Source organism: Penicillium verrucosum, assembly GCF_028828655.1.
Source record: "Penicillium verrucosum strain IBT 35672 chromosome Unknown utg000004l_segment0_segment0, whole genome shotgun sequence".
NCBI classification, from domain to species: domain Eukaryota; kingdom Fungi; phylum Ascomycota; class Eurotiomycetes; order Eurotiales; family Aspergillaceae; genus Penicillium; species Penicillium verrucosum.
Genome location: NW_026643213.1, coordinates 1 through 432,920, shown reverse-complemented (window position 1 = coordinate 432,920; position 432,920 = coordinate 1). Strand labels below are relative to the sequence as shown.

The following is a 432,920-nucleotide window of genomic DNA, read 5'->3' as shown; positions in this document are numbered from 1 at the left end:
CTAAGCTAGTTATATTAGGTCTAGTAGGCATTAATATAGTCCTTAGTAGAACTAAAGTATAATCTCTTTATCTCGTCGAATTTAATTACCTTACGTCTTACGTTATTAATAATACTAGTACTACGAATAATAGACTCGACTTTACGTAGTATATAATTAGTATAAATCGGGAAACTATTTATATATCCTTTAAGAGTTATAATAATCTTCTAATCTAGAAGACCTTCGATCTATCTACTAGAAATCTTCGACTAGTATCTCTATAGATTGTAATCGGGATCGAATTCGGTAGGACGAGGAAGATTATAGTCGGCGACCTAATCGATTCGCGCTATACTCAATCTATTAACAATCTATCGTTTCTATCTTGCTAGATTGCTACTATTAAGAGCTAATTTAACACCCTTATTAAGCTTAATCTCCTTCACTTCCGGAAGATTAGTCCCCTATATACGTATCCGTCTAATAGGACCACGTTGATACTATTGCTGTCCCTAGCTATTAGAAATAGGATTGTGTTGCTAGCGAGAAGCGGGGAGAGAACGTGAGGAACCTTCTCCTCCGTTATCGTTATTATCGTAGGAACCAGTCATTTTGACTATGCGTCGAGTGTCCGTATTCGGTCTCGATCGAAAGAAATGCGCGAAGCGGTACCGTCCGTCGCGTCGATAAGGTGACTACGGAAAACGAAGCTTCCTAGATGATCAGAATGATGAAAATGTTGACTCACGATGAGATCGTCGATGAAAATCAATGTCAACGATAGGATCGACAGTCGAAAAGTGGAGATGCGGAACGGGCCGAAAAAACGCGTCCCACAAATGAAAAAAAAAAATGAAAACTCTGATTGGTTGAAAATTTCAACGAAAAGATGCTCGGAGTCGTACGAGCAAGGGCTCATAACCTGTCAGATGAAATACAGGCTATGCAGGAATGAATGTTAACCTCAAGGGATTAATATTGTAGACTCTGGAGAGAAAGAAAAGAAGAGAAGAAAAACTAGCTACTGTCTACCATTATCCTGAGTTCTGTGGGTCAGGATCACCTGCGGCCCCACATGGCCGTCACGTGACTCCAACACTTTCTTATCTTACTAGTAGATCTTATAAGATTATCGAGAAGATCGAAAACGCCTATAAGCTCGATCTTCCGGAATCTATTAAAGTTTATTTAGTATTTAATTCTAGTAAGCTTCGTAAAGTATTATTATTAGAACTATTATATAGATAATATATAGATCTACCGCTACCGATTAGGATTTCTAAGGAAGATAAATAGGAGGTAGATAAGATTATCGATTTATATCTCTATTATCGGAAGCTATAGTATTAAGTTTAATAGCTTAGTTATAACCTTAATCTATAATAGTATCCCGTAGGAAACTTTAAGCACGTATCTTAGAAGATTTAGGATTTCTATAATAATTACCCTCTAAAACCCGGGCCTCTAATATATTTATAAGCCTAGATAGACGTAGCTAAAGATAAAGTCTTTCTTAAAGATTATAGAGATAATAACAAACCGGCATTTAGGGACTAAATATATTTTTTGATCGGGGGTTATATAACGATCTAGAAGGGTTTCTACCGATTGACTCCGCCTTTAGACTACTCAGTTGGTTTTGCCGTGTTAGTCCGCTTGCAGAGATTTCTACTGATTGTTTCCGCCCTTGACCCAGGACTCCCTACCCCACAATATCTTTAGTCCTGTTTGTAGATTTCTTTTTTCTTTTCTTTTCTCTCTCTGTACTTAATATTCTTGTTGAATGCACTCTTTTTACTAAAGAACTGGCCGGTAACAATATAGACCAAAATCTAGTTTAGGACTTAAAACTGTATAGGATACCAAAACCAGAAACGCTCCTTATAGTTCTTATATAATATTTCCCGGAAGCTGTAGCTATCCCCTTTATCTTCAATACTATTATAGTTAAATTCGACGAGGTCGATAAGGATATATAGAGAGAGAGAGAGTCGGATCCCTACCGTATTCCTTCGCGAATCTCGCGTTAGAACTAACCTACTCGAATAGATTGCTCGCTAATACCGAGTAGAAACGGCTTATAGCCCCTAAGCTAGTAGATCTAAAAACCTTTATTTCAGACGACTCCGATTATATTGCTACTATAGGGTCCTTTAATCCTAGAGTAATGATTTGTTCTAATTAAGAGGATATTATCTCGGCTAGGGTCTTAGTAGAGAAGGGTTCTAAGTAGAGGCTTACCGTTACGTATTACTGTTAGGATCGGGAGTTCGACGAAAGGTTGGATTACCTAGGAGATCCGAATTATTTCCGAGTACTATAAGCAAACTCGAGGATCGGTTATATAATAGAATATATCGACGAAACCGATATCGGACTTACTAAGCTAGACAATACTATTATATTTAGTAATAGATTCCTAGATATCGAAATAGTAGCTAAATGTCAGATGGAATACAGGCTATGCAGGAATGAATGTTAACCTCAAGGGATTAATATTGTAGACTCTAGAGAGAAAGAAAAGAAGAGAAGAAAAAACTAGCTACTGTCTAACAATATCCTGAGTTCTATGGGTTAGGATCACCTACGGCCCCACATAGCCGTCACGTAACTCCAACACCCCCTTTAGGACGAAGACTGTCACTATATCTCTTTATCTCTACTAATAAAAACTCTCCATTTTATTTTCTCATTTTCCACTATTTCCTATACATTATAAACCTACATCCACCCGTAAACTTTAGTATATAGATCAATTAAGACCTAGTATCTAGATGAACTTTATATATACTTCTTTGTTAAGCGCTTTTATAAACCCGTCGGCGACGTTACTCTTCGTCTCGACGCGCTATAGATCGATCTTCTTCTAGAAAATAGCGTCCTTAACGAAAAACTACTTTATATCAAGCTAACGTATACTATTCTTATACGATTTCTTGCTTATTAGTAACTAAGTATTAATATTGTCTATTAAAACAATAATTGGATTGCCTACCTTAGGAAGATTAAGTACTTTAGTAATCTTTGAAATCTACTAAGCATCCCTAGTAGGTCGATCTAGAGTATACTATTCCGTAGCTATCGACGATAGAGTTATAATACTCTATTTCTTTGAGTACTAAATAATAGGTACGCTACCGAAAAACTAAATAGTACCCTCTATCGATTTTAAATTATACTAATCACTATACGAAGTATCGGTATACGTAAAGAACGAGGTATCGTCTACCCCCCCCTAGTATTATACTAAGGTATATTATATTACTAAGATACCTATAGATAGTACGGACTACCTATAAATTATTAGTAGTCGGAGAAGCAGAACGATATTATAACTTTATAATACTAAATTTGATATTAGGCCTAGTTTTAACTACTAACTAGTTAAGTCTACCGACTAAAGACCTAAATAAAGTATACCCCTCTTAATCTAGAAGAGCGTCGGGATCCTTATTACTATTATCCTATTTATAGTTTAGAGAAAGCGGAATCGAAATTAGAGAATATACCTATATCTTTACTAAGCGAAGTGCCTCTAGATAGTATGCCTACTATATTATCCGAATTGTTCTCTTATCGTAATTCCGGATAACGGTACTACTAAGAAAACGGGATAGTTCTCCTATATCCTTAATCTCGAACTAACCCTTTACCTACTAAAAAATTATCTCGACCTCTCTATTAGTCGGAGTTATACTAATAAAATCATTAATATAAATAAGAAGAAACCACGTTGAACCATTATATATCTTAACGTAGATATACGGATTATTATTAAGAGTATAAAACCTAATCTTAACTAGTCTTCTATTAAGTTCCTTATTCTATAAAGCTACCGAATTACAAAGGCTAAACAATACCTACCGTAATTGATAAACCTAACCTTTACTTCTAATATTAGGTTCGGAGTATTTAAAACCTATTAGTTAAACGATATAAACTATCTCCTAATCTTTACGAGAAGTATTAAGATACGTAGCTACTACGTTAAACTAACGCTATTTATAACCTCTCTACGTAATAAGTATAAAGATAATCTTTATAAGAACGTTCTAAATAACTAGAGTATAGAAGATTGAATCCTCCTTTTTCTACTAGTAGTTACTATAAACTACCTAGCGCGCTTTAAAACTATAAATAAGGTTGTCCTTCGTCACTTTAAGATTAAAAACCTATTAACTCGGTAGAGGCACTATCCCCGGCGGTTTACGAACGATATTAAAAGTCCTTTTCGTATAAACGTTGTTAAACTAATCTTCTATCGCTACTTACCAGCGGTCTAAAAATCGAGAATTTATCGCCTTACTATAAGACTAGGGAATAATAACGTCCTTAACGTATAAAGGCTTGCCGTTATAAATAAAAGGAGTACTCTGTTTCGCAATAACTCTCGATTTTGTAAGTCTCCCCTATCTTAATCACTATTATTACCTAATCCTTTATTAGTACTATTATTACCCTATAGAACGTCCGGCTTTATAACAATTCGCTTCGGTTGATTCGTCTATTTCGGTTTCGGTTTTATTCTCGGAATCGATATGGTCTTAGCGAGTTCCGTAGGAAAACCGTATCGTTTAGGCGATCGTCTCGTCCGGCTCGATCGTCGGGGAATAAAGTGTTCTGGTAGAATAGAAGCTATCTTAGTAATAGAACTGTCGGTAATTGTTTTAACTAAGACCTCCTAAGGTAATTCGACCTCGGAAACCGTCTCTATATATAGTTTAAAAATAGGTTTAGAAACCTAATGAGAACTAGGCTGAACCACTGCCTACTCTTCCTCTAAAATAATAAGATTATAAACCTCCTATATAGAAACCTCCTATAGAGAAACCTCCTACGGAAAAATCTCCTATAGAGTATCCTCCCGGAATGCTCTAGGTAAATGCTAAGGAGAAGTAGGAATAGCCTATTATATAGGAACTTCTATATCACGAGTAGCTCGCTATATATACTACCCTTAATAAACAAAACCATTATATTTACTATCTTTACTATCTTTACCGTTGTCCTCCTTGATCGACTAGTAAATAACTAGAGACTCTAGAATAGCCTCTAAAACCGGAGATACTACTACCTATTTTCTAGGCTACGGTAGGACTAACGGAAGCAATAGTCTACTATCTATATAATCAACTATATAACGTCGAATTGTCTTATAAACCTACGGTTAAAGAACTAGACGACGACGTATTAACTAAGGAACTAACTAATAAATTAGCTGCTAAACAACCTACCTCTTTAGTAGTAGAAGGTAAGCCGGTTTAACTTACTTCCGGAAATTCGGTTATTAAAATAGAGATTAATCTTCGATCTCCTATATTCTAGTTAACGGCTTTAGTATAGGTAGTATAGTCTATACTCTTCCTAGTATATCCGGACCTACGGAAGCTTACTTCTATTAAATCATAGGTCTTAAAACCTAAATTGCTACCTCTAGCTATCTACTAGTAATAAAAACCTACGGAACTAGCTTTAGTCTAATTATAACCTTCGGACCTTCGTAAGGTTGTTTGCCTTTCTTAATTATAAAATCTAGAATATATAGACTACCTACTTTATAAAGTACCCCGGCGTTATTATCTAAATTAGGATCCTTAGGTACCGGCTTTCTAGCTAAAAACCCCCCCTTTAGATCGTTATCCGATCGAGAAGAGTTAAGATTAAGTTTATTAGGAAAAGTAACGTCCCGTAAACAAACAATCTCCTTCGAAGTAGGATTCTATATCTTAAAGATATAACTATTCTTACCTTTATAACTAACTAGGTATCCTCTAAATATACGAGTAGCTGATTTCTCTAATTAAATATATATCTCCCTCGGAATATAGATAAATACGATAGCACCCTATATACGAAGATATTTTAAATTAACCTTCGTCTTACTAAGACTAAGGCCCTCCTACTAGGAGATAATCGGTATCTTCGTAGTCTTCGGATTAACTAAGCGATTATAAATATAAATTACGGTATCTACTCGGTAAGGCTAAAGCTATTTAGGAAGCTTAGCGTCTATATTTATTATACGTTAAATCTAGTTAATATAACTACCTATACGCTCCGTAACGCTATTCGGTTTAGGTATATAGGTAGGCGTGATTTTAAAAACTATACCTTCTTCCTCTACCTATAACTAGAACTTATAGAATTTAGTTCCTCTATTAATCCGCTAGAAAGCTAGGTAACGTCTATAAAGAATCTTCTATCTCTTATAGAAAGTAATTATATAAGATATAATCTCCTCCTTAGTTCGAAAGTACGGTCCTTCGGTATATCGAGTATAATTATCGATAATTAGTACCTAATAACATTTATTACGAGGTCTAGGTAGGTTTATAGTTTATATATCCGTATAAAACTTTATACCTAGCTTCTCTATACGTCGTTATATATCCTAAGAAATCTATTTCTTAGCTTTACTAAATTAATAAGCTTCGTAGTTAAAGTTATAAAATTTAACCTAGTCTCCTTCCTCTAGAAGAATAGTATTAGAAAGAGAAGCTTTAATATACGGTCTTCCTATATAACTAAGTCGACGATAAATTTCGTAAGTCGAAATAGACTTATTGATTCGATTAAACTCTTTATCTAAATCTAAGTCTAAATTAGAAGAATTCGGTTTATAGAAGTAAGTCGTTTAAATAGAAGATTGTTATATCTTCTCTAGAATCACTCCTTAATAGAGTAGGCTATCAATCTAAGATAAACTATTAAATTATTTTATTAAACCAACTTCCTCCCTATTCTTATAAACTAGTTTCGAAACAATTAGATTATAATAGATACTGTAATCCGCTTTAAGAGTATTAGATAAAAGTAGACGATCGGTAGTTACCGTATTATAGTAGGCATTAATAAGAATTATCTTAATCTTACCTTCCGAATTCTTAATTTAAATCGGCGCCTTACTATAACTAATTGCTAATTGGACCTTACTATTAGCATTCGTATAGTTATATAGCTCCTTACTAGGCTTATAAGTTAAGTATTCGTAGAAGTCCTTACGATATCTAGTAATCGTTTTAGAAGTACTACTATTAATCATCTAGTTGTCCTCCGAAGAACGAGCTATATTAGTATAAGTAATACTAGCCTTATCTTTTCCTTTACGTATAGTTATATAGTACTAAGTATTACTACGCGGCTTCTATCCCTCTATAGGTAGATCCTCTATTAGGTAGAAATATATCTTAGTAGGATATCTAGTATATCTATAGTAGGTATATTTAGAACTATTTATATACTATAACTATTAATTACGCTACTATTCCGCCTATTTGTTAATCGACTTACCCTTAGGTAGCGTATTCTTTATACTTTAATACTATTCCTTCTAATCATTTTAATTATCCTTATTATTATTATCCGATCTAGAGTTATATAAACTACCTCTACGACCTCTACTACTACGGCCTCGACCTCTTATTCTACCTCTGCGTTAATTATTATTATTATTATTTCGTATAACGTTAGTAGAAGCTTCTAGGTCGAACGATAACAAAGTAGGAATATCGCGTACTTTAATCGTTAATACCTTATATATATCGCTAAAAACCTCCTTTATAACGGAATCTAGTATCTTATCTTTTAAAGTCTCGTAGGTAAATATTACCGATTTAAGTTTACCTTCTAGTTATTAAAGTATTATAAATAATACTCCGAATAGGTAAGGTTCGACTTTATATATACTAAGCTAGTTATATTAGGTCTAGTAGGCATTAATATAGTCTTTAGTAGAACTAAAGTATAATCTCTTTATCTTATCGAATTTAATTACCTTACGTCTTACGTTATTAATAATACTAGTACTACGAATAATAGACTCGACTTTATATAGTATATAATCGGCGTAAATCGGGAAACTATTTATATATCCTTTAAGAGTTATAATAATCTTCTAATCTAGAAGACCTTCGATCTATCTACTAGAAATCTTCGACTAGTATCTCTATAGATTGTAATCGGGATCGAATTCGGTAGGACGAGGTAGATTATAGTCGGCGACCTAATCGATTCGCGCTATACTTAATCTATTAATAATCTATCGTTTCTATCTTACTAGATTGCTACTATTAAGAGCTAATTTAATACCCTTATTAAGCTTAATCTCCTTTACTTCCAGAAGATTAGTCCCCTATATACGTATCCGTCTAATAGGACCACGTTGTTGCTATTATAGACTATTAGAAATAGGATTATATTATTAGCGAGAAGCGGGGAGAGAATGTAAGGAACCTTCTCCTCTGTTATTATTATTATCGTAGGAACTAGTTATTTTAACTATACGTCGAGTATCCGTCTTTAGTCTCGATCGAAAGAAATGCGCGAAGCGGTACCGTCCGTCGCGTCGATAAGATAACCACGGAAAACGAAGCTTCCTAGATAATCAGAATAATGAAAATATTGACTTACGATGAGATCGTCGATGAAAATCAATAATAGGATCGATAGTCGAAAAGTGGAGATACGGAACGGGCCGAAAAACGCGTCCCATAAAAGAAAAATGAAAACTCTGATTAGTTGAAAATTTCAACGAAAAGATACTCGGAGTCGTACGAGCAAGGGCTTATAACCTATCAGATGGAATATAGGCTATGCAGGAATGAATGTTAACCTCAAGGGATTAATATTGTAGACTCTGGAGAGAAAGAAAAGAAGAGAAGAAAAAACTAGCTACTGTCTAACAATATCCTGAGTTCTGTGGGTCAGGATCACCTGCGGCCCCACATGGCCGTCACGTGACTCTAACACTAAAGCCCTTATCCTATTTATAGGGGTTAAGATAGAAGCTAAATTCTTTATTAATAGCTTTATTACCGGCCGGCAGTGCCTTTTATATACCGGAGTACGGGTACTAGGATATAAGAGAGGATAGGATTTCCTCCGTGATAGACGAGAGAACCCGCCCGAGGGGAAATATATTATTATATACTAAGGCATTTATACCACTAATAATACCGTGATTATAACTACTCTATAACTACGTTTAGGTATCAGTGGCTTAGTTCTTATACGGCTACAGCGTATAGGGGAGGAATCGATTTGCCTAGAGGATAGAGAAGTATATAGGATTATATATTAGGCCGATTTAGCTATGAAGTACTCTACGAGCTCTAAATTCTTTTGTTTCACGGACCCTATAGACCCTTTGATTTCGAACGGATGGGCATGCGTTCCTGTCCCAGAGAAGCGCCCCCATTCCTCTTCCTAGTTCTATTAACCACGACTTATTATCTAGCGACTACAAAATTATAGGCAACTACAACCCGCTCGCTGTATCATCTAGATAATATGTATTGTTTGAATACCGTTTATTTATGATTACATTATTATTTTCTATTATTACACATAATAAGTTAGTAATAAGTAGAGGAAAATAAGAAACGTGCACTGTCTGTCAGCTTTATAGTGGGACTCACACCCTCGGTGCATAGGATGCTCACCTAGGGTGTGAAGTTACCGCCACTATCACCTCAATTTTTCACACCCAGGCTAATAAGGTTTCATCGCTGCTTCAAGGGGAAAGGCATATTGAATGATTGATTGACTAGATGTGTGTGGCTTGAGTACGGTTGAGCAGACGGAAAGGCCTATTTTACACACCCTATGGTCCTATGTACTAGGTTATGAGTGGAAGAGAAATATAATATAGCCTTACCACTCGATCTCGGACTCTGGAATCTACGTTTACATCACCTGGAACAGGTCCTGTGGCGATGGTCAATGGTATTTATTGATAGGGAATATATGCTAGGTGGGTGTTCTTTATGAATACCCCACTTTACCACCTTCTAAATCTGTAGGAATTGGTGTATGTTCAAAAGCTCCTATGGCTGCAATCTCAATTTTCACTTGCCTCCTTGATTTCCTTCATCATCTCCTTTTTTTGCTTTTGGATCATTTTCATAGTCTTCTGGGTGCGAGCGAGCCTTTGTTCATAGGCTGCTAGGGTTGTGCGTAATGGGTGTAGATCCTCATGGTGAGTCGAGTTGATATTTGGCTGCTCCTTCAATGTGGTTTTCAATTTCTTCTTTTGCTTTCGCATCATCTTGATAGTCCCTATAGTGCGGGAAACTTTGCCCTCGAGGGCTGCTAGAGCTGCATCTAGCGAACGAACGTCCTCTTGCATCTTTCCGTCTGTTGGGACAATGTTGAGGTTCTCGTTGAGGTTCTCGTTGAGGTTCTCGTTGGGGTTCTCGTTGGATGTTTTTAATAAGCTGCACCGGATATATTCGCCCCCCCAATGGTAGTTTGCATAGTGTTGCATGCCAGGCATGCGAACATAAGAGGTAAATTTGCCATCTAGTATCAGGCAATTGTCGCAGGCAAGGCCATGCGAGACCTTTTTTCCAACTACCTGGCTTACTAGGGCCTCAACATTCTCTCTCCGGTGCGACACTTGCTTATCGAATAACAATCCGTCCCCTACCTTACGCTTTAGGTTTTTGATATTCCTTTGCAGTGTTGGCTCCCGTTGAAGGTCTATCTAGCGGAGGTTGTAAAGCAATGTTTGGGGCCGTTTGGAATGGTTCAAACTTCTCGGCTAGTGGCATCTGATCGCTCTTCTGGCCTAGTATCCAGGTTTTCGGTCAGCCTCGCCGTAAGCGGTATATACCGGGTTTTATGGGGTTTTGGAGGGCTGGTCTTCGGTTGAGGAATTGAGCCTAATGTGATCTATGGCTGTCAAAATCTTAGCAATACACCACAGCGTGCCGAATCCCTTAGACTCACCGTCTTTAGATTGAAATATATGTCAAGTCAAGTGCTTTGGTGATAGATGAATAGTGCTTTGATCCCTGTACGATGAGAATACTTCAGTATAAACGATGCACTACAGCGTGCCGAATCCCTTGGACTCACCGTCTTCGGATTGCACTATATGTCAAGTCAAGTGCTTTACTAATAGGTGAATAGTGCTTTAGTCCCTGTACGATGAGAATACTTCAGTATAAACGATGCGAAGAGTGGTTTGGTATATACGGGTTTATCTATAGAACAAGTGAGAATAACCTCAATTTTGAAACTACCTTAGTTGGCAGGCCGCAAGCACGGCTTCTCTCACTTTTCAAGAAAGAAAAGCGCAGGAAACAGATATGCTACCTACCTTTTGCCGTTCCCTCCTTGTTCCTTGATTTTTGAAACCGTGAGCCAAATCAGAGAGCCTAATATTCCTTGATTTCACCTTTCGTCACTTCGTCAGATTTAGGACTTAAGGCTTCTTTTTCATTCATGACTAGTAACAGATTTGCATTTCTGATGACCAAAGCGTAGAAGAATCTTGTCAATATGGGTCAAACTGAGGGAGATAAATTGATCAGTGTCGCACAAGTCATTGATCGCAAGATAGCGTTTAAGGATACCTTCGTTATCGATATCAAAATTCTTTGAAATACCCCATTTGAATTCTAGGATAGCTTGTTCCTACTGCTGGAACGTAGCTGGGATCGTTGTTGTCATCTGGAAGTGGATCATATATGCGAAAAATCCTGATTAGCAACCTGTCGGGAGGTAGATTGTGGCCCTGGAGAGCCCATAATCTATCTGCTTTAGAGTGGGTGCCTTGACCTTGCTCTCCTTTACCTCTATGCCGTTATCTAAACGGCCCGCCATTCCAACATCATCAATAGACCTAGTAGGGTCCTCGTCCAAATATAGTGAGATTTGCCGGATTGAGAGGCTTCGAGGAACATCATAAATCATCTTCATCAGCGTTATCTTCGACCGAAGGAGGGGACGCTGACTACGTACGTATGTTGAAAGCATTGTCTTGGATGAAATCAATGAGAATGCGACAATCTGAGACTGACTGAGGCTGTCCCCGACGTTTTTCCTAAGTATTCATGGTAGCGATATTGATGTCAAGCAGGGCCAGGGAGCATATTTGGTGTAGGAAACTCATTGAAAATCACGTTGCGAGAACGCCCAATATTCTTCGTACGTACGTTGTATACAACATAATTGCCGCCCTCGTTTCAATCTCGCTTCCTCCATGAGACGATCAAGCTTTTAGACAGATCGGGTCTGATTTAGGGGGAGACCTGGGGAGACCTGGAGGAGACCTGGCGAGACCTGGCGAGACCTAAACGAGACTTGGGGAGACCTTGAGGAGACTTGGGGGAGATCTTGAGGAGACTTGGGGGAGACCTGGGGAGATCTGGGAGTGACCTGGGACAGCCAAGGCATAGAGGTAATCTGGGTTAGACTGGAGACAGACGTACTACTGAGCAAAGTGTAGATAGTAAAGTTAATACTACTGTTAGTTTGGTAGGTTCAAACAGCTTATGGGGTAGGTCAAACCAAGCCGTTAAATGCGGCGGGGAAAAATGATAGTACTTTACCCTGGTTTCCTTTCTTCCTGTCTCTCACATCTCTATTTAATCCAATCCCTTCATCTCCGCTTTGCTTTCTTCCTCCTATCCATCTCCCTCTGCTCGATTCCGTCTCATTCGGCAGGTTTATCACGCGAATACTCAATACGAGGTACCAACCATGGCAAAGTAAGATAGTATCCCTAAGATACTCTCTTAGAAACTCCATTAACATTTCTAGTGACGCACCGACTACCATCCCCGTTGTCCGGCATGGGGAATCCGCAGATTCCCCCGGCGATTGGGTTGAGCTCGTCCTTCGCCTTCCTTGGCCCGTTGCCCGCCGGAGTCAAATGATTTTGAGCCCAACTCTGCAAACCCTCTACCAGGAGGAGATGGTCCGCGAGCCGACCCTCCGCGAAACAATCCACTGGGGTGGAGAGGAGTTCTTTCAAGCAATCGGGGAATCTATCCGGAGAGTGGAAGCGTTGTTTATTTTCATGACTGGCGTTCGACCTAACGTCCAGTGCGACTATTGCCTCCAAGGATATGGAGTCTTTCCCGTTTGTATCGTGAACCACCAGCCCGGCGTACCAAACGACTGCGCAAACTGCTGGTGGGCCGGTTCGAACGGACACCAGCAGTGTTCGTTCAACTACCCTGTGGTCAACCCGTTCGCAGTACGAGTCATCCCCAACCGAGGGCTGTCGAACATGACACCCGCTATGCGTGGCGACTTCGATCGTCTTTTACGACCCGTTCGAACTGCTACTGCCGCCCTCGCTGAGCAAGCCGAGGATGGTACCCTGCCGCAGGCCCACCGGGACAACATCCGAGCGTTGAAGGCTGCTGTTGACTCCCTTGTGGCCCGCTTCGGCGGCCACTAGAGGAGGTGGATATGACCCTGGTTTGGCAATCTCGATGTTCTTACAAGTTGAATTCGTTTCGCGAATGAGGCCCATGATGGCTGACTTTTTGATATTTTTAATCCTCAATAAGCTTCACTTTGTCTACTAGAGCCCAAGGAGCAAATAGACAACTAGTTTTCCTTCTGGAATCTTTTGCACTTGTACTAGTAGCTTCTTCTTTTGGTGAAACCCCCTACAACAATCGAAGGGTCCAAGATTTCAAGGTTCGAGACCTATTTCCTAAATAGGCTTAGTAGCAACTTCTATTGTTCTTACGGGTAACCCTGGGACCGGGGAAGGTTATATTCTCAATAATTTCTCTCCTTTCTCTCTTTTCTCTTTCCTCCTTAACACACCTTCTGTGTACTTTGATCTCACTCCCGAGGTCTGCTCCTTCATTTGTCACTCTGCCCTTGAAAGTGTGTTCTGCGCACTTTCCTTTCACTCTATCAATGGATCCAAGGCTGCTGCACTTACTCCATATCGCACTTTCCGATTCAAAACATCTTCTACGCACTTTCCTTCTGACTCTCGGCCCAAGATGTCTCAATACGACTTCTCGCTCTGTGAGCACAACTGGTCTCTTGCAAGATACTTTGGTTTCCCCGTACCATCGCCCACTTCCCTGTCGCCTCAATTTGATGAAGAAATGTCGGATTCTATCCCAACGTCGACACCCCCAGCCAAAAGACCTGTCCGAACCCCAACGTCCAGTCCAACGTCCCGGCGGAAACGTCAAAAGGCTTCGTCGCTAGAAAATACTCCAACCTCCACGACAGTCAATTACAAGTCACCCGATTATGTCCGTGAGTTGCTAGCAAGAGGTGTGCAGCAAGCAACCGGGAAGCCAGCGGAGTACGAAATGATGGTGGCACGCCTCGAGAAGCGTCCACCCAATTGGCAAGATCTTCCAAACACAACCCTGGACTCCTTTGACGTTATCATTCGCAGTGCCGGGAATGAAGGAAGCATCCAGGGGGGCATTGTCCCTCTTTTGATGGACTACATTGGTCTACTGTTAGACCCAGAAACGCTGGCTGTAATGGATATACCATTCAGCAAACAGTGCCAGCTCCCTGTCCAATTTCCACTGGACGAAAACTCAAAGAATATCCCAGCACCGTACCCAGACGTCTCTGTTGGTCTCCGTCGCAGCCAGTTCGTTGACTACGAACCAGCCCTACATCACCTAAACCACATTTCCTCGCCTATTGCAAGAACTCCGGACCTCGTTTTCCCATGCTTTGCTCTCGAGGCCAAAGGTGGCAGCGGAGGGATGGATGCGGAAACGCAGAACCGGCACAACACAGCAAACATGCTGTACAATTTAAGACAGCTTTCAGTTCGCTCAAACGGGGAAGAAGCCACCCACCTATCATTCGACCGGATTGTCAAAGCCTGTTCGGCCACAGTAACACAGCAAGCAATGACCATCTTTTGTCACTGGGTTGAACAGAGCCAGAATACCCAAAACCTTATCTTCTACTCGTATCCTGTGAAGTCTGTCGCTTTCGGTGCGATGTCGTATCAGGATTGGAATCGCGCCGCTATGTACCTGCAGAATGCCATTTCCTTCACAGTGCAAAAGACACTCAGTCAAGTCAAGGAGGACTTGCCAAGATGGAATGAGCAGATATTCCGCCAGAGTCGGCTCAAAGAAGACAATCAGGCACAGCCTACTACGACCCCGGCAAGCCCCAAATTCAGCCAGCGGGAATAAAGTGAATGAAAAGTCATGCTGCTTATTGTTTTTTTCCCTCCCAACTCGTGTCGTTTCTTGTTGTGTCTTGTTGTGTCTTTTCATCGATATCCATCTTCCTCCTCGGCAGCATCCTCTGTGCGACCACACAAACCATTACATGGCTGATCGGTGTAGGAGCTATGAGCCACCTGGTGCAGGTCATCCTGTCTGATATATCGACAATGAGCGAGCAAGGTCTGTATATGGCTATTGCAGTATTCGAGTGGTTGCTAGGAACAAATATGGGGATCCCGATTGGGGGTGCTATTGGGGAGAGGACGATCTGGTGATGGATCTTTTATATCAATATCGTTTGTGTGCTCTGTATCGTGGGGTTGCTGTACGTGTTGCAGTTGCAGTATGATACCTCGTCGTTTGTCAAGAAGCTGGGGGTTGGTGTATCCTTCGGGGTGTCATTCTGCGTTTCTGCCTTCCCCTTATCGTTTGCTTTTTCATTGAATAGCACTCTCCTTCTTTCATTGAAGACCTGGCTCGTAACATGAATTTCAGCCCGGCGGCCGATATAGCAATACTCCCCTAGATTGAGTGAATAAGTAAGTCATTCTACCAGGTAAAGAAAGAATTATAATAAATCATGTATTATGATGTCAGATTTCTTACTTAGTCTTCGTAGCTTAGCTTGCTCAACAATTCAATCAAGATCTCACATCTCCACCATGCACTTCGACATGCACCACGTAGTCTTCTGACATGAAAGTCAAGGATTTAGAATGGAATCTGGCATCAGGATGCTAAAATCAGTATAATTCCTGCCTACTATGATAATATAACAATACTGAATATATAGGTTGGTATATACGAAAAATACAACCATTAATCAGCTACTTTATGCGTGCCAAGACTGTATTTGTGCACAGAAATGGGCTGTGGGCTAGGGGCTTGGGCCCATTTGTGGGCTATCTTGAGCCGGTTACTGGGGCTTAGTCAATTTTATATGAACCTCATTTGAAACTCTTGCTTTTTAATTATATGCCCCCCACTTTACCCCCACTTCGAGGATTCTCTGAAATTACAATATGTGGTCTCTGTAAAGACTAATACTAAGTAAATCAATTGAAGTGATTGATTAAATGTCAAGGAGCTGTTCAAAGCTGTCTTAGTCTTGGCCTGTTACAAAGGCATTACAAATTGACCCAGACCCCATGGGAAAGGCGGATCTCACGGGGCGGGTATCCATGAATCAGCTGCGCTGGAGAGATCCACCAAATATTACCCCTCAATCCTTCGGCGCATCGGATCGTGAGAAATTACAACGGAAGTCAAATACTTCATTCTACTGCTTTCTCAGGCTTTCTATACTTAAGAACCCCCATCTTTGTAGCTTGCTGTGAATTTGCAAGTTTTCAACCACCTTTTCATTGAGAATATTCGACGCACGTTTCGAAATCTCTCCTTCTATTACCACAGAATCGGACTTGATCTCTCTCCCCCTCTGGTCTGGGCAATACTCTCTCAAATAAGCTCTTCGTACCATTCTCGTTTTAATCAGCTAACTTAAGCAAAATGGTCCGTATCCTGATAATAGGTTCTACGGATAGCTTTGGCCTTAAGGCTGCCCGTTAGCTGGTTCAGCGTAACCACACTGTCTACCTTTATACGCGTAGCTAAGAGCGCGTAGATAAGGTTAAGCCGACCTAGACCTTGCCAACTCCCACGGGACCAAAATTTTTTTGGTCCTATTTCCTGGTCCCATCACTCCCGCCGGGACTAAAAATATTTTGGTCCTATTACCCTATTACTCCTATAGGAGTCCTACGGGGGTGATAGGACTCCTATATGGTCCCACGTGTAAAGGATAAAGGTCCTTTCAAAGGTGAAACAGGAATATGGAACAACATTTGTATTCATAGAAGGTTCTGATGCGCATAGGGATCGTACGGGGTTCGTTACCTAATCGGTACCGAGTCTTAGTATACACAATTCCTCTTAACCTTGGGTCCCCCGGGACCCCTGAATTCTGACAAGAATTAGTCTTAGCACACACAGAACAATACACCTTGATTCCCCTCCCTAAGCCAACGTATCTTACCCGGTTGACAGGCCATATACCTGAAACAGTATATTCTTACAATACGTAACCTTTGGGTGAAACTAAGCAAGCTAAATAAAAGTTCGTAGAAATGGATCTATGGCGTGACTATACTATGTAATTTTCTAGTATCGTATGGTTCCATTAGTGCCGATTACTAAGTTTCTGCATGGCAGAAACCCTATTGTCAAATTTGGTCCAAATCGGCTGCCGTAGGGTGGGGTTACTTGGCAAGGACCGGGTACTCGAGATCACATGATGGATTCGGTATAATATCTGGTTTTTACCATGTATTCGGACTTGGTATTCGACAAAACATATGTTCCTAGAACCGCTAAACAGAGGAGACTTTACCCACACAAACCTAGGGCCTAGTTCTTACACTTGGCACATATCGAGGATAAAATAATCGCCCGGCAACATATTAACTCGTTTCACGCTAAAGACTCTAGATCCAAAGGATAGAAATACATAGTAAAACCAAACATATACACACCTACCATATGCTATCTAAGGGGAATATACTATCTAGAGATTAAGCTAATGTACTAGCTATCGTTCCGTTATAGGTATACGGGAATTTGTACGTTACTAAAAGGTTGACAAATTCTAAGGCATTATTCTACGACTGCTCTAACCTATAAAATAATGCCCTCGGTCCTCCTTTACTATCCTAGAGTCGTAGGAAGGTAAAACTATCTATATAGTAAAAGCGTACTTCCTAATAAGATTTATATCTATCGGTTAAGATAGATTTAAAGCTACCTATTAGAAGTATTAGCCGGTAGAGAAGAAGCGAGGACGATATATAGTTCAAAAAGCTATATTCTCGTAACGAGTTTTCGAGATACTCTATTAAATAACGTCTATCGGAAATTTGAGTATCCGGAAATTTAAAAGATTACGTAGACGGATTCTATTAAAGTTCGTCGTCCGACTATTTTACAAATTCCTTATTATATTATCTTAGACTATATTTTACCGAGCTTAATTTCTTTACTAAGCTCTATTTCTTTTTTATATTATCCTAGAGGCTCTCGGTAGCTTCTAATTTATCGTGATTTAACCGGTCGCCCTCGTAGTAACGCAGAAGTACTATAAGATCGATTCGAGGAAACGATCTTAAGGTCTTAGATAGATCCGAAAGACATTCTAAGTTCTTAAAAAGGTTGTAGGTTAAGCTTAAAGACTCGGTTCGGTTATATAAACGCTTTACTCTAGGCTCGGTTAAGGTCTCCGTTAATATCTTATACTTAGGCGTCGAAAAGTCTATATTCTTTGAATAAATTTAATAAAGAATTAATATTTAGAGTTATTAATATATAGGTAAAGGCTAGCGAACTAACCGTTTAATCGAACTAGTACTAAGTGCTAATTAAAGGACCGAAGAGAGAGAGAGGAGGGAAGAAAACTTAAGCTTAAATAGTAGTAGTAAAGGTAAGAAGAAATAAGGGAAGAGTAGCCCTTATATATACTTATTGTAGCCTAGTTAACAGCCTATAAATTACTAAAAGTATAAATATTAGAATAGAATAGAATAGAATAATAGCCTAGCCTAGCCGATAAGGTAGTATAGTATAAATAACCCCCGGGTTTGATTAGGGATAGATACTAAGGTAGCTAAAGTAATAATATAGGCTTAGCCCTATAAAGGAGATAGATAGGATATAATACTTTAGTACGGTTGCGTATAGGCTATAATTAGTTGTCGTACCTACGCCGGCGCGTTTACCTTCTACTATAATAATTAGGGCGCCTTACGTAAAACGCTATTGGCGATATACTACTTATAAATAAATAATACCTAGATAGACTACTAGGACTAATTATTTTATCTATTAGTAAATCGCGATATTACCTATATAGGTAGAACTAGGTTCTAGCTAATAGGGACTTAGGCCGCTACGCCTAAGTATATTTAGATAATCGGGACCTTTGATTATTATTATAGCGGTATATATACTTCGGTATAGATTTATTCGGCGCTTTACCTAATATCGTTCCTTCGATACCTTTAAAAAGACTTAGCCCGTATAAGGCCGCTAAGAGATAGATCGCTCGATATAGTATAAGGTATATATATACAGATCTTTTATAGTATAACTATATATATATAATATATATAGATAGGTATACTTATTATAGCCTAGAAAGAGCCGGTATTAAAGAAACTATCTATCTATCTAGTTATATATCTACTCTTTACTAATATATATTAACTCCTTATAGCCGCTAGATAGAAATATACTCGATACTCTTCGATACTCTTCGATATCTAGTTATAAATAAGCTATATCGGGTAGTATCTTTATTTAATACCTATTATAGGCCGGAACTACTTCGAGTAAAATACCTAGTTACCGCCTATCTTACTAGTTCCTAATCATATTTAAAATATAAGATAAGCGTAACGCCGGTTATCTTATTATTAAGGCCACGATTTTCCTACCTACCCGGAACCCTATAGCTAGCGGCTATAATTAATACTTTCCCGGCAAAATTTACCCTTTTATATAATCTTATTTAAAAACAATTTAATACTAACTTCTTATCTTTATAGTATCTAACGATTTGATAATCGCTTAGTAGCTATCGGTAGCTAAAATCGGCTCTATTAAGATCTATTAGCTAAATTAGCTTCTCTTCGACGATATCGATATATTCGGTTCTCGGGCCTTTAGATAATCTAATATCGATCGCCTTCTATATCGCTTTAACTATAAGGGCTATCGTAGGTTAGATCTACTTACTTAGATTCCTTATAAGATAAAACTCTTAGAACTCTAGCCGCTAGTTTCTAGCTTAAGTAGCAGCGACCCTAAAGAGATTATCTTACTAGACGATTAGAACTTATATTATTTCTAAGAAAAATATCGAATTACTACTACTCGTAAATAGTTAGCGCCTAGTAATACGTAGTAGATTTTTAATCTATACGACGCTGAAAAGCTAAGTAATAATTACCGAAGGAGACTATAAGAATACAACTCTAGGTCGTATACTTTTAGTAATAATAAAATATTTCGAAATATCTACTATTACTAGTAAAGGGAGGAGATAGATACTACTAAAGAGTAGCTTATAAGATAGTCGCCGACTAAATATAGCGAATTTAATCGGATTTATAAGCCGAAGGGAAAAAGCTAAGATAAATTCCGCTACCTAGGAAGAAGACTAGATACGCTTCTCTACTTTCCCGCTTTATAGATCCTATAGTATATAGGAACCTATCTCCTAAGTCTTAAATATCTAGAGGTAGAGAATCTAATACTTAATAACGAATATTTTATCTAACTAACCTTATTATTCTATAGGAGCTCTTAGATTTCTTAGTAGAGATTTACTCCGCTTAGTAGTTTTTTATCTACTAAAATTTATAGTTTCTTAACCCTTTAACTCTTATAATACTAGAAGAACGCTACCTTTATTTATTAATAGTAGATTACCGATATATAAAAAATACTTTCTAAGATAGCTTAGTATTTTCGATAGTTAAAGACTTAAATCTATAGTCGAAAATATAGTATACTATCTTAGATTATCGAAAGATAATTCTGTCCTTTAGGACTTTTTTAGAGAATATAAAATATCTTAAAGTAATAACTAATATTATTAAAAAGATTCTCCCGGTAAATTTTAAAGGTACTATTCGTTAGGCTATATTTTGTTATTATATAGTACCTAGGAATTAGTAATTTTATATATAGTCTCTAGAAAATAACTTTATATAGAGAGTAGGCCTAAAAGAGTTTAGCTTTTAGTTTATATATCGTTAGCTATTTCTTTTTACTATATATTACTTCTATAGAATAATTAACTTATAGCCCCTTAGATTTAATTAAAGTTTAAGGGCCCGATACCTCGATCGATCCGAACTATAGTAGCGCCTTAGGCTTCTTATAAGTAAGGTTAGATTTATTATACTAAGGTCTAAATTTAATCCCGGTATAAATTACTTAGAGTTTACTACTATTCTTAGTCTTCTTATCCGTCTTCGCCCCTCTAAGTTCTTTAAATATAAGGAAAATCAAATATCTAAATAGAGTACTAAAGTCGCTTTATTTCTTAGCTTAATAACTCCTTAGATCGTTATAATATAGGTCCTTATTTAGACTTACGATTAGTCTAAGGACTAGAATCTTTAGAGCCGCTATAGAATAATAGATATAGAAAGTTTTTTTCTAGATCAAAAGTACTTATTCTTAGAGTATATCTACTCGCCTAATTATACAATTTAAGAGAATATAATATCTTTTATAGTTAAACGGGATATTTTTCGATCTTTCTTCTCTAATCTTAATTTAACCGATATAGAGCGAATATAGGAATAGAATATAGGTAATCAAATTTCTAATAGGGAGAGAGCCCTACCTATAGTCTTATAAGATACCGAAGATACTAGAATAGTAGGTAGTAATTAACTTATTATATATAATTAACCGGGCCCTATTTAGTCAACTAACCTTAGTACGGAGGTCTTAAGTTACCCGCTCCCTATTATATAAGGTACTGTTCTAACTTAACTAAACTAAGTTACTTAAATTTCGGAAATAACGCCTATTGTTTATAAATATATAGTTAATATAACTCCCGACAATTTCTACGTAGTATTGTTGGGATCATGGCACATGACCTTGTTTGTCAGAACTGTCACATGTCAATAACCAGATAGTCTCCTCTCCTCTCTCTTCTTCTTTTCCCCTTTCTCATCATCATCCAGAGAGATCGTCAACCATCAGCAGTTAGCCTCAATACCATTACATTACTGATCTCTTCTCTTCTCCTGACTCGCTGTCAGGTTATAAGCCTTCGCTTATTCCGAGCGCCGTTTTTTATCGATTTTCGAAGCTGGGGTAGCTAGCCCTTTTGTAGGTTCGGCTACCCCCGGTACCCCCGGCACCCCGGCGTCCCGGAACCCCGTACCTCCGATTTTCCCACGGGCTTAGGGGAAGAGTACTAATCACGCGCACAATCGCGTATTTCAAATTTTTCGACGGTTTTTACCTCTTTCGGTACCGTCTATAATACCTACTTCTCGACGCGACCGGTATTCGGAACGCGAAATCATTCGACGCGACCGGCAGAAGTTCGGAACGCGTAGTTATTCTTTTCTCGAGATCTATAGCAACGGATTCTCGATATATAACAACGGTTTTTTAGAACAACAACAACTACAAAGCTAAGGCTAGGGCTAGATATAAACTATATAAGTTATAAGAGCTAGTACTAGTGCTAGGTAGGTACCTGAAGCGAGAGCTAGAGTAAGTTGCTAGAGCTAGAGCTAGGTTAGAGCTATATTTAAGCGAGAACCTATTATACTAGAGCTAGTTACCGCCTAGTATCAGTACTTTTTGCTAGAGCGAGCGCCGCCTAGTATCATTACTAGTGCCTATACTATTACTAGTACTTGTTTGTTAGTTCGATATTACCATTCGACAAATTCAACAAAAGAGGTTTTTCTAAAGGATTAAGGGGGTGTATTAGAAGTACATTCGGAGTTCTACATTTAGAGTTAGTTCTAAGGGGGTGTGTTAGGATCATAGCACATGACCTTGTTTGTCAGAACTATCACATGTCAATAACCAGATAGTCTCCTCTCCTCTCTCTTCTTCTTTTCCCCTTTCTCATCATCATCCAGAGAGATCGTCAACCATCAGCAGTTAGCCTTAATACCATTGCATTGCTGATCTCTTCTCTTCTCCTGACTCGCTGTCAAGTATTTACAAAACTTCCTCCTTATAATAGGGTTATATTCTTTAATATAGCTACGAGTAAGGTGCTATTTTTTTGGGCGGAAACTACGAATTAAGTATATAAGTAGATCGAAGATCTTAACGACCGATAGTATGCTTAAGTTATCGATAATATATTTTCTCTTAAAACATTCTTACTAAATAAGGTCTTTACTATATACTAAAATAGTCCTTATTTCTTTTTCTATAGGAGGAGGGATAAGAGTAACTTTAAATCCTAGCTGACTCTAGCTATAATATATACCGAAATTATATTACCTTATTTTAGCCCTACGACGAATATATAGTCTTTATAATCTAGAATAGCTTAATAGAATTCTCGTATTGCTTTTATAGTCTAGAGCTATATAATATAAATATATTCTCTTTATATCTTAAGAAGGTTATATAAGTAACGCTCTCTGCTTACTAAAAGTATATAGTAGTAAGTTGCCTACCTAAATAATATCCTATTGATAATATTAATATTAAATAGCTAATATATAATTCAAAGTTTAGCTCTAGAACTACTCTAAAGGATTGTTTTATAATATTTAGCTTAGTATAATATATATTACGTTAACTCTAGCTGTAATAAATACTAATATTTTCTTATTTTAATCTTAAGATAAATTTATATACCTTATAATCTAGATAGGCTTAAATTAATAGTGAAATTACTTCCTTATCTTAAGCTTCTAAGGTATAATAATATTAGTAAGTCCTAGTATTAGTATCCTTATATAGATAACCTACTTATTACTTATAAAGATTTAGGTCTAGTGTCTAGAAAATAAGTTTGTATAAAGAAACGGTATATTAGTTAATCTATCTTAAATACTTATAGGCTAATATTATAATCGTCTTTAAGATAAATCTTATATCGCGCTAGTATAAATAGAATCTCTAGACAACCGGGATAATTATACTACCGACTATCTCTCTTAAATATAAATAGTAATTTATAAGTCTCGAAATAACGTTTTAGTATATCCTTATATATATACGGGTAGGCTCTAGCGGATAGATATAGATCCTTACGTCCTAGATATACTAGATATTTAAGGCTAGTAGAACTTTTTAATAGAAGTAATCCCCTACTAGTCCTAGCTTTTTTTAAGTGTTTCTATTAGAAATCTTTAGCTTTTTATAACTATATATTAACTAAATTTAATCCGCCTTTTTAGTGTCCTAGGTATATAAAGACTATAGAGCTTAAGTCGTAGTTCTAGGGACTAAATACGATCTTTAAGTAACTCGATATTACTAACGGTATTAGTATCTCTATTTTTAAATTTAAGGTATAAAAGCGCTCTTCTCTCCGGCTATATATAAGAGATATCTAGTATAAAAGTAATAGGATTCCTCTAATAATTACGCTCTATAATCTAATTCCTAATATTTCGGAAGAATTTATCGCGAGCGGTCTTCTTAGCTTTTCTATATAATTTTCTCTACCGTACCTAGATCTTATTTTATAGTCGTTTAAATTTATACTAACGCTTATTATTAGCTTTATATATCTTCTATAGGCGGATAAACTCTATAATAAGAGTAATCTAGAGCGACTTATACGTCTTTCTTAAATCCCGGAGTTCGCTATCTATTTTAAGAGACTCTTTCTACTTAATAGTTAGGTCTTAAGGCGCGGAGGTATCCTATTTTAAGTTTATATAGATCGCGAGGTTAAGTAATAAATCCCTAGTAGGAGTCCTTATATAAATAGATTAAGTATCGTTTAGTACTAAGATATAACTTATAAATATACTACCTTTTCGGTAACCTATAATTATATTTCGTAAATACTCGTTAAGATATCCTATAAAGGATTAATTTCTTATCTATTAATTTAGTATCTTTTTAAATATATATTAAGGTTTACTACTACGCCTTTATAGTATTTATAAAGCGACCCTTTATCCGGAAAACTAGCCTTTTTATAGGCAATTTACTCCTAACTCTACGCTTAGCTATATAGAAGAGTATTTTCTAGGTCTATAATCTAATAGCTATTATCTGTTTATATAGCGCGTCTTAAGATAGGAATATCCCCTAAGCTTTTTTAAAATAGATAGGCGTACTTTAGCGATACTCCGGTATCTTTATTAGACGCTAGATATCTCGAGGGTATTTAATATAAGGGCTTATAAACGCGTTATTAAGAAATATATATATAAGTATATTATAAATAATATAAAGTCCTAAATTATTATTTCTTTTAGTATATATAAATTTAGGCCTACTAGAGTTAGTTATAGCTATAGCTAAATTATATACTTATACCTCTTCTAGTAATACTTATAGAGCTCTTTTATTTCTCCTTCCTTTATTAAGCCTATACTATACTTTTATAAGAAGGATTTAAGAGCCGGGATCCTCTAGGTTTTTTACTATAAATAGCTTAATATCCTTCTATTTAAGGGTATCGTTACCCCTTATATACCTAGTTAATAGAGTTAGAGTTCTAGGCCGAGCCGACATTAAAGCTATTATTTTTCGTAACGTATTTAATTATAAAAGGTATCGGAAAGTAGGAAAAGCTATATTATAGATATCTAATAAATAATAGATAATAAGTAAGAGTTCGTTAATACTAAATAGCGGTTGTTACTTAGCGCCTAAGTTAAGTCTATACTCTTTACTAAGATTATTAGAAAGCTTCTAGGGTTAGTAAAGAATCCGTAAATTAGCTTTTTAAAATATACTATAGTTATATCCTACCCTAACTTACGAGGAATATTATAGCTTATTTCTTCGCTCTAATATATCCTAAAAAACCTTACTACTATTATAAGACTAGAATAGTATTCTTCGTTATATTTATCTAAATACTAGCGAATAAAGCCTTTAATAAATCTTAATATAATATTTTTAAGCTAATACTTATAATTTAGCGGTATAAGTTACGATATAAATCTATATTATAAGTAAAAGTATAGGGACTTAAGGGAAAGGAAGTTAGTACTTCTAGAAGTTAAAATAAATTCCCTATAGACGTTCTTTCGTCGCTTCGGCTCTCTTACGTTTAATAGATAGGTCTAGTAACCGGATAAAGGCATTATAGTCCGTAATCGGCTTCGAGGACCTTTTAGGTAGTATTTTGATTCTAATAGGCTTATAAGGGAATGATAATTAAATAATGATTTATAAGAAAATCTTAAGGGTAACAATCTTCGCTTTTATACTAGGGCTACTTAGAACTTATAAACAAGCCGCCGGGATTTATACGCGCTAGGCTTACTAGGCTATACTGAATCGGACACAAGCCGGTCATATCACTATTTTGGGCTATAGTAATAGACTCATGATGGAGCCGCTGGAATATATAAGTGTTATATTTCGGCTAGCTGGGCTATACCTAATTGGGCTTAGGTCAAACATCTGCTAGGAACTATATATTGTTTATTCTTGCCTACGCGGAAAGACCACGGTTTCCCCCACACAATGCCACGTAGAACCGTGGTCTTTTCACCGGGACACCCTATTACACCATATCGGATAGGTATGACGAATGACTTTGTTAGGTTCAGCCTATCAATTTTGGTTTAGCGCTCCTTGTACGTCTCTCTGCGCAGTTCTATAAAACCTTCCTTATTGCCCTATATATTCGTGGTTTCTTACCCTTAAGCGGTATGTCATACTAGCGGCAGAAAATTAAAATACTTGAATTACTATAACAGGCTCCATAGTAAGCAAGGTATCTACAGTCACTACGCAAAAGTGTTAACACCCCAGATTTCTACCGGTTAAATATTCACCAATGAGATCCAAGTAGTAATGGGCGGTATGTCAAATTACAAAGGCGGAATAATTTATTAGGAAGGCGGTATCGGAAGGGGGTGTTAACACTTTTGTGGTCACTGCAAGTTCGCCAACATCAAACCTTGGAAGTCATTCAGACTATATAATGCTCCGTGTCTGATATAACTACAGTAGGCTAACGGAGTTTGTATTAAAAGAATGCATAAATGAATAAATGAATAAATCAGTAATTGATTGATTCTAAGATGTATTCATCGATTAGCATTCAATCCGATAGAAAAGGTTAATGAGCAATCTATGTAAGATTACTACTGAGAGGGAAAAAGTAGAAGAAAGATTCTTAATTGCTAAAACTAATTATGTAGGGGTTTATATACCCTACAAACCATCTGAATATAAACAACAAATAGCAAACAAAAGAAGGCTTAGTCTATATTAAACAATCAAGTATGTATGCCTAAGGGTTCAACATACCCCCCTAGACTAAGTATCAAAAATAAATCATAAAAATCAATCTGGTTTATATAGTAAAATCATATATAAAATCAACAATTTCTAAGTATCAAATTCTATCAATTTATCGTTATTTCCTTCTCAATTTTCTTCGTAACTAGTTACTCTCTTAATCTTTTAAAATTAACCTTCGGTAAGGCCTTTATTAATATATTAGCTAGATTTAACTTTAAATTAATAACTCTAATATTAATCTATTTAGCTTTCTAGGTATACTTTATAAAGTAGTATTTTATATCTAACTACTTAGTACTCTTTTTAAAAGTATTATTCTTTAAGATTATAATTATATTATTATTATTAGTATAGATCGGGACTTAAACTTTATCTTTAATTTTAAGATTTAGTTATTAAAGGATTTTAACTAGATATAATACTTCTTATATTATACTATCTAAAATAATATACTTTATAATAGTACTTCCGGTAGTAATAATATCTTACTTCCGAGAGCTCTATAAAACTAGTACTTTAGTATAATAGAAAATATAGGCCTTAATTAATTTATTATTTTTATAATTATTATATAAAGAATTAATATAGCTAATTAAACTATCTTCTTTAACTATTAATTTAACTCTATAATCCGGAGCGTTTTTTAGATAGTATAAAAGCTAAGATAAAGCTTCTAAATCTTACTTCTTTAGATTAATAGTTCTTTTTTATAATTAATTTATAGTAAAGGCTATATCTAGTCTAGTTCTTATAGTTAACTAGCTAATCTTATTAATATCCTTTTTATATATAGATTTTTTTTATATTATAATTTATTAATTATTATTAATATTTATTTTAATAATTAATCTTATTATCGAATTATTTATTATTAATCTTAAACTATTTATTATTAATTCTTTTATTAAAAAAGATAGTTAATAGGACGTCTTTATTAGTAAGTATATCGAGCTAATCCTACCTATACTTACTATTTATAAGAGGTCTTTAAGATAAGTAGCTTAATCTATCTAGATACTATAATCCGATTTAGTAAGATTATAATCTAGAAATCTAATAGGCTCTCTAATTATCTTAATCTTAAAAATAATCGATTACTTTAATTATTTAATATCTTCTTTCGATACTATAGTATAAAGGATATTATTAATATATAATAAAAGCTATATACTCTTTCCCTTATACTAAAAAATATATCTTTTATTAAATAATTATTTAAATCTAAGACTCTTTAATTACTATTTAATTATTTTATACTATAGATAAGCTAATTAATATAAATTATATATTACTTAGTTAATTATATAAACTTTATTTAATATTTTATATCCTATAGATAATCTTATAAAGACGTACCTCTTATTAATTAGGGTATTAAGATAGGTAATTATATAATTAATTTATTCCTAAAATAAATTCCGAATTATTACTATAAAGAGAAATAGTCTTATACTCTCTAGTTATATAATAAGTATATAGGTATCGTTAAAGTCGAAACCTAGTCTCTATCTATTACTATAGATAACCTATCGAGCTCTAAACTTAGTAATATAATCTTCTTTATTATATTTAATATTAAAAATCTATTTATTAAGTAGTATAGTACTTCCCTTTAGTAGATTATTAATAGTTTAATAGATCTTAATATAATTAAGCTTTTTAACTTATAGGTCTATCGCTTACTACTATAGCTCGTTCTATAGTAAATTTAATACTTCTATCTAGTTATATAGAATCTTAATTTACTAGGTTTTTAAATCTTAAGGAATATTAATTACTACTATACCTATTATTATCTTAATTAAATTAATTACTAATAAAGTCTTATTATATTTATCCTATTTTTTATCTTCGAAACGTTTTAGTAGGTTTAATTAATATCTAAATCTAGTTCTTATTAGTTATAGCGGAGTTAGTATAGGCGTAGATAATAGATCTAGTAATAATAATACCGGAGATAGTATCGATAGTAATAATATAAGTATTAAATTTTTAGAAATTAACTTTATATCTATTTTTAGTATAGTAAAATATATACTTTAATTATTATTATCCTCTTCTTTATCTATCTTAATTATTTATTATTAATTATTAAGCTTTAGTAGTTAATTAATCTATTAAATTTATCGAGAATATTATACTATAATAATAGGTAATCTAGTTCTTTATTTAGAATCTAAAGGACTATCGATTACCTCTTTTTTAATAATAATATCCTAATTATTAAAATAAGGAATTCCTTATTTCTATTTCTAGAAAATAATATCTTTATATCTTATTATTTTTTTAGTTTTAGGATTATAAATTCGGTAGATATAATTATTATTTCCTTTATATCTAATAAGGTAGCTTATCTAGGCTCTTAGCTCTATTTTTTAGCTCTAGATTCTCCTCTTCTTTAGAATATAAATATATATCTTAGTATATTAGATCTATAAAAAAGAAAGAATTATATTATTAGAAGTTTATATATTTAATTACTTCCTCTAAATAATTACTAATATATTATTTCTCTTTTTTTAAAGATAATTTATAATATAATAAGCGGTATTTAAAGTCTTAGTCTATAATTCTTTTAGCGAACTAGTATTAATTCTTATTATTCTTATAATTTAGAGAAGATAATAGCCTATAAATTCAGAGACGCTATTTTATTTATAGGCGTAAGGAGTAGAAATAGATATAATTATTATCTTATTTCTTACCTAATTAATAAAAATAAAAAACTCTCTCTTTTTATTAATTCTCTATTTAAAAATCTAAGTTATTATCTTTTAATAAATATCTTTTATAAAGCGTTATAGAACTAGTAATATCTTATTCTTTATTATAAGATATAATATAAACTAATAATATATTATATTATTAGTAATTATTATTATATATTATCTATTATTCTTACTATTCTTTAGATTATATCTAGGCGGATTAACCGGCTATAAATTAATATAAAATATATAAGTAGCTTTTATAACTCTTACTTAATTAGCTCTTAATATAATCTACTTAGACTTATTAAGATTATATACCTTATAATTAAAAGATTTATTTTCTTAAATATTATAATCTAGATCTATCTAATTAAGCTTAGTTTTATAAGAACTAATATAGCCTAAATATCTATAGGCTAGTTCCGCGGAAATTACTATAGTACTAAAAGAGGGAGAGGCTAATTAAATAAATAGTATCTTATAAAAGTCTTTAGTAAAATCGATTACCCTATTTTTATTATTATAAAGGGTTTTTAACTTACTATTCTACTAAATTCCTAATTCTTTCTCTATAATATTAAGAGAGAAGAGGTTATATTAACCTACTCGGTAAATATAATAGATATTAATCTAATAATATATTATTATAATATAATTAATATAAAAACTTAATTAAACTAAGCTATAGTATTTAGCTTTAATCTTTTTATTATTAGAGGTTAACTATTTATATTCTTATTTCTTTAGATATCTCTTAATTATTAAAAAGATAGATTAATTACTGTTGGAGCCTCTGGTCATGTGACCTGTACGGCTGCCTGTTTTGTCAGGCTAGTGGTTGATGTTTGCATGTTTGCATATCTGCCCCACTCCATGTCTCCATAGCTGCATCTCTCTCTGTAGTTCTCTCTCTCTTCTCTTTTCTCCCCAGTTCTCTAGTTTCTAGTTTCAATTAATATTACTTCTCCACAACTGCCTATTCTCGATCCGCCAATAGGTTCTGAGCCCTTTGTTCTTCTTACTGAGACTCCATCAGTTCTCGAAGTGGTAAGACTAGTGTCTTTGTTTTGGTGACGTTATTTGTGTGACAATATCACGTGATTGATCTGTAGAGTTTTCACGGACCTACTTTTACCCCACACTTTGCTCGCGATTGTTCGCTAGTAGTAACCCTATTTATCTTGTTTGTCTCGCTCGCGATTTATCCGCTTAAAGCGATCTATTTTATTCTTTGTTTTGCTCGCGATTGTTCGCTTGGAGCAACCTACTTTGTTCTTAATCTTACTCGCGATTTGTCTGCTAGAAGCAACCCTTAGTTCTTCGAAAACCTCACTTTTCTCGCTCGCGATTGTTCGCTGGTAGCGACCGTTGACGTCTTCGAAACTTCTCTTTATTCTACTCGCGACTGTTCGCTTAAAGCAACCTGATTTGTTAAAATAACTAATAAGTCAAACTCTAGTTTGCGGGGTGAGAGCTCCTAATAGCTACCCGTACCGGACCGATCTATCTAACCGATTCTAGGACTTCCCGTTACCTAAGGAACTCGCTTAAAAGCGGTTACTAACGTACAATACCCGAAGATATATGTTTTAAAGGTTGATAGATCAAACTTTGTGCGCTAGAAGCGCGAAATTACGAATGGTTTACGGATAATTCGAATCGAGAACGTAGTAAATTTCAATATTCCGAAGCTAGCGGAAGACGACTTAACGTACGATACCTAGTTCTACTAGTCGGTATCTGTTCTTAGCTAGATTTCCTCGAGGATTGATAATAAGATTACTACGACTCTCGAAGGCTCGATTTAACAATTCCCGGAATACGCCGACGACTTAATAAAGGAAATTACCCGGATTGTGAGCGGTAATAACAAAGTTATAAACGTTAGTTTGGAAGCTTTGAAATTCGCTAAGTTGAAACGTGATAACTTCTCTACGGTAAAGGATTATGTTATGGCATATTAGAGTTAGTTTAACGTCCTCGGACGTTACGGAGTAGCGCCGTACCCTTTTACGGCACTCTACGTTATTCTCGACGCGCTTCGTGGCGAACTCCCGAGTGTGAACTTTACTCTCGATACTTTAAAACGTTAAGTTCCTACGGAAATCACGATAGATGACTTTAGTGAATATTATAAAGAACTCGCGATTGAAGCGAACTCGATTACGGAAGCGGACGAAACGATTTCGACGGCTAAGGTATCTCAATCTCGTGGTTCTTCTTCTTACGGCGGACGTAGACAGCGCGGTCGTAGAGGCCGTATTAGACGTAGAAACGACTACCGGAAGCCGTTTAATAAAGAAGATAATAAAGAAGATGATGATAAAGAAGTCGAAGAGGAACCCGAGGAGCAGCTACGTAGAGCACCTTCGAAAGGTTAGGACATTGATGATTGGGCTAAGCGTCAACGTGATCAGTAGCCGCAATATATCAATAGTGCTGAATGTGCTCACTGTGGTGCCGAGGGCCACCCTACTAAGACTTGTTTCTATCTACTTGAAGATTTTGTTTCTAAAGGATAGGAGCCGTTCTCTAATATCTGGTGCTACGCGAAGGCGCGTGCGGAGCGTGCGGAGAAGGATTCCAAATCTTCAAAGAAGAAGTGATTGTTTTGTTGTTCTCTACGGGGGGGTAGGGAAGAGCACCTGTTTTGTCTGAGGAGGATTACTACCCTGAGGGGGGGTGTTGGAGCCTCTGGTCATGTGACCTGTACGGCTGCCTGTTTTGTCAGGCTAGTGGTTGATGTTTGCATGTTTGCATATCTGCCCCACTCCATGTCTCCATAGCTGCATCTCTCTCTGTAGTTCTCTCTCTCTTCTCTTTTCTCCCCAGTTCTCCAGTTTCCAGTTTCAATCAATATTACTTCTCCACAACTGCCTGTTCTCGATCCGCCAACAATTACTATAAATATATTCTAAAATATTTATATCTAAAATCTATAGATATTTAGATATTATAATTATAAATTAAATAATTATTATTAATTAATCTAGTTATTAAATTAGAAACCTCTTAATATTATTAATATTATCTAGATCTTATTCTACTATAAGTTAATTAGTAAATATATAAGAAAGATTAAAACTAATTAATAAACTAGCTATCGATATTATAATAAAGCTAGTACTCTTAGATATAGAAAGATTTACCTACTTAGTCCTATCTATTAGTAGCCCTTAGATCTATTAAGTTTTATCTTATTTAAATTCTATAGGATTTATCGAATTATCTCTATAGTTATTATTATTCTTAAAAAACTAGATCCTAAGTCTTAGAATCTATCCTTCTAGACGTTTCTTAGGATATAAATTTTAGTATAATAATATATTATAGTTTATTATTCTATAGTAAAAATAATTACTATTATTACTTCTCTTAGATCTATATACTCTCTATTTATTAATATATTTTTAGAAAGATATATCTTTTAGAGATAAATTTATTAAATAAGTATTCTAAGGATTCTAAGATTTTAAAAGATTTAAAGGATTCGGAGGATTATTAGATTAATATTATTATTAATCGTTATTAACCGCTAATATAATACTAAAAGAATTAGCGGAAGTAGACTTAATATAATCCTAAATTATTATATTATATCGATAAAAATCGATTATAGTAATTATAGTAACTAGGTTCTTAATAGTATTTAGTTTATTATCTTTTATAATAATAAAGTTATTTAACTTTAGTATCTTTATTAGCTCTATTAGTATTATCTATAGAGTAAAGTAGGGCGAGATTCTAGATTTTAAATCTATTAATATTTTATATATTACTTTTAATATAATAATTGTTGGAGTCACGTGACGGCCATGTGGGGCCGTAGGTGATCCTGACCCACAGAACTTAGGGTATTGTTAGATAGTAGCTAGTTTTTCTTCTCTTCTTTTCTTTCTCTCTAGAGTCTATAATATTAATCCCTTGAGGTTAACATTCATTCCTACATAGCCTATATTCTATCTAATAGGTTATAAGCCCTTGCTCGTACGACTCCGAGTATCTTTTCGTTGAAATTTTTAACTAATTAGAGTTTTTATTTTTCTTTTATAGGACGCGTTTTTCGGCCCGTTCTATATCTCTACTTTTCGACTATCGATCCTATTATTGATTTTTATCGACGATCTTATTATAAGTCAATATTTTTATTATTCTAATTATCTAGGAAGCTTCGTTTTCCGTAGTTATCTTATCGACGCGATAGACAGTACCGCTTCGCGTATTTCTTTTAATCGAGACTAAAGACGGGTACTCGACGTATAGTTAAAATAATTAGTTCCTACGATAATAACGATAATAGAGGAGAAGGTTCTTTATATTCTCTCCCTACTTCTCGCTAATAATATAATCCTATTTCTAATAGTTAGGGATAGTAATATTAATAATATAGTCCTATTAGATAAATATATATATAAGGGACTAATCTTCCGGAAGTAAAGGAGATTAAGCTTAATAAGGATATTAAATTAGCTCTTAATAGTAGTAATCTAGTAAGATAGAAATAATAGATTATTAATAGATTAAATATAGCGCGAATCAATTAGATCGCCGACTATAATCTTTCTTATCCTACCGAATTCGATCTTAATTATAATCTATAGAGATACTAATCGAAGATTTCTAGTAGATAGATCGAAGGTCTTTTAAATTAGAAGATTATTATAACTTTTAAAGGATATATAAATAGTTTCCCGATTTACGCCGATTATATACTACGTAAAGTTAAGTCTATTATTTATAGTACTAGTATTATTAATAATATAAGATAAGAGGTAATTAAATTCGACGAGATAAAGAGATTATATTTTAGTTCTACTAAGGACTATATTAATACCTACTAGATCTAATATAACTAGCTTAGTATATATAAAGTCGAACCTTACCTATTCGGAGCGTTATTTATAATACTTTAATAATTAAAAGGTAAACTTAAACTAGTAACGTTTACCTACGAGACTTTAAAAGATAAGATACTAGATTCTATTATAAAAAAGGTTTTTAGCGATATATATAAGGTATTAACGATTAAAATACGCGATATTCCTATTTTATTATCGTTCGACCCGGAAGCTTTTACTAATATCGCTCGGAATAATAATAATTAACGCGGAGGTAGAATAAGAGGTTAAAGCCGTAGTAGTAGAGGTTATAGAGGTAGTTTATATAACTCTAGATCGGATAATAATAATAAGGATAATTAAAATAATTAGAAGAAATAGTATTAAGATACGAAGAATACGCCGCCTAAGGGTAAGTCGATTAATAAATAGACGGAATAGTAGCGTAATTAATAGCTATAATATATAAATAATTCTAAATATATCTATTATAGATATACTAGATATCCTACTAAGATATATTTCTATCTAATAGAGGATCTACTTATAAAGGGATAGAAGCCGTATAGTAATACTTAGTACTATATAATTATACGTAAAGAAAAAGATAAGGCTAGTATTACTTATACTAATATAGCTTATTCTTTAGAGGATAATTAGATAATTAATAGTAGTACTTCTAAAATAATTACTAGATATTATAAGGACTTCTATAAATACTTAATTTATAAGCCTAGTAAGGAGCTATATAGCTATATAAATACTAATAGTAAGATCTAATTAGCAATTAGTTATAATAAGGCGCCGATTTAAATTAAGAATTCGGAAGGTAAGATTAAGATAATTCTTATTAATACCTACTATAATACGGTAACTACCGATCGTCTACTTTTATCTAATACTCTTAAAGCGGATTACGGTATCTATTATAATTTAATTGTTTCGAAACTAGTTTATAAGAATAAGGAGGAAGTTAGATTAGTAAAACGGTTTAATAGTTTACCCTAGATTAATAGCCTACTTTATTAAGGAGTAATTCTAAAGAAGATATAATAATAGTCTTCTATTTAAACGACTATTTAAACGACTTACTTCTATAAACCGAATTCTTCTAATTTAGACTCGGATTTAGATAAAGAGTTTAATCGAATTAATAAGTCTATTTCGACTTATAAAATTTATCGTCGACTTAGTTATATAGGAAGACTATATATTAAAGCTTCTCTTTTTAATATTATTCTTCTAGAGGAAGAAGACTAGGTTAAATTTTATAATTTTAACTATAAAGCTTATTAACTTAGTAAAGCTAAGAAGTAGATTTCTCGGGATATATAATATTATATAGAGAAGCTAGGTATAAAGTTTTATATAAATATATAAACTATAAACCTACCTAGATCTTATAGTAAATATTATTAAATACTAATTATCGATAATTATACTCGATATACCGAAGGATTATACTTTCGAACTAAGGAGGAGATTATACTTTATATAATTGCTTTCTATAAGAGATAGAAGATTCTTTATAAATATTATTTAGCTTTCTAGCGGATTAATAGAGGAACTAAATTCTATAAGTTTTAGATATAGGTAAAGAAGGAAGATATAGTTTTTAAAATTACGCCTACCTATATATCTAAATCGAATAGCGTTATAGAGTATATAGGTAGTTATATTAACTAGATTTAATATATAATAAATATAGATACTAAGCTTCCTAAATAGCTTTAGCCTTACCGAGTAGATACTATAATTTATATTTATAATTATTTAGTTAATCCGAAGACTACGAAGATACCGATTATTTCCTAGTAAGAGGGTCTTAGTCTTAGTAAGACGAAGGTTAATTTAAAATATCTTTATATATAGGGTACTATCGTATTTATCTATATTCTAAGAGAGATATATATTTAATTAAAGAAATTAGCTACTCGTATATTTAGAGGATACCTAATTAGTTATAAAGATAAGAATAGTTATATCTTTAAGGTATAGAATCCTACTTTAAAGGAGATTATTTATTTATAGGACGTTACTTTTCCCGATAAACTTAATCTTAACTCTTCTCGATCGGATAACGATCTAAAAGAGAGTATTTTAGCTAGAAAGCCGGTATCTAAGGATCCTAATTTAGATAATAACGCTAGAGTACTTTATAAAGAAGGTAGTCTATATATTCTAGATTTTATAATTAAGAAAGGTAAATAACCTTACGAAGATCCGAAGGTTATAATTAGGCTAAAGCTAGTTCTATAGGTTTCTATTACTAGTAGATAGCTAGAGGTAGTAATTTAGATTTTAAGACCTATAATTTAATAGAAGTAAGCTTCCGTAAGTCTAGATATACCGGGAAGAGTATAGACTATACTACCTATACTAAAGCCGTTAACTAGAATATAAGAGATCGGAGATTAATCTCTATTTTAATAACCGAATTTCTAGAAATAAGTTAAACTAGCTTACCTTCTACCGCTAAAGAGATAGATTATTTAGCAGCTAATTTATTAGTTAGTTCCTTAATTAATATATCGACGTCTAGTTTTTTAACTATAGGTTTATAAAACAATTCGACGTTATATAGTTAATTATATAAATAGTAGACTATTACTTCCGCTAGTCCTACTATAGCCTAGAAAATAGGTAGTAGTATCTCCGGTTTTAGAGGCTATTCTAGAGTCTCTAGTTATTTACTAGTCGATTAAAGAGGATAATAATAACTATAAAGATAGTAAGTATAATAATTTTATTTATTAAAGATAGTATATATAGCGAGCTATTTATAATATAGAAGTTCCTATATAATAGACTATTCCTACTTCTCCTTAGTATTTATCTAGAGTATTCCGAGAAGATACTCTATAGGAGGTTTCTCTATAGGAGATTTCTTTATAGAAGATTTTTCTATAGGAGGTTTCTCTATAGGAGATTTCTATATAGGAGGTTTATAATCTTATTATTTTAGAGGAAGAGTAAGTAGTAGTTTAGCCTAATTCTTATTAGGTTTCTAAGCTTATTTTTAAACTATATATAGAGACGGTTTCTAAGGTCGAATTACCTTAGGAGGTCTTAATTAAAATAATTATTGATAATTTTATTACTAAGATAGCTTCTATTCTACTAAAATATTTTATTCCCTAATAATCGAGCCGGACGAGACGATCGCCTAAATAATACGGTTTTCCTACGGAACTTACTAAGACTATATCGATTCCGAAAATAAAACTAAAATAGATAAAATAACTAAAGCAAATTATTATAAAGCCGGACGTTCTATAAGATAATAATAGTACTAATAAAGAATTAGGTAATAATAATAATTAAGATAGGGGGAGACTTATAAAATTAAGAGTTATTATAAAATAGAGTACTCCTTTTATTTATAATAGTAAGTCTTTATACGTTAAGGATATTATTATTCTCTAGTCTTATAATAAAGCGATAAATTCTCGATTTTTAGACTACTAGTAAGTAGCGATAGAAGATTAGTTTAACGATATTTATATAAAAAGAACTTTTAATATTGTTTATAAACCGCTAGGAATAGTGCCTCTACCGAGTTAATAGGTTTTTAATCTTAAAGTAACGAAGGATAACCTTATTTATAGTTTTAAAGCGCGTTAAGTAGTTTATAATAACTACTAGTAGAAGAAGGAGGATTTAATCTTTTATACTCTAGTTATTTAGAATGTTCTTATAAAGATTATCTTTATATTTATTACGTAGAGAGGTTATAAATAGCGTTAGTTTAATATAGTAGCTATATATTTTAATACTTCTCGTAAAGATTAGGAGATAATTTATATTATTTAACTAGTAGGTTTTAAATACTCCGAACTTAATATCGGAAGTAAAGATTAGATTTATTAGTTATAATAGGTATTATTTAGTCTTTATAATTCGGTAGCTCTATAGAATAAGGAACTTAATAGAAGACTAGTTAAGATTAGGTTTTATACTCTTAATAATAATCCGTATATCTATATTAAGATATATAATAGTTTAACGTAGTTTCTTCTTATTTATATTAATAACTTTATTAGTATAACTCCGACCGACGGAAAGATCGAGATAATTTTTTAATAAATAAAGGGTTAATTCGAGATTAAGAATATAAGAAAACTATCCCGTTTTCTTAGTAGTACCGTTATCCGGAATTATAATAAAAGAATAATTCGGATAATATAGTAGGTATACTATCTAGAGGTACTTCGCTTAGTAGAGATATAAGTATATTCTCTAATTTCGATTCCGCTTTTTCTAAATTATAAATAGGATAACGGTAATAAGGATCCCGACGCTCTTCTAGATTAGGAGGGGTATACTTTATTCCGGTCTTTAGTTAGTAGATTTAACTAGTTAGTAGTTAAAACTAGGCCTAATATTAAATTTAGTATTATAAAGTTATAATATCGTTCTACTTCTCCGACTACTAACGATTTATAGGTAGTCCGTACTATCTATAGGTATCTTAGTAATATAATATATCTTAGTATAATACTAGAAGGGGTAGACGATATCTTATTCTTTATATATACCGATACTTCGTATAGTAATTAGTATAATTTAAAATTAATAGAGGGTATTATTTAGTTTTTCGGTAGCGTACCTATTATTTAGTACTCGAAGAAATAGAGTATTATAACTCTATTATCGATAGCTACGAAATAGTATACTCTAGATTAACCTATTAAGGATACTTAGTAGATTTTAAAGATTACTAAGATACTTAATCTTCCTAAGGTAGGTAATCTAATTATTATTTTAATAGATAATATTAATACTTAGTTACTAATAAGTAAGAAATCGTATAAGAATAGTATATATTAGCTTAATATAAAGTAGTTTTTCGTTAAGGACGCTATTTTTTAGAAAAAGATCGATTTATAGCGCGTTAAGACGAAGAGTAACGTCGCCGACGGGTTTATAAAAGCGCTTAATAAAGAAGTATATATAAAGTTTATCTAGATATTAGGTCTTAATTAATCTATATACTAAATTTTACGGGTAGATATAGATTTATATTATATAGGAAATAGTAGAAAATAAGAAAACAAAATAGAGAGTTTTTATTAGTAGAGACAAAGAGATATAGTGATAGTCTTCGTCCTAAAGGGGGGTATTAGAGTCACGTGACGGCTATATAGGGCCGTAGGTGATCCTGACCTATAGAACTCAGGGTATTGTTAGACAGTAGCTAGTTTTTCTTCTCTTCTTTTCTTTCTCTCTAGAGTCTACAATATTAATCCCTTGAGGTTAACATTCATTCCTGCATAGCCTGTATTCCATCTGACAATAATAAACTTATTATTTAATAAAAACTTCTTTTATAAGATAAACTAGAAGGCTATTATTACTATCTTTAAAATACTATAACTTTTATCTTTTAAATACTTCCGAATCTCCTCTAAAAACTTATCTACGAATATAATCGGGTTTTCCTAACTATTAATTTCCTTTATTAAGTCGCTATCTAAACTACTAGATATCTAAGTATAAACTTATTTAGAAAGAGTCTTCTACTTCTAGCTATTTAGATCTCTTCGACTTAGTTAGGAGATCGATTATTTAATTAAATTATATAAATTATAGCTCTCTAAGATCTTCTTAACCTTATTAATCTATTTATTAAGATCCTCTTTTTCTTTAAAAGGAGGAATAATCTTATAAAGATTAAATATTCTAATATCTAGTAGACCGATAGCTTAGTTAATAACTAAAATATCTTCTTTATTATACTAGTTATTATTATTAGGTAGGTAGGTTACTATTTTAATAAAATAACTATAAATTAAGGTATAGTATCTTCTACTACCCTTTAAAAACAAAGTTCTAAAGTAAGACCTAGTACTATTATAGTACTATCCTTAATAGATATTAATAAAATAATAATTTAGAGGTAGAAAAAGGGCTTTATAACCTAATAAGCAATCTATATAAGATTACTACTAAGAGGGAAAAAGTAGAAGAAAGATTCTTAATTGCCAAAACTAATTATATAGGGGTTTATATACCCTACAAACCATCTGAACATAAACAACAAATAGCAAACAAAAGAAGGCTCAGTCTGTATTAAACAATCAAGCATGTATGCCTGAGGGTTCAACAAAGGTCGAATCTAATAGCTCTCCAATTGAAAGAAACTATGGATGTATTCATTAATTGATATTCAATCTGATAGAAAAGGTCGAATCTAATAGCTGTTGGAGTCACGTGACGGCCATGTGGGGCCGCAGGTGATCCTGACCCACAGAACTCAGGGTATTGTTAGACAGTAGCTAGTTTTTCTTCTCTTCTTTTCTTTCTCTCCAGAGTCTATAATATTAATCCCTTAAGGTTAACATTCATTCCTATATAGCCTATATTTTATCTATTAGGTTATAAGCCCTTACTCGTACGACTCCGAGTATCTTTTCGTTGAAATTTTTAACTAATTAGAGTTTTTATTTTTCTTTTATAGGACGCGTTTTTTCGGCCCGTTCTATATCTCTATATTTTGACTATCGATCCTATCGTTAATATTAATTTTTATCGACGATCTTATTATAAGTTAATATTTTTATTATTCTAATTATCTAGGAAGCTTTATTTTCCGTAGTTACCTTATCGACGCGACGGACGATACCGCTTCGCGTATTTCTTTCGATCGAGACCGAAGATAGGTACTCGACGTATAATTAAAATAACTAGTTCCTATAATAATAACGATAATAGAGGAGAAGGTTCCTTACGTTCTCTCCCTACTTCTCGCTAGTAATATAATCCTATTTTTAATAATTAGGGATAGTAATATTAATAATATAGTCCTATTAGATAGATATATATATAAAGGACTAATCTTCCGGAAGTAAAGGAAATTAAGCTTAATAAGGGTATTAAATTAGCTCTTAATAATAGTAATCTAGTAAGATAGAAACGATAGATTATTAATAGATTAAGTATAACGCGAATCGATTAGGTCGCCGACTATAATCTTCCTCGTCTTACTAAATTTAATCCTAATTATAATTTATAAAGATATTAGTCGAAGATTTCTAATAGATAGATCGAAGATCTTCTAGATTAAAAGATTATTATAACTCTTAAAAAATATATAAATAATTTTCTAATTTACGCTAATTATATATTATATAAAATCGAGTCTATTATTTATAATACTAGTATTATTAATAACGTAAGATATAAGATAATTAAATTCGACGAGATAAAAAGATTATATTTTAGTTCTACTAAGGACTATATTAATACTTACTAGACCTAATATAACTAGCTTAGTATATATAAAATCGAACCTTACCTATTCGGAGTATTATTTATAATACTTCGATAATTAGAAGGTAAACTTAAATCGGTAATATTTACCTATAAGACTTTAAAAGATAAGATACTAGATTCTATTATAAAAGAGGTTTTTAGCGATATATATAAGATATTAATAATTAAAGTACGCGATATTCCTATTTTATTATCGTTCGACCTAGAAGCTTCTACTAATATCGCTCGGAATAATAATAATTAATATAAAGGTAGAATAAGAGATTAAGACTATAATAATAGAGATCGTAAAGATAATTTATATAACTCTAGATCGGATAATAATAATAAAGATAATTAAAATAATTAGAAGGAATAGTATTAAGATATAAAGAATATACCGCCTAAGGGTAAGTCGATTAACGAATAGGCGGAATAGTAGCGTAATTAATAGCTATAGTATATAAATAATTTAGAATATACCTACTATAGATATACTAGATATCCTACTAAGATATATTTCTATCTAATAGAGGATCTACTTATAAAGGAATAGAAGCTATATAGTAATATTTAGTACTATATAACTATATATAAAAGAAAAGGTAAGGCTAGTATTACTTATTCTAATATAGCTTATTCTTTAGAGAATAACTAGATAATTAATAGTAGTACTTCTAAAATAATTATTAGATATTATAAAGACTTCTACGAATACTTAATTTATAAGCCTAGTAAGGAGCTATATAGCTATATAAATACTAATAGTAAGGTCTAATTAGTAATTAGTTATAGTAAAGCGCCGATTTAAATTAAGAATTTAGAAGGTAAGATTAAGATAATTCTTATTAATACCTACTATAATATAGTAACTACTAATCGTCTACTTTTATCTAATACTCTTAAAGCGGATTATAATATCTATTATAATTTAATTATTTCGAAACTAGTTTATAAGAATAGGAAGGAAGTTAGATTAGTAAAATAGTTTAATAGTTTATCTTAGATTAATAGCCTACTCTATTAAAGAGTAATTCTAAAGAAGATATAACAATCTTCTATTTAAATAACTTACTTCTATAAACTAAATTCTTCTAATTTAGACTCGGATTTAAATAAAGAGTTTAATTAAATTAATAAGTCTATTTCGACTTACGAAATTTATTATCGACTTAGTTATATAGGAAGACTATATATTAAAGCTTCTCTTTCTAATACTATTCTTCTAGAGGAAGGAGACTAGGTTAAACTTTATAACTTTAACTATAAAGCTTATTAACTTAGTAAAGCTAAGAAATAGATTTCTTAGGATATATAACGACGTATAAAGAAGCTAAGTATAAAGTTTTATACGGATATATAAACTATAAATCTATTTAAATCTTATAATAAATATTATTAGGTACTAATTATCGATAACTATACTCGATATACCGAAGGACTATACTTTTAAACTAAGAAGGAGATTATATTTTATATAATTACTTTCTATAAGAGATAGAAGATTCTTTATAGATATTACTTAGCTTTCTAGCGGATTAATAGAGGAACTAAATTCTATAAGTTCTAGATATAGATAAAGAAAGAAGGTATAGTTTTTAAAATCACGCCTATTTATATATCTAAACTAAATAATATTATAGAGCGTATAAGTAATTATATTAACTAGATTTAACGTATAATAAATATAAACGCTAAGCTTCCTAAATAGCTTTAGCCTTACCGAGTAAATATTATAATTTATATTTATAATTATTTAATTAATCCGAAGACTACGAAAATACTAATTATCTCCTAGTAGAAGGATCTTAGTCTTAATAAGACGAAGGTTAATTTAAAATATCTTTATATATAAGATACTATTATATTTATTTATATTCTAAGGAAGATATATATTTAATTAGAGAAATTAGCTACTTATATATTTAGAGGATATCTAGTTAGTTATAAAAGTAAGAATAATTATATCTTTAAGATATAGAATCCTACTTCGAAGGAGATTATTTATTTATAGGATATTATTTTTCCCGATAAACTTAATCTTAACTCTTCTTAATTAGATAACGATCTAAAGAGGGATATTTTAGCTAGAAAGCCGGTATCTAAAGATCCTAATTTAGATAATAACGCCGGGGTACTTTATAAAAAAAGTAATCTATATATTCTAGATTTTATAATTAAGAAAGATAAATAACCTTATAAAGATCCGAAGGTTATAATTAGGCTAAAGCTAATTCTATAGGTTTCTATTACTAGTAGATAGCTAGAGGTAGTAATTTAGGTTTTAAGATCTATAATTTAATAGAAGTAAGCTTCTATAGGTCTAGATATATTAAGAAGAGTATAGACTATACTACTTATACTAAAGCCGTTAACTAGAATATAGGAGATTAAAGATAAATCTCTATTTTAATAACCGAATTTCCGGAAGTAAGTTAAACCGGCTTATTTTTTATTATTAAAAAGGTAGGTTATTTAATAGCTAATTTATTAGTTAGTTCCTTAGTTAATATATCGACGTCTAGTTCTTTAACTATAGGTTTATAAGATAATTCGACGTTATATAGTTAATTATATAGATAGTAGACTATTACTTCCGCTAGTCCCATTATAGCCTAGAAAATAAATAGTAGTATCTCCGGTTTTAGAGGCTATTCTAGAGTCTCTAATTATTTACTAGTCGATTAAGGAAGATAACGGTAAAGATAGTAAAGATAGTAAATATAATAGTTTTATTTATTAAGGATAATATATATAATAAGCTATTTATAATATAGAAGTTCTTATATAATAAGCTATTCCTACTTCTCCTTAGTATTTACTTAGAGTATTCCGAGAAGATACTCTATAAGAGGTTTCTCTGTAGGAGATTTCTTTATAGGAGATTTTTTTATAGGAGGTTTCTCTATAGGAGATTTCTATATAGGAGGTTTATAATCTTATTATTTTAGAGGAAGAGTAGGTAGTAGTTTAGCCTAGTTTTTATTAGATTTCTAAGCCTATTTTTAAACTATACGTAGAGACGGTTTTTAAGATCGAATTATCTCGGAAGGTCTTAATTAAAATAATTACCGATAGTTTTATTACCGAGATAGCTTTTATTTTACTAAAATATTTTATTTCCCGATAATCGAGCCGGACGAGACGATCGCTAGAACGATATAGCTTTTCTATAGAACTTACCGAGACTATATCGATTCCGAAAACGAAACCGAAATAGACGAAATAACTAAAGCGAATTATTATAAAACCGGACGTTCTATAGGGTAATAATAGTACTAATAAAGAATTAGATAATAATAGTAATTAAGATAGGGGGAGATTTATAAAGTCGAGAGTTATTATAAAATAGAGTACTCCTTTTATTTATAACGGTAAGCCTTTATACGTTAAGAATATTATTATTCCCTAGTCTTATAATAAGGCGATAAATTCTCGATTTTTAGACCGTTAGTAAGTAATAATAGAAGATTAGTTTAATAATATTTATACGAAAAGGACTTTTAATATCGTTTATAAGCCGTTAGGGGTAGTACCTCTACCGAGTTAATAGATTTTTAATCTTAAAGTAACTAAAGATAATCTTATTTATAGTTTTAAAGCGCGTTAGATAATTTATAATAATTACTAATAAAAGAAGAAGGATTTAATTTTCTATACTCTAATTATTTAGAATATTCTTATAAAGATTATCTTTATACTTATTATATAAAGAGGTTATAAATAGCGTTAGTTTAACGTAGTAGCTATATATCTTAATACTTCTTATAAAGATTAAGAGATAGTTTATATTATTTAACTAGTAGGTTTTAAATACTCCGAACCTAATATCAGAAGTAAAGGTTAGATTTATTAGTTATAGTAGGTATTATTTAGCCTTTATAATTCGGTAGCTCTATAGAATAAAGAATTTAATAGAAGACTAGTTAAGATTAGATTTTATACTCTTAATAATAATCCGTATATCTATATTAAGATATATAATAGTTTAACGTAGTTTCTTCTTATTTATATTAATAATTTTATTAGTATAACTCCGACCGATAGAGAGATTAAGATAATTTTTTAGTAGGTAAAGGGTTAGTTCGAGATTAAGGATATAAGAGAACTATCCTATTTTTTTAGTAGTACCGTTATCCGGAATTATAATAAGAGAATAATTCGGATAATATAATAGGTATACTATCTAGAAGTACTTCGCTTAGTAGAGATATAGATATATTCTCTAATTTCGATTCCGCTTTCTCTAAATTATAAATAGGATAATAGTAATAAGGATCCCGACGCTCTTCTAGATTAGGAGGGGTATACTTTATTCTAGTCTTTAATTAGTAGACTTAACTAGTTAGTAGTTAAAACTAGGCCTAATATTAAATTTAGTATTATAAAGTTATAATATCGTTCTACTTCTCCGACTACTAACGATTTATAAGTAGTTTATATTATCTATAGATATCTTAGTAATATAATATACTTTAGTATAACGCTAAAGGGGGTAGATAATACCTCGTTCTTTATATATACTAATACTTCGTATAATAATTAGTATAATTTAAAATTAATAAAAGGTACTATTTAGTTTTTCGGTAACGTATCTATTATTTAGTACTCGAAGAAATAGAGTATTATAACTCTATCGTCGATAGCTATAGAATAATATACTCTAGATCGATCTACTAAAGATATTTAGTAGATTTTAAAGATTACTAAAGTATTTAATCTTTTTAAGATAGGTAATCTAATTGTTATTTTAATAGATAATATTAATACTTAGTTACTAATAGGTAAGAAATCGTATAAGAATAGTATACGTTAGCTTAATATAAAGTAGTTTTTCGTTAAGGACGCTATTTTCTAGAAGAAGATCGATTTATAGCGCGTCGAGACGAAGAGCAACGTCGCCGACGGGTTTATAAAAACGCTTAATAAAGAAGTATATATAAAGTTTATCTAGATACTAGGTCTTAATTAATCTATATACTAAAGTTTACGGGTAGATATAGATTTATATTATATAGGAAATAGTAGAAAATAAGAAAATAAAATAGAGAGTTTTTATTAGTAGAGATAAAGAGATATAGTGATAGTCTTCGTCCTAAAGGGGGGTATTGGAGTCACGTAACGGCTATATAGGGCCGTAGGTGATCCTGACCTATAGAACTCAGGATAATGGTAGACAGTAGCTAGTTTTTCTTCTCTTCTTTTCTTTCTCTCTAGAGTCTACAATATTAATCCCTTAAGGTTAACATTCATTCCTACATAGCCTATATTCCATCTGACAGAATCTAATAGCTCTCCAATTAAATTGCATTTAGCTACTTTTTTTCGGATATAAGATAGTGTTGTATCCTTTCGAAACGAAGTTAGTTTCTGCTAAGTAACTGCGGAATACAAAAGCAAGGTAAGTAGCTTTTATATTGGTTTTCTCGGTTAAGATAACGACTCATACTAATAAGAATAGATAGCTAATACTCGAGTCCATCGCTCGGGGTCCACTTTCCAGCTACTCACGACTAGACCGTCAGTAGTAACACAATCCTAATCTTACGAGCACGACAAAATACCCTTGCTATTATTGAGAAAACAAGTTTCGGCTTGTACGCTTGAGTTTTTGAATGAAGGCGAGACTGTCAATGGGGCCGACGACAAGAAGAAGAACCATGTCGTCCTCAGACTCGCGTTCAAGCATACTGTTATGAAAGCTACACTATATGCGCCTCCTTCGACAACCGGTATCTTGATCAGTATTGATATTCACGGCAATATCCCCGATTCCTATAATATGGGCAGTAAATTGGTTGTTAAAATACTCAGCTACTAAGGACCTCACTAGCGTGCCCTGAAATCGATCGATATACCAATTGCCCCGGGCAAGACTGTCAAAGACTTTCTGAAACCTATCAATTTGTCTAAAATCCTACTATTCACATTTATATTTGATGGGAACGGATATATAGGCTGTAGGGACTTTATATGAGTCGCAATTCCTTCGACCCGACTCTTTACCGTGGCATACTAACTTAAACATTAGGTCGCAATTCCTCCGTCGTTTGGAAGATACTAAGGTTATCACCTTTTTAAGAGAAGAAGATAGTGCGGCTTTTTATCGGCATTTCAATATGCGTTATGGCAAAGAGGGTATGATATGGTTTAATCCTGTTTTGCGCGGTGATTTTCCGGATACTTACTCCTATATCGTTCTGACTGATGTGATCTACCACTAAGGACTTAGTGTAAGTGCGTAGGTATCGAAATACTACAGTCTGACTGCGTCGAGCTCTAAAAGCTGAATCTACGATTTGATTTTCGTTCTATTTACTACTTTCACTAGATCTATATATGTACGAAGCGACCCTTGAACATCAAGATCCTGTGGATGCTATCGCCGTTAATCTGAATGGGCTATATCGTCGGGTCTATATAGATAGGTAATGTATTTAGATATAGAAATAAGGACTGAAAGTCCGAGCAAGGGTCCTTTCACTGAACTGGGCGCTTTGGAAGTAGACAATTGTATAAGAGAGTAAGAATAATAGATACTCCGACTGATTATCTGGCATTGGTCTGACGAAACTGGGGGAAAGAAGAGATAAAGGAGAAAGAGACGAAGAGAAGCTATCTAAGGGAAGAAGTCTGTCACCTTAGATCATCTGATATCCAACAGATGCTCATTTCCCGTAAGTGATTATGCCTAGCCAACATTTGAAATATCTATTAGGAAAAACTTGTTAGTAAGATAATCCTCTAAATAAAAAAAAGGGGGGTGGCGGGGGGGGAGGGATCTACTTATAATACCGACTGCTACCATGTAGAAACCATCGTCTTACTACGGAAAGTCCTTTTAGGTTTTGAGTAGGTATGATTGGAATCATACTGTAGTACTTAGGGGGAGTGGGTCTCCCCTAATTGCTTGCCTAGAGCAAAGTACATAAAAGTCTCAGGAAGAAAATTGACTTGACGAAACGCGGAAACCCAGAGCTGGCCGTCTATATCAACTAGAAAATGTGCTTTTTCAAGATCTGTATAACAGCAGATCATTCTCTCGTGGCTGAAATCAATATAGTCTACCTCTTGGTTAGGTAGTTTAAAGACCTTCAAAACCTAAAATAAATCATATTAGTTCTTATTAAACCCTCAGGCATGCATGCTTGATTGTTTAATATAGACTGAGCCTTCTTTTGTTTGCTATTTGTTGTTTATGTTCAGATGGTTTGTAGGGTATATAAACCCCTACATAATTAGTTTTAGCAATTAAGAATCTTTCTTCTACTTTTTCCCTCTTAGTAGTAATCTTATATAGATTGCTTATTAGGTTATAAAGCCTTTTTTCTACCTCTAAATCATTATTTTATTAATATCTATTAAGGATAGTACTATAATAGTACTAGGTCTTACTTTAGAACTTTGTTTTTAAAGGGTAGTAGAAGATACTATATCTTAATTTATAGTTATTTTGTTAAAATAGTAACCTACCTACCTAATAATAATAACTAGTATAATAAAGAAGACGTCTTAGTTATTAACTAAGCTATCGGTCTACTAGATATTAGAATATTTAATCTTTATAAGATTACTCCTTTTTTTAAAGAAAGAGAGGATCTTAATAAATAGATCGATAAGGTTAAGAAGATCTTAGAGAGCTATAATTTATATAATTTAATTAAATAATCGATCCCCTAGCCGAGTCGAAGAGATCTAAATAGCTAGAAGTAGAAGATTCTTTTTAAGTAAGTTTATATTTAGATATCTAGTAGTTTAGATAGTAATTTAATAAAAGAAATTAATAGTTAAGGAAACCTGATTATATTTATAGATAAGTTTTTAAAGGAGATTCGGAAGTATTTAAAAGATAAAGATTATAGTACTTTAAAGATAGTAATAATAGTCTTCTAGTCTATCTTATAGAAGAAGCTTTTATTAAATAATAAGTTTATTATTATATTAAAAATAATATATAAAATATTAATACATTTAAAATCTAGAATCTCGCTTTATTTTATTTTATAGATAATATTAATAGAGCTAATAAAGATACTAGAGTTAAATAGCTTTATTATTATAAAGAATAATAAACTAAATATTATTAAGAATCTAGTTACTATAATTATTATAATCGATTTTTATTAATATAGTATAGTAATTTAGGATTATATTAAGTCTACTTCCGCCGATTCTTTTAGTATTATATTAGCGGTTAATAATAATTAATAATAATATTAATCTAATAATCCTCTAAATCCTTTAAATTCTCCGAAATTTTAGAATCCTTAGAATATTTATTTAACAAATTTACCTTCGAAAGGTACGTCTTTTTAAGAATATATTAATAAATAGAGAGTATATAGATCTAAGAGAAGTAATAATAGTAATTATTTTTATTATAAGATAATAGGCTATAGTATATTATTATACTAGAATTTATATCTTAAGAAATATTTAAAAGAATAAGTTCTAAGACCTAAGATCTAGTTTTTTAAGAATAATAATAATTATAGAGATAATTTGATAAATCTTATAGAATTTAAATAGGATAAAGCTTAATAGGTCTAGAGGCTATTAATAGATAGGACTAAGTAGGTAAACTTTTTTATATCTAAAAATACTAGCTTTATTATAATATTAATAGCTAGTTTACTAACTAGTTTTAATCTTTCTTATATATTTATTAATTAACTTATAGTAGAATAAAATCTAGATAATATTAATAATATTAAGAGGTTTCTAATTTAATAATTAGATTAATTAATAATAGCTATTTAATTTATAGCTATAATATTTAGATATCTATAGATTTTAGATATAGGTATTTTAAAGTATATTTATAGTAATTAATCTACCTTTCTAATAACTAAAAGATATCCGAAGGAATAAGAATATAAATAGTTAACCTCCGGTAATAAAAAGATTAAAGCTAAATATTATAGCTTAGTTTAATTAAGTTTTTATATTAATTATATTATAATAATATACTATTAGATTAGTATCTATTATATTTATTAAGTAGGTTAATATAATCTCTTCTCTCTTAGTATTATAGAGAAGGAATTAAGAATTTAGTAGAATAGTAAGTCGAAAATCCTTTATAATAATAAAAATAAGATAATCGGTTTTATTAAAGACTTTTATAGGGTATTATTTATTTAATTAGCCTCTCTTTTTTTAATATTATAATAATTTCCGTAGAATTAGCTTATAAATATTTAGGCTATACCGGTTCTTATAAAACTAAGCTTAATTAGGTAGATCTAGATTATAATATTTAAGAAAATAAATCTTTTAATTATAAGATATATAGCTTTAGTAAGTTTAAGTAGATTATATTAAGAGCTAATTAAGTAAGAGTTATAAAGGCTACCTATATATTTTATATCGATTTATAACTAGTTAATCTATCTAGATATAATCTAGAGAACGGTAAGAATAATAGGTAATATATAATAATAATTACTAATAATATAATATATTATTAGTTTATATTATATCTTATAATAAAAGATAAGATATTACTAGTTCTATAACGCTTTATAGAAGATATTTATTAAAAGATAATAACTTAGACTTTTAAATAGAGAATTAATAAAAAAAGAGAGTTTTTTATCTTTATTAATTAGGTAAGAAATAAGATAATAATTATATCTATTTTTACTCTTTATACCTATAAATAAAATAGTATCTCTAAATTTATAGGCTATTATCTTCTTTAAATTATAAAGATAATAGGAATTAATATTAGTTCGCTAAAAAAATTATAGATTAAGACTTTAAATACTACTTATTATATTATAAATTATCTTTAAAAGAAGGGAAATAATATATTAGTAATCGCTTAAAAGAAGTAATTAAATATATAAACTCTTAATAATATAACTCTTTCTTTTTTATAGATCTAATATATTAAGATATATATTTATATTCCGAAGAAGAGGAGAATCTAGAATTAAAAGATAGAGCTAAGGGTCTAGATAGACTATTTTATTAAATATAAAGAAGATAATAATTATATCTACCGAATTTATAATCCTAAAACTAGAAAGATAATAAGATATAGAGATATTATTTTCTAGGAATAGAAATAAAGAATTCCTTATTTTAATAATCAGGATATTATTATTAAAAAAAAGATAATCGATAGTCTTTTAGATTCTAAGTAAAGAACTAGATTACCTATTATTATAATATAATATTCTTAATAAATTTAATAAGTTAATTAACTACTAAAGTTTAATAATTAATAATAGGTAATTAAGATAGATAAAAAAGAGGATAATAATAATTAAAGTATATATTTTATTACGCTAAAAGCGGGTATAAAGTTAATTTCTAGAAATTTAATACTTATATTATTACTATCGGTACTATCTCTAGTATTATTATTACTAGATCTATTATCTATACCTATACTAACTCCGCTATAACTAATAAGAACTTGGTTTAGACGTTAATTAAACCTATTAAGATATTTTAAAGATAAAGAATAGGATAAATATAGTAAGGCTTTATTAGTAATTAATTTAATTAAGATAATAATAGGTACGGTAGTAATTAATATTTCCTAAGATTTAAAGACCTAGTAAATTAAGATTCTATATAACTAGATAAAAGTATTAAATTTACTATAGAACGAGCTATAATAGTAAGCGATAGATCTATAGATTAAAAAGCTTAGTTGTATTAAGGCCTATTAAACTATTAATAATCTACTAAAAAGAAGTATTATACTATCTAGTAAATAGGTTTTTAATATTAAATATAATAAAGAAGACTATATTACCGAGTTTAGAGCTTAATAGATTATTTATAATAATAGATAGAGACTAGGTTTCGACTTTAATAATACTTATATATCTATTATATAGCTAGAGAGTATAAGACTATTATTGGCGGATCGAGAACAGGCAGTTAGGTGGACAATTGTATTGATACTAGAAACTAGAGAACTAGGTAGAAAAGAGAAGAGAGAGAGAACTATAGAGAGAGATGCAGATATAGAGACATAGAGTAGGGCGAACATACAAACATGCAAACATCAACCACTAGCCTAACAAAACAGGCAGCTATATAGGTTATATGACCAGAGGCTCTAACACCCCCCTTAGGTTAGTAATCCTCCTTAGATAAGATAGGCGCTCTTCCCTACCCCCCGTAGAGAATAACAAAATAATCACTTCTTCTTTAAAGATTTAGAATCCTTCTTTACCGAGTCCCTTTCCTTACGTTCTATACGCTCCGTACGCGCCTTCGCGTAGTACTAGATATTAGAGAAAGGCTCCTATCCTTTAGAAATAAAATCTTTAAGTAGGTAGAAATAAGTCTTAGTAGGGTAGCCCCCGGTACTATAATAAGTATATTTAGTACTATTAATATATTACGGCTACTAATTACGCTAACGCTTAGCCTAATTATTAATATCCTAACCTTTCGAAGGTACTCTATATAGTTACTCCTTAGGTTCCTCTTCGACTTTTTTATTATTATCTTCTTTATTATCTTCTTTATTAAACGGCTTCTAGTAGTCGTTTCTACGTCTAATATAGCCTCTATAACCGCGCTATCTATATCCGCCGCGAGAAGAAGAACTATAAGATCGAGATATCTTAGCCGTCGAAATCGTTTCGTCCGCTTTTATAATCGAGTTCGCTTTAATCGCGAGTTCTTTATAATATTTACTAAAGTTATCTATTATAATTTCCGTAGGAACTTAACGTTTTAAAGTATCGAGAGTAAAGTTTACGCTCGGGAGCTCGCTACGAAGCGCGTTAAGAATAACGTAGAGTGCTATAAAAGGGTATAGCGCTACTCCGTAACGTCCGAGAATATTAAACTAACTCTAATATATTATAACGTAATCCTTTACTATAGAGAAGTTATTATATTTTAACTTAGCGAATTTTAAAGCTTCTAAACTAATATTTATAACTTTATTATTACCGCTTATAATCTAGGTAATTTTCTTTATTAAATCGTCGGCGTATTCTAGGAATTATTAAATCGAGCCTTTAAGAGTTATAGTAATCTTATTATTAATCCTCGAGGAAATCTAGCTAAGAATAGATACCGACTAATAGAACTAGATATTATATATCGGGTCGTCTTCCGCCGGCTTCGGAATATTAAAATTCACTACGTTCTCGATTCGAATTATCCGTAAACTATTCGTAATTTTACGCTTCTAGCGTATAAAGTTTAATCTATTAACCTTTAAAATATATATCTTCGGGTATTATATATTAGTAACTACTTTTAAGCGAGTTCTTTAGGTAATAGGAAGTCCTAGAGTCGGTTAGATAGATCGGGTAGGGTCCGGTTCGGGTAGCTATCGGGAGCTTCTATCCCGTAAACTAGAGTTTAACTCGCTAGTTATTTCGATAAATTAGGTTGCTTTAAGCGAATAGTCGCGAGTAGAATAAATAGGATTACTTCTAGCGAATAATCGCGAGTAAGATAAAGAATATAGAGGGTCGCTACTAGCGAATAATCGTAAGCGAAATAAAGAGGTTTCGAAGACGTCGGTAGTCGCTTCTAGCGGATAATCGCGAGCGAGAAAAATAAGGTTTTCGAAGAATAAAATAGGTTACTCCGAGCGAATAATTATAAGCAAAATAAAGAATAAAGTAGGTCGCTTTAAGCGGATAAATCGCGAGCGAGACAAATAAGATAAATAAGGTTACTACTAGCGAATAATCGCGAGTAAAATATATAGGGTAAAAGTAGGTCCGTAAAAACTCTACAAATCACGTAATATTATCGTATAAATAACGTCACTAAAGATACTAGTCTCACTACTTCGAGAACTAATAGAGTCTTAGTAAGAAGAACAAAGGGCTCAGAACCTATTAGCGGATCGAGAATAGGCAGTTAGGTAGACAATTGTATTGATACTAGAAACTAGAGAACTAGGTAGAAAAGAGAAGAGAGAGAGAACTACAGAGAGAGATATAGATATGGAGACATAGAGTGGGGCGAACATGCAAACATACAAACATCAACCACTAGCCTGACAAAACAGGCAGCCATACAGGTCACATGACCAGAGGCTCTAACAACTATTCCTTTCTATAGTAATAATTCGGAATTTATTTTAAGAATAGATTAACTATATAACTACCTATCTTAATATCTTAATTAATAAGAGATACGTCTTTATAAGATTACCTATAGGGTATAAGATACTAGGTAAAATTTATATAATTAACTAGATAATATATAATTTATATTAATTAGCTTATCTATAGTATAAAATAATTAAATAGTAATTAGAGAGTCTTAGATTTAAATAACTATCTAATAAAAGATATATTTTTTAGTATAAAAGGAAGAGTATATAGCTTCTATTATATATTAATAATACCCTCTATATTATAGTATTAAAGAAAGATATTAAATAATTAAAATAATCGATTACTTTTAAGATTAAGATAATCGGAGAGCCTACTAGATTTTTAGGTTATAGTCTTACTAGATCGGATTATAGTATCTAGATAGACTAAGCTATTTATTTTAAAGACCTCTTATAAATAGTAAGTATAGATAGGGTTAGCTTAACGTACTTATTAATAAAAGCGTCCTATTAACTACCTTTTTTAATAAAAAAATTAACGATAAGTAGTTTAAGATTAATAATAAATAGTTCGATAATAAGATTAATTATTAAGATAGATATTAATAATAATTAATAAATTATAATATAAGAGAAATCTATATAGAGAGAGGACGTTAGTAAGGTTAGCTAGTTAACTATAAGAACTAGGCTAAATATAGCCTTTACTATAAATCGATTATAAAAAAGAATTACTAATCTAAGGAAGTAAGATTTAGAAGCTTTATTTTAGCTTTTACGCTATCTAAAAGGCGCTTTAGATTATAAAGTTAAATTAATAATTAAAGAAGATAGTTTAATTAGCTATATTAATTCTTTATATAATAATTATAAAGATAGTAAATTAATTAAGGCCTATATTTTCTATTATATTAGAGTACCGGTTTTATAGAGCTCTTAGAAGTAAGATATTATTACTACCGGAAGTACTATTATAGAGTATATTATATTAGATAGTACGGTATAGGAAGTATTATATCTAGTTAAAATCCTTTAATAGCTAAATCTTAAAGTTAAAGATAAAGTTTAAATCCTAATCTATATTAATAGCGATAATATAATTATAATCTTAAAGAATAATACTTTTAAAAAGAGTACTAAGTAGTTAGATATAAAATACTACTTCGTAAAGTATACCTAGAAGGCTAAATAGATTAATATTAGAGTTATTAATTTAAAGTTAAATCTAGCTAATATATTAATAAAGGCCTTACCGAAGGTTAATTTTAAAAGATTAAGAGAGCAACTAGTTACGAAGAAAATTAAGAAGGAAATAACAATAAATTAATAGAATTTAATACTTAGAAATTATTGATTTTATATATGATTTTACTATATAAACTAGATTGATTTTTATGATTTATTTTTAATACTTAGTCTAGGGGGTGTATTGAACCCTTAGGCATATATACTTGATTGTTTAATATAGACTGAGCCTTCTTTTGTTTGCTATTTGTTGTTTATATTCAGATGGTTTGTAGGGTATATAAACCCCTGCATAATTAGTTTTAGCAATTAAGAATCTTTCTTCTACTTTTTCCCTCTTAGTAGTAATCTTACATAGATTGCTCATTAGTTCTAAAACTATTTAGTCTTAAAGCTTGGGATACAAACACGATTAAGATGACCCTCTAGGTCCTGGATAGAAGGGTAGGTAATATCCGATATCTGATTATCCCAAAAGATTCTCATATGGATATACCCCCCGCCGACGGGACCTGGTGTTATATTAAGGGGGACCTCTGACAGCGAGTCAGGAGAAGAGATGAGATCAGCAATGCAATGGTATTGAGGCTAACTGCTGATGGTTGACGATCTCTAGATGATGAGAAGGGGAAAAGAAGAAGAGAGAGGAGAGGAGACTATCTAGTTATTGATATATGATAGTTCTGACAAACAAGGTCATGTGATATGATCCCAACACACCCCCTTAGAACTGACTCTAAATGTAGAACTCCAAATGCACTTCCAATGCACCCCCTTAATCCTTCAGAAAAAAAACCCCTTTTATTGAATATCGAATCGAACTAACAAACAAGCACTAGCAATAGCATAAGCACTAGTAATAACACTAGGCGGCACTCGCTCTAGTAAAAAGCACTAATACTAGGCGGCAACTAGCTCTAGTATAATAGGTTCTCGCTCAAATATAGCTCTGACCTAGCTCTAGCTCTAGCAACTTGCTCTAGCTCTCGCTTTAGGTACCTACCTAGCACTAGCACTAGCTCTTATAACTTACATAGTTTATATTTAGCCCTAGCCTTAGCTTTGTAGTTATTGTTGTCCTAAAAAACCGTTGTTGTATATCGAGAATAATGATTACGTTGAACGTAACGTGACGACTTATTAGTATTGCGTCGAATATCCGTTGCCGTAGGTCTCGAGAAAAGAATGATTACGCGTTCCGAACTTCTTCCGGTCGCGTCGAAAAAAAAATTATTATAGACGGTGCCGAAAGAGGTAAAACCGTCGAAAAAGTTTGAAATACGCGATCGTACGCGTAGTTAGTACTCTTCCCCTAAGCTCGTGGGAAAATCGGAGGTATAGGATTCTAGAACGCCGGGGTACCGGGTGCCGGGGGTAGCCGAGCCCATAAAGGGCCAGCTACCCCAGCTTCGAAAATCGATGAAAAAGCGGCGCTCGGAACGAGCGAAGGCTCATAACCTAACAGCGAGTCAGGAGAAGAGATGAGATCAGCAATGCAATAGTATTGAGGCTAACTGCTGATGGTTGACGATCTCTGGATGATGAGAAGGGGAAAAGAAGAAGAGAGAGGAGAGGAGACTATCTGGTTATTGACATGTGACAGTTCTGACAAACAAGGTCATGTGATATGATCCCAACAACCTCGATAGAAATAAGATCAGAAATAGCTCTTGCTCTCTGTATATCGGACGCAATATAGTCGGTTTGAATGAATTCTATAATTAGATATAGTCTATCTGATATACCGAATACGGTATAAATTTCAGGAATACGAATAGCGGCGCTTGCCCTAATCCGATTAAATAAAAATTGTTGATTTTTCTATTCGCAATAAGGGACCTTATATTTGATAAAAAGCTTTTCGCCATTGTGGACGTGGATGAAATGGTTGTCCCTCCGACCTTGTTTAGTGCAAAGCAATCTAACTTGCTCTTTACTAGGTAGGTCTGGGGCATTTGGAGAAATAAAATCGACAATGTCACTCATATCGGCGATCGAGAATGAGATGGAGACGTGAGGGGAGGGAAAGGGAAATTTGCGGTGTCACCGTAGGTATGACTAACTAGTTACATACATATAACTAGTTAATGTAATCGGTAAGCGAGCTGACCACTCCCAAAACACTTAGTAAGTCACTACGCCAAAGTGTTAACACCCCAAATCCTGCTATATAGTAAATGACTATGAAAGACATAGTTCCTGGAACCCGGGGAAGATAAAGTTGCTGGAGCTAACAAGGTCTTAGGAGTATGTTGAGAATAGCTAAATAGGCAAGGTGGTTGTGAATGTATATGTACTATATACTAGTCCTTCCATCGTAATAAAACTACCTATCTGGATGGAGAACTCGAGCCCTGAGGTTTCTAACTCTTACTTAGTAAGTCTGGGACTACCCGTGGACGGACCTGTCCTGAGGTGAGCTTCCGAGAGGTTTGTAGGGATTGTATATGTGCGGTGCCTGAGACGTATACTGCGTGCGGCCAATTGGCTAGCTAGAACTTAGGTGTACTATAAGTATATATAAAGAAGGGATAATATTGGAGCAAGCGAATCTTAGAATGCTCGGCGGTGGTGTCTGTATACCTAGGTAGGTCACTATAACTAACTGTCAAAGTCTAAGATCGAATATATGAATTTTATATGGTATTATACTATGTATAGTAGATCATATGATTTCGAGTACTCGGTATACTATTAATATGGTTAGTCATTAGTACCGCTCAAATTGTTGAAATAGCGGGTTTTTGTTATTTATGTTAGATAGAGTTGTTAATATCTGCTAGTTGTATAATATATTGTAATATAGATAGATTTCTATCACTAACTAGTATCTGGAACCTTAGAGGCTAGGCGGCGGGATCACGTGGGTAGATGATTTTCCCCCGGATCTACTTCCCCGTCGATCTCGGATCTCCGCTACCTATTGAAGCTTAGGTATTTAGATTAACGAACTTATCTTAATAATACTTTTTTATACGTTGTAATAGCTATTCTGCCACGATTATCACGCCTTAGCTTAGTAGCGTTACTCGATCACCTGTGAGTTTTCTATATGTCACTAATCTAAGTCACGCCGCTTATGTTTCCTTAGCCTCCGTTACCTCCTATATCTACCTTGCCCGCTCGTTCGCCTACTAAGTCTACTAGCGAAGGCCCTCTCGTGCTACTAGTAAGAAGAAATTCTACTAGCTCAAGTTGAGTCACTTATAAGCATAGTTTATCGTTCCCCCGGGCTGGACGGTACGTCCCGGGAGCCCTAGTTTTGAATACGAGTGGGATGGTGTTAATTCCGCGGGTTAAAAGATTGCTCGAGGCTATGGTCTTACTCTAGGACGACCGATGTTAGAGGATGACGATGCCTCTATAATGATCTTCCAATCTGGCGATAAACTCTATATCTGGGATGTGCTTTATTATGATGTGTATGAAATAGTATCTTAGGATATTAATGAAGTCGCCGTGTTCTGTCTTAGGAAGGAGGTTATAAGAAGCTATAGAAATGCCTTCTTGATCTAGTTGAGGATATTGCTGTCTAAGCATGATAGTTGTGCCGGCTTAAGAGGTTTTGAGGAGGATTAGAAGAGGTTACGTTACCGTACGAGCGACACGTATTGCTTTATTTTGAGCGGAGTTTTGTTTATCTTTGCTTTTGTTCTCGTCCTTTCTTTAGATTCTGGAACGAAATCACCTTGTGTCTTTTTTGCGCAACCCTGGACCGTTTATTGTACCCGCTCCAAAGTTGATGAGCTCTGTGCCGCTGGGGGCTACGGCCCCCTGTTCGTTGGCCCAAACATACTGTCTCTCCACGCTGAGTAATGTCGCGCCATAATTTAGTCTAAGCCTACACTCACTCTGCCTAAGTGACGTGAAGCCCCAGGCTGATTATTATACTATACGGAAACGCCACGATTCTACCCCGCAAATTCACGCATAATCGTAGACTTTCCGTTGTGACCTTGGCTTACACCATATCGGATATTAGATATTCGGAACTTACGCTATTGACTACATTAGGGTTAGCGCTCTTTGTCCGTGTGCGTTCCCGTGCGCGGGCTTTGTATGAAGTCCCTCGTTTAGCTCCTTCCTTCAACCAGCATCCTTTCCTTTTTATTTCATCGCCCTACTGAAATTTTGCAGAAGAGACATTTTTGCTATTGATCCGGACCAGTGGGCTCCATATTCCTTGTCATCACGCGCTCGGCCCCACCAACATCACTACTCGTACCAGCTTATGATACAGGGCTGTGTGTATTATTCATGAGATGGGGTTATCGATTGGTAAATGCAGGGATTTTCTTCTACAATAACGCCCTATTTGGTCTCGTTTTTGTGTTGGATGGGCGCTAGTTGTTGGTGGCAGTCCTGCGCAACACACATGGTCCAATCAATAACCGCCCGAAGATGTGGATTCTGAACTGAGCAGAATTCGATCAAGATACACAAGGCTGACATGTCGGACCAACATTCTCATAGTTTGACCATATATAGAAGAAACGATATTCCCATTGCATCAATCCAGAAGAAGGGAAAGAACCCAATCTACCACCAAGATGAAGCCATCAAAGCAGAACCATCACTTTATCCCACGGTTTATCTTAAGAAAATTTGTACCGGAGAATCAACCACCAGCATTGCCAGCTGCGGAAGCTGGTACGACGAAAAGAAATAAATATCGTGGCCGTGATTTTCTTGTGAACAAGATTGATCTTGAAAGATGCGTCCTCAGTCAGCGACCTGTCTCAACCGAATTTTCCCTCGTGGACTTGTATCGTGATACTGGTTTCGAAGAAAATCCTTATCATCTCGAGAAGAAGCTTTCACTTCTTGAGTCTCAAACGAGCGAGATCATCCGTCGTGCATGCAACCTGTTCTCTCAAGGCCTGGACCTTGAAATGGACCGGATTGAGCTTGATAGGCTCCGGAAGTTTCTTTTTCTAATGAAATATCGAAACTCGGGAATGTTTGACCGATACAACCATAACCAGATTGACCAATACGAGGCGGATGACCGGAAAAGATTGTTAAGTTATATGCAGTCAAAGGGGTTTACGAGACCGCGTGACGTGTGGTTTGATAACCTGCGTCGGTTCTTGGATCTTGATATGGACCCCGCGAGGGACTGGATTGACACCCTCAAAGCGCAAATCTACCCTGACGATGCTCTGATGATGCAAATACATCTAACTTGGAGCTTCATAGCGTTCTGTGAACCGACCAATCCAGGGGATGAATTTCTGCTGACTCAAAATGCGTACTCCATTTTTGAAGGCCCGTCAACAACGAGATATAACGTGATTACCCAAAAGGCCGATGCCAACTTTTATACCGAGTACCACAATTTTGCCCCGATATCTCCACGGCTCATCATTATCTTACGAAGTCATCTTCTTCAGTCAGAAGGTCAATCGCAAGATTGGCTCAGGGGGGCGCGAAATCGACTTGCAATGGCAGTTCAATCTCAACATCTCAATCCAAAGCAGGATCAATACTACACGATCTTCCCGTTCGACCATGTCGCCCTATGTATACGGCATCGGAGATTACTTCACCAACCTGCTTTCGTGAGACTGATAAAAACTTCTGTTTCAATGTTTCAATCTCTCGCGCCACCATACGACAAGCATAAACAACATCTTTCTAGAAGAAGCCCATACCACCTCATCAATCATCTATCACTCTCAAGGATCACTGAAATCAAGCTTAGAACAATATTTCAAATCGGAGACGACTGGCATGAAAGCTGTTCTTGATCCACGTCACATCCGTCATCTACACTTGATAGCGCTTGAGAAAATCGCCCGTGATCTCGGAAGCTCTGTCAGTTGCAGAATGAATGCGCCTTGCGGTGTTTCTTCACCTCCACGCATGTTCATGTCCTCATTTGTGACGTACACAGTTGCATATAAACTTCTACATGAGAAGCGTACGGAAATGCTACCCCAAGCTTATTCGCTGATGAATCCAGGTGAGTCAGAAATATTCTGTTACAAATATATATGTATTGACATCTTGAGCTACAGAAGCGAGCGAAAGAGCTTTTTGGAGCGATACCCACCAAGCCGGTCTCATGATGATATTGAGGACTAAACTTGACCGGGCGCTGAAAACTTCAAGCCTCTCTAGTGAAGCAAAACTTGAGGTTCGCAGTAATTTACGTGGTTTCTTCATGGAATTTCCTCCTGAAAGGTTATGGCTGTATCTGAAAATCTCACGAAACATGAACAAGTTTGATGACCAAGACTTCACCAAGCAGATTATCGATCTTGAACTCGAAGGCCCAGAGGATGATTTCCCCAGATGTGAGTGTTGGTTTGCCCGACCAACTTTCATTTCAATATAGTGTACGAGGCCCGAACTAATCATGAATCAGACATAGCGTTATTCCCTAGCCAGCGAACGAATCTCGTGAAAGCCATGTACTACAAAGCTATAGTGTAACTTGATCGGTAAATGAAATGGATTGTTTCATGAAACTGTTTGACTCCCCTGAGATTCAATTTGGTTGAGCAAAATATTTTAACGGGGTATCCATGGGTTTCGCACCACCTACCTGACTTAGGAGATAAATGCAACGTAGTTTTGTCCTACAAATCTCACGATGGCTTTCCAAAGGTTGGATCATTGTTTAAGATTATGCCGTATCAATGATTTGGGAACTAACAACACCAGGCACGCGATACTAACCTTGGAAGGTAGAGCTCTCATCAGATTCCCGGCGGCGTGACCTCGATAATGGGGACTGAGCACAGAATATAAGTTCGGAAGGCCTGCAGGAGCTTTTTGTTGAGGTTTCAAAGTGCTACATAGGACTCTAAAAAGGTTAGCAATTATCGAAGAAGTCGTTTCTGGAGACTTTTCCTAGGTCTCATGCGTGGTCTCCTTACTCTATGTTTCACAACCCATTTTACGTAGATGGTTAAATATCTGTTGTATTATGTTGCTTCGAGAGCTGTCTTTTTGCTACTCGGTAAGATCATTCAGTTGCGAGCTAGTCCATCCGATACACATAGTACATAGTATGTACATACGATAGATTACGAGGGGTAATAGCTGTCGCAGATCTTGTATTTACCACAGCATTTCGGTTGCGCAGCACGTTATGATGCGTTGTCATTTGAAAGAATTCCCTCATTTTCCTTTGCTCGATTTTCATTTGCTCAGACAAATTTTGGGCGCTTAGAATACTGCGCCGCGCCACGGATACACCACTGTGGGGACAAGGCAGAAACGCAGCTGCGCCTAGTCGCAGTATTCTTCTGAACAGGACGAAGCCCCATGGAGGTTCAAGTTCAATGCACGGAGTAGAATCTCGATCTAGACCACCTCATGGAGTTTTAACAGGTTTAACATGATCTGTATCCTCCGTAAAGCCTTCGAAATTATGCCCCGACTTTTTCACCCTTCATACTAATATACCATTTATAGATATAGGAAGACTTTTTTGAGAGTTCATGAAGGTCTCATGAATCCTGTTGCTGCCTAAAAACCCATACCCCAGAGCTTATGCGCCCTGCTTACCGACTTGGATAGAACCGAATAACTTCAAGTTTGGAATTGGGGGCGGGTGAACCCCCATTCAAAGCAGATATGGGTGCACTTGTATAAAAGAATCGACATCGATTATCTCGTCTTGCTTGAACGTAGCCACCATGTTTACCAAGGTCATGGTAACAGTGATACATGAATCTAGAACTTCTGCCGGTTCCAAGTGAGGTAGTCAGGCAGCAAAGTGTGTTGTAAAAAAAGCCTTGAACATTGATTCCTATGGAGATTCGCAAAGTGGCAAGGTTGTTCTTTTTGCCCTGTCACAAAGCCCAAAGCCTCGCTCAATAGATCAAGTCCTAGCATTGAACTGAAGCTCATACACATCGAGAGCCGCTGGTTGCATGTTCTTTCTCGATGATCGCATTTGCCAGTCTCATAGACTGATCAGCCTATGATAATTTCAGTACTCACTGTAATCATCGATACCGTCGATACTTGTGGCTGTCTTAGCTCGCTGTAGACCCTTGTTAGGTTGGCCCACAGGCACGAGCTATGAATAGCGAGGCGTAACCCGGGGGCAAGGTCTGCCTGTTTCCCAGAATATGATAAACACAGATGATTCTTGCTTGATGACTTGGAGCTGTGAACTGTGATTTTACTATTCTCATTCTATTTTGTTGAGCTGGTATTGCATACTCTTTTCTTCCCCTATTGTGCCTACACACTTTAAAGTAGGCAACCTCCACATGGAGACCCCAAATCACATTTCTCGTCACTCTGACTTCGGAGTGCAAACCAAAACACCTGCAATAGATGAGTTCAACCATCTATCACGTGAAATGAATTGGAAGAGAGGTTCAAGGAAATATCGAAGTGAACTTTCGAAATTCCTGGAATCCGAATTTGCTATTCACTTTGGCACCGATGCGACAAAATTGGAGAATTGGCAGGCCCTATGTCTTGAATTGAAGATTCAAAATTCAATTCAAAGTATCAAACAATGTCGAAAAGTACGATTTATACCCCGAAGGCTCTCTAGCTCTAGTCTCTTCTCATGCTGAATTTGCCAGGCTCTTGCAAAGGTACACGTGAATCTGGTCGACTTGGTCGACTCCCGTCGCACAGGAAAGGAAGTCAAACACTTTGCTAGTCAAAACGCACTCAGGAAGTACACGATTGAGACTGGAAAGATATTCCCAAAATCGGCTGCTAAGAAGGATGGATTTCTCAAGGCCTTGCTTCGGGAGATCTTTTAGCTGGCGAGACTGCGTCACCTATGACCTTAGGGTAATAAATGAAAACAAGGCTTGCATAGTTCTAGTTTGTGATACTTAGAGTCAAGGAAGCTCAATATAATCAAGATCAATACACGGATTCGTCCGGGGGTCCCTGTTGATTATAGTTGTTCTGAATAACCTGACTAATCCACATATCATCCAAGAGGGAAGGAATATCATTAGGTCTGTTTCATTCCTTTGCTTGTCAGTCTCTTTGGCTTTCTTCTCTTCGATAAAGCGAACTACGATATACAGCTCCTTGTACCTTGTGGTCTTCTCCACAAATGCAAAAGGTACAATGGTCTCTTCTGATTAAGAGGAAAGGAAAATCTGTGAAGGTTTTCATCGCGGTACTCTTAGAGATAGTCAACTATTTATCATATCTTTGAGCTCCAACAGGGGCCTAGAAACCCCAAAATTGATCACCCATGAGTTATAGGGTAGCTAGTGATTATGGCCCAGCTTATAATATCGATTGTACCATGGATATTTTTCGGAAATTGGGCTATTTTTCTTCTTATAGCTTGCGGCACCATTTTTGCCCTGCTCACGGGTAGTCTACGGCAATGGGACCTCGAGAAATGGGCGGGGCCGCGGCTGAAGTCGACAGATCGGTTCAAAGAAAAACCAAAACCAAGACTGTATGCCTACTGCGTGGTAACGGTCATCGACATGCTATGGTGCTCACTGGTAAAGATGGCGCAGTTGATTTGGAGAAAATGGCGACAGCGACGTCAGAATCACTAAGCGAGACACCCTGGCTGCTAGGAGGCCTTGTTCTGCTGTGGACGTTTCTTCTCATCATGTTGTCAGGGCTGAAAGAGAATACATGGTTCCTTGTGCTTATCGGTGGCTTGGGGATGGTGCAAAATATCTGCGCCAGTGCAGCTCGAAGACATCCCGAGGCACTGAACCTACATATCAAGCCGTATCCCGCACGACCTACCATCATCGCGCTTGGGTTCGACTGGCAACATGATGAGGAGAATTCCGATGAAGACATGGATGACGCGGCTGCAAACTAGCGTGAAAAGCTGGATTATCGTATGACGCCCGGCGTTCGCGGCGCTATTCGAGAGTTGGAGAAGATTTTCCCTAAGGGGGGTTTGAGTACAAACCGAGGAGTCCAGTCGCGTTATGGTGCCCCATATAGACGATGAAACTATTGGTATCATATAGTGTACATTTGGCAAGGTAGAGATGGAAGGATGATATATGTAGTTGTATGGAGAGGTGGGAGGTAGCAAATGCAACGGGCGACTTGTGCCATACATAGCCGCTGCCTGACAGCAGCACGCTGATGTCCGAGGCCGCTCGAGTTGGCAAGGGAGGCGCTCGATTTCAAATTTGTCCTAATGCCTCAGTAAACAACTAGGTGCGCTGCTTTGGCTATGGTGTCTAAGGGGTCTGACTCCCAAACGAACAGCAACCGAAGCCATAGCAGATGTAATGTAGTATTCAGCTTTGTCTATGCGCGAATTGGCTAGATGCCTCGTGTGATGATGATACCCCAGATACAGCCTGAGGTGCCGGAGATGACTGTGAAGAACGATTTTGGTAATATTGAGATGCTCTCCGCTGCTGTCTTGCCCATCATTGGAGGCTTGTGAGTAAAGTAGGCATATAGTGAAAGTCTAAGTTTGGGAATCAATTGATTATCGCCTATAGTAAAGCCGCCGTGCTTATAATAGACATATAGCAAGATCAGGATAATCATGCGCTAAACCTAGTGAGACATAGCACTAGTCCTACTTAGATCTATAAAACTGCCTATACGGAATGACCACGATTATCTCCCACAACACCACGTACAACCATGGGCTTTCCGCTGTTCCCCTAGATTACACCATATCGGATTATTCATGTAAGTTTGTTACGGATGCGGCTCTATGAGACAAAATGGTAATATATGAGACATCCCATATTTCTTTTCCACGCTTCTATGCTTGTATGCCTAATGAGGCAATTTTACCATTGGCCCGGGTTACCGACCTGGCGCGACTGATTTGTCAAGTTTCTGCAATGCCTCGACCGTAATATGCGCTGCCTTGACTCGCCTAGCCTCGTTTCCCTTTAGCTCCCACTACTACGCACGAGATAAGGCTATTTTGCCCTTGGCCTGCTACTGCGCCGACCTGCAGATCCGTCGCCATGGGGCTCCAAATCTGCCTTGGGGCCCACACCCTGCAACCTATTTGTGCTCGCAAAATCAACCTGCATCAAATTGCTTTCCTGTTTGAGAAACATCACGTAGGTGCGGTTCGTTAAAGTTCGCGCTGAGGTGTAGTTGTTAAGAAAAGCTTTTGTGAAAATTTTCAGACGGTACCGTGCATCATACGGCCACTGCATGAGAAAACAACCGAGACACCCTTGTCCCTCATGTGATTGGTAGATATGTTGGGCATTGACAAGTGCAGAAAGATGAGCTGGCGATGTACCCCAATCCGAATCCAGCAATTCTTGGGCAGCCAACCGAGTAAAGTCCAGAGGATAGAGTGAGGCTTTTGAGCTAGGAGGGAAGCCTAGGGAGATTGTGAGGGGCTTTAAAATGTGACACTCCCCTATTGCAATAGAAATCACCCCCTCTCCTTCTTCTTTCCTCTATAATTTTCTCTACTTTGATTTTTACTAGCTCGTTTTATTCCAATATACCGCCTTCGATTTCAAAATGACTCGAGAGGACAAGATCTTCCTTCATGCATGGCGCGTTGAGAGTAGAGAGTCTATGGCTTGTTTCAACAGGCGCATGGATGCCATATTGGCGAGTTCGAGCAGAAGCGTCCCTATGAATGAAGGATGTCGAGAGATAGTGCTGAACCATCTCGATTGGTATAGCGAAAGCCTATCGCCCTTAATTTCAGTTACAGTGGACAGATATTGGGCTTTCCAAGAAGCAAGGCGCCGTAAAATGCAAGGAATGACCAATGTTGTTGTGCACGAGATTTGCATCTCGAAGAGTCGTCTGCACAAGTACGAGAGGCGCGGAAGTCGCGTTGTTTACAAGCGTATTTCCAGTTGGTTGGATTTGGCTAAAACTAAACTTCCTGGATATGCCTCTTACGCGTCCACTAATCAGGAATTCCTTTTTCTGCATCGAATTCCCGGGATCTTTATTATGAAGACGTTCGAGATCTGAAGGAAGAGAAGGGCAAATTCGATTCGCAGCATTGGGCGATTCAAGTACCAAGGCTACGGCATGTTGCGTTTGTCTTTTCGCAGCTGAGAAATGAGTGGAAGAGATAGTTGGGCTTAACGGCGGTTTCTTGTACCAAGGAAGAAGTCTCTATCCTTCAGGGTATTCAATTCGAGGGAGACCGCTATGCGCACTCGCAGCCTATCTCTTGGGTTTGGGGTAAGTCGGGGAAATAAAGCAATGGGTACCCTAAAGATCGATGTTGGAGTAATTGAACAAGTATCCATTATTATTGAATAACCTTGTCTATATCTATAAGTGTGGGTATAAGTTGAGAAACCCGATAGATAGGTTTTCAGCCCAAGGAGCCGAAGGCGCCAATCTCTATATCATCTCGCCCGAAGACACCAATAAGCAGCTATGGGCCCTCTGCGTGTTTTCAGTTTTCATTTTCCATTTTTTTTTCTTATTTTTAAAGGAGCGTGGGTGAGCAGGAAGCCAGCGGCCAAGAAACTGACTGACTTGACTCTGTCCGTGATGTTTCTCTAGCATAGGGGAAACGGTCTCTGTGGAATGCGCCATAATGTATGTGCTGTGTTGTATGCCTCGTGCCTCGCATCGAGAGTGGAGGTACGGAGTAGTAATCAAGTACTTCTGGGTAGCTATAATCCCGTGTAGTGAGATGTTTGGGGGAAAGGGGGCGGTAAATACGCCTCGCCGCAGTTCTTTATCCCCGTGCATACGGCGCTTCGCCATGACTCCTGTAGCTACCACTCGTCGGATGAGGCGATGACATGGCAAATCGTACCCCGCCAATAGTATGCAACAACCAACATTTCCTGCCTGGACGACTCGTCCGGGAACAAGGTATTATACGCCTGCGCTCACCTAAAATGATGTTGCAAGTGACTTTCAGGGTCATTTGTGTGCGCCGCTCGTATATGAAATACTTTATATGATTAATATATTTATCTTACCCTTTTTAAATAGTATACTATATAAAATTTTTGGATTACTATAAACAAAAAGTAAGAATATTGGTATACCTATGAAAAATAGTATTTTATCTAAAACAATGGAGTAAGGCTCCTTTACCGATTGCCATATAAATGACACTAATATCGTTTCAGTTTTGCTTTCTCTCAACTACATTCGTGAATCGGTGCCGTCAAATGAGAGTAATGAGCAATCTATGTAAGATTACTACCGAGTGTAGGAAAAAGAAGGAGAAAGATTCTTAATTGCTAAAACTAATTATGCAGGGGTTTATATACCCTGCAAGCCATCTGAACATTACTCATTGTGGCAAACAACAAATAGCAAATAGCAAATAAAAGGCTCAGTCTGCAGCAAACAAACATGCATGCATGCCTGGGAGTTCAACAGAGAGTATTTCAAATCTAGTTATTGGACAAGACGAGCTGAAGACTATCCAGGCTCTCTCAAACCGCCAAAATAGCAAGGTCGGGCATTGGTCTGCCGACTTCATAGAGGGAAAGGGTTCTGGGCAGATTATATTACTCCACGGTAACTCCTCGTTAGCTGTTCCTGTCATTAATACCCATCTGACAAGATCCTCCCAGGTCCTCCGGGTGTTGGCAAAACTTACACAGTTGGTACGCCATTCATGAATATCCCAATAGGGAGAACCAGCTAACGGAGGGTAGAGGCTATCTCTGAGTGGTTGCACCGGCCGCTCCTCGCGCTCACAGTGGCTGATATCGGCACAATCGAGACACTAGTCGAAAGCCACCTCATGAAATGGTTTAATCTCGCGGAAGCCTGGAATGCAGTGCTCCTCGTTGATGAAGCAGATATTTTTCGTCAACGACGTCAGAATCGAGACCTCGCCCGAAACGGATTGGTATCAGGTAACTTGCAGTCCGAAATATCACGTCACAGGAATTTAGTAACGATATATTCACAGCCTTTCTCCGACGAATGGAATATTTTAAAGGCCTCCTCTTCCTAACCACTAACCGTGTTGGACAGATTGATGATGCCTTCATTTCACGTGTCCATGTCGCAATCGGGTACCAGTCTCTCAATGAAGAAACGGGGCGGAAGGTCTGGAACGGCTTTTTCCGGAAGCTGGTGTGCGACCGCGCGGGTAAGATCCAGATCACACCCGATGCGAAGAAGTGGGTTCTCGATACCACCAACGAGACACAACTGAACGGGCGCGATATCCGCAATGCACTACAGACGGCTATCACGCTGGCGGAGTTCGGGAGGGATCCGGAATACAATGAGTCACTGGGGACGATTGTCACTAAAGCGCACTTCCAGGCTAGAGATGTCTAATCGGTTCCGTAATTATGTTACGAGTATTCGCAGGGAAGACGAGCAGAAGCGCGCTCAGGGGCGCGGGGATCGGAACGATTATGGGCGGGATTGCTAATAAGATGGGGGAGGTTTAGCCCTCACCAAGGCAATTGGTAGGCCTCAATATGGCCGCACAGGTTCTAAAGCGGCGCAGTAGTCGTCAGGTTGTCAGGTTGTCAGGTTGTCAGGTCGTAATTTACTAGTTGCTCCTAGTAGGTCATAGTAGGGGGGTAGTAGTAGGGTGTAATTACTAATAGAAGGTAATAAAGATAAATTACGACCGAGCGAGCTGTTAGGTTGTTAGGTGTGGTTAACTAGTAACGCACTTAGAGTTACTAGTAAACTTGGAGCTACTAGTAAAACGTCCCTAACAAACTATCGCTCGTATTTTATCGGACACCTAACAGCCCGCCGGTTTGATACATAAATTACCTTACAGCTCCCTTTAGATTATAGGTATTACTAGCTATTACTAGTAGAGTACCCGTATTAGGATTATACCCTCTAGGTTGTAATACTAGTTATTACTAGTAATAACTAATTAACTAAAGCTATTAGGTGTGTTTTATATATTATAGGTGAAATATAATAATGTTTATTATAGATTCATACCTACTACTAGTTATTACTAGGTAGGTCGAGGTATTATAGAATACGGCGTAATTAAAATTCTACTAGTAGCTATTAGTAAGAAGAAAAATCATAAAAAATAAAGTTAGTACTAGACTATTAGTATAGTTATTACTACCTATAATTAGTAGTATCTATAATACTAATATCTTTTTAATATATCTTATAATTACTAGTTATACTAGAAGTTACTAGTATTACTAGTATTACTAGTAATTATTCTCTTTTTATTAATATAAAATAGTATATATACTCGGAATATATATATATATATATATATATATATATATACCTTCTTTATATTATAGAACTATAATTTATCTATAAATATCTAGTAATTACTAGTAATTATATAGAATTTATTATTATTACCTCTTTATTTTAAATTATTTTCGACTTCTAACTAACTAACTAGCTAGATTATTTAGATTAATATTTTATTTAACTAGTAATTACTAGTTATATTAAGGAGCTAGTAGTAATATAGATATTATAAGTTAGCTAGTTATTATACTACTATTATTACTAGTAGCTACTATAACTACTACTACCTAGGTAGATATATACTTATATATTACTAATTTTAATTTTATATAACTAACTAGTTAACTAGTAATAGTTAGTAGTTACTAGTTATATTAAAGGGCTCGTAGTATTAGATACTACTAGTTATAGGTAGTAATAACTATACTAATAGTCTAGTACTAACTTTATTTTTTATGATTTTTCTTCTTACTAATAGCTACTAGTAGAATTTTAATTACGCCGTATTCTATAATACCTCGACCTACCTAGTAATAACTAGTAGTAGGTATGAATCTATAATAAACATTATTATATTTCACCTATAATACACGAAACACACCTAATAGCTTTAGTTAATTAGTTATTACTAGTAATAACTAGTATTATAACCTAGAGGGTGTAATCCTAATACGGGTACTCTACTAGTAATAGCTAGTAATACCTATAATCTAAAGGGAGCTGTAAGGTAATTTATGTATTAAACCGGCGGGCTGTCAGGTGTCCGATAAAATACGAGCGATAGTTTGTTAGGGACGTTTTACTAGTAGCTCCAAGTTTACTAGTAACTCCAAGTGCGTTACTAGTTAGCCACACCTGACAACCTGACAGCTCGCTCGGTCGTAATTTATCTTTATTACCTTTGTTAGAGTCACGTGACGGCCATGTGGGGCCGCAGGTGATCCTGACCCACAGAACTCAGGATATTGTTAGACAGTAGCTAGTTTTTCTTCTCTTCTTTTCTTTCTCTCCAGAGTCTACAATATTAATCCCTTGAGGTTAACATTCATTCCTGCATAGCCTGTATTCCATCTGATAGGTTATAAGCCCTTGCTCGTACGACTCCGAGTATCTTTTCGTTGAAATTTTCAACTAATCAGAGTTTTCATTTTTTTTTTATAGGACGCGTTTTTCGGCCCGTTCCGTATCTCTACTTTTCGACTATCGATCCTATTATTGATTTTTATTAACGATCTTATCGTAAGTTAATATTTTTATTATTCTAATTATCTAGGAAGCTTCGTTTTCCGTAGTTACCTTATCGACGCGACGGACGGTACCGATTCGCGTATTTCTTTCGATCGAGACCGAAGACGGACACTCGACGTATAATTAAAATAACTAGTTCCTACGATAATAACGATAATAGAGGAGAAGGTTCCTTACGTTCTCTCCCCGCTTCTCGCTAGTAATATAATCCTATTTCTAATAGTCTATAATAGTAATAACGTAGTCCTATTAGACGGATATATATATACGGGACTAATCTTCCGGAAGTAAAGGAGATTAAGCTTAATAAGAGTATTAAATTAGCTCTTAATAGTAGCAATCTAGTAAGATAGAAACGATAGATTATTAATAGATTAAGTATAGCGCGAATCGATTAGGTCGCCGACTATAATCTACCTCGTCCTACCGAATTTAATCCTAATTATAATCTATAGAGATATTAGTCGAAGATTTCTAGTAGATAGATCGAAGGTCTTCTAGATTAGAAGATTATTATAACTCTTAAAGAATATATAAATAATTTCCCGATTTACGCCGATTATATATTACGTAAAGTCGAGTCTATTATTTATAGTACTAGTATTATTAATAATATAAGATATAAGATAATTAAATTCGACGAGATAAAGAGATTATACTTTAGTTCTACTAAGGACTATATTAATACCTACTAGACCTAATATAACTAGCTTAATATATATAAAGTCGAACCTTATCTATTCGGAGCGTTATTTATAATACTTTAATAACTAGAAGATAAACTTAAATCGGTAACGTTTACCTATAAGACTTTAAAAAATAAGATACTAGATTCTATTATAAAGAAGGTTTTTAGCGATATATATAAGGTATTAACGATTAAAGTACGCGATATTCCTACTTTATTATTATTCGACCCGGAAGCTTCTACTAACGTTATACGAAATAATAATAATAATAATTAATATAGAGGTAGAATAAGAGGTCGAGGCCGTAGTAGTAGAGGTTATAGAGGTAGTTTATATAACTCTAGATCGGATAATAATAATAAGGATAATTAAAATAATTAAAAGGAATAGTATTAAGGTACGAAGAATACGCCGCCTAAGGGTAAGTCGATTAACGAATAGACGGAATAGTAGCGTAATTAATAGCTATAATATATAAATAGTTCTAAATATACCTACTATAGATATATTAAATATCTTATTAAGATATATTTCTACTTAATAGAGGATCTACCTATAGAAGGATAGAAGCCGCGTAGTAATACTTAGTACTATATAATTATACGTAAAGAAAAAGGTAAGGCTAGTATTACTTATACTAATATAGCTCGTTCTTCGGAGGATAACTAGATAATTAATAGTAGTACTTCTAAAACAATCACTAAATATCGTAAGGACTTCTACGAATACTTAACTTATAAGCCTAGTAAGGAGCTATATAGCTATATAAATACTAATAGTAAGGTCTAATTAGTAATTAGTTATAGTAAGGCGCCGATTTAAATTAAGAATTCGGAAGGTAAAATTAAGATAATTCTTATTAATACCTACTATAATATAGCAACTACCGATCGTCTACTTTTATCTAATACTTTTAAAGCGGATTACGGTATCTACTATAATCTAATTGTTTTAAAACTAGTTTATAAGAATAGGGAGGAAGTTAGTTTAGTAAAACGGTTTAATAGTTTACCCTAGATTAATAGCCTACTCTATTAAGGAGTGATTCTAAAGAAGATATAATAATCTTCTATTTAAACGACTTACTTCTATAAACCGAATTCTTCTAATTTAGATTCGGATTTAGATAAAGAGTTTAATCGAATTAATAAGTCTATTTCGACTTACGAAATTTATCGTCGACTTAGTTATATAGGAAGACTATATATTAAAGCTTCTCTTTCTAATACTATTCTTTTAGAGGAAGGAGACTAGGTTAAACTTTATAATTTTAACTATAAAGCTTATTAACTTAGTAAAGCTAAGAAGTAGATTTCTCGGGATATATAATAACGTATAAAGAAGCTAGGTATAAAGTTTTATATAGATATATAAACTATAAACCTACCTAGACCTCGTAGTAAACGTTATTAGGTACTAATTATCGATAACTATACTCGATATACCGAAGGACCGTACTTTTAAACTAAAGAAGAGATTATATCTTATATAATTACTTTTTATAAGAGATAGAAGATTCTTTATAGACGTTATCTAGCTTTCTAGCGGATTAACGAAGGAACTAAATTCTATAAGTTCTAGTTATAGGTAGAGGAAGAAGGTATAGTTTTTAAAATTACGCCTACCTATATATCTAAACCGAATAGCGTTATAAAGCGTATAAGTAATTATATTAACTAGATTTAACGTATAATAAATATAGACGCTAAGCTTCCTAAGTAGCTTTAGCTTTATCGAGTAGATACTATAATTTATATTTATAATTGCTTAGTTAATCCGAAGACTACGAAGATACCGATTATCTCTTAGTAGGAGGGCCTTAGTCTTAGTAAGATAAGGGTTAATTTAAAATATCTTCGTATATAGGGTACTATCGTATTTATCTATATTCCGAGGGAGATACGTATTTAATTAGAGAAATTAGCTACTTATATATTTAGAGGATATCTAGTTAGTTATAAAGGTAAGAATAATTATATCTTTAAGGTATAGAATCCTACTTTAAAAGAGATTATTTATTTACGGGACGTTACTTTTCCTAATAAACTTAATCTTAACTCTTCTCGATCGGATAACGATCTAAAAGGGGGTATTTTAGCTAGAAAGCCGGTATCTAAGGATCCTAATTTAGATAATAACGCCGGGGTACTTTATAAAGAAGGTAGTCTATATATTCTAGATTTTATAATTAAGAAAGGCAAATAACCTTACGAAGGTCCGAAGGTTATAATTAGGCTAAAGCTAGTTCCGTAGGTTTCTATTACTAGTAGATAGCTAGAGGTAGTAATTTAGGTTTTAAGACCTATAATTTAATAGAAGTAAGCTTCTATAGGTCTAGATATACTAGGAAAAGTATAGACTATACTACCTATACTAAAGCCGTTAACTAGAATATAGGAGATTAAGGATTAATCTCTACTTTAATAACTGAATTTCCGGAAGTAAGTTAAACCGGCTTACCTTCTACCGCTAAAAAGATAGGTTATTTAATAGCTAATTTATTAATTAGTTCCTTAGTTAATACGTTATTATCTAATTCTTTAACTATAGGTTTATAAGATAATTCGATATTATATAGTTAATTATATAGACGGTAGACTATTACTTCCGCTAGTCCTACTATAGCCTAGAAAATAAATAGTAGTATCTCCGGTTTTAGAGGCTATTCTAGAGTCTCTAGTTATTTATTAGTCGATTAAGAAGGATAACGGTAAAGATAGTAAAAATAGTAAGTATAATAATTTTATTTATTAAGGATAGTATATATAGCGAGCTACTTATAATATAGAAGTTCCTATATAATAGGCTATTCCTATTTCTCCTTAGTATTTACCTAGAGTATTCCGAGAAGATACTTTATAAGAGGTTTCTCTATAGGAGATTTCTTTATAAAAGATTTTTCCGTAAAAGGTTTCTTTATAGGAGATTTCTATATAGGAGGTTTATAATCTTATTATTTTAGAGGAAGAGTAGGTAGTAGTTTAGCCTAGTTCTTATTAGGTTTCTAAGCCTATTTTTAAACTATATATAGAGACAGTTTCCGAGGTCGAATTACCTCGGGAGGTCTTAGTTAAAATAATTACTAATAGTTCTCTTACCGAGATAGCTTCTATTCTACTAGAATACTTTATTCCCTAATAGTCGAGCTAGACGAGACGATCGCTAGAACGATACGGTTTTCCTATAGAACTTACCGAGACTATATCGATTCCGAAAACAAAACCGAAATAAGCGAAATAACCGAAGCGAATCGTTATAAAGCCGGACGTTCTATAAGGTAATAATAGTACTAATAAAGGATTAGGTAATAATAATAATTAAGGTAGGGGAGATTTATAAAATCGAGAGTTATTACGAAATAGAGCACTTCTTTTATTTATAATAGTAAGCCTTTATACGTTAAAGACGTTATTATTCCCTAGTCTTATAATAAGGCGATAGATTCTCGATTTTTAGACCGCTAGTAAGTAGTAATAGAAGATTAGTTTAACGACGTTTATATAAAAAGGACTTTTAATATCGTTCGTAAACCGCTAGGGGTAGTACCTCTACCGAGTTAATAGGTTTTTAATCTTAAAGTAACGAAAGATAACCTTATTTATAGTTTTAAAGCGCGCTAGGTAGTTTATAGTAACTACTAGTAGAAGAAGGAGGATTTAATCTTCTATACTCTAGTTATTTAGAACGTTCTTATAAAGATTATCTTTATACTTATTATATAGAGAGGTTATAAATAGCGTTAGTTTAATATAGTAGCTATATATCTTAATACTTCTTATAAAGATTAGGAGATAGTTTATATCGTTTAACTAGTAGGTTTTAAATACTCCGAACCTAATATTAGAAGTAAAGATTAGGTTTATTAGTTATAGTAGGCATTATTTAGCCTTCGTAATTCGGTAGCTCTATAGAATAAAGAACTTAATAGAAGACTAGTTAAGATTAGGTTTTATACTCTTAATAATAATCTATATATTTACGTTAAGATATATAATAGTTTAATATGGTTTCTTCTTATTTATATTAATGATTTTATTAGTATAACTCTAACCGACAGAGAGGTCGAGATAATTTTTTAGTAGGTAAAGGGTTAGTTCGAGATTAAGGATATAGGAGAACTATCCTATTTTCTTAGTAATACCGTTATCCGGGATTATAATAAAAGAATAATTCGGATAACGTAGTAGGTATACTATTTAGAAGCACTTCGCTTAATAGAGATATAAGTATATTTTCTAATTTCGATTCCGCTTTCTCTAAACTATAAATAGGATAACGGTAATAAGGATCCCGACGCTCTTCTAGATTAAGAGGGATATACTTTATTCCGGTCTTTAGTTAATAGACTTAACTAATTAGTAGTTAAAACTAGGCCTAATATCAAATTTAGTATTATAAAGTTATAATATTATTCTACTTCTCCGACTACTAACGATTTATAGGTAGTCCGTACTATTTATAGGTATCTTAGTAATATAATATACCTTAATATAACGCTAGGGGGGTAGACGATACCTCGTTCTTTATATATACCGATACTTCGTATAGTGATTAGTATAATTTAAAATCGATAGAGGGTACTATTTAGTTTTTCGGTAGCGTACCTATTATTTAGTACTCGAAGAAATAGAGTATTATAACTCTATCGTCGACGGCTACGGAATAGTATACTCTAGATCGACCTACTAGGGATGCTTAGTAGATTTTAAAGATTGCTAAGGCACTTAATCTTCCTAAGGCGGGTAATCTAATTGTTATTTTAATAAATAATATTAATACTTAGTTACTAATAAGTAAGAAATCGTATAAGAATAGTATACGTTAGCTTAATATAAAGTGGTTTTTCGTTAAGGACGCTATTTTCTAGAAGAAGATCGATCTACGGCGCGTCGAGACGAAGAGCAATATCGCCGACGGGTGTGACGATCTGCAGAGTTTTCTGCTGACTGACTCCGCCTATGGACGAGTCAGTTGGTTCTGCCGTGTGTTTCCGCCTTACAGAGATTTCTGCTGATTGTTTCCGCCTTCGACCTAGGACCCACCCCACAATGTCTTTTGGTCCTATTGATAGATTCTTTTCTTCTCTTTTCTTTTTCCTCCTTATACTTAATGTTCTAGTTAAATGCACTCTTTTTGTTAAAGAACTAGCTAGTAATATAACATTAAGTACTATTTCAATTTTCAATAAGTAGAAGACCGTATAGATCCCTATTATAGTGGATCTCAGTCGAAGCTTACCTACTCTCCGTTTCTTAGTATCGTATAGCTAAGACCGATTCTCCGAACCGAACCGAATCCTATCTAACTAGTTACAATGGTCGAGACCCGCCGGAACCCGACGAACTGTGGTAAGCAGCCGCTCGCTACTATACCGGAAGAAGAAGAGATCGACCGGGTAGTCGATATATCCGAATCCCGAATCCTATATACCGAAATGCCGAGACTAGTTAATACTAGTAAGACGAATAATAATAATAACGCTAGAGAGGGATCGTCCTCTATACGCGAACAACTTCGGAAGACTCTTTTAAAGGAGAGATTCTAGGAACTTACTCGCTAGTACCGACGACTAGAGTAAGAGAATTAGGATTTAAGAGAGGAGGTCGTAATACTCCTTAGTAAGATTAACGATCTAACAACTAAGCGTAATAAGGTAATTGCTTATCGTAATATTACGACCCGTAAGCGGGGAGACTTAGCGTTCCGTCTCCTTACTACTTAGAATCCTAATATAGCTAATACTAGCGTACCGATTATAGAGGCTAACGTTACCCGAAAGACGACTAAGATACCTAATATACTAATGCTTAATAATAGGAAAGAAGTAAGATTCGAAATATAGGAGATAGTAATCCGATAGAAACTTAAAGCTAACGTAGACTATTACCCTCTCCTTATCTATCGGAGACTCTATATATAGAGCCGATATAAAGGCAAAGCCTAGCTATATATTACTCCCCGAATAAGCGCTAACGCTAGTATTCCTTATAAAGATATAGAGGATATTATTACTTACTTAAAGACTATCTTTATAAACCCGAATCGACGTACCGAAGCGTATACTATATACTACCGACTAAAGATAAAGCCTAGGGACAACTTTATCGATTTCCTTACGGAGTTTATATAGCTTATAGAAGAAGCTACCGTCGTAATTAAGAATCGGAAACGAGATCTATATTCTAAACTCCTATACCTACTTTAAACCTAGGTTATATAGGCTATTAACTAAGAAATGATCTCGTTCGATACGTTCGTATAGAGTTGCTAGAGTATATTATACGAAATTAGTTTATAGTAGGAAGCTAAGTTGACTAATCCCCGTTCCTATACGAACCTATCCTTAGGAAGCGGTATAGGTACCGCTATAACTAGTTCGAATTCTACTCCCTATATAAAGCGAGAAGATAATACTAACTTTATTAGTCTCTCCGCGTCTAAGCGGGAGACCTTAATAAAAGAAGGTCGTTATTTTAATTATAAGGAACGAGGATATATAACCTATAATTATCCGAAGAAGAAGTCAAACTAGCCTACTATTATAGCTACTACGATCGTTACTAACCCTCGGATTTAGGAGATTATAGAGCTCGAAGTAAGCGATAAAGAGAATCCGGGAAAAGCTTTTACCTAGGATAAGTCTCCCTCCTAAGTAGAAAGAAAGTTTTACTATTTACGCTAGACTTATAGAAGTTAGTTAGTAGTCTAAGAGATAACTTAGTTTTTAATATATAACTAATATATAATAGCTATTCTTTTTCTATTTTAGTACTAGGTAATACTAGAGTAGACGGATATATCTTTATTAATATAATAATAATTATACTACTTAGTAAGCGATTTAGGATTAAGGTAGAGAGGCTTAGTTATAAATATCTAGTACGCGGATTTAATAGTAAGCTAGCTAAACTAATACGATATACCGCTATTCTTATAGTTTACGTAGATAGCCGAGTATAGCGATAGGTCCTAATATTAATTACGGATCTTAGACGATATAATATAATCCTCGGACGGATATAGTTTACCGAGTATAATATTCTCCTAGATTACCGACGGTACCGAATGATTTAGCCGGATTAAAGAAGTCTCTCTAACAAGGTTATAAGTAAGATTGCTATTCCCTTTCTAACCGAAATCTTAAAGAAGCTATTAAAGATAGACCCTACCTATTAAGCTAATATAGAACGACGCGATCGCCTTTTCGGATAATAAGATTAGTAAGATTAGTAACTCCGATATACCCGAGAGCGTTAATACGGATACTAATAGGTTAAAGAGAAACGGAAGATAATTCGAAATTTAGAGGATAAAACGAAAGTTCTAAAGCCCTAGATATTAACGAAGAAAGAGTAGTCCCCGATTAGTATCGATATCTACGCGATCGGAGGCGCTAGATTCAATCGACTTTACGTAAGAAGTAAGGTTAATAAAAAAACCGAAACCTTTATTACTTCCCTCTATAAAATCGACTATATTATCGATATTAAAAGTGCCTAAATATAGGATCCTAAAATTAATAAGATACTCCGGACTCTACTAAAGAAGTATTACGACCTCGTAGAAGTTTTCTTAAAGAAGAGATCGGATAAATTACTATCTTATAGACCTAGAGTTAATTATAATATTATACTTAAAGCCGAAGTACAACCTAGGTATTATTCTCTCTATAAGTTATCCCTTTATAAACTAAAGGAAGTAAGAGAGTATATTATAAAGAATCTTAAGAAAGGGTTTATCGTTCCGAGCTTAGTACTATATACTTCTCTAATCTTAATAGCGAAGAAACCTAGAGGTAGTCTTCGTTTCTATATCGACTTCCGAAGATTAAATACTATTATAAAAAAGGATTGTTACCTATTACTATTAATCGACGAAGTCTTATAATAAACTAGTAAAGCGAAGTTCTTTATAAAGCTTAATATCTAATAAGGTTTCTACCGAATTCGTTTAATACCGAGAGTAGAAGAGCTTACGACTTTCCGTACGCGGTATAGATTATTTAAATATAAAGTTATACTATTCGGATTAATAAATAGACCTACTATATTCTAATAGTATATAAACAATATATTATAGGAGTACCTAGATAAGTATACTATAGTCTTTATAGATAATATCTTAATCTATAGTAAGACCCTTAAAGAGCACTAGTAATAAGTAAGGGAGGTACTTTAACGTCTATAGAAAGTAGGTCTCTAGATAGTATTACCGAAGTGCGAATTCTCCGTATAGAAGACAAAGTTCCTTAGTTTTATTATAAGTACGGACGGTATTATAGTTAACCTAGGAAAGATTAGTATTATTTAGTTATAGTAAGCCCTAACGACCGTAAAAGGGGTTTAGTCATTTTTAGGATTTTGTAATTTCTACCGACGTTTTATCTAAGGATATAGTACTATTTTAAAATCTTTATATCGACTTACTCGATAAGACGTTTCTTACGAATAGACTAAATAATATAAGGCCGCCTTCTCGTTATTAAAGAAGAAGTTAATAACTACGCCGGTTCTCCGTTATTACGACCTAGTTCGACGGATAAGAGTCGAGACCGATACTTCCGATAGAGTACTCGGAGTAGTTCTCTCCTAGTATTATAAGAACGATAACTTCTAGTATCTAGTAGCTTTCTTCTTAAAAAGCATATAATCCGCGGAGTTAAATTACGAGATACGGGATAAAGAACTCTTAGTAATTATTCGTATACTATAGGAATAGCGATCTAAACTTAAAGGTTTAGTATAAAAGGATCGCTTCGAGATCTTAATAGACTATTAGTCTCTTAAATACTTTATAATAACGAGATAGATAAACTAACGATAAGCGAGATAGAGCGAGTTCCTATCTTAGTTCTATTTTATAATTAAATATCGCCCGGGAAAGAAGAATATTATAGCTAACGTCTTATCGCGAAAAGACTTATCCTATACCGATAATAGTAGATAGATAACACTTCTACTAAGGAGTTATTTAGAAGAAGATATCTATCTAGTCGGTTTAAACCTAATCGACGTAGAGTATATAATAGATATTATCGGGCGAGTAAAGTAAGCTAACCGAGAAAGTACTAAGCTAGCGGATTTCCGACGGATAGCTAGGGAAGGTAGTAACTAGAAGTAGACTATCGAAGAAGGTTTACTCTTATTCGAAGGACGACTTAAGATTTTAGACAAAGGAGATTTATATATAAGACTTCTTAATAATATATATCGATAACCGTTAACCGTATACCCTAGAATCGAAAAACTAAAGAAGCTTATCTCGTTAAGATATTATTAGCCGGGATAGGCTAACGACGTAAAGCGATATATAGAAAACTACTTAGTTTATAAACGAATAAAAGCTTAGCGAGATTATATACCTAGATTGCTATATCCTTTGCCTATTCCCGAGAGACCCTAGTAGTATATTTCGATAGATTTCCGCTTATTCCTAAAGGATCGTTATAGTTACGACGCTATCTTTATAGTTATTAACCGACTAAGTAAGAGACTAATTTCTATTTCTTATTATAAGGATACTAATACTAAGTAGATAGCTAGATTATTTATTAATAACGTGATTTAGACTACGGGTATTCCGGAGACTATTATATCTAACTAAGGCGGATAGTTTATTTTAGAATTCTAGACTAAGTTCTACCGGATACTTAGAATTAAGAGGAAGTTATTAACTACCTACTACCCTTAGACCGACGGATAGAGCGAGATCGTAAATTAGTATATAGCCTAGAGGTTACGACTATATATTAAATAGAATTAAGATAACTAGTTAGAGATTCTACTAATAGTAGATTTCGTAGTATTAATCCTTCTATAGGATACTACGAAGTAGTTACTATTCTTTATCGAAAGGGGTTACGAACCGGCTATATCCTTTAACTAGAAGGACCGAAGTAATCTAACGGATAACGAATAAGATGTAATTAATATATTATCATAACTTTAAGATATCTAGACGAAGACGAGAGATTAGATTATAAAGTCCTAGTAGTAGATAATTTAATAGGCGAATAAGTACCGGAGAGAAGAGGATTTCGACGTCGGTAATTAGGTTTTCGTTATAACGAAGGATTAGTAGCTAAACTACCTGAATCGGAAGCTTTCTTACCTAGCTAGTAGACCCTATAGGATTATCGAGAAGATCGGAAACGCCTATAAGCTCGATCTTCCGGAATCTATTAAAGTTTATCCGGTATTCAATCCTAGTAAGCTTCGAAGAGCGTTATTATTAGAACTATTACGCGGATAGCATCTAGACCTACTACCGCTAATTAGGATCTCTAAGGAAGATAAATAGGAAGTAGATAAGGTCATCGATTTACGCCTTTATTACCGGAAGTTGTAGTATCGAGTTTAATAGCTCGGCTATAATCTCGACCTATAGTGGTATCCTATAGGAAATTTCAAGTATATACCTTAGAAGATTTAGCACTTCTATAACGATTACCCTCTGAAGCCCGGACCCCCGATACGCCTATAAGCCTAGTTGGATACGGCTAAGGACGAAGTCTTCCTTAAAGATCATAGGGATGACGATAAGCCGGCATTTAGGGGCTAAATGCATTCTTAGTCGGGGGTTATATGACGATCTGTAGAGTTTTCTGCTGACTGACTCCGCCTATAGACGAGTCAGTTGGTTCTACCGTGTGTTTCCGCCTTGCAGAGATTTCTGCTGATTGTTTCCGCCTTCGACCCAGGACCCACCCCATAATGTCTTTTGGTCCTATTGATAGATTCTTTTCTTCTCTTTTCTTTTTCCTCCCTATACTTAATGTTCTAGTTAAATGCACTCTTTTTGTTAAAGAACTGGCTGGTAATAACGGGTTTATAAAAGCGCTTGACAAAGAAGTATATATAAAGTTTATCTAGATATTAGGTCTTAATTGATCTATATACTAAATTTTACGGGTAGATATAGATTTATATTATATAGGAAATAGTAGAAAATGAGAAAACAAAATAGAGAGTTTTTATTAGTAGAGACAAAGAGATATGGTGATAGTCTTCGTCCTGAAGGGGGTGTTAGAGTCACGTGACGGCCATGTGGGGCCGCAGGTGATCCTGACCCATAGAACTCAGGATATTGTTAGACAGTAGCTAGTTTTTCTTCTCTTCTTTTCTTTCTCTCTAGAGTCTACAATATTAATCCCTTGAGGTTAACATTCATTCCTGCATAGCCTGTATTCCATCTGACAACCTTCTATTAGTCATTATAACCTACTACTACCCCCCTACTATGACCTACTAGGAGCAACTAGTAAATTACGACCTGACAACCTGACAACCTGACAACCTGACGACCCCCCTATTCGTTCTAAAGGTCAGAACTCGAGATTGAACCTGATGCTTTTAGGTTTGAATTTTAATTTTGATGTTTGACTTTGAATTTCCACATGGCCCTGTCAGGAGTAGGTCCGATTTGCCGGCGGAGGACTATAGACAGGTCATCTGTAATACTACCTGTACTAGTCCATCCCTCCATGTATTATATTCTCAGATGAGATAGTGAGCGCTCCATGGGACGAGTTTAATGTTCGCACAACTGACCCTACAGCCCGCCTTCCATTATAGACGAGTGATACCAACGGACTGAAGTAGGAAGACTTCGAAAGGGCCCTTATCGCAATTCCAGTGTACAGTGACGGTACATATGTTTGACCACCCTCTTCTGCTACCACCTTTCTGAATAGCCTTACCGTTGGGTATTCTGGATCTTTGATTAGTGGAGGCCTGGCCGGCAGGATGCTGGGTGTCCATACTTATGCGCCGTCACTGTACTTTTCCACTGATGCTCAGGTGCTAACGATGCAAGAGAGAATGGTGTAAAAGCCACTTGCGGCATATATTATAGAGTTACGAAATGCAACTCATTTCTTACGCCACAATGGCCGTTCCACCAGCTGCCAGTCTTAAAGTCAGTTGTCGTCCAGTCTTCCCGAAGGGGATTACAGAAAGATAAGAGGGAAAGATTCAATAGTTAATCATCTCTCGGACCTATTTGATCTTCGCTAAGTTTCTTGTTCACTAGTAAGAGAGATAATACAGAATTAGCTCCCAAAGGCTAAAGCCATTTAAATTCTCTAGATATATATCCTGAATTGTTCCACTACCTGTTCCTATAACTGCTATTCGCTTAATTTCACTTATGGCTACTCAAGCTCGATGAGACGATAAAGCTTTTATCTGAACGTCAAAGAGGGTGGTGAGAATGATGTGGTTGTTGGGGATGAAGATAGAAGCAAAGATATATCTGTACCAGAGGTGCCTGCAAAACCGGTTACGGATACAATATACTATGTTTAGAATAGACGGAATGTATTATGTTATACGGTACAAAAGGCGGAAACTCCAGTGGTGAATCTTATATATGTATTAATAAGCGTTGTCAAAATTGGCCCAAATCGGCTGCCGTATACGGAACCTACTCTACCTTCTATGCCCTTGGTTCGGCGGCAGGTGACATGTTCTGGCTGTGGAATAAAAGGTCATACATATTCTAAATGCCCTACACGTGTTCAATAGCCAAACTTATGTTTTTTGATGGTTTTAATAGTGGTTAAAAATTGAAGGTTTTTCAAGGTTTGGTGGGGTCGCCCGCGCAATCGGACTTCATGTTAAGAGGAAGCCGTGCCAGGCGCCCAACACCAGGGGACCTGGTGTTGGGCGCCTGGCACGGCTATAGGAAGGGTTAGTCAGCAGGTCAAGTGATTACAGGATTCCCTTTGAAGCGAGAGAGCACACACAACCTTCCTCTCCCCATGTTGATAATTCTCGTGATAGGCACACCATAGCTAGCTACAATTAGCAATCCGCTATAGGTTCGAGCAACTGTCACCGTCTCGAGGGAATGCGGACAGGTCACTCTGAGGAGGTACTCCGCCAGACTACCGGAAGTTCTAGGTTCCGGCTTGGCAGCCTTGCATCTCAGTGACCAGGTCGTCACATTATTCGGGGCTTCTGCCTTGTGTAAAGGGGAACTAATCCGATATATGGATTAGTAATCCTTAGACTGGAATGACGAGGTAGAATCACAATAAGAAGTTATGGCGTGAGGAGAGAGAGGTAGTATTCCAGCCTAACCAGAGACTGATCGCTAAGTTGCGGAAGGCAACCTCAGGATCACCACATATGCCTGCGTCAGACGCGGCGCTACCGTGCTGACATAATCAGGGATCAGGCCGGTGGCCCTAATACCTCGTTACCTGCCAACGGTAGATCAAAAGGCCAGGCCTGGAAATCCCAAAAGATATTTTCATGTGGAGGAGGATTAGCGCTTGTTGTTTCAAATAGAAGCGGTTCCAATGCACTTTCTGGGTTAGCGACAAGAAGGCGAAAAGTACGGTAGAGGAGTATTTACTCATGCCATGGATATTCAGCCGTGAGTCCCTGGTCCTCGACAATCAGAGACTGCCCAGCTCGCGAAGATATAACGTTCTGGGCCATGCCCATAATGTCAAGGCTTAGCCTCTTTCCCGTAGTCGGGCCCAGATGCTTCATATCCCCGAGACACTGAATCGCCTGATCAAGGACCAAGAATGTATCCTTTGCAGCCTCGGCCGTGGTGGCCGGGTGGAGGACGTGGAACAGGAGCGTGAGGCACGCACTGACGAGATAGATTGCGGGTGATCCGTCGGACCTTGCGTCCGGCACTCGTGAGGACAAGCTATGGTGGGTGAAGCGGATAACAGCCTTGGCCGAACCGACGCAGAGCTCAATACACTGGCCGAGCGGCAGGGACGTATTTCTTTGAGCTTCGGTAACTGAGGCGAAGAAAGTAACAAAGACCAACGCCGGTCTATGCGTTAGCATGCGCATCGTTTCAAACATAATACCAAGGTGTAGCCTTTGTATCTCCTGCTAGTCTTCGCCGATTGGGGCTTCTGCCTCTAGGCGGTTGAGATGCGCTGGTAGACAGTTCAGGATGTCTTGCAACCGAGCCTCGCACACCAGTATCCCACTCGTCGGGAGGAAATTCTGCACCTCGAGCGAAGCAGCCTTGGAACCGTAAATGCTTGTAAATATCTCGTCGGCCAACTCTCCCAGCATTGCCATGGCCCGTATGTAGGACCAGTCAGTAATGACGCCGCATGGCAGTACATGTCGAGGGCCGGCCGGCACAAAATCATCCAAAGGATACGTGGCATCAATATGCTCATCTCTAAGGTTGGAGGGGCGGCCAATCATCAAAGCTGTCATCCGTTCCATTATGTACGTGGACCAGAAGGTGAGGCTTATCTCGAGTGCGTCTGTTCCGTGATCCCCTAGGCCAAACGAGCGGTCCATTCCTAGTGCCGTGGCAGTACGAGCAGCATGCCCTAGGTACATGTAGGCATCGTTTGTGCGTATGACATGCTGCGCATAAATGGCCTACCAGAAGCGGAGGTATTAGCTAGATATTCATGATAGATCGTATTGGACCCTCGAAGGTTACAACACATAAATAAGGGAACATCACAATAGCTGGCTGGGCATACCTTGAGGAGAAACACACGCACTACGTGCAATGAAGGTTCTTCGAGTGCGGAAAATGGTATTTCTACTCTTTGCGAGAAGTGCTCAGCCCAGGCCTCAGCCAACCTGAAGCCATCCTGATTAATGATAGGACAGACACGGGCGCCGACGGCTATAGCCATAAACATAATCTCCTTCCCCTGATGTCGTAATGCTGAGTTTTCATCCATAACATCGTGGGCTTCCCACGATGCTACCCACTGAGATACGACCTTTTGATAGTCGAGAATAGGTAGCTGAGGGTGGACGAGTTTGAAATAGCTGCGGATAAACAGGTCGCCTAAGTGCCGGGGTAGGACGGCCCCAGAGCTTGGCTCAGATAATGACGCCCGAGGCATAGAGAAGAGGAAGCGCTCGAGCCTCCAGTTGCGGATGGCTGTAGGTATCTCCTGCTCGGAATCTTCTGATCCCGGGAATTGGCACATCACCAGTCTCTCATAGACACGCTGCAGAAAGGCGATCTGTGAGGATGGACCTGCAAGGTAGTTGTCCGTTAGCACGAGATCAATACCATTGCGATCCGGCACCCATAGTATTGGAAACCAGGCAGGGTTACTGTAGGAATAGGTCTTTGCCTGTGAAGCTTACCGTAGACCTGAAACGTAGACGTCAAGTGGTTACTGATTCTGATGCCGACGCAGCACCGATTATACCACGACCGACCCGGGACCTTCGGCTTCGGCGCTGGCTGCTCTGATGTACTGATAGGAGCAGGGTGGTCAGGAGAAGGATCCCTGGGTCCATTCCGTGCCGACGCCGACGGCTGCTGATTACGCCGAGTCCTCACGCGCGAATGGCCGGTGCGGTAGTCACATGCGGTCGGTTGACGGGAACAACCTGTACATGGCTGGGCGCCGTTACAACGGATTTTGCGGCGCCGACAGCGTTCGCAAGCCCGACTTATGCGCGTGATGGATGCGTCGTCGCTCTTCGGGGCAGCCGAGCCTACTCTATGCGGACTGGGGCTTGCAGTATTGTTGTTATGTGCGGCTTCGGCAGAGGGCCGATTGGACAACATGTTTTTTGATAACTTGGGTCGCATTGTCCGCTCAGAAGCAGATGCGTAGTATTCGGATAAATCGGTTAGTTAAGAAACGTGGTTTTTCTGGCAGAGGTGTTGAACAGTACGAAAAGACTATGACTGCCTAATCTAGCAAGTTGGTTGACTGTGCGTATTGTACAGGCGGTGACCTTAGTCAGAGCCTTATCCCCATACATGCTCACCGCCGGACACCGGAGGAAACTTCTTCCTTTCAGGTATCCAGGCTACCGACTCTACTCAACAAGAGGTGTTAGACAGTACTGGGGTTTGACGCCAAGCATACGGTCTGGTAAGATTGGTACTTTACAAGGAATATTGTTGCTCCCGTATTCGGGTGTATCAGGGATACCGATCCAGGTACCTTCTTTACACCTGATTTTCTCTCCTATTAGATAGATTCGATGCCGACTGTACCGTAGGAATGTGACTGAAGAAAGTGAACCCGAGCATAACGTGCGTGGAAGTTGTGGTTGATACTACAGTAAACCCTGGATATAACGATAATTTTTCCGTGTCTGTATTATATCGTGATAAATAGGTTTTACTGTATATAATTTTCTAGTATTGTATGGTCCCATCAGTGGCAATTACTAATTTTCTGCGTGGCAGAAACCCCGTTGTCAAAATTGGCCCAAATCGGCTGCCGTACAATGCCCATGGGCCATATGCGGGCTGCAGCAAATATCGGCCAATTAAACCACTAGAAAAAAAGGAAAAGAATTAAAACTATATATCTAGTACTCTAATATCTATGTCTAAGAGCCTAGCCCAAAGCAAGCCTGTAACACTAAGTTCGTCATATGTCGAGCCAATGTGACCACTGCGAGATTTTCCGGCTTATATTCCGCTCCAGAGTTCATCGTCTGTTAGTCCCCGTCTGTCGGAATGTCTGCGCGCAATTTGGCCAATGTGATGAAGGTTGGAAAGCCTCAAGGTCGAAATTTCTATCGCTTATTGAAATTGAGGAAGCAGTTCTGTCGCTTATTAGCATCGGTCTCCACCATATTGTGCTCCCTTTGTTGGAAACCTACCGCAAAGAAAGTAATAATTATATTGCTCCCAACAAAGGCGATAAGGATACCCAGGTCTCTCCAACGCGTATCGAATGAGATCGAGAGTGTGTTGTAAAACTCATCGCCGACCTTATACGCACAGTATTTGCAAATGTTTGTGTTGTTGTCGACGATATAACCAGGTCCGCCGTTGTCGAAGAATGCCTGCATATATTCCCCACAGTTTGTACCATCAGGGGCTTCAAATGAACTCAACTCCGAAGGCTTGCATCTTACGAGAGAATCGTGCAGCTCAGTCGACACCATGCCACTGATGACACGTGTAAAGGGGTCGAGTTCATAGAGCCAGACACGCCATCCTTCAGCCATCTGGGGATATGGGATAGTGACGCCGCAGAAAAGAATGAAAATGGTCATCATGAAAGCATCATACTGCGATGATACCGAAGAGGACGGTGACAGTGAGGCAAGCCCTTGCGCCAGAGTGAAAGAAAAGAATTCTAAAGTAAGGATCATGAAAAACTGGTAACCTGCCCGGGATGATGCAGTTTGAAGACCGGGCATGAAGTAGACTGGCAAATAGAAGCAGACGGCACAGAGAATCGAATACGGCACCTCGGCGGCAATGGCTGATGCAGTAAAGACGGTCGACGAATACATCTTCGCCAGCGACTCGCGGAAAAAGAGGGTGCGTTTCTGGTCGAACATAACCTCGATCTGGGTAATAAGCAGCGCAGGCAGGACAGTGCATTGGAAGACAACGAAAACCTTCTGCTGCAGTGCAGAGCGCGAATCATCGAGGTTCAGAAAGGCCAGGCCGACGATAATACCAAACGCTACATGGTTGGCGAGTCTCGTGAAGAGATAGTTGGGTGAGCGCCAGTATGATCTCATCATACGTGCTGTGACGATCCAGAGTTGATGATGAAACGGAGACGCATATTCCTTCTGATCCTTGGAATCCGAGGCTTGATTCTCATTCGCCCTTTCCTGGCGTAGTTGAGCAATCGTCTGCTTGACAAGCGTGAACTCCGAGCTTTCTCTCCAGACACTAGCCCAGTCGTGGCCGCCCATTGGAGGGGCGCTACCGGCACCGACAGCCTCCAGCATGAACTCGGCGATATTTGCCGTAGGCGGGGCCACGGCGCCGTTCCTTGCTAGATACTCGCGTAAGATGCACGCATCTTTCCCGATATCCCCAAAATAAACCGTGTTACCACCTCGGGTCAAGAGCAGCAAGCGATCGAAGTTCTCGAACAATACCGCGTTCGGCTGATGGATCGTACAGATGATAGCTTGCCCGGCTGCGCTGAGCTTCCGAAGAAAGCGGACAATGTTGAAGGCGCTCTGGCTATCCAGGCCAGACGTTGGTTCATCGAGGAACAGGAGGAGCTCTGGCTTTGCTGCCAGCTCGACGCCAATGGTAACACGCTTCCGCTGTTCCACTGTAAGGCCGGTATCCGGAGACCCGATGATGCAATCAGCGATATCCTCCATTTCCAATAGCTGGATGATCTCTTCCACATATTCGTTTCTCTCCTTCATGGGAACATGGTAAGGTTGTCGCAAGTAGGCAGAAAACCGGAAGGCCTCTCTCACGCTTTGTGTTGGCTCGTGGACATCCTGTTGTTCCGCGTAGGACGTGGACCTCTGAAACTCCTTTCCGGGTTTTCTGTTATCAACCAGAATATCACCGGTGACGATTCCAATGTTTTTGCGAGACGCCAAGACATCGAGAAGAGTGGTCTTCCCAGCGCCAGATGAACCCATTAGCGCAGTAAGCTCACCTGGACGGACAAAACCAAAGATGTCGTTCAACAGCCGACGCTCACCTCCGTCGACCGGGACAGTATAAATCAAGTTCTCCCAGGTAAGGACACTCGTCGAGCTTAGTCGCAACCCCGACCCCGATTCATTTGACTTATCCTTACGCCTGGCGTCTCTCTTGGAGGCCAGAGTCCTGTTCAGCTCGTCGCGTTCTTTGCTGGGCGGGACGTACACCTTGGACGACCCACTCTTGCTCGAAAATTGGAAGTATTCGCCGAGAAACACGTTCAAGAAGAGGAGAAAAGCGATGAGGACAACCACTATTCCCCAATTGCGCCACAGATCACCTGGGTGAAATGAGTATCCCTGGATGAGGAAGTCCCAACCATTGACCAAGAGAGTCCCAGTATTAGACCCGGCCAAGGTGCACACCTGATGTTCGATATCTTCATAACCGGGCCCGGACGGGATGAGGGAGTCGTCGGTGCAGGTCATGTTAATCCGGCTAAATTCGTTTTGCATAAAAGCACTGAACGAGAGACCGATAGAGTTGATCCATGAGATCCACCGTAGCCAGTGGTGTGCGTCTTGGTATTGGATGGGGTAACCGGACGTCACGACAAAAAGCGTGATGATGACAACGGCGAACTTCAGGGCGTAATCGAAATCCGGACTGATACAACCAAGGACTTGGAATAATAACGTCATCGCGATATTTCCGCAGATCATGACGAGAAAGAAGGTGAAAAAGGCGCCTGCGGTCCGTACTAAACCAGACATGAAGTAGATCATGATGGCAAAGACCAAAATCTCTGAGATTTCGAACGCCTGATCCACAATCACCTGTGCAATCCAAAGAGCTGAAGGTCGATGAAATGCGTAGGCTTTGTGCTTGGCGACTATAGATCGCCCTGTCATGATCGATGCCATCTCTGTAAAAGACTTGAAGGCGATATAGAGCAGAGATATGAAAAGGAGACCGCTCTTGCTAAACGCGCTACCAGACGTCTGTTCCAAGTCATAGTATAAGGTCCCAAGGATAACACCAAGAAGGATGGTTCGCAGCCACGACATGCCCAAATTAAAATAGTCTTGGGACTTGAGGGCAAACTGGCGTTTCATGAGAGCCCAGACCTGCAGATGGAAGCCGACCTGGTAGACCGATCGCTTGACACCCCTCTTGCTCTCAGAAACCGCAGCTTCGAATTCTTGATGCTTCGGTTTCTCGTGCTCCAGGGACGCCTTGTAATCAGCAAGTTCGGAGGTTAGAGCCTGCTGGAGCTCAGAGCGCTGGAACGCCTCCTGGAGTGTCTCGGCGTCATGTGGCGCGTTGTGATCGGAGCGTCCAGGCCTATACTCGCGTTCGAACTCGTCAGTGCATCCCGTGATATAATCTGGTGTCGTCTGGCGTGGTCGCGAGGCGAATCCCAGCCCCTCGAAGTAGGACCGAGCCTGTGAAGTTGGACCAAAGTAGACCTGTCGTCCATTGTCGATGACCATGACCTTGTCAAACAAGTTGTAAATGTTTTCCGAGGCCTGATAGAGCGATACGAACGTAGCCGTCTTGTACATGTCCGTTTGGATCCGCAGAGATTTGACGAAATCCAGGGCAGTGCTGGCGTCGAGCCCTCGCGAGCTGTTATCCCATGACAGGACGCAGGCGTTTGTGATCAACATCTCCGCAATACTGACCCTTTTTCTCTCCCCACCAGAAACACCTCGCACGAACTGGTTCCCAACCACCGTCTTCCGGGTATGTTCAATATTGAACATTTTGAGGAGCATTGATAGAACCTGCTCCTTGAACTCAGCCTTGGAGATATTGCCAGGGAGTTTTGCCGGTATCTTGGTATCTAAGGCGAAGGCGAGCGTCTGCTCCACGGTCAAGGTCGGATGGTGGATATCCTCTTCGCCATTGTAGACCGTTTCACTGCGATATTGATTGAACTCATGAGCTCGCCAAGGCCCATATCGCACGTCTCCCGTCACACTCGTGTACTCCTGTCGCTGATTTGTGATGGTCTTCAGAAAGGTCGTGCAACCGGAGCCAGGCTTTCCGAGAACGAGGATCATCTCTCCCGGCTTGCAGACGCCGTTGGACCCGTGCAGCAGGGTCGCCTCGATCGGCTTCTTGTCCAAACCGGCCAGGCGAAGCAGGGGCTTGTGTACACTGATGAAGCTCACCAGAGAGTCGAGAAAGGTAGACACGTAGTTATTAGTGGTGCTCGTGCCTCGGACAGTAAAATCCTCCCATATAACGCCGATGTGCTTGTCATGGATCCCGACTTGCTGTCTGGCGTCAAGCTGGCCGCGCAAGATGCCCTCCAGGTCGAAAACCTCAATGTCAGAATCTGTTTTGGTCTTGGAATCTTCGTCACCTTTCGGCCTAGACTCTCTTCTTGAGGCATTGGTGAGCTCCCGTTGCAGTCGAGAAAATTCGGCCTCGGCTCGCTCAATCGAGATACCGCCGCTGGCACGCCTCGAGGGTGGACGCTCCTCATCTTCGGTCGAGGAGGGATCAGGATATACCCGGTGGTCATTTATTCCGTCAGTACTTTGTCTGGGAACAGTAACCGGTTCCGGATCGGCAAGCGTGTGCTCGGACATGGTTGGCGCGTGCGATGGACGGGGAGGGCACGTCTAAAAGAAAAGTAAAGGTGAACAAAGAGGCGTGTAGTGAATGTAATAAAAAAGGATCGATAAGAACTCAAAGACTGGGAAGTGTTGTCGTTTTAAAAATATAGGAAATCTGAGCGAGAGTTATGACAATAAGGAGAGAAATCCTATTGAAGTCGAAGACTCAAGCTTATTTATATCTCTTTTCCAATGATCACCGGAGTTGTCGGATGTTCATCTATCGGTATTAGAACACCACACTTAAGACACAGTAATAGCGACGGCTTATCTAGTAAGTCCGTGGAAGAAAAGGCTTAAGCCATTCTAGTAGCAAGCGGTACGCTCGTGAAGACCAACTATCCACGGAATTAAACCACTGCCTATAAAGTGGGCCTTTCCGTGTTCCCACTCTGTCGGTAGTGTACAAGCCTCCACCCTTCTTTCTCACACTTCGGTGCAGGCGAAAAGGTATGTACGCAAGTCGGAACTGCGTGGGAGGTAATTACGAAGCTCATCGGCGCATCACAGCCGGCCCAGTCGGGAACTATAGTTTGGGAAGGCAAGGAAAGGCGGCGGCCGACCTTCTGCGACCTGTCGGCGCATCCAGTAATTCGGAGACTTGGTACAGCCACAACTTGTCGATTCTAATGTTTACTCTACGGTAGATCAGGTTAATGACATACGAATAGATAACGAAGGCAATTATATTTTTCTTTTCTTTTCTGTTCTCGTTTTGATTCGTAGCTTAGTTTACGGTAGACGTGCTCCGGATCCAACGGCTATTTAGTCACTTATGCCTTGATTGACAAGAGATGCCGTTAGTGCTGCAGACACTATGCTCGAATCCTAATGCGATTGCTTACCGTCGTAGCTCTGGGTCTCCTGTCTTGTCTAAGATAGCTAGTACAAGAGACCGACCGAGTGGGTTGGCAAGCGGGACATGCGGCAAGAATTCTGACTCCACACGGAATTATAGAAAAAGACTTAACGGGAGTACGGAGTACGGAGTATAGTGGCGCTTGGCGGACGGAGTAGGGAAATGCTGCAGTCACTATGCTCAAATCCTAATGCGATTGCTTACCGTCATAGCTCTGGGTCTCCTGTCTTGTCCAAGATAGCTAGTACAAGAGACCGACCGAGTAGGCTAGAAAGCGGGATATGCAATGCCGCTGGGAATATTGCGAACGTACCTTACCCAATGATTCCCCGGGGCTAACTCCGCCAACGTTAGCTCATATATATATCAAGGGCCGCCTTCTCCCGGCTAGTAATATTTTCTTAGATTACCCTTTCCTCTTATCCGACCAGCTTGCATCGGCTTTTCTCTCCTGTCTTAAATATTCTAAATTGGCACGCCCTCCCGATACGATTGTTATTGTCGACAACAAGGAATTTTAGAGCCTCGAACCAGGTGGTTCACGCTATCGAAGGGCCTACGCCGTGATTATAGATACTAGGACTTTAAGAGCGTGATCGTTGAATCAAATGCCGATAAAGCGGATACGATACCCTTATGCAAACGTAGAAAAACCGAAACAAAGGAGCTCTCAATAGTACCCGCTAACATGGCATCCTCTTCTTCTAAGACTAACAATAGCTAGGATAACCCCTTTAAAGGGCCCTAAAAGGCAGTTGACCATTAAATTCAACTATTACAAGAGAAGAAATGAATGCTTCGAGATAAATGCCACCCCGAAGGGGAGACGTATAAAACAGACATGAGGGATGCTTTCCCTGGAAAAGGGAAGGCTTGGCTTGAACTATAAGATCTACTATATGCAGCCAGACTACTAGGTTACTATCCATAGTAGGCATATGATTTACAAGTCATGCGTAGGAAACTTTAGGACGCCGAAGAGGTTCTCTATTTATGGAGTATAATTCACAGAAATATTAGTTACTACCCTTTTACACCTAAAATCTGAGGACCTGTGAAATTGACGCCGAAAATCACCGGCTACCGATCCCATTATAATCTTAGCTCCTAACAGCTTTGCCGCTGCAGCCCAAATACCTACTTCGAAGGTCCTTTACTTGAGTGCAGTGATATTATTCCATGCTAACGGCTCACCCCATATATGTCACTGATTCTACAAAGAACGGCTTTGTGAGAGAAAGATTCAGAGACTTGAGGATAATTACAGATGTGTTTCAGGAGCAACGATGTGGTTTCATGGATTATGTTTACTGGGGGGATTTGTTGATGCTTATGAGACGCGTAAAATTCTTCTTTCTGGGGATAAGAATCAGTGTCCGACAAAACTGGCTAGAATACTGGGATGGGAACCTTGAACTGTCGTGAGATGTATATACCAGCCACATATGCATTGTGCATGTATTAAATCGTGCTTCTATATCTAACATGGAGTGGAGCTCCTTCCTTCTCTATCCCGAGTCAATGATTGCTGTGTAATAGAACAAGGCTGTAGTTCCGAATCTGGAAGGTTCCCTACTTTCCCGAAAAGGTAATCTCCGAGGGACTTTAGATCTTCGCTCGGATGCATTTACGAATTGTATGCCAGCACAGGCAAGGCGGGGGTATGTCTGATATGGCCCGCAACCACGCTGAACGATCCTATGTTGCCTGCGAGCCTTGGATGCCCCGGTCATTCGTGGGGGGGCACTGATTCTCCGATTGCACCTAGCCATGTCCGACAAAGATTAGTTTTAAGTTATTCGTTTAACTGCTTAGAATAGGCTAATTTAAAGAGAGAAATGGAGTTTTGTATAGTACGGATCAAAATAGGTTCTTGATTAATGTCATTACAGGATAAATGAGATCTATAAGGGGGATTTTAGCTGCATAGGTGCCTAAGGCACATAGCCCCATATAGGATAGATCTATCTATCTGCTCGTTTCTCTATCTGAATCATATCGTAGATTCTACGTGACAATTGTGTGTTTGTAATGGAGTGGTTTATATAAGATCGAAGGTGGGGGGGGATAAAATCAAGAGTGGACTTCGTGACGAGCTAGCAGAAGCGAGGAACTCCCACGAGGCAGTTGCAGGAGGGAAGAAGCTTCTCAGTAGGGTCGGTGTGGTCATCACATGACCCAATCCCAATAGAGCTCCCTTTCTATTTTTCCTTTTCCTGACAGAAACACAAAAACCATGAGATAACAAGCCTCAAGTCTGATGCATGTGCCACTCAATTGTTTTCTGAAGACCAACATCCAATGGCACCACAGGCGCCCAACCAAGCTTCGCCTTCGCTAACGTGATCTGCGGTTTCCGGACGGAGGGATCATCCACAGGCCGCGGCTGATGGGTGATATTCACTTTTTTCTTGCCTGTTGAACTGGCGACAAGATCCACGACTCTCTCGGCTAATGCCTGAATTGATGTCTCGACATCATTGCCGATATTGACCGGTCCTTCGCGGTAATCACTATTCATAAGTGTATATAACCCTTCGATACAGTCGGTTACATATTGAAATGACCGAGTTGCACTCCCATCCCCTGTAATGCAAGCATCTCTTCCAGCGAGGGCGGCAGCAATAAAGCTTGACACCACACGGCCATCGCCCGCACCCATGCGTGGCCCATAGGTGTTGAATATTCGAGCTATCCTGATGTCCACTCCGAACTGCTCACGATATGCGTAGCATAACGATTCGGCGACGCGTTTTCCCTCGTCATAGCATGCACGAGGACCGAATGAATTCACATTGCCCCAATAGGTTTCGGGCTGCGGGTGGACTTGGGGTTCACCGTAAACCTCTGTATTGATATATCATTCAAGTCAGCGAACTAGAATAATCTCATTTTATTGCAAAGTTGCAAAGTTACTACAGACCTGATGTGCTGGTGTGTAGAATCCGAATGCCCCTGGATTTTGCGATTTCCAATACATTCTCTGTTCCAAGAAAGCAGGTTCTGAGCGTCCTAACTGGACTTTTTTGATAATGGGGTGGACTAGCCGGGCATGCAAGATTGTAGATCTGATCAATTTCCTCTAGTTCTTGGAAAGGGTACTGAATGTTATGACTTGAAATAACCGATCAGCAGCAACTTGAAAACATGGGTTCGTAGTGCTCTCTCACTTGACCAGGGTAAACTGGGGATGATTATCAAGGTGTTGTAAATTCTTGGGCGAACCGGTCTCCAAGCTATCCACGCCTATCACACGGTTACCCTTTTGCAGAAGAAAGTCGATCAAGTTGGAGCCTAAAAAGCCTGCACCCTATTCCTTGATGAGCGTTGAATAGAATTTTCAGTGAAACAACTGAGACTTACTCCTGTGACAAGGATGGTTTTAGGCTTGTTTGTGACATCCATTATCTGGAAGGGGTTTGTCGTGCAGCTCTACCACATACATATGTAGAAGACCAAAACTTCTTTCCGACAGATTCGTAAGAAAAGAAGGGAATACCAAGTCGAAGTCGGGGGGTACCTAGGTAAATTGCCGTCTCAAATTTTCATCGCAGATGATCGATCGGTAATCTATACCGAAGTACTCCGTACATAGTATGTCCTCCAATAATCACGCCAAGGCTATTGGTCTTGCAGATCACTATAGTGGGATAGTGGGCCTTGGTGTTCTTCACTTCTTCACCGCCAGTCACGACCCGCAAGGGATTCGGATAGACCTGCTTTTGTTCTTGTTAACGTGGGGACTATCTTTGTGAGATGGGGTAATGAACTACTTCTCTGCTGTTCAATTGGTTGCTCTCACCATAAGCGATTTCTTGGCCGGGATCTGTCGATCGGCTTGATATGCACACAAGGTAGAACTAGTTGGCTGAACATTCTTTTTCCAATTCCACGAATTTCTTGCTCGTGGAGGGTACCATCCTTTGATCCCAACAATTCCCTAACTAGGTCAACACCATGGTTCGAAGGGTTGCCTGTATTGGAGCAGGATTTGTTGGTAAGTCAAGTCCGATAATCTGCTATCCGATCCTAACAACTTCAAGGGGGACCATTGGGCACAGTAATTGCTTCCCGATGCCCGGATATACAGACTGCAGTGGTGGATATCAACCCAGAGATTGTTGACGCATGGAATTCGGACACTCTGCCACTTTACGAACCGGGACTCTCGGAGACACTGCTGGCTGTTCGCGAACGAGGTCACAATTCGGTCCGTGGGGTCTCTTCCAACGAAGGGCATTGTGCAAACGGGGTGACCAATTGCAACTTGACCTTCTCGACAAGCGTTGAAGTCGCGATCGAAGAGGCGGAAATAATCTTTCTTTGTATTGACACGCCCACAAAGTCTACAGGGCCTGGGGAGGGATTAGCGCTGGATATGACCAACCTCGAGGCTGCTGTTAGAACGATTGCACGAGTAGCCAAGACCGATAAGATCATCGTTGAAAAATCTACTGTTCCGTGTGGAACAGCCGGTACCCTTCGGGACTTGGTATGTACATCTCATTTTCCAGTCGTCCTCAGAACCTTTGCACTAGCCGATGTCTCGATGTCTGACTTTGGTTTTGTGTGTAGCTGAAGACAGAAGCTAATGGCACATGTCATTTCGAAGTCCTCTCCAACCCCGAGTTTCTATCTGAGGGAACAATTATATCCGATCTACTTTATCCGTCGAGAATCCTGATTGGAAGTGAAATGACGCCTTCTGGCCGCAAAGCCTCCGATAAACTAGCAGAAATCTACAGAAAATGGGTACCGGATGACTTGATTATTCGCATGGATTTATGGTCATCGGAATTGTCTAAGCTTGCGGCCAATGCACTTTTAGCACAGCGAGTGAGCAGTATCAACTCGCTGGCCTCGATCTGCGAAGAGACTGGTGCAGACATCGACTTTGTTTCGACTGCATGTGGCTTAGATCGCCGCATTACCAAAGCAATGCTTCAACCGTCACTTGGATGGGGCGGTGGATGCTTCAAAAAAGACATCTTTTGTCTTGTTTACCTAGCTCGGGGCCTAGGGTTGGAAGAGGTGGCCAATTACTGGGCATCGGTGGTGGAGATGAATGAGTACCAAAAAGCGCGCTTTCTTCAGCGCATCATTTCTCACATGCATGGATGCGTCGCCAAGAAATCCATTGCAGTTCTGGGATATGCGTTCAAAAAGAATACATCCGATACCAAGAATTCGGCCGCCATCACTTTGGTCCGTGGTCTTTTGACAGAAGGTGCTTTCGTGTCTGTATATGATCCTCTAGTACCGGAAAGCCAAATACTGGCTGACTCGACCATGAGATTATCAAAACCCGAGCCGGGACAACTCCAGATTTGCAAAACGGCATACCAAGCGTGTACTGGTGCAGAGGCGGTTGTGGTTGCGACAGACTGTGATGATTTCCAGACACCATCACGGGCAATACCCCGGGACTCATTAAATCTGAACTTACCACCGACGCTCAATTACCCCCACATGGATGAAAGGAACCCTGACGTAAATGTTCATAGTCGCATTCACGAGTCCCTGGATTGGAGATCTGTCGTTGATAGCATGCAAGGGCCAAGGCTAATTTTTGATGGGCGAAACATGTTGGATGGAGAATACCTACGAGGCTTAGGTTGTAAGTATGTTGGCATTGGGAAACGAGTCGCATAAACCACCGTGTCGGATTATATCCAGTGGCCTTATAGAGCTATAATTCAAGGTCATAAACTGATCCTCTTTGTGCAGTAGATAGTCTCTCTCTTCTTCTCTCCTTCTCCTCTCCGTCCAACTGCAAGCAGACGAATCCTACAGTGTTATTTCTCCAATCTCAACCACGTAGGTTCTCTGTTATCTCATGATGCAAACCTTTGTTGATTTAGCTTATTCGTGTCATTTGTTTTCTATTACATTATCCAGTTGAGACCGGATTGTGACCGCCACGCTTGCCCGACAGCCACATTGATAACTGAATAGATAAACTTATATATCGATTGACCCATGTATACCTTGTAGACAAATCTAGAAGTTTATTATATTAAGTTGTGAATTTCAAGTATCTATAGAGAATCCTAGCCCGATTATCCGATAAAACATTAGGATTTCCCATTTACTAATAACTATTCTCTAGGGTTCTAATGGTAGGTTAGGCAACCCGTCGATTCCCAATATGGCTGTAGGGAAAACAAGCTTAACATCACATATCCTTCAGCTGGTCGAGTACGGTTGCTAGGTTCCGTCCAGTAGCGCTTGCGTGCTCCGCGAAAATTGCTAGGTAGGCAGTATAGATCAGTATACGTAATATGGGAAAGATTTATGGCGATATTATACCATCAGGTGTTCCATCCAGAACTATCTCGTGCATTTTTCCGTCTAAGAACAAAGTTGCCGGGCTTGTATTTAACTCTGTCTGGCGAGGGATTTGGCTTGGGATATAGAGGCGGGGATAACTCGATGATCCTAGCAATGAAAACAAACTGTTAGCCTCGGCTGAATAAATATCTCGCACACTGACAACGTACCAAAACCAAAGTGTTGCGAATCGTGGAAAAACGTAAGTTTACATCTATCTTCAGTACTAGCTGCAGAAGTTGATATAAAGGGACTAGCAGCACGGAGTGCACTGCCAACCCCTATCTCAATCAAAACGTAAGTTTCTCCCGGATTGCCAATAATGATAGGCACCTTCCTAGTAACTAGATTTCCTCTCGCATTATAGGTAATGAAATCTGTTGTGACACGATGAAAATATCGTGCGGTACGAGCACCTCTGGTGTAGCGTAAGGAAGAGAAGGGCCGAAAAGCACTGCGAAACATGTTGGGTCGGACTAATTAAGACTCAAGTCAGTGAAGTGGTAGGCAATTCCTTCAGCATTTAAGAGATACAATGGGTGGCACGGGTTGCAGAATACGTGAGGTTAGCAAATGTCTGTGACGTATTCAACTGGGAGCAGTGCTCTTAAATACCTCCGAAGCAACTTGGTCTCGGAGTGGAAAAATATATCAGCGGGTCAGTTGCGTTCAGAGAATCCCAGCTAATGCAGAATATTGATCTTACTGATGAAGGCTTTATGGAAAAAACCAAGCAGTGGGATTCGTAATGATAAAAGTGGACAGGAGAGAGGAGAGAAGGAGAGAAAGTGAGAAACTATCTACAGGTATGAATCTGTCTCATAATAACTAGGGGTATCTGGAGCCGACCACCCAAAAAGCGGTAAAGTAGGTGTTCACCGCCTACTGCTTTCCCCCACAACTTATGGATTGGTAAATGGGTCGGTCGATCATCAACGATCCTTTCCCGCCCCAGTCCGATTCAATAGGAGGTATCCGCCCGAGCGGGTCGACCCCGCCCTTCCGGATGTTTATTTTTATACTAAGAGATAAGACATCTACTAATTTGGCTACGCTGTAGTCTATGCTAGCCCCTAAAATTGTAAGACGCAATGCATTGAGAGGGTATGGGTTACCCCGGAGTTGAAACCTATTCAATATCCACAGTGCAAAAACGAATATACGGCGGGCTGGCTTATCAACGACCCCAGAAGAAAATATCACGGCTTGCAAAACCGTGGTTAACCACGGTTTTATGTTTCTCGTATAACAGTTATTTAAAGCTGACTGCTATTCTGTCAAAAATAGGGCGTGTCAATATACTAAAAATGTCCAAAAGCCTCCCTATAAACTTCGGCCAAATGTTAGCCGGTCTCTATCAGAGTCAGGTTCGGAACTTCGATGAAAAAGCTAAAGTTTACGAAGGTAAGACGTCACTACACTATGGCGATGCAACCCCTTTTAAGATATACAGCCGAGGAACGCGTCTGACATAAGCGCTAATGCTGGCTTTAACTATATAATAGGTCACCCACAGAGACTTGATAAACCAAAACTATCTCAATATTATCTAGAGGCACACTATAAAGCGACTCCATATCTATGTACTCTGTACCTCAATCTGGTTGATAATCCATTTGTTGGCTTTTACAACCCGATCATAGAAAACCAAATCCCACCTAAAGCAGCAAGAGACGCTATCAGGGAGCTCGATAGAATGAATAGCCGCCTAATGGGCAGAAACATTTCCAACGGTTTACAAATTGGTCTCGGTTAAATTAGTGGTAGTCCTTTCTTAAAAAGTGGAAAACGATCATTTTTATGTTAAATAACGCTCGCTAACCCGGAGAACCGGAAATAAAACCACTTATACTCGCCCTTTTAGATATACGACTATCCAAGCGCATAGACTGGTCTGCCTCCTAGGGGGCCAGCAGAGAATTATGGAGTTAATAAGTTTAAAACCGAGTAAGGATTGGTCAGCTTCTACCTGACTCACTTGCAAGCTCGTGTAGTCTCACGGCCTTAGTGTAGATAAGATATCGAAATATTTGGATTTATTATCTCGTGATGGATATGCTATACCGCTTAAAGTAATATATGTAGTCTTTATACGATAGAAAATATAGTGCTTCGCAATACTCGAGACAACGCCTAAAAAATTAGAGAAGAGAATATTAGCTTGAAACGAACCAAGCACATACATACGTAGTGTCGGCAACTTCTATCTGACCTCGCATACATGTTTTATCCTGTAAACCGAGGACTTGTGAATGGCCTTTTACGGTTAGTTTTACCCTTTTGGGCTTAGAGCTCCAATACACTCGTGTAATTAACGGATCGATGTGGCGCATACATATGTACTTACAGACACGTGGTTCCCCACCCGAGCTATTCCTTCTTGATAGAGATCCTACAGGATTGCAATATGGAGAAACAACACTGTGGGATTCCTAATGATTGAGATGGACGGAGAGGAGAAGGAGAGAAGGAGAGAGATAGAGACTGGATCTGTCCCATGTGGGGCCATGGTCCTCAGGCACCCAGGCACCCAACACTTCTTCTCTATCTCCTTTCAGATATCTTCAAAATGCCTACTCTTACATCTCTTCCAACCGAGTGTCTCCTCCTCGTTCTCCAAAGCTGCAATGGTGTATCTCAGGCAGTCGCCTTAGCTTCAACATGCAAACGAGTTCAGTCCGTCTATTCATCCCACATGTACGCAGTCTTAGGACGGTGCGGACGGCGTGATATCCCCGCCTTCAACGAGGCCATGATGGCAGTAAGTGACATATTTATGCACCTTGCTATATGTCGCAGCAACATGGGTTCACTAACGCAGACCACGCTCAGGTACGCGCGACAAACATCGTGGTAGAACACTTCCATAGAGGACAGTTTCCGCCGAACCCTTTCCCGCTCTCATTAGGTGTAGAAGCACAGGAACCATCTTCTGAAGAAGTGCGACAAATCCTTGATTGGGAGCACTTGATCAGGTGCATTGAAGACATCTGTTTGCACAATACCGAATGGGGTCGAGATTGTTATTACAACATCAAAAAGGCTAATTCCGAAACGCCGCCTTCAGAATGATTCATTTGGAAGCACAATTTCCGTCGCTCAATGTATCAATCATTAATGATGGGTGCGGTCTTGTGTTCGGCCTACCAGGAGGCTTTAGCTCCACCGAATAAAGATGAACTTCCTGAGGCCTTTCTGGAAAACTGCGATATGCGGCTTGATGATCCAGACGAACCACTGATGAAAAGTGAAGAAATGGCCTATCTACTCAAATACCCGGTTTTTAACTTTGAGGCCTACCATGACCACAGCCCTATATACGGGTGGCTGGCCGACTTCTTGAGGCAACAAACCGAACACCACCCACAGTTTGAACCAGGTGAAACAAAGATTCTAGATATGTATCCAGAAGACGCAACTCCAGACCAAATCGACCGGGATCATGCCAAAGTACTTCACGCTGTGATGGTGCAATGCCTTTTGTCCTCCATGACTCTTTTAAATCACCAGGGAGGTTCCCGAATCTTCGAAAAAGAGCATAGTAACGCGGGAGAATTCTCTCGAGGAGTGACGATTGTACCATTAGGGTCATTCTACCCTGAACGTATCACTATGCCGGCCAATCCCCGGAATGCATATCCTGATCAATTTTCCATTCTGGAAAAGGGTGCCTTCAATATCTCCCTTCGGATGAAGTATGAAAATGGCAGCTCCGCCGTCAAACGATTTCCACAACCTGGTGCCACAATGTTTCCTGAAGAAAAAGTCCGCAACGAGATCGCTATAATGCGATTCATCCATGATAAGACGTCAATTCCAGTTCCTTTTATTCTTCATTGGGGCACTAGAAAAGAAAGCCCTTTGGAATTGAGTCCATTCATTATCATGCAATATATAGACCATGATACAAATATGTATGATGCTCTAAACTCGCCCGAATGCCCAAAAACAGACCGTGGAGCTCTCGACTCGAATATCAATGAGGATAAGCTATAATTTCTCTATGGAGAGCTAGTAAGTATCCTCCTCCAGCTTTCTGTGCTCTGACTACCCCAGATAGGGTCTTTAGACCAGGTCGATGATTTTACTTGGGAGGTGGCATATAGGCCTTTGTCAATGCCCATGAATGAACTGATTCGATTGGGATCGTTACCCCAAACGAAATTACCGTGCACTACTTTCGACACAGCGTCATCTTATTTTGAGTACCTGGCAAAATTACATATTTCCCATTTGGCGAATCAAAGAAATGATGCTATTGACTCTGCCAATGATTGCCGGCGCAAATTCGTTGCTCGAAAACTCTTCCTTAAATTGGCTCAGGGCCAGAGGCTCACTGGGAAGTCATCACGATTTGAAAATGGTCCATTCAAACTATGGTGTGATGATTTCCGACCTGGCAATGTACTTTTGGATGAATCTTTGAAGATTGTCGGTGTCGTGGACTGGGAGTTCACGTATGCAGCCCCGGTTGAATTCTCCTACGCACCACCTTGGTGGCTTCTAATCAAAAAGCCTGAATACTGACAAAAGAGCTTGAGGACTGGTGTTGGGAGTATGAGCGACGACTTCAGACCTTTCTTAGGGCGATTATGCATCGTAAGGACAAGGAGATTGAGCAAGGACAACTGAAGGAATATCAGCGGCTTTCCAGGCCAATGCGCGATAGTTGGGAGAGTGGTGATTTTTGGATTGCTTACGCAGCAAGGAATAAATTTGCGTTTGATGCGATATACTGGGAAAAGATCGACCGTCGGTTCTTCGGTGCTGTTGACTGTTCCGTCGACGACGTATGGAAACATAGGCTTGGCCTGTTCAATGGCGAGGAAAAGGATGAGATGGAGAACCTTGTGGCTCTAAAACTCAGAGAGATGAAAACCAGGATACTAGCGTGGGATCCGGACGATTATACTCTGGCCAGGCTGAAAGTGCAAGAAGAAATGGTTATTTCGAAGGAAGATCCCGGATTGACAGATCATCTGCATCGGACAACTTCCAGTGAGAGTCCCATCGTGTAGGCTGTGGCTGGTGAGACTGGTTTGTAATTTTAAGCCCAAACTGACGATCTCATACTTGCCTCTGGGGCGTTGATGTGAAGATATATGTAAGAACTCCACATACAAATCAGTTCTGGCTCGTGATTGGTTACGTCGCGGTTCATACACACAGCCCAATCAGAAATGGAATAATAAAAGAGACCGGACCCACTCACGCGATGTATAGAACCACGTGACTACACGGCGACTTTACTTTAATAATTTCTTTTTCCATTCAATCTCTTCACAGACCTAAGAATTGAAAGAATGCACCGATATAACAGACAGATGGGTCACAGCTCAAATGAGAGCAGGGCTGAGCTTGAGGCTGCTCTTGAGAACCCTGCGGATGGCGACGTCAACTTGGCCTTTCCGGAAGGCGGCAGGGACGCATGGGTCTGTTTGCTAGGATCATGTCTCATGATGTTCCCCTCATTCGGCTTTCAGACTGCAGGTAAGGATGGACCATACTCCTTTTGACCATTGTTGCCGAGGACACGATGACTGACACTATTCATAGTTGGATCCGTCCAGGATTATATCAGCACCCACCAGTTAGCCGAATATGGAGAGAGAGATGTCGGCTGGGTCACTGCAGTGCTTGTATTCCTAACCTTGTTCCTCGGGGTTCAAGTTGGGCCACTCTTTGATCGTTATGGACCCAGAGTCTTGTTGATCAGTGGATCACTTGGGAGTTTCGCTTCCTACATACTGCTCGCAGAATGCAAGAAGTATTGGCACTTTATGCTCTGCCTGGGTGTCCTTGGTGGAATATCTGCAGCAATTGTTACGACAGTCTCCATCGCAGTTCTCAGTCACTGGTTTAGCCGAAGACGCGCCCTTGCCTCCGGAATTTGTATGGGAGGATCATCTGCGGGTGGTGCGATCATCCCCTTGATGTTACGAACTCTGTTTGAAAAATATGGGTGGACATGGGCTATACGGATCGTAGCCTTTATGGCTTTGGGGTGCTACATGGTGGGAGTGCTACTCGTTAGAGGACGCCTACCCCCTGGCAGCAAGAACAGAGTGACGATCGACCTTGCAGCTTTCAAGTCACCGCGTCTATGTTTTCTTGCCATGGCAGTCTTTTGTTTTGAGTTCATCATTTTTGGATGTGCTGCGCTTCTTCCATCCTATGTCCGTTACAGCGGGTTCCCCGTGGATGTGCAATTTTATTCCCTCACTGTCTTGAATAGCATGAGCCTTCTCGGGAGGGTCCTTCCTGGCTTTGCTGCTGATTTATTTGGGCGATTCAACATTTTATTATCCTTGGTTGTGATAACTATCATAATCATGGCGGGTGTTTGGCTACCATATGGGTCTCACGATGAAGCCACCCTTTACGCGGTTGTGGCGATCTTTGGATTTGGCTCTGGTGGGTGGCTTTCGCTTGCTCCAGTTTGTGCAGGTCAGCTATGTGACACGAAAGACTATGGTCGATTCTATGGCACTGTTTACTGTGTGGCTTCTTTTGGAGTTTTGCTCACTGTGCCGATCGGAGGCCAGTTGCTGCAATCGACTACACCACAGGTTCTCATTGGGTTCTACTCTGCCATTGTGCTCGTTGGACTTCTCAGCGTCATCTTGTCTCGATGGGCTCTGTTGGACTGGAGCTGGAAATGGAAAGCCAAAGTCTAGACCAGAAAGCTAGAGCTAGCAGGAAGTTTACACTAGTTTAGAAGATTCACACAAAAGCAAGCACTGAGTTGTGCCTTCCCCAAATGAATGAGATATTGATTGATACTTTAGTTGGGAATTTGGTAACCGTTCTTTGTTATAGGGACGTGTAACGAACATTTCGCGGCTCACGTTGAAATAAATAACCAAATAATTGAGTGACTTTTGTTCTTCTTCATTTGATTGTAGAGTAGCTGTTGCTCGACCTTCGGCATCAACGACAGATGGCATCCATGCACCGGCGGCAAGAATAACCAAGTTCGCAATGACATGGGAACCGTCATCCAACTCGACTCCAGTGCAGGGTAGGAATCCAATCGTGGACTCAGCAGAGTGACCATAAAGAAATTCCGCACTCTGTGGTTTGGCTTTCTTAATGCGGTGTTCTCCATTCTCCATGACGCCTAAACATCCTGACGGCGTATCTGACACATTTCCCGGCGTTTACCCAGCCGCATCTTTCGCTCATATACCCAAAACTCTCCACTCACCCAGCGGAGACGATTGAATTCCGATCGCCAAACGAATACTTATCCGAATTTGCTAGCTCCTTAACATTGTCTAAGCATTCTTCCACATAGCCATCCACGTGGCCATCTGTGCCTGTCTGCGCTACCAGCACGAGTTTTGATTCGTGGTATCTCCTTCACCACCTCATCCATCAGCGAATATATCAATCCAAAGTCGCACCATCAAATATTCTCGGTCCCCAGCGGAATGAGAGTGGACATTATCTCCGATTCCGGCATATAAGGCCATCGGACAAAATGCATAATGATTTGACCTTTCTCCTCCTGGATATCGGCAGATACTTTCCTAATACGTCGGTGCTCTGGGATGTATACAGACTCTCCAATTCTCTCAAGTCCATGTTCTTCAAGCTCCACGGATGCGCTGAGCACAAAGCCCGGAGTATTGATCACGCCAAACACCGTGGTATAAAGTCGAATGGAACATCAAGTTGACGGCTTTCCATCTAATCCGAGTATCACGGCAGCGTGACGCAACAAGGAACATTGGCGGTGTGATCCCTAGATCAAAGCTGAACAATAGACTGAATTGTTGCGAAGCCACTTTCCAGATCTCGAGGATCTCTTCGGTGAGGTTGACAATAAATCGAAATGTCTCAAGATAGTCGTCAAAAATTATCTCTTCTTCTGTATCATACGTCCCAGTAATGATGACCGAGGTATGGTAGTAAAGCTCCAGCAGCTTGCGTATGCAGCCCTGAAGCTCAGGAGGTTCTGTTGTAAAATCGGAAGCATCCAGTGCATATTTCCAACGCCGTAAAATGGCCATTGGGCTCATGTTGGGCTGCTGGCAATTCGTGATCTGCCGTTTTTCGAGCGTGGAGAAAGCATAGTTCATGCTACGATCGAAGTCCCTTCGAGCAACATCCAATGACGCATATGACGATGGGATAGTCGGAGCAGGCAGACATAGTTTGATGTCAATATTGCTGAGAGCGTGACGGGAGTCCATACACAGGGAGAATTGGACGCGCAAACGTTGCAAGATAGGCGTTATCTTCTCATTCATCAGCTCCAATGTTGGCCGAGAATATTCTTTCAGTTTGTTGTAGTTGTTGGTATATGATCTCCACCAATAGAGTAACTTAAATCCTGCAGTCAAATGGACCAGACACGCAGCATCGCCACTTCGAAATTGCTCAAAGCAGATAAAAATAATGCACAAGACCATCGTGAGATCGGGTTTCGAAGACATATTGAGAGATTCGGACCGCAAAGACTTAATGGCTTCAGTGTAATGTCTTAGGGCCAAGATTTCCGCAGTCTTGCTGGCATGCTTCGGAGATTTTCGTATCCATGTTGACGTATCATTAGGCTCAAAACTTTCGTGCAAGGACGCCAGCGCTGTAATGGCATGTTTCACTGATACTTCATTATGCCCAAGATAAAGAAAGACAGAGATCCAATCGCCCGCATCCTGCTGTCCAAAGACTCTGTGTGCTGTGCGCGATCGAAAGAATGCAAATGCTCGGCGTTCTGTATCGCTAAGTCCATTCTCGGATGATATGGACTGCGGTACAACGAGATAGCCCTCGCATATTCGTTTCGTGCTGATACAGTGCAAGCAAGCAGGCTTCTGCTCGTCGCATTTGACATGTCTGATACTAATGTTAGCCATCGGAAAGAAATGCATCCCTTTTTTCCCATCATACCGAGACCTGGAGAGTTTTTAGCGTGCTAGTGATGTAATAACTCCTGAAAACTTACTTGCAGGTGAGACAGCCAGTCCGAGCTTTGCGCTGGGTTATTGTTTTGCCTGTCTTCATTGTCAAATAACGTTAAGACTCAGTGTGTGAGGGACGGCTTGTAGGTGAAAAATACGTTTTTCGCGCCGTGCTTGGGAATAGAGTACATCGGCTAGTCATAGGGCGCGCGGGTTGACCCACCCTACGAAGGGGCATAGCGCTCACGGGTCCCATGTCGTAATTGATGCCTGAATTTCTGGGTTTGGCCTTAAAGTCATACCGCTTTTGACACCGCTCTAGTTATACAGTGTACTGTAAATGATGGCGGCACGGATTAACTACTGGGCCCGATACCGAAACTTTTCATGCAATGTAAACCACCCCATAAAGTGAGGATGCATGATTTTGTATGATATGAAAAGCTTCATTTTTTTGGACTGCCTAGGCCAATAGTTAGAACGAACTGTCCAGGTGTGGTCAATTCAGGTATTTTTATTTTTCTCCGATGCCAAATCCAGGCATCAAGGCATCAATGACGACATGCGTCCCCTACCCCCACCCATCATTAATTGGTTGAGACTTAGAGAGGCTTATCCCGCCAGCGCTTTCTATGGTCAAACATTGATACTGATTCAGCCAGTCAGAAAAAAATCCGATATCTTGTATCAGTCGGATAGCCCAAAGAAATTATTCTAAAGACTTTAACCTCGTACAATAAGGAGTCAAGTAGGTAGTGAAGTCTTTATGCTGTAGGCTTTCCTTCAGCTAAAATATCCACCTGGTCCTGTAGAAATTGCGAAGTCGCACTGGTTTCCTTCCCTTTCTCTAGAACGTACTTTGAACAACCGGCGCTGAATTCAATTCTTCCAACCTGAGGCGCTAATGTGATACGCCAAGCCAACAAAAACCCCGCCATGTTCCAAGCCACCTCCTCGGAGGCGGTTAGAAAAACATCAGCGTAGTAGTTTTCGGTTTTTTCGCGTCTTTCGCTGAAGTTATCGGTGTACGTGTCTACCCACGTATTGTATAATTTCAAGACCGATGAAGGGAATGTAGAAAGCACTTCTTCAGCCTCTAACATACAGTCTCCTTCCTCAGGCCTAAAGTCATCGGGATCTCGCCAGATAAAATCCGTGCCATAATCGGCAAAGATACGATAGTGCCGCGGAGTGTCTGTTGGCGTAGATGGCCCGGTTGACGGAGAGGTTGCAGATGGCTTAGTCGGTAGAGATAATTCAGGAGAAACGTTCAACAGAGATATGGATGGCTCGTGAGCTGACATTTCGACAATGGTTGATTGTGACTGGCGTTGCCCTTCCAGTATATTGGTGATTTTCAAAACAAAGTCAAAGTTGGTTTCCACCAGAGTAGAGTCTTCTTCAGACTTAGACAGAGGCTTTTCAGCAAGGCTACGCCATGCATCGCCGAGGTTCCTGACAGCTTTTATGTATCGTTGAGACTGCGATTGACTGCAAAATACTGCTAGAGGTTTGAGAAGACCAGAAGCCATGGTTGTAGCAGAGCTGTGGCAAGATAGAACAAGATATGAAGCGGAAAAAAATAATGATGCAGAAGAGGGAGTCGAGTGATAGAACGTGGTATAGAAACGGGAGATGGTCGAGTTGTAAGACGCTTCGCAGAAGTTGATACATATATAGTATGTTTTGTAGAGCGGGCGGCAAAATGATTTGCGTAGATTCTTCGTTAAGCATCTACCAGCGTCAATTGTTTCAATCTTACATTTTACAACGCTTGTCATTAGTCCCCATTTTTGGTCCACGTATATGGTGCATTTCACTTGTAGATGGTCTACCACATACAAATACGATAAGATTGTCTAATATACCTTGCGGAAACAGGCAGATTTCAAAAAAAAAAGACGTTTCTCACACAGCAAAAAGCTTAAAATAGGCCGGTAGTTTAGGGGTGGGTGAATCTTTATATGGTAGACTGTTGTATGGAGGTAAGAACTTCTCAAATACAAATACGGTTTAAGACTTCACTCCAACTAATGACAAAAAGAGGGGCGGTTACGCAGGTGTATGGCCAGGGGTCGGATGAGGTTTGTAATGGTATTGGTGCCTGAATATGCGAAGTACTTTGCTTACTAAGGGCTGTGTTATGGTAATTTAGGTACTTTTATTTTCTGCCAGTTTTAATTTAAATGTCTGCCGAAACTTTCAAGCACCAATACCATACATAACCGCATCCGACCCCTGGCCGCCATACACCTGCGTAGGCGGCCAGAAATGGCATAATCTAAGATCGCCATGTCTAGATCGGATGTGATCCAGATAATGCATGGATAGTACTTTTTCCTTTTCCTTTTCCTCTATAGGATTTACCACCAAATCTTTCTCTAATACTTTTTATCCGTCTTTCGCTGCCCGGATCGCATGGATGGCCTACACATTTCAAGACATCTCGGAATTACTGACAGGCCATACTCCGAGCAATATGGCTCAGAACCGACTACTCTCTGGTCTTCTCCGGTATCTTCCTACCTCGTTGATATCCTATATTAGGAACAAATCAGGTCATCAGCCCATCGCTCTCAAGCCAAACTCATTGAACGGTCTTCCTATTGAACCCATCGCTCTCAAGCCAAACTCATTGAACGGTCTTCCTATTGAACTCATACTGTCAATATCGGATCTGCTACCACCTACCGATATTATTTGTCTTTCAATGTGCGATCACCGACTCTTTATGGCCCTCCACCGTCAGAGAAAATCTCTTCCACGGCCAATAGAAAGCAACAAGGTAGCATTGCTGAACCGGATCGAACGTGACCTTCCACATCATTTTCTGTGTCACTGTTGCCTTATTCTCCACAAATTTGACGGACCAGAGCAGTTTGGGCTGACAGGTATGTGGTTAATGAACAAATGTCGGCTTCCATGTGTCGTCAACTGTTGGTGGGAGGCAAGTGGACTACAGATGCAGATACATGATCTCAATCTTCATACGCACTACTCCCTTTACTTCCTTCATCTTCAACTTGCAATGAGACGATTTTATCATGGCCCTCAGTGTGGCATTACCACTGAATCGCTATCCCATATTCAAATCGAAGAGCACGCCAAGTCAACCACTCTGTTTTCCATTGAAGCACAGATATGCACTGAGCCAGTGGGTCTATATCTGCGGATCCAAGATATCATGCTGGCCAAGGACGGAAGGGTAGATCTGTTCAAACTCCCCCAAAACTGGGAACCTCCACGAGCCTTTAGGATATGCTCGCACCTGCGATCCTCTCATATTATAAGTCTGGTCGAGCCTTTGCTTCCAGCTCATATCCAGGGCGCATACTTTTCCCAATTGGACGGCAACTGCGATAAATGCAACACAGACTTTCTTCTTGAAATTCGGGAGTATTGTGGTCATTTGGCGCTCATCATCACGCGCTGGATCAACTTGGGCTCTGGGTTGAGTCCTGATGATTGGTTTTGGAAGATTCGATCACGCGAATCATACTACGGGGACGGGCTTGCTCTGGAACAGGACATGACCTGGAGCCCCCGAGTCTCATACGAAAACATCTCTGGCGATTGGCCACGAGAAGCCCTGCTTTCACGCAACCTCTCGTATTTCAAAAACAAATCATACAAACGTGTGATGGAAACAACTTCCTGGCGCCCAAGTAGCTGGTTCCTACAATCTCCAGAAAGTCGACCTAAGAACCGACGGTTTACCTAATTCAATTGCACAGGCGGGTCTTCTAGGTTGTCACAATCTGTGCTCGAATGTAGTTTTTGTTGAACAATCTCCCATGTATGCATACATGTTGTTTGCTGCAGACTGAGCCTTTTACCTTTGTTTGCTATGTTCAGATGGTTTTGTAGGGTATATAAACCCCTGTATTATTAGTTTTACCAATTAACAATTCTTCTCCTGCTTTCTCCCACACACTGTAGTATTCACTACAACAGGTTATGAAGCCCTCTTTTTACCTCTTGAGTTATCTATTCTATCATTACTTCATCAATATCCATCGATGATAGTGCTCCATAGTACTAGGCCTTGCTTTGAAACCCTTTTTGAAAGAGTAGTGGTAGACACTATATCTTACTGATTTGAAATCATTCTTTTGAAATTTCTTTTGGAGGATAGTGTTAAGCACTATATCTCATTTCTTTGCTAAGATGGCAACACCTGACAACAACAACAGGCATGATGAAGAAGACGTTCTGCTTATTGACCAGGCCGTCGGCCGATGTTGGAATATTCAATCTCAATCAAGCTTCTCACATTCACCATGCACTTCGACGTAGTCCTCTCCTAACAAGTAATCCTTTTAATGGTGCGATATTGGTGTATTCTGATATAGAGAATTATCATGTTTTAAGCTATATGCACTGCCGCACGTTCCAGGGGGTCTAGTATTGGGCGCTTGGCACGGTTATCAAGCAAAAGCTGGCTCCCAGAAGAGAAGACGGCCCGTGAACTGACGGAGCACCCGTTCCTCCAAAGCACAATCTCAACCCTCTGTTTCACATAAAAGCTATTTATCATGAGAGGAAGTTGTTTACTTTTTCGATGAGAGTCTTGACTAAAACATTTATAGGTACCCCCGGCCAGCCTCGAGTTTCTCTTCTAGGGCCGCCATCTGCTCCTTCAGAGCCCTCAGCTCCTCCACCCTGTCAACCTCTAGTTCTTCCACTCTCTGGGAGAGTGTATCGACCTCCTCCTGGAGTCTATCGACCTCCTCCTAGAGTCTACAATTGGACTCACCCTTTAAAGAGGGGACAACGTCCGAGAATTTGGGATTCGAGGGTCCACGTGAGTCAGCCATTGTATCATCGAGAGAACGAACCGGAGGAGAGTGGACGATCGAAGGGACGATTTGTCGAAGAAGCCGTCGAACGATGGGGGTAGTCAACGATGACTAACCAGGTTCGGAACCAAGCTGGGTTCCAGGCACCGAAGGCCTAAGAAGATGAGACCAAGTTAATGGTCCAAAGGTGGAAGCTGTCGAAAAGCTTCAAGTGCAGTGTCGAAAACTGCAGATGATGGACCTCCCAAAGTTGGTTGCTCCAGCCAGCAGGTGTTGATTACCTAAACTGGACTTAATGAGGCTATTCCCAGGTGATCGGGAGATAGCGGGATCGATAGAAATCGATGGTTGGATGATCAAAGGTGATGCAAATCCAGAGAGGTGCAGAGGTGTAGAGAAGACAGCAGCTCTGCGTGGGGTAGCTAAGAAAAGTAGCAAACAATGACAAAACCGTCTGATTGTTGTTTACCCCAAGGTGGTGTAGAACGGCAAAAAAATTTCTGCACACACACAGACAGATCGAAGACGCGATCTGATGTTATTCGCAAGTCCCAAAAGGGAAATTCTTGACGCGTTGCAAGATGCGAATTTGCCGAGGATATTGATTGATTGTGAGATCAGATCAATAGCGAGTCCCCGGGCTCATAACCTGTTAGAAGCTACAGGCAGGTGGACGTGATCATGTAAGCACAATAGATGATATTGTGGTATGTATTGATGATGATGGAGGAGAGGGAGAGAGAGAGAAGCTAATCTATCTACTACTGTGGGGACACATGGTCACGTGATTGGTTTCAACAGGAATATAGATGGAGAGGATGAAAGAGGGTGAGGGTGGAAAGATTGTAGAGATGGAATGAGTCTACTTGGGAAAGTTGCATTAACAACTTCATCAGTCTGACTATGACCTGACTATGACCTGATTCTGATATGAATTTCACTTGATATTGACCTCACTTGATATTGACCTCACTTGATATTGACCTCACTTGATATTGACCTCACTTGCTATTGACCTCACTTGATATTGATCTCACTTGATATTGACCTCACTTGATATTGACCTCACTTGATATTGACCTTACTTGATATTGACCTCACTTGATATTGTTCTTTGCATGATGCCTCTGCTAGCCCTTTCACTATTTTTCCAGAATATGTGTTGTAACCCGGTCATTTTTTAATTATGAACGTCTTTCTTAACAAGACATCAACTTTACTACTCCGTAGTATGACCAAACTTCACATCAAGTTCATACGGGCCTAAGAAACCACAGTGTCTGGCAGCAAAAAAGGCCTATCCACAAACATTCCTCTTGTTTCGTCTTAAGCGCAAGAAAAATGGCGGAGGCGTTTGCAAGTCCGCGTAAGCGGCGACGCCTCCTCCGAGAGTCAGAGGATAATGAAGGGGATAACTATGTAAATCGAACATTACATCCATTGCACTGACCCATTCCGAAGCATTAGCTTCTATCAAATCCCGATCCGACAGCCCTTAATGTCACCATCATGACCGCTGAGGAAGATCCTACACAGCATTTGCACCGTGAGATCTTCAACACCCTCCACCAGTATGGTATGCCAGAGGATTCACTTTTTCATATGTTGAATGCAACCATCCTTGGTGCTAGCTTTCCTCTGCGCTGTTGCGGGTAATCATTCGGCTCTAGTGCCCCTAGGATCCATCAAAGACGATATCACTACCCTTCTCGGCAACTATAGCCTTTCACAGATACAGGTGGAGGTGATCAATGGGGACCACTTTTATGTCCCTACTTTGTTCCCGATTCGCTCAACAACTGAGCTTGCCATTGCGTTTCATCATCTTAAGGATGAGATCGGCTTCTCGACAAGACTCTTGGAACAAAATGGCAACGGGTTTGTCTGTTCAATATTGGCAGGGATTCCCGTTCCGCGCACCCAGCCCTTGTTGTTGGTGTTCTACCCTCAACAACTGCCAACTGGTTTCAGCTACAAGCCCACCTGACCTATTGTTGGGTGCCTGGGTGCCTGAGGCTTAGGACCCACATGGGACAGATCAACTTCAGATTCAATTTACTTTAGAAGTCCCTATGCCTATTTTAGAAGACATTAATTTTATGTGTAGGTATTCAGACATCTTTAAGCATCGACAGGCTTCAATTAATAACTACAACATACAACCTTGGAACACTAGTTTTTGTAGAGTGAATCGTACTACTGGCAATATGAACCAATGAGAGAGTTATGTGTCGGTCGTCGCCCGTACACATCCATACAATCGGCAAGTCATCCCCTATCAGCCAAGCTCTAACCTCCCCCTACGTGGGACCACCGATACATAACCCTCTTATTGGCTTATAAAAACTAAGTATAGCAAATTAAAGCATGTCAAATTGAAGCCTTATATACAAAATATTATAATATATACCGCGAGAACATATTATTGTGTATCTAACTACAAGGTGTATGCTAGAAAGTGGGGAGGGAGAGAGTTAATTGCTAGGATCTGCCACCTAATCGTGGCACGGCCCACCACCACCTACCCGGTGTTGGTGGGCCTCACCAGATAGCAAATTTTCAGCGGATAGCAAATTTCCAAATTAAGTATCTTTTGTATGACAACTTCATACAAAGGGTACATAAACACGATATAGTCATAACCCCAATTTTCTTAACCCTCAAAATAGTTAGGAAAAATATAGGAGGATATACATAGTGTAAATAAGGCCTCAGTCACCTAGTAATAATTCTAGTAAATTTTATAATATATGTGTGGAGTAAGAGAATGGTTCATCTTTTATATACAAATTCTTATATATGGTGATTTCTGAAAAGTTTCCTATACTTCCATACTATATATTTAGAATTAATTATAGTAGTAGATCCGTTAAGCCCGATTTATTTTAATAACCTGTCTATTTAATTTTTCTTAAACTAGTCTGCTCGTTTAGAGAGTTGAGGTTATGACTATATCGCGTTTATGTACCCTTTGTATGAAGTTGTCATACAAAAGATACTTAATTTGGAAATTTGTTATCCGCTGAAAATTTGCTATCTGGCCGCCAACACCGGGTAGGTGGTGGTGGGCCGTGCCACGATTACTAAGGGTTCTATGCCTCTAAGGCACCAAGTAAGGCTTAAGGCCACCATAATAACAGCAATATATCGACGAAGATGCTGGTGAAGAACACCCGCCTATAGTCTTTAATATCACCAATCTCAATACCTTCTTGTAGGATCCGGTTGATTAATGGAGCTAAGCCTCTTGCTTTTCCTTTAAATTGACACGACGACGAATACCAAGCTTGAGCTGGAGTCTTTTCATAGTACGGGTACTAATATTAAAGCCTTCGGTCTAAATAGTAGTTATAATTTGCCGATTAGAAAGGCCAACTTAGAAGATAGGCGTCCTTATTCGTTCATATAGAAATAAAAGAAATTAGTATGTTGCATACAAATTGAAATCAGTGTATATGCTTTAAGAAGGCGGTGATGAAATAGGCGGTAAGGCAGAGAAAGAAGAAAGGTTGATTGCGATCTGTGGAGAGAGTTACTTATGTGTGGTGACTAATAATTATGCCTGAAGTATCAGGTGTCTACAACAGTATCCAATGAGAGGGTTTTGTATCGGTGGTCCCAGTAGCCGCCCGTACTCCTCCCCCTTTCCCCTCTCCATTTCCCCTCTCGCATATCCGAGTAATGTTGGAATTTTATGAGCGTTCAATTACTCTTCAACTCCGATACATCCCGTGCTGGCATTAATTACCTTCAAAGCACACCACTTGAAAATGATAAAGACGGCACAGTCAATTTGTCTATAACTAATTAATCATTCTTTCGTATATCCATGCATCCACCCAAAAGAACAAGCATCCAACCTTTTTGAAAATGCGTCTGCAAACTCTTTTAGGCGTTTTGCTATATTGGCCTGCTCTTACGGCTACCGGGCCCTCTATTTAAGCAAGGATCCTCCCAAAAATTGCCTCTCTCAGCTGGGCGTTGAGACTTGGCAAACGTAAGGACGCAGCGGGGAAGTCGAGAGATGAGGGGATGCGGAAGGAAACAAGTAGAGTTTGATAGGATTTATTACAAATTCCGGAAACAGAACAGCAATCTAACCGACGGCCGCGGTTGGCGTGGGGGGATATATAGGAGATGAAGGATCTGCTCTGAAGCGTTCAAATCTGTCCCTCCCTCTTTTGTCAGGTCATACTTGTATCGCGCGAAAACCTCTGCAGAAAGGGTCAAACGTTAAGATGAGAACAACTACCTCTACAGGCCTCTTGCTCGGCCTCGCCTCTGTGGCGAGCGCCGTTAAGTATGGATATAATCATGTTCCTGTCATCAAAGAGACTGAAATAGTTGCCGGTGCTTTTGAGGACGTCGACGATATTGAGCTCTTATCCCCAGCTTTCCTGACACCCAATGTCCGGCTTCCTGGGTTCACTAATGGCACCCAAGGGTCGTCTTCTCAAGATGACATGGGTGAGTCTACCATTGAAGATGCGCATTAGGAAATTGAGACTGACATATGATCAGAGGCCTTCCTCGAGAAAGTTGCTGACCGAAACCATTACATGACATATCGCACCGCTAACTTCACCTCGGAGGAGTACCGCTCTCTCCCCTACGTCCACCTTTCTACCGGCCGCGGTAGCTCCCTCCGTCGCGATGACTCCACCTCCAAGGTGCGCGTGTGGATCCAGGGCGCTGTTCATGGCAACGAGCCCGCAGGCGATGAGACCACACAGGCCCTCCTAGGCAAGTTCAACGACGACCGGGAGTGGGCTGACTCAATTCTCGACAAGCTCGAGCTCGTCATCCTGCCGAGGTATAATCCCGATGGCGTTTTCTACTTCCAGCGCACTCTAGCGACCAACTATGACCCCAACCGCGACCATATCAAGCTTGATCGCCAGCAGACGCGTGATATAAAACAGCTCATGAACGACTTCAACCCCCATGTCATAGTCGACATGCACGAGTATACTGCTGGGACGCCTTTTGGCGAGGGGCAGTACGTCCACGGCTCCGACGGTCTGTACTCGGCCGCAAAGAACCTCAATATCAACGAGAGCATCCGCAAACTCTCTGAGGAACTCTTCGCCAAAAATATTGCCGACGATATGGAAGCTGCTGGTCTCCGCGCTGAGCCATACGTTACGGGCTCCTCTGCTTCTGATTCCAAATTCGTCGCCGACTTCGCCGAGGCGGGCACTGACGGCAAGATTGGTCGTAATGCTATGGGCCTAACCCAAGCTGTCGTCTTCCTTCTTGAGATGCGCGGCATTGGCATCGCCGACCAGGAGTTCCAGCGCCGAACTGCTGCCGGTCTGACCATGCTGAGCAGTATTGTCCAAACCGCTGCCGATAATGCCGATAAGGTTTTTAAGACCGTCGAGAACGGCGTTGAAGAGTTTATAGAGTCAGACAGCGATATTATCATCACTGACTACAGCAATACTGTAATTCGTCCCTTCACTATGGTCGACGTTCAGAACGGAAGCGTGGTCCACCCCCCTGTACGCTTCGCATCAACGACCCCCTCCTTTGCCAACCTCACTCGATCCCGCCCCGAAGCCTACCTTATCCCCGTCGCATGGGCCGGCCTCGCCGAGCGTCTGAAAGTCTCCGGTTTGGAAGTACAGACGCTGGACAAGCCGTTTGAAGGTACCGTTCAGGTGCTAACCATCTCATCGACCGAGGTGGACAAATCCTACTACGAGGGTGCATTTCGTGTGACCGCCACAACAAAGACCAGCGAGCGCGAACTAAGGCTACCGGAAGGTAGCTTTCTCGTGAGCACTAGACAGAAGAATGCGGCGCTGGCGATGGTGGCACTGGAGCCGGAGAACATTGACTCGTATGTTTCGTTCAATATTGTGCCAGCGAAGAAGTTAGATGAGTACCCAATCTTTAGGGTAATGTCCTAAATATTTTCTTTTTTTGGTAAATGGTGATACATGGTGAAAACGGCATTTCAACATCGACCCTCGTCTCGGAACTCAGTTGAGAAGGTGTATCAAAACTGTTGTTGTGGTGGCCTTAGGTCGCTATATTGGAGCCTCAGGCATAACCCCCTTGTTAGGTAGTTAGGTTAGTCGGCAGATCCTGCCATTGTTAGGTTGTAATCAACTCTCTCAGGGGCCTCCACACTTTCTGGTCCCTACATTTCCGTAGCTGGCCATAACAAACCATTGAAAAGGTTCATTCGTATTTACTACGGGCGACTAATGGGACGTCGTGCGGAGTAAAATTATATTTGAGCGCCAGAATCCAGTACTCACCTAAGCCTGTAGAGATCATTGACCGCACCATCACCTAAAAACTGCAGAGCATGAATAGAAAGAACGCTACCTTAGATAAAGGTAAATGAGTTTATGTAGCAAATCCAAATAAAATATGCGGTTACTGTAACAGCCAAACGAAGTGGGAGCAACCGTAGGGATTCAATTGTCTATCCAGCGAGTGATTCTTAGAACCAGCTGCCTTTGTTCTTGCTCCATTGTATGAGAAGATCAGCTCCATTTTCAGATTGATGGATAGTGTCAAGGGGAACCTGGAAAATCTTTGTGGGGGATTTGACCTCGTCTCGGGAAGATTCCCTTTCAACTTCATAGATCATACGTCCATTAGAGACCTTCTGATCAATGATTCTGTGTTGTAAACTAAAAGTCTCGTCCCGAAGATGTTGCTTCCCGTGCCATCTTTGAAGTAGCTGTATACCAGCGTCATCACAGACAAGTTTGTCTAGAGGCAGCTTCAGTTGAAAAAGCTCGGTCGAGCTCTTCCCGTTCGTAAGAAAACTGACTGTCTGTCGTTCAATTATGTAAATCAATGCGTCTCCTTCCGATTTTGCTGTCCCAACAATCTTGTGTTTAAGTTGGACCTTTTTGTTGATGAGGTCCTCTGGGTGCACATCATCTATAGAGTCAGCCTGTAACTTAGGGCTGGAGCCGGAATATACTGACCCACCGAGAGGGTCGGGGAAATCTGGATTGAGGGGATAGATCTAGAAGACCTTGATGATATGCAGAAAAAGGGCCACATCGTGAGCTGGCTTAAGACTGTCAAATAGTTGTTTTGCTTTAGGTAGTGGCTTCCTGTGAGGTCCGTTGGGGGGTTGTTATGGAGTTCTTATACTGGCACAATCAACAATGGTGTGGGAAGATGGTGCAATCAACGGAAAGCTATATTTCAACTAGCAGGGTCGACGTCTAGCTAACTAAGCACTTAGGTATTTTTCTAGATCGATGTGATGATCTATTAACTTATTGGGCGACAAAGTGGATATACTATTCTGCCATAATATAATTTCGAGAAGAATTGTGCATAAAAAGGACTTATGCGTAGGTACTTGGGTCTATGGTTTTTGGGGGCTATACTGAGTCAAGTTTCCTTATTAAACATCCATTTAAGTTGGTTCAGCTAACAACTGAATGCGGGAACATAAAGAGAAGTGATGAGATATACGTACATCGGAGAAATATGGATTACATTGATAATAGAAGAGATGGGCAGAGAAGGAACAAAAAGAGAAAGAGGTGCACTATAGGGCCATGGCCATCTGTGGGATCACCTAGCTCTCCCCACACTCATCCTCCGAGGCCATATCATATGTGTGTATATTCTTCGCTATAGGATCTCAATCAAAGCATGACATAACAGTTTCAATGAGATACTAGGATTGTATGGTTTTCATTGGATGCTTACTGCATCTTGCCTACCTACATATGTACCTACCTACCTAGGTAGGTAGGTACATATCTGTCCTTACATCATCACTTGCCAACCTTGGAACTTTTGGAAGGAGACTCAGGTCGTAGTGCGTAACTGCCTGAGGCATCAAACGAGGTCTCTGTAGCTGACTAACTATCCTGCTGACTACAGGGGATCACTCAATTACCCCTTGCTTCTAGGTTTGCCAGTGTATTTATTCCGCCCAAGGCTCCTGGTCGTACCTTCATTTTCCACCCAGGCTTTCCTTTGTATTCATTTTTATTCTCCTTTCCCATGGAGAACCAGCCAACTTTGCTTCTACCTCCTGGGGCAAGATTCATCGCCTTAGGTGCAGCAGGGGCTGTATTTGAAAATGGCAATGGAATCGTCACCAAGATCCCCATTGCCAACGATTTAAAAGGATGTGATGAAGCAACCATCAAACATATACGACATATCGAATACATATCAGATCAATGTATCGCCCGGGAGAAGCTGATATATCAAACGCTACCCAAGAATCCAAATATCCTTGACTGCCTTGAAATCACCGACAAAGGACTCTCTTTTCCATATCATCAGTTTGGAGACCTTCGCACCTATTTGTCTGATCATCAAGCCTCGCAACATATTCGAGAACGTTGGATCAACAATGCTATCGATGCTATCGCTTTTATCCATAGCCATGGCGTTGTCCATGCTGATATCGGCCCACGAAACTTTCTTGTGGCTGATGACTTATCCCTTAAACTATGCGATTTTGCTGGTTCAATAATCATCGGAGATAATATGGAGCACTATGTGGAGGAAGAGGACAGATATCGGTTAACACCAGGATCGCCTCGGTCTTTTAAGACTGATTTGTTTGCTTTAGGGTGTCTGATTTATGAGATATCAGGTGGTGTCCGCCCATACGACGATATTGACGCTAAAGAGGTTGCTAGGTTATATGCTGGCAGAAGTTTCCCAAACCTGAATGGCTTCAGATACCACGAGCTGATTTATAAGTCCTGGAATTCTGCATACACAACAACGAGTCAGCTTCGAGAGGATTTTCTTCGTCAGAAAGAGTCTAATGCTAAATGGATCCCTGTCTCACGCCCCTTTGGGCGTCCTTTCATGATGTCAATTCTTTATACGATCTGTTTTGGCTCTGTTGTCTTTTTGGCTTTTCAGAAGCGGAATTTCAAATGATCGACTTCCACAGCACTACTGAGAGCCGGATTGTTGTGGCTGTTGGTGCTGTCGGTCCAGTGGAACTCATCTTGGCTGGAAAATCCTTTTCTCCAAGCTCTGGAGCCTGCGGTCATCTTTTCAGCTGGCTTTCTGTGTGTTGTTGCATGGATCGATGCCTCTTTTCTCTCTTTTTCTTACCTCCTTGTGTTTCCCCTAGGTTGTTTCTTGATCCAACACGATGTATTTTTGTTGGGTGCCTGAGGCACATGGCCCCACATGGGACAGATCCAGTCTCTCTCTCCTTCTTTCCTTCTCCTCTCCATCCAACCGCACATAGTCGAATCCTCCCAGTGTTGTTTCTCCATATTGCAACTCCGTAGGAACTCTGTCAATTTTTCCCCTATAATTTCCTCGGTTTGCAAAAGCATTTGCCAATTGATTTGTAGGCAATCCAAGGGACTCTACAGGAATACAGTTGGAACTGGAAAATGTCTATTGCACTTGAGAGGAAAGGGAGAGAGAGAGAGAACTATCTACAAGTGGGGACTAATGACTAGGAGCAAGCAGGGAGATCACGTGATCTCGCAACAATCCACGTGACAAGTCACGTGATGGTAACAATATCAGTCATTTTGCCCATACATTTCAATACGTCAGATTTCTGTCATAATCAACTCTCTCCCTCCACACTTTTTGGTCCCTACATTTCCGTAGCTGACCATAACAAACCATTGAAAAAGTTCATTCGTACTTACTAAGAAATTAAATGTCAGAGACCGACTATTGCTATTACTTAACGATGTTTACACACTGCCGTTTTCCACTGGTAAAAAGGAAGCATCATTGAACTATGTGTAACACATATGGTGATCTTTATATGGAATTCTGGGTATTTGGTCTCCTCGTGGAGCTATCTAAGATTCGTCGGGTGCGACGCATTTAATGAAGTCCTCAATTGTTGCCGTCTCATTGTGACTCTGTTCATCTACTCTTAATAAACACAATATAACTATGTATTAAAAAAGTCGATAATAACCACCCGGATGCTCTTATTCAGTATTATTTTCTTGATTTTAGTCACACTACAAAGCCACTCTTAAGATTAAAATATTCTGCGAAGTATAGCCTAATTTTCACCGACCCACCTTTACCCCTGAGATTTGGATCGCGATTGGTCGCTAGAAGCACCCTGATTGGCCTATTCGCTTGCGATTGTCTGCCGGAAGCGATAACTATATATCTAGGTTACACCAGAATATTTTCATGGTATACTGTAGGGTATACTATTCAACATCCAACTCACAGGCTCCATGTCAGCGAAGTCGAAGTTCACATCAGTCATCTTGAGACGTATTAAATCAGCACGACATACAGAAGAAGAGGGAAATCAAAGCTTACCATGGAGTCCCAATCATCACTAATATCAGGAAGTGCTGTTGTAGAATCAGGCTCAGTGACATCTCCGATGTTTTTATTCTGACCCTTGGCCGCCATGGGCTCGAGAATTGACAGACACTTCTCTTCAGCATCTTCGGCAGCCTTGATTAACAACTTTGGAAGTTCATCTTCCGACACGCCTTGCATCAAAGCATCCAGCTGAGTGGAAACAAGTGACATGAACAAATAGCCCTTGATATTGGTTCCACCGATCTTGATACATTGCAAGCTTAAAGCTTTGGCGTCTTGTATCACAGACAAAAGATCGGGTCTTATAGAGACAGGTCCCAATCCCTCTTCCTCGAGAATTTGGCTTTTTAATTCAATGGCTATTATGAAGCTAGAATGCAAGAATGGCGTGTGAAGGAATCCCGACCCACACATTGTCAGTCGCCCAAAATCGATTTGATCTGGTGACGTGCTTTGGTTCGATGATGGCCCTGCTGTTGAAGGTAATGATATACGAGAGCAGTCGAACAATTTCACTGCAGTATCGATGACAACATTTCTGGAGAAGGCATAGGTCGTCCCGAGAAACGACGGTCCAAAAAATGGGATGTGGATTGAAAGGAGGTAGCGACGGATGACAAAATCGAGCATGAGGACCTCGAATTGAGAAGGGTGTGTGGAATATCCCTGAATGATCCGACGCATTTCTTTATAAGAAGCTCTCAGTCTTGCATCTAGGTGGACAGCTTCTTCATACGAGCCTTGACAGCCGAGGTCATTTAAAAATTTGGCAATGGCAAGTCGGATTGGAAACGTCTTCCGGAAAGCAATCGCTATTGACGATGAAGTCAACTGATTTTCTGGATGGGGTATAGGGTGCTCGGCATCGATATCATGGTCATCGAAATTCCTTGGGGGCTCTGTGTCAAATTCTTCGACCGAGATGAGTGCAGGTCCTCCGGACTCCATACTAGATTGCAGGCAAACCTCCAAAATCGTATTCCACAACCTGCGACGCATCTCCGATGCAAATCCGGATAGATTTGGTATCTGAACTGGATCTCGGTGTAGTCCCATGTATACAGCTGTTCGGATTAATGTGCCTGCTGCGATCCAATTCATTCCTCCGTCCACACCCAGCAATTCCCTGGCCAGAAATAACAGGATGTGCGCTTGCAAGAATGGTATCCCAAGACGTGCCTTATATTCAGGCTCAGCAAACCATATTTGAGCTTCGTAGATCAATCGCACTGCCACGGAACGTAGTGACAACTCATCATCATAAATTGTGCACCCAATGGCGAGCACCAATTTCAACTGCACCAGAAATATGGGATCATATCGGGTTCCAGGTTCCCAGAATGTGGCATAATCTCTTTTGAATGATGGAATGTGCAATACCCTATAGACCCTTTCCGATGTTCGAAGATAACAATCAACGAGCGCGTCACAGATATCCTTAGAGGGCAAGTCGGTGGTCATCGGTACCGGCCATTGAGGTGTCCGTTGTGCTTTGATCTTCTTCCCGAGGAGTTTGCACTTTTGAAGACCCAGAATAGCCTTGGACCCTTCGGCCATGATATATGGCTCTATTATTTCGACAATATCACGAAACTGATGGTTACTCAGTATTTTAAGTCTGAGCACGATATATGTGGTGGGAATTCTTACCAATGACATGCTACTAATCCAATGACTTTGGCCAAAAAATCGTCTCTTGTGAATGAAGCTTCGTCTAACCATTTGGCCTTGATTTGAAGGAAGGCTTGCGTTGTGGATATGAAATGTCCCAGCCAAGTGAGAATGTGTGGTCTCAATGTCAGAAACCGGAGTTGGGGCGCAAGTGTCAGGAATACTTTTCGTTGATTTAGCCAGTTGATGCTCGAGTTGTCTTATCTTGCTCTTCAGCATCTCAATTTCGTGCGTGGATGAGTGACTATTCGGTGTTGAAGGGGAAGTGGAACTGGTAGCTGCCGTTTGTGGCCCACTTGAGATCGCTGGTCTGTAATTAATAGGTGAAGGATCCGCAGAATTATCCAAGCTTCGATTGACCTGTTGAGGTGCATGAATCCATCCAAGCTCACGTGTTTGTCCTTCTTCGTGTCCATTGCCATGCTGCGGAGGCGTCTGTGAGGACCGATAAACGCAATTCCGATTCTTGGTCCGAATACAGTTATTGCAAGGGGTCTGTCTATTGCATCGAATTTTGCGCTGACGGCAAAGAGAACAAGAACTATCCTCTCACTTAGAACGCGTGAATCAAATCGGATTTTGTTACTTACAGGGGCGGTCTTCTGCGGCGAGGGTTCAACCCGGATACTGATAAGGCGCCCGACGAAGTATTTGTTTCCGTGATATCCATCGCTATCGTTAGTCACAAATCTCCGAGCTCGATGGAATGGCGAATCTACTTTCGGGGCGGGAAATTGGAAGATGATGTTGAATCCTTGATATCGTGAGTTAACTCCGTCGGACCTGCGCTTTTGGTCCGTCTCGTCTGCAATTCTCCGTCTCCGTCTCCGATTCCGCTCCGATTGTATAGACCGTAAAACAAAATAGCTTCTCTTTTGAAAATATATAAGAACAGGCAGATTCTAGTAGGCTCGGTCTTGATACGGTATATATCCTCCTTTCCAATTCCTCAATTGGTGCGCTAAACTACCTTTCTCCTAATTTTTAAACGTTCTTATCCTCTATATATTTCTACCATGGACAATCCACAACTCACATCTTTGGGATCAGAAAAGCTGACAGATGATGCTTCCCAAACCAGTGAAAACAACGAGGAAAATGTCTATCATCCCGACAAAGCACCGGATGGAGGTCTTCAAGCATGGCTTACAACAGCCGGAACTGCTTGTACTTTCTTTGCAGCTCTAGGTTTTGCAAACTCATTCGGTGTCTTCGAGGAATACTATCTTTCACACCAACTGAAAAATGAACCCGCGGATAAAATTGCATGGATTGGATCGCTATCAGCATTCCTTCAATTCGCAACAGGCGCCGTTGGGGGACCATTATTTGATCGTTATGGGGCCTGGGTATGCTCTCCGACAATCCATCTTACCTCAAACACTAGCTAACAAGAACTCAAGGTTATCCGACCCGCGGCGATACTATATGTATTTTCCTTGATGATGACAAGTTTATGCGAGAAATATTGGCAGTTCATGCTTGCACAAGGCATTCTACTAGGCATCTCTATGGGTCTCTTGCAATTCCCATCAATGGCGGCAGTGATGCAGTATTTTGACAAAAATATTGCGGCAGCTTTGGGCTTAGCGGTCGCTGGATCATCTATTGGCGGTGTGGTGATTCCCATCGCTCTATCGAAAATGTTGAACAGCACATCGCTAGGATTTGGCTGGTCCGTCCGAATCATTGCATTCGTTGTGATCCCACTTCTGGCCTTTTCATGCCTCACAGTCAAAGCCCGATTACCACCCCGAAAAACGACATTTTACATTCCTTCTGCTTTTACAAAAGTTGATTTTTGCCTCCTTGTGTCAGCAATGTTCTTCATGTTCTTTGGACTTTTCACGCCTTTGTTCTATATTCCGACGTATGCCGTTTCTCGGGGCATGGATGCCACTCTTGCCTCATATCTACTTGCGATTCTCAACGCTGCTTCGACTTTTGGCCGTGTGATTCCAGGTGTTTTGGCCGACAGATTCGGTCGATTGAATGTTTTGGCATTAGGTGGAACCATCACTGGTATCATCATATTTTGTATGAACAAAGCAGAGTCCAATCCAGCTTTGATAGTGTATTCGATTGCCTTCGGGTTCTGGTCTGGGACAATCATTTCTGGTGCATCTGCTGCACTTTCCATCTTGATTCCAGATCCCAGAGTAGGTGGGACCTATTTGGGAATGGCATTGGGTGTTTCTTCAATGGCTGCTCTGATTGGACCCCCGGTTAATGGTGCACTTGTTAACAAGTACCACGGATTTTCTGAGGTTTCAATATTGAGCGGCACGACATGTGTGTTCGGTGCGCTTCTTGCCCTTGTTATAAAGACTCAAACCCCTCAAGGTCTTTTGGGACGGGTGTGAAAGTGGATAAAATATAGAGGCGTTGATGGCCGTTTTTGCATGCGCGTGAAAATCTGTGTGTTGGTGTGCGGCAGACATATGTATATTATCAAAATAAACTAACCACTCCATTCCACCAGGTAAGAGTTGTGAAATCACGTAGTACGTTCATTAGTCAGTGAGCACAGAACAGTGCGAGATAAGGTGAGTCTCATGACTAAAATAAAGAATGAAATAATCCATACCACAATGCGGACTGTTCTTGAAGCATACATTGTGGTTATGTATAACTATATTGGCGGCATGTGAGCGGCCATGGCTAATCGATCTTTGAGTACTAACATAATCGTATCGAAGTCATCATCCGCCACCCAAAGACCACCATTCATCGTATACAAAAGCAAGACACCATCGATGTAACATGGATGTCCTATCGCTTCCAATATAGTCTAGATCAAAATCTTCACGATGTCCTACATTGTGCATAGCCGAAGCTTAGCAGCCCGACGACAATCCAGTCAATGCTCAGACAGACAAGGAGGTATGTATCACACAATCTGGTGGCAAACTTTGCCATTCCAAAGCATCCCCACGAACGAGCCTTCCAGTTTAAGACTCAGTTATTGGTCACGATGCCAGTTGTCTGCTTACCCTCTTCGCCCAAGGAGATCTCGGGTAGTAACGGCTGGGATTCAACATCTCCAGTATACAAACCCCGAAAGCTATCTGTCGAGACAGAGGATCTTCCCTGTTCCCCTGCAGTCATGGTAATCTCCTGACTCTGTTCCACAGGAGCATCCACGGATTGGTCACAGGCTGGGCAAAGGGTGTAGTTAACACAGCCGGCCTTGAGCATAGGCTTGATGCATCGGTGTAAGTACCCTTGAGCAAAGCAGCGCAAATATAACGGACTAGCGGGATCAGCATACTGAAAGAGTAGGTGAGATTCAATTTCAGGACCGACTTACCAAAGGAGGATACATGAGAGGTTGGAGTAGATCTGCGGAATACCGAGAGCAAGCCGATAGTCCCAGGGAGAATCCCATTTGCTAATCTCCTGGGTAGCAAGGAGGGCTATTCCAGCAATGTATACCGCGAGTAAGAATAAAGCCATCAATGCATCAACGGCGATTTCGATAAGCGAATAGGATTGACTTCCGGATACGCGATACCTAAAGAGTATGAATATAGGCATGGTGCTAGAAATCGTGATCTTCGAATTGTTAGACGGTCTTCTATTATAGTAGGAGAGGAAGACTCACTGTAATTAACTGGATCCATGCGTGAGGGCTATAACGAGTCGTAAAGATAGTGGCGAGAGCGAACGGCCACGAAATCAGCGAGATAAGAGCCTGTACCTTGCGAGCTCTAGAGAACGGGTGTCTGTTGGTGGAACCCATTCTTTGGCACATTTTCACTTTGATGTTTCTTTTCTTGGCTTTCCAGTAGACTAAGAAAATATGAAATATGAGGTTTGTGGAGATGTAGAAACTGACTTCTTTTATTTATTACAACATACAACATAAGCAATCGGCCCCCGACCGTGCCAAGCACGAAATTGGGGGGGGAACAACACTGCTGCCTTGTTTAATTAGTCTGCCTGGAGAGATTTAGTACATATGTTGTACGGAGTACCTATCGATATTTAATAGGCTGGTTTCAATCAACCAGGCCCGTTTCGGTAACCCAGGGAGACAATCTTTAGACCAAAGAGAAAAACATGATAGATCAGCAACGAACATAAACGAAGCCTCTCAACACTCGTCATCCATCAACTCCCTTCAGCGAATGGATCTAGATGTTTTTTTTTTTTCTCGCAGAGAATCCACCAAGTTCTCAGGACCAAACTCATCATGTTTCTTCAAAACCCTCAACGTTGTTTTTGGTGCCAAGTAGGCGTGTAGTGAGAACCTTTATCTCCTGATCATAATGAGCTACTGAGGACCAGATAGAGGGAGAGAGAGAGAGAGAGAGAGAGAGAGAGAGAGGAAGAAAGGTTGATTCCTACAAACATGCAGAGAGAGCTACTGATGTGGGGTGACGCCTAATAATCATGCCTGATCAATCAGGTGTCCATCACAACAGGAACTAATATTCAGTAACGTTATGAAAGCCTGATATTGCAGGCTGAGGTTAGCTGAGTGATCTATCTGCAAAAACGCCCCGCTCTACCGAGGCATTCAGGTCGGGAAATGTTCGCTCCATACAACATGACACCAGTGACATGATACTAGTACTTGTTGTTGGGTGCCTGATTCTGCCTGAGGCAGCGGCCCCAGATGGCTCTCTCTTCTCTCTCTTCTGACCGTCCCTTTGCTTCATGAGAATCTACATGTCTTGTTTCTCCACATCTGAATCTCTACTTCCTAGTATCTCCATCAGGTTATGAGCGCCTTTTTCTGCTACCTGGACCACAAGCACCCTCTTCCTTTGACGCTTCCTGGACCCACTTCCCGGTGATCAATCACGGCCCACATTCCTTCGAAGCCTCACGAAAATCAGCCCGATTGATCCCGAAAAGATGACCGATTCGGACAGGATGGCAACCCCACACAACAGCCTCAGTTCTTGCCCGCAGTGGCAACAACCCCGGTACGTCCAACCCGACGGACAATAACCACAACGATTAGTCAAACCTCCCTGACGAATACGATGAGAACGATGACTAAATCATACAAGGTGACGACTTGCCTGAAGCAACTCCCACCAAGATGATGAAGATAAAGGAGCTTGAACATGACACAAAGAACCCCCGCGGATGGGATATTCTGGTGGGATACGCTCTCGCCCCTCTATGTCTAGGTATTTTAATTTTTCTGCCGTTCTAAATCAAGGCATTCACGTATCAAGCTCCCCCTAAACCCTAGGCCCCTAACAATACGTCTTCGTACAATGTGGTTGGGGGACCTATGGGAATACGCCGCACCCGGACGGCATCACGATCCGAAATATCGACATTCTCAACCACCACGAGCCTTAAATTAGGTACCAAGGCTGTATTGCTATTAATGCAGGTGATGAGAATTTAATTCAAGATGTCCACATCTAAAATTTTCGTGTGGAAAATTTTCAGCTCGGCCAATTGGTAAATCCCCGTATCATGTATAGCAATCAATAAATGTTTGGTGAAGCATTGTAGAAATTGTAGAAACCTAGCAGCAAGCTGGGAGAATTCCGTATGAACGAGATGTGTGGAAGCCACCTCTTTCACACTTTACATTTATAACTCCAGTAATGTATCATACTGGCCCTGGGTCACTGGCAGAACTGACAGATGCCGCATGAAAGTTAAGTCGTGGATGTTATCCACGGTAAATGCACCGGAAGCCTCATCGGTCGACTGCCACGCGTGATTCCCAGCATCATCACCGACCTTGTCACAGAGGAGGTATACCAATCCATCTTCCACGTTATCCCAGAATGCATACGGCGCCTCATACCCAGTGCTATCCTTGATCATGCCCTTAGCCGTAGTCCAATCACCAAAAAGTCCATTGGTACTGGTCTGTTCCACTGGACCCCCTCCCGTGACATAGAATCGTGTGAGCGTGTTCTCATCTTCGAGGAGGGCCATATCAATTACACTGGTGTCGCCGAGTGACACATATGTCTCTGGTGTGGTGAATGTCTTGAAGTCGCTGGTGTAGGCATACCGCAAACTGGTGTTTAGAGTAGGATCACCGGCGTGATCGATGTCATCCGCAGAATACTGATTCCTTTAATCACATAATACCAGTAGAAGGATTTAGGCCAGCTTACCAGTTGTGCAGCCCAGTGAACAAAGTATTGTCCTTTCGAGGAGTCCCAATATGCATCGGGAGCCCAAGCCATTCCAGCTGTTTTACCCTCAACTGTCACCAGCCGTTCATTTGTCCAAGTGATCAAATCTGTGCTCTCCCAGACAAAGATTCCGCGAGATCCGTTGCGGGTGCTAGCGTCCCAGGTTGTCTAAACCCTATCAATAATGCTGCATGCAAACTTTTAGAGTGGGGCATACCGTATCAATATTCAAATCAGTACCGAGAATGTAGTATTTTCCGGCATCGTCACCTTGTCCGGTAATGATAGAGACGTCCCGAACGGCTTGTGTCCCAAGCGTAGGTGACACAATCGGATTGTTTCCATTGATAGCCTTAAACCCTAGGGCGTCATCGTTGCTGCTAAGGGCGAAATACACACGGTTGGCTGCGGTAGTCCAGTAGACAGCCAGGTAGCCCACTTTGCTTGAGTCTGCCTTTTTTTGGAGGGTTGGTCCCGTTGGGATAGCATCGGCGGACAGAACGGCCAGAAAGGCGGCGGTAAGGTAGCTGATGCCTTTCATTTCAATTTACCTTGGATGAATTGATGTTTTGAGAGTTTCTTGGATAAAAATGGAGGTGTAAAGCTTGCTGTATGGTCCCTTTTATAACTCCTGCGAACAATTCTGTATATTGCTGTTTCACGCTTTATTCATCCTGGGCCGGTACTATGTTCCTATACATAGTGGAAGGTGGGGTCTACAGTCGCGCTCCCCTAAACAGGCCAATTGTTGATGAAAATAACACCCGGCTAACTGTAGTAAGCCCCAGTATAATTCGACTGAATCCAAATCCGCCGGTAAATATCCAAAATAGTCGAACGATACAGAGATGTGCATCAATTCCACCCCATATGGAGAAAATTGTGGGGTAGATCCCCCGCATTCTACGAGACGTACATGTTGCGATTAGCTGAAAGCAGCCCCAGCAGTCCTTTCGTGCCGCAGCAAGGGTAAAGGGAAAGAGCTGTTGGTTTGATTCTTTACATATATGGTATATTGGTTTAAGCATACTACTACCAGGAATGTACCTTCTATCTGGAAAATGTAAAAACTGGGGTTTAGGGGAGGAGCGGAGGATACAGTTGCGTAAAGCCTGGCAATGATTTCCCCTCTTCTCTCCCACTTTCCTCATCGCTTTTCCATACACCTCTGAACAGGATTTCGCTCCTCTACAAGGCCTGAGAGGGCCACCAAAGCCCATGATATCCAAAGCCGACATCCCGACCACTACTCACAGTGGAGCGAACCTGCACAAACCCAGGGGTTTAAGCAAGCACTCCACATGACACATGATCTCGCCATTCGGTCTCGAAAAATCGCCAAAATGGAAAGCACATGGAGACACTACAGCATGGATGATGTGGGATGATACACACCACCGCCCCTACGTCTACTTCCGAAGTGACTGTTGTCTGGTAACCTTCTTTGCGTTTGAGGCAGAAAAAGCTATTTTTATGTGTTGATTCAATTGATTGCCAGAAAGAGAAGTTGTCCCTTTTGAGGTCGGGGGACCTCCACGGGGGTTTCGGGATTGAGTCTTAAGGCTAGGATTCACTTCGCATCGATTGTTATACCTTCAAATATCGTCGCGTTTTCCCGATAAGCGAAAATCTAGAATATAGTAAGTGTAGAATCGGAGCATAAGGAGAGGAGAGTGTAAAATCACCTCAACTGTAAGGTTGACGGTGCTTAAAATGAAACCATGTAAGAGGGCAAGACTTTTCTCATTCTGGGTATTTATCAGTGTATGATCCAATGACCAACGCGAATTGTGGTTTGGAAGTTGTCAATGAAGGAGAAGGCTACGCAGGAAAGGTATTAATACGAGAGAATGTATTATCGACTCTGCAGAGGAAAGAGAGGAGGAAAGAGAGGAGGGAGCAAGCTATACAAACACCGTTATCTCGAAGACCTGGGATTTTTGGATGTTACGTGGAACGTCACGTGATGGCACGTGACGCTCCAAAGAAGCGTCATCGTCATGGAAATCCTGCATTGAGAACTTGGATCGGGCAGGACAGGTGCAATTGTGCTACACGCGGAGAGGGCGGAGCATGTGCCAAGCCGGCAGCGGGGCGGCAGGGGTTATTATTTTTCTAAGAAAAGGAAATTGGGCTGCGAACGGAGTGCTCCCACGTGAGGTGGAAGATGGAGTTGTTTACAAGACAAAGGTACGTTACTTTTGCTGGGCATCATGTCATGCCTTGGTGGGAAAGGAAGGTATCACGAGCTCATAAGAATGTAAGATTATTGTTCTAGTGATACTCTGCTCCATCCACTCTTTCCTTTCACTGGTACACTCAACGGACACAAAAGACTTTGACAAAAGTGATACATTGGAGCCTCGAACTTGTACGATTTGCGAGTAGGAAATTATTGTCTTAATGTTAGCCTTGAGGCTGATGTTGTGGACTTGTCCACAACGGCGACTCGAAGTCTTGTCAACAACATACGTATATAATTGAAAGTCCTATATACAACACTTAGTTATAGCTGCCATGTACGGAGTAGGGCGAGAACGCTTAGATTTAAAGTGGAGATCACGACACGACGAGATATTCAATATGTACGGAGTATATATCTCTATAAAGATGTGGGGCCCAACGTTCACATGGATCTCATGAGGTCTGCATGAGCACCAGGGAATTCTCCAAGCAGCTAAATAGCACACCAAAGGGTCAAAGATATGAAGTCCTTGGAAGAAACTGTGGAGAGAGATCCAAACTTGTAATTTCCCGCTCTCGGAGAGATATTATTGCGCTTGCTCCTATCCCGGACCTGAATATACATCGGCTAATTTGATTAAAGCAAGTTGGGCGACTGCATCTAGTCCTATGTTGTACGTATACGGAGTATCCTATGAACTCTTATCATTGCTTCAGCTAATTAAGGTCATAGTGTACAACCTATCGAGGAAGTCTGGCGATATTTGGGATTCAAATCGAAATACAGTCACCGCGATGGCATTAATTTTATCAAACTCCTATCGTTGTAGATGGTTTACTTCAGGAGTATTGTGGCTGTCCTGGTGTGTTCCTGTCTATAGCTTTATAATTCATTGTCTCTGTATGTTGTATGTTGTATATGTTCGATAACTATTTCTTACCCTTTGTCCTTGATTTGGCCCGTGAGGCATTTTACTCTTCACCCGCATCCCGCATCACTGAGCGCCACTTTCGTCATTCTTGGCGCGGCTAGTCCGACCCAAAGACGCACCCGTTGACTAAGGAAAGTCTACCGAGTTCCAATGTGATTGGTACCTAGTTAGGTAATTAATGGATATATTATGTAAGCTCGGCTTGTTCCTGAAAGCGGAATATTCCACATTCCAAGGTTGCTTGTTCTAGTTTAACCGTTTTCATCCACCAAGGCTTTCCTTATGGCAAACAAGTCAGTCCATGGCACCAAGAAGTTTGTGGACCCTCGGGTGGAATTCGGCTGTTTACATATTGAAACCACACTAAACCACATTAAACCACGTCATAACCCTACCAATATCCATGGGTAGCAACTACGCGAGATTAAAAGGGGGCCGGATTGAGATTTTCTATCCTTGGCGTGGTGAGAAGACAAAGCCGAGGCTGAAAATTTATAGGCACTACCAGGAAGTCACGGTAGTATATATCATGGATATATGCAGCCCCCCCCTGGGAAAGCACTGGCCCTGGGATGGCCCCCCTGGTACCCCGGGAACCATGATCGAACGACAGTTCCCCAGAAACACGTTTGTTGAATATAAAATTCATACAAATCATGATACTAACACATTCTACCTTCCCATGTGATAGGACAGGGCGATACCGAGTCGACCCCGATCACACGTGTTACTTACTCCCACAGCGTGGTCGGAAAGCCGGCTTGAAACAAAGGAAAGTGAACCAGATTGCACCGGTCCGTGTACCTTGTCCCGCGCCGCAATGGATGCGAGTGTCGTTGGCCCGGAGCTTGATCTAACCTGGACAAACCTTGTCTAGCGTCGAAAAGTTTTCGAAATCATGTGGGGCCAAGAGTTTTCCGACGTCATGTGGGGGCGAAATGGCCTTGGCGGTTGAAGGTATACCATAACAGTAGAAGGCAATTATGCATAATATGTATATCATATGGAAGAGAGGAGTCTAAAATGAACCATTTAAATTAAAGTATGGTAGGATTAATAACGGAGACACACCCCTAGGCTGTATCTCTACTGGATACTGAAAATCGGTTGTTTAGGGTTTCCGAATTAGTCATTTGCAACCGGACGTGTCCACTGGACCCGCCAAGCCCCACCGCCAAGGTCCACCCGTAGGTGCTCCAGCCATGTGCCCCATGTAACCCTGCCAAGTCCCCCCCGCCAAGTGCCAAGTGAAAGGATTCCCGCGTCTCTCCGCTTCGGGAACCACATTGCCTTCGGTGGACTTGCCAGTTTCGGGTCTGACCCATGGTTGAGTACAAGTCCGAAAATTCTAGTTGCTCTTAATTTGCCATGGAGGTGCTTACTATAAGACGGCCAATTCCTCTACCCCGAGCCCAACCTTGTTATCTCTCCATACTTGTTCTTCCCCAACTTTTTTTTACCCCCGCCTCCCCACACTGACGGTTCGTACTTTGCTTGTACCGCCAACATGTGGACGACCACCAGCGGCTTGAATGGTCGGTCGCTCCGCCTGAGCATCACCATCGCCGCTGTCATGGGTTTCTCGCTCTTTGGCTACAACCAGGGCATGATGGCCGGCCTGCTCAACGGCGAGGAGTTCGTAAACTCTTTCCCGATCATTAGAATGCCCGACCCTGCGACTCCGGCACAAACACACTACATCAACGTCATCCGCGGTGCGATCACAGCTTGCTATGAGCTGGGCTGTTTCTTCGGCGCCTTGTTCTCCATGTTCTTCGGCGACAGACTCGGCCGCACTACCCTGATCTTTATGGGTGCTAATATCCTGATCGTTGGTGCTTTGATTACAACGGTGTGCTTTACTGGCCATTGGGAGGTCGGTCAGTTCGTCATCGGCCGTGTTGTATCAGGCATTGGAAATGGAATGAACACGGCCACGATCCCTGTGTGGCAATCGGAATGCTCAGGTGCCCACAACCGTGGCTTCCTGGTTTGTTTCGAAGGTGCCATGATCGCCGGTGGTACTTTTATTGCCTACTGGGTGGTCTTTGGCCTCTCGCACGCTGCTGATACTGTTCAGTGGCGATTCCCTATCGCGCTTCAGATCTTGTTTGCTATGACGGTGGCAACCGGTGCCTTGTTGCTCCCAGATTCCCCCTCATGGTTTGTGAGCAGAGGACATGACAAGGAAGCTTGTGAAGTCCTCGCTAAGCTCAATGGCACCACGCCCGATTCCGAGAAGGTCCTTCACGACTTCAACTTCTTGAAGACGGACGTGGAATCCTCGAAGAGCTCACAGTCAAGCTGGAAGGCGGTATTCACATTCGGCAAGACCCAGGAATTCCAGCGTCTTCTTATTGGTTGCTCCGGCCAGTTCTTCCAGCAGTTCACCGGCTGTAACGCCGCTATCTACTACTCAACCCTACTTTTCGAGGAAAACCTGCAAATGGAGAAATACCTATCTCTCATCATGGGTGGTATTTTCGCTACCGTTTACGCCATTGCGACTATCCCATCCTTCTTCATGATTGAGAGAGTTGGCCGCCGTAACCTATACTTGATTGGTTTCTTGGGTCAGGGTCTCAGTTTTGTTATCACATTCGCTTGCTTGATCAAGGAGAGCGAGAACAACGCTAAGGGTGCTGCCGTTGGTATCTTCCTTTTCATCGTTTTCTTCGCATTCACTCTCCTGCCGCTGCCCTGGATCTACCCCCCCCGAGATCAACCCCCTCCGTACCCGTACTGTGGGTGCGGCGGCGTCGACTTGCACCAACTGGATCTGCAACTTCGCCGTCGTCATGTTCACGCCGCTCTTCGCTGGCCAGAGCCCATGGGGTGTTTACCTCTTCTTCGCACTTTTCAACTTCCTCGGCTTGATCTTCGGCTTCTTCTTCTACGTTGAAACTGCCGGTCGTGAGCTTGAAGAGATCGACATCATCTACGCCAAGGCCCACGTCGAAGGCAAGATGCCGTTCAGGGTTGCCGGCTCCATGCCCAAGCTCAATTTCGAGGAGATTGTGCAGCAGTCCCGCGACCTTGGCTTGGATACCAACGACCATGGTGCACCTGAGAAGACCGAGCTCGGTCTCAGCAGTGACAGTGGCCAGGAGATCGAGGAGGTCCGCGAGAAATAGTCGCGCTCTTTTGGTCGATGTGCCATGGCTATAGCTGTGGCTGAAGGTGGTGATGATATTTGAAACTTGATGTTGTCTAATTTTTGTTTTTTAATGTTCTGTTCATGTTAATGTCTTTTGATGTCAATATGTCAATATTCCCGTGATAGAACTGATCGCACTGCTTCTGGCGTGTATATATATCCAAGACAAGGAATGCTCTTTTATATTTAAATCTGTTATTCAATTTTCTTGGCTTGAACTTGTTCAAAGATAAATTATAACAGCCTTTACTAGTAAAAGCTCCAACAGTGACCTTCAGTAATGAACATCGATGGAAACCTCAAGAATATCATCGCTAAGAACACATGAGGCTTAAACAAGGACGCTAGGGAAATTCAGCTGATAGAGGAACGGCTGAGCACCCAAAAATATCTCGAAATATATACAGTTATCAATCCATATTGGTCAGGTTTTTACTTCGAGCAACGTACGCGAAGAGTCACTACTTAGTTGATGACGGTTTGTAGGAGTATAAAATAGCCTTATTAAAACAGCTATAAAGCCATAGAGTCATCTTAAGATACTACTAGACCGAATTATAACTAAGTTAAAGATAAGTATATTATAGAACTTATTACATTATAAGAATAGTAGGAGACAACTCGATATTATATATATATATATGTATTCGAAGGCCAGAATTCATGTAGCCGAGGCAAGCTAGGGGCCATCTAAGTATATCGCTTTGACTATTGTCAAGAGATGTAACCAATGTCAATTTTGCCAATACCGGTCATAGGGGCTCGCCTTTGGTAGGGCATTCTATGCAAGACGGAGGCTCGCAATATCAACCTTCGTCGGAATTCAAAGATAGTTATCGCCGAGTGCGAAGGGGCAGAGCGGCCAAAGACCAAATGCTTGATTTTTCAGGGTTGATGCCTGAATATGCCTGAATTCTGCCTTATTTTAGACTGGTGGAAATCCAAAACCTGAGCTTAATAAGCAAAGTATCCAACCTTGGAAGGTTCAAAAGAATGAAGCTATTCCCGACATACAAATCTCCGTATGCACCCATTTCTCGGCGTTGAAGCTGTTGCGACCGACCAAATCTCTTGTGCTGAAAAGATGAAGGTATAAAAATCTCCATATATATTCGTGCCAAGGGCCCAATATGCCTACTGGATATTGGTGTGCCCCACCAAACGCAAAATCTTCGTATCCCTTAGCCATGACTGATCTTGCGACCTCTGTATGCCCTTTTTTAGAGCCAACAAATTGGAAAAATACTCTCTTCTGTAACCACGTCCTCAAAGACATTGCGGCGTTCATTTTCCCGCCTTATCGTAGGACTGAGCTGTTCCTCTGCGGACGAATATTGGTCTCCGTTGCTCATGGTTCGTGGAATATTTGAGGGAAGATTCGGCCCAAGGAAAAGAAAGGTGGCGAATCAACTCAGACGGTTAGCATCATTATGCCGATCTTTACTTCCTTATTTGCCAACTCGGACATCAATTGAGCAGCACTTGCTCGTCTTGTCCTATCTTGCCTTGTACCTTGTAAAGGCAGTTGACATTGTAAAGTTCCAAGGTTAGTCTTTGCGATGTGACACAACAGGCAACCGTTCCCAGTACCTTAGCGTGGCATCCGGAAGCGCCGCAACTCTTGGGCCAGCTTATGAAGTTCAAGGTGCACTCTCTTGCCCTCAGTGAATATAGCTCCAGCAGGAATTGTAGCCGTTAGTATATAAATTAGGAGAAACAGAACAGCCCCAAACGATGCCACAGGAAACTGCCCAGGTGTGTGCTGTGAACGATTAAGACATGTCTGTCCTCTTGAACAAGGTTCCTACCGCACGGAACGGTCCGGCTCGAGCAGGAACCTTGGAAATTTAAAACATCTCGCACTTTAAACTGACTGCGCCGTAATTCGCCGTAATACGTATCATGATCTTACTCGTGGACAGATGCCGTGATTCATCTCAGAAAAATTGTATCTTCGGTGTGGAGAACACTGTAGCAGCAGGATGCTCAATTCCACATCCGTAGGGTCTACAAGAAAAGCAACTTGAATGTACAGTGTAAATCGTTCCTGGCGATCATTCCCCCGCGGTATGCACAGTTCAAAGGGCTTTAAACATATACATATATGTCGTATTTCAGTTTGGTTGCTTCAATGCTACATAGTAGAATCCACACTAGAAACATAAGAAACATTCCATCTATTCTCAATCTAACCCGGTATATCCATATCCCCGCGTCTATATGCAAAACTCAAAGACCTAAGCCTTGAGCGTATACACAACACGACCACGAGAGTCTGTACCCTTAAGCACGATATCATCACCAGTACTCGAGACAACACGGCGCTGATCTCCATTGTGCAAAATGATGTCCAAATCCTTCCAAGCAGGCACAAAGCCAGCCTCGTCACGCTCAAACTTAACAAGCACCTTCTCCTCAGTAGAGCTGTAGCTAATCGTGTACGCAGCAGTTCCAGGCTGAACTGAGATACCATCATCTTCATACCAAGTCGTAGCAAAGACCTTACCGTGCGACGTTCCCTTGGGCGGGAAAACTTCCACACCACGGTAATCATCGATATCCTGGACGGCCACTGACGCAGCGGTCTCATCGCCAGGAACACGGGTGTGCACGCTCTTGCCGATGGCAATGGCACCACCAACACGCGCAATGAGGGCAATGCTCTTCTGCCATTCTGATGAGATCTCGGCCCACTGCCCAGAGGCAAGGTACTGGTAGGGAGCGTTCATGTTGACGTAGCCATAGTCGAAGGCACCGGATTTGCGGGGAAGGTAGACGTTCGCGACGTCGATGCCTGTTTTGTAGACTCCACCAACGAGCACGGTCTCTCCGAACCAGAACTGGTCCTCCCCTGCCTTGAGGGTTTTGGTCCACACCTCGGGATCGGACTCGTAGCCCCAGCCGGTCCAGCGCTGCGGCGGCGTTGCGAACTTGTGGCTCTCCAGACCAAGGGAGTAGATGTAGGGCAGCATTTCGTAGCGACGCTTAATGGTGTCCCGGACCTGAGGCGTGATTTCGGGGTACATGAAAGGTTCGATGACGTCACCGACAGTAGAGTCCTTAGGAGAGGTCTTGAAGCAGTTGATTGCGAAGCGAGGAGCGTGGCAGCCGAGTTGGATCCAGCGGAGGAGGAGCTCTGGGGAGGGCTGGGGGCCTTCGAATCCCCCAATGTCGTGGCCTTCGCATTGTAGAAGGGACATGCCGGCGTTGAGAGATAGGGCGTTGGCGCCCTTCATGTTTTCCCAGCTGGTCACATTGTCGCCACTCCAGGAGGATGCAGCGTAGCGCAGAGTTCCAGCGGTAGCGCTGCGGGTCAGGACGAAGGGACGCAGCTTGGGTTCCATGTCTTGCAGGGCATCGTGGGAAGATTTGCCCATCAACTCGGTGTGGAGCGCACGACCCCAGAGACCGACAGAGTTCTTGACCTTCTTCGCAGCGGCGTCGGATACGGTGGGCTCATTGAGAGACATGGTCCAGTCATCGTCGGGTAGGGTGTATTCATTGTTGTCATTCCACATACCATCAATGCCAACCTTTTTCAGACTCTGGACACCGTCGTACCACCACTTGAAGGCCTCCGCTGAGGTGAAGTCAATGTGCGCACCGTCGCCGCCAGTAGCACCACCGGAACTCCACAAACGCATGTAACCAGGCTCCGTTTCGGCATCCTTGAAGAAGCCACCGGCATCAACGAGCTTCTGAAAGTCCGGGTGAGAAGCCAATAGGAAAGGCTTGATGTTGGTGAGAAGTCGGATACCGTATTGGTGCATCTTGGTAATCCAGTCCTGGGGATCTGGGAAGCGCTCCCGGTTCCATGTGAAGACATTCCGAACCTTGGGCTCGGTCGCAGCAATGGAATACCCCGAGCTCATTTGGTGTGCTGAGCAGGGAATCCCGTGCTCCTTTAGCTTCTCCGCAAATTCCAGCAGGGCCAAATGGGCCTTTTGCGGCTCATCTAGCATGGTGTACTTGTACCCACCGGAGATATAACCGTAAGCCCAGCGGGGCACCAGAATGGGGAAGCCCACCAACTCGGCATACGAGCGGACAACGTCCTTGATGGTCTTGCCAACAATGTAGTATTGCTCAATACCACCATAGTCCTGGCGGTAGACCTTGTAATGTCCCCACAAGCCATCAATCTCGGCTCCTACAGACCACAGACCGCGGCCATGGGTCGTCGAGAAGATAGCCACGCATCCTTCTGCAGAAGCCTTGATCAGGAGTGGGATGTGTTTGTAAAGGGGATCAGTGTTGTATACATCATATCCAAAAGAGTCGGTGGCGGAGAGTTGGAATTGACGGCCAGTCAAATCCATGGGAGCCGCCTTCTCACCCAGCCCAACATGGAGACATTCGCGGTCATGGACGGAGTAGCTGGCGACACCCTCGCCGTCTGCGACATAAGACCGCAGCGGCAAATCCTCGTGTAGAGGCTTCTCAGAGCCGGCCCATGACAATTTCACCACCGGGGTGTGTTCCCAGTCCACGGAAGCAGTGACACCGGCGACATCGATTGTTTTGGAGGAGGCATCTTCCTTGGTGAAGACATTGGCGCCTTGGAGGTTGGTCTCGGGCTTGGTAACACTAGGATAGGGAGGGATAGGGTGCTCGGTGGAGGAGAAAGTGGTTCGGAATAGGTTGGGGCGAACAGCCTCGAAGGTGAAATCAAAGGCACTCTTGCTCTTTGTGCTGCTTCGAACGTGGACAGAAGCTTCTTGACTGGTGGGCTGGGGCACTTGCGAGTAGCCCTTGGGGCAGCTTTCCTTCTGAGGCATGATGAATGTGAAAGACAATGCAATTGATTCAGGGGAACTGGAGAGAATACCTGGATATTCCCTGATGTGGTGGCATATTTGAATGCTTGTCGAGCTCCCCTCTGTCCCATCTCATCGTGTACCCCGCGCTGTTCCGATGATGCATTGTTCCTGTATAGAATCGGAGATCGGGGATAATCACCGAGAAGCGGAGACACGAAGGTTGTGCAAGGCCCAGTCCCGACTTGGTTCTGCCGCAACTCTCCGAATTGCCGTGTTTTTCCCCACAAAAAGACATTCCGGGGCCCCAGATGTCGATCCGACGATAATCTTTCTCTCGGTTTTGCTCACCGAAACCCGATACTAACGATTCTCGGCATTTCTCATAACTCATATTCTTCTCATCGCCCCTCTCATGGTAGTTGTATTAGTGAAGTGATTGGATAAAAACATCCGACCACGGCCACGGGTGGCAACGTGTCTTGCCATTTGTTTCCATATCAACTGACCGCATGGATTGTACAAAGTTTCATCGGAAACTATGTTAATGGCTAAAAAAGGATAAATCCGTACCGCTTGTTTTGTGACACTTCGGGTTTGATTGTCTTGTCCGGGGAATTTATTATAGTTCCTTCCCCACGGGGTTTCCGCATATGTACAACCTACACTATATATATCTTAGCTATATTTGTCCTTTGCCTTTCAGCTCGACTGATTCTCCTCCTATAGACACTCGGTCTGTTATTCTTTCTTATTGTGCCTGTGTGAGTGATTAGCAATGTCACAGCCAAAGGGCCAGCAGGAGGAGTTCGTGGAGACGATTGAGCCCGAGCTGTCAGGGGCAGCACCTCCTCGCCATAATACCACAGGAAGTCCGCCCAAAGGGGATCAGGCTCTGCAGCTCATTGAAGAGGCAGGGCATTCGAATATTCTGACCCCTGAGAACAACGCCAAAGTTCTTCGAAAGATCGATCTGCGTCTTCTTCCTCTTCTCCTCGGAATCTACTTCCTCCAGCAACTCGACAAGTCGACCATCTCATACGCCTCAGTTTTTGGAATCGTCGAGAAAGCTCATCTCCATGGCCAACAGTACTCCTGGTTGGGAGGTTCGATATACCTCGCTCAATTGGTTTTCCAGCCCCTGGTCGCCTATCTTTTGGTCAAAGTACCCCTAGCAAAATTTCTGGCTGTGTCTTGCCTCTTATGGGGTATTGCTTTAACGTGCATGACAGCAGCTACAAACTTTGGAGAGCTGCTTGCTTGCCGGATCTTTCTAGGTGTCTTTGAGGCTGGAATTGGTTCGTTGTCTCCTGATTATACTTCACTGTCCCTACTAACGATGCGCTTTATTAGCACCGGCCTTCATTGCAGTCACTCAAATGTGGTACCGCCGTCGGGAGCAGCCTGTGAGGTTGAGTTCTTGGTATGCGATGAACGGAGTCGTGAATATGGTGGGTTGTTTCCCATGTTGCTTTCTTGCCATCTAAGTTGACACTGAAGGAAAGTTTGGAAGCTTGATTGCCTTTGGACTGGGTCACATCAGTTCGTCTATATTTGCACCCTATCAGGTGAGTTACAACATGAGATTGCCTGTCGAGGTAAGCAACACCTAACACCGACCAGATAATCTTCCTATTTTTCGGTCTAGTTACTGTTGGGTTCTCTGCTGTTATTGTGTAAGATTCACCCTGTCCCTTTTGTCTGTATATACTAACACAGTATTACGCAGTGTTTTCATGCCTGATTCCCCCGTGTCCGCCAAGTTTCTTGGAGAGGAGGACAAACTGTTATCTATTGAAAGACAGCGAATGAACCAACAGGGTGTCGAGAGCCAAGAGTGGAAATGGGACCACGCAAAAGAAGCCTTGCTCGACCCCAAATCATGGTTCTGGTTTGCGTTAATGTTCTCAATTTCGTGAGTTGGCCCAGGTAAAAGGAGTATAGTAGATTGAAATTACTAACTGAACTTCAGTGTTCCAAGTGGCGGCATCACTACTTTCGGACCTTTGATTATTAAGTCCTTTGGCCTCAGTGAGTACGATACCATGCTTTTCAACATTCCCTTCGGTGCAGTCCAACTTGTCGCCACAATGGGAGGAGCTTGGCTAGCGACCGTCTGGAAAATGAAGGCTCCAGTCTTAGGATTGCTCTGTCTCCCACCCATCGCAGGTTGTGTGATGCTGTTGCAGATTACGCATGACAATGCCCACAAGGGGGCTCTACTTGCAGGATACTACATTGTAAGTGTTGAATCTAAACGGAAATGCGACCTTGGAAACAATACTAATTAGTCCTACCCAGATCTCTGTGTACCCAGCTATCAGTAAGCGTTTACTTCGTTTCAGAAGTTGGACCCAACTGACCATATCTAGCCCCACTGATCTACTCCTGGTCTGCAGGAAACACAGCTGGAGAGACAAAAAAGAAGGTTACTACCGCTATCCTGTATGTCGGACAGTGCGCTGGTAATGTATGTAGCATATCGAGTCTCTACATTGGGTTTCCTACTGACATTCCTCTTATCCAGGTGCTTGGACCGAACCTTTATACCACAAATGAAGCGCCGCTTTATCGTCGTGGCCTTCTTTCAAAGTAAGTTTATGAGCACACAAGTTTTGAGCATCAATAACTAATGCTGGACTAGCCTTGCGATGTTTTGCGTCTTGATAGGTCTAACAGGGTGGGTTTCACCAACTTTGAAGTAGTCAAATATTTTGCTAATTGTGACTCCTTAGGGCAAACGCTGCATATCTGCACTTCCTGAACAAGAAGCATGAGAAGAGACGGGTGGCTCTCGGAAAGGACGCTAAAATTGTAGACCAGTCGATGCAGGCCATTCAAGCTGTCTCCGATGACGCCAAAGAAGATTTACCTCAACACTCAGCAGATGACAATGCGTGGAAAGATCTGACTGACCTGCAAAATGAGGACTTTGTCTATGTCTTCTAAGAATTGGCTAATTTAGTGAGTCCGTGTTATAGTGGTTAGGACTTGTGATTTTGCTTTGTTTGAATTGCCTTAACTTGGGACTTATTGTATTTACAGTGTAATATCAATTAATTTTATCAAAGCAACACCAGCAAACTACCTAAGACCTAGCTTTTCCTTTACTGCACTAGTTCATCGTCGGGCCAAGTTGATTGTATAGCCGCCTCGGAGAAAATGCCGAACCCCGCGTTTCTCCAGGTTTCTCCTTTCCCGTCAACCCCGACAATCATCGGTGCAAACAGAAAGCGTCTGATTCTCCATGGCCGACCAACCTGGAAATAGTCCGTATAACCCTGCGATAGAGGATAGGACCCTCCACTCTATCCCACCAACAACTGGGAAAAAGCGGATTCCGGTACGTCGATATTGAACCGATTGAGACACTACAACAGCGGACAAGCGCTAACGATATATGACGTTTTTGATTTATAGAAAGCCTGTGGTGCTTGTCGACAATCGAAGGTCTGTGCTCAGGTCATCGGACCCTCAACGTGGCGGGGGCTTTGGCTGATCGTTTGAAGGTAAAATGCGATGGTGAGAGGCCATGCACAAGGTGGGTTACATTCCTAGACAGCAGATATAAACGAAGCCTAAACATTGAGAGTGATAAACCAGGTGTCAAAAATTGGAAAAACAATGTGTCTTCTTCGAAATACCGAAAGACCCCGTCTCAGAGTACGAACGTGTCTTACGCAATTCTCAGCCAATACTGACATCCTCTAGGCGGATAGAGGGCGTCGAATCCGAGGTTCAATATCTCCAAAAACAGCTGGATGAAATTCGCGAGTTGCTTCAACATAGCCGCTCGCAACCCACTCCGAAATCACAGCTAACACAATCTCCCACCCACGTCGGTGATCAGCAGCACATACGCCACGAGGGCGATGGTGGTTCCTCGGGCTTTCATCATCCTCATCAGCAGGATCTCCCTCAAGGCGAATTTACGAATATACCTGTGACAAACTCCGCTGGCTATGCAAATAGTCACCGATACCAAAGGTCCATGCCGCCGTCCATACCAACCCTTTCTCCAAATGACACTTCGGCTCAACCTCTCTACGCATCTAATCAGATAATTAATAGACCGCCCAAGAGAAAGCGATCTGGGTTTGAGATTCGAGAGGAGCCCATTGCGGACTTTATTGATAAAGGACTCATCTCGCTTGAATGTGCTGTATCATACTTCAATACGTATGTATGGGCAGAGATTTAAATTATTTAGCGATTAAGAATTATGGCTGACTGGAACGACTTCAGCTTCTTCGCGGGATGTGTATGTATCATCTCCCCTTACTAGACGCGTTCTTGAAGTACTGATGTTTGGCGAATCGTAAAGGACAGATATATCCCAATCTTCGACCCTCAATACGATTCTTTCGATTCCGTTCGATCTCGAAGTAGCATCCTTCTAAACGCAATATGTACCATTGGATGCATGGTCGAGACCAGTGAATCCCCTCTCCTGGTACATTATTTTATACACAGTGGCCTTGTGCTAACTGATCTTCTCCAGGATCCGGAGGTTCAATGTCCGACCTTCTCCACGCCGAACTCAAGAAATGGATCAATGTCATAATCCAGAACAAGGACCTAAACTGTCTAGAATCAGTCCAAGCAATGCTCGTAGTTGCTTGTTATTCCACAGAACGCTCGCTGATCTTATCATTTGCCACTCGCATGGCCCTGGACCTGGAATTGCAAGAGGCCTTTGATGAATTGATCCAGCGGCTTGCCCTTCAGAATGAAGATATGGCTTATGCCTTGCCACATCAGATGCTTGAAGAGGAGAGGACTCTTATGTGGAACGCTCGGACTTGGTTCGGGCTTTTGGTTCTCGAGCATATGTAAGATGACCTTTACATTTTGTATTGGGATTACTAGACTAATCTGATGCAATGTAGATTTCGCGTTGATGGTGGGAAGCCGCCTGGTATTCGGCTCAAAGGGAATGCTCGCCGCTGTCGGGTTTTACTTAGCCATCCATCATCGACAGTTTTGGATTTACGGTTGTTCTCTCAGGTTGAGGTATGTCAATTACCTGAAATGTATTTGAAGGTGTACTACTGATCGTTACCGTTAGTTAAATATTCTCCGAGGTACGATCTACCCCATGAATTGAGATACAATGCTAATTTACGTTCTCTAGCCAATGTCGGCGATGCCCTAGGAGGAAACACATCGCTTGATGGGCAAAGCATCGCGGATTACGTGCATGATATGAAAATTGAGCTAGATTTGTGGTTCGAGTAAAATTTCCACCTCTATCGTATCTTACCGAACTTGCTAACAGTGGGTAGTGACTGGCTGCGCATCATTGGTATGATACTAATTGGTATCATTCTCTAAAACTTGCTAACAATTTGCAGAAAGTTGTGTTGCCGCCGCCGGAGAGAAGCCATCTCTACTAGTCGCCCTACGGGTGCAGAAATGCTGGGCAGAAATGATGCTCAACTGTAAAGCATTACGATCCATGGGCGTTGAGAACGTAGCGTGAGTACTCCTCCGCCTAATTTCTTCCATATAAGTTAACACAATTATCAAGCGCCATGTCCACCACTGAAAGAACAATACTCCTCACAGCCAAAGCAAGTGCCCGCCGCCATCTCCGGCTCATAATCGTCGATCCAGACTTCTATCTCGCCAAACTGAAATACGCAATGGATTTCGTGTGGGCAAAGTGCGCATTCTCCTTCCTATTGCTTCTCAAATTATCCCGCCTCACCCCTGAGCGCGACGAGGAGCATCAAGAACTTCTGGAACAAGGTAATCGACTGGTCAATGAGTTGAGTAAAGCCGGAGCTAGTGGGACTCAGTCCGGAGGTGGGAATATTTATCTCCAGATCTTGAAGGTCAGTATTGAGAAGTATGGGCGTGCACTGATGGAAACACAGCAACCCAGCTCGGATGGCCCTACGGCTACGTCACCGTTTTGGGAGTTGTTTGATGCTCAGGCGGATCTTCAGTGGTTTGTCCCTGAGCAGTTTGTCTCCGAGTGGGACTTTCCGGGGCTTAATCTGTTTTATTTTCCTACTGCCTGGCAGGATTTCTTTGGAGATTTTTCGTTGGCTATGTAATTTCATAGACTAGTACTCAAATTTTTATGGAAAACTGGGTGATATAGGCGACAAGCTATAACCATCGACACCGCTAGTCTCGATTCCGAAGGAGTCCTAAATTCTTAGTACTACATATATAGCGGACAACAGGGTATTAGGACGGTGTATTTGATCCGAAGCAAAAAGATCTATGAATGCCCAACAGAGACAGAATATTCCACATCCTTCCGAATAATCATTTTCGTACTCCCATCACTGCCACTGCGCATACTGCCTCTATCCCCTTCGGACCTTCCCTCCCCCGAACGCGACGGCCCCGCAACCTCACAAACAACCGTCCCATTCTCCACCCCATCGCCCAAATGCGGCCTCTGTTTGAACAAGCCACTCTGTCGGCGCCCGGACCGTCCTTTCACAGTCCCCATCTCATAATCCTGCGACCGCCCCGACGTGTAGGGGTCTGTATTGCCCCGTCTCCTCGACCCATACCCGTACCCGTACCCGCCACTACTACTACCCAGATTGGAGTCACCGGCTGTGCCGTAATGGGTTGTGAGGGCGTTCATGAAGGGGCGCAGACAGAAGACTGTGCATGCTATCAGGGCATAGTTGAGGTGGAGCTGGGTGAAGACCGTGTGGCGGATTGCGGTGAAAGTGGGGTTTTTGATGGTTGTGTATTCTTTGAGGTTGGAGAGGCGGAGGCCGGAAAATATTATCAATCTATGGGTTAGAAATGTATTAGTTCCATGCAATAGGGGTTGGGATGGGCATTTGGGAAGTGGAAGAGGGAAGAGGGACGTACGGTAATCTCGCGGCGAACGATATCATGATCACCATTTTATGTGTAATGTGCATCTGTAGACCCCATATGAGGGCAATGCAGAAAATGAATAGTAAGAGCTCGGTCGAGATGTCGAGCGCGGCGATTGCTTGCCAACGGGGGAACTTTTTGCAGTTAGTATATCCCATTTCATACCCGTATATTTTGTCTCTGGTGGCTCTTCTGCAATTGTAGACATACCAGGTGATGACATTGCTCGCCGGGTACAATCCACGGTTTGTTCGCTTCGCAGTTTACTGCAATAGCTAGCACCGACGCGATAATCCACGCTGTGCTGAGCCCGAACGTCGCCCAGAGGATGCTCTTGTGGCGCTTGCGGGGCGTCAAGCGCAAGTAGATGGCAATGATGCAGCATTTCGAGAGGTAGAGAGTCAAAAGGTAGAGAATGTCGACACCAAGGAGGGACTATGTTTGTTAGTTATTTATATGCAACTGGGCGTGGTGTTGGGTAATGAATACATTTTGTATGCGATCAACGGCCGTCTCAGTGAGTAGCGATATGTCTGTCCCGAAGCCGATGCTCGCGGCATGAAAAATGATGATTGACTCAACAATAGCAGATATCTAACTATGCCATTAGCACCATTTATATGAGAGGTCAATTTCTCTTGATTGCGTACCGTCGCGCCTAATAGGATGATATCGTCTGGTCCCCATGGTGGATTGAGGAATATCCGCACGTACACCCGGATCAGGAGACAGACCAGCGAGATCACCAGACAGATAGCGGCGGTGATGATAATAATACCGCCATGATGCTTGTCGTCTACCGTCTCGAAAGGCGGCGACTGGCCGGGGGGGCACTTTGATGGCCATTGCCGCACCGAAACTCGATGATGGTCTGTGTGTTGGAAATCTAAAGCAAGAAATGTTCTAATATGAAATGGAAAAGAACAATAATCGACAATCATGATGTCAATTCCATGGATCGTGACCAGGCAGCTCCGGCAACTGAAATTCAGGGACCTAAGAGCTAGCAAGGATCATATATTTAGGGTTAGCAATTCGGGTACTCCGTAGACTCGACACACTTGATCTCTGGGAGACCCCCAATTTCAATCTCATTAAATAGAATTAGAATCTATATATTCCCTCAATCTCTAATTCTTTTATTCTAATAAACCTCCGATAGAGAATATATGGCTGTAGAGCTGATATAAAACAGGTCCACGTGTGCTACTTCCCGATTGAGCATGTTGTATGTCGATTTTTTTCGAGTCTTCCAGAGCTGGACCACAATCCAACGCCGCAGGATAAATTAAGTTAAATTGAGCTATTTATTAGCTGAGTGTGATCGTTCTGGTAGCCAGCCAATGTCAACGTGTGTGGGTATATAGGGCCGAACGGGGGCCGAAAGTTTTCCGCTTACGGTAGCTCCACCGAGAAGCCCCTCTACCACATGAAGATAACCGGCCCTAACTAGCACTAGCATCCAATCAGAGAGAGTGGCCAGGTCGACTGGACCACCTTGCGAGACCACCTTGCGAGTTTTATTAACACATGATCGGCGGCAGAGAGTTCAGTCTATGGGGCTCTTATATGGGGCTACTACCTAACTATACCTAATTAGGTATATGGGGCTATAGGGGACCTGAAACCTTGGGACACTTCCACTTAAAGTATAACCGTCGAGCTTACGCTTCACCACCTTAATACCTACCTGGGTACCTACCTAGGTACCTAGGTACCTATAATAAATTAAAATATTACCAGCTTATGCCCACGACCTTATAATTCTGATTTAATAGATCCAGTGCCTAACTCAGCCATGCCAAGTCGGAAAGATCCGGTGCACGAGGCTAAATGTATGTAATGCATACTACCATGTTTCAGTTATGAATCTCTTTGGCTTATGCTCGTTATGTAATATCTAGACTTTACAACCTTGGAACATATTAACTCCTGAATTAACTTTGTCGAAGATATCTAAAGAGAATTTTAAAGAATTTTCGAAGCTACGAATGTTCACCGACCGGTCGGGACACTTGTGATATTCATGCCAATCGCTCCACCATGTCTTGAACTTAACGATAGTTGTACCAAACACTGTGACCCTGCATTATTATCGTCCGAATATGTCATTCTTCTTTCTAACTATAGGTATATCGAATTACTTTTTATCTATCTATAACGTAACAATTATACAAGTGGATAGAGGTTACATCTCTCGCTTCACCAGCGCCACAGGTGGGATGTAATGGTGCCGTCCTCGCAACACATAATACACCACCGCAATGATCAGAATTCCACCGTACATCACTGCGCACCAATTCATAGTGTCTGGCTCCACTGTCGATGTGAGCGGGAAGAAGGCGAACACAAACACCGGGCACAGGAAGCACAGCGCCCCAATATTGATCGCCATGCCAAAACGGCCAAGCGTCCATTTGTGTGGGGGAAGGGGTTGGCCTCTGATACGCTTGAGTAGCACGCAGGCAATCGTGATGATATACGAGGACATCATTGCGCCGATGGTCAGGGTCACGATGGCGAGAAGCGCGGTTGTGGAGCCGATGTTGATGAGCGACAAGAGAATTGTCACTACCAGGGAGACCATCACGGCATTCAAGGGGATGTTCCAGCTGGGGTTTACCTAGTCCTGTTAGTGTGGTCAAACTAGGGGGAAGAAGGGAGGACGTACATATCCAAAGAATTCGGAGAAAGGAAGGCCACGATCACGCGCGAAGGACCACAACTGGCGTGATGCTGTTGCGACTTCTGTGATTGTGCTGGCCGTTAGGGTCAGCACTATAATGGCGGTCATGGTATTCGTCCCCGGCAGACTTTCCGTCGCGTTGTAGAACACCTGCATGAACGGGTACCCTGTTGGAGTGGCCAGGATGTCCTCAATGTCGCCTAGCGTGAAGCAAACCGTCACCAGCATCACGAAACCGGAGGCGGCATTCACACAGACAGATGTGATCATGGCCTTTGGCAGAGTCTCAGACGCATCTTTGATTTCCTCGGCTACATACTATTAGCCAAGTTCATCAATTTTAGAGAGGGTCACGTACACATGTGCACTGCACAATCATATCCAATCAGCGCCGTGATGGTGGTCGAGAATCCAACGAGTGTGGCAGTCCCGGAGCTGTTCCAGTCTCCGCCGTTGTTGAATTCGGTAAACACTTGCTTCGCGCTGCGGCGAGGACCAAGGACCCACAGCGGAATTATGATGGCGAACAGGCCGCACACATGCAGAATCAGAATCAGCACCTCCACGAAGGGAAGTCGCTTTGCCAGGAAGGTGTTGAATATGATCGAAAACAAGGTGATGGCGATCACCAGTAGGGTGCCGTGCCAGCGCTGGAAGTCGTAGTCCGGGTTGTTCAACACCAGCAGGCCTTGAATAATAGTTCCAGCCAGATAGGCAATGGACACGATGGCGCATTGCCAGCCCATGGCACACAGCCAGCCTACATAATTAGCTTAGTTATGGGGCGGGAGGGGTAGGGGAATTTACCGGTGATATAGCTGAGGAATTTCTGGCAGCTAGGAGGAGCAAACTCGGATACCCAATGGTATTGTCCGCCAGATGTGGGAGCCCTGCCCAGTCAGCATGGATACGAGTATTAAATGGGAAATGGGTAGACTCACATAGATGCCATCTCGGCGAGACTCAGGAACACCAGAAGGAATCCAAAAGCGACGACCACGAACCCCCAAATAAGACCGGCAGTTCCTCCATCGGTCAGGCCTTGCGCAAGCAAACTAGACAGTCAGCCATTGAACCAAGAACTAAGAATGGATGGCATACGTCAAAACAACCTCCCACGTGGCGATCAGCGTGCAGCCAAATCCTACGATCGAGATGTATCGGAAGTTACGCTGCAGGGTCAGCACAGATCCATTAGCCACAATAATGCTTAGGGGACATACCCGCAAGACCTGCTCTCTTCCTAGAGCGCTCATATCGGCCTGGTCGGCATGAGTGCCTCGCCATTTCGCCGCGACGCGGCCTTTAGATGGGGCTTCGTCTGCTAGAGTCATGGTGACCGTTGAAGGGTCCTTATCCCAGGGCATACTGACATGCAGATAGCAAGAACAGGGAATAATCAGTACAAAAGACAGGGGTAATAGTAGGTCGGGTCGGTACTTTGTATAAAAGAAGGGTGTCAATGGTTAGAATATTCTCCGGCGCTGGTGGAATCCACCCGGCGCATCTAGTCGACAGTGGAGCAGGTCCGGGTTCCAGCTGGCCTCGAACAGAATCTGCGGTCTTGCCGAAGGAAGGTGTGGAACTCTGGAGCAGGACACGAGTATGGTTTCAGCATCGTGTAGGTTAGTGTGAACTAGGGATGTCTCGTGTTGATAGTGGCTCCACTGTTTGTTGGTATTGCCACGCCAGAGGCCTACAACATATATATGGTGTGGTACAATAAATCCAGTTGATTTGGACATTTGATCTCCTTAATACTATTGGACTATCTTGACTCGATAGTCCAATTTTGCTCGCCAAAATTAATTAACTTATGCCCATTGCATAAGTTTATAACTAGCACGTTGTATATAATTTTGGGTGCCAAGCCCCTTTATTACCACTTAGCCCCCCTGGGCCTAACACAATCTAATTATACACAGCCAATATTTATTTTTCTTAACAAAAATCCGACAACAAATTACCTTTTCTTCCAAGGTTCATTCGGCAATTCAAATTAGCGGCGTTTGACTGTACGTTACCACCTGTGGAACGCTAATCTGTTGATTCAGCGACAAACGGACAGTCCGGTACATCGGGAGCACCTACCTATCGACCTGCTCGGAATATCACGTTGGTCTCTGTATGTTGTATGGAGTACTCCCTTTTTTTTGCTTAATCAATTCAGAAATCAATGATTGGCTTCCTCAATACTAGCCCATATGTTGTACGGTACTACGGATATTCTGCTATCCAAATTGCTTTGGTGGGGACGAGACTCCTTGCATGAGAACACAGGCTGGGACTATCAATTGAAATAATCGTCGCCTGATTGGCATTTTGTCTTCTTTCTCTTTACCCTCACTCATCACCATGATCCCCCTCATTCCCCTCGCCCTCCTCATCCTCACCTCCTACCTCATATACCACTATGTTATAAACCCTTACTTCCTCTCTCCCCTATCTTCTATCCCCAATGCCCATTTCACCTCCCCACTATCCGGCCGCTGGATCGACCGCAAGCGCAGCACAGGGACGGAAGTGCTCACCATCTACGCCCTGCATCAAAAGCACGGCCCTATCGTTCGTCTCGGACCGAAAGAGCTGAGCGTCAATTCTCTCCATGGCTTGAGGGTAATATATACGGGCGCATTTGAAAAACACGCCTTCTACAACGATGTCTTTGTCAATTTCAACACCGAAAACTTGGTCGGCATGACGCACAATGCGCCGCACGCGCACCAGAAGCGCATGCTGAGTAAGATCTACTCCAAGTCATTCCTCCAGGAATCTGGTGATCTGCGCACGATCTCGAAAGTTATTCTGCGGGACAGGCTTATGCCTATCCTCAAGACCGCTGGAGAGGGTGGAGAGGTGTTGAATGTGCTGCCGCTCTTTCAGGCAGTTGGGATGGACTTTACCTCCTCTTTCCTCTTTGGATTGAGGGAAGGAACGAGGTATTTGTTTAATATCCCCGAGTGGAAGATATGGTTAGAGGAGTATGAGCAGTTCAAGTATTTGAGTCGGGATGACCGGTATATGGGTTTTATTGAGGCGTGGTGCCTAGAATTTTGTACCCGGATAGAGGCGTCGAAAACACAGAAGATCTTCAGTGATGAGGGGAAACTACCATCCACGAACCCGGTCGTCTATTACCAGCTGCGCCAGAGCCTCCTCGCTCAGAAAGAACACGATCAGCGTCCGCTTAACCTAGCAATCGCCTCTGAACTGCTTGACCACCTGGTCGCAGGTCACGAAACCTCAGGTATCACCTTCACCTACATGATGTGGGAGCTGTCGCAACATCCGGCGCTTCAGGCCAAGCTGCGAAAGGAACTACTCACCTTGTCTCCGTCTCTCCGAGACCTAGAGATGGACGGAGAGAATCCTCTCCCCTCACCTTCCGCTATCGACGCTCTCCCCCTGTTGGACGCTATGGTCCGGGAGACCCTCCGTCTTCACTCCCCAGCCCCAGCTCAACTCCCCCGCGTCACCCCCACTACAGAAAAAGGGACTTCCCTACACGGGTATGACAATATCCCAGGCGGCGTGAGGGTTAGTTCAACGTCCTACTCCCTCCATCGCATCAGCGATGTGTACCCTCGCCCGTTAGAATGGCTACCACAACGGTGGATCGACCCAGGCGACAAGATTCACGATATGAGGCGGTTGTTCTGGCCGTTCGGGAGCGGTGGACGCATGTGTCTGGGGAGTAATTTCGCATTGCAAGGTATGTCTCCCATGTATGGGTTTTGGAGAAGAGACTAATGGTGCAGAAATCAAATTGGTAATGGCGGCTGTGTACTCAAATTACACGACATCCATCGTGGATGACGAGGGCATCGAGCAGGACTACGCGTTTATTTCGCTGCCGCGCGGGCGGAAGCTGATGCTGAAGTTTACCCCGGTCGAGGAATGATGCGATGCCGTCATGATAGTATCAAAAGTAATGAAAAGCATTTCCTGTGACTATTTGGTTATCTCATATCTTACCAAGGGTCTTGGCCACAATATCGACTTCTCCCTCTGCAACTTCCGATTGTCAGAGCAGTAAAGATAGATGCTGGCATAGGGTGCCGGGTCGAACCGATGTTACAGCAGTCTCCCAGAAACGAATAACCAACATACTGCGCAATGCAATTAGTTAACTAGTTGCTCACCATCAACCCTGTAGATTATGTAAGGGAAGTCACCAATTGCTGTGCATCGGCCCAATAATTCACCCGACTCTCTGCTCTTCGGAGACATCCTTGTTGCATTTGTCACGAACCGAAAAGGTGATTATATATAAACTCAAGTATAGGGGTTCTCACGTTTTTAAAATTGAACTCAATTTAGTCACATCAAGAAGTACTCCCTTGATCCTCTAACTGTAGATATTCGGCATGCAGCCGGAAGAGCAGCCTCGAACGATTGTCGTCCTAGGATCTACAGGTCATCAAGGCAGAGGCGTAGTCGAATGTCTTCTTCGCGAGCCGGGTTTGGAAACATGTCTCGTCCGTGCTGTTACACGAGACACCAAATCTCCTGCTGCTAGACAATTGCTGCAAGACTACCAAACCCCGGATGAGCGTCTCAGTCTCATCACGGGCGACGTTTATGACCTCGATAGCCTCAACAATGCTTTTTCGGAGGCATATGGCGTGTTTGCAGTTACTAGCGAACACAGTCCCCAGAGAATTGAGACGGAAGAGGATATGAAGCATGAACTTCAAGCTGGTTTGAACATCATATCTGCTGCGAAACTCTGCGAAATACAACACTTCGTTTTTAGCAGCTTGCCTAATATGAAGCAAGTTACAGGCGGCCGCTTCGAGAAACTCTTTCACATGGATAATAAATATATAATTGAACAATGGGCCAAGCTTGACTTAGCTGCTGTTACTTGTCTCCTTCCAGGTTTGTCTATTCCAAGACAAAGCAGCTTCGAACATACAACTAATGTTTATGTGAATTACCTGACAGGATTCTTTCTTACAAACCTAAACTGGCCCCAGTACTGTCGTCGCGGAAATGGGGTCGTCCGTTTTTGTCCGCCGATTCCCGGTGACAAGTTTGTGCAGTGGCTAGATCCGGTACATGACATGGGTATATTTGCAGCCAGTAAGTTGTTATTTTCTCTAACCCAACCGCCTTTCTATCACCTCGCCATCGACTTTGTAGCTCAAAGTATCGGAATATATATAGCTTGGCAAACTAGTGACCGAAAGCTGACAGCGCTCTAGGGGTCTTTGCACTCGGAGTTTCGAAAACAAAGAATAAAAACTACGTTGTAGCAGCGCCCAAGATGCGCATGCAAGATTTTGCAACTATTTTTACGCGCGTCACGGGTCATCAGGCGATTTATTCGCCGAGTACCTTGGATGAGTGGGCTGATATGGCGTCGGAAGTAGTCGGGCCTGGATTCAAAGAAGACATTCGGCAAATGATGGAATGGGCCTCAATCATGCCTGATGACAAGATTTGCTATGGGGCCCTTGATCCGACCGAGGATCCTTCTTGGGAGGATCTTGGTCTTACTGCCAGTAGCTTTGAAGACTGGCTAAAGCGTACTGGATGGACTGGGCCTTAAGAGTATTTGTCAAGCTTGATCAGTAGGTCTCTTCGAATTATATCACTTTGTCCGTGAGTAGTCTTCCTTGTCATTTTCCATCCGGGAGAGGAGACTTGTGTATACGAGGGACTTGCATGAAACTTTCCTCCACGTAGGACATGTAGTATGTGTTATATATATATATATAGTAGAGTATAATGGCCTCGGGTTGAATTGGCTAGCATTCAATTGAATCCATCACCCACTAGGGATATGAAAAGTACCAAAGTATTACAATACATTGACAGTAATAGGTGCGGGTGTGTATGGTAACCCGATATAACATGAAAATTCCCAACAGCAGGGGGATTTCGAACATGGACCAAACTTAAGCTGAATCTTAGCCAGCTAGCGCATATGTCACCCTGCGGAAAAGTGCCTTTACCACAGAGCCCGTAGGACAGGCTGGATCGCCAATTGACAGTCTCATGATCTTCTGGGTAATATACCCCGTATCTGATATAGAACTGGGTTGTACCCAATGGATCTCTCAAGATACCAAGGCAAGTTTTGATTCCAAAGACCTTAACAAACTCCGAGCTACCAAAAAGGCCATGTCGGACTTTCTTCCAAGATACTGAAGCGCACGGATCAAGAACTCGCAATTCTGCCGTACGCACTCAGTATACACATTTTGATCTCCCGAAATATCCAAACTCTCCAGTAAGATATACCCCGCCTTGGCAAAGCAATGGATCAACACGGCCGTCCACGGTTCAACTAGGAAGGCCACTTCACTGAGAGAATCATGGAAATGACGGTTCATGAAGGAATCTTGCCCTTGTATTGAAGCCCGGGCAAGTCCGCCGACTGCCAAGGCATTATTTGTTCGAAGCGTGGCAACCAAGTCTGTAGCTTGTCGAGCCTCACGTGCAACATCGGAGCCGAGCATGCATTTGTCAATGCTCTCTAGCACGTCTGCCAAAAGCATCACAGCGAGATGCCAGTGGCCGTCGAGGATGACGTACCACGACTGAATGCGAGAAGGAAGCAATTCGTGATTATTGACGCAATCGACCATGAAGTTCTGGTATATGGAATCCCAGTGTTGGCATACTGACAGCGTTTTCTGCACGACCTTTTCAATATGATCGGGACTTGCGCCTCGGTAAACCAGAGTTTGGAGCTGTGTTACTCGACGATACAGCAGCACTTTCACGGGAGTCGCTTCTGAAAGTATGGATGCGGCTTCTTCGTAGGAGCATGGCCACCTCGGCTGGTCTTCGTTCGATCCCTGACGTTCTATCGCAGAACGAAGGAATAAATCACCCCACACATCATTTTTCCCACGTACCTTGCTTGCTGTAATATCCCAGTGATCAAGGTCAATTTGATCTCCGCGATCAGCTATTGACGGTGAGGCCGATGTAACTTGACTATCTTCATCTGATACCACTAATGGACGCTGATACATCGCAGAACTTAGGGTATCAAACATAACGCCTAGCCAAAACATGAGATCTAGCGTTGTGCGGTGTTCTTGGCTAGTCAGGAGTGGATCGAATTGTGGAGGTTCTGAAATCTGTGGAACGCTTCCCGTTGTCGAGTCTATCGAACCTCTCCCAAGCTCTCTCACTTTGGGAGCAGCCTCTCGCTGCAGTCTTGTGAACTTGCGCCGAAAAGTGAAAATTTGGCGGTTGGCCGTTTCTAGGAATATTGGCGCACGATCATTCTCCAGAAGCTCGCCCAAGGTTGCGTCCTGTCCTTTGTCCAGAGGACTTTGCGTTAAAGAGAAAATAATGTTTGCGAAGGCGATACGAAAAGAGGGAATGTGGCTCGAATGCTCCAAAGCCTGGCGTGCTTCGTTCCACACTTTTTCTCGGATTGATCTCTCATCATGGTCGATTGCCGATGGAATCGTCGCACCAGTGCCCTTCTGCGCATGTTGAGTCCACTGCGATGCAAACGACATAATGGCCAGATGAAGTGCTCGAGCCGCCTTCGTATCTTCCTCCGCGCTTAAAGCTCTGCCCCGTATTGATGATGACACACGATCCAACTGACAAACCCGAATACACATCCTGTTTGACCAACTCGGTCCCCAGGCTTTCATCTCCCGGTGAGGAACCACCTGGCTGATTGAGTCGCTGTAAGGGCAGTTGTGCTCTGTCAACCAACATGACAAAGCATTCTCCATGCTGTCGTGGTATATGCGGACCAGGTTGCGTGACATTGTTGCACGAGCGCTTTGCTTGGCTGTATTTTCGGAAGCGATACAGAAGCTCCATTGAAACTCTGGGTTTGAATTACGATCAGACGCAGACTCTGGTGTTTGTTTGTCTTGACCCTGTTTCCACGCTGGAACCGTTGGTATGAGATGAGAGCTGGGTGCATATTCATGTTGCGGTGACAAGTCGTAGGTGCTCTCGGCAAAGCTTGGTGCCAGATTCAGAACCTCACACTGTGCGTCCGATTCCACGGAAGAGTCTGGAGATGCAAGTGGATTTGAACTACTTAGTTGCAAATCATATGGGATATCCATCGTCCAAGGAGATAACTGAGGCTGATCGCTACTTGGATTATTGGGTTGGAATGACTCGAGAAAGTGATGTTCCGGGTGCGAAGAGGATGACGAGGGATAATCTGAGATTTCGGGAGGGCTTAGCAATCCTCCGAGATTGGCCGGATGCGTTTGCACAGAGCGCAGTATCTCATCAAGAGCGTCGTTGTCAGAGCGTATGATCGTTGGGCTTGTGGTGTTGGTCTTGATTCGTTTCCGACTCCCTCTCGAGTCCACGTGTTTTGAAGAGATCCAATTGAATGTGCACTCCTTTTTCCATCGCGTGCAGTTGGAGCAAGCACTGAATTCGCTTTCTTGTCTTTCTTTCTGATTAGCGAAGTCAGCATTCACTGTTGATGATGCGGGAACATATTAACGAACAGGTGCGTCGCAGCCTCTTTTGCCCTTGCGACAAGGATCACAGCTATGAAGCTGACGTCGACGAGAGTCTTCCATACTAAGATATTGATTGTATTACTGGTGGTCAGCTGTATCTGTCAAAAATAATAAATGTGTGTCACCCCAATATGTAGAAAAGTACGAAAAGAGTGTTCAGGAATATGATATTTCAAATTTCCCCAGGGGAACACGTGAACTGCGGAGTGCGGAGTGAGTTTTTTGGGGTGGGGGAAAAAGTGGGGGAGCTAGCATCATCCGTCCATAGGGCGACACTTGATACATATCATTCATTTTCGGTCCAGTGGAACTATAATTCGAGTCTACTTCAGCCATTGTGTTTGATGAGATACTACCCTCAGACAGATACTACAAGGTGTGTGGTATTTTAAAATAATTTTATTGAAGGATAAACAATCCCAGAGTATGTATACGGCTAATGTTACACGACAGCTCAGGATTATGCGGAGTCATGGAAGCAGACCGGAGAATTGTCTTACCGAGACCGAGCCAATCGTATGAAACCCCCAATGCATGTCTCGGGTCCATCCGCCGCAGTGTTACCCTACAAGCTCACGGCAGGCAGATCCGTCTTCAATATGATCGCCCAGCTGAATACGTCAGGCAGCCAAGGGATTCTGATCGACATTAAGGGGTAGTCTGTACAATTGCCCCTCACAAGACTGCCGATTCAATTTCTCTTTATCCCGATCTAATGAACAAGCCCTCCAACTAATTGATGGGTATATGTTTTGCCGATTGGTCGAGTCACTGTCGACGATGACTTCTTCTTCTACCACGGACAAAATCGCCTACAGATTGAAACCTACACATTTTGTGCACTGGGTATGTTTGTAGAGTTGAGTTTCCATGATATGTACAAATGGGAAACGTAAAACAGCAGTTGAAAATCCTTTCCGAGATCTGATGCTCATGACTTGGAAAGCTGGATGCGGACGGTCTTTATCTCGGTGTAGTTCTCTAGGGCGTACGATCCAAGCTCTCGGCCTATTCCCGATTCTTTGAAACCACCGAACGGCATCTGGTAGTGAAGGGTGTTGTAGTTGTTAACCCACACGGTTCTGTTGGAAGAGAGATGTCAGTAAATTCATGCAGCCTGGAGAACCACTCTTCAATTTAATTGACTCACCCGGCCTTGACGGCGTTGGACACTCTGATGGCAGTGTTGATGTTCGTGGTGTGGACAGCTGCGGCCAAGCCTATTTTTTTTTATTAATCGTTAGACCGTGGGAACCAGATTGAATGTGGGAAATCGGGTAGTACTTACCGTAGTTTGTGTCATTGGCGACTTGAATAGCCTCCTCCTCGCTCTGGACCTTCTGCACTGTGCATACGGGTCCGAAGATCTCTTCTTTCACAATGGTCATGTTCTCAGTGACATCGGCAAAGACAGTGGGTTGAATGTAGTATCCTTCCTTGCCATGGCGACCGCCACCCGTGACCACCGTGGCACCAGCACTCTTTCCATCATTAATATAACCCATAATCCGGTCATATTGGATCTGAGAAACCTGTGGTCCCTGGAATGTCTCAGAATTGAATGGGTCTCCGACCTTGTTTTGCTCTGTGCGCTTCTTGAAAAGCTGGAGGAACTCGTCATAGATAGCTTCGTGAACAAGAATGCGAGAGCCTGCACAGCAACACTGTCCATGGTTGAAGAAAATTCCCAGATTGACCCATTCAACTGCTTCCTCTAGGTTTGCGTCAGGAAGAACGATATTCGGCGACTTGCCACCCAGTTCGAGGGTCACTTTCTTCAAGTTGCTGTCGGCCGCAGATTTCATGATCTGACGTCCAACCAGAGTCGATCCAGTGAAAGCGACCTTGTCGATATCCATGTGAGAGGCAATCGCCGCACCGGCAGTTCTTCCATATCCTGAGATAACGTTCACCACTCCGGGAGGGAATCCCGCTTCTTTGATGAGCTTAGCCACGTAGAGCCCAGACAGGGGTGTTTGCTCGGCGGTTTTCATGACAATTGTATTTCCAGTGGCCAGAGCAGGGCCGATCTTCCAAGCAAACATCAAGAGCGGGAAGTTCCATGGAATAATTTGGCCACACACGCCCACTGGTTCGTGGCGCGTATATGTCAAGCTATTGGGATCGGTGTCAATCGTTTGACCGTAAATCTTGTCGGCCCAGCCACCGTAGTAGCGCAGACACCCGGCAGCGCCGGTAACGTCGCCTTTGGCCATTGTCACTGCCTTGCCATTGTCGAGGGCTTCAATAGCAGCCAACGTTTCGATGTCGCGTTCCATGAAGTCTGCGAGACGAGTAAGAAGACGACCACGTTCGGACGGAGTGACTAGTTTCCATTCTCCGTTCAGTGCAGTGCGAGCAGCTTTCACAGCAATGTTGACATCATCTTCTGTGGCTTCATGGACGGCCACAATAGGTTTCTCATTGTGAGGGTTGATTGTCTGGAAGGTTTTGCCATCCACACCCTTGACAAATTCGTTGTTGATGAATCTGATAAGTTATGTTAGATCGTCGAAAGACGAAGTGAGCTTTCTTGTGGTCTGGGCTAACTTACAGTCCCAAAGGCTGCTCATATGCGAGCGCCGGAGTTTTGACAGTTTGAGAAAGTGACATGATTGAAGAATAAGAGTCAGATAAGAGGTGTTTAATAGAATGTAAGATATCTGAGATATAGGAGAATGCTAGAAAGTGAGATACCAGGTACTCTTATATGGCTAATGAGAAGGACCCTGGTGGCGAGAATTCTCGGGGCCGCACAGCGCGGGGAAGTAGCATTGAGTTCGATAAACGCCGGCCCGACATTTCTCGCTGTGTGGGGGGGTGCGGCTCCGCTCCAGTACCCCAGCTTTCCCTTTAATTTACATCGGTGCACTCCCCTTCGTCCGGACCAATAACATAGTCAGGACCTAAAAGCGGGGAATCCATCAACCCCGTGTTTTGGAAGTGTCCTGTGACGAAAGTGAATGTGGGGTACTGGCTGCAGAGAAAGTGAGACGTCCTATTCAATCCTCTTGATTTCATATCACCAGTTGACTATAACAATTTGCTCTCAACTATTCCCTCATACCCAAATACATAGAAATTTAACCTTTATTTTAGTAGACTGCAGATATTTATTTCGTATCAGTATTATGCTTCTTTATCCAGTATTACCCGCAATCTAGCGAGCTCATCCACCGCAATTTGGTTATATCCCCTAATCTAACACATGGTAGGTACGACGTATTCTCTCCTTGGACCCGGACCCCAAATACTGGGCCCACGGCTGGGTCGGCAGGGTGCAATGACTAACTCGATGACAACCTTGCTTGCAGTTCCCGAGTGTGTGTGGAGACCAAGGAAATGCAGAAAATAGCTCTAAAAACTTAAAGTCAACGTCTGCCAGATCTGGAATGGCAGAGCAAGATGATACGGTGTCTTAAATGGTTTCTTGTGTATCAATCGTTCAAAGTGAGTTAATTTCAGTATCTCAATTTATATTCACATAAACTCGCACGCAAGTTTCCACACCTATATACAACACACCTATATACAACATACTCGTGCAAAATCCGTGCTCGTATCACGTGTAATCAATCATGAATCCCCATTTACTCTGGCAACTCAAGCACATAGCGGCCAGCAATCTTTCCTTGTTCTATTTGAAGTTAGTTTGAGTCCCATATATAAGTGGGAGAACTTGACATACCCATAAGCTCAAAGATCTTAGGAAGGTCCTTCAAAGGTGCCAGCTTGAATGGAGCTTTGATCAAGCCCCGGGCGAAGAAGTCGAGAGCTTCAACGCCATCCTGTTGATTTCCAACGTAGCTTCCCTTAATAGTGATCATACGAACGACGGTATTAACCACAGGGGCCTTGAGGAATGCATCGGGGGGTAATCCAATGGCAACAATTGTTCCTCGGGAGCGAACGTATTCCGAGGCTTGCTGGAAAGGCTTCTCTGAAACAGCCAACAAGATAACGGCATGAGCACCAAGACCACCAGGGGTTGCCGCCTTCACGTCGGCAATTAGGTCTTTGGACTTGGTAAAGTCGACATAAGTCTGTTATTGTTTTCATTAGCTTCGACGTTCGCTGTGGAGGAATATCGGGGTATAGTGGTTTTGGAATCATACCTCAGTTCCAAGCTGCTTGCACATCTCCCTTTTCTCGTCACCTCCATCAATAGCAATCACTCTAAGACCCATGGCCTTTGCATACTGCTGGGCAAGTGATCCAAGACCACCGCCTGCTCCAACAATAGCAACTGTCTGGCCAGGGCGAACACCAGATTCCTTCAATCCTTTGTACACAGTGATACCGGCGCAGAGCACTGGAGCCGCTGCATCAAGAGGAACACCCTTAGGGATCTTAGAAGCGTGGGTAGCCTTTCCGACAGCATATTGCTGGAAGGTACCATCGACAGTGTATCCAGAAAGTTGCGCATGAGCGCACAGAGGGGTATCGGATTGTCTGCAGAATTCACACTCAGAGCAGGAGCCGTTGAGCCACTTAATTCCAGCGTGGTCACCGATCTCAAAGGTGTTCACGAGATCACCCTTGCCGACAACAATTCCAGCTCCTTCGTGGCCACCGACCAGAGGCATCTTGACTGGGATGGGCCAGTGACCCATCATCGCATGGTAGTCGGTGTGGCAAACTCCGGTGTAGCGAATCTTGACCAGAATCTGATCAGGGCCTGGCTTAGGAACGGGGATTTGCTTCAGGACAAGTGGTCCTCCGATCTTCTCGGCCACCTGCGCCCATTGAGTCTCGGGGACGGACATGTTGATGAGATGAAAATGAAGTTTGGGATGAGTTGTAAGTGGGTAGAATAAAGAAATGTTCTTTGGTCTGTTGAAGATTGTTTTCTGGGATTCAATTGCAGCTTTATAGCTGAATGTCCCGGGTGGGGATGTCTGGGGTAACAGAAGGCGAGGTGGACCCTGTCGCTTCTATTCCCAGATTTCCTACCATCTTGTGAACTTCGGTCGGCCCACCGGAATGCATCAATGGTTAGGAAGACTCAGGATACGTAGTGGGTACCGAGTAAATTGATTGGGAAGGAGTGATGTTTGACCTTCGCCTCAAACATCATACACGTCAATTTGGAACGCAGTGAGGTTCGAAGGTTAATGCGGGGAAGCTTTGCGGGGATCGCGCACGGCCCTCCATGCGGAGCCGCACGAGTAGCGAATGTGATTGGATGCAATGTTTTGAACCGAAATGATCTTTTGTCCGCATTCAGGACGATCTCCGGGATCACAGATGCGCTTAAGGGTATTCAGGAGCCTGAACAAATGAATGCTGGGGATGGTTTGTGGAGAAATGAACCATCCGAAAGGGGTTCAAATTACTAGAGCAGGGGAAGTTGGCGCTAATACAACAGATAAATTTAAAAATAGTACTTTTGACAAGGCTCAATACTAGCCTCAGCGACCGTGGGTTTTTATACGAATATTGGTATAATTACATTTCTGGGCTTCAAATCGCTAGTTATACAAGTAAAAAAGAAAATGACCAGCGAGGAAATTCTGGCAAAGACAAACGCCCGCAAATCGATCACCAAAGAGCTAACTCTCCTCGCCATAATCAGCAACTATTGGGTTCTTCAACTTCGTGTGGAAAGAATGTGCTCGACCACCCACTGCTGATAGCAAATCCGGAATATGGTTCGTCTCTTGCACGTCTTTGTAACTCCCCCAAGCTGTCTCCCAAGCTGTCGTCTGGAGCTTGGTGTGACCTCCCTTCCTCACTATCTTCAGATACGCTGGAAGATCTCTCTGACCACGTCGCAAATTCAGCATCTGAGAAAAAAGTCAGGAAATTGTCATTCCCTTTAGCGATAGTAAGCTCAGTAGGTTGATTCCGGAATTTGAAACTCGATCTTTCGGTGTAGAAAAAATTTGGATCAATGACTTCATCGAAGACTTCCTCAACTGAGTCGCTTCCGTAGTATTTGATATGTCCCTTATCGCTGGTTTCTTGTTCAATGATCTTGTTGCTACACTCGGTATTAATAGAGTGATGCGATAGACCTTGAGGAGAATTAAACTGACCCATAACTTGTGGTATTGGAAATATCTCGTTGAGACCGGGTTTTCTGCGGAGAGGTCACACCGCGACACCCATCCTTCCGTGATTTCTTCGTTTTTTCATTGAGATACTTGGGCGGTTTCCGGATTCCATCGACACATTGCGATCCCATGTTGCGTTTCACGCATTGCCCACAAGGGCGTTCATTTCCTACCGTATCTTGTAAGTTTATTATTCTCAAAATATGCTTGCTCGAGGCAATACGGCACAATCCTTGAGCTTACCGCATGTTTTATGGGCCTTTTGGCAATACAAGCAAGATCTCCTAGCCTTTTTGCGGGGTTGCGGGATCTGGAATTCGTTGCGGGATGCCATGCTCAAACTCGTAATCTTGAATTTTCGTGGTGTGGGGTCTTCAAGGGAAGCGAGATATAGTGTCAGGGTTATCGTTACCAGGTTGTATATATACTGAGGTGAATGGTTCGTTATGAAAGTCGCTAACACCAAGGGTCCCCAAAAGATACGGTCACCAAGGTGTTCATCAATGTAATATGTATATCTAAGGCCATGTGGAATTTGAGACGTCAATTTGAGCGGCTCCGCATTACGAGCAGCCTAGTTGGGATTCACAATGGTTGGGTCCGTTTCCCAGATCAGGACATCTGAGCTGTCTTCCACTTCAAGGTAATACGGGCATATCACCAACATTGGAAAATGCCAATATTGGAAAATGCTTCAACCAGCTTCCAAGGGTTGATTTTAGCCGTGCGGCTCCGCATGAAATTTCGGATCCGCATGGACCGAACCATACGCGTCGACTCTTGGCAAATAATCCTTCAACTCCATCTAAGATCCCTGATCTACATTCCCCACACAAAAAGAAAGTCAAATATAAAACTCTTTCGCATCTCTGGGGATCCGAAGCCCCGGCGCGAGAGTTTCAATGGCAGCCTTGCCTTGCGAGCGGGAAGAAAATCAATTCAGCCAAGGTAACGATCACCATGGTTAGAAGCCGGTGCATACGGGACACAGCATATCGTTATGCCCCATTGGTCAACCCCGGATTAGTTTCGCCAGTGGATCCACTGTCTACGTTGACCCTTTATTGGGTTCACTTCGTGTTCTGGGCTTATTCGACCTTGCTGCAAATCAATATATCTCACACCGACGGTTTGATTGGATGCGGTGGAAAGGAGTATGATTATGCTTTCCCCCTTTTAACAGTAAAATAAGCGAATATCAAATACCCCACAGTTCATACCAGCCAGAAAGTCTGGGGAAGGGTTAAAAAGTCCCACCATCCCCAGATGTTGAAGAACTACAAGGCCCGTTTCTCAGAGCTTCCATTCTCATTACCTACTTTAACATATTCTTCTGCATTTTGGTAGTAGAGATACATCTCAGCGAAAACAAAATGGACAGCGACATGAGTCAAACTGACGAGTCGAAGGGGGCTTTTCAAAACAGGGAGCACAATGGTCTCGCCACAGTACCAACATCGGTGACACTGTCAGCTGAACAATTTGAAAGGCTTTATTTGACTCCCATGAGGGTTCGCCAATCACCAATAGCCAGGAAAGTTGGAAATCCGACACCTTTGTGAGTTTCCCAACATTATCATCTTAAGCATGGCATTTTAATCTAACTTCATTGTTCAATATCCAGAGCGCTTGGAGGTTTCGTCATCACGACCACCCCCCTTTCATGTTGTCTGATGGCCTGGAGAGGAGCCAGTGGAAACGGAGTTGCTTTTATGTGAGACATCCAAGAAATCGGCCTGGGAGCTTCATCTAATGAACTGAATAGCGGTCCTATCATCTTCCTTGGTGGTCTTTTGTTGCTCATTACGAGTGTTCTTGAATTCATCATCGGAAACACCTTCCCCTGTGTTGTATTTGGAACTATTGGTATGTTTTTCTATCTTATTGAGAGAAGCCCCGATCGCCCGTTCATATTGCTGATACTTTATCAAGGCGGTTTTTGGTTTGCGTTCGCAGCCACAATGGTTCCCGCTTTCAATGCAGCCGGTCAGTTTGAATACACCATTCCATCCAAGTGGAGCTATCAGTTTGCTTATATTCTGTAGCCCCGTATTCCACGTCAACCACCGATACAGCTGCCGGACTAGCCAGTGAAGGCTTCATGAATACATATGGTAAGTGGAAAAAAAGCCCCTCGAATTCGATGAATGTCTCTAACAACACCAGCATTTCTATTCATAACTATGGCTGTTCTCATGTTAATTTTCATGATATGTGCAACGCGCATTAATGTGGTATTCACACTCATTTTCCTCTCCCTGCTCATGGTTTTCCTTCTTCTGTCGGGGGCCTATTGGGAACTAGGCCAGGGGAATGCAGCAGTTGGTGATCGATGTGTAAAAGTGAGTATCAATCCGAATCTTTATGATTTACTTTCTATTTTGACTGGATTCTGACTTGGCCTTTTTCCTCAGGGTGCTGGAGCTTCGCTCTTTGTTGCTAGTTTACTCGGCTTCTACCTGTTAATTGTTCAACTGTTTGAGTCCATAGGATTCCCATGCTCTTTGCCAGTTGGAGACTTGGCGGCATTCTGGACTCGCAATCAGAACAAGTGAGTCTCCTAACAGCTATCGAGTGCTTCCCGATTCTAACATAGTACAAGAGGAGAGGGAGATGATGTTGAACAGCCAGCCTCCCTTCACTAGGGTCCAATCTCATACGATGAATCCAGTGTTACTTGTTGATATATCTGGCCGTCTGGGATGTGCGGAATAGCTTCTGGCTCGCTTCCGTGGGCCAGATCTGCTTCCTACCGGCCGCCCCGCTTTCTGTTGATTCCATGTTATTTTACTAGTTTTTTTTTTACTGTGGAGCGTGATCTAGGCAATGATACAAGCCTAAGGGATATCCATCTTTACTGTGGGGTCCCAGGTCAGCTTCCCAAACCTGCGCACATTACTTGTGCAAACATGCGACCACTAAAATTAATATATTCTTTCTTGAATGTTTGACCTATGAATTGACCTAAGAATGTAGAAAATCTAGGTACTTAGATACACTGCCCGAGCTATAAAACTGAAGAATAGAATGACAGCTATAGGCAGAGCAACAGTTCTTCCTGTGTGTGGAAATACTGCAGTCTAACACCTCCCGCCAAGTCCGGGAATTGCCTATTCGGGCCGTATGAATAACATCAGCCTCGCGACTTATTCTCGCAATTGGACCTGAGATCTAGGTATCTCTCCGCGTAGATGATTTCGCCAGGGACCAAAACGATAATGAGGTGGCCTATAAACTTGCATTTTCTGACTATCTGCTACGATTTGAGACCACACCGGAGCCATGCATCCTTCAACCCGTCTACATATCCTAAGTCTTTTACATACCTCATTCGCTTGTCTATTTTATCGCTGTGTTCATCATCATCGCCATCATCTCACGATAGCCTCGCCATCGCCATCCGACCTTTTACCAGTATTTTCGTGGTTGCAAGTCGACCGACAGCTATTGCCACGGCTTCACTCTTCTGAGAACAACAACTGTACCTCATCTGCAGGGACACGTGTGACCTGTGCATCGTTCTCTCGTTCCAAGCACCCTGTTGAACAATCTCCCATGCTTGCATGCATGTTTGCTACAGACTGAGCCTTTTGCTATTGTTTGCTACAGATTCAGCAATGTTTAGATGGTTTTAGCAGGTATATAACCCCCTGCATTTCTAGTTTAATCAATTCCCACAAACAGTAGTATTCACTACAACACACCCGACCCCTCCAACTATCAGCATCCAACTTAGGCAGCTACATCGGGACTCTTTCCTTTCTTCCTCAACATGCACATATTGGGTTTCCCAACGGAGATTCTAATATTGATATCCGAATTTCTCGATGATGAGTATTGCATCAACGCACTCATTCAAACATGCAGACGATTTTACCTACTACTAAATCATTCCCTATACCGATTTAACGTGTGCTATTGGGGCGGTTGTGCTCTCGAGTGGGCCGCGACAAAAGGCTCGGAAGCAACTGCGCGATATGCACTGGAAGCTGGAGCTTCTCCACATGCCACTCGCGACCAAGAGTGGGTTCCGATGGCGCTCGCCTGTATGTTTGGACATGTACCTATTGTGCGGCTGTTAGTGGAATACGGGGTCGATCCAAATTCAACTGGAAGCTGGCTTCGATTCCGTGCTAGTGTCTATAGGGATTCTGTAGACTGTCTGTTGATACTAGCGGCTTCTGGTGGCCATGAAGATGTCGTTCGGCTCTTACTTTCTTATGGGGTCCCCCTGGCATCAAATTTGTACACCCTATGGATGGTCGTGATGTCTCATCACTTTTAGTAGCTGCAAAATATGGCCATTTGTCGCTTGTTAAACTCTTCGTCTCCCTTGGCTGTGATGTCCATATTGGGGCGTGGTGGGGCGCGGGTATTCTCGTTAACGCAGCCGCTGAAGGCCATTACGAAGTTGTTCGGTTCTTACTGGAGACGAATCCCAATCTAGAGAAGTCTCCTCTACAAGCTAGTAGTGCGCTACGTATGGCAGCTATGGGAGGTCATATAGAGACAGTTCAGCTTCTCCTAGAGCATGGGACGACTCCGACGCCAACTATGATAGGTTGGCGTCTACGTCCATTGATCGAGGCTGCACAACGCGAATACTATGCAGTAGTTGATACACTTCGGAACGCTATGGATCTTCCGGCCTTCATCGCACACGGTGAGCCTGATGACGATATCCATAGGGAGCTACTGTTAGTTAGCGCGGCGTGTGGCTGGGAAGATATAATTAAGGAGTTGCTTGACCGGGGCTGCTCGTCCAATTGTCCTAACCCTAAGAATCGGGAATGGGCCATGGAAAGAAAGCTCCAGGGATCAAGTTATCTTTCCACTAGGGGATACCCATTGCCTCTGACGTTGGCAGCCCATCGAGGTCATTACGGCGCTTTCAAGCTACTACTCAACCATACAATCGACTCAGACAAATCATTGCTTTATAGAAGAGAACCATACCCGCTCCTAGCAGCAATTGACGGCTCCCAGAGGCGGATTGTCAGTATACTCCTGGACCACGGGGTAGATCCGAATCACCGAATCCCCCCACAAAATACGCCGGTCTTTTTTGAAGCTGTCCAAGTGCCGGAAATACTTGAACTATTGCTCGATCGTGGGGCGGACCCTAGACTAAATTCAGAGTATGGTGTCGAGGAGGTTCACTGCGAATCAGTGTTTATGAGAGCGTTAAGCACTGGAAGTCTGGCCGCAGCGAATATCTTACAACAGAGGGCTTTATTCATAGAGCCCCGCTTAGGTACGGACTTTTACCCATTCTTTGAGGCGGCCACCTATGGTGGAGCAGCGATGATACAATATCTACTTGACAGCGGCTATAAAGTCGTGCCTGGGAGTCCCCAAGTTGGGAGGGCCTTGCACACTATACTGTCTCGGTCAGACACGTCATCCTTGACTATTCTGTTCGAGACAGGACTAGTAGGCAGCTTAACTACAATCGACAACAAAAGCCTGATGGGAGTGGTAGATTCACCAAGTGAAGACTGGGATGCTGTGGCTGCTACTCTGGATACCCTCATTGTACATGGGATTGATGTCGAAGGGGGGTCCTACTCCCCTCTGCACGATGTTCACACGGGAATGTCCAATCTATCCCAGCTATTATTAGATCGAGGAGCTGACCCCCTCAGAACTCATACAAACCTTGGCATCACCCCTTTAGGACAGGTGGCGAGGAGGGGGTGCATAAGCTTAGTGCGAATGATGCTAAAGGCTTTAGAGCGGCGGAGAGTTCCATTTGGGGAATTGAAAGAGAAGCTTATCGAGGCAGAGAAGCAGGCAGAGTTGGCCCAACAAGAACATTTGGGAGACGATGTGCTACCACTTCTACGCCGTTTCTACTGGCGAAAGAAGTACCAAGACTAGGCTGAGAAGACTGAAAAATATCTATTTCGAGATGCAAAGACGCCAATATCATTATTAAATGGATAAACCTCGAACTCAAGCAAAAGTATTATACCAGAATGGATAGTAAATTACAGTATATTACGGAAATTCATTGGACGACAAGCTTTAATACACTGTAATTTACATAATTTACCACTTTCATGCAATATATATAATCGAGAGCCTTCAACTTCTACATATGTATAGTTAGTTTATACTAACTACTATATGTTCGCTAGAAATTTATTTTTATAGATAACGTTAGTGTTGAACCCTCAGGCATGCATGCATGATTGTTTGCTACAGACTGAGCCTTCTTTTGTTTGCTATTTGTTGTTTATGTTCAGATGGTTTGCAGGGTATATAAACCCCTGCATAATTAGTTTTAGCAATTAAGAATCTTTCTTCTACTTTTTCCCTCTCAGTAGTAATCTATCATAGATTGCTCATCAGTTAGTTATCAGAGATGATAGATGGAATAACGGCATCTTCACTAAGAGTTATTTATCCCTCCACTCTGTAATTGCTTCAGGATTCGGGATAAGCGCCTGTGGCGCGTCCTAATGTATCTCTTTTGGCATTAGCTTGTTCAGCCGCAAACCCCACCAAGGGATATTTGATTCGATCATGATCATTCCGCCTTTCCCCCTGTGAAATTTATACGCCTGGGATAGATCTTGATCTTAGTGGATCCTATTGTGGACTCACTATGCGGTGGCTACCAGGTAATTATGCTTGGGCAACACATACTAGTTATGTAGTGAACTCCAGGAGTATTTCAATAACAGTCTTCCTAGTTCTCTCGAGTGTCATAACTCTCTTCGTTCATGGAACTAACGCCAAGCAATTCGAGCACTGGTATCTGTTCTACCGATGGACCGTAACAGGAGAAGGAAAGGCCCCCACCTGCCTCAAAGATTATGTGGACGCTGTCGAGATATTGGGCGCAAAAAGCTCAATGACATGCAAAAATTTGGCTAGCTGCATTTACAACAATACCCAAGAAATCGACAAGGCGGATATGTCATCTGCGCTGGTTCTACTCGGCCTTGCACCAACAGTCCTAGGACAGATGGGCCCAACCCTGAACCACAAAGCTCAAGTATGTTTTCAGCGCCCTCTCCTGGGGCTTTTGTGTGTCCTAGGCGCGCCTTCGATCGCTTTCGGGATGCCGTGGGCAAAGACGAATCCTATGAAGCCTATCGACGCAAACGCCTTTGCTTCTGGGGAGATGTGGTGTTTTAGTTAGATTAGCTGGGCTTTTAATTGCATTTTTTGTCACCGTATGCAGAAGCCTACGCAACAAAGGAAACCGCCGACACAGTCAATATGGATTATTTTACTAAAATATTCGATCGCGGCTGGTGCGGCAGTCAACGTTTTTCTTAACGCTTGGACTCTTAGTCGTCAAACGATTGTCAGCTGGAAATGCACGTCTTCATATCTTGAGTTTTTATGGGTTATCACCACATTGGTTCCAATTTTCTTGGCAGTAGTGGCTACGTCGGTCGAGCGATCTGAGGATATTCGGAGCGGGTTGAAGGGCTGGCCTTTATGGCCCAGAATCTTCTATTCTTTATCAAATATCGCTGGTGCTGTCCATGTTCTTTCGGGACGGTGATGTTTTCTTCGGTCCTTTTCATTGGAACATTAGATGCATTGGGAGTAGTCGGACGGTTAACAGCTTCAACCCTTGTCTGTCAATTTATCACAGCACTGGAGTTGGAGCGTGCAGCGGATACGGAGCAGGAGGTAAAGGACGTGGGGAATTTGGGCGCGGGATCAGGATTGAGCAAGTGAACAGGAGAGAGAGCCAGAGAGAAAAGACGCCATTATTTCAGAGGGAATGCCATGCTAGAGCTACTGAGGGCCCAAGGACTCGATCCTGAGAGGACTGCGAGCGCGAGTGAAATGAGAGATGGTGCGGTAGCGAATGAAACAAAGTGTTTCTTGGTAACTTCAAACTGAAGAGCTCTTCTCGCTCTCCGCAGCCTCGACTTTCCCCTTGCATGACTCTCTGGGCCATCGCGGGTTTCTGTAAAAGCTGTGCGATAGAAAAAATATAAACAATACCAGCATATTTGCAGTGCTCCACGCCGTCGGGTATTGATCCTTGATTTTCATGTAATCATCTATCTCATTGGCGCCGAATAAGATCACAAATGTGCCGATAGCGCTTTCGGCGGCCTTTCTATAAACACTGGCACTGCTGGGCGGCTCCATGATAGCGGAGGATAGTTGGCTTGTTCGATTGAGATAGATCTGTAAATTTTCAACGGAAAGACGGAGAGGAAAATCAGAAACGAAGAGAAGATTCCAAGGTCACAGGACGGAAATTGTAAAATCGACCCGAACACAGCCCTGTAGGGGCTTTTATAGCTTCCGCACTGATCCAACCAAGAATCGAACATCATTCGGGCTATTGCCCTAACCGAATGACGATCCAGTTCCGTCCATCATAACAGGGGTCCGATGCTAGCACGGGGCTGATAATATGAGTGTACTATCCACCAACCCGCCAGTGTCACTGATCATTGGCTGTCAAAAAAAGCGACAATCCTTGCCCCTGAAAACGGGGCCCCAGGGCGCCCGGGGTGGGTTTAGGGGCCGATTTGGCTGTTCAACCCGCAAATCACATGTATTTTGTACATTGTACTTCGATGATGCAGAATCTCAAAACCGAATCTCGTGGTTGTGTGATTTTGGGATACGAGACTCGTACCCCATGGTTCTGTTGGTCCGAATCTTGTACCAAACTGGATAGGGAAGGCGGTGTATTTGTTTCGAGATCCCACTGCTCACCAGCCACCAACTGATGAATATCCTTCCTCCTGGCTTTGATTCAACCCTCGTCCATTTCTTCATAGTAGAACGGCATTCGCCTGAATTGGCCAAATATTTGTACCATTTTCTTAATATATCAGACAAAAGATTTGAGTCACTATGTATGCATGGTGAACATCGTGTTACGTATCCACATACGAGCCACTATTCCCCACATTCCGCATGAGTCTTCATGACTCAACCAGCCCCGCCCCCAGGCCTCCACACCAATTGGTACATATATATATATATCTAACTGATCTTGCAGAGATCAATTAACAACCCAGAACAGTTCGAGCCATTCCACACAGTATATCAAACTCAATCACCCCCTCCAACTCCAATTCCTCTAAAATTCTGGGCACGGTGACACCCACAACCTCAACCACAACAATGTCACCCTCTACGACCCCGATGACCTTCTACGACATCGCCCTTGCACCTCCAGTCACAAAACACGCCTGCTCCCCAAATCCCTGGAAAAGCCGCTTCTCCCTGAACTTTAAAAACATCCCCTACAAAACAACCTGGGTACCCCTGCTCGATATCACCTCCGTCCGCGCTCCTCTCGAAATCCCCGCCTCGCGCAAATTCGCCGACGGATCCCCCTACCACACCCTACCCGTTCTCTCGGACCCTGCAACCGGACGCATAGTCGGTGACTCCTTTGAAATCGCGACATACCTGCAGGAACAATATCCGTCATCGGGGGCGGGGGATTTGTTCCCAGCGCAGGAGCTGGACTTCGTGTTTGCACACGACTTGGGGAATCACCCGCCAATTGCGGAGGCACAGGGAGTGGAGGGACCTGCTGCCGCGTACGTGAAGTTTAATACGAATGTCGATGCTGTGTTCAGTGCGAATGCGCGTGTGATTGCGCAAGGTTTCCCTTTTGATCCTGCTGTTGCGGAGGAGTGCAAGGCGATGTTCTCGAAGAGAGTGGGAGTGCCGTGGGAGGCTTTGGCGGTTGATGGGGAGGAGAAAGTGGAGTTATTGAGGGCGTTTGAGGAGGCCCTAGGTGGGCTTGCGAAGTTGTATAGGACCGATCCGAGTGGGCCGTTTTTGTTGGGGAGTAGGGTGACTTATGCGGATTTTATTGTTGGAGGGTGGTTGCGTATGTGTCGAGGCATGTTGCCGGGGGAGGAGTGGGAAGCGCTGAAGGGGTGGCATAGCGGTATATTCGGAAGGTTAGATGAGGCGCTGGAGGTGTTTTCACAGATGGACTAGTATCATTATATCAAAATAGCACAAAAGGGTTATTCCTCGGGACCGATACACGTATTTGGCCTGATCTAGGGTCATACATTGTGGTATCAAATGCTGCATATACCATCGAGTATACATGGAATATCATGGTAAAATAATGTGGTAGTGGTCGGTCGCATCACGCGCAATTATTAAGATTTTGAAGATATACCTAGGTACATATTCCAAGGTTAGGCAATTTGCTAAAGTAAGCTTGCTGAAGTAGACGCTCCGGAGCCGCTCTAATCTATAAATAGAGTCCCGCGGATAACAAGTAAATCCGAGGCCGAATCTTTCTTGAACCAACAGGCGGTTGGATGTGCCACACCACCACAGTATAGAGTCATTGGAATGGACTTTGTCTTCATCAATGTTAGAAAGCCAAAGGACGCCCTTCAGCTGGCCAAAGAACCCGAGGTCCGGTCTCATGTGACGCGATATCAATGGAAGCGATCTGCGCGTCGAGATAAACGACTCCGGAAGAAGACCTCGTTAAGTCCTCAAGGTGTGAATGGTCTGGAATGTGAAACCAGCCTGGAGTTGTACCCTTTTTCTCTGAAACAAGTCCCGATATCCCCTCAAATAGGAGGACTCAGGGTTGATCCTTTCCAATCATATCCTATCTCGGTTCAATCTTGGACTCCGTTGCTTGTCGATCACTGTAAGTCAATTTCTGAGTTGATCTGACAAGTGTGAGCTTGAATCTGTTAACATGGTAAGACTTGACACACATGGCAGTCGATATCCCCGAGCTTGACTTGCCTGGGAACCACGGCCTCTTGAGGACAGCTTGGTTTCCATTGGTGATGACCGATCCCGCTTTGTTCTCTGTCATTATGCTTCTTGCTGCATCGCATTATGCCTCCCTTCAGGGTTCTCCGGGCAATATGAAAATCGACCTTCTCGGTCTTCGCTACGAAGCTGTACTATCCATCAATCGCAGCCTTGAGCTTCAACGGCCAGAGACTGTACATGATGCTTTGATAGGGGCTATAGCAAAGATGGCAAGCTATGAAGCCATGTTTGGCAGTCTCGAGAATTACTATATTCACATGCAAGGTCTTGCGCGACTCATTGGTTTACGGGGGGGTCTCACATCACTAGGGCTAAATGGCTTGCTCCATCGGATTGTAGTTTGGATTGACCGCAACTCCGCTTTCTTGTATGCATCGCCGATGTATTTCCTAGTGGATACCACTTCGTCGATTCAACCTCCGCCAGATCCTAATCCTGGTCAATTTCTTGCAAGCTCCTGATCGGCAGAACAGTCGATCACTTTCCATTGAGCCAACGAAAATGAATTCCATGTTCCATATCGCTTATATATATGACGTCGGGACATAACGTATTACATAGTCCATGGGGACTTTTTGGTGGGGACTTCCTAAAAAGGTTATCACATCCAATGCGCGACCCACATATCACGACCAATAAAGCGATAGGGTTTGCGATCGCACTCCACATATTTCCTTTTGCGGATAACGCATACTAATGCGGAATGTGGGGACATAATGGGATACTGCAACTATATCACAGCCGATTCAGCTGCTCCTAAATATATAAGTAGGGGGTATATCCCTACCTGAGATTGCAGCTCTGCTACTCAATTGTCACAAACTTTGATTGTCAAACTTCTACGGCTACAGCCTACCTTCAATACCGAAATGGCTTCTTCTACTAAAGTCGCTCTTATCACCGGCGGTGTTAAGAATCTTGGAGCTCAAAGTGCCCTCGAGCTAGCTAGCGTGGGCGTCAATTTGGCCCTTCACTATCATTCACCCGGCAGTGAAAAGGCCGCATTGGCACTAGAAACCACTCTCAAGGAAACCCACCCTTCAATCAAAGTTCGCTTCTACCAAGGCGATTTGACCTCTGCAGCTGCAGTGACGAAACTGTTCCAAGACGTTGTTCGTGACTTCGGCCATGTTGATATTGTGATCAACACCGTCGGCAAAGTTCTGAAGAAGCCTATCACTGAGATTAGCGAAGAGGAGTATGATGCGATGTTCGCGTAAGTGATGGGGAAGTGAATTACGAATTCTTGCTATGGTTGGCTAATTATACATCTAGGGTGAACTCCAAGACTGCGTTCTTCGTTCTTAAGGAGGCCGCTGCTCATGTGACCGATGGCGGAAAGATTATCAGCATTGTGACTGCGCTCCTAGGAGCGTTTACCGGGTACTATACTTCTTATGCTGGTAGTAAGGCACCCGTCGAGCACTTTACTCGGTATGTTGTCATCCTTGGGTGGACCAAAGCCCCAAGCTAATAATACCATAGGGGTGTTTCCAAAGAGCTTCAGGCGCGCAGAATTAGTGTGAACAACATCGCACCGGGACCAATGGATACACGTAAGTCTATCATAAAAAACGATGAAATATTTTGCTCATTCAAATAATCTAACACTATATCCCAACAGCCTTTTTCTACGGAGAGGAATCTCCAGAAGCCGTGGAATTCCACAAAGCAAATGGCATGGGCAACCGGCTTACTATGGTTGAGGACATTGCTCCTATCATTCGCTTCCTTTGCACCGATGGTGCTTGGATTACCGGCCAGACTATTTTTGCCAACGGTGGATACACTACTCGTTAACTGAATTTTTGGTTATTTGTCGAATAGCAGTGGTCGAATACATGAATTTGATGGACGGCTACGGAGTTGTAGGGGTCCAGAAAGAGAGGAGGGAGAGGGTACCGGTGTGGGGCCTAAGACCACCACCACAACATAGGCATAAACCCGAATCCTCCAAATAAGCTCTCAATCTGAAACCCTTTCAATTTATCAATTTAGAACCTTCAATTGATCCCATTCAATCTATTCCTATTGCTATTATTACAGAGCGAATTCTCTCGAATAGCTCCCTACCGAGCGGCTTTATCAGTGTATCAGCGATATTGTCTAGGTACGTGTTGAACTATCTCACGACCCATTATCACATACTTCCACATGCCTCTATGTAGTAGATTAGTTCTCTTCCTTTTCTCCATAACTTATCCATAACATTTCATCACCACAATACAACATATTGTGCATTCATTATCTCATGTACTAGACTGTAGATTCTAACAGGTTATGAGCCAGGGTGTTTCGCTATTGATATATCCTCGGACCTATGGTTGTCTTACACAACCAGATTCGCATCTTGCTAAGCGCCAAGAATTTCCTTTTTCGGAACTGCGAATAGTTTCGGATCACTTCTCAACGATCTGTCAAGGTGTAGAGATTTTTCTGCCAGACGATACAACCTTTGGACATAATCACATGGTATCTAGGGAAACCACAATCAGACGATTTTGTGTTTGTTTGCTATTTTTAGCTACCCCGCTGAGTTTGCTTCCACTCTGTCTCTTTGGTAGCCGATTTAAGAGATCCTTTCCTGAAAATTGGGGCGGAAAGTGTAGCGGGCGGCGACCTTTCTCTACCACTGAGTACCGCCAGTTGCTGTCTCCGCTCCATTTCTTGCCGCAGCTGGCCATTTAGGCCCACGAGCGTTTTGAAGGCCATTTCAATCGAATCCAACAACCAGAACTTGCAACTTGCCGTTGCTCTCTAACAGAGATCCTACGGAGTTGAGATTGGAGAAACAACAAGGTAGGATTTTTCTGTGTACGGATGGACAGATAGGAGAAGGAGAGAAGGAGAGAGAGAGAGAGACTGGATCTGTCCCATATGGGGCCATATGCCTCAGACACCCAGGCACCCAGGCACCCAACACTGAGTCTCACATCATCAAAGTCTGGATAAAGGATCGATAGTTGTAGACATTCACTGATTCCGAGGATAGTCATCGTTGGCGTCCAATCGTCAGTAATAGAGAGCACATCGGGTACCATATGATTTCTCACATGGGACGTAGCGTAATCCATAAAGTCGAAGGGGTCTAAGGGATTATCAATCGGGCGGCTTAGATACTGGTCCCACAATTTACTGGCGGTTTCCTCGTTGAAACCAATGAACTTGTACGTTTCACGACTTTCCCGCTCTTGGGGAACCTCGATCTCGTCCTGTGAAACGTTGACAAAGGTGGCCGAAAAGATAGTGCGATCTATCGAATTCGAGGAAGATGATGATTGGGACGTTACTGGGCTAGATAACGCCGTTACTGATATTGTGCGCTTGCTGCTGGTCCTAGAAGCCCCTCGTCCTGGAAAAGCAACGCCACTTCTGTAGAGATAACAGACATGGTGGCGGTAGGGCAAAGACCCGAGGAAGGACGAAGTGGACAGGTAATGATCAGAATAAACAATCAGGGCAAATAGGAAGGAAGATGGGATACATAAAGGACTTAAAGTAGAGTTGGTGTCAAAGTGCAGGGTTGCATACATGGATTTACATGGTATTATACCATGGAAGGTTATGTAATCAAGCTTAGTCATTACCGCACAGAAACAGCAGTTTCTATTATGTAGAAAATGCAGAGTTCTCCATATCAGCCCTGAGGTGCATACATTTCAATACGTCAGATTTCTGTCAGTTGGTACTAATCTGAGGCATGTGACTTCCAAATATGGTTTAGTAATTCGACGCATGGACCGCACTGACCGCACCGGATTGGGTCTGGTTTCGGGACTAAATATCCCAAACATAACTCTCTCATTGGTTACTACCTCACCGCCTAGTCCGTTACCGCCTTCTTGAAGCATTTACTTTCTCTTTTATTTCTAGCCCACCCCTAAACTAGCGGCCAAGTGATCTGCCAATCTTCTTCAGATTCACTTCAGATTCACTTCAGATTCAATTCAGGCTCAATTCGGATTTAATATGGATCTAAATTATTGCGTGGCAATATGAACCAATGAGAGAGTTATGTGTAGGTGGGCTATGTCAACCACCTACAAGCCTACCGCCAGCAAGGGGAAGCAGGCTGACCAGTGTTTCACCCCGCCGGGCCGCTATGCCTCCCCTGGACTACCTGTTGGCTGGCCGACATTCGTGATTGAAACGGGTGTTTCAGAGTCTCTCCCGCCGCGAAAAAGCCCAGTGGTGGTTTAATAACTCCAATGGAGAAGTTCGGATGGTGTTACTTATTAGCATCAAGAAAACCAAAGTCGAGTTTGAGCTTTGGCAGTTAGCCCCACCAAATTCACCCCGCCCTCTTACAAGACTCTATATCGACTCTCTACGCCAGCGACCTCTACCGCCCCTTGTTCAGCAGGGTGCAGGTACCCAACAGATGTATTCTCACCATGAGGTCGAAGTCACCTCTAGTGGCGTTGCAGGTGCCCCTCGAGTTCACAATGCCCCTATGGTGCTTCCATTCCCGGCTCTTTATAACCGGCCAGGACTCGCGGAGGGTGACTTGGTGCTTAGCGACCAAGACTTCAAAGACATTGTGGGCACCATTTTGTAACCCTTGCTGTGTATTATTGCTACCAAACACTCTCTTGCTAGTATGTCACGACAGCCCAACTTTATGATATCAATATTACCTGGCTTCTAAACTTCCCCAACATTTTTCCCAGGAGACCTTTCTAATTGTAAAGCATCAACTTGGATGCATCCTAGTCACTAGCAAATCTATCGAATGATCTTGCTAGTACCTTGCTGCAGCTATACTGGTATTGATGTCAGTGGAAAACGCGTGCCGCTGCGGCTACAGCCCGTGACGGCCTCTCGGCGTGCTCAGATCAACTCCAGCTACGACGACATTGTGCTGACAAGGGGTGCCGGCACGGGAAATACAGTGGAGCAGTTATCCTTACTAAAGAGGTGTGCACCCTTTTAGCCAAGTGGTAAAGTGTAAGGTGTAAACCATCATAACATTTTCCCATTCAGCAGTTAGAACCTTCAATACAGTCATATTGCCTGCTTTCTTTTTCCTAATTCCTCATCTCAAAGGGAACGAACTGGAGGAGCAATTATGAGTCCTACTTCGAATCATCACCCAAGTAATTCAACCTCATTTGGACTCTTTACAATTGAAGGGATTACCGTATTCATAGTTCGATTGACTGTCTTTGACTGTTTAGAATACTCTTCTTCACTTCGCTATAGAGGTGTACAACACAGCAAAATAGTGCGGCTAGGAGAATATATCAAACAGCTGTCTAGCAAATCCACTTTCCATCAAAGGAGTGCAGACACAACTGTTGAACAATCATCCCATGCATGCATGTTTGCCATTTGCATGTTTGCTACAGACTGAGCATAGTTTAGATGGTTTTACAGGGTATATAAACCCTTACATTTCTAGTTTAATCAATGCTTTTGCCCCCCTTTAGTACTATCGGTTCCTTCGGATGAGGGACCACAATCATCGACTCATGGCTCTCCCCAGGTAAAGGAAAGCCGGGTTTTATGTTCCTAATAAAGCCCATAGAGCCCCCTCTGACACCCACATCCTGAGACCTGTTTAATAATTTTTAACGGCAGCTTCGCTATGCTACTCTATCCGACCACCGGTAACCTCGCGCGCTATCCACATCATCCCTCGACCACCATAGTATCGTAACAGCCTAATCACTCACTCCGCGATTCGAAATATACACACTTCCTAACGGGACCGGGTTTGCCACTACAGGCGTTGCCTTTATCCCTCCACCGCCCTCCAGTTTTGTGTTTGGACATTGAGAGCCATAGCATACATCTGGTACATCTGGTACGTTCATCTTTAAGCGCATGGAAGGTGGAGCAAAGCATCGTTGACGATTTGCTCGTCTTTGGTTTGCATATTGAGAGGCATAGTCGTTTCACTCCCAGAGTGCTGCTGGAGCTACTATGACTAGAGGACGACATTCCCGAGGAATAAGCAGCAGTATTGGAGGTAAGGTTAAAAGGCAAAATGATTGACCTTTCACGTTTTCACCCCGTTGTCGACAATCGGGGGGTATAGCACCCGCGTGGGCCTCATTCCGGTTGTTCCGGTCTCTCGTCGTGGTTATTTGTAGACTCATCTGGATGGCGCATGTTTTATTAGACGTCACTGCGGGGACTGGGAAGCGGAACATATCTGGCGAGTGACCATGATGGGTATAGATGAAGTGATGGTAAATGAGTTCGCGTTATTGGGAAGAGACCAGCTCTCCAGAGAGAGGGTGAGGTGAGAGAGAGTGAGTTGATGAGAGAAAAAGGAAGATGAGAACAGGAAGGAGAGGAAGGAGAGGAAGGAGAGGAAGGAGAAAACCACCATCTGCCTAAGAGCTTGCCACCTCCAGGGCTTAGATATCAGGTTACGCAGTCTCACTGTTTTCTATCTTCATAACACCGGAAATTCATCACTTCCTGGTAAACATGGTATGGTGCAAGCTCCAATTTTGAAGAAAAATTATGCTGATGTTCTTTTTAAGGCCAACCCGACATTAGAAGGACTTCCAACGGAGCTGCTCTTTCTCATCTTGCTTGAGATACCCGATCTGGCTTCTCTGAAGTCAATCGTGCTTTCATCGCCAGTATTTCACCAAGCCTATCTTGCAGTGCGACGGGAAGCTCTCTGTCGCATTATCAAAAATCGATGGGGAATGCTTATAGGAGATGCGGTGGCTGCTACATGGTCTCGTGGTCTCTTTTTCGATAGTCGAAAACATGAAGCAATTGCGTTGCTAGACACCTGGCGTCGCAAAGAGGAGATAAGTGAGCTTGGTATGATTTCGTCGAACAGGATAGATGAGCCTGGCAGCGTGGAGGAGATTCTCCATCTATTCTATCTCCATAAGGTGTTTAATTTCTTTCTCGAGGATTATGCGAAAGGTTTACCACCACTTTACCCGAAACATACACATTCACCGTCGGGATGGAAAATGCCAATAGTCGAGGGGAAATTCTATCGGAAACCTCAGTCCTCCCTATTGAGTTATCTCACACTGAACAGCACCGGTTGCTCAGAGCTTTGTGTCGACTGCAAATTTACGCTAATATCCTTGGGCAACCCGAATTCCATTGGGGAGAGGAATGGTTCCCCAACGATTGGGCGTCGAAGGATGAAACCGACTTCTCTAAACCTGCCACTGAAGAGGCATGGCGCGTGTTCTTTGGGACGATACCACCTTGGGAATACCACAAAATGGCCTGTGTATGGGCACACTTCACAATAATTTCCAATATTGTTTGCAAGCAACTGACGGCCGGCCATGTGGAGTTATTGTGTCAATTTCCCGACTCGCCCCCTGATGATGTAGGGCCTCCTACGGGTGCTACGGACAGCGTCCAAGGTCTTGAAAATCCTCCGGATCAGTCCAGGTCACTTGCTTCAATGGGACCAGAGTTTCTGTATCGCCTTCTTGGGGGAACGTTCTTTATTCGACGCGATATGGCGCAACTTAATGCAGTCGACGACATTATGAGCACCTTCCCTCCCCCCTCGCTGTGGGATGAGCAAAAGCTTCCTTTCCTTTATCCCGCAGATCGACATGCAGTTCAAAATTATGAACAGCTTTGGTCAACATTGCCATCTTTCGAGAAGCCTAACCTTGGATGAAGATGGATACACTTACTGCCTGAAACACCAGAACAAGCATTTGAAGATGTGATCGATCTGGAAGGTAGGGAGGAAGATTTATGGAGATGGGGCTTTGCTATCTTTGATGATGAACGATTGAGAGCCTGGAATGCACTTTTATTGGAATATCGTTCAGCTCATTTTCCCGACATTCTAGTCTAATGCATTCAGAAATGCTGCTCTGTCACAATCAATTGTTTTTCAACTATCTGTATCTTATGCTTCCCATAGGTCTCAGATATCCACAGTCTTTTTCTCTTCATTTTTTTCAAACTCTTTGTTGCTTTTTTTCTAGTATCTACTTGTTGAGAAGGATGATGCAATTAACTAGAGGCGCTTGGTGTGTACGGGCGACTAAGTATGTCACCTGGGGCACAACTTGCTTAAATATGTCTGAATACCTAGATCTGAATACCTAGATGATAAGGTTAATAAAATTAATGCCTTCTAAAATAGGTATTGGGACTTCCAAAGTAAATTGAATCTAAATTGAATCTGATTTGAATCTGATTTGAATCTGACTTGAATTTGTATTAAATTGTATTATAGAGAGGGTAGTTGAAGAAGGAAGAATTAAAAATTAGTGCGTGAATCTTTATAGGGTAGGCTGTTTAGAGTCTATGTATAGAGTAGATGAGATCACGAATGTATATAAAGTAACAAGTCGAACTTCGGACCTCATGTTTGACGACACTTCGGCATCATTGCTCAGGCAATTTGCCGTGCTCTCTTCTTTTCTCTTCCAAGATGTCGGTAATGTTGCTTCAGAAAATCCAGATCCATTGCTGTTTGGATATAGCTAATATTAAATATAAGCCCCCCCGCGAACGCCGACCCCCGTGCCGAGCATGACCCCCCACCTTCCCCCCTGCCTACCAACTGGCTCATCATCGATGAGGGTCTGATTGAGTGGTGGGATTGGGGCCATACATTGCCCTTCTCGCTATCGTCCTTATCTTCTCTTGGGTCTAGCGGCTGTCGTATGGCCAGATTGATATCTTACAGTATCGCTAAGAGCGGTATAATAAACTACATTTCTAGACCACTATATATAACTACAATATAACAATTACCCACCGCGTCCAAGCCACTAATAGAACGGTAAGAGAGTGATTGATAAGGTATAGAGCACACCTACTACCACTACTCGATCTATAGGAGGCTCGTTAAGGATCTAGAATACTGCTAGGAAATATAAACCAATGAGAGAGTTATGCCCCAGGTGGCATACTTAGTCGCCCGTAGCAAGAAAGACGCAAAATGTAGCCCAGTAGGGAGCTCCGGTCGACCAGGAAGAAATAGGCGGTCCCTGTGATGCCCAAGACGGCGAGACCGGTGAGCATACCGAAGAGCCCAAGGTAGTAGTCATTGCTGGCTTGGTCGGATTCTTCTACGGTTTCCGTCCAGAAGCTGAGTACGAGTGCGGTCATTCGGAAACCTCCTGAGTATAGAATGGTGAAGGCAATGAATAGTATTGGTGTGCCATGCAGGGACTAAGCCAAAGTAATATGCATATGTGAGTTGCCTCTGGGGAGAGATGCTGGTATTGGGACAGAAGTATAGGTTTCTTTTCGTCTTATAGAGACGGATTCAGCAGCCTACTAGGATTTAGTGCTCTCGATGCTCTCGAGAGGGGTATTTACCTTAAGACGAAGGCTTTCGTATTATATATATAAAGCGGGATAGGTCTCCTTTAGCTTAGACGTATTACTCCGGTCATCTATAAGAAGACTAAGGATAATACTACGTCCACTCTCTAGTAATCGTAGAGCTTCAAAAAGGGGCTTTTAAGTCTAAATAGCGAGGGAATAGGCCTATATTACTAACCTAGCAAAATGCGAGACTATATATTGTCGATCCTATAGGGCCAAAGACCTCTTGTAGACGAGCTATAGGATATTAATAGCTTTTATAGATAATTTATAGCTACCGATATAGTCTTATCGCTTTAGTAGAAGCTCGAGGGCTAATATATAGCCTTAACGCGTTCTAAAGGAGGTGCTAATGGGAGGCTTCCTTCGCCTCATTAAGGGTTTCCATTCTCCCTGTGTGTTCGTATCGATGTACGAGCCTATGTACGAGGTTGTTTAGGTGATTTGCAAAGTCTTGATGGCCACGAGGGGTGTTATTAAGCGCTTGGTGAGACAGATCGATCGCTTTGTCGAGGTTTGCCATCTGTCCTGTGCGCTCATATCGATATGTTAGCGCACATGCAAGGTTGTCTAACCAACTTGGGAAAAAAGGATCGTTATAGGGAATCGTTTCAATCGCCTCTTCGAGGTCTTCTGTTTTGTTTATGTAATTGTATCGATATAGAAGCACGCGTACAAGATTGTTTAACTGTATTGTGTGGGTAGAATGGCCATGAGAGGTCGCTTGAACCGCCCAACGAGACACGCTGATAGACTCTTCGGGGTGTTCTTCACGTTTTGTTCTTTCGTATTGCCATGTGAGCATATTGCCGAGATTATTTAGCAACATTGCAATTTTGGGATGGCCATTAGGAGTGGATTGAATTTCCAGGTAAATTACCCGGATCTCCCGCCCGAGGACGTCCATTTGTCGTGTTTGTTAGTATCGACTTTCGAGCCTTGTTCTTATGTTGGAATATTGCCGAAGCGTAAATACTTTCGAGATTTGGGCTGCAGGGAAAGGCCTTCGGACCTAAATACATGTCCACAGCATGCACTTGCCAGCACAGACTTGGTTGGGCAAAAAACCTGGCCTGAACGCAGACAACATAAGCAGCAGCATCAATTATCCCGCATTTACCGCCCAGCCTAAGCCGCAACTGGATCCATACTGGTACGCCTACGGAGTAGAAATAGAATAGCCCACTCGGCTTGGCACAATGCTAAGCCACTGTAACAAGGCTAGTTGCCTCGAAGGTCAGTAGCTTGCTGCACGAACAATTCAGTCATCTCGCTAGCCCCTGAGATTTCTAATGAAATAATGCCACGTCATCCTCCTATCTCCTTCCCTCACAATTTAATACTTTACCTGGGAATGGCGGCAGTCAGTCTATCTTGCCTCTAGTAATGCTCTCGTCTACTTTAGGACACATTTCTCGACACCCCCAGTGCCCAGATGATCGACGCGGAGCAAGTTCAGCCGCAGGGGTCTTAGCGCCGCCGATCCCGTAATTTGACAACTTAACCCGCTCTGCCACCTCGCCAGCTACCTCATATTCCATATTGTGCCACGCAAAAACTTTTTTAAATTTATATCTCTCTAATTTCCTTGGCAGGCGATGCTGTGATTGAGAGCGGATGTTTATAAATGGTTATGATTGGTTTAACTTAGCGTAATCACAAATTATCAGCAAATAAACTAGTTTCTTTTGGCGCCAGTGAGAGCTAGCACAGACTGTCATTGTGTTCTAGACATCGTAAAAAGTTAGTAACATGACGAGTCACTTCTCATTCTCAGAATACAAAATAGAATTATCACATCATTCGCCCTCTCACCAAATCAATCCCGCTCCCAGGCACCACCCGTCCACCAGAACTACCTCGTGTAGCTCCAGGTCTAGTCCTTGGTCATGTCACACTCGTCACTAGCTCTGAACATTTCCAAGCATGTATCCCTCGCCCAGACTGGAAGCCCCAGATCACAACAGCTTTGCTCAGTAAGCTCCTTTATAGCCCGAATGATATCTCTATCACCAGCAAATCCCACAACCATATTAGTGTCAAAGAATTGTTTACCATCCTTTTCAAGACACCGGAAGTTATTAATGCTACCAGAACTGGTTTTAATAGCGTTTTTGTAATCGTCACAATTGCCAGCGTATTGCCAACGCCAGCGGTTCATTCCATCTTCTTTCCAGAGTTTGATAAAGTTGGCATGGGTATCATCGATGTGGTCCACCTTGGCTAAATGCAGTCTTATTAGTATAGTTGGACTTGAGAACAGCGAAGATTCTATCTTGACTTACCCCGGGTGGTAAGAGTCATTGCCTCATTAGCAGGAGCAGCAGTCACGGTGACGGCCAGCGTAGTGGCAAGAATAGTAGCCAGGTTGAACTTCATGTTGACGGTTATCTTTGAAAGACTTTGATTTGTTTGCAAAATCGTGGTGGTGGAGTTCTTGAGGAGATATGATGATTGAAGACTTTGAGGAAACTGTGAATGAGTTGGTAAAGTCTCGATTTTAGAAGATTTCGTCTTTCTTTTATAATCTTCGAGTCCTCATAGAACCGGTCTGTTGAATTCTGAGTTATGATTGCAGCCTCGTACCACTCGACTAAAGATAAATTGTGGAGATCTCGATACTGCCTTGCGAGGCTTTTCGCCTCTATAGCCCCATATTCTCTTCTCTATCCGTGACTACTCACTCTGACTAGCATTTTGAAGTGCCAATCCTCAAGGATTGTAGGAACATGCCCAAAGCACCGCAGTTCCGTTTTTAGAATACACCCCAATATTAGCGCCGTGATAGTCACTAGCCAAGAGAGATCTTCATTCAGTATCTCACGGGACGGTGTGGAGTAATCTCGCATTTGATATCCAACCTTGAGGATTACTTTGTCAAGTCTCTGCTCCTAAAATGCCTCACGGCCCGGAACTGCCATGGGAACTATGATCGAATTGTAAGGCTTTGTTCTGGTATGCCTGGGTACGCCTTGGCTTCTATGTTGATAGAAAATAGATAATGGTGCAATTTGTCAAGTATCAACAGATACCAGTTGGGAAACAACTGGAAGAAGCCTGTCTCATCCTGCCTCCACATTCTCTCCCTTGCTAGGCTATGCCACTTAAACTTCAGACTGCGGTTGCTGTTTCAATGTCTAATAGCAAAATTGCCTCATCAAATCAACAAACAGCATTCTGTGAAAGTACGAACTGGAAGGTCAAACATGGTTGGAACTAGCGTTCCCCGACGTCAAAGATCCAGACACTGCGGCGCTATATCAGTAATTCCAGAATCTCAGAAGCTCTGTGTTTAATTCAACGGAAGAAATAGAAGAAGATAGACTAGTTAGTCATGGGAGATGAGTTGCTATTGAGTAATCTAATCACAACATGTCTACATACAAGAGACTTTTGTATGAAGCTATCCAAGCTCGAGACATGTATGAGCAGTGTGCCCAATTCTCCACACACACCGAGCATTGTTTAGGTACTTGTTTCCAGAACATTATGACCCCTGGGCTTCACCTCTGTCTGCCTTGCCCGATCACTGCCTCCTTCCCGAGATGCCGTGTTATCCCCCTTGCCCTTTTCTCACTTGGCGTTATCCATTTCCTTCCCTTTCCTCCTGTTAGCTACGGTGTCGTCGACAGATCGGCTGAACGATTGTGACCTTGAGACCTTGGTTATGGATCCAGCCCATTTGGCGCATCCTGCGCCAACTGATCAGCGGTTTCCGAGATTTTACTTGGCACTTCGGTCCCCATCTATCCTCCTTGGCCTTTTTGGCTCCAGAAACCAGAGAAATGGCTTCTCTTGTTCTGGTCTCTTGTGCCAACTATTGTGATTATTGTATCAGCTTGGGGTTTGCGATCCTTGTGCTGTCTTCCTGGCTTCTTATTAAGTCCTGAAAATACTAGTAGGGATTATCAGTCGCAGATGGGGCTGAGTTTAGCGATCATCACTTAATCTGATATAGATCATGTTAGTACTTAATTGTCAATGATGGGGCCGCAACTACTCCGTATCCCAAAAAAGGAAAGTGATCCTTGTGGAGACCTTCATGAAGCCAAGAGCCAAGAGGTTGGGGGCTGTTTGTATTTCCCAAGAGAAAAAGAAAACAACATATAGAATACTAATTAATTAATCAATTGGAAGGTCTCAACCAAGCTGTGTAAAGATCTTGCCAAGGTGTTGGAGGTTTGTGATCAGAAATTTGGGTGAATACTAAATGGGCTGATTCTCATGAGACTCGAGACATATAAAAGATAGGTAAACCCCTCTGAATTCAAAGATTCATCAGCTTATCAACAGCACCTTTCTAGACATTCAAGCACTATCATCTCTTCAAAAAGTCTACAACTACTATCCTATCATCAATTCAAGTCTTCCCCTTTTCGCAGAAAGCAGAACCGTGCAAACAACACCCAAAGACCACCAATATGAAGTTCAACCTGGCTACTATTCTGGTTGCTACCATGACTACCACCGTGGCTGCTGCTCCTACTAAGGATGGAATGGAGATCACCGCCCGTGGTAAGTATTCAACATCCCTGCATCTAGCGGTACTAATAATACTATCTTCAGGCAACCACGATGCGGTTGATGGCTCCCATGCCAACTTCATCAAACTCTGGAAAGAAGACGGGATGAACCGCTGGCGTTGGGCATATGCAGGTGCCTCATGCGATGACTTTAAGAATTCGGTTAAGACTCGTGCTGGTAGTCTGAATAACTTCCGATGTCTTGAAAAGGATGGTAAATTACTTTTTGATACTAATATGGTTGTGGGACCAGCTGGTGATAGCTCCATAATTACTTCGGTCAAGGCAATTACTAGACAACCGTGCTGTGATCTTGGGCTTCCAGACTGGGGGATGGATAGGTGCCTGAAGGGATCTTCTGATGACGATGCTGAGAAAAATTGCTAGACCTCAGACTGGACCGGGGGCTGTATGGGGCCTGCTGCTCGGCACCAGATGCAGAGTCTTCCAGGTTGTCAGAGCATATGGGTTGCTGGTGCATGAGTGGAACACGGCTTCCACGAGGATGGTTTGAGCAAGAGGATTGATGCTGCCTTGATTATTTGCAAGAATCCAGAGGCCAACTTGGGAATCATATCATGTTTTTATCTAAAGGACTTCCTAGGTTTATACTATGCTTGGTGTTCACCCTTTTCTCATAGACTGGTCTACTAGTAAGGGGCGTTTAGAGTCGATATTGAAGCCTTCCATACTATAGTTTAGCTAGATTCCAATCTCTCAAAGGTTCTCTACATTACCCCTTCCACATAATCCCCTCGAGCAACCCAAACTAACGAGCGTGGGTTGTATCTCCAACACATTATCTAGACTTGGTTAACCCGAAGAACTCGCCAACTTTCGTCTCCGAGAAAGTCCTCTGACACGAGCTCGGCCAGCAAAGTAAATATAAGTAGGCTCGCCGAGATGGTGTTCAAGATGCTTACCAACAGCAACCCCATCTAGGCCATACAACTTTTGAGTGGCAAGACCAATCGCGTGGCCGACGGGGGTCCTGGATACATTGTCTTACCAGAACCAAGGTAGAGACCTGATCAATACGTACGTGCACCCGCACGTGAGACTTGTCAGCCACGGCTGGAGAGCATTCTCAAGCCTATCGAGGGCGGCAATCCGGCCTCTCAGCACGAGTCCTTTGAAGGTTTCTACTGCGAAACGTATTAGTCCATGACCCGAATTACAGGGGGAAAAAGCATACAGTAGAAGATAAGCTCTGGTACTTGGCTCTGGGACCTTGACACTAGCTATTGGGATGTCAGTCAGGTTATGCTCTATACCAATCGTTGGTCAACATTCTGGCGTAGTGGTCTTGAGACTAGCTCTTGGTACCTAGTATCTGACTGACACTGACTTCTTTGGATACTGACATTCAAAGTATATTTCTCTAGCTAGGGTGAATGGCTTTTTACAGGATCTCAGTTTGCTCGGGGTGAGAATCAACCTTCTGATCTCTGAAAGAAGAGCTGATCATCTCGAAGCTGCTATGCCAAAACACTGACCAGCGTTTGGTGTAGGGCTTAATCTGATTGGCATTTCCAAAAACCGCTGAAGTGGTCAAGCAGGGTGGCGTAGGCAGGAATTTGATTTGTCACTTGACCGCCTTCCTAGTATCAACCTTCAGTCCTAAGCTTCCGAACTCAAGACCAAAAGTTTGATCGCAACAGTTGAGGACTGAAGAGGCGCGAGATAAGTAGGTACGTTGTCCGGCCTCGGCTTCAACCAAGAGCGGGCCAACATCTGGCCCCTGAGCCATATTCTCCCGATGTCGAGCTCTTCTTCCTTTCTTTTCTGTCTTTATATTCGATATCTTGGAGAATAATACTAGCTGTGTCTCACATCTTTCCTAGACCTTACTCAAGTATTTAAATACTTAAGAGAACATCGTTCCTTGTTTTATACCGTGGCTCTCACCGTCAGAATCGTCACCACTATCATCCTCATCTGCTCCTCCCTGCATCGCAGCAACGCGGGAGAGGTGCCATCTCAGCTCTACAGATGTGAGGCTGGAAGCTAAGGGGAAGATAAAGATGATGTATTCATCTAGCTAGCACGGTCCTACTATAGTCTAGCTAGGCCAGGTGACATCTTCCATCGAAGGCAATGGTTGTTTCTCCTTGTTGTTAGTTCTCACCGTGAAGACATGCCATGCCCTAAGCTAGTTACTTCCCAAGTTCCTATATCGAAAAAGTAATTAAATCTCCCGGGGCTCTTGGACGGCGGAGTTCCTAGATCCATGTCTCGGACTGCGGCAGGTGACATTCGGTCATTTCTAGCGATAGTGGCGCTTCGGAAAGGAAGCCAATGAAATATGATGCGCATTTCAGAATCGCATTTCAGTTTCTTCTTCGTTGACCGAAATTGGCCGGAATGCAATAAGTCCGCGGTCCTATTGATCGTGAGCTATGAGATCCAGCGTGATCAGGTTTCATACCCGCTTAGTACTCACTAGCATACCACCTAGCATCAGGGCTTGCTCCTATATATCGACATTTTCTTCGGACTAGAAGGTACGAAGAAATATCCAGACGTTGTTTTCCGCATGCTCGTCCCGCATAGTCCCATTGATCTTATTCGGTATAATATGGGATACCTCAACTTGTCAAACGATGGTCCTCTACGGCGGGTCAGAACGCATCTAGCCTCCTCACGATCTGTTACTGTCGCCCTAATTCTTTCCTCGGTCTAGAAATCAAAGAGGTCAGCAGTGTTCTATAATGAATACTCCTGACAACCTAGGGTACCTACCGGGATTCTGGACACTGACCACAAACAAACGGTGGTACTAGCTTGTGTCGGAGAGCCAGATCTACCACGATCACCACGTTCCTAGGCATCCGCTCGAGATGTCAACAACGGCACTCCTCTCGCTAGGGCGAGGTGGTTGTCCATCACTGCCCCCTAGATGAATAAAAGATATTAGTTCAATGATATAAGGGCGGGGCAGACCTCATGAATACGCACAAATTCTCGGAAGATTATATTGGGAGAAATCAACCAGGAAGGATCGAGGGACGTGTGGGTTTCCCTCGTGGCCTACAAGGGCCTCTAGGGCCTTGATATCAGCGAACCATAGACCCAGTGCCTTTACGCGTGGGATCCTACGGTTGCCGAGAGCAACATAGATACGATCAATCAACGATCGTCGGTAGGAATCCCAAAAATTCGGATAAAAATAGTTTGAGTATCGTTGTTCGTATTAGGTGATGACGAAAAACGATGATTGAGTACTTTAAGCGTGGAGAAATGAAAAAGGAAAAAAGGGAGAGAGAGAGAGAGAGAGTTGAGGGGAACCTATCAGTCGTTCTTTCCACTTCCAATGTTACTGTAAATGAGGCGAAGACTGATTTTCCAGTCGCAGCGCCTCCATTTACTCAAAGTATACAAGAAGAGGAGCCCGTCTCATCAAGCCACTGAATTGAATTTAAACTGAGGTTGAACTGAATTTGAACTGAATTTGAACTGAAGCTGAGGGTAGTACCTAGGTATGTTGTACCTAACAGGGGATATGTGTATGTGCTACCCAGGGCTAGAGCAGGGCTAGAGCAGGGCTAGAGCAGGGCTAGAGCAGGGCTAGAGTGGTAACCCTACAACTGGGGCTACACGCGGTTCCATGGTTGAGTTCCGTTGAGGGTATACCTAGTTAGGTAGGCGTACTTGGAATCTCCTTTGTACGCGCACCACACACATCCCTCCACTTACGTTCATCATCAAGAAATATCAAAATGAGCTATCCTATGAGCCGCCCTGGCTCACCTGATGTTGATCTTTCTGTACTGGAGAATCGCAAACGCCATATCAATGACAGCCTAAAGCGGGCTCGCAAGCGACTCAAGCCACGAGGGTCCTTTGACGAGGAATACTGGACCCGGGCTAGTGAAATTGGCGCAATCGAACTCAAGAAAGTTCAGGTGCAACGCAAAATATCATTACAAAGATATGATGGCACAGAGGCCGAATGGAGAGACTCGGACGAGGCTAAGGCCTTGGCACAACAGGCTAAGGCTCATGAAACATCGCAGAAAATCTGCGAAAAGCGGAAAGATGATCTTCACACAAGAAGCCGCCCAAGAGGGTTAAGGGTCTCTTTTATGAAACTCTTTACCACCAGCAAGCTCGGACTAGGTATACTCCACACTGGAGCGGGAAGACGCAACCCAGATGAACAGACTCTGTTCCGAACTAGTATGATCCGTGAGTACGGCGCACAACGACCCGGCTATGATCATCTATGGTGCCCGGTCTTAGGAGACTGGCGTGACAACAGGAGCGTCGTTGCCGCGCACCTATTCGGGTATATGCACGGGCAAGCAACTATGGACGCAATTTTCGGCAAAAGGAAGCACCCTGAGCTTTTTTCACCACGGAATGGAATCCTTGTGTCAGTCTTTATCGAGGATTACCTTGACTCGGGAAAACTTGTTATTGTACCAGACTTAGAAGACCGCCCAAAGCTTACGGATCTCATCAGCTGGCTTAAGAGCCCTATTCGAAATTTAAAGATGCGAGTCTTAGATCCCAACTGGAACAAGTTGGAGACGCAGATTACACGAGACCTTCCGCTGAAATATAAGGATCTTGACAACAGACGTCTAACCTTCAAGACGGACTTTCGCCCGGCGGCAAGATACCTTTATTTCCACTATGTTATCCAACTCCTCCGTTACGCATGGCAGTCGGACGCACAGGGAGGAGAACAGGCCATCCGAATTATGAAAGGGGAGCACGGCAAACCATATTGGGGCACCCCGGGTCGATATCTACCAAAGAACATGTTACTGGCACTCGTTGAGGAGCTCGGCCATGAGTACAAGCCCCTTCTAGATGGCGCATCTCTTGGCCGCTCAAAGGACTCTCAACTACTCCTAGAGGCGGGGATGAGGCAGATTAATCACCCAAGACGCTCGCTTGAGGATGCCGGTCTTGCGCGTAGATCCTCAGAGCGTGACGAGGAAGAGGAAGAGGAAAGCAATGATGACGAGTATGATAGTGATGACGCGGACTGGGGATCTTAGTATCCAAACTTCATGTGGCTAGGTAGGGGCAGTCCAAGGCTACTTGTATGTTATTATTAGCGTGGATGTGTATGTTATTGCCAGGGGTACTCCAAGGCTGCTTGTATGTTATTATTAGCGAAGGCGTGTATGTTATGGCTAGAGTGGCTCCACACAAGTATACCAACTTTCAAGAATTTACTGTCGCCATTGTAGACTACTGCCGAATACTAGGTCTTGTTCTGTTCCCAGTTAAGATAGCTGGATCTTCAATCCCAGAGGCTTCTGCCGTTTGTGTTGCGCCCGGATAGATCGAGATCGAGAATATACCCGGACGTTGGTAGTTTCCTAATTCAGCTAGGCTGCCACCATATCATGGTACAGCGCCGTCAATCGAACTAGATCTCTTTTATATCGAGTTTCCAATCACCCCCAAGTTCCCTGTACCTTCTACCCGTTATAATCACAGCAAAAAAATGACGGCTTCTTTACGGCGCCTTGCCCAGCGATCCAGCGAGGACTCGCCGATATCCATGACCTCGTCACTCCATGAGGCCCTCGACTTCACCAACCAACTTTCCGCCCTGCTCGATAAACAACATAATGACGCCGTGATGCGAAGTTTAGAGCTAGAACAAGGATCCCCCCACTCACGATACTTGCACGCGTCCTGACACCGCAATCGGTGACATTCACATCGTCATCTTTCGCAGAATTCCAACAGTCACAGCAATCGGTACAGCGTGTGGAGTTTCGTGTAATTGGGTTCGGCCAATGTGAGCTGGTTTTTGAAAGACCAGGACGTGGCTTCGTTTTAAAGGTCGCAAAGAGATCATATCAAGACGCCCTTTGGAACGATTTCCTGGCGCACCTACGGGTGCAAGAAGCTTTTGATAGGATCGAAAGCAAGAACTGTGAAGTCAGGGTGCCACGAATCTTCTCATATATTTCTCAAGAAAACACTCTGTGGTGGGAGCAAAACTCCACCCTGTTCCGAAATGTGCATGAGTCAATTACGTTACCTGCGATGGCCTTAGTTTCGGAGAGGATTCTCCCTATACCAAAGATTGCGCGTGAGGTATTGATTCAAAACTACTGCGCTGCTTCATCCCGAGCTACAGTCTCCTCCAACCCCGCAAATCGCGACTGCTTGGTCCGCCTGTATCTGGGTCAACGACGCTCTACCAAAGTTCCGCCACCGAACTTCACCTTACGGAATTACAACCTCTACTTGGACCAGATGATTGAGCTGAACTTTCCTGTCAAACGAATGGCAACTTCAATCGGGGAGGCGCTGTCGGTCCTCCATTGGTCCGCATATGTGGATGGTTATGATGTTGAATTCGTCCTTGGTAGCGAAGCAAACGCCGAGTACTCCCCTGACATCCTGGCTGCCCTACATATGACCTCTGACCAAGTAGCGGCGTTGCCGCCCCATACCGATATCGAGTCCATTGTCAAAGTCAATTTTACTCGTCGTACAACACGGGTTTGGCTACTTGATTTCAACCTTTGTCATATCTGGCAAGAAGATACCGCGATAAATCACCCAGAGGCACTCATTGACCAACTAGTGGAAGCATTCTTTGAGAACGATCCTTATTATCCCTTACCCCTTGTTGATACGGATCCCGAAAAAGAGCTATGGGAACTGTTCAGTAGGGTGTATCTCGATAAGGCTAAGCAGTTACTCCGGGGGAAGGACCGACGACTTGTGAATCTGCCGCAGCTTTTTATCGATGGCTGCATCAATCGGGAGAAATTGAGCTTGGAGAAAGGCATGCCCCATGGACATCGAAACAGCCGGCAATGATATGATCTTGTTTTTTTTTTTTTTTTTTTTTTTTTTTGCTGCGACTCGAATTTCTTTGTCCACGCCTCCTTATCCATGCGGACCTATTAATCACATATCCGCCCAGGATTTGAGTACAAAGAATCATTGAAGAGTAAACCTGAGTTAAAGAAAGGCCCTCGTTAATCAAAATGACTCTATTTGTAAATTGCGGGCTTTGGCAACTGCTATTCTTCGAGTCCACGGAGTAATCCACAATCTATTCTTGGAACACATTCATTGAAGATACAACAACGCCCAATTTCTTTCACCGGACCCCATAGCATTCAACCCATTGCTTCTACGTGAGTGACATGTGGCATGGGAAAAGAAGAAGATTCAGGGAAACAAATCCCCCATATAATGCTTGATCTCACCCGGCATTTTCCACGTCGCTCAACTTCGACTTAGAAAGCCCTCTCTTTGTAACACGCCTTACCAATTCCCATACAATTTCACTCTGATTTCTTCAGACCACAAATCACATCTACACGGACTTCCCCTAGCAACGTCCAACAACGGTGGTTATGGGGTATCTTTCGTCTCTTTCCGAACACGTTCGGGGAATCGCTCGGGCAATCGCTTCAACCTCATCCTCAATCGTGGATTTTGTCACGTTAAAACGAAAACGTGGAAATGAGGATTCTGATGAGGAGGAGGATGATGATGATGATTTGGATTCCCTCGACATAGATCCATTCGACGCAGTATTGGAAAGGGTGAAAGTGAAGTATATCGGCAAACACGTGGCCGCGATTCGCGCCAAGATTCAGCCAAGTGACAAGAAGATTCCTGTCGTTGAGGTTGGGCCTCACACTCAATGTTGGGAAAGCATTATATATAAGGTGAAGTTTGCTGATGGGGTTAAATGGATGCTCAAAGTCCCAGCTATTGGAACGCCTGATCAATTCGGCGAAAATGATGCCGAGGCCCTTCGCTCAGAAGCATTGACAATGATCATGTTGCGACGTGAAACAACTATCCCAATCCCTGAGGTCTTTTCATACGACAATACATGCAAAAACAAGCTCAAAGTTCCCTTTATTCTCATGGAGCTCATCGAGGGTCGGCCTTTGGCCGATGTATGGCATGACAAAGAATCTCCAAAAGAGGTTGTACAGGCCCGGCGCACACGCTGTCTGCAGGATATTGCTGCTGCGTATCTCCAACTTGGAAAATACACGTTCAACGAACCGAAGCCCTTGAGATTCGACGACCAAGATTGCCTTATTGGTGTTGTGCCAGTGGAGGACGACCCATTCTCGGGCCTCAAAGTAGCTTACACTTCTCGTTTGGACGGGTGGGGAAAAGACGGGTTTGAGGTTCAAAGGGAGTTGCTGAAGCTCCTTCGGATGTTTGCCGACTGGACTCCAGAGCCAATTGCTGGAAAATCATTCGTTATGACCCATCCAAACGCCAACATCTTCAACGTCCTTGTTTCAGATGATGGTTCTGTGCGGGCTATCCTCGACTGGCGCAACGCAGAAGCCCAGCCACCGAGTGTAGGGAATGAGTCATATCCACTATGGCTGATGCGCGACTGGGATCCCACCGTATACGGTTGGATCGAAGGTATGGAAGATATGGAAAAGGACGAGGATTTCTTTTCCGAAGACTCACCGGACACGCTGTTGTTCTATCGAAATGTCTACGCGCAATGTATCGCAAATCTGCGGCCAGAAAGCCAGAACGCCAAATTGACCCGAAATTCCCCTCTTTTCGAGCATTTGATGATGGCAATGACAGGGTCGGTGTTTAGCGTTGGCAGGGCCAATAAAATCTTGAATGAAGTTATGAAGCAAGTGGAGAAGAACGAAGATGGTAACAGCTGGCCATTCAACTTATCCAACATCGATAAAAAAGACGACAATGACAGCAAGCATCGTACTTGTTCCCAAGAAAAGGATGCGACAGGCCATGGCAATTCACCCAAGGAGACCGAGGACAAAGCGGGACATGATGCTATCGAAGCAGACATTGAGGAACACGTGCAAGTTGATATTCTGGAATTTATCAAGGCTTTGGACAAAAATGGTCTTTCTGAGCATCAAGAAAAGCTTCTGAAAGCGGGATTTCATGCTTTATTTTCCTAGTTAGCTTACAGGTTGTGCCCGGGTGGTGTTCGATATAGTTATATAGTGATGCACAATGACTTCAAACACTGAAGTTGTCAAGTATCATGATTGATGTTGGAGGAGAAAGGAGGGCGGTTGTTTGAAAATTATAGAAAAACGGAGATTGGGTTCTTTCCTTTCTTCACAGATCACCTCTTCTATTCCCCAGTAGCACCTCGAAATGATGTACGGTTTGTCGTAAATATAATAGACACCTCAGGCAGAGAATATCTGGAAATGATGTCAGCAATATTATGTAATTAAATACATCAGCCAATGACACCATCTAGACTAACCGATCAAGGGCTTAGGGCTCACCTCAGTCACGCCCCACTGCCTTTTCGCACTTGAGCGGCTTCTGGACGTCGCCCTCTTCCTTTGAACATCCACCTCATCCGACAAAATGGTGAGTTCCCCAGCATCCCAATATACAACCCAAAGACACCAAGACTAATCGAAATGTGACGAACAGGCGCCCGCAGCAACCGGAGGCAAGAAGCAAAAGAAGAAGTGGTCCAAGGGCAAGGGTACGCAATCACCACCAACCATGCGATCGTGACGATTTCCGCCGAGTTCCCACAAGACACGAAAGAAATCGTTGGACGAGCTGGGAATATGAAATCAACACACCGAGAAGCAACATCTTACTGACATGTCTTTCGCCCTACAGTCAAGGACAAGGCCCAGCACGCTGTCGTTCTCGACAAGGCCACCAACGACAAGCTTCAGAAGGATGTCCAGTCCTACCGTCTGATCACTGTCGCCACCCTTGTCGATCGTCTCAAGATCAACGGCAGCCTCGCCCGCCAGGCTCTCAACGACCTTGAGGCTAACGGCCAGATCAAGAAGGTCGTCGGTCACTCCAGCCTGAGCATCTACAGTGCGTTCCTCTTCAGCATCTCCATCTCGAATTTGCAATACTGATTACCTCTCTCAATAGCCCGTGCCGTCACCGCCGAGTAAACATCTCGTCTCTCGTCTTTTATCTCGCGGTTTTCTTTTCCTTGCTACGAATGATATCATTTACCATGGGAAGCCCGGCTGGGCATGATGCATAGTGGATTAACGTCTTGACTCTTGAAGAGTGTGGAACATTCGCACTCTTGGCCTACGTCAGGTAGTGCGAACTGAATCAAAAAATCTACAAAACTTCATGAAAAAGGACATGCGTCATATTCCGTAGACTTCCTCTCGCCATCTACCTGCTACACTATCCACACCAACACAGCAACAAAAAAAAAATTTCACTCAAAAAGTAGTCCTACGACTTTTCCACCATCGCACTCCTCTTCGGTCGCTGTTTCTGCGCACTCTCACAAAGCGGCCACGGCTCCCCTTCAACACCTCCATCCTCAACCACAACCCTTCCAGCCTCAAAATACTTGGCGTGATTCGCAAAGAATCCACTCCATCTCTTCACAGTCGCCTCAACCCGCGCTCTGGCAGCCCGTAACTCCTTCTCGTGACGGATTTTCTTCTCCGCAGACGTCACAGCCTCTTCCTTAATATCCTCAACAGGAAGGAACATAACCTCGACACCGCGCATGTCGTTCGTAAGATCCTCCTTAAAACAACCTGTGACAAAAGCCCGTGTTGCGTCCCGCCCCGCGAAGAAGTTGTAACTCCCGCCCGGTCCGTAGATCATGCGGTTTGCCGAGACGTCGAAGACGGTCCCGTTCACGGCGACGTAGAGGGGGAGATTGGTGTCTGTACCGTTGTAGAGGGATAATTGGCTTGGTGTCAGGGTAACAGGGCCTTGCTTTATTTTTTGAAATATATGTGTTAGCTTGTATTGTGACATGTCTTTTTTTAAAATAACCTCCAAAGGACCGGGACTTGCATACCACCCACTGCTTCACCACCGGCCATCGTGTATACCACGGTCTGTAACCCCACAGGACGGACTCGGAGGAAGTCATGTAATAGGAGAGACCACCGCAAGCAATCAGTAGGGTCACAATCACGCGGATTATGTCCAACACGCTTATGCCACGCTCTTGGTCGGTTTCATCGTTGCTGGAGTGCGGTTTGGAATTTGGTTCTTTGTCTGGCCCATTGCTGGATTTTGACGTGGCCGTTGGTCGCTGGCGGAGTTCTGACATTTCTCCTGGATGTGTGTCGATTGAGGAGTTGTAAGATCATACGATGACCATTTGGATTGTTGTTATTGGAGTTGCACAGGTGCTCAGGTGGAGGACTTGGCTGACAAAACCCAAAGTCCAGCCCCGGAGTGGACTATCCACAACTTCACATTTACAATGAAATTTGATGTGCAATATCAATCCAATTTCTACTATTTCTCCAAGCTGCATTCGTCGCTAAAGATACAAGAGGCTTGGATTCATAACGTAGCCAAGAAAATACACCCAGCTTTTTAGTTCTAACGTCAAATTTGCCTCCATTTAATTTCCATCATTTGCTCGCAGTTGCAGATTCCCCTTCTTGGGCCGTGGACCCTTCTTCCCAGCTACGCGAGAAAACTTCGTTCAGGGCGTCTTGGAAGGTACGACAGTTCATGTCAATCAGGCCTCGCTTGTCCTTGGCTTCGGGGTTGCGAATTACCGACACTAGACAGAGGTACCTGTAGAATAAGGTCAGTATAGTTACATAATGAAACCACTCGTTGAGACATACTTGTTCATCTCCATCAAATGGATCATGGTCTGATCATGCAACACCACATGGCTTTCAGCTTCTTGAATCTGGTCACCCAACCGCTTGCGAACTGGGTGATCCCAAGAATACAACTCGGAGATGTCGACAATCACATCGATATAATCAGAGCACATCTCATAGCAAGCCATGTCCACAGGTCGGGTGTCGGAAGCGATATAAATTTTACTCAGAACGTCGAAGAGGTATGTCTTTTCAAACCCACAGTTGTTGGCGAGCGTGTTGATGAGGTTCTCGAGTGTAGATAAGTTGGGGATCAACTTCTGAATCACTTTGCTGAAGGCTTCAAAGACAGAGTAATCGTAGATGGACGTCAGATAGTAGTGCACGGGCGCATTCTCATATCCAGCGTCACTGAGCTCGTCGGAGATGCGCTGCACAATGTCCTGGAATGTGTCGGTGCGGTACTCGTCTGACAGTCCATCGACCTTGTGGATGAAGACTTCAATGTTGATTCCGGGATAGAACTGCTGGACAGTCAATATGGTGCGGTTGAGCCGCGCTACTGAGTCCAGGTAGTCATCCTGTGCGTCGATCACCCAAACCAGGGCGCCCAGACTGCCGAATATATCCTCGAGGTCGAAGGCGGACTCAAAGTATTCGAGTTGACCCGGGAAATCCCAGACTTGGAAATCCATAAAAGAGCTGCAGACTCCAGGTCAGCGAAAAGTGCATGGGGCATGTCCTTTCTTTGGAACTTACTGGATCGAGTCCTTCTGGATCCGGGTCGTGGACTCCAAGAAGAGTGTCTCGTTTGGCGGCATCTTATGGAATACCACGCTAGCAATGGATGACTTACCGCTCCTAGTACATAGTTAATACCTCCGTTGTGTGAGAGAGGGTAGAGAAAGCTTGCCGGCGAAGTCCCATTAGAAGAAGACGAGGTTTAACGTCAGGGCCTTTGGTGTTAGGCACTGAGGCCGATTTGGCCTGAGTTGGCGCAGTCACTTGGCTGTTTCCCTGTAAATTATCCAGAAGGCTTAGCTCGGCTTCAGTCTTATGGAATGGAATTTCAGGCCGTCGCTTCCAAAAATTAAACTCACGTCCTATAAAAGGACCATGAGGCCGGCTCACGCAGACTACCGGTAAGTCGGACATTTAATCAAACAAAGGGGCATGCATTTTGGGATTGTTATCACGATGGAAGGACGATGGAAGGAACATTCATGAGCGAGGGGGCAGGGTGAAATAAATCAACGCATCACATCACATGTTTGGGATAAATAAGGCATTGGGCAGTCAGCGAGCCCAACAAGGCTACCATCCCTTAACAAGGAAAGGCCCGAGGCTGAAGACGGAGACCCGTAGATGGCATTATCTTGCGACGGCCCACTGTGAGAGCAGCCGTGACAGAACCAAATTGGAATTCCATGTTCCTTGCCTATTCCGGGCCCCATTTGGATGCCTAGAAAGGTCTGTGGTGCTTCTTCATCCCCTAGGAGATAGCAAAAGGGGTCCGGAACCAAGCAGCTGTCTCACAATGGCCCGTGCATGGATGCGGCGAAACGCAGTAACTAACCGAGCTTCGCCAAATGACCCAGCCGTGGTTCGAGGCAATATACAATATAGGGAGGAAGGTTCGAGGATATGTGTTTGGGTGGGGGAAGAGTTTCTTACCTCCATTGAACGGGCAGACATCTAGATATAGGATGTTAGACTCTGGGATATGCATTAAGAATGAATAGAGTGTACTTACTACGCAATTTATTTTGTATTAGACAGGGATAATCAGGCCAATGCAAGGTCAGAATTCCTCGGTTATCACGAAGAAGAATGGTAAAGAACTGGTCGAGCTCAATTTAACGGCAAAGAGCGACTGTTGACATCTGCATGTGCTAATCTCGCCTAGGACGGAAGCCGCAAGGTTCCCAGATTTTGCCTGGGATGGTGGTACAGATTCGGATGTCTGCAGTCAGACCTGTATCATTGTCTCAGGATTGGGAAATTCAATTCACGGCGGAGGAGGGTGGGTTGGGGCGACCGTTGAGTAACCGTTGTGCTGTCCGAGTGCGGGGGTTGGAGTAGCTTGGAGCTTGGGAAGCGAGACGAAGCGTGATCGGGCCGGATATGTAACGCGCACGATAGCGCGGCAAGTAATCTAAAAGGGTTCGTTCAAAATATGTAAAGATTTCTTTGATTTGAAGGAGTTTTTCTTATAGAATTTGTGGTCAAGGAGGAGAGGATGGGGGAGAAGAGCAGGACCAAGGCGGAGCCGTTATCTTTGAGCTTCTATCTTATCGGCTCTAATCTGTCACAGACCGCCTAATATATTCTGCCACCGTATTACCGCCTCTTTCAGGGCTATCAACCTCTTAACCTCTTAACTCCATTTATGATGCTTGGCCAGGGTCACAAAAGATGGCTCAATGGATTACTCCAGAATTAAGGGTTGATCTTTAAAACACATTGTTGGAATTGAATCAAAAAATAACTTTTTTTTATCATTAACCTCGACAAGTTCATGCAGCAACCATCCGGCGGCTATGTCCATGAGCATGTTTAGACCCATGCTGATGGCCCAGATAATCGCTGATTCGATGCTTCCCCTGCTCCTGTTTCTCTTCCTCCTCTTCTTCTTCCTCTTCATCAGCCTCAAGTGCAGGCCACTCTTCCCAACCATCTTCCCACATCTTCGCTAACTTATCGGACTTCTCGTCTCTGCTCATTTTCTTGTTCTTCATCACTTTCTCCCACTTCTTCATATCCTTATCATCTAGAAGGCACTCATCCAACAAAGCACTGATCTTAACAGTGTCAATGCCTTCTCCAATAAACACTAGTTCCTGGCGACGATCACCCCAGGGACCTTGGAAATCATCCTGGATGGATTTCCGCACATCGTCATCTTCTGGCCATTCCGCTTCGGGGACTTCAGCAAACCAAGGTCCACCGCATCCAAGAGTCAGCATACCGCCTGCTTGACTCCATTCGCCGAATTGCCAAGGCCTGGTTGTGAGCCAGAAGAAGCCCTTGGAGCGGAGAACTGGACCAAAGGCCGGGTTGGTACGTTTGTTGTTCAGAATGACCGCCGGGTCAGGCTGTTCAAAGTCTTCTACTGACTCGGAGTCAGACTCTGTGTCCATTGCATCTTCGTTCTCCTCGTCTTCGTCATCTTCCTCATCGCCTTCTTCTTCTTCCATTTCATTGTTCTGGAGGATAATGAACTTGTCGTGGAGAAGAGCGAAGAGGCGGCGCGAATGGAAGGGTCGACGGGCAGTGTAGACGAAGTTGTTGATACCGTACCTATATCGGTTAGTAAATTATTCATAAATAAAGAACCGACAAGCTTACTCCAAGGTCTCTGGCTTCGGGGCCATCCGGTCACCGTTGCCGGTCGTCTGTACCGTCATTTCGTGTAGACTCTGCAACCATCCAGGCCCAGAAGCAGCACGGATAAAATCAAATTTGTTTGTGTTGATGATTTCCCGGACATCTATTTGAGAGTAACTTGACTCGAGGATCTTTGCGACTGGGTTCAATAGCTTCAGTAGATGCATGAGCTTATCGCGTGTTGCTTGATCAACTGTCTCGACCTTGTTGAGAACCAACACATCGGCGAACTCAATCTGATCCACCATGAGATCAGATATTGTGCGCTCATCCTCAGGGATGATCTCTTCTTTCCCATAGCGGTCAGAGAGGAACTCTGCTGTGTCGAAGCTGGAAAGCAAGTTGAAGGCATCGATGACGGTGACAGTAGTGTCTAACCGAGCCATTGTGTGCAAGCCACCTAGTTCCACACTATGTCAAGATACGTCAGCAAGTCCAGCATAAGAGAAGATGTGTATGGTGGAGAGACAATACATTTCGTCCAGGATCTTCCTTGCATCGACATCATCGTTGGCAATCTGATCGTCAGCCTCCAACATGGCCGAACTAAACTCAGCCGTGAAAGTCTCGGCCACTTGCATAGGCTCGCTGATACCAGTGGATTCAATGATGACATAGTCAACTTCATTTCGTTTAGTCAAAGCCGCCAGTTCAGCCAGCAAGTCTCCACGAAGAGTGCAGCAGATGCATCCGTTCTGAAGCCGAATGAGCTTCTCAGTTGTCTGGGAGACTTTGTGGTTTTGGATGAGGGTAGCGTCGATGTTCAGCCTAATGGAACGAAGCAATTAGCTTACATCCTATGTTCTCCATTCAATGTGGAACTCACTGGCTCATATCGTTGACGATGACAGCAATCCGTAACCCATGGTCAGGGGACTTGAGGATGTGTTTGAGGAGTGTTGTCTTGCCGCTTCCCTATACATGGGTGTCAGGATCCCTGGACATGATTCAAAGTTAATACAATGGCTGTTGTTCATACCAGAAAGCCTGAAAGCAGGGTGACAGGCATCTGCCGTGTCTTCGGTGTTTCCTCCATGGGAGCCGGGACATTGTAAGAGACCGAGTCTCTTCCGGAATCGATGACCATAATGAAGGTGGGTAACTTTTTGGGGTTGGTTATACAAAGCAAGAAAGAAGAAAGAGGAAGAAGAAAGAGAAAGAAGAAAGAGAAAGAATATAGGCTAAGCCTCTAGGAGTTCTACAGCATCACATTATATAACATCTTCTTTCCCAGGCCACCGTCTCCAAGTTCCTCACTCCTATAACGCTCTAACGCTGTCGGTTGCATTTCTGATGTAGTACAAATGTCAATACAGGTCCTCCAAGGTTGATAGTATACCAGTGGAGCCATAGCTTGTCCAATGAAGTGTATGATTTGTATTGGCGATGATAATTGCTGTGTTGTAAGTGGCCGGCGTGAATCGTCCGCAAGGTACCTGGCTGGCGCTGTTGACTTTCACGGTCCTCAATTGACGACATTGGTTTTGAAAATCGGTATTAGAGGAACTGTGATTGGGCTTTGGTTAGTTTCTTGATTTCCTGGCTGTTCATTTGTAGACTAGAAGTGCATGTATGGGTTAGACCTGGGATATAGAACTGGGATTGGATGAGTGGCATACTTCGATCTCGAGATCCTCCACTTGAAATAACATAAACAAGTTGAATCTTCAATTACAATTCTTCTACCCAACAAGACTTTGATATTAATTCATTCACACAGATATATAACCTCCGACATGACCTCCAACCGACTCCAATTTCAATCGGCGTTCGGCTCAAAGGGCGGGCCGATAACCTGCCCAAATCACCGATCGAAGAATGATACAGCATTAACCTCGAACCTATAAAGAGCACCAAAGACTACAGAAAACAGAAATAAGAATTCTCACATTAAACATCCAAATACAACAAAAACCAACTACCCAAAATGACCGACCTCCTAGGAACATACACCAAACCCCTAGCCTACCTCGGCCTCTTCACCCTGGGAAAAACAGTCTTCTCCCTAACTCGTCAAGCAACAACCTACCTCCTCCCAAGTACCCTCCAACGCTACAACTCCACAAAAACAAACTGGGCCCTCGTCACCGGCGCAACAGACGGAATAGGTTTCGGCTTCGGTCAGGAGCTCTGCGCCCGCGGGTTCAATGTTATCCTACACGGCCGAAACGCAGAGAAACTCGACCGTCGTCGTCACGAATTACAGACGCTGTTCCCTGATGTCTGTGTCGCTGTCCTTGTGCGCGATGCCCAGGATTTGACGGCCGATATTGATGACGTCGATGTCGAGGTCCGCGATATTATTCGTCGCTGTAAGAACACTGCTGGGTCGGATTCCCAGGCCGATACTGGCAGGTTGACGGTTCTTGTTAATAATGTTGGTGGTGAGACCAGACCTTCCACGCTCCTCAAAGAGTATACCTTCGAGGATGTGCAGGCGACGGTCTCGCGGAATGCGACCTTTGCCATTCAGATTACGCGTGTCCTCGCCGCACAGCTGGAAGAGAATGCGCCTGGTCTCGTGATGAATGTTTCTTCTCTTGCGGCGTTTGGATTGCCGTATATCAGTATTTATAGCTCGACCAAGGGATTTGTTGATTCTTTTACGAAGTCGCTACGTGCGGAGTTTGCTGCTGAAGGGAAGAAGGTTGAGGTTATAGGGCTGCGGGTTGCGGAAGTCAGAACCCCTGGGTACGATGTCAAAAGTAACTTGTTTATTCCTGAGGCGAGAGCGCTGGCTGCTGCTGGTTTGGATCGCGTTGGCTGTGGGCAGGAGATTGTATGGGCCTATTTCTGGCATTGGTTGCAGGGCTTGTCGTTTGAGTATTTACCGCGCTGGATGTTGATGAAGATTTCTTCGATGAAGCTGAAGGCAATCAGAGCAGATCTAGACGCCAAGGCGAAGAGCAGCTGAAATGGCTACTGATTTATCTGTTTCTAGCTCTCTACTCACTCATAATAAACACAATTCACATGATATGATGATACAGGGGAAAAAAAGATATTTGCAATTAGAAATGACAGAATTACAGTCTATAGAATGTCTAGAACCCAGCCGGGGCCTTCTCACGATCGTCTGGGCCGTGGGGCCCTGCGCCAAGGTTCGCTGTGCACTCGAGTTGCCAATCCTTGGGCGTAAACTTATCGACAATCTCCTTGAAGGCATCCAAGGTGCAGAATGTCTCATCGCCAGGCAGGTGGTTCTCAGGCTTAGCAGCACAACCGGGGATAAGGACCGGTTGGTCATTGTAGCGAATACGGACATAGTGCTTCTGGAGAGACTCGCGAGCGCCTTCGGGGAGGGATTCGAGAGGTGCGCGTGCAGTATCGGAGGTGGTGGGTTGCTTCGGTGTGGACTTACCGAACAGCTGGGAGAGGACGCTAGGCTTCTTGGATGCGACGGGTGGGTTGGAGAACTCCTCGAGCATGACGCCAGCGTCGGAACCGGAGCGGGGCGCTTGGGAGAAGAGCTCAACTGCAATAGAGGAAGTAAATGGAGGCCAGGACTGGTTCTGGAATCCACCAACACTGGACAGGATCGCTGCCAAAGTGGTGTCGTGGCAGCCGCTCATAGCAAACTTGATAGCTTTGCCGGTCTCTGGGTTTCCTGACCCCGACGCAGCAGTCTCACTGCGCCAACCACCCTCCACCGCGGTGCTGACCATGCGGTCAACCACGTCACCCATGAGAGCACCAATGCCCAGCTTACGATACTCGCTGCTCTCACCGTAGCCAGCAAACCACTCCTCGACCGCAATACGGTCCAAGACAGCACGACCCTTCTTGTCATAGAACTCGGATGGGAGCTTAGTGCCTGGGCCATGGGCATCGGTTGCGTTGATGGTGTCCATGATTCCAGAAAGACGAGGATGGGCATCGACGGCAACCTTGGGGGATTCTTCGGGCATATGCTTTGACCAGAGGCTGTTCAAATATGCCATTTGTTCAGAGTCGTTCCCTGCATTGAAATCATTAGCCGTAACCCTTATCTGCATGTCCCACTGATAAGCCCATACATCGTGCAGCGGCGCGGTCGGCAAAAAGCCGCGACAGCTGTCGGAATCGTCTACAATTCCCCTCGTTGGGGAATAGTGTCTCTTCATTAACCTGGCGGGCCACAATCACCGGCGGTGGGAAGTCAAGCGTGCGCGCGCTAGCCGGGTACATGCCCCAAAAAGGCTTCCTGGAGCGACTCCAGAGCGCGGGGGATCGATGTAGCGCGGAGATACATATCCTCAGAATCGCTCTTGATTTGGGGCATGAACCCGAGCTGGTCAACGTATAGATGGCGCAGTCGTTGTCCGAGCGCATACGTCGTCTCACGACCCTTATCTGTGAGCTCGCCATGCAAGCTTCAAATGACATGATTTAGCTCCTGTTCCACGTGCCTATCAGAGCTCCACGGCAACTTACCACATCGCCTCGACTGGTCCTCCCGGTGCTGTTGCGATCACCGACTGGTCATTACTCCCGAATGACTCCATTTTCCGGCGCCATTGGAACCCGTTCCATTCCGAGAGGTCTTTGCTGCTCGATGCCATCTGCACCATACGTCTTGCGACGCCACAATACGGCCAGTCTTGCCAAGGGAAAATGTTAGCATATTATCGGCCGATATCGATATCAGAAGATTAGCCTACATGGACTTAGGCCTGTCTTTGGGAGGTGTTAGCGGAAACCGTCGGAGAGCGGGTTTTAAAACGAATGGGGGGTTGTCAATTGCAGCATACATTTGTGAATCGCGATGATACGGGTGTACGTTCACCTAGGAACAATTAGAAATGCTCTCAGGGGTAGGATTGTAAATCAATCTCTCACCATGACGAAGGAACTGTAGTGGTTAGCTATATTGCATCTTGGTGTGGGGACTAGAACGCATACCACTTGCACGAGTTGCAGCTTCAGAGCTGCCGGGTACAGTCGAGCGAGCTCATCCTGTGTATAGGGATCACGGGGAATAAGAGTGGTCATCTCGAATCAATTGAGAGATATCCAGAGATATCTAGGAATCTATAAAAATGGAATTGAGTCAAGGGGAACAAACGGTCCCCAACGGGGGCGGTGAGGGGAGTGGATTTGTTGGGGTAAAGCCGATAAGCCGGTTGTGTCGACATTGAATTACTTACTTTCTATACTACTAGTTATACTATTTACTATTTAAATAGACTAGGTGCAGTAGGTGCAGTAGGAGCGGGGATTTGTTCTCTTTATACTCATCAACATCTAAAATAACACGGGGAAAAGCTAGGAAAAACTAGCAACCTCCAAGTAGAATGGGAGATATATGGTCTCCCGCACCTCGGCATGTTCGCCAAAGGGTACCGACCTCAGACTAGTATGCTCTGAGAAGGGAAAAGCTCTTCCAAGCTATGCATATTTGACATGGTATAATATATACAATTAGGAACACTCCTCGTAGTCACTCGTCTCCCATCCCTCCTCGCTTTCACTGGCACTCCAGATAGATCGACTGGGCGCCGTCTGGACATCGCTAGTCTCAACTGCTGCTGCCGCAACTGCCGCAGCCGTAGCAGTAGCCATTTGCTTAGCCCACTTCTTATTATTCTTTGCCTTGCGAGCATTCTCCTCTTGCTGACGCGTCTGTTTCAGGCGCTCGGTTTCCTCGTTCGCCGCTCGCTCCAAGAGCTCGATGAGCTTCTCCAATGCTGGTGCATATGCTTGCGCAAGGGCGAAGTCCCCGACCTTGATACGCATGTAGTCCATCGCTCCCGCGACGGGGCCAGTATAAACGCCGAGCCTTTGTCGAGATGTCGTCGTGATGTCGTCGGACAGTAGGACATCAGCGGGGCCCGCTGATTCATCTTGAGGGTCATCGAATGGAATATCCGCATCTGCGGGCTCCTTTGCAGCTGCGTCCCCGTTGAATTCCAATTTGCGTGGGTTCCGATTGTCTACAAAGGCTACCTTCTGGTAGCGCTGGCTGAAATGTGTGAGCAGGACAGCGCGCGCTTGCATGCGGCGGCCGACTTCAATTGCCTCGGAGGAGGTCGAGTGCCGCTTGGCCCTAGCCGATCCGACCATGTCGGGTTGGAAGGTGGCCTCGTGGATGAGCACGGTCGAATTCTGTCCAATGATGGCAAATTTGTCCGATGGCCTGCAGTCGCCAGAGTAGGAAACCTTGAATCCATTTGAGAAGACAAGGGACACAGCGAGCGAACCCTTGCAGTGTTTGACGCGGCAAGTGAGTAGGTCTGCAAGACCAGTGGCAGACTTGAGAAGAGGAGTGAGGGGGGAAGATTCGTCCGTGAAGGTAACAGTATGACGACGATGGCTAGATGGCTGGTGTGTGAACGAGGTGGTGATTTTAGGCCCATTTACTTCGGGATGGGCGGAAAGGGTAAGCAGTTTGTCAAATCCGAAGTCCTCGACCTGTGAATATTCTTCCAACCAGGAAATCATCGCATATTCAGACACAACAGCCAGGCGCTTCTCCTGGAGGATCTTGGCCATATTGGCTTCAGGTCTAGCAGAAGAGCCAGATCCATTCTGGAAGTTCTCCGTGTGCCAGGCCTTGATCACAGAGACCGTTCCTAGGTGATGATCAGCGTGCAAATGACTGATCCAGATCATTCGCAGGTTTCGAAGCACTTCACGAAGTTCTTCAGGCTCAAAAACTCGCTTCAGTTGACCAAGGGTATTCTCGCCACAATCAAGCAAGTAGTAGCCATACCCAGGCACCTTCAGCAGTGTGGCAGAGACATTTCGGTATTTCGATGGAACAGAGGAACCAGTACCCAGCGCGATGATCTCTGCATCTGCTCCAGGCCATTGTGTTCGATGCTCGTGCAACTTTTTCTGAAATATAGGCTTAGCGACGCGGCTGCGAATGACTTCCATCCGTTTCTGGACAGAACGCGGGATGTTATCCAATGCATTCGACGGGTTGAAGCGGGTCATCACTTCGTCGCTGTTGAACCCGAAATTGGGCTCCATGTTGATGATGAATCCAGGTTCAAGAGGCTGCAGTGGACAATTCTGGCGAGCAGCTATCGCAGATTCCGAATTGGCGTTAGGGGTGCCGGGTTGGGGGAGGGACACATTGTCGTGAACAGGAACCGCATAGCTATCGGCTTTCAGACGGGCAAGTCGAACAGTTGAGCTAGCGGAACTGGTGAACGCCAGGTAGTTCGGGCAGTGGTCTGGGCTCGACACAGTGTGCTTGCAGTGGGACATGCTGACAACGAATTCCTGGAATTTAGGATGCTCGGCCACACCTGGTCCAAGAATCCAGATAAACGCTTGCAACTCGGTCGTTACAGCTGGTGACTTCCATTCGGCCCGACTAACCAAGTCCTCAACATACTCGGAGGATGGCACTTCCATGATAGCAGTGCCTTTTCCGGCTCGGGTCGGTCCCAGAACCATTTCTGGGGTAATAGTCTTCCCATCCAGAGACTCAACGCTCTGGCCCTTCGTCAAATTTGAGTACTTAGCGCCCTTCTCGACTTTCAATTCTTGCGCCTTCTTCGGGTCAAACTTTCCGCGGATATCATGGTTCCGCACGATATAGCAGACTGCCTCCCTTGAGGGAGAAGTGGCCGGGAGACTCTCGACGGTCGCACCGGGCCAGGGCTTTCGAACAAGCACCTTGATATCTGGAAGCGCCTCTGGGCCGCCTGGCACCGGACCCTTGTATTGCTCAAGGTCTTTGGTTTCCGGGTTGCGAATGAATATAGCGGCCGGCATCTTGACTTGGGCCAATGGGGTTTCATGGAGGGCGTCCATCTTCCATGTTGAGTTGAACATGTCCTGCACAATGGACTGCGTCACGAGCAGGTTCTTGGTACGCTGGTCCATATGATCTTCGGGCTGTTCAGATTCCTGGAACTCATCCAAGCTCCGCTTTCGTGGACTCTGTGACCGCGGCTGCGTAAATTGAGAATGAGCCGATGAGTGAGGTCTGAGAGGTAAGGCCCAGACTTTGATGTTAGAGTCTGACCATGAGGGCTTCTCAAAGGGATCCTTGGCACCGATAGACATTTGCTTGGCCAGTGTCTCCGAGCCATATTCATTCAAATACACCGGCATGCCCTTCCGGAAAACAAACCGCCGAGCCGTAGCTAGTGTATGTGTAAGGTTCGCAGGACCGTGAATCGTCAAGTTACCTCTCTGCGATATCCCCTCGCCTTCCTGCTCCTTGGGTTCACGGGGCTTGGGCTGTTTGCCTTCTTCGGTCTCCCTTTGCGCCCTGCGGGCAGCCTTCTTCTGATTTTCCTCCTCGACGGCTGCCATAGAGGTTGACACCGTATCAGCAAGGGTCAAAACAATCCCAATCAACCCGCCCGTGTTGGCCCATTCCGTCCGTCCAGTGACAAAGACATCGGTGAGAAGAGAAAGCTTAACCCCGCGCTCTGTGCATGCGCGCTGTGTGCCTTCCGATAGCTGACCAAAAAGGTATCGCTTGTCTGGGAAGTTGAGGCAAACGGACGTGCCGGGGGTATCGGCCGTTGGGGTCGAGATGACCTGGTAGAAGAATTTCATTGGGGCAGCTCCTACTACAGGTACAGGCCGTGAAGGGAGTTTGAGTATGGATGGTTCACAAATCAAGTAGTCGTCGCTATTGGGCCGTCGTTTGCTCGAGAGCGGAAGAAAGTATGCGTTTGGTTTGATTGTAGGTTGTCTGATTCGAAGTGGCAAGGGTTGTTTCTCTTGGGATTTCTTTTGGTCTGCTAGTTTCGACAATGATTTAGGATACTTGAATCTCCTACTCAGTTTTGAGTCAACGGGGTTTTGTGAGTCACGGTTTATAGCGCTGCGATACGATCGTAGGGTGAATGGCGAAATCAAGATTCGAGGGAACGCGCTCCAGGCGACTGCGCGAGTGGTTGCGGTTGACAAGGCACCGCGCACGCAAGAGGAAGCCAACTTGTCTAGAAGGAGGGGTTATTAAAGGGTAAACAGATCATAAAAGGCCCCCAAGTGTAGTAATGTCAAGGAGTAGGAAATTGGTGGATCTCCCACGTTAATAGAAGAAAAAAATATCACAGTTGATTTTTGCGGCAGAAAATCCATTTTGGACCGCCATGGAGTGATTCTTTTTCGAATAAATACCACAATAGATAGCTATGGTGTCTTTAAAATGCAAATGTTCATTTCATATATGTCTGGACTATTCAAATAAATTCCCCAAAGTCACTGAAGTTCAACAAATTTATATGTTTTGCTCATACTCAACGCATGATGGATGTACACGAGGAAATGCAGTGCATTACTATAGCATCCTTTTGATAAATTAGCAAGCATTCTATTTGGCTAAACTACATCCAGGGTACAGGCTATGCAGTAAAATAAGACAATCATTTGGCCATAAATATCAAGGGTTGGGCTTTTACTCCACGGATCCTTCAGATACGCCACTAAAGCTCCAAAATTCCAGAAGGTCCTTCGTGGGAGATACACGATATAGTAAGAGACAGGCGCCTTGAAACTCCCCGGGACATTTGGAAAAAACAAAAGAAAAAAGAAACACCCCCCCATGATTCGCAAAATACGGCAGGTTTGTGTATAGTCACAAGGCGGTGACAATGGCAATAGCGAAGAAAAAAGAGGAATCACATATACAAAGAAAAGGAAGCCGAAAGGGCAAGACGCTAATGGGGAATCACTGAAGGTGGGATGTCACAGCTGAGACACGTTCAAATGCAGCGTCAATGCTGTTGCAGAGGGCGATGAAAGTTCTCTTGGCCGAATCGCTAACTTCAGAGTTGTCAACAACGAGAGTGAACTGAGCAGTCTTCTCGGTCGAGACACCTTCAAAGGTGATGTCGGTGGCGGGGGCAGGGGAATCGACAAAGAGAGCAAAGGCAGGATCAGACTCATCAATCTCGACATCGGGGTTGGCAACACCAATGTCAAACTGACTGGATGAGTCGCTAACAGGACGGTCGACAACAGGGGCCTCATTCTTGGAGCTCTCGGGAATGCTGAAGGAAGAGGATTTTCCGGACAGAACTTCAGCATCAAGGGCAGGGCCCTCAGGAACCTCCATGACAGCAAAGACGGGGGTGTTGCCGTAGTTCATGTCGATTCCTGAGTTCCAGCCGGCATTGTTCATACCCATGCTGGAGGGGTCCATACCCTGATTGGGTACCATAACCATATTGGCCTGGGGGTTTTGCTGCATCTGGAACTCTTGGCCACGGTTGGCGTTCGTGTCCTTGGGCATAGCCTGCATGTTGGGTTGGGGTGCAGCCTGCTGGGTTTGTTGCTGCTGAGGTTGCTGTTGAGATTGCTGCTGAGGTTGCTGCTGGGGTTGAGCGGGCATAGTGTCACCCATATCGTTGAGGAAGTTGGAGAAGTGAGGAGATCCCAGAAGCATGCGGGCCAAGTCGTTCAGGCGGGCATTTTCTTCGTAAAGAGCGCGGTTCTGGAGGCGAGCTTCATGGGCCTCGTTGGTTCTAGCAGCCACCTCGCTTTCGAGCTGACCAATATATTCTAGTGAGAAGCGTTAGCAAAATGGACTTTACATATGTATTCAGGTGTTCAGAGAGTCATACCCTTGCGGCGAGATCGGAAAGCGCGAGCGGAAACCTTGTTTCGTAACTGGCGACGCTCTTTGCTGCTGAGCTTCTTGCCCTCCTCACTAGCGAGAAGGCGCTCATCCTCATCCATATCGGCCTCGTCCTTCCGGGCCTTGGCCATCTGCGGCATACCGTTGGAGGGACTAGGGGAGCCCTCGCCATTGGCCATGGCGTTCTGTCGCATCTGCTGAAGTAGACGAGAGATACGCTCCTCAACCACGGGGTCAGGGTTGCGGGGACCGCGGGCCTGGGGCATAGCATCGGGTACTTGATCCGGACGCTGCTGTATCTGAGGGCGGACCATCTCACTTTGCTTTTGTTGCTGGGCCTTGGCCATCGCAGCCTGCTGCTGATGCATGCCGGGGTACATGCGACCGACCTGTGTAGACGGACCAGCCTGAGCCAGCTCATGGCCGCCGAGGGCGTTGGGATCGACATATTGACTCTTGTTCCCAGGGTTTGTCGGGTAGAAGTAGGGCGAGGGGTTCATGTTTTCGGGATCAATCTCCATCTCCGACGGGTTCCGGCCCGGTGCGGTGTTGAAATCGAATTGGGCATCCTCGCGCTTCAAGTGATGACCAGCATACATCTCGGCGTTCACGGGAAATCCTTGACCATTGTTGAAGCCCATCGGGACCTGGCTGTAGGACATGGACAAGGCACCGGGTGGGAGACCTGTTTGCTGTCTGTGTTCATCATACTGGTGGCTTGGGGCCTGGAATGCCAGGGGAGACTGGCCACTTGAGGCAAAGCTGGCACTGCGGGCGTCACTGGCACTGAACTCGGTGCTTGCGACCGACGGTTGGCTGACCATAACCTTTGAGCGGGAGGGATCGGATGTGTAGGTGAGTTGATCGAAGTTGATGAACGAGTCGAGATCCTGGTCATAGTTGGCAACCGGTTGCATCGGATGTTCTGCGAGAGTCGCCATAGTGATCTGGATAAGGCTGTCCCTCGACTGTGTACGGAGTAGGGATAGGGTAAATGGGGTAAGTTTCGTGAGATATAGCGTGAGATAGGGATGCGGTGGGGGTATAAATGTGATAGATTTGAAGAGATAAAAAAAAAGAGGGAAAATATGAGGATAAAAAGGATTCGAAAAACGAAGGTCTAATAGAATATGGATTTGGGATCTAGATGGATAATGAAATTGGATGGTGGAAATGGGGAAAGGGACAAAGTGTTCCGGAATAGCAACAGGGGCTTGCGCGTCCTTTCTGAGTCAGCGGGGGCCTGAGGAATGTAGTCCCGTGATTGGTTGGACTTTACTCGACGAGAATTTGTTTACCATACCGTATCCAGGGAATGTTTTCATCATTTTCAGATCTATATGTTGTACTCCAGATGTCCATACCAAATTGATACATACCTCATTTACTCTCTAGTAGTGATAAATCAATTACTTGAAAACTATACTATTTATTTGAAAGTCTACGACCGATAGTCTATTAGATATTCAATAGTTACGGTACTCCCCTATTAATACTCTTTTCCCAGTCAAAACATTAGACGTGGGCCAATCTTAGGGCATGAACCATCTGATCCCATTGGCCCTTGGGGAAAACTTTCCAGGGCGACTTGGGGGGTTCCACGGGTACTGCAACCGTATGGTATTGTAATTGTACCTTTTTTGTCTCTTTCATGACCTAAGTGGCTGTGCCATGGATGTCTCTCTCTGTTTATCGAAGATTGCCCGCTTTGGTAAATTTTGCATTCCTGTTGGTTTCAAGGTTGGACTGACTACAAACCACCTGAAGGTACGCGAGAAGATCATCGATGGATTTAAGACCTGAAGGTTCAACCTTCAAGAAAATAACCTACCAACCTTGTTCGGAATAGAAGTGACTATCACCGCGGCTAGCGGCTTTCGGGGCTGAGCCAATTATTTCGAGTGGCTTCGGCCCTACAACATACAACATAGGCAGTGGGTTCTCGTAAACAGTTTTCTTTCTGCACTCCGTACTTTCTGCAAACAATATAAGTTGACTCCCTGATCCATAATAATACTTATAATATACATAAACATATGCCAAACAGATTGTGATCCGGGGTGCATTTCCCTTGTTTCATACAAACTAGGATGTACGTACGCCAGCGTCTCGCCAGACCCCCTGTACCGGGCAAACCACGGCAAACCAGTCAGAGAAGTAGATTCGGGAGTAGCTCCGGTGTGAGAATTGCAATAAGATTTTCTAAGGTTGCAAGCGATCCTAAAGGAAAACGACTGAGAGCCATTCAGGCTCGGTAGACTTCCGTACACGTGATTAGGACTTATATTCCTAATCAAGTTAGTTAGTCCGTTCCAAGGTTTCTATCAAAGGCTAAATCTCGATCTCCGAGGTCCTTCATCCGAGGCCGCATTATCGAGTGCAATACTTCGTATGTTGTAGATATAGATGGATTCCAATCTTGGCACTTTAGAACCTTCCTTTCTATAGACTTGCCTATTTTGATTGCCCCTGATCCTTAACAAGGCGAAGCACCATGGTAGACAGGGCAGACACGGTGGAGTAACTTATTGCCCCTTTTCGTTCCCCCACCGAAGAACCAACTTTCCCCTGAGTCTCGACTCTTCTACAGCCCGCTTTTCTTTTTGGAGGCCAGTGATCAGCTCGATGGTAGGGCTGAACCATTGATCCCTGTCCTGGCCGTGTCCAGTGACCGCGTGCAAAAAGGCTGAGTTAAGTTCTGCGCCTCAGTGCCACAACAACCGCACTAACAGTGGCTTTTTGCTTCTTCAAAATAGACACTAAAAGAAAACTTCAGGTGCGGCAGTTCACTAATGTTGATACCTAAACGATAATAACTGACTTTGAGTTGAACTAGTCTTCCCCGGTCTTCTATCTTGAATCTGGAAGCACATCCACGTGTCGCTAGAGAATTTTACTCTTCATGTCGCTGGCATTTGGGCGAGAGAACGTTGATAACATAGTCTTCATCTTCTAGAACCAGGCCTCGAGAGTCTAGATGCCGACATCATCCAAGGTGCATGAGGGATCAACCAGAATATACGGAGTAGACGATATCATATTATTTGTCGAGACTCTAAATGCCTAAGCTGTTTGCCAAATGCATGATTGTATTGCGTCCTTTCTCGAATTTAACCTGGAAAATAAGCACTACATATTGTCGTATACTAGCTATAAACCACCCTTTTAATTTGTTTTGCATGGAATTCCACTTTTTTCTTATTGATTTCCTGTGGTGCAGAGAGATACTGTTCTCTCGATATATATTTAGTTTGGGTGAATTAACCACAACGCACAGAATCCAAGAACTCTATGGATATTTTTTACACACGTAGAGGTAAGACCTCTCTCATAATTTACTGAATAATCTAGGTAGCCGATTTCTTCTACCGCTTCTTGGCTTTCCATTTCCGTCTTAGTGCTCAGTCCTTGCCACTTTTTGCTCACTGAGTAGCCTGATCTTAGGACCGGGCGGTGTGACAAATGGCACTATATTGCTTCCGATCTCCACTCCGCCTGTTACTGACCCAGTCTTCTCATTCACCCAGTCTGCCATTTGACACACATTCAGCTGAAATGGCGAGCACGGAAGCATCCCCTGAAGGGTCTTCTGGAAACACGACAGATTTTGGTGACTTCGTGAAGGATGAAGACGAGGAAGCCGATCTCGAAGAGATTGCTGAGCCATGGCATAGATACCGCATAGAGGATAATCAATATGCCCTCTATCCTATTCGCCTTGGGGAAGTGCTCAACGAAAGGTACCTAGTTGAACATAAACTTGGCTTTGGTGGTGGCTCAACTGTCTGGATGGCATTTGACCTACAAGACAAGAGAGACGTGGCCCTTAAAGTCATGGCCCTAGGGAAATGGAGCGACAACGAAATTCGAATCCAGGATGAGATTATCAAGAGGGTACGGGATACTTCTCGCCTGATTATCTATACCGCGACTTTCTTTCTACCCCGAGATGATAAAAGCCACCATAGGGTCTTGGTATTCCCTATGAAAGGGCCGGCTATCTGCACTCTTGGCTTACAGAGGATTCCTATGGCCTCTCGTATGTCCGCCGCTCGGCAATTACTAGCGACTGTGGCAAGTTTACATGAAGCTGGGATCATATATCGCGGTAAGTCGACGTTCACTTCTTTCTGTTGTGGATACCTGATTCCTTAGGCCGTGATGTTAGGCTGGCCACCTACATAAGTAGCTCTCTGGAGATCTGAAGGAATTAACCTTTCTTCTCTCTTTCTCTCTCTCTCTCTCTCTCTCTCTCTCTCTGGCACCTAATAGCTTCCTCACTTTTCATCTCTTCTATACTAAGAAAATGCTAACGTTATATATTTAAATGCAAGGAACTGTATGTGGGGAATGACTCCTATCGATGGTCTAAGCAGAAGCGCCAAATATGAGTTACTCGGCCGGCCAATAAAGGAGACAATACCTTTTGTCGATCTTTGGAAAAAGGGCGAGCTCGTGGCCCCTATAAATGTTCCTGACGACCTTCGTACAGACGAATTCTATCTCTGCGATTTTGGTTTAGCAAAGAAAATTGACGACCTCGAAACTTAACGCGGCTACCCACCTATGCATTATTGCTCTCCGGATCGACTACATAAGCAAGAGCCAAGTTTTGCCTGTGATATGTGGAGCTATATGGCTATTTTCTCTATGCTCTACCTTAAATTTCCTCCGTTTCCCACATTTGTTGAAGGTGGGGTTGTGGGTGGTATGGCTGAATGCCTAGGCCCACTACCTGAGAAGTGGAAAGGTCTTTACACACACCCCGGCGGACTCGATTCATGGTATGATCAGTCTCAATCTCCTGATCCAGAACATATCATTGCCGAGAAAATCGCGTATTTCCGTCCCGATGCTGATCTGACCGAGCGGCAACTTGTGGAATCCGTCATGTTGAAAGTCTTTATCTATGAGCCGGAAAAACGGCTGACGGCAAAGGAACTCTTACTAGACCCTTCATTCAGGGCCATCATGGAGCGGTACGGGTGCTGAGACTCGCAATGAAATGAGATATGGCGCCCTCATAAAAGCAGCGGCAGCCAAGATAAGAAAGCCCCCGCAGAGGAACAAACACTACGTAGAGTTACCTAACTAGTTAGTTAACTATGTGACTAACTTAGTTATGTATCCATGGATGTTGTAGCAAAATACGAGCACAATGATGCAAATGATGCAAATGATGCAAATAGTGATTCCGCCAAGGAATGTGAGTGAACGCCTCAGGCACCAACCTATTCCTCTTTCGGACCCCGACCCCAGAATGTCCGTCAAACAGCATCCAATTTGTTCGCATTTGTGCACATTTGTCCACCTTTGATTTAATGACTCGAGAAATAAGAAGTCTAATGCGATCATAGTGGCGCATTTGATTCTGCAAAGGGGCTTGAGTGCCGTGGCTGCCCTTACTAGTTATTCTATATGAACCCGCTCGAACCAACTTCGGTTACTATTGTACTTCAAATACATAACTATCTACAACATAACACTTGGATCTTGGTGAAAAGCACACAAACACCAAGAACTCTAGCTCATCTGCTGAAGCCATGACATCCGCCCCGACAATTCTGGCAACGTGTAAGCAGACACGGTTTCATCTGCTTGATGATAACCCGTCGCAGGAGGTATGGGTAGCCACAACAATAACCCAGATAACCACTGACGCTCAAATTGTTCTTTTGTCAGATTGATGTGGATGGACTCAACATTATAGTCACATCATCTGCACCTGAATCTACCGAAGATGTACCAAAACCAAAGACCAAAGGGAAATCAAAGGCCAAGGCCGCAGGGAGGGAGCTCATCTCAGACGCGCACCTACGACTCAAGGCAGGTGTTCATTATGGGTTGCTAGGTCGCAACGGGACTGGGAAGTCGAGTGAGACAGACCCCCCCCCCGCAAGTACCATTTACAAAGCTCGGTATATTAATGTTACCAGCGCTCCTCCGGGCAATGGCAGAGAAACTCATCCCTGGCATCCCGCATGCGACTCGCATGGCGATTTTGCAGCAGACGGACGAACAGGATGACAAACCTTTTGGCAAAGATCCTAATCAGGACAAAACTGTTTTGGAAGCTGTTCTGAGCAGCGACGAAACTAGGAATGAGGCTGTTCGGATGGCGGAGTGTTCGCATACCTATTCAATTGGAGTTGTACTTGACTGACCTTCCAAGTTCTATCCAAGAGTTTTGAAACTGAAGATCCGATGCAACCTGTGCGGGCGATTCGCAAAATCCGACACCAGAAAGCAGAAAAGCATCTCTTCCTGGCGCACAAAAATGCAAGCCTGAAAAGTGGTGCTCGAGGTCTACAAGCACGGAAAGACTTGAAGGCTGCTGAGGGGAAGCTCGAAACTACTTCGGAGATGTCAGTTGAATTCATTCGAGCTAGCGACTATATCTAACTTCTATTAGGTTGGCCCAGGATGTAGACGCCATCGATGTGGAGACAGTCCAGTCGGATACCCAAGCTGCTGTCGAGACACTACAAAATTTACAGTCTCAACTCGAAGATGTAAGTCTTTGTACGATGGCAGTTCATCTAATCCATTAACGTGAAACAAGATGAAACTTGCCGATATGGAGCAACAAGCTCGTCGTATTCTCCTCGGTCTTGGCTTTAAAGAAGACGGATTCGAGAAGAAAGTCTCTACGCTCTCAGGTGGTTGGCGTATGCGATGTATGCTAGCCAGCGTTCTGGTTCAAGATCCCGATATCATGATCCTCGACGAGCCGACCAATTTCCTGGATCTTCTTGGAGTAGTGTGGCTGGAGAACTACCTGAAACAACTCCGCGACACATCCGAGACAACCATTGTCTTAGTTTCACACGACAGGGATTTCATCAATGCTGTCTGCGAGGAGATTGTCATCCTCCGAGACCAGAAACTGACATATTTCAGAGGGAACCTGTCTGCATACGAGCAAGATTTCGAGGAACAGAAGCTCTACCTAGGGCGCATGAAGGAGGCTCAGGAGCGGCAAGTTGCGCATATGGAAGCTAGTATCCGGGAGAACATGAAAATTGGGAAGAAAACCAATGATGAAAATAAGCTGCGGCAAGCTAAGTCGCGGCAGAAGAAGGTCGATGATCGCATGGGTCTTCAAGTTAGCGCGAACGGGGGGCGTTTCAAGTTGAACCGTGATCTAGTCGGATGGCATCTCCACAATCGAGCTGAGATTGACGTCCCGACAGACGAAAAGGGCGCGACTATGAGTTTGCCCGATGCGACGGAGTTGCGGTTCCCCGGACCGTTGGTATCGCTTGAGGGTATTGTTTTCCAGTACAAGAAGACCGATCGCGTCATCCTAGACGACGTGAACTTGGTCGTTCACTTGGGTGATCGTGTCGGGATCATGGGTCTCAATGGTTCGGGGAAGACGACTCTTCTCCGTGTTCTGACTGGACAGGTATCTCCTTCTAAGGGCAAGGTTTCGACTCACTCCCGGTTGAAGGTGGGCTACTACAGTCAACACTCCGTGGAGGAGCTGCAAGAGCGCGGCCGAGGCGACCCTAGTTTAACTGCACTGGGATTATTGTCAATTGAAACCGAAGGATCCCTGAATGAGGGTGCTATCAGAGGTCTACTTTCTTCGATGGGGTTAGCAGGTCGTATTGCATCTGATGTCCCTGTTGCCAAACTATCAGGTGGACAACTGGTACGTGAAATGTGAAAGACCAACAGAACATCCAAGACAAACTAATAATATTGTCGGATCCAGGTCCGCCTTGCATTGGCTCGAATTGTCTGGAGTGCACCACAGCTTCTCATTCTTGACGAAATCACCACTCATTTGGACTTCCACACTGTCACGGCATTAGCTACGGCGCTCTCCTCCTTCAATGGCGCTGTGCTTCTAATTTCACACGATCGTTTCCTTGTTCGTTCTGTAATCGAGGGCAAGCGAGACACCGAACACAAACTTGATGAAGATTTTGAAGGAGTGGAGGAGGAAGAGACCGAAGAAACGCCAAGACGTCGGTCGGTCTACGTGATTAAACAAGGCAAGATGAACGAACAGAAAAATGGAGTGGAGCAGTTCGAAAAGAGCCTGGTGAAACGGGTGCAGAAGTTGTTACCCTCGGTAGTATAGATTAGTTAGTTATGTTGTAGTTAGTTGATGTAGTTGACTCCATGACCAATTGAAACCTTGGAATGATGAAGATATCATGACTCAGCACGGAGCCCGCCGAGAGACAAGTGCGATAAGAAACATTTCCCCTCATTCCTCCGCGGAGTACCTCTGGCAACCTCTGGCAATATATATTTTGCCTCCAACATGCAACATTTTACTCCTTGAAACTACTTTCTCATGGCTGGCTTGTGCAAACGGTTCTGGTCTTGTCCTAGGGCTGCCCGTCACTGGACCGTACACATTCGACCCCAGAGCACGCGCGCCGCATCAAGACCCAACGCCACCGTCGCCGTTCCTGATCTACCTCCTCCACATCCCTCGGCTAAACCCTCTAAACTCTCAACACTCAAGTCCGCAAAGCCCTTCTCCGAATTCCTTACCGATACTTTTAATCGCCAACATGACTACCTCCGAATTAGCGTCACGGAACGCTGCAATCTTCGGTGTCTGTACTGCATGCCCGAGGAAGGCATAGACCTCTCGCCCTCGGCGAAACTGCTTACGTCCCCGGAAATTCTATACCTGTCCTCATTATTCGTCTCCCAAGGAGTGACCAAAATCCGATTGACGGGTGGCGAACCGACCGTCCGCAAAGACATCGTGCCGTTGATGCAGGATATTGGCAAGCTGCGAACAAATGGGCTTCGGGAACTGTGTCTGACAACCAATGGAATATCATTACATCGAAAATTGGACTCGATGGTGGAGGCTGGGCTGACGGGAGTCAATCTCAGTCTCGACACGCTAGATCCGTTCCAGTTCCAGATCATGACAAGACGCAAGGGATTCGACGCTGTGATGAAGAGCATCGACCGCATTCTGGAAATGAATAAGGTCGGTGCAGGGATCAAGCTGAAGATCAATTGTGTTATCATGAGGGGAATGAACGACCGAGAGATCCTCCCGTTCGTGGAACTGGGCCGCGAGAAACCGGTTGAAGTGCGCTTTATCGAGTATATGCCTTTCGGCGGGAACAAATGGAACCAGGGAAAGATGTTCTCATATCAGGAGATGCTGGATGTCATCCGAGAGAAGTATCCCACATTTGAAAAAGTGGCCGACCACAAGAATGACACGAGTAAGACATACCGTGTTCCTGGCTTCGAAGGCCGCGTGGGATTTATCACGAGCATGACGCACAACTTCTGTGGCACCTGTAACCGGTTACGCATTACTAGTGACGGAAATCTCAAGGTCTGCCTGTTCGGTAACTCCGAGGTCTCCTTGCGGGATATCATCCGCAAGGAGAATGGTGGGAGCCCAATTGACGTGGATGCAATGAACAACCTGCAGCTGTTGGAAACAGTAAAAAGCGCAGCGCGCCTTAGTGACGAAGGCGGCTTGGTGAATGAGCGAGAACGTGAGATTCTTGATATCATCGGCATGGCAGTGAAACGAAAGAAGGCGAAACACGCGGGCATGGCGCAACTAAAGGACATGAAGAACCGCCCTATGATCTTGATTGGTGGGTAGCGATGTTCTTTTTCTTGATCCTTTTTTTCTTTTTCATGATTGGAAACGCTTTACGACCTGTAGATCATCTCAGATGAACATATCTTTTGGATTTCAAGAAATTGATATATTTGGACATTGTTTATTGAATCATTGTGCTGATAGATGAACTAGATAATAAACCGAAACCATGGGGATTAGGGTCTCACCCTTGGTCAACCATACCAGTACATATGCTTTCGCATCTCTCTACAATTTCCCAAGCTCGTCTCTACCACTCCGGACGATCTAAACCAGAGACCAAATCCCCCTCTCTACCCACAACCTCAGACGCCGACCTCCCTCACCTCACACCATCCAAGACCGTCCATATGACCCAGATCACCGAAAAGCCCGAAACAAAACGCGTCGCCACAGCCGCCTGCACCGTCTCCTTCTCGAACTCCCGACCCTGGGAAATCCTCCGCGAAGGCCAAACTACACACAAAGGCGACGTCTTCAGCGTTGCCCGGATCGCGGGTATCATGGCCGCTAAAAGAACGCCTGATATTGTGCCTCTTTGTCATCCCGGCATTGGTATTACCGGGGTCGAGGTTAGCGTGGAACTAGTTGAACCTGGATCGAACAGGGATCATGGTGCTATGCATGTCGTGGCGTCGGTCAGCTGTTTTGGTCGTACAGGGGTGGAAATGGAGGCTATGACAGCTACTATGGGTGCGGCTTTGACGGTTTATGACATGCTTAAGGCTGTGGATAAGGGGATGATTATTGATTCTGTTCGATTGTTGGAGAAACAGGGTGGGAAAAGTGGGCATTGGGTGCGGGAATGAGTATACTACGTAGTTGACATAGAGTAGACATTCGACTGCTATATTTATATCTGGTTATATTATTGTAAGAAGGGAAAAAGGATGGAAAGCAATATCTGACTGGATGATCTCATCATTTACCTATGGGGATCAGCTGATATAAGACCTCAATTAGAAACAAACCCCTAGACTATCACCATCTCCATGGGCCTTCAGTTGAATTGATATTTCACCTTTTTCAAGATTATCGGCAGAGGGTTCCGACTATTCTCGTCAATCTATTGGCTCGTGTGCTTCTATTAGTAAAATAAAACACTGTGGTTCGTGACATAAAAGATGCCTGTCAGTTCGCTGCCACTTACTTACTACCACTACCACTATAATTCAAACCGTTGAAAATACTTCTATTCCTTACTTATTTCAATCTATTTGGTCGCTTTGCATCATCCATTCCGGTGGGCTCAATTAGTACAAGCAATCAGCATGGTAACCGGCGATTTCGACACGACTCGTGTCTTCCAAGGCACTCCGTATGTCAACGGCAAGGCTTCAGGGAAGCTTATCACAAGCGACTTGGAGCTGAGCTTTTGGGGTGGCGTTAACCCTCAGACGAGCGAGGTTATCGATCAACACCACCCATTGAGCGGACAGCATCTTCAAGAAGCCATCCTCGCTATCCCCGGCGGACGTGGCTCATGTACCGGTAGTACAATCATCCTGGAACTTCTACTGAATGGCAGAGCACCTGCCGCGCTGATATTCGAGCGGAGGGAAGACATTCTCACCCTGGGTGTGATTGTTGCAGAAGAGATCTTTGGAATGGCCATTCCAGTCGTGACGCTTGATCCGATTGACTTTCGACACCTTATCAAGTTCAACGGGCGTGATTTTCATGTTCTCAATGGCCAGGTATCCACAAACAACCTTCTGGATACAATGGTCAAGGGCTCATCAGTGGTTGGTGTAACTGAACCCGGAATTTCGACCGATGGAATCAAGCTCACGGATCTGGACACCGCGTTTCTCAACAACGTGTACGGAGATGCCGCCCGTGCAGCAATGCGGATCACTTTGAGACATGCGGAAGTCTTGGGTGTCACCGAGTTGATGGATGTCACGCAAGTTCACATCGATGGCTGCGGCTACACGGGTCCAGGTTCTCTCGCCTTCGCGGAGAATCTTCGGGATCGTGGTGGAAAGGTTCGAGTCCCAACATCGATGAACTCCATTTCGGTTGACAAAACCCTTCGACGCGTTCAAGGTATCAGTGAAGACTTCAACAATGCGGCTGTACGACTGGCTGACGCATACACCGACATGGGGGCTCAACCAACATTTACATGTGCACCTTATCAACTTGACAGTGCGCCAAAGTATGGAGATCAAATAGCCTGGGCCGAGTCAAATGCAGTTGTCTACGCCAATAGTGTGCTCGGTGCAAGAACCATGAAATATCCTGACTTCCTGGACGTCGCGATTGCTTTAACTGGTCGCGCTCCGAAGGGGGGCCCGCACGTTCAAATCAACAGACTGGCCTCGGTGATTGTGGAGATTCCTAAAATTTCACCGGAGGAAGTTGATGATTCCTTTTACCCTCTGCTGGGATACCAAGTCGGAACATTGTCCACGAGCGAAATTCCCGTCGTGATCGGAGTCGAGTCATTCGCCCCGACTGAAGATGACCTGAAGGCCTTCGGGGCAGCATTTGCGACTGTTTCTAGTGCTCCAATGTTTCATATGGTCGGGGTGACCCCCGAGGCACCCAGCCTCGAGGCTGCGATAGTGAAGGGGTCAACTGTGCGTTCCATACGTGTACAACATGGTGATTTGATCCGATGCTGGGGCTCTCTAAACAGTGCACCAAGAGGCCAACCAGTTGACTTGGTATCCCTGGGTAATCCGCACTTCTCATTGTCTGAAATCGAGACCCTCGCGGAGCTCTGTAGGGGCCGCACCAAAGACAGCCGGGTTACGGTGATGATAACATGTGGGCGAGCGACATATGCCTCGGCCTGTCGAGCTGGTCTGGTAACTGAATTGGAGATATTTGGAGTTCAATTTATTACGGACACCTGTTGGTGTATGATCACTGAACCGACCATTCCCCAAACTACGAATGCTATTATGACAAATTCGGGGAAATATGCACACTACGGCCCTGGTCTCACTGGGAAAAGCTTCTATTTTGGAGGTCTTGTCAGATGTGTTGAGGCAGCGTGTGGAGGTAACTATGCTGAAAGTAGACCACATTGGATGAAATCTGGACCTTGCGAGGGTGCTGGGCATGAAATGATGTCCACCGATTCCAACCTATCGCCATGATTTTCGTTGTGTTTCTTGAGTGTCTTGGAGGGCAATGCTTTAATTGTATAATCGTTGCATTTGCAATTGTTGATAGTGGCTATTATATCTCCGGATCAGGTATATAAGGGGTATTCTCCCTCTCAGCCCTATAACTATAGACTACTTCACCTACTTCACCTACTTCACCTACTTCACCTACTTCACCTACTTTCATTTCTTTTTTCCCCTTTGACCAATAGTCCTTTATATATTGGTTATATTTATTTATATATTAATGTATTGATGTATGATTTATTATATACCTAACCATCATTCTTTTCTACTTACATTTCTGTATGGCCTAAGCTAAGAAATTTCTGAGCCCACATAACTCGAATTGGCCTAACTTTTCGACCGTTCAGGTTTTCCTTTTTTTCTCTTTTCTTCCATTTGATATTGAAATTCTTATTAATTCTCCATTTTGAGGTTAATAAGATTCGAAATATCTCGAGTTTTGTGCGTTTTGGTTGAAAAATCCTACGAAAAAAATTGTTACATCGACACCTCAACGCCTCCAACGGCAAATAATTCAACACACAGCAAGGACTGGGGGTTTAACAAACCCCTGGCGAGTTTGGTCGCCCAATCAAGTAATGCATGCATTGCCAACCTGTAGGTGCCCCCGATCTACTTGCTCATTGAATTTTCCTAACCACTTCATCATACAGTCCGCAAGTGGTGGAGGCATATCTCGAACGCCATAATGGCAGTCCTCCCACCCTTGAATTTTTTGACTCTACACTATTTCTATTTTACTGCTACATGCATGATCGCCAGTGTCATTTTCTACTTGACATCGACCTCATGGCAGAGCGTTGCCTATGTGGACTCCATTTTCATGTGTGTCAGTGCCATGACTGGTGCTGGATTGAATACGGTACGAAAACTGAATCTCATGGCGATATGTATCGTACTGAACCTAACAACCCAATCACCAGATGGACCTGTCATCTCTGAACACCTTCCAGCAAGCAATTTTGTTCACCTTGCTTATCCTGGGCCATGCCATTCTCATTTCTCTTACCGTACTTGTAGTACGTAAGAGGGCCTTCGAGGCAAAGTTCAAAGGTGTCTCCGAGGAGCGAGAAAGGACCCGATCTATTCGTGGCCCCTCGCAAGTTGAACTGCAGGTCCAGGAACCCACTCAGGGAAGCACCGGGATTGTTCTCTCCGGCGAGAACGCCGAAGGACATGGCTGTCACCCACGCCCAAAGACATCCGTGCTGGTCCAAGAGAGCCCGGGAGAGCCATCATCCCGTGAAGAACAGCTGTGGGTGGATGATGATTCGAGGAATGGCTTCAAGGGATTGCTCCGCGGAACACATAAGTACATGGCCTCCAAGGGTCTCGTGTCCCGCAACTCTCAGTTCCACGATCTCACCCCCGCTGAGCGTGACGAACTAGGTGGTGTGGAGTACAAGGCTGTCTCGTTTCTGTCTGTGGTTGTGTTCCTTTACTTCATCCTATTCATTATCTTCGGCATGATCGGTGTTGGTGGTTGGTTGGAAGTCAATGATCCCGCCGTGACACGCACGAACGGTCTCTCGCCTTTCTGGACGGGTGCTTTCTTTGCTGTTTCTGCTTTCGTGAACAGTGGCATGTCGCTCTTGGACACTAATATGACTGCTTTGCAGTTGAAGTAGGTGGCCTTCACCCCTCATTGTCAACCGTTACTGACCATCTCTAGGGCTTACCCACTTCTCGCAATGGGTTTGCTGATTCTCGCAGGAAACACCCTCTTCCCTTGTTTCTTGCGGTTCATTATCTGGGCTATGAGGATCATGCTTCCGGATCGACCGGCATGGCAATCGTGGCGTATTACACTTGATTTCATCTTGGAGCATCCTCGAAGGGTACGTCAAGTTGCATTACCCTGATAGCTTGCAGAGAGATAGACACTTATCACGAACCCAGGTCTATACGAATCTCTTCCCCGCTCGCCATACGTGGTATCTACTCGGCACGATCATCATTCTGAACGGCATCGACTGGGCGGCATTTGAGCTGCTGTCTATTGGAAACAAGGACATCGAGAGTCTTCCTACCGAGTACCGTGTATTGGACGGACTCTTCCAAGCCCTAGGTTTGTCAATCGATATCACCGCCACCGTCATATCTGAATCAAGCTAACAAATTACCTCGAATAAAGCGGTGCGCGCTGGTGGATTCTACGTTGTAACCATTGCCAATCTTCACCAGGGTCTCTTGGTTCTCTATGGTAAGTGCTTTCAAATCCTCGTCGGATTGTCATGCTAACACACCCTCTAGTACTCATGATGGTAAGACATATTAGTCTCCTATCCTATACGCTAAACCCCGAACCTGAACTAACAAACTCACCCAGTACGTCTCCGCGTACCCAGTAACGCTGACAATGCGGTAAGTAACCTAACCCATGAACACCCACGCCAAATGAACCCCCAATCTAACACCCACACAGCAACACAAACGTCTACGAAGAACGCTCGCTAGGAATCTACGCGCACGACGAATCCCCCGACTCTCCAGCAAACACAAGCCGCAGCAACGTAGTAATGGATCTAATCCGCCACCACCTCAGCGGCCAAGGCCTATCCGAGACTTCACGCGGCTACTTCGTGCACCAACAGCTCCGCTCCCAGCTCAGCCATGACCTGTGGTGGATCGCGCTGGCCGTGTTCTTCATCGCCATCCGCGAGTCGGACCACTATCAATCCCAGCCGGTGGCTTTCTCCACATTCAATATCATTTTCGAGGTCGTCTCTGCTTACGGATGTGTGGGTGTTAGTCTTGGCTTCCCGGGGAAGAATTACTCGTTCTGTGGTGCCTGGCATTCTACTAGCAAGTTGATTCTTGCTGCTGTGGCGTTGCGTGGTAGACATCGAGGTTTGCCCGTGGCAATTGATAAGGCTATTATGTTGCCCAGTGAGTCTTTGGCATGGGCTGAAGAGGAGGATGCTGCTATGCGGAGGGATCGGTCTAACGCTAGGGCTCAGGAGCATGGGCCTGTTGGGTCTGTTTAGGCGGTGCATTCTTTTTTGAGATACCCTCCCCCTGTTTTCGCTAGTTGATTTATTGGTCCGCTTTACAAAGCGTGGATTTATGAGACATATGATGATATGAAGCTTGTTAAGATAAATGATTTCTTTTGTAGGACTGAGTTAGCTACCCATGGTGTATCCTGGTAAACAAAGTAGACATATGCAATAACCGTGGGAAGTAGATGGACATGGACGTGAACAAGGAGATATACAAATTAAAAAACAAAACTGGACGATCTACTCGTCCTCCATCTCCAGCTCATCTTCATCTTCACTCTCGATCTCGGCTTCCTCCTCGCTCTCCAATTCCTCCTCATCCTCATCCTCATCCTCGCTGCCATCATCACTGCCAGCAACACCGCCCATATCCTCATCCTCTCCACCGTTCTTCTTCGCCTCCTCTCTCCGCTTCTCTTCCTCAACACGACCTTCTTCGAGGACAGCAGCACGTTCCGCACGCAGCTTGCGCTGCGTCTTAACGAACGCACCAACAGGAGTAGACTCCCAGTCAACATCCTTAAGGAAAGAGTCGACACCAGAGCGGTTACGGGGAGCGTACGAAACGTTCAGACGACGCTCCTCGATCCAACGGGCATTGGTCTCAACTTTCTGCACGAGCAACAGGATCATCTGGTTGATCTTGGCGTTCTTGTTTCCACCGCTGCGGGCAGAGACCTGCTTCAGCCAGCGCTTGAGGGAGACAATGACGGGCACGGACAGTTCCGGGAACGCAATGTGCTTGGACCACAGGACAAAGAACTCGGAAAGGAGCTCGGCGACCTGCTCACCGATGCCGTCCTGGTAAGTGCGCGAGCGCAGGTAGGATTTGGGCGCGCGGATCGCTGTGTTGAAGTCCAGGGGCTTAAGCGTGCTGGACTTGGGGTGCTTGCGCATCTCCGCTGAGGTCAGGACCTCGAGAAGTGAAGCGGAGAGCGGGATATAGGTGCCTGTGGCGCGAGAGATGCGGAGCAGGGAGCGCGTCAATTGGAAGCGCAGGGGGAAGTACGTGGCGGTTGGAATGAGGCGCATGGCGCCCAGGGTGATTTGCACGACGGGGTAGATGAGGGGACGCAGAGCGGATTGCTTGCCGATTTGAGCTTCGACAAGGCCATCGCAGTGCTGTGAAAGCACTCGGGACCAGAAGTCCAGCGAGTGCACGTATTGCCAGTTGTAGATGGTCTTGTAGGACTCCTTGGAGGTGTTGGTAATGCTCTTGCGCAGATGCATGGCCAGCTGACGGATGAAGGAGAATCCTGCTGTGTATGAGACGTTCTGGTCAATACCCCAGATTTCGGCCGCGGAGTTCTTCATCAAGTTCACACCGGCTAGCGTGTGCACCGTTGTGTTGCGGCTACCCTTAACAACACCCTCGTAGGTGGCCTTGAGCACACTCTCCCTGATACCTGCATCTCCCAGAACCATAAGGCGGCGCAGAATCAAGAAACCTGTGATACGGGTGGCATCGGCCGTGGACACATCAGCCCAAATTCCGACGACAATCTTCACGAGTGTCTTCAGCACCTTGCGGAACTGAAGAAGATAAGGCAGCATAGGCTCAATTGACGCGAGGGTCAACTTGAGTGTCGATGCATCAGACAAGTTGATCAGAAGCTGGTGAACTGAAGCAGTGTGCGATTTGATCAGGGGTGTGAGAGTCTTGAACTTCTTGGAATCCAATGACACCCTGATCTTGCCAGAAGCGCTCTCCTTGACGGGGAGATGGTGGGCCAAGACCTTGGGGATGGTGTTGAGGGCCGTGACGAGAACCTGGTGGTACACGTTCTTGTCGGAGATGGTGTATTTTTGCTCGGGGGCATCGGGGTCATTGACATAGGCGGCCGCACGGAAAGCGAGCACAGCCTGGCGCATGGCTCGGATCGAGTTCTGCTCCTCCATCAACTTCTGCCACTTCTTGACCATCTCAATGGTCAAGGTCTCATCCTCAGGCTCCTCCTCTTCCTTCTTGGACTTCTTCTTCTTCTTCTTGGCGGGTTCCTCGTCTTCGGGTTCTTCACTTTCGCTCAGAGCGTCGACATCCGAAAGATCGCCTTGATCACCGAAATCGAGCAGTTCAGAGTCGTTCTCCTTCAGATATTTATAGAACTCAGGGTCCTTGTCCTTCAATGACTCCAGCTGGTCCTTGTGCTCGTCATAAGCATCGACACTGTCCTCATCACTCTCGCCCTCAGAAGCCTCAGCGTCCGCCTGTGCCTTATCTTCTGAGCGCTTGCGCTTGCCGATCTTGGGGGTGGTATCCTTCTTGCTGGCCTTCTTTCCCTTCTCTTCGGGAATATCAAAGCCGCCAGCGAAGAAGTCGTCAACGTTCATTTCGGAAAAGGCATTTTCTTTCTTCGCTTGCTCTGGGTTCTCCGCTGCGGCGGCTTCGGCTTCGGCGCGGCGAGAAGCACTTTTTTCCTTGCGCTTGTCGTTCAGTTGGTGTCTCTGCTTGATTTTGGCATTGGCCTTGCGTCGCTCAAGGACATCGGGCAGACGGTTCTGCACGAACTTCTTGGTCGATTTTTTGCCTCCAACCATTTTGAGATATTAATGCAGAAAAGAGTCTGCAAATGTAGCTTGGTCGGGAAATGGCTGGTCAAAAAAAAATTTGGGGAGAAAATCGGCGGGTCCGCCTTTCAGACCGCCTTTGGCATTGGGCGATAACGTCCAGACAATCTACAAGACAACAGACAACCTTCGATTACAATTGACGACTAACGACTTAACGATTATTGTACATATCGAGAATTTGACAAAAGAAATGTACTCTCAACGCCCACTTTCTTATGCGCCGACCCCCTACAGCTACACACCTAATCCCGCCCGGTCGGCCACAATCAACCTCGATGAAGTATGGACCCTTGTCTCCGCATTCATAATCATATTGACTAATGCAATGCCACTTGTCTTAGGAAGTCAAACTAGCATCCAGCTCAGCCGAACGTGACTTATACGAATCACTAGCCGAAATCTACAGCATCATCGTCACCCTCGATGGACTCGAGAAAGCATACATCAAAGATGTGGTCACCGAGGCAGAATATACCGAGACATGCACACGACTCTTGAAGCAATACAAGTCCAGTCTTGGAGACGAAACAGTATCACGGGAGTTCGTGGATCTAGAAACTTTCAAACGGACCTGGGGTGTGAGTGTTCATCTCCATTTTACCCCGCAAAACTCCAAGACATCTCTAACACCAGATGGACAATATAGTTAGAATGCCCACGAGCCACAGAGCGATTGCGCATTGGTCTCCCGGCCACAGTCGAGCAAGCTCCTCACGGCGCACCAACATCTAGTATGGGCACAGCGGCGACGGGACCGGCTGGTGGTGCCTCGGGTAGTCTTATTCTGGCTGCAACTGAGAACTTCATCACCTTCCTCGATGCATTGAAACTCAACATGGTATCCAAGGATGCACTACATCCACTTTTATCGGAGGTGATTCAGTCTGTGAACAAGGTAACAGATACGGATTTTGAAGACCGCGGCAAGATCATTCAGTGGTTGATCGCATTGAATCAAATGCGAGCTACTGAGGAATTGAGCGAAGACCAAGCGCGTGAACTTGCATTTGATATCGAACAAGCTTATCAGGGCTTCAAAGCGACGTTGAACTGATTGGGGGATCATTTACTTGGCGCACCGGCGTTCATATGGATAACAGAGATACCATTGGATTTTTTTCATGTATTAACATGATCATTAGTGATTGCTAGCTTAATATACCCACTCTGGCTTGTTTTTGGTTGAGTCTTCTTGTATAGGTACAGCGATTAGGCTCGTTCTTCAATATCATGAGTAGTTACTCCTCTGTTGATATATTGATGCCTGATAATCGAGGCGACGGTCAATCCGCGGAACGGCAGCGCTAGCCTTTCCTCTTTGGGAATATTTTCTTCTTTTTTTCTCCGCCACATTTCGCGATTCTCCGGGCTCTGAGGCCAATACGTTGCTTTACGTTCCTCTCCAGCAATACCTAGAGAATATACAGTTATCATCATGATCAGCGCTACAGATGAGCCTCTACATGGTTAGTTCACAGTCTACCCCTCTAGTCCATTCGGTCCACAAAAGATAATGGAACTGATAAGCGCAGTGCTTGACCTCCCGCAACTCTACCAGAAGCCCTCGGGAACTGATCTCGTGAAAGCTTTAGCTCTGTTGAGCTTACAGCCTCGCACCTTTGGCACGACCGCTGATGTCGTCAAAGGCCCCGCAGTCCAGCCTGCCGGAGTGACTCGGTATCTCACATCCATCATCGCGAGTCCGCTAGCATGGCTCGATACCGAGGAACTCCGGGAGGCAATCTGGGATGCGGCCGCTGCACGGCTAAGTGAGCGGTCTGGTCGATCCGGTAAGTAGACCACCATCTATCCATCTGTGTGCGGTGATCCCGCTGACCGTGACTCATCTCCCACCAGCTATGTCGGCGATGTCTCGAATCTTCAACGTGCCTAGCGGCTCCGGCGAACAATACACACTGACCCTCCATGAACCGTCAATCACGGCGGACAATCTCGGTATGAAGACCTGGGTATCTTCCTATCTTCTCTCGCGCCGGCTTCACAACCTTGGATCGCCACCAGCACTTGTTCCCTCAGCGTCCGCTACTCCCTCCACATCGAACCCCCAGAAACCTCTGCGGGCACTCGAACTCGGTGCTGGAACAGGCTTGGTCGGACTTTCTTTTGCAGCTCTGCAGGGTGAATCTGCCACCGTCCACCTCACCGACTTGCCCGATATTGTCCCCAACCTCGCCCATAACGCCGCCTTGAACATAGAACTCCTCGACAGAACTGGGGCAAATGTCACCACCGGTTTGCTTGACTGGTCGGTCGCGCCGTCGCCCCTTCCAACTGCGGAAGAGCAGTTTGATGTGATTCTCGCCGCGGATCCATTGTACTCGCCCAACCATCCCAAATGGTTGGTGGATACCATTGATCCCTGGCTTAGCCGTGGGCTTGGTGCGCGAGTCGTGGTGGAGATGCCGCTACGAGATGCATATCTGCCGCAGGTGAAAGAGTTCCGACAGCGGATGGGCGAGTTGGGGCTGGCTGTGGTTGAGGAGGGCGAGGAGATTGGCTATGATGACTGGGAGAGTGCGGATGGAGGCGCATTAGCCGTCAACTGTTGGTGGTCGATTTGGGGATGGAGTGAAAGGGTATAATGGCAGTACTGCCAGGTCATATTGGGAATGGTGACCAAACGACATGACGAATCATAACGATACACGATAGATTAGAATAGGGATTCCTAGACGTTGGTTATTGAGCAATGCAAGCAACCCTTCAATATCGACCCATGAGAATGAAATTCTATCCATTTTTTTTCCGGTAAAAATCAAGTTGGACGAAGGAGGAAACATTGTTGGTCGACAGAAAAGAGGAGCAGGTCCATCACGTGGAAATGACGTCGGTGCTACCATTCCGATCCATCGATGGATTTCTCGTTGTATTTCTTAAGGATTCATGAATCCTGACAGAATGACTTGTGTCTATATTGATTTTCAGAAAATAGATAAATATATGTTCTCTACCTCCATGTGGTAAGTCAACAGCTCAATATCATCCAAGTATCAAGCAAACCATCCCAATACGACAAGTCGACAACAGACCTGAGTCTAGACCAAAACGTCAGAATACCAACTGATAAATCCAAGGACATAAACCGACTGCAGTTCATTCTTTCGCCCTCGAACCTTTAGACCGTGCAGTATGGAAACATCGCATACCTAATATTGCATACCACCAAACACCTACACAATGATCGGACTTCTAGCCCTAACCTCCATCCCAACGGTGACAGGCGTATCCCTCGCGTCTAGCGAGCAGCGCAAAGCAAACCAGCGCAAAGAAGAGGCCCGTCGCATGGTGAAGTTCAACATAGTAGCAGAATGCGACGGGGACACAGACGATGACCGCGAATTAAACGGGATGACTGTTGTTGTAAGAGACGAAAAGGTACGAATCCCCAATGCAAACCCAGATGAAGACTCCACAGACATCACAGACATCATAGTCCCTCTGGACGTCATAATCAGAGCCTAAATCCCAGACTAGACTAACACTATCACCCCCCCGCAGGTCTACCTCGCCAACCCAGATCCCTCCAAACGATCCCCACCGGCTTTCACAGCCCTGGCCTTCTATATCGAGTATCCAGAGCCGGAAGAATTAAAATACCTCAAGCGTGAGCGTGGCCTCGGCCTCCCGACTTACGTCCAGGATAACCCGCCCCTTCTCAACTGGATCTATGCAGATATCAAAACTCATGAATTGCGGTACGGAAACCGGTCGCAGAGTGTAGAGCAGCTAGTCGAGCCGTGGGACTGGTGTAAGAATGAGAAGTTCATTTCGCTGAAAGGGAAGCTGAATTCTTTTATTGCGGTTGAAGAGGAGATGGGTGAATGGGCGTTATATTATGATCGTGATGGCGATGAGCTTGCGCGCGTTCTTGAGGAGCAGGGATTGTTGGATTGTCCTTTTGTGCCTGTCAAGTTGGCGAGGAAGGTTGTTGAATAGAAGCCGCCGCCACCGCCGCCTGCTCAGGCTAGTCAAGGGAATAGTCAGAGTCAGAGCCAGAAGTAGATATCATGACTAAGACGGGGGAGGTACTTTAATATGTTTGTACTTCATGGGATGACTTGATGACTTGATGCGTTTATGATATGATCGTGATTATGGGAATACCGAGGAATAGTGTATTGTACAGTAAAAATTTGAGCATTTAATCATCCAATCCACCCCAGCTACCAGCATCGCTGACATTGCCGCTAGCCGCTGTTGCAGCTTTCCTGTTGCGACTGGCCTCGATAGCACCCCTTTTGTTATTCTCCATGCGACGTTCAAAGCCACTCTTGGTACTGATTCTCATGCCGCGAGCGCCCTTTCCATCCTCCTCCTTATCAGTCAATCTCGGGGCCTGGCGCGCCTTGACACCGTGCCTCTTCATATCCTTCTTGCTGTTCTTGCTCAGATTCGGCAGAGCGTCGAGCAGCCATTTCTGGATGGATTTGTCGCCTTCTTCCCCGCCGCGTAGCTTCTCGCTGACGTCGATGATGTTGGCAATGCTCTTCACGTAGGGAATGTCTTCCTTCGTGTAGTAGGTGACGGCGATACCGCCTTCGCGACCAGCACGACCGGTTCGCCCCACGCGGTGGACGTAGACGGCGGCCGAGTTGGGGATATCGTAGTTGACTACGCCGTTGATACCGCGGAAGTCAACGCCACGGGCGAGCAGATCTGTCGTGACCAAAATCCAGATCTCGCCTTTGCGGAAGTCGCGCATAATGTCGGAGCGTTGACCGTCGGAGAGATCGGAGTGGAGAACTGCAATACGGGAGGATCCACCTGCTTCGGCGGGGATATCATATTTGAGTTCGGAGTGCAGGGCCACTGCACGGGGGATGGTTTGTGTGAAGATGAGGAAGGGGGGGCGAAGGCGGATATCTGATGCTGAGGCTGCAGCGGGACGAAGAAGTTGGCGAAGTCCCATCAGTTTACCCTGCTCTGTTGCTGCGTACACGAGTTTGTGGTCGATGTTGGGGATTGCAGAGTCTTTCAATCCAACAACCAAACGAAGTAGTGCATGTGGATCGCGTGGCTTTTGTCCAAGATCTCCCAGTCGCTCTCTAATAGTTGACTTGGTGAGATCCTCGATATTCGATCCCATGGTGGCTGACCAAAGGCCGACACGCAAGTCGGGGTGTGAGCATGATTTCCAGATATCGAGGGTTTGTTCCCGGAACAACGGGTCCAGGAGGACATCGGCTTCGTCCATAACTAAACTCCGCACTAGAGGTAATGTTGCCATGGCGGTCGTCCGATTCGCGGAAAGAGCATTGACCAGCATCAGAGGTGTAGTGACAAGAATATCACTCTTAGTGACCGGGATGTTGGCGCGCTCCTTTGCTGACTTGTTTTCGGCCTCTTCATCTTCCGACCCGGATGATTCCTCGTTGTTCTCTTCAAGAACATTGGCACCAGCATCTCCATCATCTCCAACACGCATACCCTTTCTCATCAGTGTGATCTTCACGCCAGTTCCAGCCACTAGCTTGCGGCCCTCGTTGACAATCTGGCTTGCAAGTTCCCTGGTGGGTGCCACAACCAGAGACAAAATACCATGCTCGTCGGGGTTTGAGTGGTGGTGTCGAACGATTTTGTTGATTACAGGGATCAAGAATGACAATGTCTTTCCGCTGCCAGTGGGCGCAACAACCAAAAGATCTGGCTCGGAAGGCTCTCCAAGAAGCAATGGTAGGGTTCCAAGCTGAACCTCTGTGGGTACGGTAAATCCTTGCTCTGCAACGTTCTCTGCGAGTCGCGAGGAGATCTTGTATTTAGAGCGGAGTTCCTTGAAGTTAAGCAGGGGCTCCGGGAATAAGCGTCTGGCACGCTTCTGCTCCTTCTTACTGAGAGTCGGCGCCTCTTCTTTCTTTGACTTCTTCTTTTTCTTCTTGGAATCTGTGGTAGATGTAGGCTGGATTTGGATCTCTTCCAAGTCGCGCATATCTGTAACCTTGATCTTGTGTGAATTCAAGATAGTGCGACGCTCCACTTCATCCATGGAATCATCGTCATCGGATACGGCATCCTGAGCAGACACTTTCTGATCGTCCTCGGTCGCAACAGCGGTTTCCGTCACACTGGCTGCAGGGCGCTTGTTTGAACTGAAAAAGTCGAGATCGGGGACATCTTCCTCATCTTGTTGGACAGCAGCGCTTCTTTTTCTTTTTTTGCCATTCTTGGCAGACTCGAGCTTGTCGGTCTCCGCGGTCCGGAAGAGCTGCGGGTTGGCTGCTTTCCCAGTGGAGGGCAGACGAGAATCCGAAGCCGATGAGGCGGGCTTTAATTTTGTTGACCTAGTCAACAATCTGAAGGCATCCATATCTTTTGTTGGGTTGAGTCGAAAATGGTCGTTGATCTTTCGAAAAGAAAAAAAAGTGGTTCGCCGACTTTCCTCCCGGGCCAATCATCGTTGTGCATCCGATATCACCGCCGAGGTGGACAAAACAACGAGAAGAATAATTTCGATCGGTGGAATACATGTTGGGATATAATAGACATACCTAGGTACCATATCAGGACTACTGTTCGTACCCAGGGGATCTGCATGATTACAGAGAGGTTTAAAGGGGAGGGGGAAAGGGAAGAATAAGAAGAATACAGAATAAACCAGTCGAGAACAATGGTCCTTTTAAAGATTACAATTGACTGGACAACCCAATAGATGTTACACTTTCGGAGAGCACAAACAGCACAGGGAATGAAATTGCAGTAACAAGGTCTATCTCAGAGACAACAGTTTAAATTCCATCGTCTATCATACACAGCGCAGGAAGATTAACATAGGGAAAAAAAGGAAAGGACGATTCTCTTCTATCCACATCCACTTAGTGCGCGTGCGCAGGCTCGCCACGGTAACCAACAATGTTCATGCGACCGATCATCTCGCCAACAGTGAAGAAGCCAATGACCTCAGCGGCAGTGACACCGGCGAGGGCCAACTGCTTGGGGCTGGCGTTGCGGACAGAGGCGAGGACAGTCGAGGGGGAGGGGAGGGTCTTGAGGGCGGCAGGGTTGCTGATGAAGGGCTGGAAGTAGGACTGGAAGGTGGCCAGGTTGCTAGGAGGAATTGTTAGATTGGGAGTAAAGGGTCGAGTACCCGAGTCCGACTTACGGAGGAGCCATGTTCTGGCCACGGAACACCAGTCTGCCGAGCTCAATTCCGACCTTGGAGTAGTAGAGGGTAGGGGGGATCATAGCTAAATTGATTGATGGTTAACTATGCACCTTATGCAAATGTAATCCGCGGATTGAAGGTCAACAAGGAGGTTGGGATTGGGTGGCACAATTCCAACCGGATCGACCGGTCAATCATTGGCTTTCTCATAAATGAGTGCCCAATATTCCAACCCTCCATTGTAGCCATCCAAACAGGAGGAAAATCAAGAGTGTCCCTTACAATCGACGAAAGAGATGACCTTGCCGGCGGGTCCACCGACCTTGCGCAGGGCACCAGCGGCGTTGGAGATGGCAGGACCAGCGGAGGCAGAGACCTTGGAGAGACCCTCAGAAGCCTTGGAAGCAGTTGAGGAAGCAGTCTCGCCAGCCTTGGAGGCAGCCTCCGAGGTGGACGAGGCGTGTCTGACGACGGTTCTCCGGGTCAGGAACTGCGATTGCCGCAGGACGGCACGGGTGGCGGCGGGCATTTTGTATACTGCGGAGGAAATGAGTGGAAAAGAAGGAGTAAGCAAAAGACACCCGAAGCAATCGCTAATAGGAGGGCAGTATGATCTAATGATCTGGAGTTTCGCGCAACGACAGAACCAGATGAAGATTTGACGCTCGGGAACTTCAGGAATTGCTAGTCACGTGAGCCACCTTTGCAAACAAACAATATATTCTCTACAGATTTTGGGGCGAATTTAGAGAATTGAAGGAATTGAAGGAATTTATCGACTTAGTATTTGCAAATTAAAACTCATCTTGCTTGGGGGTGTGAATCTGAAAGTGAATAGGGACCTTAACACCCTACTTACTATAGCATGGTACATCCGGCCCCATTAGTTGAATCACAACCTGGAACTATAATCCGGTTCGTAGATTTAAGGTGATAGTTATAGTTATATATTTTTCCCTTCTCAGAAGACTCATAAGTATAAAGGCTTCTTTGTTTAGAGAAATACACTGTGAAATTGGCCTGCAGGAAATTTCCATTTTGAAGCTGTTATAAGCCAAAATATATATATAATGCAATATCCCGTAAAGCTGCACTATTTGTTTTCTGTTATCAAAAAATTTGAGTTAAGAAAAAAAAAAAAAAATATGACCCAGAACATGTGCCAAGAATAATAGATAAATGATATATTGAGAAAGAAAGAATGAGTACGGTCGAACTTATTATAAAAAAGGCAGCTGGCGATTCTATGTTGTGTTGTTGTATAGTTATAGGCTAGAGAGAACGGCTTGACTAACGTAGAAGTTGCCTAGGGAGGGACCTATATAAGAAGCAATCCCTTTCCGGTAGTTATGAATGATGCTACAGTAAATAATAACCATCCAATTAGATAGATATACACACACATTTACTTTAGGCATTTATCATCAGTTCACAACTGTGACACTACCCAACAACCGTAGCAGTCAGCCTAATGGACAATCGTACAGGATGAAACTGGGCGTATACTTTGTCTCACACAATCCTACCTATATCCTTGGATGTAAGTAGTCAGATGATAATAATTGTTACATGGCTTCTCGTTCTGCCTTGAAATATCCGAGAGTATGGTTACTGGATCCCGGTAGGCTTGGAACAGGGAACAGAGTAGCCATGCATGGTAGGACATATCAAATCTATATTGTACTTGTTGGTATCATATACAACATATTTATATAGTTGAGAGTACCTATGTACAACATACTTGATTTCCTCTGCCACTTCTTGGCGTTCTCTTTCCGTATTAGTGCTCAGACCTTGCCGCTTTTTGCTCACTAAGTAAATCTGAGCATACCCCTAAGCGCTCTGATCCGCTCACTGAACATTACATAAGCGCTATCTTTATTATACCTAGGTAGTATTTTTTGAGAATGGTGGGTGGTAATAAAGAGATTCTAACAAAGAGACATGGCACTGGGTAGGTCAATAAAACTGCAATAGATAAAATAATAATAATAAACATTATATAAGCAAAGTGGTCACGGTAAGCTGTCCCAACTACAAAAGCTGACGGGGGGTTATCGTGACCTATTTCAAGTGGGGTACCCTGTCTTGGCCGCTCCACCTCGACCTCTAAATCCCCACCACCCAAAAAGCCCGTCTCCGAAGCAGTCCCAATGTCATCCCCATTCTCGACTTGGTTCCTCAAGGGCATCAACCCCGGGACTGTTATCACTCTAAATCAACCTGTCTCTTCCCAGTGGAAGATCATCAAGAAACTGAACGAGCATGAGTTTCAGGTCAACAAGGAGGAAAACGATGACTATGGCTTCTGTTCTTTCGCCTCGGCCAAGTTCCAATGCTGTGACCCCAAACAACCTTCAATGAAAGCCTTCATGCGAATGTATATTCAAGTTCCCCATCGAAAAACTGAAATGGATGATGCGAATACCAGGGGCCAACAAGCCACAACATTCACCCCGCCAGAATTAATCGCCTATCGGGACCTCACCCAAAAGCACTCGAGTAACACACCCAAGCTCATTGGATACAAGACTGGTACCCAGGATCGGTCAGGGCTAGTTCCTGGTGGGTTTATTACCTGGCTTGTTTGGGAAATCGTTCCAGGGCAACGCCTCGGACATAGCAATGGCGCTGGTCCATTCTGGGCTCTTGAAGGCGATGAAAGAGAGCGAGTCCGCACAGAGTTTGTCAAGGCTCTTCCGTTAGCCGATATTTCTTCTCTATCTTTATCTGCACTGAATCTGACTATTATCCACGGTCTAGGAAGCTAGTAGAGAACGGATGGTTCCCTACTGTGTCTAGGGCAAGAAGTCTAGTTTGGCACCGGGACACTGAAACACTGTATGTTACTTCCGCGTCATCTTGCCCAGTTTTGCTTACTTACTGATGTACTGTAGCTACTTTGTTGGACGCTTTAGCAAGGCCGGCAAGCGCAAACGTCCTGTCGAGGTTGCCGAGTGGATAGCGACTTTCGAGCTCGCTAAACCTGTCCCTCCAGTCAGATGGGGGGATGACGACTGGGATAAAGATACTTCGCACTGGGAATGGTAGCTGGGGAAGCAGAATTGTTCGTTCCACCTCCTATTGACATTTGCTATGTTATGCTAGGAAATAATAGCATATTTAAGTGAGCAGACATGGCGAACGCTCCATTTATCATAAGAATATTACGTACAATGATTAACAAGACAGTAGCCTCTTAGACGAAAACCGTCCACTTTTGGTTCCGCATGCCTGTGCTAGTGTTGTAGTCGGAGTCTATCTATTCTCAGGTGTGTGAATAAATAGGATGGAGTACCTGAGGCTATCAAATAAGTTTGCACTGTTTGTCTCGGAAAAAAAGCATTTGCTCCACTGGAAATTCACCCTCCGCCGGAGAATTCCCTCTCTTGACCCAATTCTCACTATACATACTACTAGTATATACACATATGGAACTTGAATCAGAAACACTTCTCAGGGTCTTCAGTATGAACTGAAAGATAACCAGGGGAAATAACCTGAAGGAAAATTGAGAGAACATTAACATATTAACATAGATTAACATATTAACCGATAGCCGATCAAAGAATTCGGCCCGAGAACTTGAGAGCGGACAAGGGTTGCCCAATTCAGACGGTAAAAAGCAGTTGAATTCCCCCGGTTAAAATCGAAACCCCCCTCCACTCCACTTTTTTTCGTTACTCCATCTATCATGGGGTTGAACAGTATGAGATCACAGGACACGGATTTTTTTTGGAGGGGGTTAGGTATTAAAGTGCCTGTTCCCTCTCGTATTAATGCATTTATCATCCATTTTCCTTCTCTTTCCCCCTCCTACACTATACAATGTCTTCCGCAACCGTTACCAAGACCAACATCGGTGTCTATACCAACCCCAAACATGATCTTTGGATTGCCGAGTCCAACCCGACAGTAGAGGATATCAATGCTGGCAAGGGTCTGAAGGCTGGTGAGGTCACAATTGAGGTGCGTAGCACCGGTATTTGCGGATCCGATGTGCACTTCTGGCACGCCGGCTGCATTGGCCCTATGATCGTCACGGGAGACCATGTCCTCGGTCACGAATCTGCCGGTCAAATTCTCGCTGTCGGCCCGGATGTCACCCACCTCAAGGTCGGCGATCGTGTTGCCGTTGAGCCCAACGTTATTTGCAACGCCTGCGAGCCCTGTCTGACCGGTCGCTACAACGGTTGCGTCAATGTCGCTTTCCTCTCCACACCGCCTGTCGATGGCCTGCTCCGGCGATACGTTAACCACCCCGCCGTTTGGTGCCACAAGATCGGTGATATGAGCTATGAGGACGGTGCTATGTTGGAGCCTCTCAGTGTGAGCTTGGCGGCTATCGAACGCAGTGGGCTGCGTCTGGGTGACCCTGTGCTTATCACCGGGGCTGGCCCTATCGGTCTGATCACTTTGCTCAGTGCACGCGCTGCTGGTGCCTGTCCCATTGTCATCACTGACATTGACGAGGGCCGTTTGGCTTTTGCCAAGTCCCTGGTTCCTGAAGCGCGCACCTACAAAGTGGAGATTGGCAAGTCGGCCGAAGAGTGTGCCAATGGTATCCTTAATGCCCTGAATGACGGTCAAGGTTCTGGCCCTGACGCCCTGCGCCCCAAGCTGGCCCTGGAGTGCACCGGTGTCGAGAGCAGTGTCAACTCCGCCATCTGGAGTGTCCAGTTCGGTGGTAAGGTGTTTGTCATCGGTGTCGGCAAGAACGAGATGACCATTCCCTTCATGCGTCTCAGCACCCAGGAGATCGACTTGCAGTACCAGTACCGCTACTGCAACACCTGGCCTCGGGCCATTCGCCTGGTTCAGAACGGTGTGATCGATTTGCACAAGCTAGTTACTCACCGCTACTCTATCGAGAACGCTCTCAAGGCCTTTGAGACCGCCGCTAATCCCAAGACTGGCGCCATCAAGGTGCAGATTATGAGCTCAGAGGAGGATGTCAAGGCTGCCACCGCTGGACAGAAGTTTTGAGTGAAGAGGGTGGAAAAAGATGAGCGGTATTTGAGAACATCAGCGGGTTTCTGTTGGGATCAAGAGCTGTTGGCGTTGACGATTTTCTTTTTTTTTATATTCATGAATGATGCCTAGAGGATGCCCTTGGGCAGAATAGAAAGCCCATGAAATGGCAATTTTATTTCAAATTATTGGATTATTGGGTTGAATGTAGGTCAAGGAACTGGAGACGATCCTTAAGGTAACAGATGACAAGCCTTGGGGACCCTGCAAGTCAAAAAGCATCCCACATCATTTTCGGACTTGAGAAAAGCAACTGAACTAAAAATAGGACCCTGCAGGATGAATCTGCAGAATAAACCTGGAGCTATTGAAGCTACTGTACAGAGTACCTACAACCTACAGACCCAAAATCAGGAATCACAGCCGACAGGGAACATGCGATAATTGTCCATTTTCCTGCACAACCACCTTGGAAGAACCTTTGGTCGATGTGACAGAGCAATTGTCAATGCAGTCATCATGTGGCCAAGAAGTGAATCTCACTCTACTCCGTAGCATCCCCTTGATCAATGTCGTATCACCCCACAGTTACCCTCAATTTTGATCTGGGCCAGTGCATCCCTTAAAAGGGTGCACTGTCCCTCTTGTCAATCTACGATATTCAGTGTATTCTGCTGTGTTCATGCTGTGTTTGCTTTGTGCTTCAATGCCCGCCCGATTTTAAACATGAAAGGCACATTGTTTCTCCTGGCTCCCCTCGTGGGTGCCGCTGTCCTGGGATCGACATCACAGTCTGACAGTTGTCCTGGCTATAGAGCTTCTAATGTGAAGCAGTTAGGTCAAAAATTGACGGCTGACCTTGATCTTGCTGGGGATGCCTGTAATACCTATGGAACAGATCTTCCAAACTTGAAGCTTCTTGTAGAAGCACAAACTGGTATACTATATCCCCATACTTACAGATGAAGTAGGAATGTATGCTCACCATTCTACTAGAAACACGCCTCCATGTCATGATCTATGATGCCGATGAGGAGGTCTACCAAGTACCAGACTCTGTTCTTCCCAAACCCAAGAGCGCAACAGATCCTCAAAAGGAGTCCGCTCTTCGCTTCGACTACAAAGAGAATCCCTTTTCATTCCGAGTTCTGCGCGGGGATGAAGTGCTTTTCGACACTTCTGACACCAATATCATCTTCCAATCTCAATACTTGAATTTGCGCACTTGGCTTCCCAATAATCCTAACCTGTATGGTCTAGGCGAACATAGTGATTCACTGCGTCTGCCTACCACTAACTATACTCGCACTATCTGGAACCGTGATTCATATGGCGTCCCTTCCAACTCGAACCTCTACGGCACTCATCCTATCTACGTTGATCATCGCGGAGAGAAGGGCACCCATGGGGTCTTCTTTTTGAACTCGAACGGCATGGACATCAAGATTGATAAGACTGCCGATGGCAAACAATACCTCGAGTATAACACCCTTGGCGGTGTCCTAGACTTCTACTTCATGGCTGGTCCGACCCCCAAGGAAGTTAGCGAGCAGTACTCTGAGGTCGTTGGTCTTCCTGCTATGCAAAGCTACTGGACTTTTGGAGTATGTTATTCCCACATCGGATTCCTGAAATTGTATTCTAATTAGCATTCCTCTAGTATCACAACTGCCGATATGGCTACCAGGATGTCTTCGATGTCGCCGAGGTAGTTTACAACTATAGCAGTGCTGGAATCCCACTCGAGACTATGTGGACCGATATTGATTATATGAGTGCTCGACGGGTATTTACTCTAGACGACGAGCGGTTCCCTGTCGATAAGATGCGCGAGTTGGTTTCGTACCTTCACAAGAATGACCAGCACTACATTGTCATGGTCGATCCGGCCGTCAGTAACTCTGGTAAGTGTTATACTTACTTGCTTCCCCTTAGATTCTGCTCTAATAGTGAGTGTGGTACTAGACAACGGCGCCTTTAAACGAGGCCACGACCAGGGCGTCTTCCTGTACCGTGACAATGAACGGAATGAACTCTACGAGGGTAAGTCCACCAACAGAAGCACAAGACTCACATTACTGATAGAATATCTCCAGGCGCCGTCTGGCCCGGCCTAACCGTCTACCCAGATTGGTTCAACAAAGACACACAGAGCTATTGGAACTCAGAATTCAAGCGATTCTTCGACGCAAGAGACGGCCTCGATATCGACGGTCTATGGATCGACATGAATGAAGCTTCAAACTTCTGCCCATACCCCTGCAAAGACCCAGCAGGGTACGCCAAGGAGAACGACCTACCCCCAGCGCCTCCACCAGTCCGAGTACCTCCCCGCCATATCCCCGGTTTCCCAGCTAATTTCCAGCCTGGGTCTTCTTCATCTGGGACTTCTTTGTCGCGCCATGCGAAGAGAGGTGATACTGTTCCCGAGACGCGTAGTGTCAGCGAGAAACGAAGCCTCGGTGAAAAGGGAAAGAAGGTCGGCTTGTCTGGTCGAGATCTTATTAACCCGCCTTATCAGATCGCAAACGAGGCTGGTTCAATTAGCAATAAGACTATTAATACGGATATCATTCATGCCGGTGAGGGTTACGCTGAGTATGACACGCACAATCTCTACGGAACTAGTAAGTCCCCCGTCTTCATTATCGGAACCTTTCTAACACCAAGGGCTAGTGATGAGCTCGGCTTCCCGCCAAGCAATGTTGGAGCGTCGACCCGATGTGCGACCTTTGATTATCACACGTAGTACCTTCGCCGGAGCAGGCTCTCATGTTGGTCACTGGTAAGATCAGAAAGAATAACCCCCCAAACCAGCAATACCAGATAGAATCCACATATACTAACCCAATTCCCCCTCCCCCAACAGGCTCGGCGACAATTTCAGCCAATGGGATAAATACCGTGTGTCAATCCCGCAGATGCTAGCCTTCGCCTCGATTTTCCAGATCCCAATGGTCGGCAGCGACGTCTGCGGCTTCGCCGGAAATACAACGGAAGAGCTCTGCGCGCGCTGGGCAATGCTCGGCGGCTTCTATCCGTTCTATCGGAATCACAACGAGTTCGGTACCGTACCACAGGAATTCTACCGCTGGCCGACGGTGACAAAAGCCGCGAAGAAGATCATCGATATCAGATACCGTCTTCTCGATTACCTGTATACTTCCTTCCATCGTCAGACCTTGACGGGTAGTCCGTTCCTCCAGCCGCTTTTCTATGTCTACCCACAGGATAGCAAGACCTTTGACAACGAGCTGCAGTTCTTCTACGGTGATTCCATTCTCGTCTCGCCTGTCTCGGAAGAAGGCGCTACCTCTGTCGACGCCTATTTCCCTGATGACCTTTTTTATGATTGGTTCACTGGTGTTGCGGTGCACGGCGATGGGTCTGTCAAGACCATTACTGATCTCGCTGTTACCGATATCCCGATTCATATCCGGGGTGGGAGGATCATTCCCCTCCGTACGGAAAGTGCTAAGACGACGACGGATCTGCGTAAGCGCGGCTTTGAGATTCTCATTGCGCCTGGTGTTGATGGGTCTGCGGAGGGTGAGCTTTACATTGATGATGGCGAGTCGATTCGGCCGGATGGTGCGACGGAGATTCAGTTCAAGTACCAGGATGGTAAGCTTCAGATCCAGGGTCGGTTTGGGTATCGTCCCAATGTGGTTGTTGAGGCTGTTACGCTGCTTGGGCAGAGACAGAGTGTTACGAAGAAGGTCCAGATTGAATTGACTGGGCCTGTTGAGGTGACTCTGTGAGTTTCCAAGGTTGCGTGTTAGGGCTATGGGGGTTGGATTATGAGTTCCAAGGTTCGGTAGTTTTGAAGGCTGTTTTTAGATTGCGGGATTCACTGTTTGGGTTAATCCCAAAGGTTTTTCCGGGGTACCTTGGAACATCACATTCTTTAGGTAAAGTCTAAATGCCACACGTTCTTCTTTTTTTTATTTTTACTCAAATTCTGATTCATCGATGCGAGCGAGTATTTTTACTCGGCGTACGGAGTAAAATGAAGTTAAACGGTGATTGGATGCACCAACTAACGTTCCTGCATCTGAGCCCCATAGCCAAGCAGGTGAGTTAGCAATCACATGTATAAGTACGTGTATTCTGTATTCTGTACAACATATGTGTATTTTATATAACTAAATAATGATACCTAGTTAGGTAAATCATTCATTGAACAGAAACCTGAACACAATAACTAACCCCTTGCATAGCCTTGCATAAGGTCAGGAGGGGGACAAGACAATGTCCTTGATAACAACGAAAATTTCAACTCTTTCAACTCTTGGAGGGATAAGAATAACTCCATCAGACTGAGAATAATAGGGCACTACTACTCCGTATTCTACATCGGCTATTCTAAGGAAAAAGTCTCAGCTCCGAGTGAGGTAGTATTGGCACTAGTTTAGGCACAGGCCGCTAGTTCCTGAGTCATCTGCCAGTAAGAAACCCGTGGAGCTGTGAACTTTGTATTCAAAATTGGTTATTATTAGTATCGGATTTGCCGTATTGGGACTGTGTATACAATATATTGTATGAGAAAGGGTCTTGGATAAAACCCTCATATTATAGACTGTGGTTGGCCCGTGTTTTATGATTGCATGGATGTTATATTGATGATAGACATTTAATTTAATTAACTACAATAATGCTATCCAATAATGAAGCCATATCCATGGGGGATTGATGTGAGGGTGTACGGAGTACAATGTAATAAATGTCATGGTTGGAATTGTAATATAAAAAGTCGAATAGGGAGTTGACCAGGTCACCAGGTCGCCAGTTGGTGGTAATTACTGGTAAGGATTTACCGATATTTAAAGTCGACCTCGGGATGAAAAAAAAAAAAAAAAAAGTAAAAACAAAATAATACACCAACCCCATAATAAGGCAATAGACTTGGCGGTCGCTTAGCTCAGGTGGTTCTATTTTCAAAAGGTGTCAGAATTTACAATACAATAGTATTTTGTACAGTAGTAGTATGACGTAATAGTATGGAGGATGGAGTACAGAGTACTTTGTATTTGATCATAAATCCGCGCTCTGTAACACATGATCAACTACTCCGTAGTCATTATATATTGTACGAGTACTCTATACAGGAGTATAGAACACATAACTGATAGGGATGAATATATTGTATGCACGGAGTACTGTACAACCCATATGAATATTTCCAGCCTCATCCTTGTCTTACAACCCATCCAAGCATAATCTCTAAACTCCACTTTTCTCCCCTCACCATCTAAGGGGTCCACTTGACTGGATAGTCTGACCTTTTCTTTTGTCTCAGTGTATCCGGCCTTGTCATCCGAGATCCAATCACATCCCATCTCCAATCACTCCCGCCTCCCTTTTTTTAGGTAGTGTGGTCAGTGTGGTCAGTGTGGTTAGTGTACGGAGTACGACTCCGTAATATATTATTCTCTGCCCAGATTATGCTATTGTGGAGAAGGTACGATAGATAAAGTGGTGCCTCCCAGTCGTTCTTGCCCAATGTTTCTCAACCAACTTTCGTTCCCACCTTCCTCATTAACTTGATATATATATATATATAATTATATTTTTGTTTATAACAGGCTCGTTCCCTGAACTTTTCTTCTTTTGTTTACATCTCTCACTCCTCTTTGATCGCGTGTTTTTTATGCCCAAAATGTCGTCTTTCATGAAGTTTGCTGCTGTGGCTCTCGCCGTGGCTACCCCTCTCGTTTCGGCTCAGACTTACTCTGACTGTAACCCCATGAAGGCAACATGCCCTGCCAACAAGGGTTCTACAGAGTCCAGCCTGCACTTTGACTTCACCAAGGCTAGTGCCCTCGACCAGTTCAAGGTCACTGGTGGCAGTGTCCCCACCGGCTCCAATGGTGCCGAGTTCACTATCAACAAGGAAGGAGATGCTCCTACCATTGTCAGTGACTTCTACTTCTTCTATGGCGAATTGTCCATTGAGATGAAGGCTGCCCCTGGCCAAGGCATTGTCAGCTCCGCCTTTTTGCAATCCGATGACTTGGATGAGATTGATTGGGTACGTGATATATTACTCTCCAACTACACACAGTGAATAATTACTAACTGAACTACAGGAAGCACTGGGTGGAAAGGATAACACCATTGAGACCAACTACTTCGGAAAGGGCGATACCACGACCTATGACCGTGAGACTTGGGTTGACGTCAGCTCTCCCCAGAACTCTTTCCACACCTACACCGTCCAGTGGTCCAAGGAAACCGTCAACTGGCTGATTGATGGTGCCATTGTCCGCACTCTCAACTACAAGGATGCCCAGGGTGGCGCTCGCTTCCCCCAGACCCCTATGAACATCCACATTGGTATCTGGGCCGGTGGTGCTCCCACCAACGGACAGGGTACCATTGACTGGGCTGGTGGTCCGACCGACTACTCAAAGGGTCCCTTCTCCATGTACATCAAGAGCATCAGCGTCAAGAATGCCAACCCTGCCGAGTCCTACACTTGGTCCGATAAGTCTGGCTCCGCTGAGAGCATCAAGTTCACCGGCTCCAACGCTGTGAGCTCGCGCAGCACCACTACCTCTGACGCTGCCACCAGCTCCTCTTCCGAGGCCGCCAGCTCCTCCACCGAGTCTGCTTCCTCCACCGAGTCTGCTTCCACCACCGAGGCCACTTCCGCCGCTGCCACTACCCTGGCTACCAAGACTTCCAGCTCCTCGACCGCCGAGTCCACCGCCGCGACCACTGCTGCCTCCAGCTCCGGTGCCGTCAGTGCTTCCAGCTCCGGTGCCTCCCCCAGCGGCTCTAGCAGCCCTAGCTCTGGCTCCAGCCCCAGCTCTGGATCTAGCTCTGGATCTGGATCCGGCTCCGGCTCCGGCTCCAGCACTGAGACTGGCTCCAGCTCCCCCTCGGGTTCTGGCTCGTCCACCAGTGCCAGCGCTAGCGCCAGCCCTGCCTTCAACGCAGCTGCCTCTGTCGGTGCCAGCTACTTGGCACCCATGTCCCTTCTGGGTCTGTTGACCGCCATGCTCCAGCTGTAAATGTCCCTTTCGGCGCAATGATTTTTGACGTATCATTTATGAAACGCGCCTCGAAAGAGGATACTTGGCTGGACCGGGTATGGTAATGGTTGATGGATTTTGATTTTCCTCTTTTTTTTTTCTGGCTGTAACATTTTCCCCTTTTGCGTTGTCCTTGGTGCCCAAGTGTCTGCAATCTATTCTTTAGGTTGCCCGGATGTGTTTATTTGGCATAACCCGGTGGGCAATTTTATTTGGGCGGACATCACATCATGTATCTATCAGCGTCCCACATACCTTTGCCAATGAGCAAATATGCAATAATATCGAGTCAATCGACTCCACGGAATACTTCAAATCATTTTCATTTCCATTTCCATTGTAGTCTACGATCTAGATCTCTTCACCGCTATTTCCTGTTGCTGTACAACATATGTCTCCGCTTCCCATTGTGTTCGTATACCAGAACCAGAACCCTATCTATCCCACACCCGCATCGCATCCGCCTCGATCATCTGCATGTTGGTTTCTGTTCTATTTAGATTCGGGTTACATGCACATCCACTAGGGATAATCCACCTGTGGACCATCGGCTTCCCGGCCAAGAATACCGGCCAAGAATGCCGACAATATCTATATTAAACCGGATTTGCTGTGAACCATGGATCAGGCAGTTAATTGAACTTGATTGCAATGGGCCTGTACTTGGATTCGTCGATGATGAGTTGTACCTAATAATATAAATATATCTGTAGTCGGATTGGTTGATCCGGCGACAATTGTGTAGCTGAACCGTGGATGATCGCAAATGGGTCGGATTCACCCATACAACGTTGTACATACATGTATGTATAATTTACATTACGGAGTACACCGTACATGAATTGTGGGTATGAATTGTGTATGTTTATGCTGTATATTGTACAACATAGTAAAATGCTGTCATGGCTCATTATTGCATCGAACTCATCTCACCTTCTCAGATAGAAACGCCCAAAGTCAAAGTCCAAAGAAAAGAAAAACTTCGACTCCAAAGCCCAGCCTGCAAGTCGGTAACTACAGTAACAGCCTAAGAAAACGCCTTCAAATTCAAAATCAAAACCTTCGGACGCTGACCAAAATCCGAACTTCCCCTCATCGCCCCCAGCCCCCCCTGTGGAGACCTCAGTTCACCAAGTGGACCCAGACCCAGAACCAGTCGCACGTCGCACATCCCTCAATTGGCGTGATAACCGCAACACCGAGTCAGCAACGGGACGATGGTGCGTGGCCGCGACCCGGAGTAGAGCAAGGGTTGCCGCAGGCCGGGGTGCGTGAGTGGGTTGGGTGGATGCAGTGGAGGCCACGACAGAAGATGACGACTCCGTCAATGCATCTTCTGACGATCGTCCCCGGAACAAATATGCCCCGAACGGTCCTAGCGGGAGCGAGTCGAGAACGGAATATAGTCGGTCGCTGCTGCTGTCGTCGGACGAAGAGCGGTACTTGTGGAATGTTGGACTTCGTCGTTCTTCGCGTGCTACGATCCCGTCTACCGCTTCCAGGTGGTCGTCTAGTGTTGTGAATCGCGTGTTGAGCGAGTCGGCTTTGCTGCGCATTTGTGAGCGCAGTCGGTCAAGGTACTCTTCGCGTCGTCGCATTTGGATCGCGAGTCGTGTGTCTAGTGCTGCTGTGCCGCTTATTTCGGTTGTTGGTCGTGTGGCGAGGAGGCTGTCAATTGCGGAACGTAGGTCTGCACGTAGAGAGTCGAATTCCCATACTGCTGTTTGCACCGCTTGGTTGCTGCCGGTGAATTCGAGGTCCAGTGCGTTGCGAGCGTCTGGGAAGGTTGATTTCAGTTGTGATTCTAGGTCGGCCAGCATGCTCTCGCTTTGTTTGAGGATTGCGGATAGAGGTGTGAGGGTTTCGAGGGCGGTATCGAATATGGATTCCAGTTGGCGCTGGGAGGTTGCGAAGGTTTCTTCTGGGGGTGTTGCAGATGGGTGGAAGGTGCTGCGTGGTGGGTATGTCGCAGGGAAGGTAATGCAGCTGTTGGGGTATAGAGTCTTGATGCTTGGGATTTGACAGAGGTCTTTGGCTTGGTAGACTACCTCGGGGAGAACAAGGAGGTGCAGGATGATGGCGATCAAGACCGCGTTGATTGCTTTGCGGACAAGGGCAGCATGGCCAAGAAAGATGGACTTGGATTTCACAACAAGGCCTGCTTGTTTGGTGGTTGTCTCTGCTGACGCTGGTTCGTCTGTATCTCCGGCTTTAGCGCCGGCTCGGTCCTTCTCTCGCTGCTTTGCATTGTTCGACATGGAAACTTTGCGTCGTTTTCTCGTGCTTTCTGAGTCTTGCTGCTTCGGACTCCGTACATATTCTACCCATGACCCTTCTAGATTGGGTGTTTCGCAGATAGAAGGCATAATGAGCTCCGGGCCCGATATAGTCCATGATGATGAGGATGAGGATGCCAGCGACTCTGATGCCGGGCCAGCTGTCTTTGTCGTTGCTTTGTTGCTTTCATGCCGGGCATTTGGAGTTTTGGCGGGGTCTTCTTTTTCCTTCAAAGAAGCAGTTGATGCCACCACCCAGGATTCGCCAAGAGCCGGGCGATCTGGGGTACGCTGTTCTGTAGACATGGCGTAAACATTTCAAGACATGCACTTCGTGTATAGGTTAATATGTTCTGTAGTTAATATATCACTCGGAGCGTTTCAACAAATGTTTGGAATGCGACTGGCTCAAGCAGACCGTTGCGCGCGTAAAGCGGTGGGGAAGAAAGATCGGAGAAACCGTCGCGGCCGAGATCTTGCGAGTCTTCAGCAACCATGCGCTCACTGCTTCGCCTGAGACCGTCCCTAACGCCTGGCGTTAAATCTCTGCCACGGCAATGGCAATTTACACGGTCGCAGCCGCTGTCATACACAGCGATTCGCCATTGCTCGTGTTCTGACAAACCCGAAGCCCCAACGATACCTCCCACCGACCACCGAGCTCTCGGAACAGCCCAAGAGCTCTTCACATCTTCAGTCTACAGTCCCGGATCTCCTCTATTCCTCCCAAATGGCACACATGTTGTCAATAAACTCATCTCCTTCCTCCGCACCCAATACCTACAATACGGCTTCCGTGAAGTCTTGACCCCAACCATCTACAAAAAGTCGCTCTGGGAGATATCGGGCCACTGGCAGAACTACAAGGATGATATGTATGAGGTTACTGGTCGTGGAGCTAGTGGTGAGGCTGAGGGCGAAGTGGGTGAAGACGAATCCTACGGTCTGAAACCAATGAACTGCCCCGGCCACTGCCTACTCTTCAAGTCGCAAAATCACTCCTACCGCGACATGCCGGTGCGCTATGCAGACTTCAGCCCACTGCACCGCAACGAAGTATCCGGTTCACTTACAGGCCTCACGCGCGTGCGCCGCTTCCATCAGGATGATGGTCATATATTCAGTCGCCCACAGCAGATTAAATCGGAGATCACATCCGCATTGGGATTTGTGGACATGGCTATGAAGACCTTCGGACTCGGCCCGTACCGATTGGTGTTGTCGACTCGACCCGAAAAGGATTTTATTGGGACTTTGGAGATGTGGGACAATGCCGAGATGCAATTGCGCGAGGCTCTGGATAGCACTGGACGCGAATGGGCGCTGAATGAGGGCGATGGTGCGTTTTACGGCCCCAAGATCGACATCCAGCTCCAGGATCAAGCCGGAAAGTACCACCAGCTGTCTACTATTCAATTGGACATGAACCTGCCACAGCGATTTGAGCTGGAGTATCAAGTCGCAGAGGGTGAGCCAGACTACAACCCAGCCACACCCGGAGTTGCAACTCCAGTTTTGATCCACCGCGCCATCTTCGGCTCATTGGAGCGGTTTTTGGCGTTGCTGATTGAACAACATGGTGGTCACTGGCCATTCTGGCTTTCTCCACGCCAGGCTATTGTCCTGACAGTCAACCAAGACGATGCTGTGGTGCGCCAGGCTCAGGAAGCAGCAGCCAAATTCGCTGGTTTCCGTGCATTGGTGAATGATGGTACCGCTGAGTCGCCTCGTCCACTGTCTTCTGTCGACTCTACATTCTTGGTAGACGTTGATACCAGCGCACAGACCCTGGGCAAGAAGATCCAGCGAGCTAAACAGATGAAGTATAACCTTATCTTTATTCTTGGATCCAGAGACCTGGCCGAAGGTGGTATCACTGTTGATGTCACTGGGCAGATGCAGAGCAAAACAGATAAAGATGCTCAGACATTGCAGGCGCTGATCAAAGCCAGACTAGGTGATGATGCGCTACAGAATCCCCGAGCTGTTAAACTTAGCTTGGATGAGGTTCATCCGTTATTGGTTGAACTCGAGAAGAACTTTGTGTAATTTTGAATGTTGTATAATATCATGTGTGTTGGCATTTTGAGCGTGCCTGACTATTTTAAATTTTTTACTCCTATTATTGTATATTAAACCGATCTTTCGCCGAATTCAAGTTCTCATTCCAACTGCTGCACATCAATCGATTTGCGACCAAACAATGCCTGCGGCTATCATCGGAGTAGATGCCTTAAGGCAGAGATATCTCCGATATTCGGGGTCCCCCTATGGAGACAGGGAGAGTAGATGCTCGTCACAAATAGCTGTGAAGTGATAAAATGGAAGAAAAGGGAAGTTAAATGATACAAATAGACCCTGGGAATCCAGCAGCAGTATTTCCAGCTCATTACCAAGCCAAGAATAGCAGATCCATCGCGCCCTTCGACCAATATACATATCACGTGACTCCGCTGTCGGCGCCGAAAAAACTCGGCGTCATGGACAGGCCCATTTGAGTCACAGCATATTCCCCATTCTTAATTGGCCTTCTTTTTCTCTTTGCTATAAAAGAATCCTCGTGTCCATATTTTGAAAGCCAAGTTCTGCATTTAATCCAAATCAATTTTGAGTCTGCTTGGTCTAAATATAACAAGCACCCTACCTTTTATCGTCTCTTATCCACTTGCCCCCCGCGGTACCCCGCCAACACCATGCCGATGTATGTTGGAATGAACTCTTGGTTCGAATTTGTTGTTCATACATACTGATCTATAAAAAAGGCTCAAGGATCCCTCAAGAAAGTATAAGGCTTTCAAGCCGCTGGATCTGCCAAATCGCCAATGGCCCAACAAAGTTATTGATAAGCCTCCTCGCTGGCTGGCAACCGATCTGCGTGATGGCAACCAGTCTCTGCCAGACCCAATGGTATGATATGATGTACTCTTCGCCGCTGTTTTCTCATGTTGATTGGATTGGTTCTATAGGATGGCGAGCAAAAATACCGTTTCTTCAAAATGCTCGTGGAGATCGGCTACAAGGAAATCGAAGTGTCCTTCCCGTCCGCATCCCAAACGGATTTCGACTTCACCCGCCGTCTGGTCGAAGAGCCCGGTCTCACACCGGATGATGTCGCCCTGCAGGTCCTGGCACCCTGCCGTGAGGACCTCATCCGTCGCACAGTCGATTCCCTGAAGGGCGCTAAGAAGGCTATTCTCCACATTTACCTCGCAACGAGTCCCTGTTTCCGTCGGATCATCTTCAATATGGACCGCAAGCAGAGTCTGGAGATGGCTGTTAAATGCACAAAGTACGCCCGCTCTATCACCAAGGACGATCCCTCCCAGGCTGGCACAGATTGGCAATTCGAGTTCTCCCCCGAGACTTTCTCCGATACTGAGCCCGAGTTCGCTGTGGAGGTCTGCCAGGCTGTTAAGGCTGCTTGGGGACCCACGGAGGAGAAGCCCATCATTTTCAACCTGCCCGCCACGGTAGAGATGGCCACCCCCAACGTCTTTGCTGATCAGATTGAATACTTCTGCACAAACATGACTGAGCGCGAGAAGTTCGTTGTTTCAGTTCACCCGCATAACGACCGTGGCTGCGCTGTTGCTGCAGCTGAACTGGCACAGATGGCTGGTGCCCAGCGTGTAGAGGGTACTCTGTTCGGTAACGGTGAGCGTACCGGAAACGTGGACCTGGTCACTCTCGCCCTGAACCTTTACACACAAGGTGTCTCACCAGGCGTCGACTTCTCGGACATCAACGCTGTCATCAAGGTGGTAGAGGAGAGTAACAAAATTCCCGTCAACGAGCGTGCGCCATATGGTGGTCAGCTCGTGGTGTGCGCCTTCTCTGGAAGGTTTGTTTTCTTTTGTCCCCCAACTGTGTTAACTATTTTTGCTAACCTGTTTCAAAATTTAGCCACCAAGATGCAATCAAGAAGGGCTTCAAGCTGCGCCAAGATGGCGAAGGTGCCGACGAGGACACCGAATGGACAGTCCCGTACCTGCCCCTGGACCCTCAAGATATCGGCCGTACCTACGAGGCAGTCATCCGCGTCAACTCCCAAAGTGGCAAGGGTGGTGCCGCTTGGGTTATCCTGCGCAGCCTGGAGCTGGATCTCCCTCGCGCGCTGCAGGTCGAGTTCAGCAAGATCGTACAGGAGAAGACCGAGGCTGTCAGTCGGGAGCTGAAGCCTACCGAGATCGTCAACCTCTTCGAGGAAGCCTACCACCTCAAGTCAAACCCTCGCTTCACCCTTGTCGACTACAGCATCACCACCGACCGCTCGCAGTCCCCTGCTCCCCCCGAGCCCGGCAAGGCCCTCAACACCAAGAACCTCAAGCGTCGCTTCACCGGTATTATCGAGATCGACAACGTTCAACATGCCATCACCGGTGTCGGCCCAGGTGCTATCTCCTCCCTGGCTACCGCGCTTTCCTCCCTGGGTATCGATCTCGATGTCCGCGACTATAAGGAACATTCCATTGGTCGCGGTCGTGATACCAAGGCTGCTACATACATTCAGTGCACAGCAGCCGGCAGCAATCAACAGGTGTGGGGTGTTGGTATCCACCAGGATGTGGTCCAGGCCTCTCTGATTGCGCTGCTCAGCGCCGCCAGCTCGGTAAGATTTGATCTTTGAGATTTGTCTGCATTTCACCACTAACATGTGTTTAGTTCCTGGCCTCCCGCGCTGGCTCTCCTGCTCCTTTCCGTCCCATCCGCTCCAACACCCTCACCAACGAAGACATCCAGGCTCTCGAGCAGTTATCTGGTACCCCCGAGGCTGCCACATCTAATGGCGGCCTGAGTGCTAAGGTCAACATCGACCAGCTGACAACACAGGCTGGAAAGATGTAAATTAATTTTTTTGGAACTAAAAACCAAAGACTAAAAGTGATAGCAATAATGTGAATACCATGATCAATTCGAATCAAGCTGCTTTTTTCAATGCCGCGATTTATGGCATATCAACAGATATCTCCAACACATGTCAAGCCATAAAAGACCAGACTCACTAGAGAAATCGAAGCTCACCACCCAAACAACTCATCCAACCCCCACCCCCTCTTCGTACTGGCCCCATAAGAATTGAACGTCTGCGGCCCCTCCGCCGAAATAATATACCCATGCTCACAAGACGAGAACGAAACCTTTGGCTGGTTCGCGTAGAAGGTATCAAAGCCGGAATCCAGCGCATCGGCAAGACTGTTCACTTTACCGGCTGGGTGCAGCTGTCGCCAGGGGTATCGACATGCATCGCCTTCGCAGGACTTGAGCACGAGCATCAGTGCGTCCAGCCGCGCTATTATCTGTGGGAGCTCGCGATTCGCAATCTTGTAGTTGGGGTGTTTGGCTGGATGTGTGCCTAGATTCACGGTTTGATGGGGATCGCCCTGTTTTAGGGGGTTAGGGCTTGTTGCTGGATCTGGATCTGTATATACTGTAGGATAACAGAGGATAATGGCTTACCTTCAGATCGAAGAATTCTTTCTCGTTTGTGCACCATACTGCATAGTATAGACTATAGTCATCGGCAACTAGTCGGATACCCTTGTAGGTGTTTCTCTGGTAGCTGCTATGTGCTTGGTCGAGCTTGTCGCTGGCATATCCGTAGATTCCTTCTGGTACAGCCTGTGTATTCAATATTAGCTGGTTGTTTTTCCTATGTTTCTGTTATGGGAATTACTCACCAATCCCCAGTATTCAATGGCAACATGCTCGGTTCTATTGTCCGCCGTGCTCGCGGCAATAGTAGTAGGAATCTTCTTACCATCCAATCCGTCTCGAGTCGTCCCAGCTATATTCAAGAAAGTAGGAGCAAGATCCGTATGCGAAGTGATAGCATCCAGTGTCTGATTTTTGCCGATACCAGGACCTCGAACAATCAGAGGGACATTGATATCGGTTTCTATGCGAGTTAGAATATCTATACACACCTAAGGCAATAAAGACCAACTCACCATAACCACAATTCTTCCCAGGCTGCATCCGATGCTGACCAAGGTGATATCCATTGTCCGTTGAATAGAAGATATAAGTATTATCCAATTCCCCGACTTTCTCCAACTTCTCAACAAGCTTCCCAATCATCTCATCAACAGCCTGCAAAGCCCGCAGTCGACACCGCTGGAACTCATCAATATAATCAATATGCGTCTGATTCAACTCAGGTACATTCTGTACCCAGCTAACCGCATTCTCAATCAGCGTATTAAAGCTCTCATCGCGCGGCGCCTGCACATCCTTAAATAGATCAGCATGTCGAGGCGCAAACTCGGGCTCACCGAACCAGTTCGCGTTCCGCGTAGAATCATGAGACCCATTCGAGTGCGGCGCGTTCGGCGCTACTGTCAGCATCCAGGGTTGTTCGTGTTTAACTGCCTCGTCGATGAAACCCTCTGCTTTTTCGGAGATCACGTCTGTCGAGTATTTCCCGTCGTACTTGACTGGTGCTGCTCCGTTGCGCGTCATCCGTGCGTACCAGTATCGGTATGTGTACGGATCTAGGAGGAAGTCGGAGCCGTTGAACCCTCGTACGTAGGGATCGTTGTAGTTGTCTTCCGTGTGTGCGTTCCACATCTTGCCCACGTAGTAGGTGTTGTAGCCTGCTTCTTGCATCCATAGTGGGAGGTAGTTGTCGTTCCAGCCGGCTGAGACGACCTTTGGATAGCCGCCGTAGGGAAGTCCGACGTCTGTTACGTTCGTGTTGTGTGGCATGCGGCCGGTCCAGAGGTTGGCTCGGGAGGGACAGCATAGTGCGATTGAGCAGAAATGTTTGGAGTAGCTTGTTCCTTGTTGAACAAGGGTTTCCTTTAAAGTGTTAGATATTAGATTGAGGGAGGATTGGCTAGGATGGAATGGGAGTAGACTCACCTGCAGCTTGGGCATGTGCTCTAAGCCACCCACATATTTACCCTGATCGTCTGTTAGAACGAACAGAATATTAGGCTGCTTGGCGACAGCTAGAGTTGTCAATAACAGCAATCCCAGTAAATTCATGGCTGCGAACTTGATATTATTCGTTCAGCTGGAGAGCCGGGGGCAGCTATATACCTCGGTTTAATTCTTTGGCGTCTTCAAGCACTGCGTCATGAGTAAAGAGAAAAGAGTTGTGTGATTTCTCCGTAGAATTGCATGTTATTGATCATCGAGATGGACATGGTAATGCTGTACAACGTACATGATCGGCGTGTTGGTGATAGGTTGGAAGTTAGGGGAAGTCGATCAGTCGGTGGAGTATAAAAATGATCGGCGATTGCGAGCTTGCGGACATCAATGGTGTTAGATCGATGGTGTTAAAAGGGGGGGGTCGAGATAATAATGATCAAAAGAATTTCATCTACAACATTCGAAAGAAAAGATATACTGGGTATGTACAAATTGCGATCCATAGAGCTAAGGTATTGGGGATAAACCGAATGAAGAAGACGCAATGCTGAAAAAATCATCAGAACTGTGGAAGCAAACACGCTATGAGCGGCTGTTTCAATGGCAACAAATCATTTCGAATCTACAATGCATGCACTCAATCTAAGTTCAAACCTCGTAGTTGACGATGAGGTGCAGCATTGTTGCTGCCCCTGCGTTGGAAGTCATGCCCGTTTTCTGCACCTAGTGCCGACTGGTACATGAGAGCTTCTTGGGGCCAATCATCGACTTTTACGCTGTCCTGTGTGCCTGGACGTGCTGGCTCAGCATGGGCTGTGCCAATAGGCTGACCATTGTTTTGGTTCCATCCCTGATGGTTAGGAAGTGGCTCTCGTCCCATCGAGGAGTGTTCACCGCTAGGATACCCATACGATTGAGACTGGGCGGGGGTGTCGGCCATATCAAAACTGAACCGGAAATCCCGGTCGGCGTTGGCGGTACTCGCGGTAGAATCCAATGTGTCATAGTGATGATCGTCAAACTCGGTTACAATTGTGGCGGACTGTGGCTCCTTGATGTGAGGCACACCAGGGTTAGGCTTCGGGACAGGAGTGGCAGCCACACTATTGTCAGTGGCACTCCCAAGTTCATGCGGCATAGACCCAGCGCGGTCGCCGTGATAACTAGCCGCGGGATGACTGGTCTCCACCAGTGTCACCCCGGCTGGAGAACGAGGGACACCCGCGTCGATATCCGGATTCATTGTAGACTGCCGGATGCTGGTGCCCATGGTGCTTCCAGGCTTGGAAACTCTGCTCATACGATGCTGAGGCAGGTCCGCAAATGGGCTATCGCCCTCCAGGTCACGAATGCTGAACTGAGCAATGGTTCGCAGCTTCCGCGTAACCCACGAAGCGAGGACCTTTCCGCGCTGCTTCTCGCCCAGACGGGAGCGGGGGAAGTCGCCGCGGGAGACAAATGCGACAATATCCGCAACAACCTGGTGCTCCATGAGGATGGCATCAACAATGACGGGAACAAGGGCGGCTAGATAGGCCTTGCGGGTAACCTCAACAACGACGACAACCAAGCCACCGGCTTGGAAAATAGCACTGAGAATGTCATGTTAGCCTCTATGTCTGATCTGAGAAGAATGCCATTTACTTACCATCCTCCAGTCACGATGTTGCGGTGGCAATTCTCCACGGAGTTTTCAATGTCCATAGGGAAGTGGTTGAGCCCATTGACCTCGAAGGTCTCGCCGATGTTGCCAAGGAGGAACAGTACTTGCATATCAACTGGCTGGCCGCCAGGACCGATCGGCCGAGTAACGGTGTGAAGGAAACCAAGATCACCAGTACGGACATAAGGCACGCTGGGATCGCCGTCTGCAACTCTGCCGTTCAACCGCTCCGAGTCAAATTCTTGCTTTGATTTGTAGAATCCCTGAGCGCAAGCGTCGGACTGGACCCAGATCTCACCGTACTCTCCAACATGTGCGAGAGTGCAGGTCTCCGGGTTAACAATAGCAATCTGTGTGTTGACTGGTACCATACCCGAATCCTGCAGCAAAAGCGCGGTGGGATCGGCATCGGGGTCCACCGGGTAGATAAGACCTTGACGGAGGCTTCGCAAGTCGAGCCATAGCTCGATTGGCTCAATGCACATGTATGACCGTGTGGTAATCATGGGGTTGAGAACGTGGGAGTAAATGACGTTGATCGAGGTACGGTCCAAGCTGGCGTTGGCGAAATGTAGGCGTACCTTTCCATCTGTGTAATCGGATTAGTTTTTCTCCATATGGCAGTGATGGCGATAACACGTACAGATATCTGTTCTAGGTCGGCCCTCTGCGGAAATCATGAGGTTCTTCAATTCCTGAAGCTGGAAGCCTTTCCCAGCCATGGCACTCATCGCGTAGTCCAACATCTGACTGGTGGCGTAAGTGTCCTTGATTTTGTACCGAGCAAGGGTCACGAAGAGTGTCATTGGGTTTTGAGCGAAGTCGACTGGCGAAACAAGATATGTAGGTGCACCTAGGGTAACACGTTAAAATGGAAATCTTTATAGGTTAGCAGCAAACTTACCGACGAAAATGCCCATCAGGCAGGTGTGTAGAAATCCGAGACCCAGGGTACTTCGGACGCTTCCAAGCACTGGCCTCGAGCTTGTCATTTGGCAGGTTTCTTTTTGAACCTTGCACATGCCCATGATGGTTTCATGGGAAATTTGGACCGAGATTCTTCGTTGATCTGGGGTCCAATAAGTCCAAATCAGAGCGGGCTGGTTGGCCAGGAGCCATGTATCCTTCACAGTGTAGCCGAGCTCGCGACATCCGTGGGACTGCTTCGAGGGCTTTGTGGTGTTGTAAATAGCAGGTACACCAATGCGAAGAACTTGGGCGGACTGCTTGATGTGCTGCGACACAAGCTTCTGCCTCATGACATGGTCAACCTCGGTATTGACGATGATGGCCTTGACGTTGAAGTCGCTGATAATGTGCAAGAATGCAGGGGCATCCTCTGAAAGACGGTTTTGATCAATAGGAGCCATCGGAATGACAACGGCACCCAAGCACAGAGCAGCATGAATGGCATAGATGTAGTCTTCCGAGTGGGTGTACATCAGCACAAGATGATCTCCTGGTCGTACTTTCACCTTGTTCTTGAGGTAGGTCGCCACTGCAGAGACCTTTAGGTCAAACTTCTTCCAGGTGACGCCCTTTCCTTCCTTTCCACGACCATCGATAGAGCAGTAAGCCAGTTCTTCGGCTTGGCGGGAAACGCGCCATTGAAGAAGGTCGACAATGGTTTTGAAGTTATTCAATGGAGTAGAAGTTCGGTCATCCATCACCACATCGCGATAATCCACACCCGAGTATTGCTTTTCTTGATAGGCAAGCAAGTCTTGTCTTGATGCCAAAGCAGTAGGGGACCATATTCCACCCTCGGGGTCAATACCGACGGGAAGATTCAACACGGATCGTTCAACTCCAAACTTGACATGCACCGCTTGCAGCATGCCGGACTCGAAATCCTTGCGACAGAGCATGTTGCCAACCTCTTGTCTGCCATTCTTGGTGACGCGCGGCAGACTGTTTGGGGCTGTAAGTAGAACACAGTACACTCGCAGATGATGCTCTTGGTACAACACCTCCATACACCTGTCGGCGAGCGAATCAAGGAGAACCGAGTCGAGCTGCCTTGGCGGACCACCGGAAGTTGTTGGCGCCGTCGAGGCCGAGTAAGACTCCAAAACAATGACCGGAAGATGTTCTTCATTGACGAAGACATCAAACGCAGTACAATCATGAATTTTCGGCACCTTCTTAAGAATGCTAACAGTCAAATGTTGAACGAAGAAGTATCGATGTTCCACAATCTCTTGGCCGTGTTCAACCCACTCGACCTTTTGGCGGAGACGATCCTCGTAGAGACCAAGTATGAAAAGTCTGCCCTCAATCACACACCCGAGCAGACCAGTGCGCAGGAACTCAGGCTCCACGAGTATTGGGGTCGGGTTGAGCTCTTCGAATTTGTAGGGGCGAGCGTGGAAGATGGCCTCTGTGTGTTTTGGCAATGCCCAGAAGCCACCAGAAAGAGAGGGCGAATCAACCCAAATCTCCCCAATAACATTTGGCGTGCAGAGGAGATTAGTCTCCGGATCAACGACGGCGAGAGTTGCATCGGGAATTGGGTAGCCGAAAGCGCCAACGCGTACAGCATGCGGCATACTGCTAGCGTACTTTCGCGCATCCTCGCCCATGGCCAGTACAACCACTTCATTGCTCTTCAAGGCCTCTTTGTCTAGAAGGACTTCACTAAGCTCGTTCTTGGGGCTCTGCTTGATCGTAGAGACTCGTGATCCACCGCCCAGAAGACTACTTCCGAAGCCAGTTTTAGTCTCAGATTTGGCAAGGCTCTCGTCTTCCTTTTTAGCGTCATCACGACTGGCTGGGTCCATTTCATGGGTCAAGGCACATCCCATTCGCTCTTCACCACCGAGCCAATCACGCATACTAATAACCATACCTCCATGTTCTGGCAAGCAAAGCATCGGAGCCACAATTTCTCTAGCCCGTGGGTTCCTCATTGGACGAAGCCATCTGTCTGCCAGGATTTCATGGAACTCAGGGTCGAGAGTAAGGGTATCGATGAGACAGATTTTGACGCTGCTGAAATTGGGCTCCGAGTTCTTCTTGAAATGTCTGGTCGACATCGGATCCTGCTGGTAGTTGTAGGTGGCGATCTTCAAGCCAGAGTAATCGGTCGCCATGACTGATGCCTTGTACTTGGTGATGAGATGGGCATACAAACCGGGCGTTTCTACCGCCCGGTCCTCGTGCCAAACGGTCGTATGGCCACCGTAAACGGTCAAGAGAATGGCTATGATCATACCAATTCCTTGTCTTGGATCGAGGTAACTGATGATAGTCTCTCCCTTAGTGCCATACTGCCTGGCATTTGACTCCGCAGGAACTGTAGAAATGATCGCACTCAGACATGCCATTTGGTGCATGATAGTCCGGTGGCTCATGACAACACCACGCATATCACCCGTCGGCGCTCTTGCAAACTCAATATAGGCCAGATCAGGGACCTGCAGCGCAGGCGTATCATCCTTCTTCTTTGGATTGAAACTGCCGAACTCATTCGTCTTCCACCACTCAACTCCTCGCGGCCAACTGAGCTTTTGTGCTGTGATATCGCGTTGGAAGTTCTTCAAGTTGTTCTCGGTCGTCAAAGCCAGGTGTGCCTGGGTCGAGGTGAGCACGATATTCAGACTTGTGTAGTCATCCAAACTGTTGATAGGCACGGCGACAACTCCTGCAATAAAGCAGCCTAAGAGCGCGACAGCGAACTCGATAATCTCAGTTTCGCGATAGATGAGAGCGACGCGATCTCCGCGATATAGATTACTCTTATCACGAATGACTTGAGCAACTTTCTCTGCGCGGCTAGACAACTTTTCCCACGTTATCGACGCAACCTCCTTGCCCTTTGCATCCAGCACCCAATATGCTGCCTGCTTGGGGTGAGCTCGAGCACGGTGCCGTAAGACCGTGGGAAGGTTGTCAAAGTTGGACATGGGGATATTTTTGTCGTGCGGATCGTTCAATGCGAAAGGAATCTCCCGAGGTTCGAGGGGAAGTAAATGCTCAATAGCCGGTCCATGGTGAAGATCCGCCGCGGCGGGCATCAATGGCGGGGCCATGTTTGCTGTTGGCGAAAAGGCTTCCCCGGACTGAGAATATCGGTGGAAGCCACCGCCATAGCTATCCCTATAATCATCATGTTGTTGCCCCGCAAAATCGGAGAAGTAGCCTTGTTGGGAATCAAGCATTGTTGACTGTCGCGTGGGTCCTCCAGATGCTGGATCGTAAGGTGTCACACCGTCATCCGCATACTCAGGTTGAGCGTGTTCGGCGGGGGCATACTCCTGAGCGTACTCCTCGGCGTACTCCTGAGTATACTCGGGCTGAGACATATACTCGGGCTGAGAGTTCGGGTTGAACGCGTAGTTCTGACTCATCAAAGTTGCCGTTCTGGAGCCATCCTGGCCTTGCGACACCGGGACCGGGGGTTTAGGAAGGAATAGGGAGTCGTAAGAGCTTCCTGAAGGCGCGCGATCATGGGCTTGGAGCATGCCTTCTCTGCTATGAGACCCTAGCGATGCCTGTGACTGATCTGGCGTATGTATACCGGCACCTTGGGTATATCCGACGCCTCCGCTGCCCTGCGAGCCGTTGTAACTGCCAGCGTAGATAGGGGAAGCGATGTGTGGCAGGGAAGAATCGGCAGTTGGTGGGCGAACGCTCAAAATGGCCGGCGGGGCCCTTCCAGGGCTGACTGGGGATGCATCGTAGCCAAGACCGGCCTGTTGATTGATCTCAAGGGGCTTGTTGGGACCGAAATATTGCGAGAGTAAGACCGTACGTCGCTTCTGGTATCTTCTTGTTGTTAGTTTTTCAATGTGTCTGCTGGTCCGAACAGCCCTTGTCGAAAGAAACCGTATCTATGACACGGAACAATTGGGTCGTGATACTGCCTATGGCTTGGGATGGTTGTATCTAGGCAAGTCGCTTACCCTTTCTCGGTGATGTCGCCCTCCTGTCATGGATCATGCATGAGCAAAAGGATACAATAAGTGCACAGAGTGTACATACCTCCAATTCGCGATCTAGGTTCCGCAAAGCGGCCTGGATCTCGGGAGACTCTTCCGCCATTTGGAAGGAGGGTCGGAAAGCCTCAATTCGGGGGAACGTATCAAAAGCGCGGGGGAGGGATTGGGGGTGGTACGAAGTCAAGAACACCTCATCGCAATGAGCGTCTCGAGGGCGCAGGAGAGGGGTGGTGAATTTGCCAAGTGCAGCCCTGATAGCGGCAAATCGTATTTACCGGGGTGTACGGAGCAAGTCGAACAACAGTCAATCCGTCGTGTCTCCTCTAGTCTCCGCGCAAGATACCCGCAACGTCACCCGGTAAGGCGGTCAGGCGAGCCGAGACATGCGATGGAGACTATACCTCCATACAGGTATGGCTGTCTCAGTTATATATAGAACAGGAAGACCATATGCTATGCTGTACATCTATACCATGAAAGCCTATTACATTGAGTTCCGATGAAAATTGTGGTTGCTCAGGTACTGTCTGACTTGGGTGTATCGCGTGTCTTAGTCCAGGCTCGGAACTACTAGAAATGAGGCTTACACCAATTCGGGACTAGGTTTTTGTATGTAGATGGAGTATTTTGTCTCCAATTGCACATACTAGGATTGATATTGAATCAAATCCTCGTAGGGTTCAGTAGCATTAGTAGACAAGCAATGTGATCAATATAAGGCTGTGAGTATTTGGTTTTCCCCGGTGCCAGTTGCTGATCATAATAAAGTTTGATTATTCAGGCAGTAAGGCTACAAGGCCACAAGGCCACAAGGCAAAATTCAGGTCTCCACTCTCAGCCTACCCTAATCACATGACCCCCGCACAACCTAAGCGAGTCACACCAATTTCTTTCTTGGATACCCGGAACCTCATCGACGTTCAACCACCAACGACAACCCGGTCATTTTCCCACGAACCCCTCCCGCACAGTCAACATGTCCGACAACGGGGACGTCGAGGTCGCCGCCTTCCCTGTCCTGCCCAAGGAGGTTCTGGCCGAGCAGGGCAGCATCAAGCTGTTCAACAAGTGGAGCTACGATGATGTCGAGATCCGGGATATTTCCCTGACGTGAGTCTTTCTATCAGGTCCTCTATGCGCCGAGTGAATTCCTGTTGTGTGTGAGAAGAAAAGACGAGTTGAATTGGTGGAATGGCAAGACTTTTTTTCGACAACTTGAAGGGGGATATCGAAATTCTGTATCGGAGGAAACACAACACGATATGGGACTGGTTTTCTCTTCGCACACAGCAGGAAATCCACAGCGCACACGAGGACCGACAATTGCGCGACTATCAGGTTTACAGAGGTGCTGACCCGCCATCATAGCGACTACGTCCAGATCCGCTCCCCCGTCTACCTCTCCCACTCTGCCGGTCGCTATGCCGCCAAGCGTTTCCGCAAGGCTCAGTGCCCCATCATCGAGCGTCTCACCAACTCTCTCATGATGAACGGCCGCAACAACGGAAAGAAGCTCCTCGCTGTCCGCATTGTCGCTCACGCTTTCGAGATCGTATGTGCTACTCCGACGACCAATTCAACCATTCAACTATCCAATTCAGACACTAATCCTCAATTCTGCAGGTCCACATCATGACCGACCAGAACCCTCTCCAGGTCGCCGTTGACGCCATTGTCAACTGCGGTCCCCGTGAGGACTCCACCCGTATCGGTAGCCAGGGTACCGTCCGTCGCCAGGGTATGTGAAATAGAGTCTTGTCTCGCCACTTATTTTAAATGCTAACTCCGTTCCAGCCGTCGATGTGTCTCCCCTCCGTCGCGTGAACCAGTCCATCTCTCTGCTCACCATCGGTGCTCGCGAGGCCTCTTTCCGCAACATCAAGAGCATTGCTGAGTGCCTTGCTGAGGAGCTGATCAACGCCGCCAAGGGTTCTTCCAACTCCTACGCTATCAAGAAGAAGGACGAGCTCGAGCGTGTTGCCAAGAGCAACCGGTAAAGGGGTTGTGTTGGATTTGTTCTCCGTTTGGTCCTCTGTTTGCGTATACTGGAGTGGACGGGGTTTTAACCGGGATTCAGTGGATTCGCATGCATCTGCAAGGCTGTACATAATGTGATACAGTCAAGGAGGAAGCACGATCTTAAAAGGGAACGCAACGCATTCGGACGGCTTTCTTTGTAGTTGTGATGCGATCATGAAGACCTTGGGTCGTAAAGGCCTATTTCCTAAAAAGAAAAAAATTTCTTTTTTTCTCGTTTTTGAAAGGATCTAGCAACAGAATGTAGAATGTAATAAATGATCCAATATCTAATGTCTTCAATATTTACAACTTGAAATATTTTGATAGTGTTCTAGCCAAATCAGATAATTGCCAAGGTTGAGATTTTCCATCGCTTATCGATACGGAGAATACGGAGAAAAAAAAGTTTCGGACCTCCAACATACCCTTTCCCAACCACCACATTCTTATTACCACCGTCAAAATGGTGAAAAGAAAGCTTGGAGCCTTGGAAAAGGTCGAGGCTGACCTGTATGTATATCTTGTCTGAACGGGTGCGCCCATGATCAATCGATCAGAGGCTTCAGTCCGTGATGCTAACCTGTTTTTCTTTGCGATTTGCAGGCCCAATTTACAACACAAGATTCGCAGGGATCCCAAGTAAGTTATACCAGGAGATTTTCCATGATCTATTGCACTCGACCGTGGGCTAATTCCCGCTTTGCGCTATTCAGGTCTTATATCGAGGATTTCCGCGCCCAACACTACCAATATGAATCCCACCGTGAGATTTTCATGGCGGCACCCTCATCCGCTACGGATACCGGTGTGATCTCTCTTCGGGACCTCATTGACTTCATTTCCCATGTGGCCGACTGCTATCCGGGGATCTGTAAGGACTTCCCGCAACAGCTCATTGACATGCTCATGCAGCACCACTTGGTGTTGGAGACAGAGTTGCGGGAGAAGCTGGTTGGAAGTTTGGTGCTCTTGAAAAAGAAGGATCTTTTGGATTCAGCAACGTACGAAGACCCCCTACTCTCATTACTTCCCTACTTTTGACTCTAACCGCTACTCCAGACTACTCCACACTCTCTTCCCCCTCCTCATCTCGACACCTAGCAAGACCCTGCGCGCTCTGCTCTTCCAGAAAATTCTCTCTGAGCTGCGAACTGCAAATTCAAAGACCACTAACCACAAGCTGAACCGAACTATGCAAACCGTTCTATTCAACTTGGTCACATCAGACCGCACATCGGCTAAAGGCCTGTGGGCAATCAAAATCACCAGAGAGCTATGGAAGCGCCAAATCTGGACCGAGGCTAAGGCTGTTGAAATCATGAAGGAGGCAGCCTTGTCCCAAAATGAGAAGGTCATCATCGGTGGAGTCCGTTTCTTCTTGGGCGGCGATAAGGAGCGCGAGGAATTGGAGGATGAAGACAGTGACGAAGACGTCAATGTTGGCCAGGTTAAGCACCAACTTACCATCAACAAGAAGACCAGAAAGAAGGCCCGTGTCGCCGAAAAGGCCATCAAAGCGGTCAGGAACAAGGAGCGCAAGAAGGGCAACCCTGCTCCTCTCAACTTCTCCGCGCTTCATTTGCTGCACGATCCCCAGGGATTCGCGGATAACATGTTCTTCAAGCATCTCCAGAACGGCAAGTCCAAGTTGAATTTGGAGCAAAAGCTCCAAGTGCTCCAGCTGGTCTCCCGCCTGGTCGGCTTGCACAAGTTGCACATCATGCCGCTCTACTCTTACTTCCAAAAGTTCCTTACACCACGCCAACCTTCCGTGACTTCATTTTTGGCATCCCTGGCCCAGGCCTCCCATGAATTGGTACCCCCTGATGTCCTTGAGCCTCTAGTTCAGAAGATTGCAAACGAGTTCGTGTCCGAAGCATCTGCAGGTGAAGTTGCGACAGCTGGTCTGAATGCCATTCGTGAAATTTGTGCTCGACAGCCTTTGGCTATTGAAGAGACTCTGTTGCAGGATCTTGTCATGTACAAGAAGAGTAAGGATAAGGGTGTCATGATGGCCTCCAAGGGTCTCCTCAGTCTTTACCGTGATGTTGGTGCGCAGATGCTGAAGAAGCGTGACCGTGGCAAGGAGGCCGCAATGAGTCTGCGCGCTGGCGACAGACAAGAGAGACGTTACGGTGAGCAGGCGGCTGGCGAAATTGAGGGCCTGGAACTCTTGGCCAAGTGGAAAGACGAGGAGCGCCGCAAGAAGAACATCGAGAATGGTCTTCCATCCGATGCCGAAGATAACGAAGAGGAGAATGAGGAAGCCAACTGGGCAGCCTGGAACGTCGAAGATGACGAGGACAGTGATATTGATGGAGAATGGATCAATGTGGAGGAAGATGTTGAAATTGTACTGAGCGACTCCGAGGATGAAGGCAAGCCAGCATCCAAGAAGGCCAAGCAGGAAGAAGAGGCCAAGAAGGACACCGAAAAACAAGTGGATGCCGACAAGGCCATCGATTTCATGAAACTGGCCACCACCCGCATTCTCACACCCGCTGATCTCGCCAAACTTACGGAGCTTCGCGCCCAGGCAGCAGCTGAGGCCACTCTTCCAGGCAACAAGGGCCGCGTCGCTGCCCCGTGGACCTCCCGCCATACCGATGACCCATTGACCGCTGGCGAGATTGAGGGTCTTGCTGCCCTATCTGCCGCCAAGGCCACTCGTGAGGAACGTATTGCCCACGCCAAGGAGGGCAAGGCTGACCGCTCTGAACATATGAGTAAGGAGGCTCGTCGCAAGGAACGCAAGGAGGAGCAAGGAAAGAGTACTACCAACAAGGAGAAGGCTCGCAAGAAGAACTTCCTCATGACGCTGGGTAAGGCGCGTAGCAAGAACAAGAGAAGTTTGGTGGAGACCCGTGCTGTGCTTCGGGCTCATGTCGACCGTGGCAAGAGAGGTGGACGCAGAGGAAACGTTGGCCAGTGATAGGCCTTTTATGTCCCTTAAAAATAATGATTTGTTATATACAGTACATTACTTTTGTTGCAGGCTTGCAGGATAGATTATAAAGAGCATATACTACCCTCGTGAGCATGGTTTTACCACTACATTCGAATTCAACTAGTACCTCAGTATAGAAAGACTACTTTGAAAGACTAGTACAACAGTATCTTTGTATAAAGAAATCCACTAATTCAAAGTAGTAGATTGGCTCTAAGACGCGATGTAAAGTGGGGTGGTAATCTGCGATCAACGCGTACCGCGTTAAGTGGCGGTCCCGTTGCCCGAGCAGCCCTCGAATTTCCTTTTTCCCTTTTTCTTCTCCTTTGCACATTCCACTACGTCACTCCCTACGCATTTAGAGAGAATACTCCCATGAGATCTGAAATCACTTACCTCAAATCTATTCAAACGACATATCTCCCCGGGAGTATCCCAAACCCCTATTCCAAAATGCCCATCCTACCTAGCACCGACTTGTCGAAGCGTCGTCGCTTCCAACCTCCTATCACAACCTTCTTCACATCTGCCTCGGAGCCAGTGTCTTCAGATACACCTACAGTATCGCATCACCACCATTACGCCGCAGAAACATTCTCTGCTCACCCTGTCGTGCCTGCCAAAGTTCAATCCTCACTTCTGTCCGTTGGAATGCGAGTCCGGAAATCTGTCGCAGATGGTTATAGAACCCACATGTCCAACGCAGAACAAAAGGCCCCACTCCATGCACCTGTCGCTCAGACCCCTAGCGCCCAACCTTACCATGGCAGCAGACCTTCTGAGCTGCCGCCGTTTTCTGGGGCTGGTAAATCCTCCTTCAGCCACGATGACTACCTCGTCACCGACGATGGTGACGAATACTCAATCCCATCAAGCAGCCAGGACTCGACTGTGTCATTGCCTTTGGGTGGTCAAAAGCGGGGCTTGGAATTAGATCGTGATATTCTTGTCGATGAGGACGCTGATGAATCATTCAACAATTTCGGCGCACCCATGCGCGAGAACTCATATGGACGAACCATCTTGTCTCCAAACTTGGGCCAGAGCCGACGTATTCTTGCTGTGCGTCAGACCAAGGTTGAACAGCCCACTATGGAGATGGATGATTTCGAGGAAGCTACGTTCCTCCGCCGGCGTGAGGAAGTTGATGCAGAGGATGTGCGGATGTACGGTGCTTAGACTGTTGGTTCTCACTTCTCGTTTTCCTTCTGTTATGAGCCACTGCATGGCATGATCTTTTATTTTCTTTGCTTGTTCCCGGGGCCTGGAATCGGCTTGGTCTCTTTTACCAGACTTTTATTATACCCCCTGTTGTTCCATGCTGTACCATATTGTCTTGTATCATATCTTTTTTTTTCACCTGCAGAGCAGTGAATGTGATTTATCAAGGCCGTTGTTTCATACTTTTAGATTCTACTAATCAGGCTTGTAGCTACCAATAGCGGGGGTAGATGTCATGCTAGCACCTGGAAAATACTCAGTGTAAGTATCCACTGAGCCAGTCACTCTTAAACTAAGACTGAAATAAATAGTAGACAAAAGATCAAGCAACCAATGAACGAGATTAATTATATATATAAAAGAACGGTCACAAGTATTAGACGTGGAATATATCCCTCCGTCCCGAAATATAGTCCTATAGTATTCCAAATCACCAACCTAGCAATCTTGCCCAGTATACTCGAATCTTCAAAAGTCTCGGAAGTCGGAGAGGAGGATTATTATCTGATAGTACCAAAACAGCCTTCTTTTTGCCCATACGATAGTTATCATTGTTGACAACGTTAATGTTATCCTTCAAGGTAGCGCCGAAATCAGTATCAATGTCAATAAGCTGTCCCAACTCAATATCTGGATCTTCTGGCATGTCTTGCTTGAGCGAGTCTCGATTTATTCGATATCGAACGAGAGGATTTATCCAAGTGTCACTGGAGGCCATAGTCTCGATGTATAGGTATTTTAGAGATGAAAAGTGTGAAGTAGAAAGAAGAGATATGTAACTAGGTAATATATAGTTTGTAGTAGTTAACTATATATAACTATATACACATCCGTATATGTACTAACTAGTAGCTAATTGACTTTCTACTTCCATTCTATCGCCGCTTCTGTTTACGGAGTAAAGTAAATCATCGTGATCCATGGGTTATATACCGGACTGCATTTTCATTCCAGGTCATGCTATTAATTACCTACATATGCAGAGTATGTACTGAATTTTAGGCCGATGCCCGATTGGGGTGTAACAGGCCATGCTTAGTAATGCTCAAGTCATGCAGGTGCCCAGGTGCTCTGGAAGGTTCCAACCTTGGAAGGTTAGGCTGAGCAGGTCATCTTAGACTGCGGTGGTGATGGTCTCGGGACCAATGCCTCCTAGGTACTACCTAGTCACATAGTACTAACTAACTAGTACCCGTGCTCTGGGGAAACTTTTGTTTGTATAGTTTGTTTGTATATGTTTGTGCTGTTTAGCTTGAGGCCTAGCTGACAAGACAACTAACTGTTCGGTCTTCTGGGTTCCGAGCTGAGTAATTCATGTCCTAACGTTCCCACCATTGCAGTACTTATAAGCAGACCAATCCTCGATCCTTGATGTCTCTATATCAAACTATCTTCCTCCCACTCAATCATTAATTTACTCGCTATGTCTCTCAAAACCATCACTCTCTGGACCCTCAAGGGCCACGCCGGCGCACCTAATCCCTGGAAGGTCCTCATGATTCTGGAGGAGCTCAAGCTTCCCTACGAGCCCAAATTGGTCGATATGGCCGACGTAAAGAAGGAACCTTACGAGTCTATCAATCCTAACGGTCGCGTTCCCGCCCTCGAGGATCCGAACACCGGAATCACCATCTGGGAATCCGGCGCCATCCTCGAGTACCTGGTGGACACATACGACAAGGAACACACCATCAGCTTCCCCACCGGCTCAAAGGAGTACTACGAAAGCAAGCAGTGGCTACACTACCAGATGTCCGGCCAGGGACCGTACTTTGGGCAGGCCGCCTGGTTTGCGATCTACCATCCCGAGAAGGTGCCCAGTGCTGTCGAGCGCTATATGAACGAGATCCGTCGTGTTTCCGGCGTGCTCGACCGAACCCTCCAGAACAAGGAGTATCTCGTTGGCGGCAGGTACAGCTATGTTGATGCTGCTTTTATGCCGTGGTTTGAGGTAGCTGGGCTTTTCTGGTCGAAGGAAATAGATCTCGAGAAGAACTTCCCGCATGTTAATTCCTGGTTGAACCGTATCAAGGCTCGTCCGGGTGTTGCCAAGACTATTGATGCCAAGGCAATGGCCGCGGCTGCTGCGGAAAGGAAATAAGACAATGTGATGGCGGACGAAGTTCCTAGGTAGAAGGCGAGGGCTTGATTGAATCCAAATACATATTATCTTTTATACCGATGGCGTTTTTCTTGTTTCGTTACTAGTTCTGCTACTAGAGACACCTCGGGGGCTAGAAACAGACAGCGTCTACATCGTTTCCACTTGAAACTCTCTTCTCCACTCTCCCCGGACTTCATTTGATAGGCTCCACTACCCAAATCTCACAGTTTGTTTCTTCACCCATCAAACCACTCCCTGGATGCTTAGAACCTTCTATAAATCCCGTGATGTATCGGAGATACAGAGCATTCTTCAGTCTCGACGGGAGTGGAGAAAGTCCAGTATGATCGCCTGCAGACCTTCTAGATGTCTATAGTGGACACCGTAATGCACCTTTCCGTTATCCCCCAAAGCCTGCTAGATCTAAAAATGGGTTGTTGTTTTTATGGAAGTAAGAGAGAAGTAAAGGAAAGAGCTCGGGGTTGACGTTAGCCGTGCCTGCCTTGAAGTTCCTCAAGGAAAGAGCGTGCACTTGCCTAAACATCCATAACAGCCCTGGACTTATCTTTCACTCTCATCCACAACTCTGCTTATTGAAGTTTGGCGAGCTGAAGGCGACATGAGGGGTATTGTGGTCCACATGCATCAAGCAGCGAGAGAGTGATGCAGTGAGGCTTTGCTTGCTTTTCAGACCTCTCTTTGTCCTCATGGAGCATAAAAGACCCTATGGCGGTAGATAAATTCAACACCTTCATCTATCTCTGTTTCTTCTTCTTGATCTACGTGGATCATCATGTGGTCCATTGAGCAAGGGACTGACATGAATGAAAACTTGATTCATAGATGGTATATATTGAGTAACACTTCGCCTATATAACTAGGTATAACCTAGGAGAGTGTCCATAACGAACAGCCTATTCCCTAGTATCCCAAACGGTGATGATTATAGTGTTGGACTTTCAGGCAAGTTGTCGTGATAGACGCTTGGCCAGCGGATGGATACACACTGGTCATATGGTGGAAATACGATTGAAGAGGAATAATCTCAGATATCTTTTGATGTGCCATCACTAGCCTGGTGGTAGTGACTGGTGTCCATTCCCATGGCTTCTCGAACCACGTGGTCCGGACTGTCTTTGGGACTTTAGTAGATAAGGATGCGGCCTTCCTACAGGTGTTTTTCTTCTTTTTGCAACAATGGCTGAGAGTAACGAAACTCCAGTAAGTCTCATCTTCTGTTGATGGCCGTGTCTTGTGTAGTGCTTCCTCTACTTCATATACAACACCAAACTCCTACTTGTACGAGCGGACCACTCGACAAAGCCAGCATGGCCGGTCTGAGTGGCTCTATGGCTGATGGAAATCCAAGCTTCCATCGATATACACTCTCAATCCCCCTATGCCTTCATTGCAACAGAATTTGCGAGACCCCATTAACTACTGAGATGTGAATATCAACTGACAGCTGTGCCAGGTCATCCCTCAGCCACAATGCTGATATTTGAATAAATATAAGCGAGGAAACCCCCAAGTCTGTGGGGGGCACTCCCCATAGACTACTCTCCAGTCGCTGATCCCGAAATTGGGCCTCGCCATTGAGGAAGCGGAAGCGCTCATCGAATTCCTACCAAATCACCTTAGAATTTGTGGAGGACCGCCCAGCTACCCCCTTGAAGTCCCACGGGGCTAGTGGGCCTAAACAACGACACATCAACAAGTCTGCCTCACCGCGAGTACTATCTATCCAGACCCTTCCTTCTAGGGCCTATGGCCTTCACTAGCTATGGGGGGAGGGGAACCAAGGTTTTTCAAATATCAATCACAGTCAAATAGCTGTCACTATTGCTTCTTATTATTCTTGGTTACGAAGTACTGTGTCGGTTCAACGAGGGATGTTATAGTAGTCTATAAACCTAAGAGATCTATCTACCTAGGTATAAACCAAAAGAACGTCCTTGATGAACTCCCACCGGTAAAGGCGCAACTAAGAAAGCTTTGATCATCCATATTACCTTCATCCCTCGCATTTAGTCTGGGAACTGAGGATACTATCTGTGACATAGAAGGCCAAGTGTACAATTGTCTCTGAACACCATCACTAGTTGAACCTAGACCTTGCTTGGTGTGCATAAACAGCACCGGCAACATCACCAGTGCCTGGAGCATAACCAGTGCCTGCAGCGGTGATGAGAGCCTTTTTAAGCTCTTTGTACTCGGAAGAGGAAAAGGAAGAGGACAAACTAAAACAAGAGCATTATACACCTGGGCACTACTTTATACTTGCATGTGACTTATATGTGACCCTGGAGGGTTGGTACATCTCAGACTATTCCTCCTCCCTCTTCCATAAATTATTCCATAAACTAGAGGATAGTAGAAAAAGGGAGAAAAGAGCAAGTTAGTTATATACATGGATGTTATGTACATGTAGGTACATCATGCATGGTCGCCTAATGCATATGCCTCATGCAAGGCTCCTAGTCGAGATACTATATATTAGAATGCTAGGTTTACTTTTATAAGATAGGATATCAGCATGAAGAACAAAGACCTTGATTGTATCAATCCTCGAGAACAAATGAATTGGAAGATACCGTGAAACGCCATGTACTGTACCCCGGAACGCCATGTGTAAACATTCAAGTCATATCCTCTCAACCAAAGAGATACTTCTGCCAGCTCTGTTTCCAAGGTTTCCAGGTTCCCCCAAACCGATGGTTAATACAAGCATGCTGACTATTGAAGTCCTCCGATCCAGAATGCCGCTGTCCATTACCCCAAGCATTGACCGGTAGAACACACAGCCCTCCCAGGAGCTTTCCGGCCTTCGCTTCGGGGCCCTCAACACAGACCGGTTCTTGAATCCCGTGGAAAGGAGCCCACGTCACACGCTGCATAGACGAAGCCGAAGATGAGAACTTAGCGTCCGCATCCGCAGACTGCTGAACTAATCGATGCGTCGATGGCAATGTTTCCGATAGCACGTCGAGAATCGCATCTGTAAATACGCCCGGACCGGTGATCTCCAGCGTATCCATTTCGTTGTATTTCCCACTCCAGAAATGACTCCCGTCAACTCGCTTCTTCGTATGTGACAGGACACGGACGATGATCTCCCTCAGTAGCGGACTGAACCGTTGTGGCGCATACATCGTGTACTGGATGAAGCCGTAGCGTCGCGCCCAGTGCCAGTCGCGCATCTTCTGTGGCGATGCGAAGGGCTCGTCGATCTCGATCCCCACGACTAGCGAGATATTTGCGTTGATGGTGTTGTCTTTGAAAATGGAATCGTGTAGTGAGGGACAAGATTTGATGCTTCGTGCGGGATATACGTCGATATCTGCGTAGTAGCCGCCATAGTACCATAGAATCAAGTAGCGGAGAAGATCGCCCCGGTGGACGGAGTGTGGGTATGATTTGTAGAGTCGGGCGATGTCTGGGATGGATTCCAGAGTCTCGAAAATGAATTTGTCCGCCCAGTCGGCTTGAACGAGCTTTAAAATAATAAAGTCAGTTGCAGTGGTTATCAAGTTGGTATTTAATTACGAGAAACATAAGTGGTTGAGGTCGTTATTAGTCTTACGTTGTATTTCCATTCCGAGTTCTTTTGTTCGAATTGGATTGAATCATCGCTTCGCTCGTTGACACCTGGTAGCATAATCTGCCACAGTGTGTCTGTCGCGTCCTCATCAGGGTGCATTTTTCTTTCTATCTCCATGGTGCGTAGGGCATTGGACAGGTTGATCTCATATTCATAGTCTGGGTTCGCGCGAAATGTAGACTGGTGAAGATATTGTGGTCGGTCTTCCCCGTTTGAATTCTCATTGCGGGGGTCAAGCCTAGATGTTGGCGTGGGCACGGACTTGAAAAGAATGAAGAGGGTCAGTATCGCGGCCACCAGGACATATTTATGCCGGTTCGGAGAGCCTAGAAACACGCGATTCCTCATGGTGAATGGTGAGAGGACAATCCATAACAGATACAAGACAGGGTACGGAGTAGAAGGGTGAATTTTCTTTGGGCTGTCAGCTTTCACCTTAGATAACCTCGGGAAGGCTTCGTGTCATTGGTTTCAGCTGATTGGTGTAACTGGGATAGACCCTGAATAGGGCTAGTGCTGACTCTGATATTTGGAGATCTAGAGGTAGATAAGACCTATGAATAGGTATTGTGACTCGTTTCTTTGATTTCAAGTTTACTAACCTCCAATATAAGAACATGAGTAGAAGGAATTGGAACATTCTAAGAACATTCCTCCCATGTTTTTAATTGTAGATCGACCTGAGTGGATGTCTTGGCAAAGGTCTTGGCATAATCTTATCGGGGATCTACGGAGCGATAAGGAACTATGGAGCGATAAGGCACAAATAGGAACTCTTCCTGAAAAGCTTGGCTATACTTTGTATAGCATCAGAATGTTTATTTGCTTATTTGATATATTTTAAAATCTGTGTGAATATTATGATTACTGTCTTTTTAATTTATCTAATTCTTTGAATGGCAAATAGGACCCGGATAGGTCGGCACCCGTTTGATACACCTCGATTCTTTCATCTGACCTCAACACCCAAAACGCGTAAACAGCTCACTCGAAATCACGTGCCACAATAGCTAGGCAAGTATTGTTTACATCGGGCAAGCATTAGAACTATCTCTCTTTCTCTTCGACAAGCCTTCGTCCCCAGTCATACCTCACTGTATGTGCTCTCTTCCATAAGGGAGATAGCAACGACTCTACGGGTATGCGTGATCTCTAATAAACGAAATATAAGATGGACATGAGCTTACAATCTCATTTAGCACGATGGAAAACAAATCAAGCAGCGGAGCAGGTGCGGTCCCCGCACAGATCGCAAGACAAATTAGGCAAAACCAAACTCGAGGCCGTACAACAGGACGTTCAGGCGTACCAAACTCCCAGAACAGCACCCACCGATCTGGCCAACACCGCAACCCTATTAGGCCTGGTATGGGCAGCAGCCGCTTCGCCACTGTTCAAGATGACGTGCAAAGCCCCTCTGGCCCTGATCCTATGGAATTTGATCCGATGGATATCGACACTCCTATCCAAGAACCTGCACCAACCACCACCGGAGCTCACACGAATGAACAAACTGGAGAGAATGGAGTTCACCGTCACGTCTTCTACATTCCAATTCGCTCTCGCCCCATGCCGACGCTCGACCTGGACGTGTTGACCGCCGCTCGCACTGAAGTGGCTCACATCCAAAGATCAGGTCTCCCAGTTCTGCAAACCTTGCCCGAGCGACCTGGACCCCATGTCTACATTCGTGTTGACACTGAGCAGCCAAACCGTGACAGTGCACTCACGGATGCCAACCTTCGGATGGGTACCATGCAGGACATGATTCGCGATGGTCTTGGCTGGTTCTCTGGTTTGCCTTACCGCCACCCGCATTTCGAGGTGAAATTCCTTCGCGGTCGACGCCTCTAGATTGAGGCTTTATGACTGAATGAATTTCTGAGCTTTATGAGCATTGTTTCCGGGTGAGAAGTGGGATTGATGAGCTTAGTATGGAAGGTTCAGTGAGAGGGATTTGAGGTACTTTGACAACCAATGTGGTCTTGGGTGAGCAAGATTCGTTAGTTAGACATTGTTCCTGTCGCTCCTTCCGTTCTGTCTCTTCTCTCGTTCTCCTGCCTCTTCTCCCCATTCTTACATTCAGATAGCCACAAATGCTATTCTTAGTGATTTTACTTCATGGGCCATATAAACCTATCTACTTAGCCTACGGGACCGAGAATAGAGTAACCAGTGACGCATTCTAGAGTTCTACAAAGATAACTAGTGAATTTCAAGTGATCCCAAACACCATAGCTTCATAGCTTCTAGAACGCCATGACAAACTCCCGCAATGCAATTCCCATCCAATTCCACCGAAAAACAAAATACTAATCTTCAATCATCCACTGGACGTAACGCCAAGGTAGTCTCCTTCTTCTCATATCCTTGCCAAGCCCGTTCAACAGCCTGGATGGTAGACCAGACCTGCTCACGAGCATGCTTCCGACTGACGCCCTCCTCTAGCAACTTCTCATAAGGCGTATGGACATGTCGAATATGCGCCTCAACAGCCAAGAGGGTCTTTTTCTCGTCGCTGATCATCGCTGTGCGCCCTACACGCCCAGATCCTTTGAGGAAGGCGTGCTCCAGGACGATTTTGAGGGTTTCTTTGGGCATAAGCGGGAATTCGGTCTTTAGGAGTTCTCGCGATTTGGAGAGATCTTTGGCATCGCGAATTTGCACAGCATTGGCGCGTGTTTCTTTGGTTGCGGCGGCTGACTCGAGAACTTCTATGTAGATTTCTTCCGGCACTCGGATTCCCAGGGTTCTTTTGCCTGTGCGGTTCTGGGGCTGTTAGCGGTCCTTTTCTTGACTTGAAACTGGTGGTTTGGGTGAGGATTTACGTAAACAACATAGACAGTTCGCTCGGACTCCTTGGTCTTACTGCGGCAGTGTCGAGTGATGTAGACATCGCCCTTGGGGACTAGAACGTAGCCATCTGGCATAGGTACTTGCTCAACAATGTTCTGGGATACATGTTTAGCGGAGTATTCTTCAATATCAATACAGCTCAAACTCACCTTTTCAAGTGGATCATCAGAGACAGGAATGAGTGCGGCCCATGTTTTCTTGGGTTTCCGACGCCTCGTCTCGTTGAGTACTTCGGCGAGCGGTTGGTCTGGCGAGCCTCCATCTATCGGACGTGCGTGACCTTCGCGAGTGCGGACACCACGGTTCCTCTTTCTCATGCGTGGCTTGCGTTTGCGAACTTTGGGTTTAGTTGTTGGTGCCATGTTGAGTGTTCATGGAGCCAAGGAGGTTGCTGAGTTGATGGATGACACGGTGGTGAGATGCCACTCGCACGTCGATTCCATTTAGGGAGACCCTCTGGCAGCACTGAGATCTGATTGTTGTTCGATGTTATTTTTGGATCTGAAACACTTTGGGGGCTTTGATACTTCCACCGTTTACGGTCAAAGCAGATCAGGAACGGTGGCTGTGGCTCTGTGGCTCTGTGGCTGTGGGGAACCTTGCTTTGGTGCCTGGATAATAAGGCATTCAATATGCACCAAGAACAGTTTGTCTTTCTGGCATCTACGGAGTATAAGAAATCAATTATGATTACACGTGTACATTTTGATACCACAATTCATACTTGAACTACTACAAAATATAGATACATAGGCGATTTCTGGTTTCCACCTTAGAACCCGGCTCGTATTACTCTTTGAGACGAACTGGATACATCTACTCTCCAAAAGTACAAGTAGGATCCCGATATATTGTCGTTGATTATACGGAGTAGACCAGGTGTGAATGGACTAGTCCAATATGGTGATATCACACACGAGATCAGCATAAACTGGAGAACCGATTGTCCGGGGCTCATTGGTCGGATCCATCCCCCTAGAGACAGATTTTATGGACTAAGATTAGGATCATCAGATCTCTAGAGTGTGAGATCGGGGTTACGTTTTTGTTGAAGGTCTAATCCAAGACACTCTCGGATGTCCTCCATATGTTGTATCTAATGTCGCCATACTTCGTGCGGGGCATACAATATAGATAATCGTCACCAGAGTCAAGATAAAGCGAGTATGGGGAAAAGGCGTGGAGCATGGAGCAACTAATATAATATTTGGACAAAGAGACGCCAAGGCGGGTTCACTAGGGGCTTAGCTCAATCCTGACTATCCCAGACGAACACGGGGTTGAATTTCCCCCTTTCATCCACGAGGGGGTTCTCAAGGTGGAATATCTGAGACTATGAAGGTTGAAGGTTGAAGGTTGAAGCTCCGAATCTCCAAATCTCCAATAATGGCTTCACTCATACTCCGTACAACATGCAACATACAACATTGCAGGTACAACACACATAACTATATCGCATGTCCGAAGACTCCACAGCTCATATGTTGTCATTGGTGAGATTGGTCTTTGATCTCACTGCCTAGAAAGGCTGGACCGGAATCCCCGACGGCTCTTGTCGAGTACTATTGTAGGTCTAGATCGACAGACAAGGGGAAGAAGGTCTGACTTAGAACACCCCAGTATGATTCATATTTCTGTTCCTGCATGAAGCACAACATACAACATACATCCAGATGTTGTATATGTTGTACTCCGTACATACTAGGAACATTGAAGACCGGAAGATGAAAGAGCTGTGGATCAGTGGATTCTGTTGGAAAATCAAATAAAAAAAAGCCGAGTCTCTAACGAGAGTCCCCACGTAAAAAAGAAATAAAAAATACAAAAAAGAGGATTAAAAAAAAGGGTATTTTTCATTTGAGTGAAAGAAAAAAAATGACAAACAGAGCAAAAGGAAAACATCTCTCTCTCTCTCTCTCTGTCTCTCCTCTCTCCAACTCCTCCTTCCAATACCCCCATTCCTCCCTTTATAAAACTCTACACACACAATATGAATTAACTAATGATCTTACTTGTTATCTCCAATCTCTGTCATTCTCAATCAATTTAAAGTTGCCTGGCAGCTTGATCTTCAATGGTTACTGGGTCTGTGTTGCTGACATGAGTTGGGATCACCCTGTCCACAGGTATGCATCTCCCTTGACAGACCCCCTTGTGTGGGGGGTATCACATTTGTAGTCTTGGATTCTTTTTTTTTTTTTTACCAATCTATACTACATATCTATGTGAAAAGAAAAAAGACGCTCATGGATTCGTTTATGTTTAGCTTCAGCTATCCTAACGGTGAACCTCAAACTCCAACGAGGACTCCGAACACCTTCGACTCGTTTCACACCCCAAAACTCGAATCTAGCTTTTTTGACCCCCGGGTGACCTGGGATACCTCCGATCCATATGCCTCCAGCCCGGAGCTCCTTCGCACGCCGCAAAAGTTCGGTCTAGGCTCGTCGAATTCACTGAAAGGTCACAATGGGGAGACGACTGGTTACAGGGGGAGATCTTCGGACCAAACCGATACGGCCAGACGCATTCGCTCGGTGAAGCCTCTTCCGACTATGGGCGAGGAATACCCTCGGACAGTGGGGTCGGCCAAATCAGCAGCCTCAATGCAAACACCGCCGCCGACAAGTGCATCAAGACGAAAAATCCCCGAGTTTGACCAGCCCGATGGACATACACAAGGAGCAACGCCGGGCATGGGAGGTCATTTGGAAACACCCAGTCGTCTTCTCGGAGCGTCTCCTCGAATGTTCGGCAACCTCCAGTCGTCGCCCGATCTTTTTCAGTTGGCTTCATTGGATCCCACGGGCTCGCCTTTCTTCCCACAGCAACGACTTTTCTGGGATCATGATCTAGACAATACAGTGAGCGAGGTTCCCTTACCTAGCAACGAGACCAATGTCAATGCTCGTCAGACTTCTGCCTTTACAAACACACATCAAATCCCCCAATTACCAACCATTAGTGGTTCAATTCCCGACTTTGGCAACGGCTTTGGAATTTCAGCACCACCACCCACTGATGCTGCCCTATTTCCTGCGCCGTTCTCGACCTCTCCCCGGCTTCCGGTCACCAAGGCTGAGGATCCGGCTCTGTTTCTCAGCTCCCCTGCTCGGAGATTCGGAGGGCCTCAAATGACACCAGAGACACGGTCTCTTCGCGGCCTTCGACAACCCTATCACCACCAGGCAGAAGAGTCAAGGCGGGAGGAGCTTATTCGTTCGCAGGCACCAGATGGCCACCGATCTGATCCTTTTACTGCCTTCCCGAGCGAGAGCGACGAGGAGGATGACGACTACACACCGAGGGGAATACGACCAGGTCTAACCCGTAGTATGACCCATAACGGCCTGCCTAGCTCCTCCCGGCAGCTCAGTCAACCTGGGGGTTTGATGGCATCCACCAGTGGAATCCGCAAGAGCCCATGTAAAGGGCGTTCGTCTCCAGCGAAGCCCATGCGTCCAGCCCCCTTGACACGATCTAGTTCGACGGCCACCGGCTCCTTGACGCGCTCGTCGTCTGTAGTGCTTCGCATCGGTCGAGATGGCCGTGCAAAGGCTGAAATGGAGCCACTCAGTGAGACTCCTACAGGGTTGACTGACCCCCTGACCGGGATTGATCTGGATGGCTCTACAACCGAGAGTGAATCAGACCCAGCCGAGTTCTCGGAATATCCCGTGTTGCATCGCGCTCAGTCGTCCTTTTCGCTTTATGACAGCTCAAGGCGTCCACTATCCCGGAGTGATTCAGGCTCCCGGCCTCCTTCAAAGGGCTCCTATGCTTCCACCGTCGGTTCATCACACTCGGGTCGGATGTCACCCTGGGCTGGCTCTTCTAGGGGAGGCGGGCGAGCAACGTATCGTGGATCTCCTGATATTAAGCGGACACCCAAACGGCATTCCTCTCTGCTGCACTCGGACTCGACATATACTCGGAGTAGCGTAGCATCAGACTTGTTGCCCGGCGAGGAGGACGAAAGTGGTGATGCTCAATCTGCGCTCCGACAGGTTCTTAAAGAACGTGGCCGGGGACCAAGACCCGCCGCGAACGCGTTTGGCAACCGACTTTCTCGATCATCACATACCTTCACTCATCTCCGCTCATCACCACCCCGCCTTGGCAGTGATTTTGACATACATCCCCGCCACAATGCTTCTCCCACGACCTTGACCGACCCTGACCTGGCAACCCCCAGCACAGACCGTCACAGCAACCCCAGTAACGGTACACGATGTGTCTGTCGCTCGATGGATAACGGTGGTCATCTCATGATTCAATGGTGAGTCCCAGTCTCCATCGGCGTTGATTCCAAAGTTGATTGTACTAACTTTCCCAGTGAGTCGTGTACACATTGGCTGCATACCAGATGTGTTGGATTGGAGCGTGCAAACCTGCCCTCTGTCTATGTCTGTGTGTTTTGTGCCCAAACACCATCCCGCCAAAACCGTGCCCGGACAACTTATGTCCCCATGGAGCAAGCCCCTCCCTCTCCCTTGGCCCACAAGTCATTCCGCCTCCGGTAACCCCGGTGCGTTGGCTACCGTCTTGGATACATATATGTCTTGGAAAGACCTTGTGTGATTCATCCCCTATCCGGGCTCTTTTATACTCTGCATTAGCCGGGCCACCCTGCCCCATCTCATAATCGCCCTTCTCAGAACCCCTCCTGAGACCCCATTACCCACCTTATGATACCTATGTACTATTCCCTCACAACCCTGGACAAAACCAGAATAGAATCATTTCAATACTTCCCCGCACATCTTCGCTTATGTTGTAAAACTGCAGAACTCCCCGCATATCGGGGTAGCGAACCGGTCTCGGGAGAGGAGCCGGCCCGGGTTGTCTACCTAACCCCAAGAAGACCCGGCTGATTTAGTTTTATAATAGCCCATCCCTCTTCCTTGATCGCTCAATTGTATGCCGCTTAGTCTGCTGCCTAGGTAATTGACCGAACCTCACTGTGTTTGCCGTTCCAAAAAGAGGAAAAAGAAAAAGAAAATCCTTAACAGGTACCGGAGATTATATAGATCGGACTGCACTCTGATTGGCCCACCCACACTTATCGGCTCACCGCCTGTTTTTTATCGAAAAAGTGCTTTTCTCCCCGCAGAGTCAGAGTGCCCTCCCTCTTTTTTTTTGCGCGCCATTCATTTCTCTTTGGTCTCACTCCAGTTTGTGCTTCGTCATTCATTCGCTCCAATGTCTGCCTCTCTCCCTGGCAGTCGGGACCTTCCCCCGTCGCAATATGACCTGAAGACCTATTGGGGTCGCGTGCGCCATGCTGCCGATATTGCTGATCCTCGGTAAGTTCACAGAGACGAAGATTGGTCTCACTGAGAGGGTTGTCCAACATATACTAATCATGTCAATTATATTAGAACTCTATTCGTTTCGCCCACCGGTCTTGAAGGCGCCAAAAGCCTCATTGCTTCTTACAAGCAGAACCGCATCCCGGGCATGACTCCGGAGTTGTGGTCGGCGAAGAAAGTGGTTGACGCGACATTACACCCTGGTATGGATTCGTCCAATCTTATAAAATAGCCGTTTGCTAACTCATGACCGACCAGATACTGGAACGCCCGTTTTCTTGCCCTTCCGCATGTCGTGCTATGTGCTCACGAACTTGGTCGTCACAGCAGGCATGTTGACCCCAGGATTGCAGGTGAGCGTCTTTCCACATATATCTGATTTTACACTCGGAGAAGTATACTGACAATATAGACAACCGGCACCCTCCTCTGGCAAATCGGTAACCAGTCCCTCAACGTCGCGGTCAACAACGCAAACGCAAACAAATCCACCCCTCTCTCCTTGTCGCAAATCGGCAAGTCATATCTCATGGCCGTCTCAGCCTCCTGCTCCGTCGCTGTCGGCCTGAACGCCCTTGTCCCCCGCCTCAAGAGCATCACCCCAAACACCCGCCTCATCCTCTCCCGTCTTGTCCCCTTCGCCGCTGTCGCCTCCGCCTCCGCCCTGAACGTCTTCCTCATGCGCGGCGAGGAAATCCGTCAGGGTATTGATATCTACCCCGTCCTGTCAGAGGCTGAGCGTGCCAAGCGTGAGCTCAGCGAGGACGCTGGGCCAGTTCAGAGCATCGGAAAGAGCAAGAAGGCTGCTACCCTCGCCGTCGGTGAGACGGCTATCTCCCGTGTCCTGAACGCTACACCTATCATGGTCCTACCGCCGCTGATTCTCGTTCGTCTCGAGAAAACGAACTGGCTCCGTGCCCGTCCCCGTATGGTCATGCCTATTAACTTGGCGCTCATTCTGGGTACTTCCATCTTTGCACTGCCGCTTGCACTCGCTGCGTTCCCGTCTCGCCAGGCTATCAGTGTTGATAGCCTTGAAGAGGAGTTCCGGGGTCGTGGTGGTGATCTCGGAATGGTGGAGTTCAATCGCGGAATGTAAGTTTTGGATCTTCGGCGTTCCGCAGCGTGCATATTACATTGTCTTTGCATAGGTCAGAGAATTAAATAGACCGGGTTTTTCCGTTTAAATGTCAATACTATTGTTGTCCGTTATAAAACCATTCAATATAGAGCAGGCACCACTCTACCCTTAAGAATCCTCTCAGCCCGTTCTGCAATATCCAGCAATTCATCGTCCCCCCAACGCCGGCCCATCAGCTCCAATCCAACAGGAACACCAAGCACAGCAGACGCAGTCGCAGGGCTCCGCCCAGCTACATTCCCCATATTAGTACAATACTAAACATTGAATGGAATCACCTACCGGGAATACAAATAGCAGGCCTCCCCGTCAACGCAGCTAAAACGCCATTCCGTCCAGACTGCGTCTTCGCACCGATCTTCACAGCAAGCTGTCTCTGGTGCGGATATACCAGCGCGTCGATATCATATTTATCGAAACATTGCTTCACAGACTTTTTGAGAGTAGCAATATGCTCCAGTCGACTTCGGTATGCCTCGCTCGTCAGTGAAAATGTCTCTGGATCCTCCAGTGCCGCAGAGAAAACATGCGTCATGGCTTGTAGATCGAACTCGCCGCTCTGGGCAATAGATTCCAGTGATCGGTGGGGTGTCGACGAAACAATTGGCGACTGCAGGAACTCGTCGAGATAGTGCTTGAATTCAAAAGCCTGCGTATCCCCCTTCGCAAGCAAAGCTCCATAACTCCAATCAGGATGACTGCGTGCAATAGATACCAAGGTAATATCCCCATCTTGCTCACGTATCGAATCCAAACTCGACCGCATAATATCCTGCACCGTCTTGTTCTCCGCGATATACTCCGATTCCACACTTCCATCTCCATGCACTTCGGGCGAGAAATAATCCTCCAATACTCCAATTCGAACTGGACGACCACTCCCTACCCCTTCACATCCCACCTCCAAACACCCTCCCTCCTCCTCATCATCACCCTTCATAACCTCATACAGAATCCTCACATCCCCAACACTCCTCCCCATCGGCCCAGCAACATCCTGCGTCCGCGAAACAGGCACAATCCCAACACACGACACCCTCCCCGTCGACGGTCTGAACCCGACAATCCCACACGCAGACGCAGGTGATCGCAGCGAGTTCATCGTGTCCGTCCCGCACCCCGCGAGTCCGAAATTCGCCGCTAGCGCCGCGCCTGTCCCGCCGGAGGATCCGCCCGGTGTGCGGGTCCTGTCGTATGGGTTCAGCGTTTGTCCGCCCAGCGATGAGAGGGTTATTCCTTGCAAAGCGAATTCGTGGAGGTTGGCTTTTGCTAGGATTATTGCTCCTGCTGCGCGTAGCTGTGAGACGACTTCGCTGTCGGCTTTTGTCTGGATTGTTTTCAGGGCTTGCACGCCGGCGCTTGTTGGTAGTTCTGATGTGCTGTAGTTGTCTTTTAGGATTATGGGCACGCTGTGTAATGGTGGGTATGGTTTGTTGGTTTGGTTGAATGTGACTGTTTCGGTGGCTTTTGATATGGCGGTTTCTAGGGCTGTGCTGTTTATCGTGATGAGGGATTTGAGGGTCCCGTCGTGTTGCTTGATTGCGGAGAGGTATTTGTTTACCAGCTCCGGGCCGATCGAGGGGTCTATACGGAGTAGGTCATGGAATTTGGTGATTGTCATCTCTTCTGTTTGCCATGCTGGAGAGTCCATGGTGTTTGTTGATGTTGAGTTGAATAGAGGGGGGATTCAATGTTGGTGTTGGGAGTTCCCCGGATGTTGAGCTGGTGATTGACTCAATTCACCCACGCCATATGGAATCAAGTCTTGCTAAATACAGAATTGGAAATGTTAATTGTAACCGAAGTGATCTTCTCACTTCGATATAAAATGCATATATGTATACCCCTCAGTGGACACGACTTCGGACCGGAATAACTCCGATGTATACAAAAAAAAAAAAGAGAAACCGAGACGAATGGCCGAGCCAATGTACAAATCTGAGCGAAAATTAGAAAGTTGAAACGAAGGAAAACACATATATACACACACCATACGGTTAACAAATGGACGCCACAAACAATCAAATGGTATAATCATCCAGACTTAGCCTAAACCCTCCAGGGCTCCCAAAGCCGGATTCCATAAAAACAGGACAAAGCAGAATAACATGTAACCGGCGCCTTTAAGAATGGGATAGAAGGATAGATAAAAGCAGATAAAAGACCGGGTAGTGTCGGGGGAATAGGTCCCTCAAGGATACATGCAGCGATTCCGGTTGGTCAAGGGTCAAGGGTCAAGGGGTTTAATGCCCCTGCCATGTGGTGTCACAAAGACAGCTGAAAGCCTGCATGAGGTACCACCTCTTGCAGGAGTCGACAGGGAGAGAAAGAAGAAATCCCAGGGACCGAAAAGAAATTAAAAAAAAAGGAAAAAGAAGAAAACAAAACATCGTGATCATGATTTTCCGAAGTGCAAACACCATTCCGTCCCATTCGCGAATAGAGAAAAAGATTATCGTCAAGATATGAGCCTTCTATCCGTAGCTGGATCCTGTTCATGCCGGTGAATTCCCTCCTGATGCTGTTGAAAAAAAAAAAAAAAAAGCCGAATATTGGCTGTAGCTGTGCAAATTGGATCATTGGATCTCAGGGCTAAGTGCGTCCTTGGCGATGCAATCCTTGGCCGATCCGGTGAGCCTCCGTGCCGTCATCAACGAGTGTCTCCTTAAACCACGGGTGCTTCAATGCCTCCTTGGCAGTGATCCGGTTCTTAGGATCGTAGACAAAGATCTGTTGCAGTAAATCCAGGAAGGAACGGTTGAATGGTGTGTTGGTAGGGATGAACTCCTATAGTAGGCAAAATCAGTTAAAGAAAAGCCCCACAGATAGATATACGAAACACTTACTGTCAAAGATTTCATCGCGCGCACATATTTCCGCGAGGCCCGGGTCGTTTCAGTGTTGGGATAGTCGATCTTGTTTCGGTTGAAATACCTGGTAAAGTTAGCTTCTGTCACGGCGAAAGGATTAAAGGGGCCATATTTACTTGGAAGCAGAGTTGCTACTACCACCTCGGCCTGCAATGACTTTCTTCACCAAAGCGGTGTCGATTCGATTGCCAATGACGGATTCCATCATCGCCAGGTGTTCAAGGTTGTCATGTGTCTGGAACAGGGCATCTCCGGTGAAGAATTCCACCAGGATACACCCAATACTCCAGATATCACATGGGAAACTCCAGCCCAGATTTAATATGATCTCCGGGGCGCGGTAGTGACGAGTGGAGACGACAGATGAGTGGTATTCGTCATCGAAGGTCGCCGAACCGAAGTCGATGAGTCGGATTTCACCATCGAGGAGAACACGGCGTTGCCGCGCATTGCGAGCTGTGGCGTGGGAAGAGGATGGTATGGTGCGGTTGTAAGTGAAGGTTTGATAGGCGTTGCTGACGAGGAGGATGTTTTCGGGTTTGAGGTCGGTATGGATAAGGTTTAGGTCATGAAGGACTAATAGGTCAGTGGTCTGTGATATAAGGTATGAAGTGATGGAGAACATACAGGCAACACTTGTGAACAGCTGCCGAGCAAACTGTTGGATCTGACTGCTCGGGAATGGCACAAAGCCATTCCCCTTGAGGAAATCAAATACGCTTTGTCCTAGCAAATCGGTGACAATGCAAATGTGATTCCGAAAGTCGAAGCAGTCCCGAAGGTGGATACATTTGTTGCGGTTGCTTTTGTCGTTAGAAGCTAGGGTCGACAGGACTCGCAGCTCAATTCTGGATGCGTCACGATACTTTTGGATCGAGCGTATAATCTTGACTGCACAGCGAGCCTTGCGCTGCTTGTCATAGGCTTCGACAACTTTGCCAAATGTACCTTGCCCTAGAAGTTTGATCACAGAATCTCGAGGGGAGTTAGCATAGTCAACAAGGATATCAGAGATATCTCTGTTACTTACATCGATCTGTCAATGGTGTGTCGGGCGTGACAATATAATGACCATCGTCATCGTCAAACTTCTTGTTCTGGGAACTGGTGTACTGATCGAGGAAATCTTGTCAGTGGATTCGCACGAAATAAAATGGTCAAGACAGAACACTCACATCGCGAACAACTGGCACAGGGACATCCTTTGCCTTGATCGGCGGCTTCGGAGGTGGGACATAACTCAGGAAAGCATCGCCTACGGTCTCCAGCTCTCGTCGCTTCTGTTCGTCGCGGGTGGATTTCCGAGTGGCGCGTTTCCGCTTTTGACCGACAGCGCCATCGTCATAGTATACACCATTGCTCGCCCCCGAACTGCCCTGTGAACCAAGTGAAGTTGGAGCTGTTGTGTGTAAAGATGCGGTTCGATCGGTCGATAAGGACGTGGCGGAGGATTCCTCACCGTAATGTTGGGGATTGATTGAAAAGGACGGGCGGTCATAGTGGCCCAGGTCATAGGCAGTTTCAACCCCCGTCCGTCTCCTCTTTCCAGCGGGCTGAGGAGCCGCAGGAGGTGGTCTGGCAGACATAGTTGCAGGAGGAGCGGGGGCACCATTGGATGGCTCTGGACCGGGACTGTCATCGATTACAATGACTTCCTTAGGAAGGCCATTCTTATAGAACTCGGTCCAGTCTGGTTTCTTTCTCCGACTCCCAACAGAGGGAGCCGCACTGGAGCCACTCTGGTGGGTCACAGCCGACGGAGTTGTTGTCGCGGGGGGCATTCTCGGCGGTTGGGTGTAGGGAAGGGTGGTCGTCGTCGGAGAGGGGACAGAAATGGCGTAGGGGTTCGCGAGGCGAGATCCTGCGGCCGTGGTCGAAGTCGGGTAGGAGGTATTTGGTTGATACGAAGGGTGATGAGGATACCCGTAACCCTGATGATGAGAAGGATGCGTTGCAGTAGCCGTGGACGGGGTGGACATTGTGCACGAAGGTATCCCGTCACACGAACGGTATGAAGGTTATGGAAAGAAGAGACGATTGGTCTAATTTATAAACGATAGTCGATATCGCGCGTCACTCTTCCTGGATGGAGACGGGGATCTCAAGGCAGGACTAGCCAGCCAGAGAGGAACCAAGCCGACAGAGATTGAGGGTTGACAAGCGTGTCCGGAAGGAGATTCTCTGGAGACGTGAAGAGGACGGGCTGAAGCGGTCGGTGAGAGAGGGGATAGACAGTATCAAATTCGTTGCATTTCCTCGGCAAATTGAAGACAAGGAAGTGAAGCAAAGATCATTGGAGAACTTGGCGACATCTGTGGTGAATGAGGTGGGGAGGAAAGGGCCTGGAGGCAAAGATGAGTGATGATGGAAGAGTCGGAGAGATGGGACCCGTTGCCGATCAACTGCATTTTGCATTTTGGCCTTATTGTTTTCTTATTATCTTCGTTATAATTCTAATTGAATTCTAATTCATTTAATTAATCCTATTGATGTTTATATTCTTCGTTTTTTATAGACCTATTCAACTTCCTATCTCATTCAATACGAATGTTCTACGTATGGTATACGTTATTTGCCTAGTCTATACATGCGCAATGGGGAAAACCTCAACCTAGAGGTCCATGCGCCTCTAGGGAGAAAGGATATTATCTCCTCATTCCAACCCATGAATGTAATAAATGGAATTTAAAGGATTTAGAGTCCTAGAGGGGCTTTGAGGGGCCTTGAGGAGCCTTGAGGGGGCCACGGGAAATGGAGCATCGCGTCCAAGCCCTGGCTTAGCCGAATGTCCACAAGGAAGAACCTCGATGGTTAGAAATATTGGGAATATCAAGAATACCGAGATCGAGAAGTATATATATCAAACCTTTACAACCTGGAAACCAGGAAACCAGCAAATCTGAGGAAATCTGAGGAAAACCCAGGAAATCGCCAATATTAGGTCTATCACCTGGGCACCTGACATTCCAACTGAGTCAGCATCTAAATTGGGAAATACACAATAGTCTTGCGTATACAACATAGTTATAATAATAATAATGCTAATAATAATAATGATAATGCTAATAATAATACTTAGGCAGAACTAAAAACCCAAGAGGTGGTCTTTAATGGGCTATTGGTTTAATATAAGAGTAGAGAAGGGGGTTACATAACTAGGGACAATAGGGAAATAGGAACTGGATATATATATCAATTGAACAAATATATATGGTCGAATTGAGTAAGATATATCTAAAAGTGAGGCAATTCAAAAGTAAACCCAAGTAGATGCCAGTGTCTACTAATCACAACCAATATATATTGATACTACGGAGTAAACAACACTCGAATACCTTTGACCGTTGCCTTGGCTCGAAACAATTTGTATTGCCTAAACAGGATATATCTACGCTAGCGTGTGGACAGCAGAGATATTCACATCATCCAGTTACGAGTACGTATGGCCACGAAACTAGAATCATATCCAAGAGCAATGAGAGAAGGATAATGTAACGAGGTACAAGAAAGTGGCTAGTTCCTCTATCCTCCCACAAAAGATGTATGCTCATCCTGTAGTTGAATGGAATTAAAGATCATGGCTTGACAACCGGACACAACCCCCATAAGCCAGCCAACGCCACCATACACAGTGAATGCAAGAACTCCTGATGCCCGGAGCCACAGGGCTCCCATGGGCCAAAGAAAAAACAAAAAAAGAGAAATTAGGGACACAAGAAAATAAGATTACAAACATTTATGACCCGGTCAGTTTCGATCCCGATCCTCTTTGGGATCCTTCAGGTAACCCCTTTGCACATGTCGGGTCGCCCGTCCATCCGTCTCCAGCATGAACAAAACATCTCTGACCTGAATACCCAACCCCTTCTCTTGATCTTCACGCCATATTCCAAGGCGACGTTGTGCCTGAGTGGGTGTCGATTCACCGGAACCAGACTTTTCAGGACCGGCAGTGGGTGTAGAAGGAGTCGGACGCGAGGGAGACGAGAATCCACTGGCCTTGCCGCCAGGCTTCAGCCACGAGTATGACTTCTTGGCACCGAACATACTACGACCGCCCCCGGACAAAGCCATGCGGGCCGTCTCCACGGACTGTGCATGCTGTTGGGCCTCGGTGGCTTTGGAATCCTGCATTTTCTTCGCATCTTTTTTGCTGACTGACTTCTTATCGAGACTAGGTGCCCTTTCGCCAAGGGGCGTCGAGGGCGCAGATCCTGTTGGATCCACAGACTCAGCTCGACCAGCCTCATCGAGAATAGCATTACTGTTGCGTTTGGCACGCTTTGCTGCGCGTCTTTCCTCTTGCGAACTCTCCCGGTGGATGAATGCTCGGTATCTTGCCGCATTGGACTTTGTGCTAGAGGAATCAGCGGTACCATGAGGACCTGCCGAGATAATTAGTATCAAGTAAGTTGAGTGGATATCATGAGCAGAATCGTACGTTTCACAGGGGTTTGAGTGCTCCCCGTAGCCTGCGCAGGGGGCTCGCGACATCTTTCCACTCATTGGGAACTACGCCATGAGAATGTGCTCGGCGACTTCGAGCAAGAGTCGAGGCGTAGTCGATGACGCCCCTGAATCTTTCTTCAGTGGCAATAGATAGAAGATTCAGTATGTCCACGAGAGGAGCACCTTCCTGGTTGAGAATGGTCTGACCAGTGCGCACCACAGAAGAGCCATCTGGACCAGTAACTTCAATTGGCTGTGGTCGGCCAGGTACGGGATGAAAGAGACCCTCTGAGGGGATTCGAACACCCAGGTCAAAGCCTCGCTTCTGAAGCTTCTGTTCAAGGAGTTTTGTGATCAAGAATGGTTCTTGGATGTGATACTGTGATCGCCTTGCTGCAATAGTGTCCTCGCGAGTCGGTTCATTAGGATCTTTGAAGGGAACATGGGCCTGAGAGGACGGGCCGGCAAATGAATCGTGCGTGATCGCCGGTTTGATTTGAGGTAAATCACCGAAGCTGGTCGAAGCTGAGGGAGTTCCTGGGGTAGAGCCTTGAGACGTGAAGGAGGTGTTGATAGGTGGCGGGTATTGAGACTGTGGTCCTCGATGGGAAGGCTGCGCCTGCGCATTCTGCCCTGAAAAGCTCTGTGTGAGAAATGCTTCTTCTTCCCTCACATCAATTCCAGATGACGCTAGGACATCTGTCAGCTCAGCAGCATCTGTTGTTTTGTCCACTGGGCGAGAAGGAGGACCCATGGTTCCGGGAGGAGCGGGGGGCAGACGTCGCAGACATGTTCATATTCATGCTCATATTCATCGGTGCTCCGTTCATTGGAGAGGGATTTTGTGGTAGCTGCACCGCGTTGAAGCTTGGAGAACCGTAAGGAGACTGGGTTTGAGAAGGCGGCAGAGGGGAGAGGCGAGGTCGTTTGGATGGAGGGGGTGCAACGCCTCCATTCACGGGGGATGCTACCGAGTTTGGGGATGGCGACGAGACAGGTGGGGAGAAAGGTTGAGAGGAAAACTGCGGCGGCGGCGGGGGTGCCTGCTGCTGAGGATGGCGAGCTTGTGCCATTGTGAATACCGATTGAGACCAAAATTGAATGTCAAATGAGATAATAGGCTATTGCGCCGAGCCGTCGTAGCCTTGCAAGTGAATGGAGGTCCACGCGCGGTCGATAAATTGAGCGGATTGCTCGCACCACCAGCTTCCACCACCTTTGACCATCTCAATATTGAATTTAAACCATATACGCGACACTTGAATCGTAATGTAGTTGACTCGAGCGCAAAAAAACTAACAGTAATCGGGGAGACAGTGATGCGTGATAGTGGTAAGGAGCTTTCTAGGTGGTCGAACTCTGCTCCGCGGATCGCGACACACGTGACTAATCTTGACTAAGCTCTCCAAACCTGCGGGTGTCTTGCTGTGAAAGAGATCACTTCTTCTATTGAATCACATTCAGTTCGTCACAAGTGCATTGGCGGCCTGCTTTTATACCTGGACCAGCCGCACATATTATAGCCTCTGTTGCGCAAGTCATGGGTGTTGCGCTGAGATCATATTGAAGATCTCAGGCTTTATCGTGCGACGCGCGGGTGCTAGTGCCATTCAACTAGGCTTCTCAAACTCATACTAAGAAATCTGTCGATCTCCTAACCTCTTACCCAATTAATTCTCGACATCATGACATCCAAACGCAAAGCTTCAGCAATGGGAACGGCTGTTGACGATGAGCCCGTTGACCCATCAGATGAACTGGCATTCTACTGTCTCGGCGGCGGCAATGAAGTTGGACGGAGTTGCCACATCCTGGAATATAAGGGCAAGACAGTGATGGTAAGCCTCATGCTGGAACAATGAATGAACTCGCGAATACTGACCTCCTTGGCTTCTGTAGCTCGATGCGGGCATGCACCCGGCAAAAGAAGGCTTCTCCGCACTACCTTTCTTTGATGAGTTCGATCTGAGCACTGTGGATGTTCTTTTAATCAGCCAGTACGTGCATCTCTCTTTTGTTTACATTATATACGGAATCATGGCAAGCACGATAGGCGATCATTCTGCACTTGTCCATATGAGGCACCTGGGTTATTTGGTAGTCTACTGCCCTCAGCTGCCTTGATGGAAGAACACATTCCCCTGCATATATATGAGAAAGCCCAATACAATTCAATGTCATGCATATATTTCTTGTATCTCTGTACCTTCTTGAGTCTTGAACTCGAGTGCTTTCTCCTTCGGCGTGTTTGTTCATGGCTATCGCATTTGACTAACAGTATGGTCTGTATAGTTTCCACGTCGATCATTCTTCTGCCCTCCCATATGTTCTCAGCAAGACAAACTTCAAAGGAAGAGTCTTCATGACTCCGGCAACGCGAGCAATCTACAAATGGCTCATTCAGGACAATGTTCGAGTCAGCAACACATCCTCTTCCTCCGATCAACGCACCACATTATACACCGAGCGTGATCACTTGTCGACCCTTCCCATGATTGAAACCATCGATTTTTACACAACACATACGATCAATGGCATCCGTATCACCCCGTATCCCGCCGGGCATGTTCTCGGAGCTGCCATGTTCAAAATTGATATTGCAGGACTTGTGATTTTGTTTACAGGAGGTGAGCTTGCCTTGTTACACCTCTTCTCACCTATATTGAAGAATTATTAATCAAATTGCTAATCAATTGACTAGACTACTCTCGCGAGGAAGATAGACACTTGATTCCCGCCGCGGTGCCTAGTGGCACCAAGATCGATGTTCTCATCACAGAATCTACATTCGGTATTTCATCCAATCCGCCTCGATTAGAACGCGAGGCCGCCTTGATGAAGTCAATCACCAGCGTTCTCAACCGCGGAGGTCGAGTATTGATGCCTGTATTTGCTCTCGGACGTGCCCAAGAGCTACTCCTTATCCTTGATGAATATTGGGAAACTCACCCAGAGCTCCAGAAATTCCCTATCTACTACATTGGAAACATGGCACGGCGATGCATGGTCGTGTACCAAACATATATTGGTGCCATGAACGATAATATAAAGCGACTCTTCCGGCAGCGCATGGCCGAGGCCGAGGCCAGCGGCAATAAGAGCGTGAGTGTCGGACCATGGGATTTCCGATTCGTCCGAAGTCTCCGCAGCTTGGAGCGTTTCGACGATGTTGGAGGATGTGTCATGCTTGCCTCCCCCGGTATGTTGCAGACAGGAACAAGTCGTGAGCTGCTGGAAAGATGGGCACCAAGCGATCGCAACGGTGTTGTTATGACCGGTTACAGCGTTGAAGGAACCATGGCTAAGGGATTGCTCAATGAACCTGATCAGATCCCGGCCGTCATGTCCAAGGTTTCCACTGGACATGGTCGTGGTCGTGTTCCCGGAGTGAATGATGAGGATCAAAAAGTCATGATCCCCCGCCGTTGCACTGTTGACGAGGTCAGCTTTGCTGCCCACGTTGATGGCGTTGAAAATCGCACTTTCATCGAGGAGGTAGCAGCACCGGTTGTGGTAAGTGTGACATCCACCGGTCTATTTGCAAATTTACTGACTCTCCCAAGATCCTCGTTCACGGCGAAAAACATCAGATGATGAGGCTGAAGTCGAAACTGCTCAGCCTTAACGCAGATAAGGCGGTCAAAGTCAAAGTGTACACCCCGGCAAACTGCGACGAAGTTCGCATTCCCTTCAAAAAGGACAAGATTGCTAAGGTCGTCGGCAAGCTCGCAGAACATGCGCCTCCATCCGAGAATGATGATGCTCAGCTCATGGCTGGAGTCCTAGTTCAAAATGGGTTCAACTTGTCGTTGATGGCCCCTGATGACTTACAGGAGTATGCGGGCTTGACGACTACGACTATTACTTGCAAGCAGCATATCACCCTCAGCTCCGCGAGTATGGACCTGATCCGATGGGCCCTCGAGGGAACTTTCGGGGCCATTGAAGAGGTTGGAGACAGCAATAAGACTGAGCCCAATGGCAAGAAAGAGATGGGTACTGACGACACCCCGAACCAAGAGGATGCCGAGGAGGAGATTCCATCGGACGAGACACAGACATTCCTTGTCATGGGATGTGTGTATCTTCGCCACCACTCACGCACCCGCGAAGTTGAGTTGGAATGGGAAGGTAACATGATGAACGACGGAGTGGCAGATGCAGTTATGGCTGTTCTGCTCACAGTCGAAAGCAGCCCGGCCTCTGTAAAGCGTACGAAAATTCCTGTCCCTTTTCGCCTCTTACTTATGCTAACTACTACCGTTCTAGAATCGGCCAAAAACAAGCACCACCACCATCACCATGGCGATGACGATGGCGATGACGACATGGAAATTCCCTCACTCCCAAACCCGCATTCCCAATCTGGACCCCAAGAGCGACTTGCTCGTATGCTGATGATGCTCGAGGCCCAATTCGGCGGTGACAACATCGGCCCCATTGAGCGCCCGCGAGTCCCGGCCGATCTCGCACTCGGTCCACAAGAAGATGGCGAAGAGATGAACGAAGAACGAATTGCCGATATCGAGGCTGCGGAACTGGATCGTCTTATCACAATGGGTGTTCCCGTCCCTGGTATTGAAATCAGAGTGGACAAGCATATTGCCCGTGTGTGGCTCGAGGACCTGGAAGTCGAGTGTGCAAACCCTGTTCTACGAGACCGCATTCGCGTAGTCGTCGAGCGGGCCATTGAGACCGTCGCTGGACTGTGGGCGGAGAGCTCCATTCGTCAGGATGTGGCGTTTAGTGGCTCTGCCAACGGGCCAAAGGAGATTGAACTGGCTGATAGGCAGAAAGCGGTTGCCATTTGAGGTTCATGCTTGATCTCTCTCATGTACTTTTAAAATAATGAAATATCCCAGCATTCACATGGTTTGCCTTGACTTTTCTACATCTGCTTCGTCATTTAATGTTTCTTCCGGTGGTTATTTTTGTAAACAGAATGATTTTGATTAACTAGTTGATTGCACGTTCCAAGACTATGAAAGTGGACTTTTGAAATAGATGTAAAGTGCGCGCTCTATGGCGAGGGAAGAACCTCCTTCATAACTTTGTCCAGGGTGTTGACAATAATATCAATCTCCTCTTTCGACACGATGTAGGGTGGTGCGAGGATAAGATGATCTCCTTTAATTCCATCCACGGTACCAGAGCAGCCATACAGCGAGACACTATGCTCCGGCTCTAGACCCTTCTCCTGGAGCTGGTATGATACACGATCCTTGGGGTCAAATGGCTCTTTCGTGGCCTTGTCTTTGACAAATTCAAGCTGGAAAGAGTTAGAAACGAGTTCTTTTGGTCGTGCAACATCGACGACGGGAACGTGCAACTTACACCCCAGAACAACCCTTTTCCACGAATATCTCCCACGTAAGGATGACTCTCGAATCGTTGTTTCAACTGTGCTTCAAGGTAAGCACCCATGGTCCGGACATTTTCCACCAGGGACTGTTCTTGAATAGTCTTTTGCACAGCAAATGCAGCAGCACATGAGATCGGATGACCTTGGTAGGTCTGTCCGTGGCGGAACTGCCCGGTGCCTTTGTCCATAGCTTGCACAATAGAGTCATTAATCAGGACGGCTGACACAGGCGCATAGCCACCACCCAGACCCTTTGCAATCGTCTGGATATCGGGAACAATACCCTCCTGTTCCCAGACATGCACGGTCCCGCAACGGCCCATGCCGCTCATAATCTCGTCAAGGATCAACAGTGCACCGTACTTCTCGCAAACGGCTTTCATAGCACGGAAGTACCCTGGTACTGCGGGGACACAGCCGAGAGCCTAATGAGTATGAGTGAGTGAGTTGTGTGACCTGTAGTGTAGAAGATAGGAAGTCATACCGCGCCAACAACCGGCTCTGCAACGAATGCGCACACAGTGTCGGGTCCGACACGTTGGAATTCAGCGTCTAGCTCGGCTGCCAGACGTGCTACATAGTCCTCATCAGACTCGCCATCCAGCTTCCCCCGGTATGCATAGCATGGGGAAACATGTGATACATTCTTGGAGAGAAGTGGTTCAAATGGCTCCCGACGCTGAACATGGCCACCAACTGAAAGGGCCCCGAGCGTGGTGCCGTGGTAGGATGGGAGACGTGCAATGAACCTGGTCCGCTCAGTTTGGGGAGTGGGAAGCTCTAGGAAATATTGGCGTGCTAGCTTAAGTGCAGCCTCAACAGCCTCAGACCCTGGATAGCATTAACACTGTATGCGTGAACTGAATTTTCGGTTCTTGGAAGGACTGCCTTGACTCACCCGAGCTGGTTATAAAGACCTTGGATAGCTTTCCTCCAGTAGAGTCCACTAGTAGTTTGGCAAGATCCTCTGCTACCTGAGTACCGAAGAAGGCAGAATGACAGTAGGATATCTGGTCCATCTGATCCTTGATGATCTGGGTGACCTGCTCGTTACCGTGTCCTAGACAAGATACGGCTGCCCCACCTGTGGAGTCAAGGAATTTGGTCCCATCTTCCAGAAAGATATAGCACCCCTTGCCACCAATGGCTTTCTTTGGGACAAAGCGTGTGTCTCGGTGGAGAATAGCACTTGTCTTGGTTTCTGGGAAGTATATCAGGATGAGGAATATGCCAAGATATTGCACGCATTTGACATACCGTTGGTCATGATTGAAGTTTAGAAAAATTGAATTGAAAGACAGAATGCTTGAAGAAACAAAAAGGGTTATGTATAGCCGTGGACATCTTCTTCGACGTTTCACCCGAGGCAATGGGCCTGCGGGGCTAAGTGGGTTCGGCATGCCGAAGGGAAGAAGCCGAGCCCTTAATTGGTCCGGGGGCGGAGGGAGCGGACTTTTGCCCGATTTAATTTCCTACTTGGTCTATCTGGTCTATCTGATCTGATCTATCTGATCTATCTGGACTATCTGGACTATCTTGTTGAAGTATAAATGTTTAGATTGGTGTCTGGTAATGACTCATAGCCTGGGAATGCATCCGGGAAAGATATCATTATATATAGCTGCGTGAGTACACTTGGCTATAAATAACACATTACATAGAGCATGAAGTTCCTATTTTCCAAACAGATTGAAGCAATGGAGTTCAATACTAGATTCAATATTACCATCCCAAATTATAAACATAGCGTACTATAACTAGTTTGTTAACAATAATTGACCTGCACTTAGTACGTTGAACATCCCCACGTCCCACCGCCCGCACACTCTGCATTCTGCCCCTCTGACTTGGCCACAATTCCCGCGGCCTTCCCCAGACAACTCCCCCATTCCACAAATTCAACCTTCCACAATGTCGCATCACGCCCAAATCGAGGAAGTCTCCGACTCCGACCCAGAAGAGATTGCCCCCTCTTACGACTCCGACGAGGATCTCCCCAGAAATGCCATCATCTCACCCGTAAATATCCCAACTAGGGCTGAACCTCAACCCCAACCACAACAACAACAGATGCCCATGCCATCGATGCCGGTGCCTGAGCCTCAGCGCGAGATTCCCCGACACTTCTCATGCTTGTATCCCGTGTACTTCGACAAGACCCGATCGCGCGCCGAAGGCCGCAAAGTGGGCGCGGAGCTCGCAGTGGAGAACCCTCTTGCCCGAGATATCGTCGATGCCGTCCAGATGCTTGGCTTGAATGCGGGGTTGGAGCCTGAGAAGCTGCATCCCAAGGATTGGGCGAATCCCGGTCGTGTGCGTGTGCAGGTTAAGAACGAGGATGGTCAATTGGCCAATCCGAAGATCAAGAACAGTACGTGGCTGATACCTTTGATGGAGTGAATGGTTTGTATTTTTTTTCTGTTGGACTAGAACTGACATTGTCGTTTAGAGCACCATCTTTATATTCTCGTCGCACAGTTCTTGAAGGCTAACCCTACTACCGAAAAATCACCCTACCGGCTACGAATCCGTGGTCTGCCAATGCCCGAGAAGCTTCCCGCAGCTCCCGCTGCCCCGCGGGGTTGGAAGATCGGGACGGTGCTACCCATCCATTCGCCTGCCTACAGTGGTGGTGGTGTCAGTGACAACCCTCTCAAGGACGCAATGGCCGAGATGCAGGGTATGCAGGGTATGGAAGGAATGCCTAACATGTCGGAAATGATGAGTCAAATGGGTGGAATGGGCGGATTGAGCAATATGTTGGGTGGACTAGGTGGAATGGGCGGAATGGGTGGAATGGGTGGTGAGCCGTCAGGGGCAGGTGAAAAGAAAAAGAAGGAAAAGAAGAAGGTGATCAGGGCATGATATCTTGTCTTTTGTCCTTTATTCCGTGTTCCACTTGCATTGTATGGCGATGGGCGTTGCTTTTTTCTCCCTAATGTTTTGATGCACTCGAGAAAGGATACTTCCTTGATACCACCGACCTGCATCTGAATCGATCTCATTGTACATCCTCAAATCGTGCCCAACATCTACCTGGTAGTTCTGCTATGCCCGAATAAGGAGATGGCCGGGTCACCAGGTCATCAACTCTTGGTAATCGCTGAACATTTACTAGTGGCAGAGAGAAAGAAGTATATAAATATGTAAGTAATATCAACATCGAAAGAAAAAACAAAAAAGAGGAGGGCCCCCAAACCCACAAACCTCCTTCGTCAGGACCGCAACCCCCTTCGAACTTGGTCCCACCCAATTACCTAGGGGTATGACGGGTTCTTCCATCTACCAATGCTCTACCTTTAAGAGTGTACATAACGTCCTTATAAACTGGTCCCGGGGCCATGAAGCCCAGAAACCAGCAAAGGTATATACCTCAGCATCACACAGTAGACTTCCGAGCGCCATTCCACTACGCTGGCCAGGGTGATTTTGGAGGTAACAACATATCTTTAAAGTGACCTATATTGGACCATTTCCTAATTAGGAAATACCAACTTAACCAGAGTTCGATTCCCCCTACCCAGGATGAATTTTATATTTATACTACTTTACTATCCAATGCCACTCATCTCTTCTCTATTCATTCCATCTCTTCTCTATTCAGTTATATGCCTCTCAAGTCTCCCGCTCAATGGGCATCTACCCAAAAGGTAAAATGACCTGATTTAGATAGGTTGCCTTATAACTGATCACCGGCCAACCTGTCTCACTAGTCGAACAAATTGGTATGGATTAGATACTGGGACCAATTACTGGGCACCCAAGTCTCGAAGTACATCCGATTGGGACTCAACCTACAGCCTGTTAGAGGGACTTCACATGTAATTACTGTGGTAACTAGTTCTGATTGGAGTTTGTGGGTTTAGAGAACAATGAAACACATATCATATGCCCTGCAAGGGATTGATTTATACTAAGAATAGACATGTTCGTGGGTATCACTAGTTAGTTATTATGCCCCACCTCAGCCTCTTTCGGAGATCCTCCATTTCTATACTGCCAGAGCCGGCTCAAGTCCTTGACACGCAGTATTCGATCCACGCCATTCGTTTGTGACCGTTGCAGGCTCAATGCGGCGGGGAGAAACGCCTCGTCTCGGGCTATCGTGGGTTGATACCTGACTCGATGTGGAGGGCCATCATATCCATTTATACCGGCAGTTGCCCATGGTTCAACTTCCATGTCCATGAATGGATTGGAGTCAAGGACTTTCATATCAGGGCCTAGGGTAAACATGTTGCTCAGGTAATGCATGTTAAATAGGTGGCCTGAATTCGGGCGCACGAACAGCCGGCCCATGTATCGATTTGGGATGTCCACGAAGTGGAGCACTCCCAGAGCCACAATATCAGCCGCGTTGGCGTAATGCTCGATATGGCCGATGGATTGGCCAAATTGATGCATTAGATCAGGGGTGGGGATCCGTTGTGGTTTTGGTAGGTTTGTCCATCGCGGGTTGTTGAAGTGATTCGCAGCATTTCCGAAGGTATATACCTCCAAATGACGAAGTAGATCGTGTGGTAGCTCATCCAGAAGCCAGTCCAGGACAAGCCCCCTTCGATACCGCCTTGGCTGTGAAGAAGTAGAACCACTTTTTCACATTCTGGGTCCAAGAGAGCCTCCTTGACCAAGGCATATGATCGTCGTATATCGTCAGTGGCGTAAGCGAAATCCCTTTGAATCAGACATTCGATGAGATCAAAGACAATGCCTGCGCTAATTATCATCAGAGCTTGCGAACCTGAGATCCAAGACGCAACTTACGTGCGATTATGCACACCCGTCACTTTTCGACCAAAGATGTACGACAGTTGATCTATGTTCATCTGTACCCAGTGATGCCTAGAAGTAATTTGAGTCAGCAATGAAAACAAGCAACTAAGTGGGGAAGAATCTCCCTTACCCAGCTGCTATTCCATTTATGTATAGCCAACGCTCCCGCTCATGGCCTGGTTGCTCAACCACGGGCACTTGGGATACCAGAATCTGCTCGAAGCCGTTCAACATCAACATGACAATGGCATAATTGATAGTAAAAGCAATAGTTGAATAAGCAAGGATCCATAGGCCTGGAAGCATACAGATAACCATGATCGGCAACGAGAGCAGGAAAACAAGTTGATAAACCACGAGAAAGATATGAATCAACACTGTAGCTCCATTGCGTAACGATGGATGAAGCTCGTCCAACTCACGGGTGTGAGCTAGATCCAGGGGCAGTAAGATACCTGGAAGCGCCCATAGTTTGGAAACAAATAGGCATAAGTCGCTCCAGAGTAACTTGATGGGTGAAGCAGTGTAGGGCAACGGAGTACCCTCCTTACCAGGACAAATCATTGTGAAACGTCTAGTCAAGGGGGAGGGGAAGTGTAACGTTGGAGAGATGAAAAAGGAAAAAGAAAAGAAGAAAAAGAAGAAAAAGAAAAAAGAAACAAAAGAGGAAGCCTGGTCTTGTCATGTGATACCAATGGCGCCTGCTGTCTGAGATCGTTGGGCTTGTGACTTACATCCTGATCTTACAAGGATGAACCTTTGTTATTCACATTCACATTCATTCATTGATTCCTTTTCATTGTGGAATGAAACATATTCCTTGTCATCAAGGGAAGTCAACTGGGGTAACTAGTCTTGCAGTGACAAGTTTGCAAGCATCGACAGGCTTGCAAGTATCATGAGGGATGTTCTGCTAAAAGTCCAAGCAAGATTTGATATAGATCGAGACAATGGTAGAACAAGAACGGAGAATCTCAACGAACCAATTGACGCTTCTTTCGACGCTTGCGATTGATGCCACGGAAAAGATATCTTCGGTTGATCTTCATACCGGCATGGCGCATTTCACTCTGATGCCATTGTGCAACGACCTTGGCAGTGGCGGCAATCGAAACATCGGTAGGGTTCCAGTATGTTGGGACCCGTAGGGATAGACACCATTTGACATCGTGATGAACTGGTTCGGATGAAATGATACCGTTGCGGGAATTGATGCGAGCCACAACAAGATCCATCAATTCTTCGTCGTTGTATTTGTGGTCAGCCCAGTTGAAGAAGACCGTCACCCATTGGTTTGGTTTGGTCAAATTGTATTCCTCGGGGATGTTTCGTCCGTTTGGATAATTGAACATCCCTCGAAGCTTGGTGCACTTCCTTGCTTTCTTTGAGACTCGAGAGGAGTCCACGGTCGAGACTTGGTTTCCCATGGTGGAATGTCTGGGATAGATAGTTAGAGATTGGGATGAGAGAAAACGAAGAAAGAGATGAGAGATGAGTTAGGGCAAGCTTAATATATTGAATGAGACGAAAAGAACAAAGACCATTGATTGATACGTTCATTAATAGCACAATTCATTGTGTTCGCTGTAGATGGATCAATAGGATCGTTCCCTTTGACGGTCACGGAAATAGACACCAATAGGAGTCCTCATCACAATAGGACATTCTCTTTGAGAACTGAAAAGACATTGTTTAGTAGTCGTCACATTATGAAAGCACACCGAGAACACCCCACTGCATTCGGAGTATATAAATATTCTTGTTAAGACGGAATTCTTCTCTCCAACGGAATATCAAGACCAACCCCAGATGCAGTAAAGCGGCTGTGCTCAAAATTTGTCCCTCGAGTGAACGAAGACAATATAGTGACTATTATCCCATTCCCAACAAGTATAACTTGAAACTGACCTCCGAACCCCATATTGCTTTCTTTTAGGATAAGCATATATCATCCAAAGTCTACCACGAGGCTACCTCCACCCAATCCTCCAATCCTCCCTCAAACCCGCGATAACCAAAAAAGAATGGGAAAAGATGGAGGGTGGTTCGAAAATAGACGAGACACAATCGGTAGACGTAGATCCCTTTTCTCAGGACAAAGAGACACCCGGTTTGTCACGGACCTGAGAAGGGACGAACTCAAAAAGCTAACAGCGATCCTGCACATAGATATCACAATGGCGAGACATGCTGATGAGGTCGTCAAGCGTATGATCCACGAGTTGCCAAAGAATATGCGTCGTGATCGCTGGTCAAGAACGAACAAGGATTTGTGTGATGCCCATCAGGGTCTGGATGCATATCTCATGGACGATGTGTTCACTCTTATCCAGAGAGAGGTCGGTCACCACCTTCGCAAGTTCGACGCGTACCCGGACTTGCTCAAGCCTCTCGATATATTGATCCTGCAGAAACTACAGGCTATACAGGGCATGTGGGTGAAACCTGACCCGAAAGACCCGGTTGGCTCAGAAGCTTGGCACTATGAGACCAGCAACTGTCAAGCATGTATGGTGGCTCGGGTTGCGAGTGACAAGCATGCATTGCGCAATCTTCGAATAGTCCTGCTTTCTCGTACCCAGACTCGTTTGAACCATGTTCCACGGAGACTTATGAAGTTCGTCGACACCTGTATTGATCTATTCCCTGATGATGTGGATGAGTTGTATGGCACATCTAGCCAGTTCGCATTCATCCTGAAGGATACCCGCAAGGCCTGCAGCAAGGCTTGGCTGAAAGACCCAGCACGTGCGGATCAGAGACCCCCACAACGAAGGTACACCGATCATGACAAGATTGGAAAAACGGACAAGGGTGACAAAACCGAAAAGGGTGACAAGAGTGCACGTAGCCAAAAACCGGCTAGTGAGTATAACCCGAGGAAGAAGTATCCCCAGCCACCACCTTCAATCCCATTATCCCACCCCGCAGAAAGGTATGTCCCCAAACCCTCCTCGTTAACCGAATGTACTGACACTGACATTGAAGGGCGCAGAGTATATCATCCGACATCGAGCCCCTCCCGGAGGGCTTCGAGATCATCGTACCACGTAAAGCGAGACCGAAGCTCGGACCCAACCCCGGATCGCATCACTAGATTCATGGATTTCGCCGATGACAACCATCAAGGCTTAGGAATAAGCATGGAAAGGCCGAGTGCAAGCACCGTCTATGGACCAGAAAATCCCCCGTCATCTGACGATGCAAGCACTTTCTCGGGAACTATGGAGGAAATCAACGAATTGCTTGAGATGTACAAGGGCAAGGAGACAGACCCTGACTCGCGAAGCACGGATTACCGCCCAATGCAGGGGAGTAGCAGCGTCCCATTACCGTGTCGCTCTCCGTCGATCTGTTCCACCGATAGTGAGAGGAGTGACGAAGATGAAGACTAGGGAAAGCCAGAAAATGCCTCAGCAGTGAGAACCACTTGGAATCTGGTGTGTGAACAGTCGAAGATCATTTGATCTATCCTAGTCACTTTCATTTTTTGTTTTCGCATCTCGTCTGGGCGCCTGGGCGCTTTGTTTTTTTTTTTGTGTTCATATATTGTCATTTCCTTTTTTTGACCTGTCCTTTGGGATTGGCGCTTTCTGAATGTCATTTTGGTTTTTTTTGTTGTACGTCAAAGGTCCTAAGAATAGTTCATGATATTTGCAAACGTATCGAGTAAACGCCGAATACCCAGAAGAAAATATAAATGGCAAATAATAGACATTATTAACAGTAGGTCATAGAACGAACCATGTACAAAGCATTTGACTGGCGCATTCTGAAGTATTAATACATTGGGCCATTGATCCCATATACAAGAAATGACGGAAAGCCCCACGGTCTGGCGGAGACGGCCAGCAGCTCCAGGGACGGGGTTGGGGGATGCATAAAAAAAATCAAAACATGCTCGGGCTTCACTTCATCACGGTTTTAGTTGTGGAGAACACTTCCAGGGACCCCATGACTCGGGCCCTTGAGACTATCAACAGTCTTTCGGCGTAGCCGAGTGCGGGTCGCAGGTCCCTCGGGTGATACCACTACCCGCTCAGGTTCACGTCCCTGGGCCACAGTCGCAGCCGGAATTGTATTACGCGCCTGGGCAGCATCCAGATCTACCTGCTTCTGGGCATTCTCGCGGGCTCGCTCGTAGCGGAGCTTGATCTCACCGGTCCATTGAGTGCCAAGAAGACGGTCCCAGAAGATAAAGAAAGGTTGGGAGAAGTTGGTCTTGATACCCCAGCTTTGGTGATGAATGTCGTGGTAGGCGGCGTTGTTGGAGGTAAAATGCTGGAGTGGATCCCAGGGGAAGGCATAGCCACAATGATCGTCGACAGTTTTGATAGTCGACATTGTAAAGAACCACATGGCTTGGCGGGTACTCATGCCAGAGACCAAGAATCCAATACCAGTGCCAGCCGTATCCAGGAGGAATCCCTCAACTGGGTGATTGTAGAGGGCACCGAAAGCATATGGAACGTAAAGACGGTGGTGGCGGGAGTGGAAAGTCACTAATAATTGGTTAGCATGGAACCATCAATCTACTTCGAAACGTCAGATATACCATAGAGCCACCGGTTCAGATGCATAGCGCGGTGGAGGAAGTACTGCCAAGTATCCACAATGGAAATCGCCAGGATGAACTGGAGGGTCGGTACAAAGTACCAATATATGAAACCGGCAAGTGCAAGTTCCCAGCTCGCGAACGCGGGCGCTACCGCCTTGACTCCATTATCGAGGATTATGGACTGGGTCACATCGGGGTACGATCCACCAGCCAGAGCTCCGGCCAACATGGTATAACCGTTTTGGGATACAGACTTTCCAAGTCTGATAGCGTCAACTCCAACAAGAGCTAATAGTGATGGAACAGTCTTCTGGGCGATCCGCAATCGCTGCGCCCACACGGCCACATCATATTCCTCTCTCCCCACAGTTTCCTCGGCATCAAAGTATACGAAGGCAAAACCGGCTATGGTTTGAATCGCTTGTTGTAAGACAACATCCCGTACAACTTCCCAGCGGGTCACTTTGTTTCGTTTCAGGACTTCTGCGGGGGTGTGGAGCCGGTATTCGACGAAGTAATCATTGACATCGAGGAAATGATAGATCATGGACAGGCCCCAATAAGCGACGACGGGCAATATGAGCGAAAGGATATTGTCAGGAAGAGGAGCAAGTAAATGATCTCGCGCGGTCAAGGTGTAGGTTGGTAGGGGAGGAAGGTCGAACGCGACGGATGCGTTCACAGCCATGACGGGAGAATAGCGATGCGTTGAGTCAGTAGCACAAAGGATCCAAGAATGACAATTGAAGGGCTCTCAGAATCAATATTTTGGATATTGAAATGGGCCCAAGATCAGAAATTAGGTAAAGAAAAGAGAGTGGATGTTTCGCAACTGCCTACCACGCCGAAGTCCGGATGATGACGGGTAGGCGCGACACAGAATGATTCCGATCAGTCAGAGACCTCTCGGCACAGGCCGGTACATACAAAAGGGAGTTAGGTTAAAAAAAAGAAAAGGAGAATCAGATAATGATGAAGGAAAGAATAAGAACGTAGGAATGCTGAAAGATAAAAGATAAACGTTCAGATCAGGAGATGCCCGGATTCGGGTGGCGCGAGCCCGACGCCAAGACAGAAGATAATACATGTATTTACGGTACCTTTGGATATGATAGGTGAGGGGAAGTGAGTGATACAGTATGGTATGGTATGACATTGATCTCTGCTGACTAAGTTATATACTTCGACCTGAAAGGAAGTGAATTGGTTGGAATAGTGAAGATGAACATCAATTGATCTTAATTAATTATTTGATTCTGCTTCTACTGTCATAATTGAGCATATCCCAACCCAGTTGACCTTTATATATATCCATTTTTATCCTCCCAAAATGACATTGTACCTCTTGAAGTATCTTCAAGTACCAAATACTGCGCTAACGCAGAGCCAGTGGCGGTGGCCCAGATTCCCCGATACCCGTCAGGTACAAACTGAACAAACACAAGTCCCCCCGCTCTATTTTTTTTTTTTTTTTTAAAGAAAAACCTCGTCCCCCCCACCATTGAAAGTGTTTTTCTTCCCTTCCCGTGCCATCTTACTTTCTTACACCCTTCGTCTTCTTAACATATAATTCCGCCAAAATGCTTATCTACACTGTATGTTTGTCACTATCAGATCTTTGGATTTACCCCTCTTCATTCGCAGAATCTCAACTGACAAAACCCACTAGGACATCGTTTCCGGTGACGAGATCGTCGCCGATACCTTCAACCTTGTCCCCAACAAGGATTTCGATATCCTTTGGGAGTGTGACTGCCGCAAGTACCTGAAGCGTGCCAACGAGGACTTCCAGCTCGAGGGTGCCAACCCCTCCGCTGAGGACGGTGAGGATGATGGTGGCGAGGGTGAGGCCACCATGGTCCACGATATCGAGGACCAGTTCCGTCTGGTCTGGCTCAAGGTCGAGGATGGTGCCAAGCCCTCCAAGGAGAGCTACAAGACTCACATCAAGTGTACGTTCGCCCTTTGATCTCTGCTGGGTCTGCGCAAATCACTGACTCTTGTTCTTTAATACAGCTTACCTTAAGAAGCTCCACAAGAACGCCGCTGCTGGCTTCGCCAAGGCCGATGATCCTGAGGCCGCTGAGAAGGCCTGGAAGACCAAGGCCGCCGGCGCTATGAAGAAGATCATTGCCAACTGGGACAACTACGATGTCCTCATGGGCCAGTCCATGGACGGTGATGCTATGTATGTCTCATCCATATTATGACTTTCCACTCGAAATTTGAAACTGACTGTTCCTAGGCACGTCCTGATTGACTTCCGCGAGGATGGTACTACCCCCTACGCTACCGTCTGGGCTGACGGTCTCAAGGAGATGAAGGTCTAAGCAACTCTTGTCATCCTAAGAAGCTGGTAGTAAAAAACATACGCACCCTACACGAACAAATACGTCTCGATGGAAGAATTGCGAGTTACAGCTCAGACGCAGTGGCTACTTATTCCCCTTCCCTGGGCCTGTCTGTTCTAATAACCCCCCTCGCTCTTTCTTTTATCCCGAGCTAGTGATCTATTGGATCCTCAAGACTTACGCTTCATGAAATTATCTGTCATGTCTTATATTTTGGCTTGTACTATGTAGTTTGCCCTCGGTCTTATTGATCTAGTAACAGTCTTGACTTCTGAAAAGGATAATCATTACGAGACTCCGCGTCCCCCTGTCCTTTCCCTAAAAGAATATTTTCATGCCACAAAATTGAGTAAAGTGACACCAATCATTATGCGGAGGTATATATTTGTGGATTCGACGACCACAATGTTATAGCTACACTTGAGTGTACTAAGAATATCCCGGCCAATCAGCTCCATCGTTCCCATTCCATGACGGGAAACCCCCGTCAGGGGAGGAGTCTGGAAGTGGAAGACCATTGACATCTAAGGTCGACATGTCGACGGGATTAATGCCATTAAACGTTGAGGCTGTTCCAGCGTGGGTGAAATCAAGACCCGAAACGGGATCCAATTCCATCAGATCATCTGCGACAGGAAGATGTTGCCCGAACACAGCATCCCACTGGTCCCAGTCGAAGTTGAGGTTGGGGTCAACCATCGACGGGGGTGTAGGACTTCCTATGGGTAAAGCACCAGGATACGCGGGATCCACCGAGGATACTCCACCAGCAGCAGTAATCTCAGGATCTGAATGCTGAACATGTGGGACAGGAGGGGTGGATGTAGAGTATTGTGCCAGTGGAGGTGTATCACACAAGGAGTCCGTATTGGGCGAGGAGGCGTCAATGCGGGGAGGTATAGGATTATCGGCGGGGGAAGGATGCAAGTGGGAATGTGAAGCTTGGGGTAAGGGTTTATCCCGTGGTTGGTATTGGTATCGTAAGGGACTTTTAGTAGCATCCGGGGTAGTAGGATTCGGCAACTTGTGGGAGCGGGTGGGGTTGTATAATGTTTTGACGAAACTGTTGGGTTGGGAATCGTGAGTTGAGACATGGCTGGACGATGCTGAACCTGGAGATCCGTCCTGAGAGGGGTCTGAGCAAGGAGAGTCACAATCCCCGCGAGTGTCAACTAGCGAAGCAACCCCAGCCTGGATCTGGTCTTGTTCGGTCCAGAGGATTCGTGGATTGAGGCCAGCCTTTTGCCAGGCTTTCTGGCGAAGGCGGCGAATCATATCCCAGGCTTCACGGCCACCGTCCTTCAGCGGCCGTTGCGTTGAGACCCCGTCTTCACCCCCTACGACCCCTCCATCTGGGCCAGAAAGTGCGAGTATGCTGTCGATGAACGCGCGGGACCTGGATGCTTCAGGGCTGTAAGGTCGCTCATATAGGTCAATCAGCATGATCCTGTATCTCATTAGCGTTAGTTATCAACACTTGACGATGGAGTCGTACATAGTGGCATGCATGGGTTGATGATTGCTAAAAAGAAATATCAGCTGCCTATGATTCTTGGTCACTGTAATATCGAAAAGGCTTACCCAGGCCAGCTCCAATGGAAGGGCTGGAAATCAGGATCCGTTGCGAGTTGGATAAATTTTTCCATGAAACCATGGCAATGGCGAAGTGCACTATCGATATTAGTTAGCACATAGACTCATTTCCCGATGGGTCTTGCAAACCTCTGCCGTGCCGCTGGCCAAATCCGGCTGCGAGCGTTCTTTAGAAAAGGCTGGTAGGCCACGCAGAAGGCCTATAGGAAGGTCAGCTGGGTATGAAAGTAAAGGTTGAGAAAAAGCGCACCTTGTCAATATACAAAGAAAGAATGATCTTTGCCCATTTATGAAAGCAAACAAGAACCGGTGAGTGATACTGTTCTGGGCATCCGGTGGGACCTTCGCCTGGAAGCTCCGTATCGGAAGAGCGGCCATCGGGAGATTTGGACATAGAAAAAGCTCGGCCCGGCGTTGATAGGTTATCAACATCCTTGCCCTCTGGAATCCTGTTGATAATGGAATTCAGTTTCAGCTGCAAGTCAAGAAGTATGGACCGGAGCTCCTCCATGTCCTGTCTGGTGAGAGGCTTTATTCCAAGCTGGATTTTCAATATTCGGCGAACAGCGCCTGGTAATAATTAGCGGATGAATTTTGAAACGTAAAGGGGTACCCACGAGCCATGGTATATTTCCCTCTTGCGGTTAGGTAGTAGACGTTGACCATTGATGGTCCCCCGCAAATAGTCGGGTTATCTGGATTATCAGGAAGACGCTCCCGTGAAGCAACCTGTTTCATGTAGGACTCTGCGGCAGGGGTGCCTAGCATCGTATCTTTGATTTCATTCGTCTCGCATACATCCCAATAATTTTCGTCGTTGACAAGTGGAGGCAGACCACTTGACATCGCGACGACACCGTCCATGTGCATAATGTGCCACCATAAACGGCGTCGATACTCAGCCTCACATGGCTCTATGCCAAACTTAGCCGGATCCCGATGCAATCCCATGGTTTGCGCAACCCTCATAGCGAGGCTAACAAAGAGACTAGAGGTTAAAGGCTCTTCCTCCTTCGTGATAATTGTCTGCACGAGAAGATAAGCAGCGAGACCTTGAAGTGAAGGGCTTCGCGGGAATTTGATCTTCGTAAGCCATCTGGTAACTTCTTCAGAATAAATTGTTGAAAGGGCCGACCGGGAGGACACATTGAATTCAGCTTTGATTGCTCGGATCGAAATCGTCACTGACCCGCCGTACCATATCGCGTACAACAGTGGAATGAATGATGGATTGGGGCACGACTCTCCTGAATAGCTACTGTAGTCATACCAATCCCAGAAGGAATTGTACAGCTTGAGGATAGTCGGAGGGTGAATGATAGGACTGATGGCGTGTACACCTGAAATGAATCCCTTGTAAAGAATGTGGCTTTGCCGTCTCGTTGGAATGTGATCGAGCATTTCTGGCTCCACCATTTTTTCGTTGGTCGAGGGAGAGTCACCCGAAGGGAAGATTATAGATTGTTGGAAGGAACGAGACCTGGGCGCGATTGAAGGTGTCGAGCTGCCTATTGATTCTCTCCAGGACTGCCGGCCATCTGCATGCGAGTCTGTTATGTTTTCATTATTCTTTTCAGAAGTAGACTGGTCGTGCGAGCTATTTTGGTCTCTCAACAATTGATTGAGCTCATTGATCTAGATGCGAGTTAGTCAAAATGGTCGGTCTACTAGTGAAAGCCTGCTGGGCAGCATACTTCGCCTGAGATATAAGCCCAATACGTGGTGCCAACATATCTAGTTATAGTTAGAAATTTTCACATTTCGAGCAAACCGATTCTGACCAACCTTGACCTTCCACCATCCTCTAGGCTTAAATGGCCCAAGTTTAGGCTGCCAACCGGATCTACTAGATCGGTGGCCTGACCGGATGGGATCGGGAATTCATCGTTGCTCGACTCTGCAGCAATGCGGCGTGGGCTGGTAGATCTTGACGGTGTCTCATTTTCGTTCGGATCATTGCTCGCTCGTGGGCCACCCAACTGTGTAGGTTCCACTTTCGCATCCAAGGTCGTGGCTTGAACCCCAGCGTCCTCGAGTGTTTGACCGCTCTCCCCGAGGCGCTCAATCATTGACATAAGCTTGTCGAGTCGTGATTCAATGGCGCCTGGGTCAGGCTTTTCGCCTGTCGACTCGGCCCGCCTCAACTGCCCGTAAAGTGACTGGAGCTCGTCGACACCTTCCTCCAATGTCCGGGGCATCTCCCTTCTTCGTTTAACGCCATGTGAATTTTGAGAAGAGCCATCGCGCGCGTCGTCATCTTTTTGGGATGACACATCATATATACACTCGGTGTTGTTCTTCACGCAGTTTCCACATATCGGATGTATCTAAAGGGGGATATATAGGTTAGCTTGTAATAGGGCCTTCGGTGCTGGTGGCAATCTGTTCAATATACCTTGTCACATTTGACTTTCCGACGCCGACACGTGTGACAGCTGTAGCTTGCGCGGTTTCGGGTGATCTGGCGACCTGCAAGTAAAGGTCCCCTCGATGATGACGGAGCAAACGAGTTGCCAGGGATGTAAGGACCCGGTACGGGCTGAGCATTGGGCGAGCTCTGGTTCATAGTCCCTGGCAAGACATGGAAATAGATCAAATTACTGTTAGCATGGAAACAGTAGACGCGAAAAAAAAGAAGCGCCTCGCAGAATGCGGGGGTTCCCTGACGTTATCGGAGATCCAAGGGGACGGCGACCAATGATATCACTCCATCGCAAGGTCATCCTTAATGCCTGAATTATGCCTTAATTTGCGGGCATGAATCCGATTTCCCTCCTTTTCTCTCACTATTGTATTCTTCTACATCTATAAATTGCACTGACTACCACCCTCAGATTTCAATTGGATGCACCGACTGGCCAATCGGCCCCTATTACTTTTCGGTCGCACACTGCAGGTGATCCCTTGTGCACTACACCACTGTCACCTTTGGGACGGAATTAATTCTCCCTACTATAGCATTCATTATAGTTTTGGTTATTCTTCTACAATACCTATTCGGTCCATTGGTTTCGCAGGTGTGCGGATTACTCACGGTCAATTTCCTTTGATGTGACCATTAATGTCTCATAATGGCAATACTAGAGAAGATGCCGAGTTCATCTCTTGATGCATTAAGATCATGCAACTTCCACCTCCCTCGCGTAGACGATACCCTCATCCATAGTCGAGCTTGCACTCGTAACTACAGGAGTGAGCCAATCCATATTGACACCCTCTGATGCAGATGCAGCCATGAGGGGTTCCGCACCACGTTCCTCACTCGTCAACATGAGCTCGGCCCATTCCGTAATCAATCCAATCAAGCGCTCGACCTGCTCGAACGTGTTATCTGCGTGGAAGATAACGCGCGTTCTGCCATGTCCCTTTGGAACGACTGGATAGTCGATAGGCCAGACACAGTAGCCAGCAAAATGGCAATGAGCGGAGAGCAGATGATTCTCAAGGCCGCGGTGATTGATGGGAACAATGTGTGTGAGGGGCTGTCGCTGTTCCCAGTCCTTGGCCAATGGGATAGTCAGAATCCCGGCTGCTTCGGCACGAATGTAGCTTGGGTGGGCAAGAATATTTTTGAAGAAATATCTCACAAGAGATTGGATACACTTTTGCCTCTGTGCACGGGCATATTAGTACAAGGAATTGTTTTGCTTTTCAACAACTTTAGAGAGAGCTATAATTACCGTTAGACCCAGGCTAGATTTGAGCAGTGTGTATCCTTCTTTGACGGCCAAAGCTGGGAATGAGGGGGCCGTCGAAAAGATCAGACAGCGGGCGAAGTTGAGGGGCATGTCTTTGATCGTTTGGTCACATAGAACAACCGCTATCAATTTTAGCCAAAGTTGCCGAAGAGATATCAACAGAATACCCAAGCTCGCTCACCTCCATGAGATCCCAAGGCCTTGCTGAAGGGATGTAATCGGATAGCAAAACTCTCCTCCAGCTTCAACGCGCAGACAAGGCCTCTCCCTTGAGGCCCCATTAAACCAGTACTATGTGCTTCATCAATAAAAAATTGGAAGTTTCCAAGAGGAAGGATCTCCTTTGCAGCCTGGAGCAGGTCTTCCACCGGGGCGACATCTCCGTCCATACTATACACCGATTCGATGGCTACAAGAACCGTGGATGTTCCGGAGGAGATAGACGGTAGAGTCCCATGAAAGAGAGTAAGGACCTCACGGAACGACTGTACATCATTATGTCGGAAAGGCCTGCGCGCCATCGCACGACAGGTCCGCATCCCCTCGTGGATGCTGCCGTGCACGAGTTCGTCGAAGACAATGACATCCCCTGGCTGAGGAATAACCGAGAAGATGGCGGTGTTGGCATCAAAACCGCTGTCAAAGAAAAGACTAGTCTTTGCGCCGTGGAACTCTGCGATCTCCTGTTCCAGCTCCTCGACATACGCATGGTTTCCATCCATGAGGCGAGAGCCACTGCTCCCCAGCACAAAGTTGAGTTGCTTCGCCAGCTCGTCCATAAAGGCCATTCGAAGAAGCAAGAAGCCCAGATCTATGTCGAAATTACCAGTGAGTCGCTTTTCCTTCCCATAGTTGGACAAAACAGGTATACGTACTTGGACAGCGACAAAATGTCACAGGAAGAGAAGTCCACCACTGGGCGGGCGGGAAGCAGAGTCAGCATTGTCTGGTCCTTGCGGCGCTTGTCTAGGACTTTCTCCATTTTCTGGTAAAATGCAGGAGCCTCTTTCATCTCGTGTGCCTTGGGCCTTTGAGCCTCCAAGACCTTGGCCATCATGAGAAGAGCTGAGTCGTCCGCCATATCGTCGGTTGCTTTGGTTTGCCTTTCTGAGATGAGATTGGTGATTGTGTGATCATGAGCCACAGTTATTACGCATTTTTATATATTCGTACCTGACTCATCGAGAACCCGGAACGGCAACGGTACAGTCTTAGGGCTAAGACGGACCGACGGGGATGGGGGCGCCGTCAACACGGTCAGACGGGTTCCGCCGCCGCTACAACAACATAGCTATACAGCTCATCTCAAATTTCCAGGGCAAGTAAGCAAAGTACAGGTCATTATGGGTTTCTCTGGAAAGGTTAATATCTTTCTTCCCAATCCGAATTCAACAACTGACAAAGGTAGACTATCTTTATTGGTGGTGGCTCGAAAGGGCTGGGCTACGAGCTCGCTGCACTGCTGATCAACGCACATGCCACACATCTAGTCCTTTTTGCGCGGGATCAGAAACAACTTGATATCGCAAGAATTTCCCTGGAAAAGTTGGCTCAAAAAGACCAGCTGATTCAAACACGATCCGTCGACCTATCGGATCCAGACCAGGTGGGAACCTCTCCTGGACTAAAGAGTCGCAGCACGCTAACATCACTGTTCAGATTGTTAATGCCTTCCATCCCTTTCCCGAGCCTGATTACCTATTCTGTGTTGTAGGCGGCGCGACCGTCGAGTTAGGCTACCTGATCGATAAAGACCCGGAGCATATTCGATCATGCATGAATACCAATTACTTCACTGCCGTTTTCATGGCCCAGGCCATGCTACGAATCTGGGTCAATGCATCGCCGCCTCTCGAAGGACGTTCTGAGGGCAAGCCACGAACCCGACATATAGCATTCACCTGCAGTGTTGCTGCCTTTGTTGGGGTCCCGGGATATATTGCCTATACAAGTATGTCCTTTTCCTTCCTATTAGCCTGTTACAAAATAAAGCTAAACTCAGGTACTCGAAAATAGCCACCAAATGCGCGGTCCGCGGGGTAGCAGACACTCTCCGTCAAGAGGTCCTCCGCTACAATACTCCTGCGGTGAACTACAAAGTCCACTGCGATTTTCCGGCGAACTTCGTGACTCCTTCCTTCATCGAAGGGCAGAAGTACAAGCCCGAGCTTACCAAGCACATAGAAGGTACGGATATACTAAGTCTAAAGCACAGCTTAATTTCCACAAGACAGCTTGCCGCGAACGGCACTATAACCATCTAGTTATTTAAAACCTATATAGAACTAAAGTCTATAGTAACTAGAGAGATTAAGGGTTATATATTTATCAGCAATAATCAGTACTACCTGGGTAGCTTTATGCCTTCTAGAACGCTTACGTTAGCTATCTATAGAGCCTAATAGAGGCTAACTATCTAACAAGATCATCATTCTCTTCATTAACAAAGGGTAAGTTAACGGGATCTACCGAAGACGACAGACTCTATATCTCAGCTATCCGTATCGGAGAACCTACGTCAATTTATATAAACCTAGCCTACCGCCGTGCTTACCATACCAGCGAAGCTAGAGTTCGGAAAACCTAGGACTATATAGATATATTAGAAGTATTTCGTCGATTTTTACTATTTCTGTTGATGCCCACATACATATGTAGTTACACAGCTGTGCAGAGTTGTGGAGACGTTGGTTTCTGCTCGCGCTGAAGACGATATATTCTATGCCAAGCAAGATCTGTGTAATATGCCTTGCATATAAGCCGCATGCTATATGTCCAAATTACTCCTAATAGATACATGCAGGCGGAAGCTGATCTATATCATTTCAAGGTATTCCAAGGACGAGATGAAGCTCGTATTTGCGAGCAATATAGGTCAATCCCTTTCTAAAAGGGCATATATATAAACCCACTTACCCACTTACCTGAGCTCGGTAGATACGTTGTTTTAGTTACATATGTATTCTAGGGCAAATTCGGTGTTACCTGACTTGCATTCGACTCGGTAGTGACGTCAGCTTCGGCATTCGATCTCACGGCAATAGTATATCCAAAATGCAACATTGTACAACCTAGGCTAGGCAAAATGCTCTCTAATGCAGGAGTTGTGACTTAGTAGGTGAAGCTCTATTGGAAACGCTTCGAATCCTCCTTGAACCTGCGAGCTGGGGTCTTCTGATGAAACAGATGATCCAGCGTCTCAGTCGTCATGCCCTTTGTTTCTGGTAGCCTGTAGAACGCCCAGACCAAGAGAAGTACAGTAAAGGCCCCAGCGGGAAATGCTGCTTTTCCCTTCAAATTACCCTCTTTTGGATTCAGCATGTACGGAGCCACCACAGAGTTCACCACTGAGAGAATATAATACGTGCCTCGGCCGAGGGAGATCGTCTTCACGCGCAGATTGCTTGCTCCAACTTCGGCGGCAATCGCGTATGGAATGGGGCCGATGGTCGATCCTAAGGTACATAAGTTGGTTTAAAGTCCATGCTGTGGACGTCAATGGGGCTTACCGTAAAAGAAGAACCAGATCAGCAATAAAGCGCACTGCGTCCATTGGATACCGGAGGATGAGGGTGCCACGCCCAAGAAACCAACAACAAGCATCAGCGGCAGCATTGCCACGAGACCACTGAGGTAAATGGTACGACGTCCATAATGCGTCTGGAGCACCCAAGATAGACAGGTACCCACAAAAGCAAGTCCAAACATGCCTAGGGTTGTTAGTCGATTGGACCTGGCCAACTGGAAAGGACATACCAAGAGAAAGCTTGAACGAGTCACCAGAGGAGATTCCAGCGAGTGTGAAGAAGTAAGTGATATAATTTTGGATTGCCCAACCCGGAAGAAGCTGGCATCCCCAGCTAACCATGGAAATCTCCGAGCGGCGACAGTTCGTCCCCTTGAAACATTCGCGGTATGAGCTTCCAATTTGCATATCCCGCTCTGTCTGGATGGTATGCTGTATCATGGAAATAGTTGCCCCGGTATTGATGACTCCATCTGGTGCTGAAACGGTTCTCTTGAGAGACGCCTCTGCTTCTTCTAGGCGACCCTTACGAACAAGCCACCAGGGTGATTCTGGTGCCAGCCAGGTTACAATAAGCAGAGGAATCGGGAAAGCCCATTGTATTCCGAAGGGGATTCGATAGGACCACTGGGACGGGATTTCCATCGTAGCGGTCAGGATGCCAGTTGCAAGAAGCCTTCCAATGACCCAGCAGAGGTTCACAAATGTTGTGAGGTATCCCCTGAGAGGAAGAGGGCAGATTTCAGCAGCGTATGACGGAGTGGCAGCAGCAAAGAAGCCCCAGGGTAGTGAGCTAGAAAGAGAAAGAAAAGTCAATACTCTAAATATGAAAGGATGGGCAAGGAAGCATACCATAAGAGCTCACCGACAAGAAGCACCTCAATCGAAGGAGCGAAGAACGTGATAGCAACGAAGCCGGTCAATGCAACAAGCGACACCATGATCACTTTCCGGGCTCCAAACCTTTCCGATACGGACCCGTTAATGAAAGTACCAGTCATCAAGCCTAGAAGTGCGATGAGACTCAAGGCTAGCTGCCACTCCGCAGTGATGGTATAGCCACCTTCCTCCAACTGAACGCCGTACTTCTTCTGAAACTGGGGGAATGCGTAGAAAGAGTTGATAATCTGCATGTCGTATGACTCCATGATCGTAGCTATGGAGATAAGGGCAGACCACATCACAGCAGGGCGATAGTAGCGAAAAGCGTCGCGCACAGTGAGATCAGTTTCAGCTCTTCTACCCTCCTCGATATGTTCATGCTCCGCTTTCTCGAGCATCCCGGCTGGTTCGATGGGTGGCTTCTTGAGATCAGCCATGATGAGGTTCAAACAGGAGGCAAAAGGCACTCTTGGGATGATAGATAAAAGTTAGAGGGGAATACAGATACTTCCTCTAACATCCACATCCTGCTCCATGACGCCAGTTATATAGGACAGCCAAGCAAGGAGGATCCCCAGGTTCAGTGCCGTGATCTCCGCATTGCGGGGGATATCCGGAGAAGGACAATATGCTTGGCTGACAGGTGGGGGGGGTGGGCAACATATTGCCGTTCCCTGTTGATGGTGAGCGGTAGTCGGCCGGGAGTCGGAAATGGAGGGTTTTGGCTGGCCATCCTGAATGTCTAGGGGCGAACTTGGGGTACTTAGGGCTAGCCTTTTCCTTGGACCTCCCCTCCCCAATGACCAATCGGTTCATATCACCATAACACGCCCTTTCCCATAGGTGTCTTCCTGTTGCTAGGTTTCTCGAGAGGATGCCATGGCACAGCCCTGGAGGTACTCGCTGTTGAGTCATGTCGAATATTTCGTCCTAATAGTTATACCGATAAAACAACCTACAGGTACCTACAGGTATTCATGCGCCTCCACAGATATATCTTGTCCGTAATTAGCACGGTAATTAATCCCCGTATCCCTACAGATTAAATAGTTATTTGAAAACTCGGCTCTCAGTTCAGTCGTTCGGTACCAACTAAATCGAATAGTCTCCCATCAGCACCAATTACTCCCTGGAACCTTGCAGGAATACTGTAACTTGTCATGGTCAAACCACAGTGTGATACAGCTGGGGCAATAGGGTAGTGGTCTGAGATGGGCTGCTTATCTCCTACATGGTAGATACATAGGTGTGCACAGGCTCATCCCCAATTTCCTGCATCTTATCTTCCAACATCTTCGTCATTTTCTCTACAACCTCGCGGTATTCAGGCTCGTGCCAGCAGTTAAACAGCTCCAGCGGATCCTTCTCACAATCAAAAAGCTCCCATTCCTTTTCCTCCCCTCCAGGCCGCGTCCCTTCAAGCCCAAAGTCCTCGTTATACCAGTAGATCAATTTGTACCGCTGGTCACGCACACCATAATGTGCGTAAGCTTCGTGGATGACATCTCGGTGCATCCAGTAGCGATGGTAGGCGACTTGCTGCCAGTCGGAAGGCGCCCTTTGTCGCAACAGCTCACGGAAGGTGACGCCTTGCATGTAGGTGGGGATACGCAGCTGCGCAAAATCAAGGAAGGTAGGTGCAAAGTCAACGTTGCAGATGATGTCGTCGCAAACGGTTCCAGCGGCAATCTCACGGGGATATCGAATCAGGAACGGCATCTGGAAGCTCTCTTCGTACATGAAGCGCTTGTCAAACCAGCCATGTTCACCGAGGAAGAAGCCTTGGTCAGAAGTGTAAATCACGATCGTATTTTCAGCGAGGCCTTCAGCGTCGAGGAAGTCAAGGGTACGCCCAACATTGTCGTCGATGCTCTGGATCGTACGAAGATACCGTTGCATGTATCGTTGGTATTTGAATTCCGCTAGCTCTTCGGACGTCTTGAAAGTGAATACCGTCCCGTCTTGCTTGTCGATTAGGCGTAACTTTGTCACATCCTCCGGAACAGGGACCTTCCGATCGTGCCACCACCACGCATCGATCATCTTAGGCCCGACCACATCGCTCCCACCGTCTGGCTGAGCCAGTCCCAGATCCATATATGTGAGATCCTCCGCTACACGCATCTTGGCCACCTTCGCCGCTTTGGCTCGGTTCTTGTAGTCGTCCGTGAACGTGTCCGGCAGGTGGACCGGCTCAGTATAGAGATCATGGTGCTTGGGATCGTACTCCCAGCTGCGATGTGGTGCTTTGTGGTGGCACATCAAGAAGAAGGGTCGGTCGATGTCGCGATTTCGGATCCAGTTCAGACTTTTGTCGGTGATGATATCTGTCGCATACCCCGATTCCCTACTTATGCCTTCTGGGCCGATAAACTGAGGATCATGGTATTCACCCTGTCCCGGAACGACACTCCAGTAATCGAATCCGGTCGGTTCGTGATCCTTTCCTTCACCTAGGTGCCATTTTCCCACCATCGCAGTTTGGTAGCCACCTGATCGGAGGTGTTTCGCGACGTTGGGCATGTGTTTATTTATCTTAGAATCGAGCGTCATGACCCCGTTGACGTGGTTGTGTGTCCCTGTTAGGATAGCGGCGCGGGACGGAGTGCAGATGCTGTTGGTGACATAACAATGGTTGAAGCGCATTCCTTCGGTCGCCAGTCTGTCAAGATTGGGGGTGTGATTGATGCCTGCACCGTAGCAGGAAATAGACTTCGACGCATGGTCATCGGCCATGATGAAGATGATGTTTGGGCGGTTTCCGGCAGCCATGTTGCATAAAGAGCAGTGAAAGAAGCGTATCTCAGAGCGCAATGCCTCGCGAAAGAAATATAGAAATATATGTTTCGGTGGTGAATGTCTGAAGGGGTGGGCGGCGGGGCCTGCTGGATTTAACCTTCCTTCTCCCCCATTGCGGTTAATACACAACCGACTGGAGCGGGGGATTATTGATGGATCCCTTCAATCTCCCCGGAGGAAGTCGCTATGAGAAGCTCATTTGATATGCACGGTGTTTGTATGATCTGCACACCCCACCGGGAGTCGGCGGCAGTCGGTAAGGAGCACCTCGTATTGGCGTGGCACAAACATTAGCGAGCATGCGAAGAAAGGAGCTATAAAGGAAAAAAACCCCCAAAAGACTCCGATTGAACAAATAGCGCATATTTTCCATAGATTATGGAAGCTCCGGGGCATCACGATGTTAAGCTAACTTGCATACTAACCGACACCGTTTTACACCGACTGCCGACGATGCCCGCCGTCAAAGTGGATGATAATTACTAGTAGTAGCCTCGATGAGGAATGAAAATTATCTCTCGCTACAGTGTTAACCTAGGTATGTGTATGGTCACACCGTTATTGTAGTACACAAGGCGCGGGTGTCATTTTAATTCTCGTAGTCGTCATCCTCAAACTTCGCTTGACGGACCAAACTGTGCACCGCCAGTTGGCTATGCCGCTGCCGGCCACTATCGGACTGAGCGCTCGATACGTACCCTAGTTCTCTGGCCGTCACAGGCGACATGACCGACGCTTGCACAAGGTGTTCTAAATCGGTAATAATCCTCTCCGCAAAAGGGGTGGACGAGAAGAACGCATGCAGGACGCTCAATGCCAAGTTAGCACTGCGGATGGCGCTTTCTGTAGTGATCTCAGGTCGTGAACAGTGTAAAGATGGCAGAAACAAAATTAGCCGCGCACTTTGGTAGGCACAGACAGCAACATAGTGTGGCAGCACGGGTATATCCGAGAGCGATAACACCCCGGCAAGGATCTCAGTAACCTGCATGACATGTATATGACACATTCGAACCGCATGCTCACAGAAGTTCGCGTCTGTTGTATTCATGATCCTGGATGGAACTGCCTCAGGATATCCGGGCAAGAAGATCCGGTAGAGATCACAATGGACCTGATGCCACGAAAGTGCAGTGAGCAAATAGCGTGCAAACCACTGAGAGTGCTTCATCTCCAGTTGTCGGGCCATGGCTGAAATGGAGAACTGAGACGTCAGTTCCACGTCGTCGTGCAGGCGCCACAGATCATTCTGAATTTCCTGAACGAGGCCAGGAAGTGCCGCCAATGGCTCCTCGGATATTGCAAGCTGTCGGGTTAACCGCATGACATCTCGCTGTATCTTGCTGATCTGGTGACATGCTGACAGCAAGTTGGGGGTCTTGGCTGAGTTGGGTTTTGTCAAGTTTTGGATGGATCCAGTCGATCTCTGGGGGTTTCCATCGGAGAATTCCTCTTCATGGCAAGGCCATCTCTGATAGATAATGGCGTAAGAGATAGTCTCATGCTCCGGAAGACCAACGGAGAAATAACCATCGATGCTCGTCAACGCCCATATCACGCGCCGGCGCGTCTCCTGGGCAACAAAGGTAAGCTCTGGGCGCTCGTAGTTGAGTCGCAGAGCCGTAGCAGCTCGTGCAGCTAGTCCTACTAGCATGTAGGCGCGTGCAAACTCGCCGATGCGGATATAATAATGAACTGTCAGCAGAAGAGTCTGGACCCGACGGATGGATGGCTGGTGCAGATGTTGAATATTTTCTGCCTCGGCTCTGAGCATCCATGATGCGCACTCCTGCAGTAAGCGTTGATCCGTGGAAAGATATGCGTTGGTGACGGCTGCCAGGGACAACGCAAGGCTTTGGTCTAGAATACCGTCCAGGCAGTGCTGTCGAACTGAAGGCTCATGAAGGAATGCAAAGGACGGAATGGGGTACAGATGGCGGAAGAATTGATCAATAGCGCGCAGAAGCTCCTGACGACGGATGGGAAATAGGGTACTGGCTGACTTTAGAAGCTGAGACGAATCGGCTGGTAAATTTGAATCTGTATAACGACACGCGCGTTGGTGGTGGCGACAAGTCTTACAGCTGGGGAGATCGCCTGAGCAGCGCGCCTTCTGGCGACGGCATTCGGAACACGCCCGACTTGCGCGCTGCCGTTCCGGTGGCACGGATTCGTTTTTCTGCTTCTTGGTCTCCTTGCAAGAGACGCTCCGCCGGTATGAGCAGGGAATTCCAATCTCTTGCAGTTACCGCATGTATCTTGTTGGCGATCGCAGCGGACCTAGCCACTCTCAGTCAAAGGACCTTAGGGGATACTACCTCTAAAAGCGCATACCTTGCGATATCGGCATTGGAGGCATGGGGCGGTCTGGGATCGGCCCATGATGATACTGCCTTGAAATAAATGAGAGGAATTATGCGGATGTGGTTCATGCAAGGTAGCCAGACCAACGATATATATTCTGGTCAACCAGTCGTCAGTGCAACCCCGTCGATTATGTTATGGTTATGCTACCATGAATGGTTCATGAAATAACTTTGGAATGTATTTTGTTATGATTCAGAAGTTCACGCTGCTTATGTTGACAAAGAACGTCGCGAGTTTACTGGTGCGAGGGAATACTCAGCACCCCCATCCATCCATGGATGGATCACTGTGGAGAACACCCGATCCATCAAGCACGTGACTATTTACCGCCTTATCTTATCTCCACGGAAGGGGTTTCGGCCGAGATTCATTCCGAAGATGCCATTGGGCGAGATTCTTATCTAATCATTTTCATCACTGGTATGTGATGGATACCTATGATATACTAAACGTTAGGCTTTTCTCGCTAACGACAAAAGACCCCAGTCAATTTTCATTGACACGATATTCCATGTTGACGTTTTAATGTTCTTTAGCCAGTCTTCAGCTGTGTGCTCTGTACGCAGACTGATTGTATACACGCTGTTGTTCCACTGCTCCGCAAATGATAATCAACACAAATCGAAGATCACAATGGATAAATATATTGAACGTTCATCGCCACATAAAAAACATAAAAAAAACGGCTCCCAATAGCTATATACAATATAAGACCTTCTTAAGCAAATGTATCTACTGCAAACCTTCCCCTATTCATCCTTGCCAGCCACTCCTCATACTTGTCCTCGCCCTTGCCCTCCTCACTCTCAGCTGTGGCCATATAGATCCTTCTCACCACCGCAAGAACCGAGTTCCTCAATGCAACTGGTCCACATAGATAGAAACTTGCCCCATTTCTATACAAGTTAACAAGAGTCTCTCGCTCTTCCCACAATTTATCCTGGACATGCTCTCCGCCAGGGAGTCCCGAAAAAAGCATACCGCACAGTCGCAATTCCTGCTTCTTCCCATTGATCGAGTTCACACCCATAAATTCTATCATCTGTACACGACTTACACCCAAAGAAAAGAAAAGCAGGTGCAAGCTTCTGTCCTTGTTTGGCGCGACAGCCTCGTTCCTGGAGAAAAGCACGGAACGGCGCAATTCCGGATCCAACGCAGACCATCACCATTGGCGTTGTTTCTGGGTTATCAGGAAAATCAAAACCGTGGTTGGATGGCCGGATTGAGCAAAGGATTCGTTGGCCCGGTTTCAGGCCGCTGATGTAGTGTGTTGAGACGCCGAGGACTGGCGTTTCCGCTGCTGTTCCTTCGGGATTGTCTACAATGGACACGCTTAGGGAGCATGATCTTGCGCACTTCAATGGAGAGGATGAGATGGAGTACGGCCGGGTTCGAAGAGGCTGCAGCATAGAGATGAAGTCTGCGAAAGATATCGTGGATGAGGCAATGCGCTCCAGAAGGTCTAAGACGCTGATTCTCCTATCCTGAAGTGTGGCCGTTGAGGCGGCCTGGTGGCGTAACCTTTCTCGCTCAGTTAAATCAGGGATCGATAGTGCGATGCACTCCAGGTTCTGTGGTAAGTTAGTATGCATTATAGAGTGTAGTTAAGTTGGAATTCGTACCTTTCGTGTTGCAGGCTGACAGAGTTCAACATATCTGCTTAAAATCTCCTCCACGGATATTTGCGTACCAGTTGGTAATACTGTTGATAGGCCGCCAGTAACTTTCATGTACGTGCCTTCTGCAAGACGAAAATATCTCATCGTCCTCTGCACAGTGACTTCGGGGTTTACTGGGAGAATATGCAGGTAACCACCGACTGTGTATTCAGCATCGGGTGGGAGCGTAAGCTCTAGGTGCCTTTTTGCTTTTACCCCAGGTACTGTCAGCAATTTGCTTTCAAGCACGGACGCTTCAATAAACTCCTGCTCCTTGAATGTTTCTCTCAGATGGTTGGCGAACTCAACTCTTAACTCGTTGGGCAAAGGTTGGTGCTCTGAAATTGTGTATTTGGTCCGTAATGCGGGCCATAGTTGGTTATTGGACCAGTCTTCAAACGTCTCTTGCACAACCATCGAGGACAAATCAACTAGTCCTAACTCAAGCAAGCGGGTGGCCCCTGCCTCACTCAGGAGTCTGTCGATGAGTTTAGGGATGCGGTGGAATGTCGCCGCCCAGTCGCGATTCCCACAACCAAAGACTGCAAACGAGACTCCGGACAAAATGGGCTTCTTGATAGCTTCCAGCCAGAAAATGAACTTCGCCGCGTTGGCTGCTGGTTTTCCCTCATAACTGGCTGTTAGGATAATGACCGGCCGGTCGGTTGGTAGCCTTTCCAATGCTGAGTCCAACGGTAGCGTTGTGGGATGGAACCCATATCGGGGGGGCGTCTCGACTAAACTGACGAGCCAAAGACTCGCATGTGCCAGTATTGGAACCATATAGAACGGTGATAGGCTTTAAGCTATCCCTCACAGCTGGGGCCATTGTTGGTTCTCCGTCAGGCCTCTTTTTGGTCTCCTGATCATTGAACAACCGATTCGCGAGTTGCACAGAGTCGATACCAGGCTTTAGTTTCACGTGGAGAAAGAAGTCCCTTAGCCTGAGAGTCACAATCTGGTCAATATCGAGTTCATATTCGGGATCATCCTGATCCACGTCGAAGTTCTGTGCGAGCAGCGCGGCGATCAAAACCATCTCAGTCATAGCAAATGGTCGGCCGATGCAGCCACGAGCGCCATTTCCGAAGGCCTTAAGGGGTGGTTAGAATCGTTACCTAGCATCTGGGGAAAGTCCACCAAGGAAATGTATATGCGTACCTTCCAGGCATTCTTCGGAAGAGCACTCAGGTTCTCGTCTAGCATTCTCTCTGGCCTGAATTCATCTGCATCTTCCCCCAGACGTCTGGATCCCGGTGAATGGCAGGCAGAATGGCAATGATCGTTTGGTTTGGCATCAAAGCATACTCGCCTTTGCCGATTAGTGTGGGATTTTCTTTATCCTTCGGCTTAAAAGCGATTACAGGAATAGTCGGCCACAACCGGAGCGATTCCCGAACGCATGCCGTTATATAGCGGAATTTTGCCAGGTGTTTTGAAGTAATTCGGCTACTGCCGGTGACAGCACTTACTTCCTCCTGGATCTTCTTCCAGACGCCTGGACATTTGACAAGATGGTAGAGAAGAAATGCAATTCCACCAGACGTTGTTTCATGACCTGTTGTTGTAAGTAAGCTTAGGATTTCACATCGTTGAAGGGGGAATATAAGTAATCTACGACTTGGCATAGCATAAATGTACATACCTGCTATAAGAAATGTGACCATATTGTCAATGAGACTGTCCTCAGACATCTGCCGCCCGGTCTTGGGATCGCAACCCTTGATCATCGCATTCAATATGTCGTGGGTTTCAGTCGGATTATTTCGTCGAGCGTCGATAAGATCCTTTGCAAACTTCCGAACAAAGCCAATGTCACGGTCATATTGCTGCTGGTGCCACCATAGGAGACGAGTGGCAAAAGCTGGTCGCTGGGCCCGGTAGTTAGACTCCCTCATAAACCCGTCCATTGCCTGCGCGAACGGAGGCTTTTCCTCTGAATAGAGGGAATTCAACCGTGCGCCCATGGCACACAAAGTAACAGCATCGAGCGTAAACCGGGTGCAGTCCTCTTGTACATTGATAGGTTTTGACGGACCCTGACGCGCCCATTTTAGGATGAGCTGCGATGCAATATCGTAGATCCCTGTAACCTTCGTCAGCGATACTATCTCAGTTTATAAGAAGACAACTTGCTGCTAGATACCATGGAACATATCCTGGATAGGGACTGGACCGAAAGCAGGTGCAATAATTCGGTGAGCAATTCCCCAATTTTCTTCGTTAGGATGCGCGGTGAACAAGCTGTCATGGGCAAGGTTTCTCATCTGAGATAGTGGACCAGACACCGACTTTACAAAACGGCTCTCGTCGCACAGCTCGTTGAATAACTCGTGTTTGCAGACGACTATTCGGCTGATATTCATAATACGAAGTCGATATATTGGCCCTACGTCAAATAAGCTTCTGAATCGACCAGTCTTATAGAGATGCTTACCATGGATATCTCCCAGTCGCCGAAGGCTTTTGACAGTGTGCGTGGGGTCGATTTCGAATAGACTCCCAAGATAGGGGAGCCCTGGTGGCTCTGGAATTTTCGACATTGCAAGTTGTCCTCATCGAAGACCTTTTTTTCTTTTTTTTTTTTCGCTTGGATTACTCGCTCTATACGTTGGATATTTGCGGTGCGAAGGTGTATCCCGGCCAGGGGTCGAAAACTAATATTAGTAATATTCATGCCTTGATCTGCCTGAATATTTTGCCGACAGAAAAAATATGAATACCTGAATTACCATAACAGAGCGCTTAAGTAAGTAAAAAGGTTGAAATCCAACATGGGGATGGATGGCGATTTGTACGGGTCGTGTTTGTACGGTCGGGGTCGATGAGGATAGATGGCGATGAGGATAGATAGTACAGTGGAATCGATGAGATTGGCGATGTGGGATGGTCGGGAGAATATGGTATGAGGAGGCTTCAACGCCTAGAAACGGAAGATTTCAAAGATTTGTGTAGTGGGAATAGCTTCAATATTAATTACCCGGGACCTTCATTTACAATACGCCGTAAGAGCGGTGCAGTATATAATCAGGCATATACAGGCATCTTCAGGCAGCATTATTAGTAATAATTAGTTTCATGTCAGCACGGAATAACCTTGGAAGCCAAGTACTCCTAAGATGAGGGATCGCAAGCGAACGGGACATGACAAAAGGAAGAAAAACTAGGTAGTATCTATCACTGCTAGCGCGAGGAGCTGGCGGCCGAGGAGAAACGAAGCATAAATGATAGTGGGAATTATTTGCTGTAGATGATTGCCAGACAAGTAGGTAAGAAGGTTGGTATGGCGGAAAATAGCTCTAGATTAGGTCTGCCCACCAGGCTGGAGTCTCATCGCCTACTGAGCCGACCTTAAGAAAGTCCATAGCGAACCCTAGTAGTAGCTGACATACGTGTATAGGGTTAGGACCGTCTTGATGATATGAGCCTTTGAGGGAATGTTGCGGCGGCGTTCTTCTTCCGTTGGTTGTAGGCGATACTCGGGGAAAAGAGTGTTACAGAAAGCCAGTAGCTGGCCTATTCCTACTATTAACAGGGACCTTTATAATGTACGGAGAGATAACAGACCACCTTAGATATTAGTCCAATCCATCCATCCCAGGATCCAGTGAGGTAAATTTTGTTCAGTCTATCTATTAAAAAATGCTAATTGTGTTGCTCCTGGAGCCTGGTATCGGCAAAACCTTGCCTTCCTATCTCATCCTTGTTCAATGGTTTACACTTGATGAAAAGACTGGTCAACAGCCCAACAGGTGCAATGACCACCAGTGCTATCCAGACATAATGTAAGCTGATTGCATAGGTTGCAAGTGTCTCTCTTTTGACTAATGGGTACCCGTCAAGAGACGACAAATTTTCGATGGCGTAGACTGCCGTACTTCCGTCTTTAAACTGCTCCGCTACCACCGGAAGGTTCCCCCAACGCGACGCACGAGTAGTGTAGGTATTAGAAAAGATGGCGGCACTGACCGCCAGACCAATAATCTGACCAGTTGAGCCTAAAGAAATCTAGAGTACCCACTGCAAGACCAACATCATCAACGTGCATATTCGCCTGCAAGGGGATGGCGATTATGGTGTATAAGATGCCCACGCCTATACCCCCCCGGGACCTGGAGGCCCAATTGGAGGCTTCGGGAGGATGGCAGGTCCAACAGTGACATAATTCCAACCTCCCAAGCTGATGGTAGCCCACCCTGTCCACATGATCCAGTTGTACTGGGAACAGGAAGTAACCAGGAACGCCGCTATTGAGCCCGAGGGAACGGCCAGAAAGCTGAATAGAAAGGCACTAATTGCGGATTTTAGGATTTTATCGGCGATTGCTGTTGCACTCCCTGGAAATAAAGAGGGAGAATATAGATAACGGCGGCTGTTATCAACCCATGAATTAAAGACCCCATCATGCAGCACATGGAAGTTGTGCCTGCAAGAATCCGATGAGGAAACATGGGGTCTTCGGTGCGGTATCCATGGAATGCAAGGACACATAGTATCAACGGACCGATTGTTAATGGCACATACGTCTGCCACGCTCTCTATGGGAAAAGCACGCCTCCCCAGCTAAGGGGTGCGACTGTGGCGGTAGACCCAACGAGGAAAAGCAGCATTCCAACCCAGTCAATGCGTTCCCATTTCATTTGCGACGACGTCTCAACAGGTTTCAAGCGAAGAAAAAAATATACTGAGTGCTGCGCCCACGCCTAGAAGCGGCTTCGACTTATTAGCGCCTTGCAATTAATCCTTCACGGGGAAGAGCATACCAGATCAATCCACGCAACCCATCTCCAACTGACATATGTCGAGAAGGCTCCCCCCCCACTACTGGTCCCAAAACAGAGCCCAGAGCGGTGGGAATATCTAACAGCCCCACGTAAAACGCTCTTTCCTTGAGGTTAGTTATATCGGTGACGATAATCTCCGTCAGTACATACACCCCTCCACCGCCAATCCCCTGGACCACCCGACCAACAATGAGCACATAGATGCTCGGTGATGCACCGACTATAGCCGCGCCAGCGGCGAGCAGCAAAAGTCAACTGTAGAGTATATGCGGCCGAAGATGTTGGAGAGGCTGGTGACGAGAGGCTGGGTCAGCACTGTTAACAGCAGGAAAGTCGAGTTAGCCCAGAAGTATTGCACAGTGGAGGCTGAAAAGTCCTTTTGAATACTCTGCGGCAAATTAGACCCATCGTGAAGTTTCTCAGGGGTTTTCGATTCGGGCGTGGGGGGGCTCGCCGCTCTACTCAACCCTCTTAAGGGCAATCCTGGCGGATATTCACCCACTTGAATATTCCGTTCGTGTATAGAAAAGTACATTCTCACAATTTTGAGGTGTCAAACCTCATCTAACGATGGCAGTAGGTACGGAATCAGAGTAAAAGGCATAAACAGCGATTCCGATCGTAAGAGGGTCTCTTGATCGAGACGCTCTTTCCCTGTCAACCGCAATTGACCCGGAAGGCTTTCTCCCTTGGCTCTTTCCTAGAATTGCCATGAGGAGATATAAGACCAGATCCTAGATGCGCAGAATAGTAGACTATGTAAACAACCAATCTTCTTCAAAATGTCACCACCAAAGTCTGTCGTGGAGTTCTTACATGAAATTCTTTTTGGCGCCAAGTTGGAAAGCCAGGATATTGCAAGCAGCCTTTTGTTTGTCCTTCTTCTTCTGTTGGACTATGACTGCCACTATTGCAGCAATCGCCCGGGCGTGGGCTTTAAGGTAAAGTACACGGAAAGCCTATGTGTCCTGTCACGCTGGACATGGCTGTTTCAAACCTTCATGTGCATAATTACTGATTGATTGCCCATAGGTGGCTTGGCCCGCGAACCCCTCCAAGCCCTCCAAGCCCTCCAAGCCCAGCACCAGAGTGTTCCGGCATCGTTGTCGTGGCTGATATACCGCCAGTACCACCCATCCGCATACCCCCAGAACCATCCTTCTACCCTCCGGATGCCTTCCCAGTGCCAATCGTCCGCTCTCGTGGCTCCTTGGACGTGCTTGAGTCCATCTCTGATTCCACCTCCAGCAGCCTCCGCCATCGCCTCCAGCGCAGTGATCCGCTGCGGGCCATAACTATTGGCCACTCTGCAGACTGCGGCTGCCAAGTTTGCGCCAATCGCCGGTATAACCTAATGAATCCGATGGAGCGAGGCGAAGTCTGAATTGTAAGTAAGGAGTACACTGAAGCATTAACACGAAGCAGATATAAAAGCCATTTATTTGCATTTTAAAGTATACATACCAAGGTCTGAACAGGGCGAATTTCTCTATCTATAATTGCCTGGCAATGGAAAAGGCTCACATTGTATCTAGATCTCGACGAGCCGTCAGCGCCGAACCCCAACTCTTTTTTTCAGTACTTCTTTACTTTTTCTTTACTTTTTTTTAAAACTTCTACAGTCTTTCTTTTCACTCTTATCTTTACTTAAATATATATAGCGGGAAGTCCACTAGTCCAGGTTACCTTTGTACCATAGTGAAACCGACTGTGATGTGGGGCGTAGGAGTCACCCTATATATGCAACCTTTCAATTTCAACGGATAAACCACTGTCAACCGTGATGGGACCTCAGTTCATATTATAGAGTAATATATCTGGTCTAGTAAAGTATACAACTGTCGAGGAAATAAAACCGTGGTGTAGCCGTAGTCCGGACTAGGGGTTGTCCTGCTATGTAGGTAACTCACTACCTAGATGGATTCGTCTTTGACGATGTTGGATAATATCACATTCTGCTTAGTTCCCGTAGTATGGTTATGGTAGTGCCCTCCATCTTTTTATGAAGGAGAAAGAAAAGACATCAGTATTGCCATCACGCTTCCGGTAGGTTCAGCAGAAGCCTATGTCGTCACTGGCCTCGATTTAATATACCGGTCATTCTGACGATTGCTCTGATGATAATAGCTAGCCGACTTCCCTAGAGATGTCTCTACTACAATTAGGACTCTACGGGTAGTTCTTTCGATTCTATATCAACCTACCATCCCAATATTCTTGAGTAAAAGACATCTGAAGATGAGCTACTACGTGTGGGGTGACGAATCCGATGAAGAGCTAGAGCTAGAAAGCTCTGGAGATATCTGTCTTCTTCAAAGATACCGATACTCTACATTCGCCAATAGAGACACTCTACCCTCTTACCCTACCGACCTAAAGGGGCTATTGCAGACAGAAGTTGCACTTCGAGAGAATACTCAACGCGAGATAGCCTTAAAGGAGAAAATAGAGGAACTCGCTAAGGAAGACACCTACGCGACTGTCGTTCAAGACTTACAGGGGGAACTGTCGACACTATCGAAGGAATATTGGACCTTAGAACGACGTTGGTGGGAGATTAGGTCTTCGTATTGCGACGGTCCGCTGGCTAGAGGTATCGATTTCTGGCGTTCACAGCCAAAATGGTATATGCATCGAGTACTTGTGGAAGATTGCGTTGGGAGAGGAGGCTGTTGTGGTAGAGACTGTGGATGCTGTTCTCATCGCCAGTCAGAACGGAAATTTGCAGTTGGTCATTGCACCGTGGAGTGTTCTTGTTGCGAGAGAGCCCGGGGGTTTGCACTCGACCCTGAGCAGAAATCCCAACTCCGCGAGACCTTCAAACTTGATTGCAACCGTCCACGTGCGTGGTATTACGATCGAATGAAGACCGCTTCTCTGCTGGGGTTAATGGCCGGTAATTATGAAAACCCTTTGAATCTCATCGTTGACGTGCCGCCAAGATATACAGCTCCCTCTGAGGAATCGCAAGGGAGCAAGTGGAAAAGCTATTTGCGGGGATCTTCACGCTAACGTTTCCAAGAGTAAGGGAGCATCATTATGGGGAATTAATATGGGACAGATCATGGAAGTACTATGTGGCTGGGGTGATCTAGGGGCTGTGTTTTTTACTATGGCGATACCATAATAAATAACACTTAGACTGAAAATGACCGCCAAGGTAGTCCATACCTAATTGGGTTAGACTCCTGTGCCAACAGTGATTTTTGCTGTGCCAACAGTGTTTACCTTTCCTACAGGAAGGGATATAGGGAAAATCGTAGTCTCCAGAGCATGTGTGAAGGCGTATAATGAGAGGGATAGAAAGGCGAGGTAGAATCCCACGCTTTTGCTGGGCTGGGACACGACCATATCCCGCTGATTTCAATATGAAGGAGTTTGGATTCCATTGGCAATGGTGGTTGTACTTCGTACTAGTACTTGCATGGGTCGGGTTGAGTTGGCTGCAGTCCGACTTTCTTGTAGTCGGGCCGAAGACATCGGGGACGGAAGCCGCATTTGATACGGATGTGTGTACTAGTCGCCAGCTAACCGACCATATTAGCAGGGGTTAGTCGCCCGTACAGGGGGGTTTAGTAACCAGCGCCCTTTGTTCTAATTTCCTTCGAAAAGTAAGCCTACTTGACCGCCCTGTGCATTGCCGGGTTTTATCTTTCCACCCGCCCACACCATAGCCAGACCACAAGTCACCACACAACATACGCATGTACAGAATGAGCGCCATCAACTCTACAGTATCTTTCTGGGGTGCTACAACTTCGAAGGCCAAGTCAGCATCCCATTTTATCTCTACATTCCATTTGCTGACCTCGACGAAGCTTCTGCGAAACGGACTACGCCGTCAGCAGATACATCGCCGAGTTTGTGAATAGCTTGACAAATGTTGTCTATAGTAAGAATTTCGAACTGGAGGAAATGTGAAATTCTATGGTTATATAACCTAACCATGGAATTTTATCTTTTATAGTAATCTACGGAGTCTACGGGTTGCGCCAACTGCGGAAATACGAACATGGCGACTTTTTACGTGCCCTTCCCTACTGGGGCTTAATAGCAGTCGGTTTGTGCTCATTCGCATTCCATCTCAGCCTCAAATATCACACCCAAATGAGTATGTGCCGCGTCTTTACCTTTCCTATTTTACCTACTAAGGTTATCCGGCTCATTATTCCTTCTATTAGTGGACGATCTCTCGATGCATTTTGCTACAACCCCCGTCCTATATCGTGTCTTGACTGCGAATTCTAATCGCCGAGACTCTGCCGTTATGGGTATGGTACTAGGTGCTGTATTAGTATTTCTTGTAACATTCCATGTGATGACCGATGAGCTGCTCGTCCACTCGGTCTCATTTGTAGGTGCGGTGACCGTTATTGGGATCTACACTATACGACTCGTGAATAGCCGGACGCTGCCGGGCTCAGCTACCCGACGACAGATCTGGGGAATAGTTAGGTTTGGGGCAGGTCGGTAAATCAATCCTACGATATCTAAACCACTAACTTATCCCAATAGCGATTTTCAACCTTGGGTATTGGCTTTGGATAGTTGACCAGTGGGCGTGTGGGTTCTTGACAAAGGCGCGAGAAGCAATAGGTCTTCCCTATGCTTTTATACTAGAGCTTCACGGGTGGTGCGTTTCAGAATCATTACCCCATGATACTTACGCTAAATTCATTGAAATAGGTGGCATATCTGTACTGGAATTGGGGCCTACACCTTTGTCGCTGTTGTAGACCATCTGGTCTCCGGTGAGAACCTAAGCCAGCAGTCGTTCGCCTGGCCTGCTTCCTGGGCATCGACGTCAATTTTCGCCGGACGAGAACCTGTGGACAAGGTTAACGAGAAACAAAAGTGAAATCTCCACCATGTTGTTGTTTTAGGAGGGATGACGTCGGAAGCTCTCAGATGGTCTATTGTTTATCTAGAATCTACATCTATTTAGATTCAGTCTAGTTTGCTGTCTAACGTGCTCTAGCTGCTTATGTCTAGACCCCGTAGCCAGTGGGGTTGGAGACTATAGGAAGACGCAGTGAGCGAAAGGAACTATCATACGAAATTCAAACATATGTTGTAAAAGGATTTATTGAGAGGGAGACCAAGTTGTGGGAGGTCAGAGGCCTATAATATATACAAATAAACTGGCACGAGTGTCTAGCCATCCATTTCGTGAGAGCAACAATAACCAGTCAAAGCAGCCGGTCTATATCTGTTGGGTGCAGACGCATAACTAGCGTGTCTTACACCCCTCCAATTAATTTCAAGAGCTACTCCTCAATGGCTAGGGTTAGGTGGCCTTTTCCAATGTAAGCGACTCACACAATTGCGCTGGGTAACCAGGCTTATTTCTAGGCTCTTGGCCCCTCCGATCCCAGTCGAACCTGTCCCGGCCCCCAATATCAAATCTGCGTATAGCAAACCAACAATCTTACTGGGTAGCGCAGGATGGTCAAAATGTCTATTATTCCCACCTGCAAGTCAGCTAAATTATGTTTAGAGGAATAAATATAGGTCCTTCGCAATTGGAAAGGACGAACAGCTGTCACGTCATAGTGCCCCAGGTGTAAATCATTGCTACAATTGAGCAATATTTAGATGGTTTAGCAGGGTATATACCCCCCCTGCATTTCTAGTTGAGTAACCTAATAGGCAGATTCATTGTCGTCCTCTTGCGGGATACCTTGTAACCGAGAAAACAGCTCTAGTTCCATGCGCTGAGCGGGATCTGGGCCTTGGAGGATATCTTTCACCATATCAGTACCGGGCGGAAAATCGTGCTCGAAGATAGGCTCGCCAGCCCCTTTCATATTGGCAAGCACAGACTGGCGGAAATGCCAACGAAGCAAGTCATCTGCGACACGGTCCGGGTTGTTCGGATTTCGGCACACGATATCGAGTACTCGACCATCAGCCTGCAAGTTATTGCCAGCAAAATCTGTGATTTTGTAACCATCCTAAACATATAGAGATTAGCAAATGATTCATCGCTTACCTTAAAGGTATAGTAACTTCCCAAGGTTACTTACGTCCGGATTAACGGAAATGAGAAAGCTATCAAATAGCCTGTGTACCGATGACGAGACTAACATGCCATTTTGCACTGAGTTGATCGTAATAAGACGGTCGAAGTTACATTGGCGCCAGAGTTCCCGGCGCTCCAATGGGAAAATATGTGCGGCCTCGAACTCGGTCCACATACCCTCACTTGCGAGATTGTTCACCAGTCCAGTCAAAACGCATTTTCCGTCTCGCGCGCGTACAGAATCTCGAAAGGAGTTCTCTCGGCTACTTCGGCTACGTGAGTGGACTCGTCGCACGAAATACTCTTCGGTCAGTCTGAAACCACCTAATAATGTTAGCCTAGTTCCTCATTGTTTCATTAGACTCACCTCGAGGGCAAAAGATGTCATAATCCCCTTCGGATAAGCGATCAGTGTTCATCGGCATTCGTTGTCCGGTCTCTCTGTGGTGGATTGAAATTATTCCATTGGCTTCGAGTAAGACATCCATCAGCATGTGGAAAAAATTAGCGTTGGTGATAGATCCATTTTGTCGAACACCGCCGAGATGAGCACCCGTTAAACCGTCGTAAAAGTTCACATTTCGCGGAGGGCGAGACATCTTGGCAGTGAGGAGTAGTTGGGGTAAAAGCGTGGAAGAGATGTCCACGCCGACTCCACGGGTGAAATAATAGCCAATCGGCTGCGTTCCATCATGTGGGGATCTGCAACGTCCACGAGGTTATCTCAGGGCTCCAGCTGAGAAGTACCTAGGTACCTACAACATAGGTGTGGCCATGTGCTATCTTGACATTTGTGAATGTTACTCTTGTTACGAGGAATGTATATATCACGATTTAATAACTGAGCATTTTCTCATTGCCACTGTTCACCAAAGCATTAACATGTGTTTAGTCATATATCATATTCAACTATAATATACACTGACTGTGACTGACAAAAGACATCCTTTACGAAGGAGGAACAAGTTGCTTCTCCTCTGGCCAAGTAACAATAGTGGTCGCATCACCAGTTAAAGTAAATGAAAGCACGGCCGAACGTTCATTGTTCAGCGCAAGTTCATACTTGCCGGGATACACAATGCGGTCACCATTCTCATCGGTGCGAGCCACATTGTCCAGTGAGATGGGAATTTTCATCGTCTGAGTGGCTTGGGGCTCAATTCCACCAAGGCGATCAAAGCCAACCAGCCACTTGATGGGATGCGGGCTCGGTCCGGCCTTTGTGTTGACAAAGGCAATAGCGGTATAGTCAGACGTGACATCACCAGTGTTCTTCACTTCGACGGTGTAATTCATAAACGGAACTTGTTCGACCACGTTGTATGTGGCGTTTGAGCGTGAGAGAAGCTTCTCAATGTCGAAAGAAGCCCCGTTGTCGGTTCCGTGGGATTCGGGAAGTGAGGCCTTGAATGTTGTGTAGAACAGCCCATGGCCAAATTCGTAAACTGGCTTGCCTGTATACCACATATAGGTTTGACCGGGGTTGTTGCCCTTGGGGCGCAAGCTCATGTCCGTGGCAGGGAATTGAAGAGCATACTCAGCAGGGTATTGAGTAACCGTCAGACGACCAGCCGGTGCACGCTTTCCAGTGAGAATGTCCAGAATGGCAGGACCCCCGGATTGTCCCGGGTAGCCACCCCAAACCAGAGAGTTGACGTTCTTGTTGGCCTTGAGCGATGAAGAGTCCACTTGGCCACCGCCCATCTGTAGAACAACTAACGGCTTGCCCAGCTCACTCAACTGCTCGATCAGCTGAAGCTGGTTACCAGGCCAGGTGATGTTTGCACGATCCACACCCTCTGCTTCGATCGTGTTGTCAATTCCACCGGCGAAGATGATCACATCGGACTTCCTCGCAGCCGAAAGAGCAGCCTCAAACCCAGAAGTGGTCTTGGAGGAGATATTGGTGCCAAAAGCGTAGTTGACTTCAAAGTCGGAAGCCTCCAGGGCAGCGAGTGGACCGGTAAGATAGGGGGCTGGGCCATAGTAATTTCCCTGTAATGTAGTTGTCACATTTGCCCATGGTCCAATCAATGCAACACTGCGGGTGTCCTTAGACAGGGGTAGAGTATCATCATTCTTGAGAAGGACAATTCCTTCTACGGCAGCCTCGTATGAAATGTTCCATGCATCGGTGGCTACAACGTCAGACCAATCAAGATCTCGGTATTTGCCCTCGTTGCCATCAAAGTAGCCCAAATTGACGAGGGTTGAATAGAAACGAGTGACAGCACGTTCGATTTCACTGCGGGAGATCTCGCCCTGGGAGACCGACTCATTCAGATAGAGTTGGTACGTCGCCCCACAGTCAATATCTGTCCCTGCCTGGATACTTTTTGCCGCCGCGAGCGAGGCACTGGAGGCATATCCGTGGGGGTTGAAGACATTGTAGACACTGTCGCAGTCAGAAGAAACATAGCCATCCTCGACAAAGTTCCATGTGTCGCGAAGCAGAGTTTGGAGCAAGAAAGAATTGGCCGATGCGGGAACGCCATTGACTGCGTTATACGCTGACATCACGCTGTGAACTCTTGCATCCCTCACTGCCGTGACAAACTGAGGGGTGTAGTAGCTAGCCATGTCGTACGAGCTGATGCTCATATCATTTCCTAGTCTTGACTGGTTGTCCCAATTCTCGAGGTCATAGCCAGCGAAATGCTTCGCTGTCGCAGCTAGTTTCAGATCCTTGGGGTCCAGGCCACCCTGAACGCCAATTATGTACTCAAGTCCGTAAATCGAGCAGAGTTGGACATCCTCGCCTGGAGTTTCCTGCCCACGGCCCCACACTGGGTGGCGGAAGGAATTGATGTTGGGCGAATACACGTCGAGTCCATATCGACCCCCGTTGTTGAATGCTCTTCCTTGGGTTGCTATAATTTGACCGATTTGGTTGACCAAGGTGCGGTTCAGGGCAGCCATGGTGAGGATGGGGGATGGGAACGAGGTAGCCCAGCTGTAGTCCCCGGATTCGGTGACATTTCCTCGATCCAAACCATGTAGAGCTTCACTCCAAACCTGATAAGGTGGGAGGCCCAACCGAGAAATTTCGGGAATAAAGTTTCCAGTACTATTGACGAGTTCTTCAAAGGTGAACATGGAAACGAGGGCAGCCGCTCTGTCGTGTGACTTTGCGGAGGTGTCACAGACAATTGTCTTGCTGAGTGGGCCATTTAAGCAGTCTGGGAAAGAGAAATCGGCTTTTTCCGTCGTTTCGGGGTAAAGATTCGGTTGTGGCTCGGTGTTGTAGTCCACATAACTGGAGTTGTCCTGGGACAACACAGTTGGCGCAAAGGCCGCCAGCAAGGCGAGTAGTGAAGTGACAGGCATTGTAAAAAGCTGCCTTTGTAAACTAATACTCCAACATTTTTGCCCATGACGGGGTGGGTAACAACTTATAGTCTGGGGTAAGAGATTCCCTAGACCAAGTTTGGAAACTTCATGGCCGATCTCAGGGGACCCCACGCGGGGTTTTTCGGGAGTTCCTGGCACTTGAAGTGAACAATTTAGCCTGAGATTCTTTCCATTAACCGATGCCTTGTCGATCAAGTCAACTGTTGGCTGTTTAGGGGAGGGGGGGTTAGGGGGTCAAGGTTGCATGGGTAAGTAACTAATTCTATACCAAGATCAACATCAGCCGGCTTTATTTTTTCCTGAACTTCATTTTAGCCTTATAATAATAACTTAATAACTTCAAGAACCACTTGAGTATTTGAATTAATGCTCTCTTTTATAGAAACCGGTGCTACCTAAAAAGACCTGATAGTCATATTAACCTCTAGAACAAGCTATTCAAGCCATAAGCCATCCGCTGAAGAAATAATGGGATTCAGCCAGTTTAGCCTGAAATGACTCCCTCATGTTAATTTATGGATATATCTCCAACATACGACATTTCTCATCATAAGCCCAACCCCCGCAGGGCCGGCTAATAGACAATATAGTAAGTATATCCGAGGTTTCGCCGTTTTGGCGCCAAGAGCCTCTGAGGGGAATGAACTGCCTCGTATGTTGTAGTTAACTAGTTAATTAGTTAACTAACTAGAAACATACAAGTGCACAATGTCCTTCTCGCCCTTTTTTTCGAGGATAAAAACTAGTAGACCCCGGTTGAATTAAAAAAAAAAAAAAAAAATACCCAGAGTTTCGTATTTTCAATAAGGTACGGAATGTCGACTAGGCTCATAACATCCTTGTCATAGCCTAAAAGGGTGATGGCACATCCTACATGTAATACAAGGACGGTAGTACATAAATCATGAGACTGCAAGACTTGTGAACAGATTATGATACAAGAACACGCTATGAATGCAGACCAACACGTAACCACTCATAAAATACAATGAATCGCAAACACATATCAGGCCAAACTAGCCACGCTTGACCTCTTGCTCAAGCTTGTCCAGAGCCTTGGCGTATTTGGGCTTGAGTGAGTCTAATGCGTCCGTCTTGATCTGGACACGCTCGATGTTCGAGGTACGCGTGATCCGGCCGTCCACACTGGCTGCGATCTCGTTGGCAAACCACCGACCCTCGCGGTGAGCGACGAGGGACCACGCAGAGCCGGCGCGGCCAGCGCGGGCGGTACGTCCAACTCGGTGGACGTAGGTGGTGATGCTAGTCGGGATATCGTAGTTGATGACATGAGTCAAAGATTCCAGGTCAAGTCCACGGGAGGCACGATCAGTAGCCACAATCACTGAGATGCGGCCTTGTCGGTAGGCCGTCAATGTCTTGCGAGAGGCAGAGGATTTGTTGGATTTAATGATAGTTCCCACGCGTTTAGCCAATGCGGGATGCAGAAGCGAAATAAGACGTGCAAGTCGGGATGCAGACTCGGATGATTTGGTGAAAATCAGAACAGTTTTCCGCGAGGGCGAGGGAACGAGTTCCTTAGCATCGGATTCCGAGTCAGATGAGTCAGATGAGTCCGAAGAATCAGAATCAGAATCAGAATCCGAGTCTGAGTCTGACTCCGACTCCGAATCTGACCCAGAAGATGAAGTGTCGTCATCAGATGATTCGTCAGAGCTAGTATCATCATCGGAGCTGGTATCGTCGTCGCTGCTAGTGTCATCATCTGAACTAGAGCTGTCAGAGTCGGATGAATCAGACACGCTTGGCGCTCGGTCCCCACTAATCTCAATGTGAGAAAGAAGAAGACGTAGCAGATAAAGCGGCTTGAGAGATCCGTCGCCAACTTGAACAATGTGCTCAGACAGAGTTGGTGGTAGGGCAAAGTGAGCATCTGGATGAATAGCAGAGGGGTCTTCTTCATCGGCAGCATCCTCAGACCCGATGATAACCATCTTGGGGTTAGCGAGGCGTAGGGAATTGAGTTTAGAGATGTCGCGGGTCATAGTTGCACTTAGAACGACCTTCCGAGGAGGCTTAGCATCAATCGAAAGTCCCAGTTCAGACAAAAGCTTTCCACCAGGCCCAAAGGTCTCGGGGGCTTCTCGACTGTTCAGCGAGTTCATGACGACATCAACCCATTCTTGGAAGCTTTCGTTCAAGAGACGATCTGCTTCATCGATCACAAGCCATTCAAGGTGCTTGAGAGTAAATCCCTTCGTGTAGCGAATATGGTCAACCAGACGGCCAGGAGTACAGATAAGGATGTCGACATTCGGTTCGGATCGCTGGATGTGACCGGGAAGAGACCCGTTGGAGGCAATTGCCTCACTAACACAATCTTCCAGGCTCAAGTTCATCCAGTCGTTTCCGTTCAATCCGTCACGCTGTTGCTTCTGAATAGCCGGGTTGTATACCTGGTCCACGCGCATCAAGAGTTTCTGCTCGTCTTTTATAGCCACATTACCGACTGCGCTTCCGATATGAAGTCTGGATCCAGAAGCACACAGTTCACAGGATTCGCGAGCTTGTTTAACCAGCTCTCGGGTAGGAACTACAATCAATCCTCTAAGTCTGGAGGCAGGTCTCGGTGGTAGAGCGGTGACAAGTGGGAGAACATAGGAGAGTGTTTTTCCGGATCCAGTCGCCGCAGAGATACAAAGATCTCCCGGGTGGTTTTGCTCTCCTTGCAGAAGGAGTGGAATGACAGTAGACTGCACAGCAAAGGCTTCTTTGTAGTTTTGTTGTTCCAGGATTTTCAGAAGATCTGGCTTGATTCCGAGTTCGGAAAATTTCTTGGTATCCTGGGCTGATTTACGCAACGGATTGGCCAGCCACGGGGGTAGAGATGAATATGTTGGCAGTTGCTCCGGCTCGGGTGGGTTTTCAGGTTGAGGTAGTCGTTCAAGACCCTGTGCATAGACAGCTTCAACAGCAGGTGTCTCATCTTCAACGGCTTCAGGTTCAACTTTCTTGGCTTTAGCGCTGGAGACGGTTTTGGTGCGCTCGAACTTTGACATAATCCCCGAATGCTTGTCCTTCGGTTTGCGCTGTTCGACTTCCGGCGCATCAACTTCTTCATCATCATTTCCTGTAATCACAGATGCAACCGCATCATCCAATGTGTCGTCCGTTCCAGAGCTCTTTCCCTTGCTCTTTTTCGATTTCCCTGTAGTTTCACTGACGCTGTTGCGTGAGTCTGCAACATCCGCTTTTCTGCGGTCTGACGAGAGAGTACTTTCTTTCCGGGACGCTTCCGGGGAATTCGATCCTTGAAGCGCATCCTTAAGATGCTTGCGCTTCTTGGTGCTGCTATCATCTGTGACCTCTGCGATCGGCAAGCTTTCGCGTTTCTTGTGCTTCTTCGTCGGCGTGGGACTCGCTGCAGGCTGAGAACCATGGGGATCTCTCTTGCGCTTCTGAGACTTTGTGGATTTGGGAGTCACATCAACCTTTTTAGAGGACCCAAGTCCCGAATTTTTCTCGACCATTCTCATGCAATTTCCCCAATGTCGGAGTTGGTGTTGGATATCCCGTGGGGATCAAATTCCTTTTCTCTGAATATTTTATGCCGGCAGAAGATATAATAATATCACCGCCCAGATTACCGCCCTTCTTATCGGGACAAGCTTCCAGATGTCTCCAGGTCTCCTATATTTACTCGCTTGGATGGACTGGTGTTTTGAGCAGCAGATCTGTTAGCCATGGAAAGGAATTTTACACGAGCAAATTTGATACCTCGGAGTTCTCGCCCCGAGAACCACAGCCACGATGCCGTATAACATCGCGTTAGTATTTGTTCTATCTCTACTAGTCGCGATGACTTGCTAACATCGCTCTGGTTATAGAATGGTCAGTGACTTCTTTTTTCCTCAGTCAGGTATGCTTCGTTCTTTTCCCTGTAGTTTACGCAATTACTTATACTTTTCTAGGTGGAATTGAGAGTCACATATACCAATTGTCGTCCGTAAGCACGCTACCTTGTCGCTCCGTCTGCGCTTCTCCTAATTGCTTCTCAGAAACTTATCGATCGGGGACACAAAGTCATAGTTATTACCCATGCATACAAAGGACGCACTGGAGTCCGATACCTCACCAATGGACTGAAGATCTACCATGTTCCATTCTTCGTCATCTACCGCGAAACGACATTCCCTACCGTCTTCTCTTTTTTCCCCATATTCCGCAACATCGTCATCAGGGAGGAGATTGACATAGTTCATGGCCATGCTAGTTTGAGTAGCTTCTGTGGAGAGGCTATTCTTCATGCGCGTACTATGGGACTACGAACTGTTTTCACAGACCATTCCCTCTTCGGATTCGCTGACGCAGCATCAATTCTCACCAACAAATTGCTCAAGTTTACTTTGAGTGATGTTGATCATGCGATTTGCGTTAGTCACACTTGGTAGGTCTCCCGCGGGTGTACTGTGCGACTCAACTAACAAGTCGCAGCAAGGAAAACACAGTACTTCGGGCTTCTTTGGATCCATTAATGGTGTCGGTCATTCCAAACGCTGTGGTAGCGGAGAATTTCTGCCCTCTGTCTCATACCACTCGTGCGCCTGATCAAAGCCTGAGCTCGCCCGCCGATGCTCCAATGTCCCCCAGACCAATTGGACCCGACGATCCGATCACAATTGTGGTGATCTCGCGACTCTTTTACAACAAGGGCACCGATCTTCTCATCGCATCTATTCCGCGGATTCTTGCCTCCAATCCCAACACTCGCTTCATTATCGCAGGATCAGGGCCCAAAGCAATCGACCTGGAGCAGATGTTGGAACGCAATGTGCTTCAGGATAAAGTCGAACTTCTAGGTTCGGTCCGACACGAGGAAGTCCGAGATGTGATGGTGCGAGGTGACATTTACCTCCATCCTAGTCTGACAGAAGCATTCGGAACAGTCATTGTTGAAGCTGCTAGTTGTGGTCTCTATGTGGTCTGTACCCGTGTTGGAGGCATTCCAGAAGTTTTACCCCAGCATATGACAACGTTTGCGAAACCGGAAGAGGACGATATTGTGCTTGCAACTAGCAAGGCAATCGCGGCTTTGCGCTCGAACAAAGTACGAACGGACCGATTTCATGATCAAGTGAAGATGATGTATTCATGGCGGGACGTGGCCGCGCGCACAGAACGCGTGTACGAAGGCATCATTGGTGATATTAGCCCAGAGGAGTTTTACGGTTACTATCCAGGCCAGGGTTGGGAAGCGAGTGGAGATCGCGTCCGCAGCTTTGCGCTTATTGACCGGTTGAAACGCTACTACGGCTGTGGTGTCTGGGCAGGCAAGCTGTTCTGCCTGTGTGTCGTGATTGACTTCTTGATCTATGTCTTCCTTGAGATGTGGTTTCCACGAGCCAACATTGATATCGCACGAAGTTGGCCAAAGAAGCCACCGGCGAGTAAAACCCAGACCACCAGAACTGTTCGCTGAATTAAAAAAAAAAGGAAAGAAAACAGTCATCGGCGCAGAAAATACCGGCCTGTCGATTCTTTCTTCAGAAAGGTCTACTCTCAGTTCTGTGCCTCTCCTGCTTGTCTTGGACGGCTTCTAACCTCGTCTAACGACCTCCCTTCATGTCCTCTCATCCTCGGCCCATTTTTACATATTCTTGTCCATAATACCATATACATAATGTCTACCTAGGCGGAATAAAATGCCTGGAACCATCCCTACAATAGTTTCAACTGCCTAAATGATATGGGTGGCTGATGGTTAACTTGATATCGAATAGACTCCATTGGTATATTAACAGAAAATGTAAATTATCATGAACAAACGCCATTATGCATCATATGCTGCGCTCGATATCATGTACGAGAATTGTCGGCAGCCCCAAGATCGAATCAGCGCATCACTGGTGGCCTGCCCTCTTTGTTCCACTTGACTCGACTTTGTACCCACTCCACAGCCGCCTGTACACCAGACCCAAGCAGCGCGCTGACCGGCAGCACACGGCTGTCACGGACGCCGCTTCCTGTTTCCCCTTCAAACACTTTCCGGACAAGCCCTTCCTTGATGCGAACCACTTCGACGCAGTCTTCACGGTCCTGCTTATTTGCCAACACCAGGATAGGAACACCAGCCACGTCGGCACTTTGTAAGACCGACTCAAGCACTTGACGGCACTCGTCTAATCGCCCGAACTCACTGCTAGCCGCGTTGATTCCGACATTTTGCTCTGAAAAGGCATCGGCACTTGTGCTCCCTCGTGTGCCGTTGCGCGCTGGACCTGCCACGGAGCTTGCGCGCCGAGCAAGCCGCGCGATATCGGGATCTTGACCAACATCGGCACTGTCGACCACGAAGATGATCGCGTGACAGCTGGTGTAGTAGCTCTGCCAAAGTCCGCGCATGGAGATCTGACCGCCAACGTCCCAAATCTTCAAGTTCATGTCTGGTAGGGCTATCGTTGCGACATTCTGCCCGACGGTGGGGACTGTTTTTCCGGGGTTGGGTGCTGGGGCGCCATCAGAGCGGGGTTGGTACAACGCCTTGATCTGGGAGAGGAGTGTTGTTTTGCCGGCGTTATCTAACCCAAGCAGGATAACAGAATACTCTGTAGTTCAGGGTAATCAGCATGGAAGGTTATGCGATAGGAGGGAGGAGTTACCTTCTTTGCTCGTGGCGGCTAAGTACAGCGACTTGGCCAGGTGATACATGATCGCGTTCCCTATGGGAGCTCAAGGCCAAGCGCAAATAGTAGTTATAGAAAAACTGAATCAAAAACCGAAATCATGACATCGCAGTTCTCTGACGTTAAAGGGCTTCATGTTCTCCGGGGGGCCGCGTTGCAGGCCGCATCCATTTTGGGAAGTTAGGGCTTAGGGCTAAATGATATCTGGGGATGTCCCTCAAGAGAACTACAACGGAGTAACTAACTAACATAGTTATACATTTAACATATGCATCCAACACATTCAACTCATTCAACTCATTCAACTCATCCAAAACATTCATATCTCAACTCTTAACTTCAAAAATGTGACAAATATGACACTATCATGATAGACCGGCAAATACTTCCCTCGGCTTCGGTTTCCCAGGGTCATTGGTGAGAGAACGGCAAATGGAAAATCGTCGACTTTCCCGATTCTCCTCTTCTCCACCGAACAAACTCCACTTTCCCAGGGTTTGTCAGCTTTTGATTACATATTGATCAGCCGATGCCGATACGAACTGCCCCCCCTCCCTCCATTTTGTCTGGGGGCATTCAACTTTCCTTGATTTCCTTGAATTCCTTGGGCTACAAATGTCATATTCCCTTATGGCCTTGCTGTCGACCTCTCATGAGAAGGCAGTGTGACAAGGATCTCATCCTGCTTTGATTGGATGATCTACTCTTTTTTTTTTCTTTTACCCTGTCGCATGTCTATACCAGTATGCCACACGCTCTATCACTTATTTGATATACATCGCCGTCAATGGAGGTTGACACTATCATCGTCGGTACGTCTATCATGGTCGGCGTCCCATGTTGAGGACATTCAGAACTTTTGCTCTGCTTGCACCCCCACATTCCACCCCGCACCGTTAAGACGTCCTTGGGAAATAGCAACTGATTAAATCGATCTTACCAGGCAATGGGCCGTCGGCCATGATCCTTTCATACATCCTCCATGGACACATTCCTTTCTACTCATCCGATCCTCCACATCCCGATCATTTATTAGATGCCAAGTTGAAAGCTGCGCCAGAGATTTTGAATGCCGATGTGAATGCTCTCACAGCGCACTTTGATGCCTCACGCCTCTCATACTCGACTCAGGCTCTTCCTGTGAACGTCTTACTAGACACACTTGTACGGCCAAGTGTTGATGTGGATGAGCCTGGATGCATCTCCAATATCGATTGGCGCTCACAGCCTGAGAAGGCTGTCTCGCATTTGGTTTTTGGAAAGTCCTTGAAGCCTGGAGGCCAATGGACTGAAGACCCATGGGGCGCAAGTTGGGATATCCAGACATTGAGTTATGCGGCAATGCTGTCATTGCCCGGGTACTCCTTTGCCAATCATCACAAAAAGACCTCGGGCAAGGATCTACCATCATATACAAGGCCCACGCGGCGCGAGATCGCCGATTATTTTGCTGCTTATCCGGAGGCTGCGCACATCGATGATTCTTTCCGGTGTGGGGAAGAATTGAAGGGCATTTCCCGCACCGCCACTGGATTTTATGTTCGTTCTCATAATCTCCACTGCAAGCGCCTCGTCCTCGCGAGTGGAATCTTTTCCGAGGTCCTCTCACCAGAACCGGTGTTACGTCCATTGCTTGAGACAAAGTCCTCGCCTAACGTCCCCCTACTCGTCGTTGGATCTGGCTTCTCTGCTGCGGATGCCATCATCTCCGCCTCCTCCAACCAAAGGATTTTGCATCTATACAAATGGTCTCCGAATGACCGCCCATCGCCTCTCCGGGCCTGTCATCAGCAAGCATATCCGGAATACGCCGGTGTCTACCGTCTTATGAAACGAGCTGCCCTGTCAGCCGAGGCTGCTGCTAAAGACCAGCGCCCAAAGTACCGACGCGCGACTTCAACGCCATTCCTTGAAAGCCGGAATTGGGAAGATATCTATGAAGGTCTCCCTAATGTTGAAGTGACAGCTGTCGAAGTTCATGGCGATCTGGCGACGGTCACATTCCGTCGTCAAGATGGAACTGTTTTCTCTCGAACCGTGGGCGGCCTCGTTTATGCTGCCGGCCGGCGAGGCAAGCTAGATTATCTCGATTCCGAGCTCCGCTGTGAAGTGCTGGGGCAGGGTACTCAAGAGGATCTAGCAGTCACCGGCCAGACCCTCCGTGCGAAAGCAATCGAGGACCTCGAGGTCGCACCGGGGGTTTACATCATCGGCAGCCTGATTGGAGATTCTCTAGTCAGATTCTCATACGGCGGATGTATCTACACTGCTGGGCATCTGATAGATGGCGAGCGGGACTGCCGCAGTGTCTGCAGTAGTTTCACGTCATCTGCTAAACTACATGGCTCTTCGCTTTCCGTAATGAACGGCATGGATGGTCACCATGTCTATCCAAATAGCGATGCATCGGACCTGACTCGTGAAGATACCCTCGGCAAAATGCCAACAGTCACAGACCAGTCTGCTGCACGTGGTTGGTGGACGACATTCTCCCGCATGTGGAATGGTCTTACACGATGAGCCTGGTGTAAGACCAGAATATGTTACATGTATATCATGATCCTCAATGTAAAATTCTAGAAATGCCATGAAAAGGCATACATCATATATATTGTTTCATCTATCTTATTTTCGACAATTTTGTTCCTGCTCCCTCTCACCACTCTCTGATTGCAGTTCACAATCAACCCTCCAATTTTCCCTTGAATTCCGAATGAAGTGTGCACAGAACCTGCTAATAACAGGAGTAGAATGAGCTGACCAGACGTTCGCGTTAGTTTCTCGCTCCAATCGATCAGAGAACTTACTCGTATTCACCTCTCCACCGAACACATTTCCAGCAATCAAACATATGACTCGGGTCATATTGATGTTTACCCATTCTCCAACGTGAATAACATGTCGGGGCGCATCGCGCCAAGCCGGATGCCCTATACGAAAAACACCTGGGCACGTATGTGACACTAATAATAACTAGTTGAATAGTTGATAATTACCAATTGTAGCCAACACGAAATGGGGTTCTCTTCCGGTTAACAGTTCAGTGGCAAATTGAGTCATGGTTACATTTTCAGCCCTAATGTGCTTAGCAACCTTAATATTCATTTTTGTCTAATATTGATGAGAAAGTATAGAGAGAGAGAGAGATTATCCCCAAGTAGTATTGACCAGAGCTATCCTTCCTAACTCGACTTTCTCTCTCTTCAATCTCAATATCCAAAAAGAAAAATGTGGCCACCCAATAGCCCAGTATCAGCGTATGGCCTCACAGCTGTGCTATCATCTGCTACTACTCTTCTCGCAACAGATCCCCCAGCAAGGGCTGCTCCATTCGTTGCAGTGGCCGAAGTTCCGACTCCAGAAACACCCCTCGCCCAGCGGATCAATGAGTATGCAAAGTCACATCTTTCTGAGCCGACATACAATCATTCCCTTCGCGTTTATCATTTTGGGCTTGCGATGAAGCGGTACAGGTTCCCTGAATGGGACTTCACCGATGAAACATACTTCCTTGCCTGTCTGCTTCACGATATCGGAGCAACCCAAGATAACTTGGAGGCCACTAAAATGAGTTTCGAGTTCTTTGGGGGCTTGAAAGCACTGGAAGTTTTACAGAACCTACAACCTTCCTTTGTAGGAGGCTCGGTGGCAGTTGCCCCGAAAGATCAGGCAGAGAGCGTGGCAGAAGCTATCATCCGACATCAAGACTTGTGTGAAAAGGGTAAAACCACAGCGCTCGGTCAACTACTTCAGCTGGCAACAATCTTCGGTATGTTGGCCCTCTATCAGAGTCGATGATTTTGACACCAGATTCCTTGAAACCGCGACCAAAATGCCCTACTACTATTCACTAAACCGACTTATTGGAAAACAGACAATGTTGGCTTATATGCCAATCTCATTCATCCCGCCACTATCCAAGAGGTTTCCAGCCATTTCCCTCGTCTGAAATGGAGTGGGTGCTTCGCTAGTACCATTCATGAAGAGAATCGGCTCAAGCCTTGGGCACATACAACGACACTTGGCGAGGAAGAATTCCCCAAGAAGGTGCTAGAAAATACACTGATGGCACCATATGAATGATGGTATCTCGAGGATACTGCGTTTATAGGGTTGGTGCCTATCGTGGAGCTCCTAGCACTGACAATAAACACCGTTATCATTTTGGACTCCCCAGGTATAAAAAATACCGTATACACTAGCTACAGAGCAACCCTTTAGTTCTAATTTCGGGAAGCTCTAGTTATCCAGTGGCTACCAGCCGATACAATCTAACTGTGAATGGGTGTGTCAAATTAAGCCAGGGCAATTATCATTCGTATTCCTCAAATTCATGACCCTGGACATATATTCGGTTCCACTCTGAAGATAAACGAAAGTAATAGAGCAGCTGAGATGCTATACTGTCGAAAAGCAAAGCATTACCAGCGACAACATGCCGTCGACTAGTAGGTCTTCCCTTCGGTACATCCACCCGAGCCCTCATCATAATCCTTCGTGATGCAACCAAGCTTGTTATCATGAGGTGCGCCGCATCCTAGGGTTGGATCACACTTTCGCGGGAAATCTCCATAGTTGTCGCTGCCACCTTTCATATAGCACCATTTGTCTCCTGGCTTGATTATTCTGCCAATGATGTCGCCTTCTCTTCCGCCATTCTTTGGTTCACATTTGCCAGCACATTTCTTGTTCCAGCATGTGTAGTCATTCGGGCCTTTTTCAAGTATTCAGCCTGTTAGATCTTGTACATAGTATCTGTAGATATAGTAAAATATACTCACCCATTCCGGCAATGGCACCGGTAGCCAGAACGACAGCTCCAATGAGGCTAAGCTTCATCTTGAATGTTGGAGTTTCGTCACAAACGGGAGATGCAGTAAGGTCTTTGGAGGATATGATAGGAATAAGATAGAAGTGATTGTAGATAATTTCGAGATAGAAGAGTGAAAGGGCTATCTTATATAGCCTAGGAATCTTGCAAACACAATCCTTCGCAAATACAAACAAGTTGAAATATGTAGTTGCGTTTTCACCTTTGCTATATACCAAAGGGGATGGATCAACCCTTGGCGATGTATCATTGGCGATATATCCTTGACGATTCATCCTTCGTTAATATAAACAAGTTGATGTGGTTACATTTCACCTTCTCTAAACCAAAGGATTGCCTTGGCATTTCGTACATGTATTGCACATATATAGTAAAAGATCCAGCGATCTTCTTGAATGGAACCATTTGCACAGGTTAATTTTTGGGGGCTGGACGATCTCTTAGATCTAGCGCATTCATATATAACCAGGGGGGATATAGGGTATTCTGGTGGGAGATACCTCGAACACCTACAACATATGTCTGAAAAATAGATCAATAGATCATGATATCTCAATAAGTGTCACGAATATAAAGATAGCAATAGCTATATTGTGCCTCTATCCGGCTCACCTTCTAAATCAAAATAGAGGTGGGGGCGTCTTTTAGCTTGGGGGCCAGGAGCCTTGTGGCTTTGGAGCTGTTCTTGGCCTTGCTGGGCGTCACTAACATAGTGATTACCCCAACCAGCTTCAAGTCGGGGTTATCCCATCATTACCAGTATCGTTCTACTAACTCATACTAAATTTCATATAGGCTGATACCTATATATTCTACGGTATAGTTATATATATATACAACATATCTATATAGTTATGTTATATAGGTATATATGTACTACCTAGATATATATCTTAGGTATAATCTGTCTCCCCCACACAATCGGAACGGACCGTGGGGTCCACGGTTTCCAGAGTTCTCATGACGTCCTGTAAGGACAAAATAATAAAAGAGGGCCCGAGGGCGTAACTGATATTCATTTGATGATGATACCTGTACGGAGAACTCCGTACAACAGAGGATGTCGAGGGAAGTGGGTGCTCTTGATGAATACCCCACTGTACTTCCAGCTCGGTCACAGTCCGAGGTATGCCTTGGCTGTATGTTGTATAAAGGGATGTCTGGCTTTACCAAAGTGGTAGATGTTGTGTTTAAGATAACAGAGTCCATTCTTTATTGCATACATTAGCCAGCACACCGTAGTTATAACTATGCACTTTTGATATTACCTAAGTACACTAGTTAGCTAGAAAAGGACTTCGGGAGCAACCTGTGGTCACGAGCAGAGTCTAGGGCCTAATATATATACCGCTGCAGCGACAATCGGACGTTCCGATTGTCCCTATGATCTTTTGGCCGAGTGGTCAAATGCTCTTATGTAATCACACAGTCCCATGTGAACATGTGACCAAGGCCAAGCCCCATTATCAGGTACCTATGTTGTAGGTAGCCGTCTTATTGAAAGAGACCGGTTCAGATTGAGGTCCAAATTGATAGACTGAATATTACGGACTATGAATTCGGATTTTTTTTTCCTTCTCGAAACGCTAATGGGTATATTCGACACTATTCTCGACAGGCTAACCCATCATCTGCAATTGATCCTCCGGTGGCCAGCGGACTTGAGCAAAGCTCAAGCAGCGCTTGATACTCTGTAGATACTTACGGGTAATCTCATCACTCAGAATGTGTGCCTGCTGGTCACTCTGATGTAGCTTCTCTCGTGCAGATCGCTCGTGGATACCAACCATGGTCACACCAATGGGCCAGGCTCTATAGAAATGTTAGCAATCATTCCCAAATTTACCACAGTAGGTGAATCGACATACGCTTTACCGATGCTCACTCGTAGATAGGCATCATTTGCATCGACGTATCGCCGCTGCTGCGCCTTGTGCACGATCTCCACAATCGGTTCTAACAGTCCGTCCTCCAATTCGGACTTCTCAAAGAGGCGGAACAACGGTGTCATGTTTTCGCGCGATTGGGTCATAGCATTGAACGCCTGTTTCCCCTGGAAGCTTTCCCGCACCGAGACGTCACGCTTTGCTAGTGCCAGCTCCCATTCCGACAAAACCATGTTGAAGTAAGATCCCAACTGCCGGAAAAGGAACAGACGGTTCTCTTGGTCTTTCGGAATCTCGGCCGGAATGATCATTTGTCCACCAGACACGGGCTCCAAGGTGGTGGGGATAGGTCCGTCGGTCACCTTCTTCTTGGGAACAGCGGCTCGTTGAACCAGACGACGGTATCGTCGAAGACGGGCTCGATAGTCCTCTCCGAACAATTGTATAGGTGCATTCATCTCTCGTAATTTTGCAACAAGCTCCTCCTCCTCGATATCTTCCTCTTCGTCACCGTCGGCTGGGGTGTCCTCAGGTAGATCAGGTAGACCGAGCCTGCGTCGCCGTTCACGTTCTTTGGCTCGTTCTTCTGCCTCTCTCCTCGTCTTGGACTCCTCGGCTAGTCTTCGCTTCTTCTCCTCGCGTTCTCGGTTTCGATCTGCTTCTTCGTCTTCGAGCTTGCGCTTATTCGCCATGCGCTCTTCACGTTCGCGTGCGAGTCGCTCTTGTTCTTCGTTGTAAGCTTCAATTCGGGCAGCTTCGACATCGGCTCTTCGTAGGTATTTCTTCGTTGGTACTGCGGGGGAGCCTTTTTCGGTATCTTTGGCAGATGGCTTCGAGGAATCGCTACCCTTGGCTTTCGAGATTTCCTTGGACATCAATGCGGCGAAATCCATGGTGGCGGGATGATGCAGCGAACTGCTTGGATAATGCGACTGTAGTTCAAGGTAAAATTATGTAGATAATAAATAAGATCGAGTTGAGTTGAGCGAAGATGGGTGTGGAGGCAGATGGCAGGAAAAGAATGTTCGGCACGTCAGAGAGAACCCGCAGCTTTTCGACGCCGCATTTGTCTCTTCCAGTCAACTCCCCCTCAACCAAAATATCCCAAACATCTACCTTCAAGGACCTCTATCTAAGCTTTAATCTACATTCCAGTCCTCGCATCATCCATTTTCTTCTGTTTTATCCCCATCCTCGGGTCTTCAACCTCTGATTTTCACCCTGCCATCCATCATGGCCGCTCCGTCGCGAGAGGGCCCCAAACCCTCGATCAACCGCCAGACCACTGCACCTTTCCATTTGAAGCTCTTCTACCGAGTTAACAACTACAACCCTCTATCCGACTACAGCATCCCCGTGCAACCTCGTCGTGGAGGACCAGTCAGTGGACCAAATGCCATTCGTCCAACATCACCTGTCGCATCTGCAGCGCCGCTCCCACCACATCTAGAGATCTACACATGGCAATCATGCACACTTCGCGAGCTCTCACAGCTTCTCACCTCCGCTCTTCCATCATTACTCCCTGATCCGCCCGTTGGCACCCGTCTCTGCTTCCGACTGATTTATCCCGACGCGCGCGGCGCGGCAATGGGCGGCCCCGATGCGCGTGGTCGATACTTGAGCAGGGATTTAGGCAGTGCGATTGTTGGTCCGAGAGATAGTGCACTGCGCGCAGAAGATGACGAGGATAAGGAAGCACGACCTCGCCCTGGCCCGCTCCGTTTCCAGGGCTCCGAAGCCGACAGACCCCTACAGGATGCCCGTTTCATCGTTGGAGACTACATTGAATGTGCAATTCTCGCACCGCTCGAGGACGGATCTGTTGCACCGGCGCTCAATGGTGCATCAGGCCCGATCATGGGACCCAGAGCTGGGGGTGGAGGCGGCATGCGTGCGTTCCGCGATAATGGCTATCCTCGTGGGCCTGGTCGCGGTGGTCCCCGTGGTGGTGGTGGTGGTGGTGGAGGAGGAGGTGGTGGTGGTCCTCCCCATATGCCCCGAGGTGATTGGCATCGTGGGGAGCGGTTGCCGGAAGGTGCACGCGGAGGCCGTCGTGGATGGGCACCATACTGAGAAGGGCGAAGAGAAATCCAGTTCAAAAGCAAGTTTGTCAAAAGGGCGATGAATACCCATGTTGAGACATTGTATGATTATCAGGTTTAGTATCAATGGAATGAGTACCATCTACTACACGCAGTACCATCAAAACATAAAAACATAAGAAATGGTGTTCCTCCTTCCTCAGCGGTCTACCACTGCCAAAGAGGTGACTAGCTTAAAGCATTTTAACATTATCTGTTCTAGGAGAAATTTACTTTATTAATTCGGCCTCTTCAACCGCTGTGAGTAGGTAAGGTGTAGTCATTGCAAGTGTACATACTCATTCTGAAACTCTGTACGGCATCTTGGGCTTCTGCTAGTCAGGAGCTTATCAGGCGAGAAAGCTTTGAGTATGTAGTAATTACTAGTAGATGTTTACCAGCTATTACCATAACTTCCAGGTACGTGGCCTAGCCAGTAGACGCCTATCAGAAGTCCAAATAGCAACAGACAGTCACTTAAATGGATGATAACCGTCTTCTAGGTGGGATGCTCTGGGGCTTTATGTTTGGCCTTGGAAGTAAACCCCAAGTTTCACGATCGTGAACGAAGTCAACAAAATAAAGAAATCCATGCGGTATATGCTTGTAATAAAGTACACGGCCCACGCAACGGGCACCGGCACAAAAGAAAAGAGTCGGGCAAGATCCCCTCAACACATGAGTATCCCCAACCTCTCAGTGTAATTCTCCATGTCGCGTCATGTCACAGTCGCTGCTCGGTACGGAGTTGATAACAAAACAGGAATTGAATTATGGCATTCAATGCTAAACGTCTACCACTCGGAGATGGTATCTCCCTTGCGCTTTCCACGGAACTCGAACTTGCCCTACATATTGTTAGCGCGTAATTCTCCGCGGGATTGGGACCACAATCGCAATCCAGCCACAGTGTGTCATTCCATACCTCGTACTTGTAGGCAAAGTAGCCCAGGACACCGGGAATCAGACCCATGTAGACGAACGAGAGCATGGCATGGCGCGGGGTCCAGCGCCAGTACTTGTAACGGTTGGCATTGAGCTCTGTGGGTCCGTTAGTCAATCTGCAATCGAGAGTATATGTCGTGTCGCAGGGTGCTGAATTCGAGAGAGTTGCTCTAAATAGCTTGTATGTACGCTTGGGCTAGCGTAATGCACGAGGTTCATCCGGAATCCTGGATCTTGGGAGATGGGGTTGGGGAGCATGTACCATAGTATTTCTGGAGGGCCGGGTCAAGGATCAGAGCTGGGACAATGGGTTAGCAATCCATGGCATTACACTCATGGAACTCTCAAAACTCACACTTGCTAGGACCAGCCATTGTTGCGGAAAGCGTTGAAGCGTGGACACAGAATAGACAACGCTTGCAAGCGTCGCCGGGATTGAAGTTGAAGGTCACATGATGATGAATCAGCTGAATGACGTAATCAGAATTGTGCCCTTGGGTTCTCCCGAGGTCACTCTTTAACGATAGTTACTATGATGAGCTACAGTTGTACCTTTCAAAGATAAAAATTTGCATATATTATTGTATTGCTATCTTCATTCACTCTTTTCGTACTTGTTGAATATTCTCATTGTCGATATCTGTGGTTACAAAAGTGTGCAAGCATATCCGAGATCATCCGCCAACCAAATGTCCTCCATACCTCAGCACTGACACAACAAGTGTATAAATGAGACCTCAAGATGAATAATTTACAAAAGTCCATTGCGCCATTTCCCATTTCCCATGACATCTGTATTACATAGAAGCTGAGAACTTTCCCTCAATCTCCTCAATCTTCTTCACAGCACGCTGGTACCCCTCATTTCTCTCGAGGCGTTTAGCATAGTCGACAAGAAGAGGGTATTTACCCTTGTTCTTCTCCTCCTTCAGCGATCGCATGGTAACAGCAATGACTGGGAAACTCAGCAGAATATCGGCAGCCGTCAGCTCCTTGCCGCAAATGAACTCGCCACCCTCGGGAGATGTACGGAGCTGCTCCTCAAGGAAGGAGAGGTTACCCTCAACGTTTCGGGTCAAGAACTGATTCTCAACCTGTGAGGCAACAATATTGGTAATGGGCCGAACAAAGAATGGAGGGGCGTTCCGAATGGCTGTGGGGGATGTCAACGGTTGTGCTCCTCAAGGTTGGGTTATGTTATCCACGCCATGCGAGAATTTACGGGTGGACGCTCTAAACGGAAAGTGACTTACAGTCGTTGACGAGTGTCATCACCAAGAAAGGCATCAGACTACCCTCCACGTAATGCATGAAGTAGCGATAGCGCATCCATTCCTCGGTCTCTCCGCCCACTTTGCCCTCGTTGCCGGGCGTGTACCGTTGTGGTACTAGCGTCGGTCGCGCGCTACTAAAGTGGTCACAGAGATATTCCACAATTGCACCAGACTCCGCTAATACTAGTGGTTTGTCGGTGCCGGGTGCCTGGATGGTGATCACCGGAGACTTGCCCAGCGGGTGGATCTCCTTCAACTCAGCAGGGGCGAGCTTGTCAGCGCGACGCTTGAAGATCTTGAGCTCATATTCCAACTGCAGTTCTTCCAAAAGCCAAAGGATTCGGTGACTTCTAGATTGCTCAAGCCTGGAATGTGAGTTAATATGATTCTGAAGAGACTGTGAGGGGAGCGTACCAATAGAGAGTAATCTTGCAACCTTGATTGTTAGCCATGTTGTATGATGTTTATAATCTTATAGATATGAAAATGGGAAAACTTCTAAGTCAATCAAAGAGGAGAGGAGGGAAACAAGACTTATTTAAGTACCAGCACGTGGATGATGTCAAGATGGCCCGAGGCTTCCCAAGTTGATCTCCCCAGAAGGGATAAAGCCCCGAGGTCTGCAGATCTTCAGTTCCTGAATAAGTCTCTAGCCCTAACTATTACCCTATTACCAAGGCAAATCAGATCATTCTACAATGATTATATCGTGTGAAACCATATTAATTGGTGTAGCGACTACTATGTTGTATGTATGTCCGTGATGATCTTCCCCGCACTACCGAGGTTTCACCGGTTATACATACAACATATACTATAAGCTAACTATTCACATCGTCAGATAAATAAATGATGTGAGAAGGACGTGAATCACCCGAGGCTTCACATCTCTCATAGTCGCGTACATTCCATCGGATGACAGGAAGGCGTAAACTCCATTTGGAGAAGCGCAAGGCTAGTTTGCAATCCGAGCTACATGAGAAGAGTCCTCAGAATTATCCGTGGTCAAAAATATATATCAAGCTTAAATTGTAGGCCTTGAAGGAGTCTAAACTATGGAGATATAATTATTCAAACTTATAAAGCTTTTACAAGGCCTCTCTTCCAGAGTTGTATCAAGAGTATAGTTAGTTAAAAGTATGAAGTTTTATCTTCATTTCGATGGGCTCATGACCTTCAATAATCACCTGTCTCTCACATTCTCCAATCCCCAAATTCAAATTGTTCGCACCAGAAGGTCCAGCTGGTACACGCGGCGCATCGCGAACTGCGACTGGCCACCAAACAACGATCCTCAGCGGGCGGTTAGGGCACGTGCATAGATCAGCGTATAGATCAGACCCCCCGGGTGTATGCACTTGGATATGTAAAGGGGTTATTCACCGTTCATGACTTTCAACTGTTGGCTTCAAAAACATCTTTGTATTCCCTGAATATTAGAAAATTGTATTCATGTCTCACAATGGCCGAATATACGCCGCTCCTCTCTTCGGAGGGCACGAAGGGCGAGGGTTTCCATCTCGACTTCCCTAGTACCCTGCGTGGCAAGAAGATCCTCCTCGCTACAGAATCATGGGGCCCGGTGAACGGAGTTAGTCGGACGACACGCAGTCTGGTCGAGTATCTGCGCGATAACGGCGTGAACCTCATTCTCGTCGCGCCTACCTTCAAAGGTCAATCTTCCGAGCAGAAGACTTGGGAGCACCGTCTTCCAGGATGTGTGTTGCCCTATAATCCAGACCTCACAGTCGTCTATCCGTTCCATCTGGATAACCTCTTCAATCACTCTTTCCAGCCAGACATCATCTACCTCGCCAGCCCGGCCTCACTTGGTTTCCAAATGCTGCTGCAAATCCGCCAACTGCGCTGTCCTCCGCCGGTCCTCCTCAACTTTCAGACTGACCTGTCCGCCTATGCAGAAATCATGTTGCCTGCACCGTTGGATAGATTCGGCGTATGGCTCCTCGCAACGGTTCAGGGGTTTCTCTTCCGCACCCGCGCCATACACACAATATTCTATCCGTGCTCGGCGATTCGCACTTATTTGGAGCATGCATGTGTGCCGGTTGATCGACTTGTGCAGCTGGGTCGCGGCGTTGACACGATTCTCTTCTCACCGACACAGCGCGACGAGTCATACCGCCGTCACATTGCACCCCATGGAGAAATCATCTTGATATGTGTTTGCCGCATCGCCCCGGAGAAAGGATTCGAGTTTCTCGCACAGGTCGCGCAACGGCTAGCCGCAGACAAGCTGCCCTTCAAGCTGCTGATTGTCGGTGGAAATGGCAATCGAACTGTTGAGGATAAAGTCCAGCGCCTGTTTGACGGGGTTCGAAACCACGTCGTTTTCACTGGAGTTCTCACCGGGTCTGCATTGTCTCGTGCGTATGCCTCAGCTGATATATTCCTTCATTGCTCTATCACGGAAACTTTTGGGTTGGTGGTTCTTGAGGCTATGGCCAGTAGTGTCCCCGTCATCGCGCGAGATCAGGGCGGGCCCTCTGATATTATCCGTCATGGACAAACTAGTTATCTGGTTCCGCCACGGGATTTAGAATGTTTTGTTCGTTTGGTCAAGGAGGTTTCTCTCGACCCAATACGCCGAGCCAAACTGGCGGCAGCAGCCCGTCAATACGCGGATGATACCACCTGGGAGAAGATCAACTGTCGGGCAGCGTGGCAAATGGCCGAGGCATTGCCATGTACTGACCAGGAATCTCAGGGTGCTCGGCAAGTTATCCGACCTGGGACGATTGGACGGGTCTTCGAGCAGCTCCGTCTAATGCTTGCTGTGGGGATTGTTTGTTTTATGTGGTTGATCTCTGTGGTCCCACTGATCGTTCATGGAAACTGTTTCCTTCCGCGAGCCAGGCGAGCTGTTCAGGGTCAATTCCAAGGGACTCGTCCATTGCGCAGTTGAAATGTATATTGGTGCACGGCTATACTCGAGCGCGCATACCTACATACTTAATATTGATGATGAATGATATATAGGTTGCAAGTGTTCGATTTCGTAGATTGCTCGATTATCAATGCGTCCATAGATGGGTGCTTCATATCCAGATATACTTCATGGCCTTCCTTTAGAGCCTGACCGGCTCCGTGTCAACGGGAACTAACACATGTCCCTCCGTAACCAAGGAGTTCTTGCACGAGCGGGCCGAGACCAAATCAGACAGATTGCCGAGTGTGACCTCGGCGATCTCTGTGAGGGCCTCGCGCGTGAAGAACCCCTGGTGACCACAAATCAAGACATTGTGGAAGGTCATCAGGCGCATCAGCACGTCGTCGTCGATGATCTCCCCGGAGTGATCGTTGTAGAAAAGCTCGCCTTCTGCTTCGTAGACATCCAATGCCAACCCGCCCAGCTGCTTCGTCTTGAGTGCCTGAATGACCGCCGTGGTATCGATGAGTCCACCGCGCGAGGTATTGACCAGTAGAGACCCTGGTCTAATGCGCGCCAATGTCTCTTCATTGATGAGATGCTTCGTGTTCTCCGTGAGGGGACAATGCAGACTAACGATGTGGCTCTCCTTCAGCAGGGTGTCGAGATCAACTAGCGTCCCGTACTGGCGGAACTCTTCGCCGGCAAAGGGGTCGTGCGCGAGTAGTCGGCACCCGAAGCCGTGGAAGATGCGCGCGGCTGCAAGCCCGATGCGCCCCACGCCGACGATCCCAACGGTCTTACCATGCAGAGTATTTCCGAGGAGACCTTCGATGTTGAAGTTGCCCTCGCGCACCCGATTGTATGCGCGGTGAGTCTTACGATTCAAGGTTTGGATCAGGGCCACTGCGAACTCCGCCACGGCTTCGGGGGAGTATGCCGGGACATTCGCCACAAAGAGGCCTAGCTCTTCGGCAGTTGCGAGATGGACATGGTTAAACCCGGCGCAGCGGAGCAGGATGGCACGGATCCCGTAGGCGTGGAGAGCTCTCAGTACGCGTTCGTCTAGGGTGTCGTTGACAAAGACGCACACCGCATCGCAACCTTGGGCTAGTGGCACGGTCTCCTCAGACAGCGCGAAGGCATGGTATTCAATGGTGCACAGCTGGGGAAAGTGCTGCTCGCGTACCTGGTCTAGATAGGTACGGTCGTAGGATTTGGCGCTAAATACCGCCAATTTCATGATTGCGCAATCGTATGTGTTATGATCTGGGGGTAGTTTGGATATTGAACTATAATTGCAAAGTCATGACGACATGGGTGTTTTCGTATGACGCCTGCAAGCGGCCATTTTGGTTAGTAGACTTGGGTAGCTTCCCCAGATTTCCTATGCAACCTCCCGCATTCCAGTGCCGACTCTATGTACGGAGTATGTAGATAGCCTATATTGGTCTTTTTCACGGGATTGGACCTATACAACATTGGAATAGTTATGGCTACCTCCTACTTAATTAGGGAGTGTATGCATCAACCAGGAGTAGGAGTAGACAAAATTAGAATGCAGTTCTAATGGTAACTTCAACTTCTCTTCCTATTTTCTATTGTCTATTCTTATTTTCTTATTTTCTTCAGATTGAATCTTGAAGATCTACGGAGTAAAATACCTACCTGAGTAGGTATAATAAGACCATTGACCTCGGTAAGTCAAATCCAAAAATGCCCACAACTTCCCGAGGTCTTCTGGATGATTACTTTTTTCGGCCATGCAGACCAGATAATCTTATTCTTTTTATTATTTTATTTTCATTCCCTATGATTTGATTGGATACAACCAGGCTCAGACTTCCGCGGGGCTCCGGTCACCGATGGAGGGTAACCTTGGAAAGCCAATAGGATGAGGGAGATCAAAATAGACCAATCATCGCTTGATGATAAGAAGAGACGCCACGAGCTATCTAATTGGTCATTAACTACACGCTAGTGAACCTAAGGATTGCCGAGGAAGAAGCGACATTTTTCCTTTTTTTTCCTTTTCTTTTCCTCCCAAGTGTGTCTGAGATAAATGAACTGCATATTGCTGGGCATGTTGAGTTATTAGGTTTATTATTTACATCTATTATTCTATATGTTGTAGTGCCCGTACAGAGTATATAAATAAGAATTGTAGAGTCTTAAATACAATATAAATATGGTTACAATGTAGATCGGAATACCTTTCCAAAGGTTTGACCCATTGCGGATTTAAGTGGAGGGGGACCGCAAAAGGACCGCAAAAGGAAACCTGTCACTGGGGCATGGAAACTGATGGGAATGGGTAATCACAAAATAGCGGTCAAAAGAAAGTCGAAATATTTCAGATCTCTTAGTCCAGATTATGATTTCATATCGGGGAAGTTGATTTGAATGTACGAAAAAAAGAACCCCCTCCTTAGAAAACCAAAAAAAAGTACGTTGTACAAGAACGATGTACTCGATGTACGGAAAAGACACACCGGTTACTTGAGACTACTTGGCACTACATGGTCCCTGCGCATATGTAGTACCCGCCTCCAAGTACCCAAAAGTAGAAGGCAGACAAGTTTGTACTCTATTACTCCATATTACATACTCCATACAAAATATACAATACCCCAAGAAGGTAACACTCATAGAGTAGTACTAATTAACTAATTAACTAATTATGTATGTTGTAGTGTATGTACTATCTCATCTCCTTCACCTCCTCTTCTTTTTATATTAAATGTCTCCCATCTTCCTACATAGGCTTCTTTTTCCTCTTCTCAACACTGTTCACCCGTTCTCATCTCCAAACATATCCACTTCAAATCCACTTTTTGCGTACAAAAGTACAAATCTTAGCTCCAACGTTCCTGTCTCCACTGGCTGTTGACCACTGACAGTCAACCTTTTTATTCTTGCCTCTTTCCCCGGCTGAACGGCTGTGTGTGTGTGGTACGGGAGAGGACTTCGATTATACCCTCCTCCTTTTTGCCCCTCGGTCTCTGGATACTCTCTTTTTTTGCCGCTGAGCTTGAGATCACTTTAAACTCTCGACCTTTCCGCCACCTTTTATTATTTTAATTTTCCAATCCCCCGTCATAACATCTCCCTACTCTCCCTACTCTCCCTTCTTCTCATCTTCTATCTCTAACCATTCTTATCCATCATGGCCACTCATGTTATGACCAACACGACTACCAACCAGATTTCGGTTTATGGTCAGCCTTCTCCAACCAACTCCGCCACCAACACTCCCTCCAATAATTCCCCCACCTCCCCTCGCATGACGACCGCTTCACTGCACCAACTGCCTCTGCAGTCGCGCCAGCTACGTCCTCTCAAGGGTCCCCTCTATGTCCCTGCAGCTCTTCGACCCACTGCGCGACCCCAGAAATCGTCCCCTATTACCCCACCACGCAGCGTGCATGGCTCTCTTGACAGTTTGAACGAGGATTCATCCGAACCTATCAGCCGCCGCTCCACCATGGAGAGCCAGTCCAGCGGAATTAGCCAGAGCGCCCAGCATGAGTGGTTGAAGAATGAACACCTAGGTGTGGTAACCGGCCTTCCGACCCGCACACACTGGAAAGTGAGTTATCTCGAGACACCCCCCCACCCAAAAAATTATTTCCCTCTTTTCCTTCCTTCGGCCCTTTATAGGGATTGGGTTCGGTTTGGATTGCGCAGTTATTAAAGCAAATGTCGTGTGAGCTCGTCATTTCTCCGAAATGGCGTGCTGCAAGTCCACCGCTTCAGCCCTGTCGCATCCCAGCCATATATCCACTGATCACATTGGTCACTTTGAAGGACAACGATTGCTAACTTTATAATCCAGGCTGACTCTGCCTCTTCCAACTGTGATTCACCAACCTGTCGCTCCTCATTCGGTATCTTTCTACGTCGCCACCACTGTCGTCACTGCGGTCATGTCTTCTGCGCCTCTCACACACCTCACCTCGTTCCCCTCGATCAGGATGCTCGCTTCCACCCCGATGGTGTCCCATCCCGTGCCTGCGATCTGTGCTGGAGTGCCCACCAACGCTGGGAAGAGAACCGCTCCGACCGTCTGAGCAAGATCCAGAACACCATCGATGCTCAGCAGATTGGCATGTCTATTCCCGAGGACATGAATGCACAGGATCCCGAGTCCACTGTGGGCCAGACCGGCGAGGTCGCTGCCTCCGTTCCTCGTGACTGGAACTGGAGCACTTTCTAAACGCATTGCCCTGTTTCCTTTGGTTACTGTGGCCAGCAGGACTGCTGCAGCTCGGCGTTTCACTTGATCTATCTTAATATTCTCACTTTAGTCATGCTCACGCGTGACCTGTTTTTCTCTCTATTGGCGACCATGGCTTTGGCGTTTGTGACAGGCCCCGGGCCCTGGGCCTTGTTTCTTTGTTTTCCGCAGTCATGTTATGGCTTTGCATGTTTAGAGGGTTTTTATCGGTCCTTAGCGACCTGGTTCCTTTGCGTTTTTGCGTTTTTTTGCTTTTTGTTTCTTCTTTACTTTTCGTGGATATCAGGATACTCACCAGTCCTTACTTGGCCCGGTTGATTTCTGTTTCTGTTTCTGCCTTCTTTTTTTTTTTGTTCTTTGCGTTGATCAGGATACCCCGTCGGTTTTTATTGCGCGACGATCTCGTTTGATGTTTCTTCTTTACTGGTCGTCTTTATTGGTCCCTGATCCATGAGGGAATGTGGCAGATCTGCAATTCTCTCAAGTTGATATCTAGTTCGATTTGTTGAATCCATTGATATTGAACCTTGAGCTTTTTCTCTACTCGTAGACTATGATTGCCCCCTATTCTATTTTCTCTCTCTCTGTAGATCCTTATTTATCCAGAACCACCCGTCGGAACATACCCACATGCTCAATCCCTTCTTCGTCCCACCGACCCATCGATTGATCGGTCTCAAATCCAAGCCCAGCATATATCCTCTCCACATCCACCTGAGCATGCACGAGGACTAACCCCCGCCATGAAATCGGAGTAACAGGTGACTCCCCCCTCGCAGCGATCTGCGCCGCCGCCTCGTCTATCTCCGCCGCATGCACAGCCGCCCACCCCAAGGCGGTCTCCACTAGTCGTCGCCCAAGTCCGAGACCGCGGAACGACGGCATGATCGCCACCCGAGTCAGCTTGATACAGGGTTCATGTGTCCAGTCGTACTCGGGCGTTCTGTGTGCGACTGCCGATGGCGGTTCGGTGACATGGGCGTGTGGCACCTGTGGTGGGGGTACCAGGCGGATCACCCCCACGGGCGTGGAGCTCGCGGTGGAGTTATCGTAAAGTACCCAGTGCCAGCTGCGGGCATCGTCGCTGTCTATCTCGGAGTCTGCGGTGCAGTGCTGCTCGTCGATGAAGACGGACTTTCGGATTATCATTGCATCGTTGAAGATAGTGGGGTTGGTTTTGGTACTGGTGTCTAATGGAAGTACTAGCTTTGCGCTGGGTCCTGGAGGCGGCTGTATTGAAGTGCTGAACGTTGGTTTTGATGCCATACTGGTCGGGAATGTGATTTTGAGCACTAAAGGTCTTCGATGGAAATGATGGTGAGGATTTGAGGAGTGGAAGGAGTGGAAGGTCATAGCAGAAAGCGGATCTATCTGTATATTTATATACTATCGTTGAGATCAGCCACAAAACATTGAACGCTACACCTCATTAATTCGGATATAATTACAGACGAAGACTCTATAATCCCATAGTAGCAAAGCCATACATATAAGAGTCAGTATAATAAGCCATAGAACCGCTATATACAACATAGTCACTCTCAATGGCTCAACCCATACAATCCAATGCAAACAGAACAAACAACGTCAAAATATCAATTCGATCGCGAAAATCCTCAAATTCTCCGGTCAACATTCCATACTCCCAATGTCCCTCTACTTTGATGCGGTCGCTATCTTGACCGCACCCTCTTCAGGGGGTTCGTTCAAGTCCCGGGTTTACAGTGCTCGGAACCTGCGCGTATCTCCAGCGCAGATCTATGCCTTGACCACCGAGGCTGCTAAATGGGACACCGTCCTAGCAGATGTCATTGACAAATCAGGCATTCTCGCCCTGGAGCGTAAGGTGAGAGGATCCCCGGAGAGACCACCGGAGATACCTACTGACTGACCAAGTGATTTTCATTTAGCTTTCTCCCCTCCTTGCTCTCCTCCTCGTTCATGATCATCTACTCGCGAAGAAAGGCATTGCCGCGCCGGCTACCCACACACTCCGCCAGACCGTGGAGCGTCACAAGGCCAGGCTAAAGGCTGAGTTCACCAAGGCCCGTGTCCGTCGTGGGTGCGCCTCCGTCGAGCAATTCAAGGCTGTTGTTATGCGCGAGAAACGATTGGCCGATGGAACTAGCCATTTCGTCTACCCGCGCTGGGTGCGGATAAATAACATTCGCACTACCCTGGAAGACCAGCTGAGCACTACGTTCAAGTCTTATCGTCGAGTAGAGACCCTGGCAGAATTGGCCCCAGAAGACGAACTGGAAAGCCGAAAGCCAGAGCCTCGATTGTTTATCGATCCGAACATTCCAGATCTCGTGGCGGTGCCTTTCGGCGCAGACTTCACTGCCTCATCTGCGTACAAAAATGGAGAAATCATTCTCCAGGACAAAGCGTCCTGCTTCCCAGCGTATCTCCTGTTGGGTGACCGTGGGCCTAGCGACCCATGGGAGGGCGACTTGGTTGATGGCTGTGCTGCGCCAGGGAACAAGACTACGCACTTGGCTTCGCTTCTAGCCAAACAACAAAAAGGCAACAAAAATAGCAATCAGAGAATCTTTTCTATGGATGCATCTACCATGCGTTCCAGAACGCTGCAGAAAATGGTTGGTCTAGCCGGGGCTGACTCGGTCACTGTGCTGCAAGGCCAGGATTTCCTCGCCCTTGACCCAGAAGATGAACGGTTTGAGAATGTTACTGGTTTGTTGTTGGATCCTAGTTGTTCTGGTAGCGGAATCATCGGCCGTGACGATGTCCCTCAGTTCACACTTCCCATCGCGGCAGCATACAAGGCGCCCAAGTCACATGGAAAGAAAAGGAAGCGTCCAGACAATGACGATGAAGCAGATGGCGAACAGTCGAAAGCCACCATGGGAACCCCACAGGCAGCACCCACAGATGAAAATGATATCGCTGATGGGGCGATCGAGCCGGAGCGACTGACCAAACTATCAAGCATCCAAGCGCGGATCGTGGAACACGCCCTGCGTTTCTCGAATGCTACCCATGTGACATATAGTACTTGTTCTATTCACCTGATTGAGAATGAGGGCGTCGTGGCTCGCATTCTGAATTCCCCGGTTGCCAAAGAGCGGGGCTGGCGCCTCCTGCGCCGCGATGAGCAGCCTGAGGGCTTGCGTCGATGGTCCAAACGAGGCGTGCGAGAGGAGCGACCACCCGAGGGAGAGACAGGGCCATCGGGCACGGTAGATCTCTGTGACGAGGCACTAGAGGCGTGCATTCGATCCTGGCAAGGTGACGCAGAAGGGCTTGGAGGATTTTTTGTCGCTGGATTTATTCGTGACCCTGTTCATGCTGTCACGGCCGTTCCGGCGAAGGAATGTGAACATAATGAGCAGGATGAGCACGGCGAGAGCGATGAGAATGACGGAGATGGAAAAGATGAAGACGATGAAGAATGGGGAGGATTCTCCGATTAGACAAAATTATATTAATGCAAGTTTGCACGGCCTCCAACAATTCCCGAGGATACATCCAAGTCTTATGGTGTATTATGCAATTTAAGACTTGGATAGACGCACAGGCGACTAAAGGAATTTCCGTGACCGGTTTCGGACCCGCGGACTGGTATAAATGTCCAGTTTGACAGCAACCAAGACAACCTCGTATGCCTCAGTAGGTCCCCTCTGCACTTGCAATCGCCATTGCCCTGTCCGAACAACCCAGGGCCCATCGTCCGTATCATCGACTCGTGGGCGTTTAGCAGGAGGCACACCACCAGCGCCAGCTTCGGCCTGGGCTCTCGATATCGTCAAAAGTTGAGGGTCTTGTTCTCCATCCACCGTAAGATCAGTTTCACGGTCGACACGGACATTGATTGGAACTTGGCCTAATGGTGGATGTGAACCAGGCAGGTTCATTTTTTTGCCTACGGTCTGTAATAGACTGGTAATTCTCTGCTTTGAAAGGCCTAGGAAGTCAGCGCGCATGCTCCCCCGATGGATTAGACTAGTTTCGTCGCCGATCTCAACCACCAGATCGGCGGCGTTCTCGTCTGCAAAGGGGCGCGTGTATGTGACCATTCCACCTAGTGCAGGCGACCCAGAAGCTGTATCAAAGGCAAACTGAATCCCAGACGGCCGCACATCCTCGAGCCGGATGACGATTTCCAACCGATGGGTGAAGGGATTCGTTGTTATCTGATGTGGTATCAACTTTTGTTCCAAGCCGCGCAGGTGGAAATAACGACAGTCGCGTAGGAGCGCAGCCCGATGATTCTCATTTCTAATGTGTAGCGGATACCCGCGCAACATATGCAGGAGCTCATCAAAGACATCCGCAGATCGGTTTGGAACGCTTGGGGGGACGATGGCCGGAGGTCGCAAGAGACTTTGGCGGTCCAGGCCAGGGAACACTGCAGTCGGGCTAGCAAAGAAGGCGGCGAATCCGAGGGTAAAAAAATTGGGGCTATCACCGGGACCTGAGAAGATATCGCGAGGGATCTGGAAGTGTCGGTCGCCGATTTGAATAAAGCATTCGGACTCAAACAGCTGGGACATCAATCGGGGCACTGTTAGGTCAGCAATTACTTCCAGGGTGCCTGGAAAAGGGATGCTCACATGTATAAAATTGTGCATCTGCGAATAGCTTCACGAATTGCGCGCCATCCTGGGGCCGGACATAGTAGCCTGGATGCAATCAGCCTCCTTCACGTTGTGTTTATCCATGGACTCTCATACCCTGTAGATGTCTAGCGATCTCGTGGAACGTCGTGGGATCGCGATCGATATAGAGGGTCCTAACATTGGCAGCATCTTGACTCTGAAGCAACTGATCCTCGAAGAAGCGTGAAAAGTAGGATGGAGCTGTTGGAAAGGGTCAGTTCAGGTTCAAGTTTGAACGGGGGAAGAATATGCGCAATTACCGTCGGAGCCAATTGAAGCACCCGAGAGACGAAAGATCTCAGAACCAACTTGGATAGAGAAGACTTTCTCTGAAGGGAGATTACATTTGCTAGAGCGACTGATAGTGCGCATATCCATTGTGTGATGAGAGGTGTCGAAGTGCCGGAAGCGGAGAAGTTACCATTTTGTCTTCACCAACAACATCAACAACACAACAACACAAATTGCCCACTACCTACCTACAACACAATACACAATACACACAACAACTACCATATCACACCATGAAATCGAAATCGAATTGATTTGAAGTTGCTTATGATCAAGGTTAACTCGAGTCTCATCAGCGCAAAACTGATTTTCTCACATGGCGCTGGAACTCGGCAAATTCCCCCGCAAATGAGCCCGTGAGCGCCCTTAGTTCGGAGAAAGAGGGGGATCTACCTCTCTAGGGGATTTAGGTGGGAGCCGAGTCCTTGAAATTGTTGGGCAATGAAGATTTGCACGGTCTTAACTGGTTGACAGGAGATTCAAAGACTCCACCAGCGCAAGAATCAAGCCATGCTGAACGACTTCCCCACTCAACCGAGGCTTCACCCCCAGATTATGGGTTGTCTTTGGTTTGGGAGTGAAAGGGGCCGCGCATCACAGTCCCATGATAGAGAAGTTTATACTCTCTCCATGATCGTCCATACGAAAGATGAACCACTTTAAACTCTGACTATTGACCTCCTGTCACAGACTCACAGTGGAGCCTTGTCGAGCTAGCATATTATAATCCGTCACCCGTGCCCAAGTGGACTGATTCTCTCTTTACCCCACCATCTCGTTTCTTACTCTCATATCTCTTAATTTGCTCTGGTTCTGGCAAACATGTCAATCCACGCGGTGTCCATGTCCACATATACCCCGAGGGATGTCCCTCTTCCGCCAGCGCCTTCAGCCAATTACTTCTCGGAGTTACAGTGGAAGACCTTATATGCGTTGGCCGATGCAATCGTGCCCTCCATCCACACTGCGGCAACTGCCAAATCTTCAAATGACCGGGTTGTTTCAGATGCAGAGTGGAATTCTGCCGTGTCGAGCTTGTCAAAGATCATTTCTGGACCCGATGCCGTAAACATTGCCACCCAGTATCTGCAAGAAAATGTTTCTTCGAACCCGCAATTCCGGGCCATAGTGGAGCGACTCATGGGTGACTATGTGCATGATGAGGGAAGGAATGGGTTTGGGCTCATAATGACAGCGCTCAACACACGTACGGGCTCGTTGATTATGACGGGCTCGACCACCCCGATCCAGGACCAACCGGTGGAATTCCGGGAAAAGGTTTTACATGGATGGGATACCTCTCGATTGCCCCCTCTCCGCGCCATCTACCGAGGACTCACAGCCATAGTTAAGAAATGTTGGGTTATCAGCAGTCCAACCATAGGCCCAGTTCTGGGGTTCCCACGTGTTCCTGTTCATGGCAGACCTGCCGACGGTTTCCAGTATGAGTTTTTGCAGTTCCCTCCTGGGGACCAGCCGGAAACGATTGAAACCGACGTCGTCATCGTGGGGAGTGGCTGCGGCGGCAGCGTGACTGCAAAGAACCTAGCCGAAGCGGGCCATCGAGTGCTGGTTGTGGAAAAGTCCTATTCCTATGCATCCAACACGTTCCCCATGGGCCCGAATGAGGGGTTCCTCAGCCTGTTTGAGAGTGCGGGTGCTGTCTCTAGCGATGATGGCTCGATGGCAATCCTAGCGGGCTCAACGTGGGGCGGTGGTGGTACCATTAACTGGTCTGCATCTCTACAGACCCAGGGATATGTCCGACAGCAATGGGCGGATACTGGTTTACCTTTCTTCACCTCCCTTGACTTCCAGAAAAGTTTGGACCGCGTCTGTGATCGCATGGGTGTTAACGAAGAGCACGTTGAGCATAATCGCCAGAATAGGGTGATTCTTGAAGGAGCAAGGAAACTCGGCTATGCTGCCAAAACTGTGCCCCAAAATACAGGCCACGGCGAGCACTACTGTGGGTATTGCACTTTTGGATGCGCCTCGGGTGGAAAGAAAGGTCCAACGGAGTCCTTCCTTGTGGACGCTGCTCAGGCTGGCGCGAGATTCATGGAAGGATTCTGTGTCGAAAAAGTGCTATTCACCCAGATCAACGGTAGAAAGGTAGCTTCTGGCGTGCAAGGAACATGGAAATCGCGGGATTCATACTTGGGCCTCGGTGGTATTACGGCTGTGGAGCGTAAGGTGATTATCAAGGCCAAGAAAGTAATTGTATCAGCTGGCACATTGCAGAGTCCTCTTCTGCTGCTGCGTAGTGGTTTAAAGAACCCCCAGATTGGCCGAAACCTTTACCTTCACCCAGGTAAGCACTTTCCACTCTTCCCACCCCCCATAGCGCATGTTGTAGGCACTTACTCTTTTTATATAGTTATGGGAGCTAGTGCTGTCTTTGACGAGGAGACCCGCCCCTGGGAGGGTTCTGCACTGACAACGGTTGTTAACGAGTTTGAGGACCTTGATGGAGATGGACATGGTGTGAAGATTGAGTCTGTCTCAATGATGCCTCCCCTGTTCCTTCCCATGTTCCCCTGGCGAGACTCATTGGAGTACAAGCTATGGGCGACCAAGATGCGTCACAGTACGAGCTTCATCACCTTAACCAAAGACCGCGATTCTGGCCGTGTGTACCCGGATCCCGTTGATGGACGCTGCCGGGTTTCTTACGCGGTCTCTGCCTTTGACCGAAAACACATCGTGGAGGCCCTCATTGCCAGCGCCAAGATTGCGTATATCACAGGTGCAAGAGAGTTCCATACCGTTTACCGCGATATTCCCCCGTTCATCCGACCGGAGGCTTCAGACCCCGAGGGCCCTGAAGGTATCAACGACGCGGCCCTGCAGAGTTGGATTGCCGAGCTCCGTCGGAAGTCCCCTTTGAACCCGGAGCGTTGTTTATTTGCCAGTGCACACCAGATGGGCACCTGTCGCATGAGCAAGTCACCTAAATTAGGTGTGGTGGACCCGGATTGTCAAGTCTGGGGCACTGACGGGTTGTATGTTGTGGATGCATCCGTCTTCCCTAGCGCTAGTGGTGTGAACCCAATGGTCACCAACATGGCAATCGCTGATTGGGCCAGCCGAAACCTCGCGCGTGCGATGGGGACGGGACGAGGTGAGGGCAGGATGGCTCGTCTTTAATGGGAATGTCTTTGATAGGAATGGCCCGTAGGAGATCTCTTCAAGTTTTGCCAATATGTACTGTTTTAGTTGGACCACTTGAAAGCTACTTTCAAGGTTGTTTATATGTTATGATGTCCCTAGCACTATGCTGCGGTCTTTTCGGTTTCTATGATTCGGGTGCTCCGCGAAGCGGAATAAGACGTTTTATTTCGTTGCTAATTTATCTTCTTTTTTTTTTTTTTAAAAAAAAAGAAACACGTTCAGCTTCAAGCCTGAGGACCCTGACGCTTCTCAATGAAGTTCTTCTCACCAAAGGCCTGCTTGACGCCCTCGGCCTGGAGGATCCGCTCGTACCAGGTGACCACAGAGGGGAACTTCTGGCGCATTTCAGCGTCGATGGCCATGGAGAAACCCCAGACCAGGGCAGAGGCAACAGTGATATCAGCCAAGCTGAGCTTTTCATTGCTTACGAACCAGGTACGGTCCTTGAGGTGAGTCTCTAGGCATCCTAGCGAGCGTTCCAGACGCGCGAGATTGGCCACCTCGACTTTCTCATCGTAGGTTTGGTAACCGAGACGCCACAGCGCCAACAGGGTGACAGGGTCAAGAATCTCCCCCTGGGCATAGCAGATCCACTGCCGGATAGTGGCGCGCTCGGCGGGGGTAGCTCCAATGAGCTGCTCGGCAGCCGGACCGCTCTCGGCAATGTATTGGGTGATGGCATCCGACTCGAAGAGGGTTGTTCCATTGGCAGCCTCAAAAGCGGGCACCTTACCCAAAGGGAACTTGGATAGGAAGTCCGGGGTGCGATTGGTCTTCCCCAGGGCAAATTCCGGAACCGCTATCTCCAGGCCATTCAGGTTGCCCGCAGCCTGGGCCTAGTAGAGGGGGAATTAGATTAGCTTAGGGTTTAGAGGTATTGACCATGGTTTATTTACCTTCATGACCCGAGGACTGGGCTGATAGGAGTAGATAGTGCCGAATGGTGCCATTGTGGATATGAATGAGGTGTGAGTATGTTGTATAAATACAATCTACATAGTAAATAGTCAAATTGAGGGGTTGTCTTTTATATGAAAGCCAAGGAATGGGGCAGAATCAAGTGGAACTCCCGAGGTCGGATTACCCGGATTTCTAAGCAGCTGAGGACGTTGACTAAGATATAAATTTAGTCCTACCTCAGGGGATATAGAGATATGAAATGTATATCCTATTTATTCCTATTCTATTTCCTATTCTATTTCCTATTCTTTTTTCATTCTCAATTCGAGCCAAATACAAAGTGTCATACAAAGTCTCATAGATCGACTCATATTAAGAATCTTAACTCACACCAAACGCCAACCCATAACAGTGGAGTCTAGTTATTTTCCAAAAGGAAAATAAAAAGAATAGTCCAATATTACACCGGATCAAAATAAAAACGCAATCAATCCCAACACATTGCAGACCTACTAGGTCACGCCTAGCACGCCTAGCACGCCTCACCGAGACGCATATAGTTCCAGCAAACTGCAACTCGGGTTAGTTTTTCAATTCACACAATTCTCGGATGATAAAAACGCACTGGTATGTCCCATGTCTTTACCAAACAAGGTCTTCATCAGGTCTTCCCCCTCACGTGTGCCCTCGCCCGGCGTATAACTGACGGCTGTTTTGCCGAGAGCTAGACCCATCACAGCCGGGAATGGCTGCAAGGTCTGATAGTCTGGCTTTCCACCAGTGCACTCTGCCATCATGTGCTGATGGATATTAAGCGCCGCATAATGGCCCATATGCATTGCACCGCCACAGCGCTTGATACCTTCCCACGCAGTGAGGTCTCCTACTGCCCAATGATGCTCTGGGTTAGGAATGGCGCCGGAGAATTGGAGTCTGCACAGATATTAGAAACGTTCTGTCAATAAACTGGTCCAGGAATCAGCCTTACGAGCGGTGCACTTTGATGTACCCCTCCTCATTTAATGCCTCTTTTGGCAGATATGTCGATGTTGGAACGGTTTCAGAGACGGCCTTTAGAACATGACCAGTTTTGAGTTGTCGGCCATCACTCAGCGTGAGGTTCCAGACCCGTGTCCCATTCTTCGTGTCCACCGGGGTGGTTTCGATAACGCGTTGTCCCAGGATGACCTCGACTCCTGTGTCGCGCAATATAGAATCCACACGCTCGGCAAAGTCATCCGGCAACGGCTCCGAAGATAACAAGCGCTTTCGAGAGTGAACCAGGGTGACCTTCTGTTCTGGGTAAAGGATCTTCAACTCGGCAGCCATCTCCACGCCTACAGCGCCTATCCACGAAAAGGAGACATTAGCCGGGAGTGAAAGTCACCGAGAGTGACAGATGACACATACCTCCACCGATAATAACGATGCCATCCTGGGCTTGCTTCACATCCGTCATATGTTCCCTAGCTTCCTTGAGGAACTCCTCTCGCCTCAAGGATTGGGGGACGGTGGGGAATGACCGACGCAGCCCTGAACCTGCAATCAAATAGTCATAAGGCTCCGTGCGGCTGTTCTTGGTCTCTGTGTCGACAATATGGGCCTCTTTGGCGTTGAAATCAACCGAGCTGACACTTCCTTGGATAAAACTGAGATCTGGAGACTTGAGCCCGGGAATATCTTGGAAACGAGTCCATGCTTCGGACGCGAACTTTTCAGAGGCCAGGGCCTTGGGAGATCCGATCAGATGATCTATATATGTGAGCGGAGGTGTTGTGGTGGAAGAATGGTTGATCTTCTAGAGAGCTTACAATAGCCATCTCGCTTATCAACTACAGTTATCTGTATCGGAATGCGATGTGTAGGAACTTCAGCATCGGCATTGTAGTTGAAACGGGTGAGGCGACCCTGTGACAAATCAATGAGGGCCAATGCAGCAGATAGACCGCCATAAGAGCCACCGATCACAAGTACTCGGAAGCTGCGAGATATAGTTCGGACAAAGTCGTTGGAGGGCATGATGAGTTGAGAAGGAGAGGTGTGACACGAGCAATAACCGAAGAAAGAGACCAAAAGGAAAGCGAAGAGGAGAATGAGGGGAAAAAGAAAAGGAGAAAAAAAAAAGCCAAGGAACTGAGCTACAACATATGTAGCCGAACAAAAATAAAGAAAACATATCGTCGCATCATCGGATTATGCGGGTCCGGATCTTATCAGATTGAAACCGACATCGGATATAACGCACCCATGGTTGATTCCTTGGCTTCTCCTTCCATGGTCCTTGGCTCGGATTATCAGATCCGTTGGGTGCCTAAAGTGAAACATCCCTCGGTTGTAATTGACTTGACATCGACTCCGGTGAGGGTCTTCCGGGACAATACAAAGCCCAGGCTGTCGAGTCGTGCCCCAAAGGCAGAACCGACATGGTGTCTGATACGTGGAGTACACACGGCAAAAGTCTTTTGGCATTTGTGCCTCCACAAGTCTCCCTTTGTGCTATGTAGAAGAGAGCCCTGGAGAAATGACAGGATTGCATGGAACTTTTTCAAGTTGTGTGGACCGGGAATTCGTTCACGGTTGGACCCGATGACAGTAATACGTGTAAAGTTACAAGATAGGATTAATTCCGTGGTTCAATACAGCCACATAACCCAAAATGGTAATGATCATCGATCAGACAAGATGAGCATCTAATCTGATTCTGGGAAGTGCCCAGGCGGACTTTTAATGCCGACGTAGTAACAAAAATAAAAAAAATAAAAAGAAAATGCCGCGTTTCGCTACAGTGCCCACTTTTCATATCGTTACTCGGCGTTACAAGCGTTGAGTTGAGCGAATCACGATAGAATCTGATAAGATACGCCCCTCATTTAATTACCTACATTAAATCAAGATTTTTGGATTGCAATTATTCTCGTACACAATTTGGCAGTTGGTCAATGGGCCTGGGGTATTATTTCAGTTTATGTACTAGCTGAACACGAGGACTATACAATTTGTGCTTCTTCTGCTTCTTTTGTTTTTTTTTGTTCATGCCTTCTGGCGTTCGGCCAAAACCGCCATCGCCATTTGCCGGAGCTCCACTTTGCGAACTTTGCCGCTCCCTGTCACAGGAACCGTGCTCGAAGCCCCCTCTTCTCCAAATACAAACACATGCTGCGGGGCTTTGTGTCGACCCAATGTCTCACGTGTCCATGTGCGCAATTCATCGTCGGTCGGACGACTGGCGCCCGATGCGATCGCGATAAATACTCCGACAACCTCGCCATACTTGGGGTCGGCAATACCAATCACAGATGCCAACTCGATCGAGGGATGCGCGGTCAATCGTTCTTCGATTTCGAGAGGATATATGTTCTCGCCGCCTATCAGGTGCCAGGATTAGAAATCGCCGTCAATGTTCATGTCGTGGGTTCAAGCTTACCGCGAATGATGATGTCTTTGAAGCGACCAGTGATAGTGCAGTACCCTTCGGCGTTAAAGGAAGCCTCGTCGCCAGTCTTGAGCCATTTGACACCCTCGGCATCGGTTATGAATGTCTCTGCCGTCTTTTCCGGGTTATGCCAGTATCCCTTGGTGAGCTGGTAGCCAGCCATGCAAAGCTCACCACGCTGACCGACGGGAACAATATTTCCCTGTGCATCGATGATCTTCGCGCGAGCGTGTGGCAAAACCTTTCCGACGGTGGTCAATCTTGTATGGATACTGTCGGTGGTGAAAGCATTGAAGCAAGTGGGGGAGGCCTCCGTGAGACCTAAAACTTGGGTTAGCACTTGATCAGCAAGCCAGTGAGAGGGACAGTACCATAGCTACTAGTGTATTCGGTCATATTCAATTCCGCAAAGAGCCGTTTCATGAGTGGCCGTGGGACTGGGGCCCCAGCAATGATGCCTGTGCGGAGGTTTGAGGTATCAAAGTTGGAGGGTTTGGGAACGGCAAGGATTGCCTCAAACATGGTTGGAACGCCGTGTAGAGCAGTGCACTTCTCGTCGGAGATGGCATGTAAAACCGCCTTGGGGTCGAATGTTTCGCTGGGGAAGACAATCTTGGAGCCATGGGTGACCACCGCGAGCATACCCAGGACCAGCCCGAAGCAGTGGAACAACGGCGGTGGGCAGCACAAAACGTCAAAAGACGTGAGGTTCATGCGATCACCGATGAAACGCGAGTTATTAACCAAGTTGCTGCGGGAGGATTAGCTATATTTTTTTAAAAAAACAAATTGTCGTACATGGTCCACATACTGATGTGTCAACATTGCAGCTTTAGGACTGCCTGTTGAACCGCTTGTGAATTGCAGATTGCAGACATCATCCGGTCGTAATTCGGCCTCGCGGTCTTGAAGCACATGCGCAGCCTGCGACAGGCCGCGTTCCATGACATCGTGGTAGGTGGTGAAGTTGTTGTGGCTTTCGCGGAGAATGACGATTTCTTCCAATGATTCCGAGGTCGCAGCGTTTTTAGGGTAAGGGCCGAGTTGGTTCAGGACTTCCTCGAGGTTATGACGTCCAATGCGTGGTGTCATGAAAAGCATTCGGCATTCTGAATAAAAATAGAACAAAAGGCCGAGGTTAACATGGTCTCAATGATACGGAAAGTGGATATCACCCACCACTGTGATTGAGAGCGTAATACAGCTCGGAGGGGGGTGTATGTGTTGTTCAAAACAACTAAAATAGCCCCAACTCGTGCGGCCGCAAAGAACACCGAGATGTATTGCTCACAATTGCCCGCCATAATTCCAACGCGATCGCCCTTTCGAATACCCGAGGCCAACATTCCTCGAGCTAGACGATCGGTCTCATCTTTCAGCTGACCGTATGTCCATCGCGCACCGGTCCAGGGGAAGACCAAGCACTCAATTCTCCCATATTGTAGTGCTTGAAGTGTCAACAGCTCACCCAAGGTAATATCCAGCAACTGTGGCTCCGTCGGGCCTGCGACAAGAGACAACTGCGGACTAACAGGAGGCTGCACATGCGACAGTGTCTGCTGCAAGCGCTGTACACTTCTCGGGGCCGCCATGGTAAGTATATGAAAGTTGAGAGGAAACGAAAACCAGGGAAGAAAAGAAAAAAAAAGGTCTCTGGATAAAGCGGGTTTATAGATGTAGCCGACAATGCCGCGACAAATTTCGCACAAAATAAATTGCAATTAATTCCTTTTTCTTTTTTTTTTTCATTTCCAGATAGCCCGGGGCTCCACATGGGAAGTTCCGTATTGGTAATTTCACGAATTTGGCTTTTATGCTTGGTTGGTTCTAGATCTTGGCGGCTTACAAGACTCCACTCAAACTTCAAGCGAACCTTGGAACCTGGGAACCTTGGCAGGATACGATACGCAAGCTCTGCCTGAGTACGGAGTATACGTCCCTGCATACAACATATGCAGTATTCAGTGTTAACATGTTGTTCTTGCATTTTACAGCCAGAACATATGCAAGGTACTACTAGTAGTACATTTTGGAAATGCTTTTTATATGACACACATAATACGCGAATGTCGATCGCTCAAAAACACCCCAAAACTCTGGCCTAATTAACACTTGTGAGAATCGATTTTATAATGCCAATGTTGTTTCTTGGGGTGGACTGATACCGGAAATTGCGAATCCCCAGACATATATGAGAGATTTGAATCTTTGTTTTATTTTAGTAATATGTCTATTTCGAAATACAAAATTCCTCTCGGTCATCTCCCAGGGGATCGTTCGGTAAGTTTCCCGTTACGGTAGTATAGTCTAGGATTGGTTGTTGAAATCTAACCAGCATTGAAGAAAAAAAAAAAGAAAAGAAAAGAAAAAACTCCTCGTGGCACTGGACCCCACTCAGGATCTGATAATTTGCCGGCAGGATCTAATGATAGTTAGCGGTTTATCAATCAGTTGGGAAGGTGTCTTGAGTGGAGCCCATCGTCTACGATGTACAAAGTAGGTAATACTTTGGCAGCCGGGAGACTTTTCCGAGTTGGCGTGAATAATTTCAGGCACTGATGCTTGGCAGGTCCCGTCATTCCAAGAGTACTAGTACTCGTGTTCGCTTTTCAATGAGGGGACGGTGCCCAGTTGGGTCACATAGCCTGGACCGTCCCTACCAGATACTGCAGCCCTAGAAGACTCAGTATAGAGTGCATAATATAATAATTCAATATTCAGCTTTGTTAATATTCAACTCACATCACAATATAACATCCTATCAACCATTTATTGTGCGAATGTGCAAATCTAATCAATCGGGCTGATCTAATCAATCATCCCCGACATCGGCGAATTTCGTATTGGACCCACCTAAACATTCCACACATACCACATTACCACAAATACCATACGGTCCATACCACTTGAAAGATACAATGAATGTTCCAGCCTTGAGGGAAGTGGAAGGGACTTACATATTATTTTATAACCTCATTCATCCGTTGGGCTGTCTGTTCAGCTGTTAAAGCGTGTACTGATCTTATCAATACCTGCTAACAAACCAAAGATTTCCCACGCGATCAGATTAACAGATAACCGGATGCAAACTGCTCATCTTTGGCATACTCTGAATCGAAGCACCGATTAGGAGACATGTATACATCTTAGGTAGACGACACATGAAGACAATGTGATTCTACGTGACGAACTTTTCGCCCTTCGGCATAGAAAGATATGCACAGCCTTTCCAATCGCATGTGTTCTGCTAATAGTCAGTATGAGTGAGTGAATGCAAGAGAGCCCAAGCACACCTTGTGAACATCTGTTCCCCACCACTTGAAATGTTTGCTGGCTCCGGTGAAAAAAATTGTCAAGAAAATCAAGGCACCAGCAATTCCCACCGATGAGTCCATGGCAGAGCTTAACACAAAGTTATACTTACTCCACCAGCTATGCAGCCGCTTTCGAACGAGCCAGCCAAAGGTGAGCCCAACAACTGCCCAACTGCCGTAATTCATTCCGGTTGCAGGGGGCAGGTAGTTCAAGCCCCCGAGGAATAGGGGAACATGAACCCTTCTCCACAGCGACTTGGGGTATCGGCGGGTCAGGTAATAGACGGGAATGGGTAAAATGGCACCAACTATGAAGAAATAAAGCAAAGCTGAATAACCAATTTGGTTCGAGAAATAACGACGAGGGCCCACTGCGCCCCAGATCAACGAAGTATTGAAGTGGGTTCTGCTGTAAGGACAACTGAAACCATTCACAGCTGTGCTAGTGCAGATGCCGGTGATGTGATTCATGGCCCAGTTGAGGACACCCAGTGAGGAGAGTGTGCCGACTAGCATTCCAACGCATTGAACCAAGAACAATTTTCGTTGAGGGATCTTCGGAGTATCAGCATGGTTCAACTGTAGTAAGAAGGGAGAGGGCTCACATGACAATAGTAAGCCAGTTTCATGTCCTGGGCAAAGTAGAGACCCTTGATGGTCGTGATGTACCCGATGTCAAAGAACCAGATATTGGCCAGGACCTTGCCCTCAAACACAAAACCAGCCGTGATACGACAGAAAATGTCGATATTAATCTTGAGATTAGAAGTGGCATAAACCAAAGCCAGCTAAGATGGGTCAGAGGGATGCCTCAAATATGTAAATCGGCACATTAGGTAGACTCACGGCAGGATAGAACACCAGTGCCACAGCACATGCCAGCAAAACACCGTACCATCTCAGTTCAACGTTCCACCACTCAACGGCGAACATTGACATAAACAAGGCTAAGACGTATGCAACCAAATACCACCACAAGGGCACATCTGGGTCTCCCCTCTCGTCCTCGCTGTACGCCCTGGACCGACCGGGAAGGGACTCTAGAACCAGCCGAGGCACCCTTCTGGCTGCATCAGCCATGACATGACGCTTTTCAAGGACGACCCAAACAAGAAGAGCGCTCAGGGTCGCAAACGATAGTCCAAACATGTTCAATGCGTAGGTAACTGGCATATAGACCTATTTTTTCCCCCTTAAGTTAGCTGAGTGGAAACCTTGATTTTATAGAACATGCAAAATACCGGTGAATAAGCAAGATACCTCTTGACATCGAGCTTGTAGCCCGAAGCTGCATTGACAATCCTTTTGACTTTATAAATATTTCCAGTATTGTCGAATACTGTTTGCACAGGTCAGATGTGGTTCCCCCAAGAGCTTGAACGGGTGGAATGTACCTTGAGAGCTTTGAAAAGGTAGGTAGGCTGTGTTCCACACATTGGTGTAGTAAAGAGCAACAGCCACAATCCAAATCCAGAACACCAGGGAAATGAAGACGTTGAGAACTGCCCACGAGGGGATGAGCAAGGGAGACCCAACGTAAGATATTTGGCTCCCTATAGGCCCCGTCAGCTTGGTAGTTAACTTGTAAAGTCGTGACACTCACAATCAAAGGTAATCGGTAACAGTCCCATTCCGGAACTCATTCCGAAGATCTGATTGACTACTTTGCTCTCAGGCTTGAACCAACACGGAAAGCTGAAATAGCTAAGTGCCGGGAAGATGAAGTCTGGGAACCAGTACCAGCAGAATGAGACGCAGAATGTTGTAGTGAAGAAGGCATATCGAGATATTTTCCAAGTATTATAACTACCATCCATCAGTTCCATTGTCCTAAGGTAAACAGATCTAGGGGACCTACCGCGCTTGCACTTGTTCCTGGTTGACATGATGAAGAGTTGAGGTCAACGCAGTAACACCCAGAACTCCAGGCCAGATCAGCTCTTGGGGAACAACTACGATCGCCCGAAATAATCCAGCAAGACAGAACCCGATGAGGAATGTGGAGAATGTAATGAGAATTTGGAATCCCCATCCTGCCTTGTAGCCGTAGAACATTTGCTGCTCTGTCAGAACATCGGCGCCGAGCCGAACATAAATGCTGAGGTTGGACATTATATAGATCAAGACGTGCTCCTGTATCAATCATTATTAGACTGATCACTGTGACCTTTGCCAGATAACTTGCCTTTGTGTTAAACGGGCCCGGATTGAGATCAAATGCCAATCGCCCTAGCGGAACGGTCCATTCCGGGATGACTTTCTCCCAAATCCTTCCCAGAGGATAGGCCAGGAAGAGTACCACCGAGCCTGAAATTGTCAAAGAAGGTGTACGGAGCGTGTAAAGTGTGTTCAACCCGCTGACGATTACGCAAAAGCCAATTCCCAACACCCACATACGTAGAGTGAGAACGGGCTCAGTAGGATCATCTTTGACTATGCCTATGCCAGCAGCCCGCAAGATTTCAGTCTGTGAATCTGCATCTGTAGTGATGTGAGAACCCCAAAACGAACAGGCAGGGGGAAAGGCACCAGCGGACTTACCAGAATCAGTATGGTTTCCATCCTGGACATCCTTTTCTTGAATAGATTTCTCCAGGACATTAATGTCTTTATTCTCGTTGGCCTCCATGATGAGGTTGGGACATAAGGAGGGGAAAAAGGAATAAAAGAAAAGATCAGATAAAAAGGATCAGATAAATGGGGATTATCAGATAAGATGCAGAAATAGAAATAGAAAGAACGTGTAATCCGGATGCAACCTCGGACTAAATACGTGGGAAAACACCTGGGAATGTCCATGGTTCTCAGCCCTATAGGGCTGTTAGGGTCCATCCTATCCTTCCTTTTATCTGTCTGCCTAGAAGTTCTAGTCTTTTCATGCTTTTTTCTTTTTGCTCATTTAGTACCTATGTTCCAAGGTTATAGGTTGGTATTAGTGATGATCAATCAAACATTATATCCCAGCCTAACCTTGGAAGTTGTCTTTCTGAGCTTGGCCGTGGAATTTTGGGAAACAAGCTTTGTAGAGAACCTATCTATCGGCATGACCGGGTTGGGAAACCCACAACTCCACATATATAGGCCGTAGGTGAGACTGTTCCCGACTTTTCCCGAGACACAGCAGGATCGTGGATCTAGTCAATAGATGTTCATAGATGTACCCGAAACTATCCAAAGCCTTGTACTAAACCCGGATTCATACTAGTAGGACGTGCCGTGGTTCTATATATACGAGGTAGATTATCAACATAGAATGGGTTGGCTGTGGAGTTTTCTAGATCAAGCACTATCCGTAGCTGTAAAAGATAGGTCGATCCCTAGATACTGTCAGCTGAATAGAGAATTGTGAATGTGATATCCTTGTTTCTCTGCAGAGCAGACTGATAAGAGTAATTGTGGAATCTGAGCGTCTCGCGAACTCGGCCACCCAGTGCTATGTAACATGCCATATCATCGAGACGAGGGTTTGCTATAAACCACGCAGAATAATAAGGTATGACTACCAAGTTCAAATCCTTAGGTTCAGAACATTCAGAACCCAGTAAGACGCTATTCTCCGGGCCGGTGGGTTTATATAGGAAGATATTAGTCGCGGCGCCCGGAATCTGTCTAGTCTTTAAAGCTATCATCAAGGGCTCTTCGTTAACCACCCGTATGGACTGGAATAGTTCAATGGTCACAGGGATGCAAATCGAAATCCTATCAGTATGTAAAATATAATGGGCCAGCTCTATAGTCTGTGTTTTTCCACTCACCGGGCCAATAAATCTTCTTCTACGACCGAGACACGCACTTTGATGCCCCAGCCATTTCGTCCACCAATCCAATTCTTCCGCTTTCCGACCTTTTGGATTTTCTGCACGTCATTTTCGAGCTCTTCTTTCAAGTGAGACGGGTCATATGCAACTTCCTGAATGGCAATTGTCAAGTCCAGGCCTTCTTTCTCGCCATTCTTCCCTAAACCCTTCCATTGTGCCGAGGGAATAATCCGAGGCTTGGAGGTGTCGATAGACCCGGTTGGGTACAGCTGGCTTAGGACGAGACCGACTTTTCCGAGGTAACGGGTCCACCAAACCTCCTCCGGTGTCAAAATTCCCTGAAGGTGAGTCTTCAAATCCATGTCTCTTGGTGGCAATTCTCCACCGTAACGCTCCTGGAGCATCAGTGCCAAAAGCGCACGGTGGGCATGTGGAATACCATGCGTGGAGGCTAGGATCCCGGTGCTAGTGCTATAAAGTGCGGCACTAGAAGAGAGTTCTTTGGACATTGTGGCGTGATAATAGAGGGCATTGGCAAAAGCCTGGATAAGGTGAAGAGTGATGGAAGACGGGAACGATCGGCTGGCGGATGGTCGAGGGAGGGCCGCCAACAATAAAGCGGCCAGCGCCTCAGCCGACGAGGGTGCATAACGAGCCGTGGCAACCTCCAAGGGATCCTGCTGGCGGATAACTGGGAGCATCTCACGGAACAGCACTCCTTCCCGTACTCCACCTTGGCAGAAATGAGCCTCTTTGATTCCATGTGGTAACGATTCAGCCAGGGTATTGACTAAGAACGCCACCGAGGGCACTTGCTTGCGACGCCGGTCGGAGACCCGGAAGATTTCGTGTGCCGTCCGAGCCACCTCTTTGAGAGCTTCGGTGTCCTCGAAGTCTTTCTTAGGTGCGGAATACCCGTTAATAATCGAAATCGGGTAACTTTGGCCTTTTGTCTGGTGCAGGTACAACAGAAGATAGCCCCATCCCCGAAATCCTCCCCCGGAGAGGTAGAGAGGAAAGCCCCCTTGCTCCCGGGCCCTTTGGACGAGGTGTTCAGGAACATTGATGGTATCAAAAGCAGCGCGAAAGTTGCCTGCCATCTCCTCGCGGAATTGCTCCTGAGCTTTGTGCGCTTCCTCTTTATTTTTGCCCCGTTTGAGGTTTGCCAGTTTCTGGGTCAATGCAGCTGCTCCGTAGGGAAAGCTGACTGATCCCCGGGAACTCATATGCACATTGCCCGCATGTGACGTGATCCAAGTCATCTGCATGCTCCCGCCCCCCAAATCAAGGGCGAGTCCCTCCACGTCTGAAAAGCTGCTGGCAATACCCCATGCTCCGACGATTCCCTCCTCCTCCTTTCGTAATGCCTCCACCGAAATCCCGGTTTTGTGGTGAATGGCGTCGATGAACGCAGAAGCATTGATAGCAGTTCGAGTTGCTTCCGTGGCGATGATCCGAATGTTCTGAGCAGGAACTCCAATCTCCACGCAGACAATCTGAAAACGAACTATAGCACTGACGATTCGGTCGATGACATGCTGTGGAATGGGGATTCGGTTGCCTGAGTCGGGGTCCATCTGAGCCTCGTAGAGCGAGACGTTGACCCGATGAAAGTGTACAGTAGGGATGATACGGGTGGTTGGGGGTGAGAGGTCTGAGATCGAACAACGGATTCCATTACTGTCATATTTTCGAATCAGTGAACGATTCTCACCAGGGCACCTTGGAAGGGCAACGAAAAGGGTGGATTTTGTTCGCCTACCTGCCCAAATCGACCACCGCATGAAGGTATACATTCTGCCCTGGATCAGATGGCACCTTTTGACCATTCATTGTTGGAATTTGGCTTCCTCCTCCCATTAAGGCGACCAATTGTATTTGCTCGGATGTACGTTGTACACCTGCTGGATTTCAGCTACGGATACGGAGTAGGTAGCTCTCTGAGTCTCGGAAAAAAAAAACCCCCGCGTGACATCATTCTCGACCGCCCGGCTGTTCTGCCGCATAATAGTACAACAACAACATATGTTGTAGTTAGATGTGCTAGTTATATGTACGGAGTAGCTTCAAAGTACATTATATTTGTTCAAAATAATGTTTATGTTAGCTTATTATCAGGCGTATTTCATTCCAGTCTCTTCTTCTGTTCCATTCAAATCAATTGTGGTCGTTTACGTCCAATTATCCTTACTGAGGTGTGCACCTTTTTGGTCTAGTGACATTCGACAATTAATTTCGGCCTAAGGTGTCAAGGCTTTACATGTTTTCGTAGTCAACTTCTTGAAATTTGGGGCATGATGTACGCCAACAAATTATTAGGCGGTTTGGCTATGAAAGCTTTAGTGGTTAACATTCGACTGGTGTATCCCTCATATATACTATCATCACTGCATGTACAAATAAATTTATATATTAGAAAAGGGATAATAATCACGTTCCACAAGTATGTATTTAAACTACGGAGTACTTCAAGACATAGTTAAAAACCAACACACTACCCCGTAAATATACGGCTGTTCACTTGAAATTCACAGAAATGGGCTAAGCCAATCATGGTGTCACGTGGCTGTTGTCTAATCAATCAGATCAGATAAGACGTCTAAGTTAGTTCGAGGGGGATTATGAAGTTCCCCCACACATTCACTCGGTTTCTCTCTCTTTTTTTTAAGTGACTTCATTCTTTCTAGTTCTATTGGAAATATTTATATCATAATTCAAATCATCCCTTCTGATCCCCTTGGGAATTTTGGTCCGACAAAATCCAAGGGTCCAACGGCTCAGAGACTTCGCTGATCCACATGGGTCTATCTGATTATTGCGATTATCGGTTTACAGCCGGTGCTCCGCATTTCCTCTTCCACCCCCAGACCAGCCTGAGATCTGGGGACTCATCATGTTGCTCCGTTGGTTGTTACTCGCAATCGCCCATGGTGTCTGGGCCAACTCCGAGGATGAGCTGTGTGTGACAGCTGTCTACACGGCATACAACTACATATCCTTTGCTGGAGCTCCCACAACAGGCAAAGGAAGATGGGAATTGCAATGCCGGGATCCGCTCAAAGTCGCATCGATATACGCTGCATCCGAAATATATTGCAATGAGCGGGAACGGGCGGTCGGCCTGACGCAGCTGGCTGAGGAGTGCCAAGAATTTGGGAACCTAGAGCTGTTGCCGAGAGAAGCCGTTGCTGAAAATCTAACAGAGGATGCAATAAGGAATATGAAAAGGGTTGATTATCAAGAGTTGTCCCGAGGCGAACCGGCGGATGCGCCTGTCCTTCTTTCTGCGACTTACTTTGACCTAATGTTCCATACACTCGTGAGACCCTCCGGAACTATTTCAAATATAATAGTGCTAAATTATCGACGTCCTAGCAATCTTGGGAATTTGAAACTTGGTCACATCATGCATTTGGGTAAGTCTGTTCAAGCTGGCAAGGAAATCATTCATATATTGACTGTTCAGTTATGTTGGCTACGCATATTGGGGCGGCATACTATCACTGGGGATGGCCTATCGCCTGAGTGATTGGTTATTTCACCGCCGACAACGCCGTGCAGAACGTGCACTCGAATCCAATGTGTATCCTCTCATAAGGTTGTTAGAAAATATCCCATGGGTGGGGACATGTCTTCACTGGATCCAGACTCATTTGATGATTCCGGCGCCTTTAGCAACGACACATGGTCGACACCTGCTAGGCTTCACATTCTCCACCAGAGTTGAGGCGCTTATAGTTGTGGGATTTTGGATGATCAGCATCGTATTGAGTGTCGTGGGGTATCACACTTTCCCTGGAAATATTTAGTACGTACCTAGCCCGTGAGAGTGAGATGTGGAAAATGCTGACAGATAATCAAGCTGGCCTGATGTCCCGAGCCAGATTCTACGTTATTCTGCAGACCGAACTGGGATCATGTCATTTGCGAATTTGCCTCTTTTATGGCTCTTTGGGGGACGAAATAATATTTTCCTGTGGGCCACTGGATGGAGCTTTGCATCGTTCAATATATTCCATCGTCATGTGGCCCGGGTGGCTACGGTACAGGCAATAGTGCACTCTATCCTTTACGTTGTCATATTCATCCAAAGTAAGTCCTGGCCATTTGACTTTTCTTTTTTAATTCAGGCCAGAATACTTACAGTTTGAAACTCGCAGCGGGCAAAGCTTGGAGGGGGATATCCAAGACCTATGTTTTATGGGGTATTTTGGTAGGCTGCCAATCTGGCTGATCTCAAGTTGAGTTGATCTCTAATGCTCACATCATATTAGGGCACATTTGTGATGATTCTGGTGTTGATCACCTCATTGGATCGGATTCGCATTGCGACATATGAGCTCTTCTTGATTGCTCATGTCGTGCTTTCAGTTCTCACTCTTGTAGCGTGCTTTTAGTGAGTACTCACCCCTGACCAAACTTTCCTACATATTTCTAACATTTCACAGCCACACGGTTGTATTTGAAGGCAACGAATACTGGAAGTACCTGTGGCCCTCGGTAGCGATATGGGTTATTGATCGCTTCCTTCGAATTGTGCGGTTGTGTTATTGCAACCTTCACGTGAGTAGTTCAAACAGAAGACTTCTGAAGGTCTCTGTGAGCCGCATGGTTTACGACGAAACGGCCGACGTGGTGCGGTTGGAGGTCACACCAGGGATACCCTCGCTACAACCTTCACCAGGACAGTACTACTTTTTATACCAGCCATTCCGGCTTACCGGCTGGGAGAGCCATCCATTTACCATTGGAGCTTGGTCTTACGAAATAGGGGACTGCACGTCATTGGTACCAAAATCCGAGGGAAAGCCGATCAACTCGGTCGATGTTTCGCATGTGCCACTTCTTGCAGGCGGTGCCTCCGACCGAGATTACCAAGGCAACTCAGAAAGTGTCTCTCCGCGTGAAGAAGAATTGAAGTTGAAATTGACTTTCTGGGTGCGCCCGTATGACGGTTGGACCAAACAGTTGCGTCAGCAATGTCTGAGCTCACCAGACCGAACAAGCGAAACAACCATTCTTCTTGAAGGCCCTTATGGAGAAACATTTCCACTGTGGAGGTATGAATCAGTCTTGATCATCGTCGGTGGGACGGGAATAGCGTCGGCTGTGCCCTATATTCAAGATCACCTCCGCCGGTCTGTTGAAGACTGGGACGGAAGGCTTGAAGATGAGAAAACAAGAGTAAGAGACATGGAGCTTGTTTGGACCACCAAACAGGCGGCATTCATTCAAGATGTCTCTCGAAGGGAATTGAAACATGCCCTCAAACGAGCGGACTTCAATGCCTCCTTCTACGCTACGCGTGATTCCACCGCAGTCGCCGAGGATCCTACTGATTTTGGCGTCGATATTCAGTCAGGTCGACCCCACCTCCAATCCCTGATTATGAGCCGGGCCTGCGATGCATGTTCAGCTGGTACAAGTCTTGCGATCCTCGTATGTGGCCCATCAATAATGGCGGATGAAGCACGCGCCGCCACACATCTTGCGATGCGACAAGGCTACCACTCTATTAAATTTGTAGAGGAGTCTTTTACGTGGTAGGCAAGGGGCCATGTGGAGCTTTGTGATGGATATACGACGCCATGCATATACAACATACTGATGAATGTGTAGATATTTCCAAGGTCAGAAATTGACCTCTTTGTTAGATATGCACATATACAACATCGAATATTTTGCCCGTACAGTTGTATGTGGCGACTTCAGACGGGGGGCTTGATGGCTTTAGGTTTCCGTCAATGGATTTCTCTAGACTCGAGAGATCACTAAATGGTGATTCGACCTACAGATCCGGGGAAACTGTTGTGGTTGTTGGTGGCCGAAAGGGGTGCGTGCATCATCCCCGATGCAGGATATTCCTGCACCACGCATGCGACTATCGATTCTTAAATCGGATACAACCATGCTGAATTGACCGGTCAAATATCCAAACACAGAAATAAACAATTCACTCAACAAAACGAAGAAGATCGGTGTGTTGGGAAGTGATGGATCAGATCCATCAACTGAGCAATCCACTCCCCGGAAGAACCGAGACGTCACACGCAGGGTCAAAAGCAAGAAAAAGCAAATAACGCTACTCCAAATGCCGAAGACCAAAATTAGCGAACCCGACTTCTATGTTGTAGGTTGCCTTGATCTTCATATGCACCTATACGCATCCCTTCCCGTCGGCGTCTGGGAAACATACCGACAGGGTCCGATGATCGGCAGGGGAAAACTTGGACACATACGGAGTACATACTACATACTCCATATACACGCCTATATTTGAGTATGGATCGCCGGAGAGTCCATAACCCATGTTGGCCAAGCCCTACTCCGCTGCCCGAAAGCAATAATTCACGATGGCATCCACTTCTATGCAGTGTTAGGACCTTAGATGCTAGGAGACAATCAGGATTTCTTGCCTCAGAAGCATGAAGGGAAAAACAGAGAGAGCAGAAAGGGAATTAGAAAAGTTATAAAAGGCATGATCTTTCTAGTGATCGTTCTACATCCATCATTCAACTCTCTCGTCTTCGAAGTCTTCCACTTTCTCTCAATCCACCAACCTTCTTCAATCGCTTTTCGCCTTCATAATATCTATCAAAATGAAGTTCTTCGTCCCTGCCTTCCTTTTCGCTGCTACCGCCATGGCCCTGCCTGGCTCGGGCTCTCCCGCCGGCGTTGCTCCTCATTCCGACAACGAGGTCGAGAATGCAGTGAACCAGTGTGGTAATGGTGCCGAGATGTCTTGCTGCAACAAGATCAACAAGAGCCAGGGCATCAGCCAGAACAACATTGGTGTCCTCTCCAACGTCCTCGGTGCCATTGGTAGCGAGGGTCTCGGTCTTGGCCAGGGCTGCACTCAGCTTGACATCCCCGTCTCTGGTAAGTGATATATCTACTCCACTGAACTGAAGCACGAGACTGACCATGTTGTAGTCCTTGGTGCTGCTGGCCTGACCGACTTCCTCAAGAAGAACTGCCAGCAGAGCGTTGCCTGCTGCCAGAACTCCAACTCCCAGGCTGTATGTGCTCCCCCAAGACGACGGAAGAGGAACAGAGTCACTAATTTCAATAGAATGGAAACCTCGTCGGTCTCGCCGTTCCATGTGTCAGCTTCGGCAGCCTTCTGTAAATTGCATTTCGTCGAGTGCAGCCTTTTCCGCCATGGAAATATCAACGAGAACCATCAAACTTGTCAATTACGGCGGTCTCTGCGGGAAAGGCCAAAGACGGATACAAGTACGGAGTACATAGATGTATACTTGCATCTTCAGGGGCCTCTCTTATCCGGTCTTGTTAGACCAGCGTTCTCAAATTTGCGTGATCGCTGTTCTCGAGAGTGGATTTTACCATTCATTTGTCTTTCATTTGTCACCAGTCTCTGGGGGCTTTTAACCATATGTATTTATTTCGATTGAGAATATAAGGTCCCTGCATCAATATACTTCGTGTAGCCGTGCCCAGCGCCCAACAACCGGTTCCCGGTTGTTGGGGCGCCCCAGTAAACGCAAAATTCCCAGTAAACACAAATTCTATAAATTAAGTATCTTTTGTATGACTTACTGATACAAAAGGTACTTAATTTCTAGATTTATATAATATGCTTTTTCTCAGCCCTCAAACTAGCTAAAGTAATAGAAAGTATACAGATATATAGTACGAGTCTAGCTTAATTGATTTAATAGTAGTATTAATTATTAGTATTTAATATGGAGGAAGAATAATTGTTTAGAAATAGCACTACATAGAGTGTATAATGGTTAGATGCCTAGATAATTTCTTTATTTTAGTATACTTAGTATCCTTTATCGAAGTTTAGGAAACTAATATAGACTTACTTCATACTATCTATATCTCCTTATATTTGCCCTAACTGGTTCGATGGCTGAGAAAAAGTGTGTTATACTAACGGGGGTACCTAAGTACCTTTTGTATTGGTAAGTCATATAAAAGATACTTATTTTCTAGATTTTGTGTTTACTGGGAATTTTGCGTTTACTGGGGCGCACCAACACCAGGGGACCTGGTGTTGGGCGCTTGGCACGGCTAAAGTGTTTTCATTCTGAATTGTTCCTAAAGGAGGGAACCTGATTCTATCACCTCATCTCTGTGGGCCGACAAGATTCACTCGACCATTGTTCCTTCTGAGGTATTAGACTTACTGTGAGCAGGTTTCTCAGGCAACACGGATTGCTTTATTTATTGATCGATTGAGGCAAGAGTCCCAATGAAACACATCTACCATGGCCAATGGAAAAAGAATGTAATGTATATAGGTTTGATTCGGCAGATTTTGAAGTACAACACCTCATGACAGAGCTATATTACTTGAGTTCTAGCCGGATAGCATCATATTGTACATAAACAGTGGCCGGGAGAATGGCAGTCTCTGTATCCGTTGCGTTGAAAGGTAAATGCAATCGCAACACATTGTCTCCGACGTGTAACCAATCCACAGGGAACTCCATTCTCGAACTAACCTGGTAGCAGCTTACAGCAGACCGCGCAATACAGCTGCTGGATTGATTGAACCCAACGATGAGAGTCAAGGGATCTGCCTGATTGTTGATATAACTCTCTAGTGACAAATTGTTGTATGGCTCGACCGGATTCCATACATCCGTGTTGCCGGCTGCCGTCTTTGCGGCCGCTAATTGTAATGTTAATGTGGCTGTTTTATGGTTGTCCAATTGCTTCGAGTTGAGCTTGAAATGAACGTTCCAGTCGTTTGTTGTGTCATACTCGACATGGGAATCATTTGCCGTTGGCCCGAAGACCGACCAATGGGCCGAGTTAAGATCAATCGCAGGGTCACTAGTACCGACGGTGTAGTTGATACCATCAGGGAAATCGGCACGCCAGTCATAAGCCCCCCAATAGATAAGATACTCGGGAGGATGAAGCGGATGGGTTGAATCTCTCGCATTGCCACGTCGGAACTCGCCTGACGACTTGTCGGGAATCCCAATTCGCCAGACCTCGGTCCCTGCCGACTCCTGGTTCCAAATATCATGCAGCGCAGTCTCCTTTCCTGCATGAATGATGACTCCGTCGCGCACAAAGTCACCAAAAATCCCCTCTGCGTAGACTGTGAGTCGGTATTTCCCTTCTTTAACACGATCAATGCTGAAGCTCCCATCTGTATTGATATCGGTCCAGTACTGATAGGAGCTTGGAACGGCGCTATTATCTTGGAAGTATTGGCCGTCGACAGTCAGAATAGCAATTGGGCGAACGGCACCCTTAGGAAGTTTCACGGTTCCCTTGACACTGCCTCGCTGGCTCGAGGGAGCATATCCAACGACATGCTTTGCAATTGAATCATAGAATGCAACGTTCCAGTGGGGGTTTGCGATTTCTTCTGCCTCAGATCTCAGTTCCTGGAGAGATGCCGTGCCCTTGCCGCCATTGAAAAGGTAAAATTGCGGACCGAAGGTTCGATCAAACCCATTTGTGATGTTGGGCGTGCCTTCTCCATGATGGTTTGATACGATATAATTATAAACATTACCGTCCACTGTCAAGTCGGAGTGGAGTGGACCCTAAGAGATGTCAGCTCCTGCGTCCCACCGTGCTCGATATCGCTTACACCATAGTATGTATCCTAGGACAAATTTGTTAGATGGGATTCGATCGGTGAAGATTTAAGGAATATGACCAACCTTGGTATTCATCACCAGCCATGCTCCATATGCTGTCCCATTTGACGTGCTGCCATCAGCATAGAGACCGTGAACAGTATTATTTCTCCATTCTAAAAGGAAACCATCGTTTAGCCAGTGCACCAACCAGTAATCGAAGATGACAGGAGACCGAGCATACGGTTTGAGAATGTATATTTAGTAAAGTACTCAGAGAACTGAGTGTAGTACGCATCGCCTGGCGTGTTGTTGAATGTCCACGTTGCATCTTGGACCACAATCTGCTTCGAAATGGCGTCCTTGCTTGGCAGGGGCGCGGTCTGGACCTCGCTAGACGTCAGATGCGTCCAAATATCAATATTTGGACGAAACAGGGTTCGGAACTCCTGCAGGTTACGAAGGTAAGGTGTGGTCTCATTGTGGTAGGCCAATCGGCTGAACATATGCAATCCAGTCTCGCCATCGCGCAGGAACCAGTACTGTTGGAATTGTTGGCCCGTGGGAGTGTATGTGTCACTCAAAATCATGCCTGCATATTTGGTCCCCGTTGAATCTGTACCCTGGACTACCTCCATGCTCGGGGATGTGGCACCAGCCGTGTAGAAGCCAGAAGGGATACAGTAACAGTCAAGATAGGGCCCTATTCCAGTGGATCCTGACTGAGTGCCCAATAAATCTTGGCCATCGAGAGTGAGATCGATGATCTGACCAACATTCTTCTGAAGAACAGCTGTGAGACGATCATTGGCGAGGGTGATGTAGGTCTGGTTTTCTGCGACATGTAGCGCCGTGACAGCAGCAGCTCCCGCCGTCAAGGCTGTCAAAAAGGAAACCCGCATGTGGGGCGTTGGGAATTGGTGTCCTTTTTTTGACACAGTCGTCGTCATAAATTGCTAGTTACCTTGTCTTTATAAATGATCCCAACATGTCGGGAAATCAATACCCCGAACAAACCGACTGCTTATGGAAGCAAAGAAGAGCTCCATTTCAGTTCCATTTCTCTTTGCACACGGATTTCGAGATCCGCCAATGGATTGGAAATCCGCCATGGACCATACCAATCGGCCTCAGGTTTAAAATGAGGGAAAACTCTCTCCACATCAACCCCACCGGGGAGGTTATATGGGGAAGTCTGGGGATGCAGGGGGGTTGACGGAGAACGGAGAAATTGCTCGGTCATTGTTCACCCGGGCTTGTTCTAAAAGGTCATATTCTCACCTGTGAAAGTATTTGGTCAACAATAGTGGGAGAAAAATGGAATAAATGGGATAAATGGGATAAAGGGGGAAACGGATGGGAGAGGCCTAGAGGTGGAAAGGCGATTTTGTTGCCTGATATTTTAGGCACCAAACACACAACACGTCTAATTAGCTGCCTACATAACCACGTTACTAATTAGTTAACATTGGAATAAACAAGAACAAGCAATCCTGGAATCTTGGAACTCAATATATTATTCACACTAATCCATCACTCAGCCATGAACACCACCGATTGAGCTCCCGACCCATCGGAAGGCCAAGTCCGATGGAATCCAGTTCAAGTCTGACACCTTTGCTACCCGGTAGATCTCCCAAATTCCATATTTGTCCTTGATACACCATATAAAATGGGATGGAAGAGTCGACTAGATGTGGGTATTGGGGAGATATCGGGGGTTTCGGGTCACATCCCGAAGGCCTTCTGGGTCAGGGTCCGATGGTATACCTCTAACCTCGGGTTGCTATACGGGTGTGATAGGTTGCGATTATCGGTGGATGTGCTTTATTTCCAATCATCGCAGTCCAATTCTTTCGATTCGTGAGGAGAACCACCAGTAGCAGTTGGTCCTGTATTTTATTAAATGTGTCAGAATTGACTGTTCTTTGCCCTGGACTGTAAAAGGAAAAGAGGCATATTGTCTCGACTCAATAGACGAAATAGAGTCTATTTCGCGAATGTTCTCTTAATTCATTGTAGGCCTTGTAAACCGAAAGCTTTAGGTGTCTAGAAAAGGTTGCTCGGAACACTGTTCAACCATGACATATCTTGGAAATCGGGAAACTCAAAGTTGTCCAAGATAGCCGCATTCATTCCTTCGCCGAAGGACATATCATCCACTGCACTTGAGTTGGCCCCTATCTCATGACTAGGCATGTGGTTGGTTGGCAGCAGACCTTCAGAGGCAACTTGCTCATAAAGAATTTCAAGGGCCGCTACACAGCGACGAGCGGATGTGCTATAACCTTGGTATTTTCGAAGAACTTCCAGTGCATAATTCCAAGACTGCGCGATGGAGGTTTCTTTGATCTCGGCAAGGATCGCAGAGCATAAGCGGCCAGCGATTAAGACAGTTGCAGAAGTATAAACGTCTGGATAAGTCAGAATCTCGAAGTAGCACACCGGGGAAAGTATGTACGAACAAAGAATGTTATACCACCAAGCCGGCAGGGGCCCACCGGTCCCATCAGCAGGGACATTATTGTAGATTAGTTGGATAGACTCTTGGGCAGCTTTGACACATATGATAGAGCACTGTAGCGCGACACGATGGGGGAAGGAGTCATTCGTCGAGATTAATGGGTATGCTGTGGCATTATCACGAACAGCACAGTATTTAGAGAGAGTTGGACGAAACAACAGCATCCGCACGTGTAGAAATCTGTACGAACACATTGGTTAGTTATTGCAGACTGCGTTGGACACATCAGTACAAATCACGGACCTCGCACGCAAGACAATGCTTTGCCGATAAAATATAGGATTTGTGGATACTGTTGAGGAATCCCAACGCAGGTGTGGGAGAAGGCTTCGTGTCCATCGAGTGAGAGAGCGGTCGAGCTCAAAGATAGTCCGCTCTCCCTCACTTGCAACATTGTCGAAATAGAAGTTATGGACATCTTCCGCATGATCGTCGGAAATTGGTTTGTAAAAGCTAAGAAGCACATCGTTCATGATCTCATAAAGTTCTAATGACTTAGCGTAGAATGCCATCATTGAAGGCCGATCAGGAGGCTGGGAGACCTCTTTACCACACCCGGATGGAATATATTCATCGTCAACAGCGACTGGCAGAGGAACCGCCCCACTAGAAGCCTTTGAGATCATCGCAGGGCGACCAAACGTCATAGATATCACCCTTTGAGAACATTGAAATAAGAACCATGCAAGAGATTAGCTGGTCAGGGCGTAGTTTTGAACATACCGATCCATTAGAATACAACCGTGCCATATTTTGCGCGCCAGTTGTTGCTCTTGGAAGCTTCGAAGGCGGGCAATGTTCTGGGGAAGATGGAGGCCCAAACTTTGAGCGTTACGGATCGCGAGTCCGGTGACAATCCAACACTGATGTGCAGAATCGGTACTTTGCAGATACTGGGCCATGAGAAGTAAACATTGAATTAAACCTGCTGATCCAGTATCCCAGAGGTTAAATTGAAACAGGCCTTTCGCCCGCGAGAAAAAAAACATCTGCTGACGCTTCTCGCTCTTTCGGTGGGACAAAGTCGGCCAATTGACTAGCCAAGGCGAATATAACATTCAGCGTGCACATCATCATGTTTTCGTCATATTCCAGACTATCACCAGTCCAGATTTTCATATACTCAGCTTTCATCTCAGCGGGGATAAGAAACGGGTATAACGGAAAGACATATTCCCAGTAAACCTCCATGAGGCTATCGGCCATTTTTCGAGGGGGGAGCACATAGTTTGCGACCGAAGACTGATTTCTTTCGCTCCGCGTTGGCATCAGGCTTGAAGGAACAGCCAGATGGGGGATTGAGGATCTTCGGTGAGGTGATGCAACTCTCCTGTCGACCGCGGTTCTAATTTGACGCATGAATCCTGCTGCGCTAGAGCTTCCAAAGAAACCTTGGCTTGGGCGTTCTTCCTCTACAGCTCCCATCATAGCGTTCACCCCGTCTCGCTGACCTGACGGAGTGGATATGTCAGCCTGACTATGGATGCTCCGTGTATAGTTTCCAGGCGTTTCCGGCTGGATATTACCAGGTGTCGGCGATAGCAGAGTTGTCTGCTATAATAAGACCCATTAGACAGTGGAACCAAAGCAGTATGATACACCAACCGGCGTCTGTTCTGATCCATGACCCTTTTCTGAGTATTGTGGGCTTTCAAGTTGTTGGATCCGAGTTTCTAGCTTGGATATATAACTATCAGAACGGAGATTAGCAATGAAAGGTTGATTTAGCCATAGAATTAATAACGCTTACGTTTGCCTTGCTCGCTTCTTCTCTAACTCCCCTGTATAGACGCATTGGAGCCCCTGGTCGGTCCTCTTGCTGCATGGCCCACACACTGCATTGAGTCAGCACGGGTCGCATTCCGTCCGCACCCATCGCAAGGAACATACCCGGTTGTATCCCATCACAGCGAACTTTTCTTGCTCGACAATCATCACAGGCAACAGCAATCTTCCGGCGTTTTATTCTGTGTTGGGACTCGGACATTGAGTGGTCCATGATGGCAGTGGTAAAAGGAAGTTTGGGAACGAAGAAGCATAGACAGTTCGGGATTCTATCCGAGAGATTATGTGGCAGATACAGGAGACCAGGGCGACCTCAAGCGCATAATATCACGTGCTGCGTCTTAGGTAAACCCTGGAGGCCGAACTTGCTTACTTAACATGCCACGGGCCCCAGCGCTGGAAGGCCCAGGACCACCCAGCAGCTCATGTGTCTACAATGTTCGAAATCGTACAGCTAACTAGTTATGCCATGAACCATTATTTGTTAAAATGGGATTGTAGTTAATGTCTCTTATCGATACCTAATTGAACATGCTTGACATATTTAGGTAAAATTGACCCATGCCAGCCAAGAGTCGGACGTGTGTTGCATATTACCATCAAGCCAACCAAGAAATAAGTCATGATCGTCAAAATTCACACCTTCAAGCAAGCTGGAATCATCGATCAATTTGTCACTCGTTCCAGTGTCTTCTACGACAGAGGAGATACCATCAACGGAGAGAACTTGGTCCAAGACATGGCGGATTGCTTTGTGACCCTGCTGTGCGACACGGTAGTTACCGTCATGGGGCATAACGATGGTGTCCAGATGTGCCGCGAAAAGTGTCAAGTTTTGAATGATTTCCGAACGAGGAAACTCCAGCAAAGAGCTTACCACTGCCGATCGGGATCGGCGAAGTAATTCTGCACAGAGAACACCCGCAGAAGGAAGACCCGGTAAGCATACCTATTGGCCATTAGAGGTTTGGGCTTTTTGGCTTTTCGCCCACAATCCCAAGATACGCTCCACTTACATTAAATCCAGTATCTTTGATGGGATGCCCAGAGCGAATTTTCCCGGAAATCATAATGACCAATGCTTTGAGTATCTCTCGAGCGATGTCAATGATTGCCTCAGGCTGAGTCTGGGTACGTTTCCCTAGGGTCCGGTAGAGCAGGAAATCGTTGTAGAGAAACTCTATATGGATATCGAAAAGGATATTATATTCTACTCTGGAAACAACTGCCACGTCAATATCAGGTTTCCAACGGAGGTATTCTGGTAATCCCTGTCTTAGTTGACGGGATTCGCATGAAAGCTCCCTGCAAATGTCAGCTATGTCCTAGATGTGGCGGGAAATTGAACTGTCAGCGTACTCAACCCTCTGACTGAGATTCTCGAGTTGCCAACTCAGTGAAAGTTCCAAGATCTTCTCACGGAGAACGCTAGTGATCAAGGCAATTCGAGGCCACGTACCCTTCGCCAAGCTTGACTCCATATTCCATCCATCCTTCTCATCCAGTCGAGCGATTGCCGCATCACGAACAACTGGATCTGCGAATATTTCCTCAACACTCAGGTCAAGTGGCATTTGGATATCACAGTAGCGCCAGCTTATGAGCGGCGGGCGACCCAAAAAAGTGGCAAGCACTTTGTCAATTGAATAAGCCGTGACCATAGTTCTTTTTCGCATCTCAGATAGAAAAAATGGAGCCTTTCCGCTAGAATCCTGATGAAGCCCGAGCGCAAACACCGTTGTCGATAACTCTCCCAACTTTCGCCACGGTCGAAAGTCTAAGAACACGTTAGGCAATGTTGACAGGCAAAGAACGGAATAACAGACCACTTTCACCATAGACGACTGCCAAAAGCGTGGTATGATGCAGTAGAAGCCAGGCCACAATATCATTTGCAATTCCAGTGCTATCGCAGAACTGAAGACATATGTCTCCCACAGCGGTAGCAGTTATGGCGAGACTCTTCGGATCCATAGTATTTGGCCGCATGAAGATGCGGTCACTGTGAGGGACCCAGTCCGTGGCTAGGCCTGTAAGAGTAAATAGTAGCCCAATCAACTCCCATCTCCCGGCAGCAGCGGACTGGAAGTCCTCCCAAGTCATTGAAGGATGCACCTCAAGTGCCCGGGTATGCGTTTCAAACAGTCCTTTTGACAAGAAGAAAGCTCGTTGGTTTGTGTCCATGTCCTCCAATTCTAGGGAGTTCCACATCTTTTCGACGAGAGTAAAAACCATGTTCGTGATTGGCCAGCCAAGACTCCATCCTGTCCATATCTTGAATCGGGCAATGACCACTTCCCTATAAAATGGGAGGTTCTCTAGAAGCGCCAAGACCCGAGCACCGAGATTGATCCGCTTTTGGTCAACGGGAAAGTTATCATGGCCTGTGACGTATGGATTTCCTACAAGGAGTCCAGTTCTCGTATCTGTGAACGCATCGAAGTAGCTAGTTTGCCCCAAAAATCCAGGGGTCGAGACTGATGCTTTTTTTCGAGTCCATACATCGTTCTCATTGTGTAGTCGACTGACGTTACTAGGGTGATCTGATTCGCAAACAACACGGCGCTTCTTTTTGGGGCGTATTCCAGTGAGGGACTGGGTCAATGGTGCCGGGTGATAGGTACAATGAAGACCGCGGCGCTCGCATCGTCCACAAATGGGACTTGCATGATCGCATCGCAACTTGGAGGTACGACATGGCTCGCAGGATGATAATTGACCGTTTCGGCGGGGGGTCGCCATCGTACAAGCGCCTGATGTGATTAGGGGATGGCAGTCAAAATGCAAACTTGGGCAAATTTGGAAGTAAGTGACCTACATGTAGTTATCCATGGATGTACAACATAGTTGTCGGGGCTCGGTCCTCGGAACTCGGAGTTACATGACTAAGGTTTGGGCTGGCAGCCGCATAAGGTCACGTGTGTTCCCTCTTCGGAATGTAAGTTCTTCCGAGATTCCCCATGTACGTACTCCTCAATTTTAGACCTCAACCAGCAAATGGGTTGGGCCCGATCCTTAGGCCCATCGAATGTATCCTATCCTAAGGGTGCTGAACGTGGACCCAGTCAGTAGGCGAGGTTTGGTTAATACACTGACCTGACCGACCAGTTGCCTTTCCAATGAAGAAGAAGCATTGTCTCACAGTGAGCTCTGATGGTCTGAACTGAATCCGAACTGAATCCGAACTGAATCCGAACTGAATCCGAACTGAATCTGAACTGAATCTGAATTGAATCTGAATTGTAGAGAGAGTAGTTGAAGAAGGAAGAATTCAAATGTTCAAGATCATAGCTATATATGTTCAAGTAGAACACTAATGGCACAGCAAAAAGTCTAATGGCACAGTCCACTAATCCCTTTTGGTCCTAGCTTTCTTGGCACCCATCTTTCGGTCTAGGTGTTATTTATTATGGTATCACCACAGTAAAAAAAACAGCCCCTGAACCACCCCAGCCACATAGTGCTCCACGATCTCCTCCTTGATCTCCTCCATGATCAGCCCCATAATGATGCCACCATTAGATCACGTGATCATGACTGTCTACCATGAGATCACGTGATCATGATTATCCATAATAATTTAGATCACATGATCATAGCTGTCTGCCATTAAGTCACGTGATTATAACCACCCATAATAATTTAGATCACGTGATCATAATTGTCTACCATTAAATCACATGATAGGGTTAATCAAGCCTTGGCACCCACAATGAAATCTCTGCATGCTAATTATCGTCCATTAATTTCAATCTCCTACATTAAAACCTTCATTTCTTCACTATTTTTTGCATAAAATATAGCAAAAAATGAAGCATATAGAGTGGGGAAAATGCAGAAGAAGGATCAAAATCTAGGAAAACCTGGGTATATATAGCCTATTAAAACCATCTGAACATGGTCTTATTTACTGGCAAACAATGCAAACAATGCAAATAAACTAGCAAATAGCAATCATGATCACATGATCTAACGGCGGCATTATTATGGGGCCGATCATGGAGCTGATCGTGGCTGGGGTGATTCAGGGGCTGTTTTTTTTACTGTGGTGATACCATAATAAATAACACCTAGACCGAAAGATGGGTGCCAAGAAGGCTAGGACTAAAGGGGTTTAGTGAACTGTGCCATTAGACTTTTTGCTGTGCCATTAGTGTTCTACATGTTCAATACAATACACTACTACGGAGTAGACAAATTGAGATTAGCGTATATGGTTCAAAAAGGCGGTGATAAAAAAGGGTGGTGAGGTAATAACCAATCAGAGTTATGTGCCGGTAACACCACATCGTCTGCTTTGCATTCGGTTTGGTACGAAAGGCCATTGCACGAGTGGACCACATTTGAGCAAAATGCTAACGCCGAATTTCAACAGCATGCTTGGGAAAGGCATAACAGCACCATCACCATCCGGCCGGTGGGACAACTCGGGCCACATAACATAGCCAACGAACAGCTGGTTATCGGCGACGAGACCGGATTACAAGGCCGATTCAACCAGAATGTGAGCCACATTATGAGCGCAGTGTTTGGGTCCCAAAGCCTGAATCTTCGTTTTGGTGATATCAGAAGCACCAACAGCACCTACAGACGTATCCCGGACGTGGTTATCATGAATCAGGCACATAAAGTTAAAGTTGTGGTGAGTTGAAGATCCAATGGGTCGACCAACACAACCTAAATGACGACCCGTTGCGAAACTATAAAACGGAGCAGCTGTTCAGGAGACAGATTGGCTAATTAGCAAGATACATGCAAGCCCTGGGGCCACGATACGGGTTCTATTCGACGTACAACCATTCGACGTACAACCAGCATGTCTTTGTCTTTCTCAAGGAAGAGCTTGTTGCCGGTCACTGGTCATTACGGTACTCGCCGATTATTTCAGTCAGTTCAGTCAGTTCAGTCAGTTCAGTCAGTTCAGGTCAGTTCAGTCAGTTCAGATTCAGTTCAGATTCAGTTCAGATTCAGTTCAGATTCAGTTCAGATTCAGTTCAGATTCAGTTCAGATTCAGTTCAGATTCAGTTCAGATTCAGTTCAGATTCAGTTCAGATTCAGTTCAGATTCAGTTCAGATTCAGTTCAGATTCAGTTCAGATTCAGTTCAGATTCAGTTCAGATTCAGTTCAGATTCAGTTCAGATTCAGTTCAGATTCAGTTCAGATTCAGTTCACTTTAGAAGTCCCTATACCCATCTTAGAAGGGATCAATTTTATATTGTAGGTATTCAGACATCTTTAAGCATCTATAACATTAGTGGATCTAAATTACTGCTGGCAATATGAACCAATGACAGAGTTACGTGCCGGTGGTACTCTCCTTTATCGTCAATGAAGTAATTAGAAAGAGGGAAAATCGAAAAGGAGGAAAGGTCTACCACGCCGGGGGAAATTGTCACCCTACCTTCCCCCGGGATCAACAGCCTACTGGTTCCCCATTCACATTGTTGGACTGAAGTGAATTTCTCCCGAACATCACCTCACCTTCCCCCTCAACTCGTCAACTCTGAGCCACAAAGGCCAAAACTAGCGGTCCTCGTGTACGTGTTCCATTCCTCACTCTCGCATTAGCCTACGCAATGCAGCAATATTCAAAATATGACCATGATGCCTATGGTAAATTGCGACATATACTGATCTCTCTGGAACCTCTAGTTGTTTTGCGCATTCTGCCAGGAATGGGACCACACTAGCCCAACCTGTGAATGGGTCGCGGCGCTAGGAGCCATGATGACCGCGGCGGTTCGCCCCCTCCAAAGCCCAAGGGCCAGGTTTGTGAGACGAGACTCATACGATGGGAGAAGAACCATGTTAATCAAAGCTTAGCAGAAGCCGTATCGGGGAAAACGGACTGGAAAGGCCGTGAAAGGTATGTCAGAAGACTATCTATCATGACATTATGCAACAAGCTAACAGTCAATTAGCCAAAGAAAAGCGCAAAGCCGCTGCTCGTGGTATGTTTTCATCGCTGGTGATGTAAAGTCGCATACGGACCACTTTCTAACTATATTTTTCCAGCCAATCTGGCCCCTTCGCTTGGCGAGCGGGCCCGGGCTTATTTATGGGCTTTGCGGAGGTCTACTCCTCATTACTAGACCCCAGTGGGACCCTGATCGGTCCTGTAATGGTATAACTATAGACTCAATGCGATCTCTTGCACGGGACAGGCTGGGTCTCACAATGTGCTAGTGCCCCGTTCTATTGTTTCTACGCCGACGGTGAATTTTAGCATCTTTGTATCGAAACTGATATCATTCCCATCCTTGCTATAAATGTCACTGTACGTAATATATTTCCTCTGCCGAGTGGGGCTTTCCTTCTTAGCTGCCGCCGCTTTCACGAGGGCGCTGAGAGCCAGGCCTCACTTAGTAAACCTCAGTCCGGGCTCACACCCAGTGAATGCTCACTGATTACTTAGACTGATCGGAGACACCTATTGAGCACTTAGTCCACGCTCAGTCTATACCTAAAGGAGTATGACCAGAACCCCTCATTAGGAACAAGGAGAGACCAAGCAATGTCAGTTGAATCGGTTTTTTGGCAATGTGAATAAATCTAGAAAGGCTTGGCTCGGCTTGGCTCGGCAAGACCAATAAGGCGAAGGCTAAATCTCGACACTGATGATGAAATTGATCAGATAATGAATTCTCAACTAGCCAGCTACCGAAATCAATCCTCCCCACTGTAACAGCAAGTTTTCTAGCCAAGTGATTGCTACACCGGAGGGAAATCACAGTTTCCATGCCGTAAGTTCGTCTAGATCCTTTGGGTTGGAAGGGGGAATGGCAAGACCCCAGAGTTCCCAGATAAGCTGCATGGGGCCCCGGTCCGCCTCTGTACGGGGATTTTGTTCGTGGCGAAGCGAGCGGATTCTCTTCAGCCAGCCCGCATCCATCACCTTTCTGAAATCGACGAACCACCTATCCACATAGTTAGCAAGTAGCTCTGTGTCAGCATTGAAGGGACATACAGCCATACAGCTTCGAAGAGACAGGATCCCACACAAGACGGTCGGCCCAGGTTTCGTAGATTGACCAATCAAACTTCGTCAGCGTAGGGTAATCTTTGTCGAACTCATCGCGAATCTTATCTCGTTCCGCACGCTCGAACTCTCGAAAGAACGTATGTAATGGATACCCAGGGACAGGTGCTCCTTGATCATCGGCAAGTCGAATTCCAGGTACGTGCTCGAACACCATGTAGACTATGTGACCACCTGGAACGACGTCATCATCGCCTTGGAGTTCCTCCTTAATCCCGAGGAGGGCAGGTGCCATAGTGGCATGTTCCTGGTGGAGGCACTTTAGGGCGTTGACTTCAAGATGTGGACAGGGAGCGGCTTGGCGACGTCGAACTTCACGAGGTTCAAATTCGGTAGATGGATGTGGAACCTGCATGTATACTCGCATGTATGCCGTTGGACCATTGTCCTGCTGAACGTGGAATGTTACCTCGGCTGTTGATGGACCAGACTCGAGATCCTGATCCCATTCCTCTTGCTGGTGGTTGTTCTGGGACTGTTTCTCTCGGATTGACCATGCGCTGATTGTTGGCTTTTCAAAGAGGACTGTTGAGCCCGGACCGAATTTGGCGCGGGGAAACCAGCCTATTGATGGAAGATGAATACAAGCACGAGGCGGGAGAGTTTGAGGAGAGAAGATGATGAAGAGTGACTGAGGAGATATAAGTAGAGTGGTGGAGTGGGAGTACGACGGTGTATAGTTGACTCTCAATGCCGAGAGTCTGGATTTAATGCCTGAATGCCTTGTTTTGGCCTGACAGAAGAATAGAAATACATATGAATTACTCTTACAGATCCCTTAAAACACTGGTTCCGCTAGCCTAGGTACAGTGACTCTCTACCCTATAACTAAAGATTCACCCCCTAGACTGATGATTTGGTCCTGCATGTACCCAGGACCTTGTGTCCGATATGGACGAGCTGAGTCTGTTCTGAGTCTATGAAGGAGCCGTCGAGTAGACAATTTCCCTATATATGGACTAGTCATCTAGAAGCCCGAAGAGGGGAGAATATATCTAGAAAAGGCATGTAAACTGAAGTCTAGGAAAAGGACATGACAAGGCTGCATAAATGGCCGACTTTACTTGTGGAAATCTCAATTGTAAACGTATTACCCCTAGAATTTATATATATATCTACGATAGAATGACGTGAGCAGCATCCCCAACCCGCTCTAAATGTTTCACGTCCAATCCCTTGGTTATTTCAACATCACCGTCCATAGGAGCTGCCTGAGGATAAAATTCAATCTTGCCACCATCTTGAATAACGTTTGTTCGGTCCAGGAGAAGACGGGCTCGAGCATAGGGATCAAGTTTCCAGTAGTTGACGCGGAGTCGCTCGGCTAGATAAGCCCTTTCGCTTTCGCTGGAATGGAGCGTCGTCGCGTCCCCTGATTTAGTCGCATTGATCCACCCAGATGTAGCACCCAAGAACTCTTCGCCAATAGCTTGTCGCTCCCGTTTCAGTGCATCCCGTATCGTAGTATTATCCATCTTGGAGTTTTCTGTAGGACTGGGCTCAATGTATCTATATGACCATTTCTCGTCGCCGCCCATCTCTTCCACGATCTGATCACGGGGGATGAACCTCTCGAGGTCGGCAACACTATTTGTGAACTCAACCTTGGCTGCAATTTCGGGATCCATCAAGCCTCGAATGAGTCGCCAAATCCCTAGAATATGGAAATGGTGAGTTCCAATAGACCAAGAAGAGAGATAGGCCCGATATGGTATCTTTGGCCTTGATCAAAATGAATCACTGACCTGAGAAAGCCCGCGGGGCATTATGAATAAGCATAACTCCCAAACATTCTGGATAGTTAACTTCGAAACATCTGAGAATAAATTTGACAGGTGGATATTCCTGCCTCCAAAGAAAAGTGTTAGCTATGTAAAGGTGAAAGAACGACGACAATACTGCGTGGACCTGAAAACAGTGACTCACCATATTGGACAGTCCAAAGCCGGTCATATCAAATAACACAGCCTAACCTAGAGTCAGTGACACCCGTTTCACCTCGCTGTCAAAAACAACATACATACTGCAGTCTCAACCGGAGGAGCCATTGTAAGCCGGACCGATTCAATCAGATGGACAATATGTCTCTCCAAAGATTCTTCACTTTGAGCCCCAGGCTTGTGTAAGCGGACTCTCACCACCACGATTGGGCGACAAGCCCTATCAATACCATGCACATAACTCTTTCCCATGCGCATTTGAGACATGAAGTCATTTCCGGCCTTCCGTTCACTTATGCTGGATTTGTTTTGCGTCTGCTTAAGGGCATGTAACTCCCCCTTTGCCATCACATCTTCGTCTACATGCATTTCCTTTAATCGCCAAACGACTGCTTCCATCATCATTGCAAATGACTTGGGAACATCCCATTTGCGAGCGCGGAGGAAGCGTAAAAGCACGGCATCGGGGTGGTCGTGTTTGAGAGTGTTAAGTAACCCCGTACGAAGCTCGGTGGGTGTGATCTCCGAGAGGGCCTTCTTGATTGCGTTGGATTCAGCCACACCAGCCCCTATTTCTCCTAGGTATTTCATGATGTTTTGGTGATAAGATTCATTCAGGGTTGGCATGGGGTTTTCGGAGACGTTGCTCTGTGTACGGCCAAGAAGCGACAACCGTCTGTGGGGTTGGGTTGGACTCCAAGGCTCCTCGACGGAGCCATTGATAGGTTCTTTTGGTGGGGATATTTGCCCTGCCTTGAGTAGGACTGACCAAAGACTTTGTAACTTGACTTCCTGATCCTTGTTGAGGTTGCCCAAGAAGCCGGGGTTGGGGCCATCGGCAGCCATGTTTCTTGGGGGTGACCTGTAATAGATGAATCGAAGTTGAGATTGACGGAAGAGTTTAAACTGCGGAGCATGATGTGGTGTTTACAAACATCCTAAAAGACAAAAAGCGCATTGATGGTGGAAGTGATAAATCTAGTCAAACTAGCCCATATAAAGAAGATGATCACCGGAAATCCACATGAAACCCCTCATACCCCAGACTCTGCCTCGGTCCCTAGAAACCGGGGGATGGGGCCTATTCGCTCATTCCTTCTAGTGCTGTTCAATCAAAGATTCACAGTGCAGTTATAGTGATTACTGCAATGCCATTTACCAGATAGCCCATCAGTTCCCCCTATTCCCCCTATTCCCGGCAACATTCCGCAAGAGGGGGAAGCCGCCTTAAGATGGGATTTGGAGTCTCGCCAGGGAATTCGAAAAAAAAAAAAAAAATAGAATAAAAAAGAAGTGTAATTCCGTACAATATTAAAATAACAATGTTCTAGTTACCTCACATAAACCGGCCCCTCTCAATGTATAATGGGCGGGGAGATGGGGGTTGACTATTGTTGGGTGCCTGACCCTGTCTGAGGCAACTAACCCCACATGAGACATGTAACTAGTAACTAACGTATTTCACTACCGAGCTGGCCACCCGGAACACCATAGTTAAGGCGATAAATTACAGTGCTATATCCCAACAATAGGTGATTATATGTATTTCATATTAAAGGGCTATGTTCAAGGTGTATGGTATAGCTATTCGACAGGTTTAAGGAAATTTTTATAATGGGGTATTCAAGACATATATATCTACAGCGAAAATAATTAAATTATAGCGTAATTTATGGTATTATCATTATCCGACTTTTTGTTTCGATTGAAACTTCTAGAGATAGTAAGAAATGCTTATCAATATTTACACATAATTAATTATTCAAATTGAGGTTATGGTTGTTACGATATAAGCTTATCAAAAACAGCATTTCACTATGGTGTTCCGGGGTGGCCAGCTCGGTAGTGAAATACGTTAGATAGTTACCTAACTAGGTAACTGGCTTCTCCCTCTCCCTCTTTTCCTCCCTTCCCTCTCCGTCCTGGAAAGTAGATGAAGCCACAATGTGTTGTATTGTTATGGAGGAAAGGGAGAGTACTAGACTAATACTTATGTAACTAGTTATGGAAGGGTACAAATATGACCATGTATCAACACCATTAATGGAATATGATCTTCATTCTGATAACGATGTCACGATGTGTCACAACCTCGAATAAAATCACTTTTAAAGATTGTGACCCGGTCGCAAGTACTCCGTACTAAGCAGGATAGCAACTTGCGAAGAGATCGGCATTTCATGTTTCCTCCAATAATGTTCCTACGAATCCTACCTATGCTTGGGTAACCCAGTCTTTTCATGTCAACTGTACTCCGTACATCCATAGATATTCCATTCCAATTATACGCGTTTTCCGTTTGTCATCAAGAGATAGGGAATGCGTCGTCCCCGTTGCTTATCAGCCAAGAAAACTGCCAAGACAGCCATGTTGTTTAAAGCTTGGATTTGTTATCTTTTGTGTCATGCTTATCGATATAGAACTATGGAGGTAGTGGCATATGGTATATACAACACACCCCCCGGGACATATCTCTTAAATAGACTAGATATCGTTATATTGGAATCATTACCATCATTTATGCCCGTAACCATGCCTACCGACTTCGAATCAAGTCACCTCCCTTCAAAACAAGATGTACCAGTCACTATCGCGAGTGTCGACATTGATCCTCGAGCAGAGCGAGCATTAGTATGGAAGTTTGATCTTCGGCTTCTTCCTGTATTGGCCATCATGTATCTCTTCAACAGCCTGGACAAATCCAATTTAGGAAATGCGAAGACAGCTGGACTTGAAGGTACGCCGTCACTAGGATTGATGACTGAGGAATACCGCATTGATATGAATGACAATCACAGAAACACTCTCCCTGAAGGGGAATCAATATAATCTTCTTCTTAGCATCTTTTTTGTCCCTTACGTTTTGACTGCACCTTTTCTCGGTCTTTTGGGAAAGAAATATGGACCAAATATTGTGCTACCCTGCATGATGCTTGCCTTTGGTGTTTGCACGATTCTTGTGGTCGCAGTTTACAACTTTAGCGGTCTCTTCGCTATTAGGTGGTTTCTGGGTATGGCAGAGAGCGCGTTTTTTCCGCTGGTGATCTATTACCAAACGACGTAAGCCCATCCTTTCAAACTTTTGGAATTGCATCATCTTTAATTCAAACCTAGGTTCTATCGTCGGGGTGAGTTGGCTCGCCGACTCGCTATTTTCTACGCGGCTCAAACCATCGCCTCTGCCTTCTCTGGATTGCTGGCATTTGGAATTTTCCGTATCCACACGGGACCATTGGCGCCTTGGAGGTATCTCTTTTTGATCGAAGGTGCTGGGACTATTTTCTTCGCAATCTTCGCACTGTGGTATCTACCCCGGTCGGCCTCAGAGGCAACCTTTCTGACACCCGAAGAGAAAGAACTCGCATACCTTCGTTTGCAAATTGACAGTTCTTCTGTGGTCAATGAAAAGCTCGACATCCGCGATGCGTTCAAAGTGTTTAAACACGGAACTAGTTGGGTTATCTTGGGGATTCAAGTTTGCCTGGGTGTTCCCCTGCAAGCTGTTCAGCTATTCCTTCCAGTGATAATCCAGCGCCTTGGATATAGTACGGTGAAAACCAACCTATTCACCGTGGCTCCCAACATCTCAGGCGCTGTAGTTCTCCTCATCCTGGCATTCAGTAGTGACTGGACGAGATGGAGATTCCCATTCATTGCACTCGGCTTTTTGTTCACCTTCGTGGGGTTCGTGATCTATGCGACTATCGATGTTGAGCATGATATAAATGTAGCTTATTTTGCTTCATTTCTGATGACTTGGTTGGTTCGCCCCCCTTTATTCACGAGATAGATGCTGACCAGTTTAAATAGGGGAACCTCTGCGCCTTCCGTTCTTCTCGACACTTGGTATAACAACAACACTGCTAACGAAGGGCGTCGTGTGGTATTGACGAGTATTGCAGTCCCATTGGCGAACTTGATGGGGGTTGTCAGTTCGAACATCTTTCGAAAGCAAGATGCACCCAAATATCTTCCTGCCTTAATTACCACGGCCTCATTTGGAGGGGTTGGTATTGTCTTAACACTCTGTCTTGGGCTTTGGATGATGGCGGATAATAAGAAAAGGGACCGATTGCAAGGTGTTCACATTAAGGCAAGGGATATCCCTACAGAATATCTCAAGGATGGGCCTGCCTGCGATGACTTCCGCTGGTTTTATTAAGAGATTCTTCAATCGATATATACATTTAATTTCGGAGGCAGGATTTGTCTCCCGTTCTGGCGGTCAAGATTATGCAAGTAGCCAACTAGCCGTAACCAATGGCGCTTTAGGTAAAGAACCATTCTATGTTCGATCAAGATCTACATCCGGTTGGAGCCGCCCCAACAGAGTCAGGATATACTGGTGTCTGCGCTGCCGACTCACACTTGCAGTAGTTGGTCTCCAAGGGAATATCTGAACACACACTTGCCGGCGCCGTTGCGCAGTAAGTGTTGGTCGAGACTGAGGTTGTCATGCCCGCTGGACAGGAGCTTGAAGGCATGCAGAACGTGTCGACGGTGGATGCGCCTGGGAGAATGGTCATGCTATACCATTGGTCCCTGGTACAGGAGCAGGAAACGGCTTTAGAAACATCAGACATATCAGCTTCATTGTCTATGTACTGGGAAAATCGAACAAGGAAAATGAACCGGAAGGGACTTACCACTGATAATAGTCGACTGTCCCCCCGCTAAGGTGCCTTCATACAAAGTCGAGGTTGTCCAAGGAATTGCCCCATGTGAGCACTCAGTCGTGATCCAGGACGCATCAACAGGGAAACAGGTCGACTGCTCCATGCAATGACCTGGGTGCCAAACCGAGGGGAAGTACCCCTCCGAGCACTGGATGGGGGCTCCGGTCTAGCGCAGTACGATGTAGGAGTTCCCATCGTACAATCTGTCGTATAGACAGCGGTCTGGCCGTCCGAGCAGCTTAGCGACGCAGCCTTGGTAATCGTCGCCGGAATTGCGGTTGTTGTACCCGCGGCAGTCTGCTGGGGGAATGCCACGACAACAGAGAATAAGAAAGAAAACAGAGTAATAACTCGGATAAAATCCATTTTGACAGTATTTGAGCAAGAGCGAAAGAAGCTGTCAGGGGTTGTGAATACTGTAAGTACTAAGAAGACTAAGAAGTGCTGTTGTGATCTCAAGAACCCGAGTCCAGGGCCAAACTTAGGTTTTATACCACAGCAGGTCTCACTACAGCTGGAAGTCGTCCCACGTACTTCCGTAGAACAATCAAATTTCGAAAACCATTCTGTTTCCCACATACGTGTGCCCAGTCTTAGTGGGGCGATTCAATGTTTCTGATAGCTCGAAAGAGAGACAAAGGGCTCAGCTCATAACGTTACCTAGGTAACTCTCCGCATGTAACCTTGCAACCGTCTGATAAATAGGATCATTGGACGCCCTATTTTTTAGTTTTTTATATTTTATCTCTAAAAAAAAACAAGAATGAACACGCAAATGTGTAAAAATAGTGCGCCCGTGGCGGGGTCGGGCAGCCCACTCTTCGTATTCGAATGTTGACTTGGATAATATTATTTGTGAGGCTAACACTTCGAATGCTCGATTTAATAGCTGATTCCAATCTACCGTCTCTACTGTACTGCTGCTACCTAGATCTCATTTTCCTGTCCTAGACTCCCAGATATGGTCCTGTTAACCGTAGGGTGTATTCACGTCCTATCAATCTTGGGATTAGTTGGTTATATATTGCACACTCTATAGACAACATACAGTTTTGCGGCCTACATGGCTAATATAAGCTGATCGATTTGGGTAGGGAAGATGGTGAGACATTTCCCGAAAAGCAGATTGGGGGTGAAACATTCTCCAATGTTTCACTATCGGGAATCAGATCTATGTAAGACCGTCAGGTAGGAGCTTGGGGAAACTTTGGATAAATGGAGAGTTAGGGAAATAAGGGCAAAGGTATGCCATTGTCTATTCAACTGAGATGTAGTGTCATGTCATGCACTATATATATCGGAGCCTGGTCTATCTGAGCGTAATGCTCAGATATAATGGTATTTTGGCCTAGTTTGTAACTCGCCAGCCCAGGGGCAGGTTGTAATATGTAGCCTACAAAGATGATGTCGTTGTAGGGAAAATAATAAAAGAGTTTATAACCCTGGGAAAATCCAAATAATTCTAAGAAATGACATTCAACTAATTAAATGAGCCTATATGATAGGAAGACCAAAATCCAACTATCACATATTCCCTTTGCCCAACACAAACATCGTCTAACAGTATTCTAGGAGCCTCTGATAGCGCCCCCACAGCAGCAGCAAGCTTCCCTGCAAGCCATCTCGCCGACGGCTTATCCACCAGAGCAGTAGAGACGACAACCTGGACCTCCAACTGGTCCTGACCAGAAACACACCAGAAAGCCAGCTGGACCGCAAGTGAGTGTTCATCACCTTTCGAAACGATAAAGAAGTCACCCCGTCTAGCGCTAGCGGTGGCCGGTGCGTATCGGTTCTTAAGTAATGCCATAGGCCAGTCAATGCATTAGGTCAAGATATTTTCGACTAAGATCTAAGACGTGAAATTCTCGTGGGAAACCATAGAATCTACTAGGTCTTGCAAGCCCCACCGATCTCGGGCTCGCTCTCAGGGACATTATCATATGTTGAACTGTGGTGTTCTGAACTATGGCGTTCCGTGTCATGGTATCCCCAGCCGTGGCCATGTTTCCGCCCATGACCCCTGGCGATTCCGGTAGGAGTGCCGCTCGGGATGGTAGTATAAATAGTACTGGCAGCCAGAAGTTCACTGTCTGGTCCACCTGCGGTAACATCCACAATGCCACTGGCCGCGGAGCTAGTAACAGACGTTGCGATTTCGATCACAGAACTTCTCGATGTGTTCCCAGATCCGCCTCTGATGGCGGCGACGCTTCCACTTATATCCTCGGCTGCGGGTTCGGTAGTCTGACTTGTATGTTCGATTGTAGTTGCACTTGACGCGGCTTCAGTAGTCTGGCTACTAGCAGCCGTGATTGGTGAGGAATCCGTTGTACCATCGAGGCTTACGCAAGCAATGCTCATCTTTTTGCCACTCGCAGAGGACGAGTCATCAATGGACTGCGAGAGATCCCAAGTCATGTCAACATAGGGCCAGCAGATTCTACCATTTGACATAGTCACCATATCACCGGCAACGTAAACATCGTCAGCGCTGAAGGCTTCACCAACCTTGGAGCCGGTGGAGTCAACCTGCTGGAAGTAAGTTCCAGCAAAGATACCACGGCATCCCATGGCAATGAAGTCACAAGTCGGGTTCGAGATCTCCTCCCAGGTAACGAGGGCATTGCTATTTCCAAAGGTGGCAGCGTGAGCATTTGAGCAATCGTTCGATCCAGATGTCACCCAGTTGACCTGGCTATCTCCATCGTCGGTGCCGACCTCAGACGTGGCCTGGGTGCCAACCTTGGTATACTTATCAGAGAAAATCGAAATAGCAACATTGCGACCGTTCGTGCGGTTCTGCACGTTTGTGTAGCCAGTTCCCATCCAGGCGTTCTCTGTCACATGAATCGCGCCACGGGAAACCCAGGCGAAGATATACTTAGTGGTATCGGCAAACCGAGCCAACGCACTGTAGCTACCAGACATACCACCCATAGGCTCACCAGACGCGCCATTTGTAGTGTTCTCGTTGGAAATTTTGACTCCGTCGGTGGACATCCCTTGTGTCTTGGTGTTCAACCAGATCGCGCCCTGATCTTCGGCGCAAATACCGGCGAAGGGGGCGTCGTCGGCTGCTTCGAATGCAATGCCGGTGTTGTGGCTGCAACCCCATGCACTGCTAGCTCCAGAGATGATTTCCAATTTCCCGCTTGCCGAGACGTACTCCACGCTATCACCGAAATGGCCCGATGCGTCACCGGAGTAATCAGTCACGACAAAGTATGCGCCGTAGAGCTCCGCACTCTCGGAGTATACCAGGTCGCCGTTCATGTCGGGAGAGGCAGAAAGTCCTTCGGACTCGTGGACGCCAGGTCCACCCAGCCAGGTCTTCCATGTCTGTTTCCCTAAAGTGTAGCGGTAGAGCACGGGAACAGGGGTATCGTTCGGTGGTGCATTGGTGGTGCCAGAGGGCATGGCCTCGCTCGTCAGAAGGGCAAACCCATCATTGTGAGCCACAAGACCTCCAGCTATACCATGAATTAGTGGTCCCTCTTTTTCATTGCCTATGGGCAATCGGGCAACACACCTTCTTTTCCGCCAGAGACGGTCACAGTTGTACCAGTAGCAGCGAAGGTGGTAGGATCCAGCTGCTGCACATGAACATCCGTGGCACTGGAGTCAAGATAGGCAATATACAATGATTTCCCATTGGGCGACACCGAAAAGGGAGTACGACGGTGGTGGGGATATCCAGTCCAGTATGCCGCCTTGACTGGGTTAAAGGAGTAGTCGAGTGCCAGCACATCGACATGAGTCTTGAGGTTAGACTGAGAAATAGCAGCGCTGGCGCCCAGCGCCGCAGAAAGCAAAGAAAGAATGAAAGTCCCACGCATGTTGGGGTGTTCGGTGTTACTGTCTGTCTGCCATGTTTGATGACGGATTGGCGCTCTTTAATACCCCATTTCTTCGGGGAACTTCTTGGAGCCCAATTCAAACTGAGAAATCAGGAGTGTCAACCTTATGCCAAGGGTGGTGAAAGTGGATAGTCTAGCAACCCCCTTGTCTGGTTTATAGTAGTTCCGAACGGGAATGGGGTCCCCATCCGGGGAGACAGTGTTTCAGCCTCGTTATTCTGAACTGCCTGAAACGTCACCTCTTTAATTTCTCATTAAGCCGGACCATCCCATCTCTTAGTACACAATTGAGTCTTAGTGCACGGCCTGTACCATTAGTCCGGGCCAATCTGCTGTAGCTTTGAGTTTGAACAACTTTGCTGAAGACTGAGCTTTTGCTGCCGTGACAACTCATTGACCCGTATTCATGCAATTGGATCGCAATCTGATTCATGTAATTTGCATGCCTGGACCACCTAGGCAGCTCCTAAGAGGTGTTTGTAACCCATGATACAACCTTGGAAGGCCTCTCCGCAGTTGAGTTCCTGAAGGCTGGACCTTCGGATCTCTCGGGAGGCCCCGGGGTTTATTCCGGCTGACTTAGCAATCTTGAGTCGGCCCCACCTGCCTGCCAAGGTCAGGTCAGGTGACACTGGATTAGTCATCCATTATTCAGATGCCTTATTCATACTTTTAGGTAATAAAACCCTAAGCTATAGCGTGATTCACCCATAAACAATCAACAATCCCTCGATGCTGTACCAAAATAACTCAACTGTAATGTAAAAAAAAAGTACTATACATCATAAAGTTAGGATGGCTTTTTGAATGTATTAATTCTATGTTTTTAGTTCATCGAACACTATCCGCGTTAATTGGATTTTCCTTTTGATACTATATATATATACACCAAAGTTACTTCAACCTCTCCAAAGCTCTGCAGCTCAAAATACCTCCCCCAAGCCTCATTAACACTTGGTGAGTCCCCCGTTCCAGAAAATTGCCCTCATACAACACTAGGATAGGGTTAAGCTCTACCGTTACAAAGTGGAATGTTGTTTTCTCAACATAAAATACAATCGGCCTTCTGCATGGTGCTTATCCGATGGGCAACGGCGACCATGGAGAACAAGGAATGGTAATGTCAGATGAACATATCAAAACCGATGACCTTCTGTCGGTCCTATGAATTGACTTAAGCCCAATATGACTATCAGTACAAGTATACTCACGTACACAACAAGCAACAGGCGTCAGCTTGTCTATTCCACGATTTGGCGCTTCCGAATGGAATTCATAGCCTTCTTGCTCGCCGTAAACTCTTCAAAATACTCTCTACACCCCTGAAACTCAAGACTCCCGTCCTTTCTCGAGTAGCTGTCCCGTGGATGCCCGGACATGTCCAACGAGCCCTTACGCTCAACCTGCCCGGTCACGACTTTATATAGGAATGCGTCTACCTCGGCCAGGAAGTTGGCCGCGTCTATGCTGGGGGTGATGTGACTACATGATATCTTTGCGCGTTGTTCTGCTCTCGTCAGTTTCTTGTAGTTACGGTTTAGGTGAGTGGTCAAGCTTACCTGTCTCGGCATTGAATCGTCTGATGAGCTGCCTCATTTTGCCGATCGACTCGCTGTACCTGATGACGCTCTGTGTCTCAAATAAAAAGATGGGCGCGTGTTGATATATAGAGTCGCCGACGAATAGTATTCTCTCGTGTGAGTCCCATATGGCAACTTCGTCGGGCGTGTGGCCGGGTGTATGGTACACCGTCAGGCCAAGATCATGCCCAATGCTGTCAGTTACCTGCTGGCCGTCGCTGCACCAATTGGTGACTGTGTATTCCGGTGTTTTGATATTGAGTTTGTCACAGAGGGACGTGCTTGGTAGTCGGGTTGGGCTGAGATAGTCTTTGTCATAGTCGCTGGCCCAGATGGTACTGCCGTCCGTCTCGACAAACTGCTCGATGCCACCTTACGGTGTTAACAAGAATAAATATTTTTGGAAGAATCCAACCGCCCAGTACTTTAATATCATGATACTCACTAATATGATCAAAGTGGCAATGTGTGCAAATAACAAGATACTCTCTCTCTCTACCAGAGTTGAGAGGAGCTTCGCCATTCTCTTTCACGGGAACTGTCTCGAGGAAACTACGCAGCGACCTGAGCTCGACGCTGGGATCACGCGCCGCCCCACCGCACCCAGTGTCCATCAGCACAAAGACAGATCGGTACACCTTGGCGTATATTATAGGCATCTCGAGGAACTTGTCGTCCTCGACGATCTGGAACGTGGTGCCATTGAGCCTGCTAGCTGTGAAACATGTCGAGCCGGGTTTGGCAGGCTCGGGCGTCGGGCTGGCCGCTTTTCTGGGACTCATATCGATACACATTTCAAAAAGAGCAACAGAATTCTCGGAGCATTGGAAACTAAAGTGGAATAACTGTCTATGAGTTGTGCTTGGAAGCGCTGTGGATGGGTGGTAGAGGCAAGACCCCGCAGAACAGCAAGGTCATGGTGGAGAGCGGCAGCCGAAAGGGGCCAACTGAACGGCGGACCTGTCAATTACTGTATCCGGTTAGCTTTGCCTCTTTGGGTTTAGCGCCCAATACGTCTTTGTTGAGGACTTCCATGTAGATTGTAGCTAGCATTCTCTCTCTTCCTTTTTCTCTCCAGAGTCAATATCATTCCCTTCTGGGTTAACGCATTTCCTGCGCATGTCAGCCGATCGAGAACAGGGAGTTGTGGAAATGTTGTATTGATAGAAACTAAAGAACTGAAGAACTGGGGAGGAGAGAGAAGAGAGAGAGAAGAAGCGCAGAGAGAGAGAGAAGGAGACAAACATGCAGACACCCCTAGCCTGACAAACCAGGCAGCAATGCAAGTCACATAGCCCCAAGCTTCGACAGCGTAGCCTTCATATTCACTAACAAGTTATGAAGCCCTTGCTCGTTCGACTCCGAGCACCATTTTTCATCGAATTCATCATTTTGAAGTTCTGACGAATAAGGATTTTGACCTTTTTGGGCTTTATAGGACATACCTTTCGGCCCGTTCCGTAGACCTACTTTCGACGATCAACGAGATCATTGGCATTGTTAACAATAATGTTGGGTGCATGGGTGGCTGAGGGACATATCCCCGCATGGGACACCATCCGTAGGATCCTTTTTACTTTATTTTATATTTATTTATTTTATATATGTACCTTTTTTTCTGAGTGGACGCTTGCACCGCCTCATATACATTCGTGTCGGAGGTTCTTGATCAGACTGGAAGGTTGCACTCATGTGAGATCATCAATAGTGATATTTCCTGGAGCCGCCATTTTGATTTGATTTGAGGTGAATTATTGGAAACTGAGAGAGACTCATTTGATTTTGAAAGGACTGATTGATTGTGAAGCAACTGAGGGTTGATATGATTGATTCTTGTGCATAGCCTTATATGTTATATAGATCCATGGATCCATCCTACGTTATTTCGTCAATGCTTCCCAAATCGGTGTAAGTCGGAGCTCAGGATAGTCAGGCTGAGAGCCTTGTTGAAAGTGGTCCAACACGGCCCCCAACAGGGAATGTGTGTTCACCTTCCCAGAAATACCTCAAACATCGTAAAACGAACAAGCTTCTCCCGATCTGGGTATATCTGTCTAGCATTGAGAAACACGAACCTGTTTAGACACCGAGACCGCATGCAACATCAGCAGCAAACCATAACTACAGCACCGCATGGAGTAGAATGTGGTAGTATCAATGATCGCCATTTAAACCATCCCATTTGGGCAACCAGCCCCGCAAGCCTTAGCGGGCCGTAAGGTATGTGGGGCACTGGTGGAGCCCTGGTGGGTGCCCAGAATGTGGGTTAGTTAACTAACTAGTAAAGAGGGGAACGCTCTAGGCAGTATGCTCTAAGGCATACGGGTCGATTCAGCATTCGCAGTTCAGTCTCATACCCAACTTTGCATACAAAGGAACCTGGACGCGGTGCCCAAGGAGTCGATTCGGAGAGTTGTAGAGGTGTGTTCTATTCAATCTGTCTCTTCCTACTACTTGTATCCTCCGCTCCCTAAGATTACATAACAACATGCTTGGTAAATGACAGAACAGGTAAGGCCAGTGCGTAGTGGCAGGCAAGGCCCCCCCACTACACTAGTTAGTTAGTTAGTTCTACAAAACATGTATGTATGACCATGAGAGAATTGAACGTTCGAAAGTAAGGGGGAAGTAATCTATCAGGGCGCTATGCACACAATTCGATGACTACTTCTGTCCTCAAAATACATTCTTCAAGTCTCTGAACAAAATGCACCAAATGAGAATAAAACGCAAAAAATACCAACACAATTATAAACGCGCTTTGATAACTAGTTAACTAGTTAACTAGATAATCGGCTTATAAGCTGACATAAGATATATACCCTCGCGAGCCAAAGCCTAAGCCACTTAAGCTTCGTTGCTCTTGCGGTTCTCTTCCTTGAGGGCGGTTTGGTTCTCGCTCCCGCGCTCTATCGCAGTGACGCCCTCGGCGTCCACAATACGCTCCGCGGGTGCTGCTTTCGGCAGCGGCGCAAAATATACGGTGGTGTACATGATAGTGATGGCGATAATCTCCATAAGGCCATCCATGATAAGATAGATAGTATCGTTGCCACTAATGGAGATCCATAGTTCCGCTCCGGTAAAGTCACCGAGGGCGCTGTAAAGCAGACGGACAAACACAAATGGCGCAGCGAGTCCCACGATGACTAGGATGCGGGCTTCGGTTCCAAGCACAGCTCTCTTGGCAGGATAGCGTAGTACATCCTGGACTAACGCAAAGTAACCAACTAGCATCAGAGCGAAACCAGTAAGGAAGAGGGCCAATGCGGCCTGGTGAGACTGTTCAGGTGGATGTCGTTCGTAGATTCTGCTTCCTCTAGAGCCCTATCTGTGCCAACGACACCGAGAATCAGGCCCAGTAAGGCGAGTAGGGAGATACAAATGGCAGCCTTTCCGGGGAATATATTGGCCGTTTTGTTCCTATGCGTGTAGTGAATTAGCAGAATGTCCGCTACAGTGGCAACTCTCTGTGATAAATGTACTTACACTCGGCCGACAAGAGCAACACATACGAGCATGAGGGGCGCTAAGCCCGAAAGTTCACAGACGACGACGGATACAATTCGGCAGCGAATCGTTATCGAAGGTTTCGAAGTAACGCGTATAGCGTTTTATAGTGGATAATAAAAGGCTAGTAGTTCGGATAAATACTATTTCGGATAGCTATTACTACTTACTATATTTAACCCCTTCTTTTACTAGATATATATAGTATATTATCGATTGACCATTCCGATTAAAGCATTTTGAACGATTTAAACCATTTCTCTTTATACTTCTCTTATATATCAGTTATAGAGATAACCTTTACCGGTACTAACAGAGGTTCTAGTTCCTTCTCTTAACTAGGATTATATAGCTCCTACACGTCAAATTAAACGGCAATTGACTCGATATTAGCAAGCTATAAATCCTATATTGCAGTATCCTTTAGTATAACGCAAGAGGATAAACCCGCGGAGAGGTAATCGGCCATGATTTAACGATTCGATTGATTGTTAATGACTTTGTGGACAGATTTCCGATTTTTCTTCGATTCAGGGGTCGCTTCGTCGCTAGGTAGACGACTTCTCTTTTGTCGCTTTGACTACTGTCAGATGGAATACAGGCTATGTAGGAATGAATGTTAACCTCAAGGGATTAATATTGTAGACTCTGGAGAGAAAGAAAAGAAGAGAAGAAAAAAACTAGCTACTGTCTAACAATATCCTGAGTTCTGTGGGTCAGGATCACCTGCGGCCCCACATGGCCGTCACGTGACTCCAATACCCCCCTTTAGGACGAAGACTGTCACCATATCTCTTTGTCTCCACTAATAAAAACTCTCCATTTTGTTTTCTCATTTTTCACTATTTCCTATATAATGTAAATCTATATCTACCCGTAAACTTTAATATATAGATCAATTAAGACCTAGTATCTAGATAAACTTTATATATGCTTCTTTATTAAGCGCTTTTATAAACCCGTCGGCGACGTTACTCTTTATCTCGACGCGCTGTAGATCGATCTTCTTCTAGAAAATAGCGTCCTTAACGAAAAACCACTTTATATTAAGCCAACGTATACTGTTCTTATATAATTTCTTACTTATTAGTAACTAAGTATTAATATTATCTATTAAAATAACAATTAGATTGCCTACCTTAGGAAGATTAAGTGCCTTAGTAATCTTTAAAATCTATTAAGTATCCCTAGTAGGTCGATCTAGAGTATACTATTCCGTAGCTATCGACGATAGAGTTATAATACTCTATTTCTTCGAGTACTAAATAATAGGTACGCTACCGAAAAACTAAATAGTACCCTCTATCGATTTTAAATTATACTAATTACTATACGAAGTATCGGTATATATAAAGAACGAGGTATCGTCTACCCCTCTTAGCGTTATACTAAGATATATTATATTATTAAGATACCTATAGATAGTACGGACTATCTATAAATCGTTAATAGTCGGAGAAGTAGAACAATATTATAACTTTATAATACTAAATTTAATATTAGGCCTAGTTTTAACTACTAACTAGTTAAGTCTACCGACTAAAGACTTAAATAAAATATACCCCTCTTAATCTAGAAGAGCGTCGGGATCCTTATTACCGTTATCCTATTTATAGTTTAGAGAAAGCGGAATCGAAATCGGAGAATATACCTATATCTCTACTAAGCAAAGTGCCTTTAGATAGTATACCTACTATATTATCTAAATTATTCTCTTATTATAATTCCGGATAACGGTATTACTAAGAAAACGGGATAGTTCTCTTATATCCTTAATCTCGAACTAACCCTTTACCTACTAAAAAATCATCTCGACCTCTCCGTTAGTCGGAGCTATACTAATAAAATCATTAATATAAATAAAAAGAAACTACGTTAAACTATTATATATCTTAATATAGATATATAGATTATTATTAAGAGTATAAAATCTAATCTTAACTAGTCTTCTATTAAGTTCCTTATTCTATAGAGCTACCGAATTATAAAGACTAAATAATACTTACTATAACTAATAAACCTAACCTTTACTTCCGATATTAGGTTCGGAGTATTTAAAACCTACTAGTTAAATAATATAAACTATCTCCTAATCTTTATAAGAAGTATTAAGATACGTAGCTACTATATTAAACTAACGCTATTTATAACCTCTCTACGTAATAAGTATAAAGATAATCTTTATAAGAACGTTCTAAATAACTAAAGTATAGAAGATTAAATTCTTCTTTTTCTACTAGTAATTACTATAAACTACCTAGCACGCTTTAAAACTATAAATAAGGTTATCCTTCGTTACTTTAAGATTAAAAATCTATTAACTCGGTAGAGGCACTACCCCCGGCGGTTTATAAACGATATTAAAAGTCCTTTTTATATAAACGTCGTCAAACTAATCTTCTATCGCTACTTACTAGCGGTCTAAAAATCGAGAATTTATCGCCTTATTATAAGACTAGGGAATAATAATATCCTTAATATATAAAGGCTTACCGTTATAAATAAAAGGAGTACTCTATTTCGTAATAACTCTCGACTTTATAAGTCTCCCCCTACCTTAATTATTATTATTACCTAATCCTTTATTAATATTATTATTACCCTATAGAACGTCCGGCTTTATAACAATTCGCTTCGGTTATTTCGTCTATTTCGGTTTTGTTTTCGGAATCGATATAGTCTTAGTAAGTTCTATAGGAAAACCGTATCGTTCTAGTAATTATCTCGTCCGGCTCGACTATCGGGGAATAAAGTATTCTAGTAGAATAGAAGCTATCTCGGTAATAGAACTATCGGTAATTATTTTAACTAAGACCTCCCGTAATAATTCGACCTTAGAAACCGTCTCTATATATAGTTTAAAAATAGGCTTAGAAACCTAATAAGAACTAGGCTAAACTACTACCTACTCTTTCTCTAAAATAATAAGATTATAAACCTTCTATATAGAAACCTCCTATAGAGAAACCTCCTATAGAAAAATCTCCTATAAAGAAATCTCCTATAGAGAAACCTCCTATAGAGTATCTTCTCGGAATACTCTAGGTAAATACTAAGGAGAAGTAGGAATAGCCTATTATATAGGAACTTCTATATTACGAGTAGCTCGCTATATATACTATCCTTAATAAACAAAACTATTATATTTACTATCTTTACTATCTTTACCGTTATTCTCCTCGATCGACTAATAAATAACTAGAGACTCTAGAATAGCCTCTAAAACCGGAAATACTACTACCTATTTTCTAGGCTATAATAGGACTAGCGGAAGTAATAGTCTACCGTCTATATAATTAACTATATAATATCGAATTATCTTATAAACTTATAGTTAAAGAACTAGATATCGACGTATTAACTAAGGAACTAACTAATAAATTAGTTACTAAATAACCTACCTCTTTAGCGGTAGAAGGTAAGCCGGTTTAACTTACTTTTAGAAATTCGGTTATTAAAAAGAAGATTAATCTTCGATCTCTTATATTCTAGTTAACAGTTTTAGTATAGGTAGTATAGTCTATACTCTTCCTAATATATCTAGACCTATAGAAGCTTACTTCTATTAAATTATAGGTCTTAAAACCTAAATTGCTATCTCTAGCTATCTATTAGTAATAGAAACCTATAGAACTAGCTTTAGTCTAATTATAACCTTTAGATCTTCGTAAGGTTATTTACCTTTCTTAATTATAAAATCTAGAATATATAGACTACCCTCTTTATAAAGTGCCCCGGCGTTATTATCTAAATTAGGATCCTTAGATACCGGCTTTCTAGCTAAAATACCCCCCTTTAGATCGTTATCCGATTAAGAAGAGTTAAGATTAAGTTTATTAGGAAAAGTAACGTCCCATAAACAAATAATCTCCTTTAAAGTAGGATTCTATACCTTAAAGATATAACTATTCTTACCTTTATAACTAACTAGATATCCTCTAAATATATAAGTAGTTAATTTCTCTAATTAAATATATATCTCCCTTAGAATATAGATAAATACGATAGTACCCTATATACGAAGATATTTTAAATTAACCCTTATCTTATTAAGACTAAGGCCCTCCTACTAGGAGATAATCGGTATCTTCGTAGTCTTTAGATTAACTAAATAATTATAAATATAAATTACAGTATCTACTCGGTAAGGCTAAAGCTATTTAGAAAGCTTAGCGTCTATATTTATTATACGCTAAATCTAATTAATATAACTACCTATACGCTCTATAACGCTATTTAGTTTAGGTATATAGATAGGCGTGATTTTAAAAACTATATCTTCTTCCTCTACTTATATCTAGAACTTATAGAATTTAGTTCCTCTATTAATCCGCTAGAAAACTAGGTAACGTCTACGAAGAATCTTCTATCTCTTATAGAAAGGCTTAGGGTTTTAGGGTTTAGGGCTTAGGGTTAGGGTTAGGGTTAGGGTTAGGGTTAGGGTTAGGGTTAGGGTTTAGGGTTAGGGTTAGGGTTAGGGTTAGGGTTTAGGGTTAGGGTTAG

At 45.2% G+C, this 432,920-nt stretch overlaps 151 protein-coding genes across 151 annotated transcripts; 76 read left to right on the top strand and 75 right to left on the bottom strand.

Moving 5' to 3' along the window:
* Positions 1–9,820: 9,820 nt before the first annotated feature.
* Positions 9,821–10,246, bottom strand: N7516_009628 (uncharacterized protein; the record flags this gene model as incomplete). Its single annotated transcript, XM_057222347.1, has 1 exon — positions 9,821–10,246. The coding sequence occupies one exon, from the start codon at positions 10,244–10,246 to the stop codon at positions 9,821–9,823; it is 426 nt and encodes a 141-aa protein (XP_057069568.1).
* A 2,222-nt stretch (positions 10,247–12,468) lies between these two features.
* N7516_009627 (DUF3716 domain-containing protein) lies at positions 12,469–13,174 on the top strand (the record flags this gene model as incomplete). Its single annotated transcript, XM_057222346.1, has 2 exons — positions 12,469–12,476; positions 12,529–13,174. 2 exons carry the CDS (start codon positions 12,469–12,471, stop codon positions 13,172–13,174), a joined length of 654 nt encoding a protein of 217 aa, XP_057069567.1.
* Positions 13,175–13,736: 562 nt separating this feature from the next.
* On the top strand, positions 13,737–14,915 carry N7516_009626 (uncharacterized protein; the record flags this gene model as incomplete). The annotated part of the gene is made up of 1 exon (XM_057222345.1): positions 13,737–14,915. The coding sequence occupies one exon, from the start codon at positions 13,737–13,739 to the stop codon at positions 14,913–14,915; it is 1,179 nt and encodes a 392-aa protein (XP_057069566.1).
* A 4,709-nt stretch (positions 14,916–19,624) lies between these two features.
* Positions 19,625–20,339, top strand: N7516_009625 (uncharacterized protein; the record flags this gene model as incomplete). The annotated part of the gene is made up of 3 exons (XM_057222344.1): positions 19,625–19,717; positions 19,826–19,876; positions 20,301–20,339. Coding segments are annotated over 3 exons (183 nt in total), but the record flags the coding sequence as incomplete, so codon positions are not given.
* Positions 20,340–60,603: 40,264 nt separating this feature from the next.
* Positions 60,604–62,491, top strand: N7516_009624 (DUF4238 domain-containing protein; the record flags this gene model as incomplete). Its single annotated transcript, XM_057222343.1, has 4 exons — positions 60,604–61,576; positions 61,695–62,018; positions 62,074–62,352; positions 62,424–62,491. Coding segments are annotated over 2 exons (975 nt in total). The 3' UTR covers positions 61,697–62,018; positions 62,074–62,352; positions 62,424–62,491.
* Positions 62,492–64,284: 1,793 nt separating this feature from the next.
* On the top strand, positions 64,285–64,794 carry N7516_009623 (uncharacterized protein; the record flags this gene model as incomplete). The annotated part of the gene is made up of 2 exons (XM_057222342.1): positions 64,285–64,548; positions 64,609–64,794. 2 exons carry the CDS (start codon positions 64,285–64,287, stop codon positions 64,792–64,794), a joined length of 450 nt encoding a protein of 149 aa, XP_057069563.1.
* A 587-nt stretch (positions 64,795–65,381) lies between these two features.
* On the top strand, positions 65,382–65,840 carry N7516_009622 (uncharacterized protein; the record flags this gene model as incomplete). The annotated part of the gene is made up of 1 exon (XM_057222341.1): positions 65,382–65,840. The coding sequence occupies one exon, from the start codon at positions 65,382–65,384 to the stop codon at positions 65,838–65,840; it is 459 nt and encodes a 152-aa protein (XP_057069562.1).
* A 2,695-nt stretch (positions 65,841–68,535) lies between these two features.
* N7516_009621 (uncharacterized protein) lies at positions 68,536–70,252 on the top strand (the record flags this gene model as incomplete). The annotated part of the gene is made up of 4 exons (XM_057222340.1): positions 68,536–68,578; positions 69,532–69,564; positions 69,616–69,812; positions 69,941–70,252. 4 exons carry the CDS (start codon positions 68,536–68,538, stop codon positions 70,250–70,252), a joined length of 585 nt encoding a protein of 194 aa, XP_057069561.1.
* A 16,207-nt stretch (positions 70,253–86,459) lies between these two features.
* N7516_009620 (uncharacterized protein) lies at positions 86,460–88,635 on the bottom strand (the record flags this gene model as incomplete). The annotated part of the gene is made up of 4 exons (XM_057222339.1): positions 86,460–86,901; positions 87,052–87,473; positions 87,581–88,092; positions 88,206–88,635. The coding sequence occupies 4 exons, from the start codon at positions 88,633–88,635 to the stop codon at positions 86,460–86,462; spliced, it is 1,806 nt and encodes a 601-aa protein (XP_057069560.1).
* A 968-nt stretch (positions 88,636–89,603) lies between these two features.
* On the bottom strand, positions 89,604–94,046 carry N7516_009619 (uncharacterized protein; the record flags this gene model as incomplete). The annotated part of the gene is made up of 1 exon (XM_057222338.1): positions 89,604–94,046. The coding sequence occupies one exon, from the start codon at positions 94,044–94,046 to the stop codon at positions 89,604–89,606; it is 4,443 nt and encodes a 1,480-aa protein (XP_057069559.1).
* A 3,137-nt stretch (positions 94,047–97,183) lies between these two features.
* On the bottom strand, positions 97,184–98,337 carry N7516_009618 (UDP-glucuronic acid decarboxylase family protein; the record flags this gene model as incomplete). Its single annotated transcript, XM_057222337.1, has 4 exons — positions 97,184–97,779; positions 97,856–98,046; positions 98,103–98,242; positions 98,296–98,337. The coding sequence occupies 4 exons, from the start codon at positions 98,335–98,337 to the stop codon at positions 97,184–97,186; spliced, it is 969 nt and encodes a 322-aa protein (XP_057069558.1).
* A 552-nt stretch (positions 98,338–98,889) lies between these two features.
* N7516_009617 (uncharacterized protein) lies at positions 98,890–100,584 on the top strand (the record flags this gene model as incomplete). The annotated part of the gene is made up of 3 exons (XM_057222336.1): positions 98,890–98,929; positions 98,976–99,424; positions 99,508–100,584. The coding sequence occupies 3 exons, from the start codon at positions 98,890–98,892 to the stop codon at positions 100,582–100,584; spliced, it is 1,566 nt and encodes a 521-aa protein (XP_057069557.1).
* Positions 100,585–101,107: 523 nt separating this feature from the next.
* N7516_009616 (uncharacterized protein) lies at positions 101,108–101,727 on the bottom strand (the record flags this gene model as incomplete). The annotated part of the gene is made up of 3 exons (XM_057222335.1): positions 101,108–101,181; positions 101,242–101,370; positions 101,433–101,727. 3 exons carry the CDS (start codon positions 101,725–101,727, stop codon positions 101,108–101,110), a joined length of 498 nt encoding a protein of 165 aa, XP_057069556.1.
* Positions 101,728–104,382: 2,655 nt separating this feature from the next.
* Positions 104,383–105,258, top strand: N7516_009615 (uncharacterized protein; the record flags this gene model as incomplete). The annotated part of the gene is made up of 1 exon (XM_057222334.1): positions 104,383–105,258. One exon carries the CDS (start codon positions 104,383–104,385, stop codon positions 105,256–105,258), a length of 876 nt encoding a protein of 291 aa, XP_057069555.1.
* Positions 105,259–106,565: 1,307 nt separating this feature from the next.
* On the top strand, positions 106,566–107,939 carry N7516_009614 (putative MFS monocarboxylate transporter; the record flags this gene model as incomplete). Its single annotated transcript, XM_057222333.1, has 2 exons — positions 106,566–106,752; positions 106,819–107,939. 2 exons carry the CDS (start codon positions 106,566–106,568, stop codon positions 107,937–107,939), a joined length of 1,308 nt encoding a protein of 435 aa, XP_057069554.1.
* Positions 107,940–108,854: 915 nt separating this feature from the next.
* On the bottom strand, positions 108,855–110,274 carry N7516_009613 (Zn(II)2Cys6 transcription factor domain-containing protein; the record flags this gene model as incomplete). The annotated part of the gene is made up of 3 exons (XM_057222332.1): positions 108,855–110,106; positions 110,161–110,166; positions 110,216–110,274. 3 exons carry the CDS (start codon positions 110,272–110,274, stop codon positions 108,855–108,857), a joined length of 1,317 nt encoding a protein of 438 aa, XP_057069553.1.
* A 661-nt stretch (positions 110,275–110,935) lies between these two features.
* On the bottom strand, positions 110,936–111,703 carry N7516_009612 (uncharacterized protein; the record flags this gene model as incomplete). The annotated part of the gene is made up of 1 exon (XM_057222331.1): positions 110,936–111,703. One exon carries the CDS (start codon positions 111,701–111,703, stop codon positions 110,936–110,938), a length of 768 nt encoding a protein of 255 aa, XP_057069552.1.
* A 1,496-nt stretch (positions 111,704–113,199) lies between these two features.
* N7516_009611 (uncharacterized protein) lies at positions 113,200–113,892 on the top strand (the record flags this gene model as incomplete). The annotated part of the gene is made up of 1 exon (XM_057222330.1): positions 113,200–113,892. One exon carries the CDS (start codon positions 113,200–113,202, stop codon positions 113,890–113,892), a length of 693 nt encoding a protein of 230 aa, XP_057069551.1.
* Positions 113,893–114,754: 862 nt separating this feature from the next.
* N7516_009610 (DUF5320 domain-containing protein) lies at positions 114,755–114,988 on the bottom strand (the record flags this gene model as incomplete). The annotated part of the gene is made up of 2 exons (XM_057222329.1): positions 114,755–114,904; positions 114,947–114,988. 2 exons carry the CDS (start codon positions 114,986–114,988, stop codon positions 114,755–114,757), a joined length of 192 nt encoding a protein of 63 aa, XP_057069550.1.
* Positions 114,989–116,479: 1,491 nt separating this feature from the next.
* On the top strand, positions 116,480–118,203 carry N7516_009609 (uncharacterized protein; the record flags this gene model as incomplete). Its single annotated transcript, XM_057222328.1, has 3 exons — positions 116,480–116,546; positions 116,602–116,852; positions 118,189–118,203. 3 exons carry the CDS (start codon positions 116,480–116,482, stop codon positions 118,201–118,203), a joined length of 333 nt encoding a protein of 110 aa, XP_057069549.1.
* A 1,005-nt stretch (positions 118,204–119,208) lies between these two features.
* Positions 119,209–120,885, top strand: N7516_009608 (M14 family metallopeptidase; the record flags this gene model as incomplete). Its single annotated transcript, XM_057222327.1, has 2 exons — positions 119,209–119,437; positions 119,492–120,885. 2 exons carry the CDS (start codon positions 119,209–119,211, stop codon positions 120,883–120,885), a joined length of 1,623 nt encoding a protein of 540 aa, XP_057069548.1.
* Positions 120,886–122,965: 2,080 nt separating this feature from the next.
* On the top strand, positions 122,966–123,865 carry N7516_009607 (protein kinase family protein; the record flags this gene model as incomplete). Its single annotated transcript, XM_057222326.1, has 1 exon — positions 122,966–123,865. The coding sequence occupies one exon, from the start codon at positions 122,966–122,968 to the stop codon at positions 123,863–123,865; it is 900 nt and encodes a 299-aa protein (XP_057069547.1).
* A 1,129-nt stretch (positions 123,866–124,994) lies between these two features.
* N7516_009606 (fungal specific transcription factor domain-containing protein) lies at positions 124,995–126,811 on the bottom strand (the record flags this gene model as incomplete). Its single annotated transcript, XM_057222325.1, has 3 exons — positions 124,995–125,045; positions 125,151–125,189; positions 125,246–126,811. 3 exons carry the CDS (start codon positions 126,809–126,811, stop codon positions 124,995–124,997), a joined length of 1,656 nt encoding a protein of 551 aa, XP_057069546.1.
* A 1,130-nt stretch (positions 126,812–127,941) lies between these two features.
* Positions 127,942–129,288, top strand: N7516_009605 (MCT family MFS transporter; the record flags this gene model as incomplete). The annotated part of the gene is made up of 2 exons (XM_057222324.1): positions 127,942–128,274; positions 128,329–129,288. 2 exons carry the CDS (start codon positions 127,942–127,944, stop codon positions 129,286–129,288), a joined length of 1,293 nt encoding a protein of 430 aa, XP_057069545.1.
* Positions 129,289–129,883: 595 nt separating this feature from the next.
* N7516_009604 (uncharacterized protein) lies at positions 129,884–130,667 on the bottom strand (the record flags this gene model as incomplete). The annotated part of the gene is made up of 3 exons (XM_057222323.1): positions 129,884–130,178; positions 130,236–130,480; positions 130,530–130,667. The coding sequence occupies 3 exons, from the start codon at positions 130,665–130,667 to the stop codon at positions 129,884–129,886; spliced, it is 678 nt and encodes a 225-aa protein (XP_057069544.1).
* A 1,820-nt stretch (positions 130,668–132,487) lies between these two features.
* N7516_009603 (glycoside hydrolase family 43 protein) lies at positions 132,488–133,588 on the bottom strand (the record flags this gene model as incomplete). Its single annotated transcript, XM_057222322.1, has 3 exons — positions 132,488–132,976; positions 133,027–133,215; positions 133,265–133,588. The coding sequence occupies 3 exons, from the start codon at positions 133,586–133,588 to the stop codon at positions 132,488–132,490; spliced, it is 1,002 nt and encodes a 333-aa protein (XP_057069543.1).
* Positions 133,589–137,670: 4,082 nt separating this feature from the next.
* Positions 137,671–139,297, top strand: mfsA (glucose-inactivated glycerol proton symporter STL1; the record flags this gene model as incomplete). Its single annotated transcript, XM_057222321.1, has 2 exons — positions 137,671–138,831; positions 138,884–139,297. The coding sequence occupies 2 exons, from the start codon at positions 137,671–137,673 to the stop codon at positions 139,295–139,297; spliced, it is 1,575 nt and encodes a 524-aa protein (XP_057069542.1).
* A 2,260-nt stretch (positions 139,298–141,557) lies between these two features.
* On the bottom strand, positions 141,558–144,098 carry N7516_009601 (putative alpha-glucosidase; the record flags this gene model as incomplete). Its single annotated transcript, XM_057222320.1, has 1 exon — positions 141,558–144,098. One exon carries the CDS (start codon positions 144,096–144,098, stop codon positions 141,558–141,560), a length of 2,541 nt encoding a protein of 846 aa, XP_057069541.1.
* Positions 144,099–144,855: 757 nt separating this feature from the next.
* Positions 144,856–147,026, top strand: N7516_009600 (uncharacterized protein; the record flags this gene model as incomplete). The annotated part of the gene is made up of 11 exons (XM_057222319.1): positions 144,856–145,375; positions 145,431–145,528; positions 145,583–145,645; positions 145,701–145,753; positions 145,807–145,992; positions 146,050–146,317; positions 146,379–146,400; positions 146,450–146,547; positions 146,605–146,669; positions 146,722–146,757; positions 146,813–147,026. The coding sequence occupies 11 exons, from the start codon at positions 144,856–144,858 to the stop codon at positions 147,024–147,026; spliced, it is 1,623 nt and encodes a 540-aa protein (XP_057069540.1).
* A 298-nt stretch (positions 147,027–147,324) lies between these two features.
* N7516_009599 (uncharacterized protein) lies at positions 147,325–150,139 on the top strand (the record flags this gene model as incomplete). Its single annotated transcript, XM_057222318.1, has 12 exons — positions 147,325–147,420; positions 147,498–147,556; positions 147,789–148,256; positions 148,323–148,338; positions 148,402–148,513; positions 148,579–148,909; positions 148,967–149,090; positions 149,146–149,161; positions 149,212–149,311; positions 149,363–149,382; positions 149,432–149,555; positions 149,608–150,139. 12 exons carry the CDS (start codon positions 147,325–147,327, stop codon positions 150,137–150,139), a joined length of 1,998 nt encoding a protein of 665 aa, XP_057069539.1.
* Positions 150,140–150,309: 170 nt separating this feature from the next.
* Positions 150,310–151,816, bottom strand: N7516_009598 (uncharacterized protein; the record flags this gene model as incomplete). Its single annotated transcript, XM_057222317.1, has 5 exons — positions 150,310–150,841; positions 150,924–151,066; positions 151,143–151,367; positions 151,422–151,526; positions 151,583–151,816. Coding segments are annotated over 5 exons (1,239 nt in total), but the record flags the coding sequence as incomplete, so codon positions are not given.
* Positions 151,817–153,120: 1,304 nt separating this feature from the next.
* Positions 153,121–154,985, bottom strand: N7516_009597 (uncharacterized protein; the record flags this gene model as incomplete). Its single annotated transcript, XM_057222316.1, has 7 exons — positions 153,121–153,555; positions 153,604–153,929; positions 153,977–154,378; positions 154,426–154,508; positions 154,560–154,673; positions 154,720–154,790; positions 154,842–154,985. 7 exons carry the CDS (start codon positions 154,983–154,985, stop codon positions 153,121–153,123), a joined length of 1,575 nt encoding a protein of 524 aa, XP_057069537.1.
* A 988-nt stretch (positions 154,986–155,973) lies between these two features.
* N7516_009596 (cytochrome P450) lies at positions 155,974–157,519 on the top strand (the record flags this gene model as incomplete). Its single annotated transcript, XM_057222315.1, has 2 exons — positions 155,974–157,330; positions 157,377–157,519. 2 exons carry the CDS (start codon positions 155,974–155,976, stop codon positions 157,517–157,519), a joined length of 1,500 nt encoding a protein of 499 aa, XP_057069536.1.
* A 466-nt stretch (positions 157,520–157,985) lies between these two features.
* N7516_009595 (uncharacterized protein) lies at positions 157,986–159,172 on the top strand (the record flags this gene model as incomplete). Its single annotated transcript, XM_057222314.1, has 2 exons — positions 157,986–158,703; positions 158,826–159,172. 2 exons carry the CDS (start codon positions 157,986–157,988, stop codon positions 159,170–159,172), a joined length of 1,065 nt encoding a protein of 354 aa, XP_057069535.1.
* A 511-nt stretch (positions 159,173–159,683) lies between these two features.
* On the bottom strand, positions 159,684–162,149 carry N7516_009594 (Zn(II)2Cys6 transcription factor domain-containing protein; the record flags this gene model as incomplete). The annotated part of the gene is made up of 2 exons (XM_057222313.1): positions 159,684–162,020; positions 162,075–162,149. 2 exons carry the CDS (start codon positions 162,147–162,149, stop codon positions 159,684–159,686), a joined length of 2,412 nt encoding a protein of 803 aa, XP_057069534.1.
* An 871-nt stretch (positions 162,150–163,020) lies between these two features.
* N7516_009593 (aldehyde dehydrogenase family protein) lies at positions 163,021–164,702 on the bottom strand (the record flags this gene model as incomplete). Its single annotated transcript, XM_057222312.1, has 4 exons — positions 163,021–163,171; positions 163,240–163,309; positions 163,378–164,579; positions 164,644–164,702. The coding sequence occupies 4 exons, from the start codon at positions 164,700–164,702 to the stop codon at positions 163,021–163,023; spliced, it is 1,482 nt and encodes a 493-aa protein (XP_057069533.1).
* A 977-nt stretch (positions 164,703–165,679) lies between these two features.
* Positions 165,680–166,855, bottom strand: N7516_009592 (zinc-dependent alcohol dehydrogenase; the record flags this gene model as incomplete). Its single annotated transcript, XM_057222311.1, has 3 exons — positions 165,680–165,726; positions 165,778–166,132; positions 166,205–166,855. The coding sequence occupies 3 exons, from the start codon at positions 166,853–166,855 to the stop codon at positions 165,680–165,682; spliced, it is 1,053 nt and encodes a 350-aa protein (XP_057069532.1).
* An 805-nt stretch (positions 166,856–167,660) lies between these two features.
* N7516_009591 (uncharacterized protein) lies at positions 167,661–168,276 on the bottom strand (the record flags this gene model as incomplete). The annotated part of the gene is made up of 2 exons (XM_057222310.1): positions 167,661–168,072; positions 168,128–168,276. 2 exons carry the CDS (start codon positions 168,274–168,276, stop codon positions 167,661–167,663), a joined length of 561 nt encoding a protein of 186 aa, XP_057069531.1.
* A 1,242-nt stretch (positions 168,277–169,518) lies between these two features.
* On the top strand, positions 169,519–170,790 carry N7516_009590 (uncharacterized protein; the record flags this gene model as incomplete). The annotated part of the gene is made up of 8 exons (XM_057222309.1): positions 169,519–169,703; positions 169,770–169,859; positions 169,911–170,011; positions 170,078–170,131; positions 170,191–170,259; positions 170,312–170,487; positions 170,560–170,696; positions 170,748–170,790. 8 exons carry the CDS (start codon positions 169,519–169,521, stop codon positions 170,788–170,790), a joined length of 855 nt encoding a protein of 284 aa, XP_057069530.1.
* Positions 170,791–172,399: 1,609 nt separating this feature from the next.
* Positions 172,400–174,025, top strand: N7516_009589 (uncharacterized protein; the record flags this gene model as incomplete). The annotated part of the gene is made up of 1 exon (XM_057222308.1): positions 172,400–174,025. The coding sequence occupies one exon, from the start codon at positions 172,400–172,402 to the stop codon at positions 174,023–174,025; it is 1,626 nt and encodes a 541-aa protein (XP_057069529.1).
* A 730-nt stretch (positions 174,026–174,755) lies between these two features.
* On the top strand, positions 174,756–175,295 carry N7516_009588 (uncharacterized protein; the record flags this gene model as incomplete). The annotated part of the gene is given in 3 exon segments (XM_057222307.1): positions 174,756–174,771; positions 174,844–175,148; positions 175,161–175,295. 3 exon segments carry the CDS (start codon positions 174,756–174,758, stop codon positions 175,293–175,295), a joined length of 456 nt encoding a protein of 151 aa, XP_057069528.1.
* A 710-nt stretch (positions 175,296–176,005) lies between these two features.
* Positions 176,006–176,269, bottom strand: N7516_009587 (uncharacterized protein; the record flags this gene model as incomplete). The annotated part of the gene is made up of 2 exons (XM_057222306.1): positions 176,006–176,081; positions 176,115–176,269. The coding sequence occupies 2 exons, from the start codon at positions 176,267–176,269 to the stop codon at positions 176,006–176,008; spliced, it is 231 nt and encodes a 76-aa protein (XP_057069527.1).
* A 993-nt stretch (positions 176,270–177,262) lies between these two features.
* Positions 177,263–179,370, top strand: N7516_009586 (uncharacterized protein; the record flags this gene model as incomplete). Its single annotated transcript, XM_057222305.1, has 2 exons — positions 177,263–177,887; positions 178,853–179,370. The coding sequence occupies 2 exons, from the start codon at positions 177,263–177,265 to the stop codon at positions 179,368–179,370; spliced, it is 1,143 nt and encodes a 380-aa protein (XP_057069526.1).
* Positions 179,371–179,778: 408 nt separating this feature from the next.
* Positions 179,779–180,709, top strand: N7516_009585 (uncharacterized protein; the record flags this gene model as incomplete). Its single annotated transcript, XM_057222304.1, has 4 exons — positions 179,779–180,125; positions 180,185–180,343; positions 180,395–180,465; positions 180,534–180,709. The coding sequence occupies 4 exons, from the start codon at positions 179,779–179,781 to the stop codon at positions 180,707–180,709; spliced, it is 753 nt and encodes a 250-aa protein (XP_057069525.1).
* Positions 180,710–182,068: 1,359 nt separating this feature from the next.
* Positions 182,069–182,287, top strand: N7516_009584 (uncharacterized protein; the record flags this gene model as incomplete). Its single annotated transcript, XM_057222303.1, has 1 exon — positions 182,069–182,287. One exon carries the CDS (start codon positions 182,069–182,071, stop codon positions 182,285–182,287), a length of 219 nt encoding a protein of 72 aa, XP_057069524.1.
* A 651-nt stretch (positions 182,288–182,938) lies between these two features.
* On the top strand, positions 182,939–183,467 carry N7516_009583 (uncharacterized protein; the record flags this gene model as incomplete). Its single annotated transcript, XM_057222302.1, has 2 exons — positions 182,939–183,100; positions 183,156–183,467. 2 exons carry the CDS (start codon positions 182,939–182,941, stop codon positions 183,465–183,467), a joined length of 474 nt encoding a protein of 157 aa, XP_057069523.1.
* A 1,880-nt stretch (positions 183,468–185,347) lies between these two features.
* N7516_009582 (uncharacterized protein) lies at positions 185,348–186,530 on the top strand (the record flags this gene model as incomplete). Its single annotated transcript, XM_057222301.1, has 3 exons — positions 185,348–185,350; positions 185,404–185,769; positions 185,925–186,530. The coding sequence occupies 3 exons, from the start codon at positions 185,348–185,350 to the stop codon at positions 186,528–186,530; spliced, it is 975 nt and encodes a 324-aa protein (XP_057069522.1).
* Positions 186,531–190,079: 3,549 nt separating this feature from the next.
* On the bottom strand, positions 190,080–190,582 carry N7516_009581 (uncharacterized protein; the record flags this gene model as incomplete). Its single annotated transcript, XM_057222300.1, has 2 exons — positions 190,080–190,426; positions 190,489–190,582. The coding sequence occupies 2 exons, from the start codon at positions 190,580–190,582 to the stop codon at positions 190,080–190,082; spliced, it is 441 nt and encodes a 146-aa protein (XP_057069521.1).
* A 2,042-nt stretch (positions 190,583–192,624) lies between these two features.
* Positions 192,625–193,113, top strand: N7516_009580 (uncharacterized protein; the record flags this gene model as incomplete). Its single annotated transcript, XM_057222299.1, has 2 exons — positions 192,625–192,718; positions 192,770–193,113. The coding sequence occupies 2 exons, from the start codon at positions 192,625–192,627 to the stop codon at positions 193,111–193,113; spliced, it is 438 nt and encodes a 145-aa protein (XP_057069520.1).
* A 1,198-nt stretch (positions 193,114–194,311) lies between these two features.
* Positions 194,312–194,870, bottom strand: N7516_009579 (uncharacterized protein; the record flags this gene model as incomplete). The annotated part of the gene is made up of 3 exons (XM_057222298.1): positions 194,312–194,511; positions 194,635–194,733; positions 194,855–194,870. The coding sequence occupies 3 exons, from the start codon at positions 194,868–194,870 to the stop codon at positions 194,312–194,314; spliced, it is 315 nt and encodes a 104-aa protein (XP_057069519.1).
* A 1,575-nt stretch (positions 194,871–196,445) lies between these two features.
* Positions 196,446–197,735, top strand: N7516_009578 (HNH endonuclease signature motif containing protein; the record flags this gene model as incomplete). The annotated part of the gene is made up of 1 exon (XM_057222297.1): positions 196,446–197,735. The coding sequence occupies one exon, from the start codon at positions 196,446–196,448 to the stop codon at positions 197,733–197,735; it is 1,290 nt and encodes a 429-aa protein (XP_057069518.1).
* Positions 197,736–198,190: 455 nt separating this feature from the next.
* On the top strand, positions 198,191–199,527 carry N7516_009577 (zinc finger protein; the record flags this gene model as incomplete). Its single annotated transcript, XM_057222296.1, has 2 exons — positions 198,191–198,335; positions 198,428–199,527. The coding sequence occupies 2 exons, from the start codon at positions 198,191–198,193 to the stop codon at positions 199,525–199,527; spliced, it is 1,245 nt and encodes a 414-aa protein (XP_057069517.1).
* Positions 199,528–200,072: 545 nt separating this feature from the next.
* On the top strand, positions 200,073–201,638 carry N7516_009576 (phosphotransferase family protein; the record flags this gene model as incomplete). The annotated part of the gene is made up of 1 exon (XM_057222295.1): positions 200,073–201,638. The coding sequence occupies one exon, from the start codon at positions 200,073–200,075 to the stop codon at positions 201,636–201,638; it is 1,566 nt and encodes a 521-aa protein (XP_057069516.1).
* Positions 201,639–202,062: 424 nt separating this feature from the next.
* On the top strand, positions 202,063–202,622 carry N7516_009575 (40S ribosomal protein eS25; the record flags this gene model as incomplete). The annotated part of the gene is made up of 4 exons (XM_057222294.1): positions 202,063–202,065; positions 202,132–202,186; positions 202,330–202,539; positions 202,600–202,622. The coding sequence occupies 4 exons, from the start codon at positions 202,063–202,065 to the stop codon at positions 202,620–202,622; spliced, it is 291 nt and encodes a 96-aa protein (XP_057069515.1).
* Positions 202,623–202,920: 298 nt separating this feature from the next.
* On the bottom strand, positions 202,921–203,761 carry N7516_009574 (putative heme/steroid binding domain protein; the record flags this gene model as incomplete). The annotated part of the gene is made up of 2 exons (XM_057222293.1): positions 202,921–203,418; positions 203,504–203,761. The coding sequence occupies 2 exons, from the start codon at positions 203,759–203,761 to the stop codon at positions 202,921–202,923; spliced, it is 756 nt and encodes a 251-aa protein (XP_057069514.1).
* Positions 203,762–204,071: 310 nt separating this feature from the next.
* N7516_009573 (GTR/RAG family Ras-related GTP-binding protein) lies at positions 204,072–205,355 on the bottom strand (the record flags this gene model as incomplete). Its single annotated transcript, XM_057222292.1, has 4 exons — positions 204,072–204,240; positions 204,294–204,977; positions 205,035–205,096; positions 205,155–205,355. Coding segments are annotated over 4 exons (1,116 nt in total), but the record flags the coding sequence as incomplete, so codon positions are not given.
* Positions 205,356–206,791: 1,436 nt separating this feature from the next.
* Positions 206,792–208,749, bottom strand: N7516_009572 (uncharacterized protein; the record flags this gene model as incomplete). Its single annotated transcript, XM_057222291.1, has 5 exons — positions 206,792–207,575; positions 207,624–208,073; positions 208,137–208,430; positions 208,489–208,577; positions 208,642–208,749. The coding sequence occupies 5 exons, from the start codon at positions 208,747–208,749 to the stop codon at positions 206,792–206,794; spliced, it is 1,725 nt and encodes a 574-aa protein (XP_057069512.1).
* Positions 208,750–209,589: 840 nt separating this feature from the next.
* On the top strand, positions 209,590–210,576 carry N7516_009571 (putative short chain dehydrogenase/reductase; the record flags this gene model as incomplete). The annotated part of the gene is made up of 1 exon (XM_057222290.1): positions 209,590–210,576. The coding sequence occupies one exon, from the start codon at positions 209,590–209,592 to the stop codon at positions 210,574–210,576; it is 987 nt and encodes a 328-aa protein (XP_057069511.1).
* A 130-nt stretch (positions 210,577–210,706) lies between these two features.
* N7516_009570 (putative acid phosphatase) lies at positions 210,707–212,633 on the bottom strand (the record flags this gene model as incomplete). Its single annotated transcript, XM_057222289.1, has 8 exons — positions 210,707–211,620; positions 211,679–211,845; positions 211,892–212,014; positions 212,076–212,241; positions 212,303–212,318; positions 212,393–212,427; positions 212,481–212,493; positions 212,544–212,633. The coding sequence occupies 8 exons, from the start codon at positions 212,631–212,633 to the stop codon at positions 210,707–210,709; spliced, it is 1,524 nt and encodes a 507-aa protein (XP_057069510.1).
* Positions 212,634–213,062: 429 nt separating this feature from the next.
* N7516_009569 (ribonuclease Z) lies at positions 213,063–216,164 on the bottom strand (the record flags this gene model as incomplete). Its single annotated transcript, XM_057222288.1, has 1 exon — positions 213,063–216,164. One exon carries the CDS (start codon positions 216,162–216,164, stop codon positions 213,063–213,065), a length of 3,102 nt encoding a protein of 1,033 aa, XP_057069509.1.
* Positions 216,165–217,284: 1,120 nt separating this feature from the next.
* On the bottom strand, positions 217,285–219,134 carry N7516_009568 (bZIP transcription factor; the record flags this gene model as incomplete). The annotated part of the gene is made up of 2 exons (XM_057222287.1): positions 217,285–218,117; positions 218,180–219,134. 2 exons carry the CDS (start codon positions 219,132–219,134, stop codon positions 217,285–217,287), a joined length of 1,788 nt encoding a protein of 595 aa, XP_057069508.1.
* A 2,614-nt stretch (positions 219,135–221,748) lies between these two features.
* Positions 221,749–222,744, top strand: N7516_009567 (uncharacterized protein; the record flags this gene model as incomplete). The annotated part of the gene is made up of 2 exons (XM_057222286.1): positions 221,749–222,271; positions 222,497–222,744. 2 exons carry the CDS (start codon positions 221,749–221,751, stop codon positions 222,742–222,744), a joined length of 771 nt encoding a protein of 256 aa, XP_057069507.1.
* A 72-nt stretch (positions 222,745–222,816) lies between these two features.
* N7516_009566 (uncharacterized protein) lies at positions 222,817–223,383 on the top strand (the record flags this gene model as incomplete). Its single annotated transcript, XM_057222285.1, has 2 exons — positions 222,817–223,172; positions 223,314–223,383. Coding segments are annotated over 2 exons (426 nt in total), but the record flags the coding sequence as incomplete, so codon positions are not given.
* Positions 223,384–223,736: 353 nt separating this feature from the next.
* Positions 223,737–226,285, top strand: N7516_009565 (ABC-F family ATP-binding cassette domain-containing protein; the record flags this gene model as incomplete). Its single annotated transcript, XM_057222284.1, has 7 exons — positions 223,737–223,814; positions 223,876–224,068; positions 224,130–224,318; positions 224,366–224,558; positions 224,606–224,705; positions 224,756–225,850; positions 225,914–226,285. The coding sequence occupies 7 exons, from the start codon at positions 223,737–223,739 to the stop codon at positions 226,283–226,285; spliced, it is 2,220 nt and encodes a 739-aa protein (XP_057069505.1).
* Positions 226,286–226,504: 219 nt separating this feature from the next.
* N7516_009564 (molybdopterin cofactor biosynthetic protein) lies at positions 226,505–228,609 on the top strand (the record flags this gene model as incomplete). The annotated part of the gene is made up of 2 exons (XM_057222283.1): positions 226,505–227,792; positions 227,954–228,609. 2 exons carry the CDS (start codon positions 226,505–226,507, stop codon positions 228,607–228,609), a joined length of 1,944 nt encoding a protein of 647 aa, XP_057069504.1.
* A 462-nt stretch (positions 228,610–229,071) lies between these two features.
* On the top strand, positions 229,072–230,910 carry N7516_009563 (uncharacterized protein; the record flags this gene model as incomplete). Its single annotated transcript, XM_057222282.1, has 1 exon — positions 229,072–230,910. The coding sequence occupies one exon, from the start codon at positions 229,072–229,074 to the stop codon at positions 230,908–230,910; it is 1,839 nt and encodes a 612-aa protein (XP_057069503.1).
* A 614-nt stretch (positions 230,911–231,524) lies between these two features.
* On the top strand, positions 231,525–233,933 carry N7516_009562 (uncharacterized protein; the record flags this gene model as incomplete). The annotated part of the gene is made up of 8 exons (XM_057222281.1): positions 231,525–231,543; positions 231,600–231,808; positions 231,870–232,570; positions 232,619–232,784; positions 232,846–233,014; positions 233,081–233,149; positions 233,295–233,310; positions 233,372–233,933. The coding sequence occupies 8 exons, from the start codon at positions 231,525–231,527 to the stop codon at positions 233,931–233,933; spliced, it is 1,911 nt and encodes a 636-aa protein (XP_057069502.1).
* A 255-nt stretch (positions 233,934–234,188) lies between these two features.
* N7516_009561 (mRNA-binding ribosome synthesis protein NOC2) lies at positions 234,189–236,486 on the bottom strand (the record flags this gene model as incomplete). Its single annotated transcript, XM_057222280.1, has 1 exon — positions 234,189–236,486. The coding sequence occupies one exon, from the start codon at positions 236,484–236,486 to the stop codon at positions 234,189–234,191; it is 2,298 nt and encodes a 765-aa protein (XP_057069501.1).
* Positions 236,487–236,709: 223 nt separating this feature from the next.
* Positions 236,710–237,573, top strand: N7516_009560 (ESCRT-I subunit protein VPS28; the record flags this gene model as incomplete). Its single annotated transcript, XM_057222279.1, has 3 exons — positions 236,710–236,799; positions 236,861–237,097; positions 237,166–237,573. The coding sequence occupies 3 exons, from the start codon at positions 236,710–236,712 to the stop codon at positions 237,571–237,573; spliced, it is 735 nt and encodes a 244-aa protein (XP_057069500.1).
* A 381-nt stretch (positions 237,574–237,954) lies between these two features.
* Positions 237,955–239,122, top strand: N7516_009559 (S-adenosylmethionine-dependent methyltransferase; the record flags this gene model as incomplete). Its single annotated transcript, XM_057222278.1, is given in 3 exon segments — positions 237,955–237,985; positions 237,998–238,309; positions 238,377–239,122. The coding sequence occupies 3 exon segments, from the start codon at positions 237,955–237,957 to the stop codon at positions 239,120–239,122; spliced, it is 1,089 nt and encodes a 362-aa protein (XP_057069499.1).
* A 595-nt stretch (positions 239,123–239,717) lies between these two features.
* On the top strand, positions 239,718–240,476 carry N7516_009558 (uncharacterized protein; the record flags this gene model as incomplete). The annotated part of the gene is made up of 2 exons (XM_057222277.1): positions 239,718–239,972; positions 240,039–240,476. The coding sequence occupies 2 exons, from the start codon at positions 239,718–239,720 to the stop codon at positions 240,474–240,476; spliced, it is 693 nt and encodes a 230-aa protein (XP_057069498.1).
* Positions 240,477–240,681: 205 nt separating this feature from the next.
* On the bottom strand, positions 240,682–242,844 carry rok1 (RNA-dependent ATPase ROK1; the record flags this gene model as incomplete). Its single annotated transcript, XM_057222276.1, has 1 exon — positions 240,682–242,844. The coding sequence occupies one exon, from the start codon at positions 242,842–242,844 to the stop codon at positions 240,682–240,684; it is 2,163 nt and encodes a 720-aa protein (XP_057069497.1).
* Positions 242,845–243,349: 505 nt separating this feature from the next.
* Positions 243,350–244,168, bottom strand: N7516_009556 (F1F0 ATP synthase subunit g; the record flags this gene model as incomplete). The annotated part of the gene is made up of 3 exons (XM_057222275.1): positions 243,350–243,581; positions 243,637–243,721; positions 243,922–244,168. The coding sequence occupies 3 exons, from the start codon at positions 244,166–244,168 to the stop codon at positions 243,350–243,352; spliced, it is 564 nt and encodes a 187-aa protein (XP_057069496.1).
* Positions 244,169–245,792: 1,624 nt separating this feature from the next.
* On the top strand, positions 245,793–246,690 carry N7516_009555 (uncharacterized protein; the record flags this gene model as incomplete). Its single annotated transcript, XM_057222274.1, has 3 exons — positions 245,793–246,340; positions 246,403–246,480; positions 246,537–246,690. 3 exons carry the CDS (start codon positions 245,793–245,795, stop codon positions 246,688–246,690), a joined length of 780 nt encoding a protein of 259 aa, XP_057069495.1.
* Positions 246,691–247,467: 777 nt separating this feature from the next.
* Positions 247,468–248,625, top strand: N7516_009554 (NAD(P)-dependent alcohol dehydrogenase; the record flags this gene model as incomplete). Its single annotated transcript, XM_057222273.1, has 1 exon — positions 247,468–248,625. The coding sequence occupies one exon, from the start codon at positions 247,468–247,470 to the stop codon at positions 248,623–248,625; it is 1,158 nt and encodes a 385-aa protein (XP_057069494.1).
* A 711-nt stretch (positions 248,626–249,336) lies between these two features.
* agdC (putative alpha-glucosidase) lies at positions 249,337–252,371 on the top strand (the record flags this gene model as incomplete). Its single annotated transcript, XM_057222272.1, has 7 exons — positions 249,337–249,547; positions 249,607–250,214; positions 250,271–250,514; positions 250,561–250,653; positions 250,707–251,237; positions 251,281–251,395; positions 251,480–252,371. 7 exons carry the CDS (start codon positions 249,337–249,339, stop codon positions 252,369–252,371), a joined length of 2,694 nt encoding a protein of 897 aa, XP_057069493.1.
* A 1,898-nt stretch (positions 252,372–254,269) lies between these two features.
* On the top strand, positions 254,270–255,626 carry N7516_009552 (glycoside hydrolase family 16 protein; the record flags this gene model as incomplete). Its single annotated transcript, XM_057222271.1, has 2 exons — positions 254,270–254,641; positions 254,700–255,626. The coding sequence occupies 2 exons, from the start codon at positions 254,270–254,272 to the stop codon at positions 255,624–255,626; spliced, it is 1,299 nt and encodes a 432-aa protein (XP_057069492.1).
* A 1,148-nt stretch (positions 255,627–256,774) lies between these two features.
* On the bottom strand, positions 256,775–258,229 carry N7516_009551 (uncharacterized protein; the record flags this gene model as incomplete). Its single annotated transcript, XM_057222270.1, has 1 exon — positions 256,775–258,229. The coding sequence occupies one exon, from the start codon at positions 258,227–258,229 to the stop codon at positions 256,775–256,777; it is 1,455 nt and encodes a 484-aa protein (XP_057069491.1).
* Positions 258,230–258,418: 189 nt separating this feature from the next.
* On the top strand, positions 258,419–259,972 carry N7516_009550 (threonine--tRNA ligase MST1; the record flags this gene model as incomplete). The annotated part of the gene is made up of 1 exon (XM_057222269.1): positions 258,419–259,972. One exon carries the CDS (start codon positions 258,419–258,421, stop codon positions 259,970–259,972), a length of 1,554 nt encoding a protein of 517 aa, XP_057069490.1.
* Positions 259,973–260,561: 589 nt separating this feature from the next.
* N7516_009549 (2-isopropylmalate synthase) lies at positions 260,562–262,768 on the top strand (the record flags this gene model as incomplete). The annotated part of the gene is made up of 5 exons (XM_057222268.1): positions 260,562–260,624; positions 260,686–260,830; positions 260,890–261,764; positions 261,827–262,532; positions 262,586–262,768. Exons 1-5 carry the CDS (start codon positions 260,617–260,619, stop codon positions 262,766–262,768), a joined length of 1,917 nt encoding a protein of 638 aa, XP_057069489.1. The 5' UTR covers positions 260,562–260,616.
* A 173-nt stretch (positions 262,769–262,941) lies between these two features.
* Positions 262,942–264,910, bottom strand: N7516_009548 (sulfatase family protein; the record flags this gene model as incomplete). The annotated part of the gene is made up of 5 exons (XM_057222267.1): positions 262,942–263,304; positions 263,381–263,542; positions 263,602–263,819; positions 263,872–264,721; positions 264,785–264,910. 5 exons carry the CDS (start codon positions 264,908–264,910, stop codon positions 262,942–262,944), a joined length of 1,719 nt encoding a protein of 572 aa, XP_057069488.1.
* Positions 264,911–265,436: 526 nt separating this feature from the next.
* Positions 265,437–271,505, bottom strand: N7516_009547 (putative AMP binding domain protein; the record flags this gene model as incomplete). Its single annotated transcript, XM_057222266.1, has 6 exons — positions 265,437–266,391; positions 266,448–267,051; positions 267,106–267,315; positions 267,367–271,229; positions 271,367–271,389; positions 271,446–271,505. 6 exons carry the CDS (start codon positions 271,503–271,505, stop codon positions 265,437–265,439), a joined length of 5,715 nt encoding a protein of 1,904 aa, XP_057069487.1.
* An 873-nt stretch (positions 271,506–272,378) lies between these two features.
* Positions 272,379–273,399, top strand: N7516_009546 (40S ribosomal protein uS7; the record flags this gene model as incomplete). The annotated part of the gene is made up of 4 exons (XM_057222265.1): positions 272,379–272,512; positions 272,771–272,954; positions 273,026–273,140; positions 273,197–273,399. 4 exons carry the CDS (start codon positions 272,379–272,381, stop codon positions 273,397–273,399), a joined length of 636 nt encoding a protein of 211 aa, XP_057069486.1.
* Positions 273,400–273,884: 485 nt separating this feature from the next.
* Positions 273,885–276,353, top strand: N7516_009545 (SDA1 family protein; the record flags this gene model as incomplete). Its single annotated transcript, XM_057222264.1, has 4 exons — positions 273,885–273,931; positions 274,025–274,060; positions 274,135–274,422; positions 274,481–276,353. The coding sequence occupies 4 exons, from the start codon at positions 273,885–273,887 to the stop codon at positions 276,351–276,353; spliced, it is 2,244 nt and encodes a 747-aa protein (XP_057069485.1).
* A 468-nt stretch (positions 276,354–276,821) lies between these two features.
* Positions 276,822–277,547, top strand: N7516_009544 (uncharacterized protein; the record flags this gene model as incomplete). The annotated part of the gene is made up of 1 exon (XM_057222263.1): positions 276,822–277,547. One exon carries the CDS (start codon positions 276,822–276,824, stop codon positions 277,545–277,547), a length of 726 nt encoding a protein of 241 aa, XP_057069484.1.
* Positions 277,548–278,019: 472 nt separating this feature from the next.
* N7516_009543 (uncharacterized protein) lies at positions 278,020–278,307 on the bottom strand (the record flags this gene model as incomplete). The annotated part of the gene is made up of 1 exon (XM_057222262.1): positions 278,020–278,307. One exon carries the CDS (start codon positions 278,305–278,307, stop codon positions 278,020–278,022), a length of 288 nt encoding a protein of 95 aa, XP_057069483.1.
* Positions 278,308–279,012: 705 nt separating this feature from the next.
* On the top strand, positions 279,013–279,690 carry N7516_009542 (glutathione S-transferase family protein; the record flags this gene model as incomplete). The annotated part of the gene is made up of 1 exon (XM_057222261.1): positions 279,013–279,690. One exon carries the CDS (start codon positions 279,013–279,015, stop codon positions 279,688–279,690), a length of 678 nt encoding a protein of 225 aa, XP_057069482.1.
* A 2,657-nt stretch (positions 279,691–282,347) lies between these two features.
* Positions 282,348–283,642, bottom strand: N7516_009541 (uncharacterized protein; the record flags this gene model as incomplete). The annotated part of the gene is made up of 2 exons (XM_057222260.1): positions 282,348–283,187; positions 283,277–283,642. The coding sequence occupies 2 exons, from the start codon at positions 283,640–283,642 to the stop codon at positions 282,348–282,350; spliced, it is 1,206 nt and encodes a 401-aa protein (XP_057069481.1).
* An 855-nt stretch (positions 283,643–284,497) lies between these two features.
* On the top strand, positions 284,498–285,148 carry N7516_009540 (uncharacterized protein; the record flags this gene model as incomplete). The annotated part of the gene is made up of 1 exon (XM_057222259.1): positions 284,498–285,148. One exon carries the CDS (start codon positions 284,498–284,500, stop codon positions 285,146–285,148), a length of 651 nt encoding a protein of 216 aa, XP_057069480.1.
* A 465-nt stretch (positions 285,149–285,613) lies between these two features.
* N7516_009539 (DUF2293 domain-containing protein) lies at positions 285,614–286,512 on the bottom strand (the record flags this gene model as incomplete). The annotated part of the gene is made up of 3 exons (XM_057222258.1): positions 285,614–286,063; positions 286,123–286,245; positions 286,300–286,512. The coding sequence occupies 3 exons, from the start codon at positions 286,510–286,512 to the stop codon at positions 285,614–285,616; spliced, it is 786 nt and encodes a 261-aa protein (XP_057069479.1).
* A 1,884-nt stretch (positions 286,513–288,396) lies between these two features.
* Positions 288,397–290,673, top strand: N7516_009538 (PHD finger domain protein; the record flags this gene model as incomplete). Its single annotated transcript, XM_057222257.1, has 2 exons — positions 288,397–290,429; positions 290,487–290,673. 2 exons carry the CDS (start codon positions 288,397–288,399, stop codon positions 290,671–290,673), a joined length of 2,220 nt encoding a protein of 739 aa, XP_057069478.1.
* A 679-nt stretch (positions 290,674–291,352) lies between these two features.
* On the top strand, positions 291,353–292,561 carry N7516_009537 (sideroflexin family transporter; the record flags this gene model as incomplete). The annotated part of the gene is made up of 4 exons (XM_057222256.1): positions 291,353–291,456; positions 291,532–291,665; positions 291,721–291,815; positions 291,875–292,561. 4 exons carry the CDS (start codon positions 291,353–291,355, stop codon positions 292,559–292,561), a joined length of 1,020 nt encoding a protein of 339 aa, XP_057069477.1.
* Positions 292,562–292,683: 122 nt separating this feature from the next.
* On the bottom strand, positions 292,684–294,254 carry N7516_009536 (amidase; the record flags this gene model as incomplete). Its single annotated transcript, XM_057222255.1, has 2 exons — positions 292,684–292,835; positions 292,886–294,254. 2 exons carry the CDS (start codon positions 294,252–294,254, stop codon positions 292,684–292,686), a joined length of 1,521 nt encoding a protein of 506 aa, XP_057069476.1.
* Positions 294,255–295,195: 941 nt separating this feature from the next.
* N7516_009535 (putative protein kinase (Lkh1)) lies at positions 295,196–297,452 on the bottom strand (the record flags this gene model as incomplete). Its single annotated transcript, XM_057222254.1, has 6 exons — positions 295,196–295,390; positions 295,450–295,537; positions 295,590–296,049; positions 296,101–296,448; positions 296,504–296,585; positions 296,649–297,452. 6 exons carry the CDS (start codon positions 297,450–297,452, stop codon positions 295,196–295,198), a joined length of 1,977 nt encoding a protein of 658 aa, XP_057069475.1.
* Positions 297,453–299,220: 1,768 nt separating this feature from the next.
* N7516_009534 (uncharacterized protein) lies at positions 299,221–300,995 on the bottom strand (the record flags this gene model as incomplete). The annotated part of the gene is made up of 3 exons (XM_057222253.1): positions 299,221–299,830; positions 299,922–300,612; positions 300,656–300,995. The coding sequence occupies 3 exons, from the start codon at positions 300,993–300,995 to the stop codon at positions 299,221–299,223; spliced, it is 1,641 nt and encodes a 546-aa protein (XP_057069474.1).
* A 612-nt stretch (positions 300,996–301,607) lies between these two features.
* Positions 301,608–304,733, top strand: ysh1 (cleavage polyadenylation factor subunit YSH1; the record flags this gene model as incomplete). The annotated part of the gene is made up of 6 exons (XM_057222252.1): positions 301,608–301,760; positions 301,822–301,919; positions 302,215–302,549; positions 302,624–303,435; positions 303,486–304,134; positions 304,192–304,733. 6 exons carry the CDS (start codon positions 301,608–301,610, stop codon positions 304,731–304,733), a joined length of 2,589 nt encoding a protein of 862 aa, XP_057069473.1.
* A 209-nt stretch (positions 304,734–304,942) lies between these two features.
* Positions 304,943–306,551, bottom strand: N7516_009532 (aminotransferase, class III; the record flags this gene model as incomplete). The annotated part of the gene is made up of 5 exons (XM_057222251.1): positions 304,943–305,191; positions 305,257–305,709; positions 305,769–306,115; positions 306,183–306,485; positions 306,542–306,551. The coding sequence occupies 5 exons, from the start codon at positions 306,549–306,551 to the stop codon at positions 304,943–304,945; spliced, it is 1,362 nt and encodes a 453-aa protein (XP_057069472.1).
* Positions 306,552–307,195: 644 nt separating this feature from the next.
* On the top strand, positions 307,196–308,149 carry N7516_009531 (RNA-binding signal recognition particle subunit SEC65; the record flags this gene model as incomplete). The annotated part of the gene is made up of 2 exons (XM_057222250.1): positions 307,196–307,655; positions 307,734–308,149. The coding sequence occupies 2 exons, from the start codon at positions 307,196–307,198 to the stop codon at positions 308,147–308,149; spliced, it is 876 nt and encodes a 291-aa protein (XP_057069471.1).
* Positions 308,150–309,229: 1,080 nt separating this feature from the next.
* N7516_009530 (uncharacterized protein) lies at positions 309,230–310,621 on the bottom strand (the record flags this gene model as incomplete). The annotated part of the gene is made up of 4 exons (XM_057222249.1): positions 309,230–309,856; positions 309,913–310,000; positions 310,049–310,126; positions 310,188–310,621. 4 exons carry the CDS (start codon positions 310,619–310,621, stop codon positions 309,230–309,232), a joined length of 1,227 nt encoding a protein of 408 aa, XP_057069470.1.
* Positions 310,622–311,031: 410 nt separating this feature from the next.
* N7516_009529 (uncharacterized protein) lies at positions 311,032–311,484 on the bottom strand (the record flags this gene model as incomplete). The annotated part of the gene is made up of 1 exon (XM_057222248.1): positions 311,032–311,484. The coding sequence occupies one exon, from the start codon at positions 311,482–311,484 to the stop codon at positions 311,032–311,034; it is 453 nt and encodes a 150-aa protein (XP_057069469.1).
* Positions 311,485–312,091: 607 nt separating this feature from the next.
* N7516_009528 (uncharacterized protein) lies at positions 312,092–313,452 on the top strand (the record flags this gene model as incomplete). Its single annotated transcript, XM_057222247.1, has 3 exons — positions 312,092–312,167; positions 312,227–312,992; positions 313,053–313,452. 3 exons carry the CDS (start codon positions 312,092–312,094, stop codon positions 313,450–313,452), a joined length of 1,242 nt encoding a protein of 413 aa, XP_057069468.1.
* A 529-nt stretch (positions 313,453–313,981) lies between these two features.
* Positions 313,982–315,303, bottom strand: sur2 (sphingosine hydroxylase; the record flags this gene model as incomplete). The annotated part of the gene is made up of 2 exons (XM_057222246.1): positions 313,982–314,559; positions 314,613–315,303. 2 exons carry the CDS (start codon positions 315,301–315,303, stop codon positions 313,982–313,984), a joined length of 1,269 nt encoding a protein of 422 aa, XP_057069467.1.
* An 846-nt stretch (positions 315,304–316,149) lies between these two features.
* Positions 316,150–316,963, top strand: N7516_009526 (translationally-controlled tumor protein). The gene is made up of 4 exons (XM_057222245.1): positions 316,150–316,210; positions 316,285–316,567; positions 316,632–316,803; positions 316,861–316,963. Exons 1-4 carry the CDS (start codon positions 316,196–316,198, stop codon positions 316,943–316,945), a joined length of 555 nt encoding a protein of 184 aa, XP_057069466.1. The 5' UTR covers positions 316,150–316,195; the 3' UTR covers positions 316,946–316,963.
* A 432-nt stretch (positions 316,964–317,395) lies between these two features.
* On the bottom strand, positions 317,396–321,125 carry N7516_009525 (putative C6 transcription factor; the record flags this gene model as incomplete). The annotated part of the gene is made up of 9 exons (XM_057222244.1): positions 317,396–318,413; positions 318,462–318,488; positions 318,548–318,637; positions 318,689–318,759; positions 318,810–319,129; positions 319,177–320,194; positions 320,254–320,293; positions 320,345–320,886; positions 320,955–321,125. 9 exons carry the CDS (start codon positions 321,123–321,125, stop codon positions 317,396–317,398), a joined length of 3,297 nt encoding a protein of 1,098 aa, XP_057069465.1.
* A 553-nt stretch (positions 321,126–321,678) lies between these two features.
* N7516_009524 (aminotransferase class I/II-fold pyridoxal phosphate-dependent enzyme) lies at positions 321,679–323,338 on the bottom strand (the record flags this gene model as incomplete). Its single annotated transcript, XM_057222243.1, has 4 exons — positions 321,679–322,170; positions 322,240–322,379; positions 322,439–322,992; positions 323,133–323,338. 4 exons carry the CDS (start codon positions 323,336–323,338, stop codon positions 321,679–321,681), a joined length of 1,392 nt encoding a protein of 463 aa, XP_057069464.1.
* A 262-nt stretch (positions 323,339–323,600) lies between these two features.
* Positions 323,601–324,521, top strand: N7516_009523 (short chain dehydrogenase/reductase family oxidoreductase; the record flags this gene model as incomplete). Its single annotated transcript, XM_057222242.1, has 4 exons — positions 323,601–323,618; positions 323,666–323,863; positions 323,917–324,208; positions 324,274–324,521. The coding sequence occupies 4 exons, from the start codon at positions 323,601–323,603 to the stop codon at positions 324,519–324,521; spliced, it is 756 nt and encodes a 251-aa protein (XP_057069463.1).
* An 862-nt stretch (positions 324,522–325,383) lies between these two features.
* On the bottom strand, positions 325,384–327,102 carry N7516_009522 (uncharacterized protein; the record flags this gene model as incomplete). The annotated part of the gene is made up of 4 exons (XM_057222241.1): positions 325,384–325,712; positions 325,767–325,967; positions 326,014–326,576; positions 326,636–327,102. 4 exons carry the CDS (start codon positions 327,100–327,102, stop codon positions 325,384–325,386), a joined length of 1,560 nt encoding a protein of 519 aa, XP_057069462.1.
* Positions 327,103–327,892: 790 nt separating this feature from the next.
* Positions 327,893–329,437, bottom strand: N7516_009521 (sulfatase family protein; the record flags this gene model as incomplete). The annotated part of the gene is made up of 1 exon (XM_057222240.1): positions 327,893–329,437. One exon carries the CDS (start codon positions 329,435–329,437, stop codon positions 327,893–327,895), a length of 1,545 nt encoding a protein of 514 aa, XP_057069461.1.
* Positions 329,438–330,053: 616 nt separating this feature from the next.
* N7516_009520 (fungal specific transcription factor domain-containing protein) lies at positions 330,054–331,896 on the bottom strand (the record flags this gene model as incomplete). Its single annotated transcript, XM_057222239.1, has 3 exons — positions 330,054–331,458; positions 331,547–331,744; positions 331,799–331,896. 3 exons carry the CDS (start codon positions 331,894–331,896, stop codon positions 330,054–330,056), a joined length of 1,701 nt encoding a protein of 566 aa, XP_057069460.1.
* A 653-nt stretch (positions 331,897–332,549) lies between these two features.
* On the bottom strand, positions 332,550–335,759 carry N7516_009519 (NADPH cytochrome P450; the record flags this gene model as incomplete). Its single annotated transcript, XM_057222238.1, has 8 exons — positions 332,550–332,695; positions 332,889–333,405; positions 333,457–334,175; positions 334,240–334,585; positions 334,654–334,738; positions 334,801–335,050; positions 335,138–335,578; positions 335,639–335,759. The coding sequence occupies 8 exons, from the start codon at positions 335,757–335,759 to the stop codon at positions 332,550–332,552; spliced, it is 2,625 nt and encodes an 874-aa protein (XP_057069459.1).
* Positions 335,760–339,173: 3,414 nt separating this feature from the next.
* On the top strand, positions 339,174–339,660 carry N7516_009518 (uncharacterized protein; the record flags this gene model as incomplete). Its single annotated transcript, XM_057222237.1, has 2 exons — positions 339,174–339,217; positions 339,309–339,660. 2 exons carry the CDS (start codon positions 339,174–339,176, stop codon positions 339,658–339,660), a joined length of 396 nt encoding a protein of 131 aa, XP_057069458.1.
* Positions 339,661–340,514: 854 nt separating this feature from the next.
* N7516_009517 (uncharacterized protein) lies at positions 340,515–341,142 on the top strand (the record flags this gene model as incomplete). The annotated part of the gene is given in 2 exon segments (XM_057222236.1): positions 340,515–340,821; positions 340,838–341,142. 2 exon segments carry the CDS (start codon positions 340,515–340,517, stop codon positions 341,140–341,142), a joined length of 612 nt encoding a protein of 203 aa, XP_057069457.1.
* Positions 341,143–342,383: 1,241 nt separating this feature from the next.
* Positions 342,384–343,134, top strand: N7516_009516 (uncharacterized protein; the record flags this gene model as incomplete). Its single annotated transcript, XM_057222235.1, has 5 exons — positions 342,384–342,387; positions 342,458–342,630; positions 342,681–342,726; positions 342,792–342,909; positions 342,963–343,134. The coding sequence occupies 5 exons, from the start codon at positions 342,384–342,386 to the stop codon at positions 343,132–343,134; spliced, it is 513 nt and encodes a 170-aa protein (XP_057069456.1).
* Positions 343,135–343,563: 429 nt separating this feature from the next.
* N7516_009515 (HNH endonuclease signature motif containing protein) lies at positions 343,564–344,897 on the bottom strand (the record flags this gene model as incomplete). Its single annotated transcript, XM_057222234.1, has 4 exons — positions 343,564–343,681; positions 343,965–344,230; positions 344,303–344,622; positions 344,666–344,897. The coding sequence occupies 4 exons, from the start codon at positions 344,895–344,897 to the stop codon at positions 343,564–343,566; spliced, it is 936 nt and encodes a 311-aa protein (XP_057069455.1).
* Positions 344,898–345,246: 349 nt separating this feature from the next.
* xlnD (beta-xylosidase XylA) lies at positions 345,247–347,625 on the bottom strand (the record flags this gene model as incomplete). The annotated part of the gene is made up of 1 exon (XM_057222233.1): positions 345,247–347,625. The coding sequence occupies one exon, from the start codon at positions 347,623–347,625 to the stop codon at positions 345,247–345,249; it is 2,379 nt and encodes a 792-aa protein (XP_057069454.1).
* Positions 347,626–348,665: 1,040 nt separating this feature from the next.
* Positions 348,666–351,140, bottom strand: N7516_009513 (putative ATP-dependent RNA helicase DBP6; the record flags this gene model as incomplete). Its single annotated transcript, XM_057222232.1, has 1 exon — positions 348,666–351,140. One exon carries the CDS (start codon positions 351,138–351,140, stop codon positions 348,666–348,668), a length of 2,475 nt encoding a protein of 824 aa, XP_057069453.1.
* A 230-nt stretch (positions 351,141–351,370) lies between these two features.
* On the top strand, positions 351,371–353,089 carry N7516_009512 (phosphatidylinositol N-acetylglucosaminyltransferase subunit A/GPI3; the record flags this gene model as incomplete). Its single annotated transcript, XM_057222231.1, has 5 exons — positions 351,371–351,437; positions 351,498–351,529; positions 351,582–351,616; positions 351,669–352,057; positions 352,105–353,089. Exons 1-5 carry the CDS (start codon positions 351,421–351,423, stop codon positions 353,087–353,089), a joined length of 1,458 nt encoding a protein of 485 aa, XP_057069452.1. The 5' UTR covers positions 351,371–351,420.
* Positions 353,090–353,502: 413 nt separating this feature from the next.
* Positions 353,503–354,318, bottom strand: N7516_009511 (ADP-ribosylation factor family protein; the record flags this gene model as incomplete). The annotated part of the gene is made up of 2 exons (XM_057222230.1): positions 353,503–354,215; positions 354,270–354,318. 2 exons carry the CDS (start codon positions 354,316–354,318, stop codon positions 353,503–353,505), a joined length of 762 nt encoding a protein of 253 aa, XP_057069451.1.
* A 762-nt stretch (positions 354,319–355,080) lies between these two features.
* N7516_009510 (uncharacterized protein) lies at positions 355,081–356,813 on the top strand (the record flags this gene model as incomplete). The annotated part of the gene is made up of 2 exons (XM_057222229.1): positions 355,081–355,105; positions 355,237–356,813. The coding sequence occupies 2 exons, from the start codon at positions 355,081–355,083 to the stop codon at positions 356,811–356,813; spliced, it is 1,602 nt and encodes a 533-aa protein (XP_057069450.1).
* A 708-nt stretch (positions 356,814–357,521) lies between these two features.
* On the top strand, positions 357,522–358,376 carry N7516_009509 (cyanamide hydratase; the record flags this gene model as incomplete). Its single annotated transcript, XM_057222228.1, has 2 exons — positions 357,522–358,062; positions 358,168–358,376. The coding sequence occupies 2 exons, from the start codon at positions 357,522–357,524 to the stop codon at positions 358,374–358,376; spliced, it is 750 nt and encodes a 249-aa protein (XP_057069449.1).
* A 362-nt stretch (positions 358,377–358,738) lies between these two features.
* Positions 358,739–359,132, bottom strand: N7516_009508 (uncharacterized protein; the record flags this gene model as incomplete). The annotated part of the gene is made up of 2 exons (XM_057222227.1): positions 358,739–359,007; positions 359,075–359,132. 2 exons carry the CDS (start codon positions 359,130–359,132, stop codon positions 358,739–358,741), a joined length of 327 nt encoding a protein of 108 aa, XP_057069448.1.
* Positions 359,133–360,705: 1,573 nt separating this feature from the next.
* On the bottom strand, positions 360,706–361,903 carry N7516_009507 (mRNA splicing protein PRP18; the record flags this gene model as incomplete). The annotated part of the gene is made up of 2 exons (XM_057222226.1): positions 360,706–360,936; positions 360,993–361,903. 2 exons carry the CDS (start codon positions 361,901–361,903, stop codon positions 360,744–360,746), a joined length of 1,104 nt encoding a protein of 367 aa, XP_057069447.1. The 3' UTR covers positions 360,706–360,743.
* Positions 361,904–362,243: 340 nt separating this feature from the next.
* N7516_009506 (SAP18 family protein) lies at positions 362,244–363,086 on the top strand (the record flags this gene model as incomplete). The annotated part of the gene is made up of 1 exon (XM_057222225.1): positions 362,244–363,086. The coding sequence occupies one exon, from the start codon at positions 362,244–362,246 to the stop codon at positions 363,084–363,086; it is 843 nt and encodes a 280-aa protein (XP_057069446.1).
* Positions 363,087–363,888: 802 nt separating this feature from the next.
* On the bottom strand, positions 363,889–364,413 carry N7516_009505 (uncharacterized protein; the record flags this gene model as incomplete). The annotated part of the gene is made up of 4 exons (XM_057222224.1): positions 363,889–363,942; positions 364,020–364,135; positions 364,302–364,337; positions 364,395–364,413. The coding sequence occupies 4 exons, from the start codon at positions 364,411–364,413 to the stop codon at positions 363,889–363,891; spliced, it is 225 nt and encodes a 74-aa protein (XP_057069445.1).
* A 423-nt stretch (positions 364,414–364,836) lies between these two features.
* On the bottom strand, positions 364,837–365,765 carry N7516_009504 (glutathione S-transferase; the record flags this gene model as incomplete). Its single annotated transcript, XM_057222223.1, has 3 exons — positions 364,837–365,192; positions 365,293–365,678; positions 365,728–365,765. 3 exons carry the CDS (start codon positions 365,763–365,765, stop codon positions 364,837–364,839), a joined length of 780 nt encoding a protein of 259 aa, XP_057069444.1.
* A 1,010-nt stretch (positions 365,766–366,775) lies between these two features.
* N7516_009503 (glycosyltransferase family 4 protein) lies at positions 366,776–368,236 on the top strand (the record flags this gene model as incomplete). The annotated part of the gene is made up of 1 exon (XM_057222222.1): positions 366,776–368,236. One exon carries the CDS (start codon positions 366,776–366,778, stop codon positions 368,234–368,236), a length of 1,461 nt encoding a protein of 486 aa, XP_057069443.1.
* Positions 368,237–368,399: 163 nt separating this feature from the next.
* N7516_009502 (2-hydroxyacid dehydrogenase) lies at positions 368,400–369,443 on the bottom strand (the record flags this gene model as incomplete). Its single annotated transcript, XM_057222221.1, has 1 exon — positions 368,400–369,443. The coding sequence occupies one exon, from the start codon at positions 369,441–369,443 to the stop codon at positions 368,400–368,402; it is 1,044 nt and encodes a 347-aa protein (XP_057069442.1).
* Positions 369,444–371,366: 1,923 nt separating this feature from the next.
* On the top strand, positions 371,367–372,416 carry N7516_009501 (FYVE zinc finger domain-containing protein; the record flags this gene model as incomplete). Its single annotated transcript, XM_057222220.1, has 2 exons — positions 371,367–371,789; positions 372,036–372,416. 2 exons carry the CDS (start codon positions 371,367–371,369, stop codon positions 372,414–372,416), a joined length of 804 nt encoding a protein of 267 aa, XP_057069441.1.
* A 615-nt stretch (positions 372,417–373,031) lies between these two features.
* N7516_009500 (GNAT family N-acetyltransferase) lies at positions 373,032–373,703 on the bottom strand (the record flags this gene model as incomplete). Its single annotated transcript, XM_057222219.1, has 1 exon — positions 373,032–373,703. The coding sequence occupies one exon, from the start codon at positions 373,701–373,703 to the stop codon at positions 373,032–373,034; it is 672 nt and encodes a 223-aa protein (XP_057069440.1).
* Positions 373,704–374,085: 382 nt separating this feature from the next.
* N7516_009499 (rRNA (cytosine-C5-)-methyltransferase RCM1) lies at positions 374,086–375,871 on the top strand (the record flags this gene model as incomplete). The annotated part of the gene is made up of 2 exons (XM_057222218.1): positions 374,086–374,283; positions 374,348–375,871. 2 exons carry the CDS (start codon positions 374,086–374,088, stop codon positions 375,869–375,871), a joined length of 1,722 nt encoding a protein of 573 aa, XP_057069439.1.
* Positions 375,872–375,979: 108 nt separating this feature from the next.
* N7516_009498 (uncharacterized protein) lies at positions 375,980–377,434 on the bottom strand (the record flags this gene model as incomplete). Its single annotated transcript, XM_057222217.1, has 4 exons — positions 375,980–376,962; positions 377,012–377,080; positions 377,132–377,257; positions 377,317–377,434. The coding sequence occupies 4 exons, from the start codon at positions 377,432–377,434 to the stop codon at positions 375,980–375,982; spliced, it is 1,296 nt and encodes a 431-aa protein (XP_057069438.1).
* A 735-nt stretch (positions 377,435–378,169) lies between these two features.
* N7516_009497 (GMC family oxidoreductase) lies at positions 378,170–380,497 on the top strand (the record flags this gene model as incomplete). The annotated part of the gene is made up of 2 exons (XM_057222216.1): positions 378,170–379,661; positions 379,728–380,497. 2 exons carry the CDS (start codon positions 378,170–378,172, stop codon positions 380,495–380,497), a joined length of 2,262 nt encoding a protein of 753 aa, XP_057069437.1.
* A 248-nt stretch (positions 380,498–380,745) lies between these two features.
* N7516_009496 (glutathione S-transferase family protein) lies at positions 380,746–381,497 on the bottom strand (the record flags this gene model as incomplete). The annotated part of the gene is made up of 2 exons (XM_057222215.1): positions 381,418–381,497; positions 380,746–381,357 (listed from the first exon to the last, which is right to left on the bottom strand). Exons 1-2 carry the CDS (start codon positions 381,469–381,471, stop codon positions 380,746–380,748), a joined length of 666 nt encoding a protein of 221 aa, XP_057069436.1. The 5' UTR covers positions 381,472–381,497.
* Positions 381,498–381,953: 456 nt separating this feature from the next.
* Positions 381,954–383,440, bottom strand: N7516_009495 (putative pyridine nucleotide-disulfide oxidoreductase AMID-like; the record flags this gene model as incomplete). The annotated part of the gene is made up of 5 exons (XM_057222214.1): positions 381,954–381,991; positions 382,047–382,354; positions 382,410–382,767; positions 382,832–383,173; positions 383,233–383,440. The coding sequence occupies 5 exons, from the start codon at positions 383,438–383,440 to the stop codon at positions 381,954–381,956; spliced, it is 1,254 nt and encodes a 417-aa protein (XP_057069435.1).
* A 1,011-nt stretch (positions 383,441–384,451) lies between these two features.
* On the bottom strand, positions 384,452–386,446 carry sidI (putative long-chain-fatty-acid-CoA ligase; the record flags this gene model as incomplete). Its single annotated transcript, XM_057222213.1, has 5 exons — positions 384,452–384,786; positions 384,846–385,175; positions 385,226–385,605; positions 385,666–385,963; positions 386,014–386,446. The coding sequence occupies 5 exons, from the start codon at positions 386,444–386,446 to the stop codon at positions 384,452–384,454; spliced, it is 1,776 nt and encodes a 591-aa protein (XP_057069434.1).
* A 1,586-nt stretch (positions 386,447–388,032) lies between these two features.
* On the bottom strand, positions 388,033–390,797 carry N7516_009493 (uncharacterized protein; the record flags this gene model as incomplete). Its single annotated transcript, XM_057222212.1, has 10 exons — positions 388,033–388,098; positions 388,148–388,723; positions 388,774–388,956; positions 389,015–389,347; positions 389,410–389,507; positions 389,563–389,721; positions 389,772–389,974; positions 390,027–390,301; positions 390,354–390,649; positions 390,710–390,797. 10 exons carry the CDS (start codon positions 390,795–390,797, stop codon positions 388,033–388,035), a joined length of 2,277 nt encoding a protein of 758 aa, XP_057069433.1.
* Positions 390,798–391,919: 1,122 nt separating this feature from the next.
* On the bottom strand, positions 391,920–393,759 carry N7516_009492 (putative transcription regulator (RTG2); the record flags this gene model as incomplete). Its single annotated transcript, XM_057222211.1, has 2 exons — positions 391,920–393,606; positions 393,689–393,759. 2 exons carry the CDS (start codon positions 393,757–393,759, stop codon positions 391,920–391,922), a joined length of 1,758 nt encoding a protein of 585 aa, XP_057069432.1.
* A 1,060-nt stretch (positions 393,760–394,819) lies between these two features.
* Positions 394,820–397,473, top strand: N7516_009491 (ferric reductase family protein; the record flags this gene model as incomplete). The annotated part of the gene is made up of 7 exons (XM_057222210.1): positions 394,820–395,245; positions 395,302–395,342; positions 395,393–395,734; positions 395,789–396,018; positions 396,087–396,139; positions 396,201–396,322; positions 396,375–397,473. The coding sequence occupies 7 exons, from the start codon at positions 394,820–394,822 to the stop codon at positions 397,471–397,473; spliced, it is 2,313 nt and encodes a 770-aa protein (XP_057069431.1).
* A 1,052-nt stretch (positions 397,474–398,525) lies between these two features.
* N7516_009490 (hydrophobin family protein) lies at positions 398,526–399,055 on the top strand (the record flags this gene model as incomplete). Its single annotated transcript, XM_057222209.1, has 3 exons — positions 398,526–398,805; positions 398,860–398,945; positions 398,999–399,055. 3 exons carry the CDS (start codon positions 398,526–398,528, stop codon positions 399,053–399,055), a joined length of 423 nt encoding a protein of 140 aa, XP_057069430.1.
* Positions 399,056–400,247: 1,192 nt separating this feature from the next.
* rglB (polysaccharide lyase family 4 protein) lies at positions 400,248–402,403 on the bottom strand (the record flags this gene model as incomplete). The annotated part of the gene is made up of 4 exons (XM_057222208.1): positions 400,248–401,465; positions 401,513–401,527; positions 401,586–401,677; positions 401,746–402,403. The coding sequence occupies 4 exons, from the start codon at positions 402,401–402,403 to the stop codon at positions 400,248–400,250; spliced, it is 1,983 nt and encodes a 660-aa protein (XP_057069429.1).
* A 1,147-nt stretch (positions 402,404–403,550) lies between these two features.
* N7516_009488 (fungal specific transcription factor domain-containing protein) lies at positions 403,551–404,927 on the bottom strand (the record flags this gene model as incomplete). The annotated part of the gene is made up of 4 exons (XM_057222207.1): positions 403,551–403,915; positions 403,967–404,205; positions 404,269–404,682; positions 404,749–404,927. 4 exons carry the CDS (start codon positions 404,925–404,927, stop codon positions 403,551–403,553), a joined length of 1,197 nt encoding a protein of 398 aa, XP_057069428.1.
* Positions 404,928–404,973: 46 nt separating this feature from the next.
* Positions 404,974–406,024, bottom strand: N7516_009487 (uncharacterized protein; the record flags this gene model as incomplete). The annotated part of the gene is made up of 4 exons (XM_057222206.1): positions 404,974–405,579; positions 405,631–405,715; positions 405,776–405,860; positions 405,916–406,024. 4 exons carry the CDS (start codon positions 406,022–406,024, stop codon positions 404,974–404,976), a joined length of 885 nt encoding a protein of 294 aa, XP_057069427.1.
* A 330-nt stretch (positions 406,025–406,354) lies between these two features.
* N7516_009486 (uncharacterized protein) lies at positions 406,355–408,552 on the bottom strand (the record flags this gene model as incomplete). Its single annotated transcript, XM_057222205.1, has 4 exons — positions 406,355–406,759; positions 406,827–407,115; positions 407,170–407,587; positions 407,637–408,552. The coding sequence occupies 4 exons, from the start codon at positions 408,550–408,552 to the stop codon at positions 406,355–406,357; spliced, it is 2,028 nt and encodes a 675-aa protein (XP_057069426.1).
* A 2,962-nt stretch (positions 408,553–411,514) lies between these two features.
* On the top strand, positions 411,515–411,904 carry N7516_009485 (uncharacterized protein; the record flags this gene model as incomplete). Its single annotated transcript, XM_057222204.1, has 3 exons — positions 411,515–411,678; positions 411,726–411,763; positions 411,828–411,904. The coding sequence occupies 3 exons, from the start codon at positions 411,515–411,517 to the stop codon at positions 411,902–411,904; spliced, it is 279 nt and encodes a 92-aa protein (XP_057069425.1).
* Positions 411,905–412,539: 635 nt separating this feature from the next.
* N7516_009484 (CRAL-TRIO domain-containing protein) lies at positions 412,540–415,637 on the bottom strand (the record flags this gene model as incomplete). Its single annotated transcript, XM_057222203.1, has 6 exons — positions 412,540–412,729; positions 412,788–413,482; positions 413,982–414,505; positions 414,597–414,696; positions 414,778–414,819; positions 414,876–415,637. The coding sequence occupies 6 exons, from the start codon at positions 415,635–415,637 to the stop codon at positions 412,540–412,542; spliced, it is 2,313 nt and encodes a 770-aa protein (XP_057069424.1).
* Positions 415,638–417,323: 1,686 nt separating this feature from the next.
* On the top strand, positions 417,324–418,953 carry N7516_009483 (putative MFS transporter; the record flags this gene model as incomplete). The annotated part of the gene is made up of 4 exons (XM_057222202.1): positions 417,324–417,528; positions 417,590–417,851; positions 417,906–418,550; positions 418,602–418,953. The coding sequence occupies 4 exons, from the start codon at positions 417,324–417,326 to the stop codon at positions 418,951–418,953; spliced, it is 1,464 nt and encodes a 487-aa protein (XP_057069423.1).
* A 133-nt stretch (positions 418,954–419,086) lies between these two features.
* Positions 419,087–419,833, bottom strand: N7516_009482 (uncharacterized protein; the record flags this gene model as incomplete). The annotated part of the gene is made up of 2 exons (XM_057222201.1): positions 419,087–419,355; positions 419,482–419,833. The coding sequence occupies 2 exons, from the start codon at positions 419,831–419,833 to the stop codon at positions 419,087–419,089; spliced, it is 621 nt and encodes a 206-aa protein (XP_057069422.1).
* A 1,114-nt stretch (positions 419,834–420,947) lies between these two features.
* N7516_009481 (uncharacterized protein) lies at positions 420,948–421,277 on the bottom strand (the record flags this gene model as incomplete). Its single annotated transcript, XM_057222200.1, has 1 exon — positions 420,948–421,277. The coding sequence occupies one exon, from the start codon at positions 421,275–421,277 to the stop codon at positions 420,948–420,950; it is 330 nt and encodes a 109-aa protein (XP_057069421.1).
* Positions 421,278–421,357: 80 nt separating this feature from the next.
* N7516_009480 (uncharacterized protein) lies at positions 421,358–423,306 on the bottom strand (the record flags this gene model as incomplete). Its single annotated transcript, XM_057222199.1, has 2 exons — positions 421,358–422,940; positions 423,000–423,306. 2 exons carry the CDS (start codon positions 423,304–423,306, stop codon positions 421,358–421,360), a joined length of 1,890 nt encoding a protein of 629 aa, XP_057069420.1.
* A 1,262-nt stretch (positions 423,307–424,568) lies between these two features.
* Positions 424,569–425,689, bottom strand: N7516_009479 (MBL fold metallo-hydrolase; the record flags this gene model as incomplete). Its single annotated transcript, XM_057222198.1, has 3 exons — positions 424,569–424,834; positions 424,887–425,279; positions 425,353–425,689. The coding sequence occupies 3 exons, from the start codon at positions 425,687–425,689 to the stop codon at positions 424,569–424,571; spliced, it is 996 nt and encodes a 331-aa protein (XP_057069419.1).
* A 2,065-nt stretch (positions 425,690–427,754) lies between these two features.
* Positions 427,755–428,428, bottom strand: N7516_009478 (uncharacterized protein; the record flags this gene model as incomplete). Its single annotated transcript, XM_057222197.1, has 3 exons — positions 427,755–428,189; positions 428,249–428,330; positions 428,397–428,428. 3 exons carry the CDS (start codon positions 428,426–428,428, stop codon positions 427,755–427,757), a joined length of 549 nt encoding a protein of 182 aa, XP_057069418.1.
* Positions 428,429–432,920: the final 4,492 nt, after the last annotated feature.

What these genes read in the sequence shown, in the direction of transcription:
- N7516_009526 (XM_057222245.1), top strand. An exon ending in CTACAAGACTCACATCAAGT is followed by an intron (nt 316,568 to 316,631) that starts GTACGTTCGCCC and finishes TCTTTAATACAG; the next exon opens with CTTACCTTAAGAAGCTCCAC. An exon ending in TCCATGGACGGTGATGCTAT is followed by an intron (nt 316,804 to 316,860) that starts GTATGTCTCATC and finishes GACTGTTCCTAG; the next exon opens with GCACGTCCTGATTGACTTCC.